This window comes from Anarhichas minor, unplaced genomic scaffold (assembly GCF_050575085.1).
Source record: "Anarhichas minor isolate MPS153535 unplaced genomic scaffold, ASM5057508v1 ptg000004l, whole genome shotgun sequence".
Taxonomy (NCBI): domain Eukaryota; kingdom Metazoa; phylum Chordata; class Actinopteri; order Perciformes; family Anarhichadidae; genus Anarhichas; species Anarhichas minor.
Window position 1 is genome coordinate 9,634,419 of NW_027466450.1, and position 576,716 is coordinate 10,211,134.

Genomic DNA, 576,716 nt, shown 5'->3' on the forward strand with positions numbered 1-576,716 from the left:
AAAAAATAAAGTGCGACGTGTACGGCTCGTGTAGTTACAGTGCGACTTCTGGAGAAATGTCGTTAGTTTGAATCATGCGGGTGTAGGGCTCGATGAGACGGTGTCGTTGTCAACTTTTCAAGTGGAAAACTCGACTAGGACGCGCGCAGAAGAGGCTTTGAGGCAGCAACAGTCACAGTGTAGGAAACTGTAGATGCGCTCCTCCTTAACTTTTCTCTGCCTTTTTCTGAATCTGCTCGGATTAATTATCAGATACTCCTTTCATTGGAGTGTAATCGTTGTTGAAACATCCTGGCTTGAAAGACAGTTTGTCATACGAGAGATCACTGGACGAAATAGATCATTTTGACTTTTTTTGTTTCATTAAAGGGAGGTGGAGACAACTTTACCACCCCTCCCTCGTCCTTTACTGAAATTACCAACTAAGTTTGCACAGGGGAGACGCTTGAAGGTAATTATATGAATCCACCTTTTCTAAAATATATATATATATATAATGCATGCTACTTTCTGGTTTTGCTTTCGGGTATACTGTACACTTTTACTTGAAGCTTAAGAAATATCAAGAATGTAAAACAAAAGGTTTTTCCAACTTTCTGTGACTGTAAAGTGGCCAACGTTTCCTCCATGTAGATACAGAGGGAGGCCAAATGAAGAGCTCAGATCAATAAGGAAACTGTTGCTGGCTACGAGTCAGATTACCATCCTCATTGTTATACAGTAAACTGCAAATAGTCACATCCAATAAAGCTGACTAAGGATGTTGGGCATTCTGCTTTGGGCCTATAGGCCAAAAGAAAATCTGCAATGACACCTATGATTTTTCTTTTTTTTTTTCTTTTAATGACAGGGGTAACTGTATGTAGCTAGCAGTTGTGCTGTGGCACCACACAGCTTTCTTGTGTGATCTGACTCCGTATTTAAATAGTTATTGGTAAACTTTACTACAATTCTCTCTGATGCAATGCTATTACAAATAATAATAATCTCAACACACTTACTTTGTATGTGTTGACTTTAACACATCTTCCACACAGCAATAACAATGGGTCCAGGGATACAGATGGACCTACACTTTATTTTGCAATTCATAAAAATCAAAGAAGCCTGTTAACGCCATGCATTATCGACATGCCCAGAAATATTTAGTTTAAAAAATATAATTTTTTTTTAAAAAGTGTATCTCCCCACAGTTGAATGCCTCGTGTTTCTTTTTAACATAATGCTATTTATTGTGTTGCTTGGTCGGTCTAATATTTGCAAAAATATTTGAAGCGATACAGCTCACAGATTACTGTGAAAATGGGGCGACCATGCCAGCTTTAATTTAACGTCCAAATTCTTTCTTTTAATAAAGAATATGAAACAAAAAAGTTGCTGTTGCCACATTTAAAATAGTTCATATGGGGTAGCTTTCTAAATATACATGACTACTTCTCTAATACGAAAACTGCGCAGACCACAGTCTCTGTTGTAATGCACCCCTGTGCACTGGCATCCATGCAAATGAAGCTGCTAGACAGCTTTGAATTTGGCTATTATTATGCTTTAAAACTAATTAATAGTCCACAGGTTCATGGTGTTTGTATGAATACTTGTTCAAGGTTAACTCTGATCATTGTTGCATGCAATTATAATGACACAGATTTCTGGCTGCACAGCTTTTACGATACACACATTTGGTTTGGACAAATTAAGAATAAAGATAACTAATTATTTTAACATTATGCAAAAAAACCTCTATGTTACAGAAATGTAAATGTCGCCGTAATCTTTCTTTTTATTCCCTGCAGCACTCCCTGCAGCACTTGAAATGGAGGCTCCCGATGGCTACTGTGCTAGTAAGTCCTCCTATTGCTTACATTCTACCTTCAATGTACACTAACATTTATTAACATATACTCATAGTTTATGCAGTATATCGGAATGTGTTTTGTTGCACCGGTGACGATAAAGACGACGACTACGTTTGTGTGTTTTTGTGTTATTGTGACTTTGACATTATTCACTTACAATGCAGTTACAAAATAAGACAATTTTTTGCAATCGCAAGACCATACACATTTCAAGGGATTTTCCCCTAGTGCAGGCTTTTTCCTGTTCACCCCTTAATGGTAGAGAAAACGATGCATTACCAACATCCTGTTGAATGCAGCAGATACGGGATACGTACTTTGTGGTGCTCCATTTACCCTTTTCTGGTTTCCTTTGGGCAGGTCTCTTGAATATATCTCTCTATCTCTCCCCTGCCCCTTGTGTTTTTGCTTTTGTGTTAAAAAAACAAAACAAAAAACAGGTAGCATGTTGTTTATGACATCAGTGGGGATTTTAGGTCTCCATTAGGGGTTTATGCTTATAGGAACACTTGGCAGGTGGGGTAAGGGTGGTGGTGGAAATGGAGGCTCATCCTCTATCTGTCCGTTCTGATACGTTCGGAACAAATAATAGTATGTTCCGTTAGTATAAAACTGCGGAAAACACATCTTTGTGGAATGCAGCAGTTTGCATCCCCATCACTCCCATGTATTTGACTGCGTTCAACACATTAGCAAGGCGCTATGCTGAGTGCTGTTGTGACACACGTCATCATAATCTTGCACCACTATACTCTCCAACACACTATACTGTACCCTGCTACACTAAATCCTACCATCTCCTCTTACATGCAAACTTATTCTACTCACCATCATAGAACACACACATATACTCTCTTATGAGCTGAGCGGCCACACATACAGCCACACCACACGTTCGCTACGTACATCACTAGCTAGCTTACTGTCTGCACAGTTTTGTGGGAGATTGGCTGCTATTCCCATATATACACTATCGTCTATAAGTAAGCAAGGATAACAGTATCTGTGACTCAGAATAGTAGTATGATACATACAGTCTGACAGTGATACAATTGTATGTGACTGACAATATTTGTGGTTTCAATTCCTGAATACCTATTTAGAGCATTGTACAGAACATAAAGAACAAAGGGAAGGTACAATTTCTGAAAAACCAGAGCAGTCTTGCTATTGCTCTGACAAAACATGGTGTCCTTAACTGCACAGTGGCTAGAGTTGTTACTCAAAGTGTCCTTGGTCGAGATAGTGAACCGAAGTGTCCTTGGGCAAGACACTGAACCCCAAATTGCCATCGGTGTGTGAGTGTGCTGAATGTGCATTAGTTTAGATTGATTGCAGACTCTGCCATTAGTGTATGAATGTGTGTGATTGGGTGTATGTTAACATGTAGTGGACAGCGTTTTGAGTGGTTGGCAGACTAGAAAGGCTCTGTATAAATGCAAGTCCATTTACCAAGTTATGTATGTAGACGTCCACTTGGTCACTGATTACTTTCACACTGTATACTAGCTTAATGCCTGACTGACAATACTTAAATAATACTTTTGACATATTTAATTATTTGATGTCAGGTTGACAAACTGACATAACAAACCATACTTTACTCCCCTGGATACTGAAGGTCCAATATGGATTATTGGGCTGATCCAATGTCTCTGTCTACAGTTCCTGTTGTCAGCCATTCATGTTAAACAGAGAAACGTTTGATCTTTAGTTTCTTGCTCTAGTTAAATTGAATTAACTTTAATTTCATTTAATTATCATGGCAAGGTGAAACATTTCCGGACCTGTGTTATTAATAAAGCCAGTGGTAACGGACAGAAATGGTGAAACTGTACGAGTTGTCCTCTTACCAGACTACTGTTATATTGAACCATATCACATTTTAACAAATCATCATTTCAGTCCAGTTCAATTTCAGTTCATCAGCGAAACAAATCACATTTACCGGAGGTAATGCACAATAATTTGAGGGAAACTATCCAGTATCATCTTACAGTAACAACAACAAAATCTCCTATATACTTTCAAATTGCCTGAAGTAGAGTACTCATTTTCTAATCTGTTTTATTCTCTTTTATTAGAGAGCTAGACAGCAGCCAATAAGTTTCAACTTTAGTTTGACCGAAGACATTAACATTGTCATTGATTACATTAATTAGTTTCATCTTATAAAATTTGCTTTCGACTGTTGTTATTTCAGCCAGTGAAGTCAACGGTTACAGTTACTAAGACAGCATTGTCAGTGTGAGAGAGAGAGTATTGTGAATACAAGGGGGTGTTGTAGGTTGTGCCGCGTACGTGTGAGATTATGATGATGATGTGTGTGCGTGTGTGAGAGTAAGTATGATTTATGACCTCAATGCAAATCTGAAAAATCAAATTATTACATTTATTTTGTCAGCGGTGTGTGTGTGTGTGTTTGTGTGTGCATGTCTGAGTGTTATGAATGTTTGTCTTAAGGAGGGTTCGGGGTTTGACAGGAAAAACCAGCTCCGATACACTGTGTAGCCAGCAGGTCAGAATGGAGGGCCACGTAACTCAAAAGCAATCTCTTAGTTAGTTTCAGTTCCTTACCCAGTTAAACATTATGAGCCATTTTCTGTGTATTTTATTTATTTCTGCCATCACAAGCAGGCTGATGGAGCTTGATCTATGTTTTTTGCCATTGCATACGTTTCCTGAACCTATATACCATTTATAAGTGCTTGTGCTTTCTTTTGAATAACTTGTAAGAACAGAAATTGCATTGACCCTTGTTAGATTCCATTTTCTTCACTAGCTGTGTATTTGACCATCGTAAGCAACGGACAGACTTAATACAGGTGTGACTTCTTCCTTTGTTTGCCAGTGATTGCCCTAAAGACCAGGACACTTGACCTTTGATGAAGAACGTCTTTATTTGACGTTATTCTTTGTTAATTAAAAAATACATCATATTGACAGCATTGCGCATAAAACATCATTAATTTGATACCTTTTTGAATACAGCAATTTACCTTGAAAATGAATGTGCTAAACCCAGCCCATTCTATCTTGTTATACCACTTGTACCTTGGGAAGCGATAGTGAGTTACTGTAGTGACAGCATTACACCTCTACTGTAGTAGAGGTGAAAGGCTGCCCCCTGTTTGTTTGGAGCAGTTTGCCAGATATTACACATTGGACCTTTTTCAAATCTTTAATGGAGGGTTCTTATTTTAGCATTTGAACCCAGGTAGCCCAATGCTATTGGCTTAGACTTGTGACAACCTAGCCACAGTGCTGCCAGGTAGTTGTCAGCATCTGCTAAAGTAATGGAAAATCCTTCATGACAAATCTGGGCCACTCCTGTCTCCAGGACAGCATTGCCAAGGGAGAACCAGTGTCGGTCATCTGAGATTTCCTCCAACCCCGACCTGTGCAACCCGAGCCCAGGCCCAGGGATTGTGTCATGGACAACGTCTCCCAGTATGCCCCACACAGTGGGGCAGCCACTACAATGTAACAATACCATAGAGGAGGTTGTCAAACTAAGAGGAGCTGACACAGCAATTGGAGATTTGACACATATTTCTTTTTCATGTATAAGGGATCGTTGCAGACATGTTCAGCACCGACAAATTGTAACAAGGCCATCGTTGTAGCGGTCTCAGATGCAACACTGTCCTTTTATTTGAGCTAAAACTTCCCTCAACCATGACTATTGATACAACAATTAAAATAGCATGAGGCAGTCTGATGTCATTAGATTGGATATTTTCCACTTTTTCACAGTTGTCAGTATACTTGAGGAAAAACGTTGTGCTGGTGGTAAATGAAGGCTCACTTTGTTTCCTACGGGATCTGACACCTAGGTCAGCAGGGGTGTTTGCCTGTTGCCACTGTATTGTTGACCCTGACGGGCCCGGGGTGTAAGGGGATAAGGGATTGGTTTGCTCTCCCTCAAACCACACAGGACACAGGACACAGGGCTATCCATAGCCTGGGTTCTGCACGGACTGCTGAGAGGATGCAATCTGATCCACATTTGCTGGACATTAGGATCCCATAGGTAAAGATAGACAGTTTAGTTAGTTGCCTTGTGCATTCTATATGGAGACCTCCAAAGTTACCATTCGGGTCTGGGTTTGAAGGACATCTGAGAGTAGGATGAAATTAATCATTTTTATTCTGAGAAGTAATTACCATACAAAAGGCTACTGGATACCATTATAACTATTTGTTTAGGAAGACTTTTGATGTACTTTTTATTTGTATTGAAGTGAATGGACCAGGATTTTTCTTTCAGGTTAGGTGTGGAGTTTATCATCACAATCTGTAAGAATCTCATCCTCTAAAAAATTATCTTCAAAATACTGAATTTATACTCTTGGTTTCTCGCTTGACCACCTTTTATTTATATTTCTGTCCTCTTATTTGCCTTTAAAACCCTAATCATTACATAGTTGCATATATAATATTAAAAACCTCAAAGCTTTTTTTTCACATACTGTAACTGCCTTGTATTGTATGTGTTGTACAACTACAGTATTGTACAGGACAATGTCGATTGCTGTGTTTCTGCTTGTCTCTCAGGTAACGGCCAATGCTCTCCCGGTAAGGAGAACTCAAGAATGTTGGCGGATGCGTCAACACCTAATGGACGGACAGTACCTCAGGTTCCTAATTCCCCAAGTGGTGAGTGCTCAATCAATAGATACACGTTTCTGCTGTCTGCCGAGAACCACAGTATGCACACACACTAGTTCTCGTTTAAACAAATATACCAAGGCTGTCAATCAATTACTATTCTTAATCTATTTCTTTATTGATTAATTGATTGACCATATATATCAATATTTGCTTATGTCCCTAAATTCAATTATTTCAGCTCAAAAACATTATATCATTGTGGCAGATAAGTAAAGCATTGGATTTAAATATCAAAAGGGGGCATTAGAAAACAATAAATGGGTTTATTACCAATATTCTTTCCAAATACATCATCAGAGAACATTTAAAGGTGCAAGATCCGATATTGGGAGCATTTTTGATTGCCTCTCAATGGCTCTCAACAGCCGGCGGATCATAGCTAAATGTGCTAACAGTGAAAACTAACGAGATATTGCTGGCAGACCTAACAGTGTTTCTTCCGCCACGGTGTGTGTGTTTGTTAGTGAATGAGGGGCAAACTGCAAAGCATACAATCACATAAATGCCATCCAAATACCATACTCCAAAAAAACAAAGATAAATTAGGAATAAAGTGCTGTTTCAAATAAATGATACTAGAAATGTGGGCGCTGCAACCTATTTCCTTGACCCTCCCCTGACCCTACTTTAGTACAATTTTAGTCACCTAAAAGTCCTTACATTTCAGTCAATTTTCAGTCATTCCTTTTTCTCTCAATTTTGTCAGATATTTTTTTGTCATACAATCTTAGTCCTGTGTCAAATGTTCTTTTCCATCCGATTGTATTGGACATTTCAGTAATCTAGTCGAACCAAAATAATTGTCAAACTTATTTCACTTAAGATATTGTCATTGTCATTATCTGATGAAAAATACAGGTTGAATGATTAAGAATGCAGCTTTGTATGGGCATCTTAAACAAAAGTAGTGTTCGATAAACACTTTGATCATTCTTCAAAGATGACTATAAGGTGATGAAAATAAAAATAAGGTTTGGTAAGGTTTATATTTTTCAAAATACATTTTTTTCAATTATTTTGTATGTTTTTTTTATCATAACCAATAGTGTTTGACGTCAGTTCCGTTCCATCATCGTTTTGTCTTAGTCATGGAAGAAAAGGTCTCTGACAAGCATATTTCGTCAACTAAATAATACTGTTGGCCTGACCCCTTATAAATATATCGTGCAAAAGGCAAACCTCCAAGGATTGTGACAAAAGGGGCATGCACATATATAAAAAAGTACAAACAACTCTCACTTAGTATTATTGTGCATTAAGAATAATATTTTATATTGTGTATATTGTAATATTGCGAACCCTGATCTTAGCTGCAATTACCTTAAAAGCAAAGGTCTTTCTGTAGCTGGCAAGTCAGCCCAGAAATAACTGTTTTGTGATTTTATCCTCTTTTGGTGAATGCCCAGCTTGATAGATAAACTACCCTGTTCCATCTGTGTGTTATTCAGCTTATGACTAAATAATTGTACTTTTCATTGTTCCTATTTGTTGAATCTTTCAGACATGAAGAGTTTTGTCAGCTTTTTCTCCTCTGTGAGTTCTATTGGTAATGGCATCTATTCGTGGACAAATTCTCCACTAAGCTGGTCCAAGATCCTTGAGGGTGCAAGTGGAGTGGACAATGATAGTGAAGGTTTCTCAGACTTTCTTTGAGGATGCGAAGCTCTAGACATCCTGCATAGCAGTAATCTACTTTCCATCGCCCTCAAGCAAGCCCATGGCTAGAGCTGTCTCTTTGAAAAGCTTATAGTTTGTGGCCTCATACATCTTGAGGTCCTCAAAGCTTTGTGGGCTTCTGACATGGAGCAATTTTAAATAGAATCTATCTTGATGCACTACAAACACGTTGCTCATCATTTCTATCATCCCAGGAATCTATTCTTCCTCTGGCTATCTCAGTCTTTTTTTACACATTAGCATGTGATCATTCCAAGTAAAGTGTTCTGGAATCTCCACGTAAAGTAATTGCATTGCCTCAGGGTCCCTCCCGTTGAGTTTAAAGAAGCATGTAAATGAAAATAATGTAGTGTTTTTGGCTACAGCCGGGACCTCATGTGGAGGGCCTTCTCTGAACGCAAAATTATGCTGGCCTTCTGTGTGGATAGCAAGATTGATCACTGCAGGCAACCTGTCCTGGACATGTTATTTTGTTGCTCTCCAGTGAGTGTCAATCAACCTGTCATTGATGAAGATGAATATCTCATCCCTGCTCTCAATGGTTACAGTGCCGATGTCAACTTACTCATGGGCATACCTGGAGAGGTACAATGGCATGGAAGGAGCCAACAAATTCAACATTGATGTGACACTTATATAGGACACAGGGGTTGTAAGGAACGACCCATCTGCTGTCAAAGATGAAGCCATTCTTCTCAATGGTGTTACCATCGTCTGGTCTTTCACTGTGGTGACAAATAGATCACATGTCCTGTATCTGGTTGCTTTTGCAGGGCATCCAGATGATGCGCTGCCAATATGTGGAAATTAAAGAATGATCTGTTGACCAATCCTGCTCTCCTCACTCTCTCCAGGCTTGCTTTGCTGAGCAGCCTGGAAATTAATCAGACCTGAATACTGATGGACTCTGTAATTGTTTTGCAGTTCTTTACTCCTGTAGTACTTCCTCCTTACTGCTTCTATCTTGCTGTAATGATCACAGAAAAATGTGTGGGTAAGTCTACCTGGCTTCAGTAGAGTGTTGAAGGAGTTGGTTCTCTGTTGTAGATAGAACCTGAAAAACTCTGAAAGAACTACTTTCTCCCTGGCTTGGTGTCCGGGAACCTTCCGGATGGGATTGCCAATGCTGAAGCTAGCATCCCTACCAACATTGAGGTAAATTGTACATTGTAACAGAAATTCTGAATTCACAATTTTTAAATATCACTAATCACATCAACAACAAACTATGCAATTGTAACATATTTGTAGAGTATTTGTCTTTAACAACATAATTACCTTAATGTGAAAAAAATCTGTTATTGTGCTCATAACTGCAATTATTTTCAAAAGCCCCCTTAAAGGCTTTGTTTTATAGAACATGCATGTTATGGAATTCCATTTCATTCAGAATCAAATAAATACATAAATATGCCTATGAAATGAATAAATATGCCAATAAAAGGAATAAATAAGACAATATATATATAACTGTAAATATAAATATACAAATGTGTCAATAAAGTTCAATAATCAAATTAATATATTTTTATCTTTTTAAAACGACATTTTACAAAGCACTGTATTTATTTATTTCAGGGGACTTTTATTTCCTAATGTCAAATTTATTTCATAGCTCTTTTTTATTGTCATCTGTTACATTCAAATGAATGTTTCATGGTTATCTCACAGATCCAGACCACAACATTAGAATTGGTTACTCAGCCTCACTCCTAGGATGCTGGGGGACTGCTTAGCCGGAAAGTTTGCTGATCCGGCGGGGAATCAGGACGGTCCAGGATCAGATTCCCGGCGCTGGGGTTATGACTGGCTGAATTAGAGTTGTTACTGTTCAGTCAACAAATGAGATAAGAATTTTCTAGCTTAGCGCACCCCGCAGTGCCTCCTTGCTGCTAGTAGCCGGGAGGGGGGGTCGGATGGCAGCTCTAGAGATGGAGCCGTTGTTGCAAACCATATTCGGCAAGTCCTAAGCCCAGAGCTAGGGGTAGAGTGGGCGAACCCATCTACTAAGGCTGAGTCCTTAGCCCTTCGCTGCAAATTGTCCCAAGCTATATCAGAGGAAGACAGAAAAAAAACTTTAAAAAGCTTTTAATAAGTGGAGGATTTATTGCCATTAATAAGGCATTGTTTTTGCTTTAGTTCCCCTTAGTTTAGTTGCGTTCCCCTGCAAAACGCAGAGTTACTTCTGTTTTTTTGTAATAGTTGTTGAAATTCTCATTACATCCAGATAGCAGACATCATTAAGCTATTATTAACAGTTTAAAGCAGTCTATAAACGCTTTCTTATGTGCTTAATGTCTTATAATCTAGCACAAATGGGTTTAAAATGCTAGTATTAACATTTATAGAGTCTTGTTATCATTTAATGATTTTAATAAGCATCTTATAAGGGCCTTATACCTATAATCTTACGCCTACCAGCGTTATCAGTCCATCTGAGGTATATGAAATTAAACTGCATTTGTGACTTCTTGTGGAGCTGTCCAGGCCCTGCTGAAGTCTCTCTCCTTCTGTCTTGGCCATCTGATATTAGATATATGTACCGGGGGCCACATGTTGGTTGCGGGCAGTTAGTGTTAATTGCTATTTTTAAAAACTCCATTTGAATGAGTATGTGATGACTACAGTGGACACCATGCATTGAAAGAGGCAATACACTTAAAACAGGACTTTTTTTAATACATGATGCACTCACTAGATTGTAATGCCTGTAGTTGACACTATGCATGAAAGGAGTAATGGTAAGGTATGAGTAATTCATTACCTTTGACCTCTTGCAGCTCCAATGATCATTCTCTGTCGATTGTCCTCACGGTGCTCAGCTCAAAAGTCAGATAGTTGTTTGAAATGAGATACACAAAGCAGTTTCTTATCCATGTTTTACATTTATATTAGATGGCTGTGAAGGTAGATGGAAGGTTTGATAGGAAAGCATAAATAATAAGCACAAAACACGAATGCTGCTATCTGGCTACTTTGTTAGCATGCTAATGGCAAATTGAAAATAAATAATATACAGCAGGATTCTTAGCCTACTTCTCTGGAGATTCACTACCGGGCAGATTGCAGGCAGTGTTTTCTCTCTTTTCTTTTTTTTCTTGGCATGCTGTAAACTACTTTTGTCGTTGTCCTCTTCTTCTGATATATGTTTGATAGATTCCGGTAGAGGAGTAGCCGCTTTGTGTATGGTTGAAAACGTAGAACAGGGACAGAAGTTCCACTGCAAGTGTTTATGTAACATTAAAAGTGAAATGAAATGACAAAACAACACTAATAACAAACTATGCAAAAGCCAGCCCCCTGAACCTTGTTTGGAGCATGTTTGGAGGGTATTGGAGGAATAGGGTGGAAGTGATCACACAAACCCACAAACACAGAAATCCACAAAATCCTCCAAATATAGTAGTGGGACGAGAAGTTAGAAGAAAAAAAAGTAATAGGATAAAGATGGATACTTGTTACAGTAGCAGTACTTTCCACGCAGCTTAAGAACTTTTGTTCAAAAATTACATATTGCAACTTGTTGTACAATATCACACGTGTTGTGCTGTATAGCACGTACCCAGAAATGTTGCCTGGTTCCTTTCAGTGTATTGATGTGATGCCTCAGATTAGCTCCAGCAATGTCACTGTGAAGTAGCAAAGTAAGAAAAGGGGAAACTACGTGAGACGGGGCAACTGTGGGACAAAAAGGGAAGCTTGTTTCTCACAAGTTTAAAGATAGAGGGAGGCAAGCTGGGCCACGGTTTCACAGGGAGATACTCTTCACTGAGAAGAACGTTTGTCATTCTGGAAGTTGCCTAGCATGATTTGCCATTTGAAGTTTGGTTACAAAAGAAGGGCTACGTGATATCATCTGCTGAAAATAAGCATGGAGCGCTGTCACATTTTAGTGTCAAACACAGGTTGTACAGCAATTGTCCTGGATGTGTGCACTTTCTGGTGATAAACGGTAGAGGAGTAGAATTACATCCTTTGGGCCAGATGACAGTTTGGGTGGTAAAAGCGACATAATTCATTCTTCTTAATGATGTCTTGCTTTCAGTTAACCTCTCAATCAATTGTGATCTTTTCCCCTGGTTTTCTATGGATTATGGGAAACTCAGATAATTCACAGACTCTGTGCTGTAGAGAGGGGTAGAAAAATGCCAAAACTTCATCTTAGTTATTTTCATTGCTGCTTTTGTCGTAGCAACCGTCAAGTGTATCCTCATCTGACCACTCAATGCATTTCACTCTGCCACCCTGGAGAGACAGATGTAAAGAAACAAGGAGCTGAATAGCAAGGACGTTCAGGTCTGCTCCGTGTTGCCAGGATACAGCTGTCGAAGGCAAGGCTTGATAGCAATGTGGGTATTGGAATAAGCGTTTCTTTTGTACAAACTTGGGCATTGGAAACACACAGGATCAGTTTAAAGAATGCACTTGCTTTGTGGAGATTTCTCTCGACAGCCCATACAAAAAGAAATGTTGCCTGAATATCTAAATTTCTTTAACTAGCCTCGGAGAGAGTGGATACAGTTCCAAAGCCTGAAAGGACAGTTGACGGAAGCAGTCAGATGGGAGGCTTTAGTAAAACGTCATGTGCTCACACTGTGATTATTGCCCCACTAAATCCCAAAACAGGATCATCAGGATGAGTAAGTTTTGCTTGGATGATGTTGAAACGTTTGTTTCTGCAATATGCCTAAAGCCCCTTTCACATCCATTATCAACCCATTAACAAGGCCAAGATTTGATTTTTGGAGTATGTCTTATTACCTAGTATGATTCTTGGAAATCTTTTGTCACAGCTGTAGTGTGAACAAAGTCAATTCTACAAAAGGGGATCAATTCAAGTTAAGCTTTACTGTATGGCCCAGAATCAAAAGTTGGTTTTAAGAGGCTTTATAAAAAAGTATAATTCAAATAACAAAAGCAGCGTAATCCTCGTTATAAGCATGCACATGGTTTTCATATTGTTGTGTATAACAATGTTCAAAGACTAAACAAGGCAAGCACAAGCAACTGTAAATATGACAAACATTCCTGGATTCTTTTGTAAAATTATTAATTAGATTCTATATACAGCATTTAGTGTGTAAATGTCTGTCAATGGGGCAAGATCCGAGACAGAGGAACTGTTTCCTTTCCTTCAGAGGGGAAGTCTTGCTCAAGCATTGTCTCGTCATTCCAAAATTGTCAGCTCATGTGGTTTGTGCATGGTAAAATAATGATTTAATAATAATAATCAATTGTTTGGTTGAATATTTTGAAACTGATTTTCTGGTTGACTGACGTGTATACAATGTGTCCAATCCAGGTGATTATTGGGACAAGAGTCACCGGGAGTGTAGGTGGATGAAACTAGGTGTAGCTGTGAGTGTGTGTGTTCTATCTTCTGGGTAATTATTTTTGTGTACAAGTATGACTAATTGCCGGTGATAAGTAGAGACTGCAGGTGGTGAATAGTTTCCCTCCACAGCCACCCACACACGCAAACACCCACACGCAATAATACAATCTTTGGCCCTTGTCCTCCAGTCAGTCTCCCATTGCTAGTCATGTGTTCTAAGCTACAGGGCCTCTGACACTCCCTTTTCTCCCCAGGGACAGCCAAGAACCAGACCAGCCTGTTTCTCTTCCTCTCTCACTCATTTTCTCTCTTCTCAATGTGTCAGTCAATCCTAATGCTGTCTACGAGTTGAGTTGCTAAATTGGATGCCCACTCCATACTCATTTAAATATATGTTATTTCACACAGCTATCCGTCTTAAGTCATTATTTATGTCCATTGCAGATCATTATACTTCTAGCCAAACCAGTCCATCCTGCGACCAGAACAGTTCACTTCAGACCTTTACAGTTTAAATCATTTTAACAGGAGGATACTCTCCCTAATCTCAACTCTAGCCAACACGCTCTACCCTTGGGATGTAGACAGCCTCTCTTATAACCTAACCTAGGTCAATCCATCCATTCCAAATAAACACGGAACCTTTTTGGTGTAATCTGCTCATGCGTGACCAAGTCACGCAAAACCAAAGGCCAACCAAGACTACATAGTTGATAAATGATTCATTGTTGCTTTAGAGCATTTTTGTGGTAGAGGTTCTTTTATGGCACTCCCATGAAACCTGCAGTATCGACGTTTGACGCTGTAAATTCTGCATCTCAGGATTGCCGTTGTTCTATCTTACAGAACTGGAAATTAAACAGGAGGAAGAAACAGCGGAGGAGGCTGACAACAGAAGCCCAGCAGAGGAGGAAGGAGTAGCATTGGAAGAATCCATGACTGACAGCCCAAGCAACGTACAAGATGGATTATCTGAGACAAACGTGACAGCTGATTTAGGAAGTCAACAAACACACGGTAACAATAATTACATTTACAAATGTAATTTAAAGACGCTACCTGGTACATTTTTAGGTATTGACAATCCACAAAGGATATGTTTTTTTTTATAATTAAAATCTGGGCGGTGTTTGTTCCCCACCTTCAGGGTGAGTCACACATCATTCGTTTTCCTCGACAGTGGGTGTAGAGTGCTTTCTGCTTTTTTTTTTTTTTTTTTTTTTTCGTTTGTTTGTTGAAGGACAATAGCTTAGACTTGGAACTATTATCAGGGAAAATATCCTTGGAATCCCCCGCAACCTGTTCCAACTGACGCCATGGCTGATCTGGTTGTCACAGCATTAGGATCATATTTCTCTTTTCCAACTCGCTGCAGATCAAAAGATTTGCCAACAGAACAGCGGACAGTAGTTGTGATTCAATGGCAAATCAGAAGTGTGTACTGAACAGTTCAGTACACAGTTCATGATACAGTTCAGTCTGAACTGTATCATTTCACATGATATAAAGTCCACAATACTATTCAGGAGAGATAGACAAGCACACATCTACTTTTATTACTCTGGAAAAGATTGCATTTACTGTGGAAATGTACACAAGTAAATGCAGTACCAGCTCCGTTTTTATTTTATATACTTAGATATCTGCAGCATACCCACTTCACCTGATATGCATGTCTTTGGAATGAAGAAAACATGGGGAGAAGATGCAAGTTCAATTCAATCTCAATTATATTAGTTTTAATCATTTCAGATAATCATTTAATTCATTTTAGTGAGAGTAATAATAGTTTAATCTAATTTAAAACAGTCAACCTAAAGTTACAACATAGGACAGTTTACTTTAGTTCATTTCTCATTAGTGCTTTGTGGTTCCAGCACATGGAAAGAAAAAGTCAATTGTCAGTCACAAAAACAAAAAAGGTAAATGAGTTCAGTTTGATACAAAAAACAGCTTACACGGTTGTTGATACTTTCTAAAACCATTATCCACAATGTGTGGTATTGACTTCCTGTGCTTGCCTCTATCAGGTGACAGGCCGTTCCAGTGCAACCAGTGTGGCGTCTCATTCACCCAGAAGGGAAACCTGCTAAGACACGTCAAGCTGCATACAGGTGAAAAACCCTTCAAATGCCCCTTCTGCAGCTACGCCTGCCGGCGGCGTGATGCCCTCAGCGGGCATTTGCGCACTCATGCTGGTAAGACTTCTCCTCGCCCTCTTCTTTTTCCTTTTTACTCATCCACTTCTGTTGCCCAGAAGAGACTTTTATCTAAAGTGCTTCAGAGATCTGGAAAAAAAAGAAATGCTCTAAATGTTACGATCTTTATTTTAAAAGATAAATTATTTTGTTTTGAATATTATGCTTGTGTTACCTGTACCTAATTACCCCAGTCTTCCTCAGCTGATAAGCTCTGTGTGACTGAGAGTCTAATATAATAACTAACAGAGCTATAGTGGCCATACATGCTGGTTGGTGACTTAGTGTCTCGTATCTGCTGCAATGATTTTTATTTTTATTATGAGCATGTTATAGACAGCGTGAGTGTTTTGTGGTTAGGTATCAAGGACATGCTGTTCCTTAGTTGCTTGACTTGCTAGGGAGGAAACTATCTGTCTGTTGAGAAACACATGGGGAGGGCTGGCGGTCGCTCTCAACTGTAACCCACTTTCCTATCAGAGAGGATATGCTCTCCCCTCTTTTGCACCTTTGAAATCAAGGTCAGATAATACTGTCATTGCTGCCTGTGATGCCCCCATGGGGGTTACTCGTACACAGTTCTCTTTTAAGATAGAGGCAACGTGTGTTTGGGTGCGCATCTATGTGTATGCGGCCATTTTTTTTGTGTTTGCATGTCTGTAATCTTTGTCCCAGTTGTTACTCAGAAGTTGTTATCCATTTCCTAAGATCTATAGCTCCACACCTGTCTTCCGCCATCAACTATGACCCTTTTCCTACTTTCACTTCCTTTATTGTTCAGCCGAATTTATTTGTCACATCCCCTAACCCCTTATTCCTGTAAAAATTTGAGTACTAAGTTACACTTGCCTTCTTCAGGTCATTCAGTGGGTAATGTGAGGAATTTGATGTTGCCAAGTTGTGCTGGCAGGACGATCTCTAACGTACAGTGACACCACTCTGTGTAGTACACCTGGCAACTTTGGCCTGGTGTTGGAAAAACAGCTGTAGCCAAAAGAGGGAATACAGCATTGAAAGAGACCCTAAAGGAAAAATGTAAGACAAGAGTGAGAGTCAGAACAGAGAAAGAGGGGTAAGACAAAAGTGTGTCAGATTTGGCTGCTATCCCTAAGGCCAGGTTAAATGTTGGAGAATGACATTATCCATTGAGGCATAGTGCATTGGTAGAGTCAGTATTCAGCAAACGCTTGAGAGGCAAAGAATGTATCATTTCGTTGTACAGGAGATTTATATTTGAGCTCCCGTTTATCAGCCAAAAGCAATCAGTCAAGTGAGTCTGAGTGCACAGTGTGGACCATTTGCATGAATAAGATTAGCGTCTGAAAGGTGGATTCTTCAGGTCCATCCAACATCTGCGCAAGGTTGTGTGTGGGTGGTTATATAAATATGAAAAAGTAATGAAGTCTATGTTGTGTGTGTGAGTGAGAGAGTGTGTCGATTTGAGCTACTAAGAACATGGAAGTGATACTTGTTTGAATATTGCCTACTCCTTCACTAGCCAAAATGAATATTACTGCAATGACCCTGCAGGTACATCAACCCACGCTTTAATAATATGGAAACTTTTTGTCATTAGCCACCATTTTTTTGTATCTGTTCATACTCAGAAAAAAAGAAATTACAATGAACAATGACTTTTGCCGATACAGTGTCATTCACAGACCACTGAGTCCTGAATGACTGATACAGCAGAACACCTATTATCATTCCACATGATTCACTAAAGAGAATAGTGTCTGCTGATGCAAGATTGGCCATGACTGGCCATGTCATTCTGTAACCAGTGGGTTTTATTTCCCTCATACAAATCATCAAGAAGTAGTTCTTGGAAGACAATGTAACATTTACAGCTGAAGGAATATTAATTTCTGAGTAACTTGTCTTCTTGTAAAACATATAATGTGCAAAAAAAAACTCCAAGTCCTTTCTGTGGGAGAAAGAGTACTCATGTTCACGTGTGAACTATCACCTATGTCTAAATGTGTGTGTGTGTGTGTGTGTGTGAGTGTGGGTTACAGTCTCTGTGCCTCAGACTGAAACATGTTTGGTTTCTCTGTTCTCACAGTGACAAGAGCACTGGATCTTTTTCAAGTAAATAGCTGTCACCATTATCTCAGTCAATGTCTTACTACACCGCGTGGCTAATGGTGGTGGGTCACATCGGTATGCTTATGTGGCCTCCAGTTCGCTCAGTCCCTTTCTGAGTCATTATGTTAGTTTTGAGAATACATACAGTACAAAAAACTATATCGTCAGCAGTGTCTGCTTGTGTAGGGTTTTCACTTCAGTAGAGCTATTTGGAATGAAAGTTTTACACATTTTGAATACAACTTTTACCTTAGTATCCAATCAGCTCATGTACTGTAGTTCAAATATACAAAGATGAGGACACTGGTGACCTTAACATCTCATAACTCATAACTATATGCCCTTATAATTGTTTATATATGTTTATATATATATATATATATATATATATATATATATATATATATATATTGATCCATGTATTAAGCGATACAGCAAGATGGATGGGTGAAAGGATAGATGGGCTGATGGCCTGAGATAGATTGGATATGTCTTCGTCTTTCCACTTGTCAAGGTTGGAAGGAAGAATTAAAATTGAAATAGCACAATGAATCACACTACACCTCCATCACAGTTTAACATTGGAGTTAGTTTCCTACCACCACCATGGGATGCCTGATCAACTCCACTATTCACTCATCACTCAGCAGTGGGAGTTAGTTGTGTGTTTCTGAGACTCAAGCATCTTGAAACGCAGACTTCATGGTGCAACTATATTTTTCGCCCACAGCATGTCTTTGTGTCTGGCGACAGTCGTGTGGAATCTCCATGATCTCAGAGGCTCGCATTTGGTTTGCTTGTACTACTGACACAGTATTTACTACTACGCACCGCCCAAACACTGCGGCAGATTGCATTGTCTCATTGGACGCTACCCACTCTCTCTGTCTGTAGCAATGAATGAAATTAATATGCTTCCTCTTGAATGTCCTCACTTTTAGTTGGCAAACCACACAAGTGTAACTTCTGTGGGCGGAGCTACAAACAGCGCACTTCTCTGGAGGAACATAAAGAGCGCTGCCATAGTTACCTGCAGGGTATCGGCTTGGATCCGAGCGCCAACACTGGCCCTTACACAGGTAAATTGTTTTACTAAAGCTGTAACCATGAAAATGAAGGTGGCCTAAATTGTAATGGAATCAGTACAAAAAAGGTGGATCTCACAGGGGAAATCTGTAATAACATATACACTGTGAAGTTTACTTGTGAATTTTGTATTTGTTGGAATCAAACCAATTGGTCCAGTATGGGAAACATCTCTGTAGAAGTGGATTGAAATTTGAAAAGGCTGATATGAAGCACACATTAGTACAATTCTTTACAGAACGTTTTCTGGCTGTTTATTTATTATCAACTAAATGTTTATTTTCTTTCAACTTTTAATTATATGTTCATACATTTATACAGATTTCATAATCTATTAATAATTATATAACTGCATTTTATATTTAATTCATTCCATCATTAATCCTTTTAAGACAATTGAGTGACAGAAATAACATTTCCTGAGGAAGGTTTATGGGGCAAGAGGTTAAGATTCAATTTCAGGTTGTGATTAAAAAAAATTTGAACGCAAAATTCAGATTTTCTTTTTGTTTTCACCTCCCAAGAAAAGTGATTTCGCGATTTAACAATGTTATTTTTCTGTTTAACTGAACACGTAAATATATTCTTGCCTTTTCTAACCCCCTTCCCTTCTCAAACCTTTAAGGTAAGGTCCTTAAAGACCCAAGGCCCATGGCGGAGCCCAACACCATAGCTACCTTTGATCGGCCACCTGTCATTGAAAGACTGCTCAGCAACGTGGGCAAGAGGAAGAGCACCACGCCTCAGAAATTTGTGGGTGGGTATTGAAATAAAGCCAGTCAAATAATGTCTTTCTCTACTTTAGTCTGTGTGGAGTGTCCATGAGGATCAGCCTGATACAGTTTTATTTAATGTTATTACATTTCAACTGCTCCATTTTCTTTCTATGAACTGCCCTATGAGCTCAGATTTCTTTCTCAGAACTTGGTTTTTATTTGCCGCACTATTAAAAAAAGAGATCATGCAAGCTAGAGCAAGCAGTTGACTGAGAGGCAAGGAAATGTTTTTCTCTCTGTGGTTAGGTACACCTGTAACTTTGTCATTGCTCTTATCGAGAGAAAACAGCTCACCGCATCCCTGTTCAGGAGGGGTTAAACAGTGCAGTACTAGATGGATGGGGTTTTCCACCTCATAAGATTTGTACAAACAGAATATCAAGTTGAAAATATGAAAAATAAATCCTGAAATATCAGCAAGATACAACTTTGACTGACTGGAAAGGACATTTAGCCGTGCTCATATGTTTGTGCACATTTTTTTTCTCTCTTGTTTGTAGCTAATAGCAAGAGTGTGGCCCTCCTCTTAAGCTAATGCATTTATATTTATTATGTTTTGTATCTTGCATTATGAAATTGGCATAAACTTGCTAAATCTTTTCATTTCCACACATTCATAGTGCCACTATTTCATGCAGGTGAAAAGATGGTACGCTACAGATACCCTGAACTAGGCTATGAGATGGGCCTTAAGTATGAGAAGCAGGCTGAACTGATGTCGGCCCACATGATGGACCAGGCCATCAGCAATGCCATCACATACCTGGGATCGGAAACTCTTCGGCCCATGCTCCATCATCCGGGTCCCCCTCTCTCTATGCCTGAAGGGGTGCCTATGGTCAACCCCCTCTTCCACCATGCCCTGCCATTGGGCCAACGTACAGATCATCCAGGAAACTGTGACACGCTGAAACCTCAGCATCTTCAGCCCCTTCAGCCCCATGACTTCCCCAGCCATCCCACCACTAATGGCCCAACTGCCTTATCCAGGCTGGGCAAGCTGCACCATGCAGGGCAAGAAGAATCTCCCAACAACAGTGGAATTGACTCTGCTGACTCAGCTCGCAGCAGCCCTCGTGAGAGGCAGGGACACCATGGGAGCAACCCCATTCCCGGCCTCAGGTCTCGAGCTAGTCCAGCGGTGGGCTATTCAGGTGACCGGGTGACAGAAGCGTCACCTAGAAGTGTTGCAGGAATGGGGACTGGGATAATGCGAGTGGCCACAGAGAAGCCTGTGAGCCAGGATGGGGTTCGGGTGTTTGGACGAGAGGGCCAGGAGTTACGGGCCTACCAGTGCGAGCACTGCCGGGTGCTCTTCCTGGACCATGTCATGTACACCATCCACATGGGTTGCCACGGATACAGAGATCCATTGGAGTGCAACATCTGTGGTCACCGCAGCAAAGACAGCTATGAGTTCTCCTCTCACATAGTCCGTGGTGAACACACCATCCAGTAAAAGGATGGGTGGGAATTTAGGGAAAGACAAAAGGAAGGAAAGGAGCAATAGCCTGATATCCGTCCTTACCCTCAGGCATCTGAGACTGCACAGTTGAAGGGCACTGTAGACAAGTGTAGCACAATCATAGCAGATACTTATTTTAAGCTAATTATGTGACTCTGGACAGTTGAACAATCATATGAAGGTATGGGCCAAAGACATATTTTCTACATATTTAATTGAGATTAATAAAGAAGAAGGAAGGTGAGTTGTTTTGTTTTCTCGCAAAATGTTCATGAATTGTTTGACAGAGCAGCTGTCAAACTACTTAAACTAGTTTTTCATTTTAGTCTTATTTGGAAAGGTCTCCTGTTGTGCTTGTCCTGTCATCGTGGTTTTGTTACAGAAGTAAAGAATGCTTACAAATACAATGTCATGTGTTAAATACAATGTCATATTTAACACAAGGCAGAGGTAAAGACTTCAGATATTCTCTAAGTTAATTAAATAATAATAATACAATTCATGATTTATGTCATGGACATAATAACAGTATGTATTTAACTGGGCCACTTAGTGTGGCATATCACACAGGACCCATGCAGTTTTATTTTTCTTTCTTGTTTATGATATTGCCAAGGCCTAATAATGCTTGTTTTTCCTTATGAAAAATGATGGTACACATATTGTCATGGTCAACTGGTGCTGTATGTTCTAGCTGCAAGCAACTTGATGTCCATTTGGACTTGATTGCCACCAGTGGTGTGGTTGTCTCTGATTGTAGGCTATCTACCGTATCTGCAGCTGTAGACATTTGACCAGTCTTGCCATCATCTTCAGAATTAGGTGTTGTGGTTTAGTATTGCTGCGTGTATTTGCATAGTTTCCATGGATTAGCATACATAGATTACCAAATTTGTAGAAATCAAGCTTACTTTAGACTTTACTGTGGACCCCCAATAATGGATACAATAACAAATGCATTTAATTGAGACATTTCCCTTTTAGTACTGTAAATAAATGTGAAGGGAACTTGTAGGCTATGAATCCATGAAGAGAAGTGTTAATACGAGTGTATTGAATGTGTCAATAAACACAAATACAAAATAGATTTACAGATGCATATCACACATTGTACATGGCGGTAGACTAATCACAAATGCATTTTCCAACCCACTAACACATGCAAATAAATGTTACATATATAGAATGCATTTAAAACAATTCATGTTCCTTTAATTAATACCTAATTTGTGAAGCTGGTGAAGTTTAAAACAAAAACAGACGACACCCAAAAGCTAATGCTAAAAGGCTACATAGCCTGCTGATAACAGAAAACTACCTCTTAAAAACCACTTTGTAAGATTCAGCCAATGTGATAGCCTTCTTTCATACACTTCGACTGCAGTTATATAGAATAAAAGGGCTGTTTTTTGTCTTTGCTACACTTGAGTAGTGGACCAGCTATGCTAAACACCAATGCTAGTGAAGCTAGCTAGCTAAGTCGCCTACAAACCTCTCACAAAATCCTATCAATGTTTTAGACTATCAATTGCTTAGTGTTTACTTACACCAGTCGTTTTTCAACTATCAGGGGCTGGTAAAGCACTTCCATACCACTACTAGCACAGAGAAAGAAGACCACCAACTTCCTGTGGCTGACTTGTATGTTTTGTAATTTTAAAAGACAAAAATCCAAACTATTTGGAAAAAATATATATAATACTAGTTTATTCTATAAATATATCAAAAAGACTGCATTTTAAAAATGGCCACATGTGTAATCAAATCCGTATGCAGATAGGGAAACAAATTACAAACATTTTACAATCATATGCACAAGAAGCATTTCCAACCCAAGTTTAAATATAATGCATTTAGAGTTCATTCTAATACAATTATAAAATATGCTCTTAAGATTGTCATATACATTTGTAAATCTATATATTTCTATCTCATGAAACTGCATTTGTTGCTTGTATTTGGACTTGTTACTCTCCACAGTAGTCAGCCTCTGTTCAGTTTGCACTTACAAGGTAAAACTATTGATTATGAAGCAAAGTTACAATGAAAGGAAAACAAGGAAGTAAACAATGCTTAGCCTAATGGTAGCCCGGTGGCCCTAAAAAGGTAAATGTTTTTCTCTCATCTGCTAAGCTAATGCGTATTTCACACAAATAGCTGGCCACTTACATGTTTCCCTGACTGTTCCTATACAAAATTATTCGATCCTGGTGACTCATGAATTGTGTTTCCTGCCGTTTGAGCACACAGTTAGATTCCTTAACGAGTATTATAGTTAGTTTGAAACTGGCAGACTTACACATTGACAGAGGGTGGTAGCTGTTTTCATTTTGATGACTTAAACATGATGCTTTATGGCAATGGGTACCAAAGAGATAAAGGAGGCTAATGATACTTTACTGCTTTAGGCTTCTCTTTTTGATCTAATCCACTTTGTGCTTTAGGCTGGATGGCTGTGTGTATGTATATATAATTGTTGTGCTTTTTTGGGGGTAGGGTCTGCATTATTGGTGCTGTTTTCTAGCACAGTGAATACATGCTTATGTGTCTGGTTGAATGCCAGCTTTCATCCTATTTGTAGGTCATGACAAAGACAGGGAAAATTTGCAAACTCTGCACAGCTGTTTTTGATGTGCTTCGTCTTTTGAACCTTAACATTTTGCGTCGAGCAATTTAATTAGGAGCTGAGGGAATAGAGGAAATTCTTTATGTGTATGGTGGGCATTTGTCCTGCTGATTTTTTTGCTTAAATGTTGCGACATTCATGTATAACCTCATGAAGCATGAACATGAGTGTGGTTACCATATAGTTTTACTCTGAAGGCATCTCCAAAACTGTAGCATTCCACTGTAAGGCTGCTCTGACATAAAAGGCACAACATGTAAATGGCGAGTAAGAGATTAGCAACTCTCCAGCACCAAATCTCTTGTCCATCATCTACAGTGTGTTGAAGGATAACACATCTCGATCAGTGAGGCTAGCTGCAGCGCTTGCATACTTACAGTACTGTCTCTCCCTGTGAAAGGTCACAGATAAGACTGTGCTTTGTACAGTTGGCCCTGCACTTTATGTCCATTTCCTGACTAAAAAACAACATTGCTTTTTTTTTTTTTTTTTTTACATTTAAGTGTAGATAGAATAGGAAACAATCATTGGCAGATGAACGTTGATGAACAGAACATTGACATGTTGGTCTTTTCTCTGAAAATACAATCTTGGAGATACACATGGCAAATTCTTTCTATGCTGTCTGATGAACATTTTAATTTTGTAACAATACCCACATGACGTCTGGCATTACTAATTTCACTCTAGTCAGCATTTTAAACAGTTGATTATTCTGTAAGGTCAAACTCAGTGATTTGCTTTTCTATGTTTAATATCTACTTGTGATCAAAAGGCAGCTTTTTCTCTGTTTACGTGCCGCTTCTCTTGTGCACAACTGGTGCCCAGCTGGAACAAAATCCTATACTGTCTGTAAAGTATTGGCCCTGGAAATTGTTTATACCTCACAGCTCTGATAATGACTCTATACATTCCTGTATTGTCTGAAGCCTTATCCTCCTAAAAGAACATATCCTTTTTAATAATCCTATGATCAAATGTAAATTAATGTTAGCCTGATTTTCTTCCTTAATCCCCTTCAGAAGAATACAAACAAACAGACCAGAACTAATTTAACTTGAATAGGGCATAACATAAAACAGGATGTTCAAATGAAAAGTTATTTTCTCAGTTCTAATTTCTTCTCCAGGTTACATTTAGTAAGACATTGGGGCACAGAAGTATTTATTTGTTGTTCTCGTGGTAATGTTGTAACAAGGACAGCCTTACACAATATGTAAATGAAGCAGCCATATGAACTTAACAAGTAAGAAAAGGGGTCTTCTGTCAGCCCTCCTTGTGAGTGAGGAGTTTACTTGAAAATCAAGATCATTGCTCTTGTTTCTGATTGCGGGGTTGTTTTTGTACATTTTGAAGATGTGTGTGCAAAATGTCTATTTTTCTGCTGAAATGTTAATAATGCAAATAGTTTTGTGATCTTTTGTGTGTGTTTTTTTAAGTTTAAAAATGTTTACAAAAATGTAGAAGACAGGGTTCAGGTGAATTGTATTTTATAAGAAATAATATATGGAAGGAGTATATTTTGGCACTGAATACTGAAATTATCCAGAAACATGTGCAGCTGATTGATCGTCTCTGATATGGATAACAAGTTTCTGATGTGAGGGCTCTCAGGTATTTGCATAGGTTGTGTATTTTTATGTCCTAAAATATGTGATTTATTTATCAAAAAGATGCACAGTAATTGAAATTGTTGGTCAACCCTCATGACTTAAATCAGAAGTTCGATGATTCAACATCAATGACATAACATGAAGACACATTGCTGTGAAGAATACAATGTATATTTTTAAGGCATGGGTTTCTCTCTATTAAAGACATGGTTTTACTGCTTTGCCTATTGTCAGAAATATTTGCTTTCTTCAAAACATGCAGACTGTATCCTTACATGCAATTAAACAATTTTATTGTGAGACAAAAATGCAGTGCCACTTTTTTAGAAATAACATACAGAATGTGAGATCTCGTTTGGGCAAATTGTCCATGTAAACCTTAATAGGCTATTTTCCTGGTCATTAATCATGGAAATGCCAAATGGACTGTGCTCTACATGTCAACATTCACCCATTCATACACTGATGAACGGGGGCTCCCATACAAGGTGCCACTGGCTCATCAGGATCTAATCTAAATGAAAATATATAAAACAAAATGTCAGCAATTGGTAGCTTCCGTTCTAGTGTCAAGCAACCAGAGGGAGCTGGTTGCCAAATACATCGTTCTGTCCATAAAATCGTCTTTCATAATGTAAAGAACAGTTTCTAGACCATACCGTACAGCCTCAGTGCCTTGCCTTAGTTTGCAATGCAATGACTGTTGTTTGTTCGTCTCCAGTCTTTGTCTATGAGCAGGTGGGCGCTGGAGTCTGTTGAAGCCTCTAAATGTCAGAGCAGTCTTCTTCACCCCCTTACTTCTTTAATCTGTCTATTGCAAACACACACACACACACACACACCGACACACATTCACACAGCAAACACACAAAATCAAAGCTGCATGAAGGCGGTAGCAAAACTGAGAAGTGTAAAGCCTGAACAGACCCCAAACTGTATCTCTTCATCTTCAGATCTATTTACCTTACTGTCAGTTGATTGTTTGTTCCCATCTAGATCATATCTCTGTTTGACTCATATTTTCAAAACAGGGGTGATACACCTGCCCTCGCTGTGGTGCTCTTCTGACAGAAAGCCTTTTTCTCACACATTGCACTTATTATGGAAAACACAAATATTTTGACGACTAAATAAGGAGAAAAAAAAGATAATTGCATTCATTTTGAACTGTTTTTAACGTTATTTAATAAAAAATGTTAGTCTTAAAGCTTTTGCTTTGGGAGAATGCAAAGAGATTTTGTAAGGTTAATTGAACGCTGCGTGCCAGTGTTATCTTCACTGAGGAGAAGAAAAAATCCAATTGTTAATCTTTTTTTTTCATGGTATGGAGGTATGACATTACTCGTTGGGGGAGAGTCAACCATCAGAGTAATGCATGTTCTTCCTCCTGCTTCGGGCTAAATCACCATTTCATTTAAAATCCCTCATGTCTACTGCAGCTTCTGGTTCAGCTTGATGATTTGATGCACTGTAATTAAATACCCACCATGTTAAAGAATAGCTGAGGACAGTCTTTGCTTAAGATTATCAAGGAAAGTATTGTTGTAGGTAATGAAGCACCTTGCTCTTAACATAAGAACGTTTTTTGAAATAAGTTAGCAGCTGGCTGTCAGCCAAGTTATTAGTAATTCACAGCTTAAGTGTTAAGTGTGAAATAAAAGGTGATCTATTATTTCATACAATAATTATGTCCTGATTATTATTATAAGTGCTTTAAGTCTGGGGTCTGAGATCTGAAAAATGAACCGTTGACTTAATGTCATGTTTTGACCCCGTCAGTGAGGATGATGGCACATAAACCTGCCGGAATACCAGTATGGTCAGTATGAAAGGTTCAAAGTAGTTCGTAGTTTGAAGAAGTCTTGACATTGACAGCATATTGCTAAGTATTATTTAGATATAACCTCTGCGGTCAAAGAATTCAGCCCGAGAGCTGCTATTTGTTTTTTGTTCTCAGGACGGGGGCCTGAGACAGCTTTGTGGCTGTGGTTGCGATACTTCCTCTGTCGGGTTCCACTGCCCAAGCCACTTCTTCTGCAAATCCTGTCAGACAATGAGAGCTGCCTGCAGGGTGTCAAAAGCATATTGGAAACTGCTCCATCCACACCTATGAGAACAGGCACACTTTACACACTAGTTTGAACACCAAAACACACCCGATAGTGGATACTCAGTAGATCCTGGAGTCTGACAAACATTCAACCAGTACACCATGTTGATGAAAATAAAATGTGAATAACACGACTATATAAAAATATCATGTTTTGCAATGTAATTTCTATGGTGGCGGAAAAAGCATTGTTTTCTCTGCTTACAGTGGTAAATGTACACATATGGTGCAGATGACAGCACTTATGTACAGTCTTTAAATCAAAACGAATAACCACATGGATTGTCACTGTATTTTCTAAGCAGGTCAGAATCAATGTTGCTTTTGTCTAAGCTACAAGTGGCACAGCCTGTCCTCTGGGTTTCAGGTTACAGATCAGGCAGCAGTTCCAGCAGATCTTTTTCAGCCAAGTGTGAATCCACAGCAACGTTGTGCAATCGCCTGGTGACAAGTCCTATTCCTGTTTTTCCTGCCAGGTAGTGGTGGATGTTTGGACTGGCCCTTAAAACCTCACACACACACCAGCAAAGACATGAATGCACACACACACACACACAAACGCTCACACACACCCAGTTCATTTCTGTTACACACCCTCATGTTAGTAGTTTGTGAGGTTAGTTGCAGCACAGCAGACATGTGGTATCACAGGCCGTAGCTTTGTTAAGTATTTGTGCTGCTTGTGTTTGATGTAATGTAAGAAACTGGGAAATTATTGATGCAATCCACTCACTTATTGGTGAAATGTCAGTGTTGAAACATTAGAGGTGAGATATAGGAAGGAGTGGACCTACTAAACTTGACAATCTGTGAGCGATCCTGAAAACTGACATGGGTGGTTTTCTTACTACTATGTCTACCCACTTGACTGAAAGATGTTCAGTGGTAGTAGGGCTGGTGTGTGTGTGTGTGTGTGTGTGTGTGTGTGTGTGTGTGTGTATGTGTGTGTGTGTATATATATATATGAATATACCTTTTGAAACCCTGTGCACGGACACAATAATGTTGGTATGGTGACATTGCAAAGGCCTCTGGGTAATTTCAGGCTGGTTTGCGGTCGGGGCGCTTAAAAGAGCGAGGTCGCAATATTCATGTGGGAGGAAGGACTGTGGGGGAACTTCCACTTTGCTTCCTTTGCTTACCCGCGTTATGCAGCCTTGTCTAGTGGGGAGGAACTGTGGGGTGAACAACTCTCACAGAGACATAGACAAAGCAGAGAGAGGCATTTAAGACAAAAAAAAACAATAATGTGCCTCTGCATCTGACCCTAGAAAACGCAGTGGGGAAGTCAGAAGAAGAGCAAAACAGTTAAAGCGAAAGCAAAGGAAGCAAGGGCAACATGGGAAAGTAACAAAGAAAGGCAATCAGCACACACGTCATATGCTTCTTGCAGTCAGGCTGAGAGAGTGGGACAGAGACAGAGAGAAACAATAATAGAGAAACTGAGAAAGACAGACAGAGAGAGAGTTAGTGAGAGAGAGAGCGAGAGGGATGAAAGCATCTGACACAGGAAGATAGAGAACGTGACAGAACTAGAAAAAGTGGGGTTTTGTAGAGCAGTGCACACCTGCTGATCAGCTTGAACTGTGAAAATAAATACTGGGAAGCGAGATACAGTTTGAGGGCTGTCATGAAGCAAACAGCCACAGGTTTATTGGAGGAACCTGGCATTGGGATGTGGGGATACAGGCACTGGTGGTTTGACATAAATGGATACACAGCTGCAATGAGCTGAACTGAAAACAGAAAATAAATGTGAACGCAGAAGCAGCTTTTTTTTCTTCTCACGGACAAGTGAAGAGAAGGAAGTTTCATACATGTACTATAATCAGCTTAATCTGAATGTCAGGCATAGACAGAGAAGCATGCATCATCAGTGTTATTTCCAAAAATAGATTTGCTTGGACTGTAAAGATTTTTTTCAGAGTGTGACAACGTTGCCATTCCTCTGCAGAGTGCGTCATCAGTTTTTTGGGGGATGGGACATAAAAGGGGTTGACAGGAGTCATCTTCAGAATGAACACAAGTGATTTAAAGGGCAACCACACATACTGTAAACCAAAGTGCAAAAGTAAATGTCAGCCCTTTATGTTATTCCATTTGCATCACATCCACTGCTGGATGTGGGCTGGGGAGACACTACGTGTTGGCCCCTCCCTGTATTTTCTGCACTTTATCATCAGTCGACATCAAACTCCATTTATTCAACCACCATAACACCTCAGTTGTCTTTACAGTACATTTACTTTTTGTGATGACAGAACGATTACACTCAAACTAAAATGTATTTTATGGCATTTTTTGGTTCTACTTTGTAGTCAGCGTATATTTTACCATCTGTAAGTTATTAACTCAGTGAATCACACTCACAGTTGTTTCTGTACAATGATGCTGACGAGTTGACAGTAAGCCTGAAACTATTGCCATTACTGTGCTTCTCAGATGATGCTGGGACAATACTGTTCCTCAAACTGACCAAAAGTGTTGTCACTGCTGGTAATACTGCAATTAAATGATCTCTTAATCAAAAAAAAAAGACAAGACTAGATATTTTAAAGATTATCTAAGAGACAAAAAGTATATATTTAGTGGAGATACTGCTTGACAGACATGACTGCCCCTCAGTACTTCACACATTCCTCTTATTCTGCTTGCAACTCTGGTGCAAGTACTTTTTGTGGTTGCAGGGTCTTGGGTCAAGAGAGCGGTGGTGAAGACTGGAGAAGATGGAAAGACTGACAAACAAGTCACCTTACTAGCGATTCACGTGAGCCACATGACAAATGACAAAAAACATAAACCCGGTCCTGTGTTTGTTTGACCCATCCACCAAAAATCCCACCCACCCTGTGAACCGTCTTGCTCTTTATACGATGTCAGTTGCTCTGAACGTCTAATAACGACGAGGGTGAGTTTTCATTGGATTTAGTTGGAAATGTAGTGCGTCTGTATCAGACACCGAGGGGCACTAACAAAGTGTTGGTAGTTGACGAATCAGAGAGAAACTCTCGGATTTCTTCAGTAAGTGTCTTACTGTGGCCTTATTATTTTATTATAACTTTACTCTTAGGTTAAATTGGGAACATGGAGGCCCGTACATAAACCCGTTTCCACAACCTTTTCATTGTTATTGTATTAATCACATCCCTCAGTATATGGTCATCCTTCAGTGAGGTGAACCAATGTCAGAGCACATTCAATACTAATGCATTCCTTTTGCATAATTCACGGGTGATAGTTCTCTATTCTCAAGCTGAAGTGTTTCTTAAAATATAGTAATCATCGTGGCAGAGCATTTAACAGACATTATGTCAAGTAACCAACATAAATGATGTTTAAAAATGTAACTTAAAAAGTTTTAAAACCTTGCACTCTTCAGCGGCTTCATGAAAAAAGAATGACTTTAGAGTGACGAAATAGCGAATGTAGTTCACATCCAGGTACAGTACTTTGAACAAGCTCAGCTCTTCTGCTCTTAAGTTTTTAGGAAGGACGGCATGGACTGTTAGATTTCATGCTGGATGATTTTACGACAACATATAACACAATACAAACATATTTGTAAAGCCTGTTAACTTGTGAAACTATTTCACAAGCAGCCACATGTATTCATCCACTGTGCAGTGAGTTCAAGCTGTACATATATCCTTACAGCTGTACTGTCTGTGGAAACAGTAAAAGGAAGTCCGATTAGTTGAAGCAGTGAGTTTTTATTAAGTCTGGGGTAGATTTGAAATGTATGTTACTAAAGTCAGGAGTAAACTTTGACTTAACATATCATGTCTTTGTGAAGTATCTTTGTTTTTGTTGGAAGAGGAAGAGGAAGAGTTGACTGAGTTGACTGATGTAAAGCCTTGTGTTGTGATCAGGATTTCTTAACTTGGCATTATCTCACTTACACTCTATTTGTTTGACCCCCTCAGTCCACCCACCGATACAAGAAACACACTCACGCACACACATTCAAAACTTTATGACGTTTTTTTTTTTAACCTTTTTGCAGTAACTGTGCCATTGGATTTCCTCTTCCAACTTCAGAACCTTTGTCATACTGCCATCCAGTGGTGATTTGTTGCAATGAAATATGAAGAGCCGAATTAAAACAGCAGACACCTGTCTGGTTTTTTAACACAAATATGTTTGACACAAATTATTATACTTTTTTCTTTCTTTCTAATTTCAATCAGATATATTATGTATAATTTGGATGATTTTGTAGCTTTTCTTACAGAATTCTCACTAACTTTTCTGAATTGGCCAATTTTATTCTATTCTCTCATGATATATTTCTGTCTGTCTGTATGTCTGTGGGTCCCTCTGTTTTTCTCTGAAGTCATAGAGACACCGCCCCCCACCTCCCCAGCAGTGATGATGAAATGTACATCTCCATCCTGTAGATGGCAGCAGTGTAAAGAAAACCCCCTACTCCCTCTGCTGATCACCTCTCATCCCCATCAACTTAATGGTGCAGTAGCAAAGCCCATTCCAGGCAGCCATTAATAACTTGAGAAAAGTCCTTTCTCTGCCTCATCCTCATGTCTCACTTGACATGGTTGGCCTCATTTGAACTTTTGACCTGCCTGTAATTTGCAATGTAAGCTATCCAATTTACAACACCTTCACAGCGGAGCATGCTAACGATTATTCATCACTGCAGTGCAGGCTTTAGAGAGAGAGAGAGAGAGAGAGAGAGAGAGAGAGGTAGTGTGTAGATGATGCTGAGGATGTTAACACTTTAGAAAGATTACTACCTGAAAGGGATGCCAATGTCAAAACAAGAATACATATGTGTGCATACCACTTTTCATAATAAAGACAAAACTTATATGCTTGTGTTATTCTCTAACTTGAAACCTTCCAAAAGCAAAAGCATTTAAAATGTGCAAAATAAAACAGAAAACACGGTTCATACAGTCACTCAGTGTTAGGAGCACCGGCTGCATCTCAGCTACTGTACAGAGACACTGGTGCTGCAGGCATTGATATGACTGATAATAATGTTTGAAGCCTTGTGTCACGTCAGTGAATCAACAAATATGAACTCTTGCCCTGCAGATCCTTTCTCGCTAAAAAAAAAAAACATGATGCATCACCCTCACCATGAAACTGATCTGGTGGTTTGGGGATTTTGAGCAATTCCATCACAACCCACAGCAGAATTAGCCCGCTCCAGTCAGTGGACAGCGAGCATTCGTCAGCAAACTCTGCAGTGAGATGCAACTCAATGGCAGTCAACGTTTCCCCTAATGGGAAACAATTACACACTCAGTGGCTTCTTCAGTGACTTCTGATGAGACTCATTCACTGAGGAAATGGCCACGTAATCATGTGTGTGTAATGCGCTAACGCTGCTTATTGCTCACTGAGTCAGGCTCGTGCAGAGCCAGTCAGAGCTTCAGTTGACTCTTTAGCCACCATATGAGTTTGATGAGAGGTAAAATGGGAGAGGAAATAGCTTTAAGTGCACACTCGGAGAAATCCCTCTATTGTCATGGACTTAAATGTGTTCACAGTATCAAGGCTCCCGCAAAGCCAAATGATTCCTGTTGCTTCGTCTTTCTCAGGAGAGACACTTTGTGAATAGATTACACAGGGGAAGAGGCACTTTTTTTGTGATTCATACCCAGCTGGACTACTTCACTGATGTAAACTCTCAAACATACCCAAATTACTCTTCCAGGGCATTCAGGTTGTTGTTTTTAGCTATGGTGATAGATTCTGTCACAAAAACTGGTTCAGCTGTCTTAAAACTAGGATTTACACTGATCGAAGCTATTGCTCTTAAGTTTGCGCCAATCCCTCAGTAAACCTTCAGTAATTTGAATGAAGGTTTTGTGGTTATACTTTGGTATATCACGGCAAAGTCTACTCTCACAATTTAAATGTCTTTTTGACATATCTCTACAGTATATTGATAGATTTTAACACTGCAAACTGCAGAGAGCATTATGTCTGAAAGAAAAATAGAAAAATAGAAATTGTGCAACACATAATAGTGAGAGTGGAGTGAATGGTTATCTTAAAAGACATCATAAACTTATATTGACATGCATGATGGAATATCACTGTATTAGGATTTCATGGCTGAACCTTCTCAACAAGTTGAATGCCATGTAATCCTGAGGGCAATTAATCACATCACTGTGAACACTGATAACAAAGTTATTAGCAGCAACAATTATTTTTGAGATAATTCTTCTATGATGATCCAACCTTCTGATGTGAATCGAAAGGGTTCCGGCTTCCTGATCCACCCAAGAGAATTCAGATTGGCTAGTTATTCAAATATTCTCATTTCCTCATGTTCAACATTTCCTGGACCTGATCGCGCACATATCGCGTTAGTTATGCATGCAAAGCTGATGCAAATAGTAAGCAACAGTGTCACTTTTCGTTTGATTCAAGCCAAAGGCCAGTTCCAATATTGGTGGTCGAAAGTAGTGGTTGAACCTCTCATTATCCAAGGTTTTGTAATTTTTGACAATTATGTTGCTGATTGAGGACAAGCGTATAGGACAAGCGTATAAGATGAGCCAGAAAAAAACGGTGCATCAATTAAATTAAAATGTAAACAAATTAGAAGAAAATTACAATTGGGAATGAATGAAAAATAAATGAGTTATCAAAGGTATTTATATTTATTGCATGCAGGCATATTGATTTAGCATTCCCTCACTGTGTAAAAAGAGTGATACTCTAAGGTGTTGTGATAGTCTCTTAGGTCTTTGGATACCTTCCTAAAACTACTTTGGCATTATCTATTCAACAAACCACTTTCTTTTATATTCATATAAAAAGAAACATTCATCTTCTTTCTTCCTTATATATTTATTTATTGTCTTCGTAAGATAGGAGCACTCTGAGGCATGAAAAAAGACCTGTGGATGCTATCTGCCATCCCAGGGTCTTTTCTATAGATGCATATGACTTAAGTGTTTGTTTAAAAAGAGTCAGTTGACTTTCGTGTATCCCCGCTCCTTTGTATTCACATGCAGAGGCAGACAGAGGTCAGTGATCAATGTTCGCTGGCTTTTTAACTACACGTGAGTACATACTTGCCGTTCTCCACAGTCATGTAAGATAACTCTAGAGTTTGAGTCTCATTAAACATACCAGTAGAATAAGATGTCTAAAAAAAATGGTTTCACAAAAAGTCTAAGATGGCAGTGACTAACTAGCAAATCATCAGCACAAGACTTGTATTTCAATCTTAAACTTCCTTCATCTCTGCAACATGTGGCTGGAACAGTTTATCACACTGAAGGTTTATCTAAGTGTGGGGGAGAAGTGCTATCCTGCAGGGAGAGATTGCCTTTACTTGCACGGCACCAACAGAGCAAAACAATGTGCCGCATGATAAAGAATTGCTTCATAACTCTCACATTGTGTGTCTGGCATCATTATGAGGCACAATAGCCTCTGGAGGGCCCCGGCTTTTATTGGCATGCCTGTTGCAGCAGCAAAGTCTCATCCATTAAACAAATCAGGGGGTTATGTATTAGATTAGCTGTACAGCAGGCACCGGGGAACGCCTAGAAGAACACATGAAACCTCGTCTCATTCCGTCTCATCATCCCCTGGAATAAATTACCTAATTGACAGCATTAGGGTGATGCTGTCAGAAGGTGCCTCTTAAAGCGTAATGTATAATGAAAATACGCAACATTGCTAAATTGCATTTTTAGTATTTAAAATGATAAACGGCAGCCATTTGGGGCACATTTCGAGTGAAGCCTCCCCACGTAGCATGCTGCCAGATCTCATTTTTCAATATTTCTTAATACATTTGTGGTGTCAGTGATATTAAAAGCCCATTTCTGCTGAGGAATATTTAATAAAGCTTCTGTGTGATAGGAAGCCAATGTCACACAGAGAGTCAGGAAACTAGTTGGTGGCAGCTTGGATCGCCCACCCCCCACTGTGTAACTCCGCTGCTTCTATGACCTATAAGGTGAGAAATGGACTGCCCCCCACTGGTGACGGGTCAATACTGCAGCGGAGGTTCAGGAAGTGCCCCTCACAGTTCAGTGCACTATTCATTCTGCAACCAAGCTGAAAACAACAGAGCCTTTTGACTTTCTTCAAAGTGAAAACTGTCTGCATCCCATTTTCTTAAAGTGTTGGGAACACTTAGCTCAGGAAAGTTCAGTTTACTGTTCCAGGATCAGAAAAAGCACCGGGCTAGGCAGTGTGTGTGGTTTGTGTGTGCGTGTGTTGGCGAGTGGTATGTATGCCTCCTTATTGGATGCAAATATAGCCTTGAATGATTTCTGGGGAGGAGTGATCTGCCTATAACTAAAATAAGGATGTTTATGGACTTGAGTCGATTATTGCTCAGGCATATACTTCGATGGAATGGAAAATCAAAAGAAAGGTACATTGCCTCCTCCAGTCATAATAAATTATAATACAACAACCACTTGCAGGAGAGCACAAACATTACACTTTTGAGCCTTAAAACACCCTATGATAAGAGTTGCCTGCATGGTACATGTTATGGTGCTATCTATTATCATAATCATGCACTTCTTTAACCCAAATAAATAAAGATGTTAAATTCATTCATCTAATAAATATATATATTACAGTCAATGGCACTTGATTCACCTTACTGATAAACCTAGCATAAGATAAACACGAAAACGTATTTAAAGCCTTTGTGTGTGGTGTGGTGTGTGTGGGGTGGGGGTGTGTGTGTGTGTGTGTGGGGGGGGGGGGGGGGGGTATGTTGAGAGGACTTAGGGTAGAAGGACAGTCAGAGTGCAGGATTTCTGTCCAGATGTGTGGGCATATTGTAACCCCAGGAGGTGTTCACCCTTCTCTTAAAGTGTAAAAGCAGGCAGCAGCTGGTTCCGAAAATAATAACCTTTAGTCACATTGTTTCCTATGCTCCCATTGTCTTAGTTATTTTTCTGTCACCGCAAAGTCACTGCTTTCAAACGATTACAAATAGCTCAGTGAGCACAATACTATCACGATCTAAACGTTTTATTTGTGTCATTTACACTGAGCCACCCCTGGGGAAATGATTACCCTGAATATACAGAGAGATATCGCCTTCAACAGTAATGAACTCTGATAACTGAGGAAAAATGGATATGTTTGCTTTAGATGAAACCATGAAAACAGCAGATATAAGAAACAAATATTCAGAATCACAGGATCAACAGCAAAATGACAGTTTAATTCACTATAACACTGATAATAATAAAATGTATTCTAACATGGGCATCACTCTCCCTGCACTCCCAGAGTACAGTGCTGGCAGCTCAGTTCAGTATTAAATCAACAACACCTCCAATATGAGACTATATCTTATCGGATATGGATACTATCTTCCAAAGCGCATGAAAGCCACCTATAAGTCATATGCAGCTCTGTTTCACCCATTACACCTACTAATCCTTCTCGCAGCATTCATCTCTGCTGTGTTCGGTGTGACAGGTGCAACGGAGCCGACGCACAAATTCATGGGGTTTGGGCATCCCGTGTCAACCAATGGCAGCGCTTCAGGAGTTGTGGCTGGCGGGGTTTCGGGTGACTGTCGTGCACCTGTGCCAATCACAGAGCCAGTAGGCGGGGTTCAGGGGCTCGGAGGTGTGTCTGGAGAATACGAGTCTACAGCTGCATACTGTATCCAAGTCGGGGAGTAATGGCACGAGTAGTGCTTTATACTGTTTAGACAAGCTTTACAGTGCGCGTAGGAAACTTAACATTCGACTCTTTGTGCTCTCACGTCAGTCACTAATTTGGCCTGCAGGCACCGAGAGGCGAGACGGAAGACTGTCGGACAAATTGTAAACTTAGTCAAGAGCGACTAAAGTCCCCAAAACTCACAAGCTGAAGAGGCGTCAAACGCAAACGATTCATCCTTTCTGACAAAAAGGATACGCTGCTGGACATGTGAATTTAAAGGAGATACTCGCCAAGCACAACAATGAAACCAACGACTGTCCCGTGTTGCTTCGGCTTTCTCCTGACTTGCCTCTTGTTCGGGTCGAGCTCTTCGCAATCAGGTGAGTGGACGGCATCCGTGTGCTCCACGGTGCGCAGTTCTGTGTGTCCGTGGAGCTGCTCTGCGCGCGCTGAGCGCAGTGGCATAGTTACTATCCGTGGAGCACACTTTTCCCTTTACTGTTGTTGTTTTCATGCATGTTACATAGGGTGTTCCTCCCGCCTCCTGCTGTCATTTCAACTATCAGTCAGCATCATAATGTTAAGAAGCGTCTAAAATGGACTGACGTGCACGCAGAGAGAGCGCGCATGCTGAAACACAGGTGCTGGTTTGAGCAGATGGCAGGTTGTAGCGGGACATATCTGTTGTGATGAGCTGAATGAATCAATGCCAGGGACTTGCGCTGTCTTCTTCGTGCACAGAGCGGCACTGTTGAATTTGAGAGGGGAACGGAGAGCATTTATTGTCCAATTGCACGTGTCCTTCACACACGGTGTGGACAAACACGGAGGAGTGACAGCCTCGCTTTACAACAGGCTACTGTGCTCTTGTCTTCCCTCCTGTGGCTAAACAGGCTGTCTAATGCTCGACTGTGTTTCAAAAGTTCCCTCTTGCCTGTGTCCTTTCCCTGATCAAAAGCAAAATCAGTATAGGAATAATATAATGTAACTCCTGCATCGGTTTTTTTATATTTATTTTGAATATCGGTGCGTCCGTCAATTTGATCAACTACTTTAAATTGAATGTCCTGCAGGGACTGGCTTGGAAATAGTCTATTGTTGTCTTTTCGTACTGATCCTCTCTCACCTGAGCAAACGGTGATAACAGTGGTGGACATTCAGCCATTTGCATTCTGAAAACGGGATCAAAGCGAAGCGGATTACCCTGAAATTACATTATTCCCCATTTTATAGTGAGTCCCTTCGGGGATTCCGTGGACCACAGTTTGACAATCCGCGCTGTAGCGCACAGGACTTTCTCACTGACAGTGGCAGTACCGTGTGTACAGTGCAGCGGCGCTCTTTACGCACAGGGGAGCTAGGTGCGCTCACCGTCTGTGTGTGTGTGCGTGTGTGTGTGTGTGAGAGAGAGAGAGAGAGAGAGAGAGAGAGAGAGAGAGATCGAAGGGCTTGTAAATAACATGTCCATAATTCACACACGTTCGCTTCCTTTATCCATTCTTTCGTTCTTTCCCTGGTTTGTATCGATGGTCTTTACACCCAGTGCATACAGATTGCACCCAATCATAGCGTAATATCTCAACATCGTCTTAAAAGTCGTTGAATTAAACTGTTCAAGCAAGTGTTGAAAATCTTCAATGAATGTGAGATCATATATTCATACGGTGTCACATTTCTTTTTTTTATTTTACGAGTGGATGGTTCTGTCCCATTGCACCTGGTTTTAATGTTTAAACATCTTAAATAAGTGAAACTGTTTTCCCAACAGTTTTAGGTACATCAGCACATTGTTTGACGTGAAGACATATTTTGAGACATATTTTTCAATGCAGACATTTGATCTTATTACCAGTGAAAGCGTAATGCGCGGACCCACATCTGTAACATGGTCAATACGATCTGATTCCAGTAGAGCCCCAAAAGGAACAGATGAATTAAAGGTTGGATGCGGTTTCGAGAGGGACTAGGTGGGATGCGTGTCCTCCTGTCATTTTATGCACGTAACATTTCTCTATGTGAAAATGATGAGAAAGTCAAATGAATCATCCCTCACTCGTTCCGTTCCATAAAAAAGAGCATGCATTATTTGCCACAGACGTTGTGCGATGGAAATGGCGTCTAATTAACGAAACAATTTGGTTTTAGATTTGAGGGTCATTTTGGGCAGATTAGAAAAAAAAAAATCCGTCATTTGAGTAAGTTTCGATTTGTCAAGAATGTTGTTTTGCAGTGTTTGTCCAAACAAGCGGTATACTGTTAAAAAAAAACAACAGATTTCATTCTATCAGAACAAATAGACAATCAAACGATTCCCTGTAGGACTGCCTGTGTTTCAATAACTTCCCAGATGAATTTCTTGGAAACGGGACAATCCAGCACGGCGATCAACAGTGGTGACAGTTGCCACAGGCTGGTCGCGTACCCTGGTGGAGCTCTGAACTCTTCTAAAACGTGGACGTGGAAGGTAAAGGAGCACAAAAGAGAGTCGGAGACTAACGTAAAAAGAGCGGATCATGCACGTATGGTCGTAGCCTACACGTGGGTTAAGTGCTGCATGTGAGTAGGAAAGGCAGAGAAAGGCAACGTAATATAATGTGTTTGTAGTGTGTGCACGAGCGCGCGCGAACGAGTATAGTTGTCTGCCTGTGTTGGATTCGCTTTTGCGTGCATGCTCTACAGGGATTTCCATGAAGCAGGCAACTTAAAAAAACAAAAACACGCACTTATTGCGCCATTGCTTTCTCTATAAGTTTTACTGATGCAACCTAATCTCTCTTAAGGAGTCATTTAAAACGTAATACTCCATTCCTCAGTGTTACAAATATTTTACCATCAAGATGCCACCTTTCAGCAACTGTGAAAATCAGGGCCGTTCTAGACCAACACACGTTTTTGTATATTTCCGAGGGGCTTTCGCGTTCTGTAACTTTCCCAGGAGAATCCTGCAATCCTTAAATCGAACACCACAATCACCTAAACTGGAGTTAAGGGGCTCACATGACAGCAGGACCCATGTCTGCAAGATGTGAGTGTTCCAGTCCCCGAACCGCTCTTTCATTTGACTGCAGCAGTACTGGAGCTGGAAGATAGAGGTGGGGGAATACATACAGCTGCCGATTCTGAACCATATGGCCACATTCCAAAACTCTATTTGTGTTTATGAATATTCATAGGTTTTGTGCGCAGGAGCACAGGGAAGTCATCTGTTCCGAACGCAACTGTGTATGCATGGAGTGGGTTTTCAATTAGCATGTAGATGAACATCCTTAAATGACCTTTTTTTACAGCTCTCTCAGCAGTTTCCCCTTTGCTCTGACTGAAAATTGAGTTTGATTGTTAAGGATTGTACTCGAAAGAGGGACGGACTGCCTTCTAAAACTTAATTGTTGAACGATAGTTTGATGGCTACTCTTTAGCGCATCCTTGATTTTATAGAGGCCCCGCTGTTTATTGGACTGAAATGGACAGTGCAGTTCCACAGTGAAGCATGACAGAATGTTTACAAGGGGTCGAGTGAGGCACGCAGAGAGACTCTCCTAAAAAGGAGGATTTTCTTCTTCTCTTTTGCACTTTTTGCACTCTTCGTACACTGTTCTTTGTTATGTATTTATTTTTCTTCCAGTCTGAAGCATATGGGAAAGAATGGTGTCATATTTAGCGGCCCACACGGCTCCGCTTCTCCACAAAAGCCCTCTTGCAGTCATATCTTAGCCTGCTGTCGCCTGATAAAGGAGCTTTGACCCTCCACCGCCATCAGGCTTTTTTATTAGAAGAATGGCAGTCTTTGATTAGGTGGTGATCCACTTCCATTTGTTGGATAAAGGAATGTGAACCTTTGTGCTTTTATCTCCTCTGTGCCTGTCGGGGTGAGAGATGAGGACCAACTTAAGGCCATCGATCCGCTTTATGGAGAAATCTGTGAAACTAATGCAATCTAAATCTTCCTGGATTGCTTTTATAAATCGTCAAGAAGTGTTTTCAGATGTAGATAATGGTATTATTGTTTCCTCCTTCCTGGTGAGTGTTTGTTGATTTTTCCTTTCAGTAAGTGACAATGATAAAAACTAAAATGCATACCAACACTGTCCTATTGCCCGTACCTTGCCATAAGTTACTGACAGCCAAAAAAAATAAAAAATAGCCTGAAGACATTTGCTGCTAAAAAGAAATTCTAACCATTTTTATAGTGCTTTCCTCTCCTGGGGATTTCACCCTATCGTCAGATAAAGAATAAAAAACCTTCTGTTTGTGTAATCTAGACTGTAGTTTCATTGTGAGAAGAGTGGAAACCATTAAGTTTCCTATAAATCTCTACACTTCTCAACAAACGAATCACTTTTGAACCGCTGGCATCAATAATACATGTGTAGTACCCACAATGCGGCCCAAGAGTCCCTCATGAAAAATCACTCTGGGACTGAAAGTGTTGTACAGTGACCCACTCAAAAGTGAGTCTATGACCTTATTGTCCATAATGGTGTTTTTTATTCTGCTATGATATTACTGTAATATTCTTTAAACATCTCCACAGGGACTTATGTCTATTATATCTGTATCAAATTCTTTAAAAATGTATTCAATTACCACATATGTCTTTATTTAGGATGACAAAGGGGATTGTATCATTATTCTTTTTTTCATTCTGAAGACACAACTGCAGACATTGTTTTCCAGTTTTGACTTGTTGATGGGCTCATAACCAGTCAGACTGTCTGCAGCCAGCAGAAATGATTGGATCGTATCCCGTGTGACCTTTACAAGCACTGCGCCCTCATTTATCACCTGCAGATATGAATGCACCATACATGTGCATGTGCTTTGCCATGCATCACGATCGGCTCGGCTAATAAATGTCCTTTTTGTGAAGGATGTCGTAATTGGATTGAAGCATCACGCATGTCTGTACATGCTTGACTTGACCAGCTGTTTTTCATGTGTGTATTTAAAATGCAAATTCTATGTTTGAAGCGTGCTTTACAAGCAATTAGTTTCCTGCAGATTTGATAGGTTCCGTTCAAAACGGAATGCTTTATGCTGTTTTTCACTGCCTCTACGTTTCTCTGCTTTTTATGGTTTCTCTTTTTGCTTGCTGTAAATTGAGCGAGCTTTGAGTTTTTGTGTGCAAGAGAATGAAAGGGAAAGGAGCAAGAGAGAGACACGCAAATAGAAATACTGATAGCCTCTGTGCAACACAGGCCCTGAGTGCTGAATACACAGCATCCAAAGACCTTCATTAAAAAGGTAGTGCAAAAAAACAAAAACGGTCAGATACACAAACACAAGCAATATCTTTGACAATATACCACAGCTAGTTTAGACAGATCAGGGACTTGAGTTTCAGATGCGGGGAAATCTATTCAGTTGGCAAATGTGCATTTAGGGCCACCGAGGAGGGCTTGCAGCATGACAAAACAATACAATTCTCAGGACTTCTGCTACCATTCAGCCTTTCTGAGTGTGTTGAAATGGGATCGACACAAACAACAGTCAAAGAAAAGAGGCTAAACGAAGCGGTTTCATCTACAGTCACCTCTGCTGCAAGGCTGAAGTCTGTCGGGCTAAATAAGTTATTTGTTCAAAAAGAAAAGAAAAAAAGAAAATTTTTGAAATGGTAAAAAATGGCACAAAATGTTGACTCAGACAGTAAGCAAGTAAAACAATGACTAGAACCTTACCCTATCTCAGTTTCGCACAGCTTTTCTCAGAGAGATAAATGATGACATTCAAATTTGTGTTTTTGCTAGATATTAAAGAAACAGTTGTTGCAACATTTTTTATTAAACATTTTCAATGTATCCTCATACACCAGTTTGTACGCTATTTTACGAAAAAGTTACTCCTCAAGTTCCGCAACACGTGTCAATTTCCGCTCCTTACATGCAGTCTTTTCAAAATCAACTCTCGTCTTCACAGGAAACAACTTAGTTAGGTTTAGGAAAAGACGGTTTGGGTTATTTAACAAATACATTAATGTTGACTTCTCGTTTCACACGGGGAATGAACAGCAGTCTTTTGGATGAAAGACCGTTTGTTGGTTGTTTGACCCATCTACCTCCCCTCCGCCCCTAGCGCCTTGTGTGTTTTTTGAGATCTTTATACTTCCTGCTTCATAATAGCATTTGAAATGATTTCGTGGGATATCTACAAATGACAACGCATTCATTTTTATAGGTATAGCTACGGACGCAAAATGAAAACAGACTGTTTTTTGACAGGATTCACATAAAGTTGTGTGTCAGTGTGGACTGGTGCCAGCGTGCCTCACACGTTGGTGAACACACTCATTGCACACTTACCCACGCACACATGCTGCCTTCACCCCGGGCCATCGGTCTAAGAGGTATAAGGCAAATGAGCGAGATTCAGGCCTTTTAAACCCTCGCTCCTATGTTCGCTATAGACAATGTAGATGTCGGGAGTCTGAACGCATCATGTATGTCTGTCTGTTTTTTTGTGACTTCTGATCCCCTTTGTTGTCGCTGCTCCTCTTCTCACAATAGGCTCCGTCTGTCCTCCGCATCTTCCTGAAGGGCTGCAGAAGGCTGTCAGCCACTGACCCCTTTGACAACCAAATTTTGAGGGCTTCAAAATGTAGTGACAAAGGGTCTGGGAAAACATGCGCATATACTGCATGTGTGTTGATGTGTGCGCCGACTGTGTCTGTCAGTGTTTGCATGGCTGCATGGTTGGAGGGATAGAGGGTGACTGACAGACTAACCGAGCTCCAGAGACTCTCCCTCTCTGCTCCAGTGTCTGCTTTTTCCTCTTCCTCCACCCACCCTCTGTCTTCATCCGTGGCTTTGTAAGCCTCCGCATAATGTGGTAGCATTATAATGACAATGGAAATTATGGCTAATCTTTGTTAAGACACACTCATTACCGCCGCGTTTCAGAAAAGGAGTCCAATGATAAGAGTTGGTCTGCCTGTTTTCTTTCTCTCTCTGAAGCGACAGCCTGACATATTGGAGTGATGTGTTTTATTCTCGCTTTTTTTGTGAATTTTTTTCTATTCCTGCGCAAAGTTAATAATGGTGGCAAACATATGAAAGGATGATAATAGGCTGACAACTTGGGCATGAAAGACTAGCTCCACCTTCAAACAAGCTTTTCATGCAGTTCTGTATGTGGGTGTTAAAGGGCTGATTTCTCTCAACTCTCTCCCTCTCTGTCTCTTTCCTCTTTTAGTAATCCCCTTATAAAATATTCATAGCTAATCTGCATTTACAATGTAATTACAGACAGGCTTTGAGTGATATCGGATATGGCCGGCGGAACACGCGCTTCACGCAAAATCTTTGATTTGTGTGCCTGAATAAATACAAAACAGGCTTGGGGGTTAAGGTTCAAAGTCCATTTTTTTTATAAATTCAAACACACCAAACATTTATTTAAACTAGTCGGTCTGTACAAATGTAGTAAGAATTGCCATTTTCTTTCGTGCCAAGAACTCACAATGTAATGTTACATTTTAGTATATACTTTTCCTTGGGACTTTTGCATTGGAATGTAGTTACTTGGCCCTTTGACAAGGCCTGTTCAAGGCCGGACTGTTCTGTATGAAAGGTACAGAGGTGGAATCGGGGGACAGAGCTGTTCCGCCGCTGAGCCTGCACAGGGGGTAGTCACATTGCCGAGCCGACGTCTGTGTGAAAAGGGACAGTCGGGTAGGCGGAACGCAGATGCTGTTGTGTTCAATGTCATGCCTCTTTTGCTCCCGTGATGCCGTTGTTTGGTTCAGTGTGAAAAGCAAAGCCGGCAAATCGGCGGAATCTCTGTGTTAAAGGGGCTACTGTAAATTGCTGTTGCGGTGCACACAGTCGTTATGATAGCTCCGGCAGAATGACATGCGAAACGAAGCTATCCCTTCTGTCTTTCTGTTTTGCCCCCATTGCCCAAACCCCCCGGTTCCTATCTTTTGGGCGCTGCTTGCCTCCGTTTAGTGCTAATGGAGCGGTGTGCCCTGTATGCTATTCTTGCAGGTCGATTTTTCACTTGTGTTAGAGGAGAGGGAGGGTGGCGTCCTTTTAAATGAAGCACTTGGCGTTTGTGACCTGTAATAAATGAGTTTGCAGTCATTCATGGCAGCTGTAAGGAGACATCTGGGAGTGAGAGAGAGAGAGAGGGAGATATTCAGACTGTACAGGGAACCGTTTATCTATGCATGGATGAAAAATGGCTGCACCAAACATGCTCACTTTAAAAAAAAAAACATGTGATAGGGAATGAAGAAACTGAAAGGTTATATGATGGATAATCTTACTGTACTGCCATCAGGATTAATATTAGTAGTCAGTAGTCAATTCCTAACACACGTTAGACGTTACATTTATTCTGATAATACATGTGATCATCTTTTTTTGTGTGCTTAATTTTGCTTTAAAATCTCTTACAGGCGTACCACCCTCTGGAGTTACTGTATAAATACTAAAATATCAGTTGATTTCACAGAACTCTTTTTTTTTTATTAGGTTATTGATTTTTATCCAGAGAGTAGGATCCTGAACATACAGGCATTTCAGTAGAATAATCATTGAGTTGTGAGTATTGATCAGCAGCTTTGTCATACACCACATTAAGATAATTTATGCCCCTTTAACATCAGTCAAAGATACTCTCATTCATAGCTACAGAAGGAATCATTTTGTATGGTTGTGATTTGGATTTTATGTGAGTAAATTTGTTTACAATTTCCTTCAACATGAAAGGATTCTTAGCTTGTATTAGGGTGGCTGTCGCTGGTGTAAAGGCGCAGTCACCTTGCAGCAGAGCAGAAATAGCGCAGCTCTCTTTCCCTGGATGTGAAGGTACATAAAGCACAGGATGAGAGGAGCAGGAAAGGCAATTGACCTTGGCTGCTTTTGGGGGCTGGCTATATAATCGTCCGGATGGATGCCACGGTTCTGCACCTTGGCAGAGAGGGAGGGGAAGAAAGAGGACAATGCTGAGTATGACAGTTACTGCTCATAGTGTAGAAAAGCAGATTTATTTTGAATTTATGCACAGTTGGTAAAAGTAAACCATTGTGCAAAAAAAAAAGAAATCGTAGCTTAATGAGAATGTCTAAAAAGTGATGTAACTTTTCAGCATTAAAGTGTCTAAAAACAACTAGACCTACATTTAGCTCACTGTGTACATCATCCCAATTTCCAACAATGTTCAAACCTTAAGGAAACTGTTATTTTAATCAATGAAACAGGTAGTGGCAGACAATATTGTGAGTTCAATACTTGTGTCGATCTTTATTAAGCAAATTCAGACATACGGTATTAGAGAACTGTAACGGCAAGCTTTACATCGTGTGTGTGCGTGTGGTGGTGCGTTTGTGATGGGATGGGTGGGTGGGATGGGAGTGTATGTCAAACGTGAGAGGAGCTGACTAAGTGCAACCCAGGACCAAAGTCAACCCTGCCATTTCGCCCCGCTGTGCTAGACTGTTTACCTGAGACAGGGGTGCTTTATCTCAGCCAGTCACTGCTGCTCATGTAAACACACAGGGGGGAACACTGTATATCATGCGGTTTTAAGCCCCCCTGCCTCTGTTCCAAAACCTCTCCCCGACAGAGAGACATTATCCCCCGATGGCAAGGTGAATGGGGTGCTGATGTAAGATTATTTGTAGCAGCCAGGGTAAAACGAAAAAAGAGAAGGGATGGGAGGCAAAAGAGAGAACTCTCCTAATTTTAGCCAGAGAAGAGCAGGCAGGCAGCAGGGCACACCGGAGGAGAGGTGTCTTTCAGCGAGGATGGGACATGCTTGGGTGTCTAGGGAGTCTTGGTGAAAGTGGTCGCTATCACAGGAGCTGGACGGACAATTAATCAGCAATGTCCCAGTGGGGGAGCTGGGGCTCTGACAGAGACACTTCATTCTGCACAGAACACACACATACAACACAGACCTGCTGACAGGCTCACCCGTAGCGTCTTCTCACCTCTTTCTTTTTGCCTCTGTTCTCATGGCTTAGCTTGTGTCCTCCTCCTTGTCCTCCTTCCTTCTCTCATCTTTTTTTTTTCCTTTTCTCATGTCCACTTTCCCCCTCGTTGTCCCTGATCCCCTTGACTTTCTTCTTGTCGCTTTATTTTGGTCGTCTCTCCTTCCCTCTCCTCTTTCCTCCTTGTCCTCATCTCCTCTCCTCAGACGTTTGTATAGGTCTGTGAACCTCTTGATTTTAATGAGTTGAGAGTCCCTCTTGTGACCTGACAGCTGTCTCCAAACTCTGTAAGACTTTCTTGCGGCTGTTGTGGGAGACGGGGAGGTGGGACGAGAGGAAAAATGAGGTGAGAGAGGGTGGACTGGTGGCTATAATTCACCCTTACTGCCCCTCCCTTCTTCCCTGCCCTCATCCCTCCATTTCTGCTGGCACTGAGTGATTGATGGATTCAGGTTTGACATGGCCCGGTTCACCCGAGGGCGCGAGCAAGGACACTGGTGAGATTTAGCGTGACGCTGGGGAGAGGCAGACAGGGAAAGTAAAAGACAAAGAAAGGAAACAGGGTGTACTCGACACTGTTGACCATCATGGCTTGCCAGGGTTGCCAGGGTGAGTAAGCTCTTCCTCAAACGGTGCACCTGTTCTCAGTTTTCCATTGCATCACCCTTTGGCTTTTCCGCTATGGCCAGGATGTAATGAACAAATGTGATTTCAACTGAATGTGTACTAAAGGTAATGGGTTTCAATAATGAACCTCATCGCTGAGTGCAAAATGTAGACTTTTTTTTTTCTGATGGAATTAGAGCACATTAACTCAGCTCACTGTTTGTGGCTAAAATCCAGTGCATTTTTCATTGAGCATTTCAAATGGCTTCAAAGCAATTAGGGTTGTAGGGGTTTTTCTGTTCATACAGTATAAGTTCTAAAGGGGATCAAGGCATTTTAAATTGCATTTATAGATGCCATTGTCATTACACTGGTGCCTGTACCCTATATGCAGCACATAAACAAACAGGGCTTTATTCAAAATAGAAAGCATAAAAATAAAATAAGTATATAAATCTGTTGTTGATCCTCCTCTTCAACCTCAAGGCTACCTCTCCTCCTTAAGCAGTGACACATGAGCTGTAGATATTGTTGCGTTCATTGATATAGAAATAGGCATTTTCTAATCATAAATATAACCTACAGTAAGTCCAGTGTGTGTACGTCTCTGATTTGAATGAGCTGAGGCTGTGTTCTGTGTTCCCCTCCAGGGGGGTCCTGGTCTTCTCGGTAAGCAAACACTCAATTGACATAGAGCCAGGCAAAGGGGAACAAGGCCCACAGTGTCTCGCTGCTCCAAGTGCTTTGTCCTGGAGGAGGCTCCCGCCGTGGCTCCCGGCTCCTAACCCCCACGTGACACGCCTGGAGATGAGGCACGCACTTGTCTCATGAACATTGTCTGTATATAGGGATGTGCCTCTCCAGGATTCAACAAGTCAGACCTGGGAAAAACATATCTGATTAGAAGAAGCACATCTCAGATGTTTTCTTTTTTTCCGTCACTGTTCCTAATCCACGCAGTGACCTTTTTTTTTTTTCATCATTATAATTCATAAATAAAAATGGATATTGGGAGAGCACAGATGGTACAGGGGAAAGTTTACCACCCAACAATGCATAAAAATGCCCAACATCATATCGTAACCAAATAAATTGATGCAGGTTTAAAATAGCAGCCTGCTGGACAAGATGATGGAAGCATGAATAATATTGCGGAGCTATCTTTATTTTTAATGACAAACAATCTTATTTTGCAAGTGTATTCCTTTCAGTGAGACCAAATAGGGCAGTTTTTGTCACTAGTGTTTCTGCATTAGGCAATCATTTTTGGGCTTTACAACTTTGTTTGCTGCCTCATCTTCAGGTGCTTTTTTAATTATTCCCATGCTGGCCATTGTATACGCATGAAAACAACATCCTTCCATTTTATTTATTTATTTTTGTAAAAATCTCCGCTAAAATAATATTTAAATGTCTCCTTAAGCAGACAATCTAGCAAGCGAGACCACCTCTTGCACTGATTGGCCAGGTGTTCCAAGCATTAAACATGATTAGATCATGTGTCATAAATTCCACCAATACGTTATGCTACACAGCTGTATCGGGAATTAAAAAATGTCCCAATACACAGGCTAAAAGTGTGTTGTGTGATTGGCTTTTCTGACATTAAGAATAAGTCATCACAGAAAGAGTTTGAGGCAACGTATAGCTTGCACATTTTACCGCCACACAGTTCCCAGCGGTATCTAAAAACACAGAGCTGGCGTTTTCAGCTTTACACAATCCGGAGACCATTAAGAACACCTCCGTTTTCGAGTGAGAAAAACTCTCTCAGCTTTATGTGGCCAGAAGGCCAAAAGGAAGAGATGGAGATGCCTTTTCAAGTTTAGTTTCTCTTCTTAAGGCACGATGTAGCAAGGTACAAAACCCCTTGAGGGATGTAATTCCTCCTCTTCCCCAGACCTGCCTACCTCATGTCCTCCCAGTAAATATTCAGTTTCGTCCTCTCAGTGCAGGCGATATCTCCCAATCTCTGTCTGCATGGCGATGAGTATATATTGTGTATGTGTCACCCAGCTGTGTCTGGCTATGTGAGCGGTAAACACAACGACAACAGGTATCTGCTGTTCTCCCTCTCACAGCCGCCTACCACACTTCAGGCTTTTTGCTCACTGTCTGGCTTGGCAGCAATGTGAAGTCAATAGGATGAATAAAACATACCTGAATCAGAGCCCTCTACCCTGGGAAATGTCAAGCTGTCAGTATAGCTTAATGGGAAAAACATAGGGTCGGTCCCAAGGATCGGACAGTTTATCGCATAACAGCAACAGTTTCTTTGTATGTTACAAATGCACAAACTCTGGCAACCACTGTATTAATGGGTTCCATGAATGATGAATAGGAGAGTTCAAGTCATTTTCATTTAGTAGTTACTCGTTGGAGAACTTTACTCGGAATGATCCAGCATGTCTCAGAGGGACACACTATTTAATCTTGTAGCTCAGTAGGCAGACATCTTTTCTCCTCACTTAGTTAGAGATTCAGTTTCCATTGTGTGAACACTTGTGTGCACCTATGACACTGCAAACCGCTTTGGGTAAAAACATCCTCTAAATTGCTGACGGTATTTGCATTTCATTCAGCTGGTCTGACACTGAAAAGCTACCATTTAACATGCAGTACTACCCATATTACACAACACTCATCTCAGCCTTTGGTGGTGGTAGCTAACCCCTACAGCTAATTATCTTTAAATTAGGGCTGAGGTCTAGGTTTAATTAGGCCTAGCCATGAGGAGCTTTGAAGCTCAACAATAACTCCAGCAACTTCAGCTGCCAAACCTTATCAGCCTAATGGAGACTCAAATACTGAGGGCCCACGGGGGCCCGGCAGGCTAGGCTGACTTTCTGCCTTATGCCAACCAAGACACACACATATACACTGCTAATAATCAAGACGTGATGAAGTTAGTGAAGCAGGTTGTGCATAAATGTGTGCGTAGCAGAGAAGTTAGACTTTTTAATTGCATCATTTAAATGACTTTTTAGTGTTGTTGTGAGCTACTCATACTCAACAAACAGTCCAACTAGTCCAACCTGTTTCAAGAGCCAGTAAACTCTATGTAGCTTGCGCCTGTAAAAAAATCATTTGAAATACTCCTATCTCCTGAACCTTCTATGGTTGTCCACAAACTTGGCCTGATGCAGTATATATCTCTACTTATTCAGCAGATTTGTTACTGGTCTGCTGGTTCTTTGTAGCCATCTGGTGTAAGGTAGGCCGTCCGTCCTCTGAAAAAATCCTCTCGGATGAAAACAGGAGGCTGTAGCCAACCAGAGCACAGATCTCACTCTTCCATGCCAGTGCCTGTTTCTTACCTTTATTCCCCTGCCATCTCCTTCTGCTGTGGAAATCACAACTCTGCAGTTAACACTGAGAAAAGGGAAGTATTGAACAGGGATAGTGTACTTACATTCTACTGACCACAGCGTTGTCCATTGTTTGGAGTCTTATGCACATCAGCTTTGTACATATGTTTCTGTACACGCACATACAAACCACTGACTACACATGAACGGTACACACATTACATACAGGTTACGTGTGATTTGGCCCCAGACATCAGATCGGCTGCCAGGAAGGGAAAGGTCCATAGGATGAATTGTCATGTCTCCTCCTCCTCTCCCCACCCATCATCTGCCCCAGCGTTTTCCCTAACTAAATAACTGTAATAGGAACAAGCATTATCATTAGCCCATCTGAACATGGAGAGAGAGAGGGAGTCATTGATAAAAAGATCAGAGGTTAGCCATTGGAGAGAGGGAGGGAGGGAGGGTAGGTGTGAAAAAAAAAATGAAGGAGGCTTCATGCTATTATCCAAGAAATTACGAGCTACAACAGACAAACATTACAGAGGGAAAAATATGGTAAGATAATATTAGAGACCGTTTTCTAAAACCCTATCATGATAATGTGATCAGCAGATAGGTAATGAATAAAAGAGGAAGAAATAAATGATTGAGGAGGAAACATAGAAAAGCAGCATAGGCAAAACTATGCTATTGTAAGTAACAAAACATAGATTGGCATGCATGTGGTTTAATTTAATGGATCTATTGAATACAAAGAGATGAGTGAAGAGCTGAAGACAGGGCTTCTTAAAGCTCACCATTCACACTGCAAAAACCAAAACAATCCATTTCTGCTGCCGGGCATGTGGTGGTTATGGGGTGATTGTGAAGAACCGAGAGTGCCAGAAAGTCAAGATTTCCATAATCACGTGGCAAAAATAGGCAAAAAGGAGAGGAAATATAAATTATGACTACTGAATTGGAAATGTATTCTTCAAAAATAATTATGGAAGTCAGTCTGCTAAATCATTATAAACCACGTTCATGTTAAATGAGTATTTTAACCCATATTGACCATTTGCATGTCAGTTACTCCATTTTACAATACCTTGAGTTCGTAAAGAAAACTTTGTTTTAAGTCAACGTGGGGGTAATACAGGGTGGGTAATTGATGTACACATTTTGGGGGTGAGGTATTCCTTTAAGGACCTTCCAATCCAGGATTGTGGTTGATTTCTTTAACAACGAATGTTTACAATTACAAAGTGTGTCTTGCTACAATACTTCTCTCATCTGTTTCACCTGTCCTTTATACTTGAGACACAAGCAGCAAGACAGGCAGCAAATGGATAAATAAAGACTGAGTAAAAATCGGCAGTGGGTGTGTTTGTTCTGTGGGGCATGTTGGCCGCCTCTCTGCACTGACAGCCAGTCTGTCTCAGAGGATTGAGTGACGGAGAGGGGCAGCGAAGCTGGCAGAACGCTAATGGGCGTGATGCTAATGAGCTCCGAGCCAACAAACACGCTCTCCCTTCCCCTCCCCTGACCTCTGATCTCCTCTCTTGTTTGTTTAACACCCTCGCAGGTAAAATGCGCTGAATTCAACCGCGTTGCCAGAAATAAGGAAAAACAGGCTTGAATAGCAATGAATGAAGCCTGTTTGAATTGAGTCGCAATCGTTTACTCTCTTTTTGTACTGTCAGTCATTTTACTATTAGGAAGCATATTTTGGCTGAAGTTCATCAGTACTCTCTGCTATATTTTAAATCCATCCATTACATACAGTACAGATTTGCACTTAGTATTGATCTACGGTAGTTTAAATTGTATACCTTCAGATTTGATGTGAAGCTGTAAGAATGTAATTGACATTTAAGCTTTTTAAATGTAAAAATAACAAAGACACTTATAATAATAATGATAATCATAATAATGTACTTGAGTGCAGTTTAAAAGCACTCAAGCACTCAAATCTACTGCTCGAGAAAAAATTCTGTAAAATTGCTGTACTTCCACAAGAGAAGGGCAATTTAGTTCACACCGGGACACACAAATGGACTCAGAAATAGCCATCTTACCCTCACCCCTTTAAGCTTATGGATGATTTTCTGTGCTTTTTACTCTCTTTCTCTTTAACAACCTGAGATGTCTAACGCTTTTGTCCCCTCACTCCTACCCTGGAGAAATGTCACTTGGTCCGGCATCGTCCGTCAAACTGGCATCTCTGACAGAGCACTCGGCTAAAAGGCCATGCTCCGATTGGCATAGGATCCCCTGGCTGTGCTGTGTCAGGCTGCTCTCCTCCTCTCCTCTCCACATTATTAGCATTCTCAAATCTGCAAAGATATTGACTCCCTCCAACATTCCTAAGCCATGTCTATTTTCTATTATTCTAGTGTCGCTTCAACCTCTCGGACGAGTTGCGTGGATTTGTTTTCCCCAGTTGTGCACGTGTTGTTGAGAGGCATTGCAATTAAATTAAGTCAGCTCGCTTCCTTCACTTTCTTGTTCTTGTTTGAACATCATAAAATATAACGGTGTCAAGGTGGATCTGCAATTCTAATCCAATACACTTTTTGTCGAATTCAGTGAATATCTACTCATGGTCCACTAGCTGTCTGTTCCGCGGTGAAAAAAGTCTGGTGTTCATACACAACCCTGGCTCTGTAAATGGAAAACAAACAAAGTGGCTGGGACTGAGCCCCACAATACTATTCCAGCCAGGACAGGGGAAAGGCCATTGATGTATAAAGACAAAGGCAAGGGAGTGAGAGGGATGGTCATTTTGGCACTGACAGAAGGTGTGTATTGGTTCGGGTGTTGAGTTCAAAATCAACAATCATTCTCGAGAAGTGCAGACTCCACCTTTTAGTGCTTGTTGTTTCAAAGAGAAAAAAAATCCTCTTTATTGTAACTAACAATCGATGGGCTGATGAAATGCAGCCGGAATTCTTTCAGTGGGCTGACAACACTATTAATTGCTCATCTTGCTTTATCTGGTGCCTTTAGCTAATCACAATTCAGTTTGATAGGAATGAGAAGGGACCATGGGGCTGTTTATAGTCAGGGGAAGTCTTAATACTTTTTTTTTTTTTAACCCGTGATTGATATTGATTACTTGCAGGAACCAATAAAGCTGAGTCCATTTGTGACACTGGATGCCGGTTGGGGCCACTTGGGTTCTTTAGGATTCCCTTTTAATTAAGTGTAAACAACTTAATTTGGCCCACCACTAAATGCAGTTTAGATGTCTCTGTACTTTCCTTAATTAAAGGCCCAATGAGTAGGATTTCCTAAAAAAAACAATGCATAGACTCATAAAGATATAATCCCTCCCAATCATTTATTCCCCACTATGTGTGTTGAGGTTTCTGACCCAGCCTGCTGCCTGTGTTTACTCTTTTCTTTTCATTTCGCTTTGTTCGGGACATTTCTGGGCGTCAGCCTCTATAAAAATGTAGTAACCAGGTGTCAGATCGTGAGCACGTACGGAGGAAGCTGCGGAAACGGTGGAAAAAGCGCCCAAAAAATATAGCAAGGCAAAACAAGCGAACAAAGCTTGTTGCAAAATGAGAGTGGGTCTGGGGTGGGCTTTCACCCACTGGTGAGCATCTCAATTGTCATTGAGGGAGGGAGGAGAGGCCGACTTTAAAATGTTGTTTCCAAACTGCAACCAACAAATCCTACTCATTCTGACTCTTCATCCAAACACATTTTGTCACACAAATGCAGCAGTATGTTGTGTGATCGGTTATATGGTTCAATGGTTATATACAGTATGTTTGTGGTCAGTGAGTTTGAGAATAAGTACAGTAGACTATGAGTAGCTGGTCAGTTGCTGTGTGAGAGCAGCCCAAGTTGCTTTCACTGGAACCATGAAAGCAACTTGACCAGACAAACGGTAGAGCTATTTGTGGTTGTACCCGAAATTCCTGCACAGCACACCTCCCAGGCCTCATTAATTAAAATAATTTTAAAATGTCTGTGAAATCTGTTAGAGATGCTATCTTTGACCGCATGTTTAAGGATACAAATATACACACCTATTAGCAGAGTGCTAAAATTATTAAAGGGAACATTTTAAGAAAACAGTTGGTTTTCCTTGGATTCTCAAAGGATTAAACAGAGGATCTTTAGAACATTTTATATAGCAAAAATACCTTAATCTGATTTCTCATGGTGTAATTGTGCTCATTTTAGAGCGTTTGTACAGCTTATTGCTTAATTGTGCAATGCGTGAGATGGCAGAGCGAACAAATTGGTAGGCAAAGAAGATGCTTTGCTGGATGTGTCCTTCTGATTGCGTCAGTGCTCATGTCTCTGAACTGAGCATTCTCATACAGTGTTTGTGCATGTACGGATGTGTGCACAGTCACACCGTTGCAAACTGAGGCATCTGTGGTAATTTGTGCTGAAGACAGCTTTTTGCTTTTACATCCGTTTGGAGCATGATACAGTATTTGTTTGCAGATATATTATCCCGTGTGTGTGTGTGTGTGTGTGTGTGTGTGTGTGTGTGTATATGTCTGTTTGAGTGTTTGCTCATCATGTAGATAATGTAATGAAAGTGCATGCCACGTGATCACGTTCTCATTGAATGCCCTGCAACCAAATTCACCCAACATAACCCAGGCCCAGTTCACAGAGGGATGGATTGGGGTGGAAAAAAAGGATGACAATTTCCTTCCCCTTTATGCCATTTTATTTTGTATTCCCTTGTGCGTGCACACACACACACACACACACACACACACACACACACACACACACACACACACATATATATGCAGGGCCACACTTGAAGGTGGAAGCAAAACGTTTAACTTTGAAAGTTGGGCTCCTAATTAGCAGAATTAGTGGTAGATCAAAGAGGACAATTAGAGGGGGTGTTTGTGGTAGCGAGGGCTCATTAGCATCACAACACATGGACATGGCCATGAAAAAGAGAGCGGCAGAAGGAGTCTCATTACGGAGCACCGCTGTGCTTACGCCGGGCCACATGCAGGCAGATTGGCCGTCAGGAGAGAGAGACAAAAACCAGCACTAACACACACGTGCGCTGACAAGGATATGCACACACACATGCAAGGAGGCATATATGCACTAACACCTATGGTTGTGGGAACAAAGGAAATCATTGCCTCATGCACACACATGCACACACATGCACACGCTCATTCTGATATGCAGCTCGCAATATTTGCCGGCACAAAGGAAAACAAAAGCTAGTCTCTGACTGTTCTCATCCAATTTCAGCTTAATTAAGAGGGGAATTAACTTTGATCTGCCACAATGTAGTCAGAACTTGGTAGCCCAGCCTGTAGAAAAGCCCAAGCCCATAAGTATTCTTCAACCTCACCCTCAAAGTCAGACCCAGATTGTTTTCATTCCACGCTGTTTGAAGTCAATACAGATAAGAGCAGGAAAGATTCTATTAGGACTACCTGAGCCTTACTCGTTAGCTAGATCTAACAAACCCCTTGCAGAGAGCCACGGTGTGTGGCTCTCCACACTAATGGCATAAGCAGAACAAAGGATCAAAGGTTTTGGGGTGGCCCTTTTATTTTAGCAAAAATAAACTGATGATTCTAAGTCCCTGGTCCAGGGACATGGGTTAATGATGCACTGAAGCACATGCTTTAAAAGACAGCGCAGCAGCTTTTTTTCCCCTCTTCGTGATGTTTGAATATGTTTTAAACCTAAAAGCTAATGCATACAAAAGGTCCAAGGTGGACCTGTGTTGTAAATTTCGCTACAAACACTAACACAGTGCATCTGGTCCTTGTGCATACATGTATGTTACAATTATAATGCTACTGTGATGTCCATATCAAAAAATAAACATTCGCTCTGCAGACAGCAATTATTTTTACATTTATGTAATACCAATATTTTTAAAAGAAATGTAAAAAGGTGTTTTTGATTTTTGAATAATACATTTTTGAAGGGCATGACAAGATAGTTCTAAGCCTGATGATCTCTGTAAACATACAGTATAATGTTATTGAATATGACATTTAGGCCCAACTGTGCTTTCACCACCCGGTGCTCTCTCTGTGCAATCATAACATGTTATACAAGATCACTTCAGCAGAGATCATATCACTTGTTTCTTTCTAATGCACATATTTCAGATTATTTCTTTATACAACCGCTTTTAATTTGTAAAAAAAAAAAAAGGACAGAGTTAGGCTGATTACTCCTCTGGCAGTCATTTTCAACTTTCTTTGTTCAGAGTTGTTTTTGACTGAGCTCCTTGCTCTCCTTCAGCACACACTGCTTCATGAAATGTGTCCGGAATACCAATTGAGTCGTACACGTATGGAGGAAATGTGTGATATCATTTTTTTTTTTTATCACCTAGTCCATTTAAGCTACACAAGAAAAACATGACAAAAAAAAGCAGTAGTTTATTACTTTTTTGAATTTGCATTAGTATAGTAAGAATGTAAACAGCAGCAGCAAAAAGGCACTGAGAATTCTCTGGCCAAACAATTTAGCCAGCCGGAAACATTGTCCATTGACTTTGACTTTGTTTGAGAACCAAGAATCATTGATGTAAACACGGAGTCCACCCTTTCATCCACTCTGTGCTGAGGTACGCTCGTCGAGTGCAGCTTGATACGGGATGCCACGATGGAGCCAGGTCTCTGTAGAGATGTGGGCACAACAGTCACCAATATCTTGTTGCTGGGTTGACCTGAAGCCTTACTTCTTATTTTCCTGCTGCCAGACATCAGCCTGAAGCGGGCTGGGTGGCGAAATAGCCTTAGGGTCCTGGCTGGGTTAGCTTAGGTCTCATCTTGGCGCTCGTCCTGGGGATGTCGACTCTGTTTTTGGTGGCATTTGGTCGGGCAGGTCTGGTGGGGTGATCAGGAAGATGGCTGCTGCATCTTCTAATGCAGTTGAGCGACAGGCAAAGACAGTGTGGTTAAAACTGTATTGATACAAGTTTGCACATGTGTAGAAGCAAAAAAGAAAATAAAACAAGCATGACGTGAAATAGTTGCTCACGGTGTCCGAGTACTTGCTCTCTCCATACAGTCCAACATGGATCACCACCTTTTCTTCCAGTGCTCAATGGACCTCGTATGCATTACCCAGGAGAATATCAGCAGAGAGCGGCAATGACAGCTCCTTTCTCCTCCTCCCTCGCTGCGTTTCTGTCCTGTTGAGGTGTTTAAAAGCTTCCTCTTCCTGCCACCATCTCCCTTCGTTTCCCTCTATCTCAGGGGAACGCTGGATCCGTCTATCGCAGCGCAGCCCTCCAGGCCACAGAAGGATGGGACAGGGGTGCTGGTGCGGGGGTTCTTCTGACTGACAGTACTGATAATCACTGTAATAGGCACAGGGTGAGGGAAGTGGGAGGTAAGCAGCTATTTCCTAAATGCCACAACCAGCACCCCCTTCTCAGGTGGATACTGTTCACAGTGAGGGAGAGGAAGGACTGAGGTACTGAAAACCATAGGAAGGAGAGAGGAAGGATACCAGGGGAGAATGCTTACTGAGGGCTGGCAAGACGTGTAGTCAGAGAAGACAAATCTCATTCATCTTCCTCTAGTCTGACTGTCAAATATCTGCTCCAAGGGAACACACTGTAACTAAACTCCAGTCTGGTTACAAATTTAGGAGCTCTATTTAAACATTCCACATTTATTTATTCATTCATTCATTTACTCATTCACTTACCAGGCAGTCTAGGGCAAATGAAAATCTCTCCTGAAGTTTTGTACATTTTTAAGAATTTTACAATTTCTTTCTTTCTTAGCGAGGTTGAGCTCATTTGGCTGAATATCGGTATCGTCTATCAGGGTGCAGGATTCAAAAGGACTGATCACTGTTTCACCTTTACAAACCAATTTTAGTTTGGGAAGGAATAATTGCCAAAATCTGTATGAAATCTACATTTAAAAGACAACAACACATATTAAACAGTAAACACAAATTATTCCAGGAACAATGGATGCTTTTAAAAAAACCAATAGGAATCTCATATATGGCAAAGTGTTTTGCTGATTAGTTTGTCTGTGAATTTTAAATATGGCCAGTTTGATGGAGTTCCACATGCAACTTTCAAGGCCCTTTCCACTAATGGGAATCGACATAATTCAATGTTAATTTGTTAATGACTGAATCATGTTTTGATTTATTTATAATTATTTATTAATGTGATTTGTATACTAGTTGAGAGACAGAGCGAGGTGAGGCTGTAGAGTGAGCACTGGTGCCAGACCAGTGTGGGCTATTTTGAGACAAATGTAATGGCAGTTTGTGGCTTGTAAATTACATTCAGGACACATTTCACAACATATTAAGTCTCCATCATAATACATTTATTTATTTATTTTTATTTATTTCACTATATGCTCTGCTCACCGTCAACATATTTTTGATTTATAACGTTTTTGCTGTAGGTTGAACCTCTGATATTTACACTGTCCAGAACCTTTATTTAGAGATTAGCCAATTTTGACATTTTACTATTCAGGTCCGTGGTCCACTCGAAGTCTTGGGGATGATCCACTTCTTTGGATAGCATCCTTAGCAGGCACACTCAGGTCCTCTTGCTTTTCATACCAAATTACCTTTGAGGATCTGTCAGTGTCTACATCAAGGACCTAAGTGAATATTCTGTTGGTTTAATACAGTAATTTCTAGTAATTACGCTTTGGGAAAGAAATGTAATAAATTGCTCCATAGTTAGACGCCGCAATGTCTGATGAGTGTCGGACACTTTCGGGACAGAAAAAAAAGTTGCTAATGACATTTCATGAAAAAAAAAGAAACTCCCTTTCATGGGCTTAATGTCTTCGTCTTTTTCTCTTTATTCTATCTTTTCTCATTATTTCTTTTCTCATTCTCTTCTTCTGTGTCCTTCTGTTTTTGTGGCTTCTAATGTTCTCTTTAATATCTTCTCATTACACTGAATAAATGGTATTTCTGTGCAGCACGCGTTGAATATGGCGGTTATCTTTAAAAACACAGCTGTGAAGGTGCAGATATGCACAGAGCAACTACAATGTGTGCTGGGCCTTTGAACTACAAGCACAGCTAATCATATTTTGCCCGCTCAACTGCCAGGGCCTGATCAGTGTTTATACAATACAAAAGTGTTGTTGAGTCCCTTAGTGTTTTTCTGACGTTTTGGATGTCTCTGTTTTCTCCAGCAAATAAAGGGACATCATCACACTGACTGGCTTCCAATTTAATTCTGTATTTACTGATTACTGGCTCAGATTTACTGTCATTGTATTATTTAGATCTATTTATTTTATGTTTTGAATCACATTTGTTGTGGTTGTTTTGCCCCTGATCCATGTTCCGGCCCCAGTCCATGTCCTAACTAATTAAAACATTACCTGTGTTGCCATGCCTTCACTATTTACCTCGTAACATAAGCGGAACACTGCAGTGCTTCCTCCTCTGTCTCTGTGCCCATGGCATTGGACATGAACCGTGGACTGTATAATAAAGTAATACCTATAGTATTATGATGACGGGGGAATCAAATGTAACAGAGGAATTCACAGATGCTGCAAGTTGCCAGTAGCTGTCAGCTGGTTGAGTTTTTTTGTCAAAGCATTATCATTCCTAAGCATCAGTCCCACTTGCAAAGCCTGGACCAACCAGTTACACCTGTGAAGCCGGCTGTACAGCACCTGCTGTCATGTGACAGACTGATAATTCCACTTGAACATGTTTGAGCAGGTCCAACAAGTAACTGGTTAGATTCAATCTTGTGTCTTTCATTGAAAGTCATTGCCCTGTTACACTCTGTCCCTCTTTAATCTATCGAAACAACTCTTGAGATTAGAAGAGTTGTTTTTTTTCTTGTCCACTTGTCTCTTGATACATCTTTGGAGTTGTCGTTTCTTGCACTGTGTAAAGAGTTTCACCAAAGCAAAAGTGAATACTTTGCTGAACTAAACATTATGGGAATGTGTAGGATTCTGCATTGTCATACTAGAAACCAACCAAAAAGAGGGATACCTTGGCCTCTGCAGTTTATGCCAAGTCATGTTAATGTTCAGGACTTTGCTGTATGTTATGGAGCCCGTATCTTAAAACTGCTATTACTATAACATTTCATAGTTTTCACATGCTTTTCCTTACCCGGTAATGAAAAGCCCAAACTATTTTGCTCTGTTTACAGTCTACTACATTACAGTGTAATCTGGACAGTGCTTGTGACTTCATTCAAATTTTAAATGGACTGTACTGAGGTTGACATCAGTAATCCACGAGGCCCGCCAGCCTTGAATATGATAGTTGAAGCTGCAGTATCAGGTTGAATGTAATAACTTTGATGACTTGCAAATACGTTTCAAATATATTTGAAGTGAAGAGTCAGGGAGACAGTAAGAGAGAGAGAGAGAGTATGTGAATACATTTGTGCACAACATGTCCAAAATAGCTTTTGGTTACTTTGCACTGTCCTATGAAAATCAAAGCCTTCTGGATCCCGCAGTTCCTCTCCTTGCCTGCCCTGTGTTAGTAATATTTCCTCACAGTATTGCCCACTTTCATTCTTACTTCAAACTTGTTATCCCTGTCTTTTTGAATTTAATTTGCATCCATTTAGAAGTAGACGGGATGCCAGCTCTCACTATCTCTTTTTTTGTTTCTAAGTGATGAGCAACTCTCAGCCCTCGTTTCTCTTCTTTATCCAGTAGTGATTAGTCTAGCCAAATAGCTGGAATTAGCAATGTAAAAATCTGATTATCCACTGCCAGCTGGAGCAGATGCTCAAATTAAGCATTGGTGCCAGATTTCTTCGACTGGCATGAAGCTAAGCTGGAAGGCCAACGCTGAGTAGGGAAAGAGGAGAAAACAAGAAAACAGGTTGAAAAGCGGGAGAGCGAAACTGTGCTTGTGGAAGAGAGACGGAAACAAAGAGAAAGACGGCATAAGAGAGGAAAGGGGTAGAGAAGAGTGTGCTTGGGAATAAGAAATGGCAAATTCTTTAGTTTCAGCCAATTAGGCTGAGAAGCCACTGGTAATTAACTCTCGAGGGACCCACTGAACAGTCATGCACCTCGTTTACATAATGAGGATGAGAGGAGAGGCTCTTTTTCCCCTCATCTTTCTCTTTCTCCCTGCTTTTCTCTCGTTCTCCGTCTTTGGCCTGTTGAACCAAAAAAGAGCAGCACTTCGTTCTATTCCTTAAACAGCTCCCACTGACCTGGTATACACCACAACATGTTTGCGGTGGGATTTGTCTTGGGTTAATGTCCGGAAACGTCAGATTATTTCTCAAATGGACAAACGCTGAAGATTGATCAGCCTCTCTCACTTTGCCATATAGACATTAGACTTGTTTTCTACTCCTTTCCTATTTCCAAAACTCTCTGCACATACAGTAAGTCAGAGAGTTTGATCATGTAAATTTATGATAATCCCTTTGACTTTCTCCGTCTGACCTTTGCCCCACTCCAATACCTTTCATTTCCTCCTTGCCAGATATGGAAAGTAATGGACTCAGACTTAAGTCCAGAAGCCTTTTGCCTCACTCAAAAGATTCAGAATATGAAAGCAAACTGCCAAGTGTTGAAGGGCATACTTCTAGTTCTCCATAGCTACAGGTTAAAGGGGCATTTCCCCCGTGATACACTGAATACACTGAATTATGCCATCCACTAATTTCTTTATCTACCCTTGAGGCCACCACTGCCCAAGATTTTATTTTGTAGTTGGCTAAGATTAAAGGATTTTACTAGGCCTCTAACTTCATTACATATTTATTCAACACTTCTTCATTATGAAATGCTAAAACATCAGGCACACCACCAAAATCATCAACCTGGAAACCTGGTTTTCCCAACAGTAACTGCTGGCGGGTCATCAAGTCAAAAGTTTTGTTTTTTCAAGAGTTCTGGTCTTCATAAACTCTTTCACTCTTTAAAAACAATTTACTTCTTTTTCTATTCTTTTGCCGCACAAGGTTGAATGTAGCTCAGGGGTAGTGTGAATGTAACGTAACAGGAAGAAATTCATATCTTCAGGTTGTGTGTTTTCCCTTCTGCTGCCTTATTTTCCCTCTTCCTTTGATGGTGGAGCTGGGATAAAAGCGTTAAGTTCACTTCCTCTTTTATTAAAGGAGGCTTAATTTAATTAGCTTGCACTGTGTGAGCCTGCTATCAGGCCCTTCTGTTCCCATACCCAAGGTTTCTGATGCTCTGAGGAAGAGAAGGGAAGAAAAAAGGGAAACTGTCTGGTGGTCTCCAAGGAGGAAGTGTCCTTTTAATCAGACTTCTGCTAAGATCCCATTACCATCTCCTAAGAGAGAGGGAGGGCAACAGACAGTTGGACAGACGTACAGTAAAGGAAGAAAACATATTCAATAATTTGCAAAATTCAAGTCACCTAGATCAGAGGGAAGCTCGGATGGTGTAGTGTAGACAAAAAGGGACTCAACAGCATATGAATAATAATGCTTTATAGCACAATCTTCCCATAACTGTGCTGTAAGAAGCATACAAAATGTATTTTAACATTAAACCTCCACACATATGCTTTACATTTGGACATACATTTTTGTCTTCGTCAAGACAGTTACAAACTTTATCTTCTGACTTAGAAGGTCTGAACAAAAAATAACAAATGAAGCAAGCTAAATACATTTAGTAAACTTTGATATGTTTATGGTCTTGTCTACAGTTGTCTAAAGTCCTGGTCCGAGTGAATGTTTGGGGTCCGTTTCATGACATTAGTCTTTTCATCAACACTGCCTTTCGAGTGACGGCAACAATAAAACTGAATATCTGCGTTAAAGCTTAACGTCGTATAGCTGAAAAGACAAAGACTGTCGAGATGACTATCTTCAGGTCATACTCGTACTCTAAGCTACGTCTGTGTTTGCCATCTTTGCTCAGAATTAACACATTTGAATGAATGAATGAATATTAATGCTTTTCAGGATCAAGGGTCCACACTGTGATGCGGGAGTGGATTGGGCAGCCTGATTCTGTCAGCTAATGGACAGCTATTAGAATGCATGGCCTCATGATTGTGACTCTTAGCCCTAAAACTGGGCCAGAGTCATGAGTTTAGATCATGAGGACTACACAGATACTTGCCCTTCTCATCATGATGTATTGCTACAGTGCTGTAGCAGGTGACAATTTCAGTCTATCTATGCAACTTAAATGCATTTTGAATTGTTTTTGAAAAATGCAGGGGATACAGGGCTCAGCAAATGTAAAGTTGTTTCATTTTTATGTTACAAACATTTAGATCATAAGAGTTGTTAAATTTGAATCAAGATCACGTTTGAATGTTGTCATTTTCACTCAGTCTCTTTTACCAGAATCTGCTACTGGCTTCAATGTTAGCAAACCGAGTTATGTTCCATGAGTTTCGTTAGCAGGGGTGAGCAGTGGCACATTAAGTCAACCTATAAGTGACTAAAGTGTGCTCACTTTTCATATTATCTAAGAGTTATTGATTGTTAAGGAGTATGAATGTCTCCCCCAAGCGATGTCATTACATGGTGCTAATCATATATATAAATAAAAAATGAATGTATATATATCTATATATATATATATAGATATATATATATACGTACATCGACAAACACATACACTCACTCACACATGCATACAAAAAAATATAGTCCCATTTTTTTTCCAGATGTACATGATTATAAGGCAGGGCAAGCTAGTCCATCAACCAACCGCCAGAGTGAGTTATAGATATTCTGGTCTATAGGTAAAAACAATTTTAGCGAGCTCGCCATATTTTTATCATGCAAGTCTTATCGACTTAGGGAAGGGTCAATTGCATGAAGCCAGGAGTGCGCATGCATTGTTAAAATGGCAACTGTCAGCCAATGTCATGAGCACTGTACAATTATTGTGCATCATTTTTTTAAAGGGCAAACAGATTTTGTTTTATACCATATGTCTCCTCCAAGTGACTTGACTTTTTCAGCCAAAGAGTGTATCTATCGGCTCTCTAAGTCTCTCTCTCTCTCTCTGCGCTTTCAGACACCACGGAGGCCTGAGGGCATTCTGTCAGATAGACGCTACTCCAGCGTTTTGTCTGTCTGGTGTCTTGTGAATGCAAAGCTCTATAGCAGGTGCTGTGTATTTCAAGATGAGATGACGATTCAATTTTTTATTTTTTTTTGCCAGCGGACAGCTCAAAGGCTGTTGCCTCAAAATCTCTTAAGCTAAAGGAATATGACCTTTGTGCCGGTTGTGAATGATGCTTGCACAGCAAACGTTCACTTACAACACACTTTTCACTTTATCCAGCGGCATCAATTATCATCATCATCGTTTCTGTCTTGTGAAACCCATTGCAGGATTCCCTTCTGTCCCTCTGTGACTTTATTTCTCATGATAAATAAGCACTCATGAACTTGGACGTCATTCTTATTTACAAAACTTTTATGAACAGTTATCTTATGAAGATGTGGCGCAATATAGAGATTAATTCATGGTGTTTATCAGTGTATTTCGATATGTCACTTTAGTACACTGGTGCCAGTATAATTTGCTGTGGGCGAAAAAGGGAAAAGAAACAGATGCAGGCATACAGTAGACCTGCCCACACATATAACACCAGTACATCAACAACTTGTAAACAACTTGTTTACCCTGTGTGTGCCCATTTTTTTAAACATTCATCTGTGTTTGTGTGTGTGCTTGGTTTATCTGTCCCTGAGAAGTGTATGTTCAGATGCCATTTCATTCTGAGGAAAGTATTTGCTCCAGTGTACAATTGTTGGGTCAGAGTGTGCTGTGCCTAATCAATAACACGATTGCAGTGCAACCCAGGCCTCACGTCAAACACAAGTATAAACAACAAAGTCACTGCAGTGGACAAACTGATCTTGGGGTGTTAAACCACCACACTGTGCATTTACTAATTCTACATGTAGCACTTTAAACATAAATAAATTATCTTAAATGAGGTTAATACAATTAAATTATCAAGCGAGACCATTGTCACAGAGATAAGCCTATAATAGATTGTGTGCAACTGGCCGATTTTATCAGTAAAAACAAAGAGACAGTATTAGCTTTCATTTTAAAGGGAAACCGTTGAAACCACTGGCCCCGCCATGGACTTTTCATGTATTTCAAAATGCTTGTGAAAGTGCTGAAAAATTGTGATAATGAATCAATGAGCTCCGAGGTTACCGAATGACGAATATACAGTAGTGCATTTTATAAATCTTATAATTAAGATTGAGCTGCTCGAAAAGTTGATGGAGTAATTAAAAAGCAGATAGACTGTACGTCATACATATAATAAGCTACAAAATAGCACAATGCAGTGTGATATTAGACAATATGAGTTTATTAATCCCCTTAGGCTAATACCAATGCTGATGTTCCACTGTGCCTGTTAAACAGCCTTTGGTAATGGCTGCTAAGCAGTGTAGACGTTTGAGCGGGACGGTTTCAAACTGTGAGTGAATCTGGTAGGGACTGTTATCTGTGATGCTGGATGCTTTGTGGACAACCTGTTGCCAGCAGTATGAGGCCACACGTCTCAGAAGCACACCTCTGATCAGGTCAGGCCCAACATAAATATTCCTGAAACCTAATGCTCCAAAAACTGATGTCAGGCTCTGTGTTTAGTGGCATAAAATGTGTAATTCAAGATTCTAACGCTGACTTACTCTCTCTTTTATGTTTAACCTCTTTATATTTACTTTGCACTGCCAGACCAGCATGGTATAAGTTATTGATTATCACCACTTGCTATCTACTGCTTTCTCACTGTCTGTATTTTTCCTCTTTCTATCTCTTTCTCACCAGTCGGGTCAGGATTGTATAAACACCAGTGGTGTAGCTTACTTAATGTTTACTTAAGACACTGATTGCCACAGTCCAATAGCTGCAAAACACAGTTCACACAATGTGCAGGAGGAAAGTTGTGTGGCTCTCTGTCTACAGCTTTAAACGGAAAGGTTAGTGTGGTTTCTGTCACTGTTCTCTGACTCACTAAAAACATTTAGCCCCTTTACCTCTAGATTTTGTTCGATTTGTTTGTCGTGTAAGGTAAAAGTAATCTCTGCAAGTGTGTTATTGTTGTCATGTTAGCTAGTGTGGATATATTTTATGCATTGCTCAGTTAAAAAAAGTGTTTTTTATTTATTTTTTACTGTCATTAAAAACTGTGTTCAACAGTTAGGATGCTAAACCAGTTTTGCCGTATGTCGATGGAGGGAGAAACAGCTTACTAGTGATAATGTACAATGTTTGTCTTGATAGACAAAATCAAAGTTGTCAGACTTTTTTCAAGTTGTACCATTCTGACAATTGTGCTTTTTGTACATATTTTATATTTGAATCTGACATTTGACATAAAGCAGTAATCATTATGAAACAGTTTTTGACAGAAATGCTGTTACTACAGTGTGTTCTGAAACTGCAATGTTATTTGTTGCGATGATCGATGAACTGATTGCTGGGATCTCGGAATGTCCTAGAATGAGTTACTATCCAACACTGGTCACTGACACTGTTCTGGACCCAGTGCATTTCCATACTAATCAATTTTATAGTAAGATTGCTGTGATGATGATATCTTTGGGATATTAGGAGGAAGTCCATTTGAATGGCTGAGTGGGTTATAACAGTCTGTAACACAGAGATGGACACTGGATACATAATGTGTCATTATAGAAACTATGCAAAAATACTATTGCATTGCATCCACTACCGTTTGAGATGTATAAAGACAGCCAGTATACCTGGTTTTAATGATTAGTTACTCATGGCAACATGGAATAGAGACAAATACGTGTTAATATGTGTGCATGTGTGCATTTGTCAGGTGGGCTGAAAAAGACCCTTGTGTGTTTGCTGCATTGGCAAAGGATCAAGTCACCTGGGAATTGGAATCCACCTAATTACCTGCAAGCAGCAGAACATGAACACAATAAATGCAAAAACTGATTTTCCTGATCATTAACTTTTGCAGAAAGCAGCTATTCCATGTGCCGACCCAAAGTTGATGAATGTTTAACAAATGTGCTGATTTGGAAAGCTAATTTGAGAACAGTTTGAGTGACATACCTTGCAATTAATTTGCTTCGGAATTATCCTGGATCTGGATATTCCACCTTTAGTTTGGCACAGACAGTGTGAGAAGTTCAATTGATTCTTCCTATGCTTTTTTTTCCTGGCACAATGCAGTTACAAGCATATAGTGTGGGTGTGTAAACAAGTTAACACACATGCACACACATACACAAGTACAAATGCATACTCTGTTTCCCATACTCTTGTGTATTGTGCCCGTCCGTAACTCGCACTTGCTGGAACCGGCAGCAGCTGGCAGCTGACATAAAGCTGCAGTAAGAAGTCTCCTCATTGTGCCTTTATGACCACTGTAAAGATATGCTCAGCTTTGCCTCATCCTATCTTACTCAACCGCCTGCAGCAGTGTCGAACAAACTGGTTGTGCCTGTGACTGACAAAGTTGGCGTCTGAAAGTTTTCTGCCAACTGCAGTGCTCAAAAAACAACAGACATAAGAACAGAGTAAAGGCGTAAAAATACCCAAACTGTAAAGCACAAAAACGAAGGAGTGAAGAAATACTATTCAAGAAATATAGCCATCTGGACAGCTGATGAAAAACCTTGAACCCACTCAGTGCAATATCGTAAAAAAAGACCACCCGCATTCTACATCGGGCTAGCTGTTACAGGGACAGGAGGCTTGTGGAAGTGACTCATGAGGACACAGAGAATGAACCATCATTTAATCTGTCTGCGAATGATACCAGAGGCCAACCTCCCCATCATGCAGAATGATCGCCTTTACAGATTGCTATGCCAACACGTCTGGCAGTTTCATACCTAACAGCCAGTCACACAAAATAATAGGCTGCGTTGGCCAACAGTTATGATGCCATTTCCTCAATTACAGGCACACTCGACTGACTGTCTTGAGTTGTTTGTCACCTAGCTTGGGATGCAGCAGCCCTCCTTGAGCACCCTGTGAGCCCCTCCTGGATAAAACTCATTATCCCAGTCTGCAGCTCGTCAGGAAAGTCATTATCCCATCCATCACCAGTGGACTCCCAGACAACAGGCTGAATATGCCCTCTCATCGTGTAATTAGATAGCTTTGCCTAGAGTTTGCGGGAGAGCACAACAGCAGCCCACGTCGCTGTATCGGCTGTATCTATCTAATATGACATCTTTAGTTTGACATCTGATACTTCTGTTGGTTGTCATCAACTCTCTGTTTGGCGTTTGCATACTCATACCTTCTGACAGCAACATTGCAATTCTGTCTGGTCATTAGAGAGCTAGATGGGTTTGGCTCAGTCATTCTCCTTCTTGCCCCTGTCTCAGTCTATTAATCTTCGCATTGGCTGGACAGTAAGTGGATGGAAAATAGGCCTTAACGGAAGTCAAGTAGCATTGTGAAGGGCCCTGTACAATAATCACCCAGCAGGGAACTTTTGTAGATAGTATAATTTAGACAACTCGGCTCAAGGAAACAGAATAGAAGTGGAACCAAATGGACTCCAGTTATTCATGATGTTTCTCCCAAAACAATCTGACCCTGCTTTACGTCTAGAGAAGTTGAAGACCAGCAACAACATGATGCTAGGAATAGGGCCCCAACGTGACCTTCGCCACAGCATTACTGAGGCTTAACGCTGGCTATGTGTGAGGCAGGGTTGCATTACGAAACATAATGAACTGTGACTACAAGTCGTTGGGTAGATGGATGATCTGTGGTTTCTCAACCCCCCTCCCACCACTTCACTTTCTCCCTCTTCTTTTCTATATTCCCGCCCTCAACCCCCCCCCCCCCCCCCCCCCATTCATCGTTCCTCTGCCAAACGGATGTCTAATGACAATGGAGGGCCCTTGGACGAGTCGGAGAATAGATTATTGACTGGGACCAGAGATTTACACTGGAGCCACGGGGCCAGGCGGCCCCAGCAGAGATAAATGGGACATGTAATTGAGTTTGGTCACACAGTTGTGTTGGGAGAGGCTAAGGCCGCTGTTTTACCCATGGTGGTGCCGAGAGGTTGGTGGTACTTGCGGTGGCTTGAGAAGCGTGGAGTTTTATGAGCCATACAAAGTGGCAGCGGAGGGTCAGACAGAGGGCAGTTGGACACTTGAGTTGTAGACGACAGGACAATGTGGCAAAAGATTGAAAGGGGAGGAGCAAAATATGGCTTATAGATCTTAACAGATCATATTAAGAACAGAGGATTCATTCAGAACAGTGACAGGACTGGAATTCTGAAATGCCCTACAATGACATTAACTATATGAATAGAATGTTCATGTGCATTCCAAAAAACACTGAACAGTATACATGTTGGTTCTTTTTGACCTCTTACAACACCATGGGAATTCAAGCAATTTCCACAATACAGAAACATGTTTTTTTTTTTTGGATGAAATGTTATGAATAAAAATGAGTTATGAAATGCAGCTCCATAATGCAACTTGACTGGATCCTTAAAAATAACTTGAGGAAAAATCAGCAAATAGCTGGTGGAGCCCAGTATAAATTAAACAGTTTGATCAATCGTTTGATTTTCAAAATAGTATCAGCAATACCTCTACTATCCACGACTATTGGACAGAGGCAGCCCCTTTAATCTTCTGTGTCGTGCTCTGCAACACTGCCAGATCAGTGAAGATACACTTTGTTTTTACTCTGGTGGAGGGTTCAGTCAGGACCTCGACGGAAGAGATGCAGTTACCACAGTAACCGGTGCCCTGGCTGTAATATGTATATATGTGTGTATGTGTGTGTGTGTGTGTGTGTGTGTGTGTGGTGGAAGGGGTAGAGACTTGGTTGGGTGAAGGGTGGAGGATGATGCTCGTAGCATAGCAATAAGCTCAGTCATCTCTCTCCGCACCAGTCCTACCATACAAGCGCATGCATGCACAGACACACAAACACACACATACACACTTGACCTCTGACACATATTGACTTCTTTGTATGGAGCATTTTTAAGCTTCATTTATAATTTAACACAGATAATTACAGATTTTAGTTTAACATATGCATTTTATACCATACATGAATGATTGGCTGATTATTTGTTGTGTATATTAGGAAGCCTACTGTATAAAATCAGACGTGATGTTATGTGTCTCTGTAGTGTGGCACTATGAACTCTGTCACCTGGCATGTGTGTCCTACGGATACGAGTGACAGGATTATGTGCTGGCCTCCTGAGACCATATGAGCACCCCCCCCCCACACCCTGCAATATACTCCTAAATTAAACGCAACTCTATCAAAGTAATGGCATACGTATTGATGTTTTCATAAACATACCCATTGTTCTGTTGTTGTTTTACAGACACACATTTGTCTTTGCAAGTGTAACTATCCTGCTTCAGCAGCATATTGTTTTGTAATAATGATTAAAGCCTATTGATATTCAAAAGAATCCCCGTTAATGATGTTTTCGTAATTTGTTGCATTACACATAATGAGTAATAGTAAGCTGTCTCTAAACAAGCCATATGTGCCGGCTCTAATACCAGCCAAAAGGATGAATATTGCAATCATTTTCTTCTGGTTCTCAGCTTTCCCACAGGATTGTGTTCTTACACTAAGCTGGATGGAGGCCAGACTAAGACGTGTGAATACAAGTCACAAGTGTTATTACTCACCTCGATCCTCAATGGCCACTCTATCCGCTTGGACAGTTGGCCCGCAGAATGCCGAAGCCTTTATTAACACTTCACAGAAGCTTCCTAAAATCCCCCACTGGCTACGCTGGGAGACAAATACTGCCGGCAGCTTTTTCAGTGTGGTTACTGGTTACTTGCACCACGAAGGTAAAACGAGTTAAAACCAGAACATTTGAGCAGAATACACCATATGCAGCACACACACAGTCGGAAGAAGAAAGAGCATGACAACAGTCAGCCTGAATCACAAACACATTTAGGCAGATTGCCATCAGTATACCATACAACTGGAAAACCATGGGCACGAGCTCAAATCAGCCCAGTTCAATTCCCATACTTCTGTGGTCAAGTGGTTAAGTATCATTTGTCTCTCTTATACTGACAAAGAACATACGTGTTGACACCATAGGAGAGTATTTGTGCACATACAGTAAATTACTGGATGCATGTAATTATGTGCTCTATACTGGAAGGGATGTTTCCCTCTTGAGTTATTGAAAATATTCAACAAATTCTACAAATTTGCGTTGTTTAACAAATACCTGTCTGTTGTCTGCGTCCTGTCTGAGTATGAATATCAAAACAGCATCCCTGAAAAAACCGCCCACCCTTTGAGCTAAATGTAATACGTTTTACTAACTTCACAGATGAAATATGTAAGTCTTTTCTAAAGGACACAATACTGTTTGGCAGCTTTAATAACACAGCTGTTAAATGTAAAAGCTGCTGTCTTTCCCTAGCATGCACAAATTAGTAACTCCCACTTGCTAAGTTAAACTGGTCTCGTACTGGGGTGAATTACAACAAATTACATTTACTTTGCTTACTGGAACTAAATTGTTTGAGTACTTTTAATACACTTCTCCCAGGAATACAATCAGTAATTCAGACGGTGGTATGCAGAAATGACTCAGACAGAGGTGTGTGCTGCATTATATACTGTGGGTAGGCACATCCTGATTGGCCTGCTACACTTCTGCAAATTATCAGTGGACAAATACTTGTTATTGAAGGAGAGTGTTCCTCATAGAGTCCAGTAGAGGGCTTAGCCTGTGCTATATATATAGTATATATATATATATATATATATATATATATATATGTCACCTTTGTTGCATCCATTACTGAGTAATTAAAGTCTCATGAAAGAGCCATAATAATCTGCGTTAAACACTTGGGCAGAAAACAGGTGCTTGAGTTTATCCAGAACTGTGGTCTTAAATACTACATTTTGCTTTAGTTTAAACAGTCAATAATTCAAGAAGCTGCAAACATTTGCACATTTATGGACCCTAGTACTGTGACTGTGAAATAAAGTTGTAATTGCTATACAGCAGACATTGAGCTCCTTAACTGTTAACTTTGTCTGCCATTTGGTGCTTGGCCCATAACGTACAGCGGATTTATCAGAGCTTCGTCTTCTTCCGCTCCAAACAGCTGCCTGCTGCTGCTGAAAACGAGGTAGATGAGAGCTGTGAAAAACAAAAACAGTCCATTTGTGGGCCATCATACCAAAACAGTGAGCTGAAAGATACTGAAATGCTCCGTAAAACTGAGGGGGACTGTAGGTGATATTATTCTGTGGGTTCATAATTACACTTATTATATCCATTGTTAATAGAAAAAAAGATTGACTGGAGCACCTTTCACGTAGATTATTTTTGCTGTTACTTGAGGTTTTTATTTTTGGCCAATAAGATGTCAACTGAATCTTATGCTGTAAATTACAACTTCATTGTGATGTGATGTAATTGGTCCGTACATAAAGTGAGTCCAGGGAAAGTTACAGTATGATGGAACATATTTTAATTTCAACACAGAAGTAAAATTGACATTGGCTGGGCGTCTCCAGCGCTGCACACTGCCACAGTCAAGTGTGCTTGCAGATGGGAACTGAGTGGATAGAATATTGAATAAGGTGTTAAATTAGATGTGTCTGCTGTAAACCTGGAAGAGGCCACAATTTAAATAGATCTTCTAAAAATAGGGAGTGTGTATGAATGCAAGAAAGAATCCCTCATTTATTTCTAATCTGTACCCTCAGCCACATTTTCCTCATCATTATCTACCAATCCTGGATAACAACTTAACAGTTACAATTGTAGTTGCATTGCAAACAGTAGCTCTGCTCCTTCGAGGGACTTTTTGTGTTATTTATGAGTTGCGATTCAGTGTGAGGAGTGGGTCTCAGGCTGCATATAGGTTTGCCACACAGCCTGCTCGTTGGGTCCAAAAAGACAATAAGGCCTGATTTATTCATTCATCACAACTCTCACACTTCTCATGCACAAACCCTCCATTCCCATATGCATCCAATTTGCAGTGTCCTTTCAACTTGCTAATGTTGATACCTCCTAACAGAGCTGATACTGGATATTAGTTGAGAAAAGATACAGGATGAGGTAATGGAGTTGCTCCTTGAAATTAACCTGCATCCTATATATGCATACAAAAACTGCATCAGCCCTGAACAAAAAGTATAAGAAGTTGCTGAGATTGCAAGTAGTAACCCCTCTTTACAAAAGGGCGTTTGTTTTATAATATTGATCAGTTTCAGACTTGAGTGATTTTTAATGAACTGCGAACCAGCACTATTGGGATTCAAGTCAATACTGGGAAATATGTAATTAAACAGGATGAGGTTTTTATTTGTGAATTGAGTTGCACTGTGCATAGAGATGTAGGAAGGGAGTGAGAGGGCCAATAAGCCCAGACAGAGACATGGCTTAGCTAGATGGATCGCCTGGTAGGGGTTTTCTTACATTTACTTAATGCTTTGGATAAATACTGCTGCAGACAAAATGGGTAATCTTAAGGGATGTTGATCTTAAGGCATCTTTTTCTACTCCATTTATTTAAATATATATATATATATATATCTTATTGTGGCATTGTGTTGTATTTCATTAATAAAGAGTGGTGGTCGTAGTCTGTACAGGTTCTGAGTATGGATCGGTTCTCAAAAAATGAAACCAAATCTTTCAGCTCGCAGGTTAATGTGCCGTCTATTGACTTTTATCTGACGTTTTCAGTCTCTAATTGCATTGAACATACTCTGTTATCATGAAATATTTCATCGCCCCCCTTCTGTTGACAGCATTTGATCAAGAGTCATCTCAATTCCCAAAACATCATGAAGAAATGATTTCCTCAGTCTTTTAGTTTCATAATTCATGACTCTTGCGTCATCTTCGAAAACATTGGTCATCCCTGCAGGTGATTTAGTTCAAAAAAGATCTTTATCTTCTTCTTTTATCTGATGGTAAATGTTATTTTATTCTACTTCTCTGAAGGTTGCTTTCATAAAATGTAAATATGAATTAGTGTGGATTGTGCAATATTAAAACAACATGCAGTGGCACAGTGATTCCCCTTAAGACGTTCTGTGATATAAATCAAACGGACTGAAACCCTGCTCCATTTCACATCCCAGGATGCAGAGCAAAATTACCTCATCCATTTTTCTACAGCATCTTGCACAAAGGCCGAAATCTAGGAGGAGTAACAAATATGCTCTCCTGTTTCCCTTCCAGAGCAGTCTGTTTTATTCTCTTATCCAGCAGACGGGACCTCATTTGGCAGAGTTAGAGGAGCGTTCTCCTTGGATCTGTAGTCAGAGTGCTTCACCAGGTTGTTTTAAACTCAATGGCCTCACCAAGGTGGCAATATGGGTCTCAGATGTAACGGTCTCATTTATCTTTCTGCTGTCTAGCTTGTGCCTTGTTGCTTATTCAATTAAATAATCCGCCAATTATTACTTATCCTGAGCTGTTAGCTGATAGGGGTTCCTAAAACATGCCCTCAGGGAACATGTACAACACATGCATGGAGCCAGTCGCATGAGTTGTGTGGAGAGAAAAAGATAATAAAAAATGCACTGTAGGCATGCAATGGCAGCTTTGATTTATACAAATTGTGCTGGTACAGTTATATTGCTTACAATGTCTCTAGGGCAACACATGAGAGAAGGTTAAGATACAGGCCAACTGCTTTCGGTTCTCCTTGGATTTGGGTACTTGCAGTAAGAGGCAACACACCTGGTACAATTGTGCCAATGCGAAACATGTTGCCAGGGCAAAGCTTGGCTTGTCTCGGCATCATGTCCATTGCACGAAGCGTCCTGCTTCAGAGGAACTATGACTGTATATATATCTTCAAGGTGAGGTATTAGCAATTAAAGAGTTGTTATTATAAGTCATCTACACCATCAACAGCACACAGGGATCTCTGAAAGTGTATTTTGTTCCCCCATACGGAAGATGTCTAACAGTATGTCCAATGAGCAAGTCATAGTATATCAGATCCAAAAATGATTGCAAGCCCTGATCCAACCACACCACCTTCTGTCAAATAATAACTCCTGCCAATATGGATCCGTGCCCCATCTTCTCCTCAAAAGACATGGAGGCAGCCCAGTGAGATCATTGCCCCCTACAAAAGCTGGGAAGATGTTAGAATAATGTTACCAGCTGAGCAGAGAGTGGAGGAGGTGACTAGGTGTACAGTATAATTCTGAAGAGTGTGGCACCAGTCCCACTTCCTGCCTTGTTGTCCAGCTCCCTCTGGAAACAGAAGATCGCATTTTCTGCCCAAATACTCCAAAGCAGGTAAAGCTGACATGGATCTTGTTGTCTCTGCTCTGCTTTGATGCCGGCAGAGAGCCGATGGCGTCTCTCAGGCACATTTACTTGTATCAAAGCTCTATCACAGGAACCATTTGGAAATCATTACTCAATGCTCTTACAGGGTGTTTTGCTTTACCAACAGCACAAGGGAATCAATAGTACTTCATACTCGCATTATTGTTTGCTTGGTAAACTGCACAGAGCAAATGTGCTTTGTGCATCAGTTACAATAACTGTGAGATGATGTTTTCAGGTAAAGAATCAAGGTGGCTCTTCCCTTGCACTTCACCACATTGTGACTCCTGTCAGTGAGTCTTAGTCAATCTCTAAATGTAGACGGCACCTTTGGGCCTCAGTGGTTTCCTTGTTTATTCCCAGATCAGCTCAGTCACAGAATACACAATCTGTCACCACTCACAGGTGTCTGCTTGCGTCTTTGAATTATTGTATTTATATAGTTTAGAGGAATTTACCTTCATAGGGAGCGAAAGATGTGGCACATCCTTCATTGTCAGCATTGTGGAGTCCAGCAGGACATTTTGGCGGAGCCTCTCTCTCTCCTCAAAAACAGTTTATAGTTTGAGCAGGGTCATATTAGAATCAGTATGAAGGGCTCAGCACAGTCTCCGCGCCAAACAGCACACCATCTCCACTGTGGTTGTGTGCGCGCTGTCTGCTACAATTACTGTGTACAAACTCAGACAAGTCACGTTCTCGTCCTCGACTCCTCCTCATTCTTCTTGTCCTTACAATTACATTGGCTTACTGGTTTCCAATGTGTTTTTTAAAAGAGTTGGAAGAGGAAGTGATTGGCCCGGGGAGTACAAACAGACCAATGAAGCAATCATCAACAAGTGGCCAGCATGCAGACCGCAGTATATTAGATATTTAGAGGCTTGTATCAGGCCAGTGTGCCAAACGCAGGTACATGGTTGTGGAGATATGTGGATACACACATAAGTCCAGTGCAAGAGATATGTAGTGGGTCTTTCAAGTCTAAGTGAGGCTTTATGTTACATATAAGATAGGGTTTTGTAACAATCAGGTGTATGTGTGTGAACTCTGTGGGGTAGAAAATAATAACCGGGATCACTTTTTGATGCTGATATGAATCCAGATGCGACCTTTCTCCATCAAATTCAAATCTCTCCCTCTCTCTCTCTTTTTCTGAGCACTCGATGGATGTGGTTTGTAATCTGTCTCGGGGGAAACCGTAAGAGTTTGCTCAAACCCCATCTGTTTAGCTAGCGAGTGAACCTGATGAATGGGAATCTCTGGTGTCTCATGCTTACGGAGCTGAGCAGAGGAAAGAACAGAAGGAGAGTTTGGATGAGTTAGAGCGCATGTGTGTGAGTGAGAGTGCCTTCATTAGTCTGTATGTGTATGTGTGATTACTGTAAAGGTTTTCACACACATTGTCAAACTTGATGTCTGTTTAAGATAGTGCTGTAAACACAATAACTCCCAAACACTGGCTGTCCTTTGTTTTCATGAAGAAAGTGTTCATCTTTATCCGTTTTGGTAAAGCATTTCATTTAGTTCTTCCTCTGATTATTGATTGAATACATTCAAATGTCAGCAACTCTTAAAACTAGTCAATTTGTACAAAGTAAAATGATCTGTCCTTAATTGCAGAATCTTCAGACAAGTCAATCTTCGACAAGATCAGTTCATAACTTATGCTTGTTTGCCTCTTATCTCTTACTTGCCTAGCAGCCTCCCTTTCATTTCCTCATATTGATGGGTTTGATAGAAAGACTTTATTTAGTTAAACATCAACATCATGGGAGCTCACACAGTAATTATCAACGTAACATTGATTTTGATGTCCCATAATAGGTATTGTCCACATAAGCCCTTGTTTTATATTGCACCATGAGAAAAGATGAGCCATATATCTCCCAAATACCAATTTTTCCCAAATCAATAAAACAGCCTTGACTTGACTTACGCTAAAATAACGACCACATTTGATATGCAGCGGGCTTCATCCGCCCAGGATTCAAGGAATTTACTCAGCCCATCCCGTGCATTTACATCATGAGCGCCTTGTTTATGAACGCAGTCTATAATCACTCAAATTTGGCAGTTTAGAAAGTTTGAGATTCTCTAATTGCGTCTATGATTTTGCCTGCTATGAAATATTGAACAACTAAATTATGCATCACTTCTTTGGTATAACCCTGAGACATTAGATTTGTTGATGTTTTTTGATAATCAATGCAGTTTATGTTTGAGTTTCAAAATGCCGGGGAGGAAATGGTAAAACAAATTCAAGCAGTGCATTTTAAACATCAGGCAACATTAATTCAAACGGACGGTACAACTAAAAAAGCTTTCTATCGACCTCTTTCGCCTTTCAGTGTGGTTGAGAACTGATGGAGACTGTGTTTTTTAGACAATTTGCTAATTTATATTAATTTTAAAATATAATAATGTTACTCTGGAAACAACCAAAAATGGACTATAAGTACTAACTTAAGTATTTGTAGTCCAGTGCTTTCACTTGTTTATTCAAGTCCATTCATACACGCAGTCTTTAACAGTCTTTAGCTTCTGTTCTGTGCTGCTTATCTAACTCAATGAAAACACAGTAGTACAACAAAACTCAACATCTCACCTTTCACATTTACTGCCTTCTTGCATTGTGTTGAAATTGTGGCAAAATTGTCCCACAAAATCTTCCTAGAAGGAACTAGTAGTCGTTCATTCGGTGCGTTTGGAAAACTGGAGCAGGTGATGCTGCAGATGGCTGAGTAAGGGGTAGGGGTGGTTGGGGGTGGGTTTGAGGAACCGGTAACAGACTGGTTTTCTCCAAGGCCCACCAGGCTCTGGCTGCAACACCAACACTGCCTGTGACCAAGATCCCCAAAGACAAGCATGGGGAGACGAATGCCATCGTGGGCTCTGTGTTGTGAGTTTTCAGTTGGCAAGGGACGTTTATGTACATGAGTGTGACTGTGTGTGCCTATGTGTGAGTGTGTTAAGGCAGTGATATGAATAGCACAATACTCTGTTATAAACCCTTTGAATCACACACACACGCACACGCACACACACACCTACCTACACACAGTTCTCCTCACAGTTTTTATTTTTCATCTGTGTTTTTCTCCTCAAACTTCACAGTTATCAAAGCCCGTATTGCTTCTGCTCCATTGTCTAGGTCAAAGTGATTTGTCACGATTTGTGTGGACACGGGGATTCTTTTCCTTTGCGAACGCGCTGTCTAGACAGTGCGTTCTGCCGCGGGAAGGATTCGTACAGCTGGGGCCGCCTTTATTTTCGCTGGCACTCTTTAAGTTTATGAAAGCGGCAGTACTGTACGCCCTGGAGGGACCTTTGAGAGCTATGCAGACTGCACACTGTAAAGAAAAAACACTGCATGATTTTTCATAACAGAAATCAACTAATGCCTCGTCATGTATTTATACAGTTAACAAGTTGGCTGTATCATGTCTCTTTTCTCTACATTGTAAACCAAAATATGCACAAAGTAAAACTTAAAAGCTTGTTAACTACAAAAAAAAACACATACTCTTAAATCATCAAAGTTCATTTATTTTGTTCATGTGAAAAAAGAAAAGTTCTGCCATTTCCAACTGCAGTGCATTGTGTGTGGTATATTTAAGTTTCTCTAATGAATGTGTGCCTTATATAGCTGTTTGGTAACTCCGCCACTAATGCTTAATTAATGTAATGTCTCCATTATGCCATCATTAATAGCACATCACACATCAATCTTTGAGAAGGAGCTATTCATCACTTTAGTTGAAAGGCTGAAAACATGTAAAAGTCATGAAAAGCTAATGCTTTTTTAATGATGATTACAGTCGTGTTGACAACAGAATAACAGCCTACAGAAGCTCTCTGCTGTCATAGGTCAGTTAACAGTGTGTCTATAAATGCAGACTATATTTGATGTTCGAAGCCTCAATAATCATCATGATGGACATCATTTTGTTCTTGCATTCAATAATGTATTGCCCTTACATTCTTGATTTGTCTGAAATAGAATGTACATCAAAAATGTATACTCGATCCTTGTATGAATTTGTGACTATTTACATTTACTGTAAAGAGTAATTGTTTCAAAACCTACTGCATATGAATTGAAAAAGAGGCTCAAGGACCTTGCTTCTTTTGATTGTGGACACAGTCATCTACTACTCACAAGTGTGCATAGGAGCAATTCTGCCAAAAAAAACAACCTTTCTATCTACTCTTTTTTTAAAATTCTGTCTGATTTAATATCCATGTTGCAGATTTCCCTAAAAAGTGCAAGAAAATGTTTGAAAGTCACAGGAGAGGAGAGCCCGGTTTCCTCCACAACCTCCTAAAGCTGATTCCAAGGCTATGAGCAGGCAAGGCAAGCCCTACGCTTTAATTATGCTTACTAGTGCGTAAGGCTGTACATCCCACGGGCACTGAATCCCTGCTTAACACAACTACGTTTCTCTGTCTAACTCCCTCTGGTTATTGATTGGCTCTGTGAAACTCTGACGACTCCAAGCCACCGCGGGTTTGATCTGATCTAATGCCTCTCTCTCTTTATTCATCCCTCACATCGACTCTCTGCTGGGGCTCAGTGATGTGTGATTGCATGCATGCTCATAGGAGAATTTGAAACCCAGCTGCAAAGGAATCAATAACCGTCTCTGCATGACAGCACAGAACAATAGAGGTTAAGTGAATTAACACAGCACTTTGTTTCTGCCGCTCATACCTCTATGGGAATGTTCTCATGCAGTAGATAAATCAATCCTTGGCTATATCTGTGCTATTGTGTTTGTTTAACAATTCCTGCGTGCAACTACACCTTTAAATCTTCCCAACACTTGTTTCTTCTGCTATAACGACTTATTGGATTTCATTCAATTACAACCATTTTGGCAATGAGTGTATAGTAATTTTGGTAATGCTATTGCCAGAATCAGAGTTAAGCATCTTTTAAAGTGATACGCCATCCACAACATGTCCATAAAATAAACAATATTCGTAAGTGCAATTTAGAAAGAACGAAGCACACAGAGCAGATTGAAATATTGCTTTATTAAAGCGTTATCTTTTTACTCGCAAAAGTTGTATTGCACTGACAGTATCAAGCATAGTAGTCGTCAACTCAAGTAATCTCAGAGGTATCTTCTTGTCAACTGGCTCACTTCACGGTCTCCACCGCCGCCTCTCTGCTCTGCTGTTCACTGATGTAGCTTCATGTGTTTGTGTATGTGTATGCATTTAGGTGATTTAGGAGATGTCACAGCATGATAATAACTTACACCAAATCGTCAAACAGGGCCGTTAAAAGAACCGATAATGTTGGAGCTTAACAATTCTCCAGTCTTTGATAATATAGCACAGCTGCCCGTTTAATACCCGTCTTCGGTACCCATTCGTAGCTTTCAATGAAGATGCTTGTTGACATCTACAATAACAATGTTAAGAGAGTTACACAAATGAAAACTGATGGATTGTCGATCTGTCTCGTGTGGATTTAAGCAGCCATTCCCAAATTTACTTCATTTACAAAGTACGCCACAGTTACAGTTGTCATTGACGGCCACACAAGCTGCAACCACAAGCTTGTGTATTTTTTAACCTTTGCTGTTTTGTGATTGATGCAGCTTTAGGGTTTCACTTCTAAATGCCACACCTTTCCCCAGACACAATGGATAGCTAACCTTTCTGCTGGAGTTACTCTTTACAATGATTGTGGATTATTGACACTTATTAGGGGGGGGGGGACCTGCTAATTAGTAACTGTGTCCGTTTTCTCCATATTGGAGAGGAGGAACGGTGGCAGGTGCTGGCGATGTTATGAGCAAGATCAAAACCCCTCAGCAGCACTCTCTACTCTGGCTCCCATTTTATACCCTTCATGGCTGACGACTCTGTCTTTTCAAGTTAGTGGCAGCTCAGTGATAAAGGACAAAATCAATAGAAATGTACACCTTGATTAATATCTCTGTCACTTTCTCATCTTCGCTTTTCTACAACTTGGATGTAGTGTGAAATGGCCTGTTTGATAGACATGGAAGACGTGTCTCAAATCCTGTCATAATACCACAATGGAATTGTACTTCTTTGAAGTCTTTCAGTTGTTAAACTTCTGCTGTTCAGTAAAGACTTTATGTCCAATACGCATTCTCACATGCAGCACACAAACTACACAAATAACACTGAATGCACTTTTGACTACAGTGAATTGTGATACATTATTTATGTATGTGCATGCATCATCTTGCTGCATGTGTGATCATCAGACCTCATGCCTCCTTGTTTTCGTGCATGTATGTGAATGTGTGTCAAAACACACCAGTTTGGAAGGACAAGGTCTTTGCATCTGCAGCCATATCTCGGGGTTGTTTAGCGAAGCACAGAGGGAGACTCTGGTGTAATCCTTTGTAATAAAAAAAGTCCTGTCGGGACTGAGGGGCCACAGTTGGTGGACTGTAACAAATACTACTCCACCAGCCCTGCAGCCCATCCGTTCCCTCAGGAGTGCGGCCTGCTCGTCCTCTGCTCATCGGCTGTCTGGAATGTACAGCCGGGGAATTTGCTTCCACCTGTCCCTGCTCTGTGTGAGGGAGGTTGACCTTGCCAAAACAAACCCATGTGCTTGGCACAGGTGTGCGGAGTTCTTATGTACTATTCAGAGCCAGAAGCAAACACTTAACAGTGAAGCTCCCAGTGACCAGAGTAAAATCAAACTTTGAGCTTAGATCCAGAAGGTCCTTGTGTTTATTTGGTTTGACAACAAACAATGTCTCATCTTTATTAAAAAAAAGATAGTTGCTTCCCTTAGCAACTTCTGTTGTCATGTCCTTTAGGAAGTCAACAAACCCCCTGACTGCTCTAGTGGAGTTACATAGTGGCCACCTGTGCAAATGTGGTTGTATTGAACAGCTACCAGTTGTGAATGTATTACTGCATACATGTGTATTACAGCCTTTGTGTCATGAGGTCAGATGTGTACTTAGACCATATGTCAAAATATTTTGGAGAGTTTGGCTGAGCAAAAGTGAGAAGGTAAAGATTGAAATGTGTAAACTAATCCTATAATTTGTGAAGGCAGAGCACTGGCTTGAAGCACATCACACGAAATATGATTAAATCATTGTTACGTTGAATATTGTGATTGGCTGGCCACAGCTATACGGTATGTTGCTGTACAACATTTACACTTAGCTCAGAGCAGGTGTAGAAGGTGTGTTCCTGTATTGGTCAGTCTGGATATTCAGCAACTGAGGTAACACAAAGACCTCGATGTTTAAAATTAAAAAAAACAATTGATTGAAGCTGCTATTGCAGTTAATGACAGTCACATATTCTTTTAGTTTGTATTGACTGTAAATTACAATAATGTGGCCTAATTAACAACCTACAGTCATATATATTCGAAAGAGCCTACTGTATGGATTAAGCAATGGACGTGATGGAAATATCACCATTTCGGGCAACGTTTCTTTTGTTGGCCACCTTGCACTTTCTGTTGACACGGTGTCGGATATAAGCTTCACATGTACTGTTTTATTGCTTGGTTGTTGAAATATTGTTTATTCAATTGGATTATACTACCAGGTTTGCCTCACTTTTGCGTAGCTTCGGCCTTAGAAGATGATAAGAGGACACACCCGACATTAGCAGCTCACCAATACTATAGTGTGTGCAGAACAATACTGTCACTTGATACATCCAGTGTTGTAAAAGCACATACAAAGGAAGGTAAAAGTTAAGTTGTTGAAGATGATGATGTATGGACAAGGTCCTTTCTGTTGTATTTGCCACAGTCAAGCTAGTAAGTGATGGTGTTGAAGAAGCTCTTGATTTGATAGATAGGCTGACAGAGCTGGGTTTGTATTAATACCACACCTTCAGACCGAGTGCCTTAGGGCCTAAAAACCAATCTAGTGTGGCTGGATGTGGCTTCTCCAGAAACCTCAAAGGAAGATAAAGACAACAAATCGCTCACTCTGGCAACTTTAAACTCTTACTCCTCAAATGTGTCTTTGGCACATTGAGAAAACAACTCCTGAGAGATTTCTAAGGTACCCTTTGTCAGGTCTTTGTTTTGTTTGTATGCCTTGTGAAGGCCTTTGTTGTTATTCATGTCATCTCTTTGGGGCTGTCACATTTTCCATTATCAGCTGTTCGGAGAGACAGAGTTTATGATGCCGGTGAATTTGGAAGAAGCTCTCGTTTCCTCTTGATGTTTCTTGCCTGTTTGTTTTTAGGAAACCCCTACTTTGAGCCTCCTGGATTGCTAATGTAGATTCAAACCGTAATGCTAATTACAAGCTAGAGATTCCCTTGAATAATGAATGAATTAGCCCGAGTGACCTGATTTTGATTCGTATATGTGAGTATACTTTCTCTTTGTTTGAAAAAACTGACGACTTTGAAAAGGAGTGTAGAAATTCGACCCACGGACTGGACATTTTTTTTATCACATTCAACACAAATCATCAGTATTTTTAGTCTTCTTTGGCTTTGAAGTTAAAGCACTTCATCCCCCCCCCTTTGACTTATTGGTATATCAATATTGATTTGCACTTGTATGTCTTGATCAAAGCGTTTGTGTGCATATACTCTTTTCACTGGGATGCATTTATTTTCAGAAGCATCACACTAATTTCATCAAAGCAGCGATATAATGGGATGGCAAGATATTCAAAGCTTCTAATGGGAGATGTGACCTCTGGTGTGTGCTCTTCCCAGAATGATGAAGTGAAATTTGAGGCTCATGTTCTCCCTTCAGTATTTTATCACTGTTTCTTTTATGCTAAGATCAGGAAATGGATAAAGAAGAAAGTCTCTAGAGGGAGAATGGCAGAAGTCAAAAGCGTGTTGAGACACTCGGCACAACCAGTGCTCTGCCTTTTTCATGGATATAAGTCCAAGCAGAAAAACATTCAGTGAGATAAGCACAATTGCTTTCAAATTGAGTTGAAAAAAACCTTAATTTGTTACCAATTGAAGTACATTTTTAAAGTTGTTTAGCAATTATCTTTTTTCAGTAATCGCATTTTTTTTTTTTTGAATTGTGCATTAATTAAAGACACTTATTCAGAGTGCATGAATTCTACACTCTCTCTCTCTCACTCTTTTTCTTTTTTCTTGTGTCTTTTGTCCGATACAAATGTTGATATTGGAGGAATGACAACATTTCTAAAATATCTAAACCTGACAGCCATAGTATGGTTAAGGTTAGGCAAAGATTGTTGTTGTGGTAAATAGGTTAGAAATAAGGTGTGGCTAACTAAAAGACTACTTGGTTCATGTTAGGACATACATTTTTGCCATGATGTACCCTCACCTTTCTCTTCATCCATTCATCCTGTTCGTTTCAGTTACCTTTTTATTCTTCCTTGTTTTAAACTCTCCAACATCCTCCTCCTTCCCACTTTCTCTTTTTTTCCTTCTTTCTCCCTATTTCTCTTTTCATTTCTCTTCCTTTTCTCCCTCTTGTAATACCTCCATCTACTGTTTCCCCCTTCCTTAATTCAGCTCTCCCTCTCATTTTCTTCACCTTACTTTTTTCTCTTTCTCCCCCCCCCCCCCCCCCCCCCCCCCAGTTCATCCTCCTAGCCTCTCTGAAAGAAGGTGATAACACCTAACGTTGCTCGACGCTGCTTAGTTAGTTGGGGTTATCGTGTTCTTATCGCTGTAATATGATACCACCTCTTATTCCTATACAACAATCTCCACAGCAACTTAAACGACTGGTTTTCTACTGCGTGCATCCCATAAGATTGGAATAATTGTTTACAATCCAGTACGCAGAGAGAGTTAGGGCCATTTATTGAGCAACAGCTTGCAACATTGGTCAGCCTTGGCTGTTGGTTTATACACCCTGACAGATATTGAGCGTTGAATTGATTCATCTTAAAATTAAGTTGCTGGCCCATATAGCTCTGCTTGGTACATCCTTTTTGAATAATTTCTACATTTAAGTTTGTACAGCTGACTAAAAGTTCAGATGCTCAACCCAGAGAAACATTAAGATAAGGAGCAAACACCTTTCTTATATCTTTTGAGCGAATTCTTGCATAATATCTTGAAAGGCTAGAGGAGGTAGGTATCAAAGCACTTGTGGTGAGACCCGGGTCTGTAAAACTTCACTCATCTTATTAACCTAAATCACCAAATAGGCTCAGAGTAGGCTGTCAACTACATTGTCTCAGGCATCATGGGTTATGCTATATAATTGTGGTGATACGTAAATGAACTGGCTCGGGATGTTCTTATATTCTGAATTACAATAATAATTTTGTGTAAAAACAAAGATCTCATTCTGTTCGCAGGGGTCCACTGAGATCCTTTGTTTGCTTGGTGTAATGCAGTGAGATATATTGAAATATAGAGATGGGCGACAGGTTAGAGGAAAAACAACATAAAGTCTCTTAGTGAGGCATTGAGCCACCACAATCCTCCAGAACCAATTCACTGCACTTCAGTATTGGTCTTTCTACATTTCTCCAAGTCCATTCTTCCAAAAGATACTTCATAGTTGGTGTTCAGTTGGGTTGAGAACCGGTGACTGTGAAGGCCATAGCATATGATTCACATCATTTCCGTCAAACCATTCAGTGACCTATGTGCTCCGTGAATGCAGGCGTTGTCATCCTGGAAGAGGCCCCTTCGATCAGGATGTAGGGTTGAAGGTGAAGAACTCTGTATTGATTTGCGGTGACCCTTTCTTCTAAGGGGACAAGTGGAACCAACCATGTCGGGATAATGCCCCCACCAGAATAATGGACCTGCAGGACACCCGCACTGTAAAAGTCAAAGCTTTCAGCCCTGTAGCATTTCTCTAGATCTAAATGCAGATGTCACTTGAGTCATTGTCCAACACCAGCTAGTTGATCAGTCAGGTCAAAGTCTCTTTGATCTTTTTCAGCTTTTTTGATCCAAAATCAAGCTTGACTGGTCCTGCTCAGCTTTAGGATGTTATTTGAGTTTATACATTCACTACAAATCATGGCTACACAATTCTCACAATTCTACTATTCCCTCTTGGCACATTCTGGATGTTAATGAGACTCTCACAATAGCCTTGATTATGATAGTGGGATGTATCTCACCTGTGTATGCCTCTCTGACTCGTCTGTGTTTGTAAGTGTGAGCCAGTGCGTGCATATTATACCGTTCACATCATGCACTGTATGATTTATTTGCCTGTTTGAGGTCTGTCTTCAGGGTGGGCAGTCACAAGGCATTTGGTTATGTCCTTCTAAATCTCAGGGGAGTGTATTGACTGCCTATAGTGAACTGATTATTGATGCTAACTGCCTGTAAAGCTGACAATGCTTAAAGGATTGCTGGCGCTACACAGATAAACCTCTCAACCCCTGCTACCTTGGCACTGTCGGCTCATGTAGCGGCATATGTATCATACATACATTATTTCACAGTTATCCTCATATTTCTCATATTCTTAAATTCATCATTTAATAGTGTTCAGGGTTACTCCCTGGGAGAAAGAGAGTCAAAGGTCAGCAGTTTTAATTTAAGGATTTTAGTTTTTATTGTAGACATGGTTGGATTTTCAAAAATACTCATATCCTGGATCATTTTTCATATGTCAAGATCCATTTCATTGACAAGAGGATTTGTTAAAATGTTCTATTGGAAAAAACATTAAAATTAAATTATATAGGACTTCCTTAATTTTGGGAAAGACAGATCATCTTGATCATGTTTTTATTTGTTCAGCTTTTGAAATTTAGAGAGAGAGAGAGAGAGAGAGAGAGAGAGAGAGAGAGAGAGAGAGAGAGAGAGAGAGAGAGAGAGAGAGAGAGAGAGAGAGAGAGAGAGAGAGAGAGAGAGAGAGAGAGAGAGAGAGAGAGAGAGAGAGAGAGAGAGAGAGAGAGAGAGAGAGAGAGAGAGAGAGAGAGCTCCATTTTTGCATTTAGCCAGATTTATTCAAGTCCCTCTTCAACTACCCTGTCCGCACACACACACACACACACACACTCAGACACACACAGCTCATTTCACACTCAGGTACCCCGGGTGTTGTTAGTAGAGGTCACATTGAGATGGGCCTCCAGTGGGACTTTTACCCATTCCTGTTACCCACAGTTCCCCTTTTGATAATGACAACCCCTCACACACACTTTCTAGACAGCTAGCTACACGAATGAGCGATAGCAGCGTGTAACTGAGTTTGCCCTTTATTTTTTTTTTTGTATTTGACTGCGTGTTTTTGTGTCTGTGTCTTTCACTGGGTCAAAATGTTAAAAATACTGTGTGTAAGTGTGTGGGCCTTCAAATACGTTGCACACAAACATTGTGCAAACAAGTTTAGCTTATATCCATAACCCCGTGCACACTGTTCTACTGTATATTTCCTTTCTCTCTCACTTGTATCCGTCTCTCCCTCCCACTCCCACTCTCTGTCTACCATCAGTGATATACCAGACTGATCTGTTGGCCCAGCAACACGTCCGACCACCCCTCCATTTGACACCATTGACAAATAGATTGCCGGCCAGTGAGTCAGGCCTGTGACCCTGTCATTCCTTAGCTAGACTGATTGGATTCCATTTGTCCCTGCGGAGGAAAGGCAGCGATTACAAACAGATAAACAGAGTGGGACTGCATGGCGGTTGGCCAGCACTCACTGCCTAAATCCCCTGTGACAGGAGAGGAGATTGAGAGTGTGTGAAAGTGGTAGGGTTGAAAACAGAGAGTTTCAAGGCCAGCTTGTTTACTGCGGTGGTGCGGCAAGGATGATGGAGGTAGCACCAAGCATGATGTGACTGTGAGGGTTTTTTTGGAGGATTCTTTGAAATGCCTGGTTGTCTTCAACACTTCTCAAAGCCAGCACTTGAACTACTCCAATCTGGCAAAAGCAATGACGAAAAGGTATCTTACTGTATTTAAGAGCAAACTGAGAAATGGCAATTTGTTGCCTCTTTCGCACATAGTTCCAGATAAATTACCGGGATAACTTTTCAGGAACCGCTAGTGATTTTCACTAATCACACTACACTACATTCGGGAACATATCCATCGTAAGCCTTTTTACACATGCCGTGGAAATGTCGGAAAAGATGGGGCAACGGGCAGTCCAGCAGATGGCGGTATTGCAACACTCAGCTTCCAACCGCCATAAAAGTCAACAGAAGAAGAAGACGATGGAGTTGAGGAACTATTTCTGTTCGGTGCCAATGTTCTTGTAATGTATTTATTATCTATTTATTTATCAATTCACCCGCGAAATCGTTGGCAAAAATACCAATTCATAAGCAAGATGCAGATTCAAATACATCATCAGTGGACTCTTGTCATTGGTTTTCTTACTCCATGTGAAAGCGTCCTCCTTCAGACGGGCGTACCCCTTAACGTACCTGTCCCTGCAATGTTACTGCTTTTATTCACAACACAGCCGTACCGGCATTTCCCCTGAAATGTTAGAAGGTTTTGAGGCGGGAAACTGGTGGTACAGATTTCCCTGAATATCGATCACTGCTTCCATTTACACGTAACCCCACACAGGAAATATTCCTGATTATTTCAGGGATAGACTGCATATGTGAAAAGGAAACCCAGTTGAAACCCAGTTGAAACATTGTACCCCACATATCCGTATGATTGTAGTTTAATACAACTTTGCAAGGTCTTTTTTCTGCCTTATCTGTTCAATTTTTGTTGTGTACCACAATCTTTCATTGTGAAGGCTTCTTTTTTAATTTTTCATCTTTTGTCATAACCATGACATGGCCCGAACACAGCAGCAATCCTGGCCATGACCTTGTTTTTCTTTTTTCTATTATCATCTTGTCTTTGCAAATGCTATCCATCAGCAGTGTTTTTGGGGCTCTATTTTGCTCTAAGACAAATAAATAAAGAAGAGATTGAAAGCAGTTCTCTTATATTATAATTGTATATTTGTATCATTTTCTTTCAATGGATGGATTTTTCAAATACTTTGATGCTTCAAATGCTGTAACAGGGACTGGCTATTGCAGGGTGGATACAGAGTCCCTTAAAATTACCACCAAACACTGGTCTGTATTAATTCAGTATATAGATAAAGGAAATAGACTAGACTAGAAATAGAGATGAGAACATTGTTTTTGGGTTATTCTCAAGCACGACCTGTGAGATGTTTTGATTGCAAATTGGCCTTCTTCAAGATGGCCAAATGCATTTTTCTTCGTCTTGTTATGAATTAGAAGCCTTTACGTGCACTTTATTCAAGTGTTCTATTAACAATAACACTCCTCACGCATTTGTTTGCTATGGTTTAAGGTTAGAACCTTGATAAACATGGCGGCCAACACAACATGCATAACATGTTTTCTTATTTTTTATTTTTTTTAATCAGCAGATACAACAAACAGGCTGGACAGGTTACTGAAAGTTTGATCTTTTTTGTTTTTCAGTTTGTTCTGGAATTATTTTGTACCTCAGCTGTGTGCTCTTGTGTCTCTAAGATGGGTTAATGATAAAGAGGAATATCTTGTGCTGGTGGGGCGAGGACAAGCCCTGTTAACTTGGCTCTCTGGCGAGTCCCAATGACAAGAGGCTTCACGGGCCATAAACCCAGAAGGATGAGGGAGAGTCAAAAATGGCCGACCGTCTCAATTTTCTGCCAGACTGCCTCCCTCGCCTTCTCCAATTTTTTTTTCCGCCTTTGTGTGTGTGTGCGTGTGTGGGTGTGTTTGCATGTGTATCTCTTATTCAGATTATCTCATCCTCTTCTGTAATTCAGATTTTCTGCTCAGTCCATGTTGTCACTCTCTCCCTCTCTTTCTCAACACACACACACACACACACACACACACACACACACACACACACACCACATGACACTGATCGTGGTAGGCGCATATTGAAACTCCACCCTGAAGGTTAGGATAAGTGTATGTTGAGAATGGAGTCAGAGTTCGAGCTAAATGGTGCGCGTTACCACACATACACACACACACACACATGCGGTTGCGTGGTAGTGGTCGCTTGTGGAGCATTACAAAGCCAGCCGAGCAGAATGGCGGCTTCATTATGATTGCTGCTGGCATATCAGGTCGCAATTATCAACGCTGGCTTATTCACTCTTTAATTGCTTCATTTAATTTGTTCACATTTAGTGCCGAACAATGTCAACCTGCTGCAGTTGAAAGCGATTTGCTCCAAGGACATGTAACATACACAACCACAGAGGTCACGCACAGAGGAGTGTGTGTATGTGTGTGTGTGTAAACATGTATCTCAGCATGTGTTAGATGCATTTCCATTTAAAGGCCTTAATTCGTTGACAAATGCGAGTCTTTCTTAAGTCATTGGACAGGACAGCTGAATAATGCAGATTAACAAATATAAGAACGGACACCTGCGTGTGTTCTTATGGAGGATGTCCATCCCAGAGAATGGAAGTAATTATTTTACTGTAATGGTGTTGCAGTAAAACACCATTCATCCTGGCAAGATATCTAATCTATCTCCGGCTTCTAATGTAATGATTGGGGAAATCCTCTTTCTGTGCAGAATGGTATTCTAAAGTTTAATGCGAGGCTTCAGTTGTGTCGATAAAATCAAATGGATATCTTCCAAAGTTTGTCTTTTAAGTATGACATTTCCTTGTTGTGTTTCCCCAGACAGACTTTTCTTTTTAGCTTCATTGGAAGGGTATGAACAAAAAGAGAGAATGTCATAAGTAAAATTGATTACAAAAATTATATAATTTGGGAAAATACCCACTTAGACACGGACAGCTTTGCAAACAATGACTGTAGATTGTGTCCCCCATCACTTATGTTGAAAGCACATTAAAAAGGAATCTCTAAGGGGTCACTATAGGAAGAATGATTACAGCAAGCAAAACCTGTTTTCATGTAAGCATGGGCACCTGACTATTGTTTTAAAACAGAATTCCAAAATTGTGAATCCCTTAAAACGTCTTCATTTTTAGCTGCACCAGGTGTATTCTCAGTTATTCTCAACCCGTGGGCCAAGGTAATTAACTAAGCTAGCTATTTTTATATCCAAGTGTGCTAAAGCATTTGAATTTAAAATAACCCCATCAAATTAAAATAGATAATTTCAGTGAGCAGTTACGATCAGTTCCATCCGATGCAGTGACAACAAAATTGATTGGTTTTTGAAACCTGAATATTAAATTTAGATGACAGGGTAAGCAGAATATTTATTGTGGTCATAACAGCTGAGTATGGCATAACACATTCACAGCCCAGTTTATTTTTGTCTTTTTTTTCTCATTAATTTCGAAGGTTTGTCTTTGGAAATGTTTTAACAAAAGGGATTCAATCCAGCAGTCAGACTGTTTATAATTAGTGTGTAGTTATGTATTTACAGTTTTAACTTATAGATAGTCATTTAGTAATTTTTCTTATTCTTTTACAGTTGATGTAATATATTGAGTTTGATAACGAATAAGCTATTAGGGCGGTTTGCCAAAGAACATAGTGGCAGCTCAATTACAATTTAACTCTTTTCAATTATGACAGAGGTTCATAAAAACAGTTTAATGGCAACCAGAACCCATTACCCAGAACAGAGCACATTTTCATATACATTCGCTCTTGTTGATTAACTCAGAGTGGTGGCGAGGATGTAATGTAAAAGCCTTAAGCAAATGGAGCTGCGCTGAGTGCTGAACTGAAGAGGTGTCTGCATCATTGACAGGTCAAAGAAATGAACCTGGATATTCTTCAAAAGTTGTGGCTTTGTGCAAAAATCAAGTTAAATTGAACAGGAATACAATAACAATTGAAGTACTGATGTAATAAAATATTCCTAAAGTGTCCTGAATTAGGAATAACCAGGTTTACATGTTCACAGAGGTTAGGGACTGATCATTCCTTCACAAACATAATCCTTTGGTCCTGCTTGCATTTGTGCACAGACTACAGACTCATTTCTGTAATCACAGCTGCTGATGTAAGACCCAACAAACAGTTTTGTGTGTTTTAAGTGTTTCTAGATGTCCATCACTCATGAGCGTGTCACTTAGGTCTCTGTGTGGGTGAGTGAGTCTCATTGTTAAGTCCGGTGGTGATGCCGGCCTCATTAAGACGGATGAGGAGCGGCCAATGTCATGGCTGGGTTAGCAGCCCATTGGCAAGCTCTGCCTCCGAGCTCCCAGCTCAGCAATGCACCACGTAATTATCTGGTTAAACGTCAAATGAACGGGGTAATTTATTCACCTGGGTTATTTATGAGAGGAAGGGGGGGGGGGATGGACATTATAAATGTTTCTCACCTTTTCCAAAGGTGACACTAACTGTTTTAGGTTCACCTTGTTGATGAACGGCCAGGAGACTGGAGCGACTATTGCATTATGGTCAGATTTTACCACGTAAACATGAGATCACAGCTGTCCGTTATTTAGATCATGCTTAGTATTAAAGACATTTTATCTTTTGAGATACCAATGCTATTGTGTTAAAAAAAACTTTTCTTCAATTGAATTATTCCTTTAGGTCTGTTATTATTTAAATTAGGCAGACTGATGCAGTTTTCTCGTTATACTTTTACAAAATACCCTTTGACTTGGTCAAGAGATGCAGTAAAACTGTTTAACTGTATATTTGTGTTCCGGTTGTTCAAAGAGTGACCCCATCAATAATAATGTACACCAGCATAAGAGCATAATAACTCAGGCTTTGAAATTATACATTTTGAATACAGAATTGACAGGAGCTTATTCGACCTGCATAACATATGGTTTACTATGGCCTCAAATAAATACGTTTTGCAATGAATCATTCAAACCTCAACAGCTTATATGTGTTGAAAATAATTCTAACATGACAAGTCAGAGGCTTTACAATCTCGTACAATCTCCTCTAACCTGGATATGCACCTGACTTACGTTAGGGGTTAAGAAAAATAGCAAAACCAAGTAGAGGGCTTTGAACAATCACTTCTCTCTTACTTAAATCCTTCTGTAATGCCTCAGCTTGGCTAATAAGCGTCCCACAGTGCACAGAGGATTGACTGAAACAGAAACTCACAGCTTCAATGATTCAAGGAGACTTTATTTTACAAAGTGGGCCAACAATGTGCAGTGAATTCCTTATGAGTGGGAGGAGAGGGGGGGGGGGGGGGGGGGGTCTTCCTGTGGGGGGAGGAAGTGAGAGTAGAATACTGATACTGTACCAGCACCAAGAATCTCCTCATTAGGAAGCACCATATGGTATTGCCACACAGAAGCCTGTAAAGCAGTGGGCTGAAGCCTGCGACTAGGTGCACTTTTTGTTAACTTTGGGACCATAATGGTGAAGTTTCTCCATGAATGATGTTGAAGTTTTTTTTTTTTTTTAAGTTTCAGCTTTTCTGCTTTGCTGGTCAGTTTAATTATGGAAAGTTGGCTGGGGAGAGCAACTTTTAGTGGAGAGGGAGTCCTCTTAGCCAAATGAGTCACCACAACGTTCCACATCGTTGGTCAAGTCTTTGTCTTTTTAGAGTGAGACATTTTTAAATACATCATCACGGTTCAAGAGCCCTGGGCCATTTTAATCACGTTCACAATCAATATCATTGCTCAATTTAGTTAGACTTTGGTTAAATATTCCATTCATCCAGTTATTTGGAATAAGGGCACTGTCTTTCATATATCAATTTGCAATTGAACCATGTGATATGAAACTGAAATAATACCACCCTTAATTTGACTGGACAGCCAGATGGGAGGTTAACGACAATGTGTCCCAGCTGCAACATTACCTTTTGATTGCTGGTTGCTAAAAAAATCATGACGTTGTCATGTAGAGGGCGAGGAATGGTGTGGAATGTGTGAGGAGTTTTAAGGGCCAATCTCATTTGTTATTTTTACCCCTACCCCTCGTTCTCCCCTATGAAATGGGACAACCCTTCGAGACCCCAATACGTCATCGGTATTACTTCATGGCAGTAACTTAAACTGACGCAACGAGCCACTTCATGATGGAACAGCGGTGCTCCGTTGGCTAGCCTGCCGAATCCCCTACCCTGCTAGCGGAGCTGTAAGAAGGGCATCCACTTCGCTGTTGGGCGTCACATCAAAGGGAGGGAATGTGACATGGAGACACTCTCATGCACATGTCAACCTTAAAACAATGTTGTATTGTTGTAGTAGCGCTATTTTTTGCAATGCTTGTTATAAAAAAAAAAAAATTATGTAATGCATTGAAACAACATGAAACTAATACAATGCTGTCATAACATTTAAACCTTTATTTGCAAAGAAAATAATTACTTGCTTTCATAACAGATGCATTGAAATGTGTGCCTCTATTTGGAGGGCCACAAAGCCGATACTACTTCACCCTAGCCTCTATCAGATCAAGAATCGGGACACCCTACCACTTCACGTGAGGCCAGGGGTTTAGTGGTAGGGGGGTAGGGGTCCTAAGTGTCAGGCCTATTAGCAAAAATGAGCACCAATGGGCAACCTTCTCTAATTTAACATCTCCCAATATGAAAAACACCAATCTTTGTTTGCCATTATACGCTGCTTTCTGGGAAAAGTACACTATACTGTACCCTTGTATGTTTTTCTAGGTTTCTGACTATGTCTTGTGATATTATGAGTAAGATTCTCTGATTCTGGTTCTGTCTGATCCACAGAGGGGATGTCGCCCAGTATGGCTTAGAGGTTGAAAGGGAATTCGTAACACAATTCATGCCCTTCAGCTGTTTTTCCCTGTCGGACAGAGATGGGAGAAAAATAATAATATGGTTGGCATTATGTCTACATATCTCTTCTTTTTATGGTTCAACCCAGTGGCTGTCAACTGTGCAACAACTCAGCCCCTTTCCTTAAGATAAAGAGACTATGGAATAAAAACGTGTTGAGAAGAATAAGCATGGCCGCTTTGTGTTTCATTCTGAAACTGTGAGAGTAACATTCACAGCTGCGGAGATCAAAATCTTATGAAATGGCTGCGGAGAGGACTGGCAGCACAATTGGCCTTTTTTGCGCAGCTTCAGAAAATGATCATCCATCTTCTCTTCAAGCATTTGCGATATGGAAGAAACTGTCAAACGTGCAGGTAAAATAGTGCATTTAATTAAATTCATTCAATTTACCCGAGAACACCTGGATTTGTGTATCTAAGGTTTTTTAATGGCATGCTAGCTAATAATAAAATAGATGAATATATTCTGTTCTTAAATATCCCAATACATACTATTGTAAATGTTCTGCGTACCTCCTCAACACAAAAGATAAAGGAGTTATTCTTTCTGAGTCACTGTTGGTTGATGTCAAAATAGCGAAGAAGCATGTCTGTTGGACTCCGCAGGTGCCAGACATTCCAAACAACTCAGGTGGGCAGTGAGTGGGAGGCCAATTGTAGTCTCACATGGACTTCCACTCTGTGTCTCTCTCACAGTGGAATGTAGTGATATTTTGGAAGACAAAGTTTGAGTAAAGTGTGGGAAGGCAGCTAACTTCATGTCTAGATTCTTATCTGTGAAGGTTGTTTACCACACTCAGTAGTGTCACAGTTCTGTACAGTTCTCTGTTGTCTACTGAGCTCAATTTTCAATTGTATACAGTACCAGTATGGTGTAGTTATTTCAGTACAATTGCCACAAGCATTAAAAAGAGTTACAGTGGACTACAATATTGTTTTGCATTGAATTAAACATATCTGCTGGAGTAAATCAGTGCATCTGGCTTTAATAGCTAAAAGCATGGAGGCCTGTCTCACAAATTATCTTGATAACCTCACAAAGTTCCTCACTGTGCTGCACAGTTTATTAAAATGTACTGGACATTTGGACATAGCAGGCTAAAATGGCTTTAAAGTGTCTGTATGACTATTTGCCACAGCTCCTACTACATAACTGCAGCAACAAAATAAGTGGTACTTTAAAAATGAGCTGGTTTCAACTAAATGTAAGGCCCTGTCTGAGTTTTTTTTTTTTTTTTGTAATGCCGCAGTCTTTGCAGCCTTGCAGCCTTGCCTCAGGACAAGTCCTATCCTGAAGACATTACCCACCCGACATGATGTGTGGACACTCGTGAGCATTGGGCTTGCTCCATCATGCAGGCAATTTTTTTTTATGATGTTCATTGATTCCTCTCCACCCCTCACCCTCAAACCCAGGGGAAAAGACTTGAACTGAGAATTGATTCTCATCATTATTGGTCCCAATCACCCCCCCCCCCCGCTGCACCTGAAGTCACAGACCTGCAAAAAGGTCAGAGAAATTACCTCTACCGTCTCTGTGTCAGAAGGATTTAGCTGCTTGTGCCTCTATTGATTTGTGATTTTGATGCATTTTTTATATTTCAGCCTACTTTTTGCTCGATATGTGATTTTTTTTTTGATTTTTTTTTTTTGGCAGACGCACCCATCGGGGCACATTTGCATTCCTGTTTGGCTAGGGCAGCCGCTGTGCGGTTGATGCTTTGAACATGCTCCCAGATGTGCTTATTCTAGTGTAGTGGTTCATTTGAGAAACTTGGTTAATTAGTGTGTCTGTATTTGAGTGGGACTCTGTTGTGTTTTACTCCTTCGAGTCTACACACATATCTATGAATGTGTAAATGAATGATTGTGGATAATAATCCAGTGTTAATTTGTGTGTGTTTGTGTGTGTGTTTGCTTGCATAATTGTGTTCGGAGCTCTCAGCCATCTCCAGCGTTTTTGACTGAATTTTTGGCATAATTTATTTCCTGTACCATTAAGCATCAAATAACAAATAACTTCTTAGTCTTTGCTGTGTCTCTGTGCTTTCTCAATAGTGTATCATATTTATGTTCTTTCTTCTTTTAAATTAATGGATGGATTGAATGATTTTTTTTTTTCAAGAAGCCCTGCCAAAAGCTACAGTAGGAGCAGAGGATGATACACTGCAAAGTGGTGATTTTGTAATCATATCAATTTGATATCCATGATGGAATGTATGTGGCTTTAAAAATATATATATTTTCAGCCTTGGTGGCAACTGCTGCTCATATTAACCCAGCTGAGTTTTCTTCTACTTCCTCTTACTGATTGAAGCCTATAGATAGGTGGCAGAAACACAGATGGTATGGAATTAAAAAAAATAGGTTACAGCTGAATTTGACTTCCGGTTTCAGTCCAGAAAGAGTTACTCTTTCCAAGTCGGTTGAACAACATTCTGACCTGAGGTAAAATGTGTTTAAAGACAGGTTGTGGAAATTTACTGGGGTGTCATGTTTAAAGGCATTTGTGGGGAAAATATTTGTCTTTTGTCTCAGTTTTGTCACTCTGTAATTAAAATGAACATATTGCTCTTGCAAAACACCGATTTGTCTTACCTGCCCTGAACACATTCCTGACACATTTAGCATATTTTCTGTTCCTTCAAGGCACCGTGTGGCAACAACTTAAATGCATCTTTCACCGTCTCCTGCTAAGTTTTGGTGAAGAAAAAGATGGTGTGTATGTGTGTCCACAGATGCAGGGTATACTTGCATCCCCAGGAGTTTTCTCAGATCAATAGGTGGGGGACGGGGCAGTCATCGATCAGCTCAGTGCATGGAGGCTAATTTATGCTACTGCTCCGGCGATCCCTCTGCACCGAGGCACCGGGGTGTGAAATTCAAATTATTATTACAGCCAGGCAATTCCATTATCTGGGGGAAGGATATGTTGCTCTGCCACATATTGGCTGTCTTCCTTGTGTAAAGGGAAAGTGAAGGAGAGGAGAGATAGGGGCCAAGGCTTGCCCTCTGTGGCCATGGCAGTGTGTGGGGGGGTTATTACCAACTTCATCATGGTGGCCTCAGTTCTTCCCACACCCCCTTACTCACAATCAACAGAAATAAAGCAGCTGCACAACCATTTTGTGGCTGGGAACAGTTCCGTCTCCGCCCTCTCCTGAACTGTATGCCTATCTCTACGGATGGAGTTGCCACTTCAAGAACCTCATCAGTGCCTATGTCATGTCCCGGCGATGCAGCGACAGGTCTTTACTACGCACATGCAGAGAGCGTTGTTCAGCAGCCACCAGCCTGCCCGGCATTGCGAGCACTTCCCAAGATACAACCCAAGCAGCAGTGGCTTGACCGTTTAGCTTTGCCACAGCCCTCTATATATTCATGGCAGGGGAGTACTGAGAAAGGAATCCAGCCCTGGACCTGCCCTACATTTGCACTTGCTTTGGTTGACTGAAAATTGATTGGTGTACCAGCATGAAAGCAACATCTTTGCCCCTTGTGCTGGCACAAGAACCAAAGACACAACACACATGCCATAAACAGCACAGTGATATGCAGAAGTACTCTATATTAATTGATGATGCAACAACCATGGTCCCTTTTTGTCATGTTTTGGGGAGCCCTCTCTCAGAGACGCAGTGCTGTGGCACACTTGTATCTAGACTTATTGACATTGGGTATGACTTTCTGAAATAGACAAAGAGATTATGAAAAGGGGTGGTAAAAGAACCACAGAGACACACAAAGTTACTACAAAAAGACACAAATCAATGGCAGAGAGATGTGAATGACTACACAAAGGAGCAAAACAACTACAAAGAGACACAACATGACACAAAATAACTACAAAGAGATGCAAAACAAGAACAAAAAGGGGCAAAACCACCACAGACAAAATTGACCTACAAAAGACCAAAACAATACAATACAACTTTAAAGTTTCTGTGTCTTGCTCCTATGTAGGGCATTGCAGTGATGACCGCAGTTGATCTGTGATCCGTACTTTGAGTTTTGTGTTGTTATGTAAATAACAACTATAGATGACGAATAACATTGTACATTTTTGACTGTTTACACTGACTTCAGAGTGGTTGAAATGTTTTTTCAGGATGTTGGTGAAATACATTGTCTGGAGCCTTGTATACCAGTGGCTTTAACAAAACAACAACAACAACAAAATGATTTATATTGGTCGATATGGCTCATCAACAATTGGCAATCAAAAAAACGTGATTGTTAAAAGTTATGTTTGCTCCTTTTTTTCTGCTGATCCGATCCGTGACTCAAAACCGTGACACGATCCGGGCGGCAACAAGCACTCCTAGTGCCCATGGGCCCATTGTCTCATAATCCGCCCATGCCTATCCTTGTGATCCTGCAGATCTCTGTGCTGCTGATGCAATGGATGCAGGGTTAACCCATGATGGCTATATCTACATCCTTTACTGTATCAGAGTGCGCCAAACCAGTACTGTATATGCAAATTAAAGTGCACTGCTCTGCAGGGGAGAGTGGGAAAGACTAGTGAGCCCATTAGAGAGCTCCAGCTCTGTTCATCAAACTAGGGTTAATATGTGTAACCTTTGTTCGTTTAAGTGGCACCCGGGGAGATCTCACTGGCTGTAAGAGGAATATATTGTAGCCTTTGGGGCCTTTAACATCAGCCTAATATTAGTGCTTTTGTCAGTGAGGGGCAATCAAATAAAGTGCAATTGAGTAACTAATGAAAAAAGAAGTAATTTTAGCATAATCCGTTATATTAGATATATCGTCCACTATCAGATGAGAAATAGTGATGAAACTTCACCCATTAGAACTCCACTAAGGCCCAGGTTCATTTCCCTCCCTTGACAGACTGACCAGTAGCCATTGTCTTGACCAGCTGTTCTTTTTGACAATTTTGTCATGAGGTCCCTATAATAGCCACTTCTGCCCGACTGTGAGTTCTTTGCCTCCCCTGTCTCCGTAAACTGTGTCAAATGTACCGACTTTGGCCATTAATACCTCTGCTGCTTTGATTCGTCCAGCACAAATACAACATAAGGCCGTCTTTCTATGTGATCTCCTTATTATTCAGACGAGAGCAACCTTGAATTTTGGGGCACGGTAAGATACTTTTGCAATTAGTGGTGAGTTTTATTTTTCTCTTTTAAGTCATAAGCCAAAAAGCCATTACTGATCACACAGTTGTGCGTGGTACTGTCCTGCTGATAAGGACAACAGATCAGAAACTCATATGGGTCATTTTGAAGGCATTGACAAAGGACATCCTTTGGCAGAGGGAGATTAACTGAGAAGAAGCAGGAGGTAAAAAAAAGTAGGACAGATAAGAAAACTGTAGAGGTGGAGGGACTTTAGAGAGACTCATTAACACCAAGTACAACGAGTACTGGACAGCGGGTTGCTCAATGTTCAAATGAAGGGGTTTGTTTTTTGGCCCTGAGTCACAATTAATTAGCACTGCAAGGGGCGTCAACACTGCTCTGCATCTACAGCTCTTGTGTAGAAAAAAAACAAAAATGGAAAAGAAAAGAAAAAGAGATGAAAAAGAAAAAAAGCAAATTAGAGAACCAGACTCATAAACACAATTCTGAAATTGCTCCGAGATGCATATCACTGATGCTGAAGGGCATGGCCGTGTTCTTTCCTGACATTCTCCTTTGGTTGAGTTTTGGGCAATCCCACATCTCATATGAAAATGTCCTCAGAGGCAGCTTTCTAAAGTGACAGCATGCTTCAAAGTCTTTGTTTTGTCTCCACCTCAAATATTTTTTCAAGGCCTGAATTATTGGAGGACATGCCAAAAGGGTAGCGTCCTCTGACAGTGACATGAGCTTCAGGCAAAACAGTTGCCAATTGCTTACCCAAGAGAGGTTTTACTAGCGATTATCTTGCCAGTGATGTTCATTCTTTTTGAAGCTGTTTAAGACAAAAATCAAGCGTTTCAGCCAACAATTGAAAGCACTTGTTGATACAGTGGTTTGCCTCGTCTTCCCCCCTCGATATTTACTTCATCAGAATCAATCGCCTGTGGCTCTGAAGTCTATTGGAGCAATCGGTGAATCCATTCAAAACTCACCCAGATACTGTATGAAAAAACACACTTATTTGTAGATGATTGCACATGAACAGGGTTGCCTTAAATTATGCACATGTGCATCACTTATTCATGAGATTTACAGTGGGAAGTAAACCTTATTCTTCTCTGCGTGGAAAAGCCAACAAACATTTAGATCACAGGACACCTAAAATATTACGACAATCCAAATCATTTAAAAGTCTTTAAGATGGAACGTTTTTCAATCTGCACATTTTCTGGTTGGGCAATGGTTGCTACATTTCTACAAGACCAAAGAACAAGCATTTTAAGGTGGTCAACCATTTATGTACATTGTCTTTGTGTGACATTTACCCATGGTTTCCTAAATGGGTTTGACCTCTTTCTCACTCCCATGGGTTTCCTTTCCATGTCTGCCAGCCACAGAGAATAGGTGTTAAGGCAGCAGCTGGCAGGGCGGGCCTTTTTTTCTTACCTAGTGATTGATTCCCCCAGTCTCACTGCCCTGGATGGGTTAAACATCACCAGGACCTCTGTTACAGAGAGATTGCATTTAGCTGCTGCTGCCAAACCAAATAGGCTACCAGTCTGTCTGGTAAAGGAAGAATGAGAGAACGAAGAAAGGGAGGCAGAAAGAAAGAAAGAAGGGGGTAAAGAGACATTTGGTTGTTACCTGCTGCAACCATAGGTACTCCTACTAACTCTTTTCCTTTTTTTAGCTGGGATTTATAAAGATAAATGATTAGCTCACTGCTAATAAAGTACTTTGCTTGGTTTCCTTGTGAAACAATTTTTGCATCAATTTACTGAAACAGACATTCAATCAAATGATATCTGCCAAGCCGTGTTTGCGATCAACAACAGACTCCAAAGAAAAAACAAAAGCTAAATGTTATTACATCAACATTATTATCCAGGTGGAGTTTATGTTAACATATATATATATATATAAAGCAAGGAATGTCTGTCTAACTGTCTGTCTGTGGGTATGTCCTTTGCATACCTCAAGAACCCTTCATGCGGTCTACTTTGGTGGGTGTTTTGCTAGGGACCCAATTTGGTGTATCAATATTAATCAACTTTGACTAAACAAGTGAGCAGCTCTCTGTGCAGCAGTAGGGGCAGGGCTTCAGTGCTCTGCAGACTGAGTCCAGCATGTCGTACGTTGCCACACTGGAAGCAGAACTGAGTTTGTTTCAGCTGTGAGTAAGCTGCGACTTTGTTCCCTCGTGAGTAAGAGTGTATTTCTCCCTATGAATTGATGCTAACATATAACACTAATAATGTTACCGCCTTATTAAATCCATGCTGTACTTCATAACCATGGGGGGGTGGGGTATGTTAAAGCCACTGGCTATTAGGCCCATTTGGAAATTACTCCGCTAAGTGCATTACAGCAACCTGGGTGGGTTTTTTTCGGGGCGGATTCAGCCTATACAAATACCATCTGGCTTTACTTTTCACCCTCTCTCTCTGCCAATCTTGTTATTGGCAGTGGAAGTACTTAAAACTTTTCCAAATCAAACTGCACAGTAAAAGTCCCGCAGTTTGCCTACTTCAATTGAAGAGTGAAATAGCACGATGTTAAATGTAACGTCTCTTCAAGGTGGAGCTTTCAATTCGAATATGATGCTGATAGTTGATAGTTTAAAGAGTAATAATGGATTATATTAGAATTGTTACATTTTCTGAATCTGCTACTTGACCAGTTATATTTGTCGGACAGGTTACTGTAGTACTGCAATGTTTAAAAGTACACAGTAAGAAGTATACAGTTGAGATGCGTACGTTTTCTGACCATAAGTAGCCACGACTTGGGTGTGTGACGCCACTGTGTCACGACAGGTGTATTGCTGAAGACCCAAGGGAGCTCACTGTCGAGTGTGAAGTTGTTTGTATGAGCGGTTCTCGACAAAGCTGCAAGCCGCAACACCACAGGCCAGTTTTGAACAGGCGTGTTTTAAACTGGCACTACTTTAGTCATTTACAAAGAATATCCACACTTGATCAATGTATCAGTTCTGTCAGCCCATTTAGATTGCATGCAAGCACAGTAAATGCAGAATGACATCCTATCATCTAATGTCGTCTTTTTTTCTGTCTTGCAGGTAATGTGCTAGTGGGTGCAGCTGTGATGACCGCATATGTGATGAGTAACACAGCTTTACTTCATGGATCCCAGATTAAAATGCACTGTGAGCAGGAGAAACACTGAATACATGCTGCGCATTGACAACACATGCACAACCCATACAAACACATGACTCAGATGTGAGACTCGCGTAGAACATGGATATGCATGTATATTGAACAAAGAGTACATGAGGTCACATGAATACATTAATGTGTCAAGACTTGGTATGTGAGTAGCAATGGAAAATATTCAACACTTAACAATTTACATTTATATGCAAGCCTGTCATGGGCAGCCCACTGCTCCCTGATACAGGGATGGGTCAAATGCAGAGACAAATGTCCCCCTTAACGGGATACATATAGTATAATAAAAAATAAAAAATGATGATGTAAATATAGTGAAGATGTTCACACAACATAACAAAACACACTCCAGAGCGCCTGAGATTGACCTTCATTTTGTTGTGTTTTCTTTTCTTTTGTGATCTACTTGTTATAAATGGAAGATCATTGATATAACCTTGCATATGTATGTATGTATATATATATATATATACACACACACACACACTAACATACTGCTCAACACTATTCACTCTAGACACCAATAGTGAAAGCAAACATTAGCAATCTGTGTGTAAAGCTTCTCTTCATGCTGGTGGTTGGGACGGTATTTAAGTTGGTCGACTGCCTTCGCCGAGGTGAATAATGTTGTTCACCATGCAGTGCTCGCACTAGAATAGTAAATAATAAATGGACACCCATACTAAACATGCAGTCGTGGGAGTGCCACACTCACATTTTCAGCGTTAACTGCCAGAGTTGTGCAACTGTTTTTTGTTTTTTTTCAAACCTGTGTAACTGGTTGAAGGTACAGTGTGGCTGGCTTGACTTGCACAAGATTGACCTTTTTTTTTACGTCACGTGTGCCTTTGCTCTTATGTTCCCCTCTTCTACGGTTGTCTTTGTAATTGTTCACTTGCCCTCTTGGGCTCACCTACAGACAAGGCAGGCCTGCTTTTCTTTTGAGTTGCAATTCTAAATCCATGCTAACATGCAAGAAAAATAGGTCACACTTAGGTCACAGGAGAGGAGGGGCAGAGGATTTGTTATCCAGTTTCTATCTCCATTACTTTATGCAGGTGCTGCAGAGAATACGAGTAGGTGTATGTACAGAGACCGACTGTAGGTGGATGCAGACAGGCAGGGTGATTAGATTGAGCTGATCTGAGGTTGAGCAGTCCTGGAGGTTGCTACTGTGCCTAATAAGGAATGGATGAAAGCAAAGACAGGACAAAGGAAAAGAGGAAAAAAAAATGTAACACAAAAGAAATGCAATATTCAAAGTTGGCACTTAAAATCCAGCCCCACTTGTTAGTTGATACTGAATTGTACTAGCCAATTAAAACTCACTGTTGTAGGTTATAGGTGCGGTGTAAATGTGACTTTTGTGTCCGCGCCCTAAGTATGGAGCTACATTCAGCACAAATTCCTTAATTCCTTAATTACCATCTTAAGTATCTTGTTTGTTTAATCCATACACAAAAAAAATGTCTTCCCGCACAGTGACAGGGTACCGTGACTTCCTCGAATCTCTGCTTGTTGCCTGGCAACCTCATGATAAAGACAATAATCCAGGAAGTATTGGTTAAACAAACAAAATACAACATGTTAATTAGTAAGCTTTACTATTTTAGGCGTTGGTAGGTGCATTTTTGAGCTTTGCACAGTGCCAATCAAGCTGTTTCCCACTATTTCAGTCTTTATGCCAAGCTAAGCTAATCACCCTCTGGCTCTAGCTCCATACTTAATGCAAACACATGATCTTTGCATTTAAATCTCAGAAAGAAAGAAAATGAATCCCTAATATCCGAAAATGTAAACCGATTCTAAAACAAAAAAGCAGCAGAATGGGTTAAAATAACAATGGCTATCTGTTGAGTGGCTGGTAGATTTAAAATCCACCTGCCGTAAAAAATGTATTTCCAACCCTGGTTCATATATATTTGCATATAATACATATTATACTGCATTCAAATGTTGGTAGAAGTGTTTGTTTGCATTACTTAGGCAATTTGCTCATGATGAGGTCAAGGCAGTGCAAATTCCTACTTGCCTTCAAACCTATCGGTCTTCTGCTTGGAATATTAAATCGACAGGGGTTGGTGTGCATTTTTACCATCTTAAAGTTCTGTAAACAGAATCTTAACTCTTATCCTGCGCCACACAGCCTCCCTGCATCGATGCATTTACTGCAGAGTGTGATTGATAACCTGACATTGAGATCCTCTTCCATTGGCTTAACTAGCTCAGAAGGCCGCCCCTGCATAAACCTGCTGTATATGATCGTCAGTATCTTATCTTTGAAAGCCTGGTGTTTTGTCTCAGAGTGGTCTTGGAGTTGATTCAACATGTGCTGCTGTTTGGAGTTATCACTTGCTCCCCCTGTCGGCATCATCACAAGCTGACCAGGGGTTGTCACTGGTGCTTACAGTAAAGAGAGGTGTACATTACATAGCTGACGGATTAGCCCTGCCTCAACCCGGACACAAAGGATGTTACGGATACGTTGTAAGAGTAGAAAAAGGTGGCGTTGTGCATTCTGTCTCACAATATTGATTTTTGCACTGATATAGATTGATCCTGCCCACACACCCTTTATCAGTCAAAACATGTTGAGTAAAAGGGTTTCTATACTTTTACATATGGTGTTTCATGACACACGCCCACACACACAATAAGGTATTGTGTAACATTCAAATGTCTTTGTCTTATGAGAATCCCATTTTATACATTGGGTACTTGTTGAATGTAGGACTTTTGTTTTTGCTTAAAATGCTCGTTGAGGGGAGATTCCTCCAACAAGTCCATCTGTACAACATGCTTCTTTTCTTTCGTCGTTGCATTTCTGCTTCTTTGGTTTATTGTGCAAAAATAACTGCAATAACGATAACAACTCAAATTTACTGCATTTTCGTTTAGTAAATTCTATTGATTCTATTTCATGTACTCAAAGTGAAGTTGCAAATCGTTCACACATTTGCTTACAATTCATTGACGTGGTGTACTGGAACTGGATCACAATTTCATTTTTATGAGTAAGCTATGGATTTCCAAAAACTTTTGGTTTCATTTGATTTCATTAATTTACTTTTTTTTTTTTTATATTTATACAGAAGGGAAATCTATTTTACGTAGACAACCTTGTGCAACCGAAACATCAAGCTATTATATATAGAACAAATCTAGTCCTTATCTTTGACAGAGACAAAACACCAAACACTGATCTGAAGTCTGTTCTTTGTGTCTACAATAAGATAAGATAATATGTACATTATTCTCCCCTATGGGAAATAGTGGTACATGAAGCAGCAATCAACTTAAAACAATATGCAATTAAAGACAGTAATAAATGACATGCAAAGACAAAGAAGATAATACAAACAATACAAAGAAGAAAGGTAGCTAAAATATTGTGCATGCCTTGTAAGAAATAGATCGGCATTATACAAATTAGGAAATAGATAGTAAAACAATTAAAGCCATATAACTATCGATGTTGGAAGGAAAGCTTGAAGCATTTGTTTTTACATCTACTGGCTCTGAAACATTTACCTGAGGGTAGTAGTTTCTATTCACAATGCAGAATGTCGGACAGGTCCTTCAGAATTACGTGTACATGTCTAACAGCAGTCATAGATAGAGTGAAGCGATGGATATTCTTTACTTCCTATACTTCCAATGCTGCTTTCTCAAAAGCAATGTTTGTGCGTGTGTGTGTGCGTGTGTGCGTGTAGGTGTGAGTGTAGGTGTGTCGAAGTGGTAATCCCAGTCCTTTTAGCTTATGAAGATGTCAACATACAACCTGCCGTTACATTGTTGACGGTTGGCACAGTTACCTGGCATTTAGCCAGTAGACGTTGCGTGTACGCGTGTACGCGTGTACGTGTGTGTGTGTGTGTGTGTGTGTTTGCTGAAAAGTAAAGAGTAAGTGTTCTAAGCCCCGCTGCCTCAGCAGAAGCAGTGAGGCCGAAAGAGGTCTGAGCAGTGTTTTACATCCTGCGAGAAAAAGTATGTATAAAAAAAATTTATGAGGGTGAGAAAGAGAGAGAGGGGAGAGAGAGAAGAGACAAAGTAAACACAATCATAGCGAGTCAATTTGCTTTGATTTGATCTTCAGTCTCATCTGGAATTTAAAACATACTGTAGTTTGAGGTGATGTTTAATATCACTGCATGATTAAGACTGCTATATAGGGTGCTGGGAATAATGTGGGAAATGCCGCATGCGTTGGTACATATAGTACGGGTTTGTGCGATGAATAAATTGGCTCCTCATTATGCTGAGCTCAGGAGAAAATCTATGATGGCCTAATGTTGGCATAAGAAAGAGAAATAGAGTGAAGACTATGAGGAACACTGTTAAACCAGTTAGTTCTGATAGTGAAACATAATTAGTCTTATTGTGTGCACAGACAAACATAAAAGCTTGCATACACACTCACAGCATTTCCAACCCTTGTTTTCATTACACATCTCACACACACACACACACACACACACACCATTTATCAAATACGTCTACTTCAAACTTAGTGACAGAGTGCAGAATCCGGACCAATTATTCAAACTTACATGGCAGGAAGACAGATCTGTCAAATGTATTAAAAAATGTCTCCCCGTCGCTCCCTCTCTCTCTCTCTCTCTCTCTCTCTCTCTCTCTCTCTCTCTCTCTCTCTCTCTGTCCTGTTCCTGCTATGAATTCACCTACATCACTCTTCACCTTACACCCATCACCTCTATCCTCCACACTCACATACACGCACATGTGCTCATATTCCGCCTTTCAAGGGGGAATTTTCTTCTTAATGTTCTTTCCTTTTTTTTAATCTGCCACAACATCAAAGGTATGGCCTCCCTATTGGCGAGGAAAGCAGTGTTTTGCAGAGGTGTGTGACAATGAGAAGCCACTAGGACCTTGGGTTGCCCTCGCTCCCTATTCGACCGACCTGTTACTCATTAGTGCTGACCCATGGTTGGCTGGTGTGGAGAAGGTAAAGGGAAAGGTCATGACCTGAGTGGCAGCCAGTTGTATGTCTGACTGGACTGAATAACTATATAAGGGGACAGGAGCAGGTGACAGAGCCAACAGTCACACCGATTCTAATTGGTCCTTAGAATGAAAACACATATAAGGGATATAAAAATACATGCACAAGTTGATACTTATGTTACGTGGACTTATGCATCCAACACACACCGTAATAATATGTGCATTTTACGTTATCAAGCATGCCTTTAATTGTGCATAACACCTAACACGCACACGCACACACACACACACACACACACAATAAACAACATATTATAGCGTAGTTGTGGCATTATTGCAATACCAGACAGAAATTACAAGCAAGTACTGCTTTTACACAATGCGCTTCAATCCAATATGTGAAGTAAGCAATTTTTTTTTTCTTTTCTTGTTTTTGTCTTCTCTGCAACCCTAGTGGGCGATCACACTTCCTGTCACACTCGCATGACTCCACCTGTGAAACTGTTCCTGGAAATTGCTTTTTTGTATCATTCAATTGGAGGTGAAAGCAATGTTTTGATGGTAAAGTTCAGTTCGAGTGCAGTTTTTTTTAGTCTGAAATATAGTTTAAATCTGAATAGTTATAGATTGCTCTGGTAATTTTATGTATTTTCGGTCTTAGTTAGTTTATCTAACAGTGACGATACAGATGTTTGCTTTAACTTCATTTTGGTCTTGTCTAAAGTGTTTTGATCTTTATCCGAATATCTTTCCATTTTGGAACATATTTTAAATGACCTCTATTTATGAAATTGAGTATACAGTTCAATGTTTTTAAAAGTGTTCTCCTTGACTGTTGGTTAAGGCAGTGTGTAGCAAAGGGCAAGAATAGCAGGAGTCTATCCCTGTGGGGAATTAGGTCTATATGTGAGCTGAAAGTGATATTTAAGCAATACAGAATATCAATGTTAAAATTGATATTTTTGCTACTGAAGCTCGAGAAGAAAATTCAATAAAATTGCTCGAAGAAGAGAAAACGTGATTACCATGTTGTAATTTTCACGTCATTCATCACTGACAGCTAAGCGGTTAATTCCTGCTGTTGAATAAAAGAACAGACACCTGTGCTGTCATTCTCCTGCCCAATGCACGTCACTCTGTGCTCACTTGATCTCTTAATTAAGTTTGGTGTATACACAGTAGCAAGTACAGCATGTCTTTGTAAAGATCACGTAGGAGTGATGACTCAGTTTACCAGGAAGTTAACTCACTAGCTGGCGGACCCGTTAACACATTTTAGTTGGATCCCCCGAACCTGCTCCAGAGCAGGTCAGCCGGGCATCGTAGGTTCCCCCGGTGTTCTGCCTGAGTTGAAGGAGAGCCAGCTTTGTGATACCATAAAGCCTGACTTAAACGCAAAGCTCGCTGTAAAACCATACGTATCTCTGTTTCTGACACGAGCCAGTGTTCTGGGAGAGTGTGTGACGGTGCAGGTTTGTTTTTGTACTTGCATGTTTGTTTAGTTGTGATTACGTGTATGGGTGTGTTTTGTCCTGTGGTGCCAATTCCAACTAACTCCATCGGCATAATTACACCCTTGTGATGAATGGCTACCTTTCTACAGCTCATTATGATTTGCTATGAGGCACATTATATAGCTGCTGTCGACTGATTGTGAGTAGCTCTTTGAGGTCCTCCAGAGTACTTCTCAAAGATGTACAGTAGGAGCCGAGTTAGTTTTGCAACATAAACTTGTTCATACTGAAACACCATTATTCTTTCGAATTCTTCCAACATGGCCATATGCCCCTGTTGCTGCATATGGGCCGCTTTCCACCCACAGGAGCTGCTGAATCACTAGAGTGAAATATAAACTGTCTCCTAAACAGCAGTGGGCGGTATACTAAGAAAGATGGGTTTACCAAATTAGATAATCCCAGGTGTTTGGCTTCTCTCATCCCTTTGATGACTTTCAACATCACAGACCAGCCAGGTGGGTAAACAAGACATCAGCCTACAGGTTTTCTGTGTTTTGAAGTACATTTTTCTTTTCTTTATTTTTTTTAAACTTACTGCATGCTGTCTGGGCTGCAATGTGAAAAAAGTCGCCAAAACTCTTAAAGAAACTGCTTACAAGTAATCCGTAGCGAGATAACATTCCAAACATAGAGAGTGAAATATTAAATTGTAAAGAAATGCATCAGATTTGACTTTACTTTTTGAGCATTGGTCAGCAGTAATTGCAAACACAAGAACAAATCTCTATACCGATTATTTTATAAATTAAGATGTGGACCAGGTCTACACTTGTCAGTGTAGACAGCTCTCTCTCTCTCTACCGCCAACTCAGCTTTTACTAGCTACTAACTGCTAACAATCAAAATGGAAGACTGTCTATATTATCCACAGTGTTTGTCATTATTATCTATATTGCTGTAGTAATTTGTAGCAGCCCAGTTTACTTTAATCGACATCTATTCTATTCAGATACCAATTGGCTAAAAGCGAGGGACAGCTTTGATTTGTTTTTCTTATGAACTCCATTTTGGATATCCAACAACATCTCTCTATATATACTGCATGTACAGAGCTTTATGGATTGTTTCACATTGTGTAACATGAAGTCGTGTCCACGGCTCTGGCTCATAATAAAGCAAAGTCAGGCTGAGCCAGGCTCAGACTGCTGCTGTTAAAGCTGCTGCCCAACTTGTGTCTTGCTTAATTAACATATGTGCCATAAGTGCCCACTGATATCCTTACCACCTAAGAAAAAACTTTTCTTGTCATATTAACTAATTCATGGGGGTTGAAAATCTGACAGTCCTCAGACATATACATATCAGAGTCTGCCATTTGAATCTGATAGCACTGATGTTGCCCACAGGGGCTTTAAGCAGCATTTTTCTCAAATGGCTTATCACTATATATAATGATTTTGTCATAAAAATGTTAAAACAGAAACAGTGTCAGAAGTGAGGAAAACTTGACACATGTGTAGAGGTAAACAATTGAGCATTGTTGCTTTGTATTTTGTGGGGCGAATGAAGCTTCATAAGAGGTTGAATTAGGCGAAATGCACGCAAACAGCCATTTCATTTTTCAGCTATATATGGAAACCTTTTATCTACAAGGCCCAATTAAGGCCTCTTAGGAATCAATAACAGCAACCTGGTTTTCAGATTAAGACTATGCCATGGGTTTTGGATAAGCCTCAAAACGTCTAACATCACAAAGAATAATTTGAGTTTACCAGAAATTAGGTAACAAAATAGTAAAATACAAGTGAACAATATATCAAGTACCATCCTTGACATACTAAAATATAAGGAAAATCTACACCAACAGCTATCACTTGTTTCTGTAGTAAAAAGCTAAAACGAGAATTTAGTAAAAGGTGCATAAACTAGAGATACACTTCTGCACATCAGAGCAACTGGGACATAACGCAAGAAACAGTTAGAGAGCGAGAGCTCATTATTTAAGAGCAAGTGCAGAAAATCCATTTTATGAGTGGGCTTTAACATGGGGATGAATTAGCATATAAGTAAACAGAACACCTAGCTTGAGCATATTCTAAGCCTCCCTAGAGACTTGTATCCTCCGGTTCTGCTTTTCACCTTGCTTGTTGGAATGAATTACCGTGGGTACAGATGTGTGCAGACACAAATCCTCCACATTGGAATGCATACCAAAGGCTGTTTGTAATGCTTTTAAATACGCACATTGCTGCACACGTGCACCTAGAAATTGAAAAGCATAGAGCGGTTAGACTTAAATATAACAGCTGAAACTGATGTTTGATTCTGTCTTAAAGTGCCTGGACCGGTATCCGATTTCATAGACAATAATGGTGGAGCCATCATTTACACATACACGTACACACGCAAGAGCAGTACATCCTTGCAACACAAACACACACACACACACACACACACACACACACACACACACACACACAATTCGGCTTACATTGCACAATCAATAAATTCACTGGCCCGAACAGAGGCAGCCTCTTTTGTTTCAGCTCTACTTGCCTTTACAAGGACAGACACATTTAGATACATTACACTAGATGACAGACAGGCCAGCCTATCAAGGCCTTGCTCATATGTCCCCTTTAATGAACTAAAACAATGTGCTGTCTTGCCTGACGGAAGACAGGATGGGGTTTGAAGGAGGCTTAACAGTTGCAGGCTCAGCTAAGCAGACGCACAGCTGAGGGTTAGAATGGGTGAGAGCGGTCTGCAGGAAGAGATAAGTCCTGATCAGGTTTATTAGAGCCTCATTCTCCAACTCTTTATGAGTGTGGTCATCCACAAATGCCGACCACTATTGACGACATGCCTAAACTTTCTTTTCAGCCCTCTCAAACAGTTTTCATCTACATGTCTACACTGTATTGTCTTACACAAGGTCTATGTCTCCCGCAGCGCAGAAGGTCTTTTCCTCCTTACAACCCTTTAGGGATTTGCCATTGTGCTCAACATACAAAGTTCTTTATAAGGTAATGCTTGTGCAGTGCTGTTTTTTTGTTTGTTTTTTCTCCAGTGATCAGTCATTTTAGAAATGGTACCACTTTGTCCTTGGTCTGGGCTTGTGTGTCTGCTCCCTCCCTGTTCAGCAGCTGTGTTTACGTCTGATCTTGATACAGCTATACCTGTCAAATGTAATCATTTATCAATAGCCTTTCAGGTTTTCAATTGATATTTTGAAGGGAATCTTTTCCTGGCGGCTAATTTATCAAGTAGCCTGAATGCATTACATAGATGTAGCGGCCGCGGTTCTCCGCTCAGCCACTGAGGACATATGGAAAGCCAATGCTGTGACATAAAAAGGAGACTATCACATTTGTACGGAGCAAATCCAATCTTGGTTACTTGCACACCTGTATTCAAAAGTGAGGGGAAGCATACTGTTTTGGGAACATCATAATGATCAGAATTATTCCTGAAAGTAGCATACTTCAATAGAAGCTTTTGGTTGACTGTGATGATAACCTTCATTGAGCTGATGATAACCTCCATTGAGCTATAATCAGTGGGAGGGGTGATTCAGAGTGACAAGTAGCCTGGGGACATGGACACGAGGAAGGTCCACAGGGAAAGAAGTGCATACAGTGCAATACGATGTTTGACAACTGACTAATCACGCTGTTGTGTTTCTTTGACACAAAACTAGATCCAATAGAACAGACCGCTAAATGATCGATTATGGTATATAGATTTTCAGCTGGAATTTTTTTTTGCTGATGGTCAATTATCTCAAAAACCATTTGCATCATCTGTGATCAGATGGCATCACTACAGTTATTATTTATTCAGTTACACGCTGGGGATCTACCCTCGGTCGACTCCAAAAGGCACCACATGGATGCTAAGTGGATAATGTGACCACATACTAGTAACTGCACTATTTACGACTAGGGAGGAAATTTGATTTGATACATTTTGAAATATATACAGTACTTACAATTGAAATGACACCCATATTTCTCTTTAATTTAAATAATCTCAGGTCTTATTTTGCTGATGCAGCTTTTTGGGGTCTGGTATGACCAGTAGCACATGGTATCTAATGTTAGCAATCTTAAGAAAGATACTGCTGTGTAACTGTCATTTCTGAATCAGTTCTCTGACTTTACAAATCTCCCTAACATTTTGGCATTCGCCAGTATCCTGTATTTCCAATTTGTGCCCACTGTAGTCTCTCTTTATTATCAAGGAGTATATTTTTTCCCCACTTGGCATGATGTGTCTAGTAGAACTAACACCTTTCCTAAATGTGTAAATAGTAAACTGAATAGTCACTCAAGACTAAGGTCTTCATTTCTCACCATCTTTTAGACTATGACTTTAAAATTTATTTTCATCACAACAAAAGTTGTCAGTAAATTGCTTTAGTGAGCTCGCTTTAGATTAACAGTCAACACATTTCTGCAAAATGATACTAGAAAAAATGTGTCTGTTTAAGCATGTTGGCCTTGTATCACCTAAAAAATAAGCATTCAAGGTATCTCTGTGCCCCTCTGTCAGACTCGCACTGTCAGATCTAAGGGGCGTATGGGTTTGCATATAGCAGCGCAGAGGTGGACAGGGCAAACATACATCATTGATGTCATTATTATATGTAATTGTAGTCATTGCATGTATAGTCAAATGCATATGGGAAAATGGTGCTTGTGGCAACTGCCGTCAATGACTGAAAAGACATAAAAGGACATTCAAAGGACAATAAAAACAACAAACGGCAGAATAACAGAGTGTGTCAGATTGCACAACCACTGTTCATGATTCTGATTGCCTCAGGGCAGAAGCTGTTTTTAAGAGGTGTGATGTGTGTTTCAGTGCCATGGTTTTATTACTGCATTCATCATGTGTGGTGTTTTGGTTTATGGGCAGAATATTGAAGAGATGTGGGACATATATCGAAGCTTGCGAGAATTTCCAAATGCGTGGACCAAACAGTAATTGGTGATTTTGAATATTGTATGGCCCAATTTTGTAATCATTTTCAGTTCGATTTTTGAATTCCTACTCATGGTGTCTGTTGATTAATTCAAATGTCATCCTTGTTTTCAAAATGAAAATTAATTTTGCCCAATTTCAGCACACAACTCTCAACCAGGAAGCAAATGAGAAACCGTTGTCTCTCATTGAACACTATTGGTGGTTTGAGTTTTGTTTGAGTAGCAAATTAGGCCTGTGATGATCCTGTCATTTCTTCGCTGTTGCATGTCAAAAGCCTTCAGTCTCACCCAACCACGTTAATTCAATGCTAACTCCAACCCGTTTTTTTGTTGCTGTAATTACATGTGAAGTGTCTCAAATCCAATCCAACAAAACGTTTCCGTCATCTTGAAGCCGTGCGATCACGGAGGCGTGTGCTGCCGAGCACGCCAGTGTTGGCTGACATGTTTGTCTTTGTTCATTCCTTCATCTGAAGGAAGCCTCGTCTGGCTTCCTTCCACCCTTTTAATTTGAAGGCGGCCTGACTGATACTCTTCATTTGCTGTTCAGATATGACAGTGCCCCCCCACACACACACACACACCTAAACACACACACAAGATGTGCCAGGCTGATTGTTTGATATAGCAGCAACAAAAAGGTTGCAGACTTCTGTTTTGTATGCATTGGTATGAGCCAGTAGGCATGCTTTTTTTTTTTTTTTGCATGCGTTTGCTTTGACAAAAAACAATGGTGTGTGTGTGTGCATGAACTGATGTATAGTGTATGGGCACATGCATGTACAGTATGGACTGCATGTGTGAGCGTGTGCAAGGACGGCATGATTGATAGTGCGGAGGCCTGGGTTGTTAAGCGGCGGGTTTGAGTTGACATGAAAAGTCGCCTGCTGCCATCAAACATGATGCATGTTGGTGTGATGCAGAGGGGAGATAACCCCCCAATAAGGAGGTGGACAAGAGTGTTGACACTAATTTATCCATTTGACTGACTTCCTGTGTTACAAAAGCTTGGGGGGTGCGATGGTATTGTCTGCCACAAATTACCACACACTGCTTTTTCTGCAAGGGAATGAGTATGCGGAGAATGATTTTAGATAGCAAGAGCTTTGATATTGACAAAAAGCAGCATCAGAGAGGTAGACAATGTGCAACGTGCGACTGCAAAGGGCTGCGAAAGGGATGTAAACAAGGTAGAGAATATTCTATTGAGAGAAAAAAAAAAGTGTGATGTCTCAGACAAAGAAAAAAAAAAATCAAACAAAAGATATATATTACAGGGAAGTGCCCTGATTTATTGCCTGGAAACTCTGGTGTTTTGTTGAGAAGATGAAGCTGCAGGTCCTGGGTTATTTCAGTAGCTAGAGACAGCTAAGTGCTGGAAGTGAGTTGCTTTTTGATGTGTGAGATTAAAGGGATTTAGCACTTGAATACCTTCTCGTCTGGACGCTCCTGAGGGTTGTCTGAAAGAGGGAAGCTAAAAGTTCCTCTCTTTCTCCTCTCTCTTCCTGTCATTCAGATGAACCTGGTGCCTCAATTAAAATCATTTCTCCCACATTATCATCCTTGAATTTAAATGTCGGTGGCTACCAATATGATTCAGTTTTGTTGCATGCGCAGGCCTTGATGTGTGTTTGATGGAGAGATTATCACACCAGTATCTTTCCCTTAAATTGTTAGCACTTCAGGACTATACAGTATCCAGATTGAACTCTGCATATTTATGATAGTTAAAATATTTCAACTTGAGAGAGAAGTGTGTGTGATGCTGTGTTGTGAAAGCCTATTAGATGTAGTTGAAATATTGCAGTCGTCTATGGGAACCTAGAGCTCTATGATTCCACATATTTATATTTCACATATAGCAGCTACAATATTAGCATTGCCTAACATTGATCGATCAGAACTCCATCCGACTAAAAGTTGTTCTTGTCTCACAGACATACTTGAGAAAGCATGAATTCATACATTTTTACAAATTTGTGACTTGCAAGATACAGCGAATACGTAGTATGTGTGTCTCAGGATGATTTTATGAACCCAGCATGGACAGCGTTTGGTTTTCCGACATTTGTTGTACTTCCACAGCATGTGCAAAGCAGCAATCGTGGTTGTATATGGCCACGGTTGATAAAACATTGTTGGTTTCCATAAAGGTATGACCCTCTTCCTCTTCGGCACGTCTAGTGCAATTGATGCAAATAAACACCTTGTGATCCCCTGGTAACGTTTGGTGTAAACACAGCATAATAATTGGAGCTGTGTCGCAGCAGAGATGTCGACGAGGATTCTTATATGCATCAGTGTGGCTGAAGGTTAAAAGACCACGGAAGGCCACGCCAACAGAAGGATTCCGTGCTTAATCTGTTAACAGAGGAATTACATTGAACACATTGGTATTCCAGCCTGTAATCTTTCTGTCATCCTTATCTCTCTTCTGATCACAAAGAGCAAACAAAGCTTAGCAAACTTCAGATCAATTCATAATTCATGGCCGAACCAGCTTTTCCTCTTTCATTCCGTAACATGATGGTGTGCAGAATCATCACCAGCCCAACCCGCTAAATCCAGTCTGCACACAGGTTTGTTGAATACGGCACTGACGTTTCATCATTTAGGTCAAATGAGCGCTGTGAAGACAGCAGTATGTTGAAGATTTTACTTGAGGTAAAGGGATTGATTATGCCCTGTGTTCTGTGCCCTTCTATTTCATCTTCGGATTGATTTATTACTGATTGATGAAAACTCTCTTGTCTCCTTCCTTATGAGGATGAATCATATTGAGCGGCACGGTCTGTTCTCATGGCCTATTTGTGTACGTAGATGAGTGAGGCACAAATGCATCTTAGAGTTTGTGAATGCATTTATGCATGCTCAAGGGTCTGTGTGTGTGTGTATTTGTGGATGTGGATACACGCTTCATTCCTCTCTTATATTTATTCACTACACTTTAAGTGTGTAGTGTTCATGTATTTCCCGGGTTACGGAGTGCAGGCAGTAGTTGGAAGGATGAGCGATGCTCGGCTCAGGTCCAATTGAGATGATGCCAGATGCTCTAATCTCTGAGTGTGAGAGACAGCGGAGAGAGAGAGAGTGCTTGTGTTCGCAATTACAAGGAGCTGCAGAGGTGTGTGTTTGTTCTTTTACTTCTGTCTTTGTGAGAGACAATTTGAGTTTTAGAACTTTTAGAGACTAAGGATATTTTTGGAAAGTGAGAATATTTTGGCCAACTCTTCTTCCAACTCTTTTGGAAGTCAGTGGAGTTTAGTTTTGGAGTTCTGATGCTTTTGTAAAAATGAACAAGAAGAAATAAGAGGAGGAATATTGCTCAGATTATGAGAGGGAGATTCTATCTCCAAAACATTCAAAACAGTAGAAAAAAGAGAAAATATTATACCAAAAGACCCATTCTTGGGAGAAAATGAAACAAAACGCCACTGAAGAGTTCAACGTAAGGTGAGAAGTAAAAGTGAAATTGTTTATTGCAGATTCGTATTTTTTTTTATTGTTTAAAAATGATAACGGCAGCGCCATTAAGTCGAGCACACAAGTCGATGATCACTCAACATCAATTAATTAATCAGTAAAACACATAATCTAAATCCATGTTAATAAGTATTATAAATGCGAATGTAAATATTGCAAAGCAAATCGTACGGATGTGCAAACAATACAGTGTAACAGAAGTTTCAGTTGTATAACAATGGAACATTTTTACTTCCAAAGTTCAGTGTCAGAGGAAGTGCAGAAAGGTGTGGAGGACCTGCCTTTCACGTGTCCTACTCATGCCGTGCTCTTTGACTAAAAGCAATCTCTGCAAAATATAGTCCAAAAATACCAGAGCAATTTCTGATTGACGCCAAAAGTGGACACGTAAACAAAACATTAATGAACATAAAATCATTCCAAGACCCCACCAGGTTACTAATTAAATAGCACTTACATCCTTTAATCTGAACTTTAACTTAAAACCTAAACTGAACGTCTCTTAAGTAAAAAAACAACAACACATATCACACACCTCCTGTCTGTTCAGTAGGATGAGACAATACTGGAGACCATACTGTACATTTGTGTGTGTGTGTGTGTGTGTGTGTGTGTGTGTGTGTGTTTGTGCTCCCATCCTGCTCAAGCTGTTTTTCTACTTCAGCAAGACCAGGCATGCATCTATCAAAGATCTGTGTGCCAGCTGAGATTTTGTGGTTTTATGTAAACCGTTTTGCCCCAAGCTGACAGGGTGGTGTGTGTGTGTGTGTGTGTGTGTGTGTGTGTGTGTGTGTGTGTGTGTGTGTGTGTGTGTGCGGTTGTTATAAATGGTACTTGGAGCCCAGCCCACTACTTTAGTCTGTTCTAAGGCCCTCTTTGTATGACCTTCTTGTATTACAAGTTTATCTTTTCTAATCGGGCCTATGCGTGTGTGTGCGTGTGCGTGCGTGCGTGCGTGCGTGCGTGCGGTTGAGTTAGGAAGTAAAATAAAACACAAAAGAAAGTGTGCTTGGTACAAACATACTCAATGTTCAGTTTGACTGATTTACACAGTAAAATATCCATATTTTTTATATGGAGCAGATTGGCTTAAACTGAGTTTCATCTGGAGTTTATGTTGTGCATCCAAATGTTTCGTGTTTCCTGCTGCAAGGAAACACTGGAAACAAGGTTGTCAACAAGGACACCTCAGAATAAACTCTCTATCAATATAAATTGACACGGAGCATCATTAGCAGTTATTTAGATGTTATATAGACTTGTAAAGCTTTTCCGACTTCAATTAAAACATTTGCACGTCTAAAAATGATTCACATACACAGACAGCCTTTCTGTCTCATTCTGTAATCTGTAACATAGGTAAATCTAAAAGTCAGCACACATTTCTACTGGTACATTCTCTTTTACTGGTATACTGCCTAAGAGTAAGGATGACCTCTTTGAATATAGCCCTGCCCTCTGATCGCTGACCTGTAGTGGAGGCTTTGACTTTTGAAGGATAATTTAGCCATATATTCTAGAGAAAGGGAAGCCGCAAGCGACACGGAAAGACTTTGATGACATACCTCCAATAACTTTGTATACAAATATATTTTAATCTACTGGTATGCTTCAGAAATATTTTCTATTTACACAGATAGGAATATATGTTTTTTTATCCTTTTGTCTCATGTGGTGCCTGATTATTTGAACATGAGCACCTGCTGCAAATGCGGACTGAATACATTTTCCGGATGTAAAGCCGTATAAAGCCCCTCTTAATTGTGCTGAGCAAGCTCAGGACTAGATCACCGAAAGCATGTCATAAAGATCAATACATCACATTGTCCCTTGATCTCTGCGAAAAGGGTTATTTCCAATGTGAGTAGTACTCTCTCTCTCCCTTAGCCTGAGTTTTGCTTGAATTTTTCATTTGTTGCTTCCTCTATATCTTGCTGTGGCCCAACGATAACATAGTTAAGGGAAATACCTTTGCTTCATTATTTATTCTTTCAAGTTTAAATATTAAAACTTTACAATAGGCAGCTTTGACATCCTTCACAAATGGATCAAGTGTAGATTATATTATATTATTCATTATAAAGGCAGGACAAACTTTGGAAAACAGCCAATATTTTTCTCCAACGTGCTTTGATATTTAATTCAAATTTGAAAAAAGAAATTCAAACATACTGATAGTGTCTACCTTGTAAAATGAAATACCTAACAACAACAACATTTTTGAATATTTCAAATCAGAGTGAAATGTTATTAATTTGCAGTGTATGGCACCTATTCACTCCTCTCCATACCAAACAGTACCTGGGTAGCAGGGATGGGGGGGAGTGTGCGTTTGGTGTTTTGTCTGTGCAGAGCACATAAATAGTGTTGGCAAGCCAATTAATTTGTTTATGAGTGTGCTCGGCGGGCTATGTGACCTCAGTGCCAGAGAGAGTTAGAGTGCATTTAGCAAGCTGATGGCCTCCAAATTAGAACTGGTTTGCATCTATAAAAAAAGAGAGACAGGGAGGGGAGTAGTTCGATTTTTACATGTAGTTCCCTGCAAGCCTTGCTTTTGGTAACAGTGGCCCCTACAGAGTCAACTACCAGCTAACTTATGCTAATCAATATTCTTATTGACAATGGATCAAATGATGTCTATTGTGAAAGGGGCTGTCCGTAGTGATTATCATGTATTATCATGCCACACTGCAGGACCCTTCATCTCCATGTGGTTATAACAGCCTGCAACCTTAGCCTATTGTGTTTGTGCAGTCGTCTCTTCAGCGGTTTTGCTTTTTCAAGTAGGCCTAAGCGGCGGGCTGTTTTCAGTGAAAATGGTCTGATACTTACTGTAAGCTACCCTCCCAGCACCAAACTACAAACAGACAAAGCTAGCCTAAAACTTGGCAACATTTGGCAAATTGGAGCAAATTGGATCATTATAGCAGCTAAAGAGACGGCTATTCCTGTGAATACTAGACTGCTATTCAGGCGCTGGCCTGTGTGTCTGCTGGATGTCTGAATGGGGAACTGTTCCCTTCCATGTTTGTTCGCTACAAACTACTTCATGCCATGATGAATGTAATCTAACACTCATGTGAGTAGGCCTTCATGTTTTCCAAGTTGAGGTGCATTAGCTAAAATATGAACTCATTTAAACAGTTCCTTGGTTGATCTGCCCTTTAGTTTTACTATATTGAGGCGATTTCATATCATTTTGTTCACCACACTGCCCCCTCCTGGTCGTTTTATTCACACTGTCTTAAACACGGTCTGTTTGCCAGTAAGTCTTTTGTTTTATCAAATGTGAGATGCCGCCAGCAAAAAGTAAACTGTATTTTAAATTGTGTTGACTTTGTCAATTGTTAGCTAGTAGAGCTACAAGGTGGGGACATTAGTAAGCATTGCTAGCATGTGACTCAACATTTTTGGTCACTCAAAGTTTTGGCTTTCCATGCCAGTCAGTGTGCTTTTCATTCCTTGTGTCTATTGGAGGACTTACTGTTAGCTAATGTTAACTGTTTAGCTTTGAGAAGGTGGACTTACTGCGAGGACAGTGCGATAAATGTTAAAGCACTGAGAAACGGAAAGAACAAACACTTGGGTTTTAGGTAGGACAGTGCACTCTGTCCATGTTAATGTTTATTGCTGGCTTAATGAGCGGTGCAACAGTTTGCCGGCTCTTTGATCAGTGCACCGCTAATTGGTAAGTGATTGAGGGCCGTCTGCACACACTACACAGTTTGTGACTTGCAGGTGCCAGTTAATTAATGTGATTCAGGTTTGAAAGAAGAGGTGGCCTGATGGATATGGATTAAGAATACAGCATTTTGTGATGATATATTGAAAGTCTGCCACAGACGTATGGTGAATGACTCATCCTGATGTCTGTAGACCAGGTTGTTGTGTCTCCTTTGATGTTTCTCTGCAGCTGATTTGAATTTCCCCCAATTAAATATTTCATAGATGCATCAGGTAGCTCATGATTGAAACTTTGCCCAAAATGTTTGTTTTTTTGTACAAAACAGCATTAATTTCATAAAATCTACAGGTATGGGCAGTGAGGAAGGGTTTGATTTAGTGTGCTTTTACCTTTTTTCTGTGGTTAATGGCACTATTATCTAATGTCTAATATATATATATAATCCCATTCGTCATTTGTCGTCTCTCCTTATACTTAACGCTTCTTTAATTCAATATTCTCTGGAAAAGAATGAGAAACAGCAATCTCCATATAGCAATTGTTTTTGAAGGACACTTTCAGGCAGTTTATTCAAGGTGTGGATTGATTTCCACTTGTATCCTACTTTGTACAAACAGTGGTGAGAATAGAACTCAAGCTCCTTGTCTCAGGCCCCAGGATGACCCAATGTTTGCTGCTAATCTTTTGGATGATGTAAGCTTGAGAGTTTGTTTGGACAATAACAGCATCTAGACTGAACAAGGGCAAAGGGAGAATAACAAACATTGGAAATGGAGTCTGGTCAGTTCTTTCACTCCACAAGTGTCTGAGTGCATCATGGACTGCACGTTGGTGCATTCTTGGCTGTCTGAGCATACACTTGGGTTTAATAAAAAAAACGAATAAGTTGTCAGCTCTTTTGAAAGAGTCTGGTGTTGTTGGGTATATGATAGAAAACCAGAAAAAGTATTTTGAAAGAGAGTGCATCCTTAATAACTAAGAAGTTAATTATGAATCTGTTAGTCCCAGCTGTAACTGGCTGAGTAGATGTGGAACCCATACAATGTTGATACACTCATGCACATGTAATAGCAGTTAATGTAAATATTAATATTAATGTTCTGCTGATAAAATGACATGTCGCAGCCCCAGGAGCTGTGTTAACAACAGTCGTTAAATATGTAAGTGGACAAGTAAAATCAGCGAGGAACAGCTAGTCGTAACCAAAGTGGCTGAATCTGCTACAGAAGAATATCAAAATCCTAAACACTAAACACATTGACACATGAGAACACTGCAACTTTTTTGAATGGCGTGAGGGCCACTGTCAGTCTTTGGACAGCGTATAATTGACAGTATTTCTATGGGGGTGTGATGGATTGCCTGATTAGGGACCCTGGCAGTGGTATGCCTCACAGATGGCAAATTGAACAGTAGACAGATGCCCCCGGCCCCCTCCCACCCTCTTACCCTTTGTACAAGCTCAAAACACCCCCTTAACCTCTCTGTGTCCTGGGTTTAACCTGTGTCTCTGTGTTGCCGTCTTTCCTGCTTCCTCTATACTCTTTCTGTCCTGTCTGTCTTCTACTCAGCATGCATCTCAGTTGAGTCGTGTTGTCTCAAGGTTTGACCGTCTTTGTTTTTTTTACAATAGTACAATTTGATACATTAATACAATCTTGAAAGTTAAATACAAAATATATATATATATATATATATGGTGGTCAATTGGTTGACGAGACCATAAAATCTGAGAAAATAGCATAAAGAAATTCAAATAGCTTGTTTTGTCCAATCAACAGTCAAAAACTCAAGGCATAACAATGATAAAAAAAACTGAGAAAATCAGCTGGAGACGCTGGAACCTGAAAATGTCTGGTATTTTAGTTGATTATCAAAATGTCTGATGATGGATTTTCAGTTAAACGACTAATTGTTTTATTTATCTGTAAAGTATCTAAGGTATCTTTCTATTTCTGTGCTTCTGCACCGTAGGAGCACATTTTGCAGCCCCTTCATCTGCCAGCATTAACTGGTACCGTTTGTTTCTCATTTGATGAATTGAATAGGATGGAGTGAAAGGAGTTTTCAATTGTACAAATGAAGTATGGGTACAGGTACACTCACAAAAACATATCCTAACTGTGGTGTGCTTATGTCTAATGTGTGTGTGTGTGTGTGACATGTGCTTGTGCGTGTTTGTTCAGCACAGAGAGAGCTTGTAACCACAGCCAGTGCATCATTAATACTGTCTCCCGCAGATGTACCATCATTCTTGACAAATCACCGGGGCCTACCATCGGGAGCATTTCAATCCCCTCTACACATCAGAAGTACACATGTACCATGAAAGAGAACACACGTTTTCTCTCTTCGCATCTGTGGACCCTTGGATGAAAGGCTCTGGGGTTTCAGTGAGGGCTAAGTACTTTCAGGAAGAAAGAGGGCCTGCTTTATAATGCGCAGCTAATCAAGCTTTTATGCGTGCCGTCGCCTTGTAAGTCCATGCGTTGTTTTCCCCATCTCCAGCTTCGCAATGCCCTGCCTGCTCGTCCAATTACCCTCAAGCATGTCTTTGTTTTAACTCGCTTGAATGAGCGTGTGTATTTTAATTATTTTTTTTTTTTCAATAAAGGCCAGCACTCTAGCCAGCAAGTGACCTCCTCCCTTGGTAGGAGAGGATGTGGGCAACAGAGAAACAGTATTAACGCTACTGCACACATGTTTTTTTACCTGTGTGTGTAACTTTCACCGCCTCGCTGCTAAAGTGTCCCGTTGCTCCAGTGGTTCGGAAAGCGTCTGTTATATTCAGTCCACAGAGCAATCATGGGATGCAGATGGAGCCGGAGCTTGTCATGTCTAAGGCTTCCTGCAAGTGCCCTTTGCAAATGCCACAGACAATGATGGGTAGGAGAGAACTGCAGCTCCATCTCCATCTGCATGCCTGACCAACCCAGGCGCGAGTGTGTCAAGCGTTAAACTTACAGTGAAATGTGCTTTGTAATCCAATGATATCTTGTCAGCTCAAATCTGCTGCTCGCGACGTGAAGTGCAGTTTTTTTTTTGTTGTTGTTTTTTTACCAGAATACCAGGCGAACTACTGAACTAGGGAACATTGGGGTAGCTGCTGTGATCCACAGGGCTGATAAAAAGGGGGTAATACATCTGGAAAAGGGAACAAACATGAGATACAGTGGCAAGTACACATAAATATCCTCAGACACAATCTCACACATAAAACACAGAAAAAGTCAGGCCGTTGAACACAGGAAGGAAACAAAGCACTCACGTGTGACCTTTACTCGCTTTAGTAATCAATTCAGTATGGTTTTGCACTTACATGCACACACACATACATGGTCTGGAAGGTGCTGTTCTCCATCTGCCACCGTAGGTCTGTGAGTGGGTAGTAAGTGTGTGTGTGTCATCTTCCTCCTTTCTCTTACTAACCATCCTACTCATTCACACCCACACACACTCACTCTTTCCCTCTTTCAGGACTTAAGCTCTTCTCTCTCTTTCTCTCTCTCTCTTTTTCTCTCTCTCTCTCTCTCTCTCTCTCTCTCTCTCACACAGACACACACACACCATCTACATGTTCTTATTTGTTCCTTGGTCTCTTTCTCTCTGTTGGTGTATCCAAGGCCTGTGTAAAATGAATTCTCCTCCTGCCCTGCCATGGGTGACATTGTCCTTCACTTCTAAATGTCATTAATGAGAAAATGTTCGTCGACAAGAATGAATATACAAGGGTTTTGGCAACGCTCGTCTATTGTTCAAGAACTTTGCCTTGGATGTGTCTGAGTGATAACTTGTTGCTCAATAGATCAAGGCTAGTTTTAAGTTTAAATATTTTATTTTAGCAGAAGTGCTGCAGTTAATAGCATGTTAAAGTTCTCCACGATGATTAACGTAACAAACCATATTGCACTCATGAAAAGCCTAATCTTAACTATAGCCTTGATAAATCCAACTACTACTTTTTAGATATGCTGTGTATTTATCTATCTGTTACTTTCATGCTTCAACACATTAACACCGGTAATAATGTGGACACAAGCAAGTTTTTTTTTCAAATTCCAAAGCATTCTGAAAATAATAAAGTGAAAAATGTAAAACAGTTATGGACGATGTAACCAGCAACACCAAAATCCAAACGCCAAAAAAATAAGTGAAAATGTAAGCCCATTTTCAAATATACCAATAAACAAACACATTTTTTCTTTTGCATTTCTGTACGCTTCTAAAACATTTAAAACCGTACGGAAAAGCAAATGGAAATGCTAATGCAAAAACAGCTCAAGATGAAATATCCCAAGATGGTTATTGCTATAGGAATCCAATCAAACATTATCATATCACATTAGATTATTTGCCAAAAGACAAATTAATTGAAGATGGTCTACAATCTCACATGGCTTAATGAGACGGTCTCTGTTCGAACCTGAGCAATTAGACAACACTTTGCTCTTCTTAACTCAATGTAACAACCATAGATTGAATAGTTTACCTTCATATCGTGAATTATTGTCTGAAAGTATAGCTGACAGATTTCAGTTGAAGCAAGACTAGAGTAGTGATATAATTAGGCCACTGACAGAAACTTGGGGAAATGAAGTACCTTATTACTGTTTCTGGCATCTCCAAAATTACAGTAATTGTCTTGAGCAGTTTTGTAAACGTCAAATGCTCACTGGAGATGTCTTTGTTATTGTTGAGTTGGGAGAGAGAGACGGTCTTTGTTGCAGTAAGTTTGTGCATCCTACCACCTACTCGTCTTGCCACATTTTCATACTGTACTGTGAGTGTGTGTAGACACAGTTGAAAGACCAGCCAATAACCATTGGTTATTTTTGCTTTTTCGCCTGGTGAAATCTTCAGCTTCTCTGTCTTTCTCTGCTTCTTTTTCTTCCGTACTTTCATCTGTTGGCTCCATGGAATTGATTTCTACCCGACTGTCTGCTGCCTTTGTGAGCAACGCAGAAGCTGGGGAGAGGGAGCAAGAGAGAGATGGAAGGCCCTGTTTTTCCTTCAAGGAGGGTTTCACACTCCTCCCTCGGAGGAGGCTTTTCGAGCTCACCCCTTTCGGTTTTTGGACGAGAACAGAGAGAATATGTGGGCACAAATGTATCAGGTTCGGTCTGGCTGGGTTAGCTGGAGGATGCTGAGGAGACGGGGTAGCCTTCAACCCACAGAATCAATCCAACAGCAGAAAACATCACCGCACTAAATGATAACACACCTTGAGAGGCATGGCCCCTGACACAGGAGAAAAATAGCTGCGTGAGAGAACTGTCGTGGGAGATACAAATATATTTTTGTCAGCTAGCCCAAAGTTGGATCTATCATCTTGTGTAGGCAAACTGTACCTTTGGAGGCGCCGCTGTTTTTCTGCTGTGCTTTTGACATCTGAAGGCGAAATTGTTTTGCTGTTTCTAATGTAATGTTATTCCTAGCTTGAAATAGTGTTGGCATTATCCTTTCAGACTAAACGTTTGAGATCTTTTCTGGTGCCTCCTATATCTCCCACCCGCCTATACCTGCTATCCAACATCTGACTCAGATTTGCAGAATGTGCCTGTTCCGAACGGCCCAATTGCTTGGCCTTCGGTATTGCACACTCGACACTGTGCTTCATTTGGTCCTCAGTAATACACCCACCAAGGGTGAAGTCGAGAATATCAAATGGCATACATGCATACATGTACACACACACACACACACACACACACAGACAGAGAGAGACTCCTTCCATGTTTAGATGGCCGGACGGATGACCATTGCTGGTTAAGTTCTTTCCTACATGAACTTGACAGGTCGAAAAATGATATTCTGGAAATATTGTTAAAAAGTAATGATGATAAATGATTAATAAAGAGCTATACAAACAAGTAAATGGATCAATTTTCAAACCTTTTTTGATATTTTCTAAGAATCTGGACCAAACCAACAACGGCTTTAGGGGAAAGGCAAGTGGGAAATTGGTCAAAACCACTGAGGCTAGTTATTCAATCACACAGATAATGAAGAGATGTGAGAGCTTTCAGGCAATAGTGTGATGGTTAGTGGGAGGGAGAGAGCACTGAAGTGTGTGCATTTAACCGCAACATTGTAAAACACTTACTTTACTATATCACTGAAAGTATGTAGACGGCCCATTAGAACGCTTCCAGTTTTGTGGCATTATTCGGGTAGGCTCATTCTGGTTTTACAAGACAATTCCCAATTCCCTTCCGCACAATGCCAGGTCCATACATATGGATGGCCCTGATGAAGGCCACACGCTGAAACCTGACGGTCTTACAGTAAAGTTGTTCTATTTACTATAAGTGTCGCTGGAGTTTTGACCTCTTCAGACTGTTTCCGTTGTGCCAGAAATCCCTACTCTGCTTCTACAGATCTGTGAATAAAGACATGTTTTGCTGTGGAAGAACTTGACTGACTGAAAAGTGACGGCATGATAACTTTCCAGAGCACCAGCATCCTTCCCTGTAATATCATATACTGCAGTGTTTAGCATCTGATGAGCCCTTGAACTCATGTATCTATTGTTAAAATTGTGACTTCTGGATTGTATTTCAAAGTCTCACCGCTACCTGAGGCAACACACTCCCAGCTGTTTTTAGTCTGTAAGTGCCCATTTACAGTAATCTCACAAGGGGAGCACTGAGTCCCCTGCAACCATGTTTTCCATGATGACATGGTAGCAACATCCTCTGATAGACACGAATGCCTGTTTTCAGTCTATATCCTTACATTGCATCAGCATAGGGACCATTAAAGGAGCAGAACATCTTTCTTAAAGCAAATCATCCACTTCTCTCTGTGGTCTGCACTATCACCCCACAATGATCTACCCTTGCGAGAGAATGCATTTGCACAGCCTTTTGCTGTGTCAAGAGATGCAATTTCTGCCCCTTCCTGTCTCATGTCCAAGCTGTTGCAAAGAAAGCAATTCATCTAAGTCGATTACATCCACAATGCTGGTAGCACTGTGGTGAAATAAATGTGCAAATGCTGTTGTATGTCGACTGTTTCGGCTGGGGATTTTGGAGCTATTGGAAAGTATCTTCTAGAAACAGGTAAAACATTAAGCAGAACATATGCAGGCAAAAATCCCAACAGAATTAAACAGAAAATGAAAATAATAAATATTTCTTCAGAATACTAACAACCACTGCTCTAAAAAATACAACTGAATAGGTTGAAACAACTGCCAAGTGACTATAAAGGAAAGTCAAATAATTTAAAAAACATATTGACAGATTCATGTGAAACTATGCAGTTTCTTTTTATACTTTCCGCTTTACCAAATTCCATATTTTCACAATAAAACATGTTTACAACGAATACAAACAAATATCCTAACATTAATGATTTTCAGGGTAGAGATGTATATGTTATTAACAATATAAATATACAATGTATAAGTATATATAGACAATTAAGCTTTTATTTTGAAGGCTAATCCCCAAAGGGCAAATATGGTGCTGTTATTGCAGTTGTTTTGTGAGGAAATGCTGTTGTGAGTTTTAGAATATGTGTTTAAGTTGTTAGGGAATTAATTTAGTTGTGTGTGTGTTTACTCCTCTTTGCTAATTTTCCTTATGTGACTTAATTCCTGTGAGAGGGAAACCTTAATTTAATGTCAACCAGAAAGCGATGACGGTGCAATCACATCTTAATTCACCTTCTAAGACATTTTTACTGATAAGGCTTTAAACTGATGCATCTGTACTGTGCTAATGTCTTTCTTTCTTTTTACCGCACATGAACATACAGGATTGCTTTGAATCCGTCATAGATAGCTAATGTATACATTGTGCCTTATTTGGGGTTTCTATTCTTGTCATATCTGCTGTATTGCACGTTCGACTGTGTGAGTGACAGAAGAGGAAGGACAGGGGAGGAGACGAGGAGACGAAGTGCAGGGCAACGGGAGTAATAACCGTGTAACTGGGGCCGTCACAAGCACGTGTTTGCCCTCCACTTCATGACCTTTACTACAACTGTGGTCTAGTGTCGTTAATAATGTACTCAGGGGGAAAAAAACCTCTCTCTTGCTGTGTCAACCTGTTGTTGATGCAACTGTAAGGCATAAGGGGACATTACTAGTCCTTATATGTTAACTGGAGATGTGCCAATTTTCTTGGCCATATCCGATTCCAATTTTCCTGTTTTCCATCTAAGAACTATAATTGAAAGCAAGCCTCCAGATTCACCACCGTCCTGGAAGTGTCCCGAATTGTAACCCTACAAAATTCAGTGTAAATTATAAAAAAATTATAAATGTTATCCTTTCACTTTGTGATTGTCATGTTTAGTGGCATTTGCATAAAAACACACACAAATTATTAGTAAATAAATGATTGTATTTTTACTAAAAAACTTCAATAACATAATAGTAATAAAAAATCTTGGCATTAGTAGTTTGAATTATATAGTTGAAGAGAGTAGTAGAGTAGTAGAGCTAGTGTTAGGAAGTTAAAGAGGCCATAATTCCCTCACAAATATCAATTTTATCTTGCAGTGAAAATAGCTCCTTGAAACATATATATAATTCCAGTTTCTCGCAAAACAAATTTTGTTGAATTTTGTTACTTGTGAACACATCATGATTGCGTTATAATTTGACTTCACCCAAAAGTCATTTTTACTGAATAGAGCTTAAATGCGTCATAATTCAAGCCAAGGCCTCCTCTGTTAACGTTAGCTGTTTGCTCCATTATAAGCAGGACTGTGCTAGGGAAAGACACCGTGCTGAGGCGGCCACGTGTCCCCAGCCACGGGCGATCAACTGAAGAGCGCCAAGTTCAGATCAGCAGCCAATCAATCAGTGCACCTCTAATGTTAACAGTCTGCAGGTTTTAAAACTGGTAACGTCAATGAATGCAAACATATTGCGCTGTCTCAGTATGCACTGCTTTGTGTGACACCAGAGCTAGCTTAGTTTCACTTTTCAATGCCATTGGTTTGACTTTGGTCCTGAACTTCCTGCACCCTGCAGCGCTGGTGGAGAGAGCTGGTGATTCCTTCTCAATGTCATCGTGGTGAGTTTTGGAGGTGGAGGGTTTAGGGAGGCAGAGGCAGGCCAATGATGGAGATAGCTGTGATTGCCGAGATCTGTCGCCTTCTGCTTTGGTTCACCGCCAGCGTTGTGTTTTGACATCCAATCGACTTCTGCTCCAGATGTTCCCAGCTATATGCCTGGTATGTTTGTGTGTGTGTGTTAAACTGGATGTTGGCTCTGTATGTGTGACCATATGCATAAGTGTAAGGGAATGCTTTGTGAGCGGGTGTTTTCATCTAGCTGTCGTCTGATTTTCACCTTGTGATCTGTCAAATAGCACAAAGGCATTTAATAGCACAAAATGTTTCAGAACATCAATAACAAATGGAACATCAGTCCCCTATGATACAAAAGAAAATAGTTCCTATTTTGCATTCATATTTAAGGATCATAAAATGAGAAATTCATCATAGAGGAGGCTGAGATACCATCAGTAGTAGTTTCTGTAAACCAAAATAAATTGCAACCAAAGCTCTCTTTTTTCAAGATCAAAATATTTTTACTTCTATCACCATTATATTCTCCATCTACACATATGTAAAACTCACAGTTTAATGCTCATAGCTGTTCTCTGGGGATTGTGGAAGGGTACTGTGGAAACAGAAATAGACGGGGAAATAGGGAAAAGATGGCTCAGTAAAAAGTTAATAAACAAAACAAACCAACTGTGCATGTTGAACGTTATAAGTTGATATGTGTTAATTTATCTTCTTCTCCACTACAGATTTAGCAGTACAAGTTAATGATTTAAACCTATGATTTAGTTCATAAGCGTAAAAAGATAGTTTGAGAGTAGTTTTATCAAGACTGCCAGTTAAGCTTTTCCTTCCAAGGCAGACAAGCTACTGTGGGCCAACCCAAATGAAACAGCAGGCACTCTTCGCTAAAACCATTATCCTCTCTATTGTGGAAATAAATAAAGGTTCAAGAGCTTACTGGACCATATACGCCATGTCATTTGTTAAAAATAGTACACATTCTACAGTAGCTGTTTCTCTCTGTTTCGTTCCAGTAAAAACAACAGCTTCAAATTGTGTTCGTACCCAACTTTGTTCTCCTAACAATTTGCAAACTGATGAGGCTAAATGACCTAAAGTAATGCCGTTTTAATGCCAAGTGGACCTATTTTTGGTCAAATGCACCGGAATGATGAGGTGTCGGGCAATTGTGGACTAATTTCCTGCAAAAAAGTGTTAATTACTATTAGCTTTCTGTGGAGATGGGCTGCTCGTTTAAGAATGCACTAATGTGTGTCTTTCTCTCCCTCCATCTCTCTCTCTCTTTCTTTCTTTTCAGTAACTCTCCATTGAGGAGTGGAGCTTATTTGTCTCCGGTTTACAATGAGGCCCCATACAGAGCCAGCCTGTAACACACTACCTGAACCTCCAGTCACTGCATCTTTTTTATCAGAAAATGAATTAAGCGTATTTAATATACTATACTGTAAATATACTCTACTGTTGCACACCAAACATTAAACACATACTATTGAAAATAGGATCAGCTAAAAACCCAAATAATGTCATATGGTAATATTGGTATCGATGTCTGGCATGGGGGAAAAAATTAATAAAAATAAACAATCAAAGCAACATGTTCATATGAAAACTGCACTAAAGTTTCAAGCTTGGCTCGAGCTGATTGCTACACATGGCTCTGCCTGCCTTCTGCCAGAATACACACATGGAAGCAATGCGACACTTGATGCTGTTGCAGCTGCCGTTCTTTTTCATTTCAAAAGCCCGTCCTCCGTATTAGTGTGGATGTAGCCACCAGTAGTCTCTTAGGCTGCATCCACACTAATACGTTTTCGGTTAAAACCGGAAAACAATCTCCGACCACACGGGTGTTCCAGCATCGTTTGCGAAATAATTTCCGTCCATACTAGCAAGCCTGAAACTGAATAACACATGTCTATTCACATACACTGGGAATGCGGGTGACGGTGTAAACAGGAAGTAGATTGGTTACTTAGTTACAGAAAATACTGTTATAGTATAATATAGAGTATTATAGTAGTCTTTAATTAGCTGGAACGTTTTTGAAGTTTTATTTTTCAAACTTAATTACATGTCTGCTCCATAGGGCTGATAACGCCGCTGGACACGCCGCTCACTAATCGCTCCAAGTACAGCGGATTCCTCTAAAACAGCTGCTGGTAAAGACAACAAGGACGCTTGTAATCAGTTATCCATGTTGGATTAACCACTGGTCACAAGGACACGTTGTGACTGTGAAGACCCAATCAAGTAGCGAACGCGGTTGTCTACGTCATCGTTTCCAAACGTATGTGGTAGACACTGTTATTTTCAGGCTAGAGCACCCCTTTCTGCGCCCCAAAAACACAAAAAAAAGAGGAGGTGACAGTATGGAGCTCTTCTGCTGCTGTCTGGTACAGTGCTATTTAGAAGACAAACTTACTCTGCTTATCTTTGGTAGCTGTACATGTTTGTGACAGACATTTCTGAAACAGTATATAAACCAGGCAAATTTGTGAAATTCTTTGCTGATACCAATGTTTTTGTTGTTGTTTATTTGGTTTTTGTTGTAATTTATTAGTCTTTTTTGTCAGAGAAACAAAGACATCTTCATATTTAAAAAAGTACTGAACGACACTGAACTGAAGTCATTCAGCATTTCATAAAATCTTTTAACTGGGAGAATTCATTCATGAAATGTCCTTAAATATAACCTTCATTCAAATGAAAAAGATACTTTTTGGGAAATTGAATTGCTTCAGAATTTTTAGCTGTTATTCAATAATGAGAAGAATGTTTCAGTACTTACACAGCCCAATACAAATATTAGTTTTTGAAACATGAATTAAATGTAAATGTAAAAGCGATTAGAAATATAAACGGCAGTGTTTCATGCACATAGACTTTACCTTGGTGACCCATTTCAGCATTTAGTTATTTTTTAACCATCCGAGAGAATAACGCCATCCGAGATGTATTAACTATGTGGACTACTGGGGCAGGAAGCCGACGGGGAGCAGGTGGAGAGCTCCCTGCCCCACCGCATCCCTAAGTTAAAACTATTACCCGACGCATGCATTTAGCAAGCTGATTTTCTGAATCATGAGGATTACCTCACAGATATATCTTTCTAATATATCTTAAACTTTATGTACGCCAATAAGCAACAATACATTTCACCAAAACAATTATAACAATAACAACTGATGTATTTGAAGTTAATTAGAAAAGTTCTCATAAAATTGGACACCAGAATCCCCGACAAGTTGAGTCCATCAAAAATGTTTGCTTATGCTAAAAACAAATATTGACTTATTATTATTACGTCAATAATGGCCTCAGAAATCCAGTACCGGACTGGCACTAAAAGCCTATTATTTTGTGTGTGCTGTGTGTCAGTGTGTGTGGGTGTGTGAGATCCAGGTAAATAGACAGACAGATAGAGATAATGGGAGAGGCAGACCCCTGAGGGACCAGTTGGTTTTGAATAGGCAGAAGTATTTGTCTTAAACAATCTTCTCTTTACAGGTTTACTCAAGCCAGGCTTGCAGTAATGTGTTTTTGACTCCCATTGACTCTGAATTGCATTTCATTCGCTCGCCTTTCTCTTGCTCTCCCTCTCTTTTTATTGCATCTCATCAGCTGTAGGGAAACAGCCCAGCTGCCGCTGCGATGCCACACTCAGCCAATGCACCCTGACAGGTTCCAATTAAGTTGGAAAATGTAACGTATGAATATTAAAAAGTACTCTGACAGAAAATCATCCCCTTCTTTTGTTGCATTATGCAGCGTGTAGTCTGGTGTCTCCGCTGGTCGGCCATTTCCATAAAGTTTATTTCTCGAGTACTTCCCACTCTTCTGACGCTATCTCTCTGGCGCTCCCTCGCTCCCCTAAGGCTGTTTGTTAACAGTTGTAAATAAGCCTGCTACACACACATTAAGGCCCAAGATGTGGTTTGTCTATCAGTGCATCTCCATTTGGCTTCCTGTGCTTATTCCAGTAAACATTTGTGGGTAGAGGAGAGAAGTGAATGGCGCCCCGACACAGGAGAATGTATAAATAAATGCAAACCTGTATGATATCTCATTTCTTTGTGCCCTGAATTATATCAGTGTTAGCTGAATAGATAGAAATTGTTATTTTGTGAGACAGCAACATCTGAATAGCAGTGCCTATAGTCTCACACATTTTTTTTTGTTGTTGTTGTTTTTTTTACCTGTGTGTAGATGTGTGTGTGTCTGTTTGTCTGAGGCTGAACTGGCAACCCAAATACTGCCAGCTCTGTGGTAGTTACACCAACTCACAGCTCAGTAGTGCCGCTTCATTTTGACAGACTTCCGTTGCCCCTGTGCTGAATGAGAGCATTCCTCTAAGCTGCCAGCTCCTGCAAGTATGTGTGTGTGTGTGTGTGTGTGCACTGTTGGAGCCATGAGGCAGAGCCAGGGCCCCGTCGCTGGGCTATAGACCATGTGTGACCTCATCTCAACCTGGCAACCCACTTTGCCTCAGATGGCGATAAGAGGCAATTGCCAGTCTTACTGTCTGTCTGCCTACTGGAAGTGCATTATGTCCCTTTAACTCAGTCTGCTGCACCTTTAACTCCTTTTAAAACATGATTATGATGGCCCAAGCGGAGCAAAGGAAATTATAGGGAAGAGAGAAAATATTAGGAGAATAAGAAAAGTTTTTAAATCCTTTAATTCTTAAATCGTATAATATTTCAAATATGTTTACCAGGAAAAGTTTTTTCATTAGAAGTCCTAAAGACCCGTTAACTGTATTGGGATCTTACAGATGACCACTCTACCTGCAGTCTTGAGCATCCTGCATCTCTGCACATTTGAAGTGAATGTCCATTGACACCTTGGCGAAGCTGCACTTGGAAGTGTTCATGGGTGTGAAGTGGGTGTAGACCGTGCTGGTACGAGTTAATCCGGTGCTTTGTTGGCCAGCATCGCTAACGACGCAGAACTCTACATCCGGGCACCATGTTTATGCTACATTCTGCTGTGCCTTCTACCGTATTTTTTACGGTAATGAACTCAAAAAGAGATGGATAATCGATTGTAGAGACACCAATACATCAATTTCTCCACAGGATCGTTTTTAACTGTGATGAAGGGAAGTTGATTCAGAGTGTTTTCTAAGCTGTCGTTCACACAGATTTCTGGCATTTATTTAAAAATGATTTGCCTCATCATTGTCACGTTGTCGCTGTCGCCATTATTCAGACACCTCACTCCTGCACAGAACATCCTCGCCTGTCTTTGCCGAAATGAATGCACATTTTACTCAGATTCTGCTGCTTGTCGATTTAAACCAATCAGGACGTGTTAACTGTCACATCAATAATCAAAATCTTTGTGTGCTTTTGCTGATCATCACCACACATCTAAGCTAACATGTCTTCACTAAGAATAACCTGATCATAGTTTGTTTGGGCTTCATATGCAGCATATTCTTGGACGGGTTGTTAAAGAAAGGCTGATGCAAGAGCACTGTGAACATTGTCAAGCTTTAGCACTACATAAAAATACAAAAAGCTTTCTACACCGCCAGTCTACTATGAAATCTTGTTGTGCTTTTCATCACAACGTAGTGTGTTTGCGTAGTGAATTTCCCATCATCGCATATATATGTATATACACTGTATATGTACACATACTGTATGCCTCGTCTTTCAAAGGTTTAGTCAACACTTCTCTCACACAGGGTCAACAAAGACTTGCAATATACTGTATATCTGCACACTCGCTCTTTTTACTTCTACATACGTTTTCTATTTTCTATCCTGCACAAACATAGACACACACACACTTACTTACCCATACACTGCACACATACGTGGACATCCCGCAGAAACTGTATACTGGCTGTCGCACACTAAATATCACACAGACACCAGCAGTACATTTGCTCACATGCTCACTTACTGACTCCCATTTCAACATGTGTCATGCAACAGAAAGGGAAATAGGGTGAGTTGTTATTCTTTTACCTGTCCTGTCTGAAAAAATCTCATTGTTGTGCTAGCCTGGGGGCTAAAGATGCTAATACTGGAGTTGGGAATCAACACACAATACAATATGTGAAATTGCTTTGCAGTAGCACATTCAGTAAAAAATGCTGCAAAAGCTTTATGCAATTTTTAGAACTATCCATTTGCCAGTTTATTGTTTGTACTGAATGTATTAAATTCCTTGTTCTGCTACTATAAATGTAAAGCTACTTCAAAGAACTTTAATTTTGTTTTGATTGTAGCAATGCTTGTGGACAAAAGCTGTAGTGTTTCCAAGCACCAGATTTCCTTTAGAAAATCCCTGATCTCACTGCAGCATGGTCTGACAGTCTGCCTCGCACAGTCCTGGTTCTGGTTCTCCCATGCCTCCCTTCCCCTCCAGCGGGCCCAGCAAAACGGCCTTGGCCTCCAACAGCTTGGTGTCAGTGATGGCTCCCAGCGGGGACTGGCTGATCAGACGCTGCTCTCCACCTCTCGGCAGAGCTCCGACGGCAGGTGGAAGGCAGCAGTAAAGCCGGATCTGGGTCTGTCCACGACGGGCTAGTCACTGCTGGAGTCTGCTGAAGGAGGTGATCCTGCATGATTTGGTCTGATTTGGCAGAATCCAACCAGGTGGCACCAATGACAAGCATTAAGAATAACTAAATTAGAAATAGCCAATGTTATCGCTGATAGTCTTGTTTACTTAAGTATGTCATGTAATGGCATCAGTAATTTAATTGACACTGGTTCACATCTCATTTGGCCAAAGCGATGAAAGATGATGACATGTTTGCTGTTGCTTTGTAATTTTATCGAGGTCAGCAGAATGAGGAATCTTACATTTTCCCCCAAAGTTTATATTTGGTAAAGTTGCAGGAGGAAAAAAAAAACAAAGATGAGTTTAATTTCAAAGAACGCCAGAGTAAACTAGTGTTTGCAGAATATATGGTGGAATCTTTTTCTCCCAGTGATAGCAGATGAAGTAAAGATACAGTGACTAGCTCTCCAACAGGGTCAAGGCTGACAGACTGGTCGCTTGTCGGACAGCCAGCCACAGCGCCTGAAGCCGGAGCCGTGGCTCAGTATAGCCTGCACATCTCTACATGCATAGATGTAATGTGATGGATCTGACTGGACCAGTGAAAGCTGTGAGAAAGAAGAAGTCTTTGCAGAGGGCAAATCAAAAAAAAAAATAGCTGTTTATCATCTTTAAAAGCATTCCACATAGATATGAAGGAGAGGAGAGCAGAGGGAGGAGAATTATATGTTGGCAACATATCCTCCCCTCCTGGCTAGAAGAAAAGTAGATTGGAGTGTGAATGTGTGTGTGTTCAGGGTGTGTCCACCGTCCGTCAGAGAGAAATCGAACAACCAAAGAAAGATGTGTTTTTCAAGTAACTTAAATGCACTACTCTAAAATTAAATCAACACCATTCTGCAATACTTGTACAAATACCTCTTTTACTGCTACCTCGACACTCGCCTTTAATCTCCTTGTCTGTGTACTCCCTGTTGACATTCAGCAATATAAAGGCACATTCAACAACAACATTTCCCAAAGCGAGTGTTGACTAAAGACCATTGAATGCCAGAACAATGGCGACAGTTTTGTCACCTCGAGGCCCAGAAATTGACAAGGGAAACGTTTCGTCGTGGTACCAAAACCAGGCGGGGGGAGGATGAATGTGACTGTTATACGGAGCATTGTTTGTGCCTCTGTCTCCATTACCATAGGCAGTTCATTATGTGATGGTGGTATCCTGCTGTTCAGCATTGCCTTTCCCTGATAGATTAATAATTCCTTAGCAACATTCAGTAGACAACTTACAGGATTGGGGTGCACCCTGTCGACATTTCTCTCTGTTATTCACTTTTTCTCTCTTTCTATCACTCTTTGATTCTCACCCAGTCTAAGTTTCTTGCACTTTATTAGTCTTTGTCTTGGGGCCTTCTGGTCAGAATTTCTCTCTTTGTATCTCTATATTTCCATTGCTGTGTTTCTATCTCTCAATCCTTCCCTAAAACCGTATCAAAGGAGGGCCGGCAGAGTCCATCACCAGAATGAGAAAGCAGTATCTTGACACACAGGGGTTGTTATTTTGGCCAGGAGTGCTTCAATCGTAATATGTGCTCTTCTCTCTAATGTCAGCTTTGGCCAAAGGTGGACCTCAACAGTCCATTAATCTTTGGAACACACACACACAACCATGTAGTGTATACACAAGGTCAACAGCCTGTGTGTGCCCTCAAATACACACATGAATGCGCAAAAAACATACACTGTCTCCCTCTGCTTTACCTGCATCACTTGCTACAGCCAGTTGACCTTAGCATTGGGAAAACAGGTTTAGTAATGGGATCAGTGGCCACTGGCAGACCCTTTCACCTACAGTCTCATCATACCTGCTTACAGTAAGTGGATGAGAGATGGACTGAGAAGAAGAGCAGTGTTCGATGGGAAATGCACACATTTAAGGCTCCTGGTGGGCTGTTGAAGGGCTGGCGTGTTACTCCAGCGGTCTATGAGTCACTAGGAAGAAGTAGTGCTTCAAAATAAACAGAGAGCTACATGACAAAGGACAAGCGGTCTCATTAGTATACATGTTACTATTTAAACCACCACAGCATATTGTGTTCCTTTTATTGACAAACTAGCCTATATATATACAGTCTATTATATTCAGTTGCTTAAATAGATTTGTAATGGCTTTATACTTTATACTGTCATCAATGTACCTGACAGGTTCATCACTGTTGATATATTGTTGGCAGAGTTGGGATTGTCAACTTTGGCAACTCTACAGTCATGTATGGACACTTTTCTGACCATAGGTAGTGACAAATGAAAAATTGAAAGATTAAAAAGACAAATCTGTCTCTTTAGCAGCTAGAGTAAGCACTTACTTACCAGCATTAGATGATTTCCTCTTTTGTTCCTTTTTCAAGAGTAAACATGTTGCTTTATTTAAGTATACAGCGACAGGTCACTTTACATCAACGAGGAATAACTTTTCAACTTACATTTAAGTGATGTCTGATTTTACAGCACGGTTTTATTTTGTTGCTTTCTGGCTAAGAAATGTATGGGATGATGGAGGTAGAGCCTTCTGCAACATCCATCCGTCACATGACTTCAAGCAAAGCAGGATCCCTAAAGCTGGTAAGATTATTCTACAAAAACCAGACACTCACCACATGAAGTGTTTTCACTGTCACTCTGAGTTTTTAGTCATGACAGTCTAGGACGAGCACATATTGAGACCAGTCAGTTCAGTCGCCACGCCTTTATCGTCACTGTAATATTTCCAATTCCCTTTTAAATGGTTGCGGAGGGAAAAGGGACATTTAGTGAGGACCGAGATATTTAGGCGCACAAGGAGGAGGACATGGTCAGTCGGCGAGAGCTCAGGGGCTTGATACACTCTCATCTCAAGTAACACAGTACCTCACTGTTTGAACACTGTGAGAAGACCAGCGCTCATTTTCATGTTGGCTTTAGACTGTTTTTAAAAATACATCAGTCAGACAGATGAAGGAGAAGGCCTTCAGAGACACTAGAAAAGACAGATTTTCCCTTTACTCGCAGCGGTCCTCTAAAGAGCCCAGTCTTAATGGAAGCATATTTTTATGGATATATTTTTGAACACCAACGCTATGCGGGCCTCTCTGCGCTCCTCTCAAAAGGGCTGCTTCCTAACCAATGTTAGTTTCCATTATATTAAAGTAGGCTTGTTTTAGAAAGAAGTGAAAAAAAAATAAAAAAATCCCTGTGGTGGATTGAAATCCCATTTGCGAAGTGAGCTGTGGTACATGGGATCAAGCGTTGCTGCCAGACAAAGAAAACTGAAAGCGGGGCAGGAACAGTGAGGTTACAGACAAATCTAATTAGATGGAGAGAGGGGCAGTTATGGAAGAGAGAGAGAGAGAGAGAGAGTCAGAGAGAAAGAAACATGAGAGACAACGCCGGAGGGGGAGCTGAGTCATTCATCACCACATTCTCCATTTTATCTTGAAACTCCTTGGGACATTTTTTTTTTTTCTGTAAACACGTTCCAAGTTTGTTGAACGAATATAGTCAAAAATAAATTAGAGAAAGTTTTTTTTTTTAAGGCAGACGGTGGCTTAACAGGCAGCGCTCCCACCCTCCAAGCCTCTTTCTACATGCAGTGTTGCTTCTTCTGGCTCCAGACGGTTACTTTTGGTATAGTTAAAAGAACCAAAGCAGGCTTTCAAGTGATTATGAGATAAATCTCTCCCAAAGATGGCAGCGCGAAGCTTTGATTTTCAACTAAAGTACAAGGACAAAAGCCCTTTCATCTACCTTTTCATTTGATTAAACTGAGGCTGGTGAGGCTGTCTGGTGTGCTGCTATAACTCCGACCCAGGTCAGTTTAACCACATGACTTTCAGTTTACTGTGACATGTTGTGTGCTTCTGAGGGTAGTACTCACCTAAAATCTGTGTTTTGAGTATCCATCAACTCCTGCGTGCTTGGTTTCACTGAGCTTTAGAGCTCTCCTTCTAGGGGATGGTAGTCGGACGGGTGTTTGATAATCAAAACATATTTGTCTGGGGTATTCCTTCAAGGTTGCAAATGGAACTTTTACTGTGAACATTCTCAGCAGGCAGGCCAGTCGACATGCCAACCCATGTAGCAGATAGAAGTAATTCAATCAGGCATTCACTCCCTGCTCTCTGGAAGTCTGTTCAGTTTTGTTGACTTGTGCCCACAAGTGCCCTTTGCCTATATGGCATGAGTCAGATGAACAGTGGTGCAAAGTAAGCCTGAGGTGGCCAGTCACTTTCTCAAATTCGGTACAGGCAGGAAAATGTCACGGTGAGGTACAGATAGTGTTTTTGTTCTGTTGCGCACAGACTTTGTACCATGATTTGGCACAAACGGTTTTAAAACTTGCAAAAGCAAAAAACAACGCATCATGTACTGGACTACACAGACTGACAATGCCAGTGGGTGGGAGTCAGGTCTCTTTTTATTGCTCACACTCTCTGCCCATTCTGGGTGTCAGCATATGACTGCTTCTGTTGAAAAGTCAACTGTAAGCGCCGGATGCTGCAGGGCATTCTGGTTGTTGCTGTATCCCCATCCTGACTTTTCCGCTTGCAGAACAGGTCCTGCAGAGTGTGTAATGGAGCTTAAAACAGAAGACAAACAAATGTGAGAGCAGAAACACAACAGTTCCTGACCCGCATCAGGGCTCCACATTCTTAGGATTGTGTTCATTGAGTTAACAATTTGTTATCCAAAGAAAAAACAAGTGATCGAAACACTATGGATGCTTTGTGGAACCAAGAAGTGACACTCTCCTCTCCATCTCACACTCCTCATGGTTTGAGAGTGGGCTCGCTTCACTTGGAGTGAGATATAAAAAAACGAGATGTACTTTTAAATTATTCATTTTTAACCAAGGGACATTAACATTCTATTCTTTGGCATTTGTTATAAGACAGTTAGGCACCGTTTTGAGAAGTAGTGACAAGTTACAGGCTGTTTGAAGAGCAAAGAGATTTTTGACTGGTTGAGATTGAGAATGTGCTGTTAATATCAACAATACATGCTTTTCTGAAACTTCTGAGAGTAAGTAATAGGAATGATTGTGCTTTGCGGCTAAAGCTTTACAGTAAATGTGCATTGATGGTAAGGTGTCATCCTCTATAGTTCAGCATGTTGCAGAGCAGCTTTATCAGGTTTCTGCTGCTCTTCATTGAGTATCATCATCAAATAGAATATGATCGTCAGAGGCAGTTGCCATCTTACAGGCTTTAATGTTGGCTCAAAGCTAGCTTGTGAAGGCAGGGAAGCCTTGTTCTTTGTGGCGAAAACAGAAGGAAATGCCAGACATCACCAAGTATACACGTTTTTGATATGGATGTTACCTCGTAAAATATTGCTCCTGAGCCGTCTCTGCGGAGTTCTGTGGCAATCTGTAAATAAGGAGACCAAAGGGGAGAAATGTCTAATCGTCCTTGAAAAGGATGTGCCACAGTTTTTTAATATCGTCTGCCCTGATGCCCAGAGGTATTGCAGCAGGATGGGAGGAGTGGGGAGGTGTGTGTGGCAGGGGTGCTGTCGGTGCCGGGTGATGGGGCATTACTCTCGCGCCATTGACTTCATTACAGTCCCTCTCACATATCCATCTCTCACCCTCTCTAAATGCCCTTGCCAGCCTCTAATTCACTTAATTCCTTGATTATCAATTCTGACGGCATTCGGGCAGAAAGGTCAATACTTTGTGTGGCGTGTACCTGAACTTTAGAACACTCACGCAGAAATGAAGGAGCTGCCGTCATCAAAGCAGTGCCGAAAGGATAGGAACATGATGTATTGCAACCAGTTGGTTTCATTAAATTTTCACTGTCCATGCACTCACAGGCGTATTGTAAGAGAACACACGGAAAAGTATGCATCAGCACACACAAGGACAGGGAAAAAAAGAGCATGAACACACCACATATGCAGTCATACGCTTGCTGCAAACACCCATTTCGCTCTCTCCTTTCTCTTTGCCCATCTCTTTGATGAGATCGAGGTTGCCATGCCGTGACTGAATGCGGCAGACGCACGAGCAAGTTTTTCCCCCTGAGGAGATGCGATCTAAATGGGAAAGCAACATGACAGCTTTGCTCTGAACGGCCACATAATCAAACACCACACCCACAGTTACACACCACCACTTCTGTTCAGCAGGCTTTCGACTCTCCGCTTCATGCATGCATAATGTAGGTACAATCTCCTGCGTCTGAAAATCCTGCATCTGTGGAAGAACGTCCTTTTGTCCTCGGCAACATCTGTTTTATTTTCACCTTTATTTTCTATTGAGTTATTCGTTCAAGCGTTTGTTTTCCCTGACTTTTTTGTAAGTTTTAATTCTTGGAATTTATTTTTAGTCTTCTATACATTTTGAAAGAAATGTATCAATTAAGCATACTGGGCATTTTGAGGTTTGGACAAAGCATGGCATTTAAAGTCTTCCGACTCCACTGCTCCTGGTGCTCCATCCACAGCAGCTTTATTGAGGCACAATGTCACAGTCTGCTGGGCTTTTTTTCCACTCCTGCTATTGCGGTGGTGTGTGAGCATCTCACTCTGCTACATGTTTGAACTCATCTTTATGTGTGAAGTTGAGGTGTACGTGAGATTTTAATATAACGGCTTGTTTTCACTCTCTGAATGCGCACTTTTGTGTGAAACATCAGGCCTTTCCTGTCAAAGATGTGCCCTTGTTGCACTGAAGCATCCTGGTTATTTTTCCTCTGTTTTGAATTAAAACTCTCCGTCTATGGCTATATTTCATTGAGCAAATCCAATACTTTATAGATCATTAGAATGTGCAGTTCTAGCCAATTAAAATGTTTAGTGAAGTGGGCTAAATGGTCACAGAGGCATAATCTGAGCCAGTGTGGCATGTGACAGCACTTAAATAAAACAGATTTCTTAGCTGTGTCTTGCTGGATGATCTGTGTGAGTGATATAATCCATCATAAATCTGCAAGCTGCTGTCTAGAACAGAAAGGATTCAACTTGCTCTGTGTTCAGAAAAGCTGTCACTTCGGGTGAACGCATACAGTACTTGAGCATCTTGTTTAGTTTTGTGTACATATGTGTGTGGGCGTCGAGCAGACAAATGTGCATATGTGTGTTTGAGAGAGAGCAAGATAGAGAGAGTCAGAAACTGTGTGACAGGTGGATGGTGTGTGTGTGTGTGTGTGTGTTTGTTTTTTTGCATTTGTGAATATGTATGATTGACGCAGACATGTAAAGAGTAAGGGCTGACAGTCTTAGCTGACAGTCAGAGCTGATAATCCCACGCCAGCACACACACACACACACACACACACAATGTTTTGCAAGAATAATAGAGTGGGATCTGTTACACTACATGCAAAGCACTACCCAGCCTCTGACAGCTTGGCTGGGCTGACTTGGCGGATTCATCTGAGCAGTTTGGCTTCACTTCCCCCTCTTGTTTCTTCTCTCCCCCTTTTTCTTCATCAATCTCATTTAATCAGGCAATTCAACCTGAGAAGGATTCTGCCCACCTGGTCCCCTTTTCCATCAAGTAAAAAACCAAAGTCTGAGCAATAATTGAAATGAGCCGTGGTTTATCAGCTTGGGTTTATATCAAGTATTATGGAAGAATAACAAGACACAGTATGTTAGTTTGTTGTCACTTCGTGTTACTTAAAATTGGCAAGTGTATCCGTGGGTAGTGTGAATGGAACAATACTCTGGGCCTTATCTGACACACGGTGGAGAGCAGTGCAAAGCGCAGCACAACAGTCGTTGCTAGTTTCAGACAGACGCAGTTGTCATTTTGGTCTTAAAATGGAGGTGTGGTCAGGCACATTGTTGACACGTTGCCATCTTGAGGCAGAAGTTTGCGCCATTGACCAACAAAAACCTGGTCTAAAGTCAAGGATGCAGTGTTTTCCTTCTAATTAAAGGGCTTATTATTAAGCTAGTAGGTTCACAATGGGCGTAGACTCTGCTTGTCACACACACAGGGATGGGCACCTGCACCTTCCTCCTCAGTTAAATAGGTTATCGGTGCAGTTGCTTATAGGCAGTCAAATTGATTTTTTGATGGGACAATAGCTTTATGAATAATTTCTGTCATATGCATTCAATGTGTTGGAACTCTGTTATGTTGTTCATTATGTACACATGACATCTATGTGTCCATCCTGGGAGAGGGAACCCTCCTCTGTTGCTCTCTCTAAGGTGTCTTCCTTTTTATCTCCCCGTTAATTTTGGGGGAGTTTTTCCTCTACCGATGTGAGGGTCCCGGGACAGATGATGTCACATGTGTACAGATTGTAAAGCCCTCTGAGGCAAATTTGTGATTTTGGGCTATACAAAATAAATTGAATTGAATTGCTAAAAGATCAGTCCATATTCTTGTCACCATTTGCCAAAGAAAGAATCTTCTACAATCTATTACCTACACTGATGGCACAATCACAAATTGAGAGAATAATGGTCATCGGAGGAATATACTTTTGGATCCAAAGCTTCATGCAGCACTTCACTTCACACACAGGACAGATAATGTGCTGTGCCGATGCACATGGGCGTATTCTTTGTATGCGTTCATACAGTTTGGAGAGGAGGCTGTGTGCTTGTATCAGACTAAATGCACACACTCTCCCTGTCCAGGTGCTATGTGCCAGGCACTTCATTACCCTAGCTCTGCAGATGGACGCCGATGGAAACAGGCTTTTTGAGCTTCATTCTTTGTGACTTGTTGTTCATTAAAATCAAATTATGTGTCAGGAAGCATAACTTGTACGTGCTGTAGTGCAGTTATTGCTCAACAAGCTCTTTGTCTTGCATCAGTGCGTGTCTGTGTTTGTTTTACACAGTCTGCCAGGCCAGTTCTGCTCATTCTTGTTCATTCTGTGCACCTGACGGCTACATTTGTGACAAAGTTTTCACAAAGACACCCTCTGCAGAGCAAGTGCTTCTTTGCCAGGTATTTAGGTTTTTGTGATAGTGCTTCAGTTGACATCAGCAGACCCTTTGCTTTACTTATTATCAATTCAAGACGACAGCTTGGTCTAATATGGGGCAAAATAAATAAAGATAAGAAATTAATCTACGGTTGCATATTGCTGTTATGAATTAAGAAATACGATTAGTTCGACATTATCTAGATTGAATCCCATAATGCATTGGCATCATGTCTCGCCACAGAGCAAATTAAAAATAGTAGAAACTTTTGACTTTATTCTATTTACCTATTAGTTTGATTTGAAGAAGAGCATTAAATTGGATCTTAGCCACTTTGACATCTGTGTCCTGTGTAAAAACACCACAGCAGTGTCCTCTTATAAACCAGGACTTAAGAGGGATCCTGTAGTGCTGACTGGCCTCCACTGGAGGATGAAGGGATGGGAAGAGGGATACTGCTGCAGGAACCAATGGTTTTAAGAGTCCTACTTAGTCTCCTCTTCAGGTCTTTGTTACTAAAATCTTGATTACTTGTGGTTCAGTTTGTGTCCCTCTTAGTCTTTCTATTGTTGTGTTTGTCCTCCCAAATTTCTTCTCTTCATTGTACAGTCACACTTTTAGCATTTAGGCAACACTTTGACACAGGCTGACTTAGAAATATTGTATCAATTCATAAATAACCAACATTATAAAGGGATTGCCCCTTTTAAATTAGCAGGACCAATGATCATGTCAGTGTAATGTAAATAAAACGGGAAGAAAATAGAAGAGCAAAAAATAACAATTAACACGTTTGTGTGTGTGTGCGTACGTGACTATTATTGAAATACCTCTGAGTTAATGAAGGATTTTTTCCATATTTTCCTTCGCTTTCTGTGCTGACAGTCAGACTGCAGTTAATTATGCAATCCATTTACAGTGAGGGGGTCATTGGTCATACACTAGTCTAGCTGGTAACCTGTGTGTGTGTGTGTGTGTGTGCGCGTGTGTGCGTACGTGACTATTATTGAAATGCCTCTGAGTTAATGAAGGATTTTTTCCGTATTTTCCTTCGCTTTCTGTGCTGACAGTCAGACTGCAGTTAATTATGCAATCCATTTACAGTGAGGGGGTCATTGGTCATACACTAGTCTAGCTGGTAACCTGTGTGTGTGTGTGTGTGTGTGTGTGTGTGTGTGTGTGTGCGCAATTGAGGAGAGGAGGCAATGAGCTGGCATACAGTCAAGAGACAAGTCATTGCCTTGGCCAAAACACCTGCTGCTGCAGTTGTAAACACACACCCACACAGTTTTTCTAATCAGTCACTTAGAAATTGTAACATTACCTGCTACATCTGCAGCTTAAAAAGCAGCGTATAAATGTAATTGCCTTTGATTCTAGCTACAGCTCTGCCATTATTGAATTAGCCAGCACTGGCTAGCTTGAATCAATACCAATGTTATCACATGGCCCCAGGTGAGCAAGATATAAAGAGAAAATCAGGCATGACATCTCCTCCATCATTAATAGAGTTGCCTCCTCTGCTCTTCTTCTCATCGACAACATATCGACTGCTGATGAGGGAGAGAATTGATCTCCTCTCTCGCTTACTCACTCCGAGAGGTTATTTAACATGGGCAGTGAGCAAAAGGCAATCAAAGAAAATGGGTGATAGACAAAGGATGGGGAACAAAGAGAACGAGAGGTGCAAGGGAATTAAGTGATCCAAAGGGAAGTAGAGTGGTCTCTAATTGGAGGCATGTGGGGGCTCTGAGGTAATCAAGGAGTAGAAAAACTGACTGCACTTCAGATACAACTATTAGCAGCTTCTGACACCAGCATGGGATGAGTGCAGGGGATGCAGAAACCGGAACTGTGAACTGATTCAGTAATGTCCATTACTACCTTGCTTCATGGTGGCGTACTGTATATTATGTTCACACTGGAAAGCATTTTGCATATCAACACCTTCAGACATGTCAATGAAAAGAACGACAAAGAAGTAGCGCAAAGTCACAGATTGTGTCACATTTTGCAAGTTCTCCAACGAGGCCAGAGCAGCTGTCCTTATTTATGACCACTGCACGCAGCTGTGACTATTTATTGCACGTCTAGACTGTAAAGCATCATTGGCAGTGATATCGCATTGATTATCATCATCAACAATCTGAAATGATTGGTTTAGTTTATCGCGCTTCTATCAAAACAAAATGCTCACAAAGTGCTTCACAACAAAGCATAAAATGGAAGGAGCATGAATTCAGGAAAATACAATGATGTCCCTGTTGTAAATAAGACAAAATCAAAATGTATCATGCTACCGTCATTGATCTATTGGAAACACCTACATATTGATTGTTAATCATTAAAACAGTATGGATTTTCTATGTGAAGGCCGTGTGTTGTTTTTTTTAAGTGAAATGGTGATTCAGATCTGTGTGGCACAAACTGTTCCCGGCTACTCGCACTACTGGCAATATCTCTGCCTTGCACACAGCAGCCATAGAGTCAGAACATATCGACAACCGAGAGGCAAAACAATCTGTGAGATCCATCGCTGTGTGTGTGTGTGTGATGAACGACGCAAAGCATTTCAAAATCAATCAGGATTTTAAACGTGTTCTAGTGCGCCACCAGCTTTATTGAGAGTCCATTTCAACATTGATGACATTTTTATTTTCCCTGCTTTCCTTGCACCTTGATATTCATGACATGTCTTCAGAAAATGCCCTAACAGGGAATCATTGGGTCTTGTCAGCCAGCAGGAAAGTTAGACCATCAAAGATAATTGCATGCTAATGTTCAATAAGCCTTGTAAGTCGCTGCAGATAAGTGTGGCTGCCAAACAGCCTTGCCAGGGGAAAGCACATCTAATCCCTTGGCTGTGGCCAGGGAAAATTAATACTAAGCTCCTTTGGTCAGCCACTTCCAGTGTGGTGTTAGAAACAATTACAGAACGGCCCACCAGAGCACAATTAATGAATAGCTGAGGAGCTGCCCAGATGTACACATTATAACAAAGATGCATCTCTCCGCTTGCTGTACAAACAATTAAGAAATGTAGGGAAGGAGTAGAAGTGGGCCGTCTGTTCGAGTTCACTGGACATGGAGTTTAAGCGGAGGGACCCTGTTCATCATTTCCACCCCTCCACTCTGCTGTGTCCTCTCTTTACATGGTGGCCTGTTCCTATATGATAGTTAATTCAAATGTGCCACAAAATAGACCAGGCATAAAAGCCCATGATTAAAACTAGATAGATGGACTCATCTGCTCTTTTACAGTGATTCTTTAATTCTGACAAAAAGACAAAAACACCTGGGAATAAGGTGGGCTTGATTAAAGCATGTGTGATCTTATCAGTTTTGAAGTCACATTTTTTTTTTTTAATGTTTGTTGCAATGTGCTTCCAAGATAACAGTATGCATAATGATATTAACAGGATATTACAAAGCAAGGAGTAATAATAGGAAACTGAACAAGTACACACAAACAAGTGTGAATCAGAAATGAATCAGGGAATTTTAAAAAGGCAGCGTCTTACGAGTGATGTTGTTTTGACATTTCAGAACTGGGTACTGCTTATTTTAACCACTGCATTATAAATAATGGCAATGACAAAAGGACACATTTAAATACATGAAAGAAACAGTGAATGCTAGCGAATAATTCAAACTCACTTCCCTCAGTTGGACCTCTCATCTTATTCACCATTCACTTGCTGTGTGAACATGTGACTTTGTCATTTACAGTAAAACTTTAATTGAAAGCCGAGTTAGACGCAGAGTCCCTTTAACTCTCCGTTTGTGGCTTCACGTTTGGACGAATAAGTGCAGGACTCAGATGCTGGGTGACTTGTCAATGTAGTCAAAACTCTCGTGCTGCCTCTGTCTCTCTCTCTCTCTCTCTCTCTCTCTCTCTCTCTCCCACATACACACAGATAACACGTAAGACATTCTAACTATATTGGATTTATCACGGACGTATACATTTTTGACAAATTCCCCTCAAAATTCAGAGTATTGTACCAATTTTACGAGTTGAATCGGTTCATCTTTACACCCCTAATGGACATGCTAGACGGATTCGCTATGATTCTCAATTCAATTGTACGGAAACCATGAGCAGTCATAAGGTCATTGTTAATTGTTAATATTCCTTTAAACCATAAGACTCCACCAATCAACTGAATCAAACTTTGTTCATCAAATACACTTCAACTGACATAAACTGCACTGTGTTGTCCTTGCTGGCTACAAAATAAATACTGTCTTTTTTACCCTTTTCCTTTTTGGTGTGACAAATAGTCTCGTCACTTTTGAGAGGATAAAGAGAGGTGCTGTGTTTTGTGCATAAGGACTTAAAGGCCATGCAGTCCCATGTAGTCTTTACCAAATATAGGTCGGTTGAGTTTAGTGATTAAAGCAAATAATTACAGCTTTATGGTATGTTATGTGCCGGTCACCCCTTGATGTGTTTGTGGACCTCTGATAGAGGGTGATGAAAGTTATGGATTTCTTACTTGTGCGAGGTACGCCAAAAGTCCAGTCACTGTCTCCTGTGTCTTATATGTAATATTTAATAGTGGGTGTTAGTATGGGATAAGAAATTAAGATAGCATATAAATTGGTGGTCACAACATGTCTTTCTAACTTTATCTTTCAATGTAAGCCATCTTTTCCCTCTGTCTGTTTTCTCTCTCACCGTCCTTTCCTGCACACACACACTTAAAAACACATACTGGATAATACAACATGCATGTGATCACACACGCCAAACGACTGCACTCTCCATTTTGCCTGACCACTGCAGCTCTCTGTCACTTGGTAATGTATTGCTGAGGCTGATATTGCATAACAAGATGTATTTGCTCTGTCCTCTAATAAGAACATAGATTACAAGCAACACTGAATTCACTATCTGCATCCCAGCTGAGTGCTTGGACTGCTGAGTGTGACAGCTGAGTGTGTTAGCTTATATCTTTTTAAGCGTCAGCGCCTGGCTATTTACATTCATCCGCTAAGCCTTAAAACAAATTATAATCGATCTGTGGCCTGATGAAAAGGGTGGTCCCGCTGCAAATTAAAAAGTAATGCCAGGTGACAAGGAAAGCAGAATCGCAATCGGCTCCTCTGTCTGTTTGGTCCAGTAAAAAAAAAGCACGATAACCGGTTTATGTAAGATGCATAAGCAGTCTACGACGCATACTACACTCTTTTCAGCTAAAGTCTGGCCAGAGATCTGTGTCGCATGCCATTGTCTGTCACTGTGGCGGGAGAAAAAGTCTTTCAAAAAGTGCAGAAAACAACATTCAAACTATTAGATGTAAAATTAATCAAGCATTTTTTATTCAATGAATCTAACTACGTTGCATTAGGTATTACAATACATAGCCTAAATGAATAACAACTGTGCGTGTCATCTTATCTCTCACTTTTTAAACGTTGTAACTCAAGGGGAAAGTAAATCTTTGTATTGTATCATTACGGTAGCATAACTGCAACCACAATTACAATTTTTTGAAAATACAAAAATGTCAGTTATTAAGATGATTTTGTTTTATTTCTATATTACGTTACATTCAAAAATATATATAAAAAGTATGGACATTCAAATATAATCCCAACCTAGAAAGCCTACTCTTTAAAATGCTGTGCTTGAGGTTAGGCTGCCTTAAACAAGTTGGATGTCTGTGTTCTCATAGGCTTCAGCCCCAAGCGATGCCTCGAGGTAGCTGGATTTACTGAAATGCATTGCACACAGAAGTTCAAACAGAACCTTGTAGAACCTGTACTTTGAAATGTGAGGTAGTTTGGCGTTAAGACACTGGTCTCGGTATATATATATATATATATATATATATATATGTAAATCTCTTGATAGTGTGTGTTGACCACAGAGGTACCTAGAACCAATGAGCAACAGTAATGCACCCAGACAATGAAATGCCTCCAGCAGTCTTCTTTTTATCTTGATGCCTCACTTGCTTTCAGCCTGTCTGCTCGTCAGTGTGTCCCGGCGTCTTAATGGAATAAATTATCTCACCGCGTTGACAGCTTTAGACATGTCTGTTGCATGTGACATGCAGTCCCCTGAATGACAAACAGTGTCACATCTGACAGGCTGAGAAAAGACAGATACCCAGAGATGTCTGCTTGTTGAAGAAGACATGTATTCTAGCTGCAAAATAAGTATAATTAATTGTTGGTGCACAGAGTTGCCAGATTTTCTTTTCTTCCTCTTCTTTATGAGGGGAACTCTTTGTTCATCCTCTAATTGTAGAAGGGCTCCTTCTGAAATGTTTTGACATTGACTGGAGTATGACAAACGTGACAGAAAACACTCACATTTAAAAACTTAATAGAAAGTTCAGTTCATTTCAATAGAAGATTTAAACTGATGAAGAGCTTCATCTGGAGATTTTGTTCTGTTGGGTGGAGAAAATGAAGCCTTTATACATATGGGGAATCTATATATTTGTATGCAAGGTGCTGAGGTAGTGATGTTTAGGTAGGCCTACACAGTTATCGGTATAGCAGACAAGTGATGTTGAAGTCCCTCTCCCCAATAAGTGACCATTGTGATGTTGCCAAGAAGCAAACATCACAAGCAGAAGGAAATAAACTATATCTCGTCGTCCTCAAACATGTTGTATTTCTTAAACGTGTGATTAATGCCAGGGTTTATTTGCCTTGCCTAACATCTTTAAATAACTTGAAAATCATCCAGTGAACTGATTTGGAATGTTACCACCTGGATCAACTCCTATGACTATAGCTAAACAACTCTTACAGCAAATGATTGCTTCGACCACTCCTAGTTCTGGTTAAATCCTGTCGCCATTGAATGAGTCTTTGAATTTTCCGTAATATTTATCCGTATGATTTCGATTTCATTTCATTTTCTGTCTTGATGTTACACGGCCTGATGAGCTCTCTCCTGCCTGGTAAGCTTTCTGTAAACATTTTATGTTGCAAGGAAATTGACTCACACAGAGAAACATATATGCTCGCGGGCACATGTACAATAAACACAGAAACACACACACACATGCATCCATTCCACCTGTGGAAAGCCCCAGGTCCGCAAGACTGCTAAAAAGTCATTTCCTGGGTAAGCGTGCGAGGCAATTCCATCGCAGCGAGGACGAAAAAAGGCTCTTTTTAATGGGGAAAAATGGGAGGCAGGGGAAGAGTTAGCAGTAGCAGCCAGGATAATTGATGGCAACTGTTTGGGTACAATATTAAGATTCATGGGTAGGACCACACATGGGGGCTGGAAACCGGGATGCACTGGAGGCATGAAGGATATGAAGCAACACTTTGACTGGCCTGCTGGCTTAACTGATAGTGTTGTCCCAGATGCTGTGTAAAAAAGAAAAACTATCAGAACGGATTTCACTCACTCCTAGAATGGGGGCTAGAATGGATTCCAACACCTGGGCCTGAATTACGGAAGACAAAGAGAGAGAGAGAGAGAGAGAGAGAGAGAAAGGGATGGGAAGGGGGAAGTGGTGGAAGCCCAGAGGCAAGAGAAGCTGCATTGCAGATGGAAGGTCAGTGATTCCTATCTCCAGACTTGTTGGAAAAAAAAATTTTTTGTGAGAAAAGTATGGGAGTTGCACTCCCCCACTCCCCAACAACTACCCTTGAGGAGCCTTATAGCAGTGTGCTTTGCCCCCGTGGAGCTGTTCAGTGGCAAAACAGTAGCAGATACTGCTCCTGCTGTGAATGTGACTGTGTATGAATGTGAAGTAAGGAGTTGTAGAGAAAGTGCATGAAGTTAAGACTTTTCCTGTCCTGGATACAGCAGCTTGTGTTTGCGTTTCGCCGGCCGGCGTTTGCGTTTCGCCGGCTTCTTGCTGGAACGTTTTTTTGTTATTGTTCCGGATTCAAAAGGTCACACAGCCTGTTGTCTGTTGTGAGCGCAGTCCACCGGAAACATTATATTTCCCACAATTTAAGCTTCTGCATTTTCCAAATGCACTAGTATTATTCAAACGTATTGTTCGGTTCGTAAGCCTCGTACCAAACGGTTTAATACGAATACGTGTATTATTACACCAATAGAAACAAATAACAGTAGCTCAGTAGGACAGCACAGAAGGCCCAGGTATAAAATGCACGGCTTGCAACTGACCCCCGGTATACGGTATATCCTACCCACTGAACTGATTGGGATTAATAATACAGTGTGACTAGTTGAGAATATAAATGAAGTTGTGCACTAAATCCTTAAATAAAAAAAGATCGAAATTGAAGGAGATGGAAAAATAGGGGTCAAAACTGAAAGGAGATGAGAGGAGACAAAGACAAAGTCAGATGTTAAAAGTTGTGCATGTAATATTTTAACATCAACGAGTCTTTACTGTAGTTTCTGTAATAAAATGAAACCATTTGTGAGAACACTGGCTTTTGGATTGAACCCTGCATTTTACATTCTGTGCCACTCATACGATTTGGCAAAAATGTTGCTTTATTAAATAAAGGAAAAGAAATAGGAAGAAGTTGCTCTTCTAAAAGTCAAAAATAATTATCCCTTAAAGCCATCGGCACAGGCTTTTGCTTGTGAGATAATTATAGATAGGCAGATTGTTACAAGAGTTTGAACACAGGGCCGATGCTTTAATTCTAAAGTGAGTATGTTTGTCTGTGAGTATGTTTGTGTGTGTAGTTTGACAGTGTTTGTAAGTGTATGTTAAGTTAAAGGTAATTTTCTTTCCTTTTATATTTCTTAGCCTTCTGTCGATGTAAGGCACCCAGAGGTATCGTTTAGTTCTGCTTTCCCATGATTTATGTGGACGCCCGTGAGTCTAAATCGTAAAAAAAAACTAAAACAAATTTGATCTCTAAATAGCTGCATTGTGTATGTGTGCATGATTGCCCCCTAAGGTCCAGTCAAGTTTGCCAGCAGGTTGCTGGAAAAAGAATAGCTCACAGCCACCACACATACACCAAGTATTCTCTCTCTTTCACACACATGCACAAGTGTGCACACTTGCACACCAATTTAGGATGTGAGCTGATCGTTTGACCCCATTGCTCAGCCGATCTACAGTCTCTCTTTTGCAGACTACTGGAATATGAACCACCTCAGGGGTTTACTGTTTCTACTATTAGCATATAAAGAGCATACATTTAATTCCACCTGTGTTACCAAGGAGCTTCTGAGACTGCAAGAGCAAAGGCAAGGCCTCCCTGGGAAAACTTAAAAAGCTGTCTGTGATCGGAGAGGCTATGCCTGAAGCTCAAGGAAAGTCAGTCTGCCATCTAATACAGTATTCATATGCATAGCCTCGAATGCACATGTGCAGATACGTGCACAGACACACATGCATTCACTGTATGGTGCTTGCACACAAACATTTCAGTCTAAAACTGGTTTATTAACATGTGGAGTGCAAATCACTCTTCTGTTGGGAGTTTTCGACACAGGCTGTGTGACTTTCCTGATCCTCTGTTGTCTTCACTGTGATCTCCTGAAGTTGTAATAAACCAACCAAAAAGCCAGACTGAAAAGCTGACTGTCTTTAGATTTCCTGTGGTACTGTATTGATTAATATAGGCGTTGAGAAACATGCTGGCAAAACCATAACTGAGCATACTTGATTAATGTTTCAAAACTAAAAAAAAGATACTTTCCAGTCTCTAAGGAGAATTAAGTCCAACCATGTTTTAGTAAAGATGATCCAAAGCATAATGTCCTAGTAGCCCTGGTCTACCATTCATCCTGCGGTGTTAACACTGCGAGCAACACCACCAAAGTCAGCTGTGAGGTTCTCGTTGTAGTTGGCTGAGCTGTAAGAGCTCTCTCGGGAAGTCGTAGTGAGAGAAGCTGGCATGCCAAACTTCCTGGCATGATATTTAATCAAAATACTTGGCAGTAAAATTTCAGGAGGAGGGAATACAGGTGCCTGACAAGAGGGTCAACAATTGCTCTCTGGGCAACAAGCTAAACTTGTCATGAAGCTGCTTACTGAGAGGCATGATCGGCTCCATCATCAAGGAGGTTAAACAGACTCTATCATGCACACCAAAAGTGTTGGGCGTACCTGTAGAGCACCATCCAGAGCCACTCTGGAAGGTCCTTCATTGCTTGCTTCAAACTTTGCTGGAGGAGACAACGATTCCTCCATCCAAAGAATATGTCCACCCACTTCCTTGATCATGAGGGCTCTGGAGAAAATGATGAAGGTGCTTTTGGTGCTATTTAGTTTTAGAATGCACCATAAATGATATGTCTTGTGATATTGTCTTATTATCAGCATCTCAATTAAGTAGCATAATTGGTATAATGTTTGACATATGTTTGAGATACTCCACCCTTCATCTTCTCATCGACATAACTCAACAGTTCAACCCTCTCTTCTTCCTTCCTCCCACTATCATTGATATCAATTCAAAATCACACAATGGGAGGAATCTAAGGCTCCACAATGCATGTTGAACAACACCTTCTGTCATCCCTGCTATTACCACATATCTAGCTAAATCAATTTATATGATTTCATAATAAAAAAAATAATGAGTTCAAGTCCACGGTGTTTACGTTACAGGCTCTGCTGCATCTTTAGCCCGCAGTTTCACTACGGTTTGTACTTTAATACTTACATTTAGTTACATTTTTTAAAACTCACATTGCTGACGACTGCCAAAGAGCATTAAAAACAGGCTATAGTGCTTTTACCAGAAAGGCTAATTAATCTAAAATCAATTAAGTAGAATCATAAACAAAGAGTAAAACGTGCAAAGTAAACTGTTTTCTTTAAATTTATTTAGCCTGGTCAATACACGTCTGTGTTTGGAGGGTAAGTCAAAACTGAGGGTCTTGCTTGCACATGTGGACACCGCATACTCACACACACACACACACACACACACACATCCATGCATGTACTGGCCAGTGTAGTGTCCAAAAGGCTTTTCACTAGACCTACTGTCAGCAGTGCATTCAGTCAAGGAGAAGCAGCAAGAGCATTTGGGGTAATGAGGTGTATGTCGGTGTCAGCCAATCACTCCCCTGTGACTTGGATATATTTCTCTTGTCTGGAGACAAGTTTAAATCGTACAGAGCTACAGAGAGCACGATAGTGTGAGAATAAGGGTGCAGCCATTCAAACTTTCTAGGCTTTGGACTGACCGGTTTCCCCACAGTAAATACAGAAACAAATGAAAAAATCTTGGGAACTCCCTGGACCACTGAATTAAACATACGATGTGTTCAAATAAAGACATACAATTTGAAATTCCATCTTGAGTTTGTCCACAAAAATATTAGATATTTCCTGAATCGTCATATCCAAATGTATGAAATATGCATACCGAGCTACACTTTGTTACATGGCAGTTCATTTATTTCTTTAATAGCAACAGTAACCAACATCAGCACTGACAACAAACATAACACACAGACAGACAGACATATAGGTTACAGTTGTGTTTTATTAGCGGCCTGATTACTGTTTGCATCCTTCCATTTAAAACCTCCACTCCCTCCATCTGTTTTCCCTCCGGCAACACCGGGCTTTCTCCGCGACAGCTATAGTATCACTGAGCACTCGGTCACACCAAACATCAGAGAGAATGAATGAGAGTGTAAATAGCTATTTAGATTGACAAAAAAATAATATTTCTAAGTAAAAAAGATGTTTGAAATGGACTGCAGTTCAATACAGGGATGTTATGGAAGGTAAATACATGTTTACCCACTTCCCACAGAGTGCTTATGCATATATTTACATGCGTTATACTCTGTTTTTAGAAATCTCATATTGCTTTTTACTTCCCCTGTGTTGTTAGGTCTTTTATACTCACAGTTCTAATAGAGTAGAGCCCTGCTGACGAGAGCCTGCTGCAGGAATGAGGGTTAATGAGGACGGTGAGACTAAACAATACCGTACATGTACTGATCATATACCCATGGACCAATTGTTAGTCAAATTTCAAAATATATCAGATACATGTACTGTAATCAATCTGTTAGCAAAAGGGTGCACGCAGGCAGCTGCAAGAATTCCTCTACTGAAAACTCCCACAAGGTTTTGGTCCTGTGTGCACCAGCGATGGGATGAATGCTAATTTATGGTCGACCATATGGAGACAGCGACAGCGTTGTTGGTAGGTGACCAGAGCTCAGAGGGCAGTGAGAGGTTAGCGCTACTGGACCGTGCCGTCATCACGAACACTCATCTAGTTACTGTTTCTGATGCTTATTAAGCCGCTCAGCAGATGGACAATAATCTGGGCCATGATTACCATCAGAAGCAGTGGCTTGCAACTCATACTTAGCCAGAAAAGCTCATCTGGGGGACATTACGGGACAAAGGACAGCTCTGACCTCAAATGTAACACTTTTTATTTTCGATGACAGAAAACGTAGTAATTTGTGTCCTGTGAGAGGCAGTGTTTGAGTGCAACTTCTACAAGGTCCCCCCTGTTTATTCAAGGCACGTTAGCCAAGCTCAGCTATTGAGAGTGTTTACTTATGGAAGTGACATTTGCAACTTTATTTAATTCAGTCAGTTACTGGCTATTGGCGTGACCTTTTGCCGGCTTCCCTGGCAGGAGCCTATAAACCTCTGAGACTCGCCAGCTTTATAGGCATTCAATAATCGCACAAGGCACTATTGATGAAGTTGTTGTGTGCACTACCTATGAAATGACTTGGGCAAGGAGCAGGAACCACAGCAGTGGAGTGCCAACTTAATCCTGATGAGGATATTTATAAGAAAAGAAAAAAATGGATGAAAATGAGGCTCAGGGGCTTTTCAGTCTGCGCAAACATTTAAACGTTTTTTTTTTCTTTTCTATTTTGTGTTTTATGTAGAGAGCTCACTGTTTGCATTCCCTCTATATCTGTCAGTGACACTGCGATTGTGTCAGAGACCGTGATAGATGCATTCTGGTCTTGTCTGGTGGTTGTCTGTTGGAGACGCATGGGGGCTGCATGAAAGCCATTTAAAACCAGCTATCAACCCATCTGTCCCTCAGAAAGTTTGTGACTGACTTGTGAGAGAAGGATAAATGGATGCAGAATAGAGAAAGAGAGAGTTTATTTTCTTTGTCATATTCAATGGAGATAAGGCTGGCGTCTGTCTGTCTGTGCCCACTAACACGTGGTACGTGTATATTACAATATGTTTGTTCTAGTAATGAGGGGATAAACAAGTAATGAGGGGATAAACAAGCTTACTCACAATCTCACTGCCTATTTTAAAGCATTGCGGAACAAAACTAAACTAAACTCCCTTCTAGACCATACAAATTGATCCAGATATGAATTTCCACCCATCAATTTATAATCTTCTCACTAATTACATTTATTGGAAAATCCTGAATTATTATGATTCATTGCCTTAATCCATCACTTCTGAGATGAAATTCCCTGCAAATAAATTAAATCAATTTACTCACACTGGCAAAAATATACGTTATATATGGAATAGAGAGAATGAACCTCATTGGCTTTCTCTGCTTTAAGTGTGCCCGGGACTGAAATCCATCAAACCGATGAGATGGATTCTCTTTTATTGAGCGGCCGTAGGTTTTTAAGCAATGTGAAGATTCATCTGTTCTCGCAGTCTATTCCCGCATCATAGGCAGTATGTTAAACAGTCGACAACTCAGTGTCTTATAGCATCTCCTCCTGGGTAGGCAGGCTGCACCAACATAAAGAGCAGAGGCTGTGTTTTCTACAACCTTTACTGTAATGTACAGGCTCAGGTGTTACATATTGAGCATGAAGACAAATTGATTTGATCATGCAGTGAGAGAGGGGAGCTACATTCTGTGGTCTATTATTTACGGCCGGCCCATGCTCGTGCACATGCAGACGTATCACCAGAATGATCACCGACAGCTCTGCAACAGTTCACACTTCCTATACGCTACATGCTGCTGCACAGATGGTTTTGTTGTGGTTCACTGGGCAGTCAGCGCCTTCTCAGGCTCATGCAGAGCTATAGGATTTCATAGTGTTTCATTAGATAACACTAATGGAGAGAAAAACAAAAGCCTTTAGATTTCCCATCCAGACAGGTTTCCAAAGTCAGCAGGCTTCCTGAATGCACGCTTGAGGAAGCATATTGGTATAAATTCCACCAGACGCCGCATGCCACAATGCCCCATTCCTCTGATCTCGGTACCCTGCCCCAAGGGTGCAATAACAGTTTATTACACCTATCCTCGCTTTATGACCCCCACCTCACCCTCCGCCCTTCTCCCCTCAAGCCTACGCTAACTGTTATTGAAAACACCCAGGTCTGTCATATATCATTCCTTAGTAGCACGTTATGCTATGTGCAACCTGGCTAATCACCACAAGCTTGTACGGGTATTGTCCAGGTCACAATGGAATAGTTCCACTTATCTGATATCTGCTTAGATGTGGAAGTGTTTGAACACAATTCCATTTGTCATTACAGCTTGTATTGCCTTGAGGCTAAATCCTCTTTTCCCCATACGTGTCTGTGGTGTATTGATGGGGAGTAAGTAGGAACTAGAATAGAAACATTTTGCCACAGACTGACTGTATGGAGATAAAGGGTAAATGAGTTTGGCTTAGTTTATTGCTTATTGCTTACCCCCTATTGAATTGAGGGGGTATATGGTATAAAAAGGGAAAGTTTAATGTATATTATAGGGTATGTAAGGGATCTTGGATTAAAATGCAAAGCGTCAGTAAAGATCTTTCAGGGTGAAGGTGTTCAGAGAGAGAGAGGTAACCGCTCATGGGTGACAGTGTGACAAGACTCAGGGAAGGACCTGCCACCCCTCCTTCACACCGATGGCTCCTCTGTCATCCAGAGGGTGCAGGTGGAAGAAACCACACCGCGCATGGCAATGCAAATGAAACTACACTATTATGCTTCGAAAGAACAAATGTCAGTGTCTACGTCTTAAAGTTGGCTGCAATTCAGCGGCGTTACAAAATATGCTTGGATTAATAGAGTCGGGGCACGTAATGCTGTCAACGTGGCTTGTGTTTGAAGTCCAGAAGGACACTTTCAATGTAGGCTTCAATCTAATCTCGGTCGATTGCAGGGGGTTGTTGGGGGATTGTTGTTTTGGTGTTTACACAAAGCTGTTTTTTTGGATTTATGTGCTTTTTTATTTCGCCATCTAAATCTATGCACACATAGCTAGAGTGGGCAGCAACCGCTGATTGGACAGATTGTGACGTCATGAGGTTTGGGTGGGGGGGGTGTTACTTGTGAAATGAGCAGCACAGCTAGCAGCTGAAGAGCTTCCGTGTGCTCTGTGTGCCCCAATGGGTGATATGAGGTGTGGTTAGGGTGCAGTGAGGTCCAGTGACTTTCCGGTCTTACATGACCAGGCCAGCTGAGCAGGTGCTACAGCTCACTGTCCATGGGCTCCTGTTTACACTACATTGTCTCTGATGATTATTGCACCAAGTCTGGCACATAAAAACACAAACCAGCTTTTTTGTATATAAAATCCCTTCAGTTGCTGTTCATTAATTTCATAGGAAAATCATATCAAGGTTACCAGTACTGCAGTTTGTACAACATTCAAGCTTTTTTCCCAGTGAAAACTGGGAAAAATAGAGTTGCACCCTGTCTGTCTCTCTCTCTGTGTGTGTGTGTGTGCGTGTGTGTGTGTGTGTGTGTGTGTGTGTGTGTGTGTGTGTGTGTGTGTGTGTGTGTGTGTTTGTTTTCTGTAGTAACACTTATCCCTCTGTGCCCTTATTTCCCTAGTATGTGCTGGTACAGAGAACAAGCTGAGCACCCTGTCGGACCTGGAGCAGCAGTATCGCACCTTGAGGAAATACTACGAGAACTGTGAAGTCGTAATGGGCAACCTTGAGATCACAAGCATCGACCGCAGTCGGGACCTCACCTTCCTCAGAGTAAGGACAACACAAAAGAATACAGGAAACTGGTTGTGAATTGAACTTGTACATGCCCAACATTCTTGACTTGTCAGGCTGGTGATTGGATGATTCAGAGCATATGTATTGCCTCCACACGGCTCTCAACATGGAGACAGCTTAGCTAGCAGCTAATAGTGCTAACAGCACGAACAGTGCAAACAACTGAAACAGTGCTAATAGAAGCTAATAGAGTTTACCTGAGAGGGAACCGGAGGGTGGGTTCTACGCTCCTGCGATTACTTTATGACTTGGGACAGCATTATCAGTGGTAACCTCTGTATGAGCACAGAGCGGCAGCACTTAGCTAGCCAGATGGACACAATGAATAGAGAGACTCACATACACATAAGTGCATAGCCTGGCTATAAATACATGGCACAGAGAAACTTAGGTTACAACAAACCGAGAATACTTAAGATTAACCGTCCAAACATCCACTTCTCGCATCGTTCATAGAGTAAAAAGTTTAAAATTTGAACTTTTTACTCACTCTCTTTTCATGTGACCTTGTTGCCGAAAGAATGCCCTGTGCTTGGATCCTTTTCAACCAATCAGCGCTCAGATTCGTGTCTACATTGTCAATGATAAGAAGCGAGGAAGTTTTTGCTCTAATCGGGGGTAATCAGACTTCCTCCCTCCTCAGAGTGTCTAACTGATTGTACGCTCACACCATTGTGATCTGAGGCAGAGAATAATCACAACCCAAATAACTTGATCTGTCTAATCTCCTTTTTGATTAAACGTGATTCACAGACAGAGAAGGAAAAGTGCTGAAGCACTCAACATGAATTCCCGCCTTTCAGAACAGTTTCAGATATTTTGAGAGGTACAGGTGCATGTGACACATGGTAATCTGCATTTCAGCAGTTTGTAGGCAGCAGTGTGATGTAGTAAATGAATGAGAGGAGGCTGAGGCGACTAGTTGTTCTGTGATGCTGAGGAAGTACAGTTGAGGTGGATTTTTCCTGCATGAATGCTTACCTCCATTTTGGTTTGATGGACACATGCATTCATATACAAACAGGCTGCCAGAGCAGTAATAGTGTGGTCATGAGAGGTCAGAAGGAGTTACTGTTGTGAAATCTGCAGGAGAGAGAAATAAAAACTGCCTGTTTTTTTTTTTTTTTTTGGTGAAGTCAGCTGCTATTGTTGACCTTTGTTGGCCTTCCGCTTCTCAAGAACACCACCCTAGACCATTCTGCCTGCACTCTGTTCAGCTAACGCCATCCAACTCCAATTGATTCTAGTCTTTCTGGGGGGGAGGGGGGGCTGGGGAGCTCCCCTGTGTTACTATAAAGTGCTGACTGCATCCATTGGCAGGTATTGCTGTGTGAATGAACTGGGCTACAGAGGCTTGCGGAGTCCCACAATAAAGCATGCTCTGGTTTGTCATATTTTGCTCCTTGAAGTTAGTACGGCAAAATGGTTTGTTTACATCAGGTAAAAGTAATTAGGTAGCTCGTCTTCTCTTGTGTATTTGTATAAACTAAAACAAAATCAAGATTGATCAAAGTAGCACATCAAGACAGAGTCATTAAATGTTCTGCAATGTGTGCAGAGCAATACTGACAACCACCACCCCCCCCCCCCCCGCGATGCAAAACAAAACCAAGATAATATTGAGAAAGAGGCCGCAATGGATGGTAAGTGCTACCATTAGACCCCCACAGGGGTAATAAGCCCCACTGACTCAGATGAAAAGATGGTGTGTGTGTGGGGGGGGGTGATTGTTGTTTAACTACATAGAACCAATTTGTTCTTTAAAACAACATTCACACTCCCACTTTTAGCAACGTCTTATCAGTGCAAACTAATATTACATAAAGACAAGTTGAAGTTAAAGGTGCTTTTGACTACAATCCCGCTTTACCTGCCTATTTTTATATTACACCGCCACTCATTTACAAAACGACTCCCTGTGGCGCTAGCTTGCCAGGTTCCTCCACCTTTCCATGGTTGCCAATTAGCATGGGTTAATTGAAGATGCTAATTAGGAACACAGGGTGCCAAACAGCAAGGGAGCAAGAGGACAGGGTGCAGTGTGTATTTTTAGGGAATATTATTATTATGATAAAACACATTAATAACATGGTTCCCCAGGGAGGGAAAAACTTCACCTTGAGGTAGAGAAGAAGTGAAGGAGCGAAGAAAAAAACTATTGTGCAGCAGCGTGCCATACCACCTGTCTCTGGGAGGTGATTGAAACTGATGCCTGTGCATTGGCTCTTTCTTTTCTAGATAGCCAAGAGATTGATGGCTGCCTCCCAAAGCCCCTCAAACAGCTTTAGCAGTAAATAGAGTCCATCTTCCAAACTGCCTCCACGACAGATGAATCAACGCTCGCGCCGTGATTAATAACGCAATGCATTTCAGCGTGGATGCTTCACCCCCCCCCCCCACACTCTCACATATGCACATTCAAACCAACAGCACAACAGCGAGTTTTAACCACACGCAGTGTTTACATCGACGTTTAATTCTCTCATAAATCCATATTCTCATTCCTTTAATTCCTTCTCTCGTATCAGAAGCCGAACATACATTTGCATTCTGAATGTAAATTCTGTAAAGGAATTGAAATGACAAGCTGGGCCCTGCTCAACATGTCAGTGTAATGTTTTCGTTTTGTGAATGGGACACAGAGGAGAACAAACACACACTTTGGAGTCTCTTCTTTCCCTCATGTCACTTCCTCGTGTGTGCTCACAAACTGATCTGTGCACATGAAATATTCATCCTCCCCTCTCCCAAGTCCCAGTAGAAACCCACAGTCAGATTGGATTGTTTGTCTTGCAATTGCAACCATTAGTAAACATGTAATTCCCCCCCAATATTAGTGCAGTGATCAGATCGCTTAGCAGCACAGCACCAAATTCACTGACTCCCCTCCTCTGTCTCTGTAGCTGCTAATAAATTATGGAATTGTCATTTCCAAATGAAACATTTAATAATTCCAATAGGCCTTTGTGCTATTTTTGAAAGAAAAGGGTAGAGGAAATGTGAAAGAAGCCAGGGACCTTGACAACTAACATTGCATATTCATATATTATGTTACAGATGCACATTATAAGATAAGAATATCTCTTTCACAACCGCCTTCTTTGCTTTCCATTTATATTGTTCTTCTCTGCAGCACATTAATCACTTCCTTTATTTCTTTTTAATTTATCTATCCTTTCTGACAATATGATAATCTGGGAAAAATAATATTTTGGATATTTTTCAGTATAAGGCAGTCCATTACAGCAACATTGCAAACTACAGAATTGTCCTTAAAATGTACAATTGAAATGAAGCTGCATGATAACAGTCATCTCTTCATCTTTCTTTGTGTGTGTGTGTGTGTGTGTGTGTGTGTGTGTGGAAGCTCAAGCCCCAACGCCTCTACTAAAGGGAGTTTCTAGACGATGATGGTGGTGGTCTGTTAATGTGGCCTTCTATGACACTTGTGTGAAGTGTTCTCTCGACCCCACACAATTCTCAGCTGCCACAGTGATGTGTACAGGATGGAAAACTCTGTGCACCAGTAAGCAGTAATATCTGAGACTAAAAAGGGTGATTAGAGAGTGAAGATGTCTGGCTAGTTATCTATATGCCAATAAATCTGCTAAATCTGACTTATATGTATTTTTTCATGGCGCAGGAGAAAGTGGCTTTTAGAGGAAATGTAGGCAGCAGAAGTGACCTCCTATGTTCTTTGAGTCCCAGTTGCCTTGACTCCGCTTTGCTTTAATGTGAAGGGGCCAATTAATGGTTAATAGGGAGGGCGGTGGGGGTGGGGGGGAAGCAACTCAAAAACCTCATGCAACATAGGAAAGCTAGAGTGCAGTAGGTCCAACCAGAGCTTTTTTCTGTGCTGAAATAAAACATTAGAGGCCATATTCACATGTTTTGTTCCCCTGCACAAACAGAACGCACTTTCTAGCGCCATCACAGACATTATGTAACAGGCTTTATAACAAGTTCACCAGTGTTTGCAAGCTGAAGGTTATGCAAAGGAGGACATGTCGATGGAAAAAAGTTCCCTACCTTTTTTTTTGCTTCGCCCCAAAACTGCAGGAAGTAACAGCAACAGTCTATGATCTTAACTGCTGCATCGCTAAAAGTTTGTAGCTCACTTGGTAAAGCATTGCCAGAGGAGGATGACCATCTAGGTCTAGCAGTCAAAGGACATCGGAAAACCCTTCTGTGGAGTGACCAGCTGTGTTGGCTGTATGAGAGTGTGTGTGTGTGTGTGTGTGTGTGGTAGTGTGTGTATGCGTCAGGTTCATAAATGAATGACCAACTGTCAGTCCATCTTTCTGCCTTCACCAGATTTATTTTGATGCACTTTAACTACACACCTGTAAGCTGAACTCACAATATTGACTGCTGGTTTAAAAATGGTGACCATTGTAAGCCATTATGCTGCCTTTAGGTGCCTGTCAAGAAGAAAACAAGTTATCATCATGAGAGAGGCTGATTGTAAAGTGTTGGACACCATAAAAGTAACAGCAGTACACATTCAAATACAATACTTGGTGATAACTTATACCTTTTTCATAATGTTGGGTTTTAAGGCTTCGGTCATTCATTGATGATGTACTGGTTAAAGGGTAAATTAATTGCATAACATTGTAGGATGTTTCTACACACTATTGATTATTGAAAATAAATTCTAAAGTCTTATTGATGTGCATATGTGAAATGTTAAAGTTAAAAAAGGAAACTCATTACTATTGGTGCTGCCATCTATTCAATTACCACTTGATGGGTCATTCATGTGCGGCTTACTGTGGGCCAAACGCAACATTCTGAAATTGCTTTGGCTTGCTTCACAAGCTATTTCCCACGGCATTCGAAAGCATCATCTATTCCTGCACTCCATCGTCGTCGTCTGACATCTTTCTTCATACTTCTTCTTGACTGGCATATTTGTCCCTCAGGCACCATTGGTGCCCTCCCCAGCTTCCTAATTGTTGATGCACTGTTAGATGAGTGCAGATTACGTTGGCCCCTTGCTCCTCAGCAAACTCCTTCAATATTAATGAAGACTGATGAAGTGCTAGGGAGCCCCTGTCTTTCAGCCCCGGCCTAGATTGGATTGACAATTGCAATTAGCGTCCCCTCAAGTTCATTTCCATCACTTTAATTTGACACGAGGAAGGGCAGAGTGAGGTGGGAAGTGAGACCGTTGAGAGAAAGAAATCCCGGGGAGAGAGGCTAGAGAGGGAAGATGGGGTGAAAGAGTTTGACCAGGAACTAGTTTGAAAGCTAGACAGCAAAGAAGAGGAGCAGACAGGAAATTGAAGAGTCCCTTGAAATCTTTCCCTCACCGATATCAGAAGTGATTTTCTGCAGCTTACTTTTTACATTTCGTCCATACTCCTTTTTTTGCCATGTGCAGTGACAGCCCAGAGGGAAGTCTGTACTAGAGGTGAATCCACCTTATGGCCAATGAGTCAGACTGTGATCTCCACTGTGTGGATTCCACTGCCACCTATATGCATCTCAGGATATGTTTTTCGGTATTTCCTTAATATCAATATTTCATTGCCAATGTTTCTTCTCCCAACCTGCAACAGTCACCAGATGGATTGCTTGTCAGTGCGTGTGAGAAGGAAAAAGAGTGTGTGTGATACGGGGGACAGCTGCGCCGGAAAATGAATGATTCTCCGTTCTTTTGCAAGGAAAATAAGCAATGGATGATAGTCAGAGGTTGATGATGTGTCATGTTTGTGTGTATTTCTGTCGGTTAAGTTAAGTTTTGCATGTGTGCATGTGTACACTACATGTGTGTATTGTGTTATTGTGACTGATAGGAAACGGGACATCAAAACTCTTTGCCATACTGACATTCATTTTAAACCTACCCTGGCTCAAATTGATTGAAGCAGTTGATTGTTTCTGTGTGTGTGTGTGTGTGTGTGTGTGTGTGTGTTTGTAATCATAGGCAGGGTTTAAAGATGTCTCCTTGTCTGACTGACAGATACAATTTCTTGCTCCCTTTCCCACTTTTGCTCAGCCCATATCATTTTCTTCCCCTGTCTTTTGGAAAATGATGTGGACTGATCAGGACAATGGAATGAGAATAACAGAACTGCCTGCCATCCCTCAAATGAGCCAAGAGACGCTTACCATTTGTATTGACCTGTAGCCCTGCGGAGGGCAATATGAAGAAAATCAGAAAAATAGACACATATCTAACCTGGCAGCTATGCTGACCTGTAAATATGCTTACTGTAAAAATCTGTCCTGGATCATAGAGTGCAGAAATCTGCTGATGCACTACGATGTGTTGAAACTTCCAAGCCCATTTCTGTTCCCTTTTGGTAAATTCAAATTATGTATGCAATAACCCCATGTTTGATGTCACTACAAATGCAGGTGCAACATACTAGAAATGATTGTTTTACTGTACATTTTGAAGTAATTTTCCCTTCATCACGCCTTGTCCTTTTTATTTCATTTTAGTGACATCCATCACAAATGTGCCTGGGCATTCCTTTGTGTTTGTATGGAGCGTTTTGTCCTATCTTTATTCAAGAGCCTAGTCTTTTAATTGAAGAGAATTACTCTTTTTTTTTGATTGTCAGATTTTTCAGATTTTGTTATGCTTTTCCTGCAAAACGCTATCCTTGCAATCAAATAGTCCTTGTTTGGGCTTGGATTTGCTCTGCTTCTGCACAACCTGTATGCTTGTACTTACACAGATTTCATGTGCTCCAGCTTAAGCCCTTTTCCTCACACTCAGGCTACTTCTGTGTGTTCATGAACTGCTCTCAGATCTCTCCTCTACTTCTCTCTGCCAGACATTTCCTCAGGTTTTGGCAACAAACCTCCTTGGTTAGGTTTATGAAAATGTCATGGTTTCGGTTTAGATAAATCCTTTCTCGAAGTTGGGATGTGGTGGCTATCTGTGTCACAAGCTGATCCAACTCCACTGTTTGTTCCCCTCTAGCACACCGACAGGAGACAGGTGTAGCTATTATAGTAAAAGAAAAAGTATGGGTGGCACGCTGGTTTATACAACTGTCTTTTCATTTCAAGAGTCACAAAGAAAGCAAGGGAAGTACATATAATATAGCTTTTGAGCACACAGAAGCAGCCTGAGTGTGAGGAGACATTATGTTGTCAAAATTATCTGCGATTTGTAAATGGCCATCAAGAACATTCAAAAGAAATCAGCAATTGAACAATTTGGATAGACTGACACCAGAATGCCAAAACTGAGTCAGGAAAGTGATAGCCATGCCTAAGATAAGTTTTTATCAGGTCTTATCTCTTTTACTAAGTTCTCAAAACAGACCGACTGTACTTTAACACATCAGTGGACAAAAGGGCAAACGTGTTTAAATGTGGAGATACCTCAGACAGTGTTAACAACTGAACCTGATGTTTCAAAGTAAAGCTAATTGTTTGACTTTGATTGACGTTGTTGAAATTACAGATTGGCTGAAAATGTTGTCTACGTCAATGTTTTTGAGTGCTTGATTTTGGGGAGAGAGAAAGGAATTGCATTGTCTTGGAGTCCCTTTGTAAATATTGTAGTACTTATATATTTGTATGCTCCTTCAGAGGGCGTTACCACTATTTATGTCTACATGTGTATTATATATTTATTATTTTTCTTTATTAGAGGTATGGGATGCTTGTCTCTGTTGTACATTATTTCTAAGCTTTGTGGAAACAATGCTGTGTTGAATTGTCTGGACAGAATATGATGCTGTTGTCTCACCAAAGTATCACCAACATTGTCTTTCTGATGTTTGTAATTTGTTGGATGCAACTCCATTAGAAGAACCTTTTTTTTAAAAACCCCACTGATTTTGAATAGACCATGCATGAGACTTTCTCACCACAGTGGGCGACTGCACACACACACACACATAGACCAGTGGTGATAGTACTTATCGTAACGGAGCAGTGCCAGACTGAATAGAGAGGCAGTGGAGAGGAGAAGCAGAACCGGGGTGTGACAATAGCCCACCTTGCCTCTCTGATGCCTTTTAAACTTCATATCTGCCTCCCTCTGCAGCTTCCCAAAAAAGGTGAATGATATAGACCCACTTCTCTGCAGGATCGAAATCAATTTCCATCCACTGCGACTTAGATGAGGGAGTCCTTTTCAAGAATGGCTGGTGCTAAGGCTTAGATGGCCAGAGTACAATAGTTCCATAGAACGAGACTCTTCCTCCTCATTTACAATACCCAATTGATAACAGCACTTATGGAAAACAGCCACCAGCACGTCTAATCCTCTGACCACATTATTATTTTAAGACCTCCATCCTGTGGTGAGTCTTTGCATAGAAATAAGGGACCGTGTGGCTTTGTCTTGCCTTGTCTGACTTGTGAGACTCTGTACCTGGTTGCTGTTTTATTATTCTTTTCGATCTTTTTATCTATTGTTCAAACTTTGTAAACTATAGTCTTCTTCACACCATGAGAAGCAAGTATTTGGTTTATTGCACCTCAACAGTACAGGCAGCTGGGTAGAGGATGATTGTTAGCTCACTCATTCACATCTGTATTTTCCCAGTTTAGCAGAGTTTGAAACTCACATCCTGCTCTTCAACCCACGTTGTGTGAGTGTATTGGACAGTTTGCCTATCTTGCATGAGGTTCAGTACATGCCATTGTCTTTGTCACTATTTCTAACTCTCCCTTGCCTTGTCTGACAAAATTAACCATCCAGACGAATGAGAATTCAGAGCTAGGCACCAAACACCACAAAAAATGTGCTCCCAAAAAGGGAGTTTCGTCTCGATATTACATTGATTTCTGGTGATATCTGTCCCGTCAATGTTGGGTGGTCTGTGTTATGAGAACATGCATGATTTCATTGACTTTTTATGGTGATGAGAGAAAAAAAAGAGAGATTTCGATTTTAGAAAAATAAGAATTTGATCCAACCTCATCACCTGAAAGGAACGGCTGTATTGCAAACCCCTGGATGACATTCAGTACATTTTTTAAATGATTTGTTTTCTCAATATCTCTGCATGGCAACTGTGTAATGTTTATATTGTGGTTATAGCAGAAAGGTATGGTTAGGGTTAGGCAACTAAAGCACTATGGTTAAGGTTAGGGAAATCTCACCGATCTGGTTAATAAAAGCTATGATCGGAGCTGTGCTCTCCCATCTCATCTACATTTGCATTCAAATCCAGGCTGAAATGTGCTTAGCATCTTAACCACCCAGGTTGTAGCTCCGGTCCTGACTGTGGACAAGAGCAACAAACATTCTTCATGTTACCCGATTATCTCATCTTATTTAGCCACAATCACTTCTGTCTTTCCTTCTTTCTTGTTTACTCCATTTCTTTATATGTAATTGTGGTTTACTTTTGCGTTTTCCACCCTCCCTTCCTTTCTACCTCCAACCCCAGTCTAACTAGTCCGTGTTTGAATAAAAACTCATTAGGATTACATAGCCATTTAGCTAAGCGACACGGGGTGTAATTGTACCATCCATCAATTGCTGTGTAATAACACACTCGGAGGGAGCTAAATGTTGATTAGCCCTCAGCCAATTTCACCAGTGGGTTTTGGGAATAAATAGCCAGAGGAGATCGGGCTGGGTGATGGGTGGCGAGTGGCTTCGGAGGGTGTTGCGGTCAGAGGCGCTGACCCGTGCAAGCCAAATTAACTTGGAAGGGATGAAAACAAAGTGTCAAAGCCAAGCAAAGTATCACTTTCTGTCCTTGGCTACTGGCCTTTTTGTCTTGTTCTGTCTAACAGTCACCCAGCCACACTCATTACACTGAACATGTTTACTATGCACAATGATTTGCACAATACAGCAGGATTTTTGAACACAAGCCTGATATGTTTCCTATCTTTGTAAAAGTAAGAAAATAAGGTTGTTTTTCATATTTTTAAAAAATCTGTCTACATCCACTTCAGTAGAAGATAGCCATTAAGCTTATAAACTGACAAAAAATCCCAGAAACATGTTTTGCCTTTTCGGAAAGACTGATGATAGAAAACCATAATGAGTTAGGATGGGAGAGGGGGCAGGACTTTGATCCCTCTACATTTCAAAATCTCTTTCCCTCTTTCTAAGTGTGCTTGCAATTATTCTGATTGGGGTATCTCTGCATTTCAGTAAATATGATTCATCATAGCTTCTATTTAACATTCAGTTAAATAAGACACTGGGAATTCATTTGTCCTACTCGACATACTGTCAGGAATATCGTCAATACTCTGTCTTTGATTCATCACATCAGGTTATTCGCTTTTTAAGCAGACTTCATGGCAATGGTCATCATATGAAGAGAGGAAGAAAGTCGGTGAGTCAGCTTACTTTCAGCTCATTGCTGGCTCATTGTGAGACCCTTAATTTCACCCTCGCGTCACAAATCACTATCTTCATTTATTGTCTTCCTACACCTAATCTGTTGCTTTGTACATAGATCATAGGTCGTAGATTTCTACAGTCAACGGTGGCCCTTAGTGTGATGGCTGTATCAGATTAATACAGACATGCAATGCACTGTTAATAAATAGTTCCACTTGCTGGACAAAGCTTATACTTAACTTACTTCAAGCTTACATGAATTCAAAACTTACATTAACTTGTATTTCAAAGCTTATATTAACCTATTTTATTTTCTTGACTTATAATACCATTAGGAGATCTATTTTTTTACTGGGGCTATACTCAAATGCCTCGAACATAATTTCCTCGGACAGCTGCGGAGTTGTACCGGTCGTGCAGATGCGTACACGGTTTATTTCATACTACATTTGATGGTCCACGTTGGTCTGTGCGTTTCCCGATCCACACTCCATTCCAGTTGGTAGCAGCAATGTGCCATAACGTTCGTTGCCAGGAGTTCAATGCCATTTGGCTGTATTTGTATTCCTTTAAAGACAAATTATTTTAATTTGGGTAACGGTGGATCTCCTCACACAACCTGTCTTCAAAACAATCATCCACTTCCTCTTCTTCTTCTTAGAGCTAGAGGTGCAGAGGTGGACCATCGTGGATGCAGAAATATGAATTAGCCTTAAATCAGAGGTAGACTAATCTGCAGTTTCACTTATGAGCTGAACTTTCTCATAATTCTCATTTGCATCCTCAGTCTTTTATTCTCAGTTTAATTTGTCTAAGTCAGTCACTCTTGAGTACTCCTGCATGCTTCACAGTGTCCTAGATCTCCTCGACAAGTCCTCTCCGCCTCTATATGTTCTATACAACACTAGCGAGTAACCTAGCTTGTTTAACAACATAATGGCTTATGTTTTAGCTTCCGTCCCTTGGTGCACATTTTTTTTTATCAATAACTGTATTGCCCCATCTTGTTCTTCTTCTGTTGAGTTTTATGGCAACTGGCATCCATAAGTGTTGCATTACCACCATCTGCTGGAATGCCCCTTGCCCAGCCTATTCCGCCATTTTCATGGCATGTGTTAAAAGCCATGCAACGGAAATTTTCCTGAAAATAGTTTATGCGCAAGTACTAAAAATCACTAGCTGTGCCTGAAAGGTCATCCCATTAATGTACCAGGTGCTATGTTTGAAAGAGACTCATGACCCATGCAACTCTATTGTTCTTACTATCTGTATTCCAAAAGTATAGCCATGTCATCTAGGGAAGAATCACAAAAGAAACCAAAAAGCCTCCTATTGAAGCACGAGACACACATTTGACAAAGGTGGTGGGGGAGGAGTTTTTTTTTTTGTTCTATTGGAATTTATTCTGATTCTTCCTCTAAATAGATAAGATAATAACTTAATTGCTCAGTGAGTTGATCATACTGCTTTATGCAGATAATATCCCTTTGCCTGACAGTGACATAGTTTAGATAAAGGGCCAGCGAAAGAAATGGGAAGTAGTAGAGCAAGAGTTTATGGATAAAGAGAAACATAAAGAAACAGAACAAGGGATAGAAAGAGTCTATTTTAGTATAATTGCAGCTTTTACCATGACATGAATGCATTGCGGGGAGCTAACGGTGCCAGCTCCACCCATGTGAGCCATCATATCTTTATCATTGTACGACATCTACTGTAATAGGCTTTTGTCTAGATCTGTGCACTGCAACTGTCTGGGAGGCTCTAACTTTAACAGCTCTTTTATTGACCAAGCGTTTATGGGCAAGTTCCAAAAAGAGGATTACGTAAGAGAAAGAGAACTAGTAAGTGTAATACTGGTCCCAGATGCTACTATATCAAAGTTTAGGGCGATGTTAGTGGTAAGACTGATTAGACGGATCTTTTTACCACAATATCTGATCAAGCCCCTGAGTTGGCAAGCTGCTTCATCACACTGAATCGTAAATAGCTCCCTCTGCAGGTAAAGTTAGAACTTCCTTGAGGGCGAGACACAAAACTCCATGAGCTAGCAGAGATTAATGTGAAGATCTCTCATTGCATGAGCACACTTTGAACCACAAAGGATTACTGCCACAACTTCAGCTTCTGGATGCGAATTAGTTAACTTCTTCGCCATGAAGTACTCTTAGTTGTTCATACAGGAGATGTCCATTAAAACAATTCAAATATTCATAGATTCTTTCTTGGGTAACGGCTCCCAACTTGCTCCCCCATGTCCCATCTACTCAAAAATACACTCCCCAACACCCACATAACGGCTGTGTGTTACAGCAGCTTCTGTCTCCTTAGGATAAAACGACATTGCACAGAGAGCACATAATTACTTTTTTTTCTAACTTTGAAGCGGCTAACTTGACTTTTTTTTAAACATGTCTTTTTTCCGAATAGGAAGAAAATGGGGAAACGTTGTACAAATGTAGATGGAATGTGTTTTGAAAAAAAAAAAAGGTCCATTAAATGTGAAGTTTTGCAAGATCACTTTCTGAATGTGCAAGGGCTTAGTGTGTCAGTTCCAGGATCCAGGGCAAAGCCAACGGTATTGATAATGGTTTCACCTGTCCTGTGCTGTCTGCTGTGACAACGACCCATAAATGTCCTGAGAATAGAAGTCTGTAAATAATGTGATAATCAGAGTTGATGACCAGAGTTGCACTCACATGTGGCTTGTAGTATGCGGAAGGAACTGTTGACCACACGGTGAAGATACATGAGATCAAACCTAGCAGTCCAGGTGGTGTTATGATTTGATAACTCCTTCTATTTAGTTTAAATTTGAATGTCTTTTTTTGTGATTAAAAGGCAAGGTCACAACCTCAAAGGCACATATGAACACATTAATGCTGTCCGTTTCCAATTTTTTTATAACGATACCTAATTGCATTACTTTTATGTTGTTGTTTTTTATTGTAGTCTTTCACAAAAAAAATGTGAGTGAGACTGCTGAGAATTTTTTTTTTCCACCGCCAGTATTAAGAGTTCCTACATATCGGAGTTTTACTTGTGAAAACGCAATATGTCAAATTTATTTTATTGCTGAATGGGATCTGCAAGCAACACTCAGAGAATCGCATCATTTCAAAGTGTTCTACTCTAATTCCACCATAACACTTCAACAGCTTAATTAAACAGGATTGTTATCTGGGTTTGTTGAATTCTAAGAAATGATGATGGGTATGGCTGCCAAATAAAAAAAACTCCATGGGCTGGATACAGCCACTCTGTGTGTGTGTGTGTGTGTGTGTGTGTGTGTGTGTGTGTGTGTGTGTGTGTGTGTGAGTGAGTGAGAGGGGGCAGCCAAGTAGGTCAGAAAACGGATTCCTTGGTTCCCTGTGGGAAGAGCAGGACCTTTATCTTCAATTTCAGAGATTTCCTCTGTGGTCAGAATAAGAGGCCACATCACCTATTTCTTTTCCACTCCTTTTATTGGGCCATCGCTTAACTCAGAAGAACTAAGGAGGGCATTTATAAGCATTTCTTGGTAGAAGCATTGTCTAGCCTGTAGTATTATTTGCCCGTCTACTCACGCTGCCTTAAGCAACATTGATTTAAAATGTTTTTGTCTGTTTGTTTGGACCATGATATTTTGGATGGCAACTGCTTTTTGCCATGATAAGCACCCTGCTGAGTGACTGGAATTACTTCAATTCTTGTGTTTGTAATTACCGCACCAAAATCTGCTTAATCCATAGAAAATGTATTTACTTTTTTTGCCTCCCTTCATCTGCACAATACGTTGAAGAATACAAATTAGATGTATGTTTGAAAGTATTCAAAATCAGAGGAAATGTGTGAAACAAACGGAGGCGAAGATGTGCTCCATTTGAAAGTTGAGTTCAAGTATTTTTACTTAGACTTGAACACTTGAACCAAGCTATACACCAACTTTTTATACTCACAAATAATCCCATGCAATTTGTGCCCGGAGTGCAAAACAAGGGAGATACATAAATTCCCAGACTAAAACCTCACCTTAACACGGCCACTGCTTCTGCTTCTCCTGTCCGCCTAAATTTATTGAGTCACGAGGCCCATCAACCTTTATTAGCTAATAATGCTGTTAGGACCATTAAATGTGGCCGAAGCTCCCCCACAGCAACACTTAACAGTCTCACTGGGGCACTAGCGGGGGACTGAAGTAACAGGACTGCTGTGTGACAACCCCCCTTGTTCCGAAGTGTCTGGCTAGACTTCTAATTTGCAAGGACCAGTTTAGAACTCCCAGAGGGTGATTGGTACGTCACTTAAATCCAGAAAAAAAAGCAAAAATGACTCATGGTAAAACGTCTTTTTTTTTTTTTTGCTTTCTTTTTTTTCTGGAGATGCACCGATTTTAGATATAGGAATATATATATATATATATATATATATATATATAAAGATATAATGATTTGTTTTTACCAAGTTGGTGGTGCACAATTTATTATTTCAATTAAAAATATTTCGGTAAATGTGTCTCTATGTATCTATTGTTAATAATTGGTTTTACTAGTTAGGAAAGCAATGAATAAGTTGAGACTGATTTGCCTTGAAAATAAAAAAAGGTCCCAGTTACTTCCAACCAGTAAGGCATACAGTTCATTAATTTAAGACTGGTACCTGATCGGTGTTCGATATAGGCCAATGCCCAGGTATTGGTATCGGGACTGAAGAAGTCCAATCCCTGCAGTCATATACATTCTTTTTAAAGATTTTACAGATTGCTTATGGTTTAGGTTTGGTTGAAATCAAGGACCAATATTGCACTATTTTCATGTTGTAAACCTCTAAGAATAAAGATTTTGATCCACTGAAATGTAGATTAGCAACGTCGCGCACAGTCAGGGATAACTTCCTGCGGGAACGCCCTGAAGGTTCTTCCCAAAGATGCCCGGACCTCAGTTTGAGAACGGAAGTTTTCTATGTTTCTGTGTTAAAATACGCTGTCCAAATAGAAAGTAAATATGCCCCATAGAGATGAGACTGTATATGATTTAAGGCTCCTGCAGGCACTCTTTAGATTGCCGCACTGAAATATTGCAGCAAAGGGCACAATGGAGTCTGGTTACTTCCAAGGCCGTGGGTGTTGTTTTTGTTGTCTTATGCTAAATCCAAATTCTGAGAGAATGGTTAAGGGATGGCCGCCGTAGATCAAAGCAGAAATATAATCTACTGTTAGGGAGAGAGATAGAGAGAGAGAGAGAGCCCTCTATTTCATTTATCTCCTTGCTCAGGGCTGAAAACAGACTGTTGTTGAACTAAAAGTTGAAGAGAGAAAAGGAGCGTACAGTGTGTGCTCTCCACTTGTTTTGTAAGTACAAATGAAACACGTGGCCTGTTTTGATGAGTCGCATGGGCAGTTCCTTGAGATTTATCTTTATGCTGCGCAGTGAACATGAGGAGGCCAATCTGAGCCATTTACTAACCAAGTCTGTAGCCTTTTTTTAATCCTTTTACGTCACACGGGAGGAATAAAATTCATCGGTCATGTAGTTGATTAGGTAGTAGTTTTACTGTTGATATCACAAATACAAATTGGGGGGGTGGGTTTGTTAGTGTTGTTGATATCTCTTGAGGGGGAATCCATTCTGAACCAATCACTTTTAAGTGTCTCTGCTCAGTTAAAGTATTTTTGCCTCAACAGTGAAGAGAAAATGAACACATGAGGTCTAGTGTCTTCACCTCTCATTTCCATTAATCTGATAATAGCACTTAAAGCCAGAGAGCAGGATGGCAGCATAGTTCTTATGCGTATTACATCATCATGAAGAGTTACATTCCGCTATACAGCACTACGCTGGACACATTTGTTTAAAATATATATTAGATTAGATCATTAACATATTAAAATGTGTGTAGAAGCTTGTTTCTCCTATGCAAAACAGCTGCTGTGCAAATATGAGAACCATGGTTTTATAGTGATCATTTTGTATAACTTGTACATCATGTATTTGGCTCACCTTCTTAATGAATACATGGACATGACACACGTTTGAATAGGCTGGGGTATCACACATACAAACTGGAATCAGGACCATATCAACAACACCGTTCTATCACAGAATCATCACTTTCCTTATGCAGCTGGATTCTCTTCTACCGCTGCTAGAGAACTTTACAACACCAAGGGGATTTGGTTCCCAGGCCTGATTAAGGAGCTAACCGTGGGCTACATGGATCTAGGACTACCCCCGACCCCGACACCCTCCTCCACACAAGTCAGCTCATAGTAGGGGAGCGCGGGGAAGTGATTACTCTCGGATTAAGACTTGCCTCGTCGCCGATGTGTGCGGCATAATTGAATAATGGCTGCCTCGCCCGAGCAGTCCCAATGCAGACGGGCCTCCCAGCCTTGTCAGATCGGCACAATATTAACCATGACACAGGCGTAACCAGGCCGGTAATTAATGCACTGAATCAATTACAAATTAGTCCATTTGGAGAATTCCCCACAGGAGTCCACTCATTACCAGTGCTCTGATGGAGTCGCCAAGTTCTCCTCATGGGAAGGGGTGTCACTCTACTGTTCTCCTTTTCTATCTGTATTTATCTCTTTCCTTAAGTTAGGATACGGAAGACAAATGGAGGATGAAATTGATGCTGCCTGCTACTTGGCATTACATTGCAAATTAAATTGTCACCTACACAACATTGGATTCTTGGTATTGTCCAACTAGGGAGGAGTGTGAAGCTAATTGAAGCTAATGAATCTACCGTTAGAAGCTAGCTAATGAGTACCATTAATTGGCATTGCTGCTACAACCAGGCTAGGAAGCCCCTGTAATGAATGGGTAACCTTCAAACACAGCATTAAAAGGAGTTTTCCAGTTGGGGTATCGATCTTGGCCTTTACTGACCATGTTTTTTTTTCCACAAAACATGCAATGCTATTAACATTCATATATTCTTTTCTAGAAATGATACATTTTTATGTTTCCTCCAATCCCAAAGGAATGTGTTGTCCAATGGAGAGTGTTAAGAATATTCTTTTGCAGTTGCATTGGAGATCATCATCGGCTGATGCACTGTTTCTGTCCACAGGGGCCTACATAGTTATGGATCAACTGCAGGGGACACATTACAGGAATTAATCAAGGATATCTTAGCTAAACTGGTATTGATGAGGGTGGTAGTGTGAAGAATACGGCCGTCTCTCTTCACTCTGATATTAATGGCTCTCATATTGTAAGGTGAACACCACACTATTCATTTTCATGCCAAAGGTGAAAGTCAGTCTTAATGACAGAGTGCTTTCTAGCTCAATTCAGGTGCTGTCACAGATGAGAGCTGCCATAATGTGAGCCAATGAGAGGAAGTACGTGTATGAGTCTGTCTGTGTGTGTGTGTGTGTGTGTGTGTGTGTTTGTGTGGTGTACATTTGCCTGCCCATAAGTCCTTGGAAGGCAAGGAGCAATAGTTTTTACTGTGTACATTTTTAACCCAAATCATTTGACTGAATTTGTTATATGTGTAATATATGTAATATATTTCACAAGGATAGCAAAGTCATCCTAGAATTTCAAGGGAGGAATCTGATTAAGAGCAATAAAGGCAGTGCCAGACTAACGTGCCACTTTATGGAGCGACCCTCATGCGTCAGTGTCGATGACTGATGGTCTTGAGCAAAATTAAGGTTTTGCCTGAAATGAGAGTTAATCCATGTGACCACTTTTAGTAGATGGGAGTCACAATTAGATTTTTATAATAAAACTAAGATATGTCCAATTCAGACAGAGTGGCTTTGTGATGTGAGTTCAATTCACAGTCCAGTGATTAAATGAGTTTGAGGGACAGAAAAAAAGGGACGCTGTCCTGAGTCAAACTGTTGCTGAGCTCTGTTGGTACACAACATGTTTGCATTCTGACATGTGATTGATAGTTCCTGAGATGAATTAACCTAAACACCCTGACATTAATGAAAGGCTTCAACATTTGTCAAAAGTTGTTTGATTTTATTTCAATGTCCAGATGGATTCTTGAGTTGCTTCTCATTTTATTAATCACATTAGCCCTAAATTACTTGTTTTGACCTCAACAGTACAGAAAATCGACAGTAGATTTTACGCATGTGATACCCATTTACAGCAAACTATTAGATTAAAGCAAAGCTGTCTGTGAGATCTGTCCAATTATCATCAAGAGGAGTAAAACATCTCAGCAACTTGATAAAAGCACTAAAGAACCAACACAGAGTTCAACGAGTTTACAAATGCTAGAAGAGCATCAACAACCAACTTAACAACAAACGGGTGAGGGAACTTCTTCAAAGACAACCCAAAGGCAGTAAAACAGAAGAAAAAGCACATTAACAGTCTACATTGGAGTGAGTTGAAAGCTTGGTGCGTCTCATATGTTTAAGGGCGATTCGGTGCGTGGTATCAGATGTAGAACGGCGCTGACCAAGCGTTGGATAAAGGCAAAGATCAATACTTGAATCTGTAGCCTGTCCTCAGTTGATTGTCAACTAGGGTTGTTTGGCCCAGATGCAAATTGAATTAAGAAATAAGCTCACAGCTACTCATTGGTTATGGTGGCATGATTTTGCTTTTGTTTTATGTTTTTTAGTGTCTCAGTTATAGTCCCATGTAGGGTTGGGAGATATGACGAGATTGTAGTTAATCACAATATCGGTTGGCCACAATAATGGTCTCTGTCTGGGGAGAGCGGTAGGTGGTGTGTGTCCTCAGGTGGAGGGCAGACACATCAACCTCTTCGAGCTACAGGCAGTGTTTTTAGTCATTCAGCACTTCAGGCTCCCCACTGGAGAGTGTCGAGAGGTGGACCCTACCAGGGGAATTTATTGATGCAATGTTAATGTCCATTTTGTCAAATAATAAGTGAACTGTTCATTTTTTTTTTTTATTTGTGACCAAATATAATTAATAAAACATGCTTTTTAAATTTTTCGTTCTGTTAGCAAGTATATTTTACTCACTGTAGAAAGTCAGAATGTAAGACCGATTGCTAATAGCCATCATAGTGCCTACAAATGCCAACATGAGTAAGGAGAGTGCTTTTGCACTTCAAGCTGTGTTTCCACCTCATGTGGGGGGCAGGGAGGCAACGTTACTTTTGCCCAGTTTGTGCGTTGGAACACCTGATCCCCATCAGACGCTCTGAATAGCTTTTTTTGTGTACTATGCTGGTGTTGTGGCTTGTAAAGCCCCATGCAAGAAACTCCTCCCAGGCCTGCAGACAGGTAAAGAGAGACCCTCCCACTGTGGTCCTTGCACTCTACAAGGACCACAGTGGGCAGAGTCCCGGGCCTTTTTCATTGGGGGTGAGCATGGAGGACATGTGCATGGTGACGTTGTCGTCGACGCCCTGTCCGTTCACACAGTTCTATATCTTGGACATGTTGGGCTCGTTTTCAGGGTGTATGGTTGCTGGAACAACACAGGACTGATTAAAAAAAAAAGGTAGGATGTGTGTAAGCCGTGTTGCATCTGACCCCTCTCTGGGAATTATACAACATATTCTCATGCTCCTTGATAACACGGAGAATTCCATTTGCAGGATGTCAACTGCTTTTTTTTTTTTACACCCGCAAGGCTAAGCCATGGCTGTTCCCAGATCAGTTGCGTACTAACTGGGTTGGCTGGGCCCGCTTTACTTCATCGCTTTGGCAGTCTCAGTAATGTAGGGTAAAGGGCTGCGGTGACTAACCTTCAGCTGGTCAGGATCAGTGTGGCTGGGTCATGGGTTATGCAGGGACAGGGCATGCTGTCACATACACACACACACACACACACACACACACACACACACACACACACACACACACACAGACACACACCGCCCTTGTCGGTAAAAGTTGCATATTAATTAATGAAGGGATGTCATGATACTAGCTATTTTGTTTTTACAGGAAGAAAAAAAATACTAGGAAATTGATTGTATTTTTTTGCATATATTGTTAAGTAGGTGTACAATATGACTTATATGATCTAAAGAGGTTAAAAAGGCATTTTTTATTATACCTCGACTTTAACAATCTAAGGTTACAAGACAGAGATGGTGAGAAAGGGGTTCAGGGTTGAAAAGAAAGAAGAAGGAAGTGAAAACAAAAGACCGAACAATGAAGAGCAAGAGAGCCAAGATACATGCGTTTTCTTAATTACTGTTTTAGTAAATCAATAGTAGTTGTGCCATGCTTCATTGTCTGGGCTGTGGTGGAAAGAGAGGAGCTAGACAATCTGAGAGGCATCAGGCAGGAAATGCTGGCGAAAAATCCTCTTCATACAACCTCTGATCACCAAACACCCACCCACTGCTCGCCCACCACCACCCATTCTTCATATCTGTATAATCGCACTTCTTACCTTCAATTTACAAAGCGGAATTAGAGGCTTCACAGACAATCTCCCCCTCTCTTCTTTTTCAGTTCTGTGACTGCAGGCATCGCTGCTCATCAGAAACATTACCTGACAAAAGATACTCATTATATTCATTTTCAACTAGATCACATTGAATATTTTTTTACTTGAGTGCGTATGAGTGTGTGTGCATGTGTGACTGCAGACTCATTTTGCATGGGACCACATACTAAGTACATACACTCAGATGTTCCGTAATGGAGGGGGATTCCCATCCAAAATAAATCTAAAGTAATATACAGTAACACATGACAGTGTTACCAAATTAAGAGTAAAAAATAAAATAAATTTGAACGTTAACCAGGGTCATGTGATTTCCCTCCATCTCCTGTAAATAGGGCCTTGAACAAATAATATTATATAACCGCTTTCCTCGTGTTATTTCTCTATCTGAACTGAAATGAGGAATGATATATACATGATATTCATAAATTGGGTTTTTCTGTTTTTTTGTCACCTCTGCCCACTCGCATGATTCTTTCCCGATTCAGCCATCATGGTGTTTCTGTCAATGATGCATGCACCTTACAGGGTTTTCTTGTCATCGTGCTTGACAAGTAGACTGTCAAAACCAATGACACTCAAGCATCAACTGAACACTTGCCTCTGCGTACATGACATACACAGGGACTTCTCAAAGTCACCCATTCTTGCCAATCTCACTTATAAGTCACAGCCACTCCAAATCAAACGAAAGACAGAAACTCACTTTAATTTAAAGCAACATTATGTAAGATAATTCCTGATCCTTTGCCTTTTCTTCTGTTTTATGCATTACATACCTCTGTTCTTGTCAGTTGTTGCTTCATGCACATATTAATCAGTTTCTTTTCTTCCCTTATAATAATGAAGGGAATTTGTATCGTGTTTGCCTCATTGAAATCCTCAGTCAAATCCTTGAGCACAAGTGTTACTAGAAAGCAGCTGGCACTGACCCCCGGTAGAGGCAAGGGAAGAACATGGAATGCCAACAGAGCGCTTTCAAATCTTTCATATTGCTTATTCTTTTTTTTTTGCATTTGTTACCACAGTCAACAAAAAACTGTCTAATCTCACATGAGGATTCCTTTGTATAGCCACACAAACAAACACACGTGTACGCACACAGATTTGTTTCATGACAGCATAAGAGGTGTGATGTAAGAAACAGAAGGGATAGTTTCTCTTCATCTTCAAAGACGAGTCGTCATAATAATCTTGTCCAAGCAATAAAAGACATGTGAGTAAAGCAAACACACACACACACACACACATACATCAAAGGCAGCATCGACTGCAGGTGTTTGGAGTGGCTTGTATTGGGTTTGAGGCACTCCAGAGGGATTGAGGTGTTACCAGGCTGGGAGCAGACTGTTTGCAGGGCTGTAGGTGGACGACTTACAGTAAAGCACGGCAACACCGTTGCTGTGAGTTTGAACTTGAAGAAAATACTCACGAATTCCACCAGGAACGCCTCTCATACTGTGAAACATTGCACTTGTGCAGTGTTAAAATGCACAAGTGAACAGAACTGACTTTGTGAGTGACATGAATGAGTTATTCACAACGGAGGTTTAACACTCATTTATGGAAATTAATGTCAGATATTTATGTCAAAACCGTAATGAAGCCTTCACTTTTCAAAAATGGGAAAATGACCAGCAATATATCCAGTAGGTTGTCGCTTACATTGAGGATGAGCTCCCGGGAAAACTCCTGAGGATTTTCTCACTTACACTTGTAGACACTCCATCCGGATTCTGTGTCTGTTTACGGATGTGGATGTGAGCTCAGGCAGCGGGTTTAGAGAAGCGTTATGGAAATCGAGGATGAGGACTTAGTGATGCAAGGCAGACCTTAAGCCCTCCCAGTGCACTCCTGTGAATCAGACTTCAATGACCGCGGCCCCGTGGAGCACATCGCTACGCCTCAATATGTATGGAAATGAGAGGGAATCATGCTAACGTGTGTTCAGTCTCTTCAAACATGCTAATGGTGTCATTACACTTTCAGCCCTGCATCACCTCTCCCAACGTCTCACCCCTCCTCACCCCCTTTCCTGTCTCTTTTCCTGACCTGGAACAATTTTAATTAGGCATTAAAATATACGTTGACCCAGTCCGATCCACTTGACTGAGCTCCTCCTCCTGCAGTGTGTGTTCCACCCTCTCTGTCTCCCTTTTCCTTTTTTATTTTGTATCCTTTCTGCCTCCCTCCTTCACTAACTCTACCTCCAAAACCTCCCTCCCTCCCTCTCCTCTCCTTTTAGAAGTTGGGGATTGAAGGACTCGATTTCAAAACCACACACGTCTCGGTGACTCAAGTGAGGGGTTTGTTCCGCTGCCACACTTCCGTTCACAAATGCTCTGGCTTGGAGAGGAGGGAGGAGGGAGGAGGGAGAAATCCCTGTTAATCTAGTGAATCTGTCTCTCTCTCTCACTCTCTCTCTCTCTCTGTCTCTTTTGTTCACTGTTACTGGGACTCTGGGACGTTGATCACTTGGCAGACATGTAGGGTGTGTGTTTGTGAGTTGCAAGGTCTCTACACAGTTAAGTCGACATGTAGTGAAGATGTCTAACATCCCATTCTACAAGATTAGTTAAAAAAAAGAGACTACATATTCACCGAAGGGATTGTGGAAGATGAACAAATTGCGCTTTCCTGTTTAAAGCTGGAGTCAAAGTGCCTATATCGCCATGAGAGATGACCATGTTGACATAAAATACTGAACTGAAAAAGAGGACAAAGTGAGCATTAACATCTTGAATTTCAACAAGATGAGGCAGGTTTCCGGTCACATGTGCCCCATACACCTGTATCAAGATAGTTGAAGAGCTATTTTTACTGCGAGAAATCCAGGACAAAAATGTGTCACGTTATCTTTAGCAGGTAATTTATTGCTCTAATTGCACTGTAGCTAAATAGAAGAGGTCACTCAAACGACTCAGGAATAAAATGAGTGCAAACACACACACACACACACACACACACACACACACACGATCACATAAAAATGAAATATGCTATTATGTCAGCACCTGTACCAAACTCAGCATTGCCACAGCATCACATACTGTGGGCTCTCATGTATTATTAACATATTTTTCAATATCATGTTTTAAATGTATTTTCCTTAAGGGTCTTTTCTCCAGGTGCCTGTTTCCCTGAAGTGGACATACGGTGCACTCGGCCTGCACCCGTGGTGTTGCTGGGCTTGTTTTGTTGATCTGTGTTTAATGAAAGTGACCACGCAGAGCAGATTTGGCCATTAGCTCAGCAAGGGCCTGTAATCACTACAAATGGTTTCCATTTTTTCATGCAGTTCATTATTGAACAAACAATCTGTGGGGAGAAAAGCGTGTGTACCTGCCATCTTCTTTCTCCCTTGTTTTATTTCCCTCTGCAAGGCTGCACTTTGGGAAAGTATTGATTTGGTGGCTTGAAAATAACAAACCGGCAAGCTTGCGGGTGGGGTAATAAACAGGCTCGGAAAAAAATAAGTGAAAAAAGCACATATGAAGTGTGTGCCCTGAAATAATAATCGGCTACTGTAGATGCTCATATTCAGTCAACCAGAGTTTATTCCTCTCACTGCTGTGTGCCACCCTCCACCTTTTGGTTGCAAGGAAAAGTACCTGCATCATTGGTAGGGAGGATACCGGTGGTTTATGGCACAGTGCGCAGGGCAATGGCACTGGACTGCATAGACTTGGAGCTATGTGGTTGAGGAGCGGGGTTGAAAATACCTTTATTAAGCCCCCAGCAGGGTGAATGTGAGTCATCCAACAGACTTCATCTCTCGGCTAGTAAAATAACGTCAAAGTGTTAAGTATGGCCTTGACTGTCTAACGCTGTGTTCACACTGATGGTACAACGGAGTGCAACATAGACACACATCAAAGGAGCTCAATATATTGTACACGTATGCATGCACACGTAGACATAGACAAATGGACATGCATCAACTTTTGCTCCCTAGAGCCCACCGTTATCCTTGATCTTCTTTTCCAAATAGTTTCTAAACCAATAAAAACATGAGCATACACAAACTGAATATAAATTCCCCATCTCTCTTTCACATTGATACACACAGACTCTCCAGACTATGGCCCGTCTGTTTCTATTAATGGTAATCAGCAGGGTAATGGTGACGGAGCTGTGGCCGTGGCTTACTTACTGGTGGCTGATGGCCATGCTCTCTGACAGCTGTCAGCCGCCATGACTACGCTGCCAGGGCCCTCCTTAGGAATTATTTCAGCTCAGCACATCAGCTGCAACAGCACTTCACACACACACACAAGACTTGTTGATTATCAGCATCAGCGGGGCCGGCGCGGAAAGACTTCTCTGACCGCCTGTCTGCTAATGACAGCCACCATGATGGTGGATGGGAGAAAGCGGACACGGCCTGTCACTTTGATTCACGCAACAGCAGCTCCAACTGGGTGGCGCCGCGCCAAAGTCTCGACAGTCGTTCTATCCCCTCCTAAATGACATTTAAAGTGTAAAGCAACGGCTGTCCTTGTGGCTCAGTCACCCCAGGCCGAGCCCTGGACATGAGCGTTTTGCATTGAGGTCACAAACCCCGGTGCGAGTTCTCCTCACTCAGATGCTCTAGCTCAACTTTGCTGGCATTATTGAAACTGTGAAAAGTGACCTTGAAGAAAGATGTTGTCAATGATCTGACTTTCCTTTTTTTTTTTTTTTATCCGCGTCTGTTTGTTTTGATTGTTTCTTGATTATTATCTGATGCATCCTCTCTATGCCACTCTTTGCATGCAAATGTATTTTGTCCATTCCTTTTAAATCTTAACGTGACAATTAATTACCTTCGATATAAATTAAGACATTCAGAAGCACTGAAGTGTAGGAGAATAAACCTTGGGATTTTCTTGGTGAATAACAGCCTTGAAATATTGTTACTGCATTTGTATATATTTTCAAACTACATAAGCAACATGCTTGAATACGATGACGATGGCACAGGAAAAACTGTTCATATAGGAACCTTGCTGAAGTTATGTGTACGTATACTATAGAGGGAAATATATCTGAAAAGTGATATATTTATTTCTGTGAAAAAAGGTCATTAAATGCATTGCTTGATTGTCAATGGCAACTTCTAACAGAATAGGTAATACAGAATATATTAAGTAAAAAGAACAATTGCAGTCAGACAACAGTTTACCAGAAAGTGTGCACTGATGGATGGACTCATCATTTAGGAGGAGCACTATATTCCTGCATATAAGGTGGGATAGTATACTTCTGAAAGGGCAGATGGACGCTTATATACTTTTGTTCACTTCCACTTTCAGATGCCAGACCAGATTTTAAAGGTCTTTGCTACACAAACTCTTCATACCGGCAGTGATGCATATTTGCGAAGGTTGTGACACTTTTCCAATAAAAGGTTTTGAATACATTTGCGCAGGCAGAGGAACAACTACTGGGGTCCTATTGACCTAGAGCAGCATCTATAGCAGTCAGTCAGAGGGAACATTTAGTCGAGTCTAAGCTACTGTAAGCTGTTTCATTGAGTTTCCTTTCAGCGCAATGCTCTGAGTGAATTTGATCTTTGTTGCCTCGTAATATTCGGGTACGGTGAAAGTACGGACAAAATGTATGACAAAAACAACATTTAAAAAAGAAAATATTGATGTGCGTATTAATCGCCACCAAAAAAACGCCACAGGTGTGTAAAGGCTTGAAACAACCTGTTATCAGCAAAACACATATTGTTATAAGAACGTAAACCAGCTAGAATCAGAGAGATTCAGTAGATTGTTTACAAGTGTACAACAAGATCCATCTAGATGTCAAAAATCTTGGGAGGTAGACTCTAAAGCTCTGTTCAACATGTGCTTGTACAGTGGTGTATTGTTGGCTGAAAACAATGTCGGTGAAACCCTGAGTTCCTAGGACTCAGGCATTGGAGAAAAAAAAATGACACGGGGTCCTCAAGGTCTGCACGCCGGCACTACCGTTTTATAAACTACTCTACCCCTTAGCCTTGTACTAGCTTACATGGTTGAAACCATCATTTTGATCCACCAACAGAAATATATATTTTTTTCCTTCCATGTCTTTCACGTACTGTAACACATGATTTGAACTGTTTTATATATATGCAACAGTATTATATCCAGTTAAAACCCACACTAACACCTCCCGTCGTAACTTTGTCCACAGTCCATCCGAGAAGTGACGGGCTACGTGTTGGTGGCACTGAACCAGTTTGACTACCTCCCTTTGGAGAACTTGAGAATCATCCGAGGAACCAAGCTCTACGAGGACCGCTACTCCCTTGCAATCTTCCTCAACTACCGACGTGATGGAAACTTTGGCCTGCGCCAGCTCGGTCTGAAAAACCTCACAGGTGAGTGAATTTATTTTTTCTGGTTGCTCACATTTTGTCTGCGCTGTGTCTTGTTGTGGGTATTTGTGAGTATAATGAATGCCTTTTGATGAAATACGTGGCCTGTTAGTCAATGATGATGCAACTTCACCATGAGTTCAATCTTATACAAAGCTTGTTTTTATCTGAGATCAAACATTTAACATTCTATATTTCCATGCCTCCTGGAGTGTGTGTGTGTATTTTTACCCTTCCATTCACCATAGACTGAGACTTCCGCTGAGAGGTTAACAGGTTAGGGCAGCTGATAAACTGTTTTCACTCCGAAGCCTGACAAGCTGCCCAGCATTAGCAAAATAATCTGCTCTAAACATCATATGTAATGTTATTTTTGAAATTATTGTTGAGTTGGAAACAGTCCTAGCAAATGGAGGCAATTCACACACCAATGTCAACTTGATAAAAGGGGAATAGCGGTTGATGGCCGAACGGAAACAGACTGATATTCCGAAAGCTATTTTTTCCACTTTGCTTTGAATGCTTCACCGACTCTTGCCTGAAACTTAATTATTCACTTCACTCACTTCATTACCTTGTTTCAAATTGCTGTCTTTGAGTTAATGACTCCGAAAAGGTTTTAACAGCTGAATTCAACTGTGATCAGATCCCCGTTTTAGATGCCATTGTTATTCAATAGTTGCCGAGCACAAGGCTGTTTACCCACTGCTTTTGAAACTATGCTGACAAGCAACAGTTATTTGTATTGTTTCACGTTGATCTACCAATAAGCCCGTAAAGATATCCTGGTGTTATTGAGAAAAAAAATCGACAAAGGGCATAACAGGGGGGGGTGCTTTCAGACAATCTTTTACCAAAACACAAAAACAGTAAAACGACCGGTTGGACGGTACATTGCACAATTTAATGAATAAATTGGCCAATGTGGTAGTTGTTTACAGACTTCTATCACCTTCACACAAGATGGAAATACACGGACAGTCTTCCTCTTCTACTTATCCTGAGTACCCTACTGGTGCTGTTACCACAATTAATCCTCTCACACTAAGGGATATAACGCTGACTCTGGATGTTGTGAAAAGACGTTATCTCTTCTATTATTTCCACACATCGCTCCTGCTTACAGACAGTGTTTCTCGTCTGATTTACAACCCACTCTGCAATCGACCCAAGCCCGTTTCCTCAGAAGTTGGAGAAGACAGTGAATGTGATTGCTGATAAATAGCGTACTAAGTAGGAAAACATTGTGTGGGTGGCGCTGCCTCTTTCTGAACAATGGATCCTTGTGCTGCTGCTAGGTTTCCTTCAGGCGCCCTGACCCTGAGGTCAGTGAGAAATGAAGCTTCTGACTTGCAAAAAAAGATGTCAAGCTTTTTCCTATAGAGGGCTAAGTGGGGCAATCCGAGGCCAGCTCATGGTGTGTGCAACACAAGACCAGAGGTATTATTCACTCATTTTGAAGTTAAATCCAACCATACAAATAGTGTAAGTGATGAAGGGTGGAGAGAGAATCCGTTGGTGTTTTGGCTGAAGTGTTATCAGTAAGTTCTGGTCGGTTGTGTTGTGTCCCGCGGTGCAAACACTGCTCTGTTTTCTTCAATTCTCTTTTGCCCTTCAGTGCAAAGATAACATTAATTATTTCACTTATTATCTTTTACACATAGGGAAGCATGACAAAATAGTTTTGAATGATTTATTAGGGAGCACCACCAAAGTGCCACACATGTCCTCGTTGATGAGTGATGTCAGTAAATTGTGCTTCGAAATTATTTTTTATATATTTTTTTTAACGGGAATGAGCTCCCAGTGCAATCACGCCGGACTGATGGCACACAGTACACCGAAGCTTGTTTCCACCCAATGCTTCCGTTGAAGTTATTTCACACCAGGCATAAATAAGTTATATACAAGCATGATTACAAGTATGTCAAGAAGACACTGAGGCAACATGATGAAGACGATATCAGCATTTACAGGTTATCTCTGTATTGAGAGAGTACAATTCATTCTTAGACTAGTATTCATTTGGATTTGTGAGGAAGACGCCTCGCACTGCTCTTGTGTCTCTTCTGCTTCCAATCCTTCTTTCTAAATAATTCAATTGTCTCTCATTGTTCTCTTCAACTGTTCCTTCCTGGTGATCCCTCAGAGACGAAGGAAGCGACACAGCCTTCCATGACCGCATGCACAGAAACAGTATGTGCTTGTGTGTGTTCTGTTCCATCTTGTATTCTTTCTTGCATGTTGCGCCACACTTAGGGAATTGCATTTGTCCGGCACCACGAGCAGCTTTTTTGCCAAGCCGGTCCTCTTCATCGTGGTGCCAAGTTGAAACCGGCGTCGAGGGAGCCGAGGCTGAACTCTGTGAGAAGCTGCTGTTTGATGTGCTATCCATGGCCTCGAGCCATGAAGTGGAGGGAAAGTTATGCACAACAGCCATGGTCTGAATCTGTTCATAACTCCCGAGTACTTCTCGTTAATAGCAGAGTAACATTTCTTGTTGACGAAAAAATATTCTAATGAGATATTTGCAGATGTTCTGATATGTTGTTATTACAACAAACCAAATGGAGGTCTCCAGTGCTCCCCTTGGTTCCTAATAACCAAGACCTGGGTCCCAAAATCAGCTCCTAATTTTGCAGTTTAATTGTATCCAGCTGCTATTTCCTGGGGTCTTGTGTCAATTTATCTAATACCTAAGTGGATCTAAGCCGCCTCGCTATCAGCGAGAGCATGAACTGTGAAGTGACGCGTGTAGCTCCTCCTTTCGGCTGCTCATTAATTGTTGCCGCATCGTGCATCGTCATGTTGGCTCTCTCTCTCTTTTCGGGTCTGCTCGAATCTACCTCATTTTGTATGAGGCCCTAATTAAGTGTATTTCCTACTACCATGAGATTCCATTCTTTTTTCATCAGATTTCATTATTTTTTTCTTTTTAAATGTGTATACACATGTCAATTTGGGTAGTTGGGGCTTTTTAGGGTCAGTTCCAAAATGTTGGACTTGTAAAACCTTAAATAACTTATCTACTTATGACAAAAAACTTGGAGAGTCTATCATATCACAGATTTTTGCAAAGATGGTTCTGACAGTTAAATCAAGCTCTTGCTGGGAGGTTGAAAAGGTAAATTGGGTCCCAGTTTGTTGTGTTGCAGATGTCATTATTCTACAGTGTACTGCTGAGGAAGGACATATGCCTAAACAATCAGATAGATCCACTACTGTACATCAAGCAGTATATTAAAACTCTTTCCTTCCGTCGAGTGCTTTAGTGAGTCCGAGGCTAGCTTTCTCATCCATTACAAGGCCTTTGATGTTGCTGTCACATTGGTCCATCGTTCCTCTCCCAGGAGAAGTGTAAAATGATCGATATTATCCATAAGGAACAGGATAAAATGTATTAACTACATAAGGGGCTAATCGAGGGAAGGCTCAGTAAAAGACCCCTTCAGTGCTAAAACCCACCCGCATTTGTACTCGGGTCGAAATTGCCTTAGGATGAAATCAATTTGTCGCTAGTATATTGTAGCGTTGCACGTATTGATTTTTCTGGTGCACTCTCGGCAAGCTGTGAATGGACTCTCTGGATTTGAGGGGACCGGAGGATGGAGTGGAGGAGGTCTCTGGCTGAGCGGGGATAGGACTCCCTCCGATGCACCTTTCAATCAAGCTTAGCCAAGTTATCCTCATGAATATGAAATATAATGCACAGTCAAGCTGGGGAAAAGTTGAGGGATAGTGTGTGTCTGTGTGCACAGGGGTGTATAGACGTGAATAAGAAATAGTAAAAGACTCTTTGCTTCTATGTGGAAAGTTTGGTTGTATTGTTACTTGACTTGAATATGTTACATTGTGAGGACTTTTTAAGGGAATTTTAAGGGTTTTTAAGACTGCAGGTATAAATAAGTACTTTTTACCTTTTCTCCTAGAGCAAGGAAAAGGTTAAACAGAGCCGCCTTGTGACATTCTCAAAGTTCCTAATGTGTATTTTGATGCACGCTGACCTGCAGTGTCTTCCTTCCTGCTTAGGCAAACATTTTCAGCACTTCCGTGTGGATTCACATGAACCCCGGGCAGCTTCTGTGCTTTCACATGGTAATTACAGCCTGCTTCCCTGGCAAAATAATAACAGTCTCAATAAGGAGCACGACACAGATGAGCTTTCTGATTTAACACATTTACTGCCCCCCTCCCCCCTCCCTTTCCCTCATTTCATCCAGTATCTTTTTTTTCAGATTTGTTTTGTGTTGTTGATTCATTTTTCTAACCACCCTACGCCTGCACTGCGTCTGTCCAAAATGAAGCATCCAATCTGAGGCCCCATCTGCTGAATGATCCTCTCTCGTTGCATGCATGTACACAAGCCTGTGTTTTACGCCAAGGCGTTATCAACTCCTTCATGGCCCATCTGCTCTCTCTTTATCTACCCCGTTTTCTGTCTTTCTTCCATCTCTTTATCCCTCTTTCCTTGGCTCCGTCTCGCTCATCATACTTTAGTTAGCTGTCTTGATTTGTTACATTGATACCTTTCACACAAACGCATGCGATGTAATGTTAGTACCATTTTGTGCGCAGCGTCCGTTTGAGTACAGTCCTACTGTGTTCTCCAAAGCCTACTGCAATTGTTTTGTGGAAAAGAACTCCGTGAATGCACGCATCATCTGTTGAGCACGTCCTGTTCAGTGCACAAGGGAGGCAGAGAAAGGATGAGACGGGATGGGGTTAGGTGAAAGGGACGATTTGACTCAGTGTGTTTACCCCAGACAAGGAACTGCTGAGAGGGGGGCATACAATCGCTGTCTTTTCCTGATCCCTGAGACTTCCATCCACCGTCTAACTTCTAGGGGGAGAAGGAGCAATTATGCCACAGGAGGCAGGCAAGATTGTTTCAGTGCACGTCACCAGCATTTAGTTGAGTCTCTTTGCCTGGCAGCCCACAGACCTCAGGTCTCCTTCAATTGTGTGTCTAATTGATTACTTCCGATGCAATTACTCTCGTGTCACACTCAATATTTCACCACACCAGGAAGGGAGCAAGAGGGACTTTCTTTTTGAAGGACGATGTTCATATTGTCATATTTGTGAGCCACTAATGTGGATCGTGAAGAGGCACATGTTAAATTGAAGTCCGGAACGGGCCTTCAGTGGTGGTTGGTGCTAATTGATTGCTCTGTAACACCACTGTGTGATAGAGATAGTGAGACTAGTGAGAGCAGGTGGTTGGGTTTTTATGCCAGATGGAACAATGGGGCTGACATTCTTAACAAAGTCAATTTTTTTCAGTTGTGTTTATCGTTTTGCTTCACAGACCTAACATGGCAGGATACTTCTAAATTGTACTCACTTTCGGTTAAATGTTAGGAATTTCTATACCGTTGGCTACCTCTGTCCATGAAGGCCCTGTATTACCCAGGTCATAGATCAGGAATCCTATCCTCCATAATTTCCTCACTTTTCTAATCTTACAATCCTTCCTATCATATCTCTTTCATATTTGACTTTCTTTTGTTTTGTTTATGCAACAAAACCACTGCAGTTTAGGAAAAGAGCATGGTTGCAGTGATACAAACAGTGGTCAAGTCCTGTGTTTGTTTGAACCATCCAGCTTGTGTGGAATAGTGGCCAGTTGCTCTGACAGTGTAATAATGATGCAGGTGTGTTTACATTGGAGTTAGCTGTGTCGCATATAGCCACTAAAGGGGTCCTCCGTGTACCTGTGTCAGTCGCCAAGAAGCACTGACCAAGCTGCGGTATTTGACGCTTTGGGACAGAGAACCGGTTGTACATTGCCTAAGCTCATGATTGTATTAGGAACCAACCTAGAAGGACTCTAACTATACTCACTGATTAGAAATATTGTCCAGCCCAAGTCTCCACCTCTGCCTCACCTTTTGTCAGCTAGAGATAATCCAGTCTTGCCTAAACATGACTATACCCCATATTACCTTCCAAACTGAACCTCTGGGAGGGAGAGTCGACTTTCACCTCATTAAAAGTTAAAGTAGGCGTGGAAGGAATTTGAATGCAGATTAATAATCAAAACACAGTCCTCTCTCTTTCTCCAACATTTCCATCCCCCCGGGCTGTGGCTTAGATCAGGCTAAGATCCGCCATGATGTAGATGTAAAACCAGCTCAGAGACCATTAGGACGCTGTTCACCGAGTTGAAATCTCGTCTGAGTTCCACCGTGTTGTTTCAGCACAAGGTACAGAATGAGTGTTAAGATACCTGATAGCAGTGCAACAGATCAAGCGGCTAAAAGAACTTCTGAACAAGAGATATTTTTGGCCAGTGGAAGACGGCGCTTTGCTAATCAGAAGCTAGAGATTCCACAGATGTATGCAGGTTGTTTACCTGAGTACGACTTTGCATTAACACAGGACGTAGTTCATTTGTCCATTCTCCCGTTTCTCTCTTTTTTTATGTCAGTTTAAAATTGAAAAGTAAAAAATTAAATATTTTTGTTTCCTTTGACAAAATCAGCACAGCTCTAAGCCACACTCTCCATGTCCTGACTTGAAGTTTAACACAGAACTACAGATAAAATAGCTGTCTGTTTATACTGTAAATTACTCAAATTAATGGACACCTGCCAGCGAATCAGGAAAAAGAATATCTATTGGCCATGGTAGAAGTGTTGTAAATGTTTTTTGTACAAAGGTGGATCTTTATAAGACAAATGATCTATACCTGGCTTTAGCTTCACAGGGAATACGTAATACGTGTTAGTAGAATAAAGTTAAAGTTGGTTTTGTTTGTTTGATGTGACTTGTTTACAGTGAGAGAAATATAGAATATTGCACATTTTATCTTTTCAGCTTTAAGGGTAATATTTCCCTCTAAGAAGTAAAATAAATCAACTTTGAAGGTTGCTATGTGACAGGAGGCAAACAATGGTCTCTGGTGTTGGACTTGACACACTTTGTATGCCCAACCTTCTGCGCTGACCTCCTTCTCTGGAGTTCTTGCAGTGCCATACAGTAATACACTGATTCCACCTTCAACAAACGACCAGTGCCCCCATTGTTTTTTGGCAAGAACAATCTCGTCTACCAAGTATATCACCAACGTGGGACCAATTTAAATCATGGCAGTTGGCTGGTGTTTTTGTACTGTACATTTTAGCCATTTTAACACGATCATAGATGCAGTTCAGTTCCGCTTAAACACCACTCGTCCTCTTCTCTAAACTACTTAAATCATGTATTCAATCTTATTCCTTTACTGATTGTGTGAACACTGCTTTGTCACACTGCAGAGACATCTAGACAAGCAGAGGTAGACAAACATTCACGTACAAACAACAACAAATGAAAGATTTCACCCTTTTATACAGTTTTTTAGTCTGAATTTTCTTGTCCAGTGTGTGCTGTACCTACTCCTTTTTATTTATTATTCTGTTTCTGAAATGTCTGCCATAGATATGATTGCAGATTCCAAGCAAACACTGTGATTGTCATGTTTAGTTCCTGTCACTGGATGGCTGTCATTGCGGCTTTCCCATCTCGGCGCACGGCTGTGCAGGCTTGACACGCAGTTCTTACTTTGATTCTGAAGGCCGGACTGTGTTTCAGACAGGTCTTTGATGTCAGAGGCGATCAGTGCTCTTCTCAGAAGAGGAGCAAAATGAGTAGGAAAGCAAGTGAAGTAGGAGCTGACTGGCAGCTCAGTGGGATTCAAAAGCCACTGAGGAAAATGTCACTTTCTATCAACTTACTTTTGAGGCCTAAATGGATAGGCTACCTGTGGACTTTAGGTGATATAAAATGCTCCCCGTTAAAGATGTGAGGTGTTAAATATAGTATAAACAAGTTCTGAAGTCTGTGTCTTCTGAGGTGGTTAGTGTGTATTCAAGCTTTGTACTTGGTACTATGTTGTTTTGCTTTGTAATAACTGTTGCCTTCCTTTTTCCATATGACATGCTGTAGAGTGTGTTGCTTTACAAAAAAACTATAGACTTTGTGTCCTGGATGATGGTTAATCTGTGGATCTTTCAGCAGATTGTATATTGACAATATATACAGTGCATGCGATAAAAGGCCTGAGATGTCCAGCTATAAACACCAATTTAAATTGCTATCATTGAGGATTGCTTTCCACGAGTTTAAAAGAAGCAGTGCTCCCAAAACAATTTAAAAAACCTTGCCTCAGTGCCGACACACACACATAAACACACAGATTACCCTCAGATGCTACGACTCCTCCCCTTTCTCCCCTGGCAGCTTAATAATTAATATGCTTATTTTTTGCCTCTTAGGCCGAAGCCTTGGGTAAGTGGAGCAGCTATTGATGGGGGCAGTGATGGGTAATGGGACATGAAAAGGACTTTTCCATTCATCTAAGGTCCCCAGAGATATAGGGTGGGTGTTACTACATGCAACACCAGGCATGACTTTACCAAATACAAATTTTAAATCTTTGCCACCTCTCCACGGTACATTTATTTGTTGTAGTGCTAAAAAGATCTGGCTTTCATCAATGGTATTTGTTCTGAAGCTTTGTGTTTCCACCACATCTAGCAGGTGTTGCCTCTATGATAATGTGATCATATTTCGCTTTTTTTATTATAGTCTGTTATTGCAACATTTTATTGCACATAAGCAGAGGCCGGTTTGGTCATGGATGTGGTCTGAAAGCATCTGCTCCACAGTTGTTTTCTGAGGCATGTTGGCTGACGTCATACACCGGGTGGACAGTCTCCCCTTGAGGTCAAATGTTTGTTGGTGTGTAACAACTGAAAAAAGAAAGCTTACCACCACTCACCACTGAACGCTTGGCCGTCTTAAGCTGAAGGCAGTTCATCTTTGATTCCAGGAGTAAAAAAGATGGGGGGCAAAGTTTGTTACACACACCACTTTTGCGTTTCGAGAGTGACACTGCTTCAAACTTTGCCATGGCTCTTCTTGGGTCTGTCATGGCATCTCCCAGCTCATATAGTAGTGACTCATAACAAGTAGCATAGCAAGCCCCTTGTGTGATATCAGCACTGACCCTCTGAACCCTAAAACACTTATCTGACTAAAACACCGTAACACAACCCTGTTATTAAAATAACAATTTAGACGATTATGTGCAGCTTTTGGCAGATGTGGGTGCTTTATAAATGCTTCGTAATTTCAGTTTAAATCTACTTTGCATTCTTCTGGGTCGACTGTCCCACCTTGGCTGATCCACACCACATACAAGTGCTGTGTGAACAAAGTCAGAGCAGTGGCCCGTAGTGTATTACTGAATGTCTCAGTAGGCCTGGAAAAACAAGGCCTCAATGACGTGTTGTTGCCTTAGCAAATAATGCACTGACTGAAGACTTCCTCTGTGGTACAACCGACATACTTGGTATGCTTGTGGTAAGATATGCTCTCTTTCCTCTCAGTCTATCCATCTTTCCTTCTCTTTCTCTCAGACCCTTTTAGTTTTGCCCATTCCAGAGAGCGCGGCTCATTTTAATTCAGCTGGCAGGCCGATCACACATCAGCCTTGATAAGCTAAGTGGCCCTCAGCAGCAGCAGCAATTGAAGGTCCTTTTTTTTTTTTTTTCATCGCTCACTTGTTTGTCCCCTTGTACATAATTTCTGTCTTTTTTAGTGTCTTCCTTTAATTGTTTTCATGTTTTTGTTGTTCTTTCCTTTTAGATTTTTCTTATCTCATTGTAATATTATTTTCTCCCCCTCCTCTGTCCTATAATGCTCAGATTACCAGGGCTTTATCACAATTTGAGTTGAATAACCATAACAATCCTGTCTTTCCTCATCTCATCTTTAAGCAGATGCTTTTCCGTGCTACGTTATAATTCCATAATCCCCAAATCTCCGCCATTTTTCATAAAGACTCATAGGAAACAATTGCATGAGGGATGGGCCAAATTTAATCAGCTGCCTGTGGATGCAATTATCTTGGTCGAGGAGAGGCGTATGTTTGGGGGATGGGGGCCATGGCTGGCGCCCCCATGCCAACGACTATACCTCAGCAAATATTTCAACATTTCTCCTTCAGAGCGACACAAAGGATAAAAAGGACATGTCATTCCTAAGATTCGAACAATGTGTTAATTTTAAAGATTGAAGATTAGTGAATAAATGGTTTTCTATTAACAGCTTCAATTAAATCAATTTGAAACAAGTTCAGTTGTTATTTTGATGGAAATTTCCCTATTTTGGGTCTGAAATCAGCCATTAACAGAATAAGTGGTATTATACACCTCACAAAAGACACAAAAATAAACTTCTTAATTATTGTATCAAGAGATACAGTGGATGAGTTTTGATGTAATTGTCAGATAATTCCAGAAGATCAGTTTGACCAGTACCTATTAATACTCTGTACTCTGTACTCCACGTACAATGTCTCGTTTCTTGACCGAACATTGTGCCCAACTACTGCTGTGCATCCAGGCCTTTTATTTTATATTTACATCTTCTCAACTACCGTTGTCTTTGACAATGTGACTTTTTTTAAATTGCCTTCATAAGAGATTTTGCAGCTTGTTTTCTGCCAGGCAGGAAAAAATAGAGCTTCAAGATTCAATGAAATAAGGCCATGGTGGGCTAGAGTTTTTGAATTGAATGGTTTTTGCATTTAGATGGATGAGGTTGTTCATTACCCCGAAAATGTGAACGTCACGTGACGCTGCGTGCTGCCGTGGGCAATCAGCCATGAATGTCAGTCACCATGTTAAAATTAAATGTGCATCCAATGTGTGGACCCGTGTGTCTCCATATGCATATGCAGCGACATAGGCAGACACATACTGTGGATTCTGAACTTTAGAACTCATATACTCAAAGAAATCACTCATCTCATGGCTGTGTTCTTCTCTGTTCAATCTTTTATATCTTCCTCTATCTTTCATTCCAGTTTTATTTCAATCCCCTAGCATGGTGCCATGCAATTGTTTTGGTCTTACCATGCTTCGCTCTCTGTAAACCTTCGCCAGATCTCTTCTACCAACACATCAATGCGAGACACACATTGTACACACACACACACACACAGCCCACGCTGCAGCTCTTGACCGCAGTGTGTTCAGAAACAGTCTAATCCCGATGCTGCCATCTCTCTGGTGAACCTCTCGTGAAGCGCTTTTATGTAGTCAAATGAATGCAGTTGTTCTTTTCAGGTCAATAGTTAAACACATAAAAGTGCAATTACATTTGAATGGGTTCCACTATTTCGCTTGGGGACTGCGTTAACAGTGTTACAATTGCATGCCGTTTGTGTGGGAGGTGCTCCATCCGATGACCTTCAAGGAGACATGAAGTTTGTGATTCATGCTGCTAGACATTTCACTCTATAGATCTTGTAGTAAGGACTTCATTGGTATATATGGCACTGAATAGGGGCGACTGTGGCTAAGTGGGGAGCAGGGCCGTCCTTCAATCAGAGGATCGGCGGTTCGATCCCCGGCTCAATATATAAGTTTGCATTAGTCTCTCTGTGTTGCTCAGGAAGAGAAATGTTCCAATTTGATGACATGGCCAACATGAGCCTTGTCATTTACTTTCAGTCAAAGATGACGCGACGGTTTCTTGCCTGATGGCTTAAGAGATGATTTGACTCTTGATGACACCACCAAGGGGTGACATCTATAGATTGATCGGACCTTCCACCAATTTTAAGCATTACATTCAATTTACTTTCTACACGGAGTACTGGTACTCAGCCTAAGAAAGCAGTTGTTTAATGTCTTCAGTAGCTCTGGAGGTGCTTCCCAAAGAGCTTGACTCATACTAATGATTACAAGTCAGTATAGCCCGTCCTCCACTTCTTCAATTATGACTACTCTTTTTTTTTTCTAAATATGTCTTGTTTGAGAGCCTCCACTTAATAGAAGTTCAATATAAATCTTCTGGACTAGTGGCCCCCAGGACTGACCCTTGTGGAACATCACACATTTTGTTTCGAGAGATGATCATTTACAGTATTTTGACAAAGAACTGTCTGTCATAAAGATGAGAGAAAACAAAAAACAAACGAACATATCCATGCATACAAATGATTGCATGCTCATGCATATACTATTTCCTTCTTTTTATCTTCATCTTTTTTCACCACTTACATGCAAATACACCCAAATACAAACATTCTTTACATCTGGAATCTGCAAGCATTTACTTGGCAACAGTGGGGACTGGAGGGCAAGGATGGAACTGTGCAGCAGCAGCAGCAGCAGATGATGGATGGGAGGGGAGATCACCTATTTGTTGAGCAAAGGCAGAGATTTGCTGTCCTGACACCTCCTGTCGGCAACGGAGCAACTCAGAGCACAGTGATTGACGCAGTGCTATGTGGCAACAAGGGGATCGCTCGAAGACAAAGAAAATGTCTTCTCCTAAAGCTTATTGTTGCTTTATTTACCAATTCAGCTTTAAGTTTGTGTTTTTTCAGGAGGAGTGCTCAAGATGATGTGTCCTCTGGAGTGGGTTCATCAAATAGTTCTATTCACTCATTCATGCATCATCTATTCAACCTTTGCAACCATATTGTAGACACTCTTTACATTTTCTTTCTTTCTCATTATTTTTTCAGTAGCCATCATCTATCATGACAGCTGAACGGATACACTGATGGATGATGGCAGATAAAATAGATGTCCTTCATTCTCCCATCATAACATCCATCACTCCAAGTAATTTATTCTTCATCCGTCCAATCAGCATGTACAGTCTTTATTTACCCAATTGCTTGCTCACTTATCTTACATTTATTTCTTTATTGTTGACTGTGTGTCCTCATTTAACTTCCCTATAGAACTACTATCTAAATTTCTTCTTCTTATACTGGATCTGTAGGTGGGAAGGGCTCCGCTATGGACCAGCAACATGAGTATTGTCCAGTTCCCAGTACATAGTTATTTTATGGTTTGCCCCCCCCCCCCCCCCCACTCATTTTCACGAATGTCATAGGGATTCAAATTAGTGACCTATACTGGTAATGCAATCGGTTCTCAAGACACGTATGGTAATGAGGGCCTCATTATTGCCAACACTCAGCCAAACGTGTTTGTGAATATGTTTTTAGCATGCTTCTTTCTGTGTGTTGACTGTACATGTGCGCTCATTTTGGTATGACTCCTAGTTTGAGTGCATCATAGCAACAACTTAAGCCTCCCACTGCTGCTGGGGTGTACAGCAGGATCTGCGCCCCAGCATTTAGCCTCTTTGACCCAGAATGCATCATCATCTTCCCACTGAGTTTTTCCCCTCTGTTGCACTGAGCTAATAGCAGCGCTCAGCCGACACCAAGCTCTCGGACTCAATGAGACACTACGGTGGAGACCCAGTGTAAAATCCCCAGTCCGGTTGCTGGAGGAGAGGAGAAACGCCCCTGTCTCTCTGATTGAATACCTGTGTATCTACTGTAATTGCCCGACTGTTTGAGTGTCTTTCTTTATCTCTTGCTAACTCTCTATCTAACTCTTCAAGTCGGCTGGTTTTTCTTCACGTCTATGTGTATATACCTCCCTCAGAGGGACTGAAGTTTAGCTATCGAGTGAATGTGTTTTCTTGTATGTATTGATGGTAGCAGTTCAGAACATGGATCTTCTTCAGTATACAAAAGAATGAACACTAGTGAGGATATCCGATAATGCAGTCCTCCAACACCGGAGCAAGTCAACCATTCATTATAGTACTTCTGTTTTCCTACATATTTCTTCATTAAACAACCCACACAGCACTTATTAATTCACTCTCACAAACTCATTAATATGGATTTCTTCCTGATCATTGGTTTGCCATTTGCCTCCCAGTCTTAATCAAACTCGTCCCCGCACTGCAATAAGAAAGTAAAAAAAAATTACAACAAGCGATTACCATCAAAATAATTGCCTGCATACATTTGTTCCGCCTCCTTGAATTTCATATTGTTTTCCTCCAACGGTCATGTGGCCTGATACTGAAGATTGCTGGGCCTTTTTGAAGCCATGCACTCATTCAGTGGCTCTGTGGATGAAGTGGAAGGGTAGGGGGTAGTTTGGAGACACGAGCTGTAGCTACGTGAACAAACCAATTAAGCCATTTTCTCTACCCACTGAACAATCAACAACAGGAGTTAACCATTGATCTCCCCCTGGTCACCTACTGCACACCCAGCAGATGTGCTAGCCAAGCATTTACTGGTAATGAAAAAGCAAAGCGTGCATAAATTTTGCACAATTTTGTAGGTATTATGTAAGATGTTCGTTAATTGTTAATATATTGATGATGGACGATGTGGGAAATACTTAAACTGTCCTCGGCAAAGCGCCAGCAAGCAGCCAATTAAACTGTTGTCCAGCTTCTTGATCTTGGTCATCTTGGTGTGTTGTGCAGTACATGTCCAAATGCACCATGTGTGCGAGAATCATTACAAGATGGTGGAGCCCTCTGGATGGTGCCGAGGGTCACTTGTGAAAGTGTTTAGCAGAGAGTGTTTTATTTTTCGGTCTGTTTATACAATGTGTTGGAGAGTGTGAATGCTGCTCAGGTCCAGCTGAAATTAGTGAAAACACCTTGACTCACTTGTTTACCACACACAAGAATCCTGGCAATGGTTTGTGGCTAAATTGTTGCTTAAATTCAACTATTTTGTTTACATTTCCAGATTAGATCATTGAAAAACAGTGGTTATTATCTTTGTGGCATGAGGATGAGTATGGCTCAAGTTTACGGACATGAGGACACATTTCCTTCACCGATGATGACGGACAGCATATCCAAAGGTCCGCTTTTACCTTTAAATATTCAAGATGAAATACAGTAGAGTAGAATCTATGCTGCATATCCATCATTATCATGTGCTTCTTCGTCAAGTCACTGTACTTGTTTGCTAATGTCCTTATGTCTAAGTCTTTTGCAGAAGAGCAAGCCTTGCCTCTTGTTTGAGTGCATAAGCGACACAATGATCAACTGTAAGGACTTGGCAATGGTTTTGTTGTTGTTCTGTGAAACTCAGAAAATCATAGACAAGCACAACAATAGATTGAATTATGACTCAAATGGGACATTCCTGCATCCATTCGTGATGAATTTATGTAATTTTACCAAAATGGCATACATTTCAAAGCCTATTGGAACCTATGTGAACCGAGAATATATCTTGGACGTGTTTACATCTAGATTTGACTTATTTCGGTTCCAATGTCACCACCCAGTATGAAGTTGAATGCCCATGTAATATCTTGCGTGAACAGGGTTGAGATGCCCTGCTGTCGTTTTTGTCGTAAAATAACTACTTTGCTTTGTCTGTTGGTTTGTCCATTGCCCTACTTTCCCAGCAGCATCTTATTGTGCAAACAATTTGAATTTGAGACGAGGCCTCCTCCTACCCAAATGATATCCCTCCTGTGGTGAGAGGCAGGATTAATTCATCTCCATAACTCCCACCGCACATGCAGAAAGAGAGCTGAGGTTGGGGGGTGGGGCTTTTGTAGGTAATACCACCACCACCTATTATCCAAGGAGCATCATTTAATCGGGCTTTTGTGGGATGATATTGTATTTGGCTGTTTCAGTGTGGTGCTTGCAGGGCGCCTCATGTATGATTGTGTGTCTCATCTGTTTCAGCCCTGTGTCAGTAATCTGTTTGTAAGGAGATAGAGAGCACACAAGCTCTGTAAATAATGCAAATCTGCTACTGGGCTTCACTTTGTCTTTCTTTCCCGCCATCCGTCTCTCTGTGGCTTTCTTCCATATTTATTTGTCTCTCTATCTTTCTTTTTCCCACTCTTTCTCACATAAAAGTCAGGATTAAGCATTTTCTGAACTCCTCCACAACAATGATCGGAACCACCCTGCAACAGACGGTGTGTGTGTGTGTGTGTGTGTGTGTGTGTGTGTGTGTGTGTGTGTGTGGGTGTGACGACATGAATCAATCCTTTGACAATCATTGGATGACAATCACTGGAAGGATGATACATATTTTGATGGAGTGATGACCAAAGTCCTTGATGAATTATAAAATAGGGACTGCTGTCCCCTACAGCCCCAGTTTAAAACCCCAGATGGATTTTGCATTGTGATGGCAGCGAGACTTAATTGACCCTGTCTTCTAACAGCATGGGAATAGGAGGATGAGGAAAACAACAAAATCAGAGGTTGTAATATGACACTGCTTTGTCCTGGCTGCTTCAGTACAACAACCATCGTCAGATGTGTGTGTCTCAACATCAGTTCCTTCCCCTGAAACCCAGCCCTGCATTTGCCCTCAGTTGAAAAGAAAAGGATAAAGTGCCTTTCCAATCTAGTGATTAGATTTTGATTTCAACACGCCATGTCAGTCTACGGCTGTGCCATATGACCAAAATTTCATATCACGATATAAGTCATTTCATATCCAGATAATGACACATATCACAATATAGGTAGCTTCATATTCAGATAACAATACATAACACAATATAGCATATTTGCACTTATATTTTATTAATTTTCTTCCTATATTTAGAGGAAATTTTCAATTCCTTGGAACAAAATAGACAACAGTAATGTAATGTCTTGCAGACGCCACTTGCAGTAGTTTCACACTTCGCGCGGTGTAAATAAAAAATCATGACTTTAGAAAATGATTTGCAAAGTCAGGGGGTGTATTCTTGATTTTACGCTTTTATACTGTCTTTTAAATGCTCAGAAACTCAATGGCAGACATATTTTGCCATGTCTGGCTATTACAATAAAAACTAAATTGTTAACATACATTGTTCCTCCTGTCAGCAATTGAAAATGCAGTTTGGTATAATAAAAGTAACAGTGATAATAAGGTTTGTAATAACATTGTTTTAGACACGCACTAATGAATGATGAAGTTGGTGGCCAAAACACAAAGTGTCTCTCGTCATTCAGCTGAAGTACATGGATGTTGTTAGTGGCAATATCCGTGGTGACACAGACCTCACGCAGTCTCCATGACTCAAGAGCTTCCCTGAGATCACTTGCTAATATTTCTCCTGTGTGGTCATCTGAGTAATAGCCTGCCTGTAAACACCAACTGCAGAGTGTCCAGTCTAAGATGAAATGTATTGTCAGACTCACAAAGGGATGTGTCGTTCAGCTCGACCACATGTTTGCTGTTGTAGCGTACGATACCTTGTGAATTTCCTCCTCTAGTGTTTTCGACTTAACATTTTGTACCTTGTGTCAAATGCACTATGCCCCGAAACCCCCATTAATCGTGTAAATGTGGTCCATGTCATTGCAGATGAAAGATGCGAAAGCAGCCGCTATGTTCTTTCCTCTTTGTGATTCTTTGTCATATGGTGTTTCTTGCGTAAGTTGTAAAAGAGGTTAGTGCGGTTTGAGTCTGTTGAAATTTGGAAAGTACCTCGTTAATGTGACAGAAGTAGCTCCTCTTTTAGGTCTGAGCTCCTGTTTTTTTTTTTTTTTTTGCTGGTTGGAGTCCTTATCCTGTTCAGAATTGCCCTGCTCTGTGTCCCATACACTCTCCTTCATTTTCTTCTGTGTTGCTGCCTTCATGCAAATGTTCAGCCTGCAGGCTGCATCCGCTCCGTGCCCGAAAACACAAAGTATCAACCAAATGATGTAAAATACGAGTGTGATTTGTAACGCAACGAAATAAAGGGCATCATTTGAAACAAAATACATTTTTCTATCACCACTCGATATACGCCGTTGTATCCCTTATGTCAGTTGTAAGTTATAAAATTAAGAGGGAAAAAAAAAAAATTGGCAATTAAAAATCACATCAGGAGATTGGTAACAGGGCTGCTGAATTAGTTGCATCCTCCAGGCAGAAACAATTAAGTAGCAAGGAAGCCCTGTGTGTATCTGTATTGACTGTGTGATCTCTCTCTTCTCCACAGAGATCCTAAGTGGAGGTGTGTATGTTGACCAGAACAAGTTCCTGTGTCATGCGGACACAATCCATTGGCTGGACATTGTCAAAAACCCCCGGATGCATCCTGTGGTGGTACCCACCAACAGCAGTGTCACATGTAAGTAGCCCAACAAACACAAGTGTAGAAGACATTAAGACTTGATTTGACTTCAACCTTTATTTAAAGGAAAGTTTTATTGAGAGCATTTTTGTTGCCCCTCACTCAGATGTTTATACTCATTCACATCTGGCAACGTTGATGCTTAGAATAGCACTTAGCATTACACTTCTATATTGAATAATCATGATGTATTAGAATTGATGCAGCACAACAAGAGATATTGCCTTTTCTACTCCACACTTTCTTATTACGCCATTACCCGCAATGCAACTTGACCACCGACAGTGGAGCGAGATGAGCAGCAGTCTAAAAAGGACTGTGATACTCACTTCTTTATACATACCACCAGAATTTTTGGCATTGTCAAACTTGTAGTTTTCAGCCTCAACCAGCTCTGCCTTAAGCAAATGTCACTTTATCAGATTGTGCGCAGCTCCCTCTGAAGCCACAGAAGACTTTAAACAACTTGTTTGTCAGATTTTCAGTAGCACTCCCCAAGACCTGTAAACAGACTTTGATGTGTAAAATCTGTCCAGTCTGCCTTGCTCAATAGCACTTCAGCAGTTAATGAGAAGGTGACGATTGTTGCTCTTTCCCTTTCTCCCACAGACTAACTCTGCACCCACTGCATTGCTTTCCCAAAGATTTTGACATTTTCCAATCACTTTTACATTCCTCACTGCCAGTAAATTCAGCTCTAATTCTTTTGTCTCTTCAAATAGTGACAGTTTTGCACCTTTTCATTTCTCTCACATGCTATTTCATGTATTTCTTAGGTGTTGATGCAGTGTAACTTGCTGATAAAGGAGAGCCCATCACTACATATGTGATGACTCATTAGCAGTAAACAATCTTGATCAAAAGTATAGTCAACTCTACCTGAAGGTTCCTGAACTCAAACCTACAGGACTCTGAGCAGACTCAAATATAGGCTTTAAAAATTGTAGTTAGGTTTTTACACGCCTTTTATAAGGCAGCATGGGCTGGTAAGTTGTGACAAGGGAAATGGTCCAAAGGAGACCCTCTTAACCTTCTCCATTGACAATAAGTAACAAGTGTGAGCAGCAAAACATTGTCATTACCAAACCACCCCTTGACCCAATTCTGTCACTCCATTCTGTACCAGAACAAAGCACAGTGATTGCTCACTCACATCACTTTAATGGCCCACTGTAGTCAGCAGGAAGACATGTTAATAAATGCTTAGGATTATGAAGAGATTTGTTTGGATAAAATGAACATACTTAATCTGTCAAGGGGGGGGGGGGGGGGGGGGGGTGTGACGGTTGAGGTGGCTGTCAGTGAAGTAAACATGCAAGGTACCTCTTCTGACCCATTCCGTGACTTAACCTCTTAACACACACACACTGCTTTTGTTATTCATTTAATGCTCAAGCTGTTTGACACTTTAATCTGTTGTTGTTGTTTTTTCTTCTTTTCTTTAAGCTGTCTCGTTTCTCTGCAAATACATAATTACACGATAATAAAATGCATTATCATTATGGAAGAAAATAAAAAAGGACAGTCTCTGCATATGCCCTTGGATTTCCTCTCACAGCACTGGCTGGAGGCTTCAAATGCAGATTAACAGCTCCAAGCATTGATATTCTGCTCTATCACCCTCCTCCCTGCAGCCCTGTTAGACCTAGCTCGACCCTTACACCCGTGCAAGTCTTCTACTCCGCCAAAAGATCAAGGGTCTCCAAACCTGTAATCCACAATTGAGAAAATAATCTTCTTTGGGGAGACGCAGGATTTACGTCGTTATTACTTGTGACTTATTTGTGCCACTTGTTGTTGTGTTCATTGTTTCTCTTCCTAAAAACAGGACAGGTTTTCGAATCCATGCCCCGTTGATTCAGTTGAAAACCTGGCATCTGTCTTTCGCTCCTCACCAGCCCTGGGAACGGCAGCGTTCTTGACATTTCAAATTTAGGGGCTGTTTTAAGAAAGCTGTAAAAGATTATGGTGCAGTAAGAGAGCTGGACAGGTTTATTCTAGGTCACTGATAATTTATAAGATGAGATAGTGAAGACCTTGAACATTCAATGAAAACTCTTTGTCTTGACTTCGCAGGGCGAACAGAGATTTACCTAGGTGCATCTGAGGTTTTTGCATACTTGGCGCTGTCAGACAACCACTTATGGCTGGCTGACATTTGTATTATGATCCTGTTTGTGTGCTGCTTTTCATACAGTCAAGGCTGTCAACCTCTCTTTCGCCAGCATTCTCAAAAGTGCTAGTTTGAGGGGAACAGACTGTAGAAGCAGAGAAAAGCAGAGGGGCAGACTGGAAAAAGACAAAGAGCGACAGGCATAGACATTAAGCGAAAGAGAGCCACAGAGGAGCGATGCATCAGCGAGGTGTGGATTGAGGATGAAAGAGATGAAATGTGCAGTGAAGAGGGGCACAGACGAGGAAGAAGAGAAGGGAAGAAGATGGAGAGGCTTGTGGTGGGGAACAGAGTATCGATGCTAATAGCTCTCATCTGGAGAGGCTGATGGACAGAGGACAGCACTTCTGCACTTATCCAGGCTCACTTCCCCCGCAGTCAATTACTAGACAGTCAATTAAGTCCTCCAAAAAAAACAGAAGGGTTCTGAGGGTATGATGCTGCTTTCTGCTGGTGCTTTCTGCTGGTGCTTTCTGCTGGTGCTTTCTGCTGGTGCTTTCTGCTGGTGCTTTCTGCTGCTTTACTGCTTTTATCTCAACCTAGTGGGTGCTGGTTTCATGCTGGGCTGATTTAGAGTGGAGCCACATATTTACTTATTTTCCCAAAACAACCCGTGCCAAGGTTATTTAAGTTTATTATGACTGGAACAGCACGTACCAATCAGAGAGGATGTGTTGTTACTAAAAGATGGTTTCATCAACTTTGTTGAATCATAATAAGAATACCTCTTAAATATCAAATGAAGTGAAAGCAATCAGTTTGTAATTACAAGGGTAGAAACTGTCATTGGAATAGAAATAAATAATAAACATACCATTATCATACAGTATAATTAACCACAAAGCATACTGTAATTTATTCAAGCACCTACATTTCTTACAGATTGTGTTTATTATGACAGAGTCCAATTATAATGATAATCAATCACTCAAAAGGTGCTTGAAATGTACTTATAATGAAGCACACACACACACACACACACACAAACACATTCCGTGCACTTAAAGAGAAGCCGAAGGAATCCCTACATCCTCGCTTTGGATCAATTTGGGCTTCAGTGGAGTGCATGATGGCAGACATACTCAGCTAACCTCCTCTAACCCATTTTAAAGTTCAGCTGATATCGATTTTGAAGGCTGATACTGATCATATTTTGTGAATAAATAACTGTTTGCAAATGTAAAATGCCAATGATTTTTTTCTCCTTGAACTGTGCAGGTCAAAAGTGCAATCGTTCCTGTAATGGTCGTTGCTGGGGACCCAAAGGGGACCAGTGTCAGAGCTGTAAGTACATTACTATTATTAGCTGAAGACACCACTCAGCCTGTTAGTGGCTCTCAATCACATCTAGTATAGTTTTAGAAAGGTCTCCACAGTATTTTATGTTTGTGTGCACATATGATTTATACACACATTTACATGGATTTGAATTTTTTGGATGGTTAGATTTTATTTTGTTTAGTAATTCTCCCCTTTGCCTATGCACTGCTGCCTTGTTCTATCCACACCCATATGTTTTTCAGACTCTAAAAGCAAAACTAAAATTACAAACCCCAACCAGAAGAGTAGCTAATTTCCTGACTATACAATTAGTTTTATCATATCTGAAGCTTACTGTGGCATCTGCCACTCCAAGATAAGATCCAGGTATGATGGTGGTCTTCCCTTTACAATATGATCATTATTATGAATTAATGTTTTCAAATATCAATTGGCTAAAACCCCAATTGAACCTTGAAAAAATCAATATCAACTAAAATGATTTACAGATAAGAAAAGAAAATATTCTTAAATTCTAACTGTAACTGCAGTATCCAAATGAGGAAGAGTCTTATATGCATGGCGTCATAATCCAGCGCAAAATCTGTTCCATTAGCCTCCAGGTTGAAAGCATGGAATGAAGGTATCTGGCTGATTGCCGAGTCATTTTTACATAAAATGGAGCATAACGTTAGTGCCGGCAGAGCACGGAGGTTGCGCTTGTATTGGCCAATTGCCATCAGCTGTTAGCGTTCACCATGATTGGCTCATTCACAGCTGTGTGGCTTGTTACAACACAACAATCATATTCACGCATAACCTTACACTTTTAACTATCGCTCTGATGATCACGCTCATGCCAACTCATTTGCATTAGCAACAACTTGTTGGAAATAATATTGCTTTTACTTTCCTAATTGAAGGTCTTGTGTGTCTTAGGGCAAAGGAAAAGATGCAATTCTTAGCATTTTGTGGATGTCTTTTGAACAACTTCTAATTGTGTATTGACATTTATATTATCTTGGCTGACATTTACAAAGGAGGAACGCTTGAATTTATTTATTTTTTTCTTTTCTCCATTACATCATGAAAATGTATTTACATCTTTAAAAAATAGCCAATGACATTTTAAGTAATGCAATCCTCTTTAAAGCCTGTTTCAGTGTGTTAAAGTATTGCTGACATAAATGAACGTATTTAGTCCCAGTTTGTCACTTTACTTATCAAATTCATCGTGAGCGAATGCTAGTTTGTAGGTTCTCAGGCAGGTTTCAGCCTCGTAAATGGGCCAGCTCTGGACAGGTATTCACAAGCCCAGAATGGCTGTGGAAATGCCACCACCTCCAGCACACGCACGCACAAATCAACACCCAACAACATCCCTAGACCCCCAACACATCTTCCACAAACCCTCCTGCTGGGACCTCCCATTTTTCACACTAGCTCATGGCAGCTGGGAGAGAGTGTGAGAATGATCCACTACTGAGTCTATCAGCAGGGAGTGGGCATCCATGTTATTCCCTCTCCTTCAGTCATTTTCTTAAACTCTCAATTCTCTGTCAGTGTCTGTTTCTCAGGTTATACCCACTTTGCTTTCTCTGTCTGTTGTACAGTGTACAACACATACTGTACATGTAGAAGAGCAGGTATAAGAGCTGCAAGCCACAGGCCACCAGCTGACTTAAACCAAGGAATATAAGGAATAAAATGTAATCATTTTACTTCTGCGCCTCCAGGTCCCAACAGGTCCTCTAAACTAAACCACAGAAGAGGTGGCTTATCATTGCCTTATTATTGGGCTCCGGCACCAAATGTTTTCTCAGAAGCCCCAAATCTTTTAGGCTTTTAAAATACCTTCAACGTTGTGTAATTTCCCCTCAGTTTCTCTGGACTGAATCAGAAAATGAATGTAGCAAAAGTTATATTACTGGGAAAACATTGCCCTCTATGTCCTCCATAGCATTGCCATGCGGTGTTGTTCTATGTTACTATTACCACCATGCTATTCCCATAAAAAATCTAATATAATTCGATTTATTAGCAAATTATTCATCATTTCAGAATGATGTGGACAGTTGGAGAATAATTACAAACAAAATGGGATGTAGCCTCAAGAGGATTTTTTATTTTTCCCCAAATGATATACAGATTTGTAGGCATGCTATTATCAAATGGCTTTATAATAGAATAGAAATAATTCATGAAGCAGCCGTAAATGCAAGAAAACATTTGTATTGTTACTTACTACCTTTCAGGGAGGTCAATATGCTGTCCCATGTACTATTGAGAAACATAAACGTTAAGTCAGGAAGGGCATCCAGTGTAAAGCCTATGCCAAATTAAATATGCGGATCATAAAATCTAATTTTGATACCGGATCGGTCGAGGCACGGGGTACCAACTAGATGGAAATATGGTCCTCTGTGGTGAACCCTAACAGGATCAGCTGAAAGAAGAGGAGGAAGAAGAAGAATATAAACTGCATGAATGCACTTTAGTAAATGTATTACTGCTGCTACTACTACTACTATATGTACTTGTTTCTAAATAAATTGTTGGCATATCCCGTAGTATCAATCAGCACCGTGGAGAAGATAACACATCAAGCTTTGACATCGAGCACACAGAGCACTGAAGGATCCGTTGCACACTGATAATTCAAGTTTTTGTGTTTGATAAGGGAACTAACCAGCAGCATAACCTGCTGAAAACAGGGCATTCTATAAGCGGACAATATGAAAGACTGTGAAGCCATCGCCCTTCTTTCGCAGATACTAACAATCTGTTCCTACAGATGTCCATTCATCCATTTTTTATCATTGCTCACTCTGTGCCTAACACATCACCTCACCATTCCTATGAAGGCACACACACACACACACACACGCAGGGAAGCTTGATCTTTAACATGACCATGTTTGGCGTCTTTGCAGTGGAACAGAACATACACACGGAAACTTCACAACTCCACATAAGAACAGCATGTACATATTCATGCAGACGAAAGAGCACTCGCGCACATTTTCTTTCGTTTCTCCATTAATCCTCCAGTTTGATTGTGCTATCCTCGCCATCGGTTTCCTCCCCTCTTTCCATCACTCTGTGCACGGACCACTTCATCTATGCCTTCCAACCCTGGCATGTCTCATCTTATTTGTTCTGTGGTCGCGATCTCATTAAGATAATGAGAAATGAACTGTTTGACCAGGACCTGTTAACAACACGTCACAGACCGACCCTCGATAAGCCCTGGCCGTGTCTGTCTGCCTCCTTTATCTCGCCATCTCCATCCTGGATGTCATGATTCATAATGCTGCCTCTCTTTCTACCTCACAACCTTCAATTATATTGCGCTGAAATACATGGAGTGAATAAGTGTGAAAATGTCAAATGAAAGACCACACACAAGATGACATTTCAATGGTATGGTTATGGTATGACGTGTGTATCTCAGACCTCAGTTTAGAGTTTCTAAAAGGATGATCATTTGTCTTCGAAAGGTCACTGACGTTGCCAGCGGGACCTGTTGATTGGCAACTATTTGAGTACTATGTTAACACATTTCCTTACATTTAATTCAATGAAAGATGGACAGTCACCTGAGAAGACAGCTACATTTGCTTCCTATTTTTAACAGATGTAGCTATGTGACTAGTTGACACATCCCCAGTAGATCTAAAACACTGAACGCTGAACGTCTTAATTCTCTGTTTATCACGCACTACAAGCTATCCCTCGCCTTTGCCGCACTGTTTTCACATTGTCATTTGAAAAAATATCGATTGTACCTTCAGAATCTTTAGAAAATACAGTCACCACATACTGTATGAATGGCACCGAAAGAGATAATGACTAAACATTTACAGCAATGATGCATACGTTAAATTAATGTATTTATATTCTACTTAATTTCCTCAAATACAATACAGCAGCCTTGTTTGTAATGTGGCGTAGTTAGAAAAGAATGTAGCTGATAACTGATCACTGATCCAAAAATATATTTTTGTGAAGGGTGGAAAGGCCACAGTTGGTGCAGTGATTACTTTGGGGTATTATGTACTGCAAAGCCAACAAAGTAGATCAGTAAAACTTAAATTCTGGAGAATGCAGAGAGAAACTGCAGAACTCTTTCTTTGTGTTGACCTCAGTTCAGTGCCCGGCACTGAAGACAAGGTCTGAGTAGCACTAGATCTTCTAAACACAGCAAAGCCACACAGGGAGATACAAATAGCATAAAGTGAATCTGCATCTCTTATATTAGCTGAATAGCAATAAAAGGGATATTTGGTCTTCGTGTTTGTTTACCTTTTTTCAAATAGCACCCTAATTAAATCCAAATTGTTTCAGTATCAAATATGAATAATTTTTAAATCTAAAAACAACTTCACTTAAAAAAAAATGCGCTTCTTTGGATCTTGAGCACAACACCTGCCACGACATAGTTGCGCTGCGGTCCGCCAAGTGCGGATGACATGCTGGACTGCAGAGCCCCGAAGCTCCGCCCTGCTGCTGCACAGAGCGCTATGTGCTTTTCTTATTCCAAGTTTATACATATTGGAACGTGTCTCTTTTCCAAATTGCACAAATTCGAAAGAAGCACTCCATGGGGTCCCCAGCAATACACCCACCAAGTGTGAAGTAGAGCGGATCAGCTGGTCCCCGAGATATGTGAAGAACACAAGGCCATGCAGTCAGAAAGAGATTCCTTGCTTTATAATTAGATATGACATCAAGCTGACTGCCAGAAGAACACTTTAACTTTAACCAATGCATTTGATCAGTGTTGTATAGACATTCCCTATCTCATGCTAAAATCAGGTTTTATTGAAAATGAAAATGAAAAGAGGGTTTTAACAATTTTACATCATAAAAAAAGAGACGGTCTGTGACTTAAACAGTACGGAAGTTTGTGTAGATTCTAAGATAATGTTGTCTAGTTATAGAAGTGTAGTTTCCATTGCAAAAATAAAATCCCAAATTCATTTATGAAGCTGTTTTGGAAACCAGATGTGAAAAAGCACATTTTAGCTCATTTAAATGGGAACTGGAAGGCAGTGGTTCCTGTGACTGATGCAGCTGTCTACAACCTGCTCAAATGGAAGCTTCCAGGCATATTTTATGAGATGGATTCCTTTTGTATTTGTCGTCGCCAGCATGTTTTTTTTTTCTTCTCTTAAAGTGTAAGTTTAAAGCCAAATTGATCAACAGTGTTGCGTCTCTCGCCTGGCAAGGTCATTTATTTGACAAAGTGTCTTTTTTAGAAAAGTAGGCCATTTCATTTTAGCCCAAGCACTGTTAATGGAATGCCACTGATGGTACGTAAGGCAAAGAGTGAAGTGTGTGTGTGTGTGTGTGTGTGTGTGTGTGTGTGTGTGTGTGTGTGTGTGTGTGTGTGTGTGTTTGCAGGCTGTCTGTGCCTTGTATCAATCACTGTGATAATATCTCGTCACCACAGTGCCCAAAGGGAAACACAGCACACGTAAAATAAATGATGTGCATCCACACACATACATGCACATTAACACTCCAGCATTGTACGCTAACATTGCTACTTTTCCCACAAATGAGTACTATTTCAATCTGAGTTATAATATCTGTAACTAATTCACTTTTACTTCTATTACCAAATCTGAAGGAAGCTAGTTTATGCAAAAAAATACATTCTGATTTGATCAGCGCATGTTGTTTTTCCTCAGAAAAAAAAAAATGGATCTAGAATTGTCAGGCAGGATGTAATATGATGGAAGTATATGCTTAAAAGTTCTGTCATAAATTACCTTACTTTGTTCGATTTATGCAACAAAACTTCTTGGTTAGATTTAGGAAAAGATTGTAAAATAGTTAGGTTTAAGCAACAAAACTACTTAGTTTCCCCTATGGTATGATAAAGTGCCCTCAGGGGTGCCCCTGCAGTGGAGAAAACGTGATGCAGTGCCCTCCAGGTCACCCCGCCAGTGGAAAAGTGCCTTGTAAGTATAGGCTCCCCTACATGCTAGAAGGATTTCTATGCGCCAGTGCCCCACCTCATGCAGCCGGTGTCCTTTATATTTTGTCAGCTTGACAGCCTGAGTCGTGAGAGGACGATACACTGAGTCAGATAGGAATCACTATGTCTTTGTCATATCCAGCTGGAGACCCTCAGAGGAGCTGCAGGGAGACGAACACTTGATTAAAGATAGCTAGTAGGTGGCAGTGACACTGGCTTCAGTTGAACTTGCCCGCACACTGGAACGCACACATGCATACGTTTTAACAGACGGTTGCAATGCAAATATTAGACATCCAGTGTATCCAGTATCTAGACGTAGAAGAATATGATTGATTAGATACATTAATAACATTAATTTAAAGTTGGCACTAACCATGTGAACTGGTTGACTTGTTATATGATACGTCTTTTCTCTTCTTTTCTCTATATCTGTCAATCCACAGTAACTAAGACGGTATGTGCTGAGCAGTGTGACGGCCGTTGCTTTGGTCCCTATGTTAGTGACTGCTGCCATCGTGAGTGTGCAGGTGGCTGCTATGGACCGAAGGACACAGACTGCTTTGTAAGTGAACACACACTCACACACACACACACAAATTACAAATCGAGTTGTTTACATGGTAATATAATACCCCCTGCCCCCAAATTCTGACCATTCATTTCTTGTTTTTCACAAACCTCACACACGTTGCTCGCGACTTTGAACTTACTTTGATTCAAGGATATCATCAAAAGGTTTTATTCCTTCCAGACATTTTTTTTTGTGTTAAAATGCCGCTTGTATGGCAAATATCATTAAATGACATTTCATTCCCAATTGTCCCTGACATGAGAATACAGACTTCACCAGCCTCCTCTCCATTTTGGCTTTCAGGCGGGCGCTTTATCAGTTTTATTTTCAACCCTCTACATGTTAAGCTCGTTTACGTGGTTGTAATTCAGCGCACATCACTTGTAGAACTCCTCAAGTTCTTGCTCTCTTTTTTTGGGCTTCTCGATTCTTCACACTTCATCTTTTATTACCTGCAAGAAGGGAATACTCAGGAAGTCATTTGGACTTTGACTTTACCGATCCCAGCTGATTTTGGGGCGAAGGCAGGGTACACCCTGGACAGGTCCCCAGACTATCGCAGAGCTGACAGATAGAGACAGACAACCATTCACACTTACGGGCAATTTAGAGTCATCAATCAACCTAAGCTCTTCTTTGGACTGAGGGAGGGAGCCGGAGAACTCAGAAAGAGACCACGCTGACACAGGGAGATCATGCAAACTCCACGCAGAAAGGCCGTCAAACCTGGGAATCGAAACCCACGACCCTCTTGCTGTGAGGCGACACCACCGTGCAGCCCTAAGCCTCAATTTTGTATCTGATTTATTGATTTTCTAAAGACATAAGAGCTTATCTCCAGAGCATTATGAACCACACTCGATTAATTGGGTTTATCTTGTCGACTAAATTTACACTGTACAGTAAATTAACTACACATTTTAACACTCTCTTTTTCTCTGTCACTGTGTATTTTTCCCGGACTGACACCGAAAGAATCAGGAATGAATAAATCAAGAAGTCATTTTTGAACTACGCTTCAATTGAGAGAGCAAAGACCCCTGTTGACTTATCAAATTACACAAAATCTATGGCTCAGTACATACCTCAGTTGTTTTGTTTGCACCGTTTTCAGAACATGAGAAGCAAAAAAAGAAAAAGAGAAGATAACATTTTTGGCTCATTGATCATAAGTCTTACTAGAAAAGTGCTCTCAGTAGAGTGTAAATCTTTTCCAGGTGAGCCTGCAACGTCCACTGCTGTTATGAATACTAAACACAACTGCCCCCCCCATCTAGAACGCAAGCCTATCGGACGGGCCTTTCACTTGGGTGTTACACTCAACAGATCTGCTCTCATTTTAACAAATGCAGCTGTCTGCACCGGCTGCTGGTAAACAAGAGACAGGAATTTTTGCGGTATTGAGGAGTATTTTCTGCAGTGTTTATTCATGAGCTAACTGTAACCTACACTGTACATTACAGCCACAAGACAACTTCACTGCTCATCTTTCCCTCTGCTCCGGTCACCAACACCTCTCTGCCCTCAGTGCAGGGGACACATGTAAAGTGGAGGGTCTGGATGTTCTCCTCCAGGGAAATTATTAGCGTCAAACTTCTGCATTTTCTGCATTCTGGTGAATTTGTATGCACTGATTTATAGTGGAAATGTCTTTATTTTTGTAAAGGGAATTCAAAATATAGTGGAATATAATGCAAATATATAATGGAGGGACCACGATGCGTCCCACACACACTGCCTTCCCCAGTCACCTCACCATCACAAATAGCTGTCTTATTGATCTGTGTCAGTTTCAAGCTGTTTCACGACATTTAGATGCAGAGAGACAGCGGGGTTTTCAGGAAATAATGACCGAGGTCCGGACCTCGAGGACGTCATAACTGGCTACAGCCAAGCTGTTCACACCAGAAACCAGATCTCAGCGCTGGTCAACAGGCGATTCTGCTCCTCTGCTCTCTGCTTCTGTGTGTGTGTGTGTGTGTATCTGTTAACTCTGAAGGTAATTGCTCAAATATTGGTATAGGGACAATTCTTGGACATGTCCTTACTGTCTATATGCAAAGGTATCCCCATGTGTTGACAGAAAAGTCAGGCATACTGATGGATTTACCTTGGCCTGCAAATCTGGACAGGATCAATTCATAATCCCTCGCTGAAACAACATTCCAAGCTGAGGCAGTTGATGATCACTTGTGGCTACTATGAGGGCGACTGTGGCTAAGTGGAGAGCAGGGCCGTCCTTCAATCAGAGCATCGGCGGTTCGATCCCCGGCTCCATAGTCGCATGTCGATGTGTCCTTGAGCAAGACACTTAACCCCAAAATTGCTCCCGTAGCTGTGCCTACGGTGTATGAATGTGATAGGATCTGAATTGTAAGGCGCTTTGGATAAAAGCGTCTGCTAAATGACTGTAATCTAATGTACTACCGGGTGTTTAAGAGGAGTGAGGGGTCAACAGTCAAGCGTGTGTGTGTGTGTGTGTGTGTGCTTGCAGGCCTGCACCAACTTCAATGACAGTGGGGCCTGTGTGACCCAGTGCCCCCAGCCCTTTGTCTACAACCCCACCACCTTCCAACTGGAACACAACCCCAGAGCGAAGTACACCTATGGAGCCTTCTGTGTCAAGAAGTGTCCTCGTAAGTCTTACCACCTGGATACACACACACACACACACACACACACACACACACACCTGCTTTACTAGTATACTTGTGATGATGTTATACTGATTCCACAATTTCACCAGTCAAAACCCCTTATTGGCTACCCTAACCTTAAAATTATGCCAATCCTAACCATAGCCTTAAATAGTTTTTTTCCAAGATATGATTATCTTTGCCACTTTGAATTTGTGATCCTAAAACCCAATAAAAGTTAAATCAATTCAGAAAAGACACTGAATCCCACCCATTAATGCTGTCTCTGAGCATTAAGGAAACTTGGTTAGTTGAAACACGAGCATGGTATAGAAAACAACTAAAATGCTGTAAATGCACATGTATCACTGCACATCTGTCAAAATAAGCCATTATATTTGCATAATGCCAGTATAATACTTATCTCTTAGCAAAGATCATAACTGTGCATACACAAAGACACACACACACACACACACACACACACATCATGTGCATTTTCATAGACTGAATTTTATGGACTATACACACGTGCATACAGAGTGCATTGACAGAAGCCAGTACAGTTATGCTCTTTAAATGCTGTATTTGCATTTGATTACTGGCAGATCAGATTTGCCATGAACAAAAACAACTATTAAAAACATGAGACGCTTGAATTATATTTACTTTGTAAGCCTCTTATAACCTTATCATTTTTGCTGGTATGTCATATATACAAAACAACTAATGTAAATGTAGATACAGCTTGTTGTAAGTTTTTTGAAGATGACTGTGTGTGTGTGTGTGCGTGTGTGAGAAATAGAGTGTTCTCTTGTATGCCTATCTTTGTGAGGATCAATTTGAGTTTTAGACCTCTGGAATCAGGACATTGTTGCTGGTCTTCATTTCTACAAAGGACTATTTAAGTTCATCCAAACTCCCCCATGTGTTGCCTGTCTAGATATTCGTTATGATTCACCTGCACGCTCAAGCCTCTTTAAACTATGGCACAAGGCTTGGCCATTGTCACTGAAGAGGCAATGCAAGGCTGCCTCCATTATAGATACAAGGACCCCGGTGCTGAATACTTGCTCCCTGTAGCAAAGCTATTCTGTAGTTTGGGGGTGACACGTGTGTGGTCCATCAGCCTAATATCTAACAATTGCTTATTGCATTGGGCTATGGCTCTTTGAAGAATAACAAGACCACTGGTTTGATCATCATATCTGATCTTACTTCTTTGCGACGTTGTAAGTCTTGGTATTACTCCCTTGTTCTGTGACCACTACCCAGCTAACCATCAACTGCTCACCATGCCCACAGCTAATTGTGGACACCCCACAATGTTTCCAACATCAGTGAAAAGGCCAACCAGTGGGAGGGTAGTGGGACTTTTAACCATTTAAATGTTAAGTGCAAAGAAAGTTACGGCTGCACTAAAAACAGTGTAAGTCATGGTTGTGTGCATATTTCAGGCTTGTTCAAAGGGTAGCACAAAATGTCGTTTGTATTTTCTGTTTCTTTTTTATTGTTTTGTCGTGGTTCATATGTGCGGCCCTGTTGCAAGGAAACAAAGATGGCAGTGTGCATTTCTCCAAAACCACGGATACAATGAATATGAACGTTTTTGTATTCGTCAGAACAAGGGACATCGTACAACAAGTAACAGGCAGAGCAACCGTCGTAGTATGTCGAGCAACCGTTATTGAAAGTTACGTGGTATGAAAGCTAAGTGGCTATGACAGCGAGTAGGTGAAGCAAAAAATTCCAAAAGGGGTCTTTAGAAGAAGGGGGCGGTAGATCGGTCAAACAAACACAGAACTTTCAACCAGAAGACCGCTGTTCATGTCCTGTATGAAACCAGAAGTAAATATTAACTTTACGCTTTGTATGTACTCTTGTTTTACCTAACGTTACGCCTTGTTACTCAATGATTGTCTTATGAAAGACAATCCACAAGGCCTGTTATTGTATATTCACGCTAGTGATGTTACATTTTTTTTACGCTGGTACGTTATTTTAACACAACCCATGATGTTTTCATTTTCATTTCATTGTGAGTTTTTGCTGACGAGTGATTAGTGACTTGCCAGAGCCAACAGACTGTTATTCAGTCTCCTTTTTTCCTACAGGGTAGGTCATCCAACTGATTAGAGACTTTTAGAAATGAAACAGTTTCAAATTAAACATTCAAGATAATAGAGACACAAATTGTGAGTCGCACAAGCATGTACACATTGCATTACTTTATGGTTATTCACTGATTAGTAAATATCTAAGATTGATTATTTTATTTTTTTATTATTAAAGCATCAATTTCATAAAATATGTAAGTTGCAAGCTAAAACAATGCAAACATGAATGTTTTATCCTGCAATTCTGGAGAGAGTAAGTGAATGGAAGTGACTTTCAACACTTTGTTCTGTGATTTCTTACACTAAGTGTCACTTATTCTACTGGATGTTCCTGTGTGACTAACAGCAGCCATCTGTATTTGACATTTACGATGAATTGTTTTTTCAGATAACTTTGTGGTGGACCATAGCTCCTGTGTGAGAGCGTGCCCCAGCAACAAGATGGAGGTGGAGGAGAACCGCATTAAGTTGTGCATTCCTTGTACTGACATCTGCCCGAAAGGTAAACCACAAACAGATGTTCATATTTATTCTTCAGTAATTCATTAAGTTCACATTTATTTAGCCATTCATGAAGTTGTTGAAGTATATAATTATTGGTTATCACTGGTAATATCAGGCATGCGAAGTGCGTGTGTAGCATCTGAACATCAATACATCATTACCACATAACTTCTGAGTTTTGGGCAATTTAAATTAAGTTTTATTTTTGTTAAATATAAAAAAACGTCACTGATATGTGATAGAGACTTGCAGCTGTGTCATCCATGGACACATTCATACAAATTACTGTTGTATTAATACAAAAACAATATTGTGCATTGAAAAATGATGTACAAGCAAAATAAATGCTGCCATTGCTTACCTTTATATCTCAATTGTTTTATCATGTTGGCATTAGAAAGACATTGAATCAAACTAATGCATTTTTCTTTCTCACTTTGTTTCTCACTGTGTGTTCCAGCGTGTGATGGCATCGGTACAGCCAGCCTACAGACAGCTCAGACAGTGGACTCCCACAACATCGACAAGTTTGTCAACTGCACCAAAATCAATGGCAACCTGGTGTTCCTTATCACTGGGATCAAGGGGTGAGAGCTTAGAGCATTTAACTTATCAGAATGTTAACAGAAGGGAGCGGAATAGTAGAACTGTTATCATGTGTTGATGGTTCATGTCCTTTCTTAAGAGTAAATGTTTAAATTAAGGAAGTCTTAGATTGACAATGTTGGAATATGTTAATCAATATGATTAAACTAAAACTGAATTTGAATTATTTAAAGCCAATATTGGGATAAGATATAAAATCCATTTTTTGAGCTGAAAATATACTTTTAGCAATATTCTTTTTATTCTCAGCTCAATCAACACCTCAGCAGATGCATTCAGCACGAATACCTTTGGGACCAAATATATTGCAAATATTCATGGTTAGATGTGGGGTTTTTCACATCGAGATAAGAGTGTCCTGTTAAAGTCCAGTTTTTTTTTTTTTTAAATGTAGGCGGGGTGTTAATTGTCTGAATGTATAAATAATGTTACCAGTGTCAGTGATGGCAAGTGGGAAATGAGTATGCTGAAAGTGCCTTGAGGGTAAGAAGATGTATATGCTCATATATTACTCTATGGAGCTTAAAGAAATGTGGCATGTGTATAAGTACTAAGAAGACATACTCCACAGCTAACATGTCTTACTGATTCGATCAGATATTCTTAATTGTACTGTTGTATGGGTGAGCGCAGGTCATTTGTCATTGCTGTGATTAAGAAGCACACGGTTTATCGATATAGTTTACATTTCAGATGCTAGGATCTTTCTGTTTTTGTTTGTGTTATTCTGATCTCCAATTATCATTCAAAGGGATGTCTATCACAACATTGAAGCTTTGGACCCAGAAAAACTCAATGTATTCCGCACCGTTCGGGAGATCACAGGTGAGGAATATCACTTGCACAGCATACATCTCTGCACATACATGCAAATTAATAAGCAAACAGAAAATGTGCTCTTCCCTTTATCCCTGCTTTTTTCGCTTTTGTGCCACATATAGTGTGCATATATGTAATGCTTGTGTGTATCTGTTTGTGTATTTGCTCAAGTCTACCTCCCCTCCTCCCCCCTGAGACTATCCACACCAAGGACAGACATTGCAGCATAAGATGAATATCAGATGAGTCTTTCAATCTCCTCTGTCTCTCTACTCCTTCTCCCTCGGGGAGTCCCTAGCCTTGAGTCCCACAGTCCCAGCTCTCCCTTCACGCACCATGAAGAAAAGATCCAGAACACGTGGTGCGCATCGTTAATCCTCTAGCTCCCCTATGACATCACTACTGCTTAGCTGCATGTATACTGTCATTTCTCCAGCCCAGACATTTAACAATGCCATCTGAAAGAAACCTTTTATCGCCGATGTGACACTCTCCCTGATGAAATGAAATATTGTTGGTGACATTTTTGACTTTTTAACGGGGGTCACATAAAGCATGAGCTTTATGAAACAGTATCCCTCTTTCTCCTTAAAAAGGTGCTAAATATGAGATTGGGAGCCTTTCAATTGTCTCTCAACGGCTCTCAAGATGGCGACGGCTGAGCTGGCGTTTGGAAGCTAACAGCGCTAACAGCGCAAACAGTGCAAACAATGGTAAAAGTAATAAAAAGCTAACACTGTTTACCTGGGAGGGAACCCGAGGGGGGGGGGGGTACTATGCTTCCGTGACAACGCCGTGTGAGTACAGTACAGAGCAGCGACCGTGAGCTAGTCAGTGAGGCACTCTCACATGCACGAACATGCACTAAAAGGACGTGCAGCCGACCTACTGTATGTCAACAAAGCAGGGAGAAGCTCAGATGAAAACACACACACACACAGAGGAAGCGTCTTCATTCTCTGCTCAAGTAGATATTATTCCACATAATGTTGCAGCAAATAGTTGTAGCTGTGGTGCTATATTAATGCTCTGAATATCGAATTAATCACCTTTAAAAATACACTTTTTTTATGTCTGATGCAGCAGGATTACATTGATTGTATTTTGATAGTACAAATATTTCTACTATATGTTACTTTCTTAGCAACTGATGGCAACTATTCTTTGAATGTAATATATGGAGTAATAATTGCATAACATTAAGTGCCAGGATAAATGTAATGATAGTGGCTACCAGCTGAGTAATACTGGGCCCTGTTCCAGAAAGCCAGTTTAGTGACAAGTCAGAGTTAGTTAACCCTGAGATGAGGGGAAACACTAGGTTTAAATTTTTTGGCCTCCGTTTTTTGCCCTCAAATGCAAATATTACACAGCATCAAGTCACACATTGCACAATATCTCTGCATTTACTTATTTTTGTGAGTGTAAGTAATATTTTTATATAACTATAAATAACGCCACGCACAGAGTTATTGTCAGCTGTCACTGACGGAACATAATTCCTATAATATTGGAGATAATTTGTTCATATGTGAGCAGGATCGTTGTGCAGAAGCAGAATGTAGTTTGAAAGGGAGTTTTTGAAATTGTCTGTGTGTAATCTCAACATGTTTTTAACAGCATTTCACTGAAAGTGTTTCAATTTACTTCAGTTGTTAAAGTAATAATCTGGTTTGTTGTTGTTCGGGACCAATTAAAGTAGTTCAGGCAGGAGTGAGCCAACTACAAACTTCTTTCTCAAAAATGCCCAGCTATTATTGATGTGTAGTATCTTCCTTTAGTGGAAAAAACAACTGACCACCGACGTCAATGATCTGAGCTCATCTGTTGGCCTATTTAAAGGTCAGCCCCTTAATCACATCCACTTGGTTTGATTTTCCAGCAAGTTGTGATAAATTGGTCAACAACGCATCGATCCTTTTCACAACAAGCACAAGTTGAAGGACTTAAAAGAGGAAAAACAAAAGGAAAGAGAATAGACAGGAACAGAGGGAAAACAATCTACTGAAATATAACAATCACAAAACAAAACAAGAGGACAAAACAAACCAACAAATCCATCTATTACTGTGTGGGGTAAGAAACCATTGAATACAACTTGATTGCCCGTGGTCCATGGTTGACTGTGCAATAGGTGCAAGGCAGAACATATTAAAATGGATTTAAACTTAAATATGAATATTCAGCAATCTCAGTCATGAGCTTAGTAATTAGCTGCTGTCTAATAGATCACACGTTGGTTTCAGATTGAAAGCTCAGAATGTGTGAAAGTAGCCACACAAATCCGGTCCTGAGTGCATTTTAAACTGATACAAATCTGAATAGAACTCTGAAGAACGAAAGTAGTTGCAATAATGTATGAACTACTTTAATTTGCAAAAAAAAAACATTTGTTTGGGTTTTTTACTCATTCTGTTTAGCGGTGGCAGTTTGAGAGCAGGTGATGGGGATAACCCATTGGCCAAACCCAATGTAGTCCGAGATGTTTGTCAGCTCAGCTTGTCATCTCTCCGAGCTGTCAAGAGAACATGACTTCTGACAGAGGCAGCCAACCTGCCTCGGTGACCCCAAGGTCACAACTGGCATTGCTCTGGCTTTCAAATGAGCTGGGAAGGGAGGACAGCTCTCCTGCTACTCAACAGCACACACGTCTCTCTCTTCTCAATTATTTTCTTTCCCTTCTTTCTTCCTTTCTTCCTTTCTTTTTTTAAATGAGTCTTGCTTTGCCTTTGCAGCATCTTCAAAGACACAGCACCAGTTTCAGGTTTCACCCAAAGAGTGGGTAATCAACTCACGCAGATTAGCGTGGGTAAGTGGGTTTCTCAGTGCTGTGGCTCGGATGTAATCGCCACAATTCAAGCACCCTTAACCTTTGCTTGTGAGCTCATGGCCTTCTTTTCTAAATGGCTCCATGCTGTAATTCGTTGTGTGCATTGTTGTGCTACTGATGTGGCTCTCAGCGGCACATGAACCCCTGCTAAGTGATCTTTTGACTTTGCTTTTTCTGCACAAAACACATCCATTGACAGGGAAGGCAAAGGCAATTAAACATAAGCATGAGGCTAAATGCAATTTTCCCATTATGTCTACATGAATTTCCATACAATTACATGTACTGTATGACTCTCTGGAATACTTCAGCATATCCTTTCTCCCAGTGAAATGTAAAGTGTGTCAAATGTATTGATGTATTCTTTTTAAGCATTAGGTTGGCTGTTTTTCTGTGCTTTCTTGTTGTAAACTAATCCCACGACGAAACCAAAACTAGCAATCCTGGTTGATCTTTCCATACTTTCTGACTTCCCAACCCTGTCTGCTTCACACTAAACCCATTCATTCCTCCAGAAGATCCACTGTAAATCCTGTGAAACAGGTCACACACAAATAGTTTGTTTATTAAAAGAGGCTCAGTAATTTCCCAAAACAGCTGAGCACTGTAGCTTTTATCGAAGGTTACTCAAAAAGTAGTAAAGAGTGCACATGGGGATTATTTACAGATGAGGATTATTCAGCATTTGGTGCAGCAGTGAGTATTCACTGCATGAGGACAGTGTACGTGGGATTGACTAAAAATTAACTACAGTGCCTGTGTTCCCTCACCCAGGGCAACAGCGTTGCTCACTGATGTGTTTTTTGGATAACAGCGGAGGTCTGTTACACAGATGCATAAGATGCATCAGACTCCACGGACAAACCTGTTGGAATCGAATGTGAAAAATATAGAATATCATCAGACTTTGTCTTGAACTCCGAAACAATAGCTTTACCAAAGAGCACAAACAAGGATCCGAGATGCCTCATCATCGACACACCATCCATCTTAGCCCCACAACCTGTCCAAAGCCCTACACTATAAAGAATATACACCAGCTGTCATCTTCACAGAGTAAAAACAGGAATACGGTATGAGACAGATTATATAATGTATCATATTTATTTTGATTGTATGTTTTTTTGTTAAAATGTAACTAATAACTGTGAATATATACAATTAGAAGTTTGGTGTCCACACAGTATTTGTACCGTCCTTGTACATGTTAGCCAAGTATTACAATAGCACAGACAAGCGTGCAGCAGGCAGTATAGCTTGTTACCTTTGTAAGGAAGCACCCGCATACCCCAAAAGAGCCCTGTGATGAAGCTGTGAGGTGCCTCAGTACTGCAGGTTTTGTCATTAAGACAATTAGTGCTGACAAGTACACTAACAATTCTATAGCGTTGCTGCCTCTGGGCAGTGCACACCATGAGGTCAGGGACAGGAATGTAATAAACAACATGGACGATTACCAAAGCTGGTTTCTGTATAAACCAGGATTCTGTATAAATACCACATAATACTTTACTAAGGATAAGAAGAATAGCTAACATGTGAGGATGCGATCCAAATTCAGCTCCTGTCTCTGAGCCCCGGTGTGTTATTCCTCATAATTACCCAACTTTTTTTTTTTTTTTCTCATTTCTTCATCACACACTTTTGATATGCATTTTGCTCAGAGACCCTGCCACTGCTCAGCTGGGATTGATACGACAAACGAAACGATGTTGACGAACTGATAAAGGTGTTGTTGAAGGTTATTGCTGTCTTGTCAACAAGCCATGAGGGGCCTTCTTCTCTGCAACGCTGCTTACCTTGCTCCACCATCCCTCCCTTTCTGGATAAACTTTGTATCCCGAGTGAGGAAAACACAGTTTATTATAATGGGAGTCAAAAACTGTTCATTGATTAGAGAATGCACCACACTGCCCACAAGGCTTTTCTCACCATCCACTGCTCTCTCTCTCTCTGGCTGGTTGCCCCTGTGTTTTCTTTTGATGTGTTACCAGAACTTCCCTTACTTCCACCTTCTTATCACCGCTCTTCACCCTGCTCCTCGCATTTTTGCCCTGGTCTCATAGTCTCATCAAACTGATTTGTTTGTTGGCTTGGGGATTGTACCCCCCCCCCCCCCCACACACACACACACCTTTTCCCAACTAAATATTTCATATATCTAAATACATTATTGAAAATCCTAGCCACAGCCATCTTCTCAGGTATTCATTTAATCTTTTAAATGATTCAAAAGTAGAGGGGCAGGTTAAGAAAATGCAAAAATATTGATCAGACTTTACACTGGTCATAGCTGGCACCAAACTCCTCTGTGGAATTTCTGCCCATAACGGTTTGTTTTGGCTTAGAGGTGCTCGGCTGCTATGAAATGAGACTCAGGTGGTGTACTTACTGTGGTCCTGGAATGTTGCTAAATCCAGAGGGATGACAACTATCCCTACTCATTTTATTCACGTCACAGTGTGAAATAGAGGATATGATAGACAGCTGAAATTAGTCTGTCAGTACTGGTGACTCATCACAGTATAACCAGAGTGTGTGTGTGTGTCTGTGTTCCCATTTAGGCTTTCTGAACATCCAGTCTTGGCCTGACAACATGACAGACCTGAGTGTTTTCTCCAACCTGGCAACGATAGGGGGAAGAGCGCTGTACAGGTACACGTCTGAGAATATTATACATTTTGCAATTTTTTTGAGTCTGAGTGTAATTCATATCATAGCTGTGTCAAATGCTTGTAGTGTTATTTTGTGGCAAAGAAATGTCAGTTTTCTCTGAAAGTCGAGCTCTTTTGGTAATTAAAAAAAGAGTAAATTTAATAATGATTGGATTCATCAAATGTATTAAACAATCCCACTAAATCAGTGACAATGTAATCAAAATGGTACATGATTGAAGGTTCCCTGTGGAGTTTCCTTGTAAACAAACCCTTTTTACATTGAGTAGTACGCACCAAAACATAATCCGCCTTTGTTGACACATTGCCGCATTAGCTAAAACTGTTTATCGCATCAAATCGCATTATGCACTGTACTGTATGCACTTATATAAAAACTGCTCCGCAGCACTACTAGCAGTCAAAAACTCCACAGGACACCTTTAACGTACAGACATTGTTGACGTAACAAGGACAATAATACAAGTGGCTTAGGTTATGTATTTAAATAATGAATGTGGTTTGGTGGGTTATTATTCTATAGTCAGTAAGTCACTAAGAAATATGGCTTGGTACCACAGAATCGGTTGGTGGACAAAACATATTTTTGTCATGGTTTTGTTTTGACATTTAAGAAGCCGATTTAGTTGTTTTAACTCAGATGAATTTGAGTGGTTTTTCCAAAGGTTCTTGAAAGTTTGCTATGACATTTGGATGGAAAAAAGTGAGCGTCAGTGCGGCTGATAGCATAGTGGGATGTAGTGTGTGTGTGTGTGTGTGTGTGTGTGTGTGAGTGTAGGCATGTGGATGCTCTTGTGTGTCATCCACCTGCAGATGGAAACAGCAGGCTGCAGTACAAATTACAGCCTGCCATCCACCTTTATCCCATGCTTGATCCCGCATAATGTCTGTCTTTCTGGCTCTGACACCCCACTGGCCTCCTGTCATTTTTAAACTGTGCAAGTCGGGCGTATGGGGGACGGGTGGGGGCTTTGAAGAAAAGAAGGAAGAAAGAGAGTGTTCAATATGTTTAAGTTTTGTGATTGCGGCAGCATATAGCAAAATGTGGCCACAAAGAAAATATATAAAATAAGAATTAAGCAGATGCAGAGTATTTATTGAAGGTCGACAACACTAGAACATTAAAGGTTCTAACTGGAACATGTTTAATAATCTACACACCTTATTATTGTGAAATGATGATATTATAATGATGAGTGATTATAATTGTGCACAAGCAAGACCACGGAGGAGATAATCTGTTACCTTTATCTTACTCCATTGTTAGTGTTTCTTCAAATTAAGTCCACACTGGAATGTTGCTACTCGTTTCCCCATTTTCAGAACTAAAACATTTTTCTTTCTTCTTACTTCTGCCCTCTCCTCCTCTCACCTCCACCCATTCTTCCCTCTCAGTGGGATCTCCCTGCTGGTGTTGAAGCAGCAGGGCATCTCATCACTGCAGCTCCAGTCCCTGAGAGAGATCAGCGCTGGGAATGTCCACATTGCAGAGAACAGCCAGCTTTGCTACTACAGCACTGTGAACTGGACAAGACTGTTCCGTGCTCCAAACCAGAAGGTTCTCATGCGCAACAACCAGAGCCCAAAGAAGTGCTGTAAGTTCATACCCAAACCATCACCAACTTCATAAACCTATCAAAACAGTTTCCCTTGGTTCACCGTGGAACAAGGGCCAAAGACACAACCATTTAACTGCACTGTTGACGAGTTTGATTCTGCACGGTTGAAAAGAAAAAGTAATGTAAATCACTGTTTCCCCAAAATCTATATAAAGGCATGATGGAAGCATGCAAAGCAACTGTTGTTACAAAAAAACATCATTATGACATATCAACCAAGAGTGAAGCATGCATTTTACAAATTGTGTGTTATGACACATTTGCCCAAAACTGTAACTAATATAGATATACAGTATATAGATAGATAGATAGATAGATAACAAATACAGTACCATTGACAATCACAATTTGTTTAAGAAAACACATATTTTGTTTAGCTCTACATGAAAGAAAAGACTGGAGCTCCTGCTACTCTTAATCTTGTTTACCAGCCCAGTTTGTTTTCTTGCTGAAATGTGTGCTGATCACAAATAGCATTTGCCTCTATCCCATGTTTGTCTCTTGGAATCTTACAGCCAGTGTCATAACACGTAAAAAAGTTGATAAAGTTGTAAACAGCCATTGCTCACTTTTATAAACGGTGATGGATTGTTATGTTCTTCTCTTGCCTTCAATATCATTTGTGCAGCTCAAAGCACCATCAGTTTATTTTGTTGTTTTTTTTGTTTCTAAATGTATTAACATTTATAAATAGGTTACAGATTGAAAGATTACGGAGATATATGTTAAGATATATGTTTGAGATTTACTCTGGAACAAAGGCCTCAGCCTCACACACTAATGGTTTGACAGAATTTGTGATTGCTGACCTGACACAAATTCATTTTTAGACAACACTATGAGATCAACGCCACAACTCGATTATTTTGGGAGGAAGTCAAATCTGTCATTTCTGCTCAGGCAGTTTGATATCCAGTTTTCTGGGTGAGGAAATCAGCTTTTTTCATAACTTAACTGTGCTCCCGCACAAGGCAGCATTGATGCTACACATGTAATAGCAGAAATATGCTTGTCATATCTATTATTCTGTCTGTCGTATGAATATAGCTATTATCTCACTCATTTGTAAAGACAACTAAAAACAATAATCTAATAATTGGATTTAATTAACCAACAGAACCATTCAGATCTGAGGAAATTAAATTACGCAACTATCTGAAGTGATGAGACAAAAATTGTGTCTCTAAAAATGGAATAGCTTTTTATTATATCACTGCCACAAGTGTGAAGACATTATTCATTTATGCATAATGTTCATTAATGAGCCAGTGTTTGCATTATTGAGTTGGCCCCTTTTCACTATTCATGTGCTCCTTTCCCCTGGGCAGTTGCTTAGTGTTGGGCGTACACACACACACACACACACACACACACACACACACACACACACACACACACACACACACACACACACACACAACCCTTACTTCTATCTGTGTGAGGACACTCATTGACATAATGCATTCCCTACCCCCTTTCCCTCACCTAAACCCTCACAACTAAATGCCTAACCCCAATCTTTACCCTCAATTCTAATTCTAACCTGAACCTTAAATACAAACATGAACCCTCCAACAGGCCTTTGAAGAGGTGAGGACAGGCTGTCCAGAATGTCCTCACTCCGAAGGTCTATAACTCAAATGGGTCCTCACAAAGATGGATAGAAGTACACACAAACACCCCTCTCTCCCTCTCTCTCCCTCTCCCTCCCTCCCTCTTCAGTGATTTTGAGGACACACACACAGCTCTCCTTGACATGGCTCTGCATGTGTGCATCAGACTGTGTGCCCTTATAGGGCAGCAAAGACAGAGGAGAAAGAGTCTGTATGTGCCCGTATATTTATTCAAGAGTGTGAGAAGTTGTGGTGGTAGTAACGTCATTAGGTTATTGGAGAAACCTGAAACCGAGGTAGCACTTTCTATAAGATGGAGCACTTGTGCTAGAGTTATTGTTAGCTAGCACAACTAAAAATGTAATCATGTTTTGTGCAATCACGTGTTTTAGTCAAATCTTACTTAAACAAGATTACAAAACAGTTTTCTTCCAGGTAGCACAAGGTCAAGGACAATTATCCACTGGATTGATGTTGTAGGGTTGAAGACGTTCCAACACTCTCCTAATCAGTTGAAATTAAAAGTTATATTTGCTGTTATTTTTGCTCACCGATTAAGGCCAGAAGATGTTTGGCTGTTCATTTATGAGCTAGAGTTGAGTGTTTTGGCAGTTCTTTGTGGTTCTGATTGCAGATGATGTCCTGTCTTGACAGGGTGGCTCTCCTTAAGTCTGCCTGTTTTTGCTTTGGATGATACTTAAAACCTATTCCTTGTGCATTAAGCTGCTCAATTTGTTTTTACTGAAGTATCATTTGACAGTCAGAACTGGGTTGAAGTCTGGTCATGAAGAGTAATACTGCTCTTTTGAGTTTTGACTGAAAAATTGCTTCAGAGGAATGTTGTTAAAAGGAAAGCGTTTGGTTAACCTCGTTGTGCAAACAACAAAGTCAGACACCTTTAAACTGTGTTGCCTGTAGAAAAGAAGGACTTTGTTTAGCAATAAAATGTCAGTGCTTTATAATGCTGTTTTTAGAGCGCAGGCCTTAGGTTAAAACATGAGGGAGAAATGTACTTTGTGTTCTTCACACACATTTTCAAAAGGTCAAATCTTGGGCTAGAAACTGTTAATTAGCACCATCAGTGAATACCATCTCAGTGGAATAAACCCAAGTCAGAGAGGGCTGTTGCATAACCGTACTTTTCTCAGTAATGTCTTAAAGGCTGAACGCTGCAGACACACGGTAAACACAAGAGAGCTTTAGAGTTTAAATGATCGGAGCCATTGTTAATGATATAAGTAACACCTGTGCTTTTTTTACTATAACGAGTCAAAATGATCTGCAGTAAATATTGAAAACAATATGACATAGTGTGCACAATGTGGAGTAAGATTGTAGTCAATGATCTTTACAAAATATTCCAACTGATGGAAGCAAATGTGGTCCTCTTACAAAATAACAGACGTGATTACATGAGCACATTTCAGCCAGTCAGTGGTGGCGGCCATGGTGCTACTGTAATGTTCAGATTATATCGATTGGGCCACTGGAGTCAATGGTTCTAATGATGACTCCATGCCAAAAAAAAGCTCTTTTAGTTTTTCAAGATTTAAATAAAAATTTTTTTTTTTTAAATTAAATTAATAAAAAAAATGATTGAGCCTTGCCTTGCTTTCAATGTTGCTTTCTACAAGGCCTGCTAATGCAATATCTCACAAACTCCTGGGGATTTCTTCAAATTTGGCACCAACGTCCACTTGGACTGAAGGATGATTATATGTTGGAGGTCAAAGGTCAGGGTCACTGTGACCTCACGAAACACATTTTTGGCCCCTAATTCAAGTAGTCATATGCTAATTACAACTCTTTCACACAAATGTCTAATAGGGTAAAATAAGGATGTGATGACATCTTGGACAGACGTGGATGTAAACTGCAACTTTGCTGGTTGGCGAAGGCACACAGCTGCGGTTATTCTAGATAATGTTCACCCCAGTTCTGTGATGGGCTCTCGTTATTTTCATTACATTTTTTGTCCTATTCCTTTGATTTGACTGTTTTTCCCCCGCTCTTTGTTCCGTCTTCCTTACTTCTTTCTGTCTTTATTTCTCTCTCTCTCTCATAATCATGATCATAGCATGTACTCCTGTCTCCCAAGGCACCTGACAGCCCAAGCCCCATGGGCTTTTTTTTTTCCAGCCATGTCAGAAACATCTGAAGAGCTTATCTTTTTGATCTTGCTAGTGCTCCTCTTCCCTTGTTTATTTCCTTTTTTTCAGCACTCATCATTCCTCCCTCTCCTCATTTTTTCCTCTGCATGGTCAGTTTACTTACGGCGCTGGAAGCCCACCAGAGGTGGTCTTGTCTCTTGTGGAAGGCAACGCTTTCATCCTCTGCCCTCAAAAGAAACACTTGACTTCTTTTTTATCCATGGATCTGCATCCTGTCAGGGTTTTCTTTTGCAATCTGAACATGCTATGGCTGATGCCTAGCATATCCTCTGGCTTACATGTGGCCAGGACCTCAAAAACAGCCGCGGCCTTGTCATAACCATGTTCATAGCTATGGAGAAAAGAAGAGAAAACTCCATTATAAAATCCACTGACAAGGGGGAAATCATGTTAGATGCAGATGGGATGATAAAGGTTCTGGATGTATTTACAGTGCTGTCATCACGCTACTTCAGCCCTCTCGTTTTGTCACTGTAATGCTCTCAGATGTAACAACCTTTGTAGAAACGAGTGCTGTGGAACAAAAGAGAGCGAGAGAGAGAGATGAGAGATCCAGAGACAAGAGGAGAATAGATGCAATAGCCTGAGTATTTTGGTACTATATGAGAAATAGTGAGGCAGATACACAGAGCGCATACAATCTGGCTCTTTTAATGCTTGGAATTCAGTGGTGGCTTTTATCATGGCATAGCATGACTATCCCAAACACCAAAACATACATGACTGTACTATCTAACTGATTGCAGCTATGAATGTGTGTGTTGAAAGCAGATACTAGCTTTTATGGATTTAAGCTACTAGAAAATCTGTAGTTCTAATATTCAACATCTGTATATTTTACACACCAAACATTATGAGAAGTGCTGAACGGCTGTGTTTCAACCTTTCAAATAAATCCAGACAATAAAGTTCCCGGTCTGAGGATTCACCCTCATTTTCTGAGCTAAATCAACAAGTCTGCATGGCATCTGCAGGTGCTTTCGAGGTCCCACTAGTGCTTCATCACTGTCGGCTCAGCATCTTTTTAATGAAGCAGGACAGCGCTCTCCTTTGCTCTCTCTACAGTGAGCCATATCACAGAGTACTTCACACACATATGCATAAATAGAGACAATGTATATAAACACAGAGCACACTGTACAGCATATGCACTCACGTTGGATAGCCATCACAGTCCCTTGACTATAAAGAGCTAATTAATGTAATGTTTTGAAAAGCGTTTGAAAACTGTTGACGTTATCGGATGGGAGTATTTTGTGGGAGGGACTAGGTATTCTTTAACTTTTTCCATGAGGGTAGTTATTGTGTGAATGCTCAATTTACTGAATATACATCCTTCAGCACGTCTTTTGAGCCCTACACCTATTCCTCGGTCTTGCTGCAATTACTCCTGGCATTTTTTAGGAGAATCGTCCCCCACAAAAAACACACCTTTCATAGACCACAGCATATTCACAGCTGCTGCTCTCTGGAGGCAACTAGGATAAGATGAAAATGTTTTTACATTTTGGAAAAACATGGATGTAAACTGCGTCTTGACCAGTATGGAGGAATACAACCATGAGGCTGTAATTCTAGTTATTGCATGTATTGTGCGTGTAACATTTTTCTGGTTGTAATGCTTTGTATTTGGTTTTTATTTTTAAATATAATGCACATTTTACATAAAAGTGTGTTTTGCTGATATTGCTCATTGATATGTGTTAAATGTACAGCCCTTTGAGACATGCTTTGTGATATTTGGCTTGATAAAGACCTTACGAGCAGACACAAACACACAGACGCACAGTTTTGTTGAATGTTGTTAACTACAACATGGATGTAATTCTTTTTGGTCATGCTGTGTTTCTTTTTGTGTGTGTGTGTCTAATGAGCAGCCAAGGAGCGCATGGTGTGTGAAACGCTGTGTTCGGACACCGGGTGTTGGGGTCCTGGCCCAGACCAGTGCCTCTCCTGCAGATACTTCAGCCGTGGACGGACCTGTGTGGATACCTGCAATCTTTATGAAGGGTGAGTTACGCTTCATTCATGCATACAGATGACTCCTGACTGGTAGATCACATAATGTGTTGTCCTCTGACTGTCGTCAGGTCCTGATTGCGTTTTAGGTTTGCCCACATATAAACGTGTACATCTCTTCAACTAACCACTACAATCAATGCATGTCTTCATCTCTTTCTGCGTGATGCAAAAAAAAAAAGAATGTTAACCACCAAATCATATCACAAAGTCTGGTTCATTTCAGATCAGTCTTAATACTTCGAACATCCCTTTTACATATATTTTCCCCCTTTTCTTTTATAAAAAAAAATCCCTGTTAAATGCTGATCAGTTTCTTATAAATTGAAAGACAGTAACTATATACTTCATAAAGTGGCTTTTCCACCCTAATAAAGTCCTTTACAATGGATATCTTAAATGTAAATTGTAAATTGCATTTCTGAATTTTAAATTCACTTTTCAAAGAAAGCAAGTTTTTTGGCAATTGATGTACCAATGTATCAGTATAGTTTGTTATGTTTCCTCCTGCGAGACGACACTATAAGTACAGTTGGCATCAGACAGGATCCTCTGGTGGTGACACAGTTCTTACTTACTAACCGAAAGTGAACAATAGAAGAATCTTCTGCTAGTGTGCTGTGAAACACCTGGTTTTCTAATATTATGTTTTAAAGCAAATGAACGAAATGTTCACCCAATTAGCTCTGATAAAATATAATTTTTACAAACAATATGAAAACGTGTGTGGAAACATGTTTGAGACATGAGACAACTTCTGTCTGAAGTCCACACAGTGTGGTTTGTAAATGATTCACTAATGTAACTGTGCTTTTCAAGTAATCAAGTACGTGACCGAACTCCTTCCAGAGTGAAGCAGCAGTAAAATGTGTTCCACTGATCAAATCAAGGACAAATATAGAAACATCCATCAACTCATCCTTTTCAGCTATGAACATGAATGATGCCATTTTTCAAATAATCCTCAATTGTCGGAAGACGTGCTGGAAAATCAGCTAATAAAAACTTAAATTCCAGCTCGAAAACACCCCAAGGCTCTTTGTTACAGCTTTCAAGTTCAGCAGTCATTTTTTTCTGTTTACTATGGATAATATTTAAGAGCCGCAGGGTAAATAGAAAAATTAAAGACGCGGTGGTTACTCTCTGTTTAAAAGACGCCTGTGCAGAGTGGCAAAACAATGGGGGGGCCTCTACTTAAAAAGGAAGTATCGCTTAATGTCATCCTATTCTCACAAAAGACGGTGACAAGATTAAACCCACGAGGGGTTTTATTAATAACAATTTAGATTTATTTTTTCCAGAAGTGCTGGAAAGACGCTTTTGAGTTCAGAGCCCATATATGATCAAAAAAATCTTTGGTGGCCCACATTGGAGAGGAGTGAGGAGGACCAGAGGGTGCTGTTCGGGCAGGGGGGCTAGGCGTGTCACTGCGTGTCACAGTCACTGCTTGCGCACGGGGCCACGCCCTGCCTACCTGTCCATCTGCGCGTCAGCACCACCCACACCGTCAGCGTTACCAGCACATCATCTACCAAATATAGAGCTTCACTGAATGCAAACCCAACCCTTCCCTCTGAGCATTGCCACACTGTGTGTCTCACGAGTCACACTTGAAATGTTTCATATTTCGTCACTATTTGATGCCTTTATTTGGTATCTGCTCAGCGTGGACCCATCTAATCAAATCTCCTAGTTAAACTGTTTTTGTTAGAGCACCTTTATTCCTCTGTGGAGGTACAGCAAGTCTACAATAACAAGGATAGCATGACGCTATGCAGAATTTACTTCATATCAAGTGTGAATGACAAAAACTCAGGACTTGCGTAGCCACAAGATAGCCCTTTTTTAGCCTCCGTAGCTCATTTACACATGGCGGTCAGACAGCAGAAAAATCGCCTTACACTTCAAATGAATTGTTCTTTGTTGTTGAAAATGTTGGACGTGATTGTTCTAAATGCCAAAAACTGCAGTTTTAGTTGTCTGTGTGAACATACAGGTCCAGCAGTACGGAATAAAAAAAAAGCCATTTGAAATGAATGTTTTTGAATCAAATTTATATAAAGGTTTATTATTCACAGCAAATGTGTTGCTGTATCTTTGTATTTGTCCCAGAAAAAGCCAGAAAAAGCAGTTAGGCCGAATACAGCAGAACATCAAGCCATATAAGCTTTAAGCGTCAGTGATATCCTCCAGCTACACGGCAGCCTTTATTATTTCAACCAGCACACACCCAGACAAAGGCTAACCTCCCCTGACTCTTGGAAGGTTTTATGAAGGCCAGATGAAGCATAATTAATAGTAATTTGATTTAGATCCCACTGGGCCGACGACATTTTTCCTTTTTATTACGAGAACATTCTGTTTTCCTTCACTGACCAAAAGAGAAGTACCCAAAAGTCATTCTCCTTGTCCTGTAGCGACAAAGGTAAAGTGCTAACTCAGCCGCACTGTGGTCAAATTTAATGACTTTTCGAGGCCACTCTGGTGTTCTACTATTATAAGGGGATTTCAGAAATTGAATAACAAGGCACTTAATTTAATTGATTTTTGAAAGCATTGCACCCCTCGCAGGTACTGCACCTTTTCAACTGCGTCGACCCCCTGCGTGATAGTATCAGTATTACAGTTAGCTAATTAGCTACAATGCTTGTGGGTTTAAGAATAATGTGTGTGTGTGTGTGTGTGTGCGCGCAAGTATGTGTGTGTTTGAGACTGCATATTGATGTTATCACTACATACTGACCTTTATTTTGAAAGTAACTAATGTAATAAATGACCCTCGTACTAGCAGATGAAAACAGAAGTAAACCAACGTGTCTATCACTTTCAATCCCTCCCTCTTGCTCCATTGTTCTGGAAATGACATCCTGGACATGAACCAAACATTATTATTACATTTTGCAAAATATAATGTGATATTGACTTTGACATTCATATTTAGCAGGAATTCAACGGATCACTGCTTTTGGATTGTTTTCTTTCTTTTGCACAATTTGTCCATGAGGCAATTTCACTGAATTAGCCGATTTATATCGAATGAAAATATACTAAATTGAGTGTTTTGCATGCGAGTGCTGCATCACACTTACATTTGTATTAATCATATGACACATTTACTTTGTATTATTCTGCTATATGTACTATCAATAATGGCTCAGGACACAAAGCCATGTTATTGCTCTATTTCACAAATAATGTTTTGCTTTCCCTCTTGTCTCTCACCCCTATATCACTCTCTTTTCCACACCCATCTTCATCCCTTCCCTCCTTGTCTCTCAGGGATATTCGAGAGTATGCCAATGAGTCCGTGTGTGTGGAGTGTGATGCCCAGTGCGAGCGAGCTGACGATGACTCCTTGACCTGCACTGGTCCGGTAAGCTTGCTTCTATACAACAATAGTAAGGCAGACATTGAAGCACTCGTTGTCATCTTAATGTAGACAGAGAACGGGGCTGTTGTTGCAGCAGTTTGTTTATGTTATGATCTTGTATCTATTCATTGAAGAGGAATGGGAGGATTATTCCATTATTGAAAGAAGAACTGCAGCCTCATGTGTCTTAAAGCTAGACGCCATGGAGCCAATGTCTCATCTTAGTTATACTGTGACAGTGAAAATCAAACTAAAGGCAAGACTGACCTTTTTAAACTAAGGTGGCTGACGATATTCTGTGTTTCTCCTATTGTCAACAAATCCCATGAAAAGACCAAAACCAACAATGAATCGAACCAGCTAAAAGCAGAATTGGCTTAAAGGGTCAAGTTGTTGTTTTCAGTGTTGAGCCCCCCAAAGAGGAGTGTTCAAGGCCAGAGCATTACTTCACTCACCACAAACCAAATGACTTGGAGCTGCAGACATTCCCTGTGGTCATCTTAGACTATGATTAATTATTGTATTAGCAGTCAAAGTGTGCCTTTTAGCTGCGCTATTGATTATGTCTCATGTTCTGAGTCAAAGGTAAAACTGATGGTTTAAGCCAAGATCAGCATTATATTGCATGCTAATTTGCAGTGGGTTTTTATTCAGCACATGTAAGTTTGTGACTGTATATTCATCTGAATTAACCATCAAAAATGTATTGAGGGACAGACATTTATTTTTATTTATTTTTTTAAATTAAAAGTAATTGATAGTTGTTTTTTTTTATCCAAAAGCCTTTTGTACTGCACAAGCTCTTAGAGAAGCACGGACGCTCTTTGAAAGATTGTTTGGTCGCAGCTGTACATTAGGAAAATGCCAGAGTGGAAAGAAAATCCCTGACCTTCATTTCTGTATGCCTCTCCTGCACACTACACCCACAGCCACATGAGGCCCCTGACCCTGCGCTTTCTCTTAAAATCGCATCTCGCTGTTTGATAGAGAGGGATGGTTTGCGACAGATGCAAGCCAGAGGGGCCATGTGCTGTCTTTTGTGTCGCATCACACTCTGTCAGATAGTTTGCCCGATACAGTTTAGAAGTAGTCGTTTCTGTTGTGTTTTTGTGGAAGTGTGCAAACATGGGAAGCAGAGGCCAAGTTCGGTTGTTGGCTTTGAGTTGTTGTTGCGTTCGTTGTTGTTGGATGATATTAGTTGGTTTGATTATCTTGGCTGTCAGTTTGATACCCCACAACCCTGCACTTGGCATCTTAGACAAGTGCTAGGGAGATGAGTGCTGTGAAGAGAATAACATGATTAGGGTTACAGCTAGTTAGTCAGAACTAATGCAAATTAAATAGAGGCTATGTTAACAGTTTTGGAGCATGTAGACATGTTTTGGGGTTAGATTCTTAAAATGTACTTCATACATGACTTTCAACAACTGTTTATTATGGTTTTCAGCCTGTGAGTATGTCTGTACATGTGTTTGTATGTGTGTGTGTGTGTGTGTGTCTTGTCAAGCTGTGTATAATGGAAATGTCCCAGAGTAACCTGTTGCACCACAAATGGATTACAGCAATCATGTTATGGCCACAGAGCCCATAGCAATTACATTACGGCTTACACAGAGTTATTTGATCGGCCTAATTCCCTCTGCGGAGAGAGATTGGAGATATGACTATAGCCATGAATGAAGGCTATGCAAAGGACAACATAAGTGATAATGGTAGATCTACAGTAGCTTAGGTTGCTAACTGAAGACTTAAGCTTAACTCAAGTATCCTATTGAATACCATCATTTTAGGCAAAGAACAAGATTTGTAAAAAACAGTTGCAAGTATGACAGATTGTTGCGTTAGCCATTTTAACAGGCAACATGTGTTAACCAGTGATTCTAGGGTCTTTAAACTTCTGTAAAAATTCCAGTAGAAAATAAAACACACTCCTTACTATTTAGCTACCGTGCTTACAATTATGCTTATATTTATTGTATTTGTATTGCTGGCCATCCGCAAATTATAAAAATAATCCCATCTGTTCAATTTTTGCGTCATTGTTCAGATGTTTCTGTTTCCTTTTCCTTTATTTACACACTTTGCTTTACACACTTTGTCTTGTATAGTAACCCGACAGCGTTTTGTTATTGATCATGTGTGTTTGAGAAAGATAACTCCGTTGAAGAAAGGGGCATATTCTCTCCTATCTTCCCACTTTTTACATCTATTCTTTGATCCCCTTTTCTCTCTTATCTCAAATAGGTTTATTTTATCTTTGAAACAAGTTGCAAAGCTGTTCCATTATGTATTGTCTTAAAAACAACTACTTTCATATATGATATCCACAATTCTTTCTATGAGGTCCTCCTATGTTTTGCAAATGTTGCAACACTTTGATAGTGAAACGCATATCTAAATATGATACATTTGAATCTGCTGGGATGGATACATGCGCTGTACGACCACTACATTGAATTGCCCACTGTCCTATTTATAGGAGCTAACACATCCATTTCTTTCCTATTTGTGCCATTGTTTCTTTTCTACCTCCTCTCGCCCCTACGCTTATTAAATCTCCACCTCATCATTAATGCTTAAAAGATTTTGTGGTTTAGTGTGGGAGTATATTTACAGACTACAGCAGAGCATGATGACTTAGTCTGTGCATTATATCATAGTAAAATGTCTTGTAAATCCTTCCTGATGCACCCGATCATGCCTTGAAAAGTATTTTATGTGGCTGCCCATCTTGACTATAAACTCTGACTTCGTAAAGATGAATTGTCAGTCTGCCTGAGATGCTGGTGTTTGTGCAAAAAATAAAAAAGGGAAGAGATAGAAATATAAATTTTCGAACACAACAGCTCACACAAACTTCGTTGTTAAGCGCACAGGCAGACCAATTTAAATTTACAGCAGGGTACTTTGGTTGCGTCGCTGTGCATCCCTGTCACTTTTTGGATGTCCCGATACCCTGCTGGACCAAACACTGTTTGTTTGCTCTGTCACATAATTTAGCTTGCTGATGTGATTGGACTAATGGATACACAGACTCACACACACACACACACACACACACATACGTACACACCAATAGCCATGGGTGGGAAGACACTCACAAAAGTGAAGTGCCAGGCTCATTGCTAAAGCCAGTGGGAGCAGCAAGACTTTCAATTTGCATAATTATACCGGGGTGGATGCATGTTCATATACACACACAAGCTACAAAGATAACACGCAGAGTTACTACATGCACTCAAACACACACACACACACACACACACACACACATGCATGCTTACAAGCCCTTGCACTGATGCTACTTCTGGTTATGTATGAAAAAGCACTCATCCACTTGCGAAAGGATCATTATCTTCCTTCACCACCATCTTTTTACCTTGGTTACCCCTTGTTTATCACGAACAGTGTGTGTGATTCTGTCCTACTTGTCACGTATACAGTTTGTGTAAATACATGTGTCAATTATTGTATGCAATTTGGACATCCACGTAAGTGTATGTTACTGAAATGCATGATTGTTGATCTGATTTCCACTCACTTTGTTTATGTATGCGTGTTTAATTAGGTACTTTTAGGTAATTAAGTACCTTTACTCAAGTACTTTACCTGAGTATAATTTTACTTGAATATTTCCATTTTGTGCTGTGCTACTATACTTCTACTCTACCGCATTTCAGAGGGAAATATTGCACTTTTTACTCCACTACATCTATCTGACAGCTATAGTTTCTAGTTACTTTTCAGATGAAGATTTTGATGATAAAAAGCTTCTAGACTGCAAAAGTATCAGTTTGTTTTACTCTCACTTATCACACATCTGATTGACACTCATTTTAATCTACGCAGCTGTCGGCACTGGCTTAGCGTTAGTAACATATTGTTACTCCAGGTTCTGTGAAGCGTAAGGACAGAGCTGTCACTGAGGCAGTTGTTGGTCTCTTGTGGCCCCGACCTGCGAGTTAAGAGGAGTGCGTAGTCAGCAGTCAATGAAGGTATTCAACAGTCAATAAAATGTTTTTCAATTCATCACCACAACCATGAGAGGTCCTTGAGCATACAGTCATAAATGAGCGGCTGATGGGTCCAGAAGTATGCGAAATAAGCTGTGGACAGATATAAGAATAAGTCATTTTACTTCTGATACTTTTGATTTAAATACATTTTGCCACGAATACTTACTCTCTGTCTCACACAAGTACAATTTTGAATGCAGGACATATTCTTGTAATGGATTATTTTTCAATTTGTATACTGGTTATTTTACTTAATTAACGGATTTTTATACTTCTTCCACCACTGGTTTGTGTATGTGTGTGTGTGTGTGTGTGAGATGTTTGTCAATGAGATGTTCTTTAGGCATTTTGATGATACAAGGCGTGTGTGGGAGAGCTCTTTGCCTCTCTGCCTCTCCTCCCCTACCTCCTTCCTCGCTTATATTAGCTCCATAAATCCTGTTCTAGGCGGATTGTTATGGTCATTGTGTGTGCTGTGAGCGATGGTTATTATCTGCCTGCTCCGCTCACACTGCTTTATGCGTCTCGTCTGCTCCCTCCCTCCCGTCCCTCTTTCTCTCTCTCTCTTATTCACATTATATCTTGCTCGCTCTTACTGCCTCTCTCCCCTTTACTGTTCTGCTTCCAAGTCCACTCTCTCTTTACCTCACTTTCCCTAATACTCTGTAGTACTTTTCACCTTCTGTCTTTTGCTCCCTGTTATCTCTCTTTCGTTCACACGCTTTAACTGCTACAAAAGCGCAACAATTTAATCTATACAGCTGCTAAGGAACCTGCACTTGGCAAGTTATTGATGTAGAAATATACCCATCAATCAGTCTACATTACACTCTGAGGCTACAGCAGATATTTCATCCCCTAAATTTGTGACACCGCAGATTTGTCCTTTATGCCAGGCTTCATGATGTCAAGTATAGTTAAAGTATATGGTCTCTACATAGGTACATTTGATATCAAACATGTGTGAGAGAAAGCCACTATACCACTGGACTCACTAGTGATAACCAAACCTTTTGCAAAAAGATCTCTTTTCTGTCTCCAAACTCATCAGTCATGAACAACTTTGTAGGAAGAAGGAAGAGTTAACATGTCACTAACTGCAAACCTACAGCAAAAAACATTTGGCTTTTCCTTCAATTCATTCAATGTATTCTTAGCGCTGGAATGCAGTGTTCAAACTCTGTACTGTAAAGCAGGCTTCGCTAGAAATTACTCATGCTACAAATCATAATTATGATAATAACAATAAAATAATTATAGCTCCCAGTTAAGTGCCCTGCTAAATGGCAACATAGAACCTCGCCGATGGTTATGCATACACATGTACATTTTAGTCAGAGCTATGTTTTCAAAAAAACCAATGCATTTTTTTTCTCTTTCCACAGGGCCCCGAGCGATGTGTGAAATGCGTCCATTTCAAGGACGGTCCTAATTGTGTTGAAAAGTGTCCCGATGGCCTGCAAGGTGCCAACAGCTTCATCTTCAAGTATGCAGAAGCCAACAATGAATGTCACCCCTGCCATGCCAACTGCACCCAGGGGTAAGGACAGTCAGGACAAGGACTGGTCAGAGGTGTGGGGTTCAATGGTCATAACTCTAGTAATGCATTTCTGTGCTAATGTATTGCACTTGCTCGGTTGGCTATTGCGTAGCACTACCATTTTACTGGTGAGCGCTGCAGCCGCAGTAGCACACCAACTAGCCCTGCAAGTTCCAACTACATCACCAAGCTTCCAGCAATGCGTGTTTCACAAGGACGCTCAAATGGATTTTCCTGTGCCGCTTTCTGGAGCGACAGGGTACAGACAATTTTTGATCATTGTCTCAATCTAAGACCATTTGCATAGTGGTTTATTAGTGCATAATCAGAAATATTCCCTTTCATTATCCACGTCCTGCAAACAAAAAATTATGATCCAACAACTTGCAAGATAAGAGAAATTAATAAAGAGGCAAAGCAGAAAAGGAGAGAGTAGAGTTAGAGGAGTCAGTGAAGTACCTTGCCACTCTCCGTCGCTCACTAGCCACTGATCGTTCAATGTAATATTCAACAAGGATTGGTAAGACATCACTTTGTATTGAACTCCACAGGGAGTTTATGTCACTTCCTTGTGTGTTATTTCTACTCTCCTGAGTGACAGCCTCCAGCTTGCTCGAGCATAGCAATGTAGTCGTAAATGGAAAACACCAGGCTGACAGTTGTCACAGGTATAGCTTTATAAGCAGATCCACCTCTCAAAAAACCTCGGCTGGGTGTAGGGAGAGAGATAGACAAAGAGGGAAAGAGACAGACACAGGGATGAAACCAATATCCCTTACTTCTAAATATTCAAAGGAGCATCAGAATTGTGACGCTAGTATTACGACTGCCAGACGCCACAGTGCGCAGTACACATGGGAAATTTGAAATATCCAGACAGCAGGACTGGTGAAATTTCCAGCAGAGATCTTTGCTTTCTTTCTGTAGACAATGTAGCTTTGTAATCTCTCACCCATGTGGACACACTGAAACTGAACCTTGAGGATAAAGTTGTGACTCCTACATGCTATCACCAGCATACACACACACACACACACACACACACACACACACACACACACACACACAGACATTGTATGTTTTGACAGACAGCAACAAAGGCTGTGGTGGACAGATAAGAGAAATCAATAGATCGTGGCTTAAGGTAGCTTGTAGAGTCAGGAATATGACCAGCACACCAATGTCCATACTTGAATGAAGTTACTTTGACAATAAATGGACGGATACAAAGTAATCCAGTTCCATCCAGTTAGAATGCACTCAGACTCACTGTAGAGCAAACGCCTTTACTCAAAGCATCTCACAGTAACATGAATGCATACGCTCTTGACAGGTTCCCTTTTGTTTGTCTGTCCCTGTGAGTTACTGTACAGTCACAGCCCCCACCAGACAAATAAATGTGATGAAAAAATAATACTAGTAGGGAATACATCCCAAACCATGTTTATCTACATGAACTTCAAACTGGATTATTTATTGTATATCTTGTAGTATCGTTCTCTAAAATGTGCAATTTAACAGATTTCCCAGTACATAATGAATAATACAAATGTGAATCTTATTATAGATTATTATATCCCTGGTGTGTGAATGTTGCCAAAGTAGTGAGCTGTAATACAGTAGGCCTGCATTAAAACAACTGAATTCAAGTCAACATGAGTGACCTTTCTCGCTAAAGTCTACACGTCCCATGACATGGGTTGGATTATCAAGCAAGCAAAATAGAAAAAGGCCACTGAGGGCAAATATTCCAAGCCAAAATGTAATAAACTAAATGGGTTCAGTTTTATTTTTGCTTGTCCTGTGTTTGTTTACTTAGGTGCATTGGACCAAGACTGCAAGACTGTATTGGCTGGATGGACAGGTACAACATTATTTTTCGTGTATTGCCTTTCATACGAAAACACACCTACACTGTAGCACACACCATGTACACACAGACACACGCACACCCAAAAGAATATCAGTAAGCAACGTCTCTGATTAATGGCTAGCTCTAAGGTCCAAAATCCCTGAGTGTCCTTAATGCCTCTGTGTGTGTGTGCGTGTGTGTGCGCACAAGCAATTTGCCTGGTTCTTGATAAATTGATAGTGCTTTAGCTTTTGTTCTGAGACTACTGGGAGGGTGAGGGAACAAATGCAGTTTACAGCAAATGGATTCAAGATTTCATAAGAGAAACAGTTTGGCATCAAGTGGCTCTGAGAATTGTTGGGTGGCGTTTGGGATGTGATTTTTTTTTTTTAAAGGAAAAAACAAGGCTTATAGGCAGGGTGAGCAACCAACACATAATAACTTACTTATGAATCTGGAGATCTGCAGCACAACACTGCTAACATAACTAAATCGTGCAGCAGGCTAAAACAGGACAGGATGCTTCAGAAGGACAAATACGTACTGTTAGATACATAGACAGACAAACGGATAGTCATTAATACTGATTAATATTCAGTCATGAACCTTTTACTGAGACCAATAGATGCATAAGAAACATTCACGTCTTTTAGAGATCTGCTGAAAATCAAACATTCCTCTTCTGAATTAGCCTTTGGGACAACAACAAGATGAAGGGGCACTGCAGCAGATTGGTAAATGATCAGCCCTTATCCTGTCCACGATAGCTGTGGCGAGGATACAGGAGTAGACGCCCAGCAAACCCCATGCTTAGCTTCCTGCTCTGAGGTGTCGTACATCTTGTAGATCTTTTACCGGTTGGAGGTATTGGCTTTTGGGCACGACTAAAAGTGGCTTATCAGAAACACATGATTGAACTAAGCCTTCAAAGGCCATCATTCCACCTGGCATTAACGCACATCTTGTGTGGAGATTGTGTGCATATCTGATTAAGCTGGATTAATCACTTCGTGTCACTTACTCATGTGATTATCAGTTTGATAAAATTGACGTCCTCATTTAACATGTTCCCATTTGGCAGTATCTTTCCAATTTGATTCAAGACGATCAGAGCTGCCTGTTGTCTGATATCTCTGTGCTCCCTGATTGGCTCCTTGTGCATGAATGCATTTTGGTCGTGCGTCAAATTGTGGGTGACCTTTCTTGTTGACTGATTATAAACTGATTATTATTGACGAGTGCGAGATACATACAAACACATGCACAATCTGTATCGGTTGTAGAGTATACCTGTTGGTTAGATATGAAGCTGCAACCAGAAGACAGCTTGCTTAGCTGATCCTAAAAACTGGACAACGCCAGGCTTACTATATCCACCTGTTTCTAAAGTAGCACATCTAAAGCCCACTATATTATACAGATGAATCAAAAGAAGCATGACCATGTTTTTTAATCAGAGATACATTTTACATTTAGAAGAATTAAGTTATCAATTCTCTCTGGTGGACAACCTATGTACTGTAATGGTGACACGGTATCTAAATTACCAAAGAAGATACCGACTTCTTCACGTCCCATGAAGCCGACTGACTGTGATAACATTGTATGGAGTGTATTCTCGCAGTCTGTGATATACAGTCCTGATCAACAGCCTTTCTCCTTTGATTAAGGACAAAGTCTCAGTATGCCTTGATCAAATTAAGTTCTTTGATTACCGCAAAAACAAAGTGGGGGTTGGCTACTGGAAAGCCAACCCCTCCCGCTCAGTTCTGCATAAACTCTGAAGACAGTTTGGGGATCATAGCAGGAAAACTGTCTAGAGGCTTGATTTCAAATGACAGCATCAGTATGGTGCTGAGAATTCACTTTGATGGTTTTTTCCATGTTTTTGATCTCAGCCTTGGTTTCATAAGAGAGGGCAAAGAGAGATGTTTGGTACCAAAGCTTAGCATGAAAAAACATACAAAAACTGGATGTGAAAAGGTTTTAAAATCGCCCAAATACGTATGTACTTAGAGACATGTTTTATGTGTTTGTTGACAGTAACTGTCCTTATCCTCTCTAACCCCCCACCCCCTGGAGATAATGCGTCATGCTTTCTCATTGCCTGCATCCTCATCTGTCTCTTCATCATCTATTCATTTTCCTCCTTCCTTCTTCTTCCCCTCTTCAATTCCTTGTCCTCAGAACCCCTCTGATCGCAGCAGGGGTGATCGGCGGCCTCTTTTTGGTGGTGATCATGGTGCTGAGCGTGGCGGTGTCTGTGCGGCGGAAGAACATCAAGAAGAAGAGAGCCCTCCGTCGCTTCCTGGAGACAGAGGTGAGCAGGGCGGTCGATGAAGAAAGCGAGGAAGGAGAAACTGACGCATGTCGCGTTGAAAAATGATGTCAGAGGACTGTGCATGACTGTGGATCAAAGGATATTGGTGGAAGTAGTATGACCTAATATTGTATGTTTTTGACTCACTAACTTGTCCATAGCTTACAGACTCAAAAGCATTAAAAACATAGTGGAGAGACAGGAGTTGAAAAGATTAAAGGGAAATTTATGAAAAAAGTACAAACAAATAGTTTTTTTTTTTTTCCTTAAGCGATTTTACACATAATTTATCATATGACGAATATGCCATTAATTTGAGAGGAAAACAAGATCAAAACATAGGAAATGCTTAAGGACATTTGTCTGAATTTGTATGATTACAATGTTGTATGTGTGTGTGTGATAAGTATAGCAATGTGAGTGTGTGTGCATTCATATCACAGACACTGGCACATTTTGTACAAAATAGGAGAAAGCCAGACTGAAAGACAGAGATAAGAAAATGAGACTTCATGTCTCCAGATGGTGAGTGCGGAGGTGGTCAGAAACTCAGAGGCTCAGGTGTTATCCTCCCCATAGTATATTGGAGAGGACACTTCTGTTTGGAAGAGGTATGGGACCATACCATTAGAAGCGGAAAGGGCACTCTTCCTTTGTGTTACAACAAGAAGAGCACATCATCTAATACACTTGTGAGAATAAGGTCTGCTTTCACCGCTTTCTCCCTCTTCAGAGCACACAAGTATCTGTAAAGTGTCTTTGCCAATAGCTTCTATAATGACGAAATAGCACAGATAATGCTTATTATCTCACTTCTGTCATCTATGCAGACCTTTATACTGTCGCTGTTTCTTGATTACTTATGTATTTTATTCTTCACATTATATAGCTAACTGTCATTCTTAATGCTAAGGCAGAATGTGCTGCAAACAACATTAAACGGTATCTGCCAAAACTGGTGCATGTTTATTTTAAATAAAGTATTTAATAACTAATAAGAGACTACTTTTTTACTGAGCGATCACAAAAACTAGGCAGGAAACTATGTAAGGGCTAGGCAGGTGTTATGCCATGTGCAAATACTCTGGCACATGACCAATAGAACTCCAGCAGATTGTTAATTAAACCTAAAAAAAAAGTAAACATGTGAGTTTCCTGAGTGTCAGTACTGGCGCCACTGGGAAATCAAAAAGCACTATGTAAGCCATTTAGAATATCATCCAAGGGTTTGTATGGTCTTAAATGGGATAATGGACCAGTGTATATATTTAGCCCACAAATGTAATTAATCTATAATTTATGATAATCTAATTTCTATTATAAGATATTCTTGCGATTGTTATGTTCCTTGGGTTGTGAAAACAAGATGTTTTTTTCTCGTCTTGGTAAGAGTGCTCTCGACCACTCGTTAAAATGTTCTCTTACCTGAGAAAAGAGCAAAAAACGAAGTGATTGCCAGCAATCAATGGGTACTAAACAAAAAAAGAACTGATTGTGAGTATAGTTTGTTCCTATAGGAGGCCCATTGTTGGTTTCAGTACTGCCTTGTACAGTGAGAAGGTGGACAGATCCGATGTGCTGTACTGTGGCTGCTACACAGCCTCCACATCTTCAGCACTTCTAATGCTGAACAGCTCCCCGCACAGTGGAGTAGCATACAGTAGTGTGTGTGTGTGTGTGTGTGGATGGATCATTGCTGAGACATCTGTATTGCCCTGTGCGTGTTTGTATATGCTTGTGTGGCCCCCGCCTTCCTTGTTTCCACCCTGCAGAAGCTGATTTGTTATTCCATTTAAATGAAGAATAGCTATTGTTTTTAATCAAATGGTAACCACGAGCCAGAGGGACATAAGCTGCCAACCACAGCCAGGCTGATTTACACTCCTGTTCAGTTTTCCTCTCTCTGCCCTCCCTCTCTCTCTAATCTTCCGCTCTTCTCCTAATTCTGCTTATATTGCTCCCTCTCTTATGCTTTTGCTTCCTCTGACTAACTCAACCACTCGCTTCTCCATCGCTGTCTTGTTGTTGTTGTTTCTGCCACATTTCCTCTCCGCTCCACTTCTTCCTCCCTCCCTCCCCTCATATAATCTTTCTCCCTCACTTGCTGTTAAATCTGTCCGTTCCTCCACTTGAGGAGTAATGAGACAACAAAAGTGTCAACTCCTTTTCAGGCTCCATAATTATCCACACCACCAACACCTCTTTCTCTTGCTCTCCGTCCACCTTTCTCCATCTCCCTCTTCTGTTCACATATTAAATCTCTCACTTGTGATATTGAAATGATAATGAACTGGATTCGTCTTGTTGGAAAAAAAATGTCATTGTAACCCTACTGTCCACTGAAGTACTGGGCCGTTACTTATTAAGATGATTTTAATGTAAAGTGTCTGAGTACTATGAAAAAATGTATTATTATTATTAAGATTAAGATTAGTATTGTGCAACAAATTGCTTGACAAGATTAATGTTTTTTTTAGATTAGATACAGTAAATATTGAATTCAAAATACACTATTTTAAGAAATGATTCTTGTTTGAGGAACAACTTAAATTGAGAGTAACTCCATAAGAATTGTTGATAAAAGTTTAACATTATGATTTCCAGGAAATGATGTCACAGTTTTTAGAAACAGCCTTTTTGGAATTGATTCAAGGAACAGTTGTGTTAGTGAATATTAGCTAAAAGTACTAAAGTAAAGTAGCTGTTACTGCGTGTACCACATGGTCTTGAACATGGTAATGTTTTGTGTTCCCATGATTGTCCTTAAGATAAATCACATATAATTGCTTGTCAGTGTAAGTGATATCAGGTATTTCAACAATTGAATGACTTCTGTTTCACTGGATGTGTTTTCAGCTGGTGGAACCTTTAACACCGAGTGGAACTGCACCCAACCAAGCCCAGCTTCGCATCCTGAAGGAGACAGAACTCAAAAGGGTCAAGATTCTCGGGTCCGGGGCCTTCGGGACTGTTTACAAGGTAAAATGCACAAAAAAATGAAATAATAATAATAATAAGAGTAATAGTTTCAGGTTGTGCTTGAATGAATGCTCAAGTAGAGATCATGATGTGAGATCGTGAACAAAAATAGGAGGACAGGAGAGACGAATTGCAAGATCGTTAATGACAGGAAATGAGACGGAAGGCTGGAGGCGTGTGATGAAAATAATAAGTAATAGCAGACACGGAGACCCCTGGGGTTACAGTGAAATAAAGGGTATCTGAAGTCACCATCAGTGTGATGATGTGTTGGCGAGAGGTAGAAAAAGATACAGCTGAAATTATAAAGACCAGACTCTCTCACTGAAATCATCATTGGTCAATTTGTAGATCCATCCATTCACAATATAGCACATTTCTATGTCAGAGGTATGGTAGCCGAAGCACAGGTGTCCTTTTTCCAAATCAATATCTTGCACATTTCCTTGGGGAATCTCCGGGCATCTCTAGGCAAATAACAGTATATTGTTCATTCTGAGTTTCAGAGGTGAGCACTAGGACCATGACAGTTTTCCTTGGTGGCCATCAGAGAGCTACTCAGATATCCTCCTCTGGATCCTCTTGAGGAACAGTTAGTTGATTTTGAGATCTTATCAGTCAGCAAGATATCCTACCTTCAGCAACTTGATTGCTCAATATTATTATGGTACAACACAGAGGCCATGGGTTGTATAGAGGGTAAGCATCCAGGCTGACTTGAAAATTGAGTGTTGTACTTTGCAAAACTTCTCTTTTCACCAAAATGCCTCACTTTCTCTTTACACAAGCTCTATTTGTTGAGCTGCTAACGTTTCTGTTTTCTTTGTATTTTACTGACAAACGCACATGTTAGCACACAAGACGTAGTGCGTAGCAAGCCAGAGACAATGAACAGGTAAAAAAGGAATCGGAGGATAATTAAGGATAATTAACCTGAACTGGAATTTCTCTCAGAGATCGGCCAGATCTGTTGCAGCGTAATACGTCTCCTGAATTTACACTATTTCAGAGTTGACGGCAGTAACTTGTCGAGAAACGAGGTAAAGCGCCTAAAATGTGGGGAAGAATAAGATCGCAAACTGAAGTTTCAAAATATTCTCAAAATCTGCATTGCAAATGTTATTATGGACGAGTATTTTATTTGGAATAAAATACATTTTAGAATGCAGAAAATGGATTTAGGTGGGAAACACTGAATTTAAACTATGTTATGTGATCACTTCAGAGGGTAGCCTTAACTGGTAATCAGTCCAGTTTTTCATCATTTGTAAGACCCCAGGACTCATTTCAATCCTCACCTGGCAGAGTTGACCAATCGACCCTTGACGTGGAAGTGGATATAGTGCTTGTATTGGGAGGAGTTGTCCTTAATGTCACGTTGAGCTCCAACGCAAACCTGGTTTACAATGGACAGTGAATTTATTAATGGTACAATCTGGAAATATTCAATCTAAGTACTGTAGCAATTAGATAGAGGAATATTGCTGAAATCCTGAGATGTTTACAAAACAACCATGCTAGCTAGGACATAAATGTACAACATTACATATCCCGAATGCAGTTAATATGAGTAAAAATAGCAATTAATTCTGCTAAACATCCACCTAAGTGTGGGTAGACAGACTGTTTCAAACGGAGGCATCACATTGGAGTTACAGCTTTGGGAGGACAAGTGTTTTAACTCTATGAGCAGAGGTGTTGGTCCTTCTGTCACTGGGGATGTGTAGTCACATCAGGGCAGAACAAAGGTGGAACACATTTAGAAAAAGTTGAGAGGCACTTTATTTCTCTCCTCTGTTAAATGCTTTGGCCACTTTGGCAGCTGCTTAATCACTTTAATCCCACCTGAAATTGGATACTTCAAAATGATTAAATAGTTTTGCCCAAGTCTTTTTGAAGGACAAAATCAAAGGTAATCATACAGCATGCAGAACATCTCATAATCTGCCAGTGAGACTATGGAAGATGGTTATTAAGACAGCTGACAAATTCAAGGTGAAAAATCCTTAATTTATTAATTGAGATTCCTCCTGTTCAAATCTTTAATATGTTTCGCTTAATAAGATGTTTGGTGACTTGGTATAACGACTAATCGGTTGTGTTTCTTTAGGGTATTTGGATCCCAGAGGGTGAAACCGTGAAGATTCCTGTCGCCATTAAAATCCTAAATGAGGCTACAGGACCCAAGGCTAACGTGGAGTTCATGGACGTGAGTATCTCGAAAACTCCCAAATTAAACAGAAGAAACAATAAATGACAGTTTCTTCCAGTTTTCCATCAGCTGAATTGTATATTTTATGAAATGTTGTCATATTAACGCATTACAAGCCATGTTTGGTTAGGTCAGTCCAACAGATACAACATATACCTATCAGGGCACTGTTGCATTGGTGACTTAACCCTGTGACCTGTTAACTGTCTTATTTGGCCAGATTGAAACCACTACTCAGTAACTTTTGAATCACCTCAGTTGATGGAATGACGCTCTTAAGAACAAAGTTTAGACTCCAAAGACACCAGAGGAGAAACCATCAGGGGCCCCTATACACACCCACGCACGCACGCACACACACACACACACACACACACACACCATGCCACAGGCACCCAGCCCAGTGCAAGAGGCCCTATTTAAAAAATATTCACAGCACGGCTCATTTCAAAAGGAAAATTAAAAAAAGGAAATTATCTCCCTATGATGATGCAATGTAGATGAAATATCCTCCATCAACACACGCACACATACAGACGCAGGCGCTCATGTTTTGCACTTAGTTTGACAGTCTAAGAGGGAGAATTTTAGAGTGTTGGCTTTTCTATTTCTATCAGGACATCTTTGATGAACATTCTTTGTGTGTTTAACGTAATGCTCTATGCGTTTTGAGGGCTTGTCTGGCAATCAAGAGAACCAGTTATCAGTGACGACATGATGTTGGGCTTTACTGTAGAAAGAGGGATGGAGATGTGAAACTCTAAATATGCATTTACCAGCAAAACATGCATTTAAATACTATAAGTTGTCCGATGTATGCATGTCTCTACATGTGTGCGTACCATTACATATAGCCAGCTTCCTCACCCCTAGTTCTCCATCCAACTCACTCAGATGGGGTGACAGAATATAAACGGTAAATTAACTTATTGTCACGGGTTATCGAAGGTAGACACCTTCCTGGGCTGGGGGAATTCAGTCTAGTGATCTTCTAGCTGCAGGCCACATTCACTTGCCACCGACTGTTTGAAGAAGTCACCGAGAATTGATCATTATTCAATCCGTGTTTGTGTGTTTGGTGTATGTTTGTTTCCTACTCCTTACCTGTGGAGCACAAAGAGGAGGGAAAGTTATTCTATCAAATGATCCAAAGATGTTTGGCCCAGTTAATAATGCCAACACCCCCTTCCTGCTGCCAGTGTCTAACAGGAGGGGAGGGTGTCAGTACCCAGCAAGATTGTCATACGTGTATGTGTTTGCAAGTGCGTAAGAGTGTCTATGTTTATGTGTGTATGTATTCACAATAGTGGCTAAAGGCAGAAAGGGCATGTTACAGAATGTTATTTCTTTGAAAGCCAAAATCCTGCTCAAAGCTTGTTTTGTTCAATCAGTGCACTGTGGACACATACTGTGTTAAGTACTATTATGTATAATGTATAGTTACACCGAATAGATGGTCTATATATTGTGTTTGGTCGTGTTTTTGTATCATTTGAATAATAGATTGCGTATGTTTGTATGATACTACGATCGTATTCTTGCAAACTAATAATAATATTTTTTCTTATTCTAAAACTGCCGCACATAAAGATGTTGACACTGCAGGCAAGTTCAAAGCTCTATTAATAATGCACTGGAGCCGCTTCTTCATATGGACATTACTATACAGTAGCGTATTCTCTATTAGCAACACTTCAGACCAAACCAATGGAAAGACAGAACTGCCTGTTAAAGGACAGCGACAGATGATTTACAGCAATCTCACCTTGGTGTAGTTGCTACATTTTTAGTCAACTGCAAAGCATGCTGACAGTCTTGTGAAGCATTGAGTCACTTTGATGTTGAGGTTATGAATAAAAATCAGCTGTTTCTTCGGGAACCTTGCTGCTTGCTTCAAGGGGAACTTCAGCCTGAAACAGAATAAGGGATCATGTGGTCTGTTACACTTCAGTCTACACTTGTAAACAAGATAAACTTTGCCAGTGGGGTTAAGTCTTTGAACTATAGCTCCTGCATTTGTCTTCTGACACTAACTGAAAGACTACCTGCTTGGGCACAATACAACACATTATTAATATGGTACTTCTATGTTTTCTTGTTCTGAATATGCAAAAAGAAACACAATCTAGTCAGTGACAAATTCATCAAAAAAGAAGTGTAAGTGTGTTTTGTGACCGGATTTCATGTACAGCTTTATCCAAATAAGGACTCAAAATGATCAAAAGGATCTAAGATCAAAATAACTAAATTACAGAAATATATTTTCTGTTTGTGTTTTGCTGAAACAGTTCGTTGTTGCCTGAAGTGAACAACACTATAGAATCTGTTGACAGACCATTTCAGATGTCAAACTCTCAACCCTTCCCCCCCCCCCCCCCCCCCCCCCACATGCCTGAGTGTATATCTGTCTCATTCAGGAGGCCCTGATCATGGCTAGCATGGAGCACCCCCACCTGGTCCGCCTGCTGGGTGTCTGCCTGAGTCCCACCATCCAGCTGGTCACACAACTGATGCCTCATGGGTGCCTGCTCGACTATGTCCTCGAGCACAAGGACAACATCGGATCCCAGCTGTTGCTCAATTGGTGTGTCCAGATTGCCAAGGTAAGGTTTGAGAAAGTTTCTATATAGTTGTTATCCTCGCTGTATGGTTGATTGGTTTGGTAATTGGCTGGTTGCTTGGTTAGGTATTTGGCAGGCTGGTGGATTGGCAGATCAGTAAAGGCTTGTTTTAAGTATTGATTTTGTATTTTATTGGTAAGTAATGAATATTGATTGATTTTGTTGCCTTAACAGTTTTTTATCAGTGGATTGTCTTCACTGATTGCTGCTTTTTTGCTTCCTTGACTGCACTAAATATCTCAATGAGTCATACGTGATGTTTTGGAGTGTTGGTGGGCCATTGGCCCCTCAGTTGATCTTTACTGCAGACTGTGTATCATGCACTGCATACTTCAGGATTATCCCTCATCCCTTTTTAAATCTTACTGTATAAGTACTTGTGTTTGCTTTGGATTACATGTACACCCAAATCTACTGAACCATCCGCATGCCCTTTTGTGTGTCTCAGCTAAAAGAGGCCAAGTGATTCACTCCATTGCTTCCAGAGTGAACAGCAGATGTCTGCTGATATTTGGTAAAGTGTCCATGAGTGTGTGTGCTGGTGTGTGTGGAGGATTCAATAGCAGACAGTGGTGCCCCTTGCCAGCCTCTCTGGAGAACTGAAGTAAATAATTCAAAGCCTAGCTTGATTTTGGTGGTGTTGAGAGCAAGGAGCTCAGTGTTACATAATCGATTTAGGAGTGCATTTTAATTTGTTCTTATATATTTGTCAATATTAATAGGGGACAGATACACCTTTTAATAAACCTATCTCCCTTTCTCTGACTCTGTCTGACACAGAAATCACCACAGAGTTGATTCATTATCAGACTCTGTATAACAACGTAACACCACCTGAGCATTATGAGCAAACACATGCATCTATTGATTATCAAAAGGTATTTTTTGCAAGGCTGTGGTATTAGATTGCAGTGAACCTCTGTATATATCATGTGATATAATTATGTCTCCGAACATGCTGCATTTGACAGATGGCTGATGCAATTCTCTTACAGAGAGAGCAAAGTAATTGGTTAAAAAGCCAAGAGAAGCAGAATGAAAATGACTAAGCAGTCGCTGTAGTCCCAGATTTAATATCTTAGACAAATATTTCTGTTGCTATTTTTGGCTAAATCAGAGGCAAGCTGTAATCTAGTGAGCTTCCATGGGAAAATATGAAAGCATCAATTAAACTTTGGTTCACAGTTATGATCACACCACATAAAGTGTTTTTTATATACCAAAGGCGATCAGATGATGAATACATTATTGTCGTGCTGACAAAGTTCCCATGCTGTGTAACACAAACATTTTCATAGTATGGAATTAATCACACAAATTACTTTGTGGTAAAAAGGATGTAGATCATCTTTATACACATGAATAAATATTTGCCCGCTGTGAACAGTTGTCAACATGGTGGGATGTATAATTCATAAAGGGTAGATATGAGGTTGTATTATTTACCATTGGTATTCTGTGTCTCAAGTGAGTATTGTTTAGTGTGTTCAATAATTGGCTACAGCTCCTGGGGACTCAAATAGCCGTCAGGGGCCAGGTTTAATAAGGTGCCCACATATGGGTTCATGCTCACAGAAGCATTTATCTGAATATGCCAAAAAGGTGAATTAGGACCACAATCAACATTTCCACTTGTAGTTCTCATAATAACTTGTCCCATGCTTGAGTAAAACATATTTCCTGCATATAATTTCATTATCGTTATGATGGATATATACATCTATACTCATGCAGGGTCTTATGGGGCTCTCAAGGCTTGCAAGTGACAGGTCTCCACTCTCTGAGGCAACATCCCTGTGGCCCCCCCACTCTGTCATGGCCGCCATCACAGCCATAGATTATTAATGGGGTGATCTGCCATGAGAGTCGTACTAATGAGCAGATTCATTAGAGCTACTACGCATGCAGGGCTCTGATGCCACAGAGTGTTATTCTTTTTCTGTTCCTTGGATCTGATTTTTTTTATTTTTTTTATCACTTTCTCCTCATTATGCCTGGTTGCTTTTTAAATCTCCTCCTAGTTCACCAACTCTGTGGTCCTCTTGTTCATATATACAGTGTTATGTTGCTACAATGTCAGATGTTTGACTTTGGAAACACTACTACAATACGAAAAGTGATAGATCAAAATATGACTCCACTGCAATACAGTGGGAAGAAAGAAAAACATCAAACGGATCAAGACAACTCCTCAAGTAGCCCGACACAAATTTGTCAACTATTTCAGAGGAAGGGAAATCCATTTGAACGCATGGTACATTTTTGTCATTTGGTGTCTTGATACCACTTTTAACACAGTTAATTTGACAATATTGCCGATATACCAGTAATTGCAGTTATAATCTTCATGAAAATGGAACTGTGGCTGTAAGGCACCCTTTAATAATACATCACATTATTTGTGTCTTTGAACTAGTAGAAGAGATGCCAAAAGATACAGCAGAAGAGAAGTCATATCATTTGCCGCATTCGCACAAGTTGTACATAACAGTGATGGTTGCCATTGCAATTCATATTCTTGTTAAATATTTAATGTGAACCCCACATATTCTGCCTTTGAAGGAGAACTCGGTGTCCCGCTACCTGTGAGACTTGTTTCAGAATGATGCATCATAACCATATCAATACAGCAGCACTGTTTAAACAACCTCAGCTACATGGCAGGAATACCTCATCGAATCACGCTTTCCAGAAAATCTTTCCTACCCCCCCCCCCACGCCAAAACATTACTGCTTTGGATTTCCTCCAAGCCAGGTGTTGTGGTTGTGTGTGTGTGTGTGTGTGTGTGTGTGTGTGTGTGTGCGTGTGTGGTAAGAGGGCCCACAGTGTGTATCACGGGGTCATTTCTCTGTGTAAATCTGACTAGGCAAACATGCATTTCTCCAACTCATCGTATACATCCCCAGGGTTCCAATGAAAACTCAGTTCATTCCTATTTCCTTTCTTCTCTGTCTACTCCCCGTCTCTCTGTTGGTATTTCTTTTTGTATGTTATTCTCTTATTTTAGTTTTTCTCTGTCTTTCTCTGAACATTTAATGTAATAAGACTTTCCATTCCAATCTATTGTTGGTACAAATAGTATGCTATCACTATTTGTATGTCAAGTAATAAGGCAGGGTTGACTTTGACTTGATTTCTGGACCGCTGTGATAAGCCACCCACTGGCCAATAATTGCATTTTCCGTTGTCTTTGTATGACCAACCTCTACCAGTGCTTCCTGTTAATGCTGAATAAGGTTGCCAAAGATTTATATTGTGCTGTAAGGCAAGCCCACTAAGTTTTTTTGTTGAGCCTTGTTTGGATATATTCAAGGAATACATTTACTATGTCTCCTACCTAAATGGAACATAATTAGTTTTTTGCTGACTTGTCAGGCCAGGAGTAAAATAATCAACATGTACAACTTTACGGGATAACAATTCCACCAGGACACAATTTTCCAAGGGCACTATTTAGCTCAGGGCAACTCTGGTCTGCCCTTGAGTTATGGTGATTACCTTAATAAATTAAAATTACTGCAAGGTTTTCTGTTTTTTATGTCAATCAATGAATGTTGATTTAGGACACATTTCCCTTGATGCAAGAACAAGGAATTCCAAATTAAAAATGTACCTTTTTTATCTCATAAATTAAAAGCATTATTACTGTGTTGTTTAAATGATTTAAGATTAAAGTGATAGGCAGAAAATATGTCAAACAATCACGCTTTTCCAGCAATAAACCATCCCATGTTTTCTGAACCAATATCCATCTCACTTTTGTCTGTTTTACAGAATACCCATGTTGGTGTGACTACCAACCAACTTGTACTTCTGAACAAACTCTCCTTCCCCTCTCTTCTCCCACACTCGTCTCTTGTAGAAAACACTTAAACTGCATTCCGATGTTTGATTCCAACTAGCACTGGCAGATAGCATGCCTGCTCCAAGACTGCATGTTAACACACGGAGCGAGAGGCAGATCACAGGCGTCTAGCCTTTGATGCTACCAACCATTAGAAATGTCAACAAGTGTCCACTATCCCCTTGCTCTGTCTCTCGCTCTAGTTATCCCTCTCTTTCATTTCCAAACTAATTAATTCTGAATCTTTTTTGTGGTGGTCTTTCATGACTGCATAAATAAGTGTATGATCCAATGTTAGCAGCTGGAACGCTTCCCTTCCCCTGGGCCTGAAAGGCTCTGTTTGATTTGAGAGAGCTGCTTTATGCATGTTGTCATCAGTTGCAATTTTCATCAAAGTGGAGGGCTGACCAGGTAGAATTTGTACATTTCATTTGTTGTTTATGTAAGTGGTATTTAAGCACAATGCTTTCATCAATATCATGTTGTTGAAGTTGTGAGGAAATCCAAGTTAAAAATAAATGCTAATTGATGCAGGGAATATAATTAAACTGCCTTAACATATTGGTCTTTTGATATATTAGTAATACTTTCCTCCAATCACAAGCACGTGTTCGCCTACTAAAAATGTGCATAAGCATAGCCAGCCAATCAGGACGTGCCTACCCGAACACACAAACACACAACCCCAAGGCTGCACACATCGCTGCTCAACATCCTACACCCTCTTCAGCAAGCGGTGTAGGATCGGCTGGGCCTCCTTTGTAGAGGGCTCCGCCGGTGCTCATAAAACTAGGTTTACGATATCATAATCTCGTTCTAACTCACTGGACTTTATGGGTACAGTGGGCTGAGACATCAACCCAACCACACTGATCCTGACCGACTAAAGATTAGCCACCACAGCCCAGTTACTTCTTTATAACCTTGGCCGACACAGCAGAGAAGTGGGGGGCCTTAGCCAACCCAGGTAGTACATAACCTAACTGGGTGGAGACATTGCCTAATGTAGGTGTATCTTGCCCTGGGGGGGTCAGATTCAACACCACTAACTCACACCCACCATTTTCACCAGTCCTGTGTAGTTCCAGTGAGCACAAACACTGAAAAGGAGCCTTCCATGTCCAAGGTATAGAACCATGTGAATGGACAGGACGTCGACCAAGTACACATGTTCTCGACATCACTCCACCGAACAAAGCCGCACACCATCCCCGAAGCACAGGAACAGCTGTTTGGTGTGTCTGATGGGGGCCGTGCATTCAACAAAACATGGCAAAACGCAATCTTTACCGATACGCCAGAAGTGCAATTGTCAAAGACAGACACGATCACCTGCTGGGGACTGAAGTTGCATTTGCACTGGCAACTTCAGTTTACGATTTTCATAATAGAATTAAGGAACATGTCATACACTAAACAAAAATGAATCTGATCTGCACAAGTTTACATGCATGGCCCCGCTGCATTGGTCATCACAAGCGGGAAGTCATTGCGAAGCTATTTCTGCGGAGGGCTTCCTAGGAGGCTGATATATAAAGGACAACGATGAGATATTGTCTTCATCATCATCAGCAGACGAGGCCGGTGTCTCAGCATGGATGACCAAAGGCAGCGAACGTATGTGGCATGGGGCAGGGACTTTGACGCAATCAATCTCAACCTCCGGCTTGCTCTCATTGAAGCAGAGCATCACATTAAAGAGTCGGAAATTATCCCACCGCTGCTGGCCATGCTCGGTGGCTCCTGAACACTGCACTCTTCATGGTCCCCTACCAAGGCACTCAAAGCACGCGCCATAATCTGTCCTGGCAATGAGGCTGGGCACTGACGAGGTTCTTTAAGCGGCAACTCCATCCTTGGAGCTAGGCAATCAGTGGCAAATCACTGTTCGCTAAACATAAAACGATGTTGAGCAGCGATGTGTGCTGCCTTGCATACTGTGAGGTTTGCGTGTATTCAGGAAGCTACGTCCTGATTGGCCGGATTTATGGAAATTTTCGGTGGGCAAACACATGTACATTATTGGAAAAGAGTATTACCCATAAAGTCCAGTAAAGGGCGGAGCCGGTGTGGCTTGGAACTGCTGCTCCTTCGTGCCAAAACGAGTCAGTTGAGGTGGTTAATGTGATTAGGATGCCCACTGGACATCTCTCATCTGGCCAGGGAATGACTCTGAATTCCCCAGAAAGAGCTGAAGAAGTAGTTAGTAGGGAGAGGGACATCTGGGCTACCTTGCTCAGACTGCTGCCACTATGACCCAGACCCAGATAAACAGCGGAAAATGAAAAGATAGATAGATGGATTTGCGGTCTTTGTAGTATTTCTTTATCATTGAAAATTCTGTCTTTCAGTGAACCTTAGTCACCCGGAATGGCCTCTGTATGCAAAAGCACAAACCTCAAGGCAGCAGACAGATAAATAGTCACCAGAAAGAAGAGAAGGATACACAAAGACTATAAGGCCTTCACTGACTCATGGTTGCCATGCTGTCAATCAAAAGCACACACAAACAAGGCAAGAGGAATACACTCTCTCTCTCCGTTTCGTTCTCTGTAACTCTCTCTCTCACTCACACACAAGTAACACTGACGCAGATTTAACTGTGTCTGGCTGAGTCGAGATGGATGAGGCCAGGTAGGGCAGTGGGGGAAATGGATGACTGCAGGCAGCCCACACAATGGATGACACTCACAGCTCAGAGAGACAGGTCTACACTAATGAGTGACTGACAGGCGCGCACACACTCATACACACAGGTAAATGACGGCAGGTAGATATCCAAATCTTGCGAACATTAACAAAGTGGACATCACGTAATTTGATTGGATTATGCACATATTGTTTTGTGATGCCCTCCCTCAAACAAACAAAAATGCACTCGCACCCACACACACACTGTTTGACGTACTCGGTATTAGGTCCATTTTTTCCCTTTTTTTTTTGCTATTTGCTTCACTTTTCTTCTCACCGTTTCTGTCAGTGTCAGACCACAATTGTTCTCACAACCTTTTCTCAAATACACACACAGAGTCAAACACCATGCTGGAGATATGTATCTTTATCCAATGCTTTATGTCAAGCCCTTGTCCTATTTTCCCTCCCATCACTACTCATTACAGAACTCTGATTTATTATTTATTTCCCATGGGAAATAGATATACCACATCTCTGCAAACAGAGATATGTTACTCTGTATATGTGTGTGTGTGTGTGTGTGTGTGTGTGTGTGTGTGTGTGTGTGTGTGTGCGTGTGTGCGTGTTAAGCCCTTCCGGTCTTTTGGTATCACTTTAGCCTAGAGGCTGTAAAAGTGGGCTCTCTCCCAACAAGTCAATTGAAATTACATTTAAGAAAATGTGGGTTCCAGCCAAGAGACTGTCAAAGCCTAGAAGAAAGGTTTGTACTCTATAAAAACAATGAACTACTTTGCACTGCTTTAATTGTCATTGATTATGCTGAGTATCATTGAAATGATGAGGTTAACAAGGCTGCATTGAAGTGTGGCATCAAGCTTCATCTTCTGCATTGAGCAGCTATTGCAGGCCATCGACGCATACGGTCAATTTTTTACATTTAATTTCATCAATAAATAAAGGCAAACATTTGGGGTCAATATAGCAACACAATTGGCCTGTAGTGCCACCACAAAGTTCACCTCACACCACGGCCTTCAACTCTTCGACCCCTCAGCTAACATTAGTTTTTCCCTGACTTGATTGAGTCAATGCTAATCCAAGCGATACAAATTGCTCAATTTCAGCTCATGTGTTCACCTACCATTTTGAGTTTTTAAAAAACATACATTTTCTTCTTTTCGGAAGTTTTGTCGTGATTTGTTGGTTTGACCATATTGTTTTGCAGATGGTATTATTATTAATGCTCTGGTGTGCCAGTTTTCAGTAATTTAGCAATTTTTAGAAGACTAGTTTGGTCATTTTCACCCAGTTAAATGTATCGCTATTTGAGTTTTGAAAAACTAAAATATAAAGTTTCTTCTATAAATTATCCAGACTTCAATTCATGCAGCATCTTTGTTGTTTTGTTAACAGATTCACAATAATCTAAAGTGTTTGGAATGGCATCTGAATGGATTTTACTGCAAGACATCATCCTCATTAATACTGCTCAGTGGATTGACAAGCCATCATTGATTATTATAGATGATAACCATTTACATAAGTACGGGTTTGAATCCCTGGGCATGGCTGGAAATGTGGGTGGCTAATGGGAGTTTATGTATGCTGTCATACTGTATGTAAGTTCATTTATTGTAAATATGTACCTCTATGTAGGTAGTTTACGGCCAGAGTTTTGGTGTGTATGTTCTGGTGTTAATGCTGGTGGATGGCTTGTCATTTCTTAGCCATGCAGGCGGAAGGCCAATGCTGCGACAGCTTGGACCCACTTCACTTTCAATTAGTCGCCTGCCACTGTAGATGCCTGCTCACCAGCCTATCTGGAACTGACTCAAGCCCTGTGTGTGTGTGTGTGTGTGTGTGTGTGTGTGTGTGTGTGTGTAGATTCATGAATGATTGTGTGTATGTGTGTGTTTGAGTGTGTGTGATCACACTTTTTTGATTATGCTGTCAATTTTCCAATCACAATCCATATTCCCAGCCATCCTACAACCATAAATTCCCAATGTCGAGTGATTATATTTAACATTTATTTAAAGTTATATTACGTTTTCCACCATGTTTCCCGTTATTGAGGCATTTAAGTTGTTTTAAACCCTCCAATCCTTTGAAATATGGAGTCCATCGTCATGGACATAAGTTTATGTGAAGACAAAAGCATTGTAAATAGAAATATATGATAATTAATTGAAGCATTTACCATATATTTCTAGCCTGACCTTTGTCAGTTTGTTTACTATGTCACGGTTATTGTGTCAGAACATTAGGCATTTTAGTGCCTCTTGTTTTTGTAATTGAAATATTCTTGAACCTATGACCACGATTTGAAATATTTTGTGTCTGCTAGAACCTTTTTTTGACTGAACACATATCAGCAAGTGCTTGATCAAGACCCAAGTGTGTTTTAAGTACACTTTTCAACTTATCAATTCTGTTACAGGGAAATCTTTTGGTGTTTTAATAATGCACTTACCAAGATGAGAGAGGGTAACTGAGAGGGGAAAAAAAGCAATCAAAGTCAAGTACAACCAACATGCCATTAAACCTTTTAATGATCTCAACCTTTCCATATTCTGGTTCACTGCAATTAGCAATAAAACTCTTAACGGGTGTGGACTAGTGATGTAGCTGCTGTAGCGCAGGTCAAGATATACGGTCATGCATAAGGACACGCACCATCTGTTATTTCCAGTGGTGTCTGACTCATACAGAGGGCATTGTAATGTGCTGTGCCTCTATTTCTTATGTTTCCCTTTCTCTTTGCTTTTTTTTTTTTTTTTTACAATGATGCCACCGAGAAGCATATGCAGACCAAAGTTTATTTTAAATATATTCACAAATGATTCTGTGTGTTCGCTTATCCTTAAATTTGGCACTGGCATTCGTTTTTTCAAGTGTATAGTACAGTTGTTTTATTTACATTATAATGGCACAAAATAAATACTGTTGCGGGCATGATGAAAAACATAACCTACTCACTGACTCTCATGCTAATACAGATCTGCTTATCTCAACGGGACTTTGCTAGCATACAAATGTGTCTTTGAGACAAACTCAAATAGTGTCGTTTTCTGAAACTAAATTGTTTATTATTTCACTTTCCCTGCCCTTTCCCAGCTCTGCACCCCTGTGCTTGTGGACCCTGCTTGTGCAGATTTGTATCCAAACCCATTTGAAAAGTCAAAAACAGTATATCTTGAAAGCTCACGGATCTTTTCAAAGTCTCCTAAGACGCCCTGTGGAATTGTCACAGCTCAAGGTTGTTTTGGGAGTGTCATCAGTGTCATCTGAACAATGAAGCAAATGGACCAAAACTATAGAAAACCTTTCCCGCTCATTTTTCCTGATCAGGGCACAGAGTTAGGCATTGTTGCAGCTGTTATCATGGCCGAGACAGGATCCTCCTGTTACAATATGGCCTTTGTTGAAACTCGTCGACAGGATGCAGACACGTCTCACACTCCCTTCAGCATTCTGGGCTGGCTGTAAAGACCTCACACAATCACACTCTTGCTTCCACACACACAAACTGCATCATATCCCAGAGCTCAGGAGAGGAAGCCATACAATGTTGATAGCAGCTTCCAGTTCGCAGACTCTCCAAGGCTTTAGCACACATTCACCTGCACCCACACACAAACACACACACAAACACACACACACACACACAATGAAAATTACCTGTGTGCACGTAGACAAGAGTCCACACTAGCAGACAGTTCGCAATACAGACCACAAATTACAGACATACATTTGCACATATAGTACTCGCACACCTCTTGGACTGGTGAGAGATACTGTTATTACCGGAATTACAGGAGACAAAGGTAACTCAGGATGAGTAAACTGTCTGGGAGGAGAGAGAGACGTGGGGGGAATGAAATACATTCAAGAACTTGAGGAGTGGACAAAGCAGTTATATTTATATTCATTTAATCTTCCTTTCACCGTGGAGTTTTTTATTCACGATCTGGTCGGTAAACCAGCGCTAGGAGCAAACGCACTGAATTAAACAAGACACAAGAAAACTATTAGTGTTACGCTTACTACATATGAGCATTTCAATGTTTAGGTTAATTCACCCTAATTATGAAAAAACATATTTTTTCACTTGCATTTAATGTGGCAGCTGTGGTTTAGGATGAATAGCTGGTCGTCAACCAATCGGTCAAAATGTTGGACACCCCCCCCTCCACATGTCAAAGTGTCCTTGGGAAAGACACTGAACCACAAACAGCCCGCATGGCCAGGCTACTGGCCATTAAATGAGAGTGAATGTGTTGAAAGGTTCTATGTATAGGCTTCAATGCATTCACATAGAAGCGAGCGACTATTTTTCAAATGAAAAGATAAAGTGGAGTAATGACGTCGCTCTCCCTCTGTGTGTGTTGTAATCTGAGCTTCTCTGTGCTTTGTTAAAATAGCACAGGCCGGCATCGTGTGCCTTTTAGTGGATGTTAGTGCACGCGAGAACGGTTTGCTAGCGTTCTCATGGCTTTTTTCACGTCTTACAGCTGATAAGGGTGTCCCTATACCAATGGTGTCATCGTGGAAGCATAGCGCCCACCCTCCGGTTTGTCCCCCAGGTAAATGCTGTTAGCTCTTTCAGCACTGTTGCCGTCGTTAGTGTCGTGGCTCAGCTGTCACCGTGTTCAGGAGCCACATGGAGGCACAAGATCAGCTCTAAATTTTGAATTTAGCACCTTTAATGAGAGGCAAATTGTGAAAGTCTTTGGAAAAAAAGCGCCTTGTAAATAGATTTCGGTACTTAGCCATGCAGATAGTTTGGGTTTAATTGGTTTAATCTGTCACCGAGATTTCTGTCTCCAACACTTTTATTTGGAACTTTCTAACTCCATATCAAAACTGCTGACACTAGGCTATTAAATTTGCATCATTTGCATTTAAAGCCCATAGCTTGGACACATCCCTTCTTTTGTAATTTGTGTTATTCTGACCTTTTCGTTTTTGCCTGTTTCTCGGCCCTCACTCCTTGCTAATGTGCTGGGGATTTTCCAAACGTTAGTTACCGTTCCTCTCACAACCACTACTTTTCTCATAAACGGCTGTTCACCTGCCCTGCAGATGAGGATACACAAACTTGTTGCCGATTGGCTGGAAAAGTGTTGTGTGGATCGGTCTGAGTCACTTTGTGTGTTTCCCATTTACAGAGCCAGGGCTGTGTATAAACACCAGCTCTTTGTAAGTGATGGTGCCTACCACACTATTTGAGTATATTTGTAAATGCCTTAGAATGACATGATACACACACTCGGCATCACTCCCCTGGAACTCCTGCTCCATTGCCGAGCTACCAGCCTCGCAACAGATCAATCATAGATCACAGCTAATGTCTTCCATTACAGCACCCTGTGATTGCCCTGTTATTATCACACTAATTATGATTACCATCAGTATTATCATTTCTCTATTACAGTTCATTACTCCAGACTCGAAAGAGGGTCGTATAATGGTCTGAGTGGCAGTTATTCCATTTATCGATTGGTGAGAAGTTGCGAGCCTTGTTGCATGCTTTTTTTTTTGTCTTCTGACAGAAGCTGTCTCAGTGCTGACAGGGCTAACAGGCCAGTCCACTACCCAGGTCTGACCTATTGGACTGTAAGTTGGCAAAATCATACAACATTAAGAACGGATAGAAAGCAGTAAAGTAAGTACTGTGAATTCTTGCTTTCAAGCAAAGTTAGGGTAATTGAAAAAGAAAATACATTATAGCCTCAGGTTTGTGGCCATCATTGAACAAACAACTACAAATCTATTGAAAAGAAAATGAAAGAAAGCCAAGGCTGACTTTGTCCTCCAGAGTTTAACAAAAAGAAAAATATTTTTACGCCAAGGAAGATTGCCTCAGCCTTTTTTCAAAAAGCATCCTTTTATCTTTTCATACAAACATACAGGCAGATTGTTGTCAAATCTGTACCGACACATGGTACCCCAGTTAAACAACAATCTGCTATAACAGATCTGTTATTTTCAGAAAATCAATAATTTATGCTTTTCCTTTCAAAACTTCAGTTTGGTTACTCTTCACAATGTGGTACACTGCATATTTACATGAAAGACTTTTCTTCACTCAGATTTCTGTCAGCCTTAAAAAAGGCACTAACCTGTTTCACTTTGTGTTTTAGTATGTTTTTCTAGTTCTTTTGAAGTATTTAGCATGCACAGAGGAGCTCAATCCTGTCTCCTTCGAAATGACGTTCTTGTATACCTAAACTGTATTCTTAATTACGTTTCGAGGGAAAAGCATTTTCTCCCTGATTAGGCTTGCAGTTTTAACAAAAACACAACTAAACTACTTGGCTTTGTTTAGTTCAACATCCTGGTTTGGCTTTAAATGAATCGGGTTGTATTGTTAGCTAACTTAAGGACTTAAAGGACACAAACAGCAATCTCCTGGGTGAAAGTCCTGTATTTGTTCAGTCCGTATGCCAACTATCACAAAGTTTAATTATGAACATATTTGTGAGACATGAAAAACAAATGCAATCCGGGAGAAATTATGTTTCCTTTAAAAAGTAATTGTCAATGCATTTACTTTGCATGCAAATGTAATTTTTTAAGAGACCAGGCTGGAGAGCTACCAGGCAGTGTCTTTTTAATAAAATAAAGAAGTGTACACACTTTGAGGCCCTTCCTGCGGGCAATATTGCAAATCAAATCGAGCACAGTTGATGTTTACTCGAGAGGTGTCTCAGCAGTGTGTTTCAACACACCCACCCAAACAACCTGAGGCAAACTGCACACACTTCCTCACTGGAAAGCACCAACAGACTGGGCTGCCTACTCTCGGACGCGATCGGGCAGATGGCTCGCGAGATAGGAAAACTGTCCCTTCTGTGAAATGTGAAGGAATTTGAATAAATGCCTACTTTAAATAGCTTCTGTCTCTCACAGCCATCCACCTTAGTCAGCGGCTGACTCATAACCCTGTTTGCGGCATGCCAGACACTCAAGCTGTAGCAATGTGATTAAGGACAGAGGGAACGTCACATCATGCTGCTGCTGGCAGAACACCATTTATCTCCTGATATGTCAAGTTTTCATGAATCAAGACAAATGCTCTTGGGGTTTGATTGACAACCATGCATTTTAGGAGATTATGCAATAAGCTTTGAAATTGTTTCATAAGGGAAAGGGTCATGCATTTTTTCCAGCTCATAGAGGAACACATTTCCTTTCAGTTCAACTAAATATGTGAAACTGTACTGTGTGAACACTGTAGTGCAGTACATTTACTCAATAGTGATCTGATATAACGTAGAATAAATAATCCTGTGTTTTGTAAACGTGACGTAACACTGTCAGTGACAGCTTATTTTAATTCAGATCCCAACATAAACGTCAACACATGAAATGTTTTTAGGGAATCAACATTACCCACAGGATCCAATTATAAAGTCACAAGTGTGATATGTTTCCTTGGACAATGAGTCCACTCATTATTAATTCCTTCACCATCTTAATTCTAGGGCTGGCCTGAATACAGTTTTACTAGAGTCCAGTAGAATGAATATTTGAATACACATTGTTACAGAACAAAAATATTTACTTTTCATATCGGTCAATGATGCAAGACGTGTTTGTTTAATACTGTATAATATCAACGAGGAGGGAACGTCCCATTCATTATATAGGCCTGTTGGTTGGCAGGAATTTACCGAAGTGTGTTGCGATGGCACAACTGCTAAGAAAAGCTTTCAACCAGATGGTTAACCAAAACCCGAGCTCAAATTTAAATCCAGTTTTTTAATCATGAAAACTTTCTGTTTCCCTCCTCCTCCTTTCCCTTTCTCTTTTCCACCCTATGTCCACCTTGTCACTGTGGATTTTAAGTAGCAGTGGTGAAGTCCAGCTCCCGCCAAGCACTAAGTGTTGCTGGATAACCATCACGCGCACAAACACAGATTGTTCTACCTGCGACTCCGCTGACAAAGTGTGTTCCAAAACAACCGACAAGCGACAAACCAGCAAGCAACTCGCGTATAGCGTTACACTATCAATCAAACCTGACTCGCTACTTTACATCAAAGTAAATAGAACACTAGTGACAAAAGAAACCTCAAAGAATAAAAACTACATAGCTTTGCCGTCTGACTAAAACCCCCAAAGAGCATAACCTGACAAAAGAGACATTCAAATTTAAATAAATGTTCTTTTCAATGCTAAATGTGTTTGGGCTGTCTGTGTTGCAAGAAAAGAAAAATCAAGATAGAATGAATAAGAACACTTGATTGGTTCAAACGATTCAAACACAAGCCTCCGTGGCCTAATCCTCAACTATGGTCTAGAATTGACACAATGCTATTAAGCAGTGCTTCCACTGCCTTCGTGACAAGCTAACAGGTGATTTCAAATGTGCTGTTGCTGTGATTAATCTACTGTAGGGCAGGTGCAAAAGGCAGCCTCACTTAATGAATTCCATCTGTGGTCTTGAATCTGAAATGCTTTGTGTTTCTGTTCATTTTGCTTCAACAAAAAGTAGCAGCCACGGCAGCGACAGAGAATACCACGCAGAGTCTGCAAAAAACAGTGTTGGGTCAGCATGGCTTGCTCGTGTTTTCACCTACAGATTTGCAATATACCGCTCAGCAAAGCTTGATAATGTTTGAGACATCCAGCTGGTGTTTTGCTACTTTTCAGATTACGTTTGTATAAGCCATTAAATAAAGATTATAAAGATGGCCCCAGTCCACAAGGCAGGAAAGAAAAGAAAGGAAAGAAGAAGCAAGAAATCTCAAAACACATTTCCTTTTGGCCAAAACCACAGCTGATTGCATACAAAACAGCTTCTCTCCTTTGGCACTGGTAGACACTGCCACACAATACCATGTCTACCGTGTGTGTGTTTGTGTGAGAGTGTGATTGATGGATTTAATTTATTTGATATTTTAAAAAGTAAATATAAAACTGCCCTGCAGTTATACATAAAAAATCACAGCGGAGAAAAACACTCTAAAACCTGAAAGCTTACTTCTATTACAACGAGGGCAGACCGTATACAATCAACATATAAATAGCAGGTGGCAGGTTGGCCGTGTCAACATGCTTTTATTATTTTGATCATCAAAAGTTACAAATGTTAAATTAAATTGAATATGCTGTGGACTACTTTCCAACCAGTTCTTTAAAGTCACATGAAATACGCTCTGAGAAATACTCAGTTTCAGATCTGTGGGCAGGTTATTCTACTGCACTGCTTCAATATAGAGGAATGTGTTTTGTTGCCCAGAGAGCGATTGAATTGAAAAGGCATGTATAAATGAAAGTTATGTTTGTATCTGCAAGTACCATGGTCTCATTACAAGTACACAAAAATACACACGCAAGCATATGACCAAATTGCGCTACATCAATCAAATAAATGCATGGCTTATTCCATGCAAATGAGATACACTTTGCTCACTTATTTTAATTATTTTTCCTATTCCATGCACACAAATAGTTACACATGGCCATTAGTGTGCAAAGATTGTATAATAGCGTGTCAACAAATTAATTAACAAACTCATTTCAGAAAGAGATTTGAACACCTTTCAAAAACAAGAAAGAAATTACTTTCAAACGTTTTATTTTATGCCTGTATTATAAGGTGCACATCAGGAAGGGAAAAAAAAAAGTGATTTATAAATTGCTTCGCTTAAATGCGATTAACTTTTTGTGCAAATTACAGGCTACTGTAATTGAAAATGACACGAAGGAAGTGGATCTGCGCCAGTAATCGGACCATGTGGCTGTAGCTCTTTGGCTGCTGATAGAGGCTGACCAGTCATATTTTCCACCATGGCACTTTAAGTATGATGTTTTTCTGCCATGTGTACTCATTGGCAATAAGAGCAAGAGAGACGGAGTCAGACTGAACAAGAGAAAGAGCAAGACAGAGAGGGATAGCAGCAAATTACACCATTGCCAAGTACATTAACATATCCATCTGGTGTCTCATTCTGCCTCTACTCCTACTCACCCCATTGGCCCCCGTTTCCTCTCATCACTGGGCTTGAATGGGCCCTTCCAGGACAAGGTCATGTTGTTGGCGTGTGTTATGAATCTGCCACCTGAACCCAAAGGTGCCTGTGGGGGCCTGGCACACCGGCATGCTGGCATGGTGGCAGTAGTGTTAAAGTGATAGGAAACCAGGCTGAATCGGTCTGGGTCACACATACACACTGAGTAACACCTTTTATGTCTTCCTTTACGCTTCAGGTTTCTCTCTCACTCTCTGTGTTTTGTCTCTACATTACAGCGCTATCAGCCATCCACCACTTAGCAACAACAATTTGATGTGTTTGTATTGTTAACTTGCATTCGGCCCGTGTTTGTGTTTGTGTTTGTGTGTTTCCCTCAGGAATCGGCAGTCACTGCCATCTCGTAGCCAGGTTCTATGTGGGTCATTGATGACCAAGTGTGCAACACTGTGCAAAATGTGGCCCATAACTTATATCTATGAGACAGAGAGAGACAAGCACACAGACAGATGGCATGACTGGAGTACAAATAGCCATCCAGCGGACATGTTGCAGTATAGAAACACGTGTAAGAGCAAGAAAAGGAGATTCACCAAAAGAGAGAGGCGGCGAAATAAAGGATGTTATACAATTTATTGAGATAACCCTCCAAACCGTTTTACTCAACTAAATCCAGGCTGTGTAGTGTTGTATCATTATAATAGAGAGCAAAAATCAAGCGTTATCTAAAATTGAAATCACATCACTGGAAAATTCAGGCCAATGATACCTTTAAGCAGATGCTATCTGTTAATTTATCACATTGACCATACGATAGTATTTTGTCAACCTGGAGAGTGTGAAAGTTGTATTTAAAGCACATGGTAAAAGTGTACATATTATACCGATGTGATATGCATGGTATTGTGTTTGCATTGCCATGGAAACAAGCCCCGAACATGTAATTGAGACTGAGAGGAGTTTATTTATTGTTTGTTGCCGTGTATGGCCTTTGAATCAGCTGCTCCTCATCCTGCATCTTTTTGTGATATGAAAGAGAAAATGGCCCTTGCGGTTGTTTTGATGCGGGGACTTCACTTAGAATTTAATGAACTGATGCCCTTGCAGAGGCGACGGGACAAAAAAAAGTATGAGATGATTCAATCTACAATAAGAGAGATGGATGTTTCTGCTGAGTGTTTGTAATTCTTTGCCCTCACCATATGTATACCTGCTCTTTTGTTGCTCTGTGTCCTTTCATTTTTTGGTCTTAAATGTGCTATTCAGCACATCCTAGCCTTGTCCCAACCTCACCTAAAGCCCTGACGTCCCCATCAGACCATAGATGTTAATGATATGCTGGCATCTCTCTGCCAACGTCTATGACCCTACCTTATACACCATACATACTGTACACACAGACAACTACACACTTCCATAGTGTGAAACTAAGAAAAATAGTCTTTGGTGAGTCCAAGTTTCACTGGCAAACATTGTCATTTTGGAGAATTCATGAGAATTCATCAGAATTTTGCTCATTCAAATTTTTCACCCAAACGTGAAAACTGTAATAAACTGTTTCTAACTGTCAGCTGAAACAATATTAAATCTGTATATCCCTAAAGCACACAGTGTGCTAGCATTGTTTCCTCTTATCCCCCTTTTAGTGAAGGAAAGTAATCTAAACGGCATTCTAATTCCCTTGAAGCCAAACGTATGTAGATGCAAACAAGTGCTTGCTAACTTAACTAACATACTGCGCAAATTTCAGTTTCAGCTGACATGATTGTATTTAAATTTCTACTCCTTCTAGGACCATAACTGCCATCCATATGCAATATAGAAGCATTACTATGAATTCTTTAGATGTTGGATATTCCTTTGTGAAGCAGAAAAGTGTGATTTAAGCAAACATAAAAGCTACATTTTACACAACATTCTCACCTAAAGCAGCTGCACATGACTTTTATTGCTATTGCTGTGCCATTGTTCTTTATTCCTCTCTCTGCCTGAGCATTTCACTCTGTCTCTCCTCCTGTGGGAGGTGAGGTCAAAGGGTATTCTTCATACATTCATTCATAAGAGCTAGCTGGATGAAGGGCTTTAGAACCATCGGCTAAACTCTGAGCTTATTGTCAAGTAAAAGGGCTATTGATGTTTTCCTCTCGTTTAGGTGTTGTTTTCCTTTATCTCTTTTCATTAAAACAATCCCTTATGTACGGAGGCTCTCAGAGGAAAGGTGAAAAAATGTGTTTCATTATTTCTACTTATTCAAAACAAAAATTTGAATTCCTAATGTGTACGACAGAGAAGAAATGTCCTCTCTTCAAAGCTCAAAATGCATCAGTGTCTAAAAGATGTGCCAGAACTGGCTAATAGACAATAATAAGATAATATGTGTTTTATTAGCAACGGTCTGGATAAAATACTTTTGAGGATTTCTTACACAAGTAAAAGTACACATCCGAACCATCTAATCACATTCATGAGCTGAACGGACTTGACTCTTCCTCTGGAAGCAGACAATATGAATTCTATGACTGCAGAATTGTTAACTTAAAAATCAACCGCCGTGGCCAAGAGGGGTCTTTCCCTGCACAGCTGCCACAGTGACAGTTACAGGAAAGAGGTTGAATCCCATTTAGAGTGATGGCTGCTTGACAGCTCTTCAGCAAAAACACAACTCCCCTTCTCCCTCAGAATCATTTCCTCATCTCCAATCTAGAATATCAATGTTGTGAAATAAAATAACCTCTTTCAAGCGCCTCATGTCACTTGATATTTTTTCACAAATCATTTCTCTGTTGTCCATGATTATTCCAGGATCGTAGCAGCATCCATTCCCCCTGTCTTCTGTGACCTCTAAACGATGGTAACAGCATCTGCAATATTGAATTCAAACTAGGTTTTGCTGTGAATTTACTTCTAATTCTAATTCTATAATTCTAATATCTGAGGTATAATGACAATGAGGTTGTAAGAGTAGCATTTCTTCTCATGATGTTTTCAGGGTGTGATAATGCACATTGAACGCTAACTTCACAGTAAACAATTGATTGTCATGGATTTTAACCTGGGTGCTTAAAACAAAAACTACATTTTTCAAATGGGCTTAGTTTACAAGTGCAGGATAGTACCCACACTTCTGATTGATTTGTTTGTAACCTGTAAATTCACTGTAAACATCTCATGAGACTTTGTAAAAAAAAAATGTATTCAGCCCAATGAGCTCAAATAATGTTTTTATAAAGTCATAAGCCTTTTCAATTCCACATAACAAAATGATACACTTCAGACAATACTTTTAGTCTGCCTGATTTAAAAACATGATGACATACTGCATAACACTAAAGATGCAGTATTAGCCAGTATTAGTTGGAGAGGTTGTTCCCGAGAGATCTTCGTAATTGGAGAGAACATTTCAAAAAGGTTGAGATTAAGGTCACTATGCTTGATCTATGGGGTTTTTTTTCGTATAAATGCCAATGCCTTTTTATTGGATTGCTTTAGCTGGTTTGGATGAATGATGCTTGTTTTAGTTTTTTTCGTACGTAGCTCATATAATGAAATGACATTTCGAGAGACCTCATTACGAGGGATATGAAACAAATTTGAACTACATTTTATCCAAGATAATTACCTGAGTATTGGCTGTTGTATAATGTTAATGTATAATGTTTGCTCCCGCAATAATTACTCCCAGTAAAATGTGGCATTTGGCATTTACACATTTTTCCTAAATATTGTGGGAATTGGACAAAATTGCAAACTCTCAGTAAATAATGTACGGATTGGTTGGTTTTGTACTAATTGTTATTTTCACAAGATTGCATGCGCGCGTTTGTTGTATCCCTTTAGGACTTAACACCAAGCGCTTCCTATAGCTTTAAGATTTAACGGATCCTTTTTTCTGTGCATTTACTAATTAATCTAATTTATTATTTCAGCATATATCCCTGCTTCCAAAAGAGCACAGGTCAGGAAATTAATATAGTAGGTCATTGAGTGAGTAGATACCATAACTTGACTTCAACTGGCATGTACATTGTTTCTCTAACACCTTTCATTAATGCTGAACCGAAGATAGCAGCGATAGAGAGGAAAGAGAGACTTCACTCTCCAAGACGATTCAGACCAGCTTGCTGGCTCCGAGGCATCCATAAATGCTTTACGCACAATTGAGGATTGTCTGGGCGCGCTAATGTGCTTCTGTGTGTGTGTGTGCGCACACTTGTATATCTATCTTTGTGATGACCAATTTTAATTTTAGACCATCAGAGTGAGGACATTTTGAACAACCCATCATATTTGCTACGTGTGCAAAGAGCACAGAACAGCAATTCTTCCTTTTCAGCAGGTTAAGAGAAATTGTAGCAAATTTCACACAGTATTCTGATTTTGGTGTCCGAGGCCACAAATATTTCGACTTCGGACGCGAGTAAAGATAAGGACTGGCGTTGTGCTTCCATCATAACAAACAATATACCAAAAGTATCCCTGAATTCTTTAAGAGTGGCTGAAAACCACTTGGATTGTTGCAGACACTTTTTGACACTGGATCCATATCTCTTTATCCTTTTTTTTTTAATCAGCACAATAATTGTTTTGCCATCTTATTATTAATTACAAGTGATGATTGCATACTGTATCTCCTCTATTTGTTCATATAAGAGAGACAAACCCTCCTTGTCACTGTAGGTACGGCAGTGGATTCTGCATTAGGCATTCATCAGAGAGAGTAAATGTATATAGACAGGGGTTCCCCTCATACGCTGCTAACACAGTTTGAGGACAGACAAATTGATCAAATTCAAGCACCCCCTAATGTCGTTTTCTAAATTATTTCTGACATGGGAGCTCAAAATGAAATGAAAGCCTACTGCTTTCATCAGTATTGTGTTATCGTCAACCCCCCTTCCCCCCTCAGTTCCTCCTCCACATTGGTCCGATTCGTTTCACCTCATCCCTTAAACAGTGAATCACCTTCTCCCGTGCCCACTGTGATCTTTTCATATCCAAAACCATACATTAAACATGCGCAACGTCAAGCAGATGCTGCACTGGTGTCACAAACCTCCAATAAACCTGCAACGTTATTCACAATATGAATGTCACAAGATAGACAGTCACTAAACATCCTGTGCCCTCTAGAAACACTGGCATCCCAGTTAAAATGAGTCAAAGAGGCTTTACTATACAGACATAATCAGCACAAATGAGTCATGCTCTCTTTCAGTGTTCAGAATAACATTACTCTCATTCATACTAATTACAGTTTTCTACAGAGTCGGGTGTCGAGCACTTAAAAGAGAGACGCACTGTGTCTCACAACAACTGACATCCTTTAAGTAAAAATAAAAGTACATTTCACTGTGATTTGGTGTAGCTTTTGGTAATGTATTGTAGTTTTGCATATTGCTTAATTAAACCATATCGTCCAAGGGCCAAGCGCCACCTTAGCACCCAATTACTTTTTTGCTGAATTGCTTTATAATATGTATACCTGCAAAACAGTTAAGAGGCCCCATACTGTTTTCATCTTAACCATGTATTACAAATAATACAACTAAATATGAATGACATCAAATAGTGCTGTAGCCGTATTAAATAGATATCTGTCAAACCACTTACTTGATGCCACTGCCACACACTTCACTACACCTAAACAAATGGCAATTTTTGACATAATTTGATTTGATAATGGTAAAAAAAACAAGTTAAAGTGATAAAAAGTATTAATAGGTTGTGGTATGGTGGCGTGCTGTGAGAGCGTGGAATAAATTCCTCTTGCGTCACTATGGGGACAAATCCCTATAAGACGTCATTCCAACACCGACACAGGAGGCGGATCACCTAACTGAAGAAAGAGAACACACAAGAGGTTTAGAGAGCCTCTATACGATGTTCAATCTCATTAGAAGTGTTTACTCATGAATAATATTGAATAAGAATGAATCACTTGATTATAGATTCCTGTACGTGTCTGTGCTGACTGCGTGTGTTGACTGCTTCCTCTGTGTGCGACTATGTGTGTGTGTGTGCATCTATCTTGCTAGAATAAACAACAGTGGGAAGTGCCAGTCTGTGAAAAATGGGAACCACCTCCTCTTGCTATTCTCCTATTGATTTAATCTCCAGCCCTTTGCCACCAGCCCCAGAATATGTCTTCACAAAACACATCTGAGGACAATCCCCAGTCGGGTTTTTGTTCACATGACTCTTTGAAATAAGCATAAATAACCATGACGGGAGGTCAGAATACTTCCCTGACAGTCATAATTTCCCTGACTGGTGAGAGAGTGGTAAAGCATCCAGCACACGGACCTGTAGCACTGCTTGGGCCCTTTTCATCTTCCATTCTTTTTGTTCAAATCGGATTTCCTTCACCACTATTTCCACTTCAGAATGACTCTACTCGCATTATTTACATTTAAAAGAGCTCTGTAATGTCTACACCACTGCAGTGACAGTAGCCTGGAACATGGATAGCAAAGATTGTTATGCAGAGCTGTTAAAGGTTACAGGGAAGGCTTTTTTTTTTTGTAGCTAGATGCAAAAGTAACACATAAAGAATACATTATGATGTTGATGTGACTGTGAAATGTAGAAAAACTAGTTCTTTCCTTGGCTTGCTTTCCTATGTAAAATCTCCGTGCGCAGGGTTTAGGGCATGGGCCTGATCCCTACTGATTGAAAAGCAGCCTGTGTCTGGAGGTGCGATCATAACAGAGTCTGTCTGAAGCCCGTGGATTTTCTCTGGTGGCAGGCGTACCTGAAATACAACTTCCACAACTGCCATCTCCCTGCCGGTCGCATCGAGGTTTGCTACAATTACAAATGACTGGCAGTGAGTTGTTCTCATCATGTCCACATGGGAGGGCAGTAAATGAGAGCAACCGAGTAGAAACAGAAAAAAAAAAGTTTGTTCCTCACGCACGTCTGCAGCCACTTCCCACTCTGCACACTTCCATCACCTCCCCCTCGCAATCTCATTGTGCTGGCAAATTAAAATGCACGGGTTGCCAAGCCATCCATTCTCCCTCCTCTGCTTAATTGTCTCGAAAATTGAGGAGATTACCGAGTGCGATTTACGTACAAATAACAATCTGTCAGAAACCTGGCAAATGTATACCATGACATACACACACACACATAGACTCTGATGATTTGGAAACTGTTGAACTCAGAAAACAAACCTCTATCCTTTTCAGTTCTTCCCTTTCTGTGTATTACACTGAGCAACGCATGCTTGCAAGAGCTGTACAAAACACTGGATAGAAGGAAAAACACACAGAGAAGAACGAAAATCACACGTCATCTCTCAGTGTGTTTTGAGATCATCATCCTCTTTGTCTACATTAGTGTTTATTTTCCCAAAATGTAGATATATGGTCACACTGCAGCACAACCAACAACATTGTTACTGCCAACAATATTGCTGTGTCAGCTATTTTCTCAGGAGATCATCCGCTTTGAATATTACCAGCCGATTGAATGGTTATCAGCGGATATCAGCTTCACAAATGTGAGTTAGCAGGGGCCTGCTACGAATACTAGTAGGTAGAGAAGGCCGTTATCATGAAGTCACATGGTGGATCACCGATTCGAATACAAGACTATGTCAATCTCTAGTGGCCATTATAATTATAACACGAGCAATGGGGAAAGTCTGGTGACGCAAAGAGCAACAGAGTCCACATGGGGTGGTGGTCGTGGGCTATAGAGACTGCTGCTTCATGTCCCGTGTGAAACTAAACGGCGACTCAGTACTTACCATACTTTTGTTACGTAACGTACGTACAGCACTAGCGCCAAGTTACCTAAGTTAACTAACGAGCGTATTTTTTCAAACAAAACCACAATATTTTTATTAAAGTAGTTTTTGTCGCCTAAACCAAAAGGTGTTTTGTCTGTCCACAAAATTAAGTTTCACTTTCACAAAGTAGTGGAGCAGTTTTTTAAGGATAACGACTTATAACGGCCACTCATAACATTAGTAGATTAGGAATCGGCTGCCCAAAAAGTCTTCAGCAGTAGAGGTCATAAACCAATCTAAATATGAATTTGCTACATATATTTGCACAAGTCATACTGTACATTTATCACCAAATGTTTTGGCAATCAAACCCCCGCTTGTTGTTGGAACATATATTTTTTATTAGTCATTTAAATGAAGCTGCCAGAAGTTCATAAATTTAGTATCAGTTTAACATATTTCCAAGTTGGCAACAATGGTTCGCAGCTTAGCTAACATTTGGCACACGAGAGCTTATTGAGCTTGAGGCCAGTGATAATATTCAAGCAAACATAAACTGCAGTTAATGACGATCATACAGTATCAGTGAGAGAGGGCTGTGCACTTCCCCACGTTTTCTGATCCCACAAACCATTGGTGGCACTTTTAGTTTGACGCGTCAAGGGTTGTGCAATGAAATTGTGGAATTATGGAAGTAATTCTATAATGAATTGAATCATGTCAATAGATTATAATTGTATCAAATAGGGGGTGTAGCTGTGCCTTTTGTGTGTGAATATAAGGGATCACTGGATTTAATGTAGGGCATAAACATCCAGTGAGAAAAAGTCAACAACACACAAAAGGACTTTGCTTGTATTCATTTTACTGTGTGTGTGTGTGTGTGTGTGTGTGTGTGTGTGCGTGTGTGTGTGTGTGCGTGTGTGTGTGTGTGAGAAAATATTTGAAGATTTCATTTAGGTCGTGTCATGACTGAACTTTCTTTTTTTTTTGCCTTTTTTCTTTTCTACCAGCTCAACATGTATGATCTTTTTTCAGTTCCTCTGTCAAGTTCTTTCCACCCTAACCATCACACGCACATGCACATGCGTGCACACACACTCATGCACACACACACTTACATATGCAGGTGTATCTCCATTCGAGTTGCATGTACGTGTGGGTTTGTGTGCAGGTGTGTGCTGAAACCACATGTTCTCTCCGGGGAGGGAGCCAAATGAGGCAGTGTGATTATAGCCTTACCAATGTAATCTCACCTCCTTAGACTGTCGCCACTCAACCCCACCTCTACCCAGCCTTCCTCCTCTCTCCTCCATCCACTCCTCCTTTCATTCCAGCCACTCCAGCTAAATCCAATTTGTTATAGTTTCAAATAAGGCCATGTTTTTCTGTGCTCTTGCCACTTCAAACAAAGTGGCTTCTGTTATTGCTCGTCCAATTTGAAAGTTGAACGTTTTTTTTTTCCCCTCATCTCTCTTTCCCTTCAGGTCCCATCTTTCTTTCTCCTCAGGCCCCACACTTGCATTGATGCACAATAGGCAGTGTAAACTCGAGATGTGGAGCACAAGATGCAGCAACTGAAAAGCTGTTACACAATTATACAGAGCTGTTCTTTTGTAGCTTGAGGACATTATTGACATTTTTCGACATTGATATCTGCTGACACAAGGTTGACAGACAGACAGACTGACGCTGCAAATAGAATACACTTTTTTCATGAGTACATTTTATTTTAACATTTTCCAAGAAAAGGTTAGTAACAGCCCCTCTTATTGGCAAATATGTGTGTCCCAAGGCTGTGTGTGAGTTCAATGTCTCAATTGTAGTCCATGTTTGATGCTCCAAGTGGACTTGAGGGGGATATATACTCTCTCCCTGAAGATCCCCTAGAAATGAATTGTGTAATTCTATCAAATGGAAACTTGGTCGGAACATCTAAAAATGTCAGACTACTGTCTTTGCCTCTGGGTTGATGCTGCTTTTATTGCATTGTCGAGCATTTGGCAATACCGAGGACTTTTCCACATTCTAGTTGTTGATTAATGGAAAATAAAATCATAAAAATAACAATGTGGTGATAATGGTGATGACACAAATAATTATAGAAATTGTAATGGGGTCTTGATGATGGAAGTGACGATGATGATGAAGACACATGGTGATGTTGAACAGGAGCCAGACTTGCATGTGTATGTTTTCTTGCATACCAGTGCACACTCATGACTGCAGATAGGTGCATTTTAGGTAAATGAACTTGATATAAAATAATTGCTGTGTGTCTGTGTGTGTGTGTGTGTGTGTGTGTGTGTGTGTGTGTGTGTGTGTTGCAGGGGATGTTGTATCTGGAGGAGCGGAGGCTGGTCCACAGGGATCTGGCAGCCCGAAATGTCCTGGTCAAATCTCCCAACCACATCAAGATCACCGACTTTGGTCTGGCGCGGCTGCTGGATGTTAATGAGAAGGAGTATAATGCTGATGGAGGAAAGGTAAATACTGTCATTATTTACACATGTTATTTACACTGTCAGACAAATAATTCAACAAATAAAATAAAAAACCTGTCTACATTTGACATCTTACACCCCACACTGTACTGTGCAAGACTATGGGCGGTATAATGAGCCTCTAAAATAATTAGAACAGTTTTAAGTGGGAAATATGCTGTATTTCTATTCATGAATATATTTAGAAAAAGCTCATAGACATAGTTTGAAATATTAGGAAATGCGCTTTTTCTTTCAGAGAGTTGAGTGGACGAGAGAGAGAGTTCAGTTGATTCAGAGGCTAAGCTGAATATAAACACACACACACTCCCACGGAAACAGTTGGTAATAAGTATGATTAAAATTAAATTAGAAAATGTGAATAGTATTTGTATTAGAGAATTGGTATTTGTATGAAGCAAATAAAATACTATTGTCAAGTTAATTATATTTAAACACTCCAATATCACTAGGGAAGTACCGATCCAGCTTTTTCAGTCCAAATACTGATACAGATACCCGAGCTTTGCCAGTACTGAGTACCAATCCGATATCAGTGTTTAAGTAGTACGCTGTACAGCAGGCTTGACTTAAACATTGCTTTTCCTTTCATGGTAAAACTAAATGTAGCAAATAAATACAGAGATATATATTTACTATTAAAATAATATATTGTACACCAGCAACTTAGTCAAATTAACTTGAATTACAATTCAACTGCAAACCTTTTTACTACAGCAACAAACTGGTCAAAATGTAAACAGGAATTACAATTCCAGTATATATCGTCTCTCTTAGTGAGCTTTCTTTATTCAAGAGTGCTGTCTTTCAATTTGAGAGCATGACTCATTCATTCCACTTCACATTTTGTCATGATTTTCTTTGTTCATGCGCTTGGATTTCTGCTCAAACTGTATGATTGCACTCAAAATAGTGTTGCTCTAATAAAGCTAACGCACACAAGACAAGGGTCATTTCATTGGTCGACACTACACCTAGCATTCTATTGGTTGGGGAATTTTGACAGGGTTGTTGCACAGAAAATCCAAGAGCAGAAAAGAAATCTGAGAGCAGATGATTCCCTACCACACAGAAGCAGCCTAAGTGTGAAGAGTCGGGCTGAAGCGAGAGCCCAGGAAATCTGTGAAAGCGATGGTGTATCTGCATGCAAGCATGAAGTTTCAGCAGAAGCAAAGCAAATCCAAGTACCGTATTTTCCGCACTATAAGGCGCACTTAAAAGCCTTTAATTTTCTCAAAAAACGACAGTGCGCCTTGTAATCCGGAGCGCCTTATATATGGATCAATTGGTTAATTGGTTGATCCATACTGGTTGTACACGGCGCTCTGTCAAAATGTTTCAGTACGACTGGTAAACTACAAAGCCGCACCGCGGTAAACACCGGTACTGTGCTTACTCCTAGTCCAACACCACTTGTGTGTATAAAGACCCCAAAATGGCACCTTTCAAGAGACACGCTTACGACGCTATTCTATTCTATGCGCCTTATAATCCGGTGCGCCCTATATATAAAAACAGTTCTAAAATAGGCCATTCATTGAAGGTGCGCCTTATAATCTGGTGCGCTTTATAGTGCGGAAAATACGGTACAAGGAAGAGCTATTTGGATGTGAGGACAGGGTGTTGAGGGAAAGCATTACAACATCTGAAAGGGAAATCAATGATTCATGCTCTCAAATTGAAAAAAAAACATTTATTATAAAGACAGGAAAAAAGCTCCATATAAGTATAAATAAGTATGTTTCTTTCTTTACTTACGTAATCTACATCATTTTTAAATAATTAAACTTTGACTTTTGGGTTCACTTGGGACATGGACACCAGTCTCCTAGGTGAAGGTCCCATGTTTGACCCCTCCATCCACCTCAACCTCTTAAAATGTATTGCTGTTGAACTTGGGAATGTGTGTGTGTCCACCTTGACAAAGAATCCTAATTGACTTTCAATTGCCATTGTTTCTGTGGTGCCGCAATGTCATTTTTTCCCCGGTGCAGTTAAGAGGCCATGGTTATTTCATCTATATCTGTGAGATCAGGCTGGCTTCTGTGCAATGTGTATGGTTGTCTTCTGTTTCATCAAACCTGGTTTTCCTTCATTCTCACATATCTCTCTTCTCCCAAACATGGTTTACATACTGACATGCTATGCTTCTACCTGGCAGATGCCCATCAAATGGATGGCACTGGAGTGTATCCATTACCGGAAGTTTACTCATCAGAGTGACGTTTGGAGTTACGGTAAGCTTCAAATCTTTTTGTTTTTAGACGAACCATTAGAGCCACAATGTTTTCATATAAGAGACAGATCTGATTTATTCTTCAGTGATTTTCCTTTTAACGTGACATTAAAATACATTATTTTCAAGAAACCTATATGCACAAAAATTGTGTCAGTGCACGCCTTCTAAATAAATAGATAATATTTTGTTCAGTGCTAAAGCACAAGTGTTATAATGGATGTCAAATGCTGGATAGCCCAAAATGTTCTCAAGCTTAATGAGAGTTGCTTTAATTATTAATATTGTCTTAATTCATTATTATAGTTGCTGTAATTGTGTGTGTTATGGTTATTTACCATTTTAGTTATTAGATTTAGATTTAGATTTATTGTATTTTAAATGTTGTGAAAAGCAATTTAGTCAATTCTTCAATGTTTTCTATAGATAAATAGACTTCACTTTCCTTAAGTTGTTGTTTTTTTTTTAAAGGAAATGCAATGAAATAAGTGGTGTGTGGGTGAATGCAGTAAAGTGTTAAAAGGTGGGCTTTCAGCCTGCGGCAGAAGACGGGCAGTAACTCTGCTCTCCTGACTTCAGTGTGGAGTTAATTCGACCACTGTAGGGTCAGAACAAGGGAGAGCCTTCACTGAGATTAGCATCCCCAGGGTCCACTGAGTGACAGGGTTGCCAATCGTCTAGACAGAGAGGCGCAACGGAAACCACAAAAACAAACACAAGACTTATTAGTAATAGGCAGAAGTAAATATTAAAAATAAGATGTCAGGAATGCTGTAGATTATGGATGCAAGTTAATCTTGTGAGGCATATGCTGTGCATTACATGTACAATAAACTCCAGACTGCTTCCTTAACAGGCGGGTTATTTATAGATCTAAGGCAGCTACAGCGGGTTTTGCCATTGTAGCACTGCTGATGAACAAGTGAAGAGTGTTGATTTGATACTAATATATATGCAAAGTGAATGATTTATTCCTTTAAATCTTTGTAAATCTAGAGACCAACCTTCTCCATTATCCTTCAGTCTCATGAGATTTGTATTGCTTTATTTCAAATAAAAAATTCCCGGTTCAAGTCACCAATGACTCTTAAAGTCATTTCACAATGATTTAAAAAAAAAAATGCAAGATGGTCGTGTCAAAGAGAATGTGTGTTTGATTAAAAGTATCGGTACCGTTTATGTCCCCAGTGTTCCGCTATGACCGGGGGCTATTATACTAGTGTGCATTCACTCTGCTTACCACTCATTAGCTCATTAACACTTACATGATTAAGGCTGAGGAGTTCTGAAAGTTCAGATTGACTGATGACTTTCCAGACTCTGATTAGTTGCTCTCCTGCAGTCATCTTCTGTCCTCCGTTGACTTGTGTTCTCTTATCTTGTCCTCTCTTCTTTCCCCTTTGTTTTGTCATTTTCTCTCCCCTGTCTCTTCATCCTATCCCCTCTGATCGCCTCTGCTCTCTCACATCTTTGCTTTTCCTCTTTCTTCTTTACGTCTTCCCGTCTTCATTTTTCTTTATTGCATTTTCTGGTCTATCTCCCGTTTCTCTTTTCAACTATTTTCACTTCTTTCTCTTCCTATCTCGTTACTTGTCTCTTCTCTGCTCTCGCTGTATAACCCTCTCTTCTTAACTCTTTAATCTTTACCCTTCTACTCCCTCACTGCATCTCCTTTCGATTCTACTTCTCTGTTCTTCACTTGTCCTTTTCCCTGTGAAAATCCTTTCTCTTCCTGCTCTACATTACTGAGCTCTCCTCTTTTATTCTCTTATAATTACATCATATCTTCTTCTGTTTTTCTTCTTCTTTCTCTAGGGGTAACCATCTGGGAGGTGATGACTTTTGGTGGGAAGCCGTACGATGGGATTTCCACCAGAGATATCCCAGACCTGCTCGAGAAAGGAGAGCGTCTTCCTCAGCCTCCCATTTGCACCATCGACGTCTACATGGTCATGGTCAAATGTAAGTAGATGGGTGGGCATAATACTTTAAAGTCCTTACAACATAACATAATCAAATAAAACACCACCACAAACCAGAGCTTCAAAAGAAGCATCTTTCCGACAGTCTCAACTATTATTTGACATTATAAGCTACAAAAAGATATGTATTGAAAAGCCTCTGTATAGGAGTGTCTTGCACATGCTTTCCAGTTTTTGTTTCTATCCACTGCTTCAAACAAGTAAAAAAAAAAGATGGATTTACGGTTTTAGTGAGTGAGTGAGTGATTTTCAAAATTCCAAAACAGCTGTTTTGTACAAGCTGTGGTGGTGTCAACGATGACATTTTTAAAGCTGAAATATTGCTACTCTAATATTATTTTACATTTTATCTTTTCTATTGTCAGTGTAACCGATGAAAAACCTTTCTGATGGTAGTGGGAAATCCTTCAAAATAACTTTGGTAGAAGATAACTTACAGTAGGAATTATGTTTTCTACCTGGCATTGACCCGCTACCGTTAACATGTTGGTTGGTCACTGCTGTCATGCTGTCAGGCACTGGGGTCACAGGTGGCGTTGTAACCTCTGGCCACATGCTACCAGGACAAAGGCTCGGTGCCAGCGCTACCCTGGCCTTGTCCTGTAGGCTCCAAGCTGCAGCCTCTGACCCTCACTGTCACCTTGGCTCTTACTGACAACCTGAACCTGCGCCAACCTGGCAACCAGATACATTCCCACAGCAGGAAGAGGTCACGGTCACCTGCCTGTTATCTGCCTTTCTTTTTGGACCAACATACATGCACAGAGCACATTGACCCAAATACTCAGACGCATGTTGCATCGCGCACATGTTGGGGAAATGCTCTTCCTGATGTGCAGGAGCTTTACTGATGTTAAACTAGGTACCAAGATACAAGATAATATTTTTTACATGTGCAATCTTTTATAGCTGTATGTGTATACGTGTGTGTAAAGCCACACCTCTCTGTCTTTCGATCTCTTTCTCTTATTTCCCTGGATACCTAGACAGGCCTTACTCAGGGCCAGATCACATGATTGCTTTGGCATCATACTCATGTGTTCACAGAGAACTTGGCAAAAGAGCACATTACGCCATATGGCCATTCCTAATGAAACAGTATTTATCTTTAGATTGGAAAGAAATCATTACAATCAAAATAATTTCATGAAAGAAATGTGTGATTGTTCATTATGGATTAAATAATAAACTTTTATATCTTGAAAAATCTTTTGAGACCTTCAGAAGTGGGTAATTATATCATCAGTGTTTGCATCATGTGTAGATGAGGCTTGTGCTTACCTCAGAAAATAACCTAGTGGGGGGAAATGTTAGGATGTTAAAAGGGTCAAATTTAAAGTAAAGGCCTGTTGGTAAAAAATATAAAACATCCATAGGTTTAAATATCAAATGTGTATTTAGAACTTCATATTGATCAGAAACTAACACTAACACATTTTTCAGGCTGGATGATTGATGCAGACAGTCGGCCCAAGTTCAAGGAGCTGGCTGCAGAGTTCACTCGGATGGCTCGAGATCCCCAAAGATACTTGGTCATCCAGGTAGGTAAAGCTTGGTGACATGCTACGAGATCTGGATTACATGACATGTCTTTTTTTTATTTGTCTAAAAACAAGCATAGTTGAGCTATCTTCAAAGTGAAAGCTGGCAGTCTTCCATTTTGCTTGGTTTTGTGTAATTTTCCTATATTTTGCCAATTTATATAGACTTTAGGTAATTATATGTATATACTTTATATATACATTTTACTCACCCTATTCCTTTGGGAGAGTATTCATCACATTACTTGTGTGTTATAGCTAAACATTATTAAACAAATGCAGTGATGCTAATCCTATATCATAAGCAAGAGTCAAATAACAATGACACAAATCTTCCTTTTAATCTTTTTAATAAGAATATAACTCAAGCATCTATGTCTCTTCAAGTTGTATTAACCACTTTGCTTTTGCATGCGTGAACTACTTGTTATTCTGATATTTTCAAAATAACTCAAAATAAATCAGAATAATAAAATAGGAATGGGGATTATTTATAAATATATATTATTTCAATTGGGATGTGAAAGGCCTTAAAGTTTATACAATTAAAACCGGATTAGTTGCATTATTTCTTTAATCCTGAAATACTAATACAAATGACTGAACACGTACATGCTGTGCATCCACACACAACTGTACTCAGGGTGACGACCGCATGAAGTTGCCTAGTCCCAACGACAGCAAGTTCTACCAGAGCCTCCTGGATGAGGAGGAGCTGGAAGACCTGATGGATGCTGAAGAGTACCTGGTGCCTCACTCCTTCAACATTCCACCACTGGCATACACTCCCCGCACACACATGGACTCCAGCAAGGTATTCTCCTTTAAGAATCTCCAAATACCTTAATAATGTATCGCTGTAATGATTCCTCCCATTCATTCTGGCCAATAGAAGATCTCTTCCTAAAGCATTATTGTTCTGAAAAATAATTTTAAAAAACTCAATGGAATTAATGGAACATTTCAATACCATCTGAAAAAAAGGCTTCTGGGGATATCATTGGCTGATTGCAACAGTTCACTAGAGGCCTGTTAATTTCCTCAGCTATATCTTTGACTTATTTCTTATACTTAAGCCTTCTGGTGGTGGAAGGTTCTAATGTCTTGAATCACAGAAAGGATAAAATCTACTTCTCAAACAGTCAAAAACTAAATAATGTGAACCAAACGAAACAATTAGGACTTCTGTAAGAAACCTCTCTAACAAACTAGGCAAGCCTTGTTTTATATGTCCTTGAATCAGCTCGCAGAAACTTGAGTGTCATGTATGCCAACATGGTCCTTTTTCTCTATAGTGTGATGGCCTTGTCAGTTCATTTTTAAACCATCAAAATGAGATTTGATTAGCCTTCAATACAGCAGATATGCTGTGACACACTCATTTCCAATTTCCATTTAACTGGAAGGTTATTATTAAAGGATAAAATAAGGGTGACTTGTCCTGCTTGGTTGTTTACCAATAACAAAAACCATGATGGTGTAGGTCCCAAAACGTCCATGTTACTTTGGTATTGCTAATGTCCAGTAATGTTTTAGGTGATAACTCAGTGCATATCAGCAATGTTTTTTTCACAACTGAACTCGCCCCAGCATGATGAAACATATAATCAAAACAAACTGTGAGTCAATACATACAGGCTTTCTCTCCTATATTCTACAGTCAGCCCTTGTATTATTTATTATTCAACGTAATACTTGGTTTGTTTATTTTTCCTTGTAGAATAAGCTAGAATTAAGCTGTTCATCTTTTTATTTTACATGAACTCTTCCTTGCTACGATTTATTTTGGAGTGTATAGCAGCAGGTTGAATGGCTTTTTCTATGATGGAAAATGAGACAAGATTGAAGTCAAAGCATTCATTCAGCTCATTTAGATGCTCTAAAGTGATGTGGGAATGAATTTTTCTCAGCGTGCACTGCAGGACTCTCCTGTTCAAGCACAAAAGATTGACAACTTCAAATCGTCTCACACAGCTTTCTCAGTTTCACTATCATCTCCCTCTTTCTTTCTCAGTCTGTTTTATTTGGTCTTGCTCCATTGTGAAACTATGGTAATGGCATTCTTCAAAATTGGGGTGTGGAGCCAGATTTCAACTGTTCACCGTCTATCTTTGGACTTAAATCTATCACAAAACCAGTCACACAGCCAGGCAACTCAGCCATTTTGGATTCCAATATCCCCCTGTGTTTGTCAGCATAAAACCGCCTTCCGAATGCCAATGAGAGACACGACTCCTTTTCCAACTCTGTTTGGTGCATTTCAGGGGGTGACAGATTATTCATTCGCAAAATATTTGTAGAGATAGCCTTCACTGTTTTTGGTCTTATTTATTTGGGGCTGATACTGAATTGATTTGATTAATTTCACATAGGGCTACACTCATCCACATAAATCATGTAGATGATTGTAATGAACTCAATTACTGTCGCTAACTAAATGCAATATTTACACATAAATATAATCTTCACTGGCATGGTTGCACAGCATAGCTGGAAGTGCTTTTCCTTAATTCACTCACAAACACACACATGGTTAAAAAGTCCTGTGTGTGTGTGTGAGACCCATCCATCTCCCCTCCCGATCACCATAAGTGGTCTTTCTCAATAATACTTTTGCACTAGCTCTGACTGTTGCATAGTCATGTGGATGCATTTAATTTGGGTGTCCAACACGAAAAAAAGGGATCCTAATTGACTTTCCACTGGCTTTGTTTATGTGCTTAACAACACAAAAATCGAATGGAAAATTTGTGTCCCCGTACATGAAATGAATAGATTGTATTTTGCGACTGTTTCACTAACTGCCGTGATACTGGGCTGGGTCTCCACACAGTTCTCAATATGGAGACGGCTGAGCTGATGGCTCGCAGCTAATGATGCTAACAGTGCAAAAAAACGGCAGCATTATTTGAATGGGACATTTTATTTGAGTCTTTAAAATATTTAAGTGTGATGTTTCACTTTCCCAAAGTTTACCGTTTCCACAATTTATTAATTGAGTTCCATGATGGGCTTCAAAAGATTTTGAAGGCTATTAGGATCTAACTCTTCGTACAGGCCTGAGGCACCACTTTCTTGTGGTATATACAGGATGCCAAAAGTCATGAATAATTGGGACAACCTGATAAATAAATGACTTTAAAAACTCTTGTTTAGAAGTTTGATTTGAACCTGCACCTTCATCGCCAGTCCAGAAATCCATGAACTCAACCCTTTGTAATTCTCTCAACTTGCATGAAACGTAAGTGCAACAGGGGAAAAAGTCAATCTTTTATATCTCATTAGTATCATTACAGACTGCTCAGAGATGCATGCAATAGAGAGTAAGCGGTGGGATGTGAAACAGAAAACGTCTTGTTGGATTCCTGGGATAAAAGATAAATCAGAATAAATCACGTAGTGAGGTTCTAAAAATTCCCTTTTTGTTGTGAGTATTTGTGAAGACACAAATGCTCACAGCAGGGCAGGGCTGATATGGCTACTTTAAGACTCTGCTGCATGGAGCCTTTTAATTAAAATCCTTTTAATTAAATTGTCCTTGGCAGTCATGCTGCCATATCAATGTTTGGCACTGCTGCCTCCCCTGCCTGTCACATTTAAATGTTACAGATGAACAATGGTTCAAAGAACTATTTTTTGGGATTTAAAGCACAAATACAAAGTACTTGTCAAGTTTCATTGTTGTGTATTATATATGTTTGTTTTTTATATGTTGTACGTAAACTACCTGCTTTAACCCTCTCCCTCGTCTCCTTCTACCAGAACCAGTATGGTTACCAGGACCCCAGTTTCAGCATGGAGGACATGCTGACCAACCTCCCCAGAGTGGTCTCTGTTCCATCTGTGTCTGGAGGCTGCCTCCCACCACAGGACCTGTCCTCAGGTGGGCAGATTGGTGGAGGATTTGGCCGTGGCAACCAGGACGACCCTCGCTGCAATGGAACCCTGAGGAAGCAGGCCTCCCCGAGGTCACGTACCATTGTACCTGGTTCAGCTCTCACTGCGGGACAAGGTAAAGCAAATTGTTTTCTAAAAGTTGGAGAAACTGAGGAGAATAGCAATCTCTTCACTACGTGTGTGTGTGTGTGTGGGGGGGGGGGGGGGGGGGTCTCAGCAGGTGAAATCAGCAGGTGAGCAGAAGACAGTGTGAGACTGATAGATATTGCAAGAGTAACAGGGACTACGAAACTAAGACATCAGTTCAATTAGCTTTCAAAAATGTTTTTCACACATTAAATGGATAGCTTATAGTTTGAATGCATTGTGCCTTAATGACATTTGACTAAAGTTAGCATGTTGAAGTTTCTTCTTACAGCCTTAATCTTCAGGTAGTCTTATTGACACAATTTTTGGGAAAACTGCCGTGTGTAAAGCAATATCTGATGAAGCCTTTGGCATTTTTTTTCATGGAGATACGGTTTCTAAAGTAGCATATTTTTAATTCCTTTCTTTTATCCTTCCTGTATTTTTGCTTCCCAAGGTGGAGGGGAGGACAACAGTGGACAGCGTTACAGTGCCGATCCCACCGTTCTTTTAGCAGAACGAGGAGCAAAAGGAGACAAGGACCAGGATGGCTACATGACTGCCATGAGAGACAAGAACAACTCAGGTTACATTGAAAGTTTTGAGAACTCATGCAGACTATTGTACGCATGTATATGACTTTTTAGTGGCTACAATAGCAACAGTTTCAGAAGAGATGAAAATATGTTAGCTAATCTTATGATCCCCTGTTTTTTCCTAGACTATCTCAACCCAGTGGAGGAAAACCCCTTCGTCACACGTCGTAGGAATGGCGACGCCCATGCAGTGATGGATGGAGCGGGTTGCCACACCCTGCACATGGCTGGAGCTGCCGCTCCCCCCAAGAGCCAATCCACCCACGGGGAGGACGAGTATATCAACGAGCCACTGTACTTGAATACCTTCCTCAACCCTGGAGACAAGAACGGATTGGCTGGCGCAATCTCCATCTCTGGCCCTGGGTCCTCTGCTGCCCAATCAGTATCGCAGACAGTCAACCCATCAACATCAAGCCACACGGTCTCCTCCACTGGATACGTATTTCCCCCTGGCCACCTCCCTCACCCATCGTATCCATCACATACCATGCATTCGGGGCATTCAGGACACGCTTTGCACTCAGGCATCACCAGCAGCACAATCATGTTCGATAAGAAGGGCAAGAAGGCTACTTTTGACAATCCTGAATACTGGCAGCACAGTCTACCCCCGAAGTCCTCACTGCACAACCCCGAGTACCTGCAGGACTGCAGCACACGCTTCTTCTATCGGCAGAATGGACGCATTCGCCCCGCTGTGGCGGAAAACCAGGAGTACTTGTCCGAGGCTGCTATGAAAGCTGGCAATGTGTTGCCGCCCCCTCCTTACAGACAGAGGAACACTGTAGTGTAGTGACCAACCTGTAGCACAATGGAGGGATGAATAGAGGGAAAGGGGTAATGAAGAATGGATGTTAAACAGCCCTCTCGTTTTCATGCAGTAGTTCTCAACCTGGGGTCTCCTTGCACTCTCTCTGAACACGTCTCTCTGTTATGTCTGATTGCAAGTCTTTTAGTCTTATTCTAAGGTTCTGTCTTTTCTTGACAGGATTACAATAACAGTCACTGACAGCCTCACTTGATGATAAAACCATCACTTTTAGCTCCTGTTTTGGCCATAAAAGCAAGTAGACACTTCTCTTTGTGGTAGGTTCTATTCTGCAGCACACCGTCCTGCCATGTTAAGTATTAGAACAGCACCAAAACAACACAATAAAAGAAGTGAGATGTTTAATCAGAGAAAGAACTCAGAGGAGAAATAAACTAAGGTTAGCCCAAAGAGAGGATTATCGCCATGACCTTACATGGTTTTCTTTCTACACCCATCAATTAAAGTCCTTTTAGCACATTACCACTGAGATAAATGTACCATTGCTTGTGTGCAATTCAATGGCACGTGCACATGGAGTTGTGTCGTGACTTACCAGCAAACCCACAGTCATGCTGAAGATCCCAGATGTGGCTTGCATGCTTGCCCACACGCTTCCTTTACTTTTACATGTTGCTGCACAAGTAACCTAAAACCTAAAACATAACCTAAAACATGTTAACATGCCTGCAGCCTTGACACACCAATAACATCCATGCATTAATTCATGAGTTAAAAACAGCGACAGATAAGCTTGCTGCCTCTCAATTGACCTTGTGCTGGAGGACTGTGTGTGCGCGGATAATGGCAGTCAGTGTTGCAGTACAGAGAAAGGAAAGTAAATGTCACTGCAGTTTTATGGAAAGCTGTGATATCAGCAAGTACCTGGTGGAAAGCATTGGCCAGATTATTGGCCTGGCTAGGCTGGGATTTAAAAGGTTGATCACTCAGAAGATGATCCTTAGCTTCCCACGTCCTTCTTGTTCCACTTTCATCTACAACAATCCGCTCCGAAGGGCCAGAAAATCATCCACTTCAATATTACCTTCATAAGATCATTGTAACCAGCATCTTGACTGACACAACCAATGGTAACTGCAGTACAAGGAATACTGTTTCAATGGAACTGGTGCTTGTGAATGGACAGATATTTTAACAGGGGAAGAAGTATGGTGATGGTGTATATAAAGGGGAAAATATACTGTTTTTGAATCTGGATCAGATTTTTTTTTGTTTTTGCCATCAGGGATCTGTTTTCTTTGTCACCTTGTCTTACACTAATTCTTACGCAAACAGCACAGACACCGGGCCACGAAAGAGCACTGTGGTTGTGGCTAAAAGGCTAACCATGCAGAGCTGTAAATAAGCAAATTACATGTCAATTACCAGACAGATACAGTGCCAGAAAAAGGCTCTGTGAACCGAGCCGTGACTGGAAGTACATCAAAAGACGAGGATAAACGTTTTTTCTGCACCTCTCTGTGTCCATACTATTGTATGTCCTGAAAGCAGAAAATTAACGTCGACCACGTAGTCACGACTCCGGGGCCTTGCTCTGTCTCTTAGCGTGAAGGAGGGAACAGGAGAGACTGTCAAAACTGTCAAAGGAGGCTTCTTCAAGATTTCTACCATGAAACAATATGATAAAATGGGACACTTTCTTTTCTATTGGTATTTGACATTGATGGGGAGACATTACAAGTTATCACTGAATTCACTGATGGCTAGCTTTCTGTACTCATACAATACTGCCAGATGCCACAGTAAACTCTGATGGAGACCACTAGCATCTGTCGTCAAATGACTTTGAAGCCTAATTCAGGATGGGGTTGATCATTTAATAGCACTTAATGCTCTTACACAGCCAAATGACTTTGCTGTTATTCGAACTCTAAGCGGCAATTCTGTCTTTTTATCTTTTCATCATGTTCCAACTATGATTTACAGTGAGATGCTGAGGCCTCGTGTTATCTGTTTCATCGGGCATTTTACGTACAAAGGAGCATCCCCACTCTAAACAATATCAAGATAGTAGTTGGGTTGGGAGATACAGAACGATGTACAACGGGGATAGAAATTTGTCAATTTATCGATACCCTTTCTACGCAGGTAGCTATCCCCTTGGTATCTCTAATTTTACTACACTATTGCAGGCAGATTTACAGGATTTTTGTATCAATGTGATGAAATACCTTGATTGTTAAGATTGTTGTTAAGGTATTTCATTTACTGGAGTGAAGGGGTATTCCAATGATTTAGCACTGCACTCAAAAAAGACCAAAACTGAAGGAGCAAAGGACAAGACTCTTAGTCTCTAGTATGGGTTAAGCTCCAAAAAACAAAAGTCCAACAATTCCCATAATGCAGCTCATTAAAACTCATTGCAGCTCAATTCATTTGATGCTTTTTATCTCTTAATCCCCACACCTCTAGTTTGTAATGCAGGCTTTTTTGTGAAAAATGTCTCTAGCCCAAGCAGAGATAACCCTAATGACATCATTCATGACATACCTGGGATATTTTCTTAGTCTTTGGAAAGACCTCTCCAGAGCTACAGAAGACATTATACAGCTGTTTTTATTCACAAGCTGAGTAATTCAGCTGGTGACCGGCAAACTGAACTTCCTGTAGTAAATTGCTGGGGTACCCCTTGAACCAAAAACAGTCTATATTCAGTTTCTCAATTGAATTTCCAGAAAATGTACTATAATATGATATATAGTGACAGTTGATAATAATCTACACATACCCTATCGCCTACCAATATCGCCCACCCTGAGTAATTGGTGATAATATTATGAATTAGGAGACCGACTAATGCCTGTGCACGTCTCACTGCTGACATACCAACACACAACCACTGTTACGCAACCTTGTGCCTGCCTCTACACTGAAAATACCAGGCAGAGGGAAGGTTCAGACAAGCAGTGTTGATGATTTACTTTCCAAAACACAGATGTCACCCTGGCACAGTGTTTTCTCCCCCTCTCAGGTTTTATGAGGAACAATAATCATCCGGTTGAGCTCCAGCTGAGGCAAAAGTTGCCCCATCATAAAGAAATTCAGATATCAAGCCTAGATTGATTAGTGTCATCACAGTAGACCCACTCCTGAAATGTACAACTCAACAGAAATGTGAACGGGTGGGGACGGCCTGGGTTTAAATGTTCAGTCTTGAAGAATGTTAAGTATTATTGACGTTGCTCTGCTGCTAACCTTCTTTAGCTACATTAGATGTGTCCTGTCACACTATCTCAGATCTTCATTGATACGCTGATTCCTGCTGAGTTTTAGCTCACACTTACAGTATGTATACCGTCTTTGTTTAAATGTGTGCACGCGTCCATTATGTTTTTAGAGTTAAAGTCAGTTATGTCTATTTTTACCATCACCCATAAGGTAATAGTTGTAGTGCTTATAGACTGCTGGGTGGCCGTGTGTTTAAGTGCAATGACAGCAGATGAGAGTCACCCAAAAGGCTTCGTAATGGATCTCTATGGAAAAATAAAGCCAATCTTCTGAAGGAGAAAACCTGCTGGTGCTCTTAGCCAGCGAGCATCGCAAGGGGCTTTTAGCTTTTTGAATGCTAATTCATCCACTTTCCCTTGTTGTTCTGTGGGGAAATCATGTTACCCAACATCTCACCCGCTGCACCAGCTAAGAAACCGTGGATGACAGGCAATAGGTTGTAATCTTGCAGGGGGGTTAAAACTAAGGTATTAGCATTCCAGAAATGTTACCCGACCAATGCATCAATGTTACAAAAGCTAGCAGGGGAGACGGTGCGAGTGCACTGTAACTGGCAGACGAGAGCAGAGTAGATTGCCATTCTTTCTTTCTTCCTCCTCAGAGGTGACTGTAGAATTGTATGTAGCAAACACTGTTCTGCAGCCAGAGCAGAATGTTGAATGAATACAAACCAAGACCAATACAATCTGGAAAGAAAAAGTGAGTGTGGTCAGATGTTGACATGAGTCATGGTTTCATGTGAAAATATATTACTTTATCTGTCAAGGTGAGCGTTATAGGTATGGTGGTCATTTAGTAAAGGAGCACCATGGGCCCTTTTCACAGCAGCCATTTTGACAGGTCATAGCAGGGTAAACACAGGTGTAATTGATCAAATTAATTATGGTCGCAATCTATTTAGTGTCACAGCCATTCCAGTGAGCCAGCATGCACAAAACCAGGAACCTGGCCAACCTAAATGGAACTGGGCCACTATTAATATGATCATTTATACCTGTGTTTACCCTGCCGTTACATGGTTGTATTAAAAATGACCTATAATTGCCTCTCAATACTGGCTACTCAAACAGTAAACTAGCCTTATAGTGACAGTTCTATTTATTTTGTGCATCTACTTTTATTTTGGGGTTTAATGTAATTTTACCAAATGCTATGAAATGATGTTGGTTTTTTTTCTTTTCGGGGAGTCTAGCTAGCTACTAGCTGTGTCCCAACTCAAGAGCTGTATGTTTGCCCTTCAGAAGAACTGAAGTCAAGGCTTTCAATCTGCACATCATTGCCAAACGAGACTAGATTTAAAAAGACCAAAAGAAAAGTTGTGTTCAGTTGCACCTCGTCAACCCATTTTGCTTCTGCAAGTTTTGTACTAAGCATTGCCCTCAGACGGCCTATGACATTTAAATACCAATGGTTAAGTGGGGAAGGTTTCATGATTCCTGACTGAGCAGTATGATTTGATATTTCACCTCAACATATGACGAACAAGTGGCAGGTTAATAGTGGCAATTTGCAAGTAGCTTCCATTTATAACCCCTTGGGATTAACATGTCAAGGCTGCAAACAAGAACAAAAAATGGAGATCATAACTTCCATGATTTAGACCATGCAGTGTTTTTTCAATTGGTTCAGTTCATGTGATATGATTTATATCTGATAAATGTGAACTTCTACACGCTTTACAAGTTGGCGTGGTTTGCCTGACCACTCTGGTTAAAACTGGTGCACTTTCGATTGTGGGATTTTAAGGACTGCACATGATAAACCAGTCGTGTCCTCCAAAGCAAAGCAAGCTTCATATTTAGTCCCATTTTGTGGGGCCTTTGAAATGGGACAGCCCCTTTTTGGACCTTTAAGATGTATCTGGCCCAGAAATGAGGACTAAGGAGGGTCCAGCCCCTGAACTGGGACACAGTTATTGTATTTATAGATTGTGCTCTATTTCACTTTTGTATGCTTTGGTTATTCATATCATGAGGACCTTTTTTACAGCATTGGTCAAATCAATCCACCTGTGGTCGATGGACTTGCTGTATTGGATAAATACGTGTTACACTTCAGAGAACTTCACTATTAATAACTCAAGTAGAACTAGTTTTGGTCAATGCATCCTCAAGCAAACACATTTTTTTAAAGGGAAACCATAAAGCAGCAGACAAACACATGTTCTACTATTGTAATAGAATGAAACTGTGTATGGTTGTCACACTCTGGTTTTACCCTAAATCATATGCATACATTTTACCATGCCACAAAAACTGGCATAGATGACAGAGGTTGAGTAAGCACAGTTTACAAAGTATTGAATTGATGGTAAAACTGTAATCAAAAGACAAAGACGTTCAGATAATGGGTCATCCGACAGTTTTACCATTGTTAGAAAAATAGCAAATTAAATAAAGGTGAATAGTATTTTTATAGGTAGGTAAAAGGTGGCCAGGTACATCTGTAAATAGGAGAGTGATGCTTCTTTTTCCAGATGAAGATATTTTTTTGCTTTGTTTTTATTTCTCTTTGCATCATTGCAATCTTAGTGCTCTACTGTACCTTTATTAATTTCTTTGGGGAATATCTTGTCTGTCTCTGTATGTATATAAATATGTATATATTCAGCATATATACAGTATATATATATATATATATATATATATATATGTTGTACATGTAATTTGAAGAAATAACTCTGATTTTAAAAATGTGCAGGGTCTCTTGTCACCCTGCCCTATCAGTTCCCCTGTGATTGTGTGATTGTGTTTTCAGCACAATTTTGTGATTTTGTGTTTTGACCTCTGCTCTTTCGCACTTTGTAGGAGTGATTTGTTATTTTCTGGGTGTAATATACCTCCCCTACCCTCCACATTTCTCTCAGTATTATCCATCTCTTGAGATTTTTTTTAAAGATTTTGTACACAATGCTGTTGCAATACTAATGAATATTCAATATTTCATCCCCTTTTCTTACAGCCTTTCTTAACCAATGTTAATAATCCACCAGTGTCACGTCACACCCTGTGTTTTAAGGACCTATACTATATTTCCTTGAGTAGTTTGAATAGTTTCCATTTGCACTGAGTTCAGTCATTGTTTACTTTCAGATGATATTCAGCTCTTCATCCATTTGGGGCAATACTGATTGAATGGTGTAGCAATATCATGTTACAATCCCCAGAGTGATTTAATGCTGTTTGAGAGACGAAGTGCAAGACAGTTTGCATGGGTTGGATTGATCGTATGAATTATTGATATTTGCTTGTACAGAGGTTTGTACGTTAACTTTTTTTTGGCCTCATCAGGACTTAAATGTTCACTCTTTTCCAGAAGCCACAGTTTTAACAGGACATTGGTATTTCCATTTCACAAGATCTTTACTGACTTTTTGGGAGTTTGGCCCATTTGTCACCTTATCTAATATCTGATGTGAGGACTGGCACCAAAATCATGATGTTGGAACTATTTCCTTTGTGGCTTGTGATCAAACAGTGCGTCACAATACTGATGTCAAGTGTTGCTGATGCTCATTAACTGAGGCTGAATGGTTTGTTCAATTTACAATCTAAACCTATCAGGGCTTTATGGATGCTCAATTTGAATACACTGTCAATTGTAATTGATATTTCAATTGTAGAAGACTCATGCACAACCTGTGTTGTTTGTGAACTAAAGGTTTTGTGCTGTTTTCCGATAATGCTGTAAACTTTACTGAAGACGAATACTATTTTGATTTCAAAAGGTAAGATTTTAACCAATCAACTTTTGATTATTTCCCGTCATAACTTTTGTACATTGCTTCTCCCCTACAGAATACTATAGGCCCACTGTACAGGTACCATTGGAAAGTTTATGGGCATTTGCACGGATGATTTTGGCACCAATCCTGTTATTTACAATATACAGCATATACATTTGGTAAAGTGGTCAGTTTGGCAAGCTTGTCAAAAGTCAGTGCGTTTGTTTAAAAATACATTAAAGTTTGTTAGGAGGAATATTCTATTGTAAAAAAAGATATCATAAATTATCATTGCTTTGTATCAGAATTACTAAAAACTAAGTTTTATAGACCATACCTTGTCACATATTACCATTTTTAAAAGATTCTCTTAACTGGTTAATTGACACATTTCCCAAGCTAGAACATTTAAATACGTATTCCCTCTGTTTTGTTACATGAATCTGTCAAAACTATATTTTTAATTCAATATGAATAAAGATCAGTCAATATTTAAAGTTGGATTGTGCTCATTTTCTAGTGTTGTGTTATTATGAAGTGGTGAAACTAACAACATTGGGGTATGCCCCAAAGGGACCCCTATGGAATTACAAACCCCAAGTAGATTTGGACACTGGAACCCAAGGGATTCTATTGGGGTATACACTTGAGGCATACCCCCATTGGACCACAATAGAGATACAACTTGTCTGCATTCCACAAGAGATTCTGATGTCGGCAATGATGGCAAATTAACTGCATTTATATTTATATAGTCATTTATAGTTTTAGCGACCATTCAAAGCGCTTTGCCTCACAAGCTCACCCATTCACACATAGGAGCGATAAATATTCACACACACACTTTCACGCAATTTGGTGTTCAGTACCTTGCCCAAGGACACTTTGACTTGTAGACTCCAGGGGCCAGGTATCAAACTACCAGCCTTCTAATTAGTGTGACCTCAATCATCGTCAATCAAATTATGGAAAAAAGACCCATCATCAAATTGTCCAGTTAAATATGTTTGTAGTTTTGCAGGAATAGCAGACGTGGGAAGTTTAGAGTGCCTATAAATCATTCAGTATTTCTTACCAAGTGTGGTTGGCTTCAGTTTGACCATCTGTCTTAATAATACTCTCAATGGGATCCGGTGCTACTTCCAATTCAGCTCTTATAGTTTTGAGGGCCCTGTACACCTCCTTTACGCCTCCTTACTTCAAATGTCAGCCCGTTCTTGAGTAGTTCAGCCAGACACATTGTGTTGTGGAGCCTCTAGTCGCAGCATGACATCTTCACTCTGCCCAGATGAGTCAGGTCTGCAGACGTCTCTCACCATTCAGCAGATTATGCCTTTCGGTTAGAAAGAGCAAGGAGTCAGACTGTACAGTAGCTCCACTCCCATCACCAAAACCTCTATTTTTCAGCCAATTTTCTTACATACTCACACAGACAAACTTGTACACTTGCAGAATAATCACACAGGAGCACCAATAATAAAGTGTCATTACTCCTGACACTTGCCTGTGCATGATAGATGCGTCTCTTTTCCAGCTGATGACATTTTATGGCATTATCATAGGAAATCCAATAACGAGATCGGCATCTTGGAGCCGTTGCCCCATGCAAAGTCAAATCACTTGCCTTAAGATGGTAATAGAATGTGATCGAAACAATCTGTCACTGCCTCTAGTCTTACTCTCACACGCCAGCCCCCTTTGACAAAGTGTATAGATTTTTACCTGATATGAGGGATGATCGGCACAGTTGAATGTAAATGAGCTTAAATGTCTTTAGTTGAATCGATTGACTGACGCTTCTCTGCAAATAAAAGTGAAGGCTGTATTTGACAGTGCATCAATCTTTACCACATCTCCTCTACAGCACAGCAAAACCCTATAACTGTCTACATATTTCCATGTGCAACTGTTTTAATATGTGCTGATATAAACAAAGACAGAGGTGTTAAAATGGGCTGCGAGCCAAAACTGTAGTTTTGCTTGCTCCAGCAAGAAGTCCCTTTTCTCCAAAGAATGCCATTTGGTGTCATGCTCACACTGTTGTCTCCTGCTACAGTTGTTGCTGTCTAATCCCAGGTTAGTGATCCGATTGCCACAGCAACAAAGCCGTACAACCTTCAAGGCAGACGAGACACGCTGTGGATGTTTCTTCAGAGCAGATGGTTACTCGTGCAGCGTATTTGGACTGATGCAGTCACACTGTAATGTTATGATTTTAAATGACAGAAGAATATAACGGAAAAGCTTTAAATCTTGTTTTGTCTTTTCCTGGGTCCAGACTTGTCGAGCGTTGTCTGCTGTGCACCGGAACCGAGGATTGACAATAACAACATGGAGACTTCTACAGACAACATTGACGTTGCTATCGAGGATGTTCTAAATTGATTAAAAGTTCCTTTTACTTTGAAATCCGACCAGCACTCTGCTTTGATGTCGGGGGAAAAATGTATCATTTCTCTCGTACTGTGATGAGATGCCGGGTTGAGACTCTGGCATAGCTTCTTTTTTTTGTAGGGACTTTGTTTGGCGTATCACGGTCTGTCTTCTCAACTGTTCTCAAGCCTTCCTCATTTGTGTAACCGTAACGTTAAGCTCAGACTGCCATCCCTTTACAATACATCAGGAATCTTCAAGCCTTACAAGACATCTACATTTTACACAAATCCTACGAGAAGATGCCGGGTCGATGTAAGAAATACCATGACATCTGAATCGTTCACTCTATGACCTTTTTTTTTGCGTTTGGGCTGCTGAACCACCTGCTGACCCCCTTGATTAACAAATTAAATTAGATAATTGAATGCCCACTTGAGGTTGACTCCAAAGGCGAGCCAATATCCATAGACCGCCGTGGTAAAATGCCTAACTTTACAGCAGAAATAAACATGTTAACAACCCGGTACAAAAAAAACGTTTTGGTCTATAACTATTATCCCTGTTCATGACAACTGTACAGAGGGTGAGTTTTTTTATATAACTTACCTGATAAATTATATTTAGGCTTAAAGTTGGGCATAATTGAGGGTGCGGCCGCTTTGAGTTACCGGTGGGTGCCATACCAGAAGCCTCTGCTGCGTCACCCTGCGTCAGACAGAGGGTATTAACAGTTTAACGAGTTGTAAATTCTGTCTGATATCAGGCAAGTTCTGTGTTGCTCCCACTGTTTTGGCATCGCTATCTCTTTTTCTCAGAGAGCCAGGGGTAAGGGCGGCTGTCTCTAAATCCCAGCATGTTGGCAGACTCTGATTGAATGGACTGTACAAGGCTCGTTTAGCAGTGTTGTGATCCCTCTTGAGAGCTTTCATTATGGAACAGCATATTGAATTCTCTTCACAGGCTGTCTGCCTCTGGAGGCTACTATCTCCTCAGGAATGCATACACAGACACACACACACAAAGCATCATATTAGACAACATATAGACAACCCAGTAATAGATCCTGCCTGATTCTTAGTGAATCTGGTTTCTTACCATGCGGACACAATAAATGCACCCTGATACTGTTATTGACAGTCCATGGATCTGCTGAGAAGCATGGGCGCAGTTGCTCAGTTATTTGCGTACTCATACACACACACACACACACACACACCTGTCGATTTATAGATCCTGGCCACAATTTGAGCGCATCATGATTTTAATGCAATTGCCACAATCTTAAATTTAGTCTTTGTAATGGTAACCTGAAGGTGAATTTTGATGAACTTGGACTGGCGAATTTCATCTACCAACCAACAGCAATTAGTATGCGTAAAGTAAGTACAATACAATGCAACAGGTCGGTCTTGCTGCCAGTTGTCCCAGTGGCAAACGGTAGTACTGCTTCAAAGAAAACTCCAGTGACCCAAAAGATATCTTCTCTGCAGGTGCGTGGCCATAATAGAACCCTAATCTGTAGATTGTTCATTGGAAACCCACAACTGTAAACAAATATTCGTATTTGTAGTGTGAATTTTCAAACCACTAAAATGTGTGTGTGATCATCTCGGTGTAATGACTGTGGGCCAGGAAGAGAAACGCAAGCTGTGAAAGTCGTTATGTTTCAACATAAAACAGCTTAAATGCCATGTGTTGGTCTGTTCCTAATTTGGTTTGGGCTGTAAAAAAAGAAAAAGAAATTGCTGCCAGCTTATTGAGACCCAGTTTCTCTTGAATCTCTACTTTTTCAATGATAATTCAAACCACAGAAAGGAGTATCACTAAAAAAAACATTTCAAGGTAAAATAATAGAGAGAGGCAGGTTGCAAAGCAAGTAAGTGAAATATTACAAATTTTGAAATGTCATGATTTCTCTGCTGCCATTTTGTCAGCAGAAGTAGCCAAGCTGCTTTCTCTGTGTCGACCCTTCGGAGTCTCTACTAATGCTCTTTTAAAAGTTATTTCTAAACACAAAAAGCAAAAAAAAAAGAAAATACAAAAAAAACATTGCAGAATCCCTGTGGTGTCATTTGCAGTCATCCGAGATGCAAAATGGAGTAAATTCTGTCTGTGTGCTTCAGTTCATGAGCCACCTAGCTCACTTTCACACTAGCCAATAGCTAATTAGCTTCTACCTAACTTAAATCACTGCCAATAACATACAATTCTGCCATATGGCTTTAACCATTGAATTCAAAACATGTGAACCTTATTGACCACATATAATGCGGTTGAGAGTTTTAGTCAGAAGACAAAATATACTAACAGCGTTGGATGCAGTGGACTCAGGGTCAAGAAATGTGTTTGTCACGAAGACACTAAGTGTCTTACTGTATATGATTACATTGCCATCAGCATCTCGAAATGTACTGTTACAAGTCGGCTACTCACTAACCCTTTTGAGTAAATTGTGAGTAGTTTTGATGCAGCATACATTTTTACTGTTAAGTAGAATTTTAGGGAAAATCATCACTTTTACTTTGTTACATTTGAATAGGCTACTTTTATTTATTCATTATTTTATGCATTCATGATCCGATAATAGGCAGGTGGTCAGCTGGTCCCTGGTCTGCTTTTTTTTCTCTGTTATCCTTAGGCATGCCCACATGCCTCGGTTCAGAGCAGCGTGGCTAAAGTTACGGAAGGAGTCACGTTATGGCATAGCAGCTAATATGACAGAGCGCATTGCAGCAGGCTCCGGTTGTCTGAAGTCACTCGGCCAACATCAGAGAACCGAGCCAACAGTGAGCTGACAGAGAGCAGCAAGTGTGCCTGTTGTGTTGTGACTATCATGGTTCTAAAGTGCTAGGCTATTACTCCTACGTTCTGTGGTAATGGCAACAATTAAGCTAACAGTATGCAAGTTGTGCATTTAACTGTACTTTGTGTAGCCTGATGAAGAGAGACAAAGAAGTCCAAGACCAAATTGTGCACACTAAAAATGACAAACTGCTTTTATTTCATGTGGACATGACCATTATAACGTTTCAGCCTCATGTTGTTTTCCTCAGACAAAAGTGGAAAAGTGAACACACCTTGAGTCCTATTTAACAGACAATTGATGATGAAACACCACAGCTTTATCACTTAATTAACCTCAATGAGTCATCTGATATGAGACATTTTCAGAAAGATAAGACACTTTGTCCAATTCCCCTATCTCATTGTCTTCCTGTGATTGGAGAGACCTGGATGTGATCTGTGTCCGTCTGAGCTGGGAACTGGGATTGATGACATCTATACTGGAGTGATCACTTTAAGGACACTGTAACTCATTGACTCTTTAGATTTACTTTTTGAAATAAAAGACAATTTATTATACAAACACACACCACACGCAGCATTTTCTGATTTATTAGCCAAATAATATTATACAGGAGACAACAAGCAGCGTATGTAATTTAAAAAGTCTTTACTTATTGGTGTACTTAATAAAGTATAATATAAATGTAATATTGTGTGATCACACTTGAGAGATACAAATTGGGAATATTGTCTGGTGTATTTGTGGCAGGTTATCTAATCAGATGATGATTGTTATTTCATCACAAATAAATACAGAGGTATGGTCACTTCTTTATCTTTTATCTGTGGTCGAAATGATTCCAGTCATATGCAGATCAAATGAAAGACTTGGGGGGGTTATTGAAGGTACTCGCTACTTGGTGACTACTTTTACTTCTACTTGAGTAACAGCTCTTTTACTTGAGTATAATTGTTGTGGTCTACTCTATTCACCAACTTTTGCAACACATTATACTGTTATTAAACAGAACAGGCTGGAATTTAGTTGATTTTGAGTTTTAATATCAGGGTCATATTCTAGAAATGACCTGAGATGCACAATTAAAATACACTGAATGCTGAAGCAGTTTCCTTACATAAATCAAAATATCCCAAATCCATTCAATTTAATGATTTATTGGGCACATTATAATAAGCGGTTATGAAAGATTTGCACAAGCTACTTAATTTTAGCTATGTTAAAATATTATTATGTCAAGCTTGGGAAGATCTAAAACTGTCCAGCATTGCACTAAGTAGTGGTTGACAATACACACATTAAGATTAATATGGCAATCTCATTGGTCATTTGCATACTGCTTGTGATTCAGCTCATCTGATTACTGCTGAATATGAGCCGCTCAGCATTTAGTGTTTATCACTCGCTTTATTAGGCAAGGCAATATTCACATGAAGAGGCTCCTATTGAAGCTACATTGGCATTTTAAATGAGAAGGTTGTCATTACAACTCATTTAAATTTCCCCTTCACTTCCAATAATGATGGATACTTTGTGATGACTGAATAAATCTTCAAGGACAGGATGCATTTCTGTCGCAGTGTAGTGACTCAAGTCCATGCTTGAGATGCCTCCCTCATATCAACGTTTTAGAAATAAAATATATATTTTGAGCAGCCTAGATGTTATTTGCTTGAAGTGCCCTCTCGGTATTTCTAGAAATTCTCTTCGGCTGCTTCTCGTCTTTCCTGAAAAGGTTCAGAGTCTCAGAAAATATGACACCCACAGGAGATGGATATATGTGAACTCTCATTTACCACTCAGGCAATAGAATTAAGACATGAGCTGCTGGTTCTGTAACAACTACATTTGACCAATAACTTGACTCCACTGTGCAGCCACACGTCCCTTGAGTATACAGCCAGGTCAGTAATTATTGCCCGAGTGCAATTTTACAAATATGTATTTTATGCAATTTTGCTAAATGCAAAAGAACTGTCAGCTAGTCTTTATAATTCACTTAAACTGGTCAAAATGTGTCTTATACGAGTCCCTTGCATCAAAGTTAAGAAAGAAAAAGTAAGCTTAGAATTTACAATTGTTGCCATTAACCTAATCTAAACCATTGAAAATAAAATGTTCAATGTGTTTTGGGTCTTGTTTACCACTTGATGATAATTCTGTCTCTCAGTACACAGAGGCCTCACTGCTCCGAGCAGAGGACACGTTTCCCAAGATGAACGGTGTCATACAGGCCGTGGTCACCCCGCACGTCAAACTGTACAGTGATATCACTTTTCTCTGTCCATCAGATAACACCTGGTAACATGAGAGCATCAGTGGTGACGCACAGACTTCTCCATGTTTTTCCTGAAACAGAACTCACTAAATTGGACAGAAGTGAAATCGTTTCGGAGACATGCAGTCATTACAGGTAAGCCATTTATGTTCTTTGTCCCCGCCTTGTTGCCTGTTTAAGTTCATTGTGCCTATGGGTGCAAGTTGTATGGTGCAGGAGGGATAAGAAATGGCGATGGTCGGGTTGATTTGTGGGAGCTGGTGAATTTCACTCTGACTGCGCCATCATCCTACGACACGGAGTGGCTGCTCCTGCAGGTGTGTGGCGGTTTTTGTACTGCTGTGTCCGGTGGGCTCCTTCGTTTGTTTAACTGTATGTGTTTTGTGTTGCCTCTGTATCTCTACGTTTGCTTTAAAGTTGATTCTGCTGTGGTTGTGTCTGCCCGCTGTGTGTGGTCGAACACACGCATGCTTATCGGGGATAGCCACGTGCCAGGCTATATTGCTATCTGTTGATATATGTGCATGTGTGTGTGTATATTTTCATTTTCTTCCTACAGGTGCCTATAATTTAACTTTGATTAAACATCTGTCATTGAATGTGACTACTGCAGTGCCCGTTCAAAACGTTCCTGTTCGGAACAGGCCGATTGCTTCGCCTCGGGTATTTTTGCTTGCAGCTTTGTTAAGAACTACTCATCCCAAACAACTTCACACTCGATACTGTGCTGCGAGGTCCTGAGCAATGCACCTCCCACGACATAGTTGCATCCCCTAGCAAAAGAGTAGAAGAGAGTATATGCGTCATTTGGGTGCAAAAGCTCACATGAACATAGATGGTGAGCTAGCTGTACCCAGCCTGCTGTGTGACGTTGTAACAGTTATTAGGCCTTTTCGAGATTAGCCAGGCCTGTGCAACGATCAACGGCAATCATTATTTTAAAAAAGTACTGTTTTTATTCTGCCTTTCTTCTTTCTCCTTTTTTTCCTCCTCATGGATTTAATTTATATTATTATTTTAATATTATCTTCATTTTATCTATTGTGTTGCCTTACATTGCAATTGTTGTCACCTGTGGCTGATGATTGCTCTTTATACAAATACATTATACAGCTTGTTATTTATCATATATATATCGTTATTAATTAAATAACAATAAAACAAAATACCATGTAACAACTTAAATACAATACAAATAAATGAACATTATTCTCTTGGTTTGTAGACAGTAGCCTCTGTTACACACATTGTATGCTTGGCTGTTGTGACATAATTGTTTATGTAGGATCACTGTGCTAATTTAGATTTAATTAAATCTATTACTTTACTGTCAAAAAACACAGTCCAGCATACAATTTATCAAGATATGGAGCAAAGTGGACAAATTGTGATACTTGGAGTTGCAAATGAAGTTGTATATAAGAGCTCATGTTAAAGATTAATCAAGAACACAGCCGGCGAACTAGCATTTCCTTGAGTATACAAAGTTAATCGCAATGAAGTGAGATTTTAAATGACTTCCACTCATAGAATATACTAATAACATGTGTAACAGAGTGATGAATGAGACTAATTGCGGGCAACGCTGCATTTTAATTAAGCAGCAGTCTTAAGCGAGCAGGCGTCATTGTTAAAGTCAACTCTCCATTGCAATTATGCTGCTCTATTCATGTGTAACATAATGGCTTGATGACAGTGCTTTGTTGACTTACAGTGGAAGCATAATTGTGTCCTTTTATACATAGAAAAGCACATCTCAATTTATTCTCAAGTAACACTTATTCAGCAATAAGGTAAAAGTTACATCTTTATTACTTATCCTTATTTTAACGTGAATTGCTGTTGGTCATTTTTTTTCTCGACGCTGACCTCACAAAGGAGGTTGATCATGAGACAGTGCTGAAGAATTAACTTTGTTGTTTCAAGATCCCTTCCCTTTCAAGATAAGATCTGTTGTTCACAGTCACACTCTGAAGTCGAATGAAGCTATGTATTTTGGTTATGCAATACGTGTACTTTGTTCTAAATTTGTAACTTAATGTATGTATTTATGAAAATGTCCAAAAACCTAAAACTCACCGACGGTTTTTGCTGTTGACATTCAAGCACCCAACAGTGAGAAACCTATTGACCACGGAGACCATAAGGGAAACCATCAGACTAAATTTAGGCTTATTCTGTCATTTGTGTGGAAAAACCTTGAATGAAAGCACTTTGAGCATATTTGGCCTTGGTCAACATCTCTAGCCTACTCTATACTACTTTACCTTTCCTCTTTCTAGCATGAGAGACAAATAAACATCCCAGAGACCTCTACTCCTCAGAGGAATGAGTGCAGACTGTTGACAGATTTGTGTGAGGAACAGACAGTTAATGGGAAGATACTTTGTGTGTGTTTTTCTTCTATTTTTCTATGTTGACCTCCAAATTGATTCGTCATCTTGCATCACCCCATCTTTAACTTTACTAGTAAACTAGTAATATGAGGACAAGAAAACAAGAGGTAACTATCTGAAAAGACGCAATCAAAGCAATACTGATTACAGCCATTCTGTATCCACTATATATATGTGTTCATCAGAAACCACATTTTTAAATGACAATCAGACACAGTGACAGAGTGCAGCTTAAAAGTGGACAGTCTGCACTGATTGGCCGTATCGGCTTTCTACATGTTTCACTTCCACGTCAAAAGAAGAGCCGATGATTGCCTCTCCATAATTCCCTTACAAACAATTGTTTTTTATCTGCTCGAGGAAGAAACGCATTATGTCTTGATATAATGTAGAGTGGCATTACCCTTGTCACCGTGTTCCTTCATGATGCAATTTGATGTTTTTTTGTCAGCACAAAAAGATGATTGCATTTTCCTTTATAGTTCACAAATCCAAGCAGCTGCCAAAACTAAGCAGATGGCAGAGTCCCCCCCCCCCCCCCCACGACATCGTCTTTGCAGCATTTGTGCTTCATGTTACACCAGTAGCATCTGAAAAGCTTTGAGATCTTCCCACAAGACATCCCGCTCTCATTTAGCCTTTCACATACCCAGACCTCGAAGGCAACTAGAGACTAAAGACGTGTAGTAGATGGTCATGGAGGAGGATTAAAGCCTGGTGGGGGAACTGCCAGGTCAGGGCCAGGACACTTAAACAGGTTAGTCTGAATGGCTTTCACTAATGCTTAAGCCACAGGTTCTAAGGGTTAAGAGAGCAATAGTGACATTCATAAAACTGGAATAAACCACTAAGATAGATACCGCAAACGTGTCTGTGACGTTAGGTGTACTTTAGCAGGTCAAATGTAGAAAGTCTAGTCAATTGTATTTGTGTAGCACGTTTAGAAACAACTGGAGTGACCAAATTGTTATACAAATTAAAGTGAACAGCAATAAAATATCATTAAAAAAGATTGTAGATAGATTGTAATTAAAAAAATATATAACGTGCACAAATCTGAAACCGAAACAGAGCAATTTCAAACTTGAGCAATTTCTAATCATAAAAGTTTCCAAAGTACTAAAACATTAAAGCATTAAAAACCACTATAAGCAACCAAGGGCCATTGGAAATATGTATGTCTTGTGGTTTGTCCTAAAAGTGTCAATGGAGGGGGAACATTCCAACCAGGCACAACAAGAGTTCGATTTACTGGTATCTTCAGATGAATATTAATACAAAGGTCAATAGATAAAGAAGCAAATTCAACACACATTTGCATCAATTAAGTTGTGCCTATTTATTATTAATATAATTCATGGTACATTTATTGGTTCCATCCTCCTTACACGTATACAGTCCCATTAGGATGCCAATCCTAACCCCTCGGGGTAACAAACAGCCCTCTCGTTTCAAATTTCAAACTTTGTATTGGTAACAATACATTATAGGAAGTAATAACAAACATTTAGAAGACACAATATATTGTTTTAAAATCTGCCTGGTGCTGTAGCAGTGACTTCACTGTATGTCCTTTACCTGTGTTAATCAGATAAGCAACCTCACGTCAGAGGAAAGTCCTAGGAAAATATGTGCAAAATCAAAAATGCTCACATTACGGTCACATACAACGCAGAGCCTCATTGGCGCAAAGCAATTACAAATCAAGCACACGCACACAAAGCCATAGTCCGCAGGCAGCCGAAGAGAGGCAAATTACCTCCCTGTCAGATAAAATCAGACTCAACATCATTTAATTAATTTCGGTGTATATTATCATTTCTTATTGTGATTTTTTTTCCCTCTTTTTGCTTTGTCTCTGTCCTCCTCCCAGCCTTGTCCTGAGGAAAACTTCAGTTTGAAAAATGATCAGGCTTCTTTTCTGTCTATCCTTCTGGGCACTTCTCGCTCTTGTCTCTTTTAATCTCCACAGTGCATTTGTACGAGATGTGCTTGGACTAAAGGTGTTATTTAAACATGTCCTCCCTATAATTAAATCCCCCCCCCCCGCCTGAATAAACCCTAAAGGGTCTGCGAAGATCTCACCTCCTCAAACGTATGTGGCACAGAAATGGCATGTATATTCACAAACAATCTGCATCGCCACCCAGCAGACTCGTAAATTCAGGGGATGGTTTCTCAGGCAGTTGTCACTGTCGTTCATTTGTCTGATTTGCTGAAACTTACCACAGATGATAGCTGTAGCTAACATATTTGGCAGTTATAACACTGGCCATTTTTATCATAATGATAGGAATATATCACCGTGCAACAATAGGGCTCTTCAATGTGTTTTTATTTAATTCCGGACAAAAAAAGTAAAGTATCGCTTGCGTAGTGTGGCTTGTAGGTCTGACAATTTGCTGTGGATTTGTAATGAAACAGTGACAAAAGATAAGAACCAAAGGGCTGCATACTACACTTGAATAGTATATCATCAAGAACACATTCGTTTTGTTAGTGAAAACTATGATTCTAGTGGACTGCGCCAACATTGAAATGAAAAGCACGCTCTTGGGTTGGACCATTGATTTCATAATCATTTGGGACATAATATAATGGAGTCCCACTAATCTGCCCTCTAATCTCACTTCCACTCGGCATGGTGGCGCATAATGCGAGAACGTGAAACCACTGCTACAAATACAAAAGCTAATGCACTGCTGTTCCAAAAGACGTAGGCAGTAGACGCAGGGCGTGAGTGTGCATGTGTTGCTTTTCCCTCACTCACTCTGTGCATGTGTACCAAGACATGTGGAGTAGATTGAATAAATTCATTTAAATGGAATCTAAAACTGGTTGGCAACGAATTTCATCATAGATTAGTTGTGATGCACGGCACGCACTGCGGCCGTGTGTTATAAGGTGGGGCAGTAAGCCAGCCAATGTCGTGCTTTATGTAGATGTCATGATGAATTACAGGAAATGATGCCATCTCCTTTGTCTCTGGAGTAAGCAGTGGAAAAAAAGTGCATTTAAGCTAAGGCTCAGCTTTATTGATCCATCACAGAAACGGGGAGAAAATGGACGTTTTGTTTGTGAATAAATTACTCTGCGTTTGTCGGTCAAAACGGTCACAAATCTGCTGGAGATGGCAGATTTAGCTAATGCTGATAAGCTGACATTAGTTTGGAGAGACACTGAGTATGAGTATAACGTAACATTATGAAGTTTGGGAATATTTCATGCCATTAGTAAGAGAGTCTACAGTGAATCCTTCATTGTTTCACAAAAGAAACTGAAGCAATATATCTGATCAAATATATATGAGTTAAATTTTCCTTTTATTCTCAGTGTATGGCAATGTCCGTTTATAAGATTTTCTTTTTATTGTAGTAAAAGAGCATTTTACAAGAAGACCAGGAATATGTGTGGGAACTGCTTTCTTGTAATCTGATCAATAATTTATTAATCAAAGTAATAATTAATAGTTTATTAATTAGTTAATTAATTAGTTTACAAAAGACACAAAACACAATTTGACCTTGTGAAAGAATGTATTTCAAGAAGCTTTACGAGCAGAGCAGCTAATGTATGAAGTGCAGGATCGTCCCCACGGTGGAGAGATCAGACAAACACAGTACTAGTCCAAGAGACCGCCGTTCGTGTCCAGTGCAAAACTGAAAACTAAAATCAACATTTTCTCATGTAACTTGCTAGTCCTGTGAGTCGGTCAGTTTACGTCAACCACTCTATTTTCCTAAATTTTAATTGTATGATACTCGTAGAAAGTACATTATCCATACCGGAGACTTGTTTCTTCCGAGTATTAGGTCCCACAAAACATAAATTCCATGTAGTTCAGATTGCTATCGCAAAATGTGAAGAACGGTAGAACAGTGCAAAGCCCTGACTTGAATCTGAAAGTAGCTTTAATTGCCTAAAGTTCACCATTTTTTAAGGCAGCCATATGGCATATTTTGCCAGCCAAAATGAACAAATTATTACTACTACCACTACAAACTGGTAGAAACACAGCCCACAGTTGAATAGAGCCACATTTTCCAATCGGGAATAGGACAGAATATAAGAAATATACACTCTCCTTAAAAGAAAACTCCAATGACCAATGAATGTGGCCTATAATAATACATTTTAATATGACGGATGGATAAGTAACCTGCTTGTCATGACTTTCTTATTTCAGAGTTTTTTATGTTTAGATAAAATCCAGCATTGTGGAGCTGGTGCCCTTCCAAATGTCATTTATATTACCCTACAGAACAACTGTCCAGAGTGCTTTGTTAATTATGGTCCTGGTCATGCATGTCATTTTATGAATGTGGTCTCTATGTGTGTATTCCTTCAAATGTGAGGGCTAGTCATCACCAAAATAGTTTCTCTCTGTTTCTCTACTTGTCTCCTACTCAGTTTTGCTCTCAGTTAATCCCCTCCCCTGCACACAAAGTCACGACCAGACCGTCTCCCATCCACTCAACACCACCCAGGGATGACACTATCTGATATCTCCCTCGAAGATTAAGGCCTTGGTTTGCACCACCATAAACAAGTACCTGATCAAGGCTCTGTGTCACGGATTATAAACAATGCACGGTAGAATTGACACAGGTAAAGCTGCGAAATGTCAAGGAAGCTTGGTTCTTTATTGGTTTTCAGCTCAATTGTAGTACAAAAATGTGAGAGACATTGTGTGGTATTTGAAAGAAGGCATCAACAGCCGCGGTAGAGAAACTTGTTGGGGCTTCCTAAATGCTGAGAGGATGTATTCTGCTATTACTGGCAGGCTCACAAATATGAACCATACAACTTCATAACACATGACTGCATGCATGTGTTGTACTGGGGGAAGAAATTAATTACGTAATGCCAACAAGTGAAACAATAATCAAAGAAGATTTTTCATACCATATTTTATTATACAATGTTTTTCCAGGACATAATTATTATCATGAGCAGCATGACTAGTGTTGGGACTTCACCATGTAGTTGAAGCAAAGGAATTGGGCCTACCTGGCAGTTCAACAGCTTGATTTGGGTTAAATTGCACCAAACCCCACCATACTCACCGAACCAGTGACGCTCCGGGTCCCGAATTTAAGATGGAAATTTGAAAAAAACACGCTGACTGCTACGAAGCGATCTCGAAGTAAGAGATCGGTCATAGTGTGTTTGTGACCTTGTTTGTTAATTGTCATTGTGTATTTTTACAGACCACCGAGTTCCTGCTGTGTAAAATTACTGTTGTGTTGTTGCTGCGATAATTGTGTTGTTTCAATCCTGCTGTAAGAGTGCTGGACTTAATTTATAGTTTGGTTATTGGTGCCTGATCTCAAGGCGGTGCCCCTTATTCATTAATATATGTTAATAATCCTATTGATATTTATCATTTTATTAATGTCAATAATTTAGTTTCCATACTTGCTAATATCCAAACACGCTCCTGCCAGATCCCAGCACTAAACGAAGAGTGCCACCAACAGTAATTTACACAAGTATATGATGAACAAGTTAATGACAAGTTATGTCTGGGAAATACAATTATTTTCAATAATATTATTATATACATTAAAGATTAAGAAGATTAAAAAACAGTTTTTCTCTGCTGTGTCTCATCAACAGCTTGTTTTTGTCCAGGAAAGACGTCTCTTAACAAATAGCATTGCTGCAAACCCATTGCCTTTCAAAATTTGACATGTTGAACAATAAATATGGCCCCTTGAGATTGATGTGTCAGTAACCAAAACAACGCTACACACCATTGGAGATTGACTGCCAGCCATCCAAGGTAAGAAGAGGGAGGAGAGAAGAGATCCAGTAAGATAAGTGGCAAGATAGAGGCACATTAGTCAGCAGGAACAAGAAGCACTGGTACAGTTCAAAAATAAACTGAACTGAAAAGGATTAAGACTACAACATGTATCATTTTGCTAATATTGTTTATTCTTCTGATTACACATTATGTATCAATGCTATTGAATGACAACCCAAGGCAATGTAGTCCAAAATCCAAATATATTTGATTTACATTTATACAAAACACAGAAAAGCAGTAAATCCTCACATCAAGAGGTCAGAACCAGAACATGTTGATATTTCTGCAGAATAAATAAGTGAAGATTAATTGATTCGCTAATTTGTTGATTGTGATGGCATAACTTCAAATTAGTTCTCTGCCAGCTTCTTTACTTTCCCACTTTTCTGTTTACAAAGCTTACATAGAGTGAACATTATTGGAAGGGCTCGCCCTTTCTCCCTCAAATCAGAAATAGACAATGAGTTCTGCTGCGTCCATCCAGAGGAACATGTAACGTTAACGAAGGACACAGCGCTACCTTCTTTTTTCTCTCTCTTTGGAAGGGGGTGTTTCAGGATCTAATTGATGAATAGCAGCCATAACTGGGAGCTGCGTCCTTCAATTGAACTTTAATTCATATGTGCATCAATCATTTCCCCCTTTTATAACATAATGGATACTCACTGCTCTGATTACAGTGCGTTTTGTCCTTGTGGTGTGACTGTGTGTGTCTAAGAGAGAGAGAAAGAGGAAAAACGGGATTTTTCATGGGAAATTGTAAACAAGGGGTGGGGAAATCTCCCTCCCCATGAAAGCCAGTCACTCACACTCTCTCTCTCTCTCTCTCTTCACCCCTTCTGTCTACATGACGTAGTAAACAGGGCCTCAGCTGTGCTCTTTGCACGCCCCACTCACCATATTGAATTTTGTGTCCTTCATACAGACAGACCAAAGCAATGTGAAAGGGACTGTAACGATCTAAAGAAAAAGAGTGTTTGTGTGTGTACTTGTATTAATCGAGTTCACACACAGTCCCATGATTGGGACTCACCTTCAAGATGTGGTCAAAAACCTTGTCCTCAAGGTTAATCATTCAATTTCAATGTTAAGACGTGATTTTTTTGGTTACGGTTATGGTAAGGGAATTGTTAATATTAACAGTGGAGTTTGGCATGTAGTAGTTGTTGTTTTTAGGGACATTGTAGCACTATTCAGTCGTGATTTTTTTCCGAATAATCCCAGTGAGCATTTTTCCGTTGAAAAGACGTTAATTGATTATTCATGTTTAGAACATATTTCACTGGGATTTGCACTAGTGACGGAGAAAACGGGTCTTAGACGTTCAGACCGAATGTCACCCAGTTTGGTGCTCACTAGGATAGCTTGGACAAGAAGTGCTAAGCGCTTTGGATGTTAGTATTGAGGTGATGCAGTGCAGGCATTATTCTGACCAGTTAGGCCTTTTTTCATTGTTCTCTTTTATTCTAAGCATTGTTAAATGTGCTCCCAGCTTTTCCAGCAATGAGGATCAGGTGCATGAACATTGGTTTCATTCCCATGCCTTGTGTAAAACCGTCAAAGGTGAGCTGCAAAACAACCTACCGGTGAAAACATGCCTTCCTATTCCAATAACATCCTCATCAGTGTTGAAACCAGAGAAGGCACATGCACTTCAAATGAGTTCGCCCATCACTGGCTGATGAGCTACCTAATTCAATTCATTACAGTGCCATACAAGGGTTTGACTAATGAGAGTGATCCTTTGCTGAATACAAAAGCAGCATCTGACAGTAGCTGTGTGAGAGAATGAGAGGACTCTCTGTTCGTGAGACACAAAAGCAGGTGTGTTTTTATTGACTGTGCTGTATTGATCAAGTCAGTAACATTAGGTGGAGACTATAAGACTCTCTCACTCTTGTATAGAATGTACAGAATATCAAATAACATCATCTACATTCTTCCATTATCTAAGTACACACTCATTTACAGCTGTGCACTGTCAGTGACATCCCTCTAATATTGAATTGCAATAAAGAATAGAGGATGTTCTTGTAAAGGAAAGTAATTAATCAATGAATTTAACAGTTAAATATATAAAGCATAAATAAACAAGCAAAACAAGCAGTGGTTCCCACAATCCTTTGCTTGTCTCAAAGGCAAAAGTGCCTTTAAAGGTGCAATGTGTAATATCTGGCCACATGCTCCGGAGGAATGGGGGCCAGCATTTCACCTCTTCTTCACGGTAGATTTTTGGTCATCAGTTAGCGCAGCTGTAGCAACTTAAATTCAGCCAACACAAATCCCACTGCCGGGGGGCTCATCCTGGGGGACTGAGCTGAGTCCCTGCCGGATCAGCAAACTTTCGGTTGCAGCCATTACACAGGTTCGACCCGCCCAGCGCCAGCCTGTTGTCAATATTGAATCAGGGGGAAAAAAGGGAAACACCTCAGTAAGAGAAACTGATGTTAAGTTACAGTATAAAGGGGATGAAGAGAGCCCCCAAAATGTACTGTAGATATAATATATAACAGTAAATTATTTAACAATATTAATTTGCCTTAAATTGTATTTGAAAGTATGAATTGAGTGGAAGGGGTTATGTTGATTTACATTTGTGAAAGACAATTTTCATTTAACGGTAGCTCACACCGGTAACGTCATGATTGATACAGTCGTGATGCAGAGAAGACGCATTGCTCAAGTATACTTACGTGCAGTCTGCTGGTGTGATGGCATACTTAAATGTTAATTTAGTAGGCAGTAATACAGATTGAGTATGTAGAATGCACGACGTTAGTATGTTGTTTCAAACACAGCCCTGCAAAGAAGGTCAACTACACTCACACACAAGAAGGTGAACTTGTATACTCATTCAAATAGAGAAGGAAACGGACAAGAGGTATAAAAGAAGGCAGTTAATTCAGACAGTTATGAGCAAAACAAGAGCCAACAACTGTGTCTCCTGAAGGACAAGGACCCAAATCAGAGTTGACGAAACAGCTGTGTCCAGAGTTGTGCCTGAAAAGAAAAAACAGATCAGACTGTATAAATGTCTTCAAACATATTCGGGGTCGGTTATGATTTCACCATGGCTCAGTAATGGGAATAATTTCACAATACTAAAAAGAGATAAGGCTGCTGGCCAGAATCGCAATCCTTTATAGAAAGACCCTTGAAAGAGAGGAACAACCCGCCTCCATTTTTCCCATCCTTTCATTTTCCTCTCCGTGAGACCAAATATTGAAAGAGAGCCCTTTCTCTATTGAAAAGGACACTCTTTTTAACTGGTCAAAACTGTTGTGCAGCTGACAAGAGAAGGGGAACACATTCATCCACAGCTGCGTGCCCTTTTGCAACTGCCTATAGTCTCTCGCTGCAAGCACAGTTGCCTGGAAAAAGTCCATTGAGGCCTATCTTAATGAAGAGGGACGGGACACAATGGCACCCTCAGAGAGGTGAGTAGTGATCAGCGAGGTAGATGAAGAGTCCAGCTTGTCCACTCATTCCCCAGTGGACGAGACAAGGCTTTGGAATTCAGCCTGTGCCGATACAGCAGCACAGGGTAATGAATGGAAAGACTGTACTGCCGGAGCCATCAACTTACCAATCTTTCATCAGCACTGCTCCCACCGGTGTTTCATTAATATACAGTCCTTCTCTTCCCATGGCTTTGTCTGGGGTGTCTGTCCAAGCCACAATAGCTATTGTTCACTCTGAAGTAGAGAGTTAGAGGTTCTCGAAGGGGTTAATAATGAGTAATTACGTGGTCTACTGACCTCCACTCAAGATGAGATTTCTCAAGTTCTTACTGACAACAAGTCAATGATATAAAAGGCCTGCACCATTGAACATGTTTAGCTCTATGGTAAAACAGCTGTTTATACTTCCTATAGTTGGTGCTTGCTTCCGACTCAGAACATGCATGCAGTTAAATGCATCAGCAAAAAACAAAATTTCTGAGAGTACGAGAACCGCAGGAAGAGAGAGTGGGGCGGCAACTGGACGTGAACAAGAGATGGGATCCATGACCAGATTATCATAGTTTCTAAAAAATACAGACATTTCATAAAGATGAATACAACACAAACCTTCCCATCCACATTTAACCCGCATTGGAACCAATAATATGAGACTAACATCACACTGTTTGGAGAGAATCCAGTCAGCAGTGTAGTTACACTTCACTGACAAACCAGAGAATAGTGGAGTAACATTGGGCTTCAAAGCCACTTTTTGTATCACTGCTGTGCAAACTCTCTCACTCGTTCACGTAAGCGCTGTCACTTCAATATACTTTATTGCCACTTGTGTTACAAAGACAGTATTGTCAAAGTTTCAAGAAACAATGAAAATATATTGAAAATTCATAAAATCAAGAAAATGGCATAAAACTATGAACACTTGCTGTGTGTGGAGGTGTGTGTGTGTGTGTCCAGGTCATTGGCATGTCGATACATATTAGGCAGTAAGTTATACCTTGTCTCCAGGAGTGTTTTTGATTGTAAGAGGTCATTAAGCTCTTTAAAATATGTATTACAGAGTTTAACTTGTCAAAGTAAATGTTCCTTTCATTTCATTGACTATTTTACATTGTAGGAGGAAAGGCATTTCTGTAGAACAATGACCACATATTCCATTTTCTATTGGTTGCCATGATTTATTTGTGGCTTCCTATTTCGATTGCCAGTTTGTGGTTGCTGAGCCAAAGGTTGGTTGAGGATCTATCTCTTCTTTCTATCTCTGACAGTTGAGAGATATTCTGCCAATTCATAATAACATTTTAGGGCCAGATAACATTCTAAACTGCTTTGCCGTTTAGTTTCCAATGTTCCAAATAGTATTTTTTCTATAATGTGTTTTACTCTGATTGTTGTTTGGATAGCGGTGTTGTTGTGAGACTGGGCAGAGTGTGTTTGAGAGGAGGCAACTGACACAGGGGACTCTTTTCTGGACTCTTTTCTGGATTTAGCTCCTGGAGTTTCATACAATGGTATACTGTAAAACCGGCTGCAACCCTATTTGGTGTGTACATAGAGCGGGTTTAACGTTTTTAGGGGGTTTGTGTATCTGTGTTGACGATTGACCAGTGCTTGCTGGTCAGTGTGCTAAACTCTGGTGATGGATTTCACCAACTCCACTGAACGAAGGGTGCTGTGGGGATTTTTTGTTGATTATGTAAAAGCAAACAAAGTGATTTGGCGATATCGGTGTCTCCTCTCAATTCATCGACAAAAAGAGTCACTTTATCCAACATGCCGTCTTTTATTGGTGATGATGTTTTGTTGAGAGAACTGGCGCGACATGGGAAGATGTCTTCCCCAGTCAGTTAACATTGCCGTCTGGATTTTAATCACCACAGCTGCAACACAAAGTTTCACACAGACGGCGGGTTTACATGATCCTCAACAAAAAGGATGAGGAACTCAATCTAGTGTTACACCTGAAGGAAGATCATTTTGAATATGTCGTTTTTGTGAACTTTGAAGTGTTTAGGCTGCAGGAGGGAGAGTCATTTAGTAGCAGCGTGTCCTGAAAAAGTCTCCTCTGCTAATAAAACACTGAGTGAGGAGGAGAGAGGAGACACACAGAGTCAGAGTCAGACTAAGATGCTGAGAAGACACCAGAAACACAGCAGTCAGCTAACACAGAAACTCAAAATAACAAACCAAGTGAAGCAGGAGTCAGTCAGAAAGAGGAGAGGAAAATGGTGAAAACGAATAAGAAGGAGAGCATGCTGTAGTGTTGGACACTAAAGATAGAGCAGCAGCAGAGCAGGCTGTAGGATTAAATAGTGATGAGGACAAGATGGGGGAAGAGAACATTTTTATATCTTTAAGTCTTGTTTCTTAAGAATAAACAATCAACCAACATTAGAGCTCTCAGGCCACGAATGAAGCCGTGAGCAGGACCAGAGGGAGACATCATGTGAAGAAGCAGCCAGTCCAGCATGGAGGAGGAGGAGGAAGCTTTCTTTTCTGATGAAGGCCGCCAGCCTCACAACTGAGTCACAAGTGTCTGCTAATATAGCAGTAAAATAAAATTAATGGAGCATAAGAGGTTAAAAGGTTACTGCAAACAAAAATGTGCCTATGAAAAACGTAAAACTTAATGATTACTTTGCAAATAACTTTCTATGAGATCGCATATGAGCAGAAAAGCAAAGGCAGGTTATACTTACCAGAACAAATGGTCCAGAAACTCAGACAAGGACAAAACGATGATGAGGACTCAGAAACACTGTAAAACTTTTATCCACTGTGTTACTTCTCACATCAGTGATGATGAGATTTCAGAGTCTCCACTCAACCTAAATGGAGCCAGAGATGTGAGGAAGAGGGTGCTTCTGTTTGAGCTTGTTATACCAAGAGCATAAATGTGATGTTGGTTCAGGTAATGTAAAAGGACACTTTAAATGAGACTGACTGGAAGAGAGAACGGGATGAAGGGGTTGATTTAAACAAATAAAACGAGATCCTATAGGCCTCGCTCTCTCTTTCTCTCACTCTCTCTCTCTCACTCCTCCCACGCCCTCTGGGGGAGTACAGTATGTTTAAACATGATCAATTTTATAGTCTAATAAAGCTCCAAAGTTTAGAGCTGTAGTTGCCAGATCCATTTTATAATCAAGAGCTATAACAAAATATAACGTTCTGGACAAAGTATCACTGTACAATCACTGTACACTGGCAGTTACCTCATGTACTCTGTAGCTGACTTTATTGAACTCTCTGTCTGACAAGATAATAAGTGGATAACAAAACAAAGCAAATCCTCTTTCACGCACACAAATACTTGTGTACTACACATATAGTGTGTATCCCAGTAAGAAAAGGGAAACACTACATTTTTAAACTTACCGGTACTTTGTTTTAGGATGTGCTGCAGCCTCCTCAGCTTCCATGCCACATGGAGAAATGATATTAAATAAGTACATATAGTTAAGACCATGCCTGCATTTTTTCAGTACTATAATCCTTTAAAAGGTCATGGAGAATGACGTTTTGAATTATAATTCAGAGTAAAACGGTGCTTTTAAAAGGGATTTGATGATTTGCTAAAGAGTGCTTGTGGCCTCTTAGCGAGCCTGAGTCTCTGGAGGTCTCCCAGGTCTGTAGAGGACTATTTGCACTGTTCGATCAGGAGGTGAATGACAGAGAGACATGAATGAATTAGGCCTTTTAGACCTGATATTGAAACCAACCGCCAACCATTACAAACAAATACATGTTTGAGATTCCCTTAAGCACCACTGCATTCACACGTATCAGGTTTCAAGGGCAACCACATCTCTACACATCAAGCATCCCATCTAGCTGCTCTCCAAAAGCCTGCAGATCACCCAGCAGCTTCTAATCAATCACAAAAATACCTTTGGATAATACCATATTTGGAATTACATATTGCATTATTTTATCAGACCTCGCTCCCCCTTATACAGCTCGCCCCAGTACATTGTGAGCCTCGAATTAGCCTTCTGATAAGAAATGTTGACAGATTAGACATCCTGCCCCCCCCCCCCCCCGCACCGTGCCTAGGAGGTGTGCCACCTCCCTCCCAAGACGCTGTGCCAAGATTGTAAGCCGGCTCAGAGAAAAGGAGAGTTATTTTGTGGAGGGGGATGTTCCCATTAGGGTGATGAATGGCCTAATTACTTGAGGTAAACATTCCCTGGGAGATAAAAGACGAACCGGGGTCTACGAGGAGGGATGAGTCGCTGTATTACAGGCCCCATCCAGCCTGGATTAGGGAGGGACGCTCAGTTTGATTTTGTGTGTGTGTGTGTGTGTGTGTGTGTGTGTGTGTGTGTCTCAGTGTCATTGTATGCACATATTTCTGTCTTAATCCTTGTTGCTTCATGTGTATTGTCGTGTTGGTTGGTTGTGATGACATCCTGAGCAAAACTTTCTAGCATGCATTTCATTGTTCCACCAAGTTCAGTCACCTAAATTCATGTACTGTGTGTGCGTTATGTGAATCTTACAGACAGTACCCTAGTACCTCACTAAAAATAGTTTAATCCTGTTATCACAATGTTATTTGGGTGCTGTTTCATAAAATAAGGCAGGTAATACCTATGTATAACCGCAGAGGCCTTAGCTTTTAATTAAAGTGGGTATTTTATTTCACACGTTCAGTGATGGTTCAGGTCATGGTCGATGTGAAAAATATTAGCTGGTATCAAGCAGATGCTGAAGTTGCTCTCAATGTCCAGTTTGACTTTCTGGCTTCCTGACAATGATTGTCTAATAATTACGTTGCTTCAGCACATTAACTTGAATCAGCTCTCTTTGTTTATGCAAAGTAAAATTACACATTTGAACAAATTTTAACCTTTGAATTCTGAAACTTATAATAATAGCTGCCTACTTACGTATATCAATGAATCGACACTTACCAACCCTTTTCATCAGTCTGGTGTCGTTCCAGCGATCACAGACCCGGACAAGGAGCCCAACATGTAAAGAGGTAGATCCGTATGAACGGACAGGGCTAGACCATGCCGTGGCCTTACATATGTCTTCAACACTCGCCCCACTAAACAAGGCCGCCGACACTGCCACGTTGAATGTAGATTGTGCGCTGACCACCAGTGGGAGGGTCTCTTCCCGCCTGCTTATAGGCTTGGTGGATGAACTCACAACGTTGTCCTGCAGGTGTTTCTTGGCTAGGGCTTTACCTGCCACACCATCGTAAACACCTGTTCAGTGCATCTGATCGGGGCACTGCGTTCAACATAACTTGCCAATGCACTAACTGGGCAAAGCAGATGTTACTTGGCCTCCCTGTCAGCTGCATGCAGGTGAAAGACAAAAAGCATGCAGCTGTATAACCCTCGATCTAAAAGTACTCCATAAGTTGATTGGACAAATTAGAAATTTGGTGTGAGGGTAGCCCTGCGGCAGTCACCGCGAAGCAACAAGCAACCGGGGACCCCCGCAGTGGTCATCACTATTAGAAAGTCCTGGAGGAGAGATGTCAGTAGTGGGCTTCCATGGGATGCTGATGCAGTGGTCAACGATGAGATATTGTCGTCGTCATCGTCTGCAGACCAAGGTAATGTCTTAGCAGGGATGACCGAAGACAGCAGCGTAGCATTGGTCGCGGGGGAAAGGAACTCAATGCCGGCAAACTCGAGCTCCGACTTGCTCTTATCGCAGCGAAGCGTTGGAATCTCTAAATGTGATCTGCGCAAAGGCACTTGAAGCAGGCGTCGTGAAAATCCGTCCCAGAGATGAGGCCGGGAATGACGGGCGCTGATGAGGTTCTGGAAGTCGCTAGTTTCAAGTCTTCTTCAATACGGCATGATGTCCACCTTAGCCTCTCATCAAGCTCCTGATGGAATGTGTAGGTGGGTAAGCGACTGCATTTCAATCTGATAAAGCAGACATGGCATATCAAAATCAAATACTCAAGTTTATAAATTTGGCCAACAATCCTTTAATCTTAGAAACACTCATGCTTACCCAAGGCCTTGCTTTTTTGGACAAATACAAATCATAACTCTGTCCTGTAAAAGATCCCAGTTCAGTGAATACCGAGTTCATACCAGTGACACCTACACAAAGGCCATCACATTATCCACCATTAACTCAGTCAATGTCCCTAGTACACTGCTGCCTCACTGTCTCTTGTCCAGACTGAGCTATTCAGCATTTTTCATGATCGATTACACACTCAGTCAGGGGGAACCGCTGGGCCTTTGGGGACCAGCAAACACACACAGACACACACTTGCACTACTATTCTGCAGCACATGTTTAAATGCCTCTTTTAACCTTGATCGTGAATGGTGAAGAACATGACACCTAATAAGTGTTTTTCGTTGTTCACTGTCCCTGTAAAGACATAAATCAACCCCAGCTTTTACAGCCAAGGGTACAGTTGACTGTACGGAGCAATGCGTGAGGGGGCACTGACGTATCACTACATGAGAGAGACAGACTTACTGTTCAAAGTGTAGGCAAATTCTCATGGAAACTTTCCACCTTGACTATTCTCGCTATCCTACTCACTGCTATAACAACATACTACATAGTGATCAATGACACAAGATGAAAGAAATTAAACAATCCTATGCTAAAATGAAATAATACGATAACCTTTTATAGCGGTTTGATATCAGGCAATTTTTATTAGCCCAATATGTATAGGGAGAATTCCAAACTTACACTGTTTTTCCCTCCTCTGCCTCCCTGCGTGGGGTGTTACTGAAGCTTCATAAAATGTTTGTGCATGTTCCAGCAGATACGCTTATACTGTATGTGTGTGTGCAAGTGTACATACATCAGTATATCATATCCACCGGTGAAAATGCGGAAACGGTTAAAAGGTGACAGGAGCCATGGAATTGAGGGGTGGAACTAATCTTTGACACTGGCAGCGTCTCAGCCCTTCGATCCATTGTTGCCATTCTTGGAAGGGAGGGACAGGGCGAAGGGACACCAGCTGCCATGAGAGGCGATGCCAGGGCAGACGGGAAATCAGCAGGCGGCAATCTAGGATAGTGCCGGTAAAGTACAAACACAGTGTGGCAGGCAAGACTTGGTATCCCCTCCCCCTCATCCCACTTCAGCCCAGCTCCCTCACCCTCCCAGTCTCACCCACCTCCTCACAGTATGGACTGTTTCATTCCGTAGGAGGATCTTTTTATGTCCATCCCCATATATCTGTTTTTCTTTCCCTCCCCATCTATCTCCTTTATCACTCACAGAAGAGAACGTCATTTCTACTACAGTTTTCAAGGTAGTTTTTGTTCTTTTTTGCTTAAAGTGCATACACAGTGGTGCTGTTTAAGTGCTAATAGAGCACTGTAGAGAAAATCCCCATCAGGGACTGGAATAACGACAGCGAGACTGTGACGTTGAGCCTGTTCCTCATTGCATATTCCTAGTGAGAGAGTTTGCCTTCGGGTGGGAAATTATTTCTCCACTCTGAGACAATAGTGTTCGGACGACACAAGCCTGAAGGGACAGTTCACATGAGCTTACAACACAATGCTCACACAGACAGCACGCGCTCCATGTACAATGTCAGATTGGCTTGGCCGCACCTTCTGTTTCAAGCTTTATCCTTGTTTCCTTGTTCTCTGTCTTTCAGTGTGGAGAAAAAGCTCTCCTTCCTCATCTTCTCCCACTGAGGAACGTGTTTACTTCAACAAGCCTTCCCTCCTTCATTCGAAACCCTGAAGTGTGGATCACAGGAGATGAAAAGGCTTAGGCAAGTAAAGCTCTCTTCGTCCCCTCACTGCACATTTCTGGTAGTTATTCATTCATGACAAAACCCATTCATGCTCTGACAGCCTATGTCCCCACTGATGTATGGTGTGATCCCCGCAACGTGCACCGGGGTCCCTGCTGCCTTGCCCCCCCCCCTCTCAAACACACACTACCGATTCTGTCCTGAATATCGCTACCTCTCATGCAGGATATGACGTTTGGTTTTGGGGTTTTTATTCATATACATAAAACAGCTTTGATACATGACAGAGAAAATACGCTGATGGAGGTGAGCGCCAAGAAATCTGTTTAAGATCACTTCTCTGAGAGCGATGTCCCCGCTATGTGAATATGATTGGTATTGCCCTCCCCCCTCTCTCTCTCTCCTCCTATTTTTTCCCCATTTCATTCAGTGAACACACAACCCCCGCGGTTCCTCTGTCAGACTTGGGAAATGCAGAGTGAGGGCGGCTACAGATGAATATGATTGCCCTTTGTCTCCCCGATGCCCAGGTGCAAGGAAATCAGTACCTGTTTGTAATACTATTTGGGATGGTAAGGGTCAACTTGTAAGTCAACCATTTTTTTTGCCCTTAGAATTCATCAGCATACAAAGCAGATAAACATTATTTCCTTCCCTTCAGAGAATAGGCTGCTTCCTGAACTGGCAGGTTAGTGTGTAAATCTCCACACGCTCTTACCAACACACACAATCACTCTATATGAGGCACATTTGATTGAATGTATTACGTGTATTATAGAGGTAAGACAAGCTAAAACCTCAGAGCTGCAAATCTAATGGCTGTAAGAGACACTTAACTAAGAGTGTGACCTACATTTGCTACACTCTCATAAACTTGTGAAATTATCAGGAATTCTATTGTCTCAAGTTAGAGCAAGCTAAACTACATCAGTTAAGCTGCCAGTTAAGTGCTTGTCAGGTGGCTTAATAGCTTTAGAGGCAAAACCTCAGAGGAGTGGCTTGTCACTAAAATGAGAATAGCTGGACCACCTCGAAGGTCAGTGAGCCTCGGGCGAAATTGATGCGAACTTCGGGGCTAACCCCCAAACAGGACGCAGGAGCTTGACTTGGGTCTTGATGAGTTCAAGCATTTATTTACCGATATTTTTTCTCACTTTTTGTGCATAGAGTACAATATTCACATTCCTTTGTGCTCCTTTACTAAATGTAGGGAAACTGTGCTCCTCTTTAAAACATGGTGCCATGTATGTTTCCCTTGTTTAACTAGCAAACTCTTTTGTAAAGTCAAATCACTTTTGCAACCCCAATGTCAAGTGTGCGTATAAATGAAAGTGATTTGGCAAAGGAAAAGAGCCTGCACATGTGTGTGTCTATTCTCAGCTTTGCATCTCAGATCAAAAATTGGCTGGTCTACTCCTTCACACTCCCACTGACTCCTTTGTGAAGCTTCTGTTGACTTCTGTTGCAATACCCCACTGGTTTGGTTGAAATAGATAATTTGATTTAAATTTCAATATATTACCATCAGCTAAAAACTGGCATTCCAGTTTACAATCAGCAGCCAAGTATTTAAAAAGTGAGTATTAACAACTATCACGAGTATCAACAAGTACAGTATGGACGTCTTGATCCAATATAGCCGACGTGTTATTATCCATCCCAGTTGCCGAACTGAATCTTACTGCCAAAGTAAGTATTCATAAAAATCTCGAGAGGAAAACAGAAAATCATTGGAATAAGCCCACAGTAGTGACAGATGGATATTATCTACATCAAAAGCATTTCATGAAGAAATTTAGAAGAGAGAAAATATGTTATATTGCTGAGTACCTAAATTGAGGCAATTAACATTTAAATTGATGATTTATTGTCTTTCTTTGTGTCTCTCACGCATCTATTATAAATCCTACAGAGTGAAGCAATCACATTTCCCTTACCTAGGAAATGGCCTTGGTTTACTCTAATAATAATAGATAATAGTCTAATCATTTAATACAATAGTCTAGACTTGCAGAACATAATGCAGAAAGAAAGTTAGTTCGCCCGGCAACTCTTGGAGATTCTATAAAAAATATATTCATGCTCTTTTTTACAGGCTAGAAACTTTGCGTCTCCATATATGCATGTTAGATATGTCTCTCATTTTGAGTCACTTTCAACCTGCCACTTAACAAAACCACAGTTCTTCATTCATATTAGTGCCAGTGAGGCAATTGCTCACTGAACCCTCACAAAATAGTTTGGCTTAGAGGATTTGGCTAATATCTCATTAGCTTAACGGCATTTAAGCTCATTCTGCCCTTGCTTTTATTTGGACAACATAACTTTGGATTAGCACTCTCTAAATAGCAAGTGCCACCAAGAGCTAACGTTAACTGGGCACCAAGCTAACGTTTGCTGAGACTAAATATAGCACTTTAAAACGTGAGTATGTTCGTTTTAAACTTGGAAGGGAACTACAGGAATAAATTATAGCTACAGCGAGGTCGTTAACTTCAGGTGGGCAGACCATGGATATATTACAAAGAATGGGCGCTCTCTGTGTGCAGCTGTCAACGAGTAAGCTGACTAGGTTGATTCACAGCATCCATGTCAGTGTATGGCAAAATAAAAAAAGTTAGTGCCAGTAATAAAAGCAGATTTTGTTATTATAGTAAAATAAAAATAAAGTATGGGTGTTGGTAGACTGTCATTATATTCCAAAAGTTGTAAAGAAAGCAAAGGAAGTACAAAATATAGGGGACAGGGTTTTGAGCAAAAAGCATTACAAAATCACTGTGTCTTGCTCTCAAATTGAAACGCCACACTTCTGAATAAAGAAAGGGAAAAAAGCTCCGTAAATATGTCGAGTGACACACTGAGACATAAGCTAACACACAGCTGTCATATTGTTTGTTAAGCTCAATCAAAAAAAGAGTACACCATGCTTGTTTCTTTTCCTTTAAAATCATCACGACACAACAAAAAGAGAAGGGGAACCTCTTTTTGCTTTTTTCAGTCGTCAAAGCCTTTCCTATTTGTACACATGTATTGTCTGTTGATCTGTGTGGGGGGAGTTACTGTTGGCTCCTCATCCCCAAATCCATTCTTCTATCTTTGACCGCGACAGATTTACACTAATGAAGCTTCTGGGGAACATAGACATAGAACACATCATTTGCACTCTCAAAGCTAACCACCTATGCATATTGTGCCTGTCTCACAGTTCGTTGGAGGTTCATCCTTTTGTAGATAATCTCTAGATAGTCTAAAGTTTGATACCACAAGAAAGACTTGATTCTTGCCAGCTGAAACTTGCTGTATATTTGTGTATCTCCTCCTAGGACATTCTCTGACATGGGCCTGTATGTCACTTTGGTACAGTGATAAAGACATATTATCATGTTGAATGCTTAACTCCAGACAGGCAAAGTGGGCCAGCACTCCTATTTCAGAGCATTTCAGCATACAGTATCTACACCCTGGGGGAGCTACAAGAGCTCATGCCAGCACATTGTCATCCCCCTTAGCCTTTTTATAGTCAGCGACATTTGCTACGCTGCCACTTTTTCCCTCTCACTGCTTTTTGCTCGTGTCTGACACATCCTTGTTGTTCATTTCTTATACATGCCATCTTTCCCCAGCTGCTGCAGCTCTTCCCAGTCAGCCGAGCCCATTAAATTGGTGTTTACTGGCAGCAGAGAGTGTGTCCCAGTCTCAAACAGGGCCACCCAAACATTGCATCTACATGAATAAAATATGTCCGTGACATTACACACGCAGCACTCCTGGGGGCACTGAAGCCAATAAGGTTCAAGTGGGAGGGGCAGTTGTTTGGGTGGTGACGGAAGTGAGGGGTTCAATGAGGTAACTCTCTGTAAGGTAACACGACAAGAGTGCTGACTCAGCATACTGGAGTCATATACTTAGTCATTTTCCTGTGATCCTTTTTCAACTTGGCACACAACACGGCACATGCCACTTGTGCTGACTTGAATCCACGGCTAACTTAAAAACCACAAGAACCTGATGGACTGATGGACACATATTTCACACATCTACACCAAGTGGAAAAAGGTACTGTAGTGTGTCTAGCAAACTTTAAGAGAGATTTTGACATCATACCTTCCACCTTTGTCACTGCATAACAGCTCTCTGGCCAAATGGAGCACAGCCATAGAAGCTGAGTGGGGAAACACTGCTTGGCCGGCCAACAAAATGTCCGCACCGCTGCACTTCTAGTTGCGTTTTCCCTGAAGTAGACAAGGGCAGGTCAGCAGGTAACAAAAATGAATTTAAATCAGTCAGTCAATACATTTGGTTTACTTCTAGCCATCTTTACATCAAACATTAGGTGAAACCTCTTATCAATGCTCTGTCTTTCCTTTCTCATGCAGGCCCTGTTTACAGGATTGTGTTTCTTTGTAGCGTTGTTTGATTCCTGCTAATTAGCAAGCATGTCCGCTTGCTCGGCTGTTAACACGTCAAGGTGCTGCATTTACATGTGGGGCTACATGAAAACATCCTAGTATGTCTGTATACGTCTGCCAGCAGCCCAGTACAACGGGTCCCCAGTGAAGCTGAGGTGCACTCCACAAGCTAATGGGCCTTTTTTTGTTTACCCTATTTGGTTGGCAAGCCTTTCCTGGGTAATTGTCCCTGCTAATCATTTATTGGCTGCTTGGCAAAAGAAGGCTTTTAAAGCATATAAATTCAGAATGCTGCTTCCGTAGGTTGAACAAAGCAAGGGAGCAAAAAGACTAAATCCGAAAGCTCCCATATCTGTTGGTGCGTAAAATACATGCTTCCTGCATACTTAAAATCGTATTTTTTACCCAGAAAACATCACTTTTTTTACTTTTTTACCACATTTTTAATCAGTCAGGTGAGATTGGGCCTCTAAAAATAGGACTTTTAATAGGCTTGTTTTTATCAGTATCTTTACTTAGTCATTATCTAAGCTTCTACTCCACAGAAATCACAGACATTTCCTCAGAATATTTCCTCCCTTGCAGTTACTGATGACACACACTTTGATTGACATCGTTACAGCAACATGGCAGGCTTATTTTCTACCACAGACACCCTGCACCAAAAATGCTTGCTCATCCAATATGCAGACATACCTTGCTTCCATGCACTAGCTCCTCTCCAAAAATACATGCATCTTTGATATCTGTACCCGAGTGTCAACTGCCAAAATGAGTTTTGCAATTTTGTAATAAAAAAACTGTCAAAAGGCTAAGACATTTGTTCAAGTTGAAGAGACTAGTGCTTTAATGTGCCTACAAATGAGCTCACAAATCTCTTAGGCCACAGTACTGCATCTGTGAGATAGCAGAGAAATGGTTCCTATACTATGTGAATGTTTGTTTGTGAGTGCGCCATATCTATGTGTGTGAATGTACTGTATCATCTTATCCTCATACAACGGTTTGTATGACATCTTACGAAACAGTTACTCCTCATATTTGTGCGTTTGTCCTACACAAAACCAACAACACAAGTCAACTTCTGCTGGTTAAATGCAAACGTTATTTTAAAAATGAACTTCTGCCCCACAGGAAACAACTTCAGTGTGTTTTTGTCTCTATACTTTCATTCATTTCCACAGCCTGACTGTACGCATACAGTGTTGAGATGTAAAATGTGAACTATCTGTGTGATGTTTTATAAGCGGAGTCCTTCAGGCTTTTGGCTGATTACATCCAACTACCACCACGCAACATTTTTGAATACATTTCAAAATTGATATTGTTTGATTTGACTTTTTCATCCCAGATCTCTGAGGCAGTGTGCCTCTGCAGGTTTGCTTTTAACTCACTTAAACGTCTGTCATAGAGAAGGGTGGCAAGGGAAATTAAGTAATGGGCTTGGCAGTGTGCAAAGTGAAGGGGTAATGACAGAGACACTAGCAGGAGTACCTTCCTCTATCCTTTCTTCCTCTACCATGTCTTTTCAACCACTTCACATCTGTGCCTCTCCTCTGTGCAAGCAAAATGCTACTATGCTGCTGAGTATGAAAGAGGGCTCCATTTTGAGCCATTTTCCACACTCTTGTTTAATTTCCTTTTTTTTTTGCCATACCTCCCAATCATGGTCCTTCTTTTCCACCTGCAAATTACTGGAAAAAGGCTGCTCATTTCTTCCAATGCACATCCAACATTTTGAAATATTACAAAAGTATAATATGATCGTTCATTTCAAATAGAAGACAAGGTCTTTTTGCTTTTTTTTGCAACGTCTCTAGCAATCTCCTTCCTATTTCTGCTCTTGCGTGGAGCAGCAAAAGCATTATATTCGGAGATTGGATCGGACTCCAATTACAATCTTCGCTGGTTGGTTAATGTGATAATTGTGGACAGGCAGGCCTATGTGCCAAGATGGAGGAGACAGTTGAGGCGACTCCAGGATTTCTCCTCAAAAAGACAAAAACAGAGGCAGAGAGTACAGGTGCCCTGTTCTCACTCATTCCCATTAACACACTGTTCATCTTCTTCTGCGTGAGAGGTGGTTGAGAGAAGAAAAACAATTCTAACAAAGACATTCAGAAAATAACTGCAGCAGAAAGTGGGCAATTAACATAAACCTACTCTTCAGTCGAAACTAGAAAATGAGACTCGGCAGGAAAGCTTACACCTGAAGTTGAGGGATGTGTGTGTGGGGGGGGGTGGGTGCATGATTACCATCAAATGTTCATTATCTCTCTTGTTCCAGTGATGTGGACACACTCCTTCAGTCTGTCCCTCATCTACGTCCCCACAGCGACCTTATTTTAGTTTTACATTTTCTAAAAAGTGCAGAGAAAACTTTGCCGATCCAGAGCTTCTGAGGGAGGAAGAGCACTTTTAGCATTGGCTGTAAAACACACTTCCTCTTTTATCAGAATAACTTTGAGAAGCTACCATAACCCCAAATGGGTGTTCAACTTTCTAATACATGTTAGAAGCATGTAATTGCTTGTATAATAAAAGTAAATCTTTGATGAGTTTCAAGGTTTTTACACAACAACACCAAATGCAGTATCTACATTTTGAATTTGACATTTGTAATTGTTTTTTACGTCATTAAACACAATCATAATCCAAAAATAATTGGATACAAAAAAAGAATGACTTAATTCACAGTTGTCTGGTAAGCATGTACTTGATAAAAAATGTTGTCTTGCACACAAGATTGTTCCCATGTCTGAGGAGCTATTCGCAATGTAGACACGTGCTTTGTGTAAAGGTTTTGGTCTAAACTCGACAATGTACCTGAAGATGAAAAAAAGAAGAGAAAACATTAGTGCAGATATCAGTTCCCAGCTCATTCATTTATAAATATTCATTAACATAGTTGTGTGGTTTTAATGCAATGCCTCGGCCAAGTTATGCTTACCCTTGACACCTGTCGTAAAACTCAAGCACGTCTGATCGGAAAATATAATGAGGTATACAGCAGGGTGCCAATTCATTAAACCCTCAGCTGTGACAAAGTCCCAATGATAATAGGTGGGTTGATGAATATTAGAATGAGTGTATAGATGAATGAACATAACAGAAACAAATATACATGGAAATATATACATGCAGGTATATATCTATCTCTGTATACGGTAGATTCAATTCTGTGTTGGTGGAATTTGTTTCCACTACAGTTTAGTCTTTGTGAGGACATTCATGGACATTATGCATTCCATAGCTCCTAACCTAAACTTAGTTCTCCCCTGAAGTCTGAATCCTTAAACAGGCCTTTGAAGGTCTGTCCCAAAGTGAGGACAGCCAAAATGTCCTCACTCTGACTCCTCACAAAGATAGCTGTACAAGTAGACACACACACACACACACACACAGAGACATTGTACATTATATACACAGACTAGACCAGACAGGGTTTGGCGGCTGTCAGTTGTCATTGTTGACAGCTCTGTAGAAGGAGAACATGCAGACTATGGAGCCTGATCGACAAGCATCTTCAATACAGCTCCTTTTATCCCATCAAGTTGAGAATTTATGTTTTTAATGATTGGCTGTGAGGTGCCTTTGTCTCCTCTTGGGTTGCTAGAAAAAAATGCATGCATCCGTATGAGGACATACTTATCAAACATAGCCTGGAGCTATTATTTGTTGAATTGCATTCCACGTGTGGGTACTTCAAATGGTAAATTCATTTCTGCTCCATTTGTAGGCTCAAACAGGAGTGTGGAAATACAAAGTTCAAACCAAAATCATCAATAACTGTATTACCAAGCAAGATGTCCATGGGGCAAAAATGCACTGTAGGCCCCTGCTGGTCTGGGGGCTGTAGTGGCTGTAGTAAGCAGTAGTGGAATGGGGTGTCTATTGCTGCCAGTCTGGATGGCCCGAGAGCTGTCAGGGACTTGGCATGCAGCCTGCTGGGTAAAAACAGACATGAGCAGTTTGTCTTTTTTTTTTCAAATCTACTTTAAGCACTGCTTTATTTCTATTCCTTGATTCTCAAAAAGTGTTTGCTCTGTCTTTGACGTGATAGTGACGTCCACCAATCAACACCAGCGTCCACGCCAGCAAGTGGGCGAGTGAAGGATGGCCTACTCTCCATGTACGGGGAGAAAGGGCAAGTCCCACATACTGTCGCAGTATAGCATATTATAATATGAGGCTTACTCAATTATGACAGGCATGTGCTATAATAGTTTATAATAGAGTATAATAGTTCAGTTTAACCTGACTGAAGTGTGTCTTAGATGTCACTGCTCCGCAAAAAAATACTGCACAGAGAATATATTATTTGTATTGTTTACTAAAGACGACAATGTTGAAGTGGTTATGTTGCGACAACAGAATCTTATTAGGTGACTATTAATTGCTGTAATACAGGTGCAAGGATTAAGAAGACTACAAGCTGAGATCATAGTTTTATTGTAGCAGTTTGCCACTCAATTATGCATTCATTATATGTTTACTAAATATGACTATGGGTAGCAGCATAATCCCCTGCTCATCACTGTCACAGCAGGTAGATGGATGATGAAGAGCGTTCATAATTGTGAATTAATTCGATCATCTGTGGCGGACACCCGGAGCTGACTTGTGGAACAAGGCTCAGCAGAGACTGATGTTGTGAGACTGTTTCTTTTTCTTCTTTTTCTCTTTTTTCAAAGGCCATTGATACATAATGGATATTCAAACGTATTTACCTGTCTGTGTCAATGCGGAGGCTCTGGTTGCCCACTTGGTTTTTATATACATCTGCATCTTTAGAAATCCTTCATTCATCTTCAACTCTTCATTCAGGCTAATGAACGATTAGAAGGCACTTCATATAGAACTGGTTGTTTTCGGTGAAAAAGTAATGACCTTGCAACACAATCAATTCTAATCTACAATGCAAAGATTTCTAAGGTGACTTTGCGCAAGAGGGGTAAAATTACGTGTCTGACAGTTTAAAGACCTAAGAATTTATTTATCCTAGTTCACAAAATGAAAGAAAAAGCACAATGGAGTTAAAGTACCAGTCCAATTATATGTTTTCTGCTGAGTCACAGCACATTTTTGGGGCAGTCTGACATTTCTCTATGTTTTATTTTTAATTTGGTTGTATTACTGCCACCCCCAGATGTGTTCTGAGTTTTTTACCCAACTGTTACTCAAATCCTGGGCCAGCGGGCTCTTTATTTGGTCAAGCTGAGCTGCAATAGCTCCCCCTGCTGGATTCAGGGCACATTCAACACTCTTCTCTCCAATGATGGTCATGCTGAGGCGAGATTTTAGGAGTTGAACGTTTAAAAAGCAGGTAAAGGCTGGTGAAATGAAAATAAGATACATTATTTCAAGAAAACAACAGTTTGTCATTGATTGGACAACACAAATTTTGATCAGGAAATGCTGATGATAAGACCATTGTTTTACATTACAGTCATTTAGCAGACACTTTTATCCAAAGCAACTTACACATCTATCACATTTCTACACCGTAGGCACAACGGGATTGAACCGCCGACCCTCTGATTGAAAGACGGCCCTGCTATCCACTGAGCCACAGTCGCCCCAGCCACAGTATTTTAATTAGCTGATGATCCATACATTTACCAGATTACATATATTTAAGTCCATACCATGCCTATTTAAATGTGCTATTACTGCTTTGTAAATGTTAAACGGTAAATGCTTCAGCGAATAATGTCGCAATAAAACAACTTGCCCAGGGCATCTCCTCGTGTGCACATAGTCTAAGGACCTAAATAGCTGAACATGAGTGTATACAAATCCTATTCCCCGAAAACAAAGCCATAGCACGTTCAAGTGGTTATGAAGAGATCAGCATCTGTCCTCTCACTCGACTCTGGAGGCTGGAATGACCCGCTTGACTGCTACCAGTGGTCTTCTTCCTTCCCCTGTAGGTGGGAATAGTGGGTGTACAGGGAGCTTCACGATCACACTCAGCAGTGATCGGCTCCATTGAGCATTCCATTGAGCATCTGGCGGTCCGTCGTTACGCACTGCATCTGAAGTGCTACTATTTCACATACTCTGCTGTGATTCCCACACGGAGGGGGGGACAGTGGATGAGTTTTATGATTACAGAACCACAGCCATGTATCATTTGGTTAGGCTCCCAATGCTACGGTACACATTCTGCCTGCTGTTATATGTGTACTTGTGAATGCATAAATACGTGTGTGTGTGTCTGTGTATGAGTGGGTGAGTGTGTGTTTATTTGCATGCTCTCTTGTGTGTGGGCCTACACACCATCCTCTGCCAGTCTGTTTTTAAGTGGCCTGCTTTACCTGCACGCGTCTGGCCTTAGGTTTGGATGGGTTTCCTTGTGTGTGAGAAAGTGTGCATGGAAACACAGGCAGACGGAGGGACACACTGCTGCGTTCACACTATGTGCGGCAGGGGTGCGGAAATGCCGTTCTTGGCAACATACGCGTAACATGTGTGCCTTGTAGGTGGCTTGCGACACACCAACGATATGTGCCAGTTAGTAGCACCAGGCACCAGGGTGGAGCCATGCCAATCTGCTGCCACGCCATGGGGCTCATTCAGGGCAGAGACACAGCCACTAGGAGGTAGAAGTGAATGTCCTTCACTAATCCAAACTATCTTTTCTGAAATATATTCTCAAACCAAAGCAAGCATAAACACAAACATAATGCAGTTCATTCAGTTATTTGTTCCTGTATTCAAAATGTTCAATACCTTGAATCCTTTAGTGACAAGTGTGTCTGTGTGTGTGTGTGTGTGTTTCCTTGCCTCAGTTGAGTACTAAATATATAGCGAGGTACCACTCTTCACCAGTGCTGTGCGAGTGCGTGCTCATCCTTGTATCAGGGTCTGTACTTGTCTCTCTCTGTGAGTCGATGTGTGTGTGTGTGTATGTGTGTTTCCTGACCTCCGGTGGTGCATTGGGAGGCAAAGCAGTGTCTGGTTCTGCGCACGTACCGTGTTCTCATTACCACTAACAGCCTTGAGCCGGCCTCGTCATTAGAGGGAATCATTCTCAATCCAATCACCTATTGGTTACGCTACGCTACAGAGGCCCACAATCTGTCCTCATCCGATGGCTGAGAGTTCTTTGTGATGTCTCCTGAATTGCAAAGGACAACTAGTGAGAGGAGGAAAAGAACAGGAAGAGCAGAGAGAAAAAGAATGAGAGAGAGAGAGAGAGAGAGATGCACATACGGATACTAGCTGGTCAAATTGGAGCACTGGTGTCAATCCATCCAGTCATGCTGTGAAGAGAAAACAGTTTCATTTCATAACATTTATCTACAGAAGGTGCACAACATGCAAGTAAGACACCACTACTTGTCGTCTACATGATGCAAACCAACAGGCTGAAAGGTAACTTAGATTTGTCTTAAAGTTTCCGTGTGGAGTTTTCTTGTAAACAAATAATCTTTACAATCAATGATACCAGAATGCATTGTGTGTATCCTTGAGCTCTAACAAATGTGACAAATTCATTTAATTCCCCCCAAAACACTTGTAAAGCAGATTTTTCTTAAAACTTTGAAACCTGCGTTGTTTACATCCACTTTCAAGTCTTTTTTGGCAAATTACCGTCTCCTGTAAGAAAAGTTGATAGTGTGAAATAAATTGGCAGGAATGTGTTCCACGTGCGTTTGCGTGCCCATGCATGCTGCGCAAGACAAACTAAACAGGACCCAAAATAGTTCCATAGCTCTCCTAAAGGTCAAAAACTCCACAGGATGCCTTTTGGAAGCAGTACCACTATAGCGGCTGCTCCGAGGCGGCTCCAGCAAATCTCAGATAACATACAATTTCGGAGACAATTTTAAGACTTTGTTACCGTACACTGCGGCTTCACCATTGTGCTGTGGAGCATTAATAACCACACAAGATGCTCCAGCATGTTCAGCATGTTTCATAAATAGAGGGTATATATATATATATATATATATATTCCAGGGATCCTGAAATTGGGAGGAAGAGTTCAGAATTGGGTTGCAGAAGAGGATATATGTTCTTGAAGCAGGACATTTTGGTGGACAGAGACACGTTGGACCTCCCAGAGGGCAAAATTGTAATGTCAGATATTTGTATATAAGGTAACACTTGTATATTCAGCTTTATCTCTAGAGTTATATCTCAACTGTCTTCTTTGAATCACATCAAAATACTATCATATTCTCCCAAAATGAATTAACGAACATCTTCACTATTGCGTGTTACTATCAACATTGCTCTCTCTCTCTCTCTCTCTCTCTCTCTCTCTCTCTCTCTCTCTCTCTCTCTCTCTCTCTCTTCTTTTGTCTTTCCCTCATCTTGTATCATCCTTCCCATGCTTTTCTATTCTCCCTCTAGTCCCTCCCTGCATGTTTGTCTCCTTGTGTCAGTGGTGGTGGTGGTGGCTGTGCAGGTAGGGAATATGAATTACCTGGCAGGCAGGCGGTGTTCTGCTTGGAGGACTGCTGTCAGCATGGGGAGGATGGATGAGGAGAGACAGGAGAGAGATGAGACTGACAGCTCCAGCCAACCTTCATCCATCCATCCAGCCACCTCTCCCTCCCTCCCTCCCTCCCTCCCGCTCTCTCTCTCGCCATCCCTCCCTCCCTCCCTCCCACTCTCTCTCTCGCCATCCCTCTCTGCCTCCCCTAAAATCTTTGGTCTTTTTCTTGAGAACTAGCACAAACACTTTTATTGCTAAAAATAGAACTGTAGGCTATGATGTCACACGGGAAAACAGGAGATTCTAACTATTACGTGCTACCTTCACTAAAAGCAACTGACCAAATGTAGGTAATCTCACAGGAAAAATATAATCTAGTCATATATGCATTGGAGCAGCAGTTCGATGCCCTGCTCCTTCCTTGTGCTATTGCTATCAGTGCCCTCTAATTTAACTCAAAACGATCTTATTGCCCGTTAACTGGGACTTGCTTTGTTTTGCTGTAAATGCCATTCAGTTCTTCTGTTACTTCAATGGTTGTCTACATTTCAATCTTTCTGAGAGTCTCAGTTCTCCAAGAACTACCCCGCAATGTGCTCTGCACTTTATTTAATACAAGTGCAGTATAAAAGCCGCTTGTTCTGAACGGGCCAAGTGGTTGGCTCATACAAACAACTTCACACTCAACACTGAGCCTCCTTGGGTCCTGAGGAATACACCAGCCATGACATAGTTGAGTCACACGCCCAAGTCACGGCCGCTCGCAGTCAGAAACAACAGTGGGAAAAGCCTTAAAAAACACCAGAGGCAGACTTAACTGCATGTAGCCCCCAATTTAAAAGGCTTCTAATTTATTATGATGTTGGATATGAAAAATATCCATATATAAAGATAGCTGCTATCAGAGATGTGAGAGCAGCTATACGAGACGCCTTGAAACCGGTCAGGCCGTCGTTTGCATACGACAATGAATCCATGTTCCGAACCGTGCTGCTGCTAAAATCATACTTTAACAACGTACACAATTTGAGTTGCATTGGCAGAATGGCACTGTTCTTTTGTAGGCTGCTCTAGCTCGTCGACTCCAGGGAGTGAAGAAAAGTTGGGTTGTAACGTTAACCAGAATCCAGCTTTAGCAGGCTTTATCCAGGATCCAGCAGCCAAAGTGAACCGCAGCAGTCAATGAGCCGCTGTCTTTCCACTGCGGACGACATGCTGAACTGCAGAGCTTTGAAGCTTTGTCCCCGCTGCTTACAGAGTGCTGTGTGCTTTTTTTGTTCAAAGTTTATTAATGCTGGAATGTGTTGCGTGTCCAAATTGCATCAAATGAAGTATTTGGGATGAGCGTTTCTTGAGAAATGAGAACATAGAGACAGACAGACAGACAGACAGAGATTACCTGCTTTATAGTTAGATTCTCAACACCTGAGTGGACATCGGTGTAGAAAGGATCTTTGAAATTTGGATTAAGTATATTGGCAGTATATTTGGTAACTGGACTGGTAAGCAACTTAATGATACAAATGTTGCCAATAGTATTGACGCAACATAGTCGACATCTGTGTGTAAAAACATTGCATTTAACATTGTACAAGGATTCTGTGGTACTCTCATTGTGTCTGCTCTTTGTAAGCCTTTATCTCTTTCTACAGACCCGAAAAACACACCCAAGACCCACTGTGAAGGATTTCCATCCCTGATCCAGTCAGGGAGCGGGAAGGATTTGGAGGAAATTGTTGGGGAAAACAGCTGTTGTCACTAAACCCTGACATGAGGTGGACAACGCAGAAAAAGTCACATTTATTTTTTTTCCGAAAGAGGCCAATACTGAAACATACTGATCTTACCCCTGGGTTGTGATACAAGTTCTTACTCATGCACTAACTAACTACTGGAATCTATGGGTAATACTCTCCTCTAATCATGACCATGCATTTGCCCACTGAAAATTTCCATAAGTGCACCGAAAATGCCCAGATGTCCCTCTTTTCCACTAGCATTTAAATGCAGGCAGCATGAATTTGTGGATTTTTGTGGCGCTTGAGACTGTGAAACTGTGCGTATCGGGCAATCCGTGCGCCCGGCTTTTCAAATGCGAAAATTATCAGACCTGTGAAGTTGAAGTTAAAAATCTGTACGTTAAATATTCATATTTTTAGGTTGTGATGTATGCATTTGTTCAAATTGCTTGGTATTTTTGTGTAGATTGGAACATATATTTGCGAATACCCCAAATTACGCACAAATCGTAACACAATTTCACTCTTTGGCTTTGCTGCTTGAACTGACCTCAGCTGAGAGACTGTGCTGGCTGGAATGACACAGGACTGAGGTAAAGGGTGAGGTATGTGTGTGTTGTGTTGCGTCTGATCCCCCCCTCCCAGTGTGATACACCTACCATGCTCCTTAATGACCCAAGGAATGTGGTGTGTGTCTGCTGCTTCCCTTTCGACCCCTGCAGGGTTAGGCTATGGCTCTACCCACTTACGTACTACCTGGGTTGGCTGGGCCCCCATACTTCTCCGCTGTGTCGGCTACATTTTATCATGAAAACACACGGCAGAAGTGACACAAGCGTAGTCATGCTTGTCTGTGTAATCGGCGACAAACATGTCGACTTAAAAGCCTGTTACCACACCTCTCTACTATTTCCCTTCAGTGATCAGTCACTGTGCTATGTGTTATGTTTATTCATGCAAACAAGAGGTGCAACAACAACTGCAAATGCAACACAAAACAGGTAGGCTACAGGTAGGTTTTCCCTCAAATTGCATTTTGCGCTGTCTTTAGGCCGCAGCTCCAACAAATCCAGAAATTTAGCATGCTAGATATCTGGAATGCGTCTGCGAGGCACCAGCGAGACTCAAACATGTTCACACATGACGTTCAAGCAAGCACCGAGCCAACGTAGATTAGCCTCTGATCTGGGGATTTTTTTCTAGGAGCTCCAAAAACGGTCTGGTAGTCATGTGGTATGAACCAAGCAATACGATGAGAGACAGTAAGTGGGCTGCGGCAACTAACCGGTCAGTTTCAATGTGGTTGGGTCAATGTTGTGTCGCAGCAGGGCATGCATTTTTCAACCCACTGTAACATGGAGTCCAGTAGAGGGCAAAGCCTGTGTGAGTTAGAACAAAGGTTACAATAATGTAACCCTCGATCTAAATTATAAGCACAGGCGAAGGGGGCTCTATGGCTCCTAAGCTGCTCGCTGAATGATGGCCTCGTACGATGGCAGACAGCGGTGTGTGCTGCGGATACTGTGGGGTCCGCACGTATTCGGGTAAGCATGTCTCCATTGGCCGACAACGCTTCTACAAATTTTCAACCTTTGTTATGCCCTTTTGAGATGCTTGTTGACTTAACATTGCTTAAATCTTTCCATTTCTTGTTGAATGATGCACAGCATTACAGAAAGAGTTGGAAACATTCTTGGCAAATGCTTTCGCTTTCGTCCGTAATCCAGTAATTCCTGGCACTTTCTTTTCTCTCCTAATCTGAGATGGTCAGCGGCACACTGCAGTGAGTGGCCTTCTGATTGGTCTTCTGGAGTGATATTGAGAAAGAGATAGTAGTATTCAATGGGGGTTCTTCAACTAAGTCTTGAGCTTTTTTACTTTATAGTTTCCCTATTGTCCCGCCAGATGCCCTGCTTCACTGCTTAGGTCTAAATGGAAAAAAAAGTGTGCTATGCTGCAATTGTCCGTTCTCCATCATTTAAAATGATGCTCTTGACATACTATATGAAATACTGATCCAGTAATATACAGTTATCTTTGAAAGTGTTTATCCTCGACAAACTAGATGTAAATGTAATGCACATGGATACCTAACATACCAAATTTTTTTTGTGGCTTTGTTTCTTTTTATTTGTCCTCCTTCCTGCTTGGTCTCCCTGTCCTCAGTGAGACTCTGGTGCCGATAAGCTGAGGCAGAGGTATCAGGCGGAGCGCCCATGCAGGGATCCATTAGGCAAAAACCAATTTCACACAGAGCCAATTTCATAAATATGGAGTATGGGCCCACCTTTAGCTGTGCTTGACTAACTTTTAGAGGGATATACAAAACCATAAACAACGATCCTGTGCCTGAGCAGTCTTTTTAAATGATAGCTGGAGTGTGTGGCGTGGACCTAAACACATTAAGCTGTAATTTTAACAGTTTAATGTTGATCACAATGAATAACTCTTTCATTCACGATACAGACAGCCCTTATGGAGGATTCAAGATGAGTTAGAGTAATTAAGAACTGTCGAATAATGCTGTGCGTTCATTGTGTGTTAGATGTAATATGTGCAAAAATACTGATTTAATCTCATTTCCTGTTAGTGTGTGTGTACAATAACATATTAGCCTTGGCTTGATTTGGTTGATTTATATTGTACCCTTATTATTACAGTATAGGTGATATAGCTGTCGTGCAATACTTGCTTTGCAGTTTGTATTCTTTAACCTAGTGGTTGGTGGTTCCATCACCACGTAAACCAATAAATTACCTGGTTAATCTCAGAGTAAGGTGTTCTTGGGCTTCCAAAATTTGTATTAGCCTTTTTATTCTGAAACTGACATTGACCTGGGACCTCTCCGTGGAGGTGCTGGGGGGATGATAGTGATGTTTTCTGTTGGCTTACAGTCACTTGGTTAGCACCGTCACCTAACCGTCGTTTTCTACAACTTTTTATACCACACTATACAATGACTTTTTAATGACTTTTTATGGAAAACTATACTTTCATGAAAATTGTAATGACTTTTGTATGACGTCTTAATGACTAATATATTCTGACATTTATTATCAAACACTATACTATGATTTTTTTGAATGGAATTTGTATGGCATATGTCGTGTCTTTTTTTTTTACATTTTCATGGCATTTTATGACATGCTATTTACCATGACCTTCATGACACCCCATTACTTTTTATACTATGACGTTTTTATGAAATGATTTACTATTATTTTTTATGGCATTTTTTGGCATACTATACTGCCATTTTCATGATGTTTTTATGACATACTATACTATGACTTATTCTTTTCATACCACGTTTTTATTCACATTTCTATGACATAATATACGATTAATACTATATTATGATATATTTTATGATGTACTTTTTTACTAATGATATACTATACTATGATTTGTTTGTGACATATTATGCCATGACATTTTATGACATACAATACTATGACTTTCATGGAGTACTATTCTATGACATTTTCAATGCTTTTTTATACATTTCTATTGCTTACTTTATTGTGACATTTCTATAACATTTTTATGACTTTTTATGACGTACTATAGTATGTATATAGTAGTACATACTGTATTCGACACCCTATACTACAACTATTATGACTTTTTTTTGACTCCTCTATGACTTGCTCATATTATGATATTTTAACAACTTTCTTTCAAATTTGTTTGTGGAATTTTACACTGAGATTTTGTTATTATTTTTCGAGACATTTTAATGACTTTTCTATGACATACTATTCAGATTTTTATGGTTTTTAAAATATTTTTTTATGACATACTACGACATATATACTGTACATGATACTATGACAATTTCTTTGACTCTTTTATGACGTCCTATGCTGTGATATTTTTATTTATTCTTTACTATATTCAAGACATTTGTTATGACAGAAATCCACTGGACCTTTTGTATATACTATTACTCTTACTGTAGACCTATTAAGGACTTTTTAACGTGAAATTTCAAATATGAGGAAATAAAAAATGTGTTCTAATGTAATTTGAGCTGATTTTCTTTTTAAATCAAAGGCTGTTCATGTATATCATATGAACTCCTGTATGGTCATTCAAGGTCATCTTGAACAGGAATCTTTTACTTACTTAAGTTAAGGATTTTAATATACTTCCTCCATCACTTTCTCTACGTATGTTGGAATGACAATAAGAACTCACAACAGTAAGTTATAAAGTACTTTACAAGATGAACAGCTGTCAATGTGCCAATGCAAGACACCTTTTTTTATTTCCACAGTCCATGATCTATTTTCTCTAAAATGAACTTCTGAGGTCTCGGAGGAATCAGAATATCAGAGATTTTAGAGATGCAGGGATACAGAAAGGCTGGACGCCTACTGTATGGCAGGGATGCTGCAACATCAAGGTGAGTTGAAACAATTGAGGAAACATATTTGAAGCCTGCAGCAAGTCAGACTGACCTCTGCTTTGCATTCATTCCTCTAAACTAAAACAGCATATCTCTTTGTGTGACCCTGAAGCCGTTTTCTTCTCAGCTTTATTGAGGTTTCTAAGAGGATACTTTCCACCACAAAGTTCTATTGCGCTTATAATGATCTGTACTCAGGAAGTGGGTCAATCTTTTATTGAAAAACTCATATACAAAGGTGTTTTCAGTAGCAGAAACATGCTCATTGCTCTTTTTCTGTTCCAGAGCTCATGACAGAATTCCTTGACCCTTTTGTGTAAATTGTGAGATTGAAAATACTGATGAGGAGCAGCCTATACTGTAGCTTTTTACAATGTTTTTGGGGAAAATAATCAAAAAAACACGACCTCAAAAAATTGAAGGAACTGCTTCAAATTAAGTTTTTATTGATAAGTATTCATTGTTTCTGTTCCACTGGAGGAAATACTCTAATACACTTTCTGGCCAATGAATGACACTTTACACTCTGCATACTACTGTGTGTAGCAGGTAAAGGAGTGTTGGCTAATTGTTTAAAAGGCAGGTAATCAATAGGGGGTGTTAAATGCGATCAAGATCATATTTTACCACCAGCAAGTTGTTACTTAAACACATGTACGTTCTTCATTTGTTGGCTTCATTGGTCATAAAAGTCATAAAAAATGATAGTATTGTATTTAATTATGTCATAAAAGGATCATAGTAAATGTGTCATTGAAATAAAAAAGTTACAGTATGTCAATAACGTCATAGTATAGTATGTCATGAAAATATTAAATAAGTCAAAGTATTAGTAAGTTGTTAATAGTCATAATAGAGACATAGTATAGTATGTCATACAAAGTCATAGTATAGTGTTTCAATTAAATCTCATTAACAAAAACATAGTATGGTATGTCATAAAATATCAAAAAAGTAAATGAGTCATTAAAATGTCTTAAAAGGGCATTGTATAATATCATTCAAATATTATAAAAAAGCAGAAGTATAGTATGTCATGGAAATATCAAATAAGTCTTAGTATAGTATGTAATTGATAGCCATAATAAAGACACAATATAGTATGTTATGAACATTTCATAAAAAACTCACAAAACAGGGAAAAAGACGGTATTGTACATTTAAAAAAATCATTTTTAAAAAGTAGTGTAGTATGTTGTAAACATTTTTTTTTTAAAGGCAAAAAACCCACACACTGAGCTAAATGTGGCTGGTAGTTAAGTGTGGAGACATTTAACGAGCCACCTGCATTTAAAGGCTGCATTTAAAGTGGGGATGATGGTTTAATGTGACAGTTACCTAGCCTATAAGTAACATATTCACCATTGATTCATTTTTAATCTATGTTGACCTTTGTGATGTTTGCAGTGGTGGCTGCTGAGATTTAACGCAAAGCCTCTACATATGGTGGGAATCAACAGCAGTGGAAGATGGTGGGATCTGTATACGTCTGCTCTGAAGAGATGTCCCCACTCATTAACAGCAGGCAGACCATTTCTGCAGGGGTAAGTGGATGTGAGCATGGGGCATTGAACGGTGGAGAGACTAACACAATGTCATGGTAAGTGAAGTTATTTTGAAATTGCTTGTGTCCGTGTCTTGCATTTGTGAAAACAAGTTTTCTCTGCGATCTAAATAAAGGGAATTTAAAAAGAGTCAATAAGCCAGCCACATATTTACAACAAGTCATGGTGCTATAACATTAGACAGGGACTGTGTTTCTGTGTTGTTTGGTAGTGCAAGTCATGTCAGGTCATACGAAGCATGAGTGAGTGTCAGACTTGAAGGGCAATGTCTTCTAAGGCAGCCATTTTTACCAGTACACAACATCAGAGGGAGAGATCAATTGAAATGTTACATTTTGAGTGAAGTAACTCAGCTCTTACATCACCATTATAATCAATCTCATGTACAATGCATAGCTGAATAGAGGGAAATTGAATTTCTACCATTGAGCGTCACAGACTAGTGTTTAAGGTTTTTGTGTTATTATAAAATGATTATATCACAGCAATATATAACACTCTTTTGGGGATTTTCCACAATAAATGTTTACTTTTAAACAGAACTGCGGATAAGGCATCACAAAAGACTGAATTTGTTTTTATTCAATGTATTTCATTGAATCCTTCTACATTATAAGAAAACCCTGAAGTATTGTGGAACATTAGAGTGTGTAATAAAGTGTGTGTATATCGAGTTAAACTGTGGGCTTAAGCTCATCCTGAAAAGATGTTTGCTGCTTTCTGTCAGCTCATCGTCAGCTTAATGTTCTGCTCTCAAAGGAGCATTCACAGCCGGATCACGGTGTAGTCAAAGAGCAAATGTTTCATTGTTTGAAAGAGCTGTTGAGACACAGGAGCAGCCCCGAGGAGAGAATGCAAGCAAGCTGAGAAGAAGTGGAAACTTTACAGAACAAAATCATCCCGCAAAAGGCTGACTGACCTTGTGAAGAAATATGAAAAGAAATTCACAGTGACAATTCAATCTTGGGTCATATTGTTTTTTTTGTATGTGCTTATATTGAGCTCTGTAATATGTAAAGACACAAAAGAGTTAGGAAAAGTATGAAAGCAGCTACATGATTTTTTTTTCACCTAAATCAAAGTTTTCAAGGAGAGACAAATATGCACAATTTAGAAAGTGACCAAGTGCTTGTGTAAAGAATGAAATGGAGACCTGGCCGATATGCTGCAGGACGTTGACCTGCTTTTTGGATTCGTTCTAGAAAACCTTTGTGTGATTAAGCATTCTGACATCCTAAATTCATAAAAGACCAAGGATCTCTGGTATCACATCTTGGTGTTCATGATGTCTACGGATTTCTTTTTAAGCTTTACATCTTATTCAACTTTCAATTATCCAGAATCAATTTCTATACAAACAGAGAAAAGGTAGTCCATACTTTTATTCAATCTGGGTTCATGTAACACTCTGATGTAACCCCATAATTAGCCAGAAAACTGGTTGTTTACAACTTGTGCTAAGTGCAGCATTCGGACTACAGATTTTACCCCTCATAGCTTCTGTGCACTGGCTGAGAATACATTCTGAATTATATTCGAAGCATTTGGCTTGGCTTCAGCCTGCATTTTATCTGCCATATTCTCCCACAATCAATAATGGATGCATTTATCTGTGTGCATGCATTCAAATGGAACATACGTGGTCTAGAGAGAGAGAGAAAATAGAGGTAGGAAAGGATGCCAGCTCTACTGAGTATTAAAGATGGGGATCATCAGTATTGTAGCGAGGGGTAATCAATGAGCACTTTTATCTCGTAGCCATTACCCCTGTGGGCAATGTTGCCACTGCCCTACCTACCTGTCATACCTATGTGCCCCCCGCAATGGCAGACATAACAAATGTTATTATTCCCCTTTTCCAGGAATTGTTAAATTGAAAACGGCTGGCACAAGCTGCCCTGCATTCTGCATTGCATCACTGTTTCGCCGTAAGTCTTTTACAATCAAGTGGAGGGCACTGGACAGCAAAGAGAACAATGGCATTGCGGTCTCTGTCATCTGCACGTGATAATTGGAACTAAGAGAGAGGCAACTTACATTGTGCAATGACATAAATCCACTATAATAAACCTTAATTATATGCTTAGCATGATCTGGTTTAAAAATGGAAATGCGTCTTGTGTCTTAAGGCTTTTTTTGAGCAGTGCAAGTCTTCCCAACCGAGGTAGAGGGATAGTTTCAATGTGGCTCAAAAACAGAGGAGAGGCTAGGGATCAGACTTAACAGTAGCCTATGGTGAAATATTTACTCGGCCTAGATTCATATCTAATGAGCTTAAAGAAACCCAGTTATGCAACAGAGCCGATGTTAAATGTTTAATGTTGTGTTGTTGTGAACACACTGGATAGACCGACACTCTTTAAATGAGTTCCATCATACAAAGAATTTAGAATGAGCTCTTGTGCTTTTTTTCTCATGCAGCCCATATATCTCCTCTGAATATTAACCGACTGCATCAATCAATTTGGGAGTCATGTCATAATGTGCTACGGCTTATTCTTCAATACGTAAGCCACTGATTGGCTTTGAACGTTTAACAGTGTTGTTGCTATTATTAACTATGCAGTGTGAGTCGGACTTCTACAGCTGCCTATAAGTTAGAAGTTCTCCTCCGAATGTCTACCAGGCATGTCTCAGTGGGAGCTGTTTGGCGATATGAGCAGCGCTCTGCAATTGTTCCGACATATCTCCGATAAGTTGTGAGTATAGCCTGTTCTATTCGTTTGTCTTCAGGTCCTACACTTTAAGGAACCCGCTCGGCACTCGTGTGCAGAGCTGTACCCCAAGGCTGGAGAAAGAAATAAAGGATAAATGCATTGCACATGGCAAACGTCATTGTGCATAGTAGGTGCGTCATCAACCCAAGTTGATTGTTGTAAACCTGGATAGAAATATAATTATGTAATTAAGGAAATGTACAACCATACCTCTTATATTCTATTCAAACGTCACATCCTAGGTATGTGACCTGAACCAGCAAGAATTGTTAATGCAACAAGAAAGACAATCCCTCACTGGCTCCCACAGCACCGATGATACTCATTACATTTTAATGCAATTGTTGAATAAAATACTAATTGAACATGGTCATTTAATTACTCGTTCTTTTCTTAGCAGGCTTGTAAAGATAGCTGGGCAATGCTTTGTGGCTAGAATAAGCCAGTAGATACAGGTAATACTAATCCTGATATTCTTCCAATTAACCCATCTATTGCTCCTCTTCCTCTTCAGAGTCAAACTAAATACAGCACCTGCTCCTTGTGAGAAACACTTTAAGACATGAGAAAATGGCTAGCCAAGGGGGAGCAAGACTGTGGCCCAGTGGTAGATCATAGACATTTTTTTATTTTGCCTGCTTCTATGATTTTTCTCTATCAGGGCGTTGTGTCTTATGTTGTATTTGCATAGCGGGTGTTGTCTCTGTCTGTAAACCCACTGACAGTTGGCTTAAGCAGCCTCAGAGTAGACTGAGTGTGATGTCAGAACAGCAGGATGGTAGTCTTTGGTGAACGCAAAATCAATCCTCCCAAAAAATGGCTACAGAGAAGGCGAGCGAATAACGGTGGTTACAAAACAGCTATTCATTTATAACAGTCAATATATCAGTCAACTAAAGCATCAACCTGGATTCATTATAATTAATCACGTTCTACTCTAATTGCTAAATGTAGTAGTAAACCCATGCTGAAGTGAAGAATGGGTAGAGGCTTCAAAACATAATCCTATGATACTCAGAGGCTGGAGTTTTCCCCGGTGCGTGTCCTGAGCTTTGCTATGGGTTTTAGCAGATGACGCAGGTTTTCTCCAGCCTCACAGTAGTGTGTGTGTGTGTGTGTGTGTGTGTGTGTGTGTGTGTGTAGGGGGGATGGGGCAGCACACCTTATCTTTAGAATTCAAGACAAAGCCTGAGTTACAACCTTCCCGGACCGTACAGGGAGATCTTCCCTTCATCACCAGAATACTAACACCATTCACCACGACATTTAATTGCCACCCCCTCTCGCTAAACAAGGGGCATGATTTAGCCAAGTGCAGGTTTTGTGACGCTGATTGCAAAATAAACTCTTAACAGCTTTAATTCTTAAAGTCCTCCCTTGAAACCTGGGAGGTAAAAACATAACAAAGGAGATTTGCCATCACTGCCCGTTTCTTTCGCAAAGTGTTCCTATTTGTATGTTAACAAGAAAATAATTCAGATGGTGTACTTTAAGTGGGCTCATCAATCAACCTTACATATATGGAGATTTATTGCAATTCAGGGATAGAGTAATTACTTTGTGAGGCTCAGCTTCTTCATTGTTAAGACATAAACAGATATCCCATCATTTAGACAAGTTCTGATAATCAGGATGTAAGAGATATTCATAGTGAACAGACCCTGAAAACCTACAGTCTCATAAAATAAGTGGAGAGTGTGGCACCTGTGATAAACCGCGGTTGGCTGAAGTGGTTACCCTCATTCACTTTTTATATATACTGTATATGTTATAAAAATATAAAATGAATGGGTCAAAAATCTAGATGGAAAGATGAGAAGCTAAAAGCACTATTTGCAGCATGCACACACTATAGTTACCACCACCCATCATTTCTGTGTTTACACTAAAAGGTGCATAAAATCATGGGCAGAAAGAGTAAGGAGCAAAAACTAACTTAATGGAGTAGTTCTTGAATATCTCGACAGCATAGTAGATAATAAGAAGCAACTTAAGAACTAATTTGTTGATACAATGAACCAGTATCTGCTGTAGATATCTACATGGTGGTGGTAAAAGTAAAATGCACCAACGACTTTGAGCCGATTGCATAGGTCACCATTTGTTTTTGATTTGAATGAAGTGTGTTTTCGATGCCTTACAGCCCCTCAGTGTCTAAACGGGGGGGTTAACATCCCACAATGCATCAGTGGTCATTGCAGACACACTCAGCATAGAGCTGTACTCTACTAAGTGCCAATTTATAGTTAAGAAAGTGGTCAATACATTATATTACGGACATTTTTACTATTTTTGTGTCCCATGAAATCAAGAGGTGCTTCCGTGTGGCCAGTTGACAGGTTGGAGTTACAAGAGTTTATAATGGCAAAGCACTAAATACTGTATATTATTGAATAACACAAACCAGACAAAACTGAATTATCAAAACATATTTTCACCATCATGACATGAATGACAAAAGGCACACTGTGTGGTAGCCAGACTAGTAAAATGATGTACTAGGTACATCAACCACAATACACCCGACTTGCCATAATCAGTAATAGGCTATAAGGATTAAACTGACTAGCGTGAAAACCCTTTTTTAATTGCATGACATGGGGGCAATTGATTTCGCCCCCATGATGTTATAGGCAGGCTTACATACAGTGTGTGTGTGTGTGAAGTCTATCTGCTATTGAAGACGGGATAACTCAGTGTAAATTATTCTAAAACTCCTGAGGTGAAAAGAGGCTGTCAAACAATGGGTAACTGTGTTGTTGCAGCATGCAGATACATTATGGCAATCTTCTCTTTGCAGATGGCAACTCAAACTGTTTGATGGTCTGGGAAACAATTAAGCTGCACAATCACTATTAGAAGGAGATGGCCTACTGCTACAGCTAATGGGTTGGTGTCTTGCTGTCAGAATGGTATTTACCACACACCGGAACAGGCCAGACGTTAAGCTGAGGCTCTGTGAAGCATTACCCCTCTTCCTAGCGGGACACGATGTACACGAGTGTACAACAGGGTGTTTCAGTTTTTCCCCAATGATGATGTCGTCCTAACCTGCTCTATGCGCCAGCGAACAGGCTAAGCGACGTACGCTCGTTTCAAATACCGTTCGCCCTTGCTCTGTTTTTGCAAATTTTCGCGAACCTGCTCCACCTCCAACCTGTTTTCATAATCGATGCCGACAGTAACTGACAGTTAATCAATATCACTATAGAGAGCAATATCGCTTGATTTGTCATGCTCCGTTTGAGTTTGATCGCCTGTTGAATGTTAGGCAGAGGTAATAATAGTGATTCTTGGTAGGCCTACTAGTGGACTGATCTGATTGTATTCTTTGAAGGTGCAATGTATAAGGTCCGGCCAGAATTTACTTTAAAGCATAAACAATGAGCTAACATTATCTATGTATTGTGTTACAGAGATATCTACTGAAATGAGCATGCTAACCAGCTAGACCTGGCCCGTGTTGTCTTAAGACAAATCCCATCGTTAAGTAAAAACTTGAGAGTATGTGTTCATTTGAGTGTGTTTGTGTGCTGGCAGTTACAGTGTACTTTGGTCAAAAAGCTGATTGGGCCCTTTAACAAGCCATTATCCACACATGGCAATCGGCCTCCAACAACTACGTGACTCATCCTGAAGGGGCTGCGCTGTCTTCTGAGCCCTTCTTGCTCCTCACCTCCATAAATAATTCATTTAGCACAGCATGGAAAACGCATATCAATTAGCCAGGTTTATTTTTTCCTACAGTGAAAAAACAGCGGGTCTCTCTCTACATGCCAGCTAGAGGAATGCAGTGAAACTGTGCATCATTTAGCATTTCTGGACAAGGCTGCTTATACTGCATGGCCTCATTCTTCTTTTCCTTCACCAAATAAGGAAAAAACTGCAACAAAGTCGGACAGTGTCAATTATTCTGTTTGATTTGAGCAGGGATATCTTTCCTTTTAATTTGTGAGGATTGATTCTAGAGTTTGCCTGCTTTAAATGGCTTTAGTTACCCCCCCCCCCCCAGTAAAGTATAGATCCCTGACAATAATTTCCAGTCTTACAAAGAATTACAGTTTCTACTTTCTTTCTGTCTCTGTGAGGATATGGACTGGAGTCATACATCTTTCATGGAGTGCAAACATGTAGCTAAACTTGAAATATGTTCAGCTTAACCTTACAAAATGTTTTATTAGTTTATTTATTAGTTGTCAATTCCATAGTCATACGACAACAGGATTCAAGACCAGCAGAACCAAAAGAGATCATCAGTTTTTCTTGATAACAGAGTAGGGTTACATCTATACTATACTTTAATCAAAGTGGGATTTGTAGATATGGTGCAATGAACATCACAAGCCGTCCCTGTTGCTTGGTTACTGTGCCTGAAGTGAATCGTGACTCTGATGGCCTCAGGCTGCTGGGGTGAAATTAGTTCAACTGAACAATGATTTGAGACTTTGCTGATACAGAATTTGATATTTCATGTGCGCAAGTCGGTCAAAGGAAAGCAAACTAAGTATAATTTTTCAATTCTGTCCGACATAATATATATACATATATGCACATATACATATATAAACATATACATGCATACATACATACATAAACACATATACATATGTAGATATGTAGTGCTAACATGTTCTATTTGTGGATGTTATAGTGGTAGATGCAGTGGATATTGGTAGAGGAAGGTTGTCAAGGATTTGCAGTTACTTTAAGATTCATAATGTGCACTAAGATTCCAGATATGCTAGCAGGGTGTACAAACTAACTTAGACTAACTGTACAGCCTTATAATGGCATTAGCCTTGTATTAGCTGGATATTGTATTGTAATTCATTTGTTGTTTGTGTCTGTGTTTAACCTTGTTCTATCATTTGCACCATCGGCATGATTACGCCCTTGATATGTTTCATTATGTTTTAATAATGGGCGACTGTGGCTTTAAACACAGGTTTTGCGGTTTGATCCCCCACCTCCTCTTGGCCACATGTCCAAGTGACCTTGAGCGAGACCATGAACACAAAGTTGCTCAGTTGACAGCAGCCCACTGCTCCTAGATGCTTAGAATGGGTCACATTTCATCTACAGTCAGGGCCATAAGTATTTGGACTGTGACACCATTTTTCTAATTTTGCCTCCTCTTGTGAATATAATCATTTGTAATAATTGGAGGAAAATCCTTTGCAGTCAATGATTGCCTGAAGTCTTGCATCCATTGTCATTACCAAACGCAGAGTTTCCTCCCTTGAGATGCTTTGCCAGGCTTTTACTGCAGCCTCCTTCAGTTGTATCTTAAGTAAATGAAAAGCCTGCTCACTTGGGTTGAGATCAGGTGACTGACTTGGCCATTGAATAATATTCCATTTCTTTGCCTTGAGACGCTTTGGGTTTGTTTTGCCAGTATTTTTCCAGTAAATGTCATTATTCATCTGCACTTCGAAGTGCCGACCAGCTACCAAATGCTAAGTCAATATTTTAGAATCATCTCCAGACTTTTTTTTATCTGCCTAATTTGCCATGAAATAACGAGGGAACAGGCCACACTTTGCCATCAAACCGTTTAAGACAATTGTCTAATTACTTTTTGAGCCTCTGAAAATGTGGGGGACTGTGTAAAAGTGTCTGTAAGTCTTAAACTGTTACTGTAATAGTTTTGTTATATTCATTGAATTAAAGCTCAAAGTCTACACTAACCACGTATTGACTGCTTCATTTCAGATCCAATGAAGTTGTCTAAAGAGGCAAAATAAGAGAAATTGTGTCACAGTCCAAATACTTATGGCCCTGACTTAAGTATACCTTATATGCAATTTTTTTTATTCTAACAGGTGGGTGATGGGAGTGAGGTGTCTATGAAGTTGTGCAATGGTGGGGATTTTTTAAATGTATAGTTTTTATCCACACAACTCCCTGTTTCAGGGTCAGTATGCTACATTTATTTATTAACATCTTGTACCAAGCCGTTCTTTGGTGCATACCACTCTTGTTTAAATGCAGTTGTATTGTGTGCTTGTGAATGTGATGTTTGAGGCAGAGGTTGTGGAAAGTAAAGCTAACTTTAAAGTGAAAATCCTTCAGATTTCAGCCATGGTTGATTTGGAATTTCTTTTTGAGTGAAAACAAAGGAATTGTGCTTGCAGTTTAGCAATCTGGAGTTTTGGGCTGCGTCTAAACGTCCATGCTTACATGCTATTTTTCAGAATTGTGTGCCTATAGTATTTCCATAGAGTCTATACAATAGAGAAAAAATGTAAAGCAGTATTTTTTCCGGAATAAGGACACAGGCAGAGGTCATGTGAGATAAGACTTCATTGTGTTTCATAGATCGTTATACAAAACAACCTTTATTACAGCTACCTTTACGGTTCTTTAAAAGTCGTGCAAACAGGACATAATACATTTCCAACATCACTTTAAGTTAAACAACTAAATATTTGAATGATACCAAAAAAGCTAAACGGAATCTGCCCAAAGCATTTGTATGAAGATGAGCCCAGGGAGAGCAGAGTAGTGAGAAACATGTCATTGCGTCACATTAACTGATGAAAGTACTGATCACATATTACAGCAGAAAAGCAACAACAACAAAGAAAATCACCCTCCCTGGTATAACAAGTCACCTTTTATATTAAGTTGTAATTATTTATTCATAATGATATATTCTTCAACACTTTGTGGCTCACTTATAAGCCGTTATTTACTGTCCGGTTGTGAAACTTTTGCTTGGTCCATGTTCATCCTCCTCCAGCATGACATTTCTTTTGTCTTTTTGTTGTTTGGGAGGTTTCCTGAAAGGGTCCGTCTGAATTTTTGTTAACCGTATTTTGAACATTTGCTCCCAATTTATTCAACAGTTTTACAAAGGAAACAAAAGGGAATAGAAGGAAGCTTTAGCCCTGCTGGTTATCCCCTCTTCGTTGCCTATCCTTCTGACGGTAGTGGAAGAGGCTGGTAGTGTCGAGATTACCTGCATGGGAGATCGCTTCCGCAAACAGCTTCACCACCTAAGCACACACAAAAACTAGAGTTACCACCTCGCGGTTGTATGCCGCCGCCAACAAGTCTCAGTTCACATCCACGTCTGTCTGAAAATGTCATCATTTCATCTCATTAGCTATTTGTGTGAAATAGACAGTTAGAAAATGGCCAAAAAGTGTTTTGAAAGGTCACAACGACGTTGAACTTTGCCCACTAAAATCGAATTGGTTCATCCTTGAATCCAGATGGATGTCTGGGCCAAATCTGAAGACATTTCTCTGAACAGTAAGTTCCCACAGTCACCGGTAGTGTGACATGTACTGACCTGATGATTGGTGATGAGGGGAACACCGTGGTCCACAGCCATCCTACGGATGATGAAGTTATCTTTCAGGTGGCGAGAGTTGTTGTTGGGCAAGTTGACCACCAGGTCAATATGACCCTCGCTGACAAGTCTATAAAAAAAAAAAACAGAGTGTCAGAGTTGTGATAATACAACTGAATAAACTGTTTCCTGTAATTAAGAGTCGTTTGTATTGTTGATCCCATTAACAATGAAGCCCTATTTCTGCGATTCTTTGCAGCCTTTAGCCACTTTCAGGCCAATGATTTGGTTCTGCAGTACATAGGTGTGCACAAATGACTCTCACCGAGCACAAAGTGACAGCGCGCTAAGGACAACTAGAACCCGATGAGGAAATTCATCTACACGTAGAGCAAGTCAAAGTGATCTGGCTAATTCCCTGGGTCACTTATAAATAACTCGGTCACTTTGTGGACCCAACCGGATGGTTGGGACGCCCTTACTGGTCTGTTTCGGCTGGACGTGAACGACGATCCTTTGCCAATATGTTTTCTGCATGGAATTGTGTGAAGAATATAAAGCCTCTGCTTCTCAGAGTTTGCCTGCTCCCTAGTGGTGACAATGAACGTGCCAAATAAAGCTACATAATGACTATTTTATAAGCTCGTTGGGTTACACACACACATGACTGTCATTTAAATTAAAGAGTCCAATACCTAAAAAAAAAGCTTTTTAATGGAATAAAAAACTAAGTTTAGTTTATTTGAGGTTCCCTTGTTTTTAAAAGGGAGTTGACAAAATCATGTAAAACTTTAGATTTTAAATTGACTAACTTTAAATTATTAGCCCTTTTTGTAGCAGTGTTTGAATTTATTTTGTTTACCTCTTACGTATATACCTTACTCTCTCTTACACTCACACACACAAGCGGCTGAGTTGCCTTTTTCATTTGAAGGCCTTTGACAGACAGCATTGAGTTAGTATTAGATTTCTAAAAGAAAATATGGAGGACATACAACAGCCACAACAAAGGTCATGTTCTTCTCTATAAAGAGCTGGCCTCTATGCCACCTGGCACAGCTGATGCCTCCCAGCCAGCCTTGTGTGTGTGTGTTTATGTGTTTGCTGTTTCGGTCTAGGCCTATTACGTTCCCTTTACATCCTCCTCTTCACCAGCTCATTTCCAAACAAACAGTCCAGATGGCTTCAGTGTAGCATGATCATGACTTGTTTTTGGAATCATTAGCTGAAAACTGCAGTCAGTCAGCCGGCTACAATCAATCTATAACGTTCGAAAAAGATTGTACTTTTCACAACTGGATGAAATGCATATTTTTGCTTTTTTTGTTGATTGCAATGAAAACCCAAATGCTTCAGCTGCTTTTTTTAATTTTCACAATCGTGACTTGACATTGCTCATCGTCATCTTTCCTATTCTGGCTAATGCAGTAACTCTGGACTTCAAAGTCTGCTACATCGTCTTTGATTTTGTCAGCATATTACAGAGCTAATGAGGGGGCTATGCCCTTAGATATTAAGGCAGTATCTGATTAGATATCCGGATTTTGAATCTGAATTTATGCATTACATAAGCACCGCCTCAGGAAGCCATAAGCAAGTCTTAGCCTCGGCGTTTTGACTCAGAGTTTCACTTTAGCCGTCTTTGTTTTCAATGTGTCAAAAGAAGTAAAACATCAATGAAGTGTTCAAAATGAATATTTCCCAACCTCTTAATACTGGGCAAACTTGAATCTCCTCCTTTATCAGATGGCCAAGCAACGGGAGTAGCAGGCACATCATTGGCACACAGCCAGGCAGAAGTGGCTTCAGTAGCAAAGAGCTAGAGGACAGAAACAACATACCCAGAATGTCACAAACAATATTGAGGGAGCAGAAGGCTCCATCAACCAGTGTTGAAAATCAAGGGAGTAAATATGATTTTGAGGCGTTCAAGCTTTCAATAACTCACCTTGAATCCTTCCTCTTTCAGCTGGTGGGCTGTAGCCAGGAATTTGGGTCGGAAGGAATGCTGAAAGGGAGAGAGATTTGAATACTGAGAACAGAAATGTTTTCACTTTGATTTTTCTATTCTTGTAAAATGGTTTCACAGCAATTGTAGAAGAAAAGGTCCATCACCTAAAGTTCCTCTAGTCGTTGGTGCAATGGTCAGACCTCTTCACTTGTAGCATGATATTTTATGATGAATCATGTGGTGCACTGGAATTTGACAGTTACATTAAGTTTGCTTTTCAAATTAGTTTTTTTTATGATTTAATTTTATAATTGAATTTTGTAAAAACAGATTAGTACATAGATTAGCAAAAAATATATCATATTTGTCACAAAGAATTTAAAAACAAAGAATTAAAAAACTCATGTTGTAATGCATTTATGTTAATCATCAGCTTCAAATGACCCACTTAATGGATTCCACCAAAAGTGCTGAAAACTTCTTTGTGAGTTTTTGCTGCTAATGTGCAACTGAATTCAGCTTAGTAAACAATATGCTTGCTAAAATTACTGCTGCCTCACCAAAACCATTGTGATATGGTTTGACATTTTTTAGTTTATTCTGCAGACTACCTTATATGACATAAAGGTTTCTAATTTAGTTTGCAATTTTGACACACAGCTTCTATTGGTACCAACAAGGTACAGTTAATTAAAAAGACGGAGACAGAGAGAGGGAGAGAGAGAGAGAGAGACGGAGCAATGCAGGTTCGTTCAACAGGACTATTTTTCCAAGTTGGTGTGTGTAAACTTTACAGAGAAGCAGCAGTTTTATCACATTCACTCCCTGTAGTAGCACATTTCCTATTTGTCTTTTCTGACTCAAAGCAAGCAATGTGTGTCACAATAACAACTGCATTAACAGATTATTTTTGGGCCAGCTGGGGGCTGGGGTGCAACAGGGCAGCTAAAACATGTCAAAACACAACTGAATTATTTCTGCTTTTTAAGTTATGATAACTTGTTGTAAACCATTTGCATTTTTACAACAGTAGCATTCATTTGGAGTCTGGCAAGTCCACTATTCACGCTCCGTTTAGCTCCGTTTTGCTCTCCACAATCTCCTCCGAGCAGCAAAATGCTCCACCATGGTCCGCAGCAAGTTGCTAATTGGGTCCGTCTGCAGTTTGGTGCTGTGCAGGTAGCATTCAGTGGGTTTTTAGAGGTTTTTGTATTTTTGAAGAGCTGCTGGAAACAAGGTTGAAGAGAGCGGTAGGGCTAAACCAAACAATTAGCTGACAGACTCAAAAAAAGCTCTGTGGAGCTGAGAGGGACTGCAGAGTCAGGCAGCAATACTCTGTGAGTTAGTCACTATGTGTGCCCTCTTTTACATCACACACATTGGTGGCAGCTAAACCATTGTAAATATAAAACATATTGAGCTGCTGTATGTCCCCATACAAATACAACATTTCAAAACCACCCTCAAGCTACAGGCCACAGCCTTTTTCACCACATTGCTGACCAAAATGTATCAAATCCTCCTACAACAAACCCAGAACTATTGGAGGTAAATCACATCCGTGTTGCTGTGTGTTCTGGATCTGTTAGCCTAAAGTGTTGCTGCTGCTGTGTTTGCTTCCCTGTTACGGTGCCTACAGTATGTGACCACAGGTGCCTGCCTTCAAGTGCTCCTGTTCCCCAAGAGCACCAATTATACAGCTAGTATTGTGAGTGCTTTGTTAGTTAATGCTGCATCAGTCAAACTCGCAGTTTGGCAACCCAGAATGGCTGCAGGACTAAATTACCAAAACCCATGTAACGTGGTGTCATTAAAAAGCTCAGGCTTACATTTTGGGGTTTTTTCTGCAGCTGTGGATTGAGAGATGTTTTTTTTCATGAAAGTTTATCAATGGTTATTCAAGACTTTTGACACTTGGTTAACGAAATAAACATTTTTTGTTTGAGTATTGTACATTTTTACAAAATGTTTCTTTTCACTGTGGGGGATTATACAATGATGATTAGTGTTTGTTTGGATACTAATTGTGTTTTATGTTTGGGTAGTTCCTCTAATTAATTTGGAGACAACAGCATCAGGTCTACTTATCTTCTCCAATCATCTCCAGTTCTGCTAAGTGATAGGTATTTCACCCTCTCTGGGTCATTCAGTGTCACTTGAGTGTAGTTGTCTTTAAGTCACATGAGGAGCTGTAAGCATTGCATGGATCGAGGTGCGATTCAGTGCGAAAGAAACAGAGTAGTGCCAGACTGGCATTGTAAGAAGCGGATAGCCTAAAGATTTATGCCACCTGTTCAGACGGCACTTTGCATTTGGTGTCTTGTGGGCAGGAGGCCCCAAAAGGAAACACACACAGGAGGCAAGTGAACTTCCAGATGGCTGTAGTCCTACCTGAATCCCAATCAGGATGCCTTTCTCTGGTAGCTTAAAGCCTGTGGAGAGCATAGCCTTCAGGAAGGCAGAATAAATGTTTGGTCCAAAACAAGCGACCTGCAATAAAACACACATAGACGCACATGAGAGTATCTGTTAACACTGAATCGCCAAACTAGATGGGAGGAGAAGAAATAGACTGCACATCAGACATAATGGGTTGTATGACTCCCAGGGCCTTACTTCTCCAGTGGAGGCCATCTCACAGCGAAGCACAGGGTCTGCATCCCTCAGCCGGGGCCAGGAGAACATGGGTGCCTGGTGAAACAAGGGAAGAGGGGAGCGATCATAATGATTAACAATGAAAACAACGTACTAACAGTGGAGGTATTACAACTAATAAATACTACAAAAGTGGCAATCAATACAGAATAATTTCCCACATAATTGACATCAGTCCACTGCTAGCACCTAGAAGCAAAACAAAGCTTGCATTCCCCTAAAAAGTAGCAGGTGAACCACGCCGGTGGCAGTTGCTTAATAAGCTTATGGCAAATAATATCCATTTAAAGGCTCATACAAACTACCAAATACTACTAGTTATTTCATTTGCACCATTTCTGCTTCAATATAAATTGTTAAGCAAGAGAGAGGTATGGTAACACAGAGAGTTAAGGAGGTTAGTGCTACAACTGCTGGTGAAGACAGACTTAAAAAGGAAAATCTGATAAGAAAGGAGTCTTCTCAAACTGCAGGCCACCGGTCGCTCTAACAGCCAGCATGACATGCCGTCTCCGCTGTCAACACTGAGAAGAAGGTAGGTGGCCTGAGTGATGGAGCAACAGCAGGGTGAGCCAGAAGATGAGAGGGAGTGTGGAGGAGAAGAGAAAAAAGGAAAGAAGATAGAGACGACAGGAGACGAAGAGAAGACAGTGAGGAGAGGGGAAAACATAAAAAGGGAGAAAGAATACAATTACTTGAGAGGAGAAGCGATGGAATAAAAGGAGGGAACAAAATGAACGAATGTTAAGACAGGATAAACAAACTTAACAATTAAAGGAACATGAAGAAATTGAAATTGGAGAAGAGAATAGAATGAAAAGGGGGAAATTAAAAGATACATTTTATATTTTAAAAGAGGGGATGGGGAGAAGAGAATGATTGAAAGGAAAGTGTTGGAACAAGAGCAGAAGACCGTAGTTTCTCATAATTTTATTACAGACAAATTAAGAATAGTGGGGTGCCATGTGGAAAGACATTCTTATTCCCCCATTTAAAAGTCGACAAACCACATTACCTTGAAGAGAGAGAGAGATGGTGTGGCGTTGTGTGACTCATGTGTACACACACACACACACACACACACACGCACACACACACACGTAGAGGCAAGGGCCACTAGGGGGGGATTCATCCTTGAAAGGGGCTTTCTAATCAGCTGAATGTAATGTTAGCATACTAATGTAAGAAGGGACGAGTAGAAGTGAATACAGACAGGGAACCAGCATCGCTTATCACGGCTTTGTTCAAAGAGTCAGAGAAAGACAGAAAAATATGCATAGATAAAAAAACAGAATGTTTCCAAGAAAGAAAATGGAATAGAGGGAGAGACACGCACAGAGAGAGAGAGGGGGTATAGCAGTGAGAGGGAACTTTTAATAGTGCAATAAAAGAGACAAGAAACTACAATAAAAAGGAGGAGAAATTGTGAAATACAGGACATGAGTCACACAAAGACGTTTGCTTTTAGGCCTTTGTGTAAATCCAGAATATTGGATTTGTACATAATTCCAATAAAAAGGGGGTTCCCCATTTTACACAACCAAACCAACATGTTGAACCAAATCTGCAACAAACACTTAAAACTATGAAGCAGGAAGTGGAAAATGTAAACAAGAGCGGTTAGAAAAATGGCATCACCTAACACGGGTGGAGATTGCACTGGTCTTAAAATGAGAAACCTTGGCCTTTATGAACAGAATTATAAAAACCTCCGGGGTCTCAGTTATTATGGTCTGTCGTCCAATTGCAATGATATGTCTCCGGGAGAGAATGTATGAGACTGTCACACAATAACCGAGGCTCTGTAACCACAACATCCAACTAACGCACAGACGCACTACTTCCCCCATCCCTCACCGACCGCCCACTCCTGAGAGACAGTAGAATTGTGAAGCTCCACAACATGAACAATATTATCTTGGCGTACCAGCTGAGCTCCAGTGGAGAAGGAAATGAATAAAGTAAGACATTTGCACATAACATTGCTGCACACTATGGGCCTTGTTAGAGGGAAAAGTGGCACTTGTGTAAATGTCTTTATCTTCGCAGCTGAGTGGAAATAACTACATTAGCTACATTTGTACATACAGATTTTGTTATGAGAATTCCCACATGTTTTTTTTTGCTGATGATGGAGGTTTTGATTGTACTACCAGGGGTTGGTATACATCTTCCATAGGTCATTAATAAGACATTACTGTGAAGATGGTCAATGCTAGGTGTTTGCTGAAGTTTCTGGGGTGGATTCTAGGGAGTAAATGGAATAATGCTTCCAGAGCAGGAGCAGGGCCCGCTGGAGGAAAAGGGAGGCATGCAAGAACCAGACCCAGGACTGATCAGACTGTCAGAGCCTGCTGCAGTAAAGTGAGAGGTTTTCTAAAAGGGAATTTGGTGCTCAGGAACGCCAAAATCAACACAAAATGAAAACCACATAAAGTGAAGGGGCGACTTTACTTAACATCCTCCTGTACAGTAGCTGGCTGAAAGTCTGAAAAAGTGTTAAAAAAGGAAAAAACTTTAACTAATACTTCAAAAAGTTCAAAAGATGTCAAATTGAGTTATTTCGTCAAAGGACTCCTATTATTCTCTATGAAGAAGAGCAGCGTTAATGCAAATCTCTAAAACTATATTAAGAGGTTGCTACCAAAAGTCAAAACATTTTTCAATTCATCATACGATTATTTGGGCAGTAAATTGCACGCTGGGAAAACTATGTGAGATATGATAATAGTGCACACTGATCAGCAAGCATTCTAATAAGTATTGCTTGTATCTGACACGGTGGAGACATACATTAACCATTACAGTCAGTCAATCAACACCTTCACTAGCAGATGTGTTTCTATGTCAACATCCTTTTGTTCAAGTTAATTAACTTGACCTCCTTACATTGAGCCTTTTCCAGAAATGTAAGTCCAGTTTGATGTTCCCAGCATGCATTTTTCTTGCGTAATTGGGCTCACAAGAATGCGTCTATCTCAGAAGTCACTATAATGTCCTGTATGCCGTGGTCAGGGGGACCAAACGTGCAACAGCCGGAAGTTATTCTTTTTTTCCAGCCAGTAAGTGTGCACCAGGGACAGACACCCAACCACCAAATCCACTTCCTCCTCCTCAAATGTTTTCACGCTCCTCTTCTTCCCACTATAATAAATACCACTGTGTTATTGTTCCTATGAGTTTTTTTGTATATGGTAGAAACAAAATTACACAATGGGGACTTGTTAGGGAAGTGAAAACAACATGGCCTCAAATGAGGGACTGTCAGAAAGAGAGAAAAAAAAAAAAGAGACAACAAGAGCAACCGAGTGAGGATGAAAGGAAATGAGACGTATTAAATGAAGTTGGTCTCTCTGGATAGCAATGACTAATATCAACTGTGTGATGTGATGACACAGTGAGGACAGTGTGGATGAAGGCTGAGAGAGTGTATTTTGATGGCACACACTTCAGGCTACTAAGGCTGGATGTAGTTTCAGACATCACAGTGTGTTTTTAGTGGGGGCTTGATGTCGAGGCAGCAATAATGTGTTAAACAGGTAGAAAGAAACCACCACTACTTCAATAAAAAATAGTCATGTATTGTGGCAGTGTTTCAAGCAAGGCCCATATTAGTCAGGGGGTATGAAGTCTGTATCATAGACTCCAAGTAAACTCCAGAAGTCTTTTAAGCCTGGCGCCTGGAGTATTCAGAGCTCTGATTAATATTCCTCACCACTGTGCAGGCTAGAAATTGAAAAACTTTAGGTGGTGGGGAAGAGAGGGGGATTATACCTGCGTGATTGGCTCCAAACTACAGCCATTGTTACAGCAGCTCTGTTGTAATTAGAGGGAGAAATTACTTTGGAAAAAATAGCTTTGGAACAGCTGGCGACACGTAAACTCTCTCGTACCCAATCTAAGAAGTAAGCCTCCGAGCCGCTATGAGAAAGCACCTACTACTCTCTCCCCCCCCCCCCCTCCCCTCCCCTCCCCCAATCATGCCTAGGTGGAGGGATGGAGCAGTAATTGCCGTCTTTGTTATGTGATCCAATAGAAGCTTTACTCGTGAAACCTGCAGCATCTATTAAGATATCATACATGTAGGACTCTTTACAAAGAAGCTAATTGTCCGATCATTACTAATACATTAGGCTGTCAGAAGTTCAGAGACATGGCTATAGGGACTTCAAAACATTTTAAAGTCACTTTTACATAAGTAGCTTTTTTTACTATCTTTATTCAACAGTTTGGTCTTTCGATTTGAAAGCACGATCCAGTGATTTCACCTCAAATATTGTAATGCTTTCCCTAAAAAAAAAACCTGTCCTCATGCTCAAATAGGCTCTGCTTGCATTTGGATTTTTGCTCAAACTGTATGTTTGCACTCAGATTTCTACTCTGTGGTCGGATATTTCCTCTGCTTTGGGATTCTTGTTGTGCAATAACCCTTACAAAATTCCCCAACCAATAGAAGGCCAGGTGTAGTGTTGACCAATGGAATGATCCCTGCCTCGTGGTGTTCACTTCACTTCTCAGAGCGACCCTGATGAGCGGTTACTCTTAAACCTGGCCCTCCAAGGCTCTACTATGTACTTTCCTTGCTTTCTTTACAATTTTTTTAATTAAACCACAATATACCAGCAACAGCCTGTACTTTTTCCTTTAACTATATAATAATGATGCCGCTGCTATTACTGGAACCAACTTTGTATTTAGCCTGTTGACAGCTGCACACAGAGACTGAGTCATTAGCTTTCTAACGCTAGTTAAAACAGTCTGCCCTGTCTGCTTAATACATTCACGGTCTGTCCATATTAAGCCATCTACCTCACTGCCATAATTTAGTCGTGTAGATCCCCTCCACTCTTGAACTGAATATACTCTTGCGATTCTTACTGGCATATGTGGCGAGTACCTGTGCCACGAACTGTAACCTGCTCCACTGACCAGCAGTGCTCATTCGCCCTCTAGCACACCGACGGGAGGCCGGTGTAGCCATTATAGTAACAGAAAAAAGTACAGGCGACGTGTTGTTAAAAAGTAATGCTAAACTGTGCTCTGGCACCATTTGGTGTTCGTTGGGTCCAGAAACAGGCATCAGGCAGCACAGGATCACGTTTGAAAGGATTTTATCATTCATTACCTTGTACACTGTGTGGCTGGGACACAATATATAGGCATTTTACCAATCGAAGCATTTTATACACTAGAACGGCTAAAAAGAAAACGCATGTGCTTGAAGGCACATTCATTTATTTAAGAAGTTAAGAATCTTTATGTTTGGTGAAATGCTGCCAACAAACTTGAGTTGGGGGTTGACCTAAAAATGTTAGCCAAATGACCCATGTACTTTTTTAAGATAAGATTAACAAATCAGAACAAATACCTTCTTGAAGCCAGAAGCAAATGTTTTAACATACACACAAAGAAAAGCTTAGCCTGACAGCCCTCTCTGACATGGTGCAACTTCTACTCCAACTTCTAGTTGAGAAATGTAGCAGAGAAAGTAGTTCCACTTGAGACCAGACTATTTTCGCAGAAGACTTAATAGTAGGAACGCTATTTATAACACTAATAATGATAGCTCCATTCTTTTTAAATTAGGCAATACCAAGCACCTCAAACTGAAGCAACTAAATGGAATTCATGAATCACTTTATTAAATTACACCTGTGCTTTTTGACAGTGAAGACTGAATAAAAGGAAAAATATAATTGAGTTGTGTGTGCAAACCCTACTGTGTCAAAGGGCCCACCATGATTATTATCTCTGGTACTTATGGCTGCATCTAAGCCCTGCTTACACTGGGCAGACCATTGTATAGCATGCTTGTGTTTAAGCCATTAATCAGGAAAGTCCTCACTTACTTACTGTAGAACGCTGTCAACTTCTTTTTCTCGATTATTATCCATACATCCATCCATTCACGCTCTGTGCTCCATAAAAAGTCAACATTAAAATGAAACAAATAACGATTGAAGAAAGCCAGTCACTCAGTTTCCACGCTCACAGCAGTTATTTTCAGTTTCCTCTCTCACCTTGATGCCAACGTAGTCTACAGGTATGATGGGGTTCTCCAGAGAGGGCAGGCTGGCCTCATCCAAAGGCTCTCCCACCATCACTTTGGTCGCCACATTGATGAAGTCCACACCGATTGTTTTTGATACAAAGGGGAAGGAGCGCGACGCTCGCAGATTACACTCTATCACCTAAATGGGTACACAACACAGTCATTTCAAAAAAAGCAAAGAGATAGCTATTTTTGCAGAGTAATAAAGCTATTAAGGCTAATCAAAAAATAAACACATATCAGTGTGGATATGTAGATTACAAAAACATTTCCTGTATGTGTGCTGTAGCTGGAACATCAAAACTGAAGGCAACAGCATTGATCATAAAATCCATCAAACTTGGCAAATAACTCTGAACACAAGGGGATTTCAATTTGCGCGTGAATTGCATTTTGCTGCAACCAGCTGTGAAAATGCTGATCTATCATTTAGTCGTAGGCTGTGAAATATTACCTACCATGACATCATTGCCTTTAACCAGAAATTGAGTGTTAAAGGGCCCCGAAATTTCAAATGCCTGCGCAATTTTCCGTGTGGCAATCTTGACCTAAGAGTGATGAAAAATGCATACACAGATACAATATTTATAAGGCCGGCTCAAACAGTTTCATCCCGTAATATCTCTATAGACACAAATATAGAGCATTTTCTTTTGCATAATGTACATTGTGGTTTAAATACACACACAGCATATGGGTGAAACTGCTGGTTTTCCATGCAATATCAATTGGGTCATTGTATTATTGGTATGGTTTGAGTGTGAATGCTGAGGACGACTGAACTGACCTTTTCTAGCGCCCCCTGGCTAATAGACTGGGTTGGTAACATTAGGGTGGCATCTCCCGAGTGTACCCCGGCATCTTCAACATGCTCCGTTATGGCATGGGCCAGAACCTGGACACAGACACACAGTGATTATGTAACACTCAAAAAGCATTTGCATGCAGATCATAGCTCTAATAAGCGTCGGAAATCCCTACTCAAGGCAACCTAACTTTAACAGCCTCGCTCCGTTTCTCTGATGAGAATTTTTCAGGCTTAGAGCCAGATGGCCCCCAGACTTGATGTGTTTATACCTACAGCATGTCACGGTGCAAAATATTATCCGAAAATGCAGTAGCACTGTCAACACATAGTGAGCCAGCTCAAAAAACTGTGAGCACTTGGATGAATAGAATAAATTCAGTCATGGCAGATAAAAAAAAAAAATAATCTGTTCAGGACAAAGGGTTTGTATTTTTTTGACGTAGGACTATGTAAGAAACAATGTACGCGGATATGCGGTGTCAAAAGAATGACTTCCAACATTTCACCCACAGGAAAGGAGATTTGTATCACCAAGCAACTCTGTGCGTGTGTCTGTTAATGAGCTGCCGTGTCATTAGCTCATTTAAACTGCTGCTAACCACAGCATTCATTAGCACTCTTCAGATAGAGCCTGTAATTAATACGCATTATCTCTGACTTTTCCACTCTCCCACACATATACGCACACACATACACACACACACACACACACACACACACACACACTGGCCAGGAATAATGAGGCCTTTTTGGTATTCAATGAATGGACAGCTTGTTAATGTGACACTGAAGATAAAGAAGGGGCTGTATTCAGGGAAAGTAGAGAGAAAATCCACCATACAACTGGATTGCCCACGTTCCAAGTAACACCCTTGAAATGACTCCCACAGCCTAAACAATAGAAAAACAAACGGGCCATTAAGGACAAGTACCTAGGTGGCTCTATCTCCCAAAGCAACCTACAATAATAACAATTATAGTTACACTTACTCTTAAGGGACTGATCATGTAAAACTTTAATGTACAGGAATCATCAGTCTTTGAGATACACACGTGTGCCTCTTTATACTGAGTAACCTGTGGATTTACATGTCACACGCATGATAGTATGTGCGAAAGAAGTATATGCAGATTCATCTGAAGATCCCTTCCAGACATGAGACGTTTCAGAATAGTGTGCTTTACATAAAGCCCAATATGGTTTTCCCACAAAGAAAAACCTATCACCGTGCCTCCTACTCCCCATTGAAAAATCCAGAATCTATTAATATGCAAATATTATTCATTTGAAATGTTTAACTGCTGGCTACAAGATGCCTCCTACTTTACTAAAAAGGGCATAATCAGTGTTTGTGACCTGGAGGTTTCACGTTTCAACACCACGCTTGTGTGAGATGCGTACTGGACCGCGATGATTGGCTGCCGTTCTAGTTGTGATGTCACAAAATAATGCTTGAACATTCACGTTTTAACTGAGTGCGGATAAACTTTACCCCATCCACAGATGAATTTAAATAGAACCTTCTAGTGTCAAACTGTGCGCATACTATATACTATACATAATACTTTCTGAATTGTATGATACTACACTGTACTCTAGTGCTTTATTTTGAAATGTACTAATAATTCGGTGGAATAAATTAAGCAGAAGCATATATTCAAAATAAAGGCAACGAAAATTACAAATCTGTGTTGCATGTCAATCAGATATGAAAACAGTTTGTTGAACAAGAATCATTTCAATCTGTCCTAAACTGATCTAATCTAGAAAATGAGTATCACCACTTCCCTGCATTTTGTCTTTAATGTATTCCACTCTTCCAATCCGATCTGTCTGTGCTGTAATGTCTTTCCGCCGAAGATGAATGAGATTATTTCCACTTTATTCATCTACTGGGCTCAATATCTGTCCTACCTCTCCGTTTAAACTGAAAAATAATGGAGGACTGAAAAACGCCAGGCTACAGAGATAAATAACAATGATACTGTTATGAATGAAAATATGGTCGAACGGGGTGTCAATATTAATAAAAGCCGACTACAGATTGTTCTTTCCCATGGCTGTAACCCAAAAGCTCATGTAACTAGACACAACACGTCAGTAATGTCTCACCTTGCCACCTTTGGCTACAGCATCCACCTCTACCTCCCTGGCACCGCAGATGAACTTGGTGATGACCACCGGATGTTCCTGGAGGAAAGACAGCAGGATGGTTAGTCTATCAATGAATAAAAGGGAAATAACACACTCCTAACAAGGGTAACTCCTACACTGCTCATCTGATTGGACATTAGCATCCTTATATAAAAACCTGGTAGGTCATCAATTTATAGTAATTAATGTGCAAAACAATGTGTCACAATTCAAAGACTTCACTGTGTGAATATGTTGTAATAGTTGAGTGTGACACAATAATATTTCATTATTACTCTATTAAACCACTATCACAAAGGGACAGTTCACCACAAAACTAAAAATCATCTTACCCGTCGTGCTATTTATAAATCTAGATTGTTTGGTGAGTTGCCTAGTTTTGGAAATATCAACCGTAGAGATGCCAGCCTTTTCGGATATAATGGGACTAAGTAGCACGGAGCTTGTGCTAAAACACATTTTCACAACTTGTTGTGAGCAGTTTCATATATGAACAATCTAGATTGATAAAAAGCACTACGGGTAAGAGGAAAAATATGTATTTTTTGGATTTTGGGGTGAGCTGTCCCTTTAACCGGCTTGTGTTGGTGCTTTGAAGGTGTGATATGGGCATGTGTGGGCATGCCTCTAGTCCCAGGCAGGGGGCCCTTGGAGGGGCCAGGTGCCCCATAGCCACCTGAGGGTTCAGTGAAGTAGAGATGCACACACTATACTAGCCAACAGCCACGACAGCTGGTAGCATCAGTTAATTGAAAGCTGAGGGAGAATCCAACACGAGAAAGAGAGTCTGAGAGTGTGTGTGTGTGTGAGATATAGAGTGTGATCGCTTCTCAGCTAATGCAATACAAGTCAAGACGTCAAAAGGTCTCCCTCCCACGTGCAGGCACACACACACACAGAGTTAACACTGCTCTCACCTGGGACACCTGAGAGGCCTCCTCCAGGAAGCGTTTCATCTCCTCTTCTCCATACACAACATTCATTGCAGAACCACTGGTGAGATGCAAGCAGGAGAGAGAAAGAGAGAGTGAGAAGAAGAGTAAGGGAGAGAGAAAACAATAGGCCACAGGAGAGGAAGAGAAGGAAGCAAACAGGAGAACATACAAGCTTCAAATGATCGTTCAAAACACTCATTATTTCGCCGTTGCATCACTATTACCATCGGGAACAAGGGGGGGGGGGGGGGGAAGAGAGAGAGAGAGAGAGAGAGAGACACACTATTTAGGTCGAAAACCACTCCAGGCTCTTGAAAACGAGTTCAGAACTTAGTCATTAAAAAAACAATAGATTCAGGCTAGTTTTATTGTGGTTGTTGTTTTTGCTTTTAGACTGCTAGCCGGGCTTTCCTCCCGTTTGAAAAAGGACAGGACAGAGAAAGGCCACAGGCTTCGGTCAGATCTTTATTCCTTAGCCGTTTGTTGCTCAGCGGCAGACATACGTCCAACCCCCAAAATTAATACCGATTGAAAATGCATTTTGCATTTACATTCATGCATATCCTCGACTCAGACGCCACCTAGTTTCTGTACGACTGTTCTCTGAATTTTCAAATCAATTCCATCATTAGATATTTATGCAATTCTGCATGTGCTATTACAAAGAGTAAAATAAAGTTTTTATGTTGACCCGGTGCTGATCCTTGACAAAAATGAGTCAGCACTCTATGGAAAACCATGAATAAGAATATAATTATTATACAGAAATGTGTTTTTACTCAATCCGTTCGGCTTATACTATTTTAGCAGTAGCAGCGACAGCGTTCGTGGCGTTGATTGTAGTGATGGTATTAGTTGGAACACAACTTAACTGTGTTAATCTCGTTTATATTTTAAGGCCAATGGACGATGACAAGTAGTGACTTTTGGAAATCACTTGAGTTTAGAACAAGTATTACTGTCTTATGTTCAATTAGACTGACCACTTGTTTCATCTCTGTGCTCTGCAAAACGAGGGCGAAGTTTAAAAGAACTGCAAATCAAACACTAGATCTAAAATTAGACAGAGTGGGACAGAGTTTATCTTTGCATTGCTAGCGCTAATGGTACCGCCAATGGTCAAAATATTTTAAAATGAAAAGCAATCACGTCATTGTTTGGTCCGTCTCAACAAATATTATTTACCGGCCCAATGGTCAAACACATTTTTTCACCACCAAATTATGTTTCCAATTCAACCCCACACATACCCAACACCTAAACGAATCCACAGTGTGAAGGGAAATTCAACAGTTACGACAATTCTAAAGCAATGAGTTGACAATGCATTCACTTGATGGATTTTTATTAAAGTGAGTGAGGCAGTTTCACGCTGGGGTTTATTACTAAAGTCAGATTGGAACATTTCTCGCCCACAAAGGCTTGCTTTCACACATATAGGAATTCCTAAGAAATATTTCTCATTTTAATTTTCCACGGCACTTTGTGAAGTGAAGAAATTAGACACTTTCAAAATGTTTAAACTATGGATAGACATTTTGGAAACCCTTTTACTTATAAAGAAGTTGCTTAGTTTTCAAATTAGTTTCTGGTTTTGACATTGTATCTGTCCGATTGCTCGTGCATATCATTCTACAGCCATATCTAGCAGTGTCGGCACTTCACCGCAAATATACTTTATATGATGGATTTAAGTATGCAAATAAGATAAAGATCGTGAAGTATGACGTGAATATATTTTAGGGCCAAATACTTCAAACTTTGTGAGTTTTGGTGTGTGTGTGTTTTACTGTTGTAAAAATATGACGCATGAATCTGACAAGGAGTGTTTGGTGTGGAAATTGTGTGAGTTTGTGCATATGTACTGAGGCTGAGAAGAACATTCAAAAACCATTAACAAGTATGTCAAGTGGAAAGAGTGAAAACGCTTCGGGGATGGGAGAGGATCAGAGGGAGTTCACCCTACGCTAATGCTGAGAGGAGAGGACATGAGAGGAGAGGAAAGGAGAAGAGGGGAGAAGAGAAGAGAGGAGAGGAAAGGAGAAGAGGAGAGGGGAGAGGAGGGAGAGAGGAGAGGAGAGGAGGCTCATCTTTCTAATAAACAGTATCCGACAGAGGTCAACTTACAGTAGGTGGAAGAAATTTAAATTGCAAATGTTAACAAATATGTGTTATTAATAAACTATATTATAAATGGTATTATTATTGCTACATTGAGGTCAAGTGGGAACATTAAATACTGGTGGCTATCATTTTGCTGAATTAAATGACTTTAAAATTTGGTTTAATGTGACCTAGTGCATGACACTCGGTGCTAATCAAGCACAGACAGAATCACTTTCAAAACCAACATTACGGCTCGCATGTAAAACAATATAAAGTCCAAAACTCTCTTAATTAAACACAAGTTTCTGCTCAGAGCCAAAGCCCTTGTGAATACAGGGTCTCATCACGACATCTGCTGGACAAAAGTGTCACTACAAGATTGAACGGGCTGTAATTGTAGTAAAGTTCATTAATCACCATAACTAAAATTGTATTTCACTTAGTTAGCAATAGGTCTGTGAATTAGCTATTAAGAGATTCAAGTGGGGTTTTTTCTTACATAACTCAGCCAACCAGGCAAACACCGTCTTCTTCCCTGTATTTCTTAATACACTGTATTGGCTAGCAATTGAAGACAAGACAAGTATGCATTTCATACTAAATGTTATTCAAAAGCTAAAATGTGCTTGTTATTGATTAAGGTGTGAGTCGGCCAGTGCAGTCCCGATTAGGAGTTTACTGAAACATGTATGATAATCAAATCCACAGCAAATTCAAAGTATGTTGGCTGAGGTGTCTTTAAAATGTACCTGAGAACATAGGAGGGCCGCAGCAGACAGGGATAGCCCACGTGGTTGGCGAAGTTGATGGCATCTTCCTGTGAAGGGAGAGAAAAGCACAGCAGATGTTGGAAGCTCTATTTGTCACGATAGCGATTCCTCCAGAATGGTCTGCCACAATTTGGAGCAACTTAACACGTTTAAGGTTAAGTTTTAAACAAAGATTTTGCAGTTATCACTTAAAATATACAAGGAAACACGGGACAAAGAAAGAAGTTCTAACTGTTGAAAGAAATGGGGGAAAAGTAAACACATTTGATTGCTCCAAGACTTAGTCACTAACGTACAAATCATTTTTTTTTAGGCAAACAAAAGAAGAAATAACATTCTAAAAAACAAAAAAGTAACAATAAAGCGTGCAGTAAAATAATAGGCTAGAAACAAATAAAGACACACATTTGGTTGATCTATGGCCCGGAAAGCTCCATCACCAGTCTTTAACCTGAGCTTTGTTTAGTTTTTCAATCTTTATGCAACTCTGTGTATTCATCATCAATTAATTCATATAATGTTAGAACATTGCATGATTAAAGTCACTTGAGACAAAACAAAGAATCAATATCAAATCAAGGGTGTGTGTGTTTGCGCTTGTACTTGTAACAAACCCTCTCGTACAGCAAGTCCAATTTAAATTCAACTACACACATTTCTTTAGGCTTCTGGAAGGAAAGGTGCACTCCCATGTCAGCCAAGAACAGAGAGCGTATAAGTGCTCAAATAACAGCCAGAGCGTGGGGCTTCAAGTCAACTCCCTTTAGATTTTCTTTTCTGCCTTTCAGTTCACATAACGAATGAGAGAAGAAAGAGTACGAGTCGTGGAAGGAGTCTCGCAGTGAAAGACCCCCTCTCCTCCTCAGCATCCCCATTATCATCATCGCTCTCTCTTATCCATCTCGCAGGTCTAGCCTCTGTCTCGCTATCATTATCCACTGTTCACTCGCCAGGTGGGATACCATTAACAAACACGAAATAGCCTCCCAGAGAACCATCCCCCCACGGCTCTACTGGAGTTATTTCAGCCCAATAAAAACAAACTGTTTCTTCGAGCTCGGCAGGGAAATAGAATACGTAGGTAGACTCTGGAGAGACACAGAACTTTATCTGTTTGTAACGGATAATCGCTCCTCAGTGGTAACTGAATACAACGGTAATGGAAGAGACATATTTCAGCTCTGACGGCTGACACAATCCAGTGCTCCACGTGTTCCACAGAGGGGCCTGCCAGTGCTTCGCTCTGATGTAGCCGACAGCTGGTTTGAGAGGGCCAAACACAAGAAAAGTGCTCAACAAGACAGTAAGTTGGGGGCACAATGCCCTTAAGAGGAAGAAAGTTCTGCCAGTTTGTCTGTAGGGAAAGGTGTGATGTTGTAGGGCTGTAACTAAAGATATTATTATGTGTGTTTGGCGTGGATGTGGAGTGGTCAAATACATGATTCAAAATATTATAATAAACCAGAAAAATACAACTTTTCCGCCCCCATAGAGAGCTTACTGGAGTGTTATCTTAGAGCAAGAGTAATACTATGACACTCAGAGGCTCCTGTGTGCTCAGGTCCCATTCCACAATACTCACGTCCCTTTCTTCTTTCTCAGCATATGGTCACAACGCATATCCCAAAATAGCATTCTATAATACATCCATTATGCCTTTATTTCTCACCAGGGAGCTGACGGCCCTCCATGGGGCTTGGGCCACCCCGAGGTCATCTAGTATACTTGAGAAGACGGAGCGTTCCTCAGCCCGGTCGATCTGCAGGGGGCTCGTCCCCAGAATCTTCACCCCACTGAGATGCAACGGGACGGCGAGGTTGTTGGGGATCTGGCCTCCGACTGACACAATGCTGCCAGAGCAACCCTGGAGAGGAGGGGATGGAAAGAGAAGAATGTGTGAGATAGAAAACAGGATTAAAAACAGCAGGTAGAATAAAAGAATAGGAAGTGGAGGGGGGGGAAGAAAAGGACAGGAGCAGCGAAGATACTCCGTCAAGTCTGGGACCTCCACAGGCCTATCAGCCAAGATTAACTGTCTGAAACCTGCGGCCGCTTCCAATTATTCTGGCCACTGATCACATAGAGAAAATATGAGACAAACAAGAACTGTTGATCTTGGTCGTTCCATGGGTTTAGTTATCACTAGGGACAGTGTGTGTGTGTGTGTGTGTGAAGACGTATGTGTGCTCCTTTAATAACAGCACGCAGCCCCTTTTCCTGTCTAGCTGATCCAGGGGGGGGATGCTGTTTCCATGGCAATGCCAGGTTGTATCTCTTCATTATTCATGGACCTGCTCTCCTGTTCCTGTCCAGGGTTTATCTCCGCGCTCTAATGCCGTATTTAACACACACACACACACACACACACACACACACACACACACACACACACACACACACACACACACACACACACACACACACACACACACACACACACACACACACACACACACACACACACACACACACACACACACACACACACACACACACACACACACACGACCGTAGCAGCGAGAGATGGATTGACGGTAATGCTATCGCCCTAAACAAACAAACACTTAATCACACTCTGACCCCGTCGCGACTTTAAGTGGATTACAATGCCTCTGCAAAGGAAAGTCAGTGGATATAAGTACGCAAACACACAACACAAACACACAGATATTAATAAACATATATACATAGAAAATATCAGGGGAAATAGCAGCTATTCATGCCCTTGAGCGACTTTGGTCCATGCATACTAAACAGTAGCTTTGGGCAATAAGATGGGAATTACATATCATTTTGAACATGCTAATGTGTCAAGCATGGCCATGTATGTCAAATCACCACTTAATTAAAATTATTTTCGATATACATCTTGGGAGGCTAGAAATCTATTACTATATTGAAACACATCTTTGACGGTAAGTTAGTCGTAATTAAGTATGCAGGAGGCTTTTGCACAGTTTTTGTTCAAATCAACCTCATAAAACAACCCAAAAGCCTCTCAGTGATTTGAAATCACCACCCAAGAATAGAGTTATCCATAAAACCTTTCAGAAAGCACAACCATGTGTACCGAGAGTCACACAGAGAGGTCAGCAAACCTCGAAAACCCGTGAAACACCAGCTCACCTTAGGTGAGCACATAGAGCTGCATAATAAGTGTCCCAATTAGGACTCATTTCCCAGTTTGTGTTCGAAAGAGAGTGAGAGGGGTTTCATTTTGGCGCCTTTAAATGGCCAAGAACATCCTGGAGGAGAAGGCGGGAAAAGCTGCATGCTTAACACGTTTATGTATAAATATTTTTTTAATTTGCTCGTTTGCTCTGGGGGAAACTCCATATCAGTCACGCTGCTAATGTTTTATTTCTACTTTTTATAATAAATAATTACTCTTGAGCAGTACAGTCACTTGAAAACAAGTCAATGTGCATGCATGCTGCGAGTCTTAGACCCATACATTTACTCAACGGAGATATTTGGCAAATATCACTTTTTTTATTTAAATTCGACTAGTGTTCCTAAATACGTTGACATGATTGATTTCGTTTATTATATATGTATTCTGTAATTGATCATTACTACTCTGCCTAGGGGAGGTCTTACATTGATTGCAATGCAATATTTCAACCAGATTCCACTCAATACACATGAATATATAAGTAGTTATTAGCACTGATATAACCTTTTGATAGATTGGAGACCTGTCCAGAGTGCCCTGCGTCTCTCCTAATGCATGCTGGGATAAGCCCAGCAACCCAGAACAAGATAACCTAAGTGGGTGTAGATCATTGAACATTGATAATATCAGTGGTACATCAATGGTAGTTGTAGTGTTTGGAGTTTTCAGTGGAGAGTTGAAGAATTCCATCACCTGCCAATACAACTTTATATTCCATAATAAAAAAAATGAAGAGGCATATAGGTCATTTGTATATTTTGATTGAATTTTGTCAAGTTCAAAATGGCGTGTTTGCATGCCTGTCCGAACCTCCTGTTGGGAGATGTCAAGGATGCGTTCCAGGGTTAACTCCTCGAAGTAAAGGCGGTCACATTCGTCGAAGTCGGTGCTGACCGTCTCGGGGTTGTGGTTTACCACCACCGTCTTCTTACCCATCTGTCTCAAAGCTCTGATGCTCGACACCGCACACCAGTCGAACTCAACGCTGCTCCCTGGTGGATCAAACGGTTGACAAATTTGAGACCGTTAGCCATAAACAGCAGTTCACAAAGTCAGCATAACAAATATCAAACTGCATATTAATATAATCAGCAAAGCTTGAAAATGAAAACGGTATGAAAGCTTGTTGTTGAGCTCACCAATGTGATAGGGGCCACAACCAAGAACCATAATGCCCTGGTCTTTAAAGTCCAGATCATTCTCCTGTAGGATTGGATAAATTGATAAAAACATTGTTGACAATGCACTCTTGTGGACATCAATAATTCTATAGCCCAGCAAAAACAGTCATCTTACAATTAATATTACTAGTCATTTTCATAACAAATTGAAATGCATTTTCAATCAGACACATTTGTACTGGCTAAATAATGTACATCCTAATGGTACTTTAATATGTATTCTCTCTGTTGGCAGAGTCCATACCTGACCATGATAGGTACAATACAGGTAGTTGGTCATGGCTGGATACTCGGCTGCCAAGGTGTCAATCTGAGGACAGGGATCAGAGAAAGAAAAAGGTTAAAATGGGTTAGATGTAGAAAAGACCCCAACCAACCAAGACCTTCTTGTCAGCCACAATGCTGATTTGTAATAGTCTGTAGACTGACAATAAAGTTTAAGCAAGTTTACATAATGAGTACATTTATTTTCAATAGGTTTGGTACATCTATCCATTAATTCTTCTGTATATTCAGTTTGCAAAATGTTTGAACGCAGGACTATTACTTGTGATGGATATTGCTGTATTCCTTCTCATCAAAGAATATATATATTTAAAGCTATAGTTTTGGTAAATCAATAAATTGTGGATAAATATAAAGACTTATTTTTTCAGTACTGATATATTGTGTTTATATTACTTCCTAAGTTTTGCATGTTTTGACCCGTGAATCAGGAATTAAACTCTGGACTAAACACTTCAATACTGTATGAAATGGAAAGACAGTCCATGATAGCTTTAACCTCTATGCCCCCTACATCTTTTCATACTCCACTCATTTACATACCGGTCTGTGTACGTGTCTATGTATTGATCAGGCAGGGTCTGTTATATCAGTCCATCTCATGGTTGAAAAATGCTAATTTGGTGTAATCGAGTCGGGAAATTGGAAGGATCTTTGTTTGCTTCTGGCCCCTGACGCCTCGGTACCAAAATAAATTCCGCACAAGACATCAGAGTTTCTGAGTTCACATTTAATAAGTCTTTATATTTTAAATATCTAAATATTTTACATTAATTTCCTTTATTGTAAAGCACTTCCGGCTGGCTGCATTTCGTGTATGAAAGCTGCTATACAAATGAACAAAGTTTATTATTATTATCATTATCATCTGACCTATGCTGGAGGCTCTAAAGAAGCCGCCCAGTGATGCTCACCTGTTTGACCCAGGGTTTAATGCCGTGAGTGAGCCTCAGCTCTCTGGCTTCTCCCTCACTGGAGCCCAGTATCTGACCAACCTGCCGGTCTGAGAAGCCGTCCTGCTTGGCCTTCAGCAGAAGCCCCTTGGGTACGGTGACACTGTAGGAAAAGACAATAAATAATGGTAATCATACAGCTGTTTTGCTAAATCCTTCACAACCCCATACTTTGCCCACAAGATTTTTTTTTAAAGTACCGAATTTGACTAATTTAGGGTTCAGGATAACTTCCAAAAACATTACACTCCATTTGCATTGGAACAATAGTGGTCTTTGACATTTTCTGCCATGACCAAATCTCCCTTTATGCCATAAGAAAAGTGCAAGATTTACAATTCGTACCACACTATGTCACCTACAATGTAGACGTTTCCAGAGTCTGTCAATCATGGTTGAATGCACGATATGCCTGACATGAATGTGGTAGTGGGGGGAAAAGAAGCAGAGGTCGATAAAAAGACAGACGGGTGAGTTTATTATTCAATATTTTCTGTGTGTGGCCCATGTCATACAGCCGTGTATTTTCAAGTTCACTGTACTAAGAGGGTCATTCCAGCAAGTGGGTCATGACTTGCTCGCCGACCCAGCGATGTGGACAGCATGGAACAGCCCACCTTAAAGTCATCAATAACACATTGACAACACACCGAGGTGCCAACGCATCAGGTTGGCAAAGGCGGCCATTTAAAACCCACTTTAATCAATACAACTTTAATACCAGCTGTGAGGATGAACAGATAAATGGTGGCAGAAATAAAGTGGCAATTTTGAACTGGACCAATTTATAAAAGTCAGAATTTTTTGCCAATGTACTTTACTGGTTGTCCATACAACAGCGTATGATGAACAGGGACAGTCAATAGAAAGACAAAAAGATGAGCACAAGAGGACAGGGAACTGATTAATCATAACATCACACCTTATACTTTGGAACTATTTACTGTTGTGGCAGAGTAAATCTTCCTAAAATAAAAATAGTTTTTGATTTTCTTCCTTATTTAAACATGACGAATCAGAATGATTCAGCAGAGTCGGTGCATTAATAAACAAAGAAGACACTTGTATTTTTGGAAATAGGTTTGTTTGCAGTTTTACAAGTAGTTAAATCAAAGGACCGATATCAAGTGAATCGGTCATTGATTATTGCGATTTGTCCAGGAAATGTTAATCTTAGCTTAGCATACCGATGGGTCACATGTGGTATCTTGTTTTCTTGAAAGCTAGCCAACAAAACCTCCAAAAGTCAGCTGGGTTTTGCTCACAGTCAGAAAAGAGTTTAAAGTAAGCAACTTCACAGTGAGGACAGGACATGTGAGATGGTGGTGCAGTTACTGGGCAAATAGTTACAGCACATACGCCGCTTATTAAAACCACACTTAAATATTTAATTCTTTTTCTGAACAGGATAAAATAAAAAAGCAAGACAGTGTTTAAATACAACAGTTATGGAGTCAGTGGAAGGCGGAAACCGTCTCCCTTTGATTTCTGTTAGCGTGCCAAGTCTCTCTCTCTCTCTCTCTCTCTCTCTCTCTCTCTCTCTCTCTTCTCTCTCTCTCTCTCTCTCTCTCTCTCTCTCTCCTCTCTCTCTCTCTCTCTCTCTCTCTCTCTCTCTCTCTCTCTCTCTCTCTCTCTCTCGTCTCTCTCTCTCATCTCTTCTCTCTCTCTCTCTCTCTCTCTCTCTCTCTCTCTCTCTCTCTCTCTCTCTCTCTCTCTCTCTCTCTCTCTCTCTCTCTCTCTCTCTCTCTCTCTACAATATTGGAAATGTCAAATGTGTTTTAACTCCCACTGCACATGGCCGGGCTAAGAAATAGCAAACCCAGCAAACAGTGACAGCAGAGAGCAGCTGAGAACCACAGGGAGGAAAGACATTTGATCAGTGAGCTCGGCTGTCTTGTGTGCAATTATCCTCTCTAAGAGAGCAGTTTAAAGCAAGAGGGAAATCCTTTGCATGCCATGAACGTCCGTACATTTGCCCTCACACACAAATAACACACTTAGACCACGAGTGGTTTCTTTGTGTGGGTGTGTGTTCAAAGAGTGAAGGAAGGGGCTGTCAAATATTCTCAGATTGTTTTTTACAAAAACACACAAATTAAAACTAATTAAAAAATGGTAAGAACCAATTTCTTTATTTTCACACTTTTCATTTACTGTGCCACTTAATCAAGTATGTACCTTCAAAGTACTACAATGACACTTTTGTGTGTTGTATATTTGCTGTCTTTATACACCGAGTAAGTAAAGTAATTGTAATTCATGTCAAGCACAGGGCTATGTACCTAATTATCTCTGTCATCATATGCAGATACAACAGTTAAATATTGGTCTAGTATTTCATTTGATAAACCAAATATGGTTTCAGTCATTTTTCAAGTAACAACCAGGTTCCAGCAATGAGAGGATTTGCAGCTTTTCCTGATTTTCTAAATTGAACATCTTTGGGTTTTGGACTTCTGAAGAAGTCATCTTGGCCTTCTTTACAATTTTCTTTATCATTTCATTCCCTTAACATGTGATAATGGAATGAATAATTGCCAGATTAGTCAATAATGACAATAATTGTTGCAGCGCAAACACAAAAATGTACTCTTTGAGACTAGAACCCATACAGACATTGTATGGCCATAACAATACTAGTCACACTACACAGTCAATTTTCCTAAATGCTTTGTCTTAAACCTGATCTTTTTGCTAACAAAATACTTTTTTTTTTCACATTTGTAATGTTATAAATATATATAAATATTCATCCCATGTTTGAAATTAAGATATTTATCATAAGTGTGGAAATCTTATTTCAAATAACTGGTCTTTATTTAGTTCATTCTAACAGTACGTGTGACTCTTGTACAAACGAAGAAGAATAAAATGCCCCCACTTTAAAGGATGTTTCTCATCTTTATCAATAAATATCCTTCAGTCCAACTACAGCAATAGAAGATCCAGCACTCTTACGCACACGCACCATGAGTCTGCTGTGTGTGTGCTCAGCTCTACGCTCCATCAGTCTTACAGCAGCCTATTGTTGTGTGTCCATCCCAGCGTCCCCTGCTTCAGAGGCAGTGGAGACTACAACAGCCCTCCATGTGTCAGCGTGTTGCGCTGGGCGCCCACCAGACATCCAGCCATTCATTATTAAACAGCGGAGTCAGAAGGAAGCAGCAGGTAACCTGTGGCTGAGCCAGGAACATTCACAGAGGCTGTCCAGGTAAGAGCCCGAGGGCAGAAAGTGAGAGAGAGGCAGTTGAGACGAGGCAAACCACCAGAGACAGAGAGCTGTGAAGAGACTGTAGTTCATCTCATTTTGAGGACCAACATTTTCTTATTTATGAATATTTCACAATTTCTAGAGAGAGCTTATAAATGAGGATGGGCATAATTTACCAGCTGCAAAAATATTCATTAAGTGGATTGTTTGTTCTGCGTTAGTTGTCTTTTTATGCAGATTTCTTTTCTGAAAGCCAAAGTTTTCAAATTATTAAACAGAATTTATTCATTTAAAACAAAAAAAGAGAATAGAATTTCCCTGCAGGTTTTAACCTTTATTCAGCAACTACTGATCGGTTGTGCTATGATTTGGGAGAGTTTTTAGGGAGATATCTGCATTATTTCAAAAACATATCAATAAAAGTGCTTTTTTTTCAGGCGAACCTGATTATTTTCAATTTGAGCTGTGTAATGTCTTCATTACTATATTAACCAGCAACATATACACAATATTACCCATCTGAACAATCTCACAAGTGTTGTGATCTGATTATAGCAACAAAAATTATTAAAATAGACCTTGTAGTTACAGAACTATGGTCACTTTAGTATGGGTATGCTATTTTCGAGCAGAGGCCTACAAATAGGGCCAGAGCTTAAGAGGTTAATGTGTTGTGGTCAGACGATATGTAATAAATTGTCTGTAGCTAAACGCCAACACTAACCAAGTCTTGGGCAGAAATAATGGGATGGATAAGCAGGTGGTGAATGTATACGACACAGTGACAGCTTGGGAACTAGGAATATATTTCATAAAATTATAATCCATGATTATAATTTTATTTTATAATTATAATTATAATAATACCTGTGGTGCAATATACTGCAACCTTATGAATGGATGGACTGTATTTTGGAGCAGATAGTTCCACTTGACTAGATATTTTCAACCATCAAAGTAAAAGGAGAGAGTCAGAGAGTAAGTGTAACTTTTACTCTAGTTCTTGAGAATGTCCCAGCACTATCTACACAATCCTATGCATACATTCACATAGGGACACACACACACACACAGTATATTATTATTAGCATTAAATCTTATGTGTGTACGTCCACAAAAGCCATTATTTTTAAGTCCTTCCTTCCATCTCCTACTCCCACAGTGGCTACTTATTTTTGTTCTCTTGTGCTCGATGTAAACTCCGCTGACAGATTTTATGAGGCCTTTACAACTGCATCTACACATGGCAATAACCTTAAACCAAATATGTCTACATAATAATACTAACAAAGTTCCACAATACTTTTAAAGCAGTACTTGGCTCGTTAAAAATCTTCAAAAATCTGGAAAGTCAAATCAAGTCACAGCATCCCTTGGTTAATAACTACACCAGAGAAATGAAGAGAAATGCAAACAAGCAGAAAGAAAATAGATAAAAGGACTGCCTGATGGTTTTATACCAAACTATGGAAGAACAAAGGTCTACCTATCACAAATCTGTAAAAGTAGTGTTTTTGACACTGTCGATAACTCGATCCTACTGGATTTCCAGTGACACTGACCTAAAATGGGTTAATTTTATTTATAAAACAGGTCTTTCTCAGTAGCCATGGATAATGTCTACTCTTCAGTGGCCCCTCTGACCTGTGGGGTTCCCCAAGGCTCCGTCCTTGGCTCATTGTCATTCTGTAGATGACAGATGACACACAAATCTATGTCCCATTAAAAAAGGCGAAGAAGGCAATTTGAATCATCTTTTATCGCTGCCCGTCAGATATAAAGTGCTGGATGTCCCAAAGCCTTCCCACCTAAATCAAAATAAATTGGAAATAATTATCTTCAGGCCCCCCAAAGTCAACCCCTATTAACAGAACAATCTTGTACTCTTCAGTCAGACACCTGGGTGTAATATTTGACCTTTCTTTTGAAAAACAAATTACAAATGCTGTACAGTCATGTTTTTATCAACTAAGGAGCATCTCAAAGATCAGGGGTTTAATTTATAACCTTGGAAATTTATAATCGTGGAAATAAATACTGCGGTGACCCTCGTGATGCGTTATGTTGCACGACAGATACTCTGGCACTCTTAGTACTGCATTAACAGAAGAGTTAGGAGGGAACGAGTGTTCTTCCTCTTCCTTGTAGTTGCCGTGAACCATCGTTCAGCAGGCTCATTTCTATGCATCAGCGTTCGTAAGGTGCTTTGCATCGACCATTTATGGTTGAAAGTGGGCGTGTAGAGGGCGGGATTTGAGGCTGAATCAGCTGCGCACACTTACAGGTTTGACTTGGGATATTTAAAAAGGAAACTGCGCACTGGCAGACGTACGCAAGGATTTATAAATCTGAATATTTTTTTGCCGTAGGTGCATTTCCTCCTTTGAACCTTAGTTAACATTTAGTGGGGATCCTACACACTGTTTTATCAATGAGACAGGTCTTGTCCCTCCCGGCCTGATCTCGAGAAGGTGGTCCATGGTTTTATTTCTTCTTGTTTAGAATATTGTAACTCCTTGAACTAAGAGTTGAGCTACTGATCACCTTTAAAGCACTTCATGGTTCCGTTCCCCTATGAGCCGGGTCGCAGCCTCAGATCCTCAGGCAGGGCTCTGCTGGCTAGTCCCGAGTACCGGCTCAGTGAGCGGGCTTTTGAGGTCAACACCACTCCGCTCTGAAACTCCCTGCTTTGAAGGTCTGAGACTTGCAGAATCAGTGCCTGATTTCATTTGCCTAAAGTCCTGAATTCTTAATTCAACGTCCCATGAATCGACTCGCACAAACGGAAAAACTAAAAGTAACAAAACGTTACCTGTTGTAGTTTGCCAGGTGCTTGTCCAGCTGCGTTATCCTGTTGAGTTTGTGCAGGAACCACTTGTCTATGGCTGTCAGCTGGTGGATCTGATCAACACTCATACCACTGTGAAGGGCCTTAAAGGAGGAGACATGAAACAGACTCAGCATTACATTTATCATTCATCATCAAGTTCATCATTAATGCCGTTTATGGGAACATTCCGAGAGCAAAGGTTTCACAAAATTTCAACAGATTCTTTAATAAATTGCTCATGATTAAACTTCATGTAAAATATATTGTAGGAACAATATTTTACTTTGCCAATATTAGCCTTTTATGAAAAATCTGATATAAAGCCAGTCTGTGTAAAATGACAGAGGTTCTGCAGCATGTAAATATGTTTTGTCCTTTGGACGTTAGATGGCTGACCAGAGGAACCATTCCAGGTTAGTGTGGGAGGATTTTACTCGGCAGTAAAACTTGCAGTGAAACCTACCTTGCCCTGTAAAGAAGGAGCTTCTAATCAAGTTGCAAATGATTATTACTGCGACTTTCAGGGGAGAGTTTTAGTGTCCCATGTGATTTCAGAAGAAATTCAGATGCAAACTGATATAATGTACAAGATATTCTTTCTAAATACATAATGGAACAAATGTTAAAGAAAGATGCTAATGTTTTAATGATTTATTTTCCTCAAGTATCTTCTACTTATGCCTGAATAACTGTTCAGGGGGGTGGGTGTGTCTTATAGACTTGTCCGTTTCCCTACTGGTCTGGATCTTAGACATATAGGTTTGAAAATCAAACTGTTGGGCTTAGCTAAGAGTAACTGTGCTGACCACCTTAAGGCATTACAGCCGGTGTTTGATTGCTTAGACATCCTCCCCCACATGAAAAGCCCACTATTTTAGTTAGATAATTAAACACCATCTATACAGTGCAGTATGTGTTTTTACAGATAATATAGTTTTTGTGAAACTATTTAACTAAATAAAAAGACAATTTCCACACAATTAGGCATTCACATCTAGGCATGCGGACGGGCCATAGACAAATTTTGCTCTGCATTTCATGTTTTTTTCATGAACATTTTGAAGTTCAAAATGTGATTTTAATGAGAAAGCTGTAGTCGGTGTCATTCATTATTAACGTTGTGAAAGACTCGCGTACCTTGGCGAGGGAAAAGATGCGGGTGATGGAGGGCACAGCCAGCTCCTGTTGCAGGTCCTGGGTGTCAGACCAGGCTTTCTTGAGTGGCAGCCGGGGCACAAAGCCATCCACTGATGGATGACACATCCTCAGGGCCTTCTGCACACTCTCCTCAAAGGTTCGGCCAACTGCCATCACCTGGATCCAGAAGAGGGAAATACATCACTGAATAATGGGGGTGGGTGTGTGTGTGTGTGTGTGAGCATAGTGAATAAACAAGTGGATCCGTGAGTGAGACAATGAGCGAATGAGTGTTCATCTGTGGATCCCTCCCCCCCCCCACCTCTCCGACACTCTTCATGGCGCTGCCTATTTCATGGGACATGCCCTGAAAGCGGTCCAGGTCCCAGCGGGGGATCTTGGTGACGATGTAGTCTAGACTGGGTTCAAAGCAGGCTGTGGTCTTCTCCGATACAGCGTTCTTGATCTCCGGTAGGGGGATACCCAAAGCCAGCTTAGCTGCAACAAAAGCCAAGGGATACCTGTGAGACATGGACAAAGGGACAGGGAGACCAGATCAACTAGTGGTTGAAGTTTCTACACCAAATAAGCATTATTAGCATGATCACAGAGTAATGATCTTCATCAAAACTGTAATGTTGTAATGTTAAAGAGCCAAGATATATATATATATATATATATATATATATATATATATATATATATTTTGATATTGTCCGACATGTGTGTGCAGCTTCCGTTTGTATGAATGTATTCTCTCACCCAGTGGCTTTGGAAGCCAGAGCGGAGCTTCTGGAGAGCCGGGCGTTAACCTCAATGATGCAGTACTCCAGGGACAGCGGGTGCAGGGCATACTGGATGTTGCATTCGCCTATAACGCCAAGGTGACGAACCACTTTGATAGCAGTCTCCCGGAGCATGTGATACTCCTCGTTGGACAACGTCTGGCTAGGTGCCACTACTATGGAGTCACCTGAGGACGATAATAAGAAGGATTTAAAGGTTTTAAACAGTATAAACAGTCTCAACTTGGTGTTTGATTAATGAGCTTAAACATCACATAAAACTGAAACAGCAATTATCCCATGTAAAGCATTACCCTTTACATCTCCACTTTTCGCTGTAAATGTTTGTTTGTGCAGTTTCATTTTCTTCAGAACCTTTAATAAACTGTATATAATTTCATTTACCATAAGATGTGTCATCTGAATTTTATGTATAGTTACTGTACAGTTCTTGTAATTTGCAAGACATATCTGACTTACAATATAGTTGTACAACTTTCATTACAACCTGTAAAATGTATGGAAATTTATCATCTTTTGTTTTACAGGAGAAGCTCTGGGGCTAGAGATCATTGCATTTTTTGATGAAAAGCACACTTGTCTGTTTATCCTTTTGGAATTTGTAAAGACCACTCAAACCATCTGTAATCTTAGTTACACTTCAAGTGCCTCAGTCGGTACAAGTCCTAGGTGTTGGCTGTGAGGACTGAATTGAATCCACAGGCTTAAGTGTTCCACTTAAGTATCGACTCTCTCTACTTTTCTTGTGCTACAGAAACAAGGCAAAGAAATAACACATGGACAAAAGCTGTCTAAAACATCCATGTCATCTTGACAGGGAAACAAGTACATTTGGTGAACAAGACCAACCGGCTCGCACTGAGAAGAGCGCAAAGAAAACACGCTGACCCTGTAGCAGCCTCCCCAGAAAGAGGATGTATGCGTGTTTGAGAACGAGGACGATAGAATACAAAAAGCAAACAACTGAATCAAACGCAGCAGAACAAAAGTGAGAACACGATGTGGCAAATAACAACAACAACACAAAACAGCCCGAGGACAATTACATCAGCATGTAGTACTGCGTTTTTAACTTTAGTACCTGTGTGAATGCCCAGCGGGTCGAAGTTCTCCATGTTGCAGACGGTGACGCAGTTATCAGCCACGTCTCTCACCACCTCATATTCCACCTCCTTCCAGCCCCGCAAAGACTTCTCCACCAGGATCTGTCTGCTCATAGCCAGAGCCTACAGTACAATATGCACAGAATATTATTATTATCATCATTACACAGCTGTTGGACACAATCAGATCAGAAACGGTTTATTGCCAAGTATGTTACACATACAAGCCTGCTGATTGGTGCGTAACAATAAGCATACACTCTAACACACTTACAATAGTAAAAGACACAAATTAAAAATGTGAAAATTTACAATAAAAGATGATAAACAAACAAATAAAGAGTACGTTAAGACAAGTATGTTCTTAAAGAGTCATGTGTGTATTCAAATAGAGGAGTTAATTAAAGTAATTGTCCTGGGGATGCAAGTGTCTGACTCAGTGGGGGTCCCGGGCTTTGTTAATGAGCCCGACCGCAGATAGGAAGAAACTGTTTTTGTGGTGTCAGGTCCTGGTCCTGATGGACCGCAGCCTCCTGCCAGAGGAAAGGGACTCAAACAGTTTGTGTTCAGGGTGAGAGGGGTCGGCTACAATCCTTCTTGCTCGCCTCAGGATCCTGGAGGGACAGCAGATTGCAGCCAATCACCATCTCAGCAGAGCGAATAAAATCCACAATCATCTCCACTGAGAGAGCTTGTCCTGCAGCAATGATGTGTTGAAGGCAGAGCTGACGTCCACGAACAGGATCCTGGCGTAGGTTCCCGAGGAGTCCAGATGCTGGAGGATGAAGTGGAGGGCCATGTTGTCTGTGTCGTCTACAGGCCTGTTGGGGAACTGCAGGGGGTCCAGGAGTGGGTCAGTGAGGGTTTTGAGGTGGGACAGGACAAAGCGCTCAAAAGACTTCATAACCACAGAGGTCAGGGCGACAGGCCTGTAGTCATTAAGTCATTTGATCCTTGTTTTTTTGGTAACGGGGATGATGGAGGTCTTGAAGCAGGCTAGTAGGTGGTGTGTCCCCAAGTGAGGTGTTAAAAATGTCTGTGAACACCGGAGACAGCTGATCAGCACAGTGCTTCAGGGCGGAGGGAGAGACGGAGAGTCTAGGTCGGCAGCTGCTTCGCGGGGTTTCTGACTTTTAAAACAGCCTGTTGAAGTCCATCTCCAAAATAGAGAGAGTTGTCATTGTGGTGTGGCATAGGAGGGGCTCTGGGGTGGATGGTTATTAGGCACGGGCCCCTGCTGAGCTGGGGCAGGGGGGACCTGGTGGTGTGGAGCTGGGGGATGGGGGGGTCAGAACCTTTACTTCCAAAGCACAGTCTCAACAGAAAAGCTACTTTGTAGATAAACTACAATATACGTTCTTGTGTTTAGTATTCTTATGTTCAAAATGTACTTTATTGAAGCTTCCCTACGTATATTTGTACAATGTACAATGTAGAAAATGTTGTGCAAAAGCGCTAAAATCATATAAGTGAGTAAGAACACATTTATCTTGTTAATTTGTTGGGACTATGAATACAAACTAAATGTGGTGACCTTTTCCAAAGACGTGTACTAACGGTTTACACAAGTGCACATGCAATGGATAGAAATAAATGGAATACCATTTGTGATCATGGTGAGGACACGGGGTTAAAGGAACAAGTGTTCATCTTGGGTTTTCACTTTGTTCGTGGACCTTGTGAATTATAGATATCTTTGCTCTGTACTTGACACAAAACAGTGGCACAGTGGCAGAACATAGCTGGCAAAGAAACATTTGCCGTTGGAACGTCCAAATAAAGCAAAAAAATATATTCTTTTAAATGCAAGATAAGGAAAGCAGCAGGACGTACAGCATGGCATAACAAGTAAGCATCAATCAAACCGCCTGGTACAGACGGTTCATTGTGCAGCCTGCAATCACAGATTATAATGATGATCTTTCAGACTATAGTGTATGCAATAGTGCTGGATACTGGACGAGCACAAAAGACTGTTGCCAAGCAACAGCAAACTATTAATTTCTTGGCAGAGCACCAAAGAAACATATCGAAACAATTTCAAAGCTTTCATCTTCATGCAGGTTAATGCTGTACACATGGGTAATAATGGTATAAATCTAAAAGAAAAAAAATCATCAACATTCTCAGTAAAACTCTTCAATTGCTGATCATGATCAATCGTGTGTAAAGAAAAGAAATAAAGAATAAGAATTCGATTTTTGCCCAGATGCCTCCACCTTCTCTACATTAGAGCATTTATTCTGACCTTGTGGGCAGTTTCCTCCAGCTTCTCTTTGTCGGCACACAGACCAGATCCTAGTCCTCCGAGGGCGTACGCCGACCGCAACATCACCGGGTAGCCAATCTTCTCCGCCGCTTTCAAGGCATCGGATACCTGAAAGATGTGCACATATATTATACTGATAATCACTTCACCCTTGTGCATCCTGACGGCCATTTTGGGCTTTTTAATATTACATTTTATTTATCCCGTTTGCCGTTTTGGTCATCTTTTAAAGTCTGTTTGCCGCTGCCTTTCATTAAATGATTTCTTACACTGCATGGTAACTTTTATTCTTGTATTTTATATGCGTCTTATTCTATTTAGCTTGTTTTTATTTTGTATTATCTTGGCTCTTAGATGACTGTTTTTAATTAATTTAAATGTACACTTATAACTTCTTTTTGCGTTTTTTCTTTTGGCTTTGGATGTTTTATGCAACGCGGTCTGAATTGGCTTGTTGCTGAAATGTGCTATATGAATAAACTTTTTCTTTCTGAAATGTTTGAAGTTCAGCCTCAGCTTCTATAATAAGTCTAAAATAAACAGTGTAGCCAGAATACAGACACCCAGGTCCTTAAGGAGAAAAATGTCCCATTCTATGACCCATTAAAAACAGAATTGTTATCCCATGGTCATTACAGCATAACATCATGTACTATAGTGGAGGGTCATGTTGTCATGTTCGCCTACAGACCTGTTGGCTCTGTAGGCGAACTACAGGGGGTCCGGGAGGGGGGGGGGGGGGGGGGGGTCAGTGAGGGTTTTGAGGTGGACAGGACAAGGCGCTCAAAAGACTTCATAACCACAGGCTTTCTGGCTTCAAGTTTACACCAGATTGAGCCATTTCCTCATGTTTGCCCTATGAGGCATATCCATGCTATATCCGGGCATTGCTGCTATATTATGAAGCACTGAAGCATTTGATGGAATGCATAAAAATCGACGATCTTGCTACTTGTTGACATATTCCAGACTGCAAATGTGATGTTTAAAATATTTAGCTCTGTGAAAGTGGAAAATAACATTAATATATAGTATTTGTATAACAGTTTTTTCGGAGGGGGACATTTCTGTCCTCCAAGGTATCAAGTGAAGTTATATTATTATATCTGAGACTACAGAAAAAATAAAAAATATCTATGATGTTGCTAATCATTGATATAACAGACTGTGACATAATACATCTCCATAGCATCTAGTATAGAGGAAATATTTCTGTGTTTTTCTTTACATAGCAAAAGTGGCATTATGTCAACAAACTGGAATTTAAAAGGTTAAAATTCTGAAAATGAATGAATATTGGGTAGTTATGGGTTCCAGGACTGAAGTTGGTTAAAACATTTAATGGGGAAGTCATTATTTTATGGCAGTTTTTGACACAGACCCATTTGTCCTCTAAGGACATCAGAGCTACTTTTTTTTTTTTAAAGGGATGCACAAAAGTTAAAAAACAGTTTAACACACAAACAAATACAGAATACATCTGCACTGTATACGTAAAATGTATACAACATCTGTCTTAGAAAATGTACTTAGTGGTTATTGGATCCTTACCGACTCCACAGCAAAACTGGGTGCAATCTTCTCATTGATCTCCATCAGTTTGTCAGAAAAAAGCTGTCGGTCCTCTGTGGCCATGATGGACTCAACTGGGGTTCCTAGGACCTTCACCCCGTACTTCTCCAGGACACCACTCTGGAACAACTCAACTCCTGAACACAGCACAAGACACCAATCCAAATATTACAAAATATAAACTCCAGAAACTCAAGTTTGTTGAAAAGTGGAAAAGTCTCACTGAAAATTGCCTTTGCCATTTAGTGTATGCTTTTATCAAAGATAAGTTCTAAACAGAGTTGAACAGAAGTCCACTAGACTTTGCGGCAAACACGTGCGCACACACTGCTCACCGCAGTTGAGTGCAGTCTGTCCACCCATGGAGAGCAGGATGCCATCTGGACGCTCAATCTTGATGACTTCAGTTACAAATTGTGGAGTGACGGGCAAGAAGTAGACGGAGTCGGCCTGCTTGGTGCCCACTTCATTGGTCTGAACGGAGGCTATGTTTGGGTTCATGAGCACCGTCTTCAGGTTTTCTTCCTACAACATATCCACAAGGTTCATTATTATGTATTTAAAAGAAGAAATTCGGTCTACCCTGTGCTTTTCCTACGGTTAAATGTCAAAAGCCCTCCATGAACATGGCATATTAATACCACAGGGACTAAAATGGGTACCATACAGTATGCACACTATATAAATCAAATATATTTATGTATTAAATGTCTTCTGATGTTTTCTTTTTTTTAAACGGCCCATGACATCACCAAGGCTATAAAGACCGGCGCACACCTTCACCCACAGGCACACCCATACGCCGTCACACTCATTCATAAACACGTGTTATGTTATGCGCGGCCTCCATTGCGTGTCACATTCCCGTTGTGAAGTCTTGCCTCCTGACACTTTACGTGAGTACGTCCGCCATCTTGCTCTCTGTGTCTTTCCGTCCTGGTTATTTTGTGCATACGTGTTGTGACGATTAACTGGTCGTTATAGTCAGTGCTCGGATTCAAACCTTCACTGCTCTGTCTAAAAATGTGAATACCAATTTTGAGACTTAAGCCACAGTTTGATTATTGGTCCTTGAACCCAGGATGTCCCGTTATTATTAATCTATGTTCAAAATCATATTGATATTAATAATTGTATTTTTCAGTAATTTAATTTCTGTACTTGCTTATAACCAAACCCGCTCCTGCCAGATCACATAGCACAAAGCCTCTTTGTTTTCACATGCATACAAATTAAATTGCTTGATTTTTTAAAAATCGGTTATTTCCTAAAACAGCTGGGTACTGTCATTTCTAAATTTACTCAAAAGAGGAGGACATAGTGCATTACTTTTTTGGAACACTTGTATTATCTTACCTTCATGGCCTTGATGGCCTGAGATCCAGAGTAGTCAAACTCTCCAGCCTGACCAATAGACAGACCACCAGAACCCAGGATGAGCACCTTTGACACCTGCAGTTACACAAATAGACGGCATTGACCCAGATGTCAATTTCATATTATTTTTCACTATAAATCATTATGGTGTGCAACTACAAATGCTCTAAAAATACTACATCCTGGTGACCTTTCTGATGAATTATTTAACAACCTTTTACACCCACACACCTGAAAGCACATGCTGTTCATAAAGGTAAACCTGCTGAACATGTATGTGTGATATACAGTACTGTACCTGAGCTCTCGGAGGAATGTGTGGTGCCTTAGGCATGGCTGAAACTATATTGCCGTCTTTTCCTTTCTGGATCAGAGACATGAAGACATCAAAGAGGAACTGTAGGCACAAAGAAAAATAGCAATATAAACCATCGTTTGATTAGTATACTAATAGCATTAGTAGGAGCCTGGGTTTCAGGATGCGTTACCCTCACACTGGTATTGAAAACATTTTATACAGCATATATACACACAAACAATACATATATATATTTATTTATTTTTTAGTAAAAGAAGTGAATATTATTATGCTCTTCCCCGACAGTCATGGGTTTACAATATTTCTCCTGGGCACAGAGCAAGATGTTTTTTGTGATTCCCCCGCCCCCAAAAGAAAAACCCAGGAGGATCGCAAGAATTCCCCAGCAGAGCTGTCAGCTGCATGTTATGGTAGAGAGGACAGGTCTTATTATTCTGCCTTAATATGACAGAGGTTACAACATACTTTGACCAGTGACTTGAACTACAGTCTGTGCCTGTCAACGCTTTATTGTCGGGAAAGGGACGGGCACCTGTGGCTCTGGTGCAGTCAAACATCAAGCACCACAGATCATTACAGCTTTCATTGCAAGTGATGTCGTTACTGCTTAAATATTCTGGTATATTTTTTGAACCATTATGTCTGGTTTACATATTAGCAAATGAGGTTCACTAAGCCACCTCACTTCTGCTTTGGTCTTTTACACAAGTCCCGTTTCAATGGAAGACTTCCATGTTGACTTGACTAGCATCCTGTACAGATACCTTTACTTCATTCTAGTACAGCATTCAGGTAACGTTATGCAGCACTACAAAAGCCTTTAATTACCTCTGTGTCGGTGGGACCGCCTTTAGCCTCTGGGTGGAACTGGGCCGTGAAAACAGGCTTAGTGTTGTGCATGATGCCCTGGAAAACATGCAGACTTGATATTAGGAAAATAAAATCAAGTAAACAGTTTGCATTTCAGAAACAGCCGAGTCTATTTTTGAAAGATGTTGTTATTTTGTAAACTAATGTGTGAGGATTTTGTAGTCTACCATAGGCATATCTTACTTTGCTGGACTACATTTGGTCTGTAGGAGACACGGGTGCTTTTTTTTTTTAATCCCGAAACTCACAGAACAAACATATCAAAAATGCCATGTTGTCTTAGAAACAGACTCTGACACAGAGTGAAATCAACCTCATTGGTGCCATCATTGGCGTTGATGAAAAGAGGGCTCCACCCCGGGGGCAGGGACGCGCTGTCGATGCCGTAGCCGTGGTTCTGCGCCGTAATGAAGGCCTGGCCCGTCATCACATTCAGCACCGGCTGGTTCTGGCCTCTGGGGAACCGCAAACATGCAGAGAGACACGACATTATTTATGATCAATCCTGTGCACGCCGGTGACAGGATACGCAGTCCTATGAATGGTGTCAAACTATTCCGCTGATCAACCGGTGGCGGTGACACAAAAATATGCTGCAATTCATCAACAACGGGCCGGGATGAAGACTGCAAGCTAGTAAACATGTTGTAAACAAAGCTGGATTTAGAAAAATTGAGCTTTGCAGGTGTTTTATGAGGAAGGAAATTCATTCCTACATTCGTTAGACCTACACACAATAGGTCTACAATAGGATACACACAATGCGTTTTGGTGACGAACAATGAATCCAAACATACGTCTTTGTTTGTTTACAAGAAGAGTCCACGTGGGCACATTTAAATCTTCATGAGGATTCTTTAAGGGCCTGCATAGTGTGCCTTTGATTATGCTTAGCTACAAAAGAGTTCACCTGTTGCCCATAGGTAGCTTATAGGACTGAGCTCCTGCAGCCAGAGCAGTGATCTGGTTGCCCATACAGATCCCAAACACTGGCTGGGGACGATCATTCTCCAGCACCTTCACAGGACAAAACACATACAAGTGATATCCATGAAGGTACACTGTAGATCATGATATGAATGTAATCTGTCATGAAAGAAATGCACAATCTTAAATATTTAAAAACTGCATTATTTTCTACCTTGCGGACATTGTCGATGAGCGTCTTGGCCAGAGACGGATCTCCTGGTCCATTGGAGATGAAGAGGCCGTCGTAGTCTAGACTCTGCAAGTCCTGATCCCACGGTACGAGGTGGACCTCCGCACCCCTCTGCACATATAGAGCATGGAGAGACACTATGTAATCTTATGATATTATTTGATGGTCAGGTTAATGTGAAGTAACCTAAATATAACTTGATAGTTTTATAGAAATTAGACATCAGTTCAGAATCCATCCCTCTCGTTGTAAACTTAGCTGTTACATGTGTTGTAATGAATGATACCAAATAATACCCGTGTCATGATGAATGCTCTGAAGTGACCCATGCTCGGTTTAGCTAAAACCACCATCCGTTCATTAAATATAACAAATGTTTACCAACGTCTCAAGACTCCAAAGTTCTCCCAACAATGATAATATTGGTATCTATAATTATTATACAATTAGAGCAAGCAAACTGCCTCATTTTGTCCAACAAACTATCTTCAACCTCCACCGAAAAGCAATATTACCATAACGTATTATTATGAGAACGTCCAGCCGGCCAGACACTCATCAACAGACTCATAAAAAGGCAAATAAGGGAAGGATTTTTAATAATACAAACAGACAAAACAGAATACTGCAGTAGAAGTCTGCAGGCTGCTTCTCCTGACTTAATATTTCAAGCAATTACAAGCTAATATCAACACCATAAATAACAAACCATTAAATGGAGCATACAAATTAAGAGAAGCCCACTATTTCTTACAGCGAGATGACACAAACAAATACTGAAAGATGTTTCTTAGACCTTCCATTACCGTCACATATTTTCTAGGTCAGGTTGCAGACAACATGTGAACGAGTGTTCTGTATTTGGGCGGATGTCATTTTGGGCTCCATCATTAAATCACCATTTCTATGTGTGTAAACTAATGTAGTGTAACTATTTTTTTCTCACCTTAACCAGCAGGCGAATAATGTTATGTTTAATACCGCAATCAACAGCCACCACTTTTATTGGGTTTCCTTTTCCAAAGACTTTGATTTCCTAGGGAGTCAGAGCGACACAGAAAAGAGGGGTTAGCACTTATCAACACCATTTGGGAAGAACAGCTGTTTTGTGATGTTAAATATAGTAGTTATCAGCTGTTACCTTGGTTGAGACCTCTTCCATCAGGTTTTTCTGGTTGGGGTCAAAGATCTCAACAGGCTGGCCATCAAACTCAATCTTCCCCAAAGCTGTGCCCTGAGGAGTAATCACAAGCAAAGTGACACTGGGTGACCAACCGATCCATTTGTGAAAGTTTGGTGCAGTTCACACCTTTGTTGTTTACATTACCTTATCTCGGATTATCTTGGTCAGCATTCTGGTGTCTATTCCAAACAGCGCAGGAACCTTTACAAAGAAAAAGCACATTTTGTAAATCAGCAGCAGAGTCCTACTCTCCTCTCTGAGATTACAACAGATACTTGGTCATTTCAATCCAAACCTTCTCTTCTTGGAGCCATTGTCCCAAAGACTTGACGGAGTTCCAGTGGCTGTACTCGTGACTGTAGTCTTGAACAAGAAGACCAGAAACCTAGAAACACCAAAGCACAACACCAACCTTAATGTGTAAGCAAGCTACTGTAACATTTTCTAATTGACACAAAAAAACTCATTTTTTGGGGTGCTATTCTCGCTAAGATTGACGTTATGATGGTTGGTTGTTTAGCGGTCACTGTCCTGTTTGGTTGTTGTATCATTCCATGTGTTAAAGTGACATTTCTGTGTAATACTTAAGTTCATTATCACAGCTCCCTATCTGAGAAATCTGATCTCACAAAACAGCAAATGCGTCCTTATTTTCACTTGATGAAGGAATCAATTAAAGCATTGAGCGTTGATTCTGGATGTTTGTGATGATAATGTCAATACTTGGATGGTTGAATTTCTTTCAAATTGTTTAAGTTGTTTGATTATTGCTCGTTACAAAACTCACTGACATGTTGTCTCCTGATACAGTTCAACAGAGACGGAGGTCTGATGTCTGTGTTCCACCTCATCTCAGGAGATTGTTGTGGCAATGTATCATGTTGTTGCTTTTAGATGCAACTTGTATCGCTTGTAAGCGTCTGTTCAATAAAATACTTAAAGACATTTGAGAGCTTTCTCATCGCGTATATTTCACCACAGCAGCTAGGTATTATTTACTAATAAACCAAAGTATTAGACAAACACAAATGTTGACTTAATGATGGCGATACTGTAGATGATAAGAGAGAAAGGAGGCACCAAAGTGATAATAATTCATATTCAGGGGATCATGATTGTTTGAATTGTTTGCAATTCATCCAAATGATCATATGTTTCAGTCTGGACAAAGGTGACGCACTGACCAACAGACAGACAGACAGACAGGATCAAAGCAGGAATTTGAAAGAGATACATTGCAGCACCGAGGCCTCCACAAAGCCCGAAACCCCAAAACTACCGCAGATTTTCTTACCTGGATGCGCTCCGACTCCAGATTTTTTCTCAGGCCCAGCTCGTCCAGCGCCTCGCTGTTGGGTACCCCGTAATTTCCCACGATAGGGTAGGTGAGGGTCAGGATCTGACCTCTGTAGCTGGGGTCAGTCAGGTTCTCAGGATACCTAAATCACAGAAACAGCAGGATATTGTGACGCAGTGATGACGAAGCACACGGCCATGTCATCGACTTCATGGCCGAGAGTAACTTTGTCTTGTGAAAAACTTTATGAAACATTTGAAACTAAATGAGTACACTTTTCAAACTAAAAGCAAGGTTGATATTTTAGTATCTGACTTCTCGTCTTACATCTAATGTAGTTTGACTTATAAGTACGTCTCCCTCTTACCCCACCAGGCCAGTATTGAAGACGAGTTCCCCGGCTACAGAGGCATGATGCCCAAAGGAAAACCCTTTCATCCTGGTGCCATCCTCCAAGACCAGGTGGGCCGTCTGGGCCTGGGAGTTAAAAGAGATCAGGCAGATAACAAGATACATTTCCCCCCCAAGAACTACGCATTCCCTTTGTATGAAGCAAGTTTGGACAGACCAAAGGCAAAAGTTTGAAAATGAATGTGAGATAGAGGTAGGCTTAAGAGTTTAATAGTGACCAGTGAGACTCTAAGATTTCATGCTGAGACTGCAGGCCAATGTGAATTGTGTCATAAATGCTGAGACTCTCTCTCTCTCTCAGTGTGACGTCATAAGAGCCATGAAAAATGAGTAAAGACTCTTAACCTCAAATACAACCCGGATGCATAACATGCCTAAATATGAATAAGTACAGTTACATGTTGTGTTGGAAGTTGGGTGTAGAGAGTCAGATGTTGCGCATGGCGCACATTTAAACATGATGCAATTCTCCATGAAATGACCGCACGGTGCACAGAATTCCATTAGCTGCACGCTTATCCGAGACGGTCTAGAAATACCATAACCTAACATTGCAGAACTCTCTCTTCTTTACTTTACTTGTTTTGTGAGTTAATACGCACGTTTCACTTGTCTGTCACCGAACCAAAGTTGCATGTTGCTGTTCTTGAAAAAAAAAAAAGGCTGCAACAACTTTTACATATTTGTACATTCGTGTAGAGTTCGGCTTGGAGTCCAGAGACATAGCGTGATGTGGCGTTAAGCGCTCAACACTTCTAGGACGTTTTTATTTGCTTTTACAACCGACAGCTGCAGTTTTCACCCACGCATGGTTTGCTTACCTTCACACTAAAAAGTCTAGAAGTTTGTAGTCTCAGCCACGCAGACGTGTCTCCTACTCTTCTGCCAACCACACATCCTTGCCTCAGAGATTTAACAACGCTGTACGCCAACAGGATTTTTGTCATGTTAGACCTAAAATGACTCTTTTGGGTAAAGTTGCACAGGCGTGAATGAGAAGTTTCCGGATATAAAAAGGAGTAAGTAGTTACACTGTCTTGGGAACAGTTCAACGAGGCTACGTGTTCATTTAGGAGACAGTTGGAACAAGTTTTTTGGGCTGCCCCTCGTGTTGTTACAGGTAGTTCAACTGAGCGTTTCACAAATGGGTCGGCATTGGCCGTCGTGTCGTAGTTTTTCTCAACGCATGAAGCGCACGGCGTTCTGATTGGTGTCCGGGAAAAAAACGCCTACTCCGTGAAACAAGGGATGAACGGGATTCACATCTGTTTAAAATTGTAAATCAAACGCGATTGGAGGTGAAAACAATGAAGTGTTATTCAGGCCAAATCAGTTTAACTCTTTTCTAGTGTACTACCAAAGTGTTGAATTTATAGAGGCTGGCCATAGTCATTGTACTTGTTAGTTCACCATAGATTTTGTTTAGCTTTTGTATTTAGTTTGAGCATTAAAGGCGAACTTGAAACTTCAAGTTACCTTTTTTAAAGAAAAAATGTTTACACTGGTAAAGGTGCTACAGTAAATAGTGTTTACAACCAGCATTTTAGGACACTGAAAATAAAAGGAAGTGCATGCCGAATGAGAATGAATGCGCCTGCTTGTAGTAAACTTGTGTGTAGTGCTTTCAGTGCAACAAACTCTCTACAGGTTTTTTTTTCTTCTTTGAGGCCAGTTGCCTGCAAAATAAAAGGCAAACTGACCGTGGACAGGCTGCCTGGTGGTGGGATTAGAGTTGTGTGTGTATTTGCTGATCACTGCAAGATTGGTCCTCTGTGGAGAAGGCTGCCTGACTGCCACTATGCTGGGTTCAGCAGTCTGAACAAAGTGGGTGTGAGTAATAGGACTTGTGTGGATCAGGAAATACCTCCACACCTGAAATTGGATTTGAAAAAAAAATGGACTGTAGGCCTACAGTGTGTCACCAAATTCATATACTTCATTTCACATTTTGGTATACTTCAGTTTTGTGTAGGTCCTCTGCACTGTTCTAAACCCCTTTGTTAACTTCAGATCACGTTCCCCATGTCTAAATTCAGTCTGCACGCCAGTTCAGAAGATCTGTGGAGCACTGGTGACATCCAGTGGTAAGGCATGCTAACAGGGTAGTGGCATGCTTGATGTAGGTGACAGTGCAGCTCGACATACTGTATATGAGTTACAGTAAGAACTGAGGGGCGTCTAATTTCATTTAGCTGCCAACATGTTAAGCTTTACAGTTGACATACATTCAAAACCACATGTGTATATTTATGTCACATCGGAAGTGCTGCATTAAAGGAAATAATAAATACCATTACTCTGGTCCACAGCATCCAACAGATTACAACATTCGTAGCAGTAGGCTATTTTTGGTTGAACAAAAATACTGAACAGAAGGTTATTAGGTTAAGTGAAACAGATGGTTATGGTAACTGCAGTCAAGCAAGCTTAATGAATTGAAAATAATCATCATTTGTCTATATATGTTCATTATTGACGTTTGTCCATAAAATGGGATACGATGAAGTCCATGCTGTCCAGACTGATCAAGGTGATTATGACTTATGTAAAGGCCATGTCACTTTTTATTAGATTTAGAGTACTGCCCTTGACATGTATTTTTGGACTTTTTTTGGATCCTCTGTGACCACATACACTAGATAATGTCTAACATTTGAGCCCACTTCATACGTTTACATGAAAACAAAAAATAAGAACAAATACATTAGTTTGCCAATAATCTCCACTCTTAGAAAAAAAATGGTATTGTTGACCCACAAGACTTGAGTGTAGGGGGGATATGTAACATTAGCAAATGCATCTAACAATAGTATTTACTGCAGTAAAGTGAAAAAAGTAAAGACAAAACAATTGTCCTCGCTAACTGTCTCCATTGCCTCACAATTCCATACACAAGTCAAACACCTGACATCTTTCCTTTTTGCAAAAGATGCCAGAACACCAGGGACTGTAATGAGGAGTAAACACACACATACTTCAACTTACTGCCATGCCTGCAAAATAGAGTTTATCTCCACACAGACCAAGATTGTACTCTATCTCACACAAAATTGTCTCAAATGTCATTATTATTATCCATTTTCATTTCAAAACTATCTTTTTCTATTTTCAAAAAATGATGCCCTAAACAAGCAGCACTTGCTGTCAACAATGAATCACATATGGTGGAAAAAAATTGCTCGGCAAGGATTGGGAGAACCCGAGAAGCCTGTGCAATGTATGGCCCTTTATTACGGGGAGGGCCGTGATTAGCTGCCCTCCAAATTTTTTGCCCTGATTGGTCGCGGTGTGGACTAATGAGCTCCAGTGTCTGTCCTCGGCGGAGAGACCTCACATTGTCTGCGGTTTGAAGAGTGAGTTTCAGACGGTGACCAAGCTTAAGAGAGGACGTGAATAGACAGGCAGGCTCCCTCGCCTTTCTCTGTGCCAGGTTTCCAAGCTCAGTCTCGGCCCTGTGATGACAGAAATAATGGATGGTTGTTTCAAGTGTCTATGATGGCGTTTGTTCAGCATAAGATTAGACTGACATATCAGTTTGAAGATATTGGCACTTTGTAGTATATCTTTCCAACCCAAATTTAGTTGTGCATCATCTTTAGACATCAAGGTAATTCAAAGGGCTTTACATCAGACATAAACTGATTAAACAGGAGAATACAATGCACAGTGCAGTACAAAATGTGAATACATCAAAAGGCTCTGGAAAACAGAGAAGCTATTCAGCCCCAACACTGCTTCTTCATGCTTTTGACTCAGTGGTTCATAACGTAGCAGCAGATGAGAAATGCGCTTTGACCCTTAACATTTGGTGCTTGATATATATAAATAGTTTTTTAGAATCAATTTTTTATCACACAGGAAGTCAGTGCAAAGCATTTGAGAGCTGGAGTGATGTGCTCCGCCTTTATAGTTGTTTGAACCTGATTTTGTTCTGTAATAGCACACTTAAGCTGTATTTTACATGATAGTGAGCAGTACTAGTTGGTAGTAGTAGTATCATCAGAGTACAAAATGATATAGCCATTTTCCTGGACCAGAAGTAAGTCCAGTTCTAGATGGCGAACAACCTAATAGATTTTTAAATACATATGTAAAATTATTCTCAAATACCTTTAAATGTAACATTTTCTTATTCCATTCAATTAACCTTTGCATTAATCAAACTGACCATCAAAAGGGTCTATAGTGGTTCACTCACGCCCTCATAACTGTAACGGGGTTAACATGTATACTATTAGCACTATCTTTATAATTGTACTTTCTTCCCATCCTGTCAATTACAGTGTGTGCCGCCAAGTTAGAAGAAGACCCCACGTATCATCACCATTCTTGTTTTGGGTGATGGCAGCTTTAGCCTCCAGAGTTGTAAGAGGAAGATCAGGTCATCAGCTGGAGAGGAAAGGAGGAGACTTTCTCTTTAGGCCGCTATCGGATTCCTTTCCTCTGTAGTGAGGTAGTGTCCCCAGTAAAAAGGGCAGCGGGTAGCTTTGTTTAGCCTTGCCCCATCTAATTCCTGTGTGTCCAGTGGAGGGCTTATGAGAGAGAGAGAGAGAGAGAGAGAGAGAGAGAGAGAGAGAGAGAGAGAGAGAGAGAGAGAGAGGGGGAAAGAGAGCATGCATCAGCCCCCTTAAGGAGCCATGGCCCTAGCTCTTAGGAATCCCAAGAAACTTCACACCTCTCTGTAGTGACTATAAATAGGCTCCATCTGTGCCCCCGGGCTCAGTTACAGCCTCATTCCTTTTGGTATGGTTGGAGGGCAGGGAAGGAAGCACTTTGAAAGGTTTGAAAAGGGGAGAAGGGGACAGAACCAGAGTCCAAAGCCGACTCTCTAATCATCACACATGGCTGACCTCTGCTGCATTTCTTGTGGCAAAGGAAGTCAATCGGTGCTCCTTGCCATTTCCTTCTCTACAACAATCTTCCCGACACCCCAACTCCGGCAAAATGCCAGTGAACTGGGAGCACGCGGCATCTTTGGAATCTTACGCCACACTGCACTCGTCGCGTGATAGTTTCTCTTCACATTTCATTAATCATGCTGAACATAGGGAGGTCTCCAACGTTAAGACAGGCACTGTGTCTTATTAAAATCAGTGCCTCTGTCGTTTCTCTTTCGCAGAACTTAACTGTAGAGCTCACAGTCTAATGGTTGATGTTTTAGTCCTGGTACTGGTAACATAAATTACATTTATTTCTGACAATTCTGTGAACTGAGAGTGAATTTGATAGATCACTATGCATGCATTGCAGAAACAAGCGGGCATAAGTGCTTCAGATCACACCGTCATTCCTGAGAGGAGACGGTTATAGTGCCTGTCCTGAAGCAACCCCCCCCCCCCCCCCCCCCCCCCCCCCCCAAGGACGAAGCTGGGGGGGGGGGGGAGGAGGTGACATAGAAAAGATAGATCCAAGCATATAGTTTGCAAAGAAAAGGCCCCAAAAGCCCTTCCTCTCACATCTATCTATCTATTCTTCAATCGAAACTAACACAATCCAAAAATTTAAGAATTTGTTGTCTCTAGTTTACCTCATTCTCTGCTTTATTTGATGAACATATTTTTCATCCCAGCATGTGAGATTATAGCCTGCAGCATCCCCTTCTTATAGCTGCAATATCTCTCCAGAATGCTCATGCAAATGAGGCAAAATTATTTAAATAAAAAGGAAGTAGCTGGCTAATAATCGTTTTTTCTTTAAATGCACCCCATTTGTTCTGCTCCATGCTGTACTCCACTTTGTTTGTTTCTTCCCTTTACTGTTTGCTGACGCTTTAACATCCCAATTTCCCCATAGTGATCACTGATGTTTCATCTGATCTAATTCCCATCAGGCTCAAAATAATATGCATGATAATGTTTGAAACACAGTCATGGAGGGAGCTAAAAGCTGACTATGGAAGGCAGTTTGGGTGCCATTACTTAGCGAGTGCAGAACAAATTATTTCAATTTAATATCATAAACGTTTAACAGGCAGTGTGGGTGGACTTGTAGCACAGACACTTCTGGCTCAGCTCTAAATGTAAAAATATGACTGGTTGTAGAAAAGGGAAGAAGAACCAGACTTTTCGAGCTCATGTTGGCCAGCTGTCAGACCAGACTGCCGAAAAAAGGAATACAGGTCAAGTAATTATCAAGCTCTGACAGCTTTCATGGTCTTGGCCCTAACTAAGATATTTATAGATCAGAATTGCTTGAGTTTGGACGATGACAGATATTTGCATAACTTGATACTCAGTGATTAGTAAATAAACAAATTCATAAAAACACAAGCTTAATTCTCTCTTTATACTTATTTTGCACTTTTTATAACCAAGCATGAGGTTCACATTTCTGGTTTTCAGTGAAAAGTCGAAGTTACTATTACTAAATAGTGAACTGGTTGACTTTTTTTTTTTTTTTAAATGAAAGCAACATGAAATTTGACCAGATTCCTGCTAAATGAATGACACTCTCATCAGACTCATCTGTACTTTTGCTAATAAGAAAATGTTTGCATGACATAAACTAATGAGATTTACATTGCAAACCTTATAGACCACCAACTCAACATCAGACATCTCTTTCCTTAACTAATGACTGTATTGCACATACTGTAGGTGCCATTCATTCAACTTCAATTGCACATGCAATGAGAGTAGTCAAACCTGGAGCTTGTGTTGCTGTATTCCAACAAACATGTAGACAGACCACTGCATGGTGAAAAACAGCTTTGAAATGCTGCTAGGGTTTGTCACACAACCAAAACAAATGAGGCGTTGTTACCCATGCCTCTGTCTTGGTTGTTTTGGCCAGAGCTGTAGGATTTGATATAATGCCACCAACTGTGTTAAAGTGGCTTCACACTGATCTGCGCAAAGCATTGAGCAAACATCCATTTTCATAATAATATCTCCTCTGAGAAGTGTCTGCATGAATACAACTCTCATTAAAGTATAAAAAGTGTCTCTTTGAGGAAGGCCTTTCTGACAAGAACTTTAGCAATGCTGATTTGCACATTTTCGACTGTGCAGATGTTGCACATAATGTCGTTTTGCTGACTAGCATAAAGGCGAAGGCTTTACCAAATGTAAACAAAAGGCAGGAAAGACAGCTTCTGACCAGTAGACCGTTAAATTGAATTTCCTCATTCTGCCATCATGGATGTCAGTGGTGGTCACAAAAGGTGGGTATGGAAAGTGATCTTGACGTGGCATGTGGCTCTGTTGTGGCCTTAATTGTGCAGTTGAAGCCCCTTCCGCCTTTTAAAAGACCTGACCTCACGTCTCCAGCATGGCTTTCCCAAAGGAGATGATGAATGAATAAATGGTTACATGTCTATTCAGAAAGAGAAGATTGTTTATCTTTGCTAATGTGATACTTAGAATGACAGGGTAACAGTACACTTAAGCATATTTAGAAACCCATTCGTTCAGGTTGCAGGAGCAAACTCTATTAAGACTCTATAGTGGAGCTCAGATTGGACTGCAGCACAGGTGCAAGGACTGGGGCAGAGTTTCTATAGGGGGAGGGAGTGATGGGAAGTCAGACTTCTGAGAAGGTGCAGTGGGGTGCCTCGGGTGAGCCCTGATGACAGCTGAGGGACCGAGGCTTTCTCTGGCTTGCCCTCGTGGAGATGGGGTCAGTGAAAGCAGGGGGGCTGATAGGGGGTCGCCGTAGGGTGGAGGTATTAATTCAGTTCCTGCGTCACCAGGCCCTGTCATAGTGGTGGGGGCAGGGCTGCACCGCTGGCACTGGGAGACAGATATAGACAAGAATTAAGGAGACCGAATTTGCACTCTTAGCCTTGTCTGGGTTACTGATATCAGCAGCTGAAAGCGCCACTACATCTCCATTGTCCGGTGCTTTTACGTCACATCCGTCTTGGGAGTGGTGGCCGCTCACCCTATACCAACGAAGCATCAAATTGAACACAGGTGCTGTTCCACCCAACTCACATTGTCAGGGACAGAAATAAACAATGGCTTAATATTAGATTTCACAGACACCTCTTCCACCACCTGTCCACCTAAAGCCTGGTCCTTTGACAGTTTCTCAAATACAAATTGAACTAGTTTGATCAGCTGCTTCTTCACAGTTTTTCTCTCCACAAACTTCCACTTGCATTTATTTCTTCTTACGTTTTCCACACTGTGTGGCATCAATACTTGAGTATCTAAATGTGTTTGTTTCATCACATCACTGAAGCCAGATATAAGATGTACTCATACCAAGTAAAAAAAGCTATGTATGGCTACACCATTACATCAAATGCAGATATGTTGAGCATCATTGTAGACACATTTCATTCAAATTGACCCCCAATTCAACCTGATGTCGGCTAATATACTGTATATCATAATTTTGGAAACCCTGGGATCTATGCTATATTTCAGATAAAGTGCAGTGCAATGCGTGACTACACAGTGGTTGGTAAAGATGGAGCCAATGATGAGTCCAGCAGAGTTACAGTCAGATATGAGTTATACGCTCACATCAATAATATTATGGTGAGTAAAAAAAATAGTCTAATCACCATGAGGCAAAAATCATATATTGGCACTTTGACGTTTTGAAGCTGCTTAAGCTGTCAGAGTGAGACATGATGCCTGCAGATCTGGCTTAAAGGGTAAAGGTGGGTAAAATCATCAAATTAGGTGAGTGAACAGAATTTAGGGAAAGTTACCCTAAACTACAATACACACCAGGTCTACATTGATAAGCTCAAGGCATAATTATGACCAGGAACTCTTTTATCTTTTTTTTTGGAAACCCTCTTCGCCTTATTGCCAGTATCTTAGTCCTGACTATTCATTGAAACATACATTTGTAGATGACAGGGACCGCTGTTCACCGGAATGAGTAAGATGTACAACTCCTCATTTGATCTGGTCTTCACTTTATAGTGAAAGCTCTCTCCCTCTTTCAGTGCTCAATTTAGGCTTTAATGATTCGTTTACTTTGAGGGGCTATTACAGATTAGTGTTATTTATCACATGAGATTATAGAGGTTGTATTGAAATGGGCCCAACTTTATTCCTCTTTTGACGTCGTAAAAGTGGAACTGTTGACTTGTTGACACAGAAAATCGCACGTCCTCAGTAAACCTTTCACACCCTCCTCAGTGTTTTCGTTTTTGATTATACTGTAGATACGTGGCGTAAATAAACGCTTTCTGAGCCGCAGCCCTATATTCCATGTTTAGAGAGGACACACACCCCTTCCACCCGCCGTCCAATCCTTACACCGGGACGGTGTTGGCGGGGGTCACGAGGAAAAATAGCCTCATATATATACGCCCCAGAGGTGAGGTCCTGCTCCGAGTCCCCTCTACTCTGAGCTCCACTCCTTGTGTTGTCCGAACCCGGAATTGTCTGTGATTCAGGAAACGAAGTTCTCCGACTATCAGCTGAAATGGCACCCAAGAAGGACCCTAAGGCGGCGGCTCCCGCTAAGGTGGCGGCTCCCGCCAAGAAGGCCGAACCTGCACCCACACCTGCACCGGCGCCAGCCCCTGCTCCCGCAAAGGTTCCCGCTATCGACCTGTCCGCCGTCAAGGTACAATGACCGTGAAAGCATGTAGCCTGCCGCAATACAGAGATAGGATGATGGCTGCTCGAGAAGAGCAGGGATTTGACTTTTCCAAGAGTTGCATGACAAAAGTAGACCGACTTCAGTGGTTCCCAGAAGGGTTCTTGAGGGGAGGAGGGGGCCCAGACAAACCAAGATTTATATTTCACACATTTGAAGGAGGGACATGACAGATGTGTACTTTGGTCATAGGCGTTCATGTATTTACAGTGCAAATGAAGCCTAATTGTACATTATATCCTCATAATTGGTGGTTGTGGTGAAAATTAAACTGGGGTGTTTGGTTTAATGCATTATCACCTTGACAAGGCCAGCTACAACAAAATCGCAACCTGAGTGAACCCATTTATATATCTATGAGAAGATGCACAGCTAAGAGTGAGTAAGTGAGAGTAACAGCCGGTAGGACAACAGACGACTGAGGCGAATGACTGGAACCTTGGACAGCTCACTATGGTTTAGACCACGCCCCCCCCCCCCCCCCCCCCCCCCCGGCTCTTTGGATTGGTCTATGAGAATTGTGACGAAAGTGTGACGGCAATGCGGGGTAACACCAAATGGGGACATGTTAATGTAGCTAAAGATGGACCTCCACAGATCGGATGCCACCATGTGAAGTTAATTTAGGCAAAGAGACAAGTTTAATCCCCCTGTAGACCTGGTTAATTAGTCTACATTAAGTGTAAATTCCTGTGGTAGTGTTGCTGATTAGATGGCATGTCAAAACTCTTGCATTTGTAGGATGTGTTGTACTAATATTGTTGCTTTGTATTGGCTTCTAGATCGAATTCAGTGCAGACCAGATTGATGGTAAGTACACTTGATTTCACCCCCATGTGACGCAACATACAGGACATAAAACTCAATACTTCCTTTTATACATCTCCTGGCCAGCTCTCTGGACAATTAGATGAGCCATAATACATCCATTTATATTTGAGAGTAAAACAATGTAGATGATGAAGATGATGGTCATTTTTCGTGTTTTGACATTCGTGACATTTCTCGGTTGAAACAGATTAAAAACTCAAACGATACATCACAAAGAAAGCATCCCCGACATGGTGGTCCTTTAAACAAAATCATAGTTTCTTGGCTGAATGCTTAAAACAAAGCGCAAATCAAGTGATTGTCAGCTGTTGCATTCAAACAAACACAAGCTGATTGTGCTTATTGTCACCGTCAAGACAGGATAGAACAAATACAGTAAATTAGCTGGTTTCAAATTTTAAAAAAAACATTCAGACTTCACATATTAACCACATCTGGACACCACGGATGTAGAGTGTTTCATTTAATGTTTGTTTAAAAGAAAAAAACCTATGATCCCATCCGACCCTGGACAGGACACCACCTGACCAGACCTGTCGTCTGACGGGCTGCTTGTTACGCCGCAGTCAGCATTCCCTACTTTTACTCAGCTCACCCACAGAGGGCCTTGCCTTTAAAAGGAGGGGGCTCATATTCTCAGCTAAGTTTATCAATTCCAAGGTGGTCTTTTAAAAGGGCCTGCAGCGCTGCTGAGAGAGAGAGAGACAGCTGCGATAGAAATAGTAAGTGGTGACAGAGTTGGGCAAGAGTCAGTCCATAATACCACAATCTATAGAGACATCTAGCCCTTGTTATATGTTGCCCTTGTTGTATGTTTCCCTTGTCAGTTTGTAGAGAAGCTGCCTCCACCTGCTGGCAGATGTGCAACAGCCACAGCTATACTTTGTGAAATGCCACCACTGCCTCCAATTGTGGGAAAAACACATTTTTAACACAGACAATAGAACATGCTGAGATTTATATTTAAGGTAAAACAGAACACATACGTTCACTCTAAATACATTTTGTAGCCGGGGCTGCAAAGAGTATTCTACTTTAAAGGATGTTAGTAGTTTAAGGTCCAGTGTGTAGAATTCAGGGAGATCTATTGACATAAATGGAATATAATATTATTAAGTGTGTTTTATTTAGTGTATAATAACCTGGAAATAAGAATTGTTGTGTTTTCGTTACCTTAGAATGAGTCGGTAACATCTACATAAGGAGCGGGTCCTCTTCGAGGACGCTGCCGCGGTGCACCAGAATGTTTCTACAGTAGCCCAGAATGGACAAACAAAACACTGGCTCTCGATCGGGGCAATTCATGTGTTGTTGCATCGATCTTAGCAGTTCTCCTACACTCTTGGCACATGAGAGGAGTTTAAGTTGGTTGCTATCTCACTGCTAGATGCAGCCAAATCCTAAACACTGGCCCTCTAAACCTCAACATGATATGGCTTTGCAGGAAAATGTGTGTCTATATATATAATAACAAAAACATAAAAAGAAAGTCATTTTTACGGAATTAAATTAAAGGCAGGGTTGGTAATCTTCTGTACAAAAACATATTTGATATTTTTGTTGTAATTCTCATATCACCAATCATTCGGCCCGAATTAAACGATGGGAGGGGCTACCTGCCTGTCTACCTACCGGCCTGCCTGCCTGCACATATTCTGCCTGTGTAATCATTGCTCATTACCAGAGTCTTCCACAAGCTGCCATTGACAGCTGTGACTACTATCAATAGCCACGCTCGTTCTTTACGTTCATTATGATAATTTTGGGGGAGTGGCTTTTTGAGGGAGGACTGAAGGGACATAGATTTAGAGACTTTTGGAGCTCCTGCAACTTGCTACTTTCATTAGAACGGAGTTGGCAACACTGGTACGGGGTTTTTTTTCGGTTGGATAATGTTTTTTTTAAATCTAGCCTACTCTTGCTAGTTTTCTCAAGATTACCAACACTGCCTTTGACTGTAAAATGCTGCTGAATGATTTAAAGTCCCTCAAGCAGAATTATTTAAAAAAAATGATATCGTACAATATGATGACATCACAATGTGATGCAGCTATTCGCACACTCACTGCTGAATACGTTACAAACAGAAATCATTCAATGAATACTGGATTCATTAAGGTGATTATATCCTCTTCTCCTCCACTCTGCAGACTACAGGGAGTCCTTTGGTCTGTTCGACAGGGTGGGTGACAACAAGGTGGCTTACAAGCAGGTCGCTGACATCATGCGCGCTCTGGGACAGAACCCCACCAACAAGGAGGTCAACAAAATCCTGGGAAACCCCTCCGCTGACGGTAAGAGATATTTACAGCATTTGTTCTGTCACTGAATTCGTTGAAGATTTTTGTCTTTATGTTACGGCTTTATGGATTCAAAGTTTTGAAGATTCCTTAAAAAATTGAATCCCCGAAATAATTAAATTCTTCTTTGGACTGAAAGGCTACTGCAGACTACCAGACATGATAACGATCAAATTTATAATTTTTACTATTTTTTTGTATGGCATCAGTGTGCTTACTAGTCGTTACTAGCAGCACTTTCAAATAAACATTATAGCAGTATATATAGTATACTGTAGTAGTTCAAAGGGTAGATTTGTCTGAGGTGCTGTTTAGAGTGTGTGCACAAACCAGCTTTTGTTTTTTAGTCATCTCTGGTGTTCAATGGTGGTGGCACAGTTTTTTTTAATGAAACTTTAAAGAGGGTATGTACTGTATTAAGAGGAAGACATTATCAGTAGCTAATTGTATGGCTGGAATCCGTCATGTTCGCTCAAATCAGCTGTTTTTTCCTTTGAAATCACTTTCTATAGTTATAGAGGAAACACATGGACCAGGTCTGCCATAAAAATGCTTTAGAAACGAAGCAAATACAGAAGTCGCAAAATCTCCACCTTTGAATAAACTGTTTATTTATTCAGAGTAAATACTCACAGGCTGAAAATACTGTATCACCATATGAAGTAATAATGATACTACTACTACTACTGTAAAATACATTTTATATGTAAAGTGCATCTAGACCCGTAGTACCAGGACAGATTTACACCAGAAGTAGAAGAAGTACGCCACTATGATATATACTATGCAATGCGACGTGTAGTCAAATGTACAAAAGTCTACACCTGTTCACATCCTACACCGGTATGTTTAGTAAGGTCAGACATACAACACATTTGATTCTTTCAACCCTTAAAGGTCAGTGCAACAAAGCCTCTCTATCATTCAGGAATTGGTCTGGTGTTGCACCTTATACTGTATATTTAGTTGGCTTTCTAATCACACAATCTGCTTGATAATATCATAAAAAAAGCAGAGAATTGTTCTTCTTATGTGTGCCTTTGTTCTGGTCTGTGCAGACAGATGGGTGTAAATCTCTGTAACCTTTAAACCAAAATAGCACCGTGATGCTCAATCATTGCTGACAGAACCGGTGCTGTACCTCACTCTGCAATGTGGCACAGTCAAAAATACGCATTAGGATTATAAGTGAGAAATAAAGACAAAATACGAAACATGTATCCGTGCAAACCGTCTAAACGCCTGTAAAGAAGCTACCTGTAGTAGAAAGGGGGAGATATATAATGTTCACCTCTGGATGGAACTGACTGTCATTTCTCTCTTGTTTCATGCAGACATGGCTGGCAAAAGAGTAGATTTCGAGGGTTTCCTGCCCATGCTCCAGACCATCATCAACAGCCCAAACAAGGCGGTATTCGAGGACTACGTTGAGGGTCTGCGCGTCTTCGACAAGGAGGGCAACGGCACAGTGATGGGTGCTGAGCTGCGTATTGTTCTGGCAACACTGGGTGAGTCGCGCCAAGGGCACCGCCGTGTCTCTCTCTGTATACGTTTCGTGTGTGCGAGTGTGTGTCACCGTGTGTGTTTTATTAATACTGGTTGTGCTCTGCCTCCCTCTACAGGAGAGAAGATGAATGAGGTTGAGATTGATTCTCTCATGACAGGACAGGAGGACGAGAACGGCGCTATCAACTATGAGGGTGAGCCACGACTTACAACATTACGACCACCGTTTTCACCTTGAAGTTCGGTTTAATTATAGAATATCAGCCGGTCGGTCTTCTTTGGCTCTGGAGTGAACTTTACAATATTGGAAAAAAAATGGCGATAAGATAAGGAAAGATGCTGTTGAGCCGTAACATGGGAAATGTTCCACTCTTTAACTTAATCTCTCACTGATGAGTCCACCATATTAATGAAAGTGCATTAGTTGCTGGAGTGTCCCTTTAAATGCATACCCAGAAATTGAGGTGTCAATTTTCACTTTCCACAGATACTGTAAAAAAGTGAATTTACAGTATTTTGTACGGTGCATAAACCAGACCAAACACATTTTATTGGCTGTGGTCAATATATAAAGTGTTTTATGTTATTTATAGCTGTGGTCATTTCAAGTCTAACAAATTCATTGGATGATGTACTTAATCCTTCTCTTCGCTTATTCCTTTTCCCTCTCCTCTTTCTGCTCTGTGTGCTGCCCTGGTCTTCATCTGCAGCTTTTGTCAAGCACATCATGTCTGTGTAAGGACCCTGCAGTGGTGAGCATCGTATATGTGCAGACCCCATGGTGTCGCGACATCCACTCGCTGTTTCCTGTGCCACCTGAGGAAGCAGGGGAACAAAGGACTATGAGATGTAATTTCCTGAACCTTTCTTTTTTTTTGTTCTACACTTTTTTTTCCAACCGGTGCTTTTTTTCTCTCCTCCTCCTCCTCCTGCTGCTGCTGTTCGGCAAACCGTCCCGATTCCCCACGAGATTTCCTCATCGTTACACAAGTCACCGTGTCTCATTGGGGATTTCTGTCATCACTGGTTTTCAAAGTGGAGCAGTGATGGAGGGGAAGGTGAGATAAGGATGACCACCCCTTTCCTTTCATTTTTAGTCTGGCTGATTCTCTATCTGCCAGTGAAGTGACAAGTTTGGCGCAGGACTGGCCATCAAAATGAATCCACTCCTTAACCAAACCCATCCCAAGGTCTTAACTTATTGTATCCTCTGCCACAATAAACTTTTCAAAAACTCCCATTTTATTTCTAAATTTCTGACTCTATTTGATGCAAATCCTTTGCATAACTAATTCAGGCAGATGCATGTTAAAGGAATAGTACAATTATATGAAAATGCATACCACTCTCATGTCTGTCCTACAGCTAATAGTCGATTAGCTTAGCATTTGTTTTTTGTAGGTTAAACAAATGAGATAAACTGTATTGGTTAGAGAGATCTTGTCACCTGACTCTCAACAAGAAAGCAAATAAAGGAATTTCCCAAAATGTAACTTCTGATCATTAACAGTAATCCAAATAGAAAACAGTACGCCAGTATCACTTTTTTGTCCTTTTTATTGTCATTAATTATTTTTAATTGGTGTCATATCAACAAGAGAAAAACTGCGTACATCTACTTGACCTTTTAAATACATTTACAGTTGCAGGAGGTGGGAAGGGGGCACACAGAGATGGGGTATGCAGAAGAAACACAGAAGCAAACAAACAATCACAGGTGAGGGCAGTAATTGGGCAGGAGACAGGATATACAACAAATGGTGTCTGAAAAAGAAACTAGATCACCCAAACACTTTTTTCCTAACAGATGTAACAGGATCCGAGTTCCCCCGGCCGTTACGTTTCACTTCTTGAATTGTCTTTTTAATGGATTTTTCAAAATCTCCCACATATTGCAACAAAACATCCAGACACGGTAGCATATGTTGTAAAACGGCATGGGATCTGCACCAGACGCACACACAGACAGAGTTCAGAGTAGCGGCATCTTCTGCTAAATCTCTGGCCGCATTCGTAGCGTCATCCACTGTGGTGCAACATCAGCCTGTGTTAGCAGAGGAACGTCTGTACTGTTCATTGACGCGAGCTCAACATCTGCAGCTGTAAAGACAAGATACTTTTAGCTGTAGGCTTGTGGAATTACCTCCAGTGTTGAATGTGGTTCTGATGTTTAAACAGGCGTCTCTATTGAACTACTGATACGAGTGTATGATGCTCTTCAACAGGACTGGGACGCATTCCTTAGCAACACCAAATCAGCTGTCTGACATTGCCACCAAGCATTACACTGTAAACAACTAATAACTACAAAACATGAACTTGTGTAATCTTTATCCAATAATTGAGGAAATAACATACTAAAATCTTTTTTTTTTTTTTCGATTACAAAATAGCCTCTTTTAATATTAGAATCGATACATGCTTGTCATAACATGACCTAGTTCTTGCAGTAATGCAATTTTACATGTAATGTTATAGCCATATTGTCGCTTCCTTTTAAAATGTTTTTAGGACATGTAGATGGCAAAGAACTTTGATTTTTATACATGTTTCTATATATATTTGTTAAATATATTATATATTGGATGACAAGAATGACTTGCAGTAAGGATGCTTGGTTTGTTAGGGGGTTTGGCGTCCATGCACGTTTACTGAGCAGGAACAACACGTGCTGCATTGTGTGCTGGCCACATTACTTCTTATTTAATGTAGAAAAAAAAGGCTGTAGCTTCTTCAAAACACTGATCCAGGACCAGTTAAGCCAATACCTGGTCCCCCAATTTGTATGTGCCACTAGATCTAGGACCAGTGCTCGGACTGAACTATTCTACTGTATGCAACATCATTCAAAAAGAGAGAGGCCAACAAAATGAATCAGAAGTTGCACATTTTTGGAAAATAAAGAAGACCAAAGTACAGTAGCTCCTAATTCGAGTCTCTACTTATAGTTGAGTGATGGATCTTGAAGTGGAGATGTTTAGAGGCTGTGGGTAAGCTGAAGCTGGCCTCAGGGTGGCAGGAGTGGGCAGAAAAGTTTGAAGGATCATGGTGAGGATGTCCGGGGTGCAGATCAGGAATCCAGAGAACCAGCGTTCACAAACCCTGTTTGGCCAGAGCTGCAGTGACATCCTCAGCCAGGGTCGCTAACTGCGGCGACTCCAGCACGTTGAGACTGCCGGAGGATGATAGGTCGCTTTCCCGGTGGCGCTGGGGGGACACCAAGCTGCACAGGCCTGGCGACTGCACAATGATGTCAGCCCCGTGGTCCACTCGTGCCTTGACTTGGTCGCGGAAAATCAGCTTGTGGCTCTCAATCTATCAGAGGCAGGTGGTGGGACGAAAGATGTGGATGGGGAAGAAGAAATACATTAGTTTCATATCATGTCGAATCAAAATGATTTTGTGCATTGTATCTTGGTGGGTCAGCTTTAGAAAAACTGCAAATACAACAACTCTTAAATGTTTAATTGAAGAGAAGTCTGTTTTCTAGACTTTACTCTGAATACGTGATGAATCCGAATGTTTGGATTAACCTCTACATCACTTATTGATAGTGGCGAATACTATACTTTACTGCAACCATCACAGATAAAGGATTGCAAGTTTTTGGAAGACTGGCTTGTTGTAAACACAATCTTTATATATATTACTTGCATTCTGTTATTGCAATTTACAACATTTTTACCCTACAGTATATCAGATTATGTAATACATATGCATTAGTATATATACAGTACATATACTAGTAAGACAATTCATCAAAAACTTGTGTACCTTTAAATCATAGATTGGGTGCATGGAACTGACACTCACTGTGACATGGCTTCCACCAGGAGTGTGCTGAGCATTATCCAGGGAACCCACCTTGGCTTGGGCTTTGTCTTTGAAGTCCAACTTGACAGTCTCTATACGCACGTTACCGCCCCCTGGGGAGAAGAAAAGGAAGTGTAAAAACTCTACAGGGATATCCACTCAGGTGAGGGACCAGAAGATGGTGCTGCAGGACCTACAGTAGAAACCACAACACCATCTGGGGAGGAAGGGAATGACAGCTGGACACCACCCGTATAAACTTCTATTGGAAGGTAGGATTGCACCCGCAACCTTCTGGTCACAAGCGTGCTTCGCTAACCTTTCTTCCAACATCACCCTTAGTGTTACCCCTCAGTTCCCCCGGACAAATGCAGGCTGACTGTTACCTGGCCGATGATGGATGTTGTCTAGAGAGCCACACTTGGAGGTCACGTGGCTCAAGTCAATCTTCTTGTTTTGTATCATCACCTGGAAGCAGCAAATGCAGGGAAAGACAAGGTTAGAGCTTACAGTTCACAATGAGGTTATAATAAACTCCCACTGACCTCATATCATGCTTGGAACTGACAGAGACGATGCAAACAGCATCTTCCCCTTTCTCAATTATAGAGAGGGATGCAGTATGTCTGATCTGCACTAAACTGCAGCTGCTGTTTGAAGAAAATGATTGGGTATCAACTGGGAATCAAAGCCTGCAGTCTTCCACATTCCAACACAGTGATATCTAATTGCATGTAATTATTAGAAAATAAGGCATGGAAGCAGAAAAGGAGAACACCAGTGACTGTTAAATAACAGTCTTTGCTTTGTTCTGGTAGTGCAGAACTGCTGGTGTCTGTTAAACCAACCAAACCAAAATTGAATACAATCTATGTGCTTTTTTTTGGCACATTCCGGAAAACCTGTGAAATAAACACCATAACAGAAAGGAAGACAGTAAAGAAGGAATGCACAGGTGAAAGCAGCCGGAGAGGAGATAAGGAGATAAGGAGATGCTGTTACGTGAAACACCCCTGGAGTCTCAAGAGGAAACCACAGAGAGATATGTAAGGATTGAACCGATGAGACAGCAAACGGAGTGGAGCTACGAGCTTTTAGACACAGCACAATGAACGGGAAGAGATACAACACGTCCTGAGATGAATCACTGGGACACGCCTGTGGTCAGCAATCACTTTGCCAAGTCGCCGATTTAGTTGATATATCTTTTGTAACAAATGATTTGGTGTTCAATTTTTTCTGCTTTTTTTTACTGAGCCTGAGAGGAAAGAAGACAACAGGAAAAGTGAGACGATGCTGAACAGCGCGGGTCACGAGCCACGTTACAAACCACAAACACAAAGAACACTATGCACAACAAGCCTGTTCATCTACCCGGTGTCCCTCACACATGCATAACACTGGAAAAGATATGCAGCATGAGCTAAAGACAGAGATGAGATGTGGTCTGTGTCAGCGTGGGTGAACATCCTGCTGCAGGTTGGCTCCTCTCTTCAGCAAACGTATCATTATGAAATCGATCAACTTTATTGTTGGAATATTTTTGTTCGCTGTGATCATATTCACAGAGAAAACACTAAATTTGATTATTATCTTTTTACACAATTCATAAGAAATAGCTTAGTATTAGTTTTAGTACTACAAGTTGACAGGATTTGACAGTCCACTCAGGCGTATCAAGTGCATATTTTACAACACATATAGACCTACATTATAAAATATTAATATTTGCTTCAGCCGCACTTGGAAATTTTGCCCCTTGTCATCCTGACACCTTATTGTAATAAGAGGTACCTGGAGCTTAGATACCCTTCAGTAAATGTTTAGTTATTCAAAAGAGAACTGCTGAAGTGTTTAGTACTACAATAGACTTAACCCGCACAAATAAAATAAATCAGCTCAAAATGTTCTTCATTAAAATATAAGCTTCATTCAGATTTATCTGATTTACATCGACTGCCTTCATATTTTAACCAAGTCACAAACCGAGTTAACAATGCACACTGCACTCACAAATGTGAGAACAATCATGGTCAATCACATTGGTCTTTTCATGCCCTTAAAGACATGAGAGGAGCAGATACATTACATTTTGGAGTGGAGAGCCGGGACCGCCACCAAATTATGAATCAGTATACGGCCAAATGTTACAGCCTTTACATGTCTGTCTGTCACTCACCCTTGATAGTTAACTGTCTGGCTGTTCCATCTCCAGTATTGTAATGCCACTGGCATCACCTTTTTTAAACCTCTTGAAAGGAAGATGATACACACGTCTCTGTGTTCCCAGTAACACAGCGTTTTAAGAGGCAAATAATAAGACATTTGATGAGAATAGGCTCTCCTAAGGGACGTGATGTTACGACAAGAAAGACTTTTTTTTTATCATTTATTGTTATCATCAACCTGAACACCTTACTTTGGAAATGCACGAGGACGAGAGATGTTGAGTCTCTTTCTATGCATTTAGATCGTCTACTTTCTGACTAATGTATAATAAAAGTAATACACACAATCAAAACATGAATAAAAGGTATTATTGGGATTTTTTTAAGCCTTAGGTAGAATGCTACTACAGTCCTATATGTTATCAAATGTTGGAGGAGGAGACATGCAGCCTTCATTATCTAAATTCCTCGCAGGACACAAACCAGTACTGGGGATCAACAGCAGTCAGGTAAAGAGCACCAGCACTGCTGCCTTAAAGCGTGAGTGACTTAACAATAAGCGAGGTGGAAAAGGGAAAATGAAACACTGAAACACTGAAAAACAACACGACACAACAGAGAAATGACACTGACATGAACACTGAGACAATGGACTAGTGGCACAAGACTCACGTTTCCACCTCCTGCCGAGTGGCCCCGCCTGTCCAAGGACCCACACCTAGACTGAACATGGCTATAGTCCAGCTTAACACTGGGGATGAGAACCTGCAGGGCGGAGGTGAGGAATGAGGTGGGAGAAGACTTGGGCTTTTTTTACTGTTTAAATGATCTGTCCTAGACATCTGAGTTTGTTTGACTCTAATGTAGGCAGTAGTATTTGACCTGGTGGTTCACCTGTTATCACCTGGGTAAACAGCATGCAATGGATACAATGATTCGCTACTAAGGGAGTTGTAGGTAATAAATGGCGTGGGTGGAGAGCATCATGAAGTTTTGATATATTGCTGCGATCAATTCGTTTTTACAGACTTTGAGTCCATAAGAGCAAAACCTTCAGTGAATCTTGACATCCCACCGTGTGTCACATGAAGAGACAACTCCACAAGAACATAATTCAATAAGTTGCCATAAATTGCACTTCCTGCGTTCAGACTCAACTAGATGCAAAATGAAAGCAGTGACAACTTGAGACCATTAGATTAGGATGATAGAATATGTGTGTGCTGTTATGGTAAATGGCTCTCAAAACCGCAGGGAGAGAAAGCGGGAGTGAGATGCAGACACAGCAGAGTTGGTACAGTACAGTACTAACGATAAATACATTTTACCCAGAAGCACAGTAAAAGCAATGGGAACAACACTGGTCGAGAGAGAACAATTTGCAAATGTATTTATGTGGAGAAAACACTACATAATTCTAAAGGAGGCTAGAGGAATAACCATGAGGAGACCAAAGCAATACTTTAAAATGCTTTGAAATACTGTAATACCAGTATAAGAATCTTTTATATAAAACCAAAAGTATAGAATGAGAGTACAGATATACCTCTGGAATCTAGTATCAAGTAGTTGTCTAGTATAGACAACATGACAAACCAGAAGAGGAAGGTTCAATTCTGAACGAGGGGGTTGCAGGAAAAGAGTTTGTTGTTGAAGGAAAAGAGTTTGTTGTTGATTAACTGAGCATGCATTCATTTCCCGATTAGCACATTGTATCCTGCTGCTGCCTTGCCTTGAGTGAGCCCTTCTGGTCTTAAGTAAGAGGATAAAGCCAAATTTCATTTGGATTTCATCCAGTAACCGCCAGTGAACATCCGAGCCATTACCAAGGAATGCAAAAGCAAGACATTTTAATGCATTTCATTTGTTGGTATACCAGCTTCTGGTCTCTGGGAACATCTACCAAGACAGCGAGAACTAACTACCAAACACAAGACAAGACACAATATGTACAGTATTACAAGATTACACGGGAAACTAAACGAAGAAAAATGATGGCAGGGATTTCTGTGGTAATGTTTCCTATTTATTTAGCCCCCGCCAATGAGAAGTCAAGCTTTAAAAGTGGACTTTGGTTAACCCCACACAAAGTGTGCAAAGAGAGACAATGAATTGCATACTAAGGTTATTAGGTTCAAGGGTGAGAAAAAACGACAAACTAGGGTACTATGATGCTAAACCATCAAGCCATGTATCCAGATTTGCACCGCATAACAAACAGTTACTTGTTGCATGTCACTTAATTGGACTTGGACTAAAAATATACAGTAGGAACAAACTAGAATCAAATCACGGTCCTTTCCATCTAAGGATCAAGAGAGGTAAAACAATCGGTCACGACAGAAGGGTACATACATTGCCTCCACGGGGAGAGAGCTGCAGATTATCCTGGGAGCTGCATTTTGTCAGTAAGTGAATGAAGTCCAACTTCTTGTTAAAAATATGAATCTATGGAAAAATACAGAGATAGTATGTATACTTATAGTGTATATTTATATATAAATATAAAATGTTTCATGTAGATAAATGACATGCCCTTAGCTGTTGCTGATTTGAGTTTTGAAAGACATTTTAAAAAAGTCTAATTTTCTCACTAAATGTATTGCACAATGAGCAGGTCATTCACACTGGTTATCCTTGCATTCCCATCATGGTTAAGTTGATAAACAGGCCAACATACTTGGTGTATTCTTTTAAAAGAGACCAAAGGTTGAAAGATGTGGCACTCAATAAATAATCACAAATAGTTCAAGTACAATCAATTAATACATTAATCAATTTCAAAAAGATATGATAAGATAATTGATTGCATTTAAATATAAATTATGCATTAGTAAAATATAGAATTATATATATTATATATAATATATATATTATAGAATTGGCTCACGATTTTCAATTAAATGGGAGCTGTATTTTTAGAGACAGACGTCCTGAATTTCAAGATGTAGGCACCTAAAAATTGAATGAAGTCTAATCTACACAGCAAGAGCTGTGATTGGCTCGATCGACCACATGACTGGTTCATGCAACAGCTGTTCAAACAGCTCCTGCTGCTGCTCTGTGGGCCGACTTGATTAAATATTCAAAATTCTAATATCAATTAATTGTGTAAAGCAAAAAGTTAACAGAATTATTCATTACTAATTTTAATTATTTAATTTAATTATTATTTTTTTTAAATTCAAGAACAGTCTCTCAAATGTATTAAGTGTATTAATTGATAAGAATGAAACACTATAAAGGTTTTTAATTATTTCAGTGGCACACTCTTTACCAGGCTCCATTAAACACATGGTGTCATAATTAACAGTGCTGAGGTGTACCAGCAGGTCTTGGGTCCAGGTCACATTGTGTGCCGCTGACAGGCAGAGAGTAACGGAGATGAGGCGAAGCACTGACTTCCAGATCCAAGAGGACTTGTGTTTGGCCTCTGTTGGCATATTTTGGTCCTTGCGCTTCTATGAGGACAACCAATGGACAGGTCAGTGTCGAGGCAAAGGCCTGATATGGGCTGGGGGAGGCTTGGAAACTGGAACTATTTAGACCGTGGAGCTGCTATAGGAACTAATTAAGGTCAGGAGAGGATTATTTCTGTCACAGGGGGTAACACGACAGACAAGTGTGTTGAGAAGAGGACCGCAGCAAAATTGTCGAACTGTGTGTGCAGGAACTTAAAGAGAATATTTGAGGTGACTTTTTCATTCGCATTTCACTCTACACATTTTTAAAATCTCATAAAACACACATATGCCTTTAAACACCTTGAGTCATCTCATCACAACACCATAAAGCCATTGCCTTAAGAGGCAGATTAAATTTTAACTTTGTGTCATGCAGCTTGTGGCCAAAGAGAAGCTGGGAGAATCAGGACAATTGCTCTGCTCAGACACTCCCCCTTGTGTTTGTGTGTACACAAAAGCTGCCATCACTGTCTGACAGCAGACACCTACTGCCTGACATAGCACAGTAACTGATTATGACCCGGCATGCATGCTTGCACACATAAACACACATGTAAACATGCACAGAAACTCCACTTAGGCCATTTCTCCTGCAGATGACAGGCAGGCATTTGGAGCTTCATCCCCCCCCCCCCCCTATTTTGTGGCTGGCTGCACAGAGCAGTGCAGAGACCGGGCAAGTCATCAAGATGTCAGCCAAATCCTCAGACCCCTAATCAGGTCATCAGTGGAGGCTTGTAAGAGCTGATGGATACAGACACACTGCTGTTTTCATCACTATTCTTCCTGTTGCAGCGCTGACTATACTTCAGACTGGAACACTATTTTTGTCAAACTGTAGTGTAGGATATACACTCCTGAACACCCTGCTAACGCAGATTCTGAGTTCTGAGATCAGGAGGAAAAACTGAAGGGACAAATACTGCTCACAGCTCTCTGAGTCTTTGGTTCACAAATGACTGCAACATACGTGACTCTCTTTACATTTACCCCAGCTCTCTGCAATTTTACAAAAGGCAGGAGTAACATAATCACGTGTGTGAGCTCACTTGCTAGGAGCAGCTGCCTATAGTTTTATACAGGGACACTACGGGTAGTCAACCATACTGACTGGTGAATCAAAACAATAAACTGAAAGTGGCTATAAACTGCGAATAACTGCAGAACTGGGTGTTGGTTATCAATTGTATTATTTTAACCAAATTCAATCTCAAAAGCATTACTTTAAAGAAGTTCTAGCCTCGGCGTTCCCATAAATATTCATAGATGCTCAAGGCCCTGTGAAACTTGGTATTTCTTTCTCATCATCATTTTATGCATTTGACTAAGTTTTAATCAACGCAAATTTTGTGTTCAATATTTTTTTCTTTCACAACACATCATTCTTTCTTAAATCATTGTCCTTTTACACTGGTGAGTCAGCAAAGGATAGAAGGACTAACAGTGGAAAGAGGTAGCTAAGAGACTAAATAAAAAAAAACAATGAGAGAGGTAGGAGAGAGGGTCCATGGGAAATAATCATATTAAGAAATAAGAAAAGTCAGAAGAAATTATACAAAAACACATTTTACGATGCAATTCTAACCAAATCATTAAGCGTTGGCGTTGGTACATACCAATGGTATATTCTACCGATTTTTAACAATACATAAAGACATGGCAACATTGTAGTCTGTCTCCATTTGTTTTTAATACCACTTAACCGTTTGCTTTTGTTTCAAGGTTTGAAGGACAAGATCCAGGGTATAGCCTGGTAGGAGATAATCACTAAATATAGATATATAGATATAGATATCTACGTTTATATGGACAGAAGGTACACGTACTAACAACTTCTCGAATAAGCCTCTCTGAGATCATTAGAAAGACAGAGACATGTAGGAAAAACAGAATGCATGCAACAAGTAGCGATTGGATTGCAGAGGTGAAAGAAATAAGCAAGCAGTTAGATAGAAGCTACGGGTTGTGGGGGAGCAAAGGTTTTGGGGTAAGTGAGAGAGAAGAGCGTCACCTGTCCTCCTTTGGGCTGGTACTTGATATTCTCTATGGAGCCGATCTTGGACCTGATGTTCTTGAAGTCAGGCACTGGCTGGTTGATGATGCGGAGCTGTTTGGGTGTGGTTGCAGGTGACTTGGGCGGGGTGCGGACCACGGCTACCTTCCTCTCCTGGGAAATCAAGCTGAGGGAGCGTGGGGTTCCAGGGGTCCTTGAGGACGACGAGTAGCTGGGTGGGGTTCCTGGGGTGATGGCTGTGGAGCCAGGGGTGCGGGGGGTGGAGTGGCCGCTGCGAGCCGAACGTGAGCGCACTGATTCTGTTATTGGTGGGGAGGAAAATAAAGGATGATGCCATATATACTGAGTTACTAGTTAATTAAGTTAAACTTGTACAATTCAATTTAATCCAATATAGCAATCATAATGACAGACGTATGGAGAATCCCATCTACCTGTCATGCTAGAGGCCCGTCCGGTCCTATGCTCTGCGCTCATCTCTGTGCGAAACGCTGCAGGAGTGAAAAGAGGAAATGTTTCAGATTTAATAAAGGAGATGATGAGGAAGGAAGAAGGAAAGAATGAAAAGGAGATTCAAGGGTTCTTGGATGTCCAATTTTAAACTAATCAATCTGGATCTTTGCTATTTACAAGGTAAGTTGTGTATGTGTAAGCACACTTTGACTTATAGTTACATAGAATAGTCTATTTACTATTATGTAAGGCATTGGTACAGTTTTTGCTTTGTTATTAGTAGAATCAATTTCTTGAGACTCATACTGGAGGCTGATTGATTTATCTAAGACCACCTAAATACCAATACTTTGAGAAGTAAGTTGAGCCTACATGTGGGTCTGCGAGGAGCTGTGGAGCCGGAGCTGGTGATGGAGGTGGAGCTCTCCTCATGGTCAGGGTATGGCCGGCGACTCAGAATGGTGGCATGTCGCGGCACGGAGGACCTCTTTGCAGGGCTCCACGACCCACCGTCCTGTTGGGAAACAGACAACAGGTAGATCCTTAGGCCAGTGAGGCTCTGATTGATTCTTAATGAAAGGTGACATAACCGGTCTAGTTAGGTAATATTGCAAATAAAAGTAATTTTTAAACTAATTATATACATATGTTTTTATGATCTTTCCTGAACTCCCGCAGCTACAAGGCCGCTCTGCCATTCACCTACCGTGGCTATGAGTCTCTGTAATACTGGGAAGCATAGAGGCTCCGCTGAGGATGGGCGTGGTCTATCTAATGAGGCGGCCACTCTGGATATGGAGGTGGGGATCTTTGTTAGTGGCGAACGATGGGCATGGCACTGAGATAGCACAACGATGAGGCCCGGTGGGTGAGTAGCATGGCACCGAAACACAGGACACAGGGTGACAAAAGAATGGTGAAAATAACAGTGCTTTAACATGCATTATCAGTGCACAAGATCTCATCTCCTTTGTGGTGATGATGAATGAGATAGTAGCATCAGATCTTGTGTGTTTAACATTTAATTATAGCCCATCACAACAGCAATTCATGCACGCGCATTGTGAACATGTCAGTTAAGACATTTTAAAATCTATGACTTCAAAATGCCAAACAACAAACTTGAAGAAAAAAAAGTACACTGCAGACCATGGTAACAGATGTATTGAAGACTGTAAATAGAATGTGTGAATCAAAAGTGAAATATAATGTGGGCTCAGAGTGACAGAACCCTCTTACAGTATGCTTTGATGACATGACATTTAAGAAATGCAGAAACGGTGTTATTTTAGACACAATAACTGTCATTACCATGGTGGAGGAGTAAAATGCAGTCACGACCACAGCCGCTGGAGAAATGTCACAGGGGTGATTCGACACCCACTCAGTAAGAAAGAAAATGCTCTAAATGGATCTGCCTTGTCTACTTTTGCAAAGACCCATTAAACAAGGCAACAATGGCAAACATTTTTACAAAAAGCAAATGCAACGGACATAAATATTGGTTTCACAAAATACAAAACGAAAACTAGCAGTGGTGTTAATACAGAAATGCAATTCACCGTTTTTCAGGCAGGGATTAGGGCTTAGATAGAGAGAGGGGAGACAGCCTGTAATGTGTTTATCTGAATATATGATTAGGTTTCTCTGGAAGTCACAAGAGAAAATATATAACAGCTTTTAATAACTCTCAATTCCAATGATAATTATTCTGCCTAATTAATGTGGTGTTTATTGTTTCAGAGTTGGCACTAAAGACGCACAAGGCAACTTGCGTATTAGTTTCATATTAGTAGTAAGAGAAAAATATTTGATATCTGTTTTGACTTAATTATGCATTAATTGCATGGTGTAATACAATGTCAGCATGTCCATGTTTACCAACCTTTCTTTTCTAAAACTCTTTATACTAACGGACAACAATCAAAGGCTGAGGTAGAGCGGATCTAATGTTGGAGAGTCCCGTTTCCAAGAGACAGAGCAATCAGTCGCTGCCGTTTAGGAGAACGTTTTGGTTTCTCTCTTCAGCGTCAGTATATTTAATTACCCTACTACAAAACGACTTGATGATTCAGGCGGTTTGCCAGTAAAGCTTTGATATGATATTTCTCATTCCACTGTTGGGCTGATGGAGTGTACTCACCGATGCTCTATCGCGAGACTTTCTGGCAACACTTAAAGGCTGACGACTGTCTGGTAGCGCCTCTGAGAAACAGAAACAGAATAACAGGAATATTACAACACCATCAGAATACACGTTTTGACCTTCATACACTGACGGGGAAGAAGTGAGAACCCTTTTAATGTCCTACTTTTGAAGGAATATCATCATATTTGTGTCCTTGACCATTGAGCACATTTGGTTTTGTATGTGTTCGTATGGACGTACAAAAATACAACTTTGCCGTACCTGGCATGGAGAGCTATGTGACAAATCGAATGTTCTGTGGGAGCGGGTTGCTGCCCCATTGAGAGCTCTGTTCTGCAAAGATTTGGCAAGGTATCACACAGAGTAGGGGGGGGGGATTTACTATTATGTAAGGCAACCCTGGAAAATATCTAATTGGGGCAATGCAGCAGTACACTGAGCTTTCATCATCAGTGACACAGAATTCAGCCCATCAGGGGAAAATGAACTGCAAACTGCCTCTGGGACTCTGAGTCTTTATAGTATCAGGTCTATAGAACCGTGGATTACTAGTTGCCTGGCAGCCATAGGTTGAAAACCATATGAAAGACCAGAGAGGTCAGGAACATTTTCTAGGTTTTTCACACCAAACAACTCTCAGGCAACCATTAAATGACATGGAATAATTATAAAACATATTAGTATATTAATGTGACAGAGCAACGGACCACCAACAGCTCACCAAGAGCATAAAAACAAATGTCTGGAACTGGTAACAGCAAGGAAGATGCATTTAAAGATCTTAACACCAGCTGAAAATCTTGCTTTTGCTGACATTGCAGTAGTGATGTGGAAGTGTGCTTTGAAAGTGTTCAGTGAATTGATATTTTCAACTTGGTGTTAAGTTTCTTTCAAAAGAACAAAGAGACGATGTGCACAAAAACAAATGAAGGAAATGAAACATGTATGACAGTCAATTTTTATTGTGATTAAATACAACGACAACAGCAAACCATGGTAACCAACAAAACAAAATGGATGCCAAAACCAGGTGGAAGCTGACAGTGAAGGGACGTTGTAGTGCACACAGCACTAGAGTTGTATGACAGACCAAGGCAATGTGTCACCTGTGGGTCTCCTTCTAGGACAGGAGTGGTGCTGGGTGGGGCGGGTCTGGCGGACGGCTGGTTTCATCGCACTCCTCTTAGATGGGGATTTGGTAAGCTCGGCCTTCCTTATCACAGCTACCAGAGGAAACAGGCCATTGACAAAAGCAGAGACACAACAAAAAAGCAGAGGCAGAGACTGAACCACGTTCGTATTTGTACTATACTAAAAACAGCTGACTCAAATCACTGTGTCTGTGGGTTATTATGAGACTGCAAATCTTCTGACACAAAAAGTTGTACAGGTAAACAATAAGTAACTAGACCACTTAGGCACATGATGATGAGGGGTTTAACAATTCTCCAATTCCGAGTTTCTGTTCAGCCATGGTGCGGTTCATACCTTGTAATACGGGGGTTCACATACATTAAGTAAATAAAGAGGACTATTAAGAACCATTTAAGCAGTGCGGCAGTAGGAATACAGGTTTTGGTGTTTTAAGTAAACATCTGTTAGCGAACCTCCTGGATAAGATGCAACTCAACTCTGCAGTCAGTCACATACTGAAACGCGGTCAGCTCGGCACTTCATATCGGGGTCCCAGCACACCGAGCAAATGCTTGAATCCCGTGTTTTCTACGACTGACAAAATAGCGCATATCCAGTGCCATTAAAACCCTGATTGCATTGGTAATTGCTTGAGCACAGTCCAAGTTAGCTTGTGGTGTCATTCTCAAGACATTGGTAGGAGTTACCTGCTGTTGTTGGGGATTCTAAGGAGGATCGCTAAGATCATTGTTGGGATGATGTCTTCGGAAACGTGCTTACATATTTAAAGTGCTGCCTGTCGCCTAAGGAAGTTTTGTGAAACACTACGGACAAATTGTGTGCGTTTTGTCGATGATGCAATTGCCATCTCTGTACTCCCCCAGATAACCATAATGTTCCCAGACTGCTGACTTGAATGTGCCCGGGGGATCTGCAGCGGTCGCGGTAGCAGCGGGTTGAGGGGGAACACGAGGCTGTGGACGCTTGTGTTGCGGTTTTGATCTCGTTTTCAGAACCTTTACATGATGATAATGATGATGCCGAGCAACTGTTTTAAATGGCTTTACTCAATGTACAGGACAAAGAAGAAAAGTGTATAACAATACTGATTCTATGGGAAACAGCAGGTATGCTGATAAACCATAACTGTAATATTTATAACTGTGAAATGAAGGGAACCTTTTTTCTTCTGGATTTCCTCTCTGGGGATGTAGACAGGTTCTTTGCGGACGGGCTTGTGTTCTGGTGTGGAGATTCGGCCCTTAGCCCGCCCTCCCTTGGCCTTGGGTTTGACTGGCTTTTCTTGTTTCTCTGTCTTCCTTTGTTGGGTATGCTTGTTCTGGACCACAGCAGGCTTTTTGACTTTGGGCAAAGGCTCAATCTGCTCTGTCGCCATACTCTTATCATCATCTGCAGGGCGGCAAAGCAAGACATGAAAAACATAAGAGAACATCAATGTGTTTATTTGAAGTAGAAGAAGAAAGAAATGGGAAAAAAGAACAATGTAATGGAATAAACCACCAAAGAGATCTCACCTTGTGTGTCAACCCAGGAGCTGTCCAGGATGGAGTCGTCCATGGTGGTTTCATCTCTATCATAGCTCTCTGTCGGTTCTTCAGTGTCTATGGTTTGAGCCTCCTTCCCAGGGGAGGCAGGGGTCTCAAGAACATCTACCACCTCCTCTAGACTTGCAGCCTCCAAGTCTGCTTCTTGGGCCAGTTCCACAGACTCCTCCTCTTCCTCCTCCTCTTCCTCTTTCTGGGCAGTGACACAAAGCCCTTCAGCCTCAGGTGAACCAGAGAAGCGAACGCTGTGTCCCGGCTCTTCTGCTTCATCAATGGTCTGGACCACAGTGATAAAATCGTCTTCAACTGTCACCACTGATTCAATGGCAGCTCGAGTTTCTGGGATCTCCTTTACCACTCCTGCCCCTACTTTACCTAACACCTCTTCCTCATCTTTGTCTTGCGCCTTTTCAGCCTCCACAGATTTTTCAGCTTCTTTCTCCACAGGTTTCGCGGCCGCCTTTTCCTCTGGTTGTCTTGCCATCTCCTCAAGCTTGTCTGCAACCTTTTTGTCCATCTCAGCAACTTTATCTTTTTCTTCCTTCTCTTTCAGTTCCATTTCTATCTTCTCTTTTTCTTCCTTCTCTTTCAGTTCCATTTCTATCTTTTCTTTTTCTTCCTTCTCTTTCAGTTCCATTTCTATCTTTTCTTTTTCCTCCTTCTCTTTCAGTTCCATTTCTATCTTTTCTTTTTCCTCCTTCTCTTTCAATTCCATTTCTATCTTTTCTTTTTCCTCCTTCTCTTTCAGTTCCATTTCTATCTTTTCTTTTTCCTCCTTCTCTTTCAGTTCCATTTCTATCTTTTCTTTTTCCTCCTTCTCTTTCAGTTCCATTTCTATCTTTTCTTTTTCCTCCTTCTCTTTCAGTTCCATTTCTATCTTTTCTTTTTCCTCCTTCTCTTTCAGTTCCATTTCTATCTTTTCTTTTTCTTCCTTCTCTTTCAGTTCCATTTCTATCTTTTCTTTCTCTTCCTTCTCTCGCAACTCTTTCTCTTTTCTATCTTTTTCCTCTATTTCTCTCTGCTCTCTCCCCTCTTTCCTTTTTCTCTCCTCTTGCTCCATCTTTTCCCTCTCTTCTCTTTCCTTCTTCTCTCTTTCTTCTTTTTCTTTCATCTCTCTCTCCTCTTTCTCCTTCCTTTCTGTCTCTTCCCTCAGGATTCTTTCTGCCTCTTCTTTCTCTCTCCTTTCCTTCTCTACTATCTCTTTCATTTCCTTTTCTTTCTTTTCTGCTTCTTCCCTGATTTTCATCTCAGCCTCTTCTTTCATTTTCTTCTCGGCTGCTTCCTTCTCTTGCTCTTCCCTAAATTTTCTTTCTGACTCCTCTTTTTCTTTGTTAATTCCTAACACTGGTGAAGCTGTTCTTTTGGGGGAACCATAAACTTCTCTTTGTTTAAGCTTTGAAGGCGAGAGCACTGGAGAGAGCAGCTTATCATCATCGATGTTGCTCTCCACAGACGAAGCAGGTGAAGTTTTGACAGGCCTGGCAATCCGATCCTTGGCCACACCGGTCAGCTGGTACACATCTTCGGCATCCACTTCCTCATAGGCTTCCTGATGGACCAGCTTCACTTTCTCCCGAAGTTCCTGCAGTTCTCTTTCCTCCTCCATACTGAGAGGCCTGTCCTCCATCTCCAATTTGCGGATCTGCCTCTCATAGTCGGCAATCTCGGTTTCTGATGCTGAGCCTTCGCAACTTGCTTGTCGTTCAGTGTCACTAAATGACCTCCCGCCTTCTTCTAGAGTCACAGTGACCGTTGGTGTCACAAAGGAGTCACTTGGCTGAGCTAGTGGCATCGCTCTAACAGATTGTTTTGACTGTTCATCTGCAACCTTGCACTTTTCTACAGCAGAATTGTTTCTCTCTACTTGCCTCTGGTCTTTCTCTTCAGTGACATCAGCAACTCCTGACGGCTGGCTCTGGTCCTCCACAGATGTGTCTCTGACTGCTAATTTCCGAGCTTGCTCAGCCACTTTCGCCTCCAGGACGGAGTGGGTAAAGACCTGTGCAGAAAGGTTTGTGGGGCTCAACACATCTGCAGGTGATGGCATGGGTCCTGAATATTCACTGAACACACAATAGCCCATATCTTCCATCTGGCTTTCACTCTTTCTGAACATAGGACTTAGTTCCCCTGAAACTAGGCTAGCCAGTGGGTCACCTGTGAAGGCTGGATAATCAGCTTGAATTGACTTTCTCCTGGTGATGTCTGGTTCGGTGTTTTCAGATGCAAGTCTGGAACGGGTACCAGCTAGGTCCAGCATCTCAGGCAAGTCTTGCGACATCTCTGTGCCATCTTTATAGGTGCTCTGAAGGGGCTGCGGTGATTCTGGCGAATCCGGTTCAGGGCTGGGTTTTGAAAACGGTTCAGTGGTCCTTGGAGGAGATGAAGAATCTGAGGTGATGGAGGCCGCAGTCTCGAGGATCAGAGGAGGCAAGGATGGAGGCTTATCCACAGATGGTGTAGTGACTGGGAGGTAGTCTGCTGACTCATCTAGACTTCCACAAGTGTATGACATGATATCTGTGGCTAATGGGGAGAAGTTCCTAGGTCTTCCTTGGCCACTCGGATCCATTGCTCCAATAGTAATGTTAAGTGAGTAACTCCTCTGGTCTAAGGCCAGTTTACCCGGGGAAAGCCTGCATTCACTACTCCTGTCAGGAACTGTGAACAGTCTAGTGTCTTCTGCTGTACTTTCTTTAGTGTTGGGTTTATCCTGAGCTTCAGCTAGTGTGCTGTAGCTGATCTCTTGAGGCCCGGCATCAACTGTACTCTTCTCTTCACCAGATCTGCTCAGTTCGTAATAACCTTCACCCTTACATTGGGGAGCCTCAACAACCTCAATGGCTGATGTTTCAAAATATGCTGACATGCCAGATCTGTCTCTAGCGTCCGTTGTTGAGTCTCCTCCTTGAACTTTGTCTCCCAGTGACGATACATCAGGGGGAGCACCGATACTGCTGATCTCCACCACCTCCACTGACGGCTGTTTCTCCGACACTGTGATTGGCTCGCCATATGTGGGCTGAAGTGTGAGTGATCTGGCATATTCTTTGGCTTTGTTTTCAACATTCGGAGGAACAAATGATGGCATATCCTTGGTGGGGCTCTCTGGTACAACTCGTTCACCAGCAAAAAACCCTTGCATCTGGGGCTCAAAAATCTCATCTGGGCGTTTCTCCGATCCAATGCTGTCTGGGCTCATGGAACCACTTTTCTCGCTTCCCTGCTTGTCTGAGTCCATCTTCAAAGCTGAAAGGACATCTGTAAGTCTGCTGTTTTGATCAACATAGAAAGGTAATGCTTTGGCATGCTGCGAGTGAGATATTTATTAAGCTAGGGACTGGGAAAGCTGTTATCACAGAAACAGGCAAAGCTCTCCTCAGAAACTTACAGCACAATGATACGGCCATCACTGAAGAAATACGGCGAGATTATTGGGCCCACCAAGTCACAGATGGATCACAGTATGGCATGGTATGTGACGGAACCGGCATGAGGCGAATGCGATGCTGATTTATGGGGAACAAGCAATAATCCATGGGATGGATATCCATGCGACTCTTCAAAACATCAAATTAAAAAAAATTATAGCATTTCTGTCATTCTTTGTAATTACAGTGGAAGCCACTTATAGTGATCACCACAGTGATCAACCACTTATATGGATCAAAAAGCTTGGGACGGAGACATTCCTACGTATACAAATGCTGTTCAAGTATCAAGTAGTCTGCTTGCAGTGTTCATTTGGGGTATTTTTATACATGATAACATGTATGAGTTGTCTACTCAAACATCAAGACACAGTCATGTCTGCTAATAATGGAGACAGAAAACCAAAGCGAATGGGGGAAAGCACCTGTGGTTGAAGCCCACCACGAAACAGCTGGAGCTGCGTTTGAAACAGCTGTACTGTATTTTGGAACGGTCAATAAAATTCAGTTAATAGCAAAGCTGCCTTTTTCATTACTTCATATTAATTCAATAAATATAGTGTCATTTAGATAGTGATCGTGATTAATGAGAAATAAAGAAACAACAGTAGTGATCAATTTAACCTGGACAGATGTGATCACTGAAAGAAGTTTCCACTGTACAATGAAATTTTATGAGATTTTCCCCAATTTAAATTTATCATATAGTTTTATTAACATACAATTAATTTTGGCTCCTAAAAATGTCTTTATAAAATCCAAAGCATATTGACACTAATGCAGAAGAACCTTGCTAGTGAACGACAGAAAAAATGCCATAAAAAGTCAATAACAGTGACAAAAACAAACTAAACAAAATAAACAAATGAATTGTAATTTTGCTGATATGATAATGCATTTGATGAGGAAACTAAACCACACTTGACATGAGACAGCCAACACAAGATGCCCTGCAAATGATGTACACAAAATCATGATAATAATATGAGTGACCCATGGTTAGAAAGTATGATTCATGGTTACGAAAAGTGCACCGCATTGGCATACCAGCATCAAGCCACTTGTAAACACAACGTGTAACCTGTAAGCTTAGAGCCGGCGAAAAAAAGCACTGCTACGTTCACGTCATCATACCAATACGACACGGTGCCGAAAACCACAGCAAGAAAAAGAAAATACAAGCGCAAAGATAGCACACAATAAAACCAGGTCAAGTTAAAAGAATGTGGCTTTTTTCACCAACAAGCCTGTGTTGCCTTGCAGCCACAGCAGAGCGCAGTGGGGATTACTTGCCATTCCACCTGAATTATAATGCTTATGGGGTCCTTTTGACACATCTTGTGTTCTTATACAGTACACAATACAGTAACATGCCGGCAGGGAGAGCAGGAGGGCAGGACACACCTGTCTCAGGGCTCTCCCCACCCTCTGCTTCCTCCTCCTCTCTGTCCACAGAGCTTTCTGCAGCAGCACTAGCTGCTTCGCCCAGCTCCAGGTCTAGATCCTGGGCCTCGTCTATGGCCTCTGCCTGCTCTAAGGGCTCAGCTTGGGGGTTGTCCAGCTCGGGCTCTTCCCCGCTCCACTGCTGCTCATCAAGAGCTTCCTCGGACTCTGCTGCCTCTGCACTCTCCTCCTCCTCCTCCTCTTCCACCTCTTCCTCGTATTCAGCTGTAAGAGCCTCCATGGTCTCTTCTTCTCAAAAACAGGGTGAGAGGGGGACACATTAAGACTACAGGCAACACAGACTTGGGTTATGTGAGAACACAACTTATGATGGGACACTTTCAGCTCTGGGAGAAGATGACCTAAAATGTATGTCTGTTCACACATATAGGTACATTACACATATAGAACAGAGTGTAGTGTGTGGGTGGTTTTTCATTCTGTTTGTATGCTTTTCTACTTTGGGTACTTAGTGTACCCAGTATCCAAGGAAACTACAGTACAAAGATATGTTGGTTAAAGGCATGCATTACATTTATTTCTCAATATCTTTTTTTAATTTACTGTAGAAAAACAACCGTTTCCATTTCTCTTTTTCTGTGACATAAACCATGTCTTCAACACAGATTGACCTGCCATCATTGACAACTGAGGTTGTTCAAGAAAAATGGAAACATAAATGAAGTTGTAACACTTCATGGCCTAACACTGCACTATTGTTGAAGCACTTTTAGTCAGAGCATTTCTGAAAACCCAGGCTCTTTAGAAGAGGCAACCTTGAAGAGCTGCAGTCCATTACAGCAAAAGGTAGAGTGCCTCAGATTCTCGATATTGCACACGGACTGTGCAATGCACAATGTGGGGGGCATACAACTTAGTTTTTCAGCAGCCATTCCTGTATAACATTTTTAGTTATTGTGTAATAAGTTCTATTCAGAAGCGTTGCTGCCCAGTGTTGCTGCGTGTGACATAGATGTTGATAAAAACAATGTTTCTACTAGATTTCTTTGTCAGCGGTGCCAATGACGGGTTGGGGGAAGCTGGGGGAGTTAATAATCAGACTACATTAACACTATTTAGAAAATGTCTGCAGTTTCACGGTCAATGACATACTCTTCATATCTCTTCTTTGTTGTGCGTTTATTGAATGAATGCCAGTGTTTTCCCTCGGTTGACTACTTTGGCCTGGCGCATGGGTCACAGTGGTGAAGACCACTAGGAGCAAATGCCAGGAGTTGAGTTTTCATTATGGTTTGTTAACTGCACGTCAAATTAATCAGAGCACACACGGCCAAATTACAATATGACCTTGTGGCTGACAAAGCAATGTAACATTTAAAAGGCATTGTGTTTTGGAGGGGTTGAGTTGTATCAGAGAGCCGACAGAGGTATAAATTAAGTTGCTGTCCTCAGTTGAAGCTGCCCAATCAAATGATTTATTTTGTTGGATGGATAACATAAAAGGCTATGTTGTGTGTTTGAACAGTCTAAGTGTAAAGACCCTAGTCCTAGTTCCTAGTTCCCCTTTAAACTGGCTCCATGTTGTGTTTCTAACGACAATAAAAGTGGAAAGTTGTTTGAGAGTGAGTGGAGCTGAAAGTCTTCTCTGATGCCAAAGTGAGCGGGTGACAGTAACTTAGGATGCGTGTAGAGGGTTTGATATGGCACGGCATAATTAAGGGATTGAGGGGTCATTTTAAAGAATAAACCAAAACATAACTCTGGGAGATGATTGGTGCAGAGGAATTTGTGCATGGAGGTCATCAATCATGCACCGTATCTCTGAGATATTCATGAAAGCCATTTGGACCTTACTTTATGCCCCAACAGTGAACCTTGGTGGCCATGTGGTCTTACTGTTGAGAGCTGTAATGTATCGTGTCCATTAAGTGAATCCTACTTCTGAGACTTCACAGCTATGTGTCTGACTTAACAGCATGGCAACCACAAGTAGCATGGCTTCGGGTGAAATAAATGAAAAAAAAAGAAATATGACTGTTAAACAAATATGAAGTTGCTCAGATGTTGAGCAGACAAACGTCACAAGGACACACAAACACACACACAAGGACAGACGAATAGACGAGTAGACGGACTGACGGACGGAGAGACGGAAGGACAAGAGGGATGGAGGGAGGAGGTCAAATCACAGAAGGAGAGGAAATTAGCATCAAAATGAGAAAGGAGAGAAACAGAGTGAGAGAGAGAGGAATGGAGGGGGGATATGGCAAAGAGGAACCATGCGTGGTTCACCTTCAATCTGTCTAAAGGCCACGGCCTGCCCTGTGGGGCGAGAACCCGAGTGCGTCCACTCTGGGCTGAACAATGGGTGGTCATAGTACTCCTCGTCGGAGTGGTAGGGGTCGTCCTCGGGCACGGAAACTGAGATGGAGGGGGCGAGGAACTTGCACCTCTCCCGAGAATTTTGGAAGCGGCGGAGAGGGCCCGCCTCCTCCTCATCCCCTACATCTACAAACAAGACAGACACAAGGAGAAGAACTGCAGGGAAATCTGGACACACGGACTGAAAGAGAGAGTGAAGAGGAAGAGAAAGGGTAGAAAGGAAAAGGAAAAAAAAAATGGAAAACCCACCAAAGAATGTCCATCTTAAAGGTGATTTGACATTTGAGTCTTTCAATCTAGTTTATCTTTGATAACATTGATAGAATGCCAATGAAGAGAGATTATGCAATTTCGGTAAAAAGAAAAAAAACCCTTTGCAGTAATTATTTTCAACACATTTAAATTTTTACTTACTTAAACAAAATAATTCACTTTAAGTTTAGAAAGATATATTCAACGGCAGTTAACTGCACCATATATATTTGCATTATGTATTAAGGGTTTTGAAGCTTGTTGGCATCTGTTGAGAGGCAGAATTAAATTGTGTATAACATAAAAGTAAAATGTTTCACGGAAGTAGATCCATTGCAACAATTTATGATGTTTATATTTTTCTTGTTTTGGTTTAGGTCCTTAGATTCTTGAAACTAAATCAGTAGTTGAACTGGGGCCAGCTGTACTTCAGGAAATTACTAACCATTGACTCGTTCTTTACTAGATACATCCTCAAGTTACTTCTTAAGATGGACATTTTTTTGCGGAGAAGGAGAAGTTAAAGCTTGAGGAGAAAAAAATGGCGAGTCACCAGAGAGGGGGATGCAAGAAGAAGACAAAGCTTGATTGAGGGCAAGAGAAACGTAACACACGGGACATTGATAAGGAGACAGCGACAAGCAAATCAAAGGGGTCAAAGCTTTGGGGCCCAGCCCTACTCTGCGACAAACAAAATTAGAATATTTCATCGTTTGAGGAAGATAACAATACAAACCGCTTCACGTATGAGTGATTAAATCTAAATAAAAGACATACAACACAGACACAACAATTATAATACTAATACAGTAGTAGTTGTAGTCGTAACACAATCAGTAACGTGTGTTTTGCCACTGCCATTACAGGAACAAACCCCTTACCTATAAAAAACCTCAAAGACACAGCTAATCCTCTCTTAGAACAAAGGAAAAACCCCTGCGGAGTTCAGAAAGGTAATGTTTAAAAGAACACCATCCTCTAAGGTCGTGACTTAAGACTGAACCTACTTGCTCTGAATCATGATCACTAATACAATAACACCCGCGTAACTAAATCACTTCATCACTCTTTCTGGTCAAGAACACAGAACACTGTCACTTTCTGTAGAAAACTCAGATAACCTCAAATCATTCTTACGTACTTCTTCTAGTGCACTCGAAACAGAATGTTACCACAACTGACCATCTCTATTTGGTGCATGGCTGACCCATCTACAGACTCCTCATTACATTGCAGCCAGACTGTGAATTGAGTAGACATGAAGACACAGGCAGCGTAAAGCCGGCTGACCGTTTAGTTGCACTGTACACAATAATCACTGCATTGCTTAAACTACAATTTAGAAGTCAAAGATGAAGAACCAAACTGTATCACAATGCTAATGCGCAAATATGAAACGCAAAGAACAAATACTTTTATAAATTGAAGGTACAAACAAACAAATCGAGGTAGTATTTTCAGTGTAACGGCTAGCTAACAAACACACACACACACACACACAGCTATATGCTCGTATGCCTAGGCTAACTTAACTTACAACGATGATTCAGTGTATCTAGACTGCATTGCTACAGTTGTAGAGAATATATTATATTAGCTCATTTTTACGCCTTACTTTTATTGCTAGGCTTTAGCTTTAGTCTTTGCCTTTCACTTGAAGCGAAGCAGCTACGTCTTCACGTAATGTTCACAGCGCTAAAAATCTGATATGTAGCCATAGCCGCCTACAAAAACAAAAATGACATACAAAAAAGACTGACAGAGGGCAATCACAAGAAAACACAACACCATGAGTAGACATGCAAAACAACAAAAAAGACAAACAACAACAAGTCGGAGGGCTACCTAATGTGGCTGTCGTATTAGTTGTGTGGGGGAGACGAGGTGCGGATTTTAGAAAGGGAAATGGAAGAAGAGGATGAAAAAAAAGAGTGCACTCGTTGTAACAAGGCAGTCGTGCATGTGGGCGCTCTTTTCTTTGAGAGATAAACAGTGATGACAATGAAGATACGACTTGTATCTTTTCCAGGTGTACGATGAGGAGGAAGCAGGATTTAAAAGGAAATGGATGTCTGAAAAATGGAAAACGTGTTCCTGCTTTTAGGAACTCTTTTATGTAGAGGTTTCCTGAACGGGCACCAATGGGTGGGTTGTCCCCTGTAGGTGGGGCACGTCCTGAGGGTGTGTGTGTGTGTGTGTGGGGGGGGGGGGGGGGGGGGTTAAGTAGCCCCAGACCCAACCAACATCAGTACTCCAATGTGGTGGCGCTCACAAACCTCCAGGGCTTCAGTTGGGGAAAAGAAGGACACTCTTAAACACACTGATCCCATTCTTGGCCTACCTTTTTCCAGAGGACCAAAGTGCTCCGCAGCAGGTGAGAGGGGTGGAGAGGGAGGCAAATTTGTGGTGTCTTCAACTTCAAAGAGATAGAGGAAGAGGAAGAAACAGTATAGTCATAAATGATCACATACTGTAAAGGACTTTGAGTAAATATCAAAATTGATGCTGCAGAACCAGAGATATCTATTTTATTCCACACATTCTACCTCCTTGCTCACACGTAACACACTCTTCTCCTTGCAACGTATATTTTATGCACTATTTTCAAGTTGGCAATGCTCAGCAATATTGCTGCTGCACTGCTCACCTCAACACTCTGTTGTGACACTGTCTGTAACCACAGATGTAGGTATTGAGTCTATAGGTCAACATGGGGTTGGGGAAAATGATCATCTCTCCCCATTCTCTTCTCTGTTTAGCTTGGTGTATGCTTACCGGGATTGATTTGATTCCGGTTTAATTTGTAAATATGCTGCTTTCCCATGATAAAAAAGGGGGGAGGACTTTTTAAACGACAGACCTGACTTGTGTGTGTCTGAAATGTTCTCTCATCATGTAGTTTGACTTGTGTCTTGACTCAAGAGACATTAAGGGTGCAATATTGAAATAACAAAATGAATGTGTTTTGCGGTTTCCTCCCAAAATGCATCTTAGGTGAATTGGTGACCTATCCAGTATGTGCCCTGTCCAATGGCAATGGATAGGCTCCAGCACCCTGTGACTGGATGGAAGAAAGAATGCAGCAGTTGCACAAGTGTGTGTGTGTGTGTGTGTGTGTGTGTGTGTGTGTGTGTGTGTGTGTGTAGGTGTGTGGCTTACCGGATGGCAGCCTTTGAGTCTCCTGCTCTCCCTTCAGTACCGCCACTGCCTCTGCCGTCACTTCCTGCACGATGCGCGCTGACACTTGCTCTGAACATAGATACATGGGCACAAAAAAAAAAGGTCAATCAACTTTTAAGATTATTGAAAGAATAAAAAAAAAATGTTCGAAGACGTGTGCTAGGTTGGAAAGTTGAATTAATTAATTTGGTTTAAATCCCAAAACTGGCTGGAAAAAAATATGCAGCAAATCCCAAGCTGCACCAGTGCATCAGGGCAGTGTGGTTGTACTGGGGCAGCTTCCAGGGTTCAATCTGTAAAATAACTGTGTGAGAATGTGAAGCAGGATAGAGGAGGTTGTACGCTGTACAGATTGCAAAACCCCCTGAAGAAAATGAGTGCTTTGTGATATTGGGCTTTACAGTATACATAAACTTGACTTGAGTTGGCTTGATGTTGCTGGAGGACAGCGTGTATTTTTGAATAATATCATCAAGACCTGTGATGAAAGCCCAGTGAGGGAGCTGGAATTGTTACCATAACTGCAGGGATGCTTAGAGCTGCTGGTGAAGGCTGAGTGTCGCTATGGAAACCCAGCATCCCTAAACAAGAGCAGACTAAAACTGAATCCGCCAAGCAAAATGTATTGTTTTACATTTTTCAAGATTTTCTTACAGGCTGAAAATGCAACAAAGATTCCCGACCAAAGCAAACCATGGAAGCTAGTGTGAGATGAAGTGGGCTGTTTGATGTTCAGCCCTGCTTCAGTAACTGCAGTGGACTGTGAACAGCCAGACTGCAGATACAATTCCCCTTCTTCCTCTCTCTCATCTATTCAAGGTGACGCCGAAAAGCAATTTGGCCTTGCAGAGAGTTAACATTCATAAAATCTAATACTGAATTCAGTCTTTTGCAATAAAATGGCAGTAATATGAGATTTATACTCTTCATTACAATACTAGTGTATAATATTTAGAAAGAAGCTATCAACGCCGTCTGGCTTTCTGACACTGGTAGGTCACAATCCATAAAACTGATCTACAGTTTCTGCATTTAAGCTTACATCTGTCTGTATGTATGAGTTGAAATATTGCACGGAGGGGACAACTGTAGAGTTATAATCAAACCGTGAATCATTAGCATATTAACAGTGGTCATGTGGGATTGGGTGGCAGTGTAATGCTTTACTGCTGCTGTTTCAGCACCTCTTTCTATCCGACATCGCCCACACATCAACACAAACAAGCTGGCAGGCAGACACACATGCAATTACACACACACACACACACACACACACACACACACACACACATACACACTTCTTCCGGAAACGATTAACACAGCCCACTCGCCAAGTCAGAGCAGCCATTTCCCATTTTCAATAGCAACGTGCATCACCTATTTGCTTCCAGGCAAAAAAAAACCCTTGCTTCCAATACTGGGAAATAGAGCTGAAAGGCGTCTACCTTACACGCAATCAATGGTTGTGACATCAAATAACTAATAACAGCCCCTATAGCTTAGACCTGGAGTCAAATAACGCTCCAGATGTGAATAGTTCCATTTTCTGAGTGAGACAACACCATTGAGCGCCTGTGCCTGAAGAATTGACTAAATGTTGGTACTCCGTTAGTACTCGACAGAGCCCTAAACCCTGGGAAGAACTAAACACACACAGAAGCTTTTATAAAACTAACATAGAATTGTGGAAGCAAAGTGAAATTAAGCAGTTAAAAAAAAGAAAATGATGACATTGCTGACCAGCTGCAGGTGAGAAGATAAAGTATTAGGGGTGGTGAACAAGGAAAGGTTCAGCTGTGTAAATGGGAGGATCAGGGAGAATAAGCTACTAAAAAAAGTGTGGGCTCATCATGTTCTAAAAAGGGCATTTTCTCTTTGTCTACGTTTTCTTGAGGTTACAAGACAGCGTGATGTCTGAATCAGGATTTTAAGCAAGGTTTTTGAAATTAAAAATATTTTGCCATCTGCAACACCCTTCATTTCAATTCAGTTTCTGAGACTCAGTGATCACATTGGAGAAATGCAGCCCTTTCTAGATCATTTTCAACACAAATGAGTCTATTGTAACAATATATCGCATATATTCAAGTTCAAAACTGACCAAAGGAAGGTTCTAAAAACTCTTGAAGTTTTATGTGAATAATAAAAAAAAAAAAAAAAGAAAAGACAGAAAAACTAAACTGGACTAATCTCTTGACGCTTAAAGCATATGCCTAAGGAGGGTAAAAACTAAATGCAGTCGCTCTTCAAAAGCAACATGGAGGGCATCGGGTTCACTCGGGCATCATCGATTTTTAGTCTTCAAATCAAATCCACAGAAATGCACATTCACAGAGAATGACAAAGCCCACTTCCTTCCATTGGCTTTGGCTGGAGAACGAGCCACATTCACAACTAGCTGCTTTAATATACAGAAAGGTTGCGTCATACCTGCGTATCTACATCCATAATCAACAGTAACAGCGTATACACACACACAGACACACACAAACACACTCTCCCAATGAAGTAAAAGAAGGTATTACCTGACAGATTGATGCTGAGAATGCTCCCGTTCTGAGCAGAGACTACGACTGGAAGCCCCGAGTCAAAGCAACACACACACACGCACACATTCACTCACACACACACAGCAGGACTGAGGGGGCAAGGACAGAGCAGGAGTGCCGGTTGGTATATGATAGCAGCCGGCACCCGAAATGTGGTAAGCAAGTGGTTGCCATGGCAACAGACCAGTGGGCCACTAATTTGGGACCTCTCCGTCTGCAGCCTCCAGTAGAGGAAAGGATGGCTGTGACGCGGCTGATCATTCAAACCAATGTTTTCCTTAAACATGACGTAAATCAGAATCTAACGAAACCCAGAAAGAACGGTCATTTCTTCAACAATTCGCAACAATTGTTTTTTTTCTGACAGAATCACATTAAACCACAAACTGAGTGGAAAATAGTAAAAGGTTTGAATTTTTGAATGTCACAGAAGCATGCTGCATCCATTCATGTTTTCTTGGAATTATGACTTAGTATCTCATAATTATGAGATCTACAAATTGTGAGATCTGCATGACGGAAATGGCAATGCTCTACTCTACAGTGCTATCACGTTTGATGACACATCTGTCTTTCTTGCCAATGCTCTGATGAGTTAACTCGCCTGCAGTGGCACATATACTTGTGACAATCCCCAATCTGACCGCCAGCATTCACTGTATCAAGGTCAGACATCTGGTAGTGAGATAGTGGTCGTGCACACTGCACATCCACTCTGAAGAAGAATTCCTCAATAAGGTTTTCAGAAACAGAGAGTGTGTTAAAAAGAAATGAAAACCTTTTGGTGACCTGAATGGAATGAGTTTTGTTCCACATGAGAGTTTAAACATTAAGTTTCACTTGTATTGTTTCTGCAGGAGGAACAATGCCTTGATGTAAAAAATATCGAGCACTTTCATTTGGTGGTATCAACTTTTCTTTCTGTCAAAAATTCCTGAAGCCCTCCGGAATCCATTGTATGTCGTTTTTTTAATGGTACTGAAAGTTGGACTGTAGTTTTCCATTTCTACTTCTGTCTCCTCTGCAGCCAATCATACTGATTTAGGCTGATGAGATGGAGGAACTTTAGCAACAGAAAATGGTGTCCAGGCTTGTTGACAGTATGCCCAGATACTTGTGTCAGCTCAAGACATGGACATCAGTCTATGCAATATCCCTAACAAAAGAGAAAGGCTTGCTCGATTAATGCAAGCCAACCACTCTCCAGAATAAGCTCAACAGCCCATTGCATTCCTTCCATTTCTATTAACTCACTCTGTTTCTTCCTGTCTCCATCTTACCATCTCTTACTCTTGACCACTTCCAGCATGGCTGACTGGCTTTTTACTCCTGCCCGCCCTGCTCTGGAGCAATAATAATGTATGCCGACTAAAGGCTCTGCAGACAGCTTTGGTTACACAGCTGGTGTGAAGATATGTCATTATTATGCTGATGATTATACGTCAGTGCATGGCTATTAGCCATTGTTTTAGAATTTAGAAGGCACACTTCTAAATTCTGGGCGTAGATCATTGGCTTTCCCTCTCTGAGAAAAAAAAGTACTGTTTCCTTGTTGATATCAGTTTCAAGCCATTACTTTGAAGTTAGAAGGAGGCTATTTACAGCTCTCATAACTTTGATCCGTGCTAATAATGACCCAGAGGAACACATGAGGCCTTTGCAGTTTCTTATTATGTAAGACCACTGGCTAAAAACATAGCCGCATTTGCATTAGAGAGCAATGCATTTACACAAAGTCACGAGAGCTCGGGACATACAAAGTGGGTCATCATTTAACAAGGGGCGGTCCGGACACTTAACATTCTATTTACTAGATATGTTTATAACACAAAACTTGCTTGATTTCACTGGCAGAAATTGACCAGATTACATTTATTGCAATGATGTTGTTCTTTCCCTACTGGATTCACTGGGGAAAAATTGTTAATGTGCAAATAGATTGAAATCTTAAAAGCCACAAAGAATTGTAACTTTTGGTGGCACCAGAAACACTGCGAGTAACGTGCTGTAGAGACCATTTTGATGCAAGCAACGCAATGCAGAGATACGGCTCACTACCCATGACTGGCTTACTACCAAATTCATCAGTTTGTGAGTTGCAATTGAGTATATAAATTACGCCGACAAGATGTGATGGGACATTTTAAAGACTCTTCCGTTGTCATTGGTTGTCATTTATAGTCTATATGTATGATATATATGAATCAAGTGTCATTATGTATGATATAATGATGTATAACCGAAGATGGGCATAAGGGCATAAAAAAGTCAAATGGCAATGAGCAGCTATATTCAAAAATACTGTTATCAGCGAATCTAAACTGGTGTCAGTTAGGTCATCGCGTGCTAAATGGTCTTGTCTGAGGTAACATTAAGTTACCGGCGAAAAGAACAAAAGCGCTGGCAAAGTAAATTATAGGGGAGCCGTTTCCATGGTTACCCGGTTGGTACATTATTGTTCTTTTCTCCAGGGTGTGAGTGAGGGGGGGGGGGGGGGGGTGTAAGGGGGCAGAGAGACCGATTTTATGTGGTAATTATAGCACCGTTATTAACAGTGTGTGATTCTAGTGAGGACTGAGAGTGCTAGAAACCCACGCACAAGAAGAGAGAGGACACACACACACGCACACACATTATCAAGCGCAGACACTCACATATACACATAAAACCACATAAAAACACTGTCAAAAGTCGTAAACAAAGCTTACACATGCACTTACACTCTTTAACACATACGCACATGTAAACACCAACAAACCCTGCGATGCATGGAAGGATAACAAAACAACATGCTCATGTATACACACTCATACACGCACACACAAACAAGCCCCAATCACATTAACTTGAGTATAGAAAAACACAGACCTACTCTGTCTCCTGTATCAAACTGTAAGCAGGCCACTTTTCTGTGTCAACAAGTATGAATTGACCAGAAGTGTTAAAGCTGGCTAAACTGTGACTTCCCTTTTCCCCAACACAAGCAACACTTACTCTACTATAAGTTATCTTTCAGCGATTGCAATGCAATAAGCCACACTGGCCCCATCGCATCCCTCTTATTTGAGCCATCCATGAATGCAAGTAGATGCCAGGTGAGCATCTGGTGAAATGTAAAACAGAAAAATATGAATATTATAAACGTGTCTTACCTGCAGTTATAGCGGGGGCACCAGTTAACTCCCCGTTGAAACCATTCTCCCTGGCAGAGTAGGATCCCGTGGCCATGCTGGGTTGGCAGGTCCTGTAGGCGGAGGAGGAGTACCCATTGGCTCCATGGGTGTCCGTGGCCTCCTGCCCCCCTGATGGGTCCCACTGGGGGGCACCGTCTTCTGGCTGTCGACCGTCTGCCATGCTGGTGCTAGCTAGCAGCAGGGGAGGGCGGGCAAAGGGTTGGGTTCTCTCCTTCTGGCCGAGAGAGACACGAATGGGGTGGAGGAGGGAGGAGAGAAGACAAAAGCACGGTCAAAACTCGCACGTCGGTGTTATCTACTGCAATGTTAACAAAGTTTCATAAAGGAGAGTGAAGAGTGTCCCGAACAGAGGAGGCTCTAGGACACGCTGCATCAGTCGCATTCACAAATCTCTTTTTGTCAGTCATAATCCCCGCTGCGGCGTCACTGAGCTTCACTGTCAACACTTGTGAAAGGGCACCTGTGCTTGTGTGAGTTTGTGTGTAGGTGGTTGTGTGAAACACTGTCCTTGGGTGTTAGCAGGCAGGTGACAGCCACTAGATTAAACCCTATTGATTTGTTGGTATATAATGACTCATGTAGCGAGTGGCCCAGGTGGAAATCACATCTGGTTGAAGATGAACAGAGCAGACCTTGAATTTGTGTGACTTTGACAAAGTTGCGAGGATGTACGGCGGGCTCTGATCGCACTGACAAGATCCAGTTCAGCTTCAGACAAAATAGTTCGGATCACGAAGCCTTTGCGGCGTAATTTTATCTGATAATCTAAACAGTAAATATTACCAAAAACAGAAATGTCACACTTCATACACTGTGTGTGAGGGGCATTGTGATCCGTTCTACAGATATGTCCAGTGTTGACCAGAACCTTACAAGTACATGCAATCCCTTGTTGTGAGCAGACGATTGATCAGAACAGCATGGAGAGGAGATCAAGCAAAGGAATGGAAATATTGATCAAACCACATAATCCCCCGCGGCAGGAACCGGCAGGAGGATTCAATGATCTCTTGGACAGTATTGGGCAGAAGGTGGGGAAAACAGATGAATTGGTTTGATGTAGCGTGAGATCAATACACAAGGTTGTGAACGTGAAGACTAACTCAGGCTCTGCTCCTCTTCTGTGGATATTGGAGTTAGCTGGACACGTTTTTTGACCATTTCAATCTATTTTTTAACATTTATTCTATGTCCTTCCACGTTTTTTCATAGATATTGACGTTGATGTCGGCACATAGTGCGTATTTGGGGCAGTACATGGCCTTCAAACAATCACATTAACTTGGCCTTGGTGTGAAAGGATGGACACAGAGAGAGAAAGTGTGGGACAACAAATGCTTTAAAAATGAGTTCGTAATTGTTGTCGGAGGATTGTGGCTGGTGTGCTTCAAGCATTTTTCTGGGCAGCCTGTGTAGTTGTGCATAAGGGGATGTGTGAAGGAGCAATTTGTCATTTAACTCTGCAGTCCACAGAGACTGAAGGGAAGAAAACAGGAGTGCAGCCTGGAAACAAAGTCACTGCATTCTACTGCTCACTGTCTGAACACTGAGAGACAGAAACAGGATGGAATAAAATACAGTGAAAATAGAAAGGAATAGAATACCAATAAAATAAAATGATCCACATATTTGTGTTTCGGAGGGAAATAAATCAAAATAGTATAAAAACAATAGTGTAAGGCTGATATTTAGTACATGTATGAGATGAGGTTACATCTCACAAATAAAGGTTGAGAACCACTGCAATAGAATACCACAAGGTTAGAGCACAGAGGAGCCGAATATCATTAAACAGAGAGGAAGAATAGAACAGAGCAGAGTGGAATATGTGACGTCTGTAAGCCCATTGCAGCCTGTATGGATCAGAGTCAGGAGTCAGTGGAGCTTTGCATGACTCAGCTCTGAGGGGAACATCATTGTGAATGAAGGCCCCTACGGAGACGCCACAGCACACAACACTGCACATTCTCCACATAGAACGCTCACTATGTCTCTGTCCAAAAGCCACAGCAGTACATTTCGCATTGCCCCTTAACCGTCACTGTCCCTTCTGTTGCTTTTACCACCACTGGGCCCCACCTCGAGGCTCCATGGAAGAGCACTGTTAGTGTTAACAGTCATAAAACACAGAGATGAGACTGATGTCCTAATGCGATGTCTCTCTGCTGTCTGTCTGATGACGAAGGTCACTTTGAGCTCTGTGGCTGATTTCCAGACCCGACGTGATTGTTCTGACTGGTGGCCAGGCTCAGGGTGTCCGCGATGGTTCATGAGGGGGGTGGGGAAGTGTGGCCTGGCTTCCTGGAGGCCCGTTGAGCTTTAGTTTATAGTCTGTATGTTTGGGAGCAAGGATGAGCAGCGTGTGTGTGAATGAAACAGCCCCACCTGACAGGTTAGAGCATGAAAAAGGGGGTCCATTAACAAGCATTATAAAAACTCAGCATGCTGGGTTTAGAGATTAGAGAGGCATTAGGCGACATTATCATGAGAAAGCACGCCATTCTCATCAGCCCGACAACACAAACTGGGACCGCAATGCAGTACAGTGTCTCACCTCTACTAATTAACATGCCGTGCATTTGCTCTACAGTCAGAAACAAAGAAACACTGGTTGGTACAATGTAAAAGACAAAACCACACACAAATACTGTAAGCTGGCCAACATAACCAGTGTTTTATTGATGTCCACTGAGCTGCTCTACAGTTCTGCCTTGCTAAAGGGCAGGGAAGCACCAATCAGATACTGATATCGGACCTATACAGACTCAAATAGCTGAGTTGAGTATCAGCGACAATGGGGTTAAACTATTCAATTCAGTTCTTTGTTGTACGTCTGACTACACATTTGGTACTACGTCATGTATCACATGTAGCTAAAGAAACAAACATGTCAAACAGTGAAGCAAACAGCTTATTAATTAAACACTGGTATCGGCACTCTGTATCGGACGATACCCAAAGCCCAGGTATCACTTTTGGGACTGAAAACGGTGGACCTCTACTGAAGGACACCTTTAGCGATTGTGAAAGGAGGGAAAAGACTTACTTTTTCTAACCCTGTTTTTCGAAGGAGGCAAAATCCATAGAAAGTAACTGATGTTCAGGCAACAGAAAAAGGATTTACTTTCAAGGACACACTATTATGGGTAGAGTCAAAACAGAGCACAGAAACACCACATTTCCATTCCCATGGTCTCAAACATAGCAGGTGTACTGGCTGCAACATTTTAAAGTTTGATTTGGTGCACTCGTCACTTCGCAGCAAGAGCTTGCCAGAGATGTTTTTTCAAAGGCTACAATTGTCTATTCCTCACCACCATTGCCTCTACAGTACCAGCCCACTATCAGAGACTAGTGCTTGTTGAGATGGAAAATAAAATACCCAAATGGTCAAAATACCTCTTAACCCTGAAAGCTACAATAAAAGTTACAATAACGATAAGAAATGTGTAAACTTAATTTTGTCACAACAGACATTAGTGCGAGAAACAAGTGTTCAAATTATGCAAACTGAGAGGCTCATGTGTTTTGTTAGTTTGTGTGGAAGTTAGAGCTCGCTGACTAAACACAGTGTTTATCTGTTAATTGTGTAGTAATACTGTTTTGTATTGTTTGGCAGTTTTCGTAGACTAAGTTGAATCATCTTAGCTGAACAAATGATCAAGCAAGAGCTTGCAGATATGAGCGGATTGAAGGCTAATTACAGGCTGTTCCTACAGAACATCATCATCACACAGCAACCAAAAGTATTCTCATGATAAACGTGCCAGCTGCAAAAATACTCCGGTTCATTCTCATTTGTTTCAAGCCAATTTCTCCCCTGTCGATTGAAGCATGTGCTGTATCCCAATGTGTGTCCATCTTAGAGAGATGAAGCGGGACCGATAAACTGTCTTTTAACATGTCAGCCATAAAAAGGTAATCACCAGGCTCATTATGTAGTCCATTTGTCATCTCCGTGGCTTTTATCTGCTTCTTCTCATCTTTAGTCTGACTTCTTAGCAGCCTTTCACCTATAAATCTTCCTCCCACCTGTTATTTCTTCTTTCCTCCTCACCTTCCTCCACCTCCTCCCATCCCTGTTCCTCCTCCTACTCACTCCTCCTCCTCCTCCTACTCACTCCTCCTCCTCCTCCTACTCACTCCTCCTCCTCCTCCTCTCATCAGGCTTCATCCTTCACTTCACTCTGGTCTCTCACTCCTCATCTCCCTCCTACGATCTGAGCACTTTCACACGCCGCCGCCATCTCATTGTGTGTGTGTGTGTGTGAGTCACACAGATGCTGCATTGCAGCGCTCTCCTCTCAGGGCCGTCTCACTGCAGGAGCCAGAGAGCAGGAGAGGAGCTTAGGGACACAAGACATACTTCATCTAAGTGTGAAGTGTGTGTGTGTGTACATACTGTACATATATATGAATGAGTGTGTGGTTTATGTGTAAGTTTGCATTTTTATTGATGTGTATAGGCATACAGATATTTGATAGCACGGACATGCATATACATGTTTAATGGAACAATTCATCATTCTGGGAAATGTGTTTATTCGCTTTCTTGATGAGAGTTAGATGAGAAGATTGATACCACTCTCTTAAAAGAGAGAAGATTGATGCCACTCAATATAACTGATCCAGCTCTCGTCAAGACAGCAAGTTAAGAAGTTTCCTTCAAATGTTTCAGTCTATATTCTACATTTCTGTGATGGTCAAAAGCACATTTTAGCACTGAGGCTGGTTTTTACTGGAGCAGGAGAAACTGGACTATCTTGTAAATAACTGAGCTAAAGTAGTTCAGGGTCGGGTAATTTTATCCACAGCAGCTGGATGACGTTCTTCCCTATAAGGCCTAAAATGATCCTTGTCACATTGTATGTACTGTGTCCCTGCAACATTATTTCTTTGCCAGTAGATCTTCACAGTAAAACACAAGAAATGATATTACCTAATAGTGTCAGATTGACGTATTAAAATCATCCTGTCAGTGTCTATTTTCCTCTCAGCATCATTACCTGTGTCCTTTCCTAAAACCTGAAATAAAACCCACCTCAGCAAAAGAAGTCCTCATTAGAGCAGCTTTCAGTGGAGAGGTGTGGCGAAGGTGTACTGTGTAAATGCGGCTTCAAAGGCTTTTCATCTAAGAAATATGCTCACACATGAGGAATGAAGGTTAAAAAGATGTTGAACGGCATAAAATAATGCCTCTTAGCAGCTTTAATCCAGGAATTATGTTAATAGCACCGGATGGGCCTTTAAAAGTACTGATAAAACACAGAAAGGCACCAGTTGGGGGGGTAGCAAGGGAGGAGCTTCATCACGTTCACCACCGGATTTATCCTGCCAGCTTGTGGATCAAACCAGCGACCTTCTGGTCTCAAGTGGCTTCCACAACACAAGACCACGGATGTTTGTGTCACAATTCCAGTCTCAGTTTTAGAACCGTTACACTCCTCCTCGTTATTTTTCTCATTCCCCATTCTTGCTGCTGTTCTGTCACACACTCAATCCACACCACATGTCCATTACATACAAGCTTTGGGGTTCTCACTAATAAATTTTGGAGGATATCTTTTTACATTATTTACACACGTATGTATGTAAATGCTTCCTCGGGGCGACTAGCATCAGTCTCCTCAGTTGTAAGGCTTTCTAGAAACTGATGTGCTGTTGCGGTCTATTCAGTCTATTCTTTCATGTTTCTGTCCAGTTTTGTTACTTGATACATAATGATTTTGCCTGAAAATAATAGGCGGGATAACCAGCGACTGACCCTCACACATACACAGATGATGGCACACATAAAAACACTCTTATCCACCATCCATCAGCAACCTCACTACCTGGAACTCTGTCTTTGTACAAGTGCGGAAAACAAAAGAGAAGCCATGAAAAAGCGTGACTGCCTTTCAGCAGGCCTTGGTGCTGATCATCTCACTAAAGCAGCTCTTCTCTTCCCACTCAGTACCCACTTCCCACTCACAGCTCCTAGCAGCCTGCACTCGCATGTACATCCACCCACACAGCCATTTCATCTGCGGAGGTAACAGGCATTCTTTCTGTCTCTCTTTCTCTTGTTGCCTTGGTTCTTTTTTTTTGTCTGTCTTTCTGACAGGTATTCACCACATCTCGAATGTTTAGGATAAATGAATGTCAACAGGCTTACAATAACGCCGTATGAGGGTTCGGTTGCTTTTGGCTTCATTCATTCATGTATGGGGCACAACAAATGCTTTATTTCTCATCTTCATATCGCAAAGCTTTGATTTTGATGCTCCTGTGGTAAACAAGGAGCCTGGCTAGAACTGCATTCACGTTCTTCCTAGGATGTTTTTAAAAAAGTGTCAATAAATGCTGAAGGTACGTCTCTCTCTATTGGCTGACAAGTAAGACAAGGGGAATGGTGGAAATGAAACACATTGAAAAAGAGTATTTTCAACATTTTAGTTTTACATGGTCGTACATGCCTTTGCAGGAGAGAGAGAGAGAGAGAGAGAGAGAGAGAGAGAGAGAGAGAGAGAGAGAACATGGACATACAACACCTAAGTTGATTAAAAGTTTGTTTTTATGGGAGATGCGTTTCGTAACAGCTTGTGTTGTTCCTTTCAATGGATCATTTGGAATGAATTATATTAGAAGCAAAATTTGATCAGTGATTTAGCTGTGAAGCAGCCACCACATTTGCTAACACATATGGCGGCTTGAATACCTGGTTAGGTGGTCTGGGACGGGATGATGAGTCACGCTGGATGCAAAATATCTGTCCTTTCTCCAGATCTCACTGGGTTTGAAGTCAAAGATTGTCAGAGGAGTACTGGAATCCAAGGGAGACAGCCTCCGAGTCACACCTGTAAATTAGGGCGAAGCAGATCAAACAAAAAGGAGGAGAATGAGTTTATTATGTCTTGAAACTTTCTTTGAGCCACTCCACACAGAAGAGGCAGAGAAAACTGTACACCAATTCAACCGCACCACAGGCTACAGCCTCCAGAATGACCTTTAAGATAAATAAACACCTCTCTAAAGAAAACAGAAACTTTGACCTTCATGAAGGTAGGATTTAGCGTAGGACTGTTGTATTGTTTTAAGCTGGGTGTACCGAATAAACTGACAACTGTGTATAAACCGACAGATGATTGGAATAACCAATCATCTGTTGTAGAGCTAATTTGCATATAAACTCCTTCAGTTTGACCCAAACATTTGTTGTTTGTGTACTGAACCCAGATGGAGGCCTGGTGATGTGGTGGAATTGTTAATAATTATTTCAAAAGATGGGCACAAACAAATTACCAACTGTAACTTATATTACAACAAGCTCAAATCTACAACACCATCAACTGCAGTTGAAATAAAAATCACCACACTCAAGGATTATATCAACATTACAAAGGTAATGCTGAATTAATAAATTCATTTCATGCTTCCACTATATTCTCTCTACTTAGACACACTCATTATGTTTCTAATCACAGCCACCAAAAACGTATTTTAGGTCACAGGACCGGTAATTCATTATTTTAAACAAAAAAAGCATTTGAATGTTTGACAGTGAGTATTTTCTGACTACTGAGCTCATTTGAGGGTTATTATTAGGAGCACCTGCAGGCACAAAATGAAGGAATACCTGGAGGCTAAGAACACAATAGTTCTGTTTTACTACTCGTGTTAAAAGTTGCCGAGGGGCCAGAGCTGCTCGGCTCTGTTCAGCATTCAAACGCATGTTTCCCCCTCAAGCAGCACTGATGGCTGCAAGCAGACCAGAACATTATACTTAACTTGAAATAATTTGAGTGCATAAGAGACGAAAGTGTCGCTTGCTTGCCAACGTGTAAAATAATAGGACGACAAATATCAAGCGAGTGCTTTTAAGCAGATTAGTTTCGGGCATCTTAACATTTCAATTTGCGTATAGAATTGGTATAGAGACTCTGAGACTGACAGAAAATGATCGACTTCTTTTAAGCTCTGCTTTTACCTGAAGATGCCAGCTCATTTTCCAACAGCAATTTTCAAAATACCAAGAATATGTTTGATTTGAGTAATTGTCTTTAGCCTGTGTATACATACTCAAGACTAATATTGTCATTACTGCTGTATCTTGTCCAAAGCAATCGGCTAATGTACGGCACTATGGCTCAGACAGTGACTGAGTCTATGTCGTAATGGCAGAGAGGCAACTTGTCTTGAGAAAAACGGGAGATTAATTAATCAATGTTTTGTTCAATCAATGGTGACAAACGGTCCATGTAAAAAACTTTTATCAATTCCAAAATGTCACTTTTAAACATTTATTTTTGCTTAATCAAACATATGCATCTCATTAATCATTGAATTTGCCAGTATCTCCTTCCTAAAAGAAGACATTTCTAAAGGATAGAAGTCTGTAATAGCCATGACAAAGCAGTGTCCTTCCACCTCTACCCTTTCCTGCTGAAGAAGTGCGGCCAGCACTTCAGCAATGACGTCATACTTAATATACAATTCATCTATTACCAGAGAGTTTAAGTGTTGCCGAGGGTTGCCACTTTTCCAGGATCAAAGCTGAGTGAGTCAGCAGCACCACAATCCTCTTCTTTACAATACAACAAAAGTGGCTTATATTCTTATATCCCAGTGAATAAAAGGAGAAGTGGGAGTTCTGGGGGCAAAGAAGTAATATAAAGCTGCTTGCACATGTTGGTTGCTAATATACTTGATTAAAACCTGATAATCAGACTGAACTGCCATTTTGTTTTATTTCATTCATTCCATCTCTGATGGAGGTCTGGAACCAGGTTAGAGCAGCAGATTTGTAACTACAGATACATAACTTTAAATACACTGCGAATACACTGCGTCAGGTGTTCACAATATTGGCTTATTCTGTCATGTTTGGATATCTTCTCCTTAAAAATGGTTATTTGTCTTGTATACATTTTTGACAAATGCTGAAAAAAACGGCTGCAATGCAACATAAAAAAATAATCTTTTCTCTGGAAACAAGAACCATCTTAACTCGGCCCATTCTGGTGTCGTACTTTACAGAGAAAAGAGTGAGCAGAGTGACTGCATTGAAATCAATGCCACAGCCTGAAGCTAAAAGAGCCGAAGCCGCAGAGCTTAGAAACTAACAATGTTTACAAAAGCAGGAGACACATTTTTGTTCTTTGCCTCGGTTCGACAACAGCCGAGGGTCACAAGTGAGTCATACATCAGACAGGGACCTTGGACAGGCGTGCATGTTCTCTGTGTAAATATGCAGTTTGGTTCCCACTCAGCACTTTACACCAGGAGACAACACACCTCGGGCACAAGGCTGTTATTATGATACTCTGTTATTTACCACTCTTTTGTCTTTCTTTTTAATTTTTTATATCACTCTTAGGGCTTTTGGGGAGGGAAAAGTTGTTTTATGGAAAAATACAGTACATCATTTCTATTGTATTATAAACATATGTGGCATGAAAAAGTCATACAAATCAATCACCCCACAGTTAGGATTGTATAGCCAAAGAATTGCAGAAAAGTCTGCCTAAAGAGTCTGTGTTAAAGCCCACTGTGAGATCTACCACACCGCCCTACGTGATCAACCCATGTAACTTCAATTATGTATGGTCAGGAGTTTCCAATAAAAATGCAAATGAAGTGCCTTGACGGGAATTGGCTCATAATTAATTGGAGGAGGGGAAAAAACGAGTGAGAAAAACCTTTGGAGGGTGTCTTTAGTACACAAATATGAACTATGGCGACACAGCAGATCGGGCTGCTGCATATTGAATGCTGGTGGGGCGGTAGCTGTACAGGCAGAGGGGCTTCCGTCTTACTGCTGACAGTGACAATGGTGGGCTTCTTGAAACATGTGGGGACTACACACTGGAGCAGCGAGAGGCTGAAAATGTCTGTGAAAAGCATCTGCCAGTTGATCCCCACACACATTGAGACTTTATCACAGCTGGTTTTTCATAATATCTGCATCTCTCCCGGATGAAATGAAGAAACATTCTATCCGTGCTTTGATTCTGAGGAGGTACAAAAGGCCCAGGACCCCTGCCAACTAATAATATCCAGGGCAGATGTGTGCAAATCCTTCAAAATGATGAATCCACACAAGGCACCTGGACCTGATGGCGTCCCTGGCTCTCAAGGTGCGTGCAGATCAACTGGCAGATTTCTTCACAGACATAAAATAAAATAAATAATTGTCTTTCTAAGAAGTGACAAATGTCTCATTTACACTGAACCATGTCCTCTAATATAAATAACCGTTAATTTTACCACCACGGAAATAGCACTATTAAGAGTTGAGCTTTGCTCCTCTCTAACAGAGAAGCATTGTTATGGTACAGGTAACATGTGCTGCATAGTCTGGATTCCTTTGAATAGATTTCAGACTGTTTTACGCCACTACAAGGTGCTGTTACACGCAGTCAGGAGTTATCTGCGCTGCCATCTGCAGGTTTTCTTTCAACGTCTTACACATCTGGCCACACCCCAGTCGCTAATGTCACAGCAGATGTGATGTAGTTGATAACAAATTCCCAAATATGATGTATCTATAAGCACACACACGCACACACACACTAGAGAGAAAGAAAGTGTATGAGAGAAATACGCTCTGTTCTCCTTCCCCAGTGTGAAGGTCCTTTCTGCTAATTTCTTATGCAGCCCTGTACCTCTAACACACATACACAGATCACACAAACACTGATTAAGCACACACACACACACACACACACACACACACACACACGATGAAAGTGCTTTGTTCTGTCTCCTGGGACTGCACATCCAGCAGCCACCTGTCAGCCTTTATTTAATACAGTCTGCAGGGGGTGATGTGTGTGTGTGTGTGTGTGTGTGTGTGTGTGTGTGTGTGTGTGTGTGTGTGTGAGAATGTTTGTGTGTTTCAGGTGACCGAGCTCTTTCCTGCTTAGAAAATGGAAGGCGCTTCTTATAAGCAATGCGACTGGATGTGAGGAATTGAAATATACGCGGTGATTTCTAAAGGCCTTTCAACAAAGAAAGAGTTTTGAGCAACATGGGTTCCCAGAGAGTTTGATTCTGAATGTTATGTAAAGCTTTAAAAGAGATTGAGCGTGTGCTCTGCAAGGCCCTGACCTCTGCCTGAATGATGCTGCATCGCTTTCCGCGAGTTCCCCAGAAACAACATTTTTGCATTTGGCATGGACCGACAAAAGATTTAGTTGTTTAATTTGGAGATGTACTGTCAAGCCAACGTCTCCTCTAATGTGTAGGTATGGAGGAGATACAAAATAATTCATGTGAAAAGAAACGACAGAAAGCTTAACAAAAAATCTTGAGTCACCTCAGAGCGAGGAGATGAGATTCCCCCACAAGTAACTACTGCATGCGTGGGACTTCTAATTCAATAGACAGTAATCCACCCATTTATTCCAAGCTATTTCTTACCACGTCCTCGTGGCAGCCTGCAAAGAGCAACACCAACATGTAACTGATACCTGAAATGAAAAATCTGTGCTATTTAATAGAACTTTTCCCAGAGTTTAAGCTGGTAAAAGGGATTATTCTTCTACATTAGACTCTCATTTATCAGCCCTCCCTCCTCATTAACCTGCTCTCCCTCAGAGTTAGTGTGTATGCATGTTTGTGTGTGTGTGTGTGTGTGTGTGTGTGTGTGTGTGTGTGTGTGTGTGTGAATGCACGTACAGTATGCAACTTTAAGCTGACGCATCCAAAAACATGCATTTTCACAGCAAGACACACAAAACTTTTACTTTCTTTAGTAAGTGCTTTATATGTAAAACTGTTTTATTGGCGTTGGGTACATTGGGATTTCATTGGGATTTTATTCACACCAGTTGGCCTTTTTGGCTGAAATGTGTTGAGAGATGAGAGAACACAGTCCTCCAGTACAGCTTATGATGGCTGAAATACTGTAATTAACTAAATGAATGAAAGAACTCTTATCCAACTGAAGCAGAGTTGATTGTAAGTACTATCCGTGTGAACTGCTGTGTGTCCTTATGGCACAGTACGTTAACTTAAGTTTTTATTAATTCAGTCCATCAAACTTAGAAAACACAGTCCAACAATGAGACATAACTGTCTGCAATTAAAAGCAAATAATTCAATCCATACATTTTCTCATTGTAATTTGAGCTATTGAGTATGACCCAGTCTGAAAGAAGCATGCATGGAATTTTAATATTTGAGAGGAGAAGGAAGTGGAGGTAAAAGAAGCTCTCTAATTGTCCTCCCTCTTTAAGTTCTATTCACTACTGCCAGTGAAGCATCAATGTAAAGACTAGTTATTAGAGAGTTTAACTGTAGTCTATGCCAATCAATCCAAGAACAGGAGCACCACTGGTCCTGTTTTGTCACTTTTCAGTAAATTAAAACATTTTCTGGTTTAAAAATATTCAAAATCAGGACCTGTTCTTGAAAAAAAAAACGCGAGACACAACAGAGAAACCTGCATATTTCTAGCTGGGAGTTAGACGAGAGGATCGATACTACTGTCTGCCTGTTTGCTAAACATGAAACAGGAGGGCGCATAGCAAAACAAAAAATGGTCATTATTTGGACCGAGTTAGGCGAGCGATTTCCCTCTGCGTTCCATCTTTATGCTTAGATAAGTATCTCCTGGCTGTAGCTTCATATTTAACAGACAGACAGGAGAGTGATATTGATGGTCTCATCTAACTCTCAGCAAGCGAGTACATTGGGATAACATTAAAACAATGTATCCTTATTAAGTTTTCTAAAAGGATTGAAGACACTACAGTGTTTTCATCTGATAAAACATCTTTTATAGACATAATCTAGCCTCAGTCTATAAGAAGTTTAGCTTGTGTGTGATCAGACTGTTTGCAAAAGGATAGAAAAAAGCTTTTCTGTGGCTTTCAGGTAGAAATTGTTGCTTTCTGGCTTTTGAAAATAAAACACATGTTGCATTCATTGCTATTTTGGGAGTATCGTGTCTGATACAGTCATACCGATAAAGCTCCTGTTTGAGAAAGACGATCAAATATCTTCAAATACTACATCTTCATGTGAGCACATGCCACGGCGACTCTTAATATGCACGAGTGCCTTGACAACAAAGAGAGCAAAGGACACTGAAGGCAGTCGGGTAGCTGAGTGAGATGAAAATGAAACAAGAGACAAAGAGATGCAGAGGAGAGCCGGTCAAGAAGAGAAGGGAGTGAAGGAAAGAAAATGAAAGTCTAGTCTGAGGAGTGGGGGGGGGGGGGGGGGGGGGGGGTCTGGGCCATTACATCATTGCTGCAGTGGCTGACAACATGAACATTACTAACGCTCTCTCTCTCTCTCTCTCTCTCTCAATCTCCAGTAACTGCCATCGAACAACATATGGTTATGACTGTCTCACTTTCTTTTGCCTTATCATTGTGACTATTAATCAAAAATATTACTAGCAGTGAGGATGGAAGTCATGTGTATTTAGGACATCATACACAAAAAAAAAGAAATATTATTCTGAGGGTTATAAATTATAGAAAAAAAATGTAAAGTCACCAAATCTACAAGAAGAAATAAGTGAAATTCAAAACGTTGATAGCATTTCTCACTCTGGCACTGCTTACATTTTTAATGTGGTCCTGTTGAATTATACAACACATCCCCTGACACTTTCATAAACCAAAAAATAATCAACAATAACTTTCACATTTAGGCTGTTATTTTGTATGCACACAGATAGATTTGGTTCAATAAAACACCAAAACAAGACGAAGTTGCTGGGAAAAGTCTTTGCAGATGTTTGAAGATGTATCTCCAGCACCTCGGGGAAAAGTAATTAGTTGGAGGCTGATGTTTTACATAGAGTAAATAGGGATGTTTGTGTGTGGAGAAGATACTTGATATTCAAAAGTACTGCATAGTGGATGAAATGTGCAAATTATACACACTCTATTTGCAGTGGCTTGCAATTTGGAATGGGTCTAATAGCTGATAGAAACTGGACAAATGGCTAAGAAAGTGAACTGACCTCAGGATCCTGGTTCAGCCAGCAGTGTGATGAAGGGGTGAGGAGGAGAGGAGAAAAGAGAGGCTAACCCAACAGGAGAAGGTCAAACAGACCTGCTGGGAAATGCCAGGAACGATTTCCCTCATGAAGACAGCGGGGGGGGATCTGTGTGTGTGTGTGTGTGTGTGTGTATGTGTGTTTAAAAAAGAGGGAGCAACAGCAAAAGAGTTGATGAGGTAAGGGGCATTCAAATATATAAAGGGACTGAATGATGAATATCTAATGTAGTTATGAATATTTGACAGCCGTATGAAAAACTGCCGGTGAATACTGTCACCTGTAGTAAGTTAAAAAGTCAATTAAATATGAGGAAAGCCTCACTGATGTGCTGTCAGAGATGAGGAAACTGCTTAGAGCAGAGATTCTCAAGAGTTCCTGCACAGAGGACTGTTTTTATATTGACAAAGTTGTTGTGCAGCAGCCAATGCTTGTGTGTGGGGGTGCGTGAGGAGTAATAATTTAAGTCAAACATCTGTATATTATGAAACACTTGTGGGCCTTTTATTTCGAACAGTAACAGAAACACAGCACACAGATTGAGTAGCTATGTGGGTGATGACAGACTGATGACCGATGACTTTTGTACTGATGACCTACTTCAGGTCAAAAACAGTACCCTTTGTTGTGTTCAATGCATGACTGGGACGCACGGATCAGACTGTTACAGTCCTGATGTACTGAATTGTTATTTATTATTAAGATAATAAATCTTACACCAAGAAGTTGGTAAAAAATCATCAAATGCATCTTTAAAATGCAGCAACAAATCAAAAGAAATCAAAACAAAATTGAATTCCAGTATACAATATACATAGTTTACAAACAAAGGATTGAATTGAATAGATCGGCCCCACTGTCACCGATATCCGATCGAGTTATTTGAGTCACGATCGGCCTAATATCCGTGCCTTCCTACTTAGAACACCACCATAATAGTGGCAAATATAAATTAAACAGTTACTAGTTTTCAAAATAACTGCAGCCAAATGCCTGTAAAATCTAGCCATCCTAAACAGGATGTACCGGTAATTTCAATGTCAGAACACACAGCAGAAATGTAAATTTAAAAAAAACATAATAACCAAGCAGCATTAAGGTCTAATGTTTAATACAGTATCCGTTTCAACACACAGGGTACTCTATCAAGTTCTAATTAAATCAAGTGTTAATGCATCAGAAAATACTAGCATAACCTCTTTCACACTCAGCAGGCCAACTAAGAAAACTGTGATTTGGCTTGCTACCTTCACCAGCCATACATTTGCAGTTGTCGCTCCTCTATTTCATGCTGGTCAGAGAGTGTATTGGATCAGAATTGAAGTGTTTTTGTTAGCTTTGAATGAGCCTTTCATATCGACATAGGGAGCGACTTATCTTCACGCGTTGCACCGCCATGTTTCTACAGTAGCCCAGAACAGACAAACACTCGCTCCAGAGAGAGCCTTTCATATTTAATGTAACCTAAAGGCCACCGTAGTTCTCCGATACGCTTGTGAAACTGCGGTCACGTGTGCCGCTGATTGCGAAACCGTAGTACCACCAGTCTGTCCTCCGTTGCTGTTAAAGTAGTATTATTTATTATAGTAGTATTATAGATTGGTTGCAATCTGCAACCACATGGCTGGATGAATGCCATTAACTCCTACATGATGTTCATTTCAGATTATGGCAGCCTTACATAGCTGAGGTAATATTTGTAAACTACACATGCCCATTATTCACCAGCCTGATTGTGCTGCTTTAACTAAAGGGATCAAAGGGCAAAACAAATCTGAGGTTGGTGAGTCCATCTTTCTCGGGATGGGGTGCTGGACAATTTGTACTTAACACTTTTTATTTGACACTTCCAATTTCGGCAGAGAGATGATTCGACTCGACACCAGAAATCCATTTGGACAAACAGAATGAAACTACACTGTCTCGTTTAGTGGGGCTATTGTGGCTTTCCGCTCTTCACCTGAACCACGTGAGAGTGAATCTACCCAATGGAATGACTGTCTGGGAGTGTCTAGACATGTCTACACACACACACACACACACACACACTCACACACTCACACACACATGCGCACACAAACCACTATTAAGCCTGTTGTTTTCACGTAACAAAAATGAATGAACCCATGTCAGACAGAAATGCATATGCTTGGGGTCTTGGATGATTAATACAAACATGCAAAAACATAAAGCTAATTCAGTTACACACACGGTTCCCCAGCATGACAAGGTGAGAGATAGACAGAGAAGCATATGGGACAAAAGAGAGATGCATCTGTTGTATCTGTCCTGCACTAATATTACAATTGTGTCTATATGGAAGTGGCACGGTGACGCAGCATCTTTGCAGCAGCACCCAAGGCATAATGCAGGAAAGAGAGAGAGAGAGGGAGACGGAGAGAGAGACAGAGGGTGAGATGACAAAACAAAGAGAGAGAGGGGGGGAGACATTGAGAGACTCACCTGGCTAGATGGGATGTTTTCCGCCGCTCAGAAGAAAGGCTAACATCCGAGACCTGTAAGGGTGAGAGAGGATAATGGGAAAGAACAGTAGTGAGGGGGATGGAGAGAGAGAGAGACAGAGAGAGAGAGAGAGAGAGAGAGAGAGAGAGAGACAGAGAGCGAGAGAGAGAGAGGGAGAGAGATTAGATTTGGCTGCCAGTACTTTGGGAGTGCAGTGGCAGGTGGCACCTTGGTTAACGCACACACACAAATACAAACACACACAGTCAGTATATCTTTGAGACAGATGGAAAGGATGGGGAAAAGGCAGAGGTAGTAGTAAGAAGCGGCCGAGGTGGGAGAGTGTGACTGAGAGTGGTTTCCAATCAGTTGCGGATCTAAAGGAAGCCCTGCGCTATCACCCAGCTGAGAACAGCAGAGTCCACTGAAGAGACAGAGGAGGAGATAAAGTGACGGCAAGAAAAGGGAGAGCTCATCAGTGCACGTGTGTGTGTGTGTCTGCGCATGTGTGTGCTTGCTGAGGCCACATGTTCATTCGACAGCATCCACAAAGGACGCACCACGAACCTCCATTTAACAGATACACAGGAGCAGGCGCACACCAAGTTGGCGCTAGTCCAACAGCCACAGTTTGAACATCCTGATGCATGTAGACACTGTGGGCCACTGTGGGTATCTCAGCAAGAGGGCAATGAGTTCCTGTCAATGTGAATGGCACTGGACTAATAGACTACATTAATCATCCATGTCAAAATACTGAGCACATTTCGAATACTCCGTCCTGTCATACGATCAATTTGGACAAGAAAGTGATTTTCTGTTACTTAATCCTGAGGGTTTGGGTAAGATAGTCGCACTCCAGGGAAAGCTGAGACATGGAGTCCCTCTCACATATCCTCAATCTACCTAAACACCTCGGGGGAATTGTTACGAGGGGCCAACATATGACCAAACTCATTGTGGAGTAGCAGCATCAGTACCAAGGTCTAGGGCACTAACATGTGAAACTTGACATGCAAGCTGTTATTATAAAGTACTTTAGTGTGAGGCAACAGCCACGGATATAAAATGTCTGTAACAATGATCCTCCTCCTTGGGTCACCCAGAGCACATCAGATATCAATGACCAATATGTATAGAAGGATGTCATTGTGTATAATTGGTGGAGATGCCATCCTTAAATCTGTTCTGGACCCTGCTATGCCCAGATATTCTGTCTAGGCATATAAGACAGCAGGAAAAAGGAGGCACAATTCATATCTAAAGCCCTTAAATGTGGTAGACCTAGAACAGGTGCTGTGTTCTTTACACCTCCACCTCCATCAGGAAAACCTCAGCTTTTAGCACAAAGCACAGCATTTTTTAAATTCCCTTATGAACTCCCAATTATATCCATCCATCCATCCATTTTCCTCCGCTTATCCGGGGTCGGGTCGCGGTGGCAGCAGGAGGCATCCTAATTAGATGCCCGAACCACCTCAGCTGACTCCTTTCGACGCGAAGGACTAGCGGCTCCACTCCAAGCTCCCTCCTGATGACCGAGCTCCTGACCCTATCTCTAAGGCTGAGCCCGGCCACCCTACGGAGGAAGCTCATTTCGGCCGCTTGTAGCCGCGACCTTGTCCTTTCGGTCACGACCCAAAGTTCGTGACCATAGGTGAGGGTAGGAACGTAGACCGAGTGGTAAATTGAGAGCTTTGCCTTCCGGCTCAGCTCCCTCTTCACCAAGACGGTCCGGTGCAGCGCCTGCTTTACTGCTGCAGCCGCACCGATCCGCCTGTCGATCTCCCGCTCCATCTTACCCTCACTTGTGAACAAGACCCCGAGATACTTAAACTCCTTCGCTTGAGGTAGGCACTCCGTCCCCACCTGGAGGGAGCAATCCACCAGTTTCCGGCAGAGAACCATGGCCTCAGATTTGGAGGTGCTAACTCTCATCCCCGCCGCTTCACACTCGGCTGCAAACCGCCCCAGTGAATACTGGAGGTCATGATCCGAGGAGGCTAACAGGACCACATCATCTGCAAACAGCAGAGAGGCGATCCCGAGACCCCCGAACCTGATGTTCTCCGCCCCAAGGCTGCGCCTAGATATCCTGTCCATGAAAGTCACGAACAGGACCGGTGACAAAGGGCAGCCCTGGCGGAGGCCAACACCCACCGGGAACGTGTATGACTTATTACCGAGAATGCGGACACAGCTCCTACTGCAGTCGTACAGAGACCGGATCGCCCGTTGTAACGGGTCCGGCACCCCATACTCCCGCAGCACCCCCCACAAGAACCCCCGAGGGACCCGGTCGAAAGCCTTCTCCAAGTCCACAAAGCACATGTAGACTGGTTGGGCAAACTCCCAGAACCCCTCCAGTAGTCTTGCGAGGGTAAAGAGCTGGTCCACTGTTCCACGGCCGGGACGGAATCCGCACTGCTCCTCTTGAAACCGAGGTTCGACAAGCGGTCGGAGCCTCCTTTCCAGCACCCAATTATATCTGTGGAGGTAAAAAGCTTGTCTACTCTTCCAAGACCAGGACAGGATTTGTCCTACAGGATTTGTCCTACTAAAGCTTCGATAGTCTGTTGAAAGCTCCTGTCCGACACCTTTTGGCATAAGCTTCAAGCCCACACAAGTACAGCACTTTGTTTTTCAGTCTGAACACATTTTTCCCCAATTAGGACCAGCAGGGGGGAGCTTTGGGTGTGTAGCGTTGCCATTGCAAAGAACTGTGATTGGTATATGAACCAGTGCAACACTCCATGCTCTTCATGAGACAGAAGGGCTTATAGCAAGCATACAGGTGACTATTCTAACTTGGTTGCCCTTTGCAGTTCACTGCTGATGAATGGAAACTTCATACAAGACCTCAGTGGGTTGTCCTGCTCAGCTTCCTGCCTGCCCTGCTGTTATTAACAAGAACTATTCTTTATCAGATCAAATGGTGTTTTGCAGGAGGGTGCTGGATTCCGCAAATGACACAGCTCATGATTGTCAGAACAATGACATCTGCTGTGCAAAAAGTTTGATTTTTTTCAGCAGGGAGTGCCAAATGGGTGAATGGTCACAACCAGACGGCATTGGATCGGCAGTCATGTTGTGACACAAGCAGGAACAAGATATTTTTGGAGCTCTGCAGCTCTGATCTGTGGTTCCATTACCATTACCAAATTTTGCAGAGTCACGATGGACCAAGATGGACCATCTTGGGACAAAGTGCGCTCGACCCGCCTCCAATCAGGTTGTGACATCTCACCGATCACGGCCGACTCGTCAACCTTCTCCTCCTAAAACAAGCATGTGTTGGTATTTTTCAACCAGGAAGAAACAGCAGGCTATTTTGACTCATAAAATGATCTTCTACCTGGGACAGGTTTATTCATCGAAGGGAAATGTGATGTGATTAGATTCAAGCAACTTAATCAAAAAAAAGAAGAAAGAAAGAAAGAAGACAGTGAAATGTGAAAACTTAATCCAGTTAATGTTTGCGTCTCCAAATTTCCTGGAATGAGATTCGGAAATCATATTATCCGCTATCGTCAGAGGACATCAATGTCCAGAGAAATAATACGTAAATGTATTATCATGGGCAATTAGCAGCAGATTTGCCTTGTCTTTAAATGGCATTATTATCCTTATGTTGACGAATGATGACAGAGAAAGTCGAACATTCACTTTGTTTATGGAAGACAAATGCGACTTCTTGTCATTGAATTTCTGTCATCAATTGGTATCGGTACGGAAACTCAGAATTCATATAAACGCTGGTATCAAATCTACACACAAAAAACAATACTGGAGTCAAAATAAAAAGGGAATCCACAGCTCGAGAAACTAGGTGTGTGCTCTGCCTTATGTGCAGGGAGAAAATCTCTCAATAACTACTACATCTGTTATTGGCACTCAAAAGGAGTAGTTCATTTATTATGCCCAATTTTAGCCCCCTTTTCCTCAATTGTCCTAGCTAGGTTTCCACAAAGAGTCGTCGTGTCCCTGCCTGTGTTTTGGTGAAACAGAAACAGACTGCCCTCCTAGAAAAGCAGCTAAAGCTCCTTATGCCAACAGGATATACACCCCAGGAGGCAGCAGGACAAAGAAAGCAGGCAAGGAATTGGGGTGGGGAAAAATTCCGGGAGACAAAGAGAAGCGCCATATCATCCATAACAATGACGTGAGTGTACACCAGTCAAGTTATTCGCTCAACACTGAATAGTTAAAATCCTCAGAGTCGAAAACTATTTGATTCGTGCATGCTTTTATGCATGGATATTCCCAGAGTTGTAGCCATACTTATGCCTTGTTGTCGGTACTGTTCTATGTGTGCACGTGTGTTTCTATGCGATGAAAAGTGAAGCACAAGAAGCCAGCTGGTTGGGTCCTCCCAGGTCTCTGTGGTCGGCTCTGAACCCACATAAGTCGCTCTTCAGCTGGGTGGGGTTTGAGAGATGCTGCCCTGAACTGTTCAGCTTTAGCACACATTGAAAATGACTGCCAACCGTCACTATAATGATTTTGTTTGTCCAACAAGAGCGTGTGTGAATTGTTTCAATTAGATGGTGTCGTAATCAGTGTGTAGTTGTTAATCATAATGTAATGAAAATACTGCCAAATCTGTAACGGTCAGAGGTCTATCTCTGACGAAATGGACATGATGCTGTTTAATGGTCTGTGTTTGTAATGCCTACTCCAAAACAACACAAAAAGACAAAGGTGCAATAAAGTCTAATAAGTGAAACTACGAGTTTGTTTTATTTTACGATAATATACACAATAATGAGCCAGTATTGTTTCGAGTCAGCATACAACCCATTATTTAGCATCCACTGCCCTAGTTCAACATGTTGTCCTTTATTCTTTTTTAATGACTCGTTTTTTCAAGCCACAACCCTGAGATCCAATAACAAGAATTATTCTGGTTCGTTAAGAATTATATAAATCATTGCGTGTAAAGGGATACAGCCAAAGAGCCATCGTCAGTTTAAAGCAGCTTTATGAAGGTAAAATACTCACCACCTTTCAAAAGAACAGTTGTGTTTTTTTTGCTACATAGTAGTGAAACACTACATGACTCATGTTATCGCAGCAAATACTGTATCCACAATACATACTGTATGAATGCGTATGTATTAGAGGGATACAACATCCGACTGAAGCACTGTGGCTCTTTCAGACGAATGTTTCCACAGCAGACGACCAAAATAACCCCTAATTTCCATTCGTAAATGGAAACAGAAAACTAAATCAACTGGGGGATTAAAAAGGAGAGAAAGAGAGTGAAACTCTGAACACAACCTTTTTTACTCCAAATTATGGAAGTGGATTTCCTCTTCCTGTTCAATGCATTTCATTTCTTTTCAGTCTAAAAACAAAGTGGAAGAAAAGAGCTAAAGTAATAACGAAGCCTTACACACACATTAAAGAATAAATGATTTTTCTCTCTCTCCACTATTTGTTCTCTGTCCCTCCTGTTATCTCGCCCTCATTTTGACTTTCTCTCTCATTAAACGCTCGGCCCGTCGGCGTCAGACGTTGTGCGGCTTCAGATGGCGGTGCTCTTTACAACAGAGCGAGCGTTTTCACAGCTTCTTTATGGGTTAGCGTGGGCTGCAATATAAACAGCACCACTCAATTATGCTATACCAGCAAGCTAATGAACATTCCCTAGCCTGTGATCTGGCACAGACCCACCAGTGCACACATACCTATAGTGCAGTCCAAGCACACACACACACACACACACACATGCACAAACGCTCGCTAGCAGACACATATGGAGAGCTTATGCTCGGGCTTGCTCACTGTTGTTCGAGTGTAGGTGGTTGACTGCCACTGTGGAAAGAACAATCTTCAGATCAGTGCTCATGTTATTCATTTTTTTAACTCATAACTTGATCAGCAGGAGTCTTAAAGAGCAGCAATGTTTATGAATGGACAGTTTATTCTGGATAATAAGTTCACTGACAACCATCTTGCTGTGCACAAGAATCCCCAAGTCCATGTCCAATTTACCAGTTGTGTAATATTGCAGAGTTAAAAGGAAACTGTTAGCCCAATAAAGAGTCAGCAAATGTCTGAATGTAATTTTTTTAAATACAAAAACACTAATAGATACATTTGGCTCAGTTTTGGGGATAATGCTACTCTTAAACATGGCACCTTGAGACATTTTACATTGATGTACAGCACACACAACGATGTACTGTAAAATACCTCGTCTGTGTTCAGCAGTGGATGCCTTAACTGATTTGGTCTTTTATCATGCTGATACAAGGCCTCTTCTTTTTAGGCAAATGCAGTGAGAACACAGCCTGCTGTGACAGATTATTTTAATGCAAAAAAGCAAATCATCCAACTATGGAGCAATGAGAAACAAGGTGAGTTCAGGTGCTCAGGTAGGGCCTGGCAAAACACATGTTAGTACGCTATGTGCATCGCAGCATTTTAACATATACAATTAGTATGTTAACATGTATTTTTATTAAACATAGAGTGAGGCGTGCATAAGGACCATGCAAAACACACGTGCTTCCTACAACTAAAAACGTGTTCAACGTGACCACGGCCTTAATATCCCTTCTGTCCTCTGGCCTACAATATATTACTGTAAAGATAATGTTAGCACCAAAGCATTATCAAGACTGTGCTGACATGTTTGAACGTAGTCCAATATTGTGTTTAATGTATCCTACGCTAAATACCACATGGGACTCATTTCAAAGCCGGTTCTATGGCCCTCTACGGCAGTGCGTGTTTGTATATTACTATCGCAGAGAGAACTATCAGGGGAGCAGTGAGACAGAGAGCCACAGCAAGCAACACAACCGCTGTTGAGTCAACAACTGCAGACAGGAAGCCCTACGTGGAGCCCTAGTGTGTGGGGTCAGGTTTTTAACATCTCAATGTTAAAGTTATTATGTTATAATCCTATAACTATGACAAAGTAGTAATTTTAATACATTTTATTTCATAATTTGTAGTATATTTATTAATGTACAGCATTATATTACAATTAACTGTTTGTCATTTCAATTAGGATTGACTATATTATAGGTGAGAAATGCAAAAATATTGGGAAAAGCATTGTAACTGTTTACCAGCATAACACACGACAAAATGTACCTGCATGGGGTGTCAAAAAGCAGGCAGGCAGGACAGGAAATAGGTCGGTTTGTCAGAATAAAATGCTCAAAGCTAGGAACTGGGAGCTAGCAGGGCTAGTAGGCTAACTGCAACATTCCACAGGATGTAAATTACACAACTTCTATTGTATTAACACATTATTGCCATTAAACCCTGTCATTGGCCATGCACTCACTGTAGCGGAGCAGGATCCCTTCTTCTCAGCTATTTGCATTATTTTGCCGTGCAGTTATATAAAAAAAGGATGTAAACAATCAATAACTTCCGAATGAGAGGTCGATCCCATTAACAAATTGGATGAGCATTTTGCAACTCAGATTGTGTGAGGCGAACGAGGCAGGATCAATCATCCTGCCCCCTTCCTCACAGGCCAGACATTTTGTCAGGCCACAGTATGAAAAGCACTATAACTGAAATGAACGCCGGCTGGATTCCATTTAGCTGCTACACGCTTGCTCACTGTCACACAGTTATGATTTTCCATCTACTGTATACGTTCAGTATGTTGGAAACATAATTTGCCCAAACTACTGCTAATTACACCACTTCAATGCTGCTGCTACTGTGCTCTGTGACATTTGGGAAGAAAGGAACAATACATCCAGTTATGTTGACCAATGAATCCGAAATACATAAAACTGTCTCTGTCTGCAACGTTGAAATAAAGAATAATACACAATGTCTATTGTATTCACAGCTCTACTGGGCTTTGTGTGTCTGTGTGTGTGTAAATAGTGTTTGTGAGGTGCTGGTTGGCTCGAGGAAGTGTGTGTGTGTGTGTGGGGGGGGGGGGGGGTTGCTGTGGGTGGTGATGAGCAGCCGCTCTGTTTCCACAGCAACACCCTAACTCAGTCAGTCTCCATGGCAACTGATAACAGCATTAGCTGATTCAGCCGAAGTGAGGGTTCATATCACGGGAAAGATTTTTATTTTTATTTTTTTGAAAATGGCTGCTGGTGACAAGTGGGGACTTGAGTAGGGACTCTTGGGATACATTAGCGAATAATCCAAGAGTTAAAGTGAAACAATGACTCATGACTGAACATATGTTGGTCAATGTAGTGAACTGCTTAACATAGATTATTAAACTGTAATTGTAAAGCACACTGTGATTTTAATCTGTAGACAATGGACTCTGGTTCGGTCTCAAACAGTCTTAAGGTGTGTTGTGACTGAACGCAAAGCAAATCTTCATATTGACTGTTGGATTGTTCAGCAGTCTGTGTTTATTCACCACAAATAGCAAATATGCAGACTATACAGGTATTATCAACAGCTAGCTAGCAATATAAGCACAGTTTGTAAAGAAAAAAATCGTTCTCAGCCGACTGGAGGGGCGTGTCAACCTGCTGTTTGACTGACAGCAGTAGGGACCGGGAGACAAAGTAAACAAACCTGGGCTGTAGCTAAACGTCATGGGCAGACAACATGTAGTTAGCAGTGATTTTGATCCACACCAGCATCTAACTGGGTCAAGTGATATTTGCAGGAACAAGCACATGCTGTTTAATGTGCTATAGCTGAGCAGATAATTAACGAACCTGCAAACTGACATTAGCGGGGCACTTTTCCTTTGTTAACGTTCGTCTGGTGGACCGTTCAACAAGCTAAGGTGCGGGACGTGTTGCAGGTTCATGTTTGTAAATTAGAAAATAATTAGATTTAGTTCAAAGTCTGTGGCTCTTGTGTCGCGTAGCAGGCTGCTGTCTGCTCTGCCTGTGAGAGAACACCGATGCTTTACGCAAGATTTGATTGGCTATACCGAAATAAGGTGTCGTCGTCTCTGTCGACAGATACCGAACAATATTCTACACTGGCGAAGGTAAAATAGCATGGGAAGCATTTGTGGCCAAACACATCCCAACACATTCTATGGAACGTCAAAGAATCAATAAGCAGTCATCAAAGACACTGAAGCATAACGGCACCTTTAACCCTGCACCATGAAACAGGATCCAATTATCACTAAACACAAATACCGTCAAGTGAATACAATAACTTGACCTCGGTTCTAATTCTCCTTTCACACTCTCGCCACATTTATTATCGCAGAAGAAAATCCAGGAGCAGAGACACGGTGGGATGGGGGTTAAGCTAAAAGAGAAATGAACAAAACGAGGGGAAAGCAGGAGGAGGTAGCATAGCGGCTAATGATACACTCACAGACCGGTGACATTCAGGTAAACGCTGCATTCATCATGACACACTACTGCAGGTTTGTTTGTGACTGTAGGTCAGTTGTGTTTGTTAATGTGGTTCTTTGTTGTCTAGCATCGTCTTCCATGTGCATACTTTGAATTATACCACAATCTTAATCTTATTTGTATTGTTTGCCTTTCCTCTCACAAAAATAAGTATTATTTGATCAAAACGTATATTACATAATATGCAATTAAATTACTTGTGTACGAACATACGTTTTCATGTTTGCTCTACGTGACAATAGACACTCTTATGAGGATTTCACAAAACAATTGATACTGATCACTAAGCTGATGATGCAGCTCAGGCATCTGTCTCCCTGTTTGTCTCACTGTCCATCGGTTCATCAATCAAATAAACAAGCCACGACATTCAGTCGTATTACGGAGTCACAGAGTTCCTACACCTGTTATTTTCTAGCTGCTTGGACACTGAAGGGATGGCCAGATGGTCCCAGAATGAATGAAAATGGTCAGAATGGTGGCATTAGGTGGACAAACAGTGTAACCATCCCACTTCTACCCCATTAACAGAGAATTAATTCTCTCCGTGTACATGTAACATCCGTCCCAATTGTGCCGACTGTGGCTCAGCAGGTAAATCATAAGATCTGTGCCGTCGTTGTGTGAATGATTAGAATCTGATGTGCATGTGGCGCCGTGTTTGGCCATCAGTGTACGCATGTGTGCGTGAATGGGTGAACGTTGACATGTAGTGTACATTTACCAATTGGGATCAATAACTATTGACGTTATCTCCGCTCCCCCAATTGGATTACTATAGTGCCAGGTTGCCATGGAAACAAAAGAGGCTGTCGATTAAACGGCTGAGCAAGCACAAACGCTCGGCAGATGTGAGATATTGAGGGAAACGATGAAACGGAGAAACGAAAATCATGCTGATCTAGAATCTTGAATTCCTGAGGCCTGTAAGAACCTGTAAGATCCCTGTAAGAAGTGACCACGGTTCAAGGTGGTTCAGAGGAGTCCTTCTAGTGGATTCCTTGATCCCTCCCCTCTTCCCTACAGCCCCTGCTGCTGGGAACAAGAGAAGCGAACATGTGCCGCAACACAGCCGAACACTGCAATGAGTAAATCAAAGAGGCGTGCTCGCTGACAAGAGGCACATGGATTGGAGACTGTAAAAGAGCAGCAATCTCTAACGTGTGTGTGTGTGTGTGTGTGTGTGTGTGTGTGTGTGGGTGTGTGTGTGTGCACGTGTGAGAACAGTGTGAGTTTCCACTGGGAGAAAGCAACATGGCTCGATATACAATTGTAGCAGTAGTTGTGAGGCTAATGGTGTCGGTCTGACTACTTGTATCAATCTGGACCGGTCACCGTTGGTTCATATGATCACGGCAGGTCAAGTCACAGTTTTATACGATATTTTAGAATAACCGTTAATCATTTGCCAACACTTAAACCAGTAAGCAAAACAAAATGATAGATATTTACTTTCCATCCAGTCGAGCCCTTTTTAAGACGGGTAAAAATAAGTCACGGGAGACTGATTTTAATTCCTGAAACTTTATTTCAGAACATGTGTGCAGTTCCAAACTATTTTTGGTCAAATTAGAAAGGACTTTGCGGATTTAATTTCAACATCTTGCGCAACTGCCTTCACTTCTCTTCTTAGCTCTTTCCAACCATTTCCCCGATCACCAAATCCCCTCCAAGACGTATCCTTCCTGTAATAGGCAAGTGTGTGTGTGTGAGTGTGTGTGAGCGTGCGTGTGCGATCTGCCAGTACAGTAATCCCATTCTCTGTTCCCCTGGTGTAATCTTGTGATTTCCTTCAGTAGTGAGGTTCCCACTCACACTTAATCATATATAAACTAGCTCTTAATGCCAGCTATCTAATGTTGGGGCTGCTCTTTGTGCAGGTTCTTTTGTATTAAATGTAAGCAAAATAAACTTTAGACACATTTAGAAGCTCTAATCCAAACTAACGGATGGATTAATGGATTAATGGATAGCACTTGATTCAAAGTACCCTTACCTTTTACTTAGTGTTTCATTTGATATTGATATACTGCATGTCTGGATATGAAATATTATCATTTAGGACCTGGAAATGCTGCCTCTTCTCATAAAAGTAGTCTCTCAAAACAAGCTGTTTATTTACAGCGCCGTATCCTTTCTGTGTCAATGAAAAAAACATCTTCTTTAATCCTTATTTATTCTTTTATTCATTGCCATTTTGGACGGGGAGATTTTCAAGGAGAGTGGCTTCCAATTCCGAATGTGATTTTTCTCTGAGGTGTTGATTCATGTAAATTCTTGTTAAATTTTTCAACCCCCACTTTTCTTTTTAGGGCATTTAGGACCGATAACTCATTCCTCTGCCAAGCAATCCTCTTTTAAGATCAGCGTGTTACCCGCGGTGGTTGGTTCGTGTAACTTTCTTCTAGCTTAGATGGTTTGACTGAACAGGTAGCTCAGCGCACGAGGTGCAGTATGTTGTGTGAGGAAGGGCCTGATCAAAATAGGGCTTGGCAAGAGCAGATGGCCAAAGATTAAAGCCTACAAGAAGAGAGCTGCTTCACCTCCCCCTGGAGAGCCAACCCACGGGTTGCTTTAGAGAAGGAGGCACACACTCTCACACACACACACACAATAATGGATCTGTGATAATCTTTGGAAGTGCCACAGTGAATAACTCACAATAAAGCTCTGGTAATTTGGCATAGTGTGGATCCGGCTCTAAGTAGGACTTGGTGACAGTCGTACTGAAGTTGTATGATAGGACTGGTCTGACAAGAGGAGAAAGGTAGAGTAACACGTAGGATGACACGCAGCGTTCAAAAGGGTTCAGAAACGACCAGATTAAAGAGTTGCATCATCTGGCATTATTCTAATCGACTAGAGATGTCTGTGTCTTTGTGTGTCAATGTGTTAATGTGTGCTTCCGCTTCTGCTCTGTGTGTGGGTCTGCATGCGCGTAGGAATGAGCGTTTATGACATAACTGAAAGAGAGACGACTTGCTGCCCCCAAAAGACGACTGCCGAAAAGATGAAACGCAGCACTTCAAAACAATGAGGGAATAATTCATGTTCCTTTTCTCGTCTCTTAACTTGTAAGCTTTTACGCTCCGGAATCCCACAGATCTCCAACAAGTTCAGAACCCGCAGATCGCACACTCTACGAAGCGTCTGGTGACACTTCCAGCAATATGGCGGTAAACTGGGAAAAGCCAGCACGCCGGGCGATGAAAAACAAGAATCGGATGTCCGCTGTGGCCAAATGGTGATGCAGCGTTTTGTCCTTTTCATACATGTTGTACCCTCACTGCTTGTTTCACAGCTAAGTCGCTGACATGTCTGGTTAATCCGGAGTGTAATGACCTTTGATTAACCCTGTTGTTGTTAATGGGACTAAAATGCCTCTCTGACTATTCCCGGCGTGAACAACTTTTAACATATCTTAGGTGCATTTATAACTGAAAATAATTGCCATAATTGCCATTACCTAAGACGTGTGTTAATGCAGGCGGAAAGGTCATAACGGGCCATTCACTTGAGTGCTCTATGCCCGTTTTCTCATTTAGTTGAGAAAGAAAAACAAAGATTTTCGTTTTCCCCCTCCATCCACCTCTGTGCTCCATCGAGACAAGCCATTAAGAGGAGCAGGGCAGTAACATTAAAGCATGCCAGATGCATTTATCCCGACAAAGCGATTCACGTAAGCTTATGTTGCACGAACCTCTTTTCTATTTAGCGCTGCAATACGTTATTGCACCTTGATTGACAAGATGTCTCTGATGGCTGTAGGCTCCTATCAGATTGTGAAGCCTGCATGAATTCCCGATGGAGAGATGCAAAGAGGAAAAGGTACGGAAGGCTCGGAGATATTCGTGATAAATGGCTGATATCTGTTTCATTTTTAAACCCCTTGTGGGAGGAAGTGGTGGGTGGCGGGAATTCGTTGGGCACTGGGTGGGAAGATGGCTGTCTTCGGATCATCTCAGGGGGTTTTGGCTCTCCGATAATGAGCCAGGTGAGTCCCACTATGTGCACTGCTCACACATTCAGAAATAACATGGAGGGTTTGTCCAATACTGTATCAGTTTGCTATTATACTGTCTTGTGCCAGGCCTGTAATTGTTAAGGATAAGGGTTGTCCAGTTGTCAATGAGAGGCCATTCATCTTAATTGTTTTGATTAGCTTCCCAATAAATATGTGCTTACGTACAAGTACAATATTTTTTATTTAATGGATTTTGTGTTTTACACTTCAAATAATTTGTTATTACTGTATTATCAAGATTAAAATGGTGGTTGTACTTTTGAATCATTTCCATTAAATTTCCTGAGATTTTCAACACACTCTTCTAAAATAAAATTTAGGAAAACACTCAACTTAACAAAAAAGAGAGCTCAGCTTTCGCAGCTACTTGCTCCTGTACTATTTGCACATATTTAAAATACATAATATTCATACATTTGGTGCATACATGAGCCTTGTTGCAAAAACAGTCCAATTCACAAATAGTGCTAACAGCCAAATGTCGTTACAGGGAAATTATTAGTGTCATCTGAGAGTTGGTGGTAACTGAAGAGCATTGTGTCACGGCCAGACTTCACAGTGATCATGGCAGCAATGATTAGCCAGTCGAAGGCCTTGTCATGCTCCGCTAAAACTCAGTTATTTGGGGATGCAGTGACATGATACAATGCCGACACTAGAAAACAAATTAGAAAAGAAATGATGAAAAATAAGTTTGTAAATTATATTAAAACTGTATTTCTTCCCTCTCCCTATACAAAAAAACAGATCCAAGACACATGCATAAAACCTTTCCTACAGGAGAGGAGAGGAGAGGAGAGGTGAGGAGAGGAGAGGAGAGGAGAGGTGAGGAGAGGAGAGGAGAGGAGAGGAGAGGAGAGGAGAGGACAATAGTTCAGTGAGCTGTGACTCACCTTTCTGTTTTCTGGCTTCAGCCCACACATGTTTTTCTATGAGCTCTCTATCTGCTTGGTCGTGTACTGTTGGGTGCAGAGACTGTGGCTCTATTGAAACAGCTACATCCTATAGACTTCTGACATCAGACTCCAGGTTCCAGAAATAAACTCCCCATTCAAAATTCTACTTGTATCTTATATTTATTTATTTATGTATTTGCTGCTTTGCTTTACGTGACACCCCAGCAGGAGACGGTGCTTCTCAAACAAGCCCTACCTCAAAATCTGAAGGGTTTTCTTGTGTTTTGGCATGAAACAGCGAGAGGATTTTTTTGCCTCTTCTATATGTGCAAGTACAGACTGCTCCGGTCCCATTTCATGCCACATCTTGAGCCAGAGCTTCTGAGTAAGCACTGCACACTTTCACTGTGCTGTGTAGCAGGTACAGATCTGTGAATGGACCGAGTGGATATCCTTCAGCAGCAGCTGAGCCGTATGCACTCCTGAACCGATGGAAGTCACTTAGCTCCGACTTGTCAATGTGATGGCCCCACTCCCTGACTGAACTTTAAAGGACACAGAACTGAGGTCAGCATTATGCAGTCCATCAGCATTTTAACGCTGATCTAGGATTACCACTTTTTATTTTCTTAGATGATGGAACAATCGGGGAGATTTTCATTTTATGGACATGAGACGATGGTAAAGGCCATAAAACCCGAGTCTCAAAAGGTAAAACATGACATTTGACAGGTCGTCTGTTCAGTGAAAATCCTGGATTGGGGAAACTTTAAAAAGAAGTTTAGTCCACTTTCTCAAAAAAAGGGCAAAAGTGCATATCTGACCTTCATTATCACTTCAAGTGAGACAGATTCCATGAATACGTTTATCTTTTCTTAAATTAAATCCTGAGTGAACCATCTAGCTTGTGAAGAACGGACTAAGTTTGCAAACAGCTGTCTGCTGAAGAGCCCTGGAACACAGACACTGACGCTACTAATGGTTTGCCTTTAGTAACTGACCCTGATTGAAAAAGAAACCTACGGATGTCAATACCACACGGGCATTTTAGACACAATCTTAACTACACACTCTTAAGATCTATTATACTGTAGAGTGACCAAAAAGCCTGTACTAATCTCGGGTGGAGACGTTAAATTGTTGCCATGAACAGTAGGTATCCTTGGCCCTCTGCCCTCTCCTGTAAAACTGAATATAAACAGCCAGCTAATGCACAATGCCAAGCACTTTATCAACGACATGCTAGTTGTTTATGGTCCCTGTATTCCACCTTGTTTTTTTATTTACCGTCCCTACCCTTGAAAAGAGGACAGGTCAACTTGGAGTGCAAAGATAAGCGATTTAATCCTGGATCTCAGCGCTGGAGTCAAGGCAGTTTGCAGTCACTCGATGACTCGAAGCAATTAATAGCTGCCTTCAATCCATACTGTCACCAGAGCATGTTCAACACATGTCACGGAATGTACACGCGTCTTTAAGAAAATAACAAATAATCGATTAAACAGAACATCTTTGGGTTTCGCACTGTTGTTAATGAAAAAAAACAAGCAATTTGAAGATGTTTCTTTGGGCTTAGAGAAATTGTGATTATCATTTTCACTCCTTTACATTTTTTTTGGATGAGCCACCAAACAGGACAGGAACAAACTGCAACGGACTGGTGCCAGTGTGCCTTCCACACAGGATTTAAACACCTCCAGAGTCAGGAAATGGGCAGGAAACATCGCGTCATGCACTGTCAACAACCCTTTAACAAGATAGCTTTTTCCTTTTTGTACATATCATCTGGTACTGTCAATATCAATTCCACAAGCTCTACATAGACATAGTTGTGTCTATATATACTGTACATAATCATCCAGCTTTGCTGTCCTTGTTCTCAGCTGTTATTTCTTCTCCGATGTAAGTACATCAAGTAAGAGGCAAGAAAACTGCTTGTGCACAAGTACTTTGCTAATTAAGGTGATTCTCATTCTGATTTAGATATTTTGGGGACCAAATGATTAATAAATAAAAAGATAAAAGACAACAATCAGCAGATTAACCAATAAATGGAAATAATAGTGAGTTGCAGGCCCCCGCTAGTTGACACCTGAGTGTTAGCATAAAGCACGGGAGCATCTTCTCACTCCTGCATAAGCAGGTTGACCAACAGGCTAATCTTCCAACGACCTGGAGCGCTTCACTATAGGCAGAGAGAGGAGGGGGGGAGGGGGGAGAGATTGGCAGCTAGCTGGCCGACATGCTGGGATGAGTGTGTGTTGGTGCTACTGCCAAAGCTCCCACTGTCTCTCTTCTTTCATACAAAGAGCTTTCACATATTCCCTGTTACTCTCTCTAACACACACACACACACACACAGAGAGCCTATACGTCAATCATTGAATGTGAGAAGCGAGGACTGCCCGTTTGTGTATTCTTAAGTGTGTGTGTGTGTGCTTGGCTGACTGAAGTATCTTTGTAGGAATCAGGATTAGGTTGTCTCACTGACACACTGGGCTTACGTAAAGCTGAACCTACAGCACGTGGCGCCACACTAGTGGGACCCGGCCTGCTGCAGCAGGTATAAATCTACCGGGTATAAATCTACCACTGCCTACCTGGGAAGGATTTAGCTAAATGATTTTTAAAATTTGTTTTGTATGCAAATCCATTCTTCGAGGATAAAAGGGCTTTATTATCAGGCAGAGCCCACTTCTAATTACGCTAAAATCCCAGGCTGTGCAAGACACTCCATTTGTGCTCTATTCAGAAGAAAATCCTATACATCCGAATCCATCGACATTACTATTGTACAAATTGATATAATTTGGTATCGCAGCAAACATCCATGAAGAAGACCTTCCCATCAGTGCTCTGGTTCATCTTCTGATTCCTCGCTCAGATAGCTGATTGACAGTCTTTCAATCCAACTTCCTGCTTCATCGACCGCCCGCACACAACACACGCTGATTCATTAGCTCGGGTATAGACCACCCATGCGTCACCTTGGAGTCTGTCAGCCGATGTCTTTGCACCTGATGAATACTTAACGAATATGCACTTGCTATCCGATTAGTTCCCCAAATCAGAGTTTCTGGTGTACTCTCTGGTAAAGAACAGGCACATCATTGTAAAGACTGACAAGCACCTCCCATCTCAGAGGTCCACTTCTCCTCCAAGGCTTTACCAAAACACAAATCGGTAAACTCAGCCTGCTCAGCCTACCTCGTCACTTACACTGATATTCACAAAATCTTTATATCAAGTATTCAGCGCTAAAAGGGATCTTTTTACAGTAACATGCATACACACACATACACAATCATACATGTGCTAACACAAGATGCTGCTGTTAATGCACTTTAGAGGTTGCAAACAATAATCTACAGATGGTTTGGTTGTGAAAAACAAAAAACGATGATATATATTTATGTAGATCACAGAGGTGTCACGTCAGAAGATTCCATGTCGCAAAAGAAGCACGCACCACACACATCTTCCACATGTTTGCATGTAGCCTCTCCTCTGCCCTTCCTCACAGTCGCCCTAGAAGCATGTAATAGCCAGAAAAAAAATCAATCAAGAGCTGAATGTGTCTCACCGTTCATGACTCAATGCACCCCCAGCCTCATCCTGAACGCATCAGGCATTTCAATGGATCTGCACACTGTAGGCAAGTGGATGTGACAAAGGGAAATCAGCCCCCTTTAGCCAGCCCCCTTTTATGCAAATGAGATTGAACGGAAACCTGCATGCACTGAATAAGACATCTATCATGTTTAAGTTCACTATTGAATGTCTATTCGGCGTGAGGTAAACGACCTCTGAGGTGTAAGAAACCCAGACTGGTTCTTTAGCTGCATTTGCTGAGCTGGGATGATTATGAAGCCTTGGGTTCAATGAAGAGATCGGTGTCCTAATGCAGCCAGATTTAACACTTGATTTGTAATGGATTCAACACACCCCAACAACATATATGCATCAACTGAAATGTGATTGTTTTATATTAATTAATTAATAACAAGCATGCACATATTAGGCTTTAAATTGTGTGATCAATCAGAGAGGGAGCAGCCCGGCAATATGACTCAACACTTACATTTTTGCACCGCTCTTACAGTCATAAAGCAGCGTTGTTCAGATTATAAATCACGATTACATTTCCATAAAGCCATTTTCTCAATGGCGTTTTTTTTTTTTTCCCCCACAGTGACCTCATGTTATAGCTTTCTATAATGTATTACAGGCACACTGCAGCCTGGTATAGCCTTGCACTGCTACCGCAGCAAGGCAAGTTCCCGCAGTGACCGCAATATAGGTAGAGCCTGTATGTAGCACAATGCAGACATTATCCAGGCAACACGTTAACGAAACACGCATGTAACTGCGTAATTGGACCAATAATAGCCAAGGCAATTAATATGGCTTAGCCTACCTATGTCAAGAGATTTGGTTCCTAGATCTGTTGCTCAGCTGCAATTTCATATCAGAGTCAATTCCGCAACATAGCTCATTTAAAACCTGGCTGAACGCAGAGATGAGACAGAACAGACTCATAAGACCCCAGACTCTCTTCTACTGTCGGCGAACAATGCGCCCTTTCTCCAGAGGGGCACCTCATCATTTCAGCTTCGATGGTCATTCAATGTCGGGTGTAAAATATTACCCCTGACCGTCAAGATCACAATCTTTTGTCCAATCATCACCATTCATACACATTCTCTAGTATCATCAATCTGTTATAGAAATGAAGAAGCCCTGTTTTTCTCTTACCTGTTCGGTGCCGTGTCTGTCAGCGCAACTCCGGGTCTTTCGGACACAGAGGCTCCGCAGCCTACATTTACCGTAATGACTGTACTAGTCGCGCCGTGACTTTTTGTTTTTTAAACTCTGCTCTAGTAATTACGGTGTTGTGCTCCACACGTTTTCAATATCCTAAGCATTTTAACGTATTGTCATTTATAGCATAAAGTGATAAAGTGTCTCTGTCTCAAAGCTGCTAACACTTGTGTCATTTTGCAGAGATGCCAAGCGCCCTGGTTAAAGTTTTTGCGTTTTTTTTATTTCAGCTATTTATCCAAAACTCAGATTTGATATGCTGAGTTTGAGAATAACTGGATTGGGTTTATAGGCTACTGCTTAAAGCCTTGGAAAACAATAATAGCGGCCTGTCTTTCAAGCAAAACTCAGGATCACATTAATCAGTTTTTACTGTGATCAGTTTTCATTAGAACTAACAAAGAAATAGTTCCTATATGTGAGATTCAGATGAAGATCTTCTTGATTTAAATCTTAAAGATGGAGGCTGTGCATGGACAGATGGGGAAGCACACATTTCAAAATCCAAGTGTACTACAGTCAAATTATTTAACATTAGTTACATAAAATCTGTTATATTACAGTATTGTCGTATTATAGTTATATTGTCACTTTGCATAATAACTCCATCCAATGTCGGGTTGTTCAAGATGTTCTCTGATATGCAAGAGCACCATCCGGAGTGCAACTGCTGTAGTTACAAGAATGTAGAAATACTATCAAAGTGCTGCACTTTGTAGTTGTGTCCAACAATTTATCACCAGTTGAGTCTGATAATTCCAGGTCAATTAACAGATGTTTGAGGCGAGACTGCTGGATCCCCCTCACTTCTCATGGAGAATAGGTTTGCTTGTTTGCTATACTGCACATTTTACAAGCCATTCCTTCTTTAAACATGCTGCTTTCCAAGAACACAGTCAGACATTTTACATCAGAAGTATAATAAAGATTTTCTTCAGCAGACATCTGTAGCAATGGAAAAGGAAAACTTGATCATCAGCCAAATCCTATTTACTCCAACAACTTGAAATAAGAAAATGACTATCTGTAAATTAATTTTTATGTGATTGAGTTTCTAATTCTGGGCACCCTGTCTCTCATCCCTGGTATAAAGCAACTGACACATGCATGAAGATGAGAGGGCTGACCTTGACCACCATCTGCCCATTAGGCCCCCTGGTAGATGTGGAGGATATAATAAGAGGAGGTTATGCATATGGGATCATAGTACGAGCTGCTTCCCTGAGACTCTGGCCCTAAAAAGCGGTGACCTCCATAAATATTAATCACCCAAATCACTGAAATGACCTCACATTAGTTTGTCCTTCTAGTACTATCTTGCATCAATGTCATGTAAAGTACACTTAGCAGACATTTTACACGTGACTGAAATAAAAACCATCGGGCTTCTGAATGATCAGGTGCTTCACTTAATGTGTCAAATTTTCTACATCTTGTCATGCATGTCATAATTATATTACTCTTTTTCATTCATACTCTTTGACGTTTCTTTTCTGTCCCCACCCTCATCTCTGTGCTTGTTACCATGTGAATCAGCCACAAGAAGACTCCAGAACACGTACTGGCTGGCAAATGTTTACTTATAACTTTCATAAAAAATATATACCAAATGACAGACAAAAAAAGTCAAAAAGCACATGTAAATCAAGTAAAAGTTACATAAATATGTGTATGTGCTAAAGTCTTCATATACTGACTTTTTAAGACAACTGTGAAAATATAATAGATTAAAAAAGTAAGTGTCGACTACAAACAGTATACAAACCTGAGACTACAGTGGGGTTGTGCTGGTACACATCTCTTTACATACAGTACATTTTATACATTAAAACCTGAAGGTGTAGCAGAAGCTACAGTAGTTATGCTACAATACTCACAAAGTACACCTAAAAAACACTTTTGCTTTAAAGCATTAAGCAAATAACATTAAAATCACTGTTCTGGAATGTATTAAGTATCCCAGTTAAGGTTCCCACGGCACATTTTCTCCTCGTGGCCCCAGGCATGAGGAGATCTGGAGAGCAAATGAAACAATTAATTAATGTGACAAATATAACCTTTTGAGGAACCACTACTCCTATTGACTCTCAACGCTTGATTGAGATCCTCCACTTCCTTCATTACCTAAATTACTCTGAATGAATGAATTATGCCTTTGTTAACGATTATGATGTTGTTAGAAATCCATTAACAAAAAAAGAAATCCTTTGTGTTACAAATTACTAAATGGACAGATGAATGAATGCACAGACAACTAAATAAATTAATAAATGAATGACCAACAAAATTATTTACTAAAATGACTTATGAGCTGAAGGAACAAATGACAAATGATTACATTTGTTAATTGTCTTAGTAATAATGCATTATATAGGATTTATTATAATCATTATAATTTATTAATTTATTATAAATATTGTTATTATAACCAACTTATAAAAGAAAATTAGTTTAGTAAAAACTTGCCAAATTAATCAACAATTTAAGAGTTTGCGAAGAACAAACAAAGTAAAAACTTCAGCAAAAAGCTGTGGCATGCACAAACAATCTGAGTAAGCACTGCACACTATCAAAGAGGGAATTCACTGTATTTCCCAACTCACATGTTAAAAAAAAAAAAAGAAAAAAAGAAAAGGCACCGCTGTCTCAGCTGCCGTTGGATGTGCTGCTCCGGCTTTGTCCACCAGACGGCAGTGTAGCACCAGAGGAGGGAGCGAGGGAGAGACAGGAGTTGGAGTTCTCTGATGTGGAGGAGGCGGAGCTACACTCTGGCCATCCTAATGACACTTTGTCCAGGTTGTCAGAGAGAAGTGCGTCTTCCTCGTCCTCGGCCAAAGGAAACACTCGTGGCGCCCAGGGTGTCTGAGGCTGCCGGACGACAAAGGGCATACAATGGAATTGAGCATATCTACAATTCAGTACGCATTAAACACATCTGTAAATAGAATATATTGTTTGTTTATGTTTTAGAGTTTAGTATGTGTTCTATCACTTTCCAACTCTAACTCAATTATTTAATGAGCATTAGATATGCTTAAATCTTCATTAGCTACATACAAATTGTAAAATAATGTCCAAAACTCGATAATTGCTCCTCCAATATCAGTCCCGACTACCTTGGTTGAATTTAGACTTTGAAGGCTGTATCATAGGGGTGCATGGCTCTGATGTCTAACTGTTTACGCTGCTTTAATCAGGGTTTGTATGGGTGCTCGAGTGCATAAGTAGTGCAAATCAGTGAAGTGGGAGATATTTGTGGTGTGGAGACTGTTGATACGGACAGTCTGGTTTAGTAACAACTTATTCCTTCTCTAATCAAAGAGAAGTGGTTGAGAGCACTGCAATCAGAGTATCATCAACAGAGTGGAGAAGTACCTGTGTCCGCTCTCAAGGATGCATCTAGGCTTTTAACTCACAATATGACTGGGAGAGAGTATTGATTAGTCTGCAACCCTTTTTTGCTAATTATACTCTTATTCCCGCATCTGAAGCACAAATAACACAGACATATCTTTAACTGGAATGTTTCAGCAACATTTAGGGGTGGAATAACTGATGATCTACGAGCAACGTACTCCTAAATCTCCTCTTTGTAGAGGCTGTGAGGCTGTGAGGCTGTTTCTATTTTCTAAAAATAGAAAATCGCTGTGTATGATAAGTGTGAGTTCCCTCCTATGGCAGCTGAAGCATCATACTCTGATATTCAAAGCTTGTTTGGGGTTTCAGCTGTGGTGCTTTTGATCTTACCAGCCACTCCTCTGAGCTTTGCTGTTCACCAGAATCCAGCTGAGCAAAACTCAACTCCACGGAGCTCTCCTCTCCCGATGAGCACATCCCGCCCCCACTGCCCGACAACCTGCTGCCAGATCTGGAGAGAAAAAAAACAAGCACACCCCATGAAACTTCACGAGTAAATTACTCAACATTCCCCTTTGAGGAACAAACCAAGTCTGCAATAGTTGCACTGTGCAGTCAGCTCAGACAGCAGGATAAGGATTTAACACAACAAACACTGCCCGACGTTTCTGACGTTTGAGAAGGCCAATTAATTCTCCCCAACCGACCCGATGTAATTCACCTTGCATGATGGGTATCACCTGATGTATTCAACGTAAAACTATGTAATGTTGCATTTCTGTGAGTATTTTTTTTGTTTGTTTCCACCTTTTAGGAAGCCTGCAGCATTTTCTTTTTCCCACTGATGACCAGCGTAATTTCTCCGTCTGCTCCAAGTCCAGATGTCTCAGTGCATACACTTTGTTAGTGAGATCCTCCACCTGAAACACACAAACACACACACACACACACACACACACACACACACACACAAAGGAATAAGGATGGTATTTTCTTCACAAATCACAATAAACAGCTCATGTCCAAAGGGATGAGACACTACCTGCTCCTCCTCATTGTCGTCCTTCTTCTCCGCCTCACTGTTCATCAGAGACGATGCGTCATTCTCCCGCCAACTGCAAAGACAGACATTTTGAGGTGACGGACAATGATGGTGGACGGGACAGGATCCCGTTTGTATGAAAGTAAAAACCCACGGTAAATTCCATGTGCCAAAATACAAAACCAGGACCTTTACAATTCTATGCGACTCCATTAGAGGCCGTTTTGTTCCATACCTGGGTGTCAGGATGTCTTTGTACTGCAGCTTTTCCACTTTAGCCAGAGACATGGGGATGACAATGTTGTTGATGTTGTACACACTCTCTCCCTGGCGTTTGCCCTAAAAGGAAACATGACCAATGATTCAGAAGTGTTCACATACATCTACATCACCAGGTTGTCGTGATGGAGGTTTTCTCTAGACTGATCAGCTTTTGAATTTTTGTTGCGAGGGTCTGTTTTACCGGTTTAATTTATTATCTTGATCTGGTTTTAGGGTCGAGGCTAATTTAAGCTAGGTTTGGGGTCAGGGTTCTGGCATTACAATGAGGGTTCTCACAAGTATACACGTTCAAAAATGTGTGTGTGTGTGTTACCCGTGAGGCCTTCTTGCGCGAGAGCGGTGTGTAGCTCTCCTCCAGCACTTCATCTGAACTGTTTGGGTCACAGAACTGGTACAGGACTTCTTCCTCATCTGAATACAACACATCAAGATATTGTTAGGCTGGAACAGACACTACATTATAAACAACTTCTGGTACCCAAAAAAAGGGTGATTTATACAAAAAAATACATATTATTTAAAAATGTCTGTGTTTACCAATCCTGCTCTTCTGGATGGAGAGTGTTCACTGTAGCCATTTAATAAACATACACTTGCATACACACACACACACACACCTTCCATCAGCCTGTGGATGCGTCTTCTCTTCCTCTTCCTCTGATTGGCTCTCCTGTGTTGACTCTGAGCAGAGCCTGCCATCCTGATAGGTGACAGACCCATAACTCTTCTTTCATGATGCCTTGCATGCTGCTTGTATGTGCGACCTATAATGACACACACAAACCAGAGAAGGACAGAGGTAATGGAGGAACAAGGGACAAGAATGAATAGACTGATGCCTGGAATCCACCTTTCATTCCAATAATAAAGTGAATCACAGTGCTCTCCATTCTTACACTGTACAAACAGCTACCACAGTGAACCATTTGCTGATATTTCCATCCCTTTCTTGCTTTGATTGTTCACGTAATCTCACTCTGCTTTAGCTACAATCAGCTGTGATAAGAAGTTCGTTTCCATGTGCCAGGCTATTATTTTAGGTGACGTTTACGTGACTTATTTCTCTGCTGTTGACAAAAGAGGAAACAATCATTCAAGCTGACAGGAAATCGACAGAGTGGTGGGTGAGTGACGTCTTCGTCAATGTCCAATTGGCCTCCTTTGTGTCTCCTCCCTTATTCTCTCTCTACCTCTCCTACATCACTTAAAGCCTTTTTTCACCTCACCTTTGTATTTAACACAAGTCCATCTGATACATACTGTTTAGTCAACCCTCCCTGGGCGAACAGGGAACATTCTAAAAATCAACCAATCATTGATTGTTTTGGATAATCACTCTCCAGCGTGGACAACCATGGGAGCAAGGAGCACTTAAAGCCCCGAAACCAGAGAAGTAAACGATCATTTATTAGCTTCAGACTAATGTAAAGAGACACATATTGATGTCTGGTGAAATGCCAAAAAGGATTTCATTTCCACCTACTGCTCAGCTGGAAGCCTCAGACAGACCCAGTGGGATATCTGACATACTAGGAACCACTTATGATGCTACACGAGGAGATAACAAGCAGACACAGCAGCCATGTTATCACGACAACCGAATGGGAGGATTGTCTAAACAAGATGAATTGTCAGTTTATTATTACTATAATTATTTCTAACTTATTATTTAGAAACAATGTAAACTACAAAAGTCATTTTAATCTAAAAATAAATGTAAATGTTTTGTTAATATATCTAATATTCAATATATATACAGTTTTTCTAATAAAAACCACCGTTGAAAAGTTTGGACTGTGACGCTGCAGCAGGTAGAGTTGACTTTGCATTCACATTAAATTACCATCGACTTCACACAACAAAGAGAAGGGGATCAAAAGCCAGTGAGGCTCCCGTCTGTTAGGTGAATAACAAGAAGAAGAAGAATGCAGGTGCTTTCTTCTCAACCTCTGTCCCTCCTGCCGTCTTCTTCATCAGTTGACTACGACAGCAGAACGGGTTACAGGCCTGTTTGAAGCAGCGACTAAACACATAGGCCCAGTAATGTACTGGTATAAGACAGGAGAGCACCATAGAACACTACAGGGTGTGTGATCAATATACCGGTGAAGGGTTCTTACTGTTGTGCAGTGGTGTGGAGCTGCGTCTATTGTAGTGTGCTTGACTGGAGGGTTGGACGTTGATAGACAAAGGCCTTTGGGACCATTCTTCTCTGGCCAGGACTCTCTTTAAGTGGTGAGACCGAGGAGTGTCTGGAAGAGAGTGACCATTTTAAAGTTAGCGCTCAAAACAGTCCCAGCAGTCTTAACGTCTTCACGATCAATTACTTCAGCACGTCTCAATGTGCAAGCATGCAGTCGAGGCAAAGAGAAGAACTACAGCTTTCAGAAAACAGTAGATGAAATTACATATTTCTTTCAACAACAAAAAAAAAAGGTTGCTACGCGTACACAGGTTCCCTGTTCTTCCTACATAGCCAACCTCATGACGTCGTGTTAATGTTTCTCCTACCGAATGAAAGACACAGCTCAGGGTGAGGTGTGGTGTTGGGGGTCCTGGAGGACAGGGCCCTACCGGAGCTGCAGTCTGGATCAGAGCACAGGGCTACAGGATCACAAGATGAGCAGCATGAACAGGAAGATGATGATGAGAGAGACGAGGAGACGGCAGACGTGGGCGTTCCAGAGTCCTGATGCACAAGAGAGAGAGAAAATCATTTTGTCACATGATACTAAACAAGAGCAGTTTAGTCAAAGAGTTTAACTACAGTAATAACTTAGCTTTCTCTTTGTGTTTTGTTGGAGTGTGAGTCACAAGGATTAATTCAGTTGTTAAAGAGCTTTCTTTGTCATCTGGCAACGTCTCAATGGTGCTGCTTCTTTTTATAATAGCTACAATCAGTCTGGGCTCTATGAGCGAATAGTATTGTTCAGCAAGATGTTGAACCTCCATGGTAACGGCGCGGTATGTTAACATTTATATGTTCGTACATGAGCTAAAGAAGAGCTAGTTAGGGATTAGAAAATGAGGCCTACGCGTAATGTTTCTAAACTTTGTTTTTAGTCTCTGGCTCTTAAGCGGCTAAATGCTTCATTAGTGCAGATTTAAAAAAAAAGATATCACAAAACAAGTATTGTGCATGTAATGTTGCACATAAAAGTACAATGATAGTATCGGAGTTCTTATTACGAAAACTGTGTGGAGCTACGCAGGGCGATGCCAACCACTTGACATTTGACTTGGCAAGAAGGTAGTCGGGTAATTAAAGGCTCGAGCTTCAGAACACTCACATGCACTTGTTTATTTGAAGCAAATCCGAGAGATATTACTGCTTGATTAAAAGCAGGTGTGCGGCTTTGAACATTAATTGCTGTTTAATTTGAGGACCTATTTTAGTTATATGGCATTCCAACACTGAAGCCCGACTAGAAACAACTGCTTTGAAGCTACATTTGACATGGATACGAGGATCATTTAAATTTAATAAACTAATGAATATGTTTAGCAGCTTCTACACGGTGACACAGTTTCCAATATTTATTTTAAAAACCCAAAATGGGTCTACAATTGGAATTCATAGGTGGTGGATTGTAATGAAGTCAATTTGGTAATCAGGCGTAGTTCTTCTGGTGTCATCTTCATTACCGTCTTTACTGCCAAGTCCTCAGAACAGAGAGCGGAGGAATGCAACTGTGTTTCAGCATCCATCCATTATCTACACCACTGTGCAGGAGCATGGGCGGCACAAATGAATAGACACTAATGTGTCCCCGCAGTGTTTGTTTCAGAAGCACAGAGCGGTTTCAAGATAAGAATGAGCTTATGGAAGACATAATTAATCATACTAATGGGACATTGGAGCAGCAAATCACCCCAGAAATGAAATGAAAGGAGACTGCATGTGTTTCCTACCTGTGGACTCCTGGGGTTGCTGGAGTTGAAGGTGAACAGTTTAGGCTTGTGGTAGGTGACCAGAGGTCGGGTCCGGGCACAAACGCACGACGCGTCGGCTTTGGAGAGCCTCCTGGTCCCCCCCGGTCTCCTTCTCTTGGAGCTGCCAGGCTCAAAAATACTGTCTCCTTTCTGACCACTGCAGGGACGAGATCAGGTGAGGTCATGGAAGTGTCAGGGATATAATTCATGCTAAGATTGGAGTCCGATTTAGTTGTTAACATCATTACTGTGATTGCTCATAATTCAAAACTTCCACACATAAAATTGATCATTTGATCATTAAATCAAGACATTTCTCACAGCACACTTATATATACGTACATGGACACACACACACAGTAGACATGACTGAAGAGGAATCTTCACTTGTTTTGTGTGGGTGTTTTGATGGGAATCTTGTGTATCTTTCAGATCACTTTGAGAAGTGCTTATATGGTTTGCATGTTTCACATTTTATCGGAAGTGTGTCATGCAGTGTGGGAATCTCCCTGGTCTTTGTCTGGGTCTTGACTCGGTCTCAACCCCTCAAAGTCTTGGTCTTGTCCCAGGTCTTGGTCATGACTCGGTTTAGGTTTAGGTGGCCTTGACTGCAACACTGCTTACTTGTAGGATCTGTCATCTACTAATATATATCAATATGTGATCTATTTCTCCTTGGATGGTGTCTCATGTAATCTAGCATAATTTAAGAGTCCCAAGTGTGATTGTTTCAGCTGGAAATGATCTACTGCAGAAAAGTGACTTGCCCCCACATAGGCCTGTACATGTGTGTGTGTGTGTGTGTGTGTGTGTGTGTGTGTGTTTCTGTACCTTGTGAAGGCTCTCTGGCCTTTCCAGGTGTGTGGTTGTTTAGATAGCGGTGAAAAGCTGAGCGGAGGCATCAGACTGCTGACAATCTGGCTGAGCTGAGCACTCTGCAATGAAGACATCATCCATAATAATGCTTTTTACAAGTGATTAAGTAATCTTTTCTCTTCAGTAGCAGTGAGTGGGTAAGCAATCCATCCAAGGAAAGGGATGGACGAATCAATATACAGTGCTGAGACTCTCTTGAACCCTTGATTGTGTTTGCTGTAAGTGGTCACGGACTGTTTGGATGAAGTTTGCTGTGTGACATGTTTGAAAGGATCACAGAACACAGGATTCCCAAAGAGAACGCTCATTTTATTCCGGTATTTATGTTGCCACGGTGCAAATTTTCCAGATGTAGCAAATGTACTGAGTTGTACTGACTTTCCAGATTTTTCAAACCCCCGGTGTGTGTACTAGCTCATCCTTCCTACCTGTCTCTCTATGTTGTGCAGAAGGCGTGTGGGGCTGCAAGGTTCAGTGTCAGCATCCGATAACCCGGCCATTTCTCTCAGCAAGGTTTGCTGAATCTGTCTGTCTGTCAGCGGCTGGGACTCCGCGAGCACCACACCACCCTTAGACACACACACACACACACATATACAATTATTACAACAGGGCATTTTCTCTGAAAAATGAACATAATGACCGAAAAGACGAGTCTATTGATGCATATGAAACCGTTCACACTTACAGCAGTCCATGAAAGTTGGCTACATTGCTCAATGCCGCTTTAAAACCTTTCCATAACATACTTTAGCTAAAGAGCTATTCATTTGTTACAGAGAGACAGCAGACGTTGGCTGACCCTATATGTTCTCTTCACACAAAACTGACTTGTATTTAAGGCCTGACTGAAAGCCCTTAATAATCTATGGCTGCCAGTTGGCCTATTATGTCAGCTGCCCTGTATTGATGTTGGCAGAGAGCACGTTGGTCTTACCTTGGTAGAGCGGATGTGCTTGTGGAGCTCCACCGGTTGTTGTATCCTCCCCTCCAGCTCGGCCAGACGTAGCTGCAACCAACTCCATCTGCTGCCCAGCTCCGCTCTCTCTTCCAGCCACCGCCCCTCACAGCTGCTGCTGCTGCTGATGCATGACAGAGAAGGACACTCAGACCCATGTTGTGGTATTATAGTATTCTATTCATTTTTTTGTCAAATTATGTCGATTACACCCTAATACGACCTCACAAGAAGATCTTTGGCATATGGCCGTGAATGCAGATAAACGTCAAGAGAGTGAACGCAGCCACGAGCTCCAATTTAGCCATGAACTAAAAGTGCATGAAGAGGTCAGCGTATCAGAAGCACTGGCAGGGAAATGTGTATCACCACAGGGAGAAGTAACAAAGAAGGGAGGAGGACAGAGACTGAGAGACACAAAGAGAGCACTGAAGGACCAAACCACTTGTAAAATCCACATATTTGTACCGCAGCACCCGTCATCTTATGACCTATTTCACACCAACCATGTTACCGTGTTGCATGTGTAAATTGCGAAGCATCCCAACAGCATGGGAGAGGAGGGATTTTTTTTTTGCTGAGGCACAAAAGCTTATCTAGGCCACAGAATAAAACCCGGTTGCATTGTGTGGTGTGTGTGTGTACCTATAGTATGTTTCCATGGAGCTAGCCTGTTCAGTTAGCATTCATCTTCTGTGTGTTTGGCAATAGTTGCTATGGCAGTGCTCTTGGACCTCTTGGCGAGGACAGGGAGGGACTCCCCCTACTTCAAACACTCAGATGCAGGACGGGGAAAGGTTAGGCCGATGTGCAAGCAGCTCTACACAGGGGATTTGACTATACCCTCTGGTATTGTGAAGTAGTCGTTTTAATACTAGCCTAATACGTCAAATAACCACAATGTTGTTTGCTCGCCTGATCATAGCTACACACAGTGTGTTGTAGGTATAAAGGCAAGCTTTGCATATGAGAACAAAGCCTGTGATTGGTTAATGACTGCTTCTGAGCTGAGCTACACTCAATCCTGAGCTAATATCTGTTTGTTAAGGAGCGGGCACCCTCCTTCCTCCACAGACAATGACCAGACCAGGCTGCCCTGCAGCTCTTTCGAACTGTATAATGAGGAAATTCCTGGAATGTTTTTGCCAAGCAGTAGGCGAGCAGTAGGTTGAATAAAAGGCCAGCCCCAACAAGCTGCTGTGGGTTTATGAATGATCCAATCTGGATTGTGTTTCTTGGCTCTTGCTGAGGCATTAAGGCTTTAGGGTGTGCACCGCACTTAAACTTTCCAACTCGTAGCCTTTCCCGTACAGTACTGTGTATAAAAAATACTAAAATAACAAAAATAAGAAACTGGAGGACATGGTCTCAATTTGAAGTCCAACCATGTCACTGCTTTACAAGTTCACACGTAGAATGTGAAAGTCAGACCATGTCCACGTTTTTTTAAAAGGGGGACAATGACCCGTCCCTCCTCCAGCAAGGAGATATCCTCTTCAAGGAGGATCCTGCCATAAAAACTCCCCAGGGGAGCTTTACTGACGAAGCACAGAGCATTGTTCAACGGACTTGTATAAAAGGCAAGCTGACGCTTCCAAGATGACTAAAGCTGGCCAAATAAACACACACAGATTAGAAATCACCCTTTCTCTTTCCTGTTCTCGGGGCTAATAAACATGTCCCAGTTTTGTTAACAGCCCCTGTTTATTGCACGGATACAGGAAACAAACAGAAGTGTTGAAGAACTACATCTAACTGAAGAAATAAAATGGTTCTGCACTTAAACCAGACTTGACTGGTCCAGAAAGACCAAGACGTTACCCCTCCTGTCCCCAACAGAGTCCACACTGACGCCCCCACATTGCGGGCTAGGAAGTGTGTTAACCTGGTAACACGAGGTTGGTAATATGGGGCTAAAAATAATTAAAATGATTCCCTACACACCTAGAAGAATAGCAGAATAACTATAGCAGCATAAATATTTCTCCAAAGAATCCTCTTTCCAAAATGAAGATTTTGTGCTGAGTATCTAGTTTCAGTTGTATTTTTGTAACACAAAAGGTGTGGAGCCGATTCACTTTAACAAAAGGTTTGGCAACTGATAGATCCGTTAGACTTTCATCATACTGTAGATCCTCTATTGTCTAAGTCAATGTTTATGGAAAATCATTTTAATGGTATATATATAATCGTAATACTTGTTGTTTTTGTAGCTCTATTTCAGCCCAATTGCTCCCATTCCCTGTATTTCTGTTTCTCGTTAACATAATGTATTCGTGGACATTTGCCACAATATCAGCCAACAGGAAAAACATATGCAAAATTCTGACTACGACAATTTGTGTGTGCAATGTGCACAGTTTTTTTTGCAAGTTAAATACCGTCTTGTGGTTTGTTGCAGGAAAAAACAAACACTCCTCACCGGATAGAAGATACAATCATACAGGATTTCCATTATTTTTGCCTCACCTGGGGCAACACGACTCCCTTTGAGCAAGGACACAAGTACAGCAGACAACCTTCCAAACCCCCCAAAACACACACACACACACACACACACACACACACAGGTCACTAGCTCAATGGCACAGAATGGCATGTTACAGGCTTGCTGGCATGGCCGTTTTTATTTCCTAGCCTGTGGGTGCGGACAACTGGCTTGTCTGCTGAGTGTATGACTGCAGCATGGAAAGAGAAGCGCGAGCGTGCATAGCTGAAAAATGTCATCACACTCTCCACAGCTGGGAGGACAAAACTTGTGCTAATGACAACCACACTGTAAACTCCACTGAGGGCCGAGTGAAATATGTGGCAGAGACACAGTGGATCTCATACGGTGTCCTCTATAAATGAGCCTCTCCATTTCACACCATGTTTGTATTCTTTTAAACGAGTTTGAGAGCACAATGAAGTTCGTGAAATGGCTTTTTTCTCATCGTTTTCTTCAACGCTAGCTGGTAACGTTGCGTTCGACACTGTGTGAAATCATGCGGTTCACCTCAACTTGATAAGCAAAATACGTGGTTCAGGGGATTTCTAAATCCTCTCCTTTGGAGCTTGTTTAGTTAGCTGGAATAACCAGCTGTGACACATATGATACTCACTGTGGCTCCTAAAAATACACAAGCTCAAAACAAGAAACAGGCCTCGAAGAAAACTGGTCTCACTCAGTTTGCTTGTAAAAGAGAAACCAACCGTTGTTCTGTGGGGAAAGTGTGTTTTTGTGAGCAAGCAATACGTACAATACAATCTGTTGATCACAGCTGTTCCGTTAATAGCTTCACATCACATTTGAACTGTGGCATAACAATACCCACAGTGTGTTATGAAGTTATATTGTTAATGATTAGCAGCTAATTGTGATTTTTGTCTTGAGGTGTATATCCCAGTTGCCAAAAGAAGTCCCCTTCAGTGCTTTAGAGTCTTGTTGATTAATGCGCACATGCAACTAACTAACGTGCACCTTCTACTCACACAGGTGAAGTCTCGGTTCTGCCGTGGATCTCATCCTCCTCGTCTGAGCTGCTGCTGGCCGTGGCCTCGGAGTCCAAAGCCTCCTGCAGGCCTCTCAGTACCGCCTGGCTGGAGCAGCTGAACTCCGTGAGCTCTGTGAAGGACTCCAGCCAAGAGCAACGGGGTTTGCTTCCCACTTGCGGAGGTAGCACACCAGAACGCACGGAGCCCGGGCTGTCGAGTGGACGGTGCCTTTTCAGCCCCTCCAGCTGCTGGCTGCAGTGCAGCATGGCGTGCTCTCCCAGCAGGGCCTGCAGTCTCCTCTGCAGCCTCTGAGCTCGGCCCTGCAGCTCTGCCTGCCTGGAGAGCTTCTCCTTCGCGGCCGCCTCCAGCTCAGTTCCGGATGCCGGCCGGTCAGGGTTCACAACGTCGCTGCGAGGCTGCACTGAGGATGGAGGAGGCCAGCCCATGGCAGCCACTTTCCCCTGTGTCAGTGCAGGTGGGGGTGCGAAGAAGGGGGTGTAGCCCTGGGAGTGTATCTCCCCGTGAGGAACACTAAGGGTGAGAGGGGGGTGACGCACATCACCACCATCTGGTCCACGTTCAGGAGCACGGCTGCGCCCGTGCAGCAGGCAAGCCTCTTGGCTATTGTGCTCAGGGACAGGGACTAAAAACATGTCTGGTACACCTGGGAAGAGGCCGGCCACCTGATGAGAATTTCGCAGGCCTTTGTTGAAGGAAAGGAGGCTGAGGAGGGAAGCAGGGCTGGGGAGGAGGAGCACCGTCTCACGCCGGCTGGCGGACGCCTGGACGGCAGGGAGACGGGAGTCCAGAGAGGGGAAGCGAGAGAGGTTCAGCCACAACTTCTGGAGGTCTCCGTCATCTGTCGGCCTCATCCGAGACTCCGGCTCAGTACTGCGCACGGCTCGGCCATCCGGGTCCATTCTGGCGGCGGCGGGAGGCGAGGAGAGGTGGATCCCGTGGCCATCTTTCAGGGTTTTGGTGAGTGCCGGGGCCATAGCCCTGATGGGTCAAACTTCACAGCCTACACCTTAAATCACCTGACAAGGGAAACATGTTAGTAGCTAGTCATTTGTTTTTTCTCCCTTTATTCTTCCCTTTATCCCCTCTTCCTTTCCATCTTTCCTTTCTCCCTTCTTTCAATCCTTCATTCTTTCCATTCTTCCATCTTTAAATCCATGTGTCTTTCATCTCTTCATTCCTTTCTCTCTCCCTTCTTTCCTTTCTCCCTCCTTCCTTCCCATCCTTCATTCTTTCCTTTCTCCCTTCCTTCTTATATCCTTCCCTCTTTCCTTTCTCTCATCTCCCCTTTTCCCTTCTTTCCTTCCTACTTTCAAACCTTCCTTCTTTCCTTTCTACCTTCTTTCGTCCCTGCTGAGACACACTGCGTTGATTTAATATTGATTTGGGGATAATAAGACACAACACAGGCAGAGTGGCTGTAGCAAAATAAACGGTGTATTAACGTCAACTACCTTGACGCATCGCGTGGTTAACGGGTGAATTAGACTGTCTGCGCCCCTCTTCCACCCTTTATCGGGCACACACGGTGGTAATAACACGCACACACACAATCCTCCTGTTGTTCCTGCTGTGTAACGTATCAAAACAATAACACACGTTTAGAGCCAGGTAGCGTCAGCAAGGTGTTTTAAACACTGCTGTATACTCGTTCATCACAGGTTAAAGGTAACGCTGTACCTTAGTTCTCTTAGGTTAAATTAACTCTTAAACTGTGTTAAATATAACAACTAATGCCAACGTTCGAGTCCAATAACGGACGTTGACATAAACGTTACTCACCTGAACAAGAGGTAACGTTCAACCGTTGACTTAACGTCATTTATTCCAGTGAGAATTAACGTTACAGCTGAAAACAACGTTCGATCTTTATCGATGTTTTTTTTCCCTTTTGCAGATAGTTTCAGAAAATGTAATCCTGCCGATTTTCTGGCAATCCAACTGGCTGTCTAACGGTGACATTTATTTTGCTGTCCTCTCCTCTTGTCGGCCGCTGCGCCTCCTTCTCGTCTCCTTCACTCATCAACTGCCGAGAGGGCGAAACACACAGCGGAAAGAGGAGGGGCTGGACCAGACTCGTGATGCCTTCACGACCTCTTCAGAAGCTCAGACTTGCGAGAATGCATGAGTGAAAACAAATTCCATAACCCATTACATGGCCTACTATGTTTTTATTAAACTCAAGTTACTTCATTACATTACATTAAGAAATCAAATGAGGTTTGATTCTACCCGAAAAGAACCAGTGTGGGCTCAAAATGTACTTATCCTAATTGTAGGTAATTAGTAGGTGTGAAATGCACAGCATTCTTCAAAGCAAATAAAACAACTCATCTTTCAATTTTGTTTTTTTACTTATCATCTAATAACCAACAAAACTTACAATTATAAGTTGTGTCAAAAGATCTTACAATTATGAGATTCCTATCTCATAATTATCTAAAAAATACAAGAAAATGATTTCATAAGAAAAGACATCTGGATGTCATACTAAGCCTCAGTTTTAGTAACAGTAAAGGTTAGATTACAAGATACAGACGTCGTAATTGTGAGATCTTTTATCTGAATCTATTACTAGTATTATATCTTGTAAATATACAAAGTCACAATAACTGAATCTGGCTTTCTTTGATGAACGCAAAGCACTTCCATAGAATAGCAACAACTAGAACTTCAAATCTGTTTCACAAACAGCTAAAGTAACAGCTGGTGCAGTTGCCTCGTGTAACTGTCATTACTCACCCAGTGCCGGCGAGAGAGGGACAGAAGACCCCAATGTTTGAGATTTAACAGGAAAAAGAGGACTCTATTGTCTCTTTGTTAAGTTTATTAATCCTCATTATGTGAGGCTTTGACATGGTGTCTGAAAACTCAAAAAGTAGCAGGAAGCATGGAAGATTTAAGGGCCGACAACAAGCTGATGACCTAAATTTGAGTTCAAGTGCCGTTGGCACAACTGTGGACAGATGTGACATGAGAACAAAATCACAAAACAATATGATGATTTTTAAATCCAATTTGTTAAGTATGCGACAACAACACAGACATCATTCAAACTAATAAAAATGAATACAAGTGATTAATGTTAGATACATTTTAATGAGACAAATTAAGCTTGACCCTTACATAATAACTATATAAAGAAGCTTACATATGTACTCCTTATGAACAGAATGAAACACAATAATATGAAACAGTAAAATACACTAACTTTGACACTTGTTTTTCAAAAGAAGTGCCACAATTCAGCAACTGGTATTCCGCAATGCCATTTTCCAACATTTCGATGGCAGGAATGAATAAATTAAACAAATACATTTTGTTATTATATTTAAATATATTACCTGAATTTGACAGTTTTCCAGATACTGAATTCTGAATCAATGCACATGAAAAGCAGGAATCAGCATTCATAGAGCTGTAACTATAAAATATATAAGAATGAAAATATCTTCTTTTTTTCTTTTTATCGAACTTTATATGACATAAAAACAAAATCTTTCATATAGATACATAAACAGTTCCATTTCCACAACAAAACATGTAAGTAGCTCTGATCTACGGTAATATTCCAAGCTTCAGGGGCAGCTTGCATCCATGTAGATTGATAAGTGTCTTAGGTTCTCCTCAGCAGAGCCCTGGTCTTCTGGTTTCAGCTTCAGTATCATACTCCTTGTTCAGACTGGTGTACTTGAGGTGCTTTGCAGCACTGAGCTGCTCTCAGCCAGATGTGCGCTGCTCTCTGCCTGAATACAGCCTGACCAACTCCCAGGTTGAACAGAGTGCCTGACATGTACAAGTTGATGACAGTGAAATCGGTATCTACATTACTGAGCTTATATGAACCGCCCACAGGATAACACCTGTACATAGTCCAAACAGCACAGAACACATGCAGAACTCCCTGTAGGATGTCGATGACGGTGACCCTCACCTGATTCCTTAACTGTGGACAGGACAGAGGTTGTCCATTTGCTACCATACGACGCATGTGTCCAGACAGGTAGAATACAGTAGAACCACTGGACATCACCATAACACACAGACAGAAAACAAAGTGCGCCTTCAGTATGGCAAACACAATGACAAACACATTTTCCCGAAAATATTTCAAGAAATCTCTTGCAGGCATGTCATAAACCACTGTGGAATTGTTGCTGATTACAATTCCATCAAGAGGAAAAAAGACTAAATACATGGACGTAAAATCAAACAAACTGTAAATTCTCTCTGTAATCCAAAAGCAGTAGATGATGGATTTAACGTTCTTCTTAATCCAGATGAAGAGAGCTCTCTGTGCAGGTACAATCTGGCTGCAGTAGAAGAAGTTCAGCCAGACAGAGGAGGTCATACTATTGCACGCACTGCAGACCACCACCACATAAAAGACTTCGGTAATCCTGAAGCTTTCAGCACGTTGAGAAAGGACAAAGACAATAACTGACACCATGTAAGTTATTGTAAAGCAAATCAAGGACCACAGGAGAAGCTTCAGAGGTTGCTTGATCCTTTCTCCGTGAAGTGGACGGACCATGCAAAACATGTAAAATGCAATAGTCACGATGTTAAGAAAAACCAAAGGCCCATTAATGAGGGCAAATGTTTGAACGTCGATATCTATTCTGTTTGCTGTTTCCATTTTTGGTGTCTTCTTCCCTCGTAGAGAGCTCACAAATGAAGCCAGTGAGGTTCTCCAACTCTATGCAATCTAAAGAATCAGAGTTATTTGCATCTAATGCAAATCAAATTATGTTTATAATCATATACTTGTGAATTTGCCTAAAAAAACAAAAGAGACATTAATTCATGCTTTTATTTCATAGGCTTACAATTATTTTTCAACATGACTATTTGTGATTTTCTTTACAAAGTTTGTTTTCCAGACAAAGATTTTGGATTAGAAAGTTGACATGTTCATGACATGAATCAGATAGAAAGTTAGAGAATCTACACAGCGTGTGAAAAGTGAAACAGTAACAGAATCATATGAAGTTAAAGGGCCAACATCAGCAAAATGATCTGAGTTTGTTGCCTGAGTGACTTTGGCAGAGAGAGAGAGTAAAAACATGATTAAAAAATAATATGTTAATATATATATATATATATATATGGATGTGTATGTGTGTTTGTGTGTGTGTGTGTGTGTGTGTCTGTCGCTGTGTGTGTATAGTAAGTGATAGCAACATTCCCTCTTGTCAAGAACTTCATGCAGCTCTTTCACAAATACAGAGTAGGCTTGGAATAGATGTCTTAACCTGTCGGTATGGGAGGAATAAATAAATTGCAGAAATGAGCTTTGTTATTGTAGATTTGAATATATTAGCAGAATCTGACAGACTTCCAGTCACTGAATTATGAAACTATTACACTGTTATATATACATGTTGGCATCAGTTTCTATTAAACAGAACTTTTGTGCATCCTTCAGTGGTTTGTTATTGTCTTGTTCCATCAGTACTTCATTCTTAGACTTTTATCTGAGAAGAAACTGAATATTTTCAAATCACAGCAGTGTCACACACATATTCATATATCAGCACTTAAAGGACCATATCAATGTTTTAGCACGTTCTAGTCTATTTCTTACACGTCACCCACAATTCAAATCATTGACATTTTTTATTTTATTTTTCTAATTTGTGTTGTGTTTATACACATTCCTGGCGATCAATAAATCACATTCCTGTCTGTGAGCACAGTGACTGAACACAGTGAACACCATATCTGCTTTTATTAATCATTGTGCATTAAAGCAGTGCAGACTTATTAAGCAAATCTGCACTTCGTGACCAGGCAGCAGGAAGACAGATTGTTTACCGTCAATGATTATCTACCTCAAGCACGTTTCAAGCCTCTGCAAATTGTTTTCCATCATACGGTGAAGTAAATGAGAGTCAGCAGCTGCCTGTGAGGCAGGAAAACACATTAAAGCGTCTTTGTTAACACAGCAGCAATGCCATGCGTGAGTTAATAAAGTAAATGAGCTAAAACATGCAAAAATACTGAAATGGTCACACAGTGACACTCAGGAAACATTTCTTTCATGCAAATTTGCACTTACATAATATGCACACATACACACACACACACACACACACACACACACACACACACACACACACACACACACACAGACACCTGCATTTACATAACTATGAGATTCCTATCTCATAATTATCCAAAAAATACAAGATTATTTCATAACCATCATAATTACAAGATACAGATGTAATTGTGAGATATTTTATCTGAATCATGTTAATACTATTATATCTTGTAAATATACAAAGTCACAATAAACTAATACGGGTTTCTTTGATGAACGCGAAGCTCTTCCATAGAATAGCAACAACTAGAACTTCAAATCAGTTTCACAAACAGCTAAAGTAACAGCTGGTGCAGTTGCCTCGTGTAACTGTCATTACTCACCCAGTGCCAGCGAGAGAGGGACAGAAGACCCCAATGTTTGAGATTTAACAGGAAAAAGAGGACTCTATTGTCTCTTTGTTAAGTTTATTAATCCTCATTATGTGAGCCTTTGACATGGTGTCTGAAAACTCAAAAATAACAGGAATCATGGAAGATTTAAGGGCCGACAACAAGCTGATGACCTAAATTTGAGTTCAAGTGCCGTTGGCACAACTGTGGACAGATGTGACATGAGAACAAAATCACAAAACAATATGATGATTTTTAAATCCAATTTGTTAAGTATGCGACAACAACACAGACATCATTCAAACTAATAAAGATGAATACACGTGATTAATGTTAGATACATTTTAATGAGACACGGAAACTTGACCCTTACATAATAACTATAAAAGAAGCATTCATGTGTACTCCTTATGAACAGAATGACACACAATAATATGAAACAGTAAAATACACTAACTTTGCAGCTTGTTTTTCAAAAGAATTGCCACAAGTCGTATTTCGCAATGCAATTTTTATACATTTCGCAGCTCATTCATGTGTGTTTAATCTGGATTGCAACATTTCCGATGGATCCTGAAGGTATCATTTTGGATCGTTTGACCCTTCTTATTTACAGTCTATGGCTTGATCTCTGCCAGCATCGAAGGGCAAAATCATTGACAGAAATATGTTGTTATCGTTCCTGATGTTTTGCTACTAGATCCTTGCAAATCAACAATAGTGGAGGAAGTATTCAGGACCCTCAGGACTCTTTTAGAAGGGGGTGGATCAACACACAAACCTTGTTAGAGAACGTAATGAAGGTGACAATTTTATTTCAATGGAAAATACTTCTTCACCTGTTTGAGGAATGAGGATGGCACGAATTAATGAATTGAACAAATACATTTTGATTTTTTATTTAAATATATTTCCTGAATCTGACAGTTTTCCAGCTACTGAATTCTCAATCAATGCACATGAAAAGCAGGAATAAAGCAATTACAGAGCTGTAAATATCTAATATATATTAATAAAGATATCATTTTTCACAGTTAAGGTGGCATCTAACTGTATATGACATAAAAACTAAATCTTCATACATACATAAATAATTCCATATTTTCACAAAACATGTAAGTAGCTCTGATCTCCTACGGTAATATTCTAAGCTTCAGGGGCAGCTTGTATCCATGTAGATTGATAAGTGTCTTAGGTTCTGTACGATACCGGTGACCCTCACCTGATTCCTTAACTGTGGACAGGACAGAGGTTGTCCATTTGCTACCATACGACGCATGTGTCCAGACAGGTAGAATACAGTAGAACCACTGGACATCACCATAACACACAGACAGAAAACAAAGTGCACCTTCAGTACGGAAAACACAATGACAAACATAATTTTCCGGAAATATTTCAAGAAATCGTTTGCAGGCATGTCATTAACCACTGTGGAATGGTTGCTGATTGCAAATCCATCAAGAGGAATAGAGAGTAAATACATGGACGTAAAATCAAACAAACTGTAAATTCTCTCTGTAAGCCAAAAGCAGTAGATGATGGATTTAACATTCTTCTTAATCCAGATGAAGAGAGCTCTCTGTGCAGGTACAATCTGGCTGCAGTAGAAGAAGTTCAGCCAGACAGAGGAGGTCATACTATTGGACACACTGCAGACCACCACCAGAGATACGATTTGGGTAATCCTGAAGCTTTCAGCACGTAGAGAAAGGAGAAAGACAATAACTGACACCATGTAAGTTATTGTAAAGCAAATCAAGGACCACAGGAGAAGCTTCAGAGGTTGCTTGATCCTTTCTCCGTGAAGTGGACAGACCATTCAAAAGAGGAAAAACCCATTAGCCACGATGTTGAAAATAGTAACAGGCCCGTTAGTCAGGCCACAGGTTAGAAAGTCATTCAGAGAAGCACCTGACTCAGCTGTACATTCTTTGGAGACGCACACAGAACGTCTTTTCATCCATTTTGCTTGTTGCCTTCTGGGCACTGCCCACATCATTCACCCAATAATCACACTGACAAGTGGACATTCATCATTACAGTATTAGTTATTTCACCTGATGTAAACTGGCTGGAGTGCATTAACATACTTATGCTCAGTAACGCTTCTTTTTTCCTGGCAATGTCACAATGATTATAAAGCTCTGAGAAGTTACTGCCTGGCTGTTGCTCTCCAGGATATACACACATTACACACTTTAAAACCACAAATTATCTTTTTTATGTTTGTGGAAGGACTAAACAAACTAAATATATTCTGTTAAGACATGCTGCCAACTGGATTGTTTTACTTTATTGAGAGCTAGGCTAGCTGTTTACTTGTGTCCAGTCTTTCTGCTAAAGCTACGCTAATTGCCTCATGGCCAACTCCCAAAATAGAAACAAATAAGCATATTTTCCAAAATGTTGAAATATTAATTTAAAATGCTAAAATTATGTTGCGTGATAGCAAACGTCACAATGACACCTTTATGTTTTTATTGTGTTCCATTGTTTCTGACTCATTATTCACTTATTTTTGGCAAACTACTGTTTCCACTGTTCTAAATACACAATATGTGATAGTTTGTTCTGTTCTTGTTGCACTGCGTGCTACTAAAAGATTATATGAACTTGCAATAACACTTTGTTTAAACAATCTTAACCTTTATAAATTAAAACCCAAAAGAGTGGAGTGTGAGAAAAACTGCTCTGCAACATTTTTATTTAAATAAGCTCATCTGACTAAAACGCCAGAAACAACAGATGACATGAACACAAAGACAAAAAGAGTCACATGAAAATAATACTCCATGTCAGAAATAGCAAACTAATTATGATACAGATTTACATTCTTTGCAGTCATTGACAGTTATGATCCTTCTGGTAGTTAATTACTCCTCACACACATACACACACACCTCACAAACACCAATATTTAAAACCCACACAATCTCTCTCTCTCACACACACACACACACACACAAGCTACACGTTTATCCCTCTTCAGTTTTTCAGTGTGTACAGTATATGAGATGTCCATTATGCTACATGTCAAGGACTTGGACATAGAGGGAATAAATACATGTTGGCATCGCTTTCTATCAAACAGAACTTTTGTGCATCCTTCAGTGGTTTGTTATTGTCTTGTTCCATCAATACTTCATTCTGAGACTTTTATCTAAGAAGAAACTGAATATTTTCAAATCACAGCAGTGGCACACACATATTCATATATCAGCACTTAAAGGACCATATCAACATTTTTGCATGTTCTATTTCTTACACGTCACATACACTTCACATTACTGCCGTTTGTTTTTTTGTATTTTCTTAACCCGTGTTGTATTTTTCCACATTCCTGTCTGTGAGCACAGTGACTGAACACAGTGAACACCATATCTGCTTTTATTAATCATTGTGCATTAAAGCAGTGCAGACTTATTAAGCAAATCTGCACTTCGTGACCAGGCAGCAACAAAACAGATGTGATTGTTTACCGTCAATGATTAGCTACCTCAAGCACGTTTCAAGCCTCTGCAAATTGTTTTCCATCATACGGTGAAGTAAATGAGAGTCAGCAGCTGCCTGTGAGGCAGGAAAAACACATTAAAGCGTCTTTGCCAACACAGCAGCAATGCCATGCGTGAGTTAAAGTAAATTAACTAAAACATGCAAAATGATGAAATGTCTCTTACTGTGACAGAAAACCATCATATCATATCAATTTACAGTATAAGAGATGGTTAAGTTTCTGTGTGTGTCTTTAAGGTGGAGCGGTTAGAAGTAGTCTCGTCTTCGTGAATCGTCACTGATGAAGGAGGGGTTCCACTGGGCGGGGTAGATGCACGAGTGGCGAGAACCCGGCAGACCTGTGAACGGATACAGGCCGTTTCTCTCAAGGTCTGAGTTACGCAACGCAGGCTGACGAAAAGAACACAGAAAGAGAGAGAAAATTATGTATTGAACAGCTTCTTCTACACCAATATAGTAGAAGTATAGATTCATCGGCTCTAACTAAACACACAAACAAGTGCTTCACTTGAACTATGAAGAGAAATGAAGAGAGAGTGGGAGATAAAACGAGAGTTGTGTTGCATGTCTCCTTACAGAGTAGTAAATGTCAGTCATCTGCAGCAGGTTCTTGGTGCTGCCGTTCTCTTGCATCTCTATGGTCTCCCTGCCCCACTCCGTGGATATGCGGTTATTTTTGGGGAAGTCTGCGTATGGGGACATCTGCAGGTCTCCACTCTTGAAGATGATCTTGTTGATGTCATTCTTGTCTTTCCTTTGAGATCAAACATTGTTCAAAAGTTAAACCTGCCAAATGTCACCAGAATTGTTCAAGTCGTCAAACCATTGAAAGTAAAGGAACTGTGCTTTTTGGTTCTTTGGATGAACTGATCCTTTAAGTCACTAAATAGATAATTGCACTTGTTGGATCGTCTAGGATCCCTTGTTTTGTAATCATCAACTTACGAATACGGTAGGGCAAGGCAGATTACTGCACTAGTATCAAGAACACGTCAGTTTAAGACTTAACAAGATGAAATGTACTGCAAACCAAGAGAACTTTTGCACCGACAATAACAGAAGTCTTACTTGCAACAGGTGACAATGAGAGCAATGACGAAGATGAGGAGCAGAGCGCCTCCTGCAGGCGACACCACGATTGCGATCAGCTTGTAAACTGCAATGTCAAATAACAACATATTAAACGCTACACTTTAAAAACCAACGTAAAGATCATGAGAGCAAATTTGTATTTAGTTCACAAAAAACATCTTCTATTGAAGCTAAAGGTTTTATATTATGCCTGTTCAACGTCTCATTTTTAAGGCCACTTACAGTTTCCACAGTTAAATCCTCCAAATCCAAACATGCAGCTGAAAAACAAGAAACAGAATCCGCAGTGAGAAAATCGCTCAGTGTGAGCGGATCAATTCCGTCAGGAAAAATGAAATCAAGTTGAACTTACGGAACACAGGTGTCATTTTCCAGCTTGTAGCCATCTCCACATTCTGAAACAAGACGTTTTATTTCAGAAAGAAGTTTGGTACAAGGAGTTCCAAAGCCAATCGATTTTCTAAAATGCCTTGGTCTTAGTTTCAATGAATTTCATGTGAAATGTCAATTCTGTTTTTGTCAGGAAGGAAACACTTTGTTGTCATTTTAAATCAGGTTAATTACGTTTTTAAATCATATTGTAATATGCACTTTGCTTTTTTTTTTTTTTAAATCATCTTCTTGTCATTGTTGTATTTAGTCATTTAAAAACACACATGCACACACTTAGCTCACCTAAGCAGGACAGGTCTTCAGGGTTGTGTTTGTAGTAGCCTTGAAGACACTGGCAGTTGGCTGTGCCGCTGTCGTCTGTGCAGGTGGAGCGCTCTGTATCGCACTGAGTCTTCTGGGCCACACACAGACTTTCCACTGGAACACAGGGTGGACACAATTAGTCATGAGTACAACAGCACAGGGATATTAGGTTTCATCTCAAGAGGAAGTCAGATTTTCAACCATCTTGCATACATTTCTACTGTATGCGTGAGCTCACAGTGATCTTATTTTAGTGAGTTGTGGTATTGTTCTGCTGTTATTGTAAGATTCTGCGTAGCCATTGTGAAATACAGCAGCTGGATGTTGAAGATCGTGAGCGATGTAATGATGTAACTGTGGGAGCTGTTGACGGCTAAATGGTGCCCTCTAGCGGCTGTAAACACATTCACAGCTACATTAGGTAGTCTGCCCTCAATCACATTTAAAGTCGGTCAGTTAAAAAAAACTGTATTCAATTTGGCTAAAATGAGCAAAATTAAACCTGATAAGTGCGATTGCTAGTTTTTACCGTGGTAAGTGAGCTGGTGGTGCAGCACCATCCGGCAGTGGGCCAATGAGGAGCTGCAGTTGCTGAGAGACATCTGGATGCTGTTGTAGACCTCTGCGCCCGTCACATCGGTGGTAATGGAAAACATGTTAACAGCTGAGATACGAACCCCGTCCTCTCCTCTGTGGGGAACAGATCAGAGGTCAGTACGGAGGTACACACTGACAAATCGTCCATGTTGCATCATTTAGCTAAAAAATGTAAATGTAAAGGATCAATGGTGGGGTAAATATAATTATAACCACTTTGTTCACTCATTTGCCTCAGAGGGCTTTACAAGCTGTACAGCACACAACATCCTCTGTCCCAGGAGCCTCGCATCAGAAAAGGAAGAAACTTCCCGGAGAACAACAGAGGAGGGTTCCTTTTCCCAGGATGCTTAGCAGTGCTACAGATGTCATGTGTACAGAATAAACAGCATAATGGAATAATAGAAATGGAATGGTTTAGTGATGGCAAGGACTTACTTCTTACTCAGCGTCGAGCGGCTGTATCCTCGGAAGACTGACAATGAAGCATTGAGCTGAGGTGGAGACAGGAAGAGAGTGTGTGGGAGACATATTACACACAAGCCCAATTGAGTTTTTCTCAGAAAGGAGCAGAGGCAATGCAGTGATGTGGACTGCCTCTCACCAGCTGGACGATCTCTCTCTGGATCTCATGCATGGTGGCGCTCGTGAAGAGAACAGGGTCATGTGGCAGTCTGTTGACACTGAAAGTTCCCAGAAACGCCTTTGCTATAGAAGGGGAAATATACTGTCGGTCAATCAAGAGAAGGCCTTCGGGGAAACAACTTTGAGTTCATGTCTAATTTATGTTTGCGTATTTCCGTCATCTGTGATCGAAGTGTCGTTTTGCTGGTATGTATTAAAGGGGTATTACCTCTGGTGCATGTGCGTCCATCCTCCAGGTCGAAGCCGAGCGGACATTCACAGCTGAAGGAACCTCGTGTGTTGACACACCTGGACCCGACGGGGCAGGGGTCCATCTCACACTCATCCACATCTGGACACACAAGTACATGCTGGTATTACAATACAATTTATATACAGGCCTTCACTTACATCTGATACCTGAATACGTATCTTAATCCTCAGCACTATATGAAAAAAATCAATTTGCTTGGGTACATCGAAAACACAAGAGTTAACATAGCATGCATGCTGACAATGTTGAAGAGGAGGAGGGACGCTCACCCTGGTTGCAGGTCGGTCCTGTCCATGCCTGCTGACAGTGGCAGGTGAATTGATGCCCCTTATAGCTCACACACATCCCTCCGTTCATACAAGGGTTTGACACGCAAGGGTTTCCTGGAGTTCAGAGAGGAGATACGGCATTTTACCATAAAACAGAAACAAATCGAACCATTAAAAAGGTTCAAATCAGTGTAATTATTTGGCACAAACAGTGGTTTCGCGCTGACATTCATTGTGTCGAATCAATCCCATAATGTGAGGAAGGAAGAGTGTAGACCACTGACCTGGGGGTGTTGGGGCCTTGGTGGGTGATGTCGTCCCCACGGGCTCTGTAGTTCCTCGTTCTGTCTGTCTCCCTGTGGTCTGCAGAGGCGCCATACTCTTGGTTGGGGCGCCGTGGGTGTAGGTGGTGGTGGTGGTGGTGGTGGTGGTGGTGGTGACGCGCTGGCTATGAGTCGTGGCGATTCCTGGGGTGCCTGTGCTCGTTTCTGCCTGCAAGGTGGTGGCGTCCGTGGGGTTAGCCGTCCGAGTTGAGGGCTCCTGAGTTTGGGTGGGTGTCACGCGGTGAGTTGGGTGCGCTGCAGAGGTCAGAAGGGCCAGGGTGGAGGATGTGGAGGATGTGGAGGAGGATGTCGTGCGCGGGATGGTGGCCTCGGTAGGCGACCCCGGGGTAGAGCTGCTAGCGGAGCTAGTAAACACGGAGGATGAGGTCGCGGGTGTAAGAGGAGGGGTGGTGGGGTTGGTGGTGGACACAGTGGCTTTGAAAGTGTCTTCCTCTGTTATCTGTGATCTGTTCGAGAGAGAAGAATTAAACCAAATGTCTTACAGACAATAACTGAAAAGAGCATTTGCAACAATTTTCATCTTCACAACATCGGGACTGACCTCTCGACATAGAGAAGGCTTTTATTTTCTATTTAATTATAGTAAAAACGTACCTTTCGGTTACAGTGACAGGCGTGGTGGTGAGGAAGACCTCGGTAACGGGCACTGGAGTGTCTGTTAGAGACACTTCAGATGTACTACTGATGACTGTAGGCGTCGCTGTGGTCAGACCCAAGCCCCCGCTGTCCTCCCTGGTCTGGGATGAAACCCCCTCAGTACCCTCCTGGTTCTGAGTGCTGGATCTGTGAGCTCCGGTGGAGGACTCGGTGGAGGTTGTAACACTAGAGCCCGACCCCTGCTCTGTCCCTGGGATGTTAGTGGGGCCTTGAGCAGGTGAGGTGACGGTAGGTATGGAGGAAACGGACACCTCAGATTGGTCAGTGCTGGGCTCGGTCACTCTGAGAGATGGTGTGGAGTCGGAAGTCTCCTCTGATGTTGAGGTGTATTGATGATGGGTGGCATTAGGTTGTCCGGTTAAACTTTGGGTTCCTCTGGACCCCCCTGTGCTCCCCGTCTCTGGATATAGCCCCTTAAAGGAGGGGGTCATGTGTTGGTCTGTTGTGTCCCTACTGTCAGTCCGGGTGGACGGGGCGCTGTGGGTGTAGTCCTCAGTCTCTGTAGCGCTAGCAGGAATACCCCAGGTGGAGGGGGGCTGATGGGAGTTGGAGTCCTCCGTAGAGGCAGAGGAGGTGCCGTTGCTGGAAGAGGAGGTGACAGACAGCAGGGTCCTCTCCCCAGCACGGCTGATGGTGGTGGCAGGGTCGGTGCTGTCGGTGTGGACGGCTGCGTGGGACGTCAAGGCTGAGGCGTCTCCTAGTCGGAGGGTGGTGTCTGGGCTGTCCCGTGGGAGTCTGTCCTCCCCGGACACGGCTGGGGAGGCGTCTGAGACCTGGTCTGTTTTAGTAACGTCCTTCCAGTCCCTGCTGCTGCTGCTGCTGCTGGTGGAGCTGCTGCTGATGCTGCTGCTGCTGCTGCTGCTGCTGGTGGAGCTGCTGCTGCTGCTGCTGCTGATGCTGCTGCTGGTGGAGCTGCTGCTGCTGCTGGTGCTGCTGCTGCTGCTGGTGCTGCTGCTGCTGCTGATGGTGCTGCTGCTGATGCTGCTGCTGCTGGTGATGCTGCTGGTCTCAGTCGTAGCTACAACAAGGGTGGAGGTGAGTGGTTCAGTAGACTGAATAATGTCCTCTAGTGACCTGCTGCTTGTTTCTGTGAAGGTTTGTGTCTGTTCAGTGTCTGTGGAAAAAGAAAACAAAAAGAAATGACATTATTAAGCGACAGCTAAGACACTGAAAACATTCATAAGCCTCTTTAACTTCTGCTTCTAAGTATCATTGTTTTGTCATGAACTGCTTTTATACATTTCTATATACACATGGCAAAAGGTAAACAAATGTACGTTGTGTTTATATGTATACATACAAATAATTCCAGCATAAAGCTATCGCACAGTATCATTGCGGAAACAAGTAGTTGATTAATCAATTAGTCGACTGACAATAAAGTTGCTTCAGCCATTTTTATTAAAGTATACACGCCAAGACCTCTCAGATGTGACAATTTGCTATTATATATCACTGTACAATGAAAACTTTTGATTTTGAATAGATTTTGAATGATTGATAGCACAATCTATGGCATTTTGGACTATTTTCTAACACTTTATAGACCAAACAACAATCCATCCATTGAAGACGAAAATCTGGACATAAACTCCTTTAACTTGCAATAAAATAGTTTTAATTTCACGGGGAATTGTTCATGTGTTTTCAAAGTAGAAACATTTTACACAAATCACAGATCGTTGCGATCCCAGCAGGGTCAATGGCAAAACAGGCCATCCGACCCACTGTTATGTGAACCAGGTAACTGAATGCCTAGATGCTTGTATTCTATATTCTTCAAACAATATGCCTACTAAACAATAGTCATGGTCTGGCTGTTTCTGTGCTTTCCTTTGCCAACTGTCCATATAGTGGCTCACCTCCAGCTGTGGCCACCAGAGGCTGCTCACCAGACCGTGTCTGGCCTGGACAGACCGCGGAAAAAGGGGAAGATGCTGTCAGAAGAAACATTGCTTGCTGCAGAGGCAATGCATTTTGGGGCGGAGAACAATTGGCAGAACCGGCTAGTAAGCTTTTAACAAAGGCTTGAGGTTCCTAAATATGGCGCTGACGCTCTCCCTTGGGAATTGGCCATTTCCTTCCTAAAGCTGAGTGAGCACAAGGCTCTGGCAGAAAACTGTCACCGTGGATCTGGGCGTGTTTTCATGCTCAGTGTCAGAGGAGAGGTTGGTCATCACAGCATTGACCTATCATAGTTTTTTTTATGTTGACATGGTGAACAAGTTAGCATACGGTTGCCTTTTTCCCCATCCAGGCAACACGGGTCACATTAGCATTCATTTGGACATTTATAAGCCCAGTATTTACTCTCATTTTATCCCCATGCTCCACTGTGTCCACAAGCTAACTTTGTTTCACAGTTGTTGGATGCAGAGCAAGTTGTGTACAGTAGCAGAGTTGCTGAAAACAGCCGCCTGCTGCAGCTGGAAAGATCTCCATGAGAGACGGTGAGACTGAATTGAGGTATGCGGACCGTAAAAACCAAAACAATGAGCCGAGAGACGCTAAAATGCATCATAGAACTGAGGGGATTATTATCTGAGGATTCATCCCTCAATGTTACGTATAAATATTGATGAGGGCCGCTTTAAAATGACATAACTAGTGAGCTTAAATAGAAGTCTTAAAGTATCAAGTGTACGTGAGAGACAAAGGTATGTTTCTCTGCCCACCACTGATGCTGTCTGACAGCCTGTTACCTGGCCGGTCTCCACCAGCCCCGGACTGGAACAACAGCACTCTGAGGCTGAGCGTTGGTACTGGACAGCATCCTGACAGCCAACACACACACACACACACAGCGACCAGCAGCCACCATCCAAAACCAATGGAGGGGAGAGTTCAACTGCAGAACAGCCCGTCCCACTGGGAGTCTGTGAGGAGAACTGGGCCACTGGACTCTATTTCTCTCTCTCTCACTTCCTCTGCATGTGTCTCTCTCATTATTTAATTTTCTCTCTCTCTCTCTGGATAAAGTCCGGGCAACAAAACTCAGACAGGAACGTGGTGTTGGCAACGAGTGAGGGACACTCCCAGATTCTCCGCTGTTTATCCCTCAGCTGTTAACAGAGCCGTGATGTCGTCTTTACACCAGAAGCTCTGTGGCTTGCATAATCCATTTCAGCAAATGCAGCAGTGTTATCATATGAATGAGGACGGACGCTGGAAAGAGGTTGTGAATATATATATATATATATATATATATATATATATAGCGGTTGATTTTTTTTATTGCCTCCAGATCTAATAAGTAATTTGTTGCTGAGGAATTTTGTAATATTCAGTGACTAAATATTATTGTTCGCAACAGGAAAGGTGAGTGTGGGTGAAATCAGTCAATCATTTCCACTTTATCATTCTTTAGCAGGAACTACTCTTTGCATTTTACCCCCACATTGTTTTCCCCCAGTGGTTCTGGGCAGCTCCCAGTCTGACAAGCATGACCGAAACCAAGCAAGAATCAACAAAATTGTCATAATGGCCATCTTAAGTTATCTCTGACATCGCTGTGTACGTCTTAGTTGTATCAGTTTATAAATGCAGAATACTTCGGGTTCACTTCGGGCTCAAATGCAGAAGCCAATGACACAGTGTGTCATCAGCCCATTAATTCACACAGTATTTATAGTTTAATACTTCACTAAAATTAATAAAATATAGCATCAGAGAGAGAGAGAGAGATGTAGCATCATTACAAAACTGCTGTACATGCTGTGCCGCATGTGTATTATTAGTAGAGTGTGTGGTACACTGTATTGTGATCAATTGGCAAACTGTGGCATTAGTAGTGTTGATAGTAGTAGTAGTAGTTAGTAATAGTAGCATGTTAATAATAAGACCAGTGCAGTTGCATTGCAACTATATTAAGGTTATAAAGAGGTAGTTGTGCAGATTTGAAGGGTAAAACTATAAAAATAATCTTAATTCGTAGCCTCGGGGCTTAAATCTCTCTTTCTTCCTATTGGCTGGGGTTTGTATTATTCATTCATTTATATTTTGCAGCGCTGTATCTTAGAAATCGTTAACTACATCTCTGTTCTGAGACGTGATCTCCTGAAGCTACAGGCCGTATGGGGGGGACCTGGATTCAGCTCTTCAGGGGTCACATGTGACAGGATGCTCTTGAGCAATGTATACAGCGGTCCATACACCTTATCAACACCTGTATGAGCCGGTGAAGACATGTCAAGGCTTTTTTTTGTGCAGTAACAGCAACACCTCAGGTCTAACAGGAAACTAGCAAAGGAAGAGTAGACGCTGATCAGATGTGATGGCTCATGATAAGAGTTACACATTCACGAGAGAGTCTCTGAGTGTTCATTGGCTTAATCAAATCAAGTGGATGGATCAAGATAAACTGGTGAACCACATTTATGGACCAAGTTAACATGCAAACTATTATTCCAAGTCTTCTGTCGGGCTTCGTTCATGAGAAAGGTCTGTCAGTTTAAAGTGGTGGTAGGATTTATATCTTAGTATGAGTCTTAAAAAACACTTTTTATATTGAAGTAGAAATTAAACAATTAGTCGAGGAATTGATCAGCGACATGGAATTGATTTGCATTCATCGATTGATTGGAAAATGTATTTGTTTAAGCAAAAATGCTAAATAACGCTCTGGGTCGTCTCACGTGTAAATATTTTGTGTTTTTTTTTCTCAGTCTTCCACAATAATGAACTGAGTACTTTGGTCAAACAAATGAAGCAGTTTAAATACGTCAACTTAGGCTTTAGGAACTTGCGATGGACATTTCTCACATGACTCAATCAATGGAGAAAATAACAAACAAAAACATTTAATGACAATAATTGTTGGTTTCAGCTCTATACTGACACAAACTAACCAAAAAGAGAAATGCACTTGTTTCATGACCCTGTGTCTAGGATGCTTATTTTTATCATGCAATGTGTGGCAACATGCAAGTTGGCTTTTTCATTAAGACATTATAACTATCCAAAACAAATTATTTATATATTACATATTGTTATATTATGAATGAGCTTTGCTGTGGGATTTCTATTGTAGGCACTTCTCCAAATGAAGCGTATGTTATTGTGGTTACAATGAAAACAGACATTTGGAGTCTTTACTTCGCAGGTTAAATAAATGATCAAGTGCAATAAAGTGGGTATAAACTCAGCAAACTGAACTGTTAAGTCTGAACAGTTGCACTTGTCGTTATAGAGGCCACAGTGAGAGGGATCTTACCCAAATGCCCTGCAGCAGCAGCAGCAGCAGCAGCAGCAGCAGCAGCAGTGTGTGTCTCAGCGGTGCGTGTGAGCAGGGTGTTCCTCTGTGATGGGGATAAACTCTCGCTGGAGTGTGAAGTTGACGTTTCACTGCTTCCCATGTTACCGAGTTCATCTGTGGCGGTCGAATAATACAATCCTGCTGTTACCGGATCCGTGCTGTTGATGGTGGGGGTACCTGCCCCGAGGGGCCCCGGCAGACCCAGCAGGAGGACCGACAGAGACACACAGAGGACCTGATTCAAAAACCACGTTTCCATGATTTCCAAGACCCCCACACGGTCGCCGATAGTTTCCGTAAAGTCGAGTACAGGCCGGGGGAGTCTCCCGGGGACACCATGGGAGGAGCGCTCCGGCTAGTAGCGAAGTTTCATAAGAATTAGATAAATCCTGGTGCAGGTCCGGAGGAGATCCGCTGCTCGGACGGCGGGGAACGGAAGATAACAGAGCCGAGGCAGCAGCCTATTATCACGGCGAAGAAGCGCGGGCTCCTCCTCCTGCACACAGACACACACACACACACACACACACACACACACACACAGAAACACTCGCACACACGCTCACACACTATCACAAAATAGTGGCTTTATTTAACCCATAGACAATTCAACCCAGGGGCTGCTTTTGCTGCCTTCAGGTGTTGTCGGAATGTTCCACTTCAGCCCCGAGGGACTTAAAGTGTTGAGACAAATCAAACAACACAGCGCGTCACTGCTCTGCTCTGGATGATGAGAGCAACTCATCAGTCATTGCCATTAAACATTATACAATTAAAAATCATATCAACATCATCTCAGGTCAAGTTATATAATGATTATGACACACTACCTCTTCATTATGACATGTCCTATTATTGAAACCCTATTAATACATTCAAATAAGATACAAGTATTTTTAACTAATTTCAAATAAATAACTTTATTTGTTTACCTGGTGGGAAAGGGTTTGAAAAGGCGACAAGGTCAGTGATGGATGACATGTGATTCCGCATTATTTTAGCCTTTCAAGGCAAAATAGTACCATCAATAATAAATAGTGTAAATAATGTATCCTTTCGACCCATCTCAGTGACTTGCAAGAGTAGCACATCAGCCCTTCATTATGGTGGTCTGTTATAATGGAGAATATCGACAATGTTACAATAGAGTGATGCAATCAGTGCAAAAGCCAATAATGATAAAAGTACAATAAGTGCATTTACGTTACTGGAGTACGAATCCCACTATATTTCGCTTGTGTGAACTCCTGCAATGTTAAGACCACACGTGTGTTGAGTGTTTTCAGCAGAACATTTGCTGTTGCTTTCTTACCTTCATGACAAAAAGCACAAATAAGTGTTGTTGTTCAGGCCTAACCCAAAATAGTATTTCCACATTTCCAGCCATCACCCTTAATCTAAAACTCATATATTAAAGTGTAACCCGTGTGTGCGGTCCCATTCTTCAGCCAATCCATTTAAAGGTTTGTCTGCTCTGGATGGTAAGTGAGTAGTGAGTAATCTAGAGAGCAGTTGACGAGGAAACAAGGTAATAGTATCTTTAGGCCTACAGATATGCCTGTTTGCAGGTTGCAGAGCTGATAACAAAATGCTGAGAGGAAGTGGTTTTCACAGCTTTGCTTGTTGAGCTCCTAGAACGTGACTCTTCCAAACCGTGCAACACAAACACGTCACTCAAGATGACCTTATGTAACATTCAGTCTATTCTGCAAATTACTTGTTTTTCCTTCCGTTACAACAGAGCTATGAGCCGGTCAGACGCTCTTCCTCATACTCCATCAAATGTTATATTCCTAACAAGCACTGTGCCAACAGGATGCTGTGATTTTTAATAACCGAAGGGACTCAAGTGGTTCTCATCCATGGAGAAAATGTCAATATTGAATGATGGATTCAAACATTAATATTTTTAGTTCAGATTCAAGCTTGCATCTTTAAATACGGCACCTTTTGCATCGTTGGTACTGTGGTGCATTTAAACATTTAGACACATTTAGATTTCAGATTGGTCTGACTGTTGGTCTGTTTATTTGTACGTTTTTGCTGCTTTATTTGTTGCTTTGCTTTACCTACAGACCTTTTTGTTTTCCTGTAAAACATTTTTAAGTAAGTGATGTGTACATTTTCTTCCGAGTTATTCTCACTGTCTTTGAATTAGATGCCGCCAATAAATATGATAATTTTGTCATTCCTAACCTATTGTAGGTCTGCAAGGACATGTGTGACTAACAACTACAAAAAGTAAACTAATAACAACCTGGGATTCATTTCAATGATCCGTAGACACGCAGAGGTGAACTGACATTTTAATGAAACCTTTGTGCCACATGTACACAAGATATTGAAGCCATATGAGCAGCATGATGTCTGGACGTCCTGGAAGTGACCCAGCAGTACAGTAATCTGACAACATTTTTTTAACAAAGAATAGTGTTAAAAGTTAAAGCCATAAAGTATATTTAGACATATCATAATTTTCTGAAAAAAAGATGATCTGAGCCACAGTATGTGTGTGCAGAATGAGGCCCACAGGGTTTGAGGCAGGACATGTGGTTTCAGGCTGATAGCTTGATGCAGAGGCAGTATTTAAGTCAGTCAGTGGAGTGGTGGTTGCACCATCTTGTTGACCCTGATGAAAGAGGATTGGTGATGGCGGTGACGAGAGGCAAAGTCAGCATTTTCCTCTGTGAGCTGCTTGGTTTTCAGCCCGACCCCGGACAGAGAGGGGGTGACTACGATCTCGTCCCGAGGATATCCGTTCCTCCTGAAAGACGAAGAAATCGTACGGAGAAATGGGTTTCAGGGGACAGTGTGACATGGGAAATTACTAACTGAAAATCTTATCTTACATTCTATGTAATACTAGAATGAATAGATAATGACAAGTATGGCATTTTACTATAGATCCAGTCTGTTTTATCAATGGTCTGGATAGATAATTTAGCAAAAAAGTTTCTATGATGATTGACATTTAAATGCATTATTCATCCGTCACTTATTCCTATAAACTGATTGCCGATTGATCATTCTGTACCATAACAAACACAATACCTGCAAATGCTATTCAATGTTGATTTGAGCCATGTGAAAAAGCTGAATCGAGCTGCAATACCTGCAAATGAAACAAAAAAACGCAACATTCATTACTAGCTGCAGAACACCACAAATAAAAGAAATTCCGTCAATATTTGAGGTTGCAACAGCGCACAGAAGTGTAGCAACAGAGCGGGGAGAAACTCACAGCATTGCATCAACCACCTGTGGGACAAGTGTTCAACACTTGCAGATATTGTGCTCTGAAATGTAAATCAGACAGCTGAGGCAGGCTGTACTGTGGGGAGTTTAATGAACAGGTGCTAGGTGTCCCATCTAGCTATCCTAATCCACAACAGCTGCCAGCCTGCCAGGCAAAAAGACCACAAGTGAAAGTCCCACAAATGTGCCAGAGTACATTACCAGGTCACATAACATCTGAGCAGGGGGTGACCTAATCTAAACGCTTAAAAAGGGGTAAACTGCAAATCCAGAGGTCTTTAGTTGGACATAATGGGATGATATAAATGATCTAATAACACAAAATAAATGCAGGAAGGAGTCAAGATTTAGCTCACATAAAAGGAATTACTTGCGGACCACTCCCGTTATAAAAGGCCTAACATTAAACACGTTTATGGAATTACCTTGTAATCCTGCTACAAAAATAACACCAGGCATAAAGAACATGTTTCCCTCCTTTGGCATTCCACACTGAAAAATGCTGCAGAGGTGCAGGTGGTACATGTGAAACACAGAAACAACTCACTCTGTCCCATGTTATGTTAATAACATCATTCCAACAACTTGGATTTTTCATTTGTAATGCAAATTATTTTTTATGTTGGACTGTGCCGTCCAAGTCAAGACATTTAGTCACCCTGACAGGACATCAACATGGAGCCAAGCTAAGAGCGTCTGAACAGGAAATGAACTGATGGAAATCACCTATCGGTAGTCCAGGACTTGTTTTCCCGATGTAGAAGAAGAGCAGCAAGGCAAAGACTATGTTTGCTAAGGCATAAGCCCACTGAATAACAAATATAATCACAATGGAGCTCAATGCCTGAAAGAAACAAAAAGAATCATTCGATTATGTAAATATTATCTGAAATCAAATTATTAGAACAAAAACAATGTAGAGCATGAAATGTGCAGCCTACCCCGATAAGAGCGGCCCAGTGGTTGCAGAGCTTTGCATGCAATGAATCCTGCATGGGCTTGATCTCAAAGCTCTGGTGCTCGACTTTACCTCCAACACCTGAGGGAGCCAATTAAAGGGTCAGGTTACAAAAAAACAAACAAACAGGTCCAACTAAGTTGATCTCTTCTCCCATCTAATCTAGTCTAGTGTTGGATGGTTGGAGCTGATCACCTGCGCTGTGATTGTGAGGGTCAGCAGATGAATCCTGCTCAGCCTGGTTTATTTTTGAACAGCATTCGACTTGTGGTTCTTCTCCAGCCGTGGGCTCCGTGTCTCCACACTGCACCTCAGCTTCCACTCCTTTCTCTCCCAAGAACATATTGCTGTTCAGGTCCAAACCAAAGCTGTCCATCAGCTTCTGCTTAGTAGTGACATTGGCCTTCGTGCCCTCGTACGGACTGCTCAGCTCTTGTATGTAGGAGGTCTTCTCAGCCCCTGCGTCAACATTTGACACAGGGGGAAAGATCTGGTCCATGTCCTTGGTGAACTCCAACAGAGTGCCTTTACCCTGCGGGCTCTCGCCTCCACTCCCATAGCTCGGAGGACTGGCCTCAATCAGAGGCCTAGAGCTCTGCCTGGATGACCTACGCTGGTTTCTTTTGACCAGGACGAGGGTCTCCCTCTTCTCTTTAGCCTGCAGCTGGAGGGTCATGGCCACACTGAAGAAGGAGTAGTCGATGAAGCTATAGGTGAGCAGGAAGTTTATGGTGACGATGGGGGCCAGCACATTGACCTGACCGATGAAGATGAAGGCCATGGTAAGCAGGCTGGTCAGAAAGATAGCTGCCACTGGAGTCTTGTTTGGGCCTGTCTGTTAAAGAGGGAGAGATAGTGTCACAATATCGCTGTCTTATAAAAAACCTAAATATCCAAAACTGGTGATTTTTAATTTCATCCGATATAATCATAAACGTAACCAATTAACCATCGGGAAAATACATCGTCACAAAGCTGAAATCAGACCCGTTTTTAATTAACTCATGACAAGTTGATGTTTTGCAGATACATAGGTTTCACACGACAGTGATACTATGTAAAAAAATGCATAAAGTCAACACAGCGAGGCTTGGACAAAGAAGATTGTCCCATTGTCCTGATTGAGAGACTGTAGCTTTGCAACCTTTTACCCAAATAAAAACTGTCACGTATGGGACACGAAGGAGAAACAGCCATCGGCGGGGAGTGATGAAATAAAACTAAACTTAAAGTTATATTCGTGCAGTATAAATACCAAACCAGGAGAAAGTTAGCAATTATGGTAACATGTGGTTTGCTAACCAGCTTGCTTTCACTGCCCAGGTCCTGTCACACAGTTTAAGGAGCACTGCTGTGTGCCTGGCGGGCCTCCAGAGCACACAGCGGAGCTGGGCCCTGCCCGTCGCCCTTCCTGCGTTTGTTCTGAAGCTTTGATTTGGGCCAAGATGTCTAGGGCCTCATTCCAGCCCGCTGAGAGAGGTCAGACACTGCTGCTGGGGTGGACGGGGTCAGGACGTCGACGTGACTGTTTGTGTGCGTGTGTGCAGTTGTGTAGCAGCAGTGAGTCGTAACTCTTTGCTGTAATGCAGTCTGTCTGTGAAGTGAAGTCCGCACTCTATAGTTAGGCAGTCGTGTCACTGTTTCCTGTTGAGTCCACCCACCGCACCGCCATGTGCATCCAGACTACACACACGTATTAGCGGTCAGATCCATTACTTAAGTTTAAGTACTAATACTGCACTGTTAAAATACTCCAGTACAAGCAAAAGTCCTGCATTGAAAATGTACAAGTATGTAAGTGCAATCAGATGTAATTCATGTATTAAAAGTAATTGCTGCAGATAAAATATTATTACTCATGCACTCATGCATTTGATTCTGATTTACATTTTGTTGAGGTGAAGCTAATTTTGAACTATTTTCTACAGTACTAATGAGTATTTCCATTATAGATTACTCTGCTGGTTATTTTCTTGATCACTTCATTGATTCACTGTTTGTGAAAATTCAGAAAATAGTGATGAATGCCAATCACAATTACCAAGGGCCCAAAGTGGTACTTTCACAATGCTTGTTTGGTCCAACTAATAGTACAAACGTCCTCACAAGCTGGAACCATCAAATGTTGTGGTGTTTTTATGTGAAAAAGTATTCAATGATTATTAAAATAGACATTTTTATATGTTTTGGGTGTAAAAAAAAAATCAAATTGTAGTTGCTAAAACTGTCAAATAATTGTAGTAGAGTAAAAAGTACAATATTTCCATCAGAGTAGAGTAGAGGTATAAAGTGGCATGAGAATAAAATACTCAAGTACTGTCGAGTATCTCAAATTTGTACCCATGTAGAGTACTTGAGTAAATGTACTTAGTTACATTCCACCACTAAATATTAGGTCAGAATACAAATTACTGCAGGTAATCAGAGACAATATTACTATTACAAACTTCACATGACTTGTCAATATTTACCTAAAAGTTGTTTAGTTACTGGCTAATTGTATTGTTTTTTTCTTGGTCAAATTATTTCATGGCTGCCGTTTTTATGTATAAAAGTACATTTATGTAAATGCAGTCAGCATTTACTAATGTGTATGACTTGGTGTTATAATTTTAACTCTAACTCAAAGTACTAGCGTTTCACTGAGCTTTTGACGGGTTCACAATGGTTCGACAGTCTCCATCAACAGAAGCAGATGTTGCTCAGTTGTCATGGAGACAGAGTTGTCGACAGCTCAGAAGCCATTTATGATATAATCCAAAGTACTTTTAAGAACTTCTCATCCGTGATGGATTAAAAGTTAAGCATCCAAGTTCAGCAAAATACAGTTGAAAACTCTGCAAAAAAGCCAGTAAGTGCACCGATAGCGATTGTTTGGTCAAATTACTAGTCATAAACTGAATAACTTTGATGATATTGCTTTCATAGGTTTTACAGCATGCTTCTAGGTCCTACTTATTTGGATCATGTCTTTACTGCCGTCACATGAAGAGCTTATAATGTTTACCATCATAGGAAGGTATTATTTCATTTGGGTTGAGAGCAAATGACCATTCTGCATTCTGGTGCATAAACACACACCCTCACCACATACTCTGTGAATCTAGCTCATATTTTTCAGTATACTGTTAATGTGCAGACATCCCTCCCTTTATGGCTCCGTCAACCCACCCCTCTTCCCAGGAAGGCCAGCGCGGGGATGACCCTCTCCTGGGCGATGCACTGGAGGATCCTGGGTGCTCCGTACAGGCCGCCCATGCAGGAAGCCAGGGAGGAGATGTAGAGGCCCAGCAGAAAGAGGAAGCCCACCAAGGAGACCTGGAGGAAGAGGGAAAACAAACACAGGGCGGAAGAGGATGGGGTGTGGTTGAGCGCACACAACAGCTACACCCAGTTCAGTTCCGCTGCAGCCAGCACCTTATAAACAATGGGAACTAACCACTGATGGAAGTCAAGGAATGTTTTGAAAAGAGTCGATGATTGGTTAATGCAAAATCAAATATATTAATATGAGCGTGAGTTTGGCAGTAATACTACAGTATTTGTACACTCTAGTACACAATGTCATATACAGTAGTGACAACAGGTCTGACCGTTAACCACCACAGACTGGAGTGCTGTGGAGCTGCACACAAATATGAATTGTGGGATACACTTTGTTTTGAATAACGCTTTGAAGCAGTATTATGGAAAAGTACACATCAAATGAAGGTTAAGTGGACTGCGAGTTAGTATTTTTCTGACATGGGACACACTTGTCTGTGAAAGTGCAATTACATGCTTAAGACCATGAGCTGGGTAATAGGACAGACACAGTAGTTTTCATATACTTGAACCTGAGAATGATCTAATTTAGGAATATTTCTACTTGCATTTAAAAAAATAAAATAAAAATAAAAATAAAATAAAATCAGCAATGGTTCCTACATCTCAAGACTGAAACAAACAGGCAGTCAGAACCTGAACTAACCACACCACATCAACAAAGTGAGCCATGATGGGGAATCCCCTCACCTCAACCCTTTCTGTTGAGAGGGCCGCTCTAACAGGGCAGGATGGAAACAGAGACGGGAGTTTACCTTTTCTGCTATCAAGAAGTCATAGCGCAGAGCTTCTCTGGTGCAGATGGCCCCCAGAAGGAAGACAAAGACCAGATACAGGAACCACCTGTGGGTCACCAACAGCACACCACAAGGGATTATTACCAACTGCTGCTTTATCACTATTAACAGGGGAATGTGTCACCATAGTTCTACAAGTGAGTGTCTGATGCAGGGAATGTTTGTTTTCTCCAATGAAGGTGGAAAAGGTTGCCCTTTTGGTAGAAGATACCACAAAATGATCTGAGAGAACCACAAAAGTAAAATCAAAGTTGGAAAGTACTATTTTGGATGATTCATACCTTGAGGGAGAGACCCCAAATAATTACATGTGAAAACTATCTTTGTAGCATGACAGACAAAACTTTGTAAGAATTACATTTTTGACATGTTGGTACAACAACCTAATTTTGCAAGTGTGCTCAGTCTGTATGATCTTATAGTATTTCCGTGTGTGTTGTCTTTATTGTACTTTTACTGTAGTTGTTGTCCCGTGTATTGTATTGTGTAGTGTAACCATGTGGTGCTTTCTCCTTTTACAATATTGTTGAGTGTGTGTGTGTGTGTGTGTGTGTGTGTTTGCTGGGATATCGTCATACGAGGTGAAGACAGCTGCCAGCGTTCCCACAGGGATGTTGTGTTCAGGCCGCTGAAGGTCTGAGCTCATGTTGAAGCCTGCCATAACCCCTACATATACACACACGCACACACACACACACACCACAAAAATGCACACAATATACTGTACAATACAAAATGTATTTTTACACTGCATATGTAGCTGCAAGAAAAGAAAAAGGAGGGCTGGAGTGTTGACGGTTAACCTCAAAAAGGGCAGATAAGCTGCTCTTAATTCTTACTGCACATGTGCCATGCAAACTAAGAGTGTTAGTTGTGTTTTTTTCCACACAACATTAGATCCAAAAAGAGACAACGGGGGCCACCTCACCTGTAGCAGCTGGGAAGAAGACCCCAAAGACCGTGAAGAAGGTTTCTCCCGGGGTGTAATCTGGCATTGTGTTGCTGCTGAGCAGCCCGGCTGAATAACCAATGAAGCCATTTTCTGAAAGAGGAGACGACAACAACAACAACACAAAGCACATTAGTTCTGAACCTTATGCCAGGATTACCGGCATTATTTCACTGAGTAAATCTGTCATAAGTTTTGCTTCGGTTATAAAATCAACTTCTACTCCAAAAGGCTATAATGCTCGACTGCAGGCCGCTTGCTGAGTTTTTGCACCACATTTCCTGGAGATGTTGAGACTGACTGGATATGTAAACACATCAAGCCTGCACCAGGGGACTTTTTTCCCTGGAAATACCTCCAGTACCAGACACCTATACTATAGGTTTGAAACATTGCATCAGTTATAGAGGTTTTTCATTCTTAAAAAAAAAAAAAAAGCAACAATACAGGGTACATGGCTAAAGGATGCTGGTGGCCAAAAAAATGACCTAAATAAAAGTAGGAGACTGCAGCGTAACGTCATGATAGCCAGTTCAGTCTAGGTCCGTTTGTTGAACGTGCAGGGGGAGAGATTGTTCTGCATTGGTAAAGGGCCATTTAAACAACACAGTCTGAAGGACAGGCCTATGCTACAACAACGGACATTCCCCCCACCCCTTGGTTATCTTGCGATGGGAAAGAATGCATTCTCTCAGATTAATGACATGTTTATCCAAAAGGAAGTCACCACCCTTTTCAGAAGCTCGGCAGCTTCCAAGTTTGAGCAAGGAATGAGAGTGAGCGAGAGAGGGAGACAGTGTGAGAGAAAAGAGAGAGAGTGAGTGAGGATACGATTTTTATTTTTTTTTATTTTTTCTTCTTCTTTTGTTTTTGACAAAAGCCCAAACCATGAAGGCTGGATTGACAAGTTACTCCAAAGTATGTTCTCCAGGATGGGAACTTAGGGAGGCTGAAAAAACTGACATCAGATTGGATTAGGAGCCCAAACTTTCGTTCACTCTGTGACCCTGCGACCCTGCGAGACCGCAGTCTGTCCAAACAATCAGAATATAACAGAACCAGGGCAGTCAGTGCCCATGTCTGCACCATGGGCTCCCCACCCATATTAAAACATGCCCTCCAGCATCCAACCATGCCTCACTCTCTGTGCTCAATTCAGGTCGTTTGAAAACTTTTTCTGTGAACACTACTTGGATACACTATTACAGTATTTGATCTCAAGAACTGTGAAAACTTTTCCATACTCTGGTGGAATTGCATATTCACATTCATCATACCACGCTCCTATATAAAAAGGAATGGTCAGATTTACTTGATTGGGAGCCCCGAGGCTAAAATTTGCTGATAAGCCCAATTTTCTTTCAAGTACAAGTGCACACAGCGGACTGTATTTTGGACACGGACATTTTTATTTGTATGCAAGTTACAATACAAACATTGTACAGTGCTGAACATCGGCATGTTAAAAGTGTAATTGTGGGCACGTTAGCGCACAGATGTTAACATGCTGTGCAGCCTGACTGATGCAAGCATGGTTGTAAACTCAGTCTCGTTGAGTAAAAACCAGCTATCATCAAGCTACAGTGGTTAGTTATACGATGGATGGTTCTTAATATGATATCTCATATCATATGACTTGTTGAAATCAACTGTAAAGTGAAGTGGGTAGACCTTATTATGTAAAACAAGGCCTACAGAGCAAACAATATTTTAGATAAAGATGTGTCAAAGCATTCATATTACAGTGTTGTATTGTCTGAAGAACAAGTGTATCGGCAGAGTGGCGTTCCTTTATGAACTCAGCATTCCTCTGATGCAGACTGGAATGTGTAGTCAGATTACATGAGGGTCTCAGGCCTCTCCCCCAGTCTGACTGACCTCTTACTCTCCCACACTAACCAGTATGAACTGCAGTGCACGGAGATCAGGGCAGGCTGTGATGTTACAGAGGTGGGGAAGGTCCCACTGGGATGATTGAGAACTATATATTATAGTGTGGATCACAGGAAGAGATGATGTAGCGGTCTCTGGAGCAGCAGGCCTCAGATCTCAGTTCCGGCCTTCCCTTTTTGTCATTTTCCAAAAATGTGGGTGAGTCTGGTTAACACCCTAAACCCCAGACCCAAGCAGCAGATTATGGCGTCCTGTTCTGTGGGGAATAGGCTTATATTAAAAGGGATTGTGTAGGAGTGTCAGATTGTTTTTTATCTGTGCACCACAACCAGAAGGCTTTGCAGTTGAATTGTTTGGCTGAAGAGACAATATGCTGGCAGTGTGACTGACCAAACTAAATAATTTACCACACAAAGACATGAAGTCCTCCCACCAGGGAAGATAAAGCACCATTCTGAGCTGTCTTACATGTTGCAGCTTCGCAGATTTGAAATGATACTTTTCACAGTACTGCAGGAAGGACACGTCACAATCAGTCACTTGACAGATCCTTAAGGCTGGGGACATGAGGAAGCTAAGTGCGTCTACAGGTGAGAGTTCATCTACACATGTAAAAACACCCTAAATCCTTCTACTCTTAATGCTAACATAGAGTCGTCAGCAGCGCATTGTAGACATTAAGATAGTGGCTGAGAGTGTGTTTTGACAGAATAAGGCAGAGGTCAACTAGATAAATAGATCACAAATTCCAAAGCTTTTTGGATTTTAACTGTAGATCCAAAAACCCCAGTAATTCAGTCTTACCCTTCAAATATCTTTGTTGTTGGGGTTCAAACGCCACTGAAACTACATCAAGATCAGGAGAACCTAATCACTGAAACCTAGCATAATAAAACAAATAATTATTATTATAATAAAACGCATTCCGATTGTTGCAATAAATACAAAATGAATTAGACTAGGAATGCAACTAACAATTATTTTCTTGATTTTTGTGTAGTTTATAATAAAACTGCAAAAGAAATGCTCAAGATGAGCTCTTCAAACATCTCATCTTTGTCAGACTCAACCCCAACACCCAAAGTTTTTCAGTTTACAATGAATATATATAAAACAGAGACAAGCAGCATGTATGGCCTTTTGGCGTGAAAAATACTTGAAACCATTAATCTATCAATTGACAAATCATTAACTCAAAATTTTGCCATTTCAGATCATGAATACTGACAGTTCAATGTCCTGTTTTCTATTAAACACCAAGCAAACCGACAGCAAGCCAATATCCCATTATAGCTTCCATATAGTAGGCTATGTCACTTGGCTGACCTGACATAATTAGTTTCCGAAAGTGTACATAGGGGATGTGATATCAAACTTTGTCCACGTTTTTTTGCCGGTGGCTCCTTTCCTTCAGGATGTGCCTCGGCGTTCACTCGGTGCAGGCTAATCTGGGCTGTTTCAACAAGCTAGTGGACCTGCTGGTCCTCCGCCAACCATGAGGTCACCACCACAACACACACAGAAGCTCCTAATTGGAAAAAGCTGGAGTAGCCATTATGGGTGGTTCTCCAACAATTCTTCAGACCTGCAAAGTGGCCTCTGCCTACTGTAATATGAAGAAGGTTGGAGGTTGGGAGTGGTGGACAAGTACAGGTTAGGGCAAGGTGGAATTAGAGTCTGTTTTGGGTTTTTTGACACTGGGGTGGGAGAAGTTGTAAAGCTTATTCTTGCAAACAACTAGCCACAGCTGGACACAGGCACTATGAGTTCCTGCTGGTTTGCTGGGAAAAAGCAAAAAATAGGGCATTAGACTATATGATCTACTGAATATGCATTTCTTATAGTGTACATGTTAAATGTTTTTTTTCTGTTTATGCAAGATATTTTGTCCCTTTTATGTCCTGTTCACATAAAGACTGGAACACTTTTCTCCTCCCACTAGACAGGACGTGGACAATCAGTGAGAACAGGAAATGTGGGGAAGGACTTCCTGACTGCCAGCAAAAGAATACAATCTACTCAAAAACGGCAACAATTCCTCACCACAAAATAAAAAAAAATCTTCTCAGTAAACACACTGCCAGTCTCAGACTTGGCTTAAGCCACGAGAAAACAGCATTTTACAGAAGTTTCTAACTAACCTAACCCGACCACGAGGGAAAAGACAAAAAGAAACTAACAAAAATTGGTAAAGTTTGTATCAAAAAGGTTGTTAGTCAGACACCAGCCTCATCATGGAGAGGTGGAGGTCAAGCCTCAGTAGAATGCGAGAGCAATACTGACAATAATAAGTAGTACTACAGCTACATCTACTGGCCCGATCGGGTCACAGATATTCACCACTCAAGTCTGTAGTTACCAAACCGTCTCAGTCCACTTTGGAGGTCAGACTAAATTTCACACACCCCTCCCCTTCATTTTTAATCAAGCAGCAACAATGGTGTGGAATCGACGAACAAAACAAGCTCAGGTATACGCAGGTTTAGCAAGTATAATGCTTCACTCAGATATGCTTTTTCATATGTTGGATTTTAATTACGAGTATGCTGCTTTTCTTTTCTTCCCCGTCAACAATCTGGTCATTTTGATTTTCTGAATAAATCTTGCTAACCTGAATGTTGATAGCCTTTCTGGCATCGAAGCCCTCTTGTTCATTAATCGTTTCCTAAAAAACAATCCACTTTGTTAGTTACCCTTTCTACATTTGGTTATGGCATGAAAAGCACAGGTGGAACTAATATTATCATGTTAACGAGGGCTGCAGTCCAGCATTTACTGCAATGCATTGCAGCAATTTATTAGTTAGACCTGTGTTCGACAAGTCAAATTGTGGGTTGTGTCTAAGTTGTCTGTCATACTCCGGAATTCTGGCTAGTGTAGTCACGCTTCAAAATCCTAAAAGTGGTGTTCATTTGTGAAGATTATGTTGCAGAACAATAAATGTAGGCATCATAAACTTGTGTTTGCCACAGATTCCAAAATGCAATGTAAAAATCCCAATGGCTTTTTGTCGAGGGGACCGGTGCGATGCGTTTACAGAACGTCCGTGAAACGAATTATTTCCAAAGAGTTCACATCTTTACACTTTGTAGCTCACCTGGTTTCCACACAAGGCAGCAGAAATTTCACAGGACGTTGTTTTTTTAACGCTCACAGAATGTTGTTTTATTAATGTTTACAGAGTGCTTATGGGATCGCCAGGTGTTGTTTTAAGAATTTCCGTGGGACTTTGTTTATCCTATCATTCGTGGGAAATTCGCGGGACGTTGTTTTACCAACGTTCACAGAATGTCTGAACCGGATTGTTGCAACGTTTCCAGAGAGTTCCCATTTTTATTATTTGTAGTTTACCTGGTTTCCACGCAACGCAGCAGAAATGACTGACTATGCGGCCAGTGCTTATATTTTACGTCAGCTCTCAACCCAAAAACGTATCCTCTCAATATAGTTTGTCCATCTTGTGGAGGCAGCAGTGACCCTTTCTCTGCAACTTCTTCCAACTCCTGGCGGTGGATCTGCAGTATCAATCGGTCTCTCCAAGGCAGTCCTAACCCTTCATATACAGTATATTCATGACCCCAAGCCCTACCTGGATCGAGGTGCGTGAAGGTGCCAATGACAAAGTCCAGCGTGGAGACAGCCAGCACAGCCAGCAGCAGCAGCTGGAGTCGGACGATCCACTTTACACCGGCCAGGTTGATTCCAAGCAGTGCCAGCAGCACCGCTGCAGACATGCCACGCACCGCCCACTGGCTCTGCAGGCCGAGCAGCTCCGCCACCGACTCGGAGAAACCTGTGATGTACATGGCTCCAGCTACGCACTGCAAGGTGGGAGGCAGCATGAGAGGGGAGACAACAGAAGAAAATGGAAAGGCAACGCGTGGAATCAACCACTGAAGTCTAACTGAAAGTCTGGATCTGTTACTCACCTGTCCAAACACATAAAGCAGGCCCACTGTGCCCCCGACCCTGCCACCCAGGACGATGGAGATCATGGAGTAGATTCCTCCACTGCCGACACCGCAGTGATCGCACACTCCAATCCCCGACATCACCGTCACTAAAGCAACCAGCACAACCAAGGAGACGAGGAACATCCCGAGCAGCACGCCTGTGTTCCCCTGCAGGATGATGATGAGACGAGATGCAAGTATGTGTACATCGGCAGCATGTAACTCATCTAAAACTGTAAACAGCATATTTTATTATAACATTTTTACTCCAATCTTAATGTTTTTTTACTTGCTGCTTCGAATCCCCAAAATTCTATTTGATTCTATTCTATTTGGTGAAATCAGGCCCATTAAACCAGAGAAAACATACACCGTTTTAAACAAGAGATAAGGAAGCAAGTGATTAGATGCTTCTCACTTTCACTCAAGAAACCCCGTCTCCCACATGGCAAACTATGTTTTAGCTGTCAAGTTATACCCAAACGAATTTAGCAATTAAGATCACAGGGTCTTTGTAACCGTGTCCCGTGATGACACATGCCCATTAAATTGTTTGGGAGCAACTGACAGGGTGACACGTGCTTAGTGATGGTTGCAGATAAAAATTAAAATTAAACGCTTCAACAGAACTTGAAAGAGATTGTGTGTGTGAAGCACACCAGCCATGACCAGACATGTAGCTATAAAAAGGGAAAATAAATATAATATAAAGTAATTTCTGTGTCATTAATTTGCAAAGTCATAGAACCAGTCATACATGCATATGCATATGCATGGACACACACACACACACACACACACACACACACACACACACACACACACACACACACACACACACACACACACACACACACACACACACACACACACACACACACGTCATAGATTTTGGTTAAGATTTAAATCTTTAAGATCTGTTATTTTTTGTCTTTAATGAAGAGATTTCTTCTTTTGCTTTTCTTCTCTATTAATGCACATTAAGACAAATGCAAACATAGTAAGACTGCAGTCTTTCCGTCAGTGTCGCTTAATATTTACAAGAAATACACGTGAAAGAGAAAGCAACACCGTGCATACTGACCACCAGGTAGCCGGTGCGCAAGAACAGCACCACACCAAAGATGTTGATCATGCAGGTGGTGAAAACTCCATCCCAGGTACCAAAGAGCACCGGCTCCCACACGAACAGTTTGATCCTCCACCACGGCCGGCGAGACTGCTGGAAGCCCTGATCAAAGACACACAACAGTTTAAAGTACTGGCTGATATTTCGACACCAACAAGTCATCATCACACCTTCATTTTGAGGAGCAAACAGCGTAGTACCTGTGCATCTTCATGAAACAAATCATGGACATGTGTGGTCGTGTTGGTGTCAGCAACTCTCCCCTTCAACAGTGCTGCCACGTCTCCCTTCTGGTCGCAGGTGTGCACAGTCCAACCAATTGGCCGGGTTTCCATTACAACCTATGTAAACAGTAGTGTTACACTTCCACAGGTGGGCCTATTTGCTCAGAGTTGATCATTGAATGTAAAAGCAACATGAAGAAATTCTGTTTAGGATTTGAAAATCATCAGCAAAGTGACCACATTTCAGGATTAGATGAGTTTGTTTTGAAACGGAGAGTTTTGGTTCCGCCTATCCCGGTTAAACAGCAACAGGTGCAGCACGAGGACACCCGGATGCAGCAGGGTGCGCTCCTAAAGCTGCGGCTGCACAGACGTCATTAACGAGCCAGGTTACTATATAGCTGCTGGCTCAAACAATAAATCAGTCGAGACAGGCAGCATACACTAACTGGCATCAAACAACAGTGTACCGATTTTTACATAATTATTTATCTATAAATCAACTGTTTCGTCACTCTCCTGTTAAAAAAAAGTTGGTAACTAGTTTGCAAACTTTTCAATTTGATGTTTCCAGCTGGCAAAAGTAAAATATGCTCCAGTAACACCTCTGACTTACTGGCGTTCACTCTTAAATGAGGCAATAAGCAAAACGGCACCTTAATTAAATTCTACTTATCATTGTATTATTTTTTTCATTCCTAAATGAACAAAACAAATTGGCAAACAAAAGTAACCTAGCAGGCGCAACTCAACAGTTAGCGAACGTTAAACCTACCTTTCACAGAGTCCCGTGTCATTCCATGTTGAGAAAATAAATAAATAAAGAGGAATAGTCGGCTATGAAAAGGACAAATCAGCTCATTGTTCCTCAAAATGACTCCAGTCAGCATGAAGAACACTCCCGGCTCCTCCTGCGGTTGACAGCATGTGCTACGAACACGTCCGCAGCCCGCAGGCATCACACGACCTCCCAGGGTGTGTTGCTGCTTTGCTCCAGGATCCTGTGTTAGCTTTGGCAAGCCCTTCGATATGTTGACTAATCATTACCTTCCACTCTTGTCTTTTTATGTGTGGAATTATTTATTATGGGACTCCAGCTTTTGGGAAAGAAGATTGTGTTTTGCGCCATGCGGCTGTTTGTAGGCCTAGGATGTGTTCTGACTATCTCTGCAAGTCTACAATCACGAATAACAGACAACAAATCCTGAACGTATATTTGTGGATTAACACATCAGAAAATATATCTAGAAAGTGTAGTAGAGTGACAGAAATAATGTCTTTGGATGTAACCAGCAGCATATCTGGGGATTTGACTTTATAATCCAGTCTCTAGTTCCATCTTCTATGTGAGGATTTGCTGCTTTTCTCTGTCATACCTAAAATATTGAAAAATAACTGCTGAGCATCGTGTACAATTTGGACTTTTGTATCTCAACTGTTGCCCCAGAACAAGTAAGAATGCAATGTACCGTAAATTGCACCCTGAATGGCACCAGCAGCTGCATATGAAAAACAATTCAAGGTGAAATACTGTGAATTATTTTTATTTATAAGAACATGACACACAACAATCAAAACAACAATTTAATAAGATTGTTTACAAATCATAATATATTGCAAAAAATCTAATCAATATGGGTTACTTGACTGAAAATAATCAGCTACGATTAAAGCTGCACATTATTCATAAAACAAGTTCACTCGACCCGACAAGTTAGAGACCATGCAAATAAAGCTTAAGCTCAACCTTACAGTGAAGCAGAACGGCTTCCTCGTCACGTCCTTTAAAAGTATGAAAACGCCAAAAGGAGGAGATTCCCGTCGGCAGTTGAAAGATCTTGACACAAACGACTTTTACAGCGATAAATGAGGGTAGCAATAGTGACTGCATATGATATATAACTGTACATATCAGTGCCTTAAATGACATGTTTCAAAAATAGTTTTTATCAAAAAATTCAATAATTCAGATCTTTTTACACAAAACATTTTTCTCGAGCTTATACAAGGACACTTATGGCCAGGTTACTGACAATAGTTCATTAAAAAAAAAAGGAAAGAATACCACAGTACTGCTGAGACAACTCATGAACCTCTCCCGTCAGTACTGCATTTGAAATTGCTTAATTGAATTTAAAACATCTCAATGAACAATTCATGGGATACAATTTACCCGAGCAGATGGACTCATCTGCACTGTGCTTTCAAACGGGTAGCTGGTAAAATATCTCAACCACAACACTTATGCTGTGTTACACTCCACCCAACAGTCGTAACTGACATGACTTCAAGCCGACCACAGCTGTTGAGGTGAAATACTAGATAATAATAATGAAAAATATCAATTTCAGGTTGAGTATTACTTTAAAACCAAATGAACGTTTTCTTGGGGTGTTGGGTTTATACAGTAAATCCCATCATAATGCACAATCAACTGCATTAACTTACAAAAAAAATAAAATAACCGATATTCACGTCATCAATGAAAATGTAAAAGTGTAAATTGTCTTCTGATAACAGAGGTGATATATAAATATATACACACAAACCTCAGAGAGTGAACTGGATTCATTGAGTGTAATAAATGCTGGGAAACTAATTCATGTGCCTTCCGCCGTCTCTCGCACATGCCCGGTCTCTCTGTCGACACAAAAGACCCAAGAGTTCTCCTCGGGACATAGAAATATGTAACGTATTTACAGCAGGATATCGTCTGTACATTCTAGTGGGAATGTTCGATGAGGAGGAAAAAAATAAAGCATTTGATGATTAAAGTGGGTGCTGTCTGTCCCTGATTGTCCGGAGAAGTGTAACAAGAGGGAGTTTATCCAACCCAATTTGACGGCGCGTATAAAAACAGTGTTTAACAGGATAGCACCTAAAACATGACACATACATGTGCACACGGAACACGGTCCACAGCGTGATGAAGCCCAGATGAGACCTTACAGGAACGCATTTATTTTTTTTTTTTTTTTGAACAAGGCCTGGACAGATGTGGCTTAATCTAGTGATCAAAACGTCTGCAACATGATTCTGTGCTCAGACGCGGCACAGTCAACGAAAAACGCTTCTTCCTTCCAACCCCAGATAATAGTTTGAGAAATTAAACTCTGTGCTGTTTCTGATCAAAATTCAAAAAATAATAAAATACGATGAGGGCAAAATTAAATAACGCTCCGAGACTTCAACATATTACAGACTGAACAGATGGATAGCTTATGTGTTTGTTGTTGTTGTGCAAGTGGAATTAGTAGCCTTGGAGCACTGACGAAGAAGAAACTGAAATACACAAACAGGAATGAGTAAAGGAAAGCCTGGAATATAAAAAAAGAAAAAGAAAAGAAAGAAAGGCACATTTGCAAAACTAATTAAAGTGGAAAAACCAAGTCTTTCATAATATAGCCTGAATAAAACTTTGAGTTTCAATCAATACAAGCGGGTCTAATCACATCGTTGTTTCCCCCAAAAAACCTTCACGGAAGAACAATCACAAGTACTAGAAAGCTGCAGCTACTGGAGCGACATCACAAGTGACGTCTGCAACTCTCAAATAACCCAAATCTGAGAGTACACACGACAGTCCCCGTAGCGAAAGGTTGTGCAAATTGTGCAAAAATTAAGCACAATCCTCGTAGGTAATTTCATTACAACTCACTTATACTGCTGAAGGAAAAAATAATAATGACTCGGCAACCATTACATGAATGCTATTTGATACATAAACCATAAATTGTATTTTCTGCCGACGCTGCACTGGAGAGTCACTAAAGAACGGGCCAAGAAATTCATCAACAAAAGGGAATACATTAAATTAATTAATTTAGAATTTTGGAGAAGTATTAAATTATTTTTTTTGGCCATCACACCAATTAGGCCGAATCTGTACATGGAAAATAGAGTAGATTCCATGTGAGAGGAATACAATCATTCCCTACAGATACCATGTGCACACGCTAAACTCAGGTGACCGTAAAGTGACTTAAAGTGAAGAATCCGTTATGATCTAATCATAGCAGACAATTTAACCGGAGTGACAACGCTGGAATAAGAGGAGTGGACTTAAATATAAGCAGATAAACAGCCAGGGGAGGTAGCTACAGTAAGAGCAAAAAGGCATATATCTATATATATATATATATATATATATATATCTATATATATATATAGGGCCTGTGTTTCAATAAGTGGAAATATTGCATTAAGTAGCAAGAGTGACTTGATCATTTTTGTGCAAGGCAAACTGATTGAGAAAACATTAACTTGTGTGGCAACGCTATGAGAGAATACGTCACGTTACCTTTGGTCGCTTAATCTCTCAACGTGTACATTCTGGGGCAAGAAATATATCCATGCACAGCTACAAGTGTTTGTTTTAGGGGGAATGCTAATTATGATGATATATATTTTGAGTATTTCCATTTTATGAAGATGCGCTTAACAAAAAAATTAAATGAAATCACACGAAATGCTTTGAGAAAGAGCACATAGTCGCAATGGGACTTGTTTTTGGCAAAACAGGAAACATGAGATAAAGTGCCGCTGAAATTATTAACAGAAATGAATTCCTCGCCCGCTCCCCTTCAGCCAAAGGTTTCACTGGATGAAACATCCGGGGAGGAGTTCAGTTGAGACCTGGTCTCAGTGACTCGGACTGTGGGGAACTCCGAGAAGTCCGTGCTGTGTCCTCGGAGACTCAATTGTCCGTTGGCAACGGTAAACAGCGAGGAGGATCCAGATCTTGATGTCTGGAAATGAGATTTGAAGTTCTGATCGAAGGAGCTTATTTGAAACGTCTGCAGGATGCCTTGTGAAGAGTCTGTCTTTTTGGAGGGCGAGACCTGCTCCAGGAAGTCCTCCTCGGCCGGGGACACGGCGGAGGGAGGCGTGGTCTCGTCACCTGAAAACGAAAACGAGTGCTGGGAGTCCCCGACCAGCAGTCCAAAGTTGGGTTTCTCTAAAGGGGACCTCAGCGGAGAGCTCATCCCTGATTTGAACCTGCTGGGGGAAGGAAACTGTTTCTCGGTGGAGAACAGAGGTTGTCCGGCCAAGGTGGGGTTTTCGGAGACCAGGCTGAGGCTCTGGCTGGTCAGGTAGCTGTCGTTCTGGCTGGTCCTCTCCAACGCCTGCTGGAGGAACTTGGAGTACTCTTGCAAGAGGCTGACCTTCTCGGTAGCCGGCTGAGCCTGGGCGCTGGAGGCTCCGAGACTCTCCACGGGGCTGCTGTCCGACACGTCGGAGGAGTTTATGGATATGCTCGACGTCACCTCGGTGTCGGCCACGCTGAAAGAAATGTCCGACTGCCCGTTGGCTTTGTTGGAGTAGTGATCCAACAGCGTCTGGAGAACCTCGTCCGGCAACACACTCTTGTCGTGCGTCGCTTTAATCTCCGCGCTGACGGGCTGCGGCTCCAGAATGGTGGCGGGGACGATCTCGTCAATGACCGTCGACACTACGGTTGGCGTGACAGGCGGCTGAGAAGAAATGCTGCTCGCGTTCAGGCCGTAATCCCGACTGTTGTTGGCCATCGCGGCCTGAAGGTACCGCTTCTTTTTGAGAAACTGCATGGCTTCGTCGTAGTTTGTGCTGCTAGCTGCCGGCTTCGTCGGTCCTCCTTGAAGAGTTTCGACTGGCTCGAGGTCAGCGGTGCTCTCCACTTCTAAAAGGCCCTGCTTGTCCACGATTTCAAAGGTGTACTGCGTGACCTTCGTAGTTTCTTCGTAGGAAGACAGAGTGGACAGGCAGGGAAGAGTTTGTTCACCGGACTGCTTGAGATTCCTCTTGGGGACCTTCTTCAGGACTAGCTTGGGAGGAGTCGTGTCTTCTGACGACACGTCGCCCTCCTGGTGTGGAATAGCCGTTTCTTCAGGAAGTTCCCCGGAGTACTCTGCGATCACGTACTCGTGTTTGACTTTGGAGGACACGCCGTAGAGAGCTAGACCTTCAAGTTTATTCTGTCCCTGCTCCTCCTTCTCCTCCGTCTCCAGGACAGTGACAACGGTGTGCCCGTCAGAAGCTCCCGAACTCTTGTCTGCACACTTCTGCCGCTTTTTCTTGGGCAGTGAACACTCTTTGGCAAGAAACGGGAGGCCCAAAGAATCTGCTTCACGCAGAGGCCCAACTTTACCCGCTGCCTTGTTGGTCTTTCTCTCTCTGTTCTCGTGACACATTCGCCTGTGCTTTAAAACCCGGTCTGTTCTGGAGAAGTACTGTGGACAGAAGACAAACACATGAGCGCAAATTCAGATTGTATTCTAATATCGGATTCACCACCGTATTCCACGCGTACCTGGTGACAGTAGTCACATTGGTACGGCTTCTCTCCACTGTGAGTCCTCTTGTGTCTCTCCATGTGGTACTTCTGGATGAACCTCATCCCACACTCATCACAGCGAAAAGGCTTCTCACCTAAACAATAAAAAGGAAGAGAGGAAAAGACTCACTTTAGAGTGAAATAGAAACAAAATAAAAGTGCGTACCAATTTGCATTTATTCTCCACTCACCAGTGTGGATCTTCTCATGTCTCTGGAGGAGATATTTCTGAATGAAGCGCATATCACACTGGCTGCACTGGAATGGTTTCTCACCTGGAAAGTAAATAGCATAGCCAGCATATAAATGACAATATAGATACTGTATTTCATATGATTCTATTAAATTTAGCATTGCCCTTCTTTTCATCCACTGTCAAGACATGATATCTAATTCCAAAGCAAGAAATGAATACAACGGCATTTCAAAACATACCGGTGTGAATGAAGACGTGCCTCTGTAGATGGTAGTTGGTCCTGAAGGCAGCGTTGCAGTGAACACAGACGTGACACTTGGGGTTCTGTAAGCCCAATGAGTCGTCGTCATTGATGTTGAGAATCTGCACCAGCAAAGGGAACGAAGACATATTGGTGTTTGATTCATCCTTACAGTTGTCACTAACTGTCACACAGATGCAGATCAGAACATGATTTCTGAGATCAAAATGAACTTGCACCTTTGCTGGTGAACGCTGCTTCCTCTTTTTCTTCTTGGGACAAAGCATCAGGTCCTTCACTGCTTTTTTGTCCTTCTTTATCTGGACCGGGTTCTCAGACGGCTTCAGTTCTTGCTTGATGCTCAACTGTAAAAGATAGGAAAGACATTTAATACGGCACATGGCCCACTCTAGAGCCCACTCACGCATCTGGAACATATCAGTGTCAGGCCGGTGCAGTAGGGCAAGTAGAGGAAAATCAACCAATGTGAGGGGACCTCTTCTCCTCTACAATCTAAAGGTGATACATACGCAATTGGGAGCATTTTTGTTGCCTCTAAACGGCTCTCAACATGGCGACGGTTGAGCAGGGGGGCTCGCAGCTAACGGTGCTAACAGTGCAAACAACGGCAACAGCGCTGACGGAGCTAACAGTGTTTTCCTGAAGGCGAACAGGAGGCTGGGTGCTACACTCCTCATGGCGCTGTCAGCTGTAGCCGCCGTATGAGCGCAGAGCGACGGTCGTGAGCTTAACCGGTGGAGCGCGCTCACGTGCACTAACAAACTAAAAGCACATGCGGCCTGCCCAGCTATGATGCAAGGAGAAGCAGCGACTTTATTCTCTGCTCATGTGTTTACATAGTTTGCTGCTATATTAACACTCTAAATATCCAATTTAGCGCATTTTAGAGGACAGCTGATGTGATTCTAGCATCCTCTGCTCTGAGGGTGACCGATGATGTTGCCATGTTCCAAGATTCAACAAATGATTTGAAGAGTACAATGTGTTTCTTACTGACAGAGATAATGGCCAAAACTATGTAAATAACGTCAAAGTTGTAATAAACAGGAATTACGCCGCCCTAAGCCTGACTCTGTGGAGCGGTTTGGGTTATCCCCGATGTTTACACTCACAGTAATTCACATGTACTGTCTCGTTATTCTTTTGGAATGCAAAATATTTAAAAAGCGCAAACATTTCAGCTAATGCCTCTGTCTCTGTGAAGGCTCCTGACCTTTTTTTTTTTTTTTTTTTTTTTTTACTCCAAGTGCAAACCAGGTACACAAAGGGAGAGAGGTGATCCCTCTCAACAACATAATATCCTTCATGTTTAAGGAGGATATTTTCAGTGATGTACTGTGTGGGAGGGAGAGGGGGGAGGGCAAGCTTTCCACTTCTAATATTTGTGTTATACACTTCATATCACTGTCCTTAAAATGTTTCTTTGGCATTATTTTGCAAAGCATCTGTAAACCAGCTCATGAGTGTACACCAGTAAATAAGTTGCATATATGCCGGTAGTGTTGAGGGAACTGATGTCTCATCACAAACATTGCATGGCATGACATGAATAAGTCTCACTCTAATGACATGGACATCATAAGTACAGTATCCACACAAATGATCTTATTAATGCACGATCTACTTCTTAACTGGCATGAACTCACTGGCATATGAAGCAAGCAGGGCAACTTATTGGTGAGTTTTAGGGGGAAATGCACTCCCACCTCGCCTCCTCCCTCCTCCTCTTCTCCTTCTCCTCCTCTACCATTCTTTGTCATCTCCTCCTGCATCATCAGCTGCTCTGGAGGAACCAGGTCATGTGTGACCAGTGAGCTCCCGGTCAAGTCCTCGTCTTCGTCGTCATCATCATCATCATCCTCGGCCAACAGAGGGTGGTTTGCCAGTGACCGTTCCCCCAGTGTCATCACCACCAGTCCTCCTCCTCCTCCTCCTCCTCCTCCACTGCCGAGCCCAACTCTCCCTCCTCCGTCTATTCCTCCGCTGCTGCATTTCAGCAGCATGCCCTCCAACTTGTCCTCAGTGTTCATCTTACATAGAGTAGTTCTTAGGTCTGTAAAACAAAAAGAAATAGACGGATGACTGGACAACGGTGGCAAGCTAAACACCAAACATACTCACTGCAAGTTTGTTTTGTTTACTGGACGTCATGAGGAAGGAAGATGTGAAATCACACACAAGTGAAGCAACAAAAACAACTTGAGTCCAAAACATATTTCCATCGTGACTCTTGATGTGAAGATAGTAAAGTGACTAACTAGGGCGGTAAGCTAACACTTCCAAGTTACCCAGAAGCTTGTGACTTCCTTAGTTAAAATAGGGATGGTTACTTATTATTCTAATGTGCAATGGTTATTATTGTAATGTGCAATGGTTATTATTCTAATGTGCAATGGTTACGTATTATTCTTGGTTAGGATGAGTTTCCTCAACCCTGTGAAGGTGGTCTTTAAGATACTATTGCTATAAATGTGATGTATATTCTAGTCTCAGCAAGTTTCATTCAACTATATATTACACGTAATACCACATATTGGGCTATGTGACTTTCTATCTTCCAAAATATTAAGTTTTGATCCACCTCTATTGCACAAAGTATCACTCTTCTCAGTCATGTGTCAACTTTTGTGCCTGGGTCAGCTGTTGTTTCTGTGATCTCATCTCAACGTTACAATATGTACAATACAGTGTAAAGTGATAGCAAGCACCGTGGAACAGCTCAAAAGGGTTGAAAATGAATTGAAATAATGGTTTTCTAAGTTTGTAAAGGTTAACGTTAATGTACTTTACTTAGGACCCAGGTAGATTTAAATATATATATATATATATATATATATATATATATTTCTTTCAAATTTCAACGTTGACAACCTGATATTGTCAGAACCGAAAGAGTGTCGTTAGTTAGAAAACCATCTGTACATTTCGTTGCTGCAACATAACACTGGGGTTGCCCTTACTTGGAGTTACATTCAGCAAGAACCTAATTAGTTAACTGGCAATCACTTGATCTTAAAACGGCAACGCTAACGTTAGCTAACGTAGCACTTGTGGACCTTTTGATAACACGTAGCTGATATATAGACCTTCCACAGGAGACTGTAATAAATAAGTATCTGTCGTACACACACACCAACCACCACTGAGTCCCATATGTAAACACACTCACTGTGTCACTTAGGTTAAGTGGGTTAAGTCTGTTGCTAGCCAGCTAGCTAGCCGCGCTTGCCAATGCTGCTACATCAGATTTAGCTTAAAGTAGTTAGTAAAAGTGCTGAGGAAACGAAGGAAGAGAAGCGGAAGTGCCTTCAAAAATAAAGCTCGTTCACCACTTGACTCTGGACGCACTGCGGACAATCTGAATACACTTTAAAGTCTACATAATAATACAAGTTGTTCATATAAACATGTGGATACTACCGCTATAATTCTGCGATGTACAAAACAAATTCGTTGTCATACCTGCCTTGTATGATAAAACATGAAAACAAGCGCATCACTAAATGCTTTACTCTGAAGGCCGTGACCGGAAGTTCCATTTACGTGCATCGGCTTGACAAACGTCTACGGCCTGTTTGCAGCTAATTAGCTAGCTGCTAGCAACTTGCTGCACACATTGCTCCGTCTTTGTTTTTGTTGTGTACAGTTGACACCGCACCCGCATAACATTACACGTGCAGCATTCAATAATGCACTCTAGTTCGCACCAAACGACATACATGGCACAAAACACAACTTTCATTTGCACATTTCGCCAAACTTGTCAGCGGGGGCTACTTCGGTTTTGGCGCTAGCGCCTCAAGCTTCCTCAGCCACTCTGCTCAATAGGCCGCAATGTTATTGACGGCTAGTGAAGCTAACTAGCTAGCCCGCTACGAAGACAAACAAGAACATACGTCTCAATGGTGCACAACTGATATGTCAACTGATAAAGCTGCATTGTTTCTTCTTACCTGCTGTGCGTCTTAAAGCCGTTTAGCTGTCATGATTGTTATGCAAGACTACAGTGTAACGATGGTGTGCGGAATAGTCAAATACACCATCACATTTCACGAGGGCTTGGATTCTTTTTTTATTTTTTTATTTTATTTTTACATTTGTCGCCATCTAGTGGTGAACATCGGTTGGTGAGGAACAGTGCGCTCCTGATCGCTGCTGCTGATCATGTTCCCTAACGCTTTAGTTTGGCGACCTACTTCTATCGGCTAAAAAGGATATTGAATAATAATGTCTTAATGCAATTGTTGGTCTTTTTTATCATAATTGTTTTTGCCTCTTTGAAATAGGCTACTCACTCAAAAACATAACATGGAATAATATATGGAGTGGTAAGAAGTTAAGCAGTGATAATGAATTATATTAATAGCTTGTAGACTATAGTGGCTATGACATGTGGTCATCTGATAGAATATATGCCGACATTAAGCACGGATATTATTGGGTCAGAGGCTACATGAAAAATCTCTTTTATGCAGTCATGTCTGGCCTACATGTATGTCTATTTCTGGATGGTTACAATAGTCTACTCATTCGGCATATTTTCTTGCCTGAATTAAACTACGAAAGCAAAGCTGATTTTAAAATTTTGCTGACTGATAGTGATCATGTAACTCACAAAAGTGCCATTGTAGGTTGGGCATATAGTCTATAAAGCAGATGTCCCTTCCAAAAAAACAGCATCTAACAGCCTTTTCAAATATGACCGTGTCACATTCAATAGTTTATCTCCTGCATTATAGCTGATTTAATACTATGACTTTACATGTAATTTCCAGTCCATCTGTCCTTTATTTATGGGATTATCATGGGATTAGTTATTTTTGAAAGGTGGCGTTATAAGGCAACACTACATAAGTAGCAACCTTATAAGGATTGTTTTATGCAGATTAGCAGTTAATCAAGTGCAACCGGGTTCAATGCAATAACCATCTGGATTCATCTATTTATCCTTCGACTTTGACACAAAAAAGGGATGTTGAGGGTCGTGATAAAATGATAGCCTGTCATGCCAAGCCACACATAAAAACACACACACACGCACACACACACTTCACCGTGAGGAATACTAATCAACCTGTTCACCGTCAAGTGCAGTTGCTTGGCGCACAACTTCTCAATTCTGTGTCTAGAAATGTCTCTGCTGGATTTAATCCAACAAACCTCCACCTGCTGAATAGTATCGGGTTTTTTGCAACGTTCTTTGAACAGACCACGACAGTTATCACTCCGGTCTCCCCCTGTCTCTGTCTCTTCTGACGTGCGACATGCATCCGGAGTGAGTGTATCTGGGGACAGACAGCCCACGCCTGCACCGCTTCTGGCAAGGGAAGCCCCCACGCGTTGCGCGCCTGGATCGCCGGTAGAAATTCGCGTCGCGGAGTGCGTGTGCATGTGCGTGAGGCTCTAGATGTGTGTGTTCGCGCACGACAAAACCCCTGGCTCCGTCTTCAACAGTTGCTACCGGAGCGGCGGAGAGGAGAGGTGGAGAGCGAGAGAGATAGCAGACTGAGGACGGACGGACGGACGCGGAGCCCCACGCCGCTCTGCCCGGCTCTGCTCCTGACATGCAGTCGTTCATCTCTCCGGTGACCAAGGCCATCCTAGTAGCGCTCTTCATCTTCGCCATACTCCTCATACTCTATGTGATCCTTTGGTACATTTGCAGGGACGTGGACTGCGACCACGGTATTTGAGGATTCCAAACGGGAATAACGGGAATTTCACAATGGGGCGCACAGTGGAGCCCGCAGAGCCCAGGGTCATCCCGTAAGTCTGCTGTCTTCCTTTTTGTCTTGTTTTTCTTGATGTGCCTGTTTAGGTTGTCTGTGAATGCATGCGCGCGTGTATGTGTACACGCTGTTCCTGTCGTGCGTAATGTTAAATGCGCTCTGGTTTGAAGGCAGGTGATGACCGAAGTGCGTCTCACTGGCACCCGGTATCCCAAACCATGAATGAGCAGAGCCCCACATTTCTTTAACTTGACTGCGATCATCTATCAATGGCCCACCGGCTTATGTGTTACAGTCCCGCTGTCGTAACTGACAGTGAATTCTCAAAGGTGATACAATGTCATCAAGAGGATATCGAACTGGTGTCGAACAGTAGACGGTGCGGGCGCGCGTGTGTGAGCTCTCAATTAATCAAGTAGGAAGATCGCCGGTGACATTGCGGTAAACAGCGTGTGTGTCCCTTAAGGTCAAGACCATACAGTGTTTACATCAGGTTGCCAATATTGTTTTGTTCTCCCCCCTCACTCTCTGCCGCCTTCGGTATATCTGCAGCATTAGTTCACGTTCAGATCATCTTAATCTCTGAGGATGCTCCCACATTGGGATTTTACATCCAGCGAGATAACGGGATTATCTATATTGGCTCCTGTGCGTCTTATTCCTAATCGGTTTTGTGCCATGCTTTTGGCTCCTTATCATGAATACGGCGCTAATGCTTTTACGCATGGTGCATTTAGATTCCCCATGACATCAGTGAGCTTGGTTAGAATGCTTTGTCCGATCTTAGTTTAGAAAATGCTCTGACATGTAGGCTACTCTCTCTCTCTCACACACACACACACACACACACACACACACACACAGCCACACACAGCATTGCTCATGCTTAATGAAGGACTTCTCAATATTGCCAGCACGTTGGCCCCCAATGCCTACATGCTGTCACATGGTCCACAGAGCTACATGTGAGATATGATAAGGTGCCATTTTTCATCAGGGTCTCAAAGCATTTCGTTTTCATCCCCAGCAACACAGAACCAGAGAAATGAACACATTTGGCACATTCTAAAGTGGATGATGTGAAGGACAAACCAAGGACATGTTGCTTTATAAATGTTTTTTGTGACATTTTAGGCGGATGCATAACAACACCCCGTTTTTGTATGTCTTCATTTGCACAAAAGAGTTTCTTTTTAGGTTCATGTGAATCTTTATAAATTACGTTACACATCTTGATGTAACACGACGATGGCCTTTTTACATGGAAAAAGCGTGTCTAGATCCCTTATAAAATATTGCAGATTGTTAAATGATATTTGCTGACTGCAGCTCACACTGTAGTTTAGCCACATTGTTATGGAGCACCACATCCCTATTTTCCCACCTCAAACACCCCAGAGGATTTAAAGAGCCGAGCATCTCCCCTCACGCACAGAGAAAGTGCAAATTTAGGCTTACATTTTTTTTTAAACCTTCTTATTTTGAGCTACGGGCACCATAATATAAAAAAATCCATAAGTAGCCTGGATGCAGCGATAAGGATGGAACCCCCGCTGCCTCCTAAACTGTTGTGTGTTTCTCCCACGGAGAAGAGGAGAGAGTCTGATGGGATGGCAGATGCCCTCTTTGACCGGACTACAAAATGATTGCTGTCAGCATGAGTACGCAAGCAGCCTGTATCGCCCCTCAAAACACCCCCGCCACACAGACACACACGCATATAGACTGTAAATGACAGTCCCGACTCTACCAGCCCCCAGTAATGACATAGAGCGTGAGAGAAAGACAGCAAAAAGGTATATGATAACTGTCTCAACTGTGTCTCTGTCTGTTTAAACCGGTGCCCTGGATTGTCTGTGTGTGTATGCAAGTGTGTGTGTTAAGATGGAAAGAAGGGAAAAAGCTGTGTTTGAGCGACTGTGTATGTTTGTGCAGTTTGTTGAAGAAGGAAGGCGGTGTGTGTGTGTGTGTGTGTGTGTGTGTGTGCGTGCCAGCGTGGGAGGGGGTTAAACACTGACATGCTCCAGAATGACAGATGAAAAAAAAAAAGTGGAGCAGGGAAGGCTCAGAGGGACTCAGCAGGGGAGACAGGTGTGTGTGTGTGTGTGTGTGTGTGCGCGCGTGTGCGTGCCTCTGCATGCATACATGAGCATGAGTAAAATTCACTCAAGTTTATTGAAAATGTTTTCGTTCATTAAATACATATACGCTGTAGTATTGCATTGTACTAGCCGTGTATTGGCAGAAGTAATGGTTTATGTATAGTGAGTAGCCTAAAAAGTAAAACATTAATAATCCTGCACACATTAACGACCCAACTTTTACTGCTGTAAGAACTTGTATTCTTTTTTACAAATACAATAAATATGTACCACAAAAACATGATGCTATGTGGGAGGCAGGCAGGCACCGTTCTTTCAGAATGCTTGAACGTTAACCTTGATAGATCCAAATTCAATTGCGATTGAAGTCATGAAATATGTAGGGACAAAAGTAAATTATTGAAGCCTGAGGCTGTGGAGAGGGGATTTGTTATCATATTCTCTCCTCACAATGTTCATAAACTGCATATGACAAAGTTTGTGTGTATGAATGTGTGTGTGTGTGTGTGTGTTTCCATCAGCGTTTCATTATCACAAATCATTTATGATGGTCTGATAAACTAGACCCTCATGCTGATACATTCTACAGTCCCATACAATGCCGCCTTCATAAACATAGGTATGATCAAAGAAGTTTCACATCTTCAAACTATAAATGTGACTATAACGGTCAGGATTTTCACTCGGGTTGCTGAGAGGTGTTTATGGTCTGAGCAGAAGCTGCAATGCAATAATGCTTTTCTTTGGCATTCACTCTGAATAACTCATAGCTTTGTAATATTTCTATTTTCAATATATGACCTTCAAGTATTAAACAGCTGCAAACTTAATTTAGACTACAAATGTTCATTATTGGTCCACAACAAGAACAAATATCTAGCTATTCAATATGTCTCGATACTGAATTCATGAAAATATCATAAAAATCTGAAAATGTAACCTTAAAGTGGCAACGCTTTATGTTTCCCACATTAAACACTTTTCTTGGTTGGAGGTCGGAGGTCAGGGTCATCTGCAGAATAGTGCTGGAGCTCGAGGGTCAGGGTTTTGCTCGAGGACACTTCAGTAGGAGTGGACACTTCGTGGCAAAGGGACTTGAACATGGCTCGCTGAGGTCTCTTAGCTGAATGTAACATGTGCTATTCAAACAATGTTGAATAATAGTTAAACGATGTTGAAATATTCATTGGACTCCCAGTAGGCTGCATTTCCTCGAAGGATATTCTGCTTTTCACAAGGCAACACTCATAATAATCAAGATTTGACATTGGAATTTAGTAACCCTCATCTTTGCCTGATTTGAATAATGTGATGGTTATTTTAGCCATTTAAATGACCTGTTTTAGACAGTTAAAATATACGATAATGAGCAGTAATTATCATAGTATTTTAAATGTTTTAAATATGTTTAAAAATTGTTTAAATATTTTGCAAAGTGAAGTAGGACAATAAATTAAAGATGGCCACATTATTGATATTGTCATTGTGTTCAGTTTTTGTGTATATTTCTCTGTTTCGAAGACCCTCAAGTGGCTAAATTCATTCTCCTGAACCCTAATCCTATAACCTCATAGCTGTGTGATCCTTGAAATGTATTTAATTAATTAAATTCACATTTAAAAATGGTATGCTCTGTTAAGTAACTTTATTACGTACTCTCATAAAGGCAAACAATTCCCCAAAACACTTAAATAAGCTCTACATCACAAAACTGAGTCCTCAAATGGCGCCTTTAAGGATTGAAGCCTGGTCAAGATGACCCAACGTCACACTAATGCCCTCATTGTGAAGGTCTAAAACTCAAATTGGCTCTCAAAAAGAAGCAAAACACGCAGACACACACACACACACACACACACACACACACACACACACACCTCAAAGCCATAAAAATAGATTGTGAGTGACTCAGCCGTTATGTAAAGTCCATCTCTGATAGGGTCGCCTGGGGCTGTTTATGTCAGTTTAGGTTGACGGCACTGGAGCTGAGGTGACATGCGTCTGCTGTGTCCAAGTTTCAATACGCACTCACACACTTTCACACAAACACACGCACACTTTCCTTTCCCCATATGCGTTCAAGCCTCTCCCCCTCTCACTCTTCCTTCCTTTTTCCTCCTCTAAGCCGACATTCCCCAGTGTGTGTCCCCCGATGGACAAAGATGTGATACAGTCAGCGTAATGCACTCCCTCCAGCCCAAACAGCGTTCATTATTAGCATTCAGCGCAGACTGGGAGGGAAACACCACGTTAGACATGAATTACATCAGCCATCCCTCTGGCCGGGTGGACGGTTCAATCAATACTGGTAAACATGAGCAAACCAGGACTTGAATCTATAGCGCTAGACTGATGCATTAGCTTGCTGTTGTCTTTAATTAACATCAGATCTTGTGGTATCTATATCAACCACCTACAGTATCATCAAACAGATGCGATGCAGTGTGTTTGATTATATATGTATCACCTGCACTGGTTTCCTATGGGTAAACCCTAACTTGTATTCATTATATTGAGAAGTTTTAATCATCTTTCATGCAAATATGTCCCCCCCCCCCTGTTATTAACCTGGGCTTTTCCATCCTCACTTGCATGGAATTCATGAGAAAACACTACGGAGTGTTTTTGAATAATAGGGAAGGCTCTAGTTTGAAAAGGATCACATTTAAATATCTAAATTTAGCCAAAAGTGTTTTTTTGCCACCCAATAACTCACATTGGTCCAGCACTCATCTGTTGTGGCTCAAAGTGGGCGAAGGCGATATTAGTGGAGACTTGCTGTAATGATATTTCTGTCATGCCATAAATAATCAGGGGCTTTATCACATTCATATGGGTGATATCTGATTCAATTTTCTTTGACACAATAACACTCCCAAACCAAAATGTGTGTTTATACAACCGCATGAGTTGAGGCATCGGTGTTGTCGGGTAGGTGACGGGCTTGAAGCCAACAAAGCAAAACAAAGACACACACACACACACACACACACACACACACACACACACACACACACACACACACACCACTTTAAAGTCTCGCTGTGTACACACACAGCCCTGGAGTAAGAGACAAAAAGCAGGGGGAGATAGAAGGTGAGCGAGCAAGAGACGGAAGAGTCTCCTCTCAGTCCAGACAACAGGTCTCAGACGGAGGCAGAGGCCCACACACTGACTCACACGCTGTTAAATTGAATGTGTTAAATACCGTGTGTCTATGTTTGTGTGCGTGTTGCACAGAGTTAATGACAGACTTAATTGGTGCAAGCAAATATCCCCCCCACTGCTCCTCATTCCACATCTACTAATGGAAAGCCATCCACTCCCTGAAGACAGTCAGGGGAAATAGTGTTGGGATGTATTTGATGAACATGAGCGTGCACACACACACGCACGCACGCACCCCCCCCCCCCCCCCCCCCCATATGCACACACCCATGCACTGTTTGGGTTGCTGAGATATGGAGCAGAAGCTGCAATGCAACAATAATAACTCATACTTCTATGTATTTCAATTTGAATTTGAATTTCAAATGAATAAATAGCGCACACAACTTGCATGCATAATGCTGAAGTTACTGCACAAGAATTCATATAAAGCCAGATAGAGATTTTAAACTAAGAATCAGTTCAGCCTTGCCGTATTGATGCTTGAACTATCCATAATATATAACTAATGTCGTTGCCTTTGTTCTGGTTTTAAGGTTCTACATAAATGAAAGGAAGCATGACTCTGCATCCGCATGGTTCATTTCTTCCCTCAAATTTTACTCAGGTGTTTGAGATTGGAAAATTGAAAAGCAAAGACCACGTAAGAGGTGCGCTCAGTAGAGTGCGCATCTCTGCCAGGTGTGTCTTCAAAGGACCACAGCTGTATTGTGTGATTGAATGAGCACAACCCACAATTGGCTGGCCTCTTGTCTAGACACTACTGGGCTGTAAGTCATTGTAAAAACCCACTTCATTCAAACCCAATGAATTGGCAGCAGCTGAGTTGTGGAGAGGTTCAGCAGTGTGTGTACTGATAGTTCAGTTAGCTGCTAGCGGTTAGTCAAACACATCATCCAAAACCACAAAAGTGAGCCACAGAGGAGGACTCACAGAGGTACGCAGCAGTGTGAGTGCTGGTAGTTCCGTTAGCTCTTGGCGAAACTGTTATCCTCCACTGTGGGTGCAGAGTAGTGGCTGGGGATCGGTGTCAGTCCGCAGGCAGTATAAAAAAAAGCAATAAAAGGTGTTTTGAGAAAGTCGGATTCATCGCAACCTCAAGAGGTTCTTAAGCATGCAGTCATAACTGGACACTCAAAATACTGTGCAGTTTGCTGCAGCAGAATGCAAGATTAGCTGTTGACAGACACAGAGTTGCACACTCACTCACTCATGCACGCATGCAAACGTTACCCATCGCATGATCTTCCTGGCGGAGATAATTGCAGTTCACGGAATACTGTGTTCAAGTGGGCATGTGGAGGAAAGTTGATATTGATGAGTTGTGAAGCTCACAGTAACATTACAGCAGGTAAAAGAAACCCTCACTGTATTTTAAAAAGTGCAACTGTTCTTTATCAAAGCCCATTTAAAACATGCAAATCTATTTATAAGGGATCGACAAGCAATCTGAACACAATTACATGTACAACAGTATGACTCTTGGATGCTTACTCTGCGAGTTATTTTTACCCAGCCCCAAAAATAAAAGTGGGATTTATTCTCTGTTTGTCGCAAATGCCTGTAAGTAAAAAAAAAGAGGGACATGAGTCCCAGACCGGATGTGAATCCAGGATGCTGTCTGTGTGCAATCGCCCACTGCAAACACATGCAGAAATCTCAGGTTTCACTTTCATGTTTACAAGCTGGCCTTTGGCTTGTCTCCCCATGGAAAGCCGGTGGCGGCTGCAGCTGAGCCGACACAACAATTACCAAATCTGTCCACGTACAGTCCACTGCCTTTTCCGACCCCCGAATCCTCCAGTGGTACACATCCAGTCATCTGTGGAGGGGGAATGCCTTGTGACTTGCTTCCCCTGAGGTTTCTTCTATTTCTTTTCTTACTTACGATCTAAGTGTTCATGTTCGTTTTTTGAGTGCAGTTTGAGTCTATAAAGCCCTTTGAGACACTGTATGTGATGCTGGTGAACAGTAGATAATCTTGACTTCCTGTAAATAGGAAGTAAAAGTACTCATCGTGTTATCATCTTTGGCTGTGGCTCAGAAGACAGAGCGGGTTGTCCCTTAATCACAAGGTTGGCTGGCTGGCTCCATATGTCAAAGTGTCCTTGAGCGAGACAACGAACCCCAAATTGTTTTATACCACTGCTTCTAATGCTTAGGATGGGGCTAAATGCAGAGGTCGAATTACATGTATGTATGTATGTATGCATGTATGTGACAATATAAATCAAATTTAAGTTAGATGAGAAAATCAATATACTCTCGTGTTTGTATGGTAAATGGAGCCAGCAGGTGATTTGCTTAGCTTAGTATGAGGGCTAAAAGCAGGGGGAGACAAAAAAATCAGCCGTTTAACTTCTTTAATTAAGCATGTTTTCATCTTCTTCATACGCACAGATAAACACCTGCTGCTATTTATACACACACACACACACACACACACACACACACACACACACACACAGACACACACACACAAAGAGAGAGAGACCCTTGTGCTTCAGGCTGCAAAATAAGGCATTCCCCATGGGTTTGTCTTACATGATACTTGCTGTCTCATTAGAGGCTGGACACTGTGAGTCCTGCAGCTCTGGCTCAGTCTCTGAGCTTTGAGTCCATCCTTGATTGTCTGCCTCTCAGACGGAAGAGACTTCTCAGGGAAAGCTCTCAAAGAAGCAGCTCCAACTGCGAGAAAAAGACAGCATCGATTCACTCAAGCTGTTGCACTTTGGAGCCAAAATTGGCCATGACACACCCGGAAAATCCCCATTCTTCACAATATGACACTTCACCTGCCATCTCCTCGGGGTGGCGGTTGATTAGTAACAAAAAAGCAAACATGGGGTAAAGTATTAGGGAACAACTTGTCCTATTTTTAAAATGTCAGTGGCATTTTCTGGTAGAAATATCCAAGTTTCCCTACCTTCCCTTCTCACCAGGTATAAATCTATGTGAAACATGAAATAAAGAATAGATTTTAACTGGCTCCCGAGATCCCATAGAGCTATTGTCAGCCTGGATTTATATAATTAGACAAGTTGGGCTTTGCAGCCAGCCAGTGGCTGTCATATAAGACTAGGTGACTGTTGGTTGGAGCTATTTTGATGCTGTTCGCATGGTATTTACATCACACACCCTCCTGTCATGTCCTGTTCGCAGCATGTCTCTCGTGTGTGTATACGCACATCTTTATTTGTGTGTGTCTACGTGTATGAAGGACTGTCTCCCTGATGTCCCATCATCCCAAATAATCATCCCATCGTCATGCGTGAGATGCGATTTCCTTTAAACAATAGCAGGCCAGCTCGCCTCGCTGACCCCCAACCTCTAAGGCTGCGGCAGAGCAAACACTCACATGTGCACGCAGACACACACACGTCCTCTCAGCTGGCATTAACAGCAACGCATGCACAATTCAAATACGCACACAGCCTCCTACCCTCTGCCTCCATCAGGGCAGTGATGAGTCAGTCTCTTTATGTTGCTGCTCATTTAACTGCCTTCTAAGCGTACTTTAATAACTGGGGCCAACTGCTTGTCAGTGCTGCTGTTTTATCCTGACCTTAACTATCGGATAGTGGGCAAGACACAAACCAATACTAATGATTTCCCTGCCAAAAGAAAAAGGGATGTCACTGTGAATGCCACAGACCTGTCTTTAGCTGACATGAGTATAATTCAGTTGAAAAGGAAGACATGGAGAGTTTGGTTGGCCTACTTTGAGTGTCAGTGATAATTCAGCTGATTCCTTCCCTGCTAGCTAAACACAATCCATCACAGCAGTAGGCTGTCTGTTCAGATGTGTGTTGTATAAACTAGAACATAGCTACTATATTATGCTTATTTTTTTTCAGATCCCTTACTAAAGTAAAAGTACCATTTAAAAATACTAAATTACAAGTTAAAGTCCAAAATTAAAAACCCTGATTAAGTGAAAGTACAGAAGTATTATCAGCATTAATGATGCATTAATGTGCATGCAGCATTTTACGGTCATGGTGGATCTAGTTTGAAATACTTTATAGTTCGGTATTTAGTCTTTGCTCTTTGATATTTAGTCTCTGGTCACTAAATAAAGAATACAGGTACATAGAACCTGTTTCTATTTAAATCTGCACATATATTGATGCTAAGCTTCCAATTTATTTTACCAATGATTTCCTTTATTCTCATATAACTGTTGTACATATTCTTTGAACTTTTAGCGAGCCATTTGGAAATGGATTAGCTACTTGTTGGAGACCCCTGGTGTAGATTCATTGATTACCCGTAATCTATTTTCACTCCCACACAGGTCTCACCACTTCAATTGACTTAATGATGGCCCTTAGCATTTTAACATTGTGCTATGGGAAGGTGACTCAGTGCAGCAGGTGTCCTTTCATGTTATTTCCAAGAGATCGAAATAAACATGCATTCAACTTGAAAAGGTTAAATGACAACTTTTCTCTTTTAATCAATCTGGTTGCTTTATAGTCATCAATTACACACACTGGGGCATTCATGAAGCTACTTTCAGCTCAGCTTTTTATGCCTCCTCAACAAGAGGTGGATGAATGAATTTCATGAATTTATAAAAACAATGAACCATTACTACCATTAAGCATATTACAAGGATGTTCTCACAAGTGGCTTTAATTGGTTACTCTTTGAATTTGATAGCTGCTCATATAATTAAACATTTTCCTTTTATATACAGGGAGTAACTTAGTTCATTTGACAAGTTTTTTACCATCTTGGCAAAATGGGATCACTCCAACACTAAAACAGCAGAGAATACCTGTTAACCAAAGCATCTGAGGTGGAAGTGACACACTAGGCTGCAGATAATGTGATAAACCTTAAAAGATAAAATCATTAAATCATTAGAAATGCCACCTTGACATTTAATTATGTAAGCTCAGTGAAAGGTCCAAGATGTTCAATACACATGTGGTGTATTGGCAGTGATTGGAAGTCATAGTGTGGGACACGAAATGCCCGTAGCTTATCTCTGGAAATGGAAAATGATTTTACTCTGTTACTGAAGCTGTAATAAACACTCGTTAGATACGTGCCACATTTTTTATTTAGTTACCAAATAAAACAAATATGGGAAATATTTGTAGATATACATGCAACAAACAAATTTCATGCATCATGTAGTATATTGGTCATTCTTTTCTGCATTTCGTTGGGTAAAACTTTGTGCTGATTGAATCATAGTGATCAGTGGCAGGGCAAAGTCATGATTTCCACAGCTTAAGTCCTATCTGACTAATTACCACATTAGCAAAGCCTCTAATAAGACTTGTGTGATGGACTCAAGTCATCCCAGGAGAGACAAAACCTAACATCCACCAGTCAGGCAAAGTGCAGCTGGAGAGCTGCAGACATGAGCTGCAGACATAAGCCGCACTGCTCCAGAAACGTGTCCTAAAAGCCTATCCTGGGAAATTATGGATGAAACTAGTGTGTCATGCCTCTGTTGCTTCTCGTGAGTGACCTCTCTGGCAGCAGTTAATGAGATAGTCAGTTTTGCTGAAGGGAGCAATATGCTAGATGGATCTACAGAGAAGGGTCATACGGCACATCAGGCAGCCAAGCAGACGAGTCCCCGGCCTCCATCAGACACTAATCGCACCTCTACACGAGATGGATAGCTGCAAAAGATCCGTATTTTCAAGGCCAACTAGTGAGCAGTGACAGTCACTAGTGACAGTGAGCTGTCAGAACAATACGTCAATCTAAAGAAAAAAAAAAGTTATTGTGAATACGTTTCAAAATAGGCTAACTTCCTCCACCGTTGTGTCTGTTGCAAATATGTTTTCAAAGATGTGACAAGGAGAGAAAGCGAGGATGGACGACTTCTTATTGGAACGTATCCCGTAAACGGAACTGCACTGTTTACCCGGAGCTGTTCCTCGTCTGCACCACCTCTCCTCCGCTCACTGCGTGACAGAGCGAGGCAAAGATGCTATCTGCGGTTCGGTCTTGTCTTCTGCCAATTATCAGACTGTATCTGCAAGGTTTCAAGGCTCTGTTGGTGCAGCTGTTCAGCAGACCCTTCGGGTTGCCAGGTTGGTGCAACTAACGATATGGTGCACTTTCGTTGACTAGCGTTAAGTTAGTGTCGGCTGTCACCGTGGGGGCAGTAAGAATGCTAGCTACGTTAGCTAAAGCTAGTTAGAAAGAAGTAAACACGGGGTGAAATAAAGGGTCGTTTTGTTTATTATCATTGCCGAATTATCCGGAAGAGCTTAACGTCTCGTCCTCTTCTCAAAGTATCTTCTTGGAAGGCGTTTACGTTTGTAGCCGATTAATTGGGGTTAAATTTCCACTTTTTATAACGCAGTTTGGTAAACGGATACATAATTTTTATATCGGCTACAGTTCAATGAATACACATGAAGCAGAGTATATTTATGAAGTGCAGCGACTCAGAATTGTGCATTGAACAGATACTGTTCCATACATTAATTATATTGGAATATGTTGGTATTTTGTGTAATTGGATGTGATTTAAATTAACACTAGGTCAGCAGTCAGACACGCATTACAAATTATTGTGTGTTAAATTGGCACTAATTATGATTTAACATAATGCAAACTTCAACAGTATTTGCAAAAAAAAAAGAAGCATGATAAACTCTGTTATCCATCATCATGATGCATGTACTAAAACAAATGAGACAAAACCACCACGATGAACCCAAAGAAAAAGGTGGAATCAAGCTCAGGAAAAACACAAGTATATCTGAGTCTATCTGAGTTCATCGGACCATCTACAGGTCTTTCTGCAAGGACAAGGAGCAGCTTCCTTATCAAAATGACATCCTCCCTGATATCTGCGTGTCCTCTTCTGCCTCCGCCAGTGATGCCCAGACAAGATGGCAAGGTGGCCATAGTGACGGGAGGAGGCAGGGGAATCGGCTATGAGGCGGTCCGCCACATGGCCAAGCTGGGGGCGCATGTTATCATAGGTACAGTATCAAGCACCTCACCGCCGACATGCAAACAGGACCAAGAACGGGCACACGCACACACACACACACACACACACACACACACACACACACACATGTGATTGAAAGAGGTTGGGTTCCACCTGTTTACACTCAATTTTTACATTTGTAGTGCATTTCAAAATTACAAAGTGCCGTTTTAACACAGCAGGCAGAGGGCACTTTGATAAATGAATTGATTATTTTGAATTTGTATCGCATTAAAAAAAAGGAAATTATCACCACAGAGTGCAAATTGCGTCCCGGGTCAGAGTCACCTGTGCATCGCAGCGAACATGACGGAGCAATCTGTCAAAGCACGGATGGAAGAATTGAGCCTTGTCTCGTCACAGATAATGACGCCTCAATCACTGCTAAACCGGCTGAGATTAGTTTCGCCCGGTTGTTCGGCACTAATACAGGGACGAGGGGGACAAAAAAAACTTTTCAGGCTGAGTAGAGGACAGCTAAGTGATGGTATGACTTTTAGAAAGTAACACTAAAGGGAGATGATTAATAACGGGATGTCTTTTCTTGTTGAGAGACAAGTTAGGTAAGGTTATGATAACTTTAAAGAGAGCAACGAGAAATTCTTAATTCATTACTTTTTCAAAATAACATCCAGAGAGTGGTCCCGATTACACAGGACACTCCACAGAATTGCTGTGGGTTTTGCAATTTTTGTTATTACAGTATCCTCCTGGCTGTGTTCCAAATAGGTTGAATGGGAACAAGCAGTACGTCTTTTCGCTGAATGGCGTGGGATCCATGTTGTTTGGGTATACAGCTTCTAAGCTACAGATTCATCTCCTTTATAATAAAGTGTCAGTCACATTAAAGGCATCCCCTGTGTGCCTGTTTAAAAAAAAAAAGCCTGTCGCTGTCAGAGATCCTTAATTAGTACGAGACGGTCAACAGTGCATTCAGATGCCTCTTGAGAACTCGTTGATCCGCTCAAGGTTTGGAATAACATCAAAACTGTTTGTTTTCATCAAAAGAGAATATGTAAAGTTCCACTGTGAGATGATGCCAAGACTGTTTGAGCTCTGCTGGGATTAAAAGGCTGTTAAATGCAAATTTAGGATTAAGAGAGGCTTTGTTTTTATTGCATAAAACAAGGTCTGGTATTGTTCCATAAATTATTTAGTGATATTAACTCTCTGCAGATCAATGCAGTGCAACCGAGTCTTGTAAGGGAAGCGTCTAAGTGAAACTCCCAAAATTGTACTGTGCACTGACACAGAAAAACAAAATGATCTGTATACAAAGTCTTAAGTATGAATTTTTTAACTTGGTAAAGATGTGTTGAAGAAAAGGCAAGAGCGTTTATTTAATATTCATAAAGAAAGTTAACCAATAACCAAACAGAGGAGATTAATGACCCTTTAAAATGATCTGTGTAACCTGTTAAAATAATATCAACAGGTCTGAATTTATAGCTGCTACCATCGAAAGTTTGATACGAAAAACAGATAAAAACAAGACCGTGTACTTGTACTGTATATAGATTCAGCTCAATGCATTCCCGTTGCCACTATGTCTATATATTTCTCTTCCTTCCTTGAAGTGCCATTGAGTACCTACTTATCAAGGCGATGCGATGCACTATCACTCACTCATCTTGTATCCCCCGATGTCTTCCCTGTCTTTCTCCTTAATGCTATGCAGTTCAAGGCTCCGTCTGTGATCAGCGGTTCAGCTCCTGTTCACACACCTCAGCATTTTGTTGAGCCCTCTGAGTCGAGGCTCTGAAGTGAATTGTTTGGTGCACATTGATGAATCCGAGTTAGAGATTTCAATGCGTGCAGCAAAGGTCCCAACCCGGGGACTTAGTTTTTGCATAAATGTAAATATGAAAATATTATTAGAGTAACAACCCTGTGGGGGGAAAAAACAACAGTGATTTGTCGAGCAAAACTTGGCAAACAACTGCACATCAGCCATTCAACTGATGTGTTACAGTGATAGGCCTAATGATAATCTGCCCAGCGGCATCTGAAGCTGTTTGTATCCTGATCAGTTACATCCGTAGTTTTCTCTGTGGTAGAACCACAACAGTGGTGCGATGCAGCTGTTTGGTTGTTTGTATTGTTGTGCGTTGTTCTTTTGTCTGGAGGGTTTTTGGGGAATTATATTTTGAGGAAGTGCATTTTCATTTTCATCTTAAGATTTCTCTCAGCAACACTGGTGTGCAGCTGAGCAAACTGCCATTAGCATCTCCTCAAATGTACTGTAGTCCCGTGGGGCCTGATGTCGTCTCTGCTGCTCCCATTAAACTAACAGGATCAAGTTTTCCTCTTTATTCTCTGTTTGTAGTCCACAGTTACTTGGTTTGGTTTCAACTTAAGTCAATCATCAGGTCATCAGAATAAACCACAGACGACTCTAAGACTTGTAGTCCTGCAGAGTGTTTCACAGCTAAACAGGGATTTCACATTTCATATTCTGTGGAAATAACCCTTAAAATGCATGACATCACTTACAGAAATGACAGAACGGTTGTAGATTAAGGTGCCCGTGTGAAAACCATATTCTATATTTACAATTATTGCAACTCCTGATTTGTCAAACGAACATTATCTTTTATATTTTTTGGGGGCATAAATAATGGCTTTTACTAATGCTTTTCTTCAATTTATTACATTTTTCCCCCAAAAGATAAGACCGCAGTGGGTTTGCCAATAAATTGTCAACACAGAAGAAGAATAGACAACTAATGGTTCTAAAGCAAATTCATGCAATACCTTTACTGGGAGGTGCAGCAGGGAATAAGTAGAGAAACTTAATTTACCGAGTGTGCTTGTAGTCTGTATTTCTTCCTACTGAGTATTCACAGGTCTTTAAAGGGACAGTGCGTACGTTTTAGCGACATCTAGTGGTTTGTGGCAGGTTGCAACCAACTAAATACCCCTGAGCTCAGCCCCTCCCTTTCCAAGCGTGTCGGAGAGCTACGGTGGCCTACAGGTGGGGATAGGTATCTTTAGATTTTAGTACAACTAGTACAACACCACTGCACAACAGTCTGAAAAATAAAATCTGAACTGTAATAATCGCTGTGGATTTCTGTCTGCGCAAAGAGGGAGTCAACAGAAAAATAATTCCCAACTATTTTGATAATTGATTAGTCGTTAACGTCAGCTTTACTAACAGGGACATGTTCTTTTACCTAAAAGTATTTTTCATAAAGCCCCTCTTCCACAGCAGGATCGAACTTCCTCCAAGACGCCGTGCATAGAACAGCAATACGTCTCCATGCTCTCTCGGCTTCCAGGGTGAGACTGTGTTTTCCATTCAGTTCACGTCACAAGCTTCAAAACATTGAAGAAAACTCTTTATTCATTCAGTGTGTGCACCGCAAAGACAATGTCAGAGTATCCTTGGAGACGGTTTAAGCAGAACATAAATGAGACTTGAGCCCTACGTGTGATTAACACACGAAGTCAATACATGGAGAACCTTTTAGGCGAGGTGTCCGTTGGATCATACAGGACTGTGTGTGTGCATCTCCATTTCAAGTAGCCCCACCTCGTCAGATAATTCATAAAGTGAGAATATTTATGGTAAAGTGGAGTCCTCTCTTGAGAAGAAGTGGATGCATATTTCAGGTGGAGTGCTTGCATAGTACTTGTGTGATGAGAGTATGCTTCGAAGCCTCAGCGCTGTCAAATACCAGTTGGATGTTAACCAGGATGCAATTGGGCTTGAAGGGGTTTTGAGTAGATTTTTGAATTAAAATGGTGCCTTTTGGAGTGTTTTTAATATAAGATGATACGATTTGGAAAATGTAGTCTTTGCAGCTGCGAAATATGAATGGAATGAAGTGAATATACTAGAAGCATGTGAATTACAGCATGCATGCAAGTTGTGCATCGCAGCACCGGTAGTTCCTTTACAAGAAAAAGAATGAAAATACATGAATGAAGGAAATGTGGAAGTTCAAACTTGACACAAATATCAAATGTGCAGTTTGAATGCCTTTCTTCTTGAGTAATTGAATAAAATAAGCGCCGTTTATTTTACAACGATGTAAGAAGGAAACGATGCATCAGCTTTGTCATGGTTAAAAACAGTTAGTAACCTAAATACACACAGACATGAGGTTAATATTCAACTTGTCACAGGTGTGAGTATAAAAGTACGAGGTGTATGGACTTTCTTACCGTTTATCCATTTGTTCAGCTTAAGCAAGATTATTTAAATCAATTAATTAGGTTACATTTTCAACCCCCAGCCCAAAATATTTGGTTGGCAAATTAACACCACGGGGCATTTTTTTTAAATCAGAGTCTATTTCAATGGAGAGCTTTGACCGAACGCATTCGTGCAGAAATGTGTATTTAATGAAATGCGGCGCTCTCAGTGACTGCTGGTCCATACGCAGAGATGCCTGTTGAAGAACAACTGTTTGTCAGAAGTTATTTAGTTTCGGTACTGTTTGTGTGACCCTTGCAACGCGTCAACCAGAGGAGCCGCATCCTTCAGCCCAGCGCTAGGCCTGTGTGATAATCCAAGATTAATGTGTGTGTGTGTGTGTGTGTGCAGAGACAAAATTAGAGGGTGCATGTAGGCTTTTTGTGTGTATGATTTGGGGTAAAAAAAGAGTTTGCCTGTGTGTGTGTGTTCATACAGTGTGTATGCGGTATGCAGCCAAGCTGCACATTTGAGAAGTGGGAACCAGCTAATGTTTGACTAATGTTTTGTCAATCAGTGTTTTTTTCAGTTGATTTATGACTTAATTGACTAGCCTAATTGTCCGCACTCATTTGTAGGAGGTCAGTTTATGAAGTTGTGTGTTTGTCGGTGCCCTTGTGCGACTAACTTGGAGCGGTTCTCTTGAAAACAAGGGTCAGTAAATTAGACAGCAGCGCTCAGTTTCTTTCATCTCCAAGTGTCTTTCTTATATTTTCATCCTGTGCAATATATATTCTTCTGTCTTTCATAGAGACAGTTTGTATGCAAACATCTGTAAACAGAAAACTCTGTGCTGAGTCATAGACTCTGTGCCTGTGTATTTCACCAGGCCATCTGAGCTTGTTAAAGATATTACAATACGTAATGTCTGATGTGTAAGTAACACACCGTATTGTCAAGCTTTTTATTAATACAGTACACCCATTGTAAGGTTACCGCACCTTATGTCATGTTAGTTATTTCTACTTTGATTGATATTTGGTGTGTATGTTTTTTTCTGTACATGCTACTTTCAGTTCTGCATGAATGTTACGGTCGCCTCCCTTTGAGACAAAAAATATTTACAACCAGGATCATGTTTTTTTTTCACAACCATTTTGTCTCTCGATGCCAGTTCAGATCCCAAAGTGTCATTTACCACGAGGCGTACTTTTTATTTGATAGGTTATACGTATTTGATGGTATAATTAATTGTATGTAAAGTACTGTTATAGTCTTTGAAGTCAGAGTTCTTCCTCTAGTGCTAAACAGTTGTATGAAGAACTCTTTTTGGAAACACATTTTGATAAGATGAAAGAACACAGGACTGAGGAAGAAAAAGGAAATGCAGTGTTATTGTATTAAAAGCCTCTCAGGACTTGTCAGACATTGTATTAATCTGTGTTGTCTCCTTCTCTTCCAGGTGGGAGGGATGAGCAGGAGGGTCTGGTGGCCGTCAGAAGGATCTGTGAAGAGTACAAAGAAGCCAAAGGTAACATTGCAAAGATGTCTGAGAACGCACACACACACACGCATGCTTGTGCGTGTGTTTACTCGTTCTCGTTTGCCACTGTTTGAAGATAAAGGGCAAAGCTGCGGCAGTGTGTCCCTCAGGCTTGTTTCTACAGTTTTTACTAGACACACACACACATAATTGTACACCTGCAGGTGTGTACGCCCATACAGAGACACACAGCGCTTCCATGCTGGCCGTACAATCTCAGGAGTGTTGTTGATGCACAGTGAGGAAGGTGAAAATATGAGAGAAAAGCCTCTGAACAGACGACGAGGGGAGATAAGTCAAGCGAAATGTTAGAGAGGAGGGGTGAAGAGCGGACATGGAAGGAGACAGAGGTGGGGGGGGGGGGGGGGGGACATGATGAATGGGCAAATATAGGAAACTAGAAGAGGGAAATGAAAGACGAGGTGGAGGAAAAATTGAGGTGCAGACGAGACAAACGAGATTTATTACTCCATTGACTAACGCTTACAGTGTTCTCTGTAACTCCCATGTTGAGAAATTGATTCGGTTGACCTTCACAGCACCATAAATTCCACCATCGTCTCATGACTAAGGAGACTCGTGACTTATTTTTTCCCCGTACCAAACGGCCTCGAGTCGGTATCACCTTGCAAGGCTCGTCAGCAGGTGTTTACCTCGGAGGATTTTTAAAGATTTGTACTAATTATTTATTATTACAAGCCGCAATAGCATATAGCTGGTATTGTTTTCACCTTGTTTAGTCCGTGTGTGCGTCATCGTGGCAAAAGGTGGTCCTGGAGACACCTCGGGCTATTCTCATTTCTGGATTTTATGCCTCTTCGTCTCCTCGATCCTTCTGCTTGTGACCCGGAAATCAATCTCAGCGCTCAAACGTGAAGGATGTTAGGATTCACAAAATACATCTCGGGGAGCAAGGACGCTTGCCGCAGGAGTTGTAAGCAAGGATACACCGGTGTATCTTCTGCGAAAGTCTTTTCGGCACCCATTCATCCATCCGTTATCCTCCGCTCATCCGGGGCCGGGCAGGGTATTCCAGTCGTCCCTCAGTTTCTAGCTCTTCCTCGGGGACCCGGAGGTGAATCCCAGGCCAGACGAGGTGTATAATCCCTCCAGCGTGTTCTGGGTCTAACCAATGGGCTTCTTACCAGTCGAACTTGCCCAGAAAACCTCTGAAGGGAGGAGACACCCTGATCAGATGCCAGAACCACCTCAGCTGGCACCTTTCAACGCAGAGGAGCATGTCTGAGCACCTCACCTCACCTCACCTCTAAGGCTGAGCACAGCCACCCTACGCAGGAAGCTCATCTTGGCCACTTGTAGCCACGATATGGTTCTTTCACCTAATGTTGACATTATTTATGCTAATGAGACAAAGTTGTAGTACTGCACCAAGGTAATAGATGAATTTATGGACTTAGACTTTAAGACAAATTAAAGCCATTTCCAGTTATTATTAGCTGATTCTGCTAATGACCCCAATTACCCCACATGCAGTTCTTAGCAACCAAGCTTCATATAGTTTAAAGTTTCATATAGGCTATATAGGAGTTTCCAGTGGGGAGCAGCAGAACGCCGGCTGCTCGGGTCCCTGCTTGTGTGTAAGTGCTGTCAGGTACAGAGACAGCGGCCATGTAGCTGGTGTCATTGAAGTCGATTTCCCCGGACGGGGCTATGGTGGAATTGATTACTTCTTTTGTAATTGGCAAGCACTGAGGCATAAGGGACACGGGGGTGTCGGTAGCCAGATGCTTGTGCACTGAATGAGAATGTGTTGGTGTGTGTGTGTGTGTGTGTGTGTGTGTGTGTGTGTTTGAATTAGACTGTAATGGATTCTCATTAGTATGTGAGGCAGGAGCTTTAAACATCTCTGTCCAAACGCCCTTTGGCATCCTTCCTAGTGTTTGCACATTTGTCTGTTATGAGAAATGGGAGACGGCTCATTGTAGCTGCAGAGGTGGTTCTTAAACTGGGAACTTCAATGTGTCACCAATGACAAAGAATTTAATTTCACTAGAAGCTTTTTGATTTTGGTTTTCATTGGAGTCACGTAATATTCTCAACTTTTCAGCGCGGAGTCGCACCGCTCCTCAAAGTCACACCGGGCAGACAATCCAATCAAGCAAGAGGCGGGCTTTACTACTTTACCGCCGCCTTCCTGTTTGGATGCAGGTAGATGTGGTAGGGCAAGCGAGCTAGTTAGCATGTCGGGCTGTGAGCAGGCTTCAAAGTTTGTGAGAGGAAGAGGGGATTCATATTTCATGTTGTGATAGTTTTATGTAGGCTACAGTGAGCAAGGGAGAGAATGAGGGAGCGAGTGAGTGAGCGAGTGAGTGAGCGCATTATCCATTTTCCGTTAGTCACACATAATCTGTTGCGCATGCAGCCCTGCTCCATAGGCCCACCCTATGTCCACCATAAACCTAAAAATACTATACCAGCTGCAGCAACACTAATATGTATTTAAGGTACAGGAGACTTAATTTAGTCAAGTTTTTGGTTCAACCATATAGAAGAAACCAGTCACTATAAAGTATGAATATTACAGGCATTTGTGTTGTTGAACAATCCTTTGCACCTGTTTGTATGTAAGTATATCTTTGTACATGTGAAGGTGTTTTGTCCCATTTGGTATCATGTTGTCGTGTATCGCCTTGTGTAACAAAGGTACTGTCCCTAGAAAACCCTGAGTACAATCCTGTGGAAATATGCTAATGCCTTCAGACTGCAAGTGGGCTTTAGTCAATGAGGCTTAAAGCATTTTACTTTAAATTATAAACACACACACACACTAACACACAGGTTATTTTTGTATTTTCGCCAAAGGCAGCGCTGTCTGTCCACTAACTTTAGTCACGGTGCGCTTGAAAGTAACACTTTGTGCCTCAAACCATGGACCTAGATTACAGTGGGAAGCAAGGCAACCTGAGTGTGTGTGTGTGTGTGTGTGTGTGTGTGTGTGTGTGTGTGTGTGTGTGTGTGTGTGTGTGTGTGTGTGTGTGTGTGTGTGTGTGTGTGTGTGTGTGTGTGTGTGTGTGTGTGTGTGTGTGTGTGTGTGTGTGTGTGTGTGTGCGTGTGTGTGTGTTTGCCTGCTTAACACACATTACATTTTCTCTCGCTTAGGTAAGCCAGCTGTTCCCTTCCGCCAAAAACTATTACCATTTTACCTAAGCTCTTTCACTCCAATCAACATAATTTTTGTCGCCTTTGTTTAGTTAACGCATAAAAGTAATTGAACTAAGTTGAACGTTTATAAAAGACTGACCTTGTTACTGTGCGTTTCTACACCAACAGATACGGTTTTGTGCACATTACGACCATGACGTGGTGTACATTCGTGTGCATTATTTCTGAGTGATTGCGTGTGTGTGTATACAACGTATGTATACGTGCGTGTTTATTTGTAGTGGTGCTATATTATTTGTGTGTGTGTAAGACAGCCTTACGATATATGCAGTGAGAGATTTACAGCCGTCTCGACTTTATCATTCCTTTAACACTACAAGCTGGAGTTGACTGGGCCTCCAGCCAGCCTCCTCTCTCCCGCGTCAGCTGAAAAATGTCTGTGGAGGAGCTAACACTGGCACTATGCCCAGACTTAATATTCTTAGATATCACTGTGTTTTTTTTTTTTATCAGGCAGTTCAAATTGAAACCATTTACTCCCTTCTCACCCCATAAGAGATGGTTTTGTAGGGGGGGGGGGGGGGCAGTCCATTCATCCAGCGTCATGTGTTTTTTAATCGTATTTTAGACAGTAGAGAGGTAGCAAGGTGTGTGATGCAAGGACATTATAACATGCTTCAGATCACGGTGAGTTTATGACTTGACAGTCATCTTTTACAGAGTTGTGTTGACGGCAAAAATGAATAAAACTGATCTAGAAAACACGTCTGAAGATGATCAGTCTCATATGACCGCATTAGGACCGTCGTTTGATCTCTGACAGCAAAGAATTTGCCAAAAATAAATAGCACGTCAAGGTGTTAACAGTCCAGCGAAGAATTTTTATGTTTAATTTGGCTTCATCATGTCTACTGTATTCACAATCGAGTCACTCAACGCATGTTAAAGTCTGCTGTAGGAAGATTTAGTTCAAATCGATTTTTAGGCTAAAACATGAATGCATGCACTGTAAACATTTAGTCCTTGCTTCTTATTATATCAGATTATTATCTTCATATAACTAATAAACATGTTTATTTTCATTTGTATTATTCGTTAGACCACTTTTACTTGCTCCCTCCTCTGTAGTTATCGGCATGTTTTCGGTATAAACCGTTGAGGGATTCTCCGTTGGAACAAGCTTTTATTTTTTTATCTTGTTGACTGCTGTGGCTCTGATTGTGCACCGATGTGGCAGGAACCATTTCTAATCACGTTTAGTGTTCAAAATTACAGACGCAATTGGATAACACTCTCGTGTCTGCTTTCCCGTCCACAAAGAGCAACCGGTTGAGACGCAAACACGGAGCCGTTTGTGTGGCAGAGGAAACGGAAAAGGGGAAGAGGACGGTGTTGGTCCACAAGCTCTGAAGCAGAGAGAGAAATCGCTACTCTTCCATGAAACCGTCCTTTGACTTTCGCCCCCTTCAAGACTTCACGAGTCACAAATGTGACATGGTGCATTCAAGTGTCTTTGTTTGGAAGTAATGCCAAGAAGCACACTGTGGCGAAAATCTGTTGTATTGTAGGCAACAGTAACGTCGTTTAGTCCTTTTTCACTGCAGGCATGTTGACTGAAAAGCACAGGTGTTACTAAAAACATTAACGACGGCTCTGTTCTATTTATGTATCGTGATGAGCCATGACAGCGAAGCAGCATGAGCAATACCAGGACCCTGAAACTGAAGCAGCTAAAAGGAATTCAGCCATTTTTTTTCATTTACGTGATTATACTCTAATGAAAACACAGTTATGAATATTATTTTGGATCTCCAAAGTGCTGGCCCTTTACTGAACTGATGGAACTAATTAGCTGTTCAGATTGGAAGTGGGATTTAATGCATTTTATCAAATCTGAATTCAGCATTTAAATTACTTATCAAACCCTCAATCCTTTTAAGACCTCTCTGTGGCAGTTTGTGACACTGGTTGTTGAGAACGAAAAGGATAAAAATGTTTTGAAATCATGGCACTATAAATTTTGCAAGACCCGAGCCAAGTGTTTTTTTGCACTGGCCTTCAGCTGTCAAATAAAGTACTAAAATAGGTTTTAAGACCGTAATGAAATGATGGAAAAGTGGCAGGGCATTATAAATATCCAGTCCAGAAGAAACGATTTACAAACCTCTGGGTTTACGTCAAACTTTAAATTACATTAACACGACCGATACGTCAGCTATGTACTGCACACTCAAATATATAATATATATTTGTATTAACATTATTTATGGTTGTTGACATGGCTTCATACTCCACCTAAAGTAACATCATCAACTGGCATGCCTTTAGACATTTCTGCATTATTTCTACATTGCTTTTATTAAACCACTTTAACACTTTCAGTAAGAGACTCGCACCAGCTTTCAAAATCAATTTAAAATAATTCACTAGCTGTTTAATTTGCAGTTCACAGTTTAATTTCAGTTAACAAGCAGCTGAAATGATAATAATGATGAAATGGAGACTGAATGGATCCGGTGGGTCTTAAACAGCATGTGTGTGTCTCTAATGTCAGCTCCTGTCATTGGTTTTAAATAATTCCCCTGTAATAAAAACACAGTCTGTGTGTTTGAGTGAAGGAAGCTGAGCTTCATAGAGGATCCTGGGGTCTTAATTGAGGGCCGGCAGCAGCGGGCCCATGCCAGGTCGATGGCATATCCCCCCCCCCCCGCTGGGCTTTCTAGACATTACTGGGCTGTCTGAAAGGGCCCGGCCCCAAGGGAGCCCACTCGAGAGGAGACGAGAGGAGAGGACTGACAGGCAGGACACACACACACACACACACATTTGCTTGCTGTTATACAAGCCAAATACACACAGACACACACTGAGATATAGTTGTGGTTGATGTCATTCAAATGCACACATTTGTTTTCGCTGCTTCTGTCTTTTCTTTTTTCTTCCTCTCTGTCTCTCTCTCTCTCTCTTGCAAACACACTCACACACACACACACACACACACACACACAGTCAGCATGAGGTGAGCGTCATGGCTTGGAGATAAGGCTGCTATCAGACCTTCATCAGGAATGGCTGCGCTCTCATCTGTCACAGAGGCTTTTTTCTCTATCAGCTCCATCAGCTCTCCTTCCCTAGTCCTCTTCCTGTCTTTGTCCGTTTATATTTGACCCTCTCCAAGGCTTATTGGCGTTATATAGGGAGGAACAATATGTCATTTTCCTGATGTTTGAAAGGCCCGGCCTTCTCTCTGTATCCTCTCATGTTTTAGTACTTTTTACCCAAACAGGATTTATCAAATACCAATAAAGTACTTCAACACGAAACAATGATATTTACATATTTGGGTCGGGTTCATGTCGATATGTTGATATCCCCGCTTTACATTGTCATCGTTGATCCCAGACTCACTGCTCTCTCTGATACGGTGAAATAGAATATTACCTCTGTCACCTCTCCGTTGAGAGTTGAAGTGGAAAACCATGTCCCCGCTGAATATTATAATAACTCTTATGGTTTCCCCTACCGGCCTGAGGACAAACATAAAATGAAACAGCTCAACCTGTTGAAGTTGCAAACGTTGCACATATTGGCGAGCCTGAAATATGGCACAAGGGAACATCCTTCAGTAAGCTTTTTTCTATGCTCAGATGTGTTTGTATTCTTACGCTGCATTTATATTGCTCTTAGATTTTTGGTGAGGGATTGATCAGACAATTATCAATTCCATATACAAAAAAACAAAAGTCACAAAAAGGACATTTACATTCTTATCATTTGTTTTTCTAGCAGAGAAGAAAGGAGATTTAAATTTACTTTTTTAAGATTAGGAGTGACTCCGCAGTCAAGGAGCATGTTGGGGAAAGAGGGATGAACACCTTCACTTTTATCTATCTCAACAGTATGAGGAAGACAGAAAGAGTTGGTAAGGTTTGACAAACTGGCCGGAAAAGATAAAGAGTAAACGCTAAATCAGAATTGAATTTGCAAAACTCAATCTAGTACATTTTACAGTTTGAATAAGATGACTTTACTTCTTTAGACGCACACAAACATGGTGCTGGAGTGGAAAAACATGGACAACTCAATATGACACATTCTCCCAGAGTTGGAGCAGTGACATGAGGGACAGACACACCGGACAATTTACAGTAATCCCATATCGTTTATTGGCTAGTTAGGTCTCACTTCATCGCTGTCTTATTCTTCTGGACGTATTTCAATACTAGTGCTGCTTGAACATTAACACTCTTCATACGGTGCTAAGTAGATGTCCCCACAAGAAGTGTGTGTCTGTCAAGGTTTTGAAGTATCACAGTGTTCAGCATCCTCAAAGTAATTTCACTGCATACAGTACACAAACACACACTTACTCTTAAGCACACAGAGTCACTTTCACACTCTGATCATACCAGCTCCTGGGCATTGCTGTCCTACCTGTGTCTGATCAAACATTAGACCTGATATAACGGTGTGTTAAGCTCTGATGGGGCTCAGGAAGAAGTCTAAGGTTTGAAATAATGTGCTGGAGCAACTGAAGCAGAGCGCTGCCAGCATCGTAGTTTAAGAACCCGCCGAGCCTACTGTAAGAGATGATTAATACATTCTTTGATGTCTTACAGCAGAAATAATCCATTTACAATGGCTCTGACGTGTGTATCTGTGTGTGTGTGTGTGTGTGTGTGTCTGTGTGTGTCCATTCCAGTGGAGTTCACCAAACTGGACCTCGCCTCTTTGCAGTCTGTCCGTCAATTTGTCCAGCGCTTCAAGGAGCGGGGCCTCCCGCTAAACCTTCTAGTCAACAATGGTGAGTGATGAAGATGTCAGTAGTGCATCTAGTATTCAGTGAGAAAAGTAGAAGTCTTCAACGAGATTAATTTAGATGCTGTTATCTGACTGAATTTAAACGGATTTAAAGCATTGAAGCCACACACTTTTACATTCAGTATATTTCAAGTTCGACACAGCCCGTCATCCTCCAAATGTGTTTGATGTGACATAGAAATCCTGAAATTGTCAATGTTCAGACTGGATTTCTTTTCTTTGGTTAAATTCCATCAAAGTCAAAGCACTCTCAATCCAAGCACGTAGTGTTGAGGCCACAGGTGTCCCCTTATCGGTGAGTCATCCACTGATGAGTCACTAAAGACAGATCACAGGTGTGATCACACATAATGAGTTCTGCAGACACATTAGAGACCCCTCTATTATATTATTAGAATAGCATTGGCCAATTTAAGGCTGTTTGAACAGCATGGGCTCTTTTTACATTTTGTGTTCTATTTTGTGTTTGATGCATCAGGCACACCAAACACTTTGGATTCAACATCCAAAACTGAAATGTATTTTTGTGTGTGTGTGTGTGTGTGTGTGTGTGTGTGTGTGTGTGTGTGTGTGTGTGTGTGTGTGTGTGTGTGTGTGTGTGTGTGTGTGTGTGTGTGTGTGTGTGTGTGTGTGTGTGTGTGTGTGTGTGTCAAGCCGGTGTCATGCTGGTTCCTGAGGGTCGTACTGAAGATGGCTTTGAGCAGCACTTTGGCGTGAACTACCTAGGCCACTTCCTGTTGACCTGGCTGCTCCTGGACACACTGAAGGATTCTGGGAAATGTGGTTACTTCTCGCGCGTTGTCAACGTCTCCTCGTCAGCCCACCGCGTTGGCGAGATCGGACTAAATGATTTAAATAGCTGGTGGGCTTACACACACGCGCACACACACACACGTTATCACAACCATAGCAAATTATATATTACAAAGCTGGCTTTTTTTTAAAAGAGTGGTATTTAAAAAACATTTAATCAGTAAAGGATAATTCCAGTTTATTCTAACTGGGATCTTGTTTTGGACTTTTTTCAGTGATAATAACATTTGACCAAGTTAATTGATGAGATCTGGGATCACAGGGAAATCGGTCAGATGATTAGACAGGATGTAAACAAACTCCAATGAACAAAACCACAAAAATGATACCATAGGTGTACTAAACCAGAATGAACTGTTCTTTTTTGTTTTGTTTTGCTTTGTTCTTTGAACATTTCAAATCCCATCACCTACGCCAGTGTCTAATTTTCTTGTTGGCATGAGAGGGCAACTGTTGGCGCCAGTTGGCTCAGTATCATTCCAGTTAGCTGTCCTGGAGCATTAGCAGCCTGAATATCTTCATTGTGTTACATTACCCTAGTGGTGGGCAAAGGCACATACCAGTGTGCCTAGCCTCTCACAATACGTTAATACTAATTTAATTCAAGATTCTTTCCGTTATTAATGCCGTGCAAGGCTTTAGTGATGCCCTCAAGGGTGCTTGGAAGACGACTGGAAAAAAAGGAACTGTCTGTATTCTCCCAAGTTTCCCACCAGTACTGCTACAAGGTATAGCTGTGACCAGATTTGACCTTAACAGTAATATGAAACCAAACAGTTTTAAGGGTGAGGTCCCTAATGTAACTGTCTTGTTGCTAATTTGACAAACTTACCAACTGTAAAGGAAATACAATTCACAAAATTACAATCTGGAACTTCCTCGAGGGTATATGAGATACTCAATGAGCTTTACACATATTCAATATTATATAATAGGGAGTCTGTGTATCAACGATCTAAACAATAATCAACAGATGTGTAAATCTCTCCGA

General features: G+C 41.0%; 10 protein-coding genes across 15 annotated transcripts in view; 4 read left to right on the forward strand and 6 right to left on the reverse strand.

Moving 5' to 3' along the window:
• Positions 1 to 1,813: 1,813 nt before the first annotated feature.
• ikzf2 (IKAROS family zinc finger 2) lies at positions 1,814 to 21,251 on the forward strand. The gene is made up of 7 exons (XM_076104063.1): positions 1,814 to 1,841; positions 6,414 to 6,515; positions 14,389 to 14,559; positions 15,573 to 15,740; positions 18,770 to 18,907; positions 19,540 to 19,671; positions 20,329 to 21,251. The coding sequence occupies exons 1-7, from the start codon at positions 1,814 to 1,816 to the stop codon at positions 21,147 to 21,149; spliced, it is 1,560 nt and encodes a 519-aa protein (XP_075960178.1). The 3' UTR covers positions 21,150 to 21,251.
• Positions 21,252 to 37,441: 16,190 nt separating this feature from the next.
• erbb4b (erb-b2 receptor tyrosine kinase 4b) lies at positions 37,442 to 296,464 on the forward strand. Its single transcript, XM_076108782.1, has 28 exons — positions 37,442 to 37,520; positions 162,938 to 163,089; positions 189,964 to 190,150; positions 207,943 to 208,074; positions 211,469 to 211,534; positions 217,943 to 218,061; positions 220,565 to 220,706; positions 223,212 to 223,325; positions 223,788 to 223,914; positions 224,685 to 224,758; positions 230,147 to 230,237; positions 231,653 to 231,852; positions 237,538 to 237,670; positions 240,959 to 241,052; positions 246,451 to 246,605; positions 248,425 to 248,469; positions 250,645 to 250,777; positions 253,634 to 253,756; positions 255,867 to 255,965; positions 258,386 to 258,571; positions 285,117 to 285,272; positions 287,452 to 287,527; positions 289,342 to 289,488; positions 290,952 to 291,049; positions 291,693 to 291,863; positions 294,812 to 295,061; positions 295,530 to 295,658; positions 295,809 to 296,464. Exons 1-28 carry the CDS (start codon positions 37,442 to 37,444, stop codon positions 296,462 to 296,464), a joined length of 4,134 nt encoding a protein of 1,377 aa, XP_075964897.1.
• Positions 296,465 to 360,303: 63,839 nt separating this feature from the next.
• cps1 (carbamoyl-phosphate synthase 1, mitochondrial) lies at positions 360,304 to 404,405 on the reverse strand. Its single transcript, XM_076104064.1, has 38 exons — positions 404,280 to 404,405; positions 403,415 to 403,524; positions 403,045 to 403,189; positions 402,046 to 402,135; positions 401,895 to 401,951; positions 401,709 to 401,801; positions 401,514 to 401,603; positions 400,550 to 400,678; positions 400,319 to 400,425; positions 399,722 to 399,863; positions 399,367 to 399,444; positions 398,518 to 398,616; positions 398,199 to 398,294; positions 397,178 to 397,367; positions 396,822 to 396,979; positions 395,250 to 395,378; positions 392,980 to 393,124; positions 391,855 to 392,065; positions 391,415 to 391,613; positions 391,093 to 391,269; positions 389,938 to 390,056; positions 383,876 to 384,017; positions 382,921 to 382,986; positions 382,635 to 382,698; positions 382,306 to 382,487; positions 379,990 to 380,184; positions 378,300 to 378,367; positions 375,427 to 375,502; positions 374,468 to 374,545; positions 372,334 to 372,441; positions 372,005 to 372,094; positions 371,515 to 371,685; positions 365,456 to 365,530; positions 365,231 to 365,329; positions 362,837 to 362,896; positions 362,595 to 362,707; positions 360,889 to 361,018; positions 360,304 to 360,589 (listed from the first exon to the last, which is right to left on the reverse strand). Exons 1-38 carry the CDS (start codon positions 404,403 to 404,405, stop codon positions 360,476 to 360,478), a joined length of 4,521 nt encoding a protein of 1,506 aa, XP_075960179.1. The 3' UTR covers positions 360,304 to 360,475.
• Positions 404,406 to 412,773: 8,368 nt separating this feature from the next.
• On the forward strand, positions 412,774 to 419,246 carry myl1 (myosin, light chain 1, alkali; skeletal, fast). The gene is made up of 6 exons (XM_076104066.1): positions 412,774 to 412,992; positions 413,808 to 413,835; positions 416,007 to 416,150; positions 417,491 to 417,664; positions 417,779 to 417,856; positions 418,373 to 419,246. Exons 1-6 carry the CDS (start codon positions 412,849 to 412,851, stop codon positions 418,399 to 418,401), a joined length of 597 nt encoding a protein of 198 aa, XP_075960181.1. The 5' UTR covers positions 412,774 to 412,848; the 3' UTR covers positions 418,402 to 419,246.
• A 1,509-nt stretch (positions 419,247 to 420,755) lies between these two features.
• map2 (microtubule-associated protein 2) lies at positions 420,756 to 450,974 on the reverse strand. The gene is made up of 16 exons (XM_076108783.1): positions 450,773 to 450,974; positions 445,051 to 445,140; positions 444,233 to 444,307; positions 441,550 to 441,765; positions 439,258 to 439,545; positions 435,342 to 437,671; positions 434,393 to 434,951; positions 434,037 to 434,267; positions 432,830 to 432,946; positions 431,718 to 431,779; positions 429,947 to 430,088; positions 429,556 to 429,612; positions 429,119 to 429,420; positions 421,862 to 421,943; positions 421,476 to 421,588; positions 420,756 to 420,977 (listed from the first exon to the last, which is right to left on the reverse strand). The coding sequence occupies exons 1-16, from the start codon at positions 450,972 to 450,974 to the stop codon at positions 420,756 to 420,758; spliced, it is 5,088 nt and encodes a 1,695-aa protein (XP_075964898.1).
• A 36,946-nt stretch (positions 450,975 to 487,920) lies between these two features.
• Positions 487,921 to 502,298, reverse strand: kansl1l (KAT8 regulatory NSL complex subunit 1-like). Of its 3 annotated transcripts, XM_076108784.1 has the most exons (16): positions 502,078 to 502,298; positions 500,275 to 501,314; positions 496,780 to 496,924; positions 496,271 to 496,411; positions 495,798 to 495,901; positions 494,946 to 495,123; positions 493,545 to 493,722; positions 493,154 to 493,285; positions 491,651 to 491,797; positions 491,347 to 491,444; positions 490,987 to 491,090; positions 490,752 to 490,824; positions 490,517 to 490,629; positions 490,100 to 490,220; positions 488,956 to 489,220; positions 487,921 to 488,366 (listed from the first exon to the last, which is right to left on the reverse strand). In XM_076108784.1, exons 2-15 carry the CDS (start codon positions 501,270 to 501,272, stop codon positions 488,999 to 489,001), a joined length of 2,754 nt encoding a protein of 917 aa, XP_075964899.1. In that variant the 5' UTR covers positions 501,273 to 501,314; positions 502,078 to 502,298; the 3' UTR covers positions 487,921 to 488,366; positions 488,956 to 488,998. The 3 variants fall into 3 exon arrangements, with proteins under 3 accessions (XP_075964899.1, XP_075964911.1, XP_075964901.1); XM_076108796.1 differs by lacking the exon at positions 502,078 to 502,298 and having other exon boundaries at positions 496,780 to 496,921; positions 500,275 to 502,062; XM_076108786.1 differs by lacking the exon at positions 502,078 to 502,298 and having other exon boundaries at positions 488,992 to 489,220; positions 500,275 to 502,062.
• A 7,113-nt stretch (positions 502,299 to 509,411) lies between these two features.
• heg1 (heart development protein with EGF-like domains 1) lies at positions 509,412 to 520,315 on the reverse strand. The gene is made up of 15 exons (XM_076104067.1): positions 520,056 to 520,315; positions 515,802 to 515,915; positions 514,740 to 515,627; positions 514,086 to 514,591; positions 513,802 to 513,915; positions 513,488 to 513,610; positions 513,239 to 513,342; positions 513,073 to 513,128; positions 512,567 to 512,727; positions 512,017 to 512,151; positions 511,694 to 511,736; positions 511,564 to 511,601; positions 511,318 to 511,405; positions 510,826 to 511,003; positions 509,412 to 510,639 (listed from the first exon to the last, which is right to left on the reverse strand). Exons 1-15 carry the CDS (start codon positions 520,313 to 520,315, stop codon positions 510,496 to 510,498), a joined length of 2,952 nt encoding a protein of 983 aa, XP_075960182.1. The 3' UTR covers positions 509,412 to 510,495.
• A 2,040-nt stretch (positions 520,316 to 522,355) lies between these two features.
• slc12a8 (solute carrier family 12 member 8) lies at positions 522,356 to 536,649 on the reverse strand. Its single transcript, XM_076104068.1, has 13 exons — positions 536,515 to 536,649; positions 536,270 to 536,416; positions 535,162 to 535,353; positions 534,822 to 535,053; positions 529,319 to 529,432; positions 528,969 to 529,056; positions 528,349 to 528,436; positions 527,441 to 527,587; positions 524,465 to 525,104; positions 524,253 to 524,350; positions 524,038 to 524,155; positions 523,108 to 523,168; positions 522,356 to 522,820 (listed from the first exon to the last, which is right to left on the reverse strand). Exons 1-13 carry the CDS (start codon positions 536,647 to 536,649, stop codon positions 522,652 to 522,654), a joined length of 2,229 nt encoding a protein of 742 aa, XP_075960183.1. The 3' UTR covers positions 522,356 to 522,651.
• A 1,417-nt stretch (positions 536,650 to 538,066) lies between these two features.
• Positions 538,067 to 547,421, reverse strand: znf148 (zinc finger protein 148). Of its 4 annotated transcripts, none has more exons than XM_076108825.1 (7): positions 547,263 to 547,421; positions 545,016 to 545,362; positions 543,528 to 543,653; positions 543,287 to 543,410; positions 543,043 to 543,126; positions 542,828 to 542,946; positions 538,067 to 542,747 (listed from the first exon to the last, which is right to left on the reverse strand). In XM_076108825.1, the coding sequence occupies exons 2-7, from the start codon at positions 545,337 to 545,339 to the stop codon at positions 541,122 to 541,124; spliced, it is 2,403 nt and encodes an 800-aa protein (XP_075964940.1). In that variant the 5' UTR covers positions 545,340 to 545,362; positions 547,263 to 547,421; the 3' UTR covers positions 538,067 to 541,121. The 4 variants fall into 4 exon arrangements, with proteins under 4 accessions (XP_075964940.1, XP_075964925.1, XP_075964932.1 ...); XM_076108810.1 differs by having other exon boundaries at positions 544,956 to 545,362; XM_076108817.1 differs by lacking the exon at positions 547,263 to 547,421 and adding an exon at positions 546,479 to 547,256 and having other exon boundaries at positions 544,956 to 545,362.
• Positions 547,422 to 560,233: 12,812 nt separating this feature from the next.
• LOC142969163 (polyprenol dehydrogenase) overlaps positions 560,234 to 576,716 on the forward strand; it is a 23,533-nt gene continuing 7,050 nt past the window's right edge. Inside the window, exons 1-5 of the mRNA XM_076108845.1 lie at positions 560,234 to 560,370; positions 561,166 to 561,273; positions 566,888 to 566,956; positions 574,794 to 574,895; positions 575,567 to 575,774. Of these exons, the coding sequence (XP_075964960.1) occupies positions 560,265 to 560,370; positions 561,166 to 561,273; positions 566,888 to 566,956; positions 574,794 to 574,895; positions 575,567 to 575,774 (593 nt within the window). The 5' untranslated portion in view covers positions 560,234 to 560,264. The remainder of the gene's footprint in view (positions 560,371 to 561,165; positions 561,274 to 566,887; positions 566,957 to 574,793; positions 574,896 to 575,566; positions 575,775 to 576,716) is intronic.

Bases quoted from the DNA above. Each gene is read 5' to 3' on its own strand.
- heg1 (XM_076104067.1), bottom strand. From the start codon at position 520,315: ATGGAAACGTGGTTTTTGAATCAGGTCCTCTGTGTGTCTCTGTCGGTC. The intron at 513,343-513,487 runs GTAATACCCCTT...CCCCTTCTATAG, and splicing joins TGGACGCACATGCACCAGAG to CAAAGGCGTTTCTGGGAACT. The intron at 513,129-513,238 runs GTGAGAGGCAGT...TCTCCACCTCAG, and splicing joins AGAGAGAGATCGTCCAGCTG to CTCAATGCTTCATTGTCAGT.
- cps1 (XM_076104064.1), bottom strand. From the start codon at position 404,405: ATGACAAAAATCCTGTTGGCGTACAGCGTTGTTAAATCTCTGAGGCAA. The intron at 399,445-399,721 runs GTTGATTTCACT...CATGTTTTCCAG, and splicing joins CCAATGATGGCACCAATGAG to GGCATCATGCACAACACTAA. The intron at 384,018-389,937 runs GTAACGTTTTGT...CTTTTCCTACAG, and splicing joins CACCTGGCAAACTACAACAG to TGTCACCGTACCCAAGGGGC.
- slc12a8 (XM_076104068.1), bottom strand. From the start codon at position 536,649: ATGGAAACCCGGCCAATTGGTTGGACTGTGCACACCTGCGACCAGAAG. The intron at 527,588-528,348 runs GTAAACTCCCGT...CTCTTCCTCCAG, and splicing joins ACTTCTTGATAGCAGAAAAG to GTCTCCTTGGTGGGCTTCCT. The intron at 524,156-524,252 runs GTAGGCTGCACA...TGTTTCTTTCAG, and splicing joins ACTGGGCCGCTCTTATCGGG to GCATTGAGCTCCATTGTGAT.
- kansl1l (XM_076108784.1), bottom strand. From the start codon at position 501,272: ATGGCCCCGGCACTCACCAAAACCCTGAAAGATGGCCACGGGATCCAC. The intron at 493,286-493,544 runs GTAGGAGAAACA...ACTCTCTTCCAG, and splicing joins TGAGCTGTGTCTTTCATTCG to ACACTCCTCGGTCTCACCAC. The intron at 489,221-490,099 runs GTAAGATCAAAA...GTCGTCCGGCAG, and splicing joins AAAGCTCAGAGGAGTGGCTG to CCTCAGACACCCTGGGCGCC.
- ikzf2 (XM_076104063.1), top strand. From the start codon at position 1,814: ATGGAGGCTCCCGATGGCTACTGTGCTA. The intron at 6,516-14,388 runs GTGAGTGCTCAA...TCTATCTTACAG, and splicing joins GGTTCCTAATTCCCCAAGTG to AACTGGAAATTAAACAGGAG. The intron at 18,908-19,539 runs GTAAATTGTTTT...CAAACCTTTAAG, and splicing joins CAACACTGGCCCTTACACAG to GTAAGGTCCTTAAAGACCCA.
- znf148 (XM_076108810.1), bottom strand. From the start codon at position 545,339: ATGAACACTGAGGACAAGTTGGAGGGCATGCTGCTGAAATGCAGCAGC. The intron at 542,947-543,042 runs GTGAGTGGAGAA...TTTATTGTTTAG, and splicing joins ACATGAGAAGATCCACACTG to GTGAGAAGCCTTTTCGCTGT. The intron at 542,748-542,827 runs GTACGCGTGGAA...TTCTGTCCACAG, and splicing joins AATGTGACTACTGTCACCAG to TACTTCTCCAGAACAGACCG.
- erbb4b (XM_076108782.1), top strand. From the start codon at position 37,442: ATGAAACCAACGACTGTCCCGTGTTGCTTCGGCTTTCTCCTGACTTGC. The intron at 163,090-189,963 runs GTAAGGACAACA...CTTTGTCCACAG, and splicing joins GGGACCTCACCTTCCTCAGA to TCCATCCGAGAAGTGACGGG. The intron at 211,535-217,942 runs GTAAGTACATTA...GTCAATCCACAG, and splicing joins AGGGGACCAGTGTCAGAGCT to TAACTAAGACGGTATGTGCT.
- myl1 (XM_076104066.1), top strand. From the start codon at position 412,849: ATGGCACCCAAGAAGGACCCTAAGGCGGCGGCTCCCGCTAAGGTGGCG. The intron at 412,993-413,807 runs GTACAATGACCG...ATTGGCTTCTAG, and splicing joins TCGACCTGTCCGCCGTCAAG to ATCGAATTCAGTGCAGACCA. The intron at 416,151-417,490 runs GTAAGAGATATT...TGTTTCATGCAG, and splicing joins GGGAAACCCCTCCGCTGACG to ACATGGCTGGCAAAAGAGTA.
- map2 (XM_076108783.1), bottom strand. From the start codon at position 450,974: ATGGCAGACGGTCGACAGCCAGAAGACGGTGCCCCCCAGTGGGACCCA. The intron at 432,947-434,036 runs GTTCCCTTCATT...TTCCTCTGGTAG, and splicing joins GGAAATCCAGAAGAAAAAAG to CTGTGATAAGGAAGGCCGAG. The intron at 431,780-432,829 runs GTGACACATTGC...TCTGTTTCTCAG, and splicing joins TCCTAGAAGGAGACCCACAG to AGGCGCTACCAGACAGTCGT.